The sequence below is a fragment of the Prionailurus bengalensis genome, chromosome E2 (assembly GCF_016509475.1).
Source record: "Prionailurus bengalensis isolate Pbe53 chromosome E2, Fcat_Pben_1.1_paternal_pri, whole genome shotgun sequence".
Classification (NCBI taxonomy): domain Eukaryota; kingdom Metazoa; phylum Chordata; class Mammalia; order Carnivora; family Felidae; genus Prionailurus; species Prionailurus bengalensis.
The window spans coordinates 46,653,921-47,119,483 of NC_057352.1; the positions used below are offsets into that span (position 1 = coordinate 46,653,921).

The 465,563-nt window shown below is 43.1% G+C and overlaps 1 protein-coding gene and 1 long non-coding RNA gene across 4 annotated transcripts; one reads left to right on the forward strand and one right to left on the reverse strand.

Moving 5' to 3' along the window:
• The first annotated feature begins 90,587 nt into the window (after positions 1–90,587).
• On the forward strand, positions 90,588–329,489 carry ZFHX3 (zinc finger homeobox 3). Of its 3 annotated transcripts, XR_006300156.1 has the most exons (11): positions 90,588–91,459; positions 168,731–171,489; positions 176,410–176,906; positions 229,873–230,104; positions 282,775–282,882; positions 300,969–301,102; positions 301,255–301,455; positions 313,001–313,103; positions 314,330–319,762; positions 321,100–321,236; positions 323,510–323,661. XR_006300156.1 is itself a non-coding variant. In XM_043599555.1 (10 exons), exons 2-10 carry the CDS (start codon positions 168,777–168,779, stop codon positions 325,174–325,176), a joined length of 11,088 nt encoding a protein of 3,695 aa, XP_043455490.1. In that variant the 5' UTR covers positions 90,588–91,459; positions 168,731–168,776; the 3' UTR covers positions 325,177–329,489. The 3 variants fall into 3 exon arrangements, 2 of the variants coding, with proteins under 2 accessions (XP_043455490.1, XP_043455491.1); XM_043599555.1 differs by lacking the exon at positions 321,100–321,236 and having other exon boundaries at positions 323,510–329,489; XM_043599556.1 differs by lacking the exon at positions 321,100–321,236 and having other exon boundaries at positions 282,778–282,882; positions 323,510–329,489.
• LOC122494409 lies at positions 321,643–325,105 on the reverse strand. Its single transcript, XR_006300157.1, has 3 exons — positions 324,990–325,105; positions 324,520–324,671; positions 321,643–322,554 (listed from the first exon to the last, which is right to left on the reverse strand). It is a non-coding gene; the product is annotated as an uncharacterized LOC122494409 (long non-coding RNA).
• Positions 329,490–465,563: the final 136,074 nt, after the last annotated feature.

The window sequence follows — 465,563 nt, forward strand, 5'->3', positions numbered from 1 at the left end:
GTCTACTTAATCTTACCCAGAGGATCTAGAAGGGTAAGGGTCGATGTTGGGCTTATGCTGCACTTGTCGGAATGTACATATTTGAACTATTGTGAAACAAGTTTATGGATATCTATTACTGATTTTTACAGTTTTAAAAAAGGGGGAGAAAGAGAAAGTAAAGGAGGAGGAGGGAAGGAAAGAAAGAAGGAAGGAAAGAAGGAGAGAAAGAAGGATGGATTACAGGGAGGGAGGAAGGGAGGGAGGAAAGAGAAAGATATCTTTCTTGGCATATCCAATTTCATTACTCTGCATTGGCAGATTGCTACCAATCCTGTAAAGATCCTAAACTATCTGGTTGTCATTACGTGTCTTATAAAATAGCTTCCTATCTCCTGAACTTCTGCGTGGGTCAGATTTCCGCTTCTGCAGAGGCACTCAGCAATGTATGTCCAGGACCCTTTCAGGGAACAGAAGCCCAAATTTCCATTCCACAGCGTGGTAATGCTTGAACTGCTGGCCCAGCCTCAGAAAGACCGAAGATGTAGGCCAGCAACGCCCCATTCTTAGGACATAATTAATGCGCTGTTAATTTTTTTTTCATCAACAAAGGATTACCAAAATACCGCATGATTTCCTTCAAGAATGTGACCCTCCCTTTCCTGTCTCATTTTTCTTTTCCTGGATCTGAACGTGGTTTCCATTGGCTTCACGAAAACAGTTATTTCTGTTCGTTTTCCTCAACTTGTCTCAGTTCCTTGATCTTAAGAAGTCCAGAAATGCTGAAGCCAACTATCAGTAGAAATTTAAGGGGCTGCTTCTCCCACTCAGAGCTCTTCTCTAGAATGCTTCTCCCCCTTGTGAGGCCAGTGGCTTCCTCTACGTCGTCCCACAGCAAACCTCATGGTGTTATAAAAAGCCAACTAACTAAATAATGCCATAGGAATCTTAATGACTAGGGTTATTTGGCCAACAACATTACACAGTTTTTTCCTCTCAGAATGCAAGCATTTAAAATTACAAATATCCCATCCAATTCAAATTTAATTACCAGTGTTCAAGTTTTAAGAACTTTCTTGTTTTCAATTATGTATAATTGGAAATAATGAGCTACCGCTAAAAGATGGGTCATTCCACTCCTTTTTTAAGGAGGAAGCAGGAAAGTGGCATCATTGTCATCTCTTCCTGATAAAATTTTTATTGTTGACTGGCCATTTCTTTACCAAACTTCCCTAAATCCCCCAGGTCAATATCTCCACATTGATCATCAACCAAGAATGAAAACCGGTGATGAGCCCTCATGTCTGACTTGGCCATAGAGACTGTAGTTTCCAGGACAAAAGCCCATGTCTGAGAGCTGAGCCAATGTAAGCTTTGACAATGGCAGAGGGCATTTTAAGGAAGAACTGTCATGGCAAACCTGGGACATAACAGTCACCATTAGCCCAAACGAACTTGGAGTTACTCTGCATTATCTGCTGGATGAGGAAAGGAAATTGGGGATGTGAGGGGGACCATGTAGCACCATTAGGCTTCTGAGCGATCCCACTCATGACTTTTCTTCCTTTCTATGAAAGGCTAGACTTTAGAGTCAGGCGCATATGGCCTTGCTTTAGAAATGTGGCTTCTCAGTTTCTAAGGCTAAGGAGCAAAGACTTCCATCAAGAGAGACCTACCTGTTTGGGGCCATCTCCTTGAACTAATGATGGATTTATGGCAGCAGTTCTCTGAAAATCCATTTCAGTATGCTTTGCAATCTAGTCCATTGTCTCTAATGATCATCTTTTAAAAAGAAAAAGAAGGGCGCCTGGGTGGCTCAGTTAGTTAAGCCTCCAACTCTCGATTTTGGCTCAGGTCATGATCTCGCGGTTTGTGAGTTCAAGCCCCACATCGGGCTCTGTGCTGACAGCTCAGAGCCTGCTTGGGATTCTCTGTCACCCTGTCTCTCTGCCCCTTGCTGCTCCTGCGTGCGCTCTCTCTCTCTCTCTCTCTCTCTCAAAAATAAATAAATAAACATTTTTTTAAAGAAAAAGAAAAAATCCCCCAGTTTTCTTTTAGTACCACCAAAGTCACTTCTCTAAATTGGAACTACCTACCTACCTATCAAGTAGTTCCTATAATGAACCTGACTTTTGCATTACCAGAAAAGAAAGTTTTAGATATGTGTGTGTATACACGTATATACATATGTCCATACACATATGTATGTATGTATGTATAAACATATCTAAAGTGTGTGTGTATTGTTTTATCACTAGCGTCTATTTGGAATGGGCTGCATCTTGTCACTACTGGCAGTTGTGTTTACATGGAAGGTTTGAGGGATTGGGGTGAGGACTTTATTTTCACTCAGCTTTCTCTTTGGAAACAAGAGTCCTTGTGTCTGGGAGATGCTCCCGGTTTTATGCGGTAACAACATACCTTCTATTGACCACTAAAGCCTAAAGCCCCAGTGATTATTTACCCTCCCTTAAATGTGTGGTATTTTGACTCTCGAGCAATTTGAACTGTCTTTAAGGGTATACGTGCCACCTGAAAAAAAAAATCCTAGTTTATCTTTATGCTGGAATTGTGTTCATGCTTCTTTATTTCCACAATCTTACTTCTCACTATCTTTTTTTTAATGGACTTCACTACTCACTTGTCCCCCATTCTTCACCCATCTTTAGTATTATGAGGCTTTCTGAAGATTGAGCATTTCGGATCTGACTCATGCTTTTTCCCCAGAACGTATTCCTGTTTACCAAAATCTCAGATTGCCATAGTAACTATCAGGAGTCCCTAAAATGTATGTTGCCTTTTCTTTACTCAACTTATGGCAGAGTCACTGCAAATGGCCACAAAGATTACATAAGAATTACATCCAGGGCTGAGAAAAGAGCCGCCCACCCTCACGTCACTAATTTCTTTCCATTATAGTGTGTCTTGGGGGAGATTGAATGGCAGGCCTAGGAGGATAATAAACTGTCAGTACAGGTTCTTCTTGTTGTTTCACAGACAGGGAGTGACTGTCCAGTGGATGTGTGTGCCCAGTCACTGGTGCAGGACAGAGAAGAGGAAACGTTGAAAAACGGAACAGGAAACAGATGGGAGATGTGATCTCTCCAAGCTCCCCAAATTCTGAAAAACCTCAGAACAGCCTGGTTGCTTGAAGATTAGGAAAAAAGTGAGATCTATGCATTTACCAAAGAGAGGCCAGCAGAAGTAGACACAGCAGGGAGTCCTGTCACATGGACACCAAATCCAACTGGCTGCAGTTCACTGTGCCAAGGGGAAGTGAGAAAGCTTGCTATTACTGAGTTAATTTGGGCCAAGAGGTGGGAAGAAGGCTTATACTCTTGCAAGGATAGCCTCAACCCTAGCTTCATGTTGACAGCTGAAATCTCTGTAATCATGTGATTTGGAGTTAAGAATACTTCTTTCTTTACCAAGAATTGAGGGGGAGGGGGAGTGCCTGGGTGGCTCAGTCCATTAAGCATCTGGCTCTTGATTTTGGCTCAGGTCATGATCTTGCAGTTCTGTGGGTTCGGGCCCCGCACTGGAGTCTGCTCTGGCAGTGCAGAGCCTGCTTGGGATTCTCTCTCTCTCCCTCTCTCTGCCCCTCCCCCACTCACACGCTCTCTGTCCCTCTCAAAATAAATAAATAAACTTAAAAAAAAAAGAATTAAGAAGTATTTAGTAAAAATTAAGCCTGGAGGGGCACCTGGCTGATTCAGTTGGAAGAGCATGAGATTCTTGATCTCAGGATCGTGGGCTCAGGCCACACATCAGGTGTAGAGATTACTAAAAATAAATAAATAAACCTAAAAAATTTTTTAAAAATTAAGCCTGTAATCGTGGCCAGAGGAAAGGGACTCAGTCTTCTACATCTGTAGCCTTCAGGTCTCATGTCAGGGAAAAGAGAGAGCAAACAGAGTCTGGAATAAAAATGGGCTGGGATCATTTTCTGTGACCCCAACACAGAGACATCAAAGAATCTAAATTACATCACTGAAATTCATCCCAAGGTGCAATTATTTGTCCAAAAATGATTCCAATGCCTGAGTTCTGAGCTCTGCGAGAAACTGCTGTGGGGATTGTTTCCCCAGAGAAACGAACATCCAGACTAGAAGTTTCCTTTTCTTTGCTGGTCTGGGAAGTGGGGTGTGGGGGGAGGGGAAGCGATTGCTCCCCAACAGCCAACAAGTTGAACCTGCATCCTGAGGAGATGCTCAAATCTGACAATCCCGTTGACCTCCTCCTAACAAAGCCTGATAGCAACACCATCCAAAAATCCCAGACACCCCTCCCCCTTCCAGAACACTGCATTTCGCTTGTGACCTTGCACAGCCTGTGGTCAGGAAAGAGCCTTTGAACACATCTCCAGAGCTGCGGCGATTAGAAGGTCTTTGATTACTCAGCTCAGCTGGTCCTCCCTTCTCTGTATTTCCCTTCTCCCCTCCCTCAGCCCCTTGCCCCATAGCCCAGGCAGTTTTTTTTTTAAAGCAACCCATTTTTTTCTCTCTTTTCATTTTCCTATAGCATCCTAAACCTCAAGATGTGGTTAACACTAATCCTGATTTATTTAGGGTTTATCTGCATTATTAATTCCAATCGTGAAAAAAAAAAAAGTGTTCCAGGCCCTGGTTTGTATACAAAGTTTGGGTGTTTGTGAAAGGAACCACAGCGATCCCTGGGAAACATATTTCCTTTAGCTATCTTTTAAATCCAAACAACTTTCTTTTCTAGTTTGGAAATATTTCTTGAGATGGGTCCCATCCTTAGCAATTTAATTTATTATTATTTCCCCCCACCCCAGTCGATATCCTTTGAAGCTGCTTCCTACATTAATCTGGACTTAATATGGATTTAAACATGTACAATGGAAAATAATTTGGGTTAAAAAAATAATCTCCCTTGATAAAGCTAGAAAACCCCCACAACTGTCACCATCTCTGACAGCCCAGAATAGAATGAGATTCTTGAATATGCATATGGAAGAAAAGGAAAAGCAAGTCTAACAGGGTGTATGTTATTTTTTATGTTTGTCTGCTGTTATGACTGGACTGGAGTTGAGTGATATCCAGGGTCTTGACTTGTTGTTTGAACGAATTCATCATCACTTGGAACATATGAACAGTTCCTTGGTGCCCAGGATATACTAAAAATACCTTCCTTCGGACTGAAAGCTGTCTGTCAGAGGTGGCAGCCTGCATCCATCACTCACAGAAGGACTGCTCAGTCATGGGTTCCAGTGCCCCATCCACCATTCTTTTCAGTTTTGCATTCTTCAGTTTATTGACTGGTACAACACTGGAAGTGGAAAGTTCCTTTTTCTTTGGGTAGGCCCCCAGTATGGCCAATGTTATCAGGGGAATTCACCCTGGATTTGACTCAAGGGACACATGAGGATTGGAATATTTTCATAGGAATTTAAAAGAATTCAGATCAGAGCTCCAAGTCTGCTTTGTCAGATCTCAGCACTTAAGGCAGACCTAAAACTGTTTCAGTTTCTTGGGGACTTGCAGAATGAGACTAGGCTGACTCCAAGAAGCGCCCCCTTTTCCATGGATGGAAAATAATATGGCATAGGTGCCATTACTCTTCTTTCCTGTGCCTGTGGCAGAAATCACTAATCAATCCCAACATTTTGCACTGAGCCCCAGGCAGCCCCTGTATCCTTCTCAACACAATGTCTTGGGAGCCACCTGCAGTGGATCTGATTTGGGACACACATCAAAAGCTATTTGCCATTCCTACTGGGCCCTGCACTACTTCAGGAGGCTCTGAGCTGATCTCTAGGCTTTAAGCATTCCCTTCAGCCTATCTTGTGCACTGATGCCGGTTCGATTCCTGTTCTAGAGAATATGGGCCCACAGTATGAGGAGCAGTTCCAGAAAGACTATGAAGGCCAATGTGAGGGCATATAAATTCATTGTAGAAATTATAGAAAATGTAGATATACAAAAAAGTATAAAATTAAAATAATTTATAATTCCATTAAGATATACATATTGATGTATATGCTTCTCTTTTTACAAAATATTTTTTATTGTAAAAAACATACATACACTTAAAAAGTGAGTGAACTTTATAATTTGTTATAAATTGTACCTTGATAGGACAATAATCTTTCTATATATTATACATAGAAGAGTATATATTCTTTGCATCTGAACTTTGCATGCATTTTAAGCAAAAATATGGGTTTCACATTTTATACATCCTATTGAAAAGTCTGTAAGCTTTATTATCTGTAAGACTTTAGGTCATAAAACATATAGTTGAACAGTCTTAGGGCATATACCTACATTTCTAGTATTCTAAGGATATCTCAATATGCTGGCCCATTCTTTTTAAAATTTCTTAACAGCTTTATTGAGATATAATTTACATACCAAGCAATTTACCCAAAGTGTACAACTTCATGGTTTGGGGCATATTCACAAGGTTGTGCAAGCCTCATCACCTTCAATTTTAAAGCATTTTCATCACCCCAAAAAGAAATCCTACACCCACTGGCAGTTACTCCCACTCTCGTTTCCCTCCAAGTTCCCTCAGCCCTAGTCAACTGCTAAGCTGCTTCCTTTCTCTATGAATTATCTTGTTGTAGACATTTCACATAAAATGGAATCATTCAGTATTTGGATTTTTGTGACTGACTTCTTTCACTTAGCGCATTTTCAAGATCAATCCGTATGTTATAACATTCCTTTGTTCCTTTTTATTGCCAAATAATATTCCACTCTATTTGCCCATTCTTTCTAAGAGCTTCTGTTTTGTTTTTGTGGTGTTGCTCTCAGCACTTTACTGAATTGAGTGGCCCTCATATCTTCCATCTGTGCACCCTTTTATTGTTCCATTGATTATTTTTGTAGGATTCTACTAAATTTACAGAGAAATCCAGTTCAATTCAGTCAACAGTACATATTGAGTGTTGAAATATGCAAGGTTCTTTGCCAGAAACTGCTGGGGATAAAAAGACGAATGGACACTCTCTCTGCCATTCAAGGGTTTATAATCTAGTTACATCAAATCATGAGAACAAATCATGTCCATGAGTCACTCTGATACCATTAGCTTTTCACTAACATTTTTTTAAGTAGGATCCATGCCCAACATGGAACTTGAACTCATGACCCCAAGATCAAGAGTCACATGTTCTTACTGAGTGAGTCAGCCAGGTGCCTCTCATGTCTGAATTTGCATTATTTTGATGTAGATGTGTAAATGGTTTTCCAGCTTATTTCATGTGTTTTTATATTTATACCATGCTATTATGTAAGCCACCCCAAGATAGGAACTATGTGCTCTATTTCTTTTTTATTATAATAATGTTAATTATTAGTACAACATGTATTATTTACTATGTATTTCTTTTATTTTAGCTGCAAAACAATCCTGTGAGGTAGCCACTGTTATTTTCATTTGCTGATGGGGAAACTGAGGCCAGGATGATAAAGCAACTGGCTAAAGGTCACTCACCTGGTAAGGGTGGTCACTGGACCACATTAGCCCCCAGCTGCATGGAAGGCACTCTGAGCAGCCAGTAGATGATCCTATTTACCTGCCATTCTGGCGGCCAGCTCTGCATCTTGGTCTTAGAACCCTGAACCGGTGTCTGGGGGAAAAGGATAGAGTCAAAATGTTTCAAGTCTTCGTCCTACAGCATTTGTGGTTGCATCCATTCCATTCTCTTGTCAACAATAGAGGACATAGCTCCCCTCAAAGCTCCCTCTGTTTGATACAAGAAATCACTGGATGTCATCTTTGGAACTTACCATTTTTGAATCAAATGTTAGAAGATGTGCTTAGGGATAACAAATTAGGATCCTCCCACCTCCCAAAATGTACCATTTTGTACAGCAGCATCACAAATGGCAGCATTGGAGAACTCAAGGCTTTCCATTTGGGACCTCTAGAACTGTCCAACTACCTTCCTAAGACACACGTGTACTGTGCTGTCATCTTCAACAATAAGGCAGGTTACATCCGTGAATCTACATATCACACTGAAGACACTCAATAAATATTAAATAATAATTATTGTTTCTTTCACATTCACTGACAGGATAAAATCCCAGTAAAGAACCTTAAAGGTCTAATTACTTCGTTGGCATTGAAACCAAACTGCTAGTTGAGAAATTAATTGTGGAGCCGTCGGAGATGGAATAGTAGGAAGTTGTTTTGAGCAGTGGTGTCACTCTGAAACTTGGAGTAAGACATGGAGTAATAAACACCAACGCAAACTGCCGAAAGTGATGGAGCAGGAGGAGACTAGATGTGCAGCTGACACTGAACAGACTTCTGTTCATTTACTGATAACTTCAGTGCACAAAATGTGTGTGGAGTGGGTGACCACCTGAATTAATTAATGAGCAGAAAACATCTCTAGAGATATTTAGAACAATGTGGAAATGATCTCTACCACAAATGAAGGCCCAAAATATTAATAACCACAATTATAATGTTAATTAACATTCACTGAGCACCAGCTATGAGCCAGGTCCTATTTTAAGTGCTTCAAATATATTATCTCATTTAATCTTTATAACAAATTACATAGCAAATATCATCCTCATTTTTAAAATGAGAAAACGGGGGCGCCTGGGTGGCGCAGTCGGTTAAGCGTCCGACTTCAGCCAGGTCACGATCTCGCGGTCCGTGAGTTCGAGCCCCGCGTCAGGCTCTGGGCTGATGGCTCAGAGCCTGGAGCCTGTTTCCGATTCTGTGTCTCCCTCTCTCTCTGCGCCTCCCCCGTTCATGTTCTGTCTCTCTCTGTCCCAAAAATAAATAAACATTGAAAAAAAAAATGAGAAAATGGAGGCATGGAGAAGTTAAGTAACCTTCCCAACATCATGCAGTTAGTAGTAAATAAATTAACAAATAGCGCCCAGGATTGGCATCTTCTAATCTCTTTGCAGATCACTGAGTTTCCAATACCTTAAAGAAACATCCAGAGATTATCCAGTCCATATTTCTCAAACTGCTCCATGGAACCATGGGAGTTGCTTCAGAAGTTCTACCAACAATGACGTATTTGTGCCTAACAGGGATGAGTTCCTCATTTTGTGCTTGAACCTGCTTTGGGTATTGGATCTCCACATAACACTTTGTTTTCAAACAAAAGAGACAAAGAGTATTCCATTGGTATATGTCTTAGGCCAGCAAACATTTTCTGTAAAGGGCCAGATAGTAAATACTTTAGCCTTTGTGAGCCATGCTGTCTGTGTCACAACAACTCTGCTGTTGTAGGACAAAAGCAGTGATGGACAGTATCTAAATTAATGAGTGTGATTGTGTCCCAATAACACCTCATTATTAAAGCAGCCATAGTTTGCTAACCTCTGGTCTAGACCATCCCTCTGTGGTCAAGTGGAGTTTGCCTAAACTTTCTAAATAGAAGTTGTCTTGCTTGCTCACAAAGAGAAGGTATACTGTCTAACACCCCCATATTTATTAGCACTTGTCATCTGTCAAAAAGTCCATGGCATAGTTTGAGGGAAAGGAAACTAATGTGCATTGAATGTGGACTTTGTGTCGTGTAATCTGCTAATGGCTCTACATCTAAAATGATCATTGTAACTGTGTAAGGTGAATGGCATGACCGTCTTTAACAAAGAAAGAAACTGAGACTTACAGTTGTGAAAAAAGTAACTAAACTAGAGTCAGGCTGAAGTTTCCCTATTCACCATCACACCTTATTGACACGGCTTAAAGCCACTTGCTTTTCCTGCCATGTGACAGACTGGAAGTTCATTGATAAGTCACCCTCTGTCAATTCTTCTCTAGGAAAAAGCATTCAAGATCATGTCATAACCTCACTTTGCTGCCCCCAGATGCTTCACCATCTCTATTAAGTTAGCGACTTAAAGATTAGTGCTACCATTTCTATATGAGTTTTCCCAAGGCTTAGCAGAGGAAGAGGATAACCTTGCGATTTCAATAAGCTGTTCTCCCATTTATGCTTTTAGTCATTTATTGTCTAATCAGGTTGCGTTGGGGATGTGTACTGGTGGTGATCCTCCATGATCCATATGTCTTTTGTAAAGATATTTTTCATCTCTATACTTTGTCCTCTAGCTACTGTACTTGTCTCTCTTAAATTCATACTATGCCAGGAAATTTTGGAGTTCTAAGTCTTCAACAAACTCATTTTCTTCAAATATTTTATGGCACTACTAGCTTGGTTATATGCCACCAGTAGATAAAGAAATTTAGTTTTTTCCTTCTGCATGAGATAGGCTGAAATTTTGAGGCTGTGATATTGATGGTTAGAGTACTGAATCTCTTCCAGAACACACATTTATTGTCTTCTTTTGTGTGCACCAAAATACTTTGGAATTGAAAGGCCTTTTACAACTGATTTCTTTTTTTTTTTTTTTTAATTTTAGAGAGAGAGTGCCAGTGGGGGAGAGGGACAGAGGGAGAGAGAGACAGAGAGAGTCTTAGGCAGGCTCCATGCTGAGTGTAGAGCCTGACATGGGACTCAATCTCACAACCCTGGGATCATGACCTGAGCTGAAATCAAGATTTGGACGCTCAACTGACTGAGTCACTCAGGCACCCCTACATCTATTTTTAATTCATTCTGGATTGGTTTCCTTTTGAGAACCATCAGCCCCATTCACCTGGCAATAAGAAGTTGGTGCCAGAAGTCAGTGACAGCATAGCCTCTAGTGGCTCTCAGTTCCAGAAAAAATCCAGGTCTGTGAGCCACCACAGCCCGCCTCCACAACCACACACTGTAACTCAGCTGCATGTGAAGAGGAAGAGAAATCCATCACCTGTGGAAAACTCAGCCATCAATAAGCAGCCCTGCAGGCCTTTTGGTTGGGAACCAACCACAGAACTGGCTCTCCATCAACAATCAAACAGTCTTTAGCTGTGATCAGCCACTTCCGTCACCTCTGAGACTGGCAGGTTTCCAATAAAGCCAATAGCCCCCTCCCCCAGGGTAAGGTCATCAGCAGGAGGCAGGCATTGTCATTTAGCCAAGCAATTTGACAACAGTGTTAGCTTACACTCTATTAGCCAGCAGCGACACCCTGACCCCTGACCCTGACATTGACCTCAGACAGCCTTCTCCTGAGGTAGACTCTGATCATTTGAGGTGGTCCTCCCTGCTGGTTAGCATGAGAGAAGGCCCATCAGGACCAAGCAGGGCTCCCTGGTCACCCCTACTCCCAACAGGAGGCTTAAGGCTTGAAGTACAGAAACAAGCCAGAGATGAACCCAAGATGCCAAAGGTGAACATTCAGGAGCGTATCCATCAGCAGCCTGTCACCAAAGGACGATGTAAGAACTATGGAGGCTTTCAGCGCAGGGGTAGCCGTTGTCTCCAGACAGTTCTGCTCCTTAATGGAAAAGACATATCAAAATATGGCTTACAAAATACAAAATAATGGACTGAGATGTACATTATATGAGGGTGTTAGATTGCAATGTACTTTACAGTGGGGGAATTAGATTGAAGTGTTATGCCAGGGTAGTTAGGTTGAAATATGGATTATCCTAGGAATGTTAGCTTGAGATGTGCTTTATAACACAGTTGTTAAATTAAGATGTGCTCCGCAGTGCAGGCATTAGCCTGAGATGTGCATTATAGCAAAATTGTTAGGGGGAGATGTGGATTCCACTTTGGGAGGGGATAAGAGTGAGGAAAACACCTTGTGTTGAATACTATTCAAGGTTGCATTACATGGATTTCAGGGGTTTGAATGCAGGGGAATGAGAGCATATAATGTTCCTTCCCTTCTCCTTTCTCCCAGCCAAACAACCTGCCACTTTCCCCACTTTTCCTGTTAGGGACTTACAGGCCTCCCCCATCAATAAAAACATTAGCTCACTAAACAGCCTGATGGCTTTTCCTTCCCTGGCTTAACCCTTTGGGAGCTGGGGTTTCCTTTGGATTTGTAAAGATATTGATCCCGGATAATGTTTGCTTTTCTAACTCTCTCTTCCCTAGACTTGATGGATAGGTTCAGGGCTACATCTCGGCAGCCAACTCACCGCAGCTACCCAGGGAAAGGGGAATGGAAAGCAAGGCGAGCGTTCAGCAGTTAACGCCATTGGAATGCTTTTTCTGGGATGGGCAGACTGGGGAGAAATGTGGGGGCCACAGTCACTTCTAATCAGCACAGGATTTCACTTTTAACTTTCCTCATTCTTGTCCTGATCCCTCTACCAATATTTCTTGAGTTCAACTCAGAGTGTTGTATAGTTTCTAATTAATATCAGATGCTATCTTGAGATTGGCTGCCCTGAGTTCCATTTTTAAAGACTGCTTTTTCAGTTAAAGGATCTATAGCATTACCAATATGGGTGAATACAGTAGCTGTGTTGTTTGCTTGTGATGCCGGCCTAGGTGGGGATGGCTTTAATAAACCCTCACCCTATATATAAATCTTACCTAAGAAAAATAAGCGAAGAGGAATGGGAGCATCATCTCGCTCATTAACCACTTGGCCTACAAAGGTTCACTGACTGTCTTCCCAACAGTGTTTTTGTTCTTTCTTCTCTTCCTTAGTTCAGAAGATATAATTTACAGCCTCCAGAAGTCTAGCCGAGAGCAATTGGATGGTGTCCAGCTTCACCGGAATCAGAAAGGTGAGTTCCAGCCTTCTTGTTTCTCAATGAAAGAAAATGTTATACCAGATGAGTTAACTCAGTCAAAAAGACTAACCTGCCAGACAAGGGCACCAAACAAAACCAAACACTTCAAAGGAAATTGCAGTGTTACTAGACACCTCTGCATTGTGCCTTGAGGTTCCAGAAAAGAGGCAAGCAGGCATTTCTGTGTGCATTTTGTCAGGCTCTATTTCTCTAGACAGAAAAGAGGGTTTGCTGCAGGACAACAGCACTTACCTTCCCTGGCTGAGTTTGCTGTGGACAAAACACAAGGAATATGACAGAAATATGCTGGCCAGGTAAAAAGCAGTCCCACCCACCCTAGGATATCTCTGCCAACTTTAGTCTGTCAGTATTCCCACTTCTAAGCATTTTTGGGGTAAGCCCTCTGGAAGTTTGGCGTGTTCTTTTCTTCTCCTGGTGTCCATTCCTGCCTCATTTTCTAACATCACATTTTCCTTAAAAATAGGCTATGAGAGCTATTTCTATCCACTGTCAAGGGATCTGTCCAGCCAGACTCCCACGGGATGTAGGAATGAATTTAAAACCAATGATGAAGGAAAAAGAAGGGTTGGCTTAGTCCCAGACTCTGCTTTTAAATAAATCTTTTGGGTCAAGTTATATATTTGTGGCCCCTCCCTAGAAGATGAATTACAGTATGGTTCTCTTGAAAACCACCTAAAATCCCACCCCAAAGAAGAGACCAAATAGTATCATGGCAGAATCACGGTAGCCTGGTAGTTGGAAGCAGCTTTGGAATCAGTCCTGCTCCATCATTTAATTACTTTGTGAATTTGGGCAAACCACTGGACTTTTCTGAACCTCTATTTTTCCATCCATAAAATGGGCTTAGTGGTAGTAGCAACCTCACAGGAATATTACAAGGAACAAATGGGCTAATGCCTATAAAATGCTTAGTCTTATGCCTGCCGCAGGGTAATCACTCAACAAACAGTGGCTGACAACTATAATTTTATTAGCACACCAACAACCAGCAGGAGCAATGTTCCAATTCACCATGGGCTCCCTCAGCACTGACTTATCACATACCACACTGACCCTAATGTGCTCATCAACATATCTGGTCTTAGTAACATACTGTATCCCTCAGCCTCACTCCTTTCCAAGACTAGTGTTTATGAGGATTTTCTCTGTAAGGGAAGAAGGGCAGCCCTGCCAATGAGGGGATAGACAGATTAGAAGGGCCTCATTGATGGAATATAATCCCTCTCTGTACTCATTGGTAACTAGCCATGATTGTATTTCAAAGGTAACAGTTCATCTCCACCATGGGGATTGGCGTGCACTCCACAAATAGGGCCTAATGTGATCCGACAGGCCTGATTTCTCTAGATATATATTAAAACAACATGCCCAGTGATGATGGCTCCAAGGTCCTGACCTTTAACAAGAACTTATGACGTAAGGCAACTTGCCCAGGAGAGCAAGTGGGGCAGAAGGCTAGAGGGACAAGGTCATCAGCTAATGAAGTGGTCAGCATTGAGTTTCTGTCACTCAGCTGGTTAAGAGGAAACTGAGAGGGAAGTAAAAGAAAATGGGAACATTTAAGAAACAAAGAGAAGGACCACGTTTGAGCTAACGCTCTGAAAGTGAGCAGATGTTGTCAGAACACAGGATGATGAAATGCAGCCCATCTGAACCTTCATCATAGCCTTGTTCAATTTTACCTGCTGAACACAGGCTGGCTGAAAGGACATTTAGAGGAAGCTAATTCTGTACAGATCCCATGTTAGAATGAAAATGGGCAAGTACTAAGCCCCCCTGCTCTTTGGTTCATGTTGCCCCCAGGCACACAGTAAGGAAGGGCGGTCAAGAACATGGGCTTAGATATGTATTCCAGACCTATTCTCTCTGTGTTCTGGGCATGCTACCCACTAAGCTTCAGCCCCATTATCTGGAAAACTGAAGATAGCACCTACTTCAAAGGGAGGTTCATAGAATTACATGAGAAAATTCATATAAAGGGCATAGAGTGGTGCTTGGCACAGAATAAACACTCAAGTGTCAGCCATTACTATTGTTATTCCACGTATGCCAATGATCTTCAAGAGAAAGTAGAGAGATTTGAAAAAATGGGTAATAAGTTGTGTGTGACAGCATAAGAAGATGGTTCATACCGGTTTCACAGTGGCAATTCCAATGTTCCCCACTGGAGGAGCACTTCAAACTTTTGAACCACTCACCCAGCCAACGAACATTTATTGAAAACTACTGAGGGCTCAGCTCTGTGCTAGGTCCTGGTTGGGGTGAATTAACTTTGTTCTTCACTGCCTTGCTGGGGAGACAGAAACATCAAGACTTAGAGTCTAAGTGGTAGTATATTTCAAGAATATATTATGGGGTGGGGGACAGCCAACTCTTCTTGGGAAGATCACAGAGAAATCAAAGAGATGAGGGCATTCATTTCAGTTTTATTGTTTGGTCCTTCAAATGATGCCTTGGGGCAGGTAAGGCTGGTGTCACTCTCCCCATTCATTTTATGTATGAAAAAGTTGAAACCCCAGCAGGTTACCCTTGCTTTGGTTTGCCACAGTGCATAGTAGAACTGAGACTGTTACCTCAGCTTCCAGGCTTCCAGAAGGGAGACCCCCGCCCCAGCAGCATCAGGATGAATTATGCCCTGTGATGATCACCTGAGGTCTGAAAAAATTTCTCCTAACTGTCATGATCATCACAGCCAGATTATAATCCAACTCTTGAACATCCTAAAACATAAAGATGTAGAGGGTTTCAGTTCCACTTCCTGAGTTATTAAAAAGATTCTTTTAAACCTTTATCCTCTCATTTCTAAATCCAAGCGCTCTGAGTTAGGGGAAGAAGCACTGAATGGAGAGACCAAGGATCAGCATGCTGGTCTCAGCAGTACCCTGGTTTCCCTCACATCCCACAGCCACTGATGTCTCAGGTCCCTGGATTAGGACATTTATATTCCCTGCCCACCTCTACCTTATAAAGATGATAGGAGGATAAACTGAAAGCATTGATCTGGGGAAGCACTTTGAGTGTTTAGTGGGGAACATAAAGTTCCAGTGGAATCAATCATCAAATTAGGCTGTAGCAGCCTGGGAATAAAGACTTGGAACATCACCAGGGCCACCAACCCCTATGTATGTCTATGATGACCCAGCCAAACCTCTTTCTCAGGATTCAGTTCTTTGGGGCTTTTCTGGGTTTGGAGACTCTAGCGGAATGGCACAAATAATCACATGCCATTAACCAAGGCTACTTACTCTCTTTTTTCTTTAACATATGGACCTAGCTTTAAGCCTTTTTTTCTAGTTATGAAGATAACATACAATCTCTTTTTAAGATGCAAACAATTTATCAAAGTATAAAAAAATTAAAATCACCCAAAACTCTACTACCCAGAAACAAACACTGTTAACCTGGACTGTATCCTATCAGACATCTTTTCTGCATACATATGCATATTTATGCCTTATTTTATATTAGTGGTATCATATTACACATGCTATCCAAAACAATATACCATGTCATTGAATTATAGATATGCACATTCCTTTTCAATGACTACATTGTATTCCTATTGGATATACCATCAGTTATTTAATCCCCTATGGATGGGCAGTAATGTTATTATAAATAATACTCTAATGAGTATACTTGTGCTTAGTGAACCTGTTGAGTTGTCTCCTTAGGATAAATTCCCACAAGTTGAAATCACTAGGGAAGCTGCCACCTCCAACCACTCTTAAGAAGTATTCACATGGAGCAGTGAAGTAATAGAAGGGCAAGGACCAGCCAAACTGAAGGGTCTCATCAATCCTAGTGGTCTTTATCCATTCATCTATGGGGAAATGAGGATGCCAGAGGTGAATTGCCATATCCTTGAGATTAAGTGTCATGCCATGGAGCTTTAGAATCTTGTTTTGCTTTGTGTTGTGTTTGGTTTTTCCAACTACTCTTCTTGCCCTGGCCTTTGGATCCATTGCACACCACACAACCCATTCCGCAGCACTGTTCACTTCCGGACACTCTGATCATCACATAGTGGATTCCATTTTCTCTTTACTGGGTTTTCTTTCTGGTGGCTTTTCTCCGAATGGGGCCCAATGGTTGCTTAACTCATTTGGGTTAGAGTCAGCACTGAGGCCAGCTAAAGCAGTGAGTTGAGTTGGGTGATTACTCTGCAATGTTTTAATTTGTCTTTGGACAAATTCTCATAAGCTTTCCTGAGAAAATCTCCCATTAGATGTAGTCATTTAATTTAAGAATGGTTGGGAGAAGAAGATGAGCTAAGATGACAGATGGAGGAATGCAGATGTGTACTTCTTAGAGACTCAAAAGCACCCTGAGGATTTGGTATCCAGTGAATCACAATGTCTGCTGTTACTGCTTGTGTCCATGGACTTGAGAAATATTCAAGATATCATTAAAATACAGGGATTTTCTCAGATGACAAGCAAATTTTATTATTTTTTCTTGTCTATAAAATCATAACAAGTTCAACTAAGGAACTCCCACACACCCCAAGTCCAGCAAACATAAAAAATAAAAATTTGAGTAGCCTCATAGGAAGGCAAAACAAAGCAAAAAATAATAACAAGTCTGCTGTTAGAGAGAAGTTTCCTTTGGTCATGTTGCCACAAAGATAACTTTTTAAATTCCATGCTTACTCTGGCTTCCTTCAAACAGATTTTCTGGACATCCTAATTTGGCGTTTGTATAATTCAACATCTATTATTGTTTCAGGACCACAGTTATTATTTTAATTATAATTTAAAGCTGCCTAATATACCCAGAGGTCACCGGGCACCTAAAAGAAATAAATAAAAACAACTTGCCATTTTTAAAAGCAGCATGTTTATTTGGAAGTCTCACAAGCAACTCAACTAAGACATCATAAAACCTTCAAATAAACTAAAACGGAAACAAAATAAAATGTCCGGTCTTAATCTCCTTAGAAGGCAAGCAGGAGAAGGTTGCAGCTAGCTGAATGCTGGCATGAGAACTCTCAGAATGATTTTATTACTGAGTTTGGAAACACCAGTGTATGTCTTCACACCCACACTCTGTATTGTATTTCTGTATAGTCCTAGTCTGAGATTTATAATCTTCGAGGCTTGGTGCGAAATTTTAGTCACTGAGAGGTCAGTCTAGCAACAAATTTGGTGCAGAAAAAGAAAAGGACATTCTAGAGGCTTGGAAATGCCTACCCACTGACTACTTCATCCAGATGTCTCTGGATGGCCTTCTTCAGTGTAGGTGTCCGTAAAGCAGACTCAGGTCTCATTAACTCTATTTCAAATGTAAAATTACTGAAATATCAAAGTCTAGTGATTTTACATTTGGAAGGCTAAAGAAATTTCAAAACAGTTCCATAATGTTTCTACATGTGAGTTTCCATAACAGAAAACAGTAAAATCATTTTCAAACCATTTACTGCTAGTATTCTCCATGTAATCAGAGCTGTTATGGTTTGTTAAGCAACAGAATTATCTAGTGGGAAGGAGGTTTATGCTGCTCTAAAACCTTCCAGCTACGTAACTATGCAAATCAGTAAGTATTATAGAATCTGTTGAGCAAACATAGTCAAGATTTCCAGAGTGAAGCATCTGTTCCCTCCACTCTAAGAATGGTCTTAGATAGTTTAGGGTGACTCTCTCTGGGGGCCCAGAGAGCTGCACTATCAAATTTGGCTCAAAGTTCTGAGATTAAGGCAGAGTGGTGTCCTCAGACTGGCAGAGAACAGGGTCCCAGAAATCTCCTTTCTTACTGTGGAAGAAATAAGAATGAAAAGAGAAAAGAGAGCATAACAGAAAAAAAAAAAAAGAGGAAAAAAGAGAGAAAAGAAAGGAAGTTGATCCCCAGGGTGGCAAACTTGAATGGCTGCAATTGACTAAGCTAAAAATATAAACAGGTGAAGTGACTATTAAGGAGTGTTGGGGACCTTGGAAAATATACCCAGCCTAAAGGGCATTGGCTGCTCAAATCCAGCTGCAGGTTCCCAGGTCCAGTGTAACCAGAGCTTTCAGTTTTTCAAGAGAAACTGGAAATATGGATTTTTTTTTCCTTGAAATGTCTCAAATTTTGAATGTTGGCAATCAATTTAGTCAAATACCCACAGAATGTATGAATCAAATCAAAGCCTCCTACATGCCTCATCTAGCTCATGGGCTCTAAGTTTGTAAATTGTATGAGATAGAAGTAAGCAGTTGGGCACTAAAAATAGCAACAGGTTTTGGAGCCTGGAATGGATAATTTTTATTAAAGAGTTCTTTCATCCTCTGTCTCAGATAAGGGAGAGTCTTATCAAGACTTAACACTAATTCTCATCTATAAAGGAAAATATATATTTTTTTCTCTCCCATTCTATCCAGTGCCCTCAAATCTAAAATAACTTTTAATCTGCTTTATCCTTTCTTTCTGATTCCCTTTGTAAGTATTGGGTGGCGAATGAACTCTGGGTATACTGAGCTAAGCAAATGCTTATGATCTTTTAGTCTTCTGAGATGGGGATGGATTGATGCATAGAAAAGATTTGAAGACAGTGGAAAGCTGTGCTCTGAGCCTATTTGCAAAACATATTAGATAATTTATAATATAGTTTATTAGTTGCTTGAAGATATTATCCTTACAGCATTCCTGCATTTCACCTTTAAATTATTGTTATTCAGAGGTTATATTAGTCAGTTTTTATTAAATAACCCTCCAAGTTTCAGTGGCTTACAACCAAGATATATTTTTCATGCATAGGTTGGTTGTATCTCTCCTCTAGTTCATCTTTATTCTGAGCCCAGGGTTAAAGGAGCGGCTCTTCCCTGGCTTCAAAACAAAATGGTGCTAGGGGTACCTGGGTGACTCATTCTCTCTCTCTCTCTCTCTCTCTCTCTCTCTCCCTCTCCCTCTCTCCCTCTCTCCCTCTCTCTCTCTCCACCTCCACTCACCCCCTCACCCCTCCCCTCTCCCCTGCTCGTGCTCTCTCTTTCTCTCAGATAAATATATATATATATATATATATATATATATATATATATATATTTAAGAATATATTTTAAAAACAGTGTGGCGTTAGAAGGGAGAAAAGAAACCACATGATGGCTTTTAAAGCTTCTGCTCAGAAGTAGCATACATCACTACTTCTTACATTTTATTGGTGGCCAAAGCAAGTCATATGGCCAAGCTTGATGTTGATGAGGCAGGAGACTTATTACCCTCTCACAAGGAAGGGCAATAATTAGGAACAATAAAACAATCTCCTATAGGGGGTATGCCTTGGGGGCTTTGAAAGACAAAAATAATTGGGAAGCTCCCAACATCTCCTGTTGGAGAAACAAAGCTAGCCCTCAGGCTCCATTCTGACCTTGGTAGGAACCATTGAGGTAGTTTAAGTGGTGAGTGGTTAAAAACAGAGCATCTTGAGTCAGATTTCCTGGGTTTAAATCCTGGCTTTCCCATATCTTAGCAGTGAGGCCTCAAATATGTTACTCAATGGTTTTGTGTCTCATTTTCCTCATGCAAGCACACCTACCTCATAATACTGTTCAGAGGATTCAATGAGTGAGGATATATATTGAGAAAGAGAGAGAGAATACTTAGAACAGTGTTTGGCACATAATAAGTATTGACCATTACTGCAGTGATGATGACTGGAAAGCCATCAGCTCAAATGCTTCTCAGCCCCCTTCTCAATAAGGGCCAAGACTCCCCATACAGATAGATTCCTCCAGGTATTTTCAACTTAAAAATCCTATGTTAAAATGCATGTGTTTCTGGAAGAGCTAAACCATTAAGTCTTTATCAACTAATACTCTGAGAGCAGTTTCTAGCAGGATAGGATGTAAGAAAGGGGTCCTGGAGACAGTGCAACAGAAAACAGAAGTTAGGGAGCAAGGACCCCTAAGTAATAAAACTTTTAAAAGGTTGAACCTGAACTGAGGCTGTTTTACTGAGAGCTACTCTGACTAGACCAGTAATTCTCATCCTTGGCTATACATTAGAATCCCGGGGGATGCCAAGACCACACCCTAGGCCAATGATATCAGAATCTCTGTGGGCAGGGATGCAGGACTCAGCACCTTCAAACTCCCCGGGTTCTTCCTGTGTCAAACCAAGGCTGACGCATTGGAGCAGTCTATCTTCCACTCAGAGCACCTGATTGCCTCCTTCTTGGTCCACATTTTGCTCCACCATGGATCTGGGTTAACCCTGTTTCTCCAGCATGATCCAGATGAACTGACCAGGAGAGGAACACTTGCTGACAAAGACCAGGAAGAGATATGGCCAAAGTCGCACATTTTTCTTTTCTTCCATCCTGATTGATCACTTTATACAATAATAAAACTTTTAAAAGGTTGAACCTGAACTGAGGCTGTGACGGTGACACAATTAATCAAACTCTTGAAGAATCATGTTACATTTTGTGCTTCAAGCATTGATCCACTTCACTAAAAGTTGGCCTGAAATACAACCTAGACACATGATGCTAGATTCATAAGAAATGGCCAGGATGCCATCTATTGCTTTGTGTCTCCATGTAATATGTGGACCTGCAGCCAAGTAGACCATAAAGCAGGACAGAATCAGACACATTGGAAGGGACATCACTAGTCCCTACCTTGCCCCCAAATTGCTAGGAGTAGGAGTACAGAGGAGAGAGGGATGATTATGATGTGTTCACCAAACCTGCTATCACTGAGCCTAGATGATGATGATACTGTTCATCCACAGGCTCCCAGGCTCCTTACCTGTTCTTGAATGGAGCAGAGACAATACGAGCATCCCTGGCACCATAAACTCTTCTGCATGGAGGCACATTTTGGGAGTCCTCTCCAGATCTAAGTTTAAGGACCAAATGCATCCCCCTTTTTAACTCATAGGTATGCATCAAGTCAATAATAACATCTAGCATCTCTGTGCAGTCGTTTCCAGTTAGCCAAACACTGAAAAGTCCCCAGACCCATTTGAGCCTTACAATAACCCCATAAGGTAGTTAGGTGAGCCAGGATTTATGATCCCCATTTTACAGAAGAGGAAATTTGCTGGGGAAGTGATGTGAGCTGAAAGGTCATGGAACTCATGGTAGAACTGGAACACCTGGTTTTAGCACGTGGACCCCGTAGCCTTCCGACAACTTCCAAGCAACATAGGAGACCACAGAGGAAATCAGATCTTGTGCTGGCCCCAGGCAAAATCACATTATAGGCAAAGCTCCTTGGATGCCTTTCCTCTTCCCCTTCACCAGCCTTCTTGCTCTCTTCCAGGTGTCCCCCACCCCCGCCCCACTCTCTGCCCTCCATGGTGTCAGCCCACATTTTCACTAGCATCCCTGGGCCCAGGGGTCCTTCTATGTGCTCCCCCGTTGAAACTGCCCTGGTCTTTAGCTGGCCCAGTGGAAAGACAGATGTGCCCTCAAGGCCCAGTTCACCCTTGAGACCTAGCTGCATGACCTTGGGCAAGTTACATTATGCTTTTGGATTTCCCCCTCTGTGGAATGGCTTATTACTAGTACCAACTTCTTGGGGCTGTACAGAAGATTATATGAGTCATGTACATAAAGCACTCTAGACCATGTCTGGAATTTATTAGGCACTCAAAAAGGGCAATTGTTTCAGAAATCATTTCTGTTTAGTCATTAATTATATAGCTAGCATTTTTCAAGACCTACTGTGTAATGCTGTGTATTGACTTGTTCTTAGTACTTTTCATGTACTCCTCTTTCACTGATTCCTCAAGACAACCCTATGAAGCAAATACTGTTACTACCCCACCTGACAGATGAAAGAACTAAGAAATTAAAGAGCCAGCAAGAGATCGACTCTGGATTTGGCCTAAGTGGTGTAATTCCAGGCCCAGCTGATAGTTCAGGCCCAAGCTCCAGTTGTGGGAGGTAGGGAGATAACAAACATTTAACATTGCCTCTTGCCTTTTATATTTTTTCTAAGAATATCTTTGAATAAAAGAAATAGCTTAGGTATATAAGTACTCACATGGAAAGGAGCAAGTCTGTGATGGTGTAATATCAGCCATTATAGCAAAGAGGACAGACAACAAGTAAGAAACAGGGCTCTCTAGGTGCTGCTAAAATTATACTATGAATATATTTTGTAAACTGAAGGAAGGAATCACAAGAAATTGTTAACAGTGGTAGTTTTTGTAGAAAAGGACTGAGTTCAGGTGAGGATAGCACGGTTTTTCCTTTTCCTTTTGTGTTTTTCTATATCATTTGAATTCTCAAACCTGGCTCTACCTGTTGGTTTTGTTTTATACCAACAGGATTTATCAGAATAAGACAACTTTTGTTTTATTTTGTTATGTGTTATTTTCTTCCTTATACATTTCGTATTAAAAAATTAATGAATGTCACGTTTAAAAATCATACCATAAAACCAACCACCTTCTCCACTCTAGTGTCACACCCTCAAGCTGCTTATCATCTTAATACAAAGATGAGACAGAACAGGCAGAAAAATGGGAGCGCCCAGCAAGACGGGTTATAATTAAGTGCCAGAGAATGCGAAGCCATCTCTTGAGACTGTAAGAGTACAGCTCCCTTCCCAAACGTGGTATTTTCCTTGTTGGTTTTCTTCCCCCACCAGAAATTTTCCACTTTAATTATGTGGGTTAGGTTAGAGAAGTTCACCTTCGGAACTTTAAATGGGCAAACAGCTAATCCCTTCCATAAGACACATTTCTGGGAAAGCCCAAAGATAAATGTTTACAGCCTATGCAGAGAGAATAGAATCCAGTGAAAAAGTGATTTAAGCATTATATGCCCATGCCTGAAGAAACAATTTAGAGAGCGCTCTAGCCTGTACATTCTGGAATCCTGACCTTCATTCTCACAGAGTGGAATCATTGGCAATGCTCATAGGCTAGATTTTATTTTCTCCTTTTTCCTGGTTTTGACTTCAACATGAGGAGGATGGGGATTAAAACTATACTTAAAATATTAAGTCTACTACCTAAAGGAATGAATTTTATTGAAGTTGCTAAGTGTTCAGTATAGAAACTCAGAACAGCCCGAGCATACTCACCTCGGCATAGAACTAATATATTGGTTGAGAGGAACCTGAGTGTAGAGATGGCACACATATGCACACACACACATCAATACATTGATGTATCAATAAATGGAATACATTCGTCAAGTAACTAGAATTTGACAAGCAGAGAGCAAAAATGACCCCCTAATTAAGGCACTTAGAAGTACTGTTAGTCAGCAAAATTATGAAATGCTCTCATAAGAGCGCAGAGAAGACGGGGACCAATAAGAGATAACAGTTAAACTCTTGGAAGCTCAGTTTCCTCGTCAATCAAACGGGGTCAGTAATATCCGTTTGGGAAGGATATGAGGAAGTCATAAGGAGATACCTAGCATAACAACAGGCATAAAGTAAAGAGATACATAGTGTAAGGTCCCTTATTCCTAGAGTGTCTCATGGCTGTACAACTGACAACAGATGAGCACTCTTCCTCCTCCCTACAAAGCTGGATGGGATCTACAGGTCAGTCCAGATAAATTCTAACTATGGTCAAGGAGTAGTCCATCACCATCCTTGTCTCCCACACCTACAGTCATAAGGAAAGAACAGCATGGGTTAGTGGCTAAAAATTGAGTCCTGGGCTCAAATACTAGGTTTGGACATGGACAACTCATGTCACCATCCTGAAGGTCATTGTGAAGAATGAATGTGAACCTGAATGACAAGTGCTCAGCACCCAGCAGGTGCTGAGTGCTCTGGGCTTCTCTACTCTCCAGGGGCTCCTTTCCCACCTGCATAGCTGCCCATATCCCCTGCAGGCTGCTCATAAGGGTGAGGAGCCTCTCAGGAGCTGCTAATAAATGTTTATGAAGGAATTATAATAAGTGCTACCAATTACTGGGCTACTATTATGTGCCAGGCACTGTGCTTGAAAAAAATCGTAACTGTGTTATTTCACTTTAACTCCACAAGTAGGAGGGAGGCACAAGAATTTATAGAAAAGATAATAGGCTTTAGAGGCATAATCTGAACTAGCCCCCATCCTTCATTCTAACTGGGTGACCTCTGGAAAAGTATTTAAATTCTCTGAGCCTCAGTTTCCTTATCTTTAAATGTGGTTGGTTGTTTTTTTGTTTTTTGTTTTGAGAAGGAGAGAGAGAGAGCAGGGGAGGGGCAGAGAGAGGGGGGGACAGAGGATCCAAAGCAGGCTCTGTGTTGACAGCAGCAAGCCCAATGTGGGGCTCGAACTCAGCAACCATTAGATCATGACCCGAACTGAAGTCAGATGCTCAACAGACTGAGCCACCCAGGTGTCCCTCAGTTTCCTTATATTTAAAATGGATATAATGTAACATCTACCTCCTAGTGTTGCTGTGAAGATATAAAAAAATAGAGAAAGAGGGACAGATGATGGGTAGATCTTTTATATGTATGTGTATACACACACATATAAAATTACAGAGTGCAGTGTCTAAAACCTAAAATATGATGTTTAAAAAACAAGTGAAAAATAGTATCTGATAATACAGTAAGATGGGTGTTATTATCCCTATTTTACACCTGAGAAACTCCTCAGAATGAGACCCTCTGACAGAACTCCATTCAGCCTCTTCCAGTGATGAGGAATTCGCTTCTTGTATCCCAAATGAGTAGGAAATTGATCTGGAGCTTTAGAAATACCCAGGATTTGGGTAACAAGTGGAGAAGAATATTACAGATAGGCTCAAACCCTACAGAGGTTTATGGGGTTGAGGGAAGGGGAATAGTGAAAGTTCAAAAGAAATACTAACCATGTTTTCTTCTTCTCCTCCTATGTAGAACACTTGGGTATGAGAAAATGGGTGGATTTATTCCCAAGCCTATATACTAGGAGACCTATTATTTATTAAGCACCTAAGCTGAGATCTAGGATAGGAAAACAGTTAAGAAAAAGTGCTCTGGAGTGGTCTGCTAGGGTTTGAATTCCTGCCTACCATTTATAAGCTGTGTGACCATGGAAAGTCTTTTGACTTCTGTGAACTTTGAGTTCCACAATCGTAAAATGAGGATAATAATAGATCCCTCACAAGGTTGCTTTGAGAATTACACTAGTTAATATAGGTAGAGCCTGTGCCATACCTATACCTTGGAAGCATTCATTGCATCATAAATTTTATTGTTGCTGATGTTTTTATGCTTTATATACGTAATCCAAGATTTGGGTGGATTAGACATAGGCCAAATCATCCAACTACCCGCAGCTGGTAGCCGTAGTGACCTACCTGTATTAGTCAGAAAGGTTTGGGTATGCTGTGTAACAAACAGGCCCAAAAATTCAGTGGTATGACACAATAGAAGTGTATTCCTTACTTACACAAAATACAATGCAGTTCTGGACAACTATTCATGTGTTAGCTTAACATTCCAGATGCCTTTGCTCCTATCCATACCAATGCACTGTGATCGCAGTGGCAAGCAAAGAGCAGAAAAGCTGTGCACTAGCAATTAAATGCTTCCACCCAAAGAGACACATGTCTCTTCTCACATTTTAATGGCCAAAATAAGTTACATAGTCACACCTAATTCAAGAAGGAGAAATGCAACCCTTCTGAGTGCATAGAAGTACAGGAAATAAGTTATCAGTGAACACTGTATTGTGCAAAGCCAGCCTCTTAACTTTGCTATATTGCACTGTTCTGCCTCTCTCTCTCTCTGTGATAGGTCCAGCCATTGTTCAACTTTCCCTTACTGCAGCAGTTAGTTTCAACACCCCTTACTTAAGTTCAGAGAAAAGCATCAGCATTTTAAATGAACTAATTAATCAGCGACTGTTTCACAAATTCCAGCCCGGCTCTGGTCGCTTTCATGCATGTCAGCAACACTGCAGGGCCAGTGGCTCTCCTCCAGTGCACCCATTCAGCTCAGCCAAGACCAGGGCTACCCATCCCTCCATCAGAGGGCCTCTCCTCTTCCCCCATCCATCACCAGGGCCCTGCAATCTTGCTTGTCGATGCCCAGCTCTCGCTTGATGTCTCAGTTCCGGAACAGAGATGCTCCAGCTGCTACCTGGGAAGGCTCTGGCCCCAAAAATATTTAGTTAGCAGCCATTCAGTTAAGTGGAATTGACTTTTTATCGGCTTTCCTCTGTACAGCTGCCACCAGCGAAGGCTGTTTCCTCCTTCCCTCTTCTCTGCCTGTCAGTTCACTCCACATTCCTATCGGCAGCCTTTAGCTCTGATCAATATTAACCGCTGTGTAACAGCTCACGCACGGCTGCTCTGGTTTGCATCGATCAGACCCTTCTTCCAACAGGTAGTCAGCTATTTGAGGCAATGACTTGAGATAAACACCTACTTTAACTTCAGGCTAATTCATTTCAGGTGGATTTCAAGGAGGCTCTGCACCCCATCTCTGTTAGACAAGCTAAAATCATAGAGTCAAGATCAACTCCTCATGTGCTCGAGATCCTAGGAGACCTTTCTTCCGCTCCCCCTTTTCCCCCTTTCCTTGTATGTTGTAAGTGCCACTTATAAACAAGATACCAAGACTTGGGACATTGAAAATGCCACTTCAGAAAATGTGTCAGCCAGCTGTCCCTGTTTTCTTTTAATGAGATGCATCCGGGACTGCAGGAAACCAAGGACTGCTATGGAGGCAGCATTGTCGCCGGGCAACCAAGCATCCTTCCAGCTTCCCCAGAACTAATCTCACAATATCCTGCAGCTCTGGTTCTCTCACAACCTCAGGGAGAAGTCCTTGAATCCATCCCCATCCTTGTTCCAGGTTCACAACTGAATTCACCAAGAGCTGGCATGACAAAAACAGTTGTTATTTTGAAATTGACTGGGGGTTGGTACAACTTTATAGCATTTGTGTTGTAACCCGAATACATGCATAAGTAGATGATACACACTTTTTTCCCCAGCATGTACACTGAGATGGCTGAATAGTACATCTGACACCATCCTGACCCTGTCACCTGGGTCTTAGACCTTCTGTCCTATTTCTCTTTATTCAGACCCCTTGGTATACCCAGTTCATTGGTCCCCAAGCCCCTTGAGCCTTCCCTTGCAGTGCACTTCTAATGTCCCTGCCCCCCATCTCTGCTGGTATCATTCTATTCTAGCCCTTATTCCCTGGTGCTTGGACTCTTGCAGTATCTGCTTGTTGCTTGCCTGGCTTCCAGTTTTTCCCTGCTCTGTTTGTTTCACTCTATGCACACATTCATTTCCCTGGCCCTCTGCTGTGACTACCTGTCTCTGAAATTCTTGTGGCTTCCTATCAACTACCAGAATGGAGACCAATTCCTTAGCTTACCATTCCAGCCTTCAGAGATCTGGTCCTTTCCTCTCTCTCCAGACTGTTTCTCACTGTCCTCCAGCAGAAATCCCACACTGTGCTTCATCTAGATGATTGTCTACTTCTTCTACAAGCATGCTCTAGCTCTGTGCCTAAATAATGAATGTCATGCCCCACACCACCTTTAAAATCAGTTCAAATCCTGACTCCACTACTTACTAGCTGTGTGACCTCAGTTATCTAACTTCTCTCTGCCTCCATTTCTTACCTGTGAAATAGGGATAATAATAGTACCTACATTAGAAGATGGTTATGAAGATTAAATAAATTAATGTATTAAGGCATTCGCAATGGTACCTGCACATAGTAAAGTCTAAGCAAATGTTTCTTCTTATCATTATTTTTAGTATTTTGCCACTTCTCCAAACCACAACCCAAAGCATTCCTTCTCCATGAATATTCCCCAGGTTAGCCTAGAAAAAAATATTCATTTCCTTTTCTGCCACCCATAGCCCCTGGTTTATACTGATAATGTAATAATGATTGTTGGCTGTTAGGTACATGCTCATTACTTCTATATGCACTATTGCTTTTGAATTCTTGGACTTGACACCTTCCGTTTGCCCCATAACCATTCTCCCTCCTGCTTCACCTTGCTTTTGGCCACTAGAGGCTGATATGCATGTCCAGTGGCTTCTAGTCAGATTTGACAAACAAGAGCACTGGCAAGAAGTAGGCAGGAGGAGGAAGTGTAGATCAGAATTTTTATTCCTCTAGCTCCTTCCCAGTGATATCACTGCAGAACAGCTTCATCTCTCAACCCAAAGTCATGGCTCCTGTCAAATGACACTTTTGGACCAGCCTGCTCTGTCTCTAGCTTCCAGTCACCGTGCCCTCCCTTGCGTCGTCATACCCATGATGGTAACATGGCCCCAGAGCACTACACTAGCCCTTGTGGTTCCCTGAACCCCAACCACACCTTTGTAAATACAAGTGTCCCTATACAAACTCTCCCCAAGTTATCCTCATTCCCATAGGCCACGCTGACTGACACAGTTCTCATTACAACCCTACAAAGTAGGTACTTTTGTTGTTACCAAAGATCATACCAAGTAAGTGATGGAACCACACTGGGGCTCCAAAACCAAGACTCTGACTCTTTCTCTTATAGTAAGGTGTAAAGTAGCTGTTACTCTATGTGTTTCCACACCTCTTAGGTGGAATATATTAGTTTGTTTTTGGCACACACAAAACACTCCAAAACTCAGAGGCTTCAAACAATGATCATCCATTATCTCACCATTCTGGGGTCAGCAGTCTGGGCTGGGCTCAGCTGGGAAGTTCTTCTGCCGGATTCATCTGGATTTGCGTGTATGGCTGTAGTCAGCTGGAAGATTTTTCTGGGGCCTGCTGGTCCTTGATGGTGTCACATACATGTCTGGAAGCTGGTGGAGAGCCACAGAGGTGACCAGGATACATGTCTCCAGTATCTAGCAAGCCAGCCTAGACTTCTTCACAGGGTGGTTAGGTTCCAAAAAAGAGCCAAAGAGAGGAAGCCCCAGTGTACAAGCACTTTTCAAGCCTCTGCTTACATCAGGTAATATCCTCTGGATGTTAGAAGCCTCTAACATCCCATGAGTATAACCCAGATTCAAGGACTGGCAAAATACATTTCACTTCTTTGGTTGGAGGAGTTGCAAACTACTTCAGCTTTTTTTTTTTTTTCAGTCTACCACATGAGACTCTCCTTTCTGGAAAGATGTATGCCTTGACAACTTCATATCCTGTATCCTCATAACCCAAGTCAGAAAAGCAATGTGGGCAAGTCCTATGTTTTAGGGGGTGGGGAGTATCCACTTTATGAACATCTGATACTCTTCCTGCCTGTTACCACCAGACTGAAAATAATTCTGAAAGGGAAGTCTCTTAAAACTAACCATGAGGGAGTGGAATTTTTTTTAATTGGGCTTCAGCAGAATTTTTAAAAGAATCTTTCTTTTCTTCGGTTGCCTCTCCCTTGTTATAAATTTTAACTCCACCCAGTGGCATACCACAGCCAGCCTAGCTTCTCTTTCCCAGTCTTCCACACCACTGTTTGCTTGGCAGCCATGCTTAGCTCACATTGCCACAAAGGGTAGAGGGAGAAGTCTTGCTTCCTGCTTTCCTCACTTCCTCTTTTCTTTCCTCCATTCCTTTTGGTGCTCATTCTTGTCTGCTCACTCCTGCTCTGTACCCATATGGTGCTCTCCTAGGAGCAGGATTCTAGGAATAGTTGGAAGGTTTGTCTACAGGGATCCCCTGCATAGTCCCCCAAGGTTGGGCACTGCACATAGTGGCCAAGAGACTTAGCCAGAAGACTGAACCTTCAGGAAACCCTAAAACAGAATATTAATCTAAAAAGTAGTTGTACATGAAATTATACTTTTTTTTCATTTTATTTTTTATTTTTTAAAATTTATATCCAAATTAGTTAGCATATAGTGCAATAATGGTTTCAGGAGTAGATTCCTTAATGCCCCTTACCCATTTAGCCCACCCCCCTTCCCATACCCCCTCCATTAACCTTCTATTTGTTCTCTATGAGTCTCTTATGCTTTGTCCCCCTCCCTGTTTTTATATTATTTTTGTTTCCCTTCCCTTATGTTCATCTGTTTTGTCTCTTAAAGTCCTCGTATGAGTGAAGTCGTATGATACTTGTATTTCTCTGACTGACTAATTTCACTTAGCATAATACCCTCCAGTTCCATCCACGTAGTTGCAAATGGCAAGATTTCATTATTTTTGATTGCCGAGTAATACTCCGTTGTATATATATCACATCTTGTATACCACATATTGTATATACATTGTATATGTACCATTGTGTATATATATATATATATATATATATATATATATATATATATACCACATCTTCTTTATCCATTCATCCATCAATGGACATTTGGGCTCTTTCCATACTTTGGCTATTGTTGATAGTGCTGCTATAAACATGGGGGTGCATGTGTTCCTTCAAAACAGTACACCTGTATCCCGTGGATAAATACCTAGTAGTGCAATTGCTGGGTCATAGGGTAGTTCTATTTTCAGTTTTTTGAGGAACCTCCATACTGTTTTCCAGAGTGGCTGCACCAGCTTGCATTCCCACCAACAATGCAAAAGAGATCCTCTTTCTCTGCATCCTCGCCAACATCTGTTGTTGCCTGAGTTGTTAATGTTAGCCATTCTGACAGACGTAAGGTCATATCTCATTGTGGTTTTGATTTGTATTTCCCCGATGATGAGTGATTTTGAGCATTTTTTCATGTGTCGGTTGGCCATCTGGATGTCTTCCTTGGAGAAGTGTCTATTCATGTCTTTTGCCCATTTCTTCACTGGATTATTTGTTTTTTGGGTGTTGAGTTTGATAAGTTCTTTATAAATTTTAGATACTAACCCTTTATCTGATATGTCATTTGCAAATATCTTCTCCCATTCTGTCAGTTTCCTTTTAGTTTTGCTGATTGTTTCCTTCACTGTGCAGAAGACTTTTACTTTGATGAGGTCCCAGTAGTTCATTTTTGCTTTTGTTTTTCTTGCCTCTGGAGACGTGTTGAGTAAGAAGTCGCTGTGGCCAAGATCAAAGAGGTTTTTGCCTGCTTTCTCCTCGAGGATTTTGATGGCTTCCTGTCTTACATTGAGGTCTTTCATCCATTTTGAGTTTATTTTTGTGTATGGTGTAAGAAAATGGTCCAGGTTAATTCTTCTGCATGTCGCTGTCCAGTTTTCCCAGCACCACTTGCTGAAGACACTGTCTTTATTCCATTGGATATTCTTTCCTGCTTTGTCACAGATTAGTTGGCCATACATTTGTGGGTCCATTTCTGGGTTCTCTATTCTGTCCCATTGATCTGAGTGCCTGTTCTTGTGCCAGTACCATACTGTCTTGATGATTACAGCTCTGTAGTATAGGAAATTATACTTTAAAATATTTGTGACATTATGAGCTTTATGTGGTTACCCATTCATGAATTTATTTCACAAGTATTTATTGAGTGCCTACTATGTGCCAGTCACTGTGGAGGCCTTAGAAATATAAAATATGTTCACTGCCCTTGAGAAACTTACAGTCTGGGGACAGGTGGGAACAGATAGATACATGAAGCGATAATATCAACTATTGAGGTAGGTGCTATGTAAGACAATGTCATGAGAAGGCAGAAGGCCACCATATCTAGCCTTGGTGATTGTGGAAGGCTTTTTCAAGGAGATGACATCTGATATGTTCTAGTTCAGTGCTTTCCAGTAGAAATATATTGTGAACCACATATGTAATTTAAAATTTTCTTGTAGCCACATTAGAAAAGTAAAAACAGGGGCGCCTGGGAGGCGCAGTCGGTTAAGCGTCCGACTTCAGCCAGGTCACGATCTCGCGGTCCGGGAGTTCGAGCCCCGCGTCGGGCTCTGGGCTGATGGCTCGGAGCCTGGAGCCTGTTTCCGATTCTGTGTCTCCCTCTCTCTCTGCCCCTCGCCCGTTCATGCTCTGTCTCTCTCTGTCCCAAAAATAAATAAACGTTGAAAAAAAAATTTTTTAATAAAAAAATTAAAAAAAGAAAAAAAGAAAAGTAAAAACAAACAGGAGAAAATAATCTTAATAACATATTTCATTCAATCCAATATATCCAAAATATTAGCATTTTACTACCCAATCAATATAAAAATTATTAATGAGACATTTTACAATCTTTTTATTGTACTAAGTCTTTGAAATCAAGTGTATATTTTATACATACAGCACATCTCATTTGGACACCAACTTTTCAACAGTTAAAATGTAGTTGTATCAAAGCAATGAGGTTTGTGTGTAATAGAAAAATATTTTATATTGCTCCAGTTTAAAATGTTTAAATTAATTCAAGTGGAGTAAAAAAATTGCATTTCTAACTTTCACTAGCCACATCTCAAGAACTCAATAATTATGTGTGACTACTGGCTACCATATTGGAGAACACAAGTCTAAAAGGGTAAATAGATGTGAAGCAAAAAAAAAACAAAAAACAAAAAAACTAGAGAGGAGAGGGTATTCTTGGCAGGAAAAAAAATAATGTGAGCAAAAGCACATAAATTAGTATGGGGTATGGAACTCTGCAGTTTGATATTATTGTCACATAATGGGCAAGACTAGTGATGGGAAATGAGCCAAAGGTGGAGGGATAGGCAAAAGACACTTATAATGAGTCTTGAGTACTCCAAAAGAATGATATATCTCATAAGTATGTACTTAATATATGGGAAATTGAGCACAGAGAGAAGTCTCAGGTGTATGCCCCAGCTGGGGTCACTAAAACCTAATGTGAAGGAATCCACATTCCTGGTGGCCTAGGACACAGGCTCAGCAAGTCTACTTCCAAGGTTCAAAGCTTTGCAAAACAACGTGTAGAGTGGGTGACGTGTGTATATTCTATAAGTAACAGAAATCCACTCAAACAGATTTCAATAATAGGGCTTACTGGCTCATAGGGAACAGTCCAGAAGGAAGGCACGCCATACTTACTTATGGCTGGTTGATTCAAGTGTCCCAGAGTATAATGAAGGGCTCAGAGCCTTTCTTCCTTTCCACTCTCTCATCCACAATCCATCCACAACCCCATCCAAAGGCCCACTCCCCTTGGAGTAATAGGATGACTGTCAGCAGAGTTAGGAGTTCCATGTTTCCTCATTCACGTTCAGTAGTAGAGAGTGTTCCTATACCATCATTACACATTAAGATTCCTGTGATGCACCTGATGGGACCATCCCAAGACCCAATGCCCATCCATGGAGTAATCACTGGAGGGAAAAAAGGTACTGACTGGCTCAAGTCATTCATAACTCACAGCTAGAACGGCCCACAAAGTCATTGGGCTGCATGGGGGTGTAGTTGCCTGAAAGAAAATCTGGATGCTGTTAATATGGGAGAAGGGGATATGGGTGCTGAGTAGTAACCAATACATGTCAACTATAGTCCACCCCTTGACCACCAACATCTGTTCATGCCCATCTTCCACACAGACACTTTCACAAATGCCCACACCCACATAAACATTCATTCAACTTAAATGGAAAGAACCCTGAGGCTCATATAACTACCTCTTATGAAATCCTTCTCCTCGAAATCCAGACATAATTCCTTGTGGTTCAGTGACCTTTGGTTAATGGTAAGTTATCTATATAGTGGATAAAAAACAGAATGCATGTAATAAAAACTCTGGGAAAATGGGGAAAAGAACAGATCATATCCTGTAGAGCAGAAATAATTAAGACTCCTGGAAATAGGAAGAATTCTTAGCATCTAATATAGACTAAGAAGGATCATCTTTGTTCATCTTTGCTCATTTGTCCTTCATGAGCATATCTGAGAAAGGCATTGGGAAGATGTACTCTCTGAGAATTATATTGCTTTAGCTGTTCACAACTATTTGGTGCAAGTTTAAGGGTTAGAGATTATCCTAAAGATTGCCCTAAGATTTGAGCAACTGAAAATAACTATCACCCTGTCATGGAGTTTCTGTGGCAACATATCTCATGGAAATTTATAGGCTTTTCATCTTCTTCTTCTTCTAGTCAACTCCACTGAGTAGCACCCATAACCAGAGGTTTTGTTTGGTCATGTATTTCAAACCTGGAAGTTTCTATTTTCTAACCAAAAACCTCTATGCTTTATCAGTCTGCCTAGACTACTAGCTTTCAAACTTTTTGGCCATGACTCATGATAAAAATTAATTTTACTTCATGACCCAGTATCTAATTATGCATGTGTGTGTATTAATATGTATTTATGTATAATCACATCACAAGTTTCATGCAACAGTATTTACCCTCACTGAATGAGATGCATGCCAATATTTCCTATTTCATTCCATTAAAAAAGAGAAAGAAAGGAAAAAAGAAAAGAAAAGAAAAGCTGGTCACCATCCATGAAATTGATTTTACAACCCACTGATGGGTCACACCCAGAGTTTGAAAGCATTACCCTCAGCTGAGGCCTAGTTTAATAGCTTTTCTGTTAATTTTAATTTGCTTTAAAGGAAATAAAAATAATAATGCAAAAGATAACCTCTTTCTCCACATCCTCGCCAACATCTGTTGTTGCCTGAGTTGTTAATGTTAGCCATTCTGACAGGTGTAAGGTGGTATCTCATGGTGGTTTTGATTTGTATTTCCCTGATGATGAGTGATGTTGAGCATTTTTTCATGTGTCAGGTGGGAATGCAAGCTGGTACAACCACTCTGGAAAACAGTATGGAGGTTCCTCAAAAAACTAAAAATGGAACTACACTACGACCCAGCAATTGCACTACTAGGTATTTATCCAAGGGATACAGGTGTGCTGTTTCGAAGGGACACATGCACCCCCATGTTTATAGCAGCACTATCAACAATAGCCAAAGTATGGAAAGAGCCCAAATGTCCATTGATGGATGAATGGATAAAGAAGATGTGGTATATATATACAACGGAGTATTACTCGGCAATCAAAAAGAATGAAATCTTGCCATTTGCAACTACGTGGATGGAACTGGAGGGTATTATGCTAAGTGAAATTAGTCAGAGAAAGACCAGTATCATATGACTTCTCTCATACGAGGACTTTAAGAGACAAAACAGATGAACATAAGGGAAGGGAAACAAAAATAATATAAAAATAGGGAGGGGGACAAAGCATAAGAGACTCATAAATATAGAGAACAAACTGAAGGTTAATGGAGGGGGTATGGGAAGGGGGGTGGGCTAAATGGGTAAGGGGCATTAAGGAATCTACTCCTGAAATCATTATTGCACTATATGCTAACTAATTTGGATCTAAATTTAAAAATAAAATAAAATAAAAAGGATGTACCCTCCCCCCCAAAAAAAAGAAAAGAAAAATAATAGCCTCAGATAGGTAGATTCTTATAATTCCTTCCAGCCTTTAGACTATTCCCAGATACAGGTTCACAAAGCCTATGAGTCTCCCCTTTCATAGAGAATGTTTAACAGGATGTGCTGGGACAGCCTAGGATCGGGTGCATCAGGATTTTTCTGTGTCCCAGTATCACCTCCTGGGATCCTCTAGTCTCCCTGCATCTGTTTATATTAACCTTGGTTTAAGATAGAAAATATGGGTTTGCCAGCCCCACAGTCCCAAGGTAAGGACTTTCAGCCATCTTGAATTACCTGCCATGGGCAGAAAGGATCTCTCTTAGCAAAGCCATATTCTCTTCACTTTCTGCTAGAAAATAGGCTACCTTTAGCCTGTCTTGTACAGTATTTTATTGAAGGCTGCCAGAACTAGCCAACCCACTACAACATCCTGAATTTTTTCTACCAAATAAAGCCTTGAAACGTAGTCAACCTAATCCTGAGGTACAAAAAGTAATGGTTTCACCCACTGCGTAATGAAGACCCCCAACTTCCCAGCCTGAGGTGTGGCACCCTTGTAGGCCACTCCTGGCCTCTTCCAGTTGCAATTCCATAATTTAACAGTATTTTTTACACCACTTTCTGGTCCAAACTTTCATTAGGCCCCCTTGAAAATTAGCCTGACTCTTCCAAGCCCTCCTTGTCCTAAGGAAAAGGCCTTAAAGTAAATAACCTTCAGCAAATCCCTGTTAATGTGTTAGTCAGAATTTTTATAGGAGCCTCCTTACTACCACATTCGGAATGTCAGGACTTCTGTGGAGAAACTCCTGAAGGTAGAAACAGTCTTCAACATCCAAATACCTGCATCTAATTGTGAAATTTTAGGCATAGGACAGAAAGCAGGATGATGGAGTGGAGAGAGTGAGCTGTTTAGAACCAGACAAACCAAGATTGAGCATTGGCTTCATCATGTGAATTTGAACCAGTCCCCTCTCTAAGACTCAGTTTCCTCAGCTGAGAAATTGTGAACAGTAATCCCTCCTATACTATTGAAGGCTGAATTGGAGATATAAAGCACCTAGCACTGTGCTGGCCACAGAGTAGGTGCCTACAATTGTTGACATCCCCTTCTAGAAGCATGGAAATGAGGTGGGAGATGCTGAAGGAACCTACATGTGGATAATGGGCTTCGGAAGCCTGTAATCTTGGGACCAGGTGGAACTTGGATCCCTAAAATCAGACACCATGTTCTCTCTAAAGGTACAAACTCAATACTGTCTGCTGACACTTGCAGATGAGATAGCCAGGGTTAGGGTTTTCTTTCTTCAGTAGTTGGTCCTGACCATCCTTGTATCAAATCCTACAAGAAAGAGCCATGCTCAGAGTTGGTGGACAGCAAAGAGGCCTGGAGAGAGGAACTGAAGACAGATCCTTCTGTGAATTCAGACTCTTCTGGGGTAGATACAGCAGGGCCTAGGATCCCAAGGTGGAAATAGGGACTACCTATTGCCTATAGGGTGCCTCTATTATCAAAGACAGGCCAACCATCTGCTTTATGAAGTGGCAAAGCTTAGATCCTTGCAGAAAATCACCAAATGAGTCTGCCTAATTTTTTATAGCAACTTAAGAGAGGATTAATAAAGAATATTAAAAATGCAACTTCAATTAATAAAATTCCAACTTACCTTCAACCGTAGTGTTTGAGTAACATATGCAGAAAATGAGTAACGTGCAAAATCCAACCCCCTTAAAGTTTCTGAAAAGAGTCCCAGTCATGGGGCTGACCACATAAATTTAAACTTTCTACCTTGCAAATACAGAACTTGACAACATTCTACCCCTCTGTAGAAATCAAGTCCTCCATTTGTGTTTGATTCCACTTTCTGTTATCTGTTCTAGAACATTCCTTCCTGTGCATTTGTGGCCCTCACCTCCTTGCCTTGCACCAGTAGTTCATGTAGTGAGATGTGATAGCCTCTGGGGGTTCCTGCTTAATTATAATTACATTAAGCAATATCTGGGATGATGCCTGACTCTCCAGGCTGTAACATGGACTTGGGTATGAATAGATGTGGGCCACATGTATCATGGCCTGAAATTTTTAATTTCAAGGATGCAGCTTTATGGAAGCTGACAGAAGTTTTTGTACTTCCTCAGGGCTTTCTAACCTTCAACTAGAACTTGTTCTTGATTTCCCAGCCAGGTTTATTGATCTTCAGGATATGATGAAGGGTCTTATGTTATTACTTCCTAGAAATACAAAATGCCTTCCTCTTCCCTTCCCTGCCTTTCTTTCTGCCAGCGGCTTTCCTTCTTCTCCTTGTTTCTTACCCTCTTCCTTTCACCTGTCATCTGTCCTCTTCTTGTTGTCTTCCTTCTTTTGGTCCTTCACTTTTCCTAGCATTCTCTCTTTGTCTCCTCTCTCACTTTTCCACTCTCTCTTTTATTTCTCTCTCCTCAACTTCTCTCTCACCCTCCTACCTCTCTCCCATGACTATTTTAACTGGGTCACTGCTGCACTGTTAAATTTGTTAGATCACTTTGGATGTGTGCCCAGAGATGTTCAGGCAAAGGGAGAACTTTGAAAATCCCTAAGACAGTGACATTCAAGGTGCAGGTCTTCTGTGGTGCCTGGGCCTGAACCATGTGTGATGTGTCCACGGGACAGAGGAGAAAGGACATGCCCAAATTAAGAGGGGCTGCAGACCTGCCTACCTGATCAGCTAGGTCCCCAAGTCAGTAGCTGGATGCAGAAGGAAAGTGGGTGGAGTCTGGCGGGCTTTTCTCCTTTCCACCATTCGCCAACCTCTCCCTTCCCACCCTATGAGGAAAGTATTTGTTTAAATAGAAAATTCTTCCTGTGTGTCTTTGTTGTCATCCTCTTGATTGATAAGACCAAGATTCCCTATAGTTTATTGAATCACAGGTTCTTCCCCTTCCCTTCTGTCCACTTTCCTCTGTCTTCTCACTTTTCCTCTGTGGTCTCCTGCCTCTCTTTCTCCAGTTACCCTTCCTTCTCTGTTGATGCTGTTCCTTTTTTCTCTCTCATCTCCCTTGAGATGCGGTACCATGAGCAGACAAGAGCAGGGGAAAATGGGACATTCTGAAGAAAAGTTTGTCAGACATATCGAGGGCACTATCTAAAGTTTCCTCTAGAGTATCCCTAAAAATGGAGGAAAAGGACAATGAGACACCTAGATCCATGAGTCCAAAATTCTACAACCGCAAACCCATTCTCCACCCTCTCTTGAATGATTCTTAAGTGAGGAGAGTCAACGAGCATTGAGGTCAGGAAGGACTGAGTCTGAATCCACACTCCATCACCTGACTTTTGGCATGTGCGAGACTTGCACAAATGTGTTCCACCTTCTGAGCCTTGGTTTTCCCATCTGTAAAATGGAGGGACAGTAATACTTTTTAAAGCTCCAAGCATAGAATGAAATAGCAAATATAACAAGTGTTTGGAATGTGCTAAGTACATAGTGAATATTAATTTCCTTCTTTTCTCCCCAAGAATATTGAATCTGTAAAGAACTTAGGATAAATAATAAAGCTTGACAGTCGAAGCTGGTAACAGCACAGCATTTCGTGTACTGGTTGGTAGTTTCCTGTGGATAGCAAAAGCCTACAGGTCAATTTTTATTCTGGGTGTGTGGTAGTTAACTGCATTAGATTCTTTAGTGTTTAGGGGTGCCTGGGTGGCTCAGTTGGTTAAGCATCCAACTTTGGCTCAGGTCATGATCTCGCAGTCTGTGAGTTCAAGCCTCACATTGGGCTCTGTGCTGACAGCTCAGAGCCTGGAGCTTGCTTCAGACTCTGTGTCTCCCTCTCTCTCTGCCCCTCCCCCACTCACACTCTGTGTTTCTCTCAAAAATAAATAAACATTAAAAATTTTTTTAGTAAAAATTTAAAAAAGATTCTTTAGTATTTTTTTTATTTTTTTTTTAATTTTTTTCAACGTTTTTTATTTATTTTGGGGACAGAGAGAGACAGAGCATGAACGGGGGAGGGGCAGAGAGAGAGGGAGACACAGAATTGGAAACAGGCTCCAGGCTCTGAGCCATCAGCCCAGAGCCCGACGCGGGGCTCGAACTCACGGACCGCGAGATCGTGACATGGCTGAAGTCGGATGCTTAACCGACTGCGCCACCCAGGTGCCCCAAGATTCTTTAGTATTTAAATAGTGACTGTTTTCTTTAGTTGGCATGATGGTTAGACCTCCCATAGTGTGCTTATTTATTTATTTCTAATTTCACTAGCAATGCATGAAAGCATTCTCAAAAAGAGCAAAATCAAACAAGATAAGATAACGTGAAAATGTCCTCTGGCCACCCTCAGAAATCCTAACCCTGTCCCAGAGGTGATAATGACTTGATGTGCATCCATTCAAACCAAAAGGATAAACTTTCATTCACATGCATATGTGTACATATAGAAATGTCTAGATTTATTTTGGGATTTTTAAACATAAAATGTATCTTTACCGTTATTATTTTGCAATGTGGCTGTTTGTTTCTTTATTAGGTAAAATGCTCTGGAGATCTTTTCTGGTCATCAAGTAGAGCCCTAGATCATTTTTTCCATCTGCTTCAGTGTATTCCACAATCTTCCCACTAGAATGTAAGCTCAATAAAGAGATATTGTCTTTTTCACTTCTTCATCCCTTAAACCTTTAACATTGCTTGTCACATAATAGATGCTTTACTACTATGTTAACAATTACAAATATTGCTTAAATGATTATGTGAATTCATAAGGATACACCACATGCATTTCTGGGGCACCTGGGTGGCTCAGTCAGTTAAGCTTTCAACTTGGGCTCAGGTCATGATCTCATGGTTTGTGAGTTGGAGCCCTACGTCCGGCTCTGTGCTGACAGCTTGGAGCCTGGAGCCTGCTTTGGATTCTGTGTCTCCCTCTCTCTCTGCCCCTACCCCACTCGCTCTCTGTCTCAAAAATAAACATTAAAAAAATGGTTTTAAATAAGAATACACCACATGCGTTTTTAACCATTCCCCTACTGATGGATAGTTAGGTTATTCCGTTTTTTTTCTTTTCCTATTATAAACAACACTACAGTGAACATCCTTATGCCTGCCTTATTGTGCACATATGCATAGATTACTGTAGGCCCTAAGAAATGTATTTACTGGGGCAAAGAAGACTTCTTTTTATAAATATTGGTCAATACTGCCAAAATGTCTTCCAAAGACTGTGGTGCCAGTTTTTAAACATACTAATACCTTTTCTTTGGTGTCTTTTTGACAATGTGTTTCCAAAATAATCATATGTAGTCCTTTTCTGTTTTTGTCCCAGGAAGGGAGGAAGAATAATCATAATTACAAAGAAATAAGGGAATGCCTAGAAATGTATTCATTCATTCATTCATTCATTCATGTTTTTCTAATCATTGATTCCATTCTAGGCTTTGCTCTAAATCCTGGGCATGTAAAGATAAATGAGACCTGCTACACACCCTGGAAGATATAGTAGTCTGGACTTAATACTTAAATACTTAATTCTTAAAAGACAATGGCATAAATACAAGGTTGATCCTGGACCAGGAAAAGCAATAGCCATAAAGAAAAATTTTGGGAAGGGTCCCTGGGTGGCTTAGTTGGTTAAGCATCTGACTTTGGCTCAGGTTCAGGTTCAAGTTTGAACTCATGGTTCACAGGTTTGAGCCCCAGTTCACAGGTTTGAGCCCTGTATCAGGCTCTGTGGTGACAGCTCAGAGCCTGGAGCCCGGTTCAGATTCTGTGTCTCCAGCTCTCTCTGCCCCTCCCCCGCTCACGTGTTTGCTCGCTCTCACTCTCTCTCTCTTTCCCTTCCTCCCTCTCTCTCTCTCTCTCTCAAAAATAAATAAATTTTTTTAAAAAAGAAAATATTGGGACATTTGATGAAATTCAAATGGAATCAGTGGATTAGATAATATATCAATGTTAAATTTCTTGATTTATATTATCACACTGTTGTTATATGAGAAAATATTCTTTTTCTTAGGAAGCACACATTGAAGTGTTTAGGAGTAAATACTTATGATTTATCCAACTGACTCCTAAATGCCTCAAAAAATATGTATTTATGTAATTCGGAGCTTTCCAGTGGAACTTTCCACAATGATGGAAATGTTCTATATGTGCTCTGACAGTACGGAAGCCAAGAGCTACACAAGCACTTGAAATATGGTTAATGCAACTAAGAAACTGAATTAGTAATCTTATTTTTATTTATTTATTTATTTACTTATTTATTTATCTTATTTATTTTAGAGAGAGAGAGCATGAGTTGGGGGGAGGGGCAGAAGGAGAGAAGGAGAGAGAGAGAGAGACAGAGAATCTCAAGAAGGCTCTAACGCTCAGTGCCAAGCCTGACATGGGGCTCGATCCCACCACCCTGGGATCATGACCTGAGCCGAAACTAAGAGCTGGACGCTCATCCAACTGAGCCACCCAGGTGCCCATAACTTTATTCAATTTAAATTTAAATAACCATATATGGCTAGTCGCTACCATATTGGACAGCAATGATATAAAAGAGTAGGAGAAAAAATAATAAAACGAGGGACAAAAATGTAAAGAACTGAAACTGTATAAAGAGTATGTGGAAATTCTTTGGATTATTCTTGAAATATTTTTTTAAGTTTGAATTAGATATTTTTAAGTTACATAATAAATGCAATGTCATGGGGCCCCTGGGTGGCTCAGTTGGTTAAGCATCCGACTTTGGCTCAGGTCATGATCTCACACTCCGTGAGTTCGAGCCCCGCGTCAGGCTCTGCGCTGACAGCTCGGAGCCTGAAGCCTGCTTCAGATTCTGTGTCTCCCTCTCTCTCTGCCCCTCCCCCGTTCATGCTCTGTCTCTCTCTGTCCCAAAAATAAATAAACGTTGAAAAAAAAATTTTTTTTAATAAAATAAAATAAAATAAAATAAACTTTTAAAAAAAATTTTTTTAAATAAAAAAATAAATGCAATGTCATATCAGGGAAACACAAATGAAAATATCACTGAGATATATTTTGTTACAATTAAGTTGTCATAAATAAATAAAATTATACTGTCTAGAGGCCATGGGAAGGACACACTCAGACATTACTATTGGGTGTACAAATAGTCGTAGCCTTTTTCATGTATCCTACAAAAGTGCTTATGTAAATACATGAGAAAATGTATAAGGATGTTCACTACAGTTTTATTTGTAATATCAAGAAATTAGACAGTTGAAATATTCAACTAGGTAGTGGTTAAATGTCTTTTTCTTTGGTCTTATTCTGGATTACCATAAACTCTTCACCAGATTGAAGAAAATCTTTATGCACTGACAAGGAAAGGTCCAAGACAGATGGTTGTGTAAAAAAAGAAGAAAAAAGCAATATGCTAGACAAAATGTTTAGTATGATTGCATTTTTGCAATAAAAACACTAAACTATACACACACACACACACACACACACATGCATTCACATATACACTCCCACTCACATTTATATGTACATAGGAAAACTTTTGGAGAAATACACATGAAACAGTTACCAGACCATTCTCCAGAAATTCCTCAAGTCTTGTGGAAAGACCACCCAGACACCTCCCTCGTGTCCCTGGGCTGGCTGTGGAGGGTCTTCTCTGAGGCGCCTTGTGCTATAACAACAGAGGTGCCTCCGGCCAGCCAAAAATCTCAAGCTGGTGCCCATCAGCTTGTTAGCTGTGCCTCAGAGCCTGCACCACCAAATCTCCAGGAAACGTCCCTAACATGGACTCCCCTTTCCAGGCCTACCCAATGCCCCTCCCCAAAGCCAGCAGGCCTGCAGGGCAGGCAGGGTCATTACTGAGTTCCAAAGAAGGGAGTGTTTATTATTGTTGTCGGTTTGATGCTGATCCCAAAAGGACCTAATCAACAGGTAATAAGACCTCATGGGAGCAATTAGAAACCTCAACTTTAACCCTATGACAACCACAGCAGAGAAAGCTAGAGTCACTGCAGTACTGTGCTCCTGGCTCTACAGGGCCTGATGGGGAAGAAATGGAGGGGAAGTGTGGGGAGAGCCAGAGAGGTGCTGGTGGTTATGCTCAGGGATGATTTGAAAAGGAATGGAGGTGGTGGTCGGGGGGACACATCCCAAATTGAGTCTACCCAATGATATACATCATCATCATACGTAATTGAAGAGCTGTGCTAGGTAGATGGGGTACAAAAATAAATAAGCCATTGTCTTGTCCCCAAGATGCTGATAGACATGGGAATAAACACTTGCCATACAACAGTAGGTACACCACAGAACAGGTTTATTCAGGGGGTAGGGATGGTATAGATGAGGGAATTATCAACCTTACTGAGTGAGTCAGGGAAGGCAAATCCACCAGCAAGGTGTTATAGGAGGGAGATGTGACAGCATCTGTTGGTTAGGCATGACGGCTTACATGGATCTCCTTTTGTCTTTGAAGCTGTTTTAAATAGTTCTTCTTTCTTAAAAAAATTGGATTAATTTTATAATTAATTTTAAAATATGTACTGAATACTTTTTTGGTGGTGTAAGTGATTCACCTGCCAATGAGTTAGATGGAAAGTTAGTCCTGTCCATTAACACAATGTAATAATGCCTGATAAGATAGCACTGTCATGACCCACTTCTCATCACCCACATAGTGACCAAGTATGCTCTTGCATAATTATCACATGAGAACATCCTTGGAACTGGACTGACTAACTGCACATAGGCATATCGTCATCATTGTCGATGGATAGTTGATAAATATTTTGATTACTTAAAAGTTTCCAAAGCAGGGACTCTGTGATGAATGATGGAGATGAGGAGACAAAGTCACATCTTTCTTCAAAGGCCAAATCGGCCCCCAGTCTTTCCCAACTTGCACAGAATTGCAACAAGCTTCTCTTGTTGTTGTTGCACAAAAATTCACATTTTGCATAAAACTAGCTGCATATGTCATGTCAGCTTGGTCTGCAGATTTGACTTGGCCCAAGAGCACAATAAAGATAGCAAAACCAGGCAGCAGCAGGACAGCCATCCTGCTGCTCCATCTTTTATAGCCTTTGAAGAGCATCACCCTAAGAGAAAGAGAGTTTGTACCTAGGCTGCTTGCTTAATCCTGGGTTCTCATTCTGCAAACACAAGAGTCCTGGAAACCAAAAACTGACACCATACTAAAACCAGTGTACATTTAAAGTCTTCTCAGAGCTGGTAAAGAACCCCAACTTTATTAAATAAAACAGAAATGTAAATTACACAGATTCTTACTTCATAAACATTCGTGCCAGCTAGTACCTAGTACTGGATGTGGAAAAAAAGAACAAGACAAGATCTTTGCCCTTAGAGAGCTTGCCTTCTAATTGCAGGAAACAGAAATAATCGGAACATGATGACAAAGGTCAGGAGTAGCAGAAGCTTGGGGACCTAAGAGGATAAACCCCTAACATAGATGTCAAGAGGCATCAAGATACCCTCAGTTAGCTTGGAACTTTGGCCAAATTACAAAATCTTTGTCTTGATTTCTAGATCTTTCTTAGTATCTGCTTGAGCAATCCTAGTTTGGTCTAAAACTCCAGGAAAAGGATTTATGTAAAATATCTCTGTGAAGAGGTCTGCAAATAAAAAGGTGTTGTTATTTTATTAAGCCCAGAAAACATTCATCAAACTCTTAGACTTTTCTAGGCTCTGTGGTTGGGATGGAAAGAAGCTTGAGACCTAATCCCCACCCTGAGAAGTTCACGGACTCACAGAGGAGTTCAGATACAAAAACAAATCCACTGTAATTCAATATGAAAAGTGCCATAATAGAAGGAGGTTCAAAGTACCGTGCAAACATGAATGGGGAAATAATTAATTCTCGGCAAGTACTGGCAAATGGATGGCCAGGGGGTGGGGGATAGACACAGCAGGTGGAGGGAGCTTCTTCAGAACGAACTGGAGGGCTGGGGTGCATGCCTTGATGAAGGACAAAGGGGAGTCTGGGCTAGGGTGATTGAGTGTGAGGTATATGGGGCCCTGCCTGGCGCTGGGGCTGGAGACCTGAGATGCTCTTGGACCAGGATTTTAAATCCCATCCAGTAGAACTGGGAGCCTGTGGAGGCCTTCCCAGAGACATAAATGGAGGAACACCAGCACCCAAAGGCTACCATGTACTGAGTACCTGACATGTACTGTGAACCCTGTGAAGCACTCCATGTGTTTTTTTTTTCAACCTGTGAGTTAGGTACTATTATTACTCCCCTTTTATGGAAGGTAAAACTGAGGTTTAGAGAGTTGGGAACTTGCCTAATGTCCCCTGTGGGTGACAAAGCTGAGGTTCTAAGCTCAAGTCCAGGTGGTTGTCATTGTTTTCTTTTACATCTTTACAAATACAGATATACTGAAAGATGCAAATACCAAGGAAAAGAAAGGCTAGCTATGATATGATTGCAAAAGTGCTTTGGAGGGTTGAAAAATCTATACAAATACCTATACATTACTGGTGGCCTGTAATTGAGAAATTCACCTGTTCAATTCAATAAATGTTTTTCAAAGCATCATGCAAGGTCCTATGCTATAGAGAAACAAAGATGATTTATAGCAAAGAAACTCACTTCTTGGAGCTTCAAGTCCAGTTGAAGAAATAGATAAGCATGCAGAGCTATATTGTCAAAAGTGGGTAGAAAATACGTGTTGGGAAAAGGGGGGGACACGTACCCTGGATTTATAGGCTGCTTTTGAGATGTATCTTGTGGCCAGCCAACAAGAATGGTTTCCAATTCTTAATCTAGAGGTGCAGAAGTGACAGTGGTAGAAACAGTGCTGTGGATGTAGCCCTCAATTAGTGAGGGGCACATAGTGGTGGCAAACAGGGAGAGGATGACTGGAGGGTTTAGATTTGAAGCTTAGGATGTGGTGTCATTAACAAAAATAGAGAAGTCAGGAAGAAGCCAATCTCAAAATGAAGTTGAATTCAGAAGAAATGTTGTACTTTTTTGTGGCACTGAGCTGGATTTCTCTTAGAGCAGCATTCTCAACCAGGGGCATTTTAGCCCCCGCTGTCCCCCATCGGACTTTTGGGACTTGCTGGAGACTTTTTTGGTTGTCACAACTCAGGGATGGGGAGTACTATTGGCATCTACTGGGTGCCAATGGATGCTGCTACAATGCACAGGAGAGCCCCCACAGCAAAGAAGTATCTGGCCCAAAATGTCAATAGTGCCAAGGTTGAGAAATTTATTCTTAGAGCATCTTTAGAAGTGTGGCCTCCACACCCTAAGAGGAAATGGATAAATAAGGATAATTCAAAGGTCATGAACAAATGGATTGCTTTTCAAATTACACATTTCTTCTTGTAAAAATCAGAGGAAGGACAATAGAGAGCTTTGTAGAGGGTTCCAGAACACTCATCTGTGGTGAGTACATTCTAGGCCCCCAAAGAGCTAATAACACTTTGTCTGCATTCCTTCTTTATCCTGTTAACAAATGCCAGGTGTCAACGTCAAACCAAACCCCATTCCTGTGCCTTTCCTTCACATACGTTCACGAAAGGAGCGGCCTTATAGAATCCCACTCATGATAGCTACACAATGGTACACTATTTTATTAATATGGTGATCATGTTACTCAGACCAAAAGACAGTGTTCTCAACTGTATAAGTAATTCTGAGGGGTCCAAACTGACCTTAGAAATTCTGCTTTGGTAGATCTTGGATGGGGTCCAGAAATGTGTGTATTTAACTAGTACCCCCAGAAATTCTGATCAGGTGGGTCATGGCCACACTTAAGAAACCCTTGGTATAAGGGTACAAATGGGGTGGGGCCTGGGAGGGGGCGTTTGCCTCATATCAGACAGGTAAGGGCCAGGAGAGCTCCAAGCTAATGGGACACAGACTAGATGGGTTTCAGTAGGTAGAGTCTGAATACGGAGAATGAGAAGAGTCTGGAGCACAAGAGAAAGGACATGGTGGGCTCTGAGACTGGGTCAAGAGAAGAACAACAGAGAGGTGCTGGGAATCAGTTGTTTTCTGATGTCTTACCTTCAGAATCCTCTTTTTATTTTTTAAGAGAATCCTAGGAATTTTTTTTAATTTTTTTTAATGTTTTTATTTATTTTTGAGACAGACCATGAGCAGGGGAGGGGCAGAGACAGAGGGAGACACAGAATCCAAAGCAGGCTCCAGGCTCTGAGCTGTCAGCACAGCCTGACACGGGGCTCGAACTCATGGAGTGGTAGATCATGACCTGAGGTGAACCTGGATGCTTAACCGACTGAGCCACCCAGGTGCCCCGAGAATCCTAGGAATTTTAACCTATAAACCAAAAAACTGGGAGATGTCCTGATTTAAGTGAAGTGACAGGGCTCTCTTGAGCTCTGCTACCTTCCTGGTATTTCTGAGAGCCAAATTTTGCCAAGGATTTACAAAGTTAATCAAACCCAGCCCACCCTGTTTGACCAGACCAAAGAGGAAATAAGGCACACCCATTGGTCATATCACATCAACTCCTGAAGATATACTGACTGATGTTCATTTGTTCATTTGATAAATACTTTCCTGACTACTTACCATGGGCTGGAGACTGTTCTAAGATAAGAGAAGTACAGTAAGGTCATCCGTATGTTGTCCACATTTTCATTCTTTGTCTGCTCATTAGCCCAACTCTCAGAAATTAGGGAAAAGAGAGGAAAAGAAACTAAATGAAACTCAATCCATTTGTCTCCTTGCTTACAGTTTTAATGAACAGTTTTATGGTGGAGTTTTGGAAATTGTCAACAATAAAACCTAAGGCCTCTCTCCAAGTGCTCCTTATTTGAATTCTCCTTGCCCATCTTCCTCATGTGTGATGGACTTATTTCTATGGTGAGATTGTGAACATGAAAGTAGCATCTCATGTCCTCCAGACAATGTTCCCAGGAAAGGAAATTACAGCAAGACAGTGCCAGGTAGCCAGGAGCAGAAGTTCCCCTGGGATAATACCAGGGTATGGCAGGTGCTAACGGCGGACTGAGGGACCCAGATCAAGAGGGACATATGGCCTTGGGGCACCTGGGTGGCTCAGTCAGTTAAGTTTCACCTTCAGCTTGGGTCATGATCTCATGGTTTGTGAGTTCAAGCCCCGCATCGGGCTCTGTGCTGACAGCTCTAAGCCTGCTTCAGATTCTCTCTTTCTCTCTCTGCCCCACCCCCCACCCTCTCTTCCAAAAATAAATAAATAAATAAACATTAAAAAAAAAAGAGGGACCTATGGCCATTTCCTGCTCCTTCCCTACTCCCACATCACTTGTGTTTCTTCTCAGAATAAGACACACAAACTCACCTCTTAATATTTCCAAATAATGCTGTTTTAAGGACCTGGCTGTCTGGTGTGTGACAAAAATAAAAAAACTCTGACAACAAAAATTACTTATTCAAACTAAAGTATTATTTTAGGGTGACATTATTTTTTAAATTCACATTTTTCTCATTTGTTATAACATGTAGCAGTTCTGCGAACACACAGATAAGAGGATACAATAGATATTTGACAGTGTAGTTCTCAGAATATTTGCATATCCAAGAGATTATTTTAGCAAGTATACTTAGACTGACCCTATTAACCATTCACAATATTTTGTCTTGAATCCAATTCACACTCTATAGACATGTTCAATTCACATTTCAGCTCTTACACCATTTTCCCTTTTAGACTCTATCTTAGGAAATAAATCCATAACATCAAATTTCATGACAACATCTGCTCTGGCTGACATGATTGAAAGGGAATTTCACTCATGCCAGATTATTCTGTTTCTTAATTTGTTCTTTATCGTACCTGAGAAGCAAGCCTGTTTTAGCAAGTCCAATGTGGAGAATGGAAGCTACTGGTACGGAATTCACAACCTGCACCAGCCCCAGAGATTCCAGAAAGGGCCTGCAATAAGTCCTCTGAGGCAGGAGTGTTGACAGGATGGCTGGAGAGTAATTTGTGGATTTGCTACTTGTGCCCCAAGTAGAGCATTCTATATAAAGGTAGATCCATGTAAATAACATGCAGTGACCTTTTATAAAAAAATGATGTAGTGGTCTAGAAATATTAGTCTCTCTATATTAGGGACTCAGATTGTTGTACACCGATGTTCATGGCAGCGTTGTTCCCAAAGCCCAAAGGACAGAAACAACCCAATTGTCCGTTAACAGTTGAGCGGATACACAAAATGTGGTATAGCCATACAATGGAATATTATTCAGCTCTGAAAAAAAAAGAATATTATTCAGCTCTGATACATGCCACAACATGAATGAACCTTGGAAACCTTATGCTAAGTAAAAGAAGCCAGCCACAAAAGTGCAAATGTTGTATGGTTCTACTTATCTGAAATCCAGAATTGTCAAAGCCATAAAGACAGAAAGTAGATTAGAGGTTTCCAGGAGATGGGACAGGAGGAAGTGGGGAATCAATGCTTAATGGGTACAGAGTTTCTGTTTGGAGTGACAAAAACTTTTGGAGGGGCACCTGGGTGGCTCAGTTGGTTAAGCGTCTGACTCCAGCTCAGGTCATGATCGCGCAGTCTGTGAGTTCGAGCCCCATGTCGGGCTCTGTGCTGACAGCTCAGAACCTAGAGCCTGTTTCAGATTCTGTGTCTCCGTCTCTCTCTGCCTCTCCCTCGCTCGTGCTGTCTCTTGCTCTCAAACATAAATAAAACATAAAAAATTTTTTTAAAACTTTTGGAAATAGTGAGAATTATGTAACACTGTAAAAGTGATGAATGCCACTGAACCGTATGTTGAAAAGTTAAATAATTATATATGTTAAAATAATTTTTAGATACACATATATGTGTGTGTAGATAGATAGATAGATAGATAGATATAGACAGATAGATAGATAGATAGATAGATAGATAGATAGATAGATGATAGACACTTCCTGACAAATCCTAAAACCAGATGGTCAGAATGAAAAAAAATCCATGAAAGCTATAAATAGGCAATGAAATAAATGGAAGGTAGAAAAGAAAGTAAGCATCCATCTCAGAACTATTCATTTCAAACTGTCTCAGAACGAAATACATTATCTTCCCTTTGCCTGGGCTTCCCCTACAGATGTGGGCGTTTGTTTGCAGCACATACCTGTGGCTGCATTTCGAGACCTCATCTCCTGCATTTGGGGCCAAGTCCCCCTCTGAACCAACACACCTGACGTGAAATGGGCTCTAAAAGCAAGCTTGCTCTCGAACACACTCCTGCTTTCAAGAGGAGTCTGAACACAACGTCCCATTCCCTGCTTTCTCCCGCCCTGTTTCCCTTCTGCCATCTGACCATCTATCGACCATCATTCTCACTGTACGAGGACCTGTTTGCTTTCACTGGTTTAAGAAATGTGAAGGACTACTGTAAGAGAGCCTGTGGAATGTGGGGAGGTCTCTTAACCTCCCCGTCCATGAAAGACCTTCCCACCTCTCAGCCTCTAGCTCCTACTTGCTGTCCTGAGAAGAAAAAGCTACTTTCTAGAACCGTAATGGGAGCCCAAACCCAGAGCCGTCAGCAGGAGCAAAGTCTCAAAACCCCCGGGACATGTAATCACGTTCTCCAACCTGGTGCTGGAAGTAGGCTTGTGGCTTCCAAACTTCTTGGCCTGAGGCCAGACTTTCCAGGCCTCCCTCCACCCTTCGGCTCCTTCCCCTCATCTTCCGAACCAGAAGCTTGTTAACTGTTTTCCTGTGCTTTTATTTCGATTTCAAGGCACCCTCTGTGTGTTAAACTTCAAAGAAAGTTTGCTCCATTGAGTGCAGTGCTGTGACAAGTGGAAGCTCCAAAGAGCCCTGTTGAAAATGGTTTTGTTAAAATGAATGGTGTTGGGACTCTCTCCCCCTCTGCCCCAACCTTTCTTTCAAATGAAATTGCATTTGTGCCTGGCTTAAGTTGCCCAATATCAATCCTGAAATTCTTAAAGATGAAAAGCAGAACAGCCACACAATATTTAAAATGTGAAATGATTACAAAATGGCACCAGGCCAATGTTTATGAATCATTGAATATGATCATAAAATCATAAAAAATAATCACCAAAAGGTAAATAAATTACCCAGCTTACTGCTTATTTTCACATAGGGTCTGACACAAAAGCTGCGGCCATGAATGATTTATACCTGTTTTAACAATAATACTCATTTTACTGAAAGATGGTCAGCACTTGGGCTGCTGTGGGCAACATGCCAGTTGTCGAAAGGTTAATGTTTCAGCAGCAATACATTAAATTATGAATAATACCGGTCCCAAAATGGAAGGTTATTAGCTCAGTATGCTTAATTAGCTCAGCTAGAACTTTGCCATCAAGTAGCAGTGCCCATTACGGCAGCTGTAGCAATGATGAGGGATGGCAGCATTGGGATTCTAATGCCAGAAGTGGGGGCAGGTAGAGGGGTAGGAGGGGAGCGAGGTGTGTCCTTTATTTTCATTTCATTCAGTGAAGCACTAAGAGAAGCGTCTCAGAAGCTGGTTTCCAGGATTTGAACTCTCCCATAGCTTCTCTGTGAAGACGTCCCGAAAAAAAAAAAAAAAAGCAGGAATTACTTGAAATAGGAAAGGCATGGGGCTTGGTGTTGTTGAGCCACCATGATCTGCTTCTCCACATCTGCGTGCTGCTTCTTAGCTTGAGACCTAACCTACCACTGTAACATAAGGTACCGTTCACGGGCTGGGCCCATCCATCAGCACCCATCCAACACAGACATTTGTTCAACAACTACTATGTACCAGGCACGTACAAAGCAGTTAACGAGACGAGACCTAAGGGAGGAGACAGCCCTTAAACAGCCAACGATGTAACTGGTGCATTAATTACAGCCATGTGATTGTCACGAAGGGAAGGTTTTTAGAACGCCAACGCCTAGACTGGAATTGGGGTAGAGGTTCTTGGAGAAGGCTTCCTGAAGAAGTGCCGTTTGCTCTGATATCTAAAGGGTGAGTAACAATTAGCTAGGTGGGTCTCTAGGAAAACTTCGAGGCAGAGAATATCTAAACCATGCATGATTGTCCAGAAAGAAAGATGCTAGAAAAAGATGCCGGTGTTGCTTAAAAGGAGTAGAGGAAGAACATTGGTCTGCCAGGGCCGTAACAGTGCCATTGGGCACCTAGCTTTGTATGGGTACGTGTGCTTGTGCGTGTGTGTCCACACCTGTCCCCACAACCCTCTCTGGTTTTTCCTTGCCCTTTCCTGGCTTTGCCCTGCCAGGTGCTCTGGTTTGAAACTCTGAGTTTCCAACCGGGAGCAAGGCCGGGACTCACCCATGATACCATGCCGGCTACACCCCGGCTGTCTGCACCACGGCCCAGCTCTACTTAGTACTATTAGTAGCTTGTTTTTCTAAGCCCTAAAATTCATTTTCTTTTCCCGCCTTGCTTCCAGAAAAATAAATAAAAGTGAACACATCACTCATTTAAGACGAGGAATGGAATTTAGGTTGAGTTTTTCTTTCTATTTTTATGATTAGTTAGAATTTTCCTGGGAACGCCGCCAGGAGGGCATTATGGTGAGATAATGTCCTGTATTTAATCAGTGTTGCAATGGCGAACTGCCTTCTGCGGGGAGAGGCCGAGTTAACGCATCCTCCTCTGTCTTGTCTGCTTTCAGGATGCGGTGGGCTAGCCCACAATGAAGACGGCACTGAGAGGTGGCAGGGCTCCAGGCTTGCGTGACGGCCCGCGGGTGGACAGGATGCAGCCGTGACTCCTTCTCTTCACCCAGGACCCATCAGCTCTGAGAGCCCTGAAGCCCCCAAAGTAGCTGAGTCAAAGGGCCCCAAATCTGACCAAAGTGATTAACCTTGGTCCTGCATCCAGTGGACACTCCTGGCATCTTCCCCCGCGGCTTTCAGACGTCTGTTGGCCTGGACACTCTTCTTGCTTTCAAATGTGCATCTCACCCCTTTGCATCTCAAACACAATGTGTGCAGGGGAAGCACAAGGCTTCTAAGTGAACCTGAAGTCAGCAACAGGTAGGACCGGATCAACCCCTTAACTCTGCATGTGCGCGGTCGTCCAGAGAGCCCCAGAAACGCTGCTGGAGGCGACTGCTGGTGGTTTGCAGTTTTCCGAGTTGTTCTTGTTTTCCTAGATGGTTGATCCATCACAGAAGAATGAAAGTCCCTAGCGGTGGTAAAATAGAAAAGGATATCTTTGAAAGATGTCTTAGAGAGATGTCTGAAAGGAAGGAAGAAAATGAGAACCCAGGGAAAAAGGAGAGCAGATTTAACCTCAAGGAAGGGAGCACAGAGAATAGGTAAATGGATGCAGATTGACCTTTCTCTGCAATTAGCACAGTGGCCAGGAAAACAGGAGCGTGTGGGGCACACAGAGCCTTTCACATTTACTGTTGTCCCTATGAAGTATGGGGTCTGCGGGAGCCGTCTGTTCAGGTAAGGGCAGTGGAAAGAACAGGATGCCCCAAGCAACCCATAAATAGCAGGGTGAAGACAAAGTGTTTATTACTTAGCCTCATGAAGCCCATATAAGTGCTCTCCCAGGGTGCGAGAGAGCAAGAGCATGTGTGAGCTGGCCCGCGTATGTCCCGGGAGTGGGAGTCCCAGAGCCCATGTTCGCGCTTGGCTTGATTCTATGAAGGCGTCTATTTGATGGAACGTACTGGAACAGTTCATAGCCAGCCCAGCAAACCTTGTGTGGAGACAGAGCTTTCTTTTTCTCTTCCCTTTTCCTGTTTGCAGTGAGAATGAGGCCTTTCTCTTCTCGGCCCTTTGCTCTCCCCAAAGTTGTCTCACGAGGTCATTGCCAGCTGACAGGCTTCCTTTCAGGGCAAGGTTTGGATGGAAACAATGCTCTGTTTTCTAGGGGGCTGGTGAGGCTCTGGGCCTATTCCCGACTAGGCTGCCCTAAATTGAAATGGGTTATTGTTTCAGTAGGGCTCTTGGTTTCTACAGACAGCTCGATCTATGTGATGCAGGATTTATCCTTGTATGTGTGTGCATGTGTGTGTGTAGGGACTACCATATATATACATGCCATCAATATCGAACAATAGAAAGGTGTTTTAAGATCATCGTGTTTGGCTTCAAGCCAGGTTCAGCCACTTACTAGCTGTGTGTCCTTGGGCAAGTTACTTCCCTCTCCTTTCGGGCATTAGCATCCTCAGTTCAGACTTTCTGTAAGGTACCTTCTCGTTCATTTGTTGACTCTGTGATTGCACAATACTCTATTACCATGTTCAACGACGAGCTTAAAACCACTTTTTTAAAATAGCTTATACATCAACAGAACCAGTTTTCTAACAGCCGTCAAGGATATGTGCTGAATGTTCCACTGAATCTCCTGAATACTGAATTTACTGGTTTGCAAAGGTGAATGGAAAGTAGAAGAGATCTGTGTTGTCAAGTTCTAGGGTCTTGAAAAATCTTTATTGATGTACTCAGGGTTATCATCTATAATAATCTTTGTCACCAGTGGATAATGTTTTGAGAATTAAGAAACACTTCCAAAAACTATACACTGGGAATTTCTGAATGAGACACTCCCCCCCCATCCCCCTGTGCCGCTAGCTCTGCAAACTCTTTCATCTGATGAGGAATAGCAAATAGATCAAAGCAATTCACCGATACTAAGTTTGACTGTTTTTTATCATTATTAGTAATGATCAAATATCATAATATCAAATCTCAGAGGCCTCAGAGGAAATGGTAGGATAGTGACAAGACTTTGCAAGGCCCAGCCTCTAGGATGCGAGGAACCTTCTGGCATAGCCAACCTTGTGCTGGCTGACTTTGCAGAAGTGTCGCCAGCACAGAACTATGTGCCGGCCTTCCAGGAAGGTAAGTCAGTGGCTTAGCCAACAAAGAGGGATTCCCTGGGATTCTGCCAATAAGTGCAGTGGGAATCACAGCCCTACAGCCACCAGATGCCATTGCCAACTCCTTTGTAGATCTCCATGGGGTGGTCTCTCCCAGGCTGGCTGGCCAGTATCTTTTTGGAAGAGCTTGACACTGTTGCCTGCCTGGTTAGTGGCCTTACTGCTTTTAAAACATTCCTACCTTGGGGGGCCTAGGTGGCTCAGTTGGTTAAGCATCTGACTTCAGCTTAAGTCATGATCTCACAGTTCGTGAGTTCAAGCCCCACATCGGGCTCTGCACTGACAATGCAGAGCCTGGTTGGAATATTCTCTCTCCTCTCTCTCTCTCTCTGAAAATAAATAAATAAACTTTAAAAAGAATTATAAAAAATAAACCTTCCTACCAACTTTCTTTCCTTCCTTCCTTCCATAAACATTTATTGAATATATACTTTGTGTCAGATGCTGTTCAAGGTACACAGTACTCATATACTAAAACAAATGGTCCCTGAGCTCAAAGTACTTTCAGCTTCATGAAAGAGATAATCAAGTAGACAAGTAATCACCAATAGAGTTTATTTAAATAAAGTTATATACACTGAACTTGGAGAGCACAGAGTAGAAAGAAAGTAACTTGGCCTAGAGGGGGTCCTAGAAAAGATGTTTCTGATAGATATCGTTCCCAGCAGAGGAAACATGGCTTATTTGGGAATCATGTGTAGACATTTTATGAATCATATTTAGGATTTAGGGAGGAATCGGGGCTGCAGATGAGTTTGGGCACCCCCAGCCTCAAAGCAACCACAGCTGAGGCTCAGGAATGCTTCTTCATCCTTCTGCCCCGCAGACAACTCCCCAGGCCTGGACATTGTTGGGAGGAATCTCCACATCTTGCCAGTCATTCATAAAAGACATGATGATCATTGTTAAGACCTGCAGGTCAGTTTCCCAGAGTGACATCCCACCTCAGCTTCAGTGACTACAAGGATCGAGAGCCCTCCCTGGCATATTCATCCTATCTAGAAATGATTCTTGATTCACTGGGCTTCTACTGTCAGAGACTATACCTGATTTATGACAGCTAGTGCAGTGTCGATGGATAGTGCAGTCACTACATCCATGATTTAATCACAGTGGAGCCCTTGATGTTTCTTATATTAGACCCTTTGTTCAATGATACAAGTGGTTTCATGTTGGGCAAACTCTCTCCTGTTTAATTTTTCCTTGTTAAAAGATGTGCATTGGTTAAAGAGATGCAAGTGTATTATGTGAAGACGTAGTGCCACATTTGCCTTTGGAAGTAGATGTATGGTTGTGCAGACTACCGAAATCTGGCCCCAGGGCTACGTTATGTCCATATGCAAAGGCCCTACCCAGCCCAAAGCCTTCCAATGAGCCTTACTTTTCTGCTTCTGGCTCTCTCTGGCTACTCCCCACCCTCATACTCCTACCATGGAGATTAAATAGTATGACCTCCCTTAGAACCCACATAGGGCCAAGATTCTTCAATGACTAGCCAACATGACCAACAGTGTAGGGATAGGGAAATCGATGTCTTAATATCCTTGATCTCCTCAGTCAATGTATTTGACTGCCTTCACCCTCAAGACCTTCTTCATGATGTTTTAAACCTCATTTGATTACCTGGATTTGTGACCCCACAATCTGCTCTGACTTGCCATACCTACCTGGTCCCTAAAGCCCTTAGTATGGAGCCAGAATTCTCATTTGCTCCAGTAATACCTCCCTTGTTCTTCTCCATGCTTGGATTTGATACAAAGACAGACTTCATTTAGGTGATTCTTGTGGTATTCTAGGCTATATTTAATCTTAGAGATGGTGAGTACAGGTATATGAAAGAAAAAAAATGAAAGTCCAGCTTAGCTGATAAACTTTTTTGTTCCTTACAGTTTAAAACATTCCCCGATCTTTGAAACACATTAAATCTCATAATGTATTAGAATTTGGTGACACTATCTTTTACTACTGGAAAGAGTCCAGACTGACATGAACAAAGTAATCTTTTCCATGAAAGAAGACATATGAATGCCACTTGCTTATAGAGTCCCATGGGATTCTCGTCTGTCATCCTCCATTTTTAATTAGAGTTGTAATCATCTCTCAAGAGGCATCTGGAGGCTTCATTAAATCTATCAGCTTCACTATGATATATAAAACTGGTGGTGTTTAAAATCTTGGTCAAATAAAAAATAGCAGGAAGTGGGGCAAAATGTATCTGTCATCTAGGAAGTTCAGGTAAAGTGAGTTTCTCTTTCACTCTACAGGACTCTGACTTTTATGGAGTCAGCACCAAAACAGCACCCTTTCCAGTTGGTACATTTGCTTCGTGTCCACCTCACATTCCTGGAGCCTTAAGTCTCCAGTTACATCATTAGCAGCTGTGGTTCAGGGCTTTTTTTATGACCATGAACATGGCTCACTGATGCTTCTTGCATGATTCTACTGAGCATGCATTCCTTCATATGTTGAGAAGGAGGCTGCCTTCTGAGCAGAGTTCACTAAAAGCCTTCCCTGTAAGCCACTCTGAAGTAAAACCCATAGCAACTAGGAGTGTTCCAGAACCTTTCTTCTTCCATTCAGCCCGCTAGGTGGGTCTTTCAGCCTTGATACCCTCCCCTCACCGTAGAACTGCAAAGTATCTGATAGTGTTTGTCACCCTTGAGTTACTTCACATCCACAACAGGTAGTCCCGTGACCCTTTGAGATGGATCAGTCTTTCCAGGTTTGGCACTACAACCATAGCACTAGACCAGGGGTTTTCATTAATGGCACTGAGTATTTTTAACTGAAAATTGTTTTATTTTTTTTTTGAGAGAGAGAGAGAGAGAATGCATGTGAGCAAGGAAGGGGCAGAGGGAGAGAGAAAGAACTGTAAGCAGGATCCATACCCAGCATAGAGCCTGACACTGGGTTCGATTCCATGACTGTGGGATCATGACCTGAGCTGAAATCAAGAGTCGAATGCTCAACTGACTGAGCCACCCAGGTGCCCCTCATTGAAAATTTTCATTGATATAATTACTATTGGCATTTTGAACCAGATAATTCTTTGTTAGTGGAGGGAGGCATTTCTGGCCTCTACCCACCCGATGCCAGTAGCACCTGTTCCTCAGTTGTAATGAGCAAACGTGTCTCCAGGCATTGACAAATATCCCTTGAATAGGAGGTAAAGTCACCCCGTAGTTGAGAATCACTGCCCTATACCTCATGTGGAACAAGTAAGTAGATGTGGGGCTATCTGGCTTTCCTAGTAGAGGAATATTCTGGAGCATTTGTGGAATCTTCCCTGGCCTCCAAAAAATAGGAAAGACAAAATGTGACCATGAAGAAAGTCACATGAGCCGTAGAAACCACAGGACTTTTCATCATTCGTTTACAGTTGTTCACTCCACTATTTTATGTATCAGAGAATTACTCAGATGTGTTAGCAGTTGTGATGTAGAGGGATGTCCAGCTATCTCATATCCTATTGATCTACTTGGTGCCATCACGGGGGGTCTCGTTAGAATGAAGCCCGTAATATGTTTGCATGTTATGCTCACTTAGGTGGCTCCATTAATCCAGGGTTTTCCTGAAATGCACTTTCCTGTGTCTCATTTGGTCATTGCCACACATTCTAGTAAAGTTGTGATGTTTTAGAAACTGTGTCATCATTTCTCAGTGTTTTCATTACCTTTCGTTTCAAAGAATGCCTTTATTCTAACAAGCTCATTTGAATGGGCAGTGACTAAAAGAAATAATTGGGCCTGTGGAGATCTGTCCAGGCATACCACTTCCTTCGTGCCTAAGAAGCCTAGTCTCCTAGTATTCACGGCAGAGTCTGCTTTCATCTTGTACAAAGAGGTAAAGTAAGTTAGTGGGAATGAAATGTAAAATTCATTCATTCATTCAAAGAAAAGTTTTCAAAGTAGGACATTGTGCTAGTTACCATGAAATATTTAGAGACACATAAGACACAACTTCAGAGTTCAAGAGCTCTTTTTCTAGCAGTAGAGTCAAAATGTGGACAAGAACATTTGTAATACAATGCCTAAGTGCCATAGGCTTTCAGAACAAGGTCACAGACAAAGGTGGCTTCTGCACACTACACTCTATTGTCTGGCCCCAGATTCTAGAAGGCATGTGTAAATGGCCCTTGAGAATACTTCACTTTCTTCTTCGACATGACAGTGGATCAGGAAAATATGGGAGACAAAGAACAGTTGGGCTTTACCCAGGCATTTGGCAACATGGTAAATGACAATTTGTCCATTTATCTTATGGGGAATAAGGTGAAGTAGGAGTTTCTTAGTAACCAGTTGACCATTGTTGGTGTCACTGTAGAGGGAGATTCTGAGTGCTGCGATATTAAGGTTTTTCATCTTAATCCGTGTGTGATTGTCATGAGGTCATACGTTGCAGAATAAATATTTCAACAGATTTTGATAGGCCAAGGCAATGAACCAAATCTAACAAGACAAAATATAACGCAAGAAAATGGAAAGTTTTGTCTTGGATCCAAAAATCCATCTGCACAAATATGGGGGCCAGGTGCAAGCTTGGCAACAGATGTTGAGGAAGCATTCCCCCCCACCTCAGATTTGGGGTACATTAAGAATCATCTGGCATTCTTGTGTAAAATGTGGATTCCAAAAAAATAATAAAAATAAAGTGAAATGTGGATTCCCAGATGTCACCCCGAGATTGCCAGATTCAACAAGTTTGAGGTGGTACCCAAGAATCTGCATTTATCAAGGATCCTGGGTCATTCTGAAATAGAAGCTTCAGTGGGCCACACTCTGTGAGCCACTATCTTAGAACTTTAAGTTGATTGCAGGAGGATTCAACCATTGTATTGAGCAAAGTGTAATTAGGAGAACAAAGGAGGTGATGACCTTGCTCTCCTGTACTAGGTGGAGGAGCAGATGTAGATAGTTTACATTTAATCTTGGGACATGACCCTTTAAGAAGAGAGTCAAACTGAAAACAAGGAGGTGAAAGAACTCAGAATCAGGTCTTGTAAAGAGCAGCTGCAGGAACTGGCAGTGCCTAGCTCAGAAAGGTCACAGAGAAGAGGACAGGACAGGACAGGAGAAAGGTTGTCTGTGTCAGGGAATTAAACATGCTCTGTATCAGCAAGTGCCTCACAAGGTGACACAAGGACCAGTAGGCAAGAGCTACAGGAAAATCACTTTATGCTCAAAATAATGGCCATCCTTCTCCATTGCTGTCCACAAGGCTGGGGGTGTTCAATCATGGACCACGGAATGTGATTCGATGATTCTTTTAAGAAGTTGAGGGGCGCCTGGGTGGCTCAGTCGGTTGAGTGACCTACTTGCTCAGGTCATGATCTTGCATTTTATGAGTTTGAGCCCCACATCCAGCTCTGTGCTGATGGCTCAGAGCCTGGAGCCTGCTTCGGATTCCGTGTCTCCCTCTCTCTGCCCCTTCCCCACTCATGCTGTGTCTCTCTCTGTCTCTCAAAAATGAATAAACATTAAAAAATTAAAAAAAAAAGAAGTTAAGTAGTGAATAGGAGGGTTGAATCTGTGGTAGAATCAGGGGAAGTTTGGTTTGTTTTATTATTTTCTTTAGTAGGAGAGAATAGAGCATGTGTAGGTTTTCAAATATAAATGGATTAATTAAACAAAGATAGGAGAGTGGTGGGGGCAGGCATGCCATGGTGACAGGAGTAGGGAGAGATAAATAAAGACTAGGGGAGTGGGGTGCCTGGGTAGCTCAGTCGGTTAAGCGTCCAACATTGGCTCAGGTCATGATCTTGTGGTTGGTGAGCCTGAGCCCCGGGTGGGGTTCTGTGCTAACAGCACAGAGCCTACTTCACATTCTCTCTCTCTCTCTCTCTCTCTCTCTCTGTCCCTCCCGCATTTGTGCTCCCTCTCTCTCTCTCCCAAAAATAAAATAAACATTAAAAAACTTAAAAAGTAGGGGAGTGGAGGGACCTGTGAAGGTCAGACTCTAGAGCTCAGGAAAGATTTGCAGTAGAAACAAGGCAGAACAAGAGAAAGGAGGTAATGGGTAAGGATCCCAAAGCATTTTGTGGTGGAGAAGAAGGTGCAGAGCAAGGCACTGTAAGGTAGCATAATGCGCAAGTTGATGAAATTCATTCCAATCATGGTTTCAAGAAACAAGGGTTTGAAATCTGTTACCCAGAGTTAAGAAAGAGTGCCATTGGCGGGGGCTTGAGGAGTGTGGAAAAGGTGTGGAGCAACAGCTTCAGGGAATTTGTTCAGTGGTCAGCAAGCATCCGTGGCTGGCTGTTGCACTGTAGAATGTTGTACAGAGTACAGTCCACTCTAGGTCCTTACGCCCTCAGCCGTGTTGAGCAGTCTGGAGGCTACGGTGAAGAGCAGGAAGCTCTTGGACCGGGAATCAGCATAGGGTACCCCAGAAGGACAAAGGAACTTGAATTTCAGGCTCACAAAGATTGGTCAATACCAAGCTGTATTTGTCAAGAGGCCACCAGAGTTTAAACAAGCATCTATCTCCATTAAACTTAGAAACCCCCAAACCTGGAGATACCCAGAAGTACCCAAGATATCTGAATTTCATTTAATTGTGCTTTGTGCTCCCATCTTGGTCTTCACAGAGTTGGAGCTCTGCTGACTTAAGGTTGTGTACATGCAGTGTGTGTTCTAGAAGTGTTGAGTTTTTATGAAACTGAGATTTTAGGAAGTGTGAAGATCGCATGGCCACTATAACTTATGTGAAAAGGTGTAAAACTATGAAGTTTTTTACGTACTTTCTCCCATTTTTCCCATTTACTTCCTAGCAGATTTTCAATGGATTTCTGGAAAATAATGGCTTTAACTTGTAGAGACATACAAGATAGACACAATCTAAAAGTTTACCATACCTGTCTTTGGCCTTGAACCCATTGAATTCAGAAATCCATTCAGATCATATCTACATCCATGGGAGAGATCTGGAAACAGGCCTGTCAAAGCAGAGGTCTAAGCTTTGACTGTTTGCTTCCTCATTGTTTTCCCATGGTCAACTTTTAAATATTCCTTAACTACTTGTAGAAACACCTCTCCTTTAAGTAGACTTTTTGCAGGGCCAAGTTTTTGTAAGGAAATCTGTTATTGTTGGCTAAAATCATGGGAGAGTAACTTCATTTTTAAGAACTTGGAAAGACTGAAAAGAAGCAAGATTAATGCCTCTATTTTTAAAAAGCAAAGAGGAAGTTCGTAATGTCCTAATCTGGAACTTTACCTGGAAAAAATGATTGCCAAATCACTTCTAGAATAATCTGCAGTGAATACAGTGTTGGGAACTTATATCACTTGACAGAGCAGTCCTGTCAGACTGATTCATTTCCTTCCATGAAAAAGTAACAAGATTTTAGTAGATTGAGGGGAAATGATAAATGTAATCTATATTTTATTTAGCAAGATGCTTGAACCTGCTCCATCCAACATTTCGGTCGATAAATTCAAAAAATTGGGGCATTGGCATTAGCTGTCTAGGGGGCAATTGAGTTCCTATCTTGGGGTCTGGATTTAATAGCACATCCTTTTTGTAACAGGGGAAAAGTTACCTGATCTGCTTTAAGAGGAAGAAATAGAAATGTTAGTAACTTACCCCAAAAGGATCCTTTATGCTCTGAAAAATGTATTTCTGATATGTTTGTCATTCATGGTTTTGATTATTTAGATATGCTCAGAAGATGGGTTACGAATACATGTTTTTTATAAAATGAAATAGATGCTTGCTCACAGTCATTCATATACCCTGCTTGTACATCCTCCTGAAAATTCCCCGAGAACTTCCTGACAGAATCGGTTCTCAGGCCTCTCTATCACCAAAGAAGGGGGAAAAAAATAAGAGGAAACAATAACTCTGAAAGCAAGTGAGATGTGTGGAAATAAATCTGTCATACTCTGTAATTCCAAAAGGGAAAGATACTTCTGGAAATTCTCTTCTGGCCTCGGAAAGAATCTGTTTCTAGAAATGGTGGTAGTATTATGTTGATGATTATTCCTTGGATTTACATATCTCCTGTGCTGCAGGGAGCCCACGCACCTTGATAACTTGTGTCATTTTTAACTATTAATCTTCACAAAACCCTCCCTGAGGAAATCTGGTGGTTTCTTGCATTCCTCATTTCAGTAACCATATGCCCCAAATTAGATATATCAGATACCTGGATATGGAGAAAATTGGTCCTTGATAATATATCTTTATCTCTGCCCCATTTCCCAGTATTGGTTTTCCCCGCTAAGTGAAAGTACAACGGGCCTACGGAAACTTGCATAAGCCAAAATGGCATAAAGCGAAGCAGCAATTACCGTTAATTTATATGGAAACATCTTTGAATGTTTCCAGACCCCCAAATAACCTCTCTTAGGCTTTTCTGTTACCTTAGGACACATCATGCTAACGGACGCCCAAAATAAATTGAGATAAAGCACAGATGCTCACAGACACAGTTCAAATCTCTGGCAGCTGGTGCTGAAATGCCGGGTGTGGTTCTGGAAGGGGCTTGGTGGCTGCTTGGGGTGTGCGTGGTCTCTGTAATGGCTCACTGCAAAGCAAATGCTGAATGCTATTTTCACTTTTTGCCCTTTTTTTTTTATAAAACAAACTTGTCTTCGGATTTCTTTCCATTCATAAAAATAGGTAGTAATGTAGGCTTTTGTGAAAGTGATGTGGAGTAATGTGAACTTTTGAGAAGCGGGGAATACCTGCACCAATGGAGTGAGTCCAGATCCCGTAATACGTAGAAAGAATGTGTTGGATTTGTGCAAGGCTATCTAGTTTGTATAGCCTTTTTCATAATAGCTTGTTCTTCACGCTCCAACCTCACCTGTGCGGACAGGTGAGCAGTGGCAGGATAATATTCACAAGTCTGCCATGTATTAAACACCTGCCAGGTGCCAGGCATCATGAAAGACACTTTATATTAACCATCTCACTTGATCTGCCACCAACCCTGTAGGGTGTGTATTGTTAGCTCCATTCTCCATTTTACAAGGAGAAAGCACAGTCCAGCATTAAATGACTTACTGGAAGCCATCGGGCTCTTGGTGGCAGAGCTGGGACCAGAAGCCAAGTCTTTGAAGATCTTTACACATTCTAAGTTTTAAGAAAAGACTTTGATTCCTCTAGGTAGTTACACAGTTCTTTTTTATTTAATTTCCTACATGTTAAAAACATTTTTTTAACATTTTACTTTTATTTTTGAAGGAGAGACAGACAGAGTGCAAGTGCAGGGGGGGCAGAGAGAGAGGGAGACACAGAATCTGAATCAGGCTCCAGGCTCTTAGCTGTCAGCACAGAGCCTGACAAGGGCTGGAACCTACAAACTGTGAGATCATGACCTGAGCGGAAGTCAGATGCTTAACCAACTGCACCACCCAGATGCCCCCCGCTAAGTTTTTAAACATATTTATTTATTTTGAGAGAAAGAGGACATGTGCAAGTGGGGTACAGGGCAGAGAGCGAGGAGAATCCCCAGCAGGCTCTACGATGTCAGCGCAGAGCCGGTCTTGGGGCTCAGTCCCATGGACCTGTGAGATCATGACCTGAGCCAAAATCAAGAGTCAGATGCTTAACCAACTGAGCCATCAAGGCACCCCTACTTTCCTACGTGTTTTAAAAACTGTGGGTTGATTTGTATATTGTGTATCACCGCAAGGTGTGTCCATCTCTGGCTTGTGGTCCTTCATGCTTGGCTGTAAGGCGTGTCTTTCCTGTGCTACCAGTGTCATCTCTCTGACATCCCTCCCAGAGCAGATTAGGAGACTGGTTCTGTTCTCTAAGTACCAGCAAAAAACTTTTGTTTTCTGTGGTCCTTTGCCATGAAAGAGATAAGTGTTAGGTATCCCAATCAGATTTTTAAAAGTACACTGATGATGAAAAGTGATTGTCAATCCACCTTGTGTTATTGTTACACCACTTTGGCCCAGCCCACAGGCTCAGCAGTTGAGATTACTTCCTTTAATAAATAATCATGGAGTAAATGCTTAGAAAGAAAGACAGAAAGAAAGACAGACAGACAGACAGACAGAAAGAAAGAGAAAAGAAAGAAAGAAAGAACCAGATCTCGGCAAAACACTCAGTGAAAGTCCTAACTGTATTCATTCATTCTGAGTTTGTGGAGCATATCTCTATACCCACAACTGTTTTCATCCTGGAATCATTATTAGCAATTTAGTGTCATCATCATTGTCATCCTCCTCATCATCAACATTATCATTATCCTCCTCTTCACCACGGGCACATCACTGAGTAGCAATTAGCACTGTGGGCATTTATGGAGATGTGTACAGAGTATACTCCATATGGCGCCTATCCTTGGGGAAGCAGGTGGGGTAACACATAACATGAATCCAAATATATTCATAAATGCATGTGTGTTTCCACATCATCACAGGTATTGAATAGCGAAACGAATGGATCTTATCAAACATTATTTTGGTGTCTGCTAACTAATCCAAGAAACCTCCCCAGAGAGCTGAATATGAGAAGCTAGGTGAGGTCACTTCCAGCATTGGGCCTCCTCAGGAGGAGGTGAGCCTGAGCTAGACTCAGGGACGGGGAAAAGAACTTCCTGCACACCCTTTCCCAGATCCCTCCAAGGTTGAAAGGCAGCATATCAAAGGACCTCAACTCCTTCTATGGTTTTGTGTGTGTGTGCACACACGGGTGCACACGTATGTTTTGTTTTGTTTTTTGTCTTGTTTTTTTGTTTGTTTGCACGATTCCCACCACCCTGTATCTCATCCTGGCTTTAGTTTGACAAACAATGATAATAACTGGATAGTGTAGAATTCTTAACAGAGGCATGTCAAACCCACAGCTGGGGGTTTGGAACCTGTGTTCCACCCTATTCTTTTGTGCTTTTACTTCAGCCAGGGCCCCATAAATATTCATGGAGATGGTAAGAATGACATTGAGACTCTCCTTACCACTTTATTTGGGTTCTAAAACCACAAAAATCATTTAATTGACCAACAGAACTATCTACCTAATTGACAACTCAAAACAGCGAGTCCTTGGCCTATAACATTTGGAAGTTTAAAATTAGAACTTGCACAAAATATTTAAAGCCAGGAGAAAGTTCTCGATTCCCAGCATGTCTAAAGAGGATTTAGATCTTGACATGCCTGAAGAGACATGTCTGTGACTGGAGCTTCGCAAAAGCCCCCCACCCCCACCCCTGGTTTGCTGTGTACATTGACCTATGAAAAGGTCTCTCTATAAGGGGACTTCATGATATCTGAATTCTCTCCTCCCTGGCTGCCAGGGCCATTTAAATGTGCACTGGAAATGTTTTTCAAGAAGTAGGAATGCATGTGAACATTGAAGAACTACTATTTTAATGTTGAAGGTCCTATTCTTAGATTTTACTAGGGTCTTCCAACAGGATGCTATATTCCTGATTTTCAACATAACCCAATGGTAAATATGCCCATTAAAACACTCTTGTCATGGGACACCTGAGTGGCTCAGTTGGTTAAGTGTCTGGCTCTTGATTTCAGCTCAGGTCATGATCTCAGGGTTTGTGAGATCAAACCCCATATCAGGCTCTGAGCTGACAGCATGGAACCTACTTAGGATTCTCTTTCTCTCTCTTTCTCCCTCTTTCTCTGCTCCTCCCTCACTTGTGCTTTCTGTCTGTCTCATAATTAAGGGAAAAAACACGCATGTCCTCCTCGTAGAGTTCTACCTTTATGAGTGTTGGGGACTATGAGTTCACATGTAAGTAATGATTACTTACTGGTCTCACTCTTTTTAAAAATGTTTTTATTTTAATTCCAGTTAGTTAACGTACAGGGTTATACCGGCTTCAAGTATGCAATATAGTGATTCAACACTTCCATACGTTACCTTGTATTCATCACAAGTGCACTCCTTAATCCCCATCACCTATTTCACCCATCCCCCAATTCCCCCACCCTCTGGTAACCACCAGTTTGTTCTCTATAGTTAAGAGTGTTTATTGATCTCTCACTCTCTCTCTCTCTCTCATACTCCCCCCTTACTTGTTTGTTTGGTTTCTTCAGTTCCACATATGAGTGAAATCATATGGTATTTGTCTTTTTCTGACTGACTCATCTCATGTTATACTCTCTAGCTCCAGCCATGTTGTTGCAAATGGCAAGATTTCATTCTTTTTGATGGCTGAATAATGTTCCATTGTATATATTAATGACCTCACTCTTGCATGACTTCACATGCCTCCCTCTGCCTCCCTGCCCTACCCCAAACTAAAAGGTGTAGGAGCCCAGGAGATGACGGCCTGGGTGGGAGATGGGAGCAAAAGAGCTCTGAGAGCCTGCTTTCTGCCCCTTTTCCCCGGGCCAGTCAGTTCCCTTTGAAGGCACCCGTTGTTTTACCCTCTGGCCTCACAACCTTGCAGGCCACCTCTGAGGCAGTTTCCAGGGACCTCGTATCTCCACCTTTCCATTAGGATAAATAAACAGTTTGGGACTCCCGTGTCTTTATTAAACATTTCCTCTAAACTGCATGCTTTGGCTCTGAGCCCGCGTGCACCAAGCAAGCTGTCCGGGAGCAGCCGGACCCCAGAGCCCTGCCACTTGGTTCCTCCTATAAATAGCCCTCCGAACAGGCAGCAGGCACCTGCGCTGACCACTGCCCCCTCCTCTCTGCCTCCATGGTCTTCCCAGCTCTCCAGGTTGGGAAGACGCCGAGACGCCCCCTCAGCCCCAGACAGAAGGAGTAGCGGCAGCGGCAGCGAGGTGCGTGTGCTCGGTGGCCCCACAGGGCCAAGAGCCGCTGGGACCCTGTGGGCCGGCCGTGGGGAAGGGAAGGCACCCCATCCTGCAGCAGTGAGGAAGCGTGGGAGGGAAGCTGGAAGAGCGAAGGCTGCAAACAAATAAATAAAGAAGGCATGTTTGACCAAACCCCCAACACCTAAATCTCCAAGTCCACTGGAGCAGGAAATTGAGTGGCTGAACGTAGCGGCCTTGCTCTGCCCTCCCCCCACCCTTGGCCTGGAAGGTTTTCCAGGCCTTCCAGAGGTGTTTGCTTTGTTTTCTTTTGTTTTGTTTTGTTTTGTTTTGTTTTTAATAAATCTCCAATCTACACAGAAAGAGGAAGTTTGTTTAAAACAGCGAAGATTCAGTGGCCACGGACGCGAAAGAGATTGAAAGAGGAAGAAAAAGGCTTGTTGAAGAGAAGGAAAAAGGGTTCCCAGAAGTCTGCGTGTGTGTGCGCGCGTGTGCGTGCGCGCCCGAGACGGTCTAAGAGGCGGCCTACAAGGAGAAAGAAAACAAAGGAAAGCGTGACAGAGAAAGACAGAGAAATAAGTGGGAGAAGGCGCGAGTGCGGGGGGAGGGGCCGGGCGCCGCACGAGGCGCAGAGGCTGGACGCCGGAACGCAGGCACGGCCGGCGGGAGGGAGGGAGGCGCACATGTGTGAGAGAGAGACAGTGATGTCAGCATTTCCTTCTGGATTGGTCACGTGGGCCTTGCCAGGTAAACAGACTGGAAATAGACTCCATAAAGGCAGAGCCTGCTGGGGGAGGGTGGAGGCGCTGGCGCTTCACCCTTTCCTCTCTGCTGCGTCCTGACCGAGCTGGTTTTCGTGTTTGCGACAAGGTGGTCTCCGAGTGGATTTGCCTTCTTATGAGCCAAGGACTATGACTCAGGGAGGGAAAGCTATTTGCTTTTATAATTAGCTCTAGGACTTTTGAGACGCTTTGATTTCAAAAGAGAATGGAGGTGGGGATGTGTGCATGTCTAAGCTCAGATGCTGTGAGAGTGTCTTGGGCAGGGGATTGCTTATCTTCATTTGTCTCCTTCCAAGGGGGCGGGGGTCAGATGGGTCTAGATCCAGGATGGCTTGGAAGGCCGCCGTTTACAATAAAAGGATCGGATGCTGTGATGATCCATATTAGGAAAAAGGAAATGCTAACAGGCCCTAGGTGAATATATTCTCCTAGGATACAGCTCCGAATGTGACCCTGGTACCACAGGGAGGAATGGAGACCCACGAAAGTGATGAGGTGACAAAAAGTCCTCACTGTGACTCAAGCAGTTTTTTCAAAGGGACATAAAACCAATCCCCATCCAAACCGTGGCAGGAGTTCAGGACATTGTAGAATCGTGGAAGCATGTCTGGAAACTTTATCGGAAAAGCAGAGTAGATGGAACAGGTGATTTTTCCACCTGGAAAGCTCTAGAGTCCAAAATGGTGAGAGGCTCTTTCTTCAAATTTCCTGGAAATGGGGCCTTTGCCTCTCTGATGAAATAGCTTCTTTAGGTTGTTCTTTGAATGATTCGGAATTGAAATGAACTACCTCATTTTGGTCATAATTTTCTACGTCCTTGTGGAAATTTGGCCAAACCTGTGAGGAGAGTGACGAACTATCCCAGTTTCTGGAGCTGAGGGGATTCCTGGGATGCAATTTTAAATCTGGAACAGTCTTGGGCAAAGTGGGACTAGTTGGTCAACTGTAGTGGGAGGCCCAGTCTAGTTATAATAAGATAACTCATGTCCATCCAGTTCCACCAACAAACAGAGCAGAAAACCCCTTTCATTCCCTATCATCTTTCTTCCACGGTTCCCCCACCCTCATTTCTTTCTCTTAACTGTCCCTGAGCCGTTTATAGCAGAGATGACTGCAAGACAAATTTGAGTGGATGTGACTCTGTACATGGACTTGGGAGCTGGCAGAATACAGCGGAAACTGAAGAGTTGGCTTTTGTTGCACCTGGGGAAAAAAGAGGAGGGGGAGGGAACTGGGCATCCTTGCCTCCTGTCCCTCCCCGCCCCCAACCTTCCTTGGGCCCTGGGAGGAGGAGGAGCCCATCAGCACCACAAGTGTACTTTCAGCCCTTGGATTGAAAGATAGATATTTGATACCCCTCTCTGCTAACAAAATACGTCACTCTGACAAGATCCCAGCCCAGAGTTATTTTTGTGGCATTATGTAATTGGATTGCCTGGTCAGGAGCACTTCCTTAACAAGGCTTCGGCAGCCCCTCGGTGTGGGCCTGGCCAGTCCTGCCCGGTTACCCACTCTGCTTCAGCCCAAGATGAGACAGCTAACCGCAGCAAAGAGATGTCAGCCAATGCCACTGACCTAACTGCCCCATCCCCTCGCTGCAGAAGCCCCGGGAGGAGGACTTCGGTACCTGGTCGCACATGCCGTGGCCAGAGTTGGCTGAAGACTCTCCCATAGCCAAACCTCACTACCACAAACCGGGCATTTTTGTTCTGAGGGGGCTGTGGGCCTGCTGCTGCAATTCATGCCACACAGGCAGTCGGAACCTGAGAGCTCCAGGAGCAAGCCCCAGCGTGACCAGGAGCCCCTCCGCAGGCCTGCCATCTGGATGTATGTCACTCCCCTCTCTTCTTCCCCAGCTTTCTGAATTTCCTCACATTTGTTCCTGAGTAATTGGTCATCTGATCATCCCTTCCTGTTAGCCTGCTGACTCACAGAAGTTAGGAACTTGTCTGAGCTTCAGACACAGTAAGAAAATTGACAAAGAAAAACAACAAAAAAAAGGCCTGGTGCCATCTTGCCCTGGTAGGGCCCATTGCGGGCCCGCCATCGCAGGGGTACACTGGCAATTGTTTCGGGGTGATATTATGTTGCTGTCACCCTGGGGTGGGGGCTTGTTCATCTTTTTTCATTGTCATTTTTGTCTGTGGCCTTTAGAGAACATCCTCCGTGACTTTCTGTGATGTGTCTCCCAGCCCGGAATCCATATCTAAACCAGAGAACCTTTCCCGGAATATTTTTCTTTCCCCCTTCTCAGACCATGTGCACTACATCTCTCCTCTTATTTTTCCTTGAGCCCCTGCTTCTCCTGACCTTGACAAGAAGCAGACGGTGTAATAGAAATAGCTTTAAAGCCAAATGGTGCCGCGTTCGAATTCAAGCTGAGCCACTTAAATAGCTGTATGTTCTCAGTCTCTCTGAATCTGATATTCCTCATCTATAAAATGGGACTAATAATACCAGTTTCCCAAGGCTACTGGGAGTATTGAATAGATTCATGTAAAGTGTCTGCCAAGGGACTAACACATGGTGGGTGCTCACCAAATGTAGGGTTTCAACAAAGGTAAGGAGGAAGAGAAAAGGGCGAATTTGCCAGGCTCCTAAGAGCTAACCTCCGCCCCCCTTAGGACACCACTGGTCTCCTCCTGGAATCCCCTCGTTAAGGGTGCAGAACTGAATCTCACCATCATTGGGGGGATGGGGTCAGGAGGGAAAGGGAAAGGGTTCCTGCCATAGAGACCTCCATGGCTGTTCTTTCTGGGGAAGCTTCCCAGTCTGAAAATCTCGCCTCTACCTGCCTCCTTACAGTCAGGGTCTCCCCGTACGCCCTTCCAATGCTGGCCACTAAGTTGAGTGTATTAGCTCTAGTTTTGCCTGCACCAAGTTGCAGGGGCCACCAAGTACCCAGAACAAAGGAACGAGGGACAAGTGTGGTTTCTCCCAAAGTGCCCACATGTGTGAACCTTGCATGCCTGTGGCAATGTAGATAGAGGTCATTCCAACTCCACAGTAGGAACTAGTTGGAACCCATAAGTCAGGGATCCCGAGACCAAAGTGAGGTCCAAATAGCCACAGGCAAAATGATGGGGGAGAGAAGGAAGGAGAGGTTCCCTGGAGATGGGTGGAGGTGAGAAGACCAGCACCCCGGGGCACTTCTCACCGAAGTGCACAATCTGCGAGGGGCTCTGACGTCAGCTGTACCTGCAGGGGCGAGGGCGAGGTGGGGGAGAGCCTGTGGCAGAGTGCATTTGTTCCACTTGGCAGGAAGCCCTTCCCTGAAGGCTGTGAGTTTAACCTTTAGCATTCAAGTGTCGGGGCTGAAGTGTTGTTCGAGCACTTCTTCCTGCTGCAGCGCTCCCAGACCAAAGAGAGGGAGGGAGGTCTACAGAACTAAACACGCAGACACGGCGCTCCTCAAGCCAGGCCCTCGCTAACTCTAAGCATCCAGTCCCACCTTCTTGGCTAGCCCAGTGTCTGGTCAGCCTTAGTGGTGAGCAGGGCCCCAGGTCGGGTGGGGGGGGGGTGGTGGCTCCTCATTCCTACCTCTCCCTGGGCTGGCCTGAGCTGGAGGCGGCCCCCAACTGCCCCCTGTGGTCGCTGCTGCTCGCCCACTTTGGCGCCCCACAGGTACCTGTGTCCTGAAAGAAGCCGGGAAGCCCAATGAAGGCAGTGGACAGGGAATCAAACCACCAGCTGCCAGGGTGGGGAGGAGGATCAAAGCCGGAGGCAGGCACTGGGCTTGGGCAGCTCAGCTCAGGCCTGAGCTGCACCTTCGACTTTCCTTCTTCTTCCCCGGGCCTGCGGGTTTTTCTGGGGGTGCCCCGAAGGGGCGTAATGGAATGCTCAAATTGTTCCATGGGGGCCAGTTGAAGGGGTGAGGGGCCTTGCTAAGCACGTACCTGTGCTGGCTTAAGCTCCCCAGCTGGCCTCTCCAGGGGCCTGAGGAGCCCAGGCTTCCTCTCAGGAGCCCGAAACGGCAGAAGAATAAAGATTTCCCAAAATGGGGCTGGGTGTGCCAGACCTTAAGGACATATGCCCTGGCTCAGTGAGCTGTGGTCAGAGTCTCAGGAAACTGTTGCGATCCTTGAGGTCATGGTTCCTGGGGAGGTGGGAACAGCGCCTGGTGTCCATGATGCTGACCCCAGGGGGCAGGAGACTAGATGTAAAAAGGGCGTGTCCCATGCCAGGACCAGAGGAAACTGGCATCGAATATTCCTGCTGGCCCGCTGAGCCCTGGAATTAAACAGGGAGGTGGCCATGCTCACAGGGGACCACTGCCCTGTGTGCTGTCCTGGCACAGGTTGGGCCCGCTGGACATCTGTGGGGAGCCCAGCTGGCCAGAGCCCCAGCCCGCGCACCCCCGGGGTTGGCACCCACTGGATTTCTCCAAGACTGCGGGGCTGCACCCTGCCCTCCACCCCCCGGCCCTCACCAAGCGCTGGCCCCAAATTTCGTGTCATCCGCGTGCAGGAAGATCGAGTTTGCCTTTTTTTCTATTTCTAAGAATTGGAAACAAACGAATTGGAAAAATTTGGCTTTGGAAAAATATCTGTTCGATGTCGTTTGGTGTTTAAATTGTCCTTGGAATTTTTTTCAGCTTCATTTGAAAAAGAAAAGGAAAGTTGATGCGTGCCCCAAACCTTGTTTCTCTTTAAACCATCCCCCTTAGACGTGCAGTCTGTTCCTGCAGATGTTTTCTGGGGCGAAGAGAGTGAAATGGAATGGGAGGGAGGATGAGAACTGGGAATCTCTGATTTTAAATCCCATTACTGGCTTTGAGGAGAGGCACAGAAAAAAAAAATCAGGAAAAGATAGTTCGTCCCCCACTGATTTTCTTCACTTCAAAGATTTCCCTCGCCCCTTAAATCAGAAATATTATGGTGCTAGGTATTTCTCAAGAAAAAAAATGCACATGTTTCTTCAGAATACATACACGGTATAGGTCCCTTTTTACATTTCTCAGCAAAAAAAAAAGGGGGGGGGAAGGCACTCAATTCCCTGGCTATTAAACAAGCCATGCCTGCAAGAAATGCAGGCATCGGGGACTGCTCAGCCGCGCATCCCTCCATTAGCGCACGCCTGCGTGTCTGCGTGTCAACAATGCACGTGCTACCACGGCACGGACTCCCCACGCCAGCCCTCATGGGCGCCACGCAAATGGGCACCCGGTCTCATTTTCCCGCTGTCAGCCCTACCCCCAAGCCCGCTGCCCGTGCCTCTCCAGGATCCCTTTTTTTCTGCCTCTGGCTGGCAAGTCAGAAACCTCGATCTTTCCCCCCAAGTTATGCCCTTGGAAATCCCCAAAGCGAACACAGCCCGACTGGGGGGCTCTTGCCCTTAAGTTGTTCACTTTGTTGTGTAGAGATAAGTCTAGTTCTCTTCTTCACCTGCCCCAGGCTGTAGATGTAGTGCAAACTTCTGGTACCAGGTCACCAAAAGGGAAGCCAGTGCTTGCCAGTAGTACAGGCTGTGTGGAACCCAAGAGAGCCACCAACTCAGAGGCGACTCCTGCCCCAAGGTTGGAACTCAGATTTCCATTGCAAAGGAGCCGAGGAAACTGGAAATCTGACTCAAACCTTGGAACTAATTGCCCTGCATTTTCACAGTGCACCATGTATTGGAAATGAAGGGCAGGCTTCATCACTTGGAACTCTTTCAGTGACCTGAGCGCTCTAAGTTTGGGGCTAATTCTTTAAAGGTTTTACTTCTGAGATATAGGGAAGGAAGAATGAAAGAATGAAACATACCCACAATCCTTGTATTGGGGATGACACTCAAGAGTAGGTTGTGGTCTCTTTTGAATCGGGAGTTCAAAAGAAAAAAAAAAAAAAGGCTTGTTCCCTCCCCCTTGCCCCAGGGATGAAACCTCTCTAGATTCGAGCAGCCAATTTGGTTTGATATCCGTGGTTTGGAGGCTGTGGCGGGGTTAGGGGTGCAGGGGCTAGGAAGACAGACCTCAGCTGCCTACTGGACCAGCAGGTCTACTCTTGGCCCTGGAAGCAGAAGCGGAAATCGGGGTGATTCGCCCTCGCTCTGACAGCTGGAGGGAGCGTCTGGGGCGCGCGTCACCGAGCCTCCGCGCAGCCGTGCCCAACATGCCTTGTATGTGGACCTCCTTGCTCGCTCAGCTCCCTGTCTACTCCTAGCATCCCCCACCTGCCTCGCGTCCCCCAGGGATCTAATTCTCCGTTCTCTCTGTCATTTCCAGCCAGTTCTTTTCCCACCAAAAACTCCTTTTTCTTGGAGTAACTTTCCAAAAGAGCTGTCGTTGTCCTAAAGTCCAACCTCGTGGGGTGCATTTGGGAAGCTCTTTCTCAGTTGAAGCTCCTTTAGTGGACACCACATATACGCCCCCAGGGTACCCAGGATATCACCTGGGCACTGAGCCCCACAACCTGGTGCTTCCGTGCAGCGCCAAAACAAAAGGGGACTTCAGACGCTTTGCTCTTTGCCAGTGAAACATCTCACAAGCAAATCTGAATTTGGGTGTTGGTTATCTTTCAGGCTTGAAAAATATTTTGACAAAAGTATTCTCCCGGCTGCCCAAGTTGTGGGAAAGAAAGCTTTTGACCGAGAATATGGGCAGAAAGCAAGAAGCTGCATGTAATGGATACCACTGTGTACATCCGCTCAGGACGATGAGGGACTATGAGGAGGCTGACCCGAGTCTGCGAGGCTGGCGCCAACATCCCAACTCCCCCCACCCTGCCAAGGGCACCCCTATTTTCCACAAACGGGGAGCAGTTTTTGCCCAGACCCATCTGCTCCCCCTCTGGTGCATTAAGAGCAAACTTTCTGAGGCTTGGATAACAGTGGCTGAGCCCTAGGATAGAGCTGGGGATGGAACAATTCTGGATGCTCAGAAGAACCTCACCCCGCACCCTTAGGAGAAAGGGGAACTGTTCCATTTGTCTGGGGGTCACAAGGTGGGCTGGTAGGTTCGGGGAGGGAACGGATGGATGGAGCGCCAAGTGCCGCGCCTGGCTGCCTCTGTCTCCACTTTCTCCCTCCCTACCTCATCTTCTGCCATTTCCAGAGGCAGGAGAAAGGTGATCTCGGACTTGACCCCTAAATCACAGCTGCTGGTGGCTGCACCTCGCTCCGGGATGAACGCTGCCCCTTCCCAGAGCTCGGGCAGCTTAACCCTTTCGTTCCCTGGCGCTCAGGGGCCGGCGGCAGCGGCGCCTCTGACCCCGGAACCGGAGCAGCCCGCCTCTACGGGCGCGGTACCTTGGATCCCACCAGGAGACTACAAAAGGGCGAGACTGCAGGGTGCTGCGAGCCTGGGGCAAGGGCCGGCCAGCCCGGAGCGCTGCCAGGGAACCCGAGGAAGAGCCAGAGTTAGCGGAACGAAGAGGGATGTTTGGATCGTGTTAACTACCCAGACAGATGCACTTCAGCATGTCTGCATTTATGGAATCCATATGTTGTCGTGGCAAATGAAAGGACAGTAACACATACATACAATAGACTTAGAATAACAATACACATTCAGAAAGGGACCCGCACATTCTTCACCCTGCAACCCCTCTCTTAGATCTAGCTCTAGAGTTGTGCGCAGAGGCGTCCTTTCAACCTCCCCCTGCCTCCTCACGGGCTTGCTTTTTTTTTTTCTTCTCTTCCTCTTCCTTTTTTTGTTTTTGTTTTTGTTGTTGTGTCCCCCCAACCCCCCAGCAGAAGAAAACCCAGGGTCCAGAATCTAGGCTCTTTGGAAGTGAGATCTCCTAAGATCCCCTTCACCTCTCTTCCCCCTTAAGACTGGCCCACGGCATCTTTAACCCTTGGACCAAATAATAGCTGCTCACATTGTAACCCCAGATTCTGAAAATTGCAGGGAAGCAAACTCTTACTCAAATTCACCATTCACATCTTCATCATTAAACCAACACTTCTATGTTATATTTGCAAAAAAGTAGCTTCCAACAGATCTGGAAACAAAAACGCCTAGCGAGAGAGCACACACAGCATAGCTCTGTATAGTACCTGCATTGATGTATACCTTGTATATTTGTGTGCACATATATTCACAGCACACACAGAGACGCAAAGACATCTAAAGTCATTCAAATGTATATTTATGTACCCATTTATGCATATATCTTTGTGTTTCTATCCATTCATTTGAGCGAGAGGCAGAGAAATACACACATCAATGCAATATTTAGCCTACATTCTACTTTCTCTCCCTACTGTAAATGTCTTAAAAACAGATTGGTCTAAAATTTTCTGCCCTCTTGCCAGCTAAATGAAGGATTTAGATTCTGAATTTCTTGGTCCCTTTTTTCATTTTGTACATAAAATAATCCATACAGATGCTGGATTATCGCCTAAGCATTATTCAATCATACAAGCTTGGTACCTCTCCTCCTTATAACGAATTCACTGAGTAAAATTAGCATAAGTATTTACCAGATTAAGCTGACATTTTCCTATATTGCAACATGAAATACATTTATATCCAGAATTTCCCCCAAATAGCCTATGCCAGTGGAGATACTGACTTCCTCCGCGCTGTTTTGTGTAACAAGCTACAAGTTCGCTCCTTGTATCATTTACATTTTTAAGAGAAAATAAATACATAGCATTTAAGTGAGTTTTCAAGATCTACAAGGAGAAATTAAAATTTGCTGCATCTTAAAAAAAACCCCAACAATTATGAAGATTCGTGAAGACAGATAAATTAGAGACAAATATACTCCTGAAGGTCTGAACAATTTTCCTTACCTGATATATTATGGAAAAATTCAGAATTTACCAGTCTTCTTTCAGTCAGCTACATTTTACACTGACCTGCACTTTGGACTGAAAGGGAAAGAAAAAAGATTAACTGTTGCCAATGAAAAATTTAAAATAATAATCAGAAACCGGACAAACTGAAGTTAAAAATATACAATGGTTACAATAAAGATAAATATTTATTTAATCAAAGTAGAAGTTGTGTTTGGACTGTAGGAATGTTTCATCCTTCCCTTAAAAAAAAAAAAATCAAGAAAGAAAAAAGCCAGTCTTTGCAGGCTCCTGGAGAGTTCCCATTGTCCAGGGCTATCGAGAGCCCAGAATGGCATTAACCTCACAAAAGACACATTGTGCAGGGGACAAAAAAAAGCCCCTTCTTCTACAATAACTTTTAGCTTTTTTATTTTTAGAAAATGACAAAGGTTTTGCAAGCACTGACTGGTGAAACCTGTAGCAAGGCAGGCTGGGCTTGGCTTTATTGATCAACTGTCCCGCATGGAAAAGCAGCCAGGAAAAGTTTGAATGGCAATCCAGATTTGGCTCATAGAGAGGAAACCCCCGATTTTTCTAAATGTATTTTCTTTTTTTCTCTCTAAATAAAACAGCATTATTCCCAGAGTGAATTCACAAGGATTAGATGAGGTAACCCTGCAAAATCCTAAACCGGTTTTCTCCCCCTAGTCTTCACTAAGAACCTGCATGCTCTTAAGAGCATTGGAAAATCTCTCAAAATGAAGAATTCCTTTCTAATCAAATAGATTTCCCGATTAATTCCCAAATTGTTTCTAAAATAAATAATCCAGCGAGGCTGGGAAAAAAATCTTTTTTCTAAGAAAAATAAGTTTTGGTGCGCGCTGTCTACCTGATGTTACAGGGTTCACTTCTAAAGCCTTCAGAGACATAAATGTTGTTTTTGCATTTGTTTGCAGATCACTTAAAGTGCAAATTGCATTTTATTTTATTCCAGACATTGTAATTTCAGTGGTACTAGTTCATATTTAGAACTTACATAAATACATACTTGTCATTAAAAAAAATCTATTGCATTAGCAGTGACGCTAGGCTAGGATTTGAAAGAGGGGGTAGAGAAAGAGAGAGAGAGAGGGAGAGAGTGGGAGAGAGACTGAGACTCTTGTTCTTCCTGCGTTTGTTTGCTTCCTTTTTGGAGGTACCGTACACCCGCCTAAGTGATGGCTTTGATGTACTGGGAATCGGTACAGTAGCAGGGTCCCTGGCTGCTGTCTTTGATTCCAGGGATCTCCTTTGGGCTCTGGTGGGATGTACTGCTCCTAGTCTTTATCTGAAATCCATCCTCTCATTTCAAGCCCTTTGGCTTCGAGACTCTGCTCCAAACTCTTGGAGGAAGCTGTAAGACTTTTTTTTTTTTTTTGGCATTAGGGAAGGGGTATGTAATTTCCCCCCTTTCTCCGCTCTAGACCTTTCCTCGCTATTTAAATATATTGGCTTTCTTTCTTACGAATTTAGGCTGAAATTATTTTTCACTGCCTTTATTACATCCCTGCTTTTGATGGCAAAATAGCTTCCTGTGTTTTGAAAACATCTGCTTTCCAGGTTTTACACGAGAAAATTGATTTTACTTTTCTCTTAGGTCCAGAAAGGTAGAAAGTTGACTTGTTTCCAAGTGCAACTTTTCCTTTTCTTGTCTTTCCTTAAGTTACCCCCCTTTCAGTTCTGTTTCACTTTCCCCCTTCTATTCCTTCTAATCATCACTCCTGCTTCCCTTCTTCTTCTAAAGAACCAGAGAAGATTGATGGCATCTTATTTCAGAAGACAAAATTAACATATCATATATATATTTTTGTCTAGTCTATGGTACGTGCTAAAGTTTTCTCCATATTTTCTTTATTTGTCTTCTAATTTGGGGGAGGTAATTTTCCTCCTTTAAAAAAAAATCTCAGATTTGCAATTTAAAGTGGCCTCTATTTTGTCTCTGCTGCTTCTCTGCCTTTCACTTAAATCTTTGCTTTAAGCTGTCCCACTCCATTATTAACCCCCCCCCCGCTCCCCTCCTCTTTGAAGATGCTCTCTTCCTATTTAAACACTGCTGCATTTGCCAAAAAAAAAAAAAAAAAAAAAAGAAAGAAAAAGAAAGGGAAGAGGGGAAAAAAAAATAAGAAACAAACAAAAAAAAAGAATGAAAAAAAAAGGAAAGAAAAAAATCTTTAAAAAAATCTTAGCCAGGTTCCTATTGTTGCTTCTCTGCATTTCACTTCTCGGTGTATGTGTGTGTGTGCGTGTGTGTCGTGTGTGTGTGTGTGTGTGTGTGTGTGTATGTGTTTTTAATACATGCATAAACTTTTGGTGCCTCTCTCCCTCTTCCTGGGCTCTTCTCCCATCCTCTCTTCCTGCTCTCCTTGCCCTGCTCATCACTTTCCCCCGGTTTTTTTTTTTCCTCCCTTCCTCCCCTCTGCCTCCCTCCACCTCCCCCTTTTCTTTTTTGCTGAATCTTATTGATCCAGAAGGTGGCTAATTAGCCCTTCCCGTCGTGCCTGGGTAATGAAGCACATGCGCACTGAATTAATCACAGCCATTTTTTGCAGGAAACTAATTAGCAGAATAAAGATCCAAAGACTTTTTTTTCTTTTCACTCATCAGCTCCCACTTCCAGCGCGTCCCCTCCGACCGCTGCAGCCGCCGCCGCCGCCGCCTCCTCCTCCTCCTCCTCCCGGCCGCAGCCGCCGCCGCCACCGCCTGCTTTGCATCCCAATTACAGCCTAGAGCCGCTGCCGCCGCCGCCGCCGCTTCTCCTCCGTGGCCCCTGCCCGCTCCGGGGGCTGTAAACTCCCCGCCAACCATGCTGCTCGGCGGCAGCGGCGGCGGCGGCTCCGGCTCCCCGGCTGCGGCCGCCTCCCGCCCCGGGCTCCGCCGAGCGCGCTCCAGCTCCGCCGCCGCCGCCGCCGCCGCCGCCAGCAGCGCGTCCTCCGCCGCCGCCGACCCCCGCCAGCCGCCGCTGCTGCCTTGATGGGCTCCGCGGCCCGAGCGCCTCTTTTCGGGATTAAAAGCGCCGCCAGCTCCCGCCGCCGCCGCCGCCGCCAGCAGCGCCGCTGCAGCCGCCGCCGCCGGAGAAGCAACCGCGTAAGTGGCAACTTTTCCCTCTTTTTTTTTTTCCCGCCGCCGCCGCCGCCGCCGCCTGCTCCTCCTCCTCCTCCCGCCGCCACCGCCCGGACGCGGGGCTCCTCGGGGCGCCCGGGCTGCTTTGCATGGGGCTCGTCCTGCCCCCTCCCGGCTCCCGCGCCCGGCCGCCGCCGCCCGCGCTCCCCGCGCCCGCGCCCTGCTCGCTCGCTGCGTCCCGCTCGCCTTCCCCCTGCGCCAAACTTTCTCTTTCTCTTCTTCTTCCTCCTCCTCCCGCCGCCGCCGCCGCCGCCGCCGCCGCCGCCGAGCCCGGGCCGCCCCCTCCTCCCCGGCCCCCGCGCCGCAGCCGCCGGCCGCCAGCGACCCCCGGGAGGGTGGAGGCGCCCGGGGCGAGGCCCGCGCGCCGAGTTTGGAGGCGCCGCGGGGCAGGGCCGGCCGGGGCGCGGGGCCGAGGGCGGGAGGGCGGCCGGGGTCCGGGCGCCGAGACAAAGGCGGCGGCCGGCGGGGGGGGGGGGGGTCCGCGGTGCCGAGCGCCCCCGCCCCCGCCGCCCCCGGCCCCCAACTTTGCCCCACCCCGAGAGGCGCCGGGGCCCCGGGCTGAGCCACCGCGCGGAGCGCGCACCCGGCCCCGAGCAGTCGCCGCGGCTGCTGCTGCCGCCGCCACCGCTGGCCGGCCGGGCGGCCGCCTTCCTCGCCGGGGCTCGACTTGCGGGGGATGTGGCCGCCCGGCGGGAGCCCCGGGTCGGAGAGGGGGCAAGGGGGCGAGGCGGCCGCCCGACCCCGTACCTGCGCGCTCTCCGCCCTGCCCCACTGGCAGCGCCGCGAGCGCCCAGAGGGGGCTCTGCCCTGGACACTAGGGGCTCCCGGGGACTCGGGGCTGCGCCGCCGGCCAGGACTAGATCTAGCCTGGCCGGCCTCTCTTTGACCAGCTGAGTTGAGAGACATCGGAGTGTTCCTTTTTAATTTTTTTTCTCTTTTCTTTTCTTTTCTTTTCTTTTCTTTTCTTTTCTTTTCTTTTCTCACGAATCTGGGATTGTTTACGTTCCATTCTTTGCTCTCACCCCTAGTCCTGCTTCACTCTTTTCCATTAATGTATTTTCGTGTACGTCTTTTTGCATATCTCTTGGAGAGTAGATGTGAGTGTATTTTATGCAGTGTATTTAAATTGTGTATGGACTCGTGGATTTCTTGTGGAGCTATTACATTAAAAAATACATTTTACTTTACAAATTAATCTGTTGCTCAAAATCTGAGTTTTGCAGAATGTTGTGCAATTCCTTCGACTGTGGCAAATTCTTTGATTACAAATGCTTTTAAAAATCACCCACTCTTAACTTTTTCCCCTTGTTGCTTCCAAGTAAGGCAAATATGACAATCTTTATTGGTCTCAATTATTGAAACTTGATCTAAGGACTATATGGAAGAAGGAGGCTGATTGCCTTTTTCTGGCCTCCAGTTCTAGTGACTTTTAAAAGAGGGTTTGTTAAGCACCTTTGAAGAATATGACATACGGTGATCGCTTGGCTATAATGCAAATTGCAGAGCATAAATTTACTTTGGAATTAAAGGAAAAAAGACCCAAGCCCTTTCAGTGGGGACACTTGAGGATTTATTATGTTTTTTAAAAAATTACTTTTTTCTCCCTACTTTGGGAGAATGGCTAGTTACAGACCAACTTATTTGGAGGTCTTCAGAAAGAGGCTTGGGAAACGGAGAGGGGAGAAGATTGATCACAATCTGCATAATCAATAGGGCAGCGTGCTGCAATCGTGTACCTACATTTACTGTAAATTTCTACAATATCTGCAGCGTGGGTGCTCCACTGCCTTGGTTGGCTCCTTAGAGCAGATTTAGAGGCAGTACAAACAGAATTTAGTGTCAGCCCTCCGGAACAATATAGGGGAAGTCCAGTTGATAGTGGCTCATTTAAAAACTCCTTCATTTTGCTGTACATTTTTGAGGGGAAAATCTGTTTACATATGTGGTTTCAGGTACTGAACCCCCAAGGTGTAGGTATCCTGTAGGTTGAGGGGAGTGGAAAGTATTGGTGGGGGAGGAGGGGGTGGGTATTCGATCATTGAATTATCACCTTGGGGGCCCTCTTCTCATCGTATAATGTTGGGTATCTTTAGTGCAAATAATTCAGGAATATGAATACAGTAGAGAGTAATACACCAGAGATTGAAGCAGTGTCAAAAGTAAGAATTGCTGTGTGTGCATTTGAGAGAGAGAGAGAGAGAGAGAGAGAATACAGACTCTTATAGTCAGGCTTGAAAGCTTGGTGGTAGGTAAATCCATATTTGGAGATGATTTTGAAATAGTCTAGCAAATGGTGCACGAACAGGATTTCGTAAAAAGTGTACATGGAGTCAGTTTTGAAAGGATTGTGGTTTGGGGAGATGAGGTGTAGGCAGGAAAACCCACTCTAGGCCTGCAGCCTTCTTCTGTCTGTGTATCCCTCCCTTCCCCCTCCCTGAGTTTTAGTTTTTAATTACTTAATGCTGAAACGCACAGGGCTTATATAAATATTTGCAAATGCTCTTTCCTATTGATTTCTCTGAATAAACTGCCCTGCTCAGGTCCAGAGAGGAGGCAATTCAGATCTGTGGACTTTTTAAACATATAAAGTCTCTGGAGGAGTGTTCGCCTGTGCATGCATGTGTTTATGGGTAGAGTTATAGATATGAAGATTTTGGGGGGCTTTAGGGAGAGTTCAGGCTGTGGTTAGTGTTAACTAAGAAAGCTGGGCTGGAGCTGGCCCCATGGCCTGGCATTCCTGACAGATGTGTGTGTGTGTGTGTGTGTGTGTGTGTGTGTGTGTGTCTGTATGTGTGTGTGTAAGTACATAGTGCGTGGGTGTCTACACTGGGGAAGTCTGAATGTGGATGCACTTATACTCCCCCATCCCCCCCCCATTACATGCGGAGAGTTTTCCAGGGCTCGGTGACTGCCTTCTCCTCAGGGTCACATTGAGTTCGAATCTGACCCAAGGTGCAGGAATCCTGCAATGGGGAAATAAAAGAATATACAGAATGGGGTCAGGTCAGCTGCTCAGAGGCCAAAACCCCTACAGCTGCTTTGATTTTATTTTTTTGTGTATATTTTAGGCTCCTCCTGCCAGGTTACAAATTGTGCCTCCCCCTCTCAGGTGTTTGCTCTGTAGCTTAAAGGCACCAGAGCCTATTCCTGGGTTGCTGTCTGCTCCCAGCAAGAACAGAAACCCCACAACACCGAATCCAAAACAAAACAAGAAGGGGGGAGTGAGGGGGGGGGCAAGAAGAAAAACCCTATTGAGTTCAGGCAAATAAGGTTGGGTCTCCAGATCCGATTACAGAGCTGCTTTGAATATGCAAGACAGCACACAAGACCAGTCATTCCAGTTACAACAAACTATTAAAAAAGAGAGAGAGAGAGAGAGAGAGGGAAGAAAAGGCATGTTTAGGTCGTAATTTGTTAGTACAAGGAAAAGAATCCCACATAAAGCTCCCCTTTCCCCCCCTCCCTTTGCTGGCTTCACATAGAATTCACTCACCCTTTTCCGATTCGTCTACTATATAGGTTCTTTTATTAAAATCTTTTGGGTTTAGGAAGATCGCTGCAAGCAACACATTTTCTGTATTTTTTTTTTCTCTTTATCTTCGAGGAGAGTTGGCAGGGGTTCTGTGGTTTGCAGTTACACAATATGTTATCATGTTTTTAATCACTAAATCATTGCAGTGGTTATAGATTTACAGTCTTGGGGTATTACAGAGAGGAGCAACGGCTGCTATATATATGCTTTTAAATTACACCAATGTAAACTGCGTGCAGCAGCTGCGAATATGGTTGGCCGACTTCAGCACCCCCCCCACCCCCCCAAGCATCTTAGTACTTTTCCCTCTGTGATTTTTTTTTTTGTATTGTTTGGCTTTCGTAAAGTAAGCTATCCCCCACTCCTGTATTCCTTGTCTTTCAGCCTCCCCCAGTTTTCACTGCAGGCTTCTAACCCCAGATAGGCTAGAATTCAAACTCTTTGAAATATACTTTGGATCACAGATTATAATAATAGCAATAATAATAAAAAGAGTGGATTTCCTAAGAAATCCTCTTGGTTTCCATACCGACCTCCTGTGTAGGGATGGAGAGCTGATCGGGAGACAGGGGTGGGCGAGAGAGGGAAGGGAAGGCGGGCTTGGAGCTGCTTGCCTGCCTGGAACCTCCAGTGTCCTGTCACTGCGAGCCCACTTTCAGCTTCTGTTTTTCATATTATTATGTAACAGAATCCTTGGCAGCATTAAAAATTCAGTATTACAAGCTGATTGTAATGCTGCCTCATTAGACAGCACTGTCTGGCCTTGTATTAAGTGAAACACAGAGCATGGCTTTTAGATTATAAACACCAATAAATATTAAGGATCAGCAGAGGGGGGAACTAGTCAGCTGGGTTTTTGGCCCCTTCTGGTTTTCTATCTCCTCCCATCTTCTTTCCTTCATCCCCCTTCCTCCTCCCTTTCCCCCCTCCCCCTTTGGTAACTGTCATCTGTTTTCTTGGGATGCTGATGTGTCGACCCTGGTGACATTTTAGGAGGGCTTTTTATAGAGTTATCTTGTGTACACAAAAGGTTTGGAAGTTTGTTTTGTTTTGATCTGCAATAAACAGGCCCTTCACTTTGCTGATGTCATTTCCGTTCATATTTGAGTTGTTTATTGTGTTTCTTCGCAGGGCCCTCTCATCCCTACCCCCACCTCGCTTTTTCAGCCAGAGCCTGCGACTGCCTGGGGAAGGGGGGGACACGTTCCTAAGCTGCCAGGTCTGGGTTCAAAGGCTGAGGGTTGCGTGTCACTGCCTCGTCCTAGGGTTCGCCCGCTGGGGAAGATGTTTCCAGCTTAGAATCTGGTTAAACACTCCGACATCCACTTGCCCTGGTATTTCCATGGCATGCAGTGATTCATCCCAGCTTCCTTTCTTTGAAGTGCCCCCCCTCCCACACCCACACACCTTGTCTCTGTCTTTAATACATCCTTATTGTCCACTTCTCCATGCACCCCCCCCAAAAAAAAAACACCAACCTTGTAGTGATGACTTTGATTCAGTCGCAAATCTGAAGCTGGCATTAGCGACTTCATGCTGTGAAAAAAGAAAATGTTTTCAGGCGCTGCCCCACAGCCTCCCGACCATCACCTAGCCCTGATCAGTCTTTTTTTTTCCCCTTTTGCGTTTATTTTTCTGCTCCCTGCCTTTTTGTAGACATAAAGGCAGTTCTGGTGTTACTAAAAACGGCCACAATGTCCACTGTCTCTTATTTCCATGTGATCTACAATTGGAATCCCCCCTCCTCCCCCTCCCCCCCAAAAAAAAGTAGGGTGGGGAAAGGAAGGAGGGAAAACTTTGTAGGTCCCTAAGGCTTTCCTCTAATAGGATGATGGGTTTTAGGTTTAAAAAAATATTATTGTTTTGTTCTTTTAGGTTTAGAAATAATAAGGGGAGAGGGAAAAGCAGTCATTAGGAAGTTCACTGAGCTGCTTTCCAACTAAGACGGGTGAAAAATGAACCTGCATTGACACTTGGCTCCATGTGAAAGCCCCAGTAACCTCTCCCCCCTTCCGTGGCCCTGGCCTTTTGTTCCTGGAGAACGGAGCTAAGGTGCTTTTTCTCCCAGACCAAAGGCAGCAGGCAAGGAGTCCCCTTGTGTGCGCATCGCCTTTAGATGGCCTTCTCATGGTTATTGTCAATGCAGACTCCTGCAAACAATTGCTCCAGGGAGACACAAAAGCAAAAACATTTGTCCTATTTTTTTAACCTCTTTGTTTTAGATTTTTTTTTATCCATTCTTTAAATTTCACAGTTTCTATTTGTCTGCAGAGAGACAATCGAAACAGCATGAAGCACATTTTACCGTAGGCCTCGCTGACGATTGGAACAGCCTCAATAGAAATCCAGATTCTAAAACACTGGCTGACTTGGAGGATATGTGAAATTTCAGCCCGGGCTCTTAAGTCAGATTAGCACAGATTGCAGACAAAAACGCACTAAAATGGCAAGATAAGAAAATGGGATTCTAGAATCATTTGGGGGGAGCGGGGGAGTGTGAACAGGGTTCTCTTTTGTTTATCCCTTAGTGTCCTGCCCCACGAAGTGGTTGCTTCCTAGGAAGGAATGGCCAACCCAAATGAAATTCTTCACTGAAACAAAAATCTGATCTTGGTTTGTGTGCTCCTGGCATATTGTTTAATTGATTGTTTTAACACATGTGTAGGGAAGCTTTTGGTACATACTATGGAATTGAGGCTGTGCTGAGATTTTGTGGTTTTTATTTTTTCAAACTCCAATTTATAGAAAGAGACCTTATTTCCTCCCCCTTCCCTTTCCTCTCCTGTTTCCCTTTTCCTTTCTTCTCCCTCCAACCTGCTTCCCTCCAAGAATTCAGTGGTTTGTATCAGAGTGCAAAGGGATGAGTCCAACAGTGGGAATGGCCCCTGAATAAATAGGAGTCCACCTCGCTTTCCTAGCCCCCAAACAAAGCACTTCTCTACCGTAATGTATGGACCCTGATTGCGATGCTGTCCTTAAGCATCTGTCTGCCTTTTCATTAAAATTCTCAATTTCAAGGTTTAGAAACACAAATGTAAGAATCCCCTTGGGTATAAAAGTCTTGCATGGCAAATTCTCTTTGCCCTTTTAGAAATAATATTTTTGTTAACAAAAAAAAGGGAAGAAAGAGAGCAAGCACTTCACCTAATGCTTTAAAGCTGTTATAAGGCAAGTCTTTTATTTTTGGCTTTCTTAAAACTTGGGCTTTGTAACTTAAAATTAATTTGGAAAAGCTCCTTCCAATCACGGTTTTTAAAACATGGTTACTCGTTTGTGTCTTTCTTATGTGTGTGTTTGACAGATGTAGGGTCTTAGTTGGGCGGGGTGGGTAAGTTAACTAGATAATGTTCCACCCCTGATTTGGGGGTAAAAATTTAATCTCTGGAATTAGCATTGTAGCGATAGTTGGAGGCCTTGAGGTACGTGTCAGAGAAATGTGAATCAAATTATCTGTGTAGGCCTTGGCACGCCAGCCTCCCGTGGTTACGAAGGTGAGTGTGGCTGTTCTGAGGAAAGCCTGCATTCTCTGTCACACCCAGGAGGGCCTGGTCACCTGGTGGGTACCAGGCCCCTGAATATACCTGCCTAGAAACGATGGGGTGAATTCAGGGCATGGGGTGCAATTTAACTTCAAATATTCTATTGTTTGTTTCAGGGATTTTGTTTTTGCCCTCTCCTGGCTTTTTCTTTGTTAAAACCTCAAGGTTATTGAAGCAGTAATTTTAAAATCAGTGTGTCTCTATATTTTAATAAAAATACAGGGATCTGGAAAAATACACAAATCTCCCCTAAATCCAGTGTGCTGTGAAAATAGAGGCTAGGTTTAGCTGGAAGTCAGAATGCTGACATTCACTGTATCTTAGCTCAGAGATCATATTTACTTTCGCTGAAGTGTATGTGGAGACAGGGAGAGAGGGAGAGAGAGAGAGAAAGAGACAAGCCAGTTTGGCTCAGTTGGGATCACTGTAATTTACCAGCCAGCTAAGTGTTAGGGGGCTGGCCTCTGGCTTGGAGAGTGGGTAAGGGGAGGAGTGGGGAAGAAGTTAGCATTCCCTGGTTTATTTTTAAATATTTATCCTTTTGGCTGTTGCCAATTACGGTTTGCAGATGAGATGAGACTAGTTACAGAGAACTGCCTTTTCTAAGAGCGGGTTTATTTGTCAGCAGTGTCCAAGAGCCATGAGAGTGCCAGATTGTCTCTGCTGGGTAGGTTAACTACAGATACCTGCCCTCAGAAGAGCCAGGGCCTTTCGGAGCCAGAGGACTGAGTTTGCAACCTGTCTTTCAGGGAAACAGTTGATTCCATAGACAAGTGCAAAAGTTTCAGACTCCCTCTGAAGAGGTATTGTTTTGTTAGTGATGAAAATCAGTTCTGGTGGAGGTAATGCCCCCAGCTTTTTTGGTAACCCTTTATCTTGATGCTCCAGAGGCCCTAGATTCCCTGCCTGTGGACTAACCTGTTACAATTTTGCCTGTAACAAAGGCAAGCTTGACCAGCTCTTACCATGTTTAGTAGCTGGTGCTGGATTAAGATAAAGGAAAGGGACCCAGGGTTACTCCCAGTTCCACTTGTCAGGCCTCTGAGGTGCAGGAGGGCACATTGCCCCGTGTGCCCCTTGGGATGCTGGTAGTGTCCTGCAGATCCCCCCAGGGCCTTCTGCCCAGCACCTCCACATCCTTCCGGATTACTTTATAGCTGGTTCTTTGGCATTCTCGCTTTTCTTTTATTGAAGATATTTATCTGTCGGCCCACCAGGTTCATGATGTCACCAGATTATGAGGTCGTCCCCTGTTAATAAAAGTTAAGATAAAGGAGCAAAATTAGATTTTCGGGGAGTGTAAACATTTTCTTACTGTCTTTAGCTCACGGGCTCCGGGTTGCTCCCAGGTAGGACATAGGGGCCTGGAGTCCTTGTGTTCCTGGAGACATTTCCAGAGACATCTCTGTGTTGTGAGTGCCACATTACTTGCGTTATTGCTAGCATCATCATCTTCATGTATTATTCATAGTCACTTTTTCAATTAAATTATTAATTGGTTTTCTTTAAGGTGTTCTCAACTCATGTGGCTAATATAAATAATAGTGTGTTTTGAAAACACCACCTGTTCTTGGGGCTTAAGTCAGGTGGTCTGGCAATAGCTCGGCCATGATCATATCCTGGTTTGCAAAATCATCCTCCACTTTCCTTTTTTGCTCTCCAGCACCCTCCCCCCTCCCCCCCCATACTCTCTCATGTGTGACAGAATTTGGCCTGTGCTCTCCTTTGTCCCTAATCGGACATGATTCCCTAGAGGCAGTCTTTTCTCCCAGGGCCCTGGCAGACAAAAACAAAATTTTTTTTTTGGAGTCTTTTTTTCTGGACTAAAATGTAAAATGTAGAGGGGGGTTGTCTGTCCCCAACAGGTTGGCTATTTACGTTAATTTGAACTCAAATTACATTGTGTAAAATGCCTTGTGCGTGGAGACCTGATAGTTTCAATCAGCTGAGCATCCTCTTCCTCCTGCATCAGTGTGCTTAATGCTAATACAATTCCATACATACAGCTCTTTGCCTCCTGAGCTTATTATATTTCTCACACTTGCATGGTTCATTATTGTGCAGTCAGGGAAAGGACTCTTAAGGTTGTGGGGCCAGCCTGGGTGGGTGGCTTTCAGAAAGGGAAAAATAGGTGCCCTTCTGTGCTGGGGGAATCAGGAATTAAATCAGACTGAGCGTGGGATTCTGACAGGGAGGACGGTGACTTCCGGTGAGATTTCTCTGGTGTGCTGCCTTTGCATATGAGAATGGCGAAGGCGAACCTCGGGAGAAAAGTGTCCAGCGGTTGCTCTGACCAACTGGGGTGCCCCCATTAAATTTGACCTGGCAGTTGAATCTCCCTGTGAAGGGCATGATGTATGCCTTATCTGAAATTATGTGTGTGTGTGTGTGTGTGTGTGTGTGTGTGTGTGTTTTAAGGCAAGTCTTGTAAAAAGACTGTAAGCTTAATTGCAAGCTGTGACTTCTTTTCTTGACCCCCCCCCCCCTTCTTTCTTTCTCTCCCATGAAAAACTCTATCCTTCAACTCTCAATGGAGATCAGGGGATGTTTTTCTAAGTTTCTGCAGCTGAAAAACAGAAGTGCCCTGTAAAGCAGTTAATAGGATGGGTGTGTGTTTCAAATAAATTCCTGTCCACATTGGCTAATGTCCCCATGCTAGAGAGGCCTGGCTGTGACGTGGATGGGGCCCAGAGACCCATGGCTCCGGTTCTGAGGCCTCAGGCTCTCTTTTGTGGCCGAGGGCGCGCCCCTTTCTTCTTGCCCGATTCTAGGCCGGCCCCTGACTTTTGATGAGAGAGAGGGGTCAGCGCCTGGGAAGGACCGGGCTTTGTTCCCACCGGGCCCGTTCCCGAGGCGGCGCAGGCCCAGCCGCCCAGGGCTCCCGTCCCAGGCGCGCGGCCCGGCCTGCCCAGAAGCCAGTACCCGGAGCGCGACCGAGCGCTCGGGCCTCGCGCGCCCGGGCGTCCCCGTGTCCCCGCGGGCGCGGCCGCCGCCGAGTACCCGGCCTGCGCCCGGCACGACTGTAGATGTCAGGCTTTGCCCGGGGAGCCGAGCGGCGGCGGGGCTGTGAGTTTCAAATTAACCTTCCGCTTTGTTGCTGTGTAATGTGGATCCCCGAAGGCCCCCCGCCCCGCCCGCCCCCCTTCCCCGGGCGGTGAGCCTGCAAACTGCGAGTTGAGCTTCATTTACATAAAGCGATTCCGGGCGGGCGGTGAGCCGGCGGCGGGCAGGCCGGGGACCCGGACGCGAGCGCCGCGCCCCGTGGGTGAATCCCCGCCGCGCGCCCGGGGGACCCTCCCTCCCGGGGAGGGGCGACCGCCAGCCCCCGCCGCCACCATGCGCCCCCCTGCCCTGCCTGCGGCCCCCCTGCACCTAGACAGAGCTACCTCGGAGTCCCGGGGGCGGCGGGAGGTGGGGAGAATGCCGCCTGGGGTGGGTAAGTTCGGGGCTCCGGTGCCGCTGGAATTTCCCATTGTCGAGCGCGCCGCGGCCCCCGGACCTGCGAGTGCCTCCTCCCTCCGGAGGTGTGCGGAGCCTTTGTGTGCCAGGTGAGTGGAGCCTCCCTCCCCAGCCCGCCAGCCGCCCGGTTCGCACCGCCGGCCTAGAGCGGCGGGCAGGTGCTGCAAGTCTTGGCTGAACTTCCCATTCTCTTGGGGCATGTGGGGGAAGGGCAGGCTGGATGCACTTGAACTCGTAGATTCCAATTGGAACCTACCTGGCGTGAGAGTGTCTAAATTCTGCTGGGTACAGAGTGAAGCCCTTCCTCCTTCCATCTTTCCTCCTCTCTCTCCCTCCCTTCTTCCCTCCTTATTTTGCTTTTGGATTAGTTCCTGCCTTCTGAATACTTGCGGTACTAGTGTCATTTAAAAGTTTGGGTTCCTCCGCCTTAAAATGCGCCCTTTTCAGGCACAAGAGAAGTCACTGGTCAGTTTGAAACAACGTGAAGAATGTGCTTATTGTGGAGTAATTAAAGGAAGAATCAGAGGTTTGGAGCTGGAAGGCACCTTTGGGGATCCACTTGCCCACCCTCTAATTTTAGTTTGTTGGCACTCTGGAAAAACATTTCCGTGGGGGAGAGGGGTGGAGGAGAGGGAGAGCTGTGATGTTTGTCCTGTTAAAGGAGAAAGATTGCCCAAGTTAGGTCAATAGCAGGAAAAAAAAAAAGTAATCATTGTAGACTAATAGAGGGAAAAGAACTTTCTGGAAAATAGTCTTTTCAGCTTTGGACATACCTGTGTTATAAGAATGGTAAAACACCTGGAGGGCAAAGACCATCACTCGTGCCTGGTGTATTATAGGAGTGCATTGCCTGGCTTAGTAGTGCACAGTATATAAACTGGTTTAAATGAAACGCATGAGCAGGTGAATCCAGGAGGGTCCTCACTGCTCCCACCCCCTGTTTGTGTCATTTAACAGGCCTGGAAGACTCTGAAAGCTACTGACAGATAAGCTCAGAGAGATTAGGCAGCCCCACTTTGGCACTAGGAGAAGGCCTCCCCCCCCCCCCCCATGGGGGGGGCTGGGGCCTGCTTCGTGGAATCTATCAAGGCAAAGCAAGAAAAACAAACTTAAGCCTTGAAGGTAGATAGTGGGAAAGTTACACGTCATCTTATTTCATCCCATGCTTTGAGATCCTTGGAGACAAGTCACTAAATAAATAGAGTATAATTTAAAGCTTGCTCCTGCTAGCTGGGGAACTTTGTTTCTTTGCCATCAAGCAGCAGGTGCGAGTTTGCAGAGTTAGCCCCTCGAGTCCCCTCATTCCTAAATTCAGGAGGTGTCAAACCTTCATGTTCTTTTAATGGCTGTGGTTTCTGGATAGGTTTCAAGGGGAAACCCTAAAAATCATGAGTTCCAGGAGGCTGGGCTGGAGAAGGAAGCCCAAGTGCTGGGGCAGAGACTGCATTTGAGAGGAAAACAGACACCTTCCAAGGTAACCTGATTGAGAGAGGCCAAGGCTAGACCGTGGCCTGTTCCTAGTTTTCAGAACAGCTGCTGGCGGCCTGATATTCTGAATCCTTCTTTTTACCCAACCCAAACACGAAAAGCAGTTAGGGGACAGAGGTAGGATATGTGGGAAGTCAGGAGCCCACTGTTCTAAATAATTCAAGGGTTTCAGGAAATGAGTCATTGGAGAGAGAGAGGTACATACCTGGATGTTTGTGCACCTGTATTTTGTGCATTCTATTTTGCAGAGACCCCGAAAGCCCCATTTCAGAGGGTATATGGCTATGAAGAACAAGAGAAACTTTTCCTGTCTCCCGTCCTTAAATTACAGGACTAAGGAGATTGTCTGCACTTCGTTTCTAGCATGTGTTCAGAGAGCGTGTGAGTGCCTCTCAGAATGGGCTGGGGTCACACTTTGCTCTTTTATTTAATTGCCCGAGTGTTATTTAACAACACGGGGCAGAGGCAGAAGCAAGCACTTTTACACTTTAAAATCAGCCCTTTTGGAATCACAAGGAATTAAATGACTTGGAGACCTTCTGTCTTTATGACATGGGTCACCTCCCTCTCCCAGCTCTCTTTTGAAATGGCTGCACTTTCTGTGGGATAGAGCTGCTGTTTTCCAGTTCTCCTGAAAACAGTTTTGATGGACAGGGAACTATTGAGAAACGCATGGTAACTCTTCCAAAATTAAAAAAAAAAAAAATCTGATCTGCTTCCCCAACCACCTGAAACTTTAATTTTGGTTTCTTCCCTTCCGTCTTTTATTTGCACAAATGAATACTCAGGGAGGGTGGAAAGGACCCAAATAAAACAGCACTCTCAGCAGGCCTCTGTTTGGCTCGTCCCAACAGGACAGTGAAGTGCCTTCCTTCTTGCTGCTTTGGGATTGGATTTAACTGCCGTGTAACCTCCGTGCCAATGGACTGCCCAGTGGCAAGGAGCTAAAATAAGCGAGATTTCAGTTTTCATCATTATGACTTTAAATGATGATTACTAGACACTCCCAGGACAGGCCTGGCTCACCTTGGATGACCCACAGGTTGTTAGTTCATTAGAATAAATCTGTGATTGCAGAATACTAGCAAAGTATTACCTGGGGCTGGTGATGATTTAGCTTGGTTCTTTCAGTTCTGGTCACGAGCGGTATCCATGGAGCGTGTCCTTATTGTTGCTGTGTGCTGTTGGACAGCAGTGGAGCCTTTTTTTTTTTTTTTTTTTTTTTTTTTTTTTTTTTTTGCTCTTCTCAAATGTTAATGTGCGATGTTGGAAATACTAGAAGGACCAAAACAGACCCTTACCTAAGAAATTCCTTGTATTGTAGATTTGCAACAGCCTCATTAACACGAACACATGAATATTTAGGTGGCGAAGCAGCATTTTGTAAAAGTGTAGGTAGCTGCTCTATCCCTAGAAGGGAAAGTGACTTGTTACACCCACTTTTTAGAGTATCCAGTTTGCTTCTTAACCTGAAAGGTTTAGCTTTATCTTACAGGGGAGACAACAATGACAGTGATTCTGGCCTAAAGAAACTTGGAAGCTTCGTCTCACACTTGCCAGTATTACAGGGATAATGCACCTGACTCTGGACCCTCCACAAGAACAGTATGTGCTGTGGTTCATACTCTCATTTGTTACTAGAGTGGTTGCTCGCTCTTAGCCCCTGTTTCTGTAATGCTTGGGCCTGTTGGCCTACTCTGGTTCCCAAGGCTGGTCTAATTAACCAGGATGGGGGCGGTACCATTGAAAACACAACAGGAAGGCAGATTCCATTACAGTGAACTTCATAGGGGTATCCACATGCTCTGGTATGAGAATTTGGTTGTGATAGTGATTGCTAGAAATCACAGTCCAGCTCAGAACCAACATCCTGGGCCTGGGGATGCAGCTTCTAAAAGCTACAGTCAAGGAAATCGGGACCCAGTTTTAATCGAATCCAGACAAGGGAATGCCTTTGCAGGAGCTAGTCTCAATCAGATTTTAAAGGGTGCCTTTTCTGTCCAAAGCACAGCGTCCTGAGTCCATAGGCCGCTCAAATTGAGAAATATACAGAAGCTAAGATTGAGTCAGATTGCCCCGAGAGAGGAAGTGTGGCAAAAATCTTGGCTCATTGGCAAGCCTCTGACAAAGTTCAGATTAAGGAGAAAAACTACAAAATCAACAACTGTCAGCTTTCTTTTCTATGTGATTTAAAGTTGGCTCCCGGATTGTCGGATTGTCGCTTTGCACATGTTCGAAGAGAGCCGTCGGATGTTAGAGGGTCCCCTCCCCCAACGTGGTAAATGACTCCTGTATGGACAGGAGCTGGGGAATTGACAGCAGCTTTGTGTTTCACAAGCAGTGAGACAACTCCAATGTTTTGTGTGTGTGCGTGTGTGTGTGTTTTCCCTGGTTTTCATTCTTTGGGGCAGGGGATAGGATGGTGAGGACGAGGCAGTGAGTGGTCTAGCAGTGATGGGTGTGTTTCTAGAGAGTTTTTTGCCCAAGGAAGGTGCCTTTGATTCTTATTTGTAACTTTTAAAGGTGATTTTTTTTTCCGTTGATGTTTCTTCCCCTCTTTGTTAATTGCTTGGAGTTTCTTGCTTTTGCAAGGATATGGGTGTGAATAAAAATGGGAAAAGAGAGTTTGCTAGGTGACAAATTTGGCTTCATTTCAGAGTAAGACTTCTGTTTTGTTGGTTTTAACCTCAGACAGGGCCTCTTAGCAAAATTCCTGGGCTTAATCTGCCTTTTGGGTGAGCCCTTCTCCCTTCCCACGGGAGGGCCATCACACAGTCATGTCAACACGGGGATTAATGCATAGGGGTTTTGGTGCGACCTTCCAGAGAGGCCTTAGCCGGCCTCCTGTGTCCTGGGGGTGGGGGATGGGGGGCTTTAGGTGGTTCAGTTGCTCATGTTTTGAATTTTGTGCCATCTCCAAGGTGTTTCCATCCTCTTCTCTCCCTGAAGTGGGACTGAGGCTTCTGTAGAGGGGAGGAGTCCGGTGGGCTCCCCTCACACCCCCTGCTCTCTTTGGGTGTTGCTGGTTTGGGACCGAGGGCATCAAAACCCCTTTGCAGACCACTCTTTGTGAAGATGGGGAGGGGCCGGCATCCCTCTCCCCATCTCTTCTGCTAATCACATAATAGCCTTAAAGGCTTTCTGAAATGATTATCTTGTCTTTAATTTTAAGTGGCTCTTTTGGGGCAACATTTGGGAGTTCATGGAGTATCTTCAGTCATCTGTAGGGAGACTCTGAACTGGGAAAACTGGCTCTGTTGGGGTCTGTGAAAAGACAGCGGAATTTTCATCTGCTGCCGATTTCACGCACTGTCCTGAAAGTGATTTTGGCCACAAACCTTTGATCTGGGAGTGAGACAGCCCCCACCTCGTGCTTCTGGAGGCAGGAGTTGGTGACTGCTCAGACCTCCCTGCTCTGTGTATGTGAGAAAGTGTGTGTGTGTGTGTGTGTGTGTGTGTGAGCAGTAGCTAAAGAGAAGGGCCGAGTAGTGGGGTGATTGGGGCCTAAGGCATGGTGAGGGCTTGTAGACTGGGAAGGAACAATGTGTAGACTTCCTGAGGGGTAAGAAGTGTGGAACAACTTGGCGATTTTGGTGGGTGGGGGTGGGGGTGGGGGAAGTGGACAAAAAACAATTTTGCTGGTTTCTTGGTTGTGCCCAATTTCATCCACGAATGTGGCTGGAGAAAAATGTTTCTGAGTGTGTTGGTTGTGCTAGGTTTTGAGTGAGAGCTATAGCCTGTACGTGTGTCTGTTGCGGGCTGTGCGTTTCATTCAGTACGAAACTTCCAGTTGACAGGCAGCTGTACACCTTCTCACTTGAATCTCCTCAGTGGAGAGGCTGGAGCCAGATTAGCTCAGGGAAGAAAAGACCAAGGGGCTTAATTTGATATTTGATTTCAGCCCTGCAGCCCCCGCCCCCTCCCAAAGTCATATAAGTGCCTGTTCAAATATGGAAGTCTCCCTTCAGTGTATAAAAAAGCTCTTTTCAAAAGAGTTTTGACTCCCGTAAGCCTATAAAAAGTACATATGTGTAGACGTGAACTAACTTGCTTCCCACGCTTACGGTCTCTGAGTGGCCCGTTTTGGACAACTTTCTCTTCCTGACGTTTGTGTCCAGTGAAAATGTGCTAAAAAACACGTGTGTGCTTTTTTTCTCCTTTTCAGCAACTTTTCTTTCTTCTTCTTCTTCTTCTTTTCCTTTTAAACAGTTTTTCTTAACTGCTCAAGAAACAATGCAAGCCTCTTCCACCATTTCAGACCCTGCTTCCTAAAATGCTCTTTGGCTCAGGGCCTTGGTTCTTAATGTACATTTGGCTTGTAGGGGGAGTGGTTTTTGCTTTCCTTGTAACAGCTATGTATTTCTCTGTGGTATATCTGCATCCTTGCTAAAGCATCAAGTCAACTTTTGGACACTCCAGAAGCCTGGATTCAGTGTGTATTAGGAGGTTGATCTCACTGTAGAAGTGACTTTTTTTTTTTTTTTAATTTTTTTTTCAACGTTTTTTATTTATTTTTTTTGGGACAGAGAGAGACAGAGCATGAACGGGGGAGGGGCAGAGAGAGAGGGAGACACAGAATCGGAAACAGGCTCCAGGCTCCGAGCCATCAGCCCAGAGCCTGACGCGGGGCTCGAACTCCCGGACCGCGAGATCGTGACCTGGCTGAAGTCGGACGCTTAACCGACTGCGCCACCCAGGCGCCCCTAGAAGTGACTGTTTTTAAAATATCACCTCTGTCCTGCCAGATTCTTGAACGGGTGTCACTTTTATATTTGATACATAATTATTGCCAGGGGACAGGCATTGATAGAGACTGTCCCTCTGTATACCTGACTGTAAACACACTTGTTACCTGGGCCTACCTGGCTTTTAAAATGTAGCTCCAGGCAGAGGATGGCAGTAGTGAAAATAACAGGGGTTTCCCGCCCCCACCCCCCACGTTTTCAGAGGGGGGTGGTTGAGGCTGGTTTTTCCTCCCAAACTATGAAACCCAAAGGTAGAGGGGTGTTTAGGGAAAGCGGAGAGTCATACATTTTGGGAAAGGACAGTCAGTTAATTTTGCCCTTGCTGGGAAAGCTGTAGCAGTTATCTAGGCAGTGGAGAAATTGGCTGATACAGACTCCAGAGTGTCTGCTTGGAGGGAGGCGCACTCTTCCTCACTGGTTGAGAGAATTCTAAAATGAAACTGGGGAGAGGTCAGTTTAGGATAAGAGAGTGGCTTAGGAACCGGCCCTTAAAATGGGGGTTCTGTTCACACTCAGTGTTGTGGGAGAAGCAGAGATGAAGCAAATGAGCCTGCTCTTTGGGAAGCTGGCTCTTGTTCATCTGTCTCCTTGAGCCTGGACCCCTCTGCTGGGGTCATAGATTGGGGGGGCCCAGTTCTGGTCTGGCACCTCTCTGTGACTGTGGACCAATCAGGTAACCTCTCTGAGCCTTGCCTCCTTCACCTACCGCCTTACCTGTAGAATGGGCATGATACACACTTCACATTTATAGTGGGAATTCAATTCAATAAAAACAGGCTTCACAGCGCTTAGCCTGTTGCGTAGCCTCCCCACAAAAGATAGTTCCCATCCCCACGTCCTCTTCCTTTGTATTTCTTTTGTTGCTGCTGTTGGCCTCTGCTACCTTTTGTTTCCCAGCACCCTGGAAGAAATAAACTCAAAGGTCCAGCATTCCTTCGGGCGCTCCCCTTATGGGCTGGGAATAAGGCCAACTCTTTTTGACATCGTGCAACTAACTGCATTTAGGAGTGAAATAGACATAGTGTCCTCATCCTCCCCAGCCCTCCCCTCACGGGCCCCCCCCCCCCCCACCCTGCCCCCTGAAGCTGGCAGGCGGCCTTCTAAGTGAGCAGCCCACTCAATGACCCACCTAGAGAGGCCTTCCCGGGCTGGCTTGTATATGCTAATAGGCCTGACTTGTCCTGGCTTGTTTGTAGTGATTTGTGGAGGCATTTATATGCAAATACTATCAACTTGCTGAGTTAATTATCATGTGCCGAGCCCCCACCCCCCCCCTTCCTGCTATGCCTCCCAGCCTGGCTCTGCAAAAGGGGCTGTTCTCATTCATCCCTGCGCTCTTCCAGTCTCGGCCTCTGCTGTCCTTTGCCCTGTCCCCTTCCTGTCCCCGCAGACCTGATCACAGCTCTTTGCTGCCCTGTCGCCCATCCCTGGAACCTCTGTAGCCAAGGGTGGGCATGTAAGTGGCTGGCCCAGTTGGAATCCTCCATGAATGGTGTCACTTTGCATGCAGGGCAGTCTGGTTTACATGGCTCAGAGCTATATTTTTATTATTTTTTTTTAAAGTTTATTTGTTTATTTTGAGAGGGACAGAGACAGTATGAGTGGCAGAAGGGCGGAGAGAGAAAGGGGGAGAGAATCCCAAGCAGGCTCCGTGCTGTGAGCGCAGAGCCCGACATGAGGCTCAAACCCACGAAACCGTGAGACCATGACCAAGAGTCGGACGCTTAACTGGCTGAGCCACCAGGCGCCCCCTGCTCTGAACTTTAAACCCCATTTTTACCTACTAGCTTGAAAAACAGACCTACCCAGACCTATCAACTCTTGACCCTCAGTCCTCAGTCTGGTGAGACAGTGACTGTTGTTTTAACATTATTATTATTATTTTCATTTGCCCACATTGTTGATACCACTGAATCTTGTTACCACTTTCGAGCCTCCAGAGAAACCATTTTGTGAAGGGGTGCCCCTCCAGCCCCCTATCCCTGGAAATCTGAGTATTTTGAGAGAGACAGAGTTGACCTCTGTCAGCTTGAGATGACCTCAGTTGTGGTTCCTTCCTGCTTATATGTGGGCAGTGTTGACACTTGGGGTTGGCTCATTCTTTATTGGGTGAGCTGGGGGGTGTCCCTGACTTATCTCCACTGGTGTTATACCCATCCCAACCCCTAAAACAAAAGTGTCTCCAGGAATTGCCCACAGTCGCCTGGGAAGGCAGAATCACCCCAGGTTGAGAACCACTGGGACAGAGATTGCATTCATTTCTCTTAGATAAAAAGATGGCGGATTCTGGCTTCTTCCTCCAAGGAAGACATGTTGACCAGCCTTTGAGCTTGGACTTTGACTCGGTGGATGTCAGATGTTGCCATTTGCTTAATTTTATGGTCTTCTCAGCATTTAAAAATTAAGACCCTTTCTTTTTAGGGCATGGTAATGGGCTTGTGTTTGAGGCTTTGTCATTTTCACCCTGTAGAGATAGAACTCAAGCCCCACAGGTAGTTGTACATTTTCTAGTAGTCGCATTAAGAAAAAGTAAAAAGGGGTGCCTGGGTGGCTTAGTTGGTTAAGCTTCTGACTACGGCTCAGGTCTTGATCTCACGGTTTGTGAGTTCGAGCCCCTCATCAGGCTCTGTGCTGACAGCTCAGAGCCTGGAACGTGGTTTGGATTCTGTGTCTCCCCTTCTCTCTACCCCTTCCCTGCTTGCGCTCTGTCTCTCTCTTGCTCACTCTCTCTCAAAGATAAATAAACACTAAAAAAAAAAAAAAAAAAAAAAAAAAAGTAAAACAAAGAAAAAGTAAAAAACAAGCAGATGGAATTAAGTTTAAAATATATTTTGTGCGATGCACAATATCGCCATGACCTTCTTGTTTCAGCAGTTGGGACTCGCCATATTTTCAGTGCTCAAGAGGGAGTCCTATGTGGCTGGTGGCTACCCTGTTGGACAGCTCATCTTTGGCAGGATTCTGGTGGTGGCTACCATATTGGACAGCTCAGCAATATCTAGGATGATTGCAGCCCTTTTCAGCCCTGAAATAAAGCCATTTTCTACTGAGTCTGGGAGAAAGTTTTTTTTTCTTAAAAAAAAGAAAAAGGCTTTATGTTTATTCTCTGAAAAGTAGGGCCTTGACTGCACAGCTGTAGCCGTGCATCGAGGCAGAGGGATTTGGGCCTCTAATCTCTGGGGGAAGCTCCCTCGGTCTCCGTGGGGGAGGCCCTCTGGGCAGTACCCTGGGCTCTGGAAGGAGGGTAAATATTCCGAGGGCTCAATGTACTCTCTCACACCGCACAGACTAATGGTTCGGGTTAATTTTGTGTACAAGGTCCCTTTTGTTGGAGAAGGGGGTGAAAGTCCGCAGCTGTGACCGGAAACAGGGCAAGGGCCTACTGGGATGACCTTGTTTTAGAAACTCTAAATGGAACCCTAATGGCAGAGATCTAAGATGGGTGATGTATGTGTGTGTTTGACTGGGCCTAAAGATAAGGTGAAGAGTATTCTAAAAGTTACTTTAGTGCAACCTCCCAGATAATCGTAGGCCTGGGGCCAGTTACAATTTATGGTGAGCTGGTAGTCAGGCCTGTGTGTTGGCCTCGTTTTATCTTTTGAGTCCAGGCTGTGTCGCTTAACTGGTGGTGCTCTGTTTGTTTATTTTATCATTTTTTGGGGGGGAGGGGGCAGTGGGGGCTGATCAGGTTTTTCAGTGAAGCGTAGGGACATGTTATAATGCACCAAGAGCTGTTTGTATTTCTGCTGCTGAGTGCCCTGGGATGCCTCACGCCTCGCTGTCCCTAATAATACTGTGTGCTGGGGTGTTGTACTGTAGAGTCTCCAGAAGCCTGGCCTGCAGGGCCACACCTCCCACAGTGCCACAAGCCTGCCAAAAGCGTGAGCTGGGGAGGAGGTGTGGAGGCCTTAATATAGCTCCAACCCGTAGGTTTCTTTCATCTCTGAGGTCAGCCTTTTCCTGTTGCCTCTCCAGTTAGTGCAATGGCGTCTCTGGGCTGTCCAGCGCACCCAGAGCACTTTCCTACTAGGCAGGACAGATGTCGGGGGTGAGACGAGTAGTGGTTGTCTTCTCTCACCCCTGGTATCCTTATGGCTCTACATTGAGCCGGTCCCTAAACACTGCTCTTCTTCTGGTTTAAAGAGATCCTGAAGTTTACAAAGTCACCACTGATTGGATTGATGCGTTTGCACAGCGACGGGATGCTCACCTTCCTACCCCTGTATTCCGTAGGAAGCACCTGCACCACAGAATACTCCCAAGCTGTGTTCTTGGAAAAAATATGTTCTTCAGCTCCTGGGGACTTTGCTTTTAATACTACATTTTAAAACCGGGTTGTGGCATTTGGCTGTTGTTAAATCTTGCATGGTTTCTTGTTTGCACTTTGACAAGGTATAGTTTTTTTTTTGGGGGGGGTGTCTTTTTTTGAGGGATAGTAAAGGATAAAATGGGAAGTTTTTCTGAGTTTTGGACTTCCTCTACAAAAATAACTTCTTTATTGATAGATGGGAGTAGGTTTACAGATACCCTTTTTTCTTGTCTTGAGAATGGGGCATGTGGTCTAAGGTTATTCAGACTTTTCACTTTACCTATCCCGTAAGCCACTGCCATCTGCTTTTAAAAAATTTATTTTTTCATTTTAAATCCTCAAAGACAAAGGGACCTGGAGGCTCAGACCTGTCCTGCCACATTCCTGAGTAATTTGGTTTTGATTAACCCAAGGAGAAAAGTTGGTTTCTCCTAGCGACCGAGGGGATCAAAGCACGGGGGTGGGGGCAGTTCCCCTAATACACACAGCCCCCCTCCCTCCTGCCTCCTGCCGCCTGCTCCCCCTCCCTGGCCTTTTCAACCTCCCCCTCTTTAGAAAGCCTGAGCAAGAGTTATTTCCACTTTCTGACTCTCATAGAGGTGGAAGTGTATCATAGAGCTTTGGATGGACAGACTAGGGAGAAATACCACCCCCCCATTCCTTTCTTCCTAAACTCCTTTTCCCCCCACAAAGCTGCAAAGCACATTCCTGTGCTAATCCTGCTGCTGAAGGAATGCAAATGGCTGTAATTGTGTGCCCCAGGACAGGCCTTCCGCGTCTGTGCTGCTTTTCTTCTTTGAGGAGGTGGCTGAAAAGTTCATTTACATGGAGAAATGAGACTGGCCTGTGATCCCTAGTGGTGGGTTGGGCACTTTCTAATAGGAAAGGGGCCGTGTCTGTGTTCTCTGTTCCTCCTCCTCCTCCTCTCCTCATTTTAAAGTGTGTGTATATTGGGGAGGGGTGTAGGTACCAGGCTCCTGCTGGGCATATTTCATGGGGAGGGCAATTAGAAGGGGGACTCTGCTCTTGACAGTAAGAAATCCGGCTGGAGTATTAGGCAGGGCTTGTGATAGGCACCACGACAAATAACTGCTTATTTTTTAAAGCACACTTTTGGTCTCAGAGATAAATTGATGGTCTTTTGGAAGAGGTGCACCATGCCACTGACCTTGTCTAGCTTCTGATACACACCTGACCCTTCCTTTTTTTTTTTTTTTTTTTTTTTCTCCTTACACTTGCAGCCTGGCAGTGGGTTATTTGGATACTAAGAATTTTGGGGACAATTAGAAGTTTCACTTTGGGAGTCAGTGCATTGTAGCTTTAGGGGGATGTTCAAAATAGACCAAAATATTCTGTCTCAGTCATATTCAATAACGTTGAGCTTTTGGCTGAATCTGAAGCTGAAAAGCAGGCTGAGGTTCTAGAACAGTACTGTTCTACATAGAAACACAGTAGGGGTCACACATGTAATTTCAATTTTTGCAGTAGCCCCATTTAAAAAAGTAGAAACTGATAAAATTAATTTTGTTTTATTTAGCCTGGTATACCTGAAATGTGGTCATTTTAACATATGATCAATGTTGGGGGGCCTGGCTGGCTTAGTTGGTGGAGCGTGTGAGTCTTGATCTTGGCCTTGTAAGTTTGAGTCCCGTGTTGGGTGTAGAGATTACTGTAAAAAAAAAAAAAAACCCAAACCTATTGTCAACATAAAACCATTAGTGAGACATTTTGCATACTTAAAAAAAAAAAATACTGTGTGTGTTTTCTACTAAGTGCTTCTCAGGATTAGCCACATTTTATAGGTTCACTAGCCAAAAGGGGCTAGTAGCTACCTATTGGACTGTGCAGGGCTAACATAAAAGGATGCTGTCCCCAGCTCCTCCGAGGCATTCCACCGATGGAGCTGAGTCACCCATTGTCTCTTGTGACCAGCTGCTTCCATTTACTGGAGTTTAGGGGTATAGGCCTCAATTGTACACAGTTCCTTCTGTAAAAACTGCCTGGCTTTCCTGATGTCAGTGTGATGCTGCTGTGCGAACATTTTGTAAATTGATTCCCAGCGTACCGGTGGGAAGTGGAGGTACCCGCCTGGTTTTGAAGGTCTTTCCAAACAAAGAATACCAGCAGTGGCAGTGAGGTGGGCCAGACCCCGGTGGGAGAGGGGGCGCAGCAGAAGAGCTCTCAGGGGTGTGCGTTCTGGTACGTTTATTACAACACTCTTACGGCTTTGTACTCTTCATTCGTGAGATCACAGACTGGCAGGACTGCAGGGAGCTCTGGAAACCACCTGTTTCACCGTTTCCACGGTGGCTTCCTAGCTCGGGGCAGGACGGGGTGTGAATGTGGGACCTCCGACATGCGGGTGACCGGTGCACTGTGCTCTCTGACATCACGCAGGCTTCCTGGTTTGTTTGCCTGATAGATGTGGCTTGTTGCTTGTTGCTTTTGGGGGTTCCAGTGCTGCCCCAGTGTGAGGTGCAGGAACTATCAATCCCAACCAGAGTGCACTCCTCCTTTTCTTCCCTTAGTGTTTATTTTGGATTTCTGATTTCTCACATCATCTTAATGCCACGCACAGAAGCCTCTTTTCTCTAGTCTAGGGCCACTGGGCATCTCCAGGTGCAGGAGGAGAAGGGGAAGGACAGAGTGATAAAGAAAAATCAGAAACCACCTCGCCTGTGAGGATAAGGGATAGGATATAGACAACAAACCCCAGCCTAGACTTTTTTTTTTCCTAGATAAGAACAGAGCTGCTTTTTAAAAAGGGTTATTTATTTACTCATTCATTCATTCATTCATTCATTCAGTCAGTCAGTCATTCAGTAAGTTCCCTGCCCAACATGGGGCTTGAACTCACGACCCTGAGATCAAGAGTTGCATGTTCTACCAGCTGGGCCAGACAGGCACTCATAGACCTTTTTTTTTTTTTTTGAATACTAGGCTGTTAATATTTTTTCTTGTTCATTTATGAAGTGACTTCTTCTCAAAGCTAGGTGACCCTTCTAACATAGCTTTGTTATGTCCTTAACATCTGTCCATATGTCCATAACATATGTCCTTCTAACATAGCTCTTAAGAGTAAAACAGCAAAACCTGGCTTCTGCTGGTAGAAAGAGCAGTGGTAAAGCATGTCCCACAGAGGATGTGCCTTCTCTCCGAGCGGGGTTTTCTCACTATTGATCTTAGCATTCCTTAGTCGATGCATGTGATAAGAACAGTTTCCCTTCACCATGGCTGTGCCCGGGGCACGCAGCCAGCTTCTGCCGATTGCACAGCCTCCTGGGGGAGGACAGTGGGATTGGTGCCCCTGGTAAGCTGAGAGGCGGGTGTGGGTTTGGGTTTTAGGGAGGGAGGTATCTGATTCCTTCCACAGGCAGGAAAAAAAAAAAACTGGAAGTGTGAGGCTGAGTGGCCCCCGGCGCCGGCCTCTGCTGGGGACGGAGTAGCGCAGCTGTCTGACCCTGGGTGAAAAGTTCAAATCTGCATTTAAAAAGAGTGCCAGGACCCACCCCCCTCCTTCCCCAGTCAAGTTGAAACCGTTCCTGTTTTAGAGGCTCTGGTTGGGCCTTGCGCTGGGATATCAAGCAGCTCCTAGTTCCCGTCTGCCCTGACCCCATGGTGCTAGAAGCCATGGAGGGAGGGGGGGGACGGCTTCCCCTGGGGCGGACTTCTTGGACAACAATGGTTGCTGCACACCAGACTCACCCCCCTCCTGGAAGGAGAGGGAAGTTTCTTCTTCCGTCAGACAAGGGGCGTTTAACCCCTTTCTCTGCACTCTCTTGGCATGCCCTTTCCTCTTCCACTGTCCTCCCTCCAAGGCTACCACAGGCTGTGTAAAGGTGCTGGCAGGGCTCCAAGGGGACCCTGTGTGTGTGTGTGGGGGGGGGGGGCGGGCAAAGTGATGTTTGGTGGCTGAGGGCCCCGCTCCATGGAGGGGATGCTCCCCTGTCTTGAGCTTGTGGTTTAAAATGCTGTGCTGGGCTTGTTTTGGCGGAGTCTGCCAGCCCCCTTCCCTCTGTGGCCCATCCCTCTGTCCTGAGCTTTTCTCCAACCTTCCACGGCCTTGAATCAATCAAGATGAGCTGCAAGGGCTCATGGGTGGGGGTGGGGGGACTCAGGCTTGCGGGAGTTGGGGGGGTGCAACATGTGGGGGGTGGGGTGGGCAGGAGAGCCTGGCCCTCTCATCTTCAGAAGTGACCTTGTTAGCCTTGTTCTCCCTGCCTCCAGGCCACAGCCCTGCCCGGAAGCCCCTCCACTCGGACTCTGATTAGTTTACTTGAGCATTTAGGTGAATGTAAACAGTTCAGCCTCTCTGATTTTATATCCCTAAAGGGTCTGAGTGTGAATACAAACGGGTATTAGGCCCCTGCGGTTTCAGTGACTTTCTCCACCCTCTCGCATTGCTAATGGGCAGGTTAGAGACCTGCCCGGAGGAAGATACAGTCCTCTGCATGCTCTGGGAGCAGGGGCTGCCTCCTTTTCCTTTCCTTTGGTTTTGGATGCTGAGATTTAAAAAGTGATGTCGGGAGGTATCTGTTAGGACTGAAAGTTTAAGAGAGCAGAGAGGAAATCTTCTCTTAAGGAGAAGTCTGGCTGTTTTCACCACTTGTTCGGTGGGGCGGGGGAGAGAAGTTTCCTCTTCTGTTCTGTTCTGTTCTGTGCTTGTGCATTTTGACTCTTGGGGTACACTAATACTTCAGCGCTGAGCAGGTGCTTTGTTTAATTTTCCCGAATCCTTCTTCTTGCTTAAAAAAGATAATTAGGAACTTAAACTTCTGGCTCTTCCTATAAGTAGTGTGGTGAAGGATCTTGTTTGATCAGTGGGACACATCTCATTGCTTTCTCTGTAACCAGGGTAGGACGTTTGTATTTGTTTTTTCCCTCGGGGGAACACGGGGACTCAGAGTTTTGAGGGCCACACCGGGGTCACTTTCTCCAGGGGGTCACAAGGCTCCAGAATGTACATTCCGTTAAGGGAGCTGGCGTTCCCTTTGAAATCCCAGGGCCCTTCACTTCTCCACACTTCCCCCAGCCAGTTCCAGTAAAGGGCTTCCTTCTTTACACCCAGAGGACCTTCCTGACCTGCAGGGGAAGGAGTGGAACATTCTCCCTCCCAGCCCCTGCCCTGTACATTTGCGTTCTGGTTCATGCATTCAAGGCTTGGACAGTTCTTTCTGTTCGCTGTGGTGACTCTGAGTCCAGTCATGCCATCACAGGGGCATTTTAATTAGCAGTGCCTTAGTCATTAGTGAGTTATTGTTTTTGTCTGGAAACACTTAAGTACTGTTTACTCGATGTCTCAACGAAATGCAAAACAGCAATTAAGCAGAAATTTGTTGTATGAGGCAGGAACCAAAATGGATTGTCAAAAGCAGGTTGTGGTTCCTCCCAACTGAGTAAAAATCGCTTTTTCCCTTTGGCCTCCTGATAACTGGAATGCTCCACATCCCCTGTCTTCCTGACCTGCCCCCTAGAGTTATCTGATAGAAATACTCGTGAACTTTATGTCTTCCTGTGTCCTTCCTTCTTTGGTGTGGACATGTGGGTTTGGTGAAGTGTTAATGTTTACTTTTTGCTTCTCTGGGTTTTTTTGTTTTTTTGTTTTTGTTTTCTTTTGGTGTTTTTTTTTTTTTTAATTTTGGGTTTTTTTTTTCGTTTTTTGTTTTTTTTGGTCTGCTACCTGGGATATTTCAAAACCCTCTTCAAATGAACATTAATTATTTGTGAAAACTCTCACATAGCTTTCCAGTTTTATAGAACTTGAACATATTTTCTTTATGATTCTTGAGATCAGGTGCCGTTGTTAGTCTGATAAACCCTTTGTGATCTCCTGAGAGTTTTGAGACACTATTTTTACTTGAAATCTTGTATGGATTCATGCAAGAGAGGCACAGACTCTTAGACTTCTGGCTAAGGGGGAGCTGGAGAGGCATAGAGGACAAAACAACAACAACAACAACAACAACAACAACAACAACAACAAAAAGGTGGGGGGATGTGCATGTGCACTACCTACAACTTTGACAAGAACCCGAAGGAAGGAGCTGCTCCTTTGTCGAAACAAGCAAGCAGCCCCTGTTTTGGTGGGGTTCTCATCCCCCAGAACGCCAGCTTTATGGATAATGGGATCACAGGAGAAGGCTGGGGAGGCTGTGGAACAGGGGGGGAGAAGTGAACTCTGAATTCTATCATGTCGGCCTCCTTTCCGGGAGACATGTCTCTATAAAACTCTCCTCACCACATTCGTCATTGGGGACCCTGGGTTCTCACTGCCTGGGCTCTGGTCTCACGCTTCCTGTCTCTTCTTCTTCTTTTTTTTTTTTTCTCTTTTCCCTTCAAACAATATCTTCTGACTTCCAGATTTCTGATAAATTGATAAGAGGCATTGCGTGAGTCAATAGAGCTGTAGACACTTTGCCAATATAACCCCGGCTTTATTGATCTTCCAGTAAATTAAAGTCTTACTTAGAGGCTGCCGATATTTCTAATCTCCTGCCTCACCAATTACATCCTTCCAGCTACCTGGAAGGGGGACTGGAGCCTTAGACCCTTTTTCTGTTGTTGTTGCTGCAAGTGGACTGTTAGCCTTTCATGGGGCTGGGGGCACGTGTCTTGCTTACCCGGTAGGAGAAAGGGGAGCGTGGAGAAAAGTCAACCAGCTTAACTCCTTGTGTGCAATCTGTTTTCATGCTACAGGTTCATTACTAAAAATTTCTGGAAAGCAAATCCCACCAAGATGGTTGCGTACGTTTTAAAGCGAGTAGGCCACTCTTAAGCGTTGGGTTTGCTCTGAATTTGGAGGTCAAGTTGAGAGTAGCCGCTGTTGGAGATTACCCTGGCATATTATTCTCTTACTTTTTCTTTTTTCTTTAGAAATATTTTATTATTTTTTAAAGTAATCTCTACACCCAACATGGGGCTTGAACTCACAACCCTCAGATCAAGAGTAGCATGCTCTTCTGACCGAGCCAGCCAGGTGTCCCAACTGTCTGTCAGTTTGAAAAATTGTTGGTAGTTTTTCTCTTACACTGGGAGAGTATGGGAGGCTTTTTTTTTTTTTTTTTAAAGAAGTGGGGTTGTGTTTGTCACTTAAAAAAAAAAATGCCTCGAGAGTTTGTGGAAAAGAAGAGAACAGAAGGCGTGCCCAAGAGAGGAAAGACTGGAGGCATGCACATGTGCTTGCTGCTTTTTGAGGTTTTGTTTTGTCATTTTGCGTTCTTATTGGAGCATAAAAAAGAGAAAGAGAGTCCATTTCATTGTCCGTTGTAACTTTTGCCCGTGGTGCCTCCACTGTCCCTCTGTCTCTTCTCTTCTGCTCACTTGTTTGAAGTTCAGTCACAGTAACAACAGCTTAAAGATGCCCCTGCAGGAACAATGGGGCTCATAGAGTTCTCTACCGAGATGCCCACTTTGTGCCATGGTGGTTGGTCTGGGCAGATCCTTCGTCTGATAAGCTCCTTTCAAGTCCTGTTTATATGGCTGGCTTTGAGAAGAAATCTCCGGATGAATGCTGTGTTCCCTCTAATACTCTAGAGCAAAAAAAGTCAGTGGGAGGGATAATTCTTTCTCTTGTCTAAGACACACTTCTCACATGTTTCTATCTTGAGCAGCACTCAATTTTTTTTTTTGAAGTAGGCTGCACCCCCATCATGGGGCTTGATCTCACAACCCTGAAATTAGGGTTCTACCGACTGAGCCAGGCAAATGACCCTCAAAAGTTTTTTGAATGAAAAACGGAGTCCTGGAGTCCTGTGTTTCTCTAGCATTCTGAGAAAGGAAACATTGGGAAGTGCCTGTGTCCCAGTTAGTAAGAAGAACAGTGTAGACCCTGTGCCTGCTCTAGGAGTATTTCTTGTCTTCCTCTGTCTTACCTGTCAAGTGGGAGAGATGGATGGTGACCTGGGGCCAGGTAATGTGGGAAGCTTGCCAGGGGGTTCATCAGCTGGCTCAGTTAGGAAGGGGAATGGAAGGTTCATAGGGGCCCAAGACCAGGTGTGAGGCTTTGAACGTCCTCCCCTTCTTAGCCAAGGCCTTGCAGAGCTTGCGCGAGGGCGGCTAAGATGGCGGTCTGCCTGAGGCAGTGAAGGAAAGCTGCTTCGGGATGGGTTAGGTCTTCGTATACCTGGGCCTGGAGACCGCCTCTCCAGGCTTCCCTTGTCTCCCTTGGGCTGAGCGAGTGAAGGAGATGTTAGACAAGGAGAAACCCCAGGAGGTTGGGATCGACTTTCCCCTTTGTTTGAATTGCATTGTGTTGTAGGAGGTGTTTAAATCTTGTTCACACCTGTCGAGGCTGAGGCCTGGCTTTGAGAGCAGTTTGTAACAAGACTTCTGTTGTTGTTGCCGAAAAGGTTTCTAGCTCACAACAGAGGAACTTTATTGTAGCAACTTGTTAATGTTCAATTAGGCAAATTCTGGGTGCCCCAGGGCAGTGGAAGGGTGTGCTGACTTTTCCTGGCTGCCCCTGCCCGTGTTCACAGGGATGGGGCTGGGCAGACCAGGTCTGTCCATAGGCTCCTCCAGGGGCAACAGGTGGGGTCTCCATTGAGGGCGAGAGCCCCTCTGAGGCGTGGGACGTCACAGAGGGTGCAGACAGCAGGTCTGATGCCAACCCGGCGCCTTCCCCTGTGTGCTGGCACTTGCTGGCTCGTGGCCCGTGGGTGGGGCGCAGGCTGAACCTCATTCACAGTTTTCATGTGGGTTGGGAGGAGGAGGGAAGGACCCCAAAACCCGTGTGTGGCAATTTCAGCATCACACTGTTCCAGGTCCTGGAGCCTCTTATCTCTGGGAATCTGAGTCTGACTGGCCACACCTGGGTATGGTCTCTGGCCTTCCTTGGAGCACGATTCTTCTAGAATGACTGTCCAGCACCTCGATGGACAGTGTTTTCCACCTTCTAGTCGACTGAGGTCTTGCCGCTGTGGAAAGGGAAAACAGGAAGCTCATTTCTCTAATAGGAGGTTTGACTCAGAGGTACTTTCGTTCTGCCACATGAACGTATTTGGCTGACATTTGTCTTCTCATGGTAGCAAGGTGGGGGTGGGGCTTAGAGGAGGAATTGGGGAAAAAGAAGGAGAACCTCAGGGGGACCAGGCTCCATCTGTCCTCCCCTGGCCCACTGTCAAGGTGCGAGTGGGACCCGCAGTCAGAAGGCAGCGGGAAGTGGGTATTCCCCTCCCCACCGTCTCAGGGAACCTTCTGTCCTGGCAAGGCCTGGCTGTAAAATATTGCCCCCCGTGGCAGCCTCGCTCCATAGTGTTGAGCGATGAGGAGTGCGGGGCACCCGGCAGTGTATTAAACACTAGTTGAGCACAGGAGGGGCAGTATATCACCGGAGAGAGATAAGCAAAGTTCTCTGATAGTGGATCAATAAAGGTTAGTGACATCATATCTCAAAGTGAGGGAACCTGCTTTCTGCACAGCCATTTATCAGATCACAGCCCTGGAAGGGCATTAACCCCTTTCTGGCCAGATTTTTTTTTTTTTTTTTTTAAAGCACCTACCCAAACTCCTCCTCAGTGAGGGAGGGGCAAGGTGTCATGGCCCCAGACATTGTATTTAGGGATTATTCCTGTGCTGGTTTTGAGAATGCCTTTTGCAGTTAGCATATTACCAGCGGTGGCTTGGGCATACACTGTGTGTTGATGGAAAGTTTCTTAACTTTGAAATTTGTGCAAACATTCTAATAAAAAGGCAGCATTTCTAACTGAAGCCTAGACCGTGCCAGCCTGTTATGGGTGTGCAGTGGTATTCTTGTTGGACATCTGGGGGCTGGGATTTATGTTTGGTGTTTGGTGGCAAGCAGTGGGGCTGGGCTAGATTATTAAAATTGCAATAAGCCGGAGAATGGTCCTGATTTGCCTTTTTTGGCCTTGTAGTACTCTAGATATTTACAAGTTGCCCAGTGGAATGGCATTGGCAGACTGTAGCCTGTAGGCCTGTTTTTGTATGGTCTGTGAGCTAAGAATGGTTTTTGCATTTTTAAATGGTGGTGGTGGTGGGGGGGAAGGGAATCAAAAGAAGAATGATATTTTGTGACATATAAAAATATGTGAAAATCATGTCTGTGTCCATAAATAAAGTCTTATTGGAAAACAGCCAGGCTTGTTCATTTATGTGTGGTCCCTGGCAGCTTGCATGTGACAGTGACAGAGCTGAGTAGTGGCCACAGAGACTGTGTGGGCCACAAAGTCCAAAAAGTTTACCTGCCTCTTTAGGGGAAAAGTTTGCCAACCCCTAGACTAGCTTCTTACTGCAAATCCACTGGTGGGGAGCCAGGGTGGCTTAGTCAGTTAAGTGTCTGACTCTTGATTTCCTCTTAGGTCATGATCTTAGGGTTCGTGAGTTCGAGCCCTGCATTAGGCTCCGTGCTGACAGTGCAGAGCCTGTTTGGGATTCTCTCCCTCTCCCTCTCTCTCCCTGTTCTTGCCCCACTTGTGTGCTCTTGTGCTCTCTCTAAGTAAATAGACTTTAAAAGTTTAATTCAAATCTGCTGCTAACTGGCTGTGTAACCTTGGGTAAGTCACTTTCTTTGTTTCACTGGTCTGTGTGATAAAATTTTGTCTCTTGCCTGTTCCAGGGTGTTGTGAAAATCAGATGACAGTGGATGAAACATGGGTTTGCAGGATGGCTAGTGTTTGCCCAGTGCTTATTATTAAATCAGCAGACCCTCCAGTATGTAAGCCCCCCTGGGGCTGCTAGGGCATGGGTCTTCCTCCTAGAGACCTGGTGCCCAGTGTGACCACCGACGCTTTCCAAGGGTTGTGTACCTTGTCTCCTTCCTGTGTCGGGTTGGGTGAAATTTGAGTTTCTTTGACTCTCTGAAAACTTAAAGGCATGCATCTTCCCAGGGTGAACATCTTTTGCTTTGTGAGGGGCCATCAATTGTCTTCCGCGACTGCTGAGATTTTTATCCTTAAAGAGTTGGATCATTTTCTTTCCCTCCCAATTGGTGATTTATAGATGGAGAGTCCAGGCCTTTTCCTTGACTGTTTATCTTTTTGGTTGGGCCCTGACAATATGCTGGCTGGGATATTCACATTGGCCAGGGTGTTCAGGGGCGAGATGCCAGTTCCAGGGCCCAGGGGCGGTTGGGGGAGGAGGGAGGCCGGAGATTCCAGTCCAAAGCTAATGGGCTGATGTCCAAGTGGAAAGTGTATTTTCATTGAGGAAGTGTAGGTATTAGTGGAGCCTGGATTACTGTGTGATTGTGCTGTCAATACTGCAGTATTGAGTCCGTGAGAGCCCGCACAATACAGGGAAACACTTAGCTCACTACTGCTGCTTATTGAGAAGCCAATAGCAATTTACTTGCTGACACTTGACATCAAATCCATTCCCAGAGGTGGAGCTCCTGCACAGTATCAGGGGAGCTCTCTCCCTTCCTGGGGCTCTCTCCTACCTTGGGGGTCTACCGGCGTGTGGCCTGCAGGGCCAGTGGCTGCCTCCCAGTTGGGGGAGGGAGAGAGGTGGGGTGGCAATGGGGGAGACAGTCTTGTTTAACTTTCATAGTCGACAAGACGTTTTCTTCTCTTCCTAATCATTTTTGTACTTGTCTTCTTTCAACAAGTGCTAAATGACCCTCTCTTCGTTCCTCCCCGGGGTGTGAATTTTCTGCATGTGGGAACTTTCTCCTCCTCTTTCCATAAAAAAGTTTGTTCCTTAAAATGGATACATGAGGAAATCATATGTGGGAGAGAGAGGCGAGGAGTGTCTCATCTCCAGGAGATGGGCGGGTGTCTGAGGGAACCGTGAAGGCTGGGAATGTGTTGGGGGGCAGAGTTTCCTGCCCACCCTCCCCCGCCATGGAACCTAGGGCAGGGGAGCAGGGCCTCCTCATGCCCACGTTCTGGGGGCACGTGTGACTCCAGGGGTTTGGGGATTGGGCACAGCCAACATTGTTCCTTCTGTAACTACTCATGTGGAGTCTGTCTGCAAAGTGTCTGGCTGCTTGATTTACAGTGTTTTCACATGGCCAAGTCATTTAGATGCCTTTAGACCCTAAAGTCTTCTCCAAATAATCAGCTCACAAATCAGGGTAACCCGATTCTGGGAGGCAGAACCTAACACAGACAGATTTGGGGGTGACCAGTCCATAGTTCCCATTGGTTCCTTGGCCTCCCTGAATGCTGGTGTCATTTGAGTTTTGTCTCTGTGTTCCCATGCCTTGGGACCCTGTCCAAGCCATTTTTTAGTGTGTCTTACATAGGCCTGTTTGTGACCAGTACTTGGAGGTTGGGTGAAAGGAGAATCAGACTTGGTTGGGAAGGTTCGATGATCTCAAACCCAGTCACCATGGATGGTGCTATTGCCTGTGGGTGGGAGAGGGAAGGCGGAGGAGGAAGGCCTTGTCTGTGGGATATCACGAGGCTCCATGGAGACTGGCCTGAGTTCCCTGGAGTCTGCTGCCTCCAGTGTCCACCTTATTCTTCCCTTTTTCCTCCCTCCCCCTGCTTTTCCCTTCCCATCCAGGTGGCTCCTTCCTCAGCCAAAGACTCGGTTATTTCATTCATGTCCAGCAAAATAGAGCCGTGTGGCAGTGGGATTAGGGGGCTCTGACTATTTTACCTTTTATCCAGTGACCTTGACCGTGTCCAGAATTTGATGGAAATGTGTGGGCAGCGGCCTGTGTGTCTGTTGTTGATGGAGCACTAAACTGGGGACGGTGTTACTTGATTACGATAGTGTACATGCTTTGTTTGTAGGACAGCTTTCTCTGGGAAGAGGACAGTGCTCAAAGGAAGTCATTCTACCCTGTTTACAGGTGGGGCAGTGAAAGCTGGTGTCACCTCCAGTAAGCCTGTCCACAAGTGGAGGTGTCGCTCGAGCTTTTGTTGCTTTTTGTTAATGGTCTACCATTGGATGGGGTCACGTTGCCCTTGCACCAACACCGAGGTGTATGTCGTTGCAGCGTCCTTCTCCCGGTTACACCAGCTCTGAGATGGCGGGTGGTGTTAAGACTACACGAAGCACGCCTGGTGGGTTTGAGGTCGCAGACCTACCTGAGCTCTGATTCCAGCTGGCTTCAAGATGTTCACATGAACCCTTTCCAGGCCCCAGGTTTCTGTATCACAGAGGGACCTACTTGAAGGATGCCTTAGGGGTCCTTCTAGCTCTACATGATCACAGGTAGGAGTCTGGAGGTGACTGGTCCTGTTTGCACAGCCAGAAGTGCTCTCATTTAAGTACAGTGACATTGCCCAATTCCCGGGAGAAGTTGATCACGTTCTGGCTGCTCCTTGGCTGGTGGTTTTGGTGGATTGAATGATGGGGGAAAGTCTCCCTTGGGGGCTGGGCTGGCTGCTGACCGTTGTAAAGATGTAGAGGCCTTGGCTATGTCCAGGACAGGTTGCAGACTTAGGATCATGTGGGTACAGGCTCATATGCCTTCTAGAATTAAGGAAGGGACTTTCTGGACTTATTTTCATCTTTGACAGACTCTCCAAATTCTATGGCCATTACTGTGGCACTAGTGGGATAGGCCTGCATTTTAGTAAAATCTGGGGAGTGTCCTACTTTGTTTATCTGATTTCTCAAGTTTCTGGGCTTTGGCCCTTTGTTTTTCCCCACCTTCACAGGCTTAGTTTGGGCCCCTGTCCCCTTGTGATTGAACTCGTGCAACAGGTTCCTAAGGAATCTCTCATCCACCCATTTCTGTGCCAGAGATTGCAAAGTTGTGGCCCTATAGGCAAACCCTGGCCCATGGGTGTGTTTTGTTCAGCACAGACTATATCTTAAAGTTTATTGTTTATTTTGAGAGAGAGAACGAGTCGCGGAGAGGGGCAGAGAGAGAAAATCCCAAGCTGTCCCGTGCTGTCAGTGCAGGGCCCATTGTGGGGCTCAAACCCATGAGCCCTGAGATCATGACCTGAGCTAAAATAAAGAGTTACACTCTTAACCGACTGGGCCACCCAGGTGCCCCAGCACATAGTGTGTTGTAAAATTTGGCATATTTCAGTGTAAAAATTGGGATTGGCTGCAAAAAAAGGGGAGATTTGGCACTTGTCGTTCTCAAGGGCAAAGGCTGTCTAGAGCAGGATAGTGGCTGCCCCTCCTTGAAGGACCATGTGCTTTTCAGGGCACGAGGGTGGGTCCCTGTCATTCCATCCCCTTGCACCTGGCCAGCTCCTTCACGGTTGTTACCTGCCTGGCACTTATAGGTCTGTGCCTTCTGTGATGACCCTGCATACTGCCACCGAAGCTCTACGTTGCCGTGGTTCTCTGTGGAGACGATTTTGCCTCCCTCCTGCACTGGAGACATTTGGCAATGTCTGGAGACTTTTGTGGTGGTCACAACTGGAGGGGGGAGATGCTAGTGACATCTGGTGGGTGGAGGCCAGGGTTGCTGGTAAACCCCCTAGAGTGCATGGGGTAGCCGCACCCCCCAGCCCTCCGCCCACGAGAACCGTACAGACCGTCCAGCCGCAAACGGCAGTAATCCTGAGGTCAAGGGATCCTGCTTCTCTTCTTTTCTTGATCAGGGGCCTGCAGTGCTTCCTTGACGGCTAGCATTTTCCCCCTGCCTGCCAGGACTTGTAAACCCTGCGGCCACGAGGCCGACTCTTCCCGCTCAGCTGGCTTACCCCGCTCAAGTTCCTGGGATCCGTGCTTTTGTCAGGGTCTGCGCTCCGTGCTCCTGCTCCCCTGGGTGTCCGGCTCCTCTCCTGCCCTTGACCTTTTGTCCCATCTTTCATCAGATGTTTGGGCACACTTCCTGTGTGCCAGGCGCTGTTCTAGGTGCCAGTGATAGAAAACTCAATGCAGGTAGGGGAAAAACAGAGAAAAACCCTTGCCTTCAAGAAGCTTGCACTCCCCTCTCTCCCTCAATATGTGTCGTTAGTAAGTAAAATGCATGCTTTTACAACATGCCAAATGCTGTGGAGGAAAAACTAAGGAAAGGAAGAGGGAGTGCTGTGGAGGATGTGGTTTGCAGGTTAAGTGACGCTGTGAAGGTCGCGTGAGAAGGGTGACGTTTGAGCCAGGACTGGAGGGCCCAAGTGATGGGGAGGCTTCTGGACAGAGGGAAGAGTCCTTCAGAAACCCTGAGTGGGGGGGTGCCCGGCATGTCTGAAGAGCAGTGGGCAGCCTGCTTGGGGCGCAGGGGTGCAGATTATCCCCTGCCCTGAGCTAGGCGGCCGTTTCAAGAGGGATTGTGTCTGCAGGATGGTGTGACCAGACTGGGGGTGGACAGGCTCTCTCCAGCAGCTGTGCTGGGCTGAGAGCAGAAGCAAGGAGACCAGGAAGGGATGATTGCCCCAGCCCGGCCGGCAGTAGCTGCGGCCAGGGCCCTTGCGGAGCTGGGGTGAGAAGTGCTGTGTTAATTTCTGAGTTGTAAACTGTGTCTTGAAACAGTAGAAATTCGTTCTTTCAGTTCTGGAGGCTAGACATTGGTGTCAGCAAGACCATTGCTCCTTTTGAAGGCTCTAGGCAAGCATCCTTCCTAGCTCCCAGCAGCTGCTGGCAATCCTCGGCATTCCTTGGTGTATGGCTGAATCTCTCCAATCTCTGCCCGTCTTCCCTGTGTGTACCTTGGTGTGCCCACTCCGATTCTAAGGGCTCACCCAATTGAGCATGACCTCACCTTAATTTACTTGTACCTGCAAAGGCCCTATTTTCCAAATAGGGTCATGTTCTGAGGTTCTAGGTGGACCAGAAATTTGGGGGGGGGCACTTTAAAACCCATTCTAAGTGGTCACCCTCTGGATATATCTTGAAGGTGGGATATTGGGTGGGAGGGAAAGAAGAGTCAAGGATGCCTGAGATGACCGGAAGGGTGGGATCCTTGTGAACTTGGCAGAGCTGGCCTCCTCAGAGGCCCTCCCTCCCTTGCCCCAGAGCCACCAGCCCCACATCTTCAGTTATGACTTGTTGCACCCAGCTAAGCTCCATCGATCTTTTATTGAGTTACTGTGTGTCTACTCAATATTACTATTTAGGCCTCTGAGTTAGTCACTCAAAGATGTAACTGTTTAATCTAAACAGAAAGGAGAGGTACCATATCTGTCAGAGGAAAATTGGAAAGGAATTTAGAAGCTTCATTTTCAAAGGCCTGGAGCCTGTGTCCTTTGAAGTCATTCTCACAGGTGTTCTATAAGGTAGGCAGAGTGGGGACATGTCCTTGTCTTTAGATGAGGAAAAGTTAGAGGCTAAGTGTCTTAAGAGAATCACCTAGCAGTTGGTTTAAATCTGAATTTGACCTCCAGTAGACAGGCAAGGTACTGCTACAGACAAGTGTTAGCTGGTGGGACGGGGGTAGATTGTAGGGAGACATTGTCTACTCATCCTCCCCCGCCACCCACCTACTCACAGCCCATGATGTCTGAGAATCAGACCGAGGGAGGCCTCAGAGCCACCTGCGTGCATGTTATGGGAGGCTTGACTTTTGAGGGCCTGTACAAGGGAAGGAATGGGCTACACGCCTCCTCCTGGCTTGGGCAGATGTTTCCCTATAGTTTTAAGAGTGTGTAGAGAAGAGGGACAAATTGAGTTGAGCTGCTTGGCAGGAACTCTTTCATGTATGAACCTGAACCTGCAGTCACTGCTCCTGATTAGTTTGTTGGCCTGTGTATTGACTACATTACCTAGAAGAATGTCTACAGGTCCTTATGCTACCAGAGATTCCGGTGACCAGAAAACCAGGGACTGGATTCTTGCTCTGATATTTCCTAGCTGTGTGACTTTGGGAAAACTACTTGGACTCTCTGGGGCTCACTTTTCCTTGTGGGCAAAATCGAATTGCTACTGGTACCCCTCTCCCGGGTTGTCAGGAGAATGAGGCCAAGAGAGAAGGCAGAATGTTTACTACCTGCTGCCTAATTGGGCAGGTGTTAATTTGGCAGTTACGCTTAATGCTTTTGTAAGTTTCCTCCCACTTCAGCTAGATTTGAATAGAAGAAGACAGAAAAAAGACTAATGACCATGCTTGTAATTCCCTGGCCTTCCCTTAAACCAGTAAGTACTTGAGTGGAAAAACATCCAGGACACGTAGGGCATTGAGGAATCATTGAGTCGGACTCAACTCTGGAGGTCTGAACTGATCAGTTCCACTTGATTTCAGTCTCGATAACTTTATTGCCGAGTCATGGCTGACAGGCGTTGCCAAAGTCAATACGATGGGTCTGGCTGGGGCAGCTGGTTTCACAGTGGTTTGTCCCATGTGTCCTACATTTCCCATTTTCTGTGTATTTCAGAAGCTGTCCCATATGCTGAGGCCATTCTTGGCCTGTACAGCCTGTGTGGGGGTGGTTTTGCTTTCCGAATTTAAGAGGCAGACCTTTTGTTTTGAAACTTCCTGTAAGAAATCAGAACTGTATCTTGACTTTTCGATAGAATGATAGCAGTGTTAGCTCTCTCCATGGTTTCTCTGGACAATCTCCCTTTGATCTGATCTGAAATTTGATCTTGATTGCTAGGAAAGTGTTCTTCCAATGTAAAGCTTTGGTATGTGGTTCATTACATTTATTTTTGAAGAACTCTAAATGAAGTATCCTGGTATCTCGGTAGAGTAATTGGTGTTGATGCCTCGTGTACTGGTAACAGTGGCCTTTCCCACGTTCTTGGTATATCCTCTCTTTCCTTACATGCTCAGCTCCCAGACCAAGAATGTGAAGGATCCATGTGAGACGTTGCAGGGTAAAGTGGATTTTGTCTTTCAGCAATGATAAGGAGTGGTGATAGTCCATTCCCATGGAATGTCTGCAGTTCTTTCGAAAGGCTCAAGGGCTCAGTACAGGACCCAAGCAAAGTCAGAACATACATTTTTTAAAAAAGTGTATGTGCCCTGCCAGGAATGGGAGACAGCGCTCTCACTTTCCTTACCAGTAGGCTAAACAAATCAACAGTCCTAGTTGCGGGTAGATGGAAGAAGAGAGCTTGAAAAGGCTATAGAGAAAGGGCATGGGGGTGGGTAAGCTGAGCACATTATGAGATGGCCTGGAGAGAGACCAGAGAAGTCTCTTCAGGAACTGGCTCACGTTCGGGTTTGAGGAGTTGCTTCCTGTGAGTATTGAAGATTCACACTCTCCAGGTTCATGCCCATTAAAGCAGGAAAGTCTCCTCAGGAAAAAGTGGTCATGTGAGGGTACAGAGACAAGCAGTGTGCAGCCACCTAGGGTTGGCTCACGTTTGGACAGGAGAGTGTTGTTCCCTCCCATCGCAGTGAGGCCGGGAGCGGTGTGGGATGATGGTGGCCTTCAGTGGGCGCATTGGTAAGGAGGGCAGATGTGTGTTCAGATGCTGTGGGAGGGTGGCAGTGTCCTGTACATCACATAACGGATGTATATGCACACACACGTACATACATGTTGGTGCCGATGGAAGATTCGGAGGCCCCTCTGGGACTTAGTGTTGTGCCTGAGGGCCATTTTCCTGGGCCTTAAAGATAAAGTGGAGTGAGCAGACATTTATTTGCTTGCTGTTGGCAGCTTCTGCAGCATTGGGCTGCTTCCCAAGATGAACTGGCCACAGGGTCTTTGCCTCAGAGAGCTCTTTGGAGACAGGATGAGAAAGTGCCAGATGTATTGCTGTTTTACTCTCCTGGCCAGTGACAGCTCTCGGGACTCCCACATGATGCGTCTAAGGAAACGTAATTATGGGAATGTGATAGAATGGAGTGCTTTGTCTCTTGGGTGCCTGTTCTTAGAAAGCTAGGTCAAAGTCTTTGTGGGATTCGGAAGCAGGCACCGATACTAGGGCACTAGCACAACTGGATACTGAGTTCTTGAGGGTTGGCTTGAGGGAGGATAGCCTTTGAATGAGAAGAATTAGAGCTTTGGGGATAAAGTCATGGCAGACAAGGATTGGGGAGATGGTTTGACCACTGAGTTCAGCATTTGGAAGTTACGGAGGGGCGCCTGGGTGGCTCAGTCAGTTAAGCTTCTGACTTCAGCTCAGGTTATGATCTTGTGGCTTGTGGGTTCAAGCCCCTCATCGGGCTCTGTGCTGACAGCGCAGAGCCTGGAGTCTGCTTTGGATTCTGTGTCTCCCTTGCTCTCTGCCCCTCCCCTGCCCGTTCGTGTTCTCGTGTTCTCGTGTTCTCGTGTTCTCGTGTTCTCGTGTTCTCGTGTTCTCGTGTTCTCTCTCTCTCTCTCTCTCTCTCTCTCTCTCTCTCTCTCTCTCTCAAATAAATAAACATTAAAAAAATAGTTTTGGAGACAGGCTTCAGTCTCCAAGTGAAAGAAAGACTTCAGATTCTCAAGATGAAGAGAATATGGCAGCATATACCAAACATGAGTTGATTTAGTTCAGGAGCCCCTGAAAACTTCAATTAAGAAAAATTTATTGGCCATTTTTTGCCTAAAGTCAATTTTTAAAATAAGATCAAAACCCATGAAAACATAGGTCTTCCTACCTCCCTCAGCAAAAATACTAGAATGGTCCAACTAAAATGGAGAAGTCCTTCCTAAAGGAGGCAAGAGGAGGATCTGAAGACCTGGTAATGGGGGCCGACCCAGTGGTCATGCCTATCGAGGCGTGAGCTCTGTGCAGGCAGCGGCAGGAGGCTTGGCCTGTTTGGTTCACTGCTCATCACTATCCCTAGCCTTAGGACAGTCCCTGTCATGCTGTAGCCACTCAGATATTTGAATACATGGATGGACAAGTCCCCAGACAGGCTCCAACTGTGGGGTGCTAAGACTCTGTGTGCAGGACCGTGTTTTCTAGCACCCTAGAATTAGAGAAGTCAGCTTATAGGTTGTACCACAGATCAGAAAGGCTAGGGTAGCCTTGTAGAAGAGAAGGCAGTATTTAGGTGTCAAGGCAGCTAATACCAGGGCAGGGAGCCCAGGGACACGTGGCAGAGAAGGGTGTTGGTAAGGCTTTGATGGCTTGGCGAGGGGAAACTTTGGGATGGGGTGGTGGGGTGGGGGAGGGTTGAGAAAAAACTTGGAATACTTTCAGATATCCCCTTTAAGTATTCCTTCTCCTATGGCCAGTGGAGGGTGTGTTCTGGGACATCTTCCCATGCTCACTTCCCTGAATAAGAAATTAAGATCCCTACTCCCCTTAATTCGAGCATGTATGTAAACCCCAATCATGTCTTAGGATTACATGCTGATTGCCAACCCAGCCCATGGCATTCCTTTGCCTTTTTTAAAGGCTCATTAAAGCAAAACGAGTCTTCAAATAACTCTCTGGGGATATACAGCTGAACTTGGGGAGGGTCCCAAGTGAGCTTCCACTGTAATGGAGAGACTGTGCTCCAGAGCCACCCAGCTCTCACCAGGGCGTGATCCCACATCCGTGGGAGGCATGGAGAATATTCTCGGTTCACGCAGAGGTTAGAGAGTGGCTGTAAATGGACATTCATATAGAAGAAGAGGAAATTACTGTAGTCAGAGCTCTGGAGCAAGGGCTTTAAAAGAAGGCCATAAATTAGTCATAAGCACGAAGGAAGATGGGATTCTATTTCTAGGGCTCGTTTATTTTGAGGAGGGCATCAGAAGAGCCATAGGTAAAGAGAAGCTGGTCAGGTAGCATAAAGATTTTGACTCCTGGGCAGGTTAGCTGCCTATTTTGCCAGAATTCACCTTCTCTGGGACTTTGAATATTCAAAATTGTACGTTTGTTAAGCAGGAGGCTGAATGAGAGCCCTTTGTGGAAGGTCGGCTTGTTTATTTTTTAACTACTTCACCCTGTTTACGATAGTGCTTTCTATGTGTACGCTGACATTGCGTGTTTAGATCCCATTGAGTGGTCCCAGTCACTCCTACCTAAAACATTATCGTATAATACTTCAAGTTGATTTTTAACGTAAGGGAGACGGTCCAGACTGGGAGCCTGTAGGCACACTGGTAGGTTGGTAGGCTTGGGAGAAGAGAAGTAGATGGGTGTGGCAGGTTCTGAGGATGAGAGGCCTGACCTGCGATTGAAAGAAAACTGTCAAGTTAGGAAGAAGACCCCAGAGGGATCCTCCTTTGCATAGTAAGTGAGAAGAATATTCTTTGCCTGGAGGCAAATGTGAAGCACCAATGCATTCATTGGCCCTGCCGCAGGACGTCCTCCCCTCTCCCCCTGGCCAGTCCTTATGTGTGATGTTCTTCAAGGCGCCATGCCTTGGTTTGGTCAACAGTGGCCTATACCTGTGTGGTTTGTAAAACCTAGTCCTGGAAAGCTGGCTCCTGCGGAGGTGTTGGGCAATTGGGGCCGGCCGGCAGCCAGCTTCTGATGTGGTTGGCTGCCTGGCTCACACCTCTTAGGTGCTGGCGAGATGGCAAGATCCAATGGCCCCAGGCTACTACGGAGGTGGGCAGGATGCCACCATCTTCCAGAGCCTTCCTCCTCTCTTTGTCTTCAGGAGTCCAATGGGCACAGGCCCTGGCTTCCCATTGCCTTAGGCCGGCTGCCATCACGGCGAGGCATTGTGCAGGCCCACCCGTGGGAGCCATTGGGCAAGGTTGGCCTGGCCTGGCTCTGTCCGTCTGATAAAAGGAGCTATGGATCTAGGGATTCTTCCCTTTAGATATTTTTTAAGGCCGAGTATCTCCTGTTAGATAAGATATACATGTCGTACACGTACGTTCTTTGTACTGTTTCTCTGTTGTTTCCGTGGCTTATTGTGCATACTTGTGCATCTCAAACGTAGTAAGCTAGTGTGGGAGGCTTTTTCAGTCTACTGCTAAGAGGTCCTGCTGAGCAGTACCCACAAGCCATAACTTACTTATGGCATCGAGGACCTTTGGTTCTAATTTTTGATGACAGGGAAAGAGGGCTCAGCTGGCTCATAGAGTCTAGAGGGGAGGGTTGTGTGGACCCTAATGAGGACAACTCATCCTGAAGTTCAGGAACATTCCTGCTCCTGTGTGTTCATTGCCACACTCTTCTCTTCTCCAGAGGGGTTGAATTCATTTTCTATCGATGCTGAAATACATTGCATTGAACCTGGTGGCTTAAAACAACGTAGATTTGTTGTCTAACAGTTTTGGAGCCCAGCAGTTTGAAATCACGTTCACTAAGCTGAAGTTAAGGTGTTGCCAGGGCTCATTCCTTCTGGAAACTCTGAGGGTAGAATCTGTTTCCTTGCATTCTCTAGATTCTGGCACCCACCCATACTCCTTGGCTCACGATCACTTCCTCTGTTATACCACCTCTTGCTCCCATCATCATATCTACGTCTGTCTGCCTGTTCTCTTGCATCCTTGTTATAGAGACCCTTGTAGTTACATCAGGCCCACCTGATAATTCTGTCTCAAGATCCTTTGCTTGATCCCATATGCAAAGTCTCATTTGCCAGTCTTACTGTGACACATTCACGAGTTCCGGACATTAGGACATGGACATCTTGGGTGGCTGTTGGGCAGCCCACCACAGGGGTCCTGTGGAGGAATTAGTGCAGTTGGCCTAAAAGGAAGGCTCCACGTGGGCCTGGAGTCAGGTGGCTGGGGAAACTAATGCTAAAAGCTGAACTGAGCATTCCTCTGAAAGCTTGAAGCAGTGTACCTGTTCTGGCAAAGGATTTTTCCTTGGAAGACTTGGAAGGAGGGGAAGACTTTGAGCGGAAATTTGGTAGCCTCTCTCCTCCCCAAACCGTGCAATACTGTTTTGTTAAATTGTAATGTGGTGAGGCACCAAGAGTTGTCCTTGAGAGAGTAAGAGAGTGTTTATAAAGGATTCCCGAGGAAGAATCCAGGCATTGTAAGACTAAGAGCAAAGTTTCAGGGAAGTCTGACAGCATTTGCGAGGTCAACCACCGGGTACAGATGGGCAGCCCACGATGGTAGGTGGGATGGCGGCCTCCTCAGCGTTCCTTATATAGTCTCAGGGACAGGCTCTTACCGCCAAGAGTGACAGGTCTGTGACATGTTGTCAGAAATGGTTCCTGTGTGGCCTGGTGGTGTGTCCAGTCACTGGGTAATTTTTGGCAGCCTCAGAGGAGACCCTGTTCATAGAATGGGGATATGTTTCTAGAACCATCATGGATGCATTTTCTACCAGAAGGGATATTGTGAATGATACTTCATTCCTTGGCCAGCCCCTGGTATTAGTCTGAACTCTGGAATTGCCCTTTTTTTGGATGACAGTAATTAAATAACATTATGGAGGCATGTGTTAGGTTCAAGGTAAGGATCTTAAAGCCACAATTTTTGGAACAAGTGTAGGTAATTGGTTGCCCAGCTCCTATCATACATGCCAGGATCTCAAAACTTGAGAGAGAAACGGTTTATAGCACATTCCTCTTTTTTTTTTACATCCAGTTGCCAAGATTATGAAAAAAGAGGTTCCAAGGAGAACTTGTGGGATGGAGGTTAGTTGGTGCCCTAGGGCCTATGTCCCCTGTCGGCCACGGGCTTGCGACCCTGTCACAGTGCAGAGGGGGGCTGAGATGCTAACGTGAATGCATTGTGGAATTGAACAGGGTATGAGGCACTCTGCCTACTATTAGTGAGATGGGGTGCTGTTGGAGAACTGACATCAAGTTCTTGGTCAGCCCTGCCTGCAAAGCATGGTTCAGAAGTCTGGTTCTTCACGTGCAATGTTTGTAAGTGGCTTTGGCGTTGGTTGTAGCTCGTATGTGCTTTGTGCTCAATGAGCTGATTGCACTTCTTTCCCTAAAGACAGTATTCAGTATTGGTGGAAGAGGCTTCCTCCTCCTTGGGCCTCCAAGGCAGCAATTGGCTTCTACTTGGTGATAGAAACCTACCCGGTGCCCCCAGGATTTATATGAATCGCCCAGGGAACCCCCCCAAAAAAAGGGCATCCCAACAAATTGAGTTAAAAGCCACCTTAATTCTCCTTGTGTTATCCCACATTATCTTGGGAGGTTAGCTTCCGTCTTAAAAATCTGTTGGGGGGGACTTGTGATATTAACATGTTCTGTGTTAGCCACTTGATTTGAATGCTCCTTAATTTGAGTAGAGCCTGTGTGCCGGACAGTCTGGCCTTGGAGGGGGTGGTTTCCGAAGATGGACACGGAACACATCAGCCGACTGGAGACTTCTGGCTGCCAGCTCAGTCCTTTTATGAGGTGTCCAGAGTCAGCTCCCCTGAGAGGATGAGGCTGAGATGAGGTAACCTGGTTCCGCAGGTCAGCAGGGAAGGTTCTGCCTTGGGGCGATGGGCCGAGTGCTCTGATAATGCAGCATCTCCCCTTTAATGCATCTTCAGTGTGGATTATACTATTAATTACTGCTGGACAAAAAGGGATTAGTGCAGCTGGCCTGCTTTCCCCTCTGCACTTTTACACTTCCCCTTTGCTAGGGAATGGCCAAAGGGCAATAGGCTTTCCTGTCATCTGTCTTTTGTTTCAGCAGCAGTGGCCTCCTGAACCTTCTGTGCTCACTAGGACAGGAATGAATGGGGCACCGTGCAGAGTCTTGAACTCCGTTTGGCACGTGGGCAGTCTGTGGAAGTGGGGCTGTTTCCTTCCTCAGAGTTGGGCATTCTTCGCCAGGCTGCGCAGTGTCTGAATGCCTCTTCCCAGCAGGGAGAGTAACCCTGCAGCCTTTCAGCTATCAGAATGCTTTGCAGAGTGCTCCCTTCCCAAGGGGCCGCTCCTCCATGGGTGCTTTCTGTGAACGTCCCAAGGTGCTTTGTCCCTTTAAGAGTTTCCTAAATGATCAGGTTAAGGGCAAAGGATGGTTCTGCCTTCTGCTGTGAGTCACCTCTAGCCCCAGCGCGAGGGTGGGATTTTGGTAACTGGCACTGAACTCATACCTTGTAATTTGAGACCTTCTGAGTTCCTAAGCTTTACTACCCTTATCCTTGCATAGTATGGCAAAGATCTTAAGCAGTTACATTTTCTATTATGTATTATGTATGTTTTATATATTATATTAGTGATTATTTTTTTATATCTTCCCCATATTTGGGCTAGTACACTAATTTTGCATCCATATGGAATAACATTTTTTTTAAACAGGTGAGGCCTTAAGTAACAACACCTCAGTAATAATCCTCCTAGGAGTCCATAACTTGGTAGCGTTTGCAGTTACATACGGTGTAATCTGTTGTGTGCGCAGGCGTGTGGCTGTTTATTGACATCCTTCATTATATGGTAACGTAATATACAGAATTTCCCAGCTGCAGAAATTAGAAAGCGGGAAACCGATTTCTTCAACATGAATTGGAAAACTGATTGAGTTTGTTTTTTCTTTTCTTTTTTAAAAAAGGTTGACATTGCATAATTGGTGGGAAGGACAGTGGCATAATGCTTATAATCACAAGTTAATTGAGTTAATTTGGGATTTATGTTCATTTTAAGTCATAATGGAGAAGTCTCTGACAGCGGAGATGCCTAATGTGGAACATTCCTGAAATGGGAGAGGCTAGTTGAGGGCGAACCTGGGAATTTCTCCTATCTTCTCGGCGGTACATTCGTGAATTCAGGTTTTACCACGGTAGTCTGGTGGAAACCTGATGAAACTTCATTGTTTTGGATACTTCCTTTTCCTTGAAGCTCTTTAGTTCTCTTCTGAACTAGGACATTACAGAATTAGAAATTATTTTTCCCTCCTCCCTTCTCTAGCCACAGATGTTTATCATCTTGGAGCCAAGTCTTGCTCAATGAAACTAATCTCTAAATTTCATCAAAGAAAGTATGGAAATTTACTTGGTTATATACTTACACAGTCTATCTGGGATGGGTTTAATTCCATTTATTGAGAGATGGCTTTGCTTTTTAAATTAATTTTTAAAGAGGCAATACATGCCCATAATAAAATTTTCAGAAGGTACAGAAGAGACTTCCTTTCCCTCTTTCCTGTGCAGTGTGCCCCACAATCACTCAGTTCCCCAGAATCACCTGCTGTTATATCCCTTCTAGGAGGTATATATTTGGAATAGGGCTGTCATGGCATTATAAAATACTCTTTTCACTACTTACGTAGTGTTTTCTGCCTAAAAGATTTTTTCCCCTTTGTCAGAGTTTCTTCATCTTCTATCAGAGATGTTTTTATCCTCTTTAGAATACTTAATATTAAAAACATTAATGAAATCCAGCTACTTGGAAATTTAAAAATATTCTCCTGAATCACTTGGGGGGAAGAGGAGATGAAATTATTGTTACGGAATCACTGAGAAATACTAAGAATTCAGCATACTTAAATGTATGGGTTATTGCCAAAGTTATATTCCGGGGCACATCCATAGCTCTGAATCTTTTTGTTCTTATATAAGAAGAAATGAAACTAATTGAATTAAGTCTTCAACTCAAAGTTGGAAAGAATAAAACAAGCCGAGTAAGATGTAGCTAATGCTAATGAATTAGAAAACAGGCAAAAATACTGAAGTGGTAAACCTAAGAGCTATGTATTTGGGGGGAAAAAATCAAAGACATAGAGCAAAGCACCCTCATGCTTCATTAACCCAAATAAACCCACAAAACTAAAAATGAGTTGATGTGATGGAAAAAAAAGGAGTAACAAATTATAAATTCTATTTGAGGTAATTATTTTATAACATAAAAATAAAGTAATTTTGAAATATAGCAATTTTGAAAATCTCCCTTGACATGGCTGTTCTAGGGAGATGACTCAGAAGTCTGAATCTTGAAACAAGGAACTAGAGAAGCTGAACATTAGAAAAAAAATTTCCAAAAAGAACTCTGGATGCAAGTAGTTTCATGGAGGAGTTCTTTTAAACTTTGGGGGGCAAAATAATTACCTGCTGAGTAAACTGCTCCAGAGCAGAGAAAAAGAGAACGTTCCAGTTGGTTTTTACAAAGCTAGCATAACTCTAGAAACCTAAAATCATTAGAAAGATGACACAAGAAGACTAAGGACTGAGCTCAGACAGGAATATACATGCAAAAACAACATATAAAACAGTTGTAGATTGAATTCAGTGGCATTTTGAAAGAATTATGACCACATAGGATTTATCCCTGAATTATAAGAAGGTCTGTTATTCGGTACATCACCTACGTAGAACAAAGAAGAAAAACACTGTATTTATATGTGTGTGTGTATACATACATACATACATACATACATGTAGACAGAGTGGGTCAGACAGAGATAGAGACACTTGCTAAATTTCTACTCTTATTTCTAGTTTGCTTAGATTTAAAAAAATAAAAAACAAACCTGTGAAGAGATTGCATTAATTTGATGAAGAAATCAGCAGCCCCAACCCTCCCAGCTAGAAACTTACTGATGAACCAGAAGAGGCAGCAGAATGAAATTGGGAACAAAACATGGATTGCCCAGTGTACTCATTTCTTTTTTCCTGCCTTATTGAATTGGCCAGAACTTAAAAACCGAAGTCAGATCATGGTTAAAAAGAAACAAAAATCATTTTCACATGTCGTTGTCTTCCTAGAATACCCATTACACACTTAAATGGAATTAAACATAGAGTTCAGTTACAAAATAAAATTTCAGAAATCACTAGCTTTCTCACATAGCAGGAAAACTCAGAAGATATTACAGAGCCCACTCAATGGAATGGAATCAAATAGAAACGTGTTCGGTAAAGGTAGCATTTCAAATCAGAGGAATTAAAATAATAAAAATTCACTTTTTTCAGTATTTCTGAGTGATAAGCATTATGCTCAACACTTTCACATGAACTTAGGTCACTGGATGTGGTAGACACCACGAATGGTTCCATTCTCTCAGGTTCAGAAAGTTGAAGTAAGTTGCCCACAGTCCCTCATTCTTGAGCACTGGTCTGACTGACAGCAAAACCAGTGGTCTCTGACATTATGCTTTACCACCTGTAGTACTATGCAGTATTGTACATGATGCAACAAATTGTTGGAGCATAGTTAGCTAACCAAGTAGGGGGAAAAGTTAAGTTCAAGCCATTCCCCACAGCATACATTACCATAAATCCCAGAGAAATTTAGGTAAAAGGAAAACTGAAATCAAGAAAGGGCTACCAGAAAGTATAGGTTAATACTACTCTTAATATGGGACAGGGAGGGATATTAGGCCTAATTCTTCTAGTGAAAAAATTGTAAAACAGAAAAGATTGATTTACTACATTGAAAAAATTCTGTATACTGGGCACTAAATACAAAATTTTAAAGGCATTTGACAAATTGGGAAAAGATGTTGAAAGCACATGTATTTGACAGAGTGTGTCCTAAAAATGTTCAATATAGAAAGAGTCTTAGAATCAATGGTAGACAAAGATAGCAGAAAAACGAGCAAAGAATATTAATGGGTAACTCCTAGGAAGGATAAATTCAGATTGCCCATTCCATTTGAAGGGTCCACTGGAGAGCTCCTTGTTTTAACTTAGTTGATTGCTAGAGAGATCAAGCTTTTTGTGTGTTTTTCAATGAAGAATTCGTTATAAAGCAAATACCCTGTTACGGCAAAGGGGTGCACGCTTTCTGCAGAGTAGTTTGGTAGTATGGGTTAAGAAGCTTTAAAATAAAGTGTGTTTAAATTTGTGGGTTTTCTCACCATAAACTTCTGATTCTCCTTACTCTGTCCTGCCTTTCCTTTTTTACCTTAGCCTATGTTACCTAATAAAATACTACGTAATTTAACCTCTAATATCTTGATTGTCTCCCCTGCTAGAATAAGTTTCACAAGGGCAGGGGTTTTTGTGTTTTCGCTAATTGTTCACTAATCTCTAGAGTAGGGCTGGTAACACAGCACCTTCATTTATAGTAAAGAAATCATCTGTTGTGCAAAAGAAATTTATAAATAAGAGCTTTATTATAGGCATTTATAACTGAAAATTGGAAACCATCTAAACCTCTCACAGGGGATTGATTTAAGCTGTGGTGCATCCATATGGCAGATTCTTATGTGGCTATTTAAAACTCCTGTCTCCTGGTTATGATGTGGGAAAACAGTGATGTTAAATTAAAGGAGGCTGTGTGCACCATAGAACTTCAGTTTAATTTTTAAAATACGGGGTGGCTAAAGAATTCATATAACAGAGGATTAACCGAGTGGTTATTTCCAGGTGGCAGAAGTCAGGCCACTGTTAATGTTGTGTTTTCTGAACTCTGAATAGTGAATGTCTGTTACATCCATAATAAAAGTTGGTGAGAGTGTAGCATCACTTGAATAGCTCTGGTCTGTGGCCATGTCTGGAAGACTTTAGGAGATTATTCAATCTCAGGGATTAGCAAGAGCCGAATTAAAAAAAAAATCAGCAAGAATGCTTCAGAAAATGTCCTTAGGTTACGTCGTCTTAAATATTTATGATCTTTACTGTAAGTGTCCAGAGTCTATGTGTGTGTGTACACATAATGGAAGTGTTGGTCAGTGATGTGCAAGCTTGTGGAATCCTGGAGATGTGAGAACACCTCTTCCCAGTGTAGATTTCTTGATGGAAACGCTGAGTGCTCTTCCTGGTAGGTCATAGAATTTGAGAATAAACTGAGGTTGTGCCTCAGCAAAAGCTGGGAACCAGGATTTTCCATTCTCAGATTAACCAAGAGGCACACTCTACTGCGTGTGACCCATCCTTGTGTGGAAGGACTTAGGCGGACAGGTGTAGGATAAGGTGCCAAGTTAGAGGGTGAAATGCAAGGGGATGACGACCCGCTGCAGGACGTTAATCAGCAGCGTTGTGCCAAAAAGAAGGTCGGACTTACTGAGGGGATTTTCTTGGCCAGCAAATCAGAAGTATGTTCAGCATGCTTGGGCTGAAATTTCCCAGATCCCTAGAGTCATGTGGCATCTTGGCCAGCATTTAAATTCTGTCTCTGCTGCTTTCGGACTACGGCCCTCAGTTTCTTTTTCCGTAAAAGGGGGAAGTTAGACTAGATGGTATCCCAGCTCTCCTTTCAGGTTTGACTTTTTTTCTAAAGGAATCTGATGTCTTTTTATTTTAAGGGATGCATTTTATTTTATTTTCAAAGTTTACTTATTTATTAAGTAATCTCTATACCCACCATGGGCTCGAACTCACGACTCCGAGATGAAGAGTCACATGCTCTTCTGACTGAGCCAGGTAGGCGCCCCATTAGGGCATGCATTTCACATGGCTCTGTGTTATCTGTGGTGATGCAGAAGCCCAGGGAGTAGGGTCACTTCATAGCTCTGTGAACCAAAACCTAAGCTGGATAGCTGAAGTCACATGGTGGGGGAAAAGCAGCTGTGATGGGTGTGTCTGGACTCAGCCTCAGCAAGAATCCCAGCCCTGCCTCTGACTGGCCCAAACCTTCTCCTTTTCATTTGTGAAACGGAGGGGGAAGTGTTAGTTTTCCCTTGCTGCATGACACATTATCCCTAAATGTAGTGGCTTAGTACGGCAGACGTTTATTATCCCACAGTTTCTGTGGGTCAGGAATCTGGATGTGACTTCGCTGGGCCCTTTGTCTCAGGATCTGTCATGAGGGCCTTGGCCAGGGCTGCACTCTGACCCGAGGGCTCGGCTGGGGAAGGACCTGATCTGAACTCATTCACACGGTCACGGTTGGCAGGGTTCAGTCCCTCCAGGACTGCGGGATTGAGGGCCTCTGCACCTTGTTGGCAGGACGCTGCCTTTAGTTTCTTGCCACGAGGGCTTCTCCTTAGAGCAAGCAGCACACAATATGGCATGTAGCCTCTGTGAGGCACAGGGGGACAGGGTGCAGAAAACAGAGACTTAGTGTCTTTGTAGCCTCCTCTCAGAAGTGACCTGTTCTATTCGTAGCCTCTGAGTTAGAAGTGAGTCACTGTGCAGAGCTCACGCTGAAGGGGAGGGGTTATTACACCCCCCTGTGAACACCAGGAGGTGGAGTCAGAGGGGCCTGCCCATCAGGGTTGGTAAGGAGCGAGAGAGGAGGTGGTTTGTTAGTGTTGGGAACCTTCTAGATGCTCCGTGTTAGCTCCTACCCCCCTGCCTTCCCCTGGTTACAGCTGCTTTGCTTAAGGATGGTCTGTGGGGTGAAGATTCCAGGAGTGGGTGGAGGTGTGTGTGTGGGGGGGAGGGTCTCACTGCCTGATCTGATTGTCCATTCACTGTCTTACACACTGAAGCCTGGAAGTGCGTGTTGGCTGGCCCGTTAGACTCCAGCTCCTCGCCCCGTGTCTGCTGGGTGTGGTGTGTCTAGCGTAACTTGAGAGGGAAATGGGCGTTTGGCTGATGACAACGTCCAGTGAGTGTTTCCGTGGGTCCGACAGCTATTTAGGGAGACGCCCGGGAGCTCTTTGGGAGCCGGCGGGTTGAAACCGCACAGCCTCCTGAAGTTGCCCCCTTTGGTTTCTGAACGCCACCACCTGTACCTGGAGGTGTGCCTGGTGCAGCCTCTGGTTGGGGACACTCCGGTGGATAGAGCTGGGTGCCAGACATTGCCACAACCCTCGGAAATGAGTAAGAAAAAAACTGAAAGCAGCGACCTCCCCGTAGAACAAGCCGAGCTTTGTGCAGAACAGGCTCCAAATATGAAAAGACCATTGTTCCCGGATGGCTTTTTAATTAATGCTCACCACTCACACCCATCAGCCCGCCAAGAAGAGCCGCCTCCTTCCTTCCTCTCTCCGCTTGCTCTCTTCGCCTCCTGCTCCTCTCCCTCTTGCCTTGGGGACAGATCGAGGGACCCTCGGGGATGGGAGGGTGCCAGGAAACAGTGTTGACTGGCCAGCCGTCTCCGTGTGGGGAGCCCTTCACCTGCTGGGGAGTGGGCTTCTGCATTTGCAGGCTCAAGAGCCAGGCCTCTGCCCTGGGCGGGCAGGGGCGGCTCTTGGAGCAAATCCTGTCCTCAGCCCGTCGTTCTTCCTCACGGGCGATGTGTGCACTTTGTCTTGCCTATGCCAGAATTATGAACTGCTTTCTGTGCCCTTTAGTTTCCTCTTGGATGTACTCCTCTTCGAGCTCAAACCGGATGGATGAGCTTACAAGCGGTACCTGGTTTTCTAGTGTCCTCTAGACCAAATCTTGTGCTCCTCTGGATGGGGCCGATGTAACCACAGGGAGAGGGGCTGACATGAGAGCTGCCGCCTGGGTGATGTGTCTGGTGGGTTCAGCGGGACCCTGTCCTGGCACGGGAGGCGTGCTGCCCCACACCTGACTCATATCACGTGTGCTGTTCTTGCACAGTGGGGGTCTTGCGAGGGCCCAGTGCTCAAGACAGACGCACCCTCCCTGAGCTGTGGTACATCAAGTGCCCCTCCTGCCAGATCGAGGCTGAGAGTTTTCTGGTTAACTGCTGCTGAGAACATGGCCTCAACATTTTTTCCTCCATGGAAAAATTTTTCTTCCGTTTATAGCAACTCCCAGACTGGTGGATTTGTCCCGAGTCTGTTTGGGTCTCAGGATCCCGTAGGCACAGCCTCAGTGGATTATTCTGTGTAACTTTGTGTGTATAGTGCATGACATCTTGTGTGGCCAGGGCAGGAATAATTCAACATGACCTTGAGTTTGAAATGGGGTCTGTTGTAGCTGAGAACATACCAGCATGGAGGACGTTTATATGGCCGCCACCGAGTGAACAATGTATTGTCCTGAAGATGCCGAGTTTTCACGTTAGAAGGTTGTGAGGATTTTAAATTCAGAAACCCCCAGGGATCGAGTTGACTGGTGGACAAGCCCCGGAGAGAAGATCTGATTGAGCAGATAAGTTGTCCAGGATTCCTTGAAAATCTGTTCATTCCAAGCCCAGCCAGCTTAACTTCTTGACACATCACCCAAATAGAATCGTAAATGCCGTGGGAAAGAATCTGGAAGTAGGGGTGGGTTCTGTGAAGTCTGTGAGTGGGAAAAACAAGCATGAATTATTACAGTGAGGCCAGATTAGAGTTACATTTTAGGTTCTCATGAGCAGAGGAGGCCACTGCTTTAGATCGCCGTGATCTGGTGGCCACCAGCCCCCTGTGGCTGCGGAGCACCTGAAATGTGGCTGGTCCGCGTAGAACCACGCTGTCAGTACAACACACACCAGGCATCTGGGGCTTAGTAGGAAAACAAGGGGGAAATATCCTAAGAAAATTTAGATGGGTTACATTGTAAAGAAGACTTTAGCCATATTGGATTAAGTAAAATATTTTATAATTTCACCTGTTTCCCCCTCTACCTTTTTTTAAAATGTGGTTACTGAGAAAATTTAAGATTATATATGTGACTCCCACTCGAAAGATTCTATTTTTATTTATTTATTTTTATTAGTGCGCGAGCAGGGTCGAGTAGAGGGAGAGAGAATCTCAAGCAGGCCCCACGCCCAGCATGGGGCCTGACGTGGGGCCTGACATGGGGCTTGATTCCACGACCCTGGGGTCATGATCTGAGTTGAAATCGAGAGTCGGACACTGAACTGACTGAGCCACCTGGGTGACCCTAGTTAGTTAGTATTAAATAATCTCTGTGCCCAACGTGGGGCTCAAACTCAACAGCCCCGACATCAAGAGTCACACACTCCATCGACTGTGTGGCTCCCATTTTAGATGAAGGATGGCTAAACACCCCAAGATGTGTTCATTGTTGCTCTGGGTCATTGAACTTTCTGGAAAGTCTAGCTAGGCTCCAGTTGAGAGTCCTGTAATGAATGCTGCAGGAGACAATCTGTGTTTGCTTTTCAGATTCACCCACCCTGGACAGAAATGGGTCAGACAGTGTCCCTCCAGCCATGGTCTGACTGTAAAGTGATGGGACAGTTGCCATGGCTGGGAGAACGAGTCGCCCCACATTCTTGGGAGGCACGAGTGCCATTAGATGCGCAGGGCTGTGGGCCTCGCCATGGCAAGCCTGGGGGGCGGGCGGTAAGTGCTATTGCTCAAGTTCTGGCATAGTCCTCCCGGGTAAAGGACTCTTACCCAATGGAAGGACCTTCAGGGAAGATTTCTGTTGCTTAAATGGGCCTCTGGACCCGCTCAGTCCAATCATTCCAGGCACACAGGCCCACGGGCAAGAGAGCACCCTTGAATTCTTCATTGGGATTGAGACTTTGCCCTACAGTCATCGATGGGAGCTACAGAGCAGTTTCACACGGAACCTGTTTGTGAAGAAGGTGTGCCTTTATATGAAGTAAAGTTAGATTTATGTTGGTGATTTTCTTTCCCAGGTTGGTGTGGGAGGATCCCTTTTTGAGCAGGGCCCAGTTGTTCCCTTGCAAGAGCGCTGGATCTTGCCCTTGTGTGCCGAGAGAGGTGGGGAGGCTTTCTTGGCAACACAGAACATCCACCCTCACTCTTGGCTTTTTCACTAGTCAAAGGGTCAAGGGGTCACCATACCAGTTGTGAGTAATACTATCTAGAGGGCTGGCAAAATGAGGCTGACCCCAAGTGGCTTTTCAGGGTGTCTTTCTTGCGATCCTGCGTCCAGAGTACTGGTTAAACCAGTCCATATCTGGCTGATTATTATCAATAAAGTAAACTTAACTCTCTGGCCAGAAACAGTCTCTGGCAGCCAGTAGCTTAGGTTTATCAGGTGAAACTGCCTTAGTGACTACAGTTTGCTTTCCAAAGAGGGCAGTGGCTCTTAATGTGAGAAGTTGGGGCTGATTCTGCACTGGGGATGGGGGGACCCGAGCGCCCACTCCTTTTGCATACTCACAGCCAGTAATGAGTAGTGTTATGAGGCTGGTCTCTTTCCACAGAGAGCTGGTGGGTGGTTAGCAGCACATTGGTGCTTAAGAATGAATGGGTAACTGCATGGGTTGTAGACTCTGACCCTTTGTTGAGAACCTGCTGGGTGGTGGCCAGTGGTCTGCACGTACTGGTTGACCAAAGATAAAAAGTCACAGCCCCTCCCCTGCATGTAAGGAAGCCATGGCTAGTTGGACTAGTAATTACCCACACCAGTAACTACCTACATTTGGGGGCTTAGGAAAAGCAGGAGAACCTATGAATAAATATTCACAGTTAAGTGGAAGGCAGGGATAGCGCTGTGCCTCTTGAACAGAAAATTGAAAAATTCTGGAGCTTAAGGGCTTCGGTGGCCGGAATAATACAATTATTTGCATTTTCGGTTTGCACTGTTCTCATTTGTGCTTCTCTGATCCTCTTGACAATCTCAGAGGTAGTTTTCCCAGACCAAGACCTTTCCTGGGCTCATGGTGAGATGGCAAGGTCCTATGAATGTATGTGATTCGCCCAAGGTCCTGCAGCGAGGGAGTGGCTGGACTCAACATGGGGTTCTTCCTGCACACCGTGCCACATCCCACGGCTACAGTTTCTGCAGTAGCTTGGAGAGTTCTGAAGACTGACGTAGCCTTTGTAGGTTTCATCCTAGAGGAGTTTGGGGGCTGGCTTTGGGGAGAAGAATATGACAGCTGTAGTTGTGGATGTGATTGGAGGGACAAAAAAGGTGTCCATCCGAGAGGTTTGTGCCAGAGGCTTAATTTCCTTTATTTCAGGACTGGAAGTTATTTAAATTACTTTATAGACTTCCTGTTTCCTTGCAAGAGCTCATTAAGTCCACGCTGAACGGCAGCATTTGCCATAACGGAGCCACTAGACCTGCACTTCCCATTTCATCCTCTAGGACCCCCAGATTAGAGAGGTATGTGCTGAGAATAGAGAAGTGTTTGGTAAGCTGATTTATGGTGACCCTTTTCATAGACTTCCAGTTAGGATTGGACATCGATGGTCTTCCTCAAGGGTGAGGAATTACCCAATGCTCTGGACTCTGGAGACTGTTTTCTAGGCTCATGAGTTTCACCAGTATGTAATGGGGATGAGGCAGGCTCGTCTCATCCGGCCACAGGACCAGGAACCCTGCCTATGTTTTTGGCAACTGGAGCACAGCCTTGTGCCTCTAGATGTGGCAGTAGAAGCTGATGTGTAGGCTCTGAGGGCCGAGGGTTTCCCCAGTGGTTAGGAATGTGTGTTGGTATAAGTGTGGATTACCTTAACCCTGTCTTTTACTCGCTGGGAAGGCTTTTAGAGAGTGATTCCAGAATTGCATTACAGCTTTTTCAACTGTGCCCAAAGGCAGCTCTTGAAGCAATAAGTGTTTGGACGGTTTACCTTTAAACTTGCCCAGAAAATAATTTTAGGTGACCAGGAAACACCCAGCCCCATGCGCATCTATAATTGTTCCATCGGGGGAAACCTGTCCCTGTGCTCAGACCCGAATTTGTTGCAGAGTGCTAATTAGGAATGATAGCAACAACAAACAGGTGTTATGAGGGAGCATGAATGATGTCGCATCAGGAAGCTGTTGCTGGCTCTGTGTGGATGTGTGGGCCAGCTTTGATGCAGGGAAGCCATGCTGTTTACCTGCTACTCACCTGGGGAAAGGTAGAAATCGGATGGGCTACCACCTCCAGGCTTTTCTTGACTCAGTGGCTTTTATTCCTTGGTTTGAAGTTTTGTGACACACCATATATCCCTTGGGTACTCAGTACATACTCCATTTCAGCTGGTCTAGTAGGTCTTGGGGGACTCCCAATACCTGGGAGTTGGGGGGCAGGGCATCATTCCTTACTAATGGGCAGACAAGAATCTTTCTGAAGATGGAGGTAATATGGCGACTTAAATGTAACCTGAGTCAGTCCTGCCTGTCCAAGTGAATGCTGAGTCTGAAATACTCATTTACAACATTAAAGTCTGTAATTTCTTCGTAAAGAATTCTAAAATAATAAAGATGACCTGGTAGGCATCAATTCACTTGTATTTTCTAAAAGCTTTTGAGAAGGTCCCTCATAAAAGATTAAGAGAGAACAGAACCCCAGCATGGTGTAAAGTCCCTATTGTGGATTAAAAAATGATGAAGTGATAGGGAACGGAAGAATCCTGGCAGAGACCCCCTGTTTGTGGTGGGCACCAGTTAATAGAGGGGTGTCTGAAGAGTCTGTAGTTGGGGCTGCAGTTATTAAGTGTATTAATTGTTGGGAGAAGGAAATGGAGGGTCAGAGGGTGCAGGCGGCAGCTGTTACCCTGGTTTTTGTCCCTGGATTCGGCCCAGAGTGTCTGTACTGCCTTGAATATACACTGGGGATTGGGTGGTGCAGGGGCAGAGGAAATGAAGTTTGAGAAAGTCTAGAGTGTAATTCAGGTTGGTAGAAAATCTAGTCCACGCAGGAAAGCTACAGTGACCCCTGAACTTGCTGCCTCTCTTGAGGAAAGAGGTTCAGCACTTATCATGGGGATCAGCCATTCAGTGAAACGCTTTTGTAGGACCAAGCAGATAGAGGAAATTGGGATGGGGTGGGGTCGAAAAACGAAGGGTTTCCTTAGGAAGGAGGGGACGTGCCGTTATGCTGTTGGGTTCTTACTGTCCTGCTGTATAGGAAGGAGGGACAGTTCCTGAGTCTTTCTGTCCATGTTCTCTTTCGTGAAGCTGTATTTATTTTTAGAGTCCTGATGAGGGCAGCCTGTTGTACCTGGAAATGCCCGGCTCTTTCTCTGTGGGGACTCAAAACACGTTACATATGTGTTCCCAGAAGATAAGCATGCAGACCCCTTAAGGTAGACCACACTTGAATTTTCTAAGTACATGGTGGGGCAGCCAAGCTGTTTGGGGAGGCAGATGATTTTGAGTTGCGCGGGCGAGGGCTGTGTATGTACGGGGGGGTGGGCGCAGGCCAAGCCGCAGTCCAGCAGCCTTCCTGCCTGTTGGTGTTTCTTTTTGCTGCCTCCTCCGTGGCTGACATGAGAGTTCCTTGGGCACAACCGTCTGCCTCAAGAGTGTGTACTTTCCTGAATGGGCTCTTCCAGGCAAGCCATGGATTTCTGTCTTAGTTACCCTCCTTTGTTTACTAATTTCCTTTTGTAGCTGTCTCCTTACCCGGGTCCCACTTTAATTAAAACCTGGAAAGTGCTGGCCTCCCACAGAAATGTTGCTGAGTCCCTCCTTTTGGCTGTGAGCAGATGCCTCCATGTGGGTTGGGGTCCCCAGAAGGCCCCCCACCCCCAGGGAATTTTTGCAATCTTGGTCCCCCGTAGTTAGAAGCTGCAATTACTACTTGGTCGCTAATTACCCTGCCTAACATTAGATCAGTTTACAGAGGGAGCTTGGAGCCTGTCAGCAAAGGTCAGCCTGAGGTCCTCTCACTAAACAGCCCTCTTGTGATAGCTGCTCAAGGAAGAAGGCATTAGCAGGGAAGGCTGGGGAGCCGGCTGCAGGCCGCAGGGTCCTTGCAGGGGGGATGGGAGGAGGAGAAGGGCCACTGATGACCCAAAGGGTCAGGGAGGCTGATAACCCTTCTCACGAGCTTGATTCTCAGAAAGCCTGGAGGGAGGTGAAGCCCTTTCTTTCAACGAGAGGCGAGAGGCGTTGCTTGAGAGAGGGCGTGATAGATATGAAGAGGAAACCACGATGTGCCGGTTGGTGACTTTTATTGGTCGACTCTATTAGAAGGGACAGTTCAGCCACGGCCCCTCAGAGGGGCAGCAGGGCCTATGAGAGAGCTCCTCAGACCTGTTACATCTTCTTACCAGCTGGACTGTGTTGTTGGCTCTTTTTTCTTCTTTTCACGGGTTCTCTTAGTAAAGCCATGAATACCTGCGCTGGCATCGTCCCAGGCAGCCATCCCGGACGAATCACAGTCTGGGCCTAGTTGTGTTGGTTCACATATTAAACAGGCAATGATTCCAATTTAAAATGTTCATCCACATATTGTCCGCCATCACCAGCCTAGGCTACTGGTGCTGGTAGTCCATGCTGGAAAATAACAATGGAAGAAGCGAGACTGGCAGCCTGGGTGTTTGCTCGCAAGCCTGGCATTGCCGTCTTGTGGCCTGTGGGACTGTGTGGGTGAGTCTCCCTGCTTCTCTGAGCCTTAAGAGTGAGGCTTATGAGGATCTCATGTGCTAAATGCTTCACTGTCTTGTTAACCCTTATAGCCGTATGGGGCACATGGGCTCTTAAACCCATTATATGTCTCATGAACCCAACGTAGGTTAAGAACTTGCAGAAATGGTCTCTGTGCTGGGATGCCAGCTGAAGGCACATGGCTCGTGGCCTGTATTGTGTCTTTTTTTTTTTTTTAATCGTTATTGACCTACCTCAGAGTGCCTCTCCTGTGTCTGCCTGTTGGGCACAGTGTTAGAAAACAGTCAATTGAAGTGGGAAGGACTGGAAAGGAAAGAACACGCGGTTTCTCTCGGGTGGATCTCTGATCTTTGGAAGCGGCCGCGTGGCACCGTCCTAAGCGCTCAGTTCCAGTTGTCTGTCTGGCCTGTCACTGGTTGGGACAGGCCTGGAATTCACCGGGGTGCTCCCCCTTCCCATCAGGGTGAGATCAGTATGCGGTCAATGGGGCTCCAGGGGCAGGGTTACAACGTGTAAAGTTCTCGCAGCTTCAGAGCAATTTGGGGATTCCTTATCTGATCTTGTCACAGGTACAGCGTGTCTCCCCCGCATCAGAGGCTCTGGCACCGCCACGACCCAGGAGGACACTGTGCCGTCCTGCCTGTCCGAAGTGGCTGAGGGACAGCACAGAGTGGTTTAAGCATTTGTCCCTCCATCACCTTATTTGGGAGTGCTGTTCCCCACACTGCCGTTATTGGGGGCGTGTGCCCCTCTTTGGACTGAGTCTGAAATGGTTGGCCCAGACCTAACATCTTGGTTAGTGTGACAAATGCATAGAAAGGAAAAGGACCCTGTGGTACTCGACAAGTTAGGAGGGTTTGGCCAGAGGGGTCTAGTGAATGGGCTACGGGAGGTTGTCAGGGAAAGGTTTGCAGCTAGAACCTGGGCCTCTGTGTCATCCTGAGTTCCTGGCCCAGAGGAGCCCCAGGCCCGTGTATCAAAGATGCATTACCAAATTATTTTACTGAACTTCCCACCGTCTGGGTGCCGACAAACCCCACTCCCCCCATATAACTTCACGTTCTTGTAATTGACATATCATCTGATACCTAGAAATTCATCCTGGGCGGAGCTGGAAAGGATTACTCAGCTTTGAGCCATTTAGACTCTTGGGTTATAGAACTCTATGTGCTATGTCCTGGCTCTCCTATTACCGCTAACTTGTTTTGCCAGTATCCTCGCTACTTGTTTCTTCCTTCTGTCCTGTGCAGGTGAGTGACATGGTGATAGGGTGTGTTTTCGAGTTTAAAACAACTGAAGGGTTGTTGACTTTTTACACGTGGACTGCCTGCTTCTCCACCGTGCGTGCTCTCAGCGCTCCGCTCTCACTGGCTGGTGGACTTCTGTTGGCGCCATAGTTTATTTCCCTTGCTGCTTCTTCGTCGAGGCAGTGCCATCAGTATTAAAAAATGCAGGAAGTAATTATCAGGGGAGAATCAAGATGAAAAATTAGGATGATTTTGCAATTTAAATTTATTTAGAGTCAATGCTGATGGTTATAAGTTTTGTGGGAGAGATTATTTATTGTGTTGACACATGTATTAATGTAGGGGGTAGGAATCCTGGTTCTTAATATACATGATACCTGCCCATTTAAAGATAGACTAGGCGAACTCTGACCCGGAGCTGAGAATCAGCATAGTTGAAATCCCATCAGCATATCATGAAAATAAATCTGAAGGCCCCCATGCTTTGGAAGAAGACATTTTGGGCATTGCAGATGGGAAGTTGCATATCATGTAAACTCAGAGGAAAGGAAAAGAATGAATGCCTTACACCACGATGGTCAGTGGCGTCTGACCTGCAGGTCGTCTCTCCAGTCTTGATGGTCACAGCTTCCTGATCCAGTGGGTTGAGGAGGATCCTGAGTCCTGGTCCCAGCTGAGCATGCTCTCGTTATTCAGCTGTAGGGAAGGTACGGGTCTGGAGTGTAGGTCAGAGGCTGGGCATTTGTTTCCTGCGAGGGACTGTGCTTTGTGAATCTTCAGGGTTTGAGAACTTGACTTTGGAAAGCTTCTAAATTTGTTCTTAGTGGGTTGATTTATTTTGTTGAGGTCAAATTAGAGCTAATGGCCCTAATGGTTTACAGTGCTCCTAAATGGTTCTTAGCACTTAGGCAGTCTTGGCTGGCCATTTTGGGCGGGTTTCCAAGTGTGGACCATATCATTCAGAGGGTATATTTTTTATTGAAGTTATTATTGAGAGTACAACTTATATGTGTAAGGGAGGTTCAGGGTAACAGCAGAATTAGTTGCACTCAATATTCAACTTTCTCTTGGTATCAAATGCAGGGATGTGTCTGTTCACATGGGCAGTATGGGCATATGGTGAGTGAGCATGACGTCCAGCTGAGAGCTCAGTAGTTGGTGATTGTTCTCTGCCACTTTGCCTAGGAGTATATTGTTCATGAAATGCAGTAATAGAAAGGCTTGGATTTTCTCTGACTGTTCCTGGTTGCCAAGTAGTTCTTGTAAGAGCAGGTAACCAGGTTGAACTACTCTTGGTGCATCCCTTCCAGCCATGGTGTGATATCTGTGAGTTCATGGCAAGGTCTTTGGCAAGAGGATTTTACTTTGCATAAAACTGGCTCCTGTCTCCTGATTTCTGTGTGATTGAGAGTAGGCAGGGCAGACAGGTGTCTGCAAAGGAGCTGCGAGTCTCTACTGGTCCACAGAATTAAACCATGCATATGTATGCATTGTCAGGTTCTGTGGGCAATGATCTCCCAGGGCTGTGGGGTACTGCTGAAAGGGAAGAGAATCAGGAGGTTAGGGGCTTTGCTTCCTAAGCTGAGGTGGTAGATCAAGGTAGAGACAGGAGCATTGGTTAATGGTTTCTCCAGACTTTGAAAAACAAAACAAAACAAAACAAAACAAAACAAAACAAAACAAAACACTTCCTTCAGATTCCTTCAAATCATCTTTCTTTGGCCTGTGAACTTAGAGTAGTGCCCCCTAAGTGGCTTTGAAGGCCAGGTCCAGTTAGATTGTAGGGTAGGTAAAATCTTATTGGTCACTATGGAATGAGCCACAGCTGTTATCAAAGGTTGAGTGAAGGATGGGGGGTTTGCCTTCTGATTGCTAACGGAATGGCTACTGGGTTTTTCTCAGAACTTGGGTTCCATTTTTCCCCTCTTGCATGCTCTGGAAACACACTTTCCGTGTATTTGCAAGCTTTGAAGTCCTGAAGCTACCTCACTTATTCTCAAGACGGAATAGGTTTTCCCTTGAGCACTTTGAAGAACGTAACACTGTGAGATGCCTCCTTCTGCTGAGAAAAATCTCCACATTCATCTTGTTCATCTTGAAAATCTCATAATCCTCAACAGTGCTGTTCATCTAAAAGCACTGGGTCCCAAGGCAGATGGCTGTGTTGGTGAGCAAGAATGAGTTAATTTCCCCTATTATTAGTAAAACTAAGCCATTGCATTGGGCATGATAGAACTTGAGCCCAGGGTAGCAGCCAAAGTCACCACTGGGTTGCGTCTGTGGAATTGCGTTCTCAAATCGGCATTTGACTGTGTTCATTGAGTTCCATGGCCACCAAGTTCTCCAGAGAAGTTTTAATTACAAACCAAGGTGATGTGGTTTCTTAAATGTGTTGTAACAAATGGATGTTAGTCCAAGTAGCCCTGAACAGCCCCCTCCATCAATAAAACCCCGTAATTATCACATGGCGGGCTCTAAGGAGGAAATCTCAATGCCCTGAGTGTCTAGTCGGCTGTGTTTCCGGCCTCCCTTTCCTGAAGTTGGGGGCAGGGCGAGGAGGGTGTTGAAGGAGAGCCCTCTCCTCAGAGGCCCCAAGAGGGATGACAAAACCCAGGACAGCCAGGGATGCTGTCCCAGAGAGGAACATGTTAATAGCCTGGGGGTAAGGGTGGCTTTTTTTTTGGTGGTGGGCCAGGGGTAGATGTTTGGGGGAGGGAGGGTGGTGAAAATGGAAGACCTTGAAATGGCAAATCTTTATTAGTTTTGTAAACAGCTTTAGGAAGCGCTGGGAGCATCTTGCAGGGACCCTGCAATTATCATAATAAACAGTTTTATCATCTGCTTGGCAATCAATATTGTGGCTTATGCTGCTTTAGTATCTCAGTGGTATTGATTACCTTAACAACTGTGCTGCGGTCAGCTTCCATTAACCCTTGCTCTGCCGGCTGGACCTGGGCCTTCCATGGTTGGAAGGAAAACTGCTCTGGTCCCAGCCCAGGCGAGTGCTGGAATTTTGACAGCTGACCAGAGAGACAAACAAAGTTTTTATCTCGAGGTGTGCAACAGAAGGAAGGGTTTTAAACGGAATCCTGAGGCTAATGCAACTTTTCAAAGGCATCTTTCTTACTTTCTTTTTTTAGTTTTTGGGGACAGTGTATGAAACAGTTACAGTAGTGGGTTTCAGCTGTGACTCAGGAATTTGAATGCTAAGAGTAAGGATTGTGATCCCGCCCTGCCTCGGCTCTGTCCCGTGTTCCTCTCCACTCCACCTGCACGCTCCTCAGGGGAAGATGGACAAGTGTGGAGGTGAATTGAGAACTGTAGCATTGATGCCCTTATGCAACAGGCATTCTGGGACTCTGAGCATTTGTTTTATGATCCATATTTTACAGAGAAACCACTCTTTTCAGGACATCTAGTTCTAGGATTCAGGTTCCACTGGTCTAGTGAGTGTCTGAAGTGCAGTGCTCAATCATAAAATGACAGAATGCCAGAGATAGAGTTTGGTGCCACTTGAGATTGTATCACTGTCACTGCCTGTGCCCCGTCTCTGGTCTGATTAATGTTTATGTTCCCCTTCTGATGGAACAAAGGCACCAAGGACACTTGGCTCTAGGAAGCACCTGGGATGGAGTCCCCAGACCAAGCCAGTGCTTAGGGACTAGGAAATAGTAAGTGACAGTCATCCAGAAACTTTTGGGACAGGATCTTACCAACAGTAGGGGTGGTGATGTGTGTGTTTGTGTTGACTTCCTGTGTTGTTGTTGTTTTCTTTTAACTTCTCTGTTGTGTTTTAAATATGTATTTGTGTGTGTGTACATGTGTATCTGTAAGTATGTATGAAGCTGGGCGTGAGCTTGCACACCATTTCCAGTGGCTCAAGCCCTTTGGCCTAACGTTAGTGAAATCTATCCTAGGGATCTTCAGCATTGCATACCCACCAACACAGATGCTGTTGAACCTGAGTGACACTGACCTCTAATGAGAAGCCAGCTACCACATCTAGGAGTCTGTTTGTAAAGCTGTTGAGTTTCACAGTGTTGCTGGGAAGTGGAGAAGGGGGAAACAGCGGCAGGACTTGGACTAGGAGGAGAGCGAATTGTGTTAGTTGCTGTCACCTTCCTGCCTTTCTAGCCAGGCTTCTGCCTGTGGCTTCCTTATCCTTCATGGCTGCCCAAGAAAACCAGGAGTGGAAATTGGGCAGATGGGGAGAAAGCCAGTGGGTATGTGATGAAGGTGAGGGTTGTGAGCTAAGCTTGGGAAGTACAGGTAGGCACAGGCAAGGGGGTCTCAGGTGTATGGAATTCCCGGCCATGGGATAAGAGTCCATAAGGGTAAGGGAGCCAGGCCACAGAGCCTAGGCAGCAAAAAAGTAAGGCTGTAGGCTTTATCTGGTAAGGTCCAGGGTAGTAATAGCAAGACTTGACCTTTGTACCAAGCCACAGGCTTGATGAGCTGGGCTGAGCTCACAGACGGTGTGAGTGGATAGACCTACACAGGGGAGGAAGGGGTCCCAGGAGTAACAGTGAGTCTTTTGTGTCCAGAGGGGAAGCTGGTGGGATTGTTTCTCCATTCGTGGTTGGAGAGTCTGCCCACGGTCATGGCTTGAGCCTTCCCATCTGACCTTACCTGTCACCAAGGGATCACTGTCACCCACTTCTCTCCCCATTCTCCTTCTGCCCAGGCTCCATTGGTTCCACACATTGCAAAGTTTTATTTTAAGCAAAATGGTCTTCCTAAAAATGTCCCCTGGATCAATTAGGCCTAAAGGGTGGTTAGTACTTACTACATTGACCACAGTTCCATTGCTTTCCCTTTGGATAGGGACTGTAGCTCTGAGGGCTCCACCATGATGGCAGAAGGTGGACTAGACTGCTCATAACTAGATAGTATGCAACATTCACAATAGGAATGAAGCCAGTTCCCTAGATGTTGGTTTTACATAGGTTTGTGCACTTACGAGTTGTGGAGATGGGTCACGAAGCAGTAATACTGTGGCCACCATCACTCTTTAGATTACCCCACTGGGTCTTAACTTGAACTCTGTGTTGGTACTAGCTCTTCTAAATCTGAACTCATTTGTGAGGATCTCTTAGACATTGACAGCATTTTACTTTCTTCTTTTCACAAATAGCTTTGGGAGCTGAGTGGTCAGGCTACTTCATGCAGGAGTATAGTCTGTGGGGTCGAGAGCATTTTAGAGGGAGTTGTGCACTGCCTGCTGTCTTATATTTTTGTTATGGCCAGAGATCCTTGCTTCAGCATTTGGCGCTTTACTAGGTGCTTTTCCAAGCCCTGTAACACTCTGATCTATGTAAAATTTGAGACTTGATGTCTTCCATCAAGGTTCTTGGCTCTGTGGAGCAACCCGGTGTTTGGCATTATTTATAACTCTCTTTTTTAGGTATGAGCAGTGAAATAATATTTGGAGGGGGTTGGTGTATTCAGATTTTTTTTTTTTAATTTAGAAGATGAAATGTGATTTTGAAGGGTTTGGAAAGATGATTCTCTTTCAGGAAGTGATGTCTTCATGGAGAAAAGAACACTGGTGTAGAAACCTAGAGATGGAGTCCTGGTCCCTGATTGGCTAGTAACCAGTTAGTGACCTTGGGAAAGAGTGACTCATAGTAGTTACTGTCATGTTTGATGAATCTCTTTAAACCTATAAGATGTGAATTGTGATTCCCATTCTGTCTACTTAACAAGATTGTTGGAGGTCAAATGAGAAATGAATATAAGAGTGTTTGAAAATGTATCTAACATCATGTAAATTGCCTGAGCGGAGTTCTTTGTTCCTGGGAAGGTTGATGCTGGGTGTGACTGTTTTCTTGGTCAAGTACTTACTTACAAATACTGTGGAAAAGTCCATTGCAAAGAGTGTTTCCCAGAAACCGCATCACAGTAATAGGTGTGTATGGGCCCACAAGTGGCAAGAAGCCCACTTGTCATTGGGCCATCCAACTTGCAGATGAGCCCAAGAGAGCCAGCCCAGCGGGAAGCAGTTCAGTTCAGACTTTACAAAGCAATTAAGGTGACTTATAAAACATTCATACTGAGATGAAAGACAATGAACTCAAAAACAGTGGTTGGCAAATATTGCCTTATTTTGTAAACTCACTAAAAGTGTTTAAAATTATTTTTTAACCCATTAAATCTGTAAGTGGAGGCTTTTAACTATTAGTAGATGTGGTTTTCTTAGAGTTTAGCTTCAAGCTCTTATGTAATCTTGGGCTGTGAATTGGGACCCATTTTGCCCAGTGATGATAGTGATAATTACCACATATGAATGTGGCTAGTACCGAGCCCAGAGTGTGAGGTTGTCTCCTTTGGTAATGGCATGGTAGTGCTTGGTACCTTCTAAGGGTAAGAGCAGGGGTGGGGTCAGCAGATGGTGATTTTGAAAGCAAAATGCAGAGATAGAAAGTGGTAAAAGAACTTCTTAGGAAGTCCTTCAGCTCTTCTAAGGAAAAGAGAACCCATATTTCTTTGGAAAAAAGGCTTAGCTTGCCATGAATGTGTCAACTCAAGGCTGAGAAGCTTGGTTCCAGCCAATGCTGTGCTCTCTTTAGAAGTTGTTCCCGAACTGGGTAAAGACCGAGTTTCCTTCTTTTCTTTCTCCTCTCCTCTCCTCTCCTCTCCTCTCCTCTCCTCTCCTCTCCTCTCCTCTCCTCTCCTCTCCTCTCCTCTCCTCTCCTCTCCTCTCCTCTCCTCTCCTCTCCTCTCCTCTCCTCCCCTCTCCTCCCCTCCCCTCCCCTCCCCTCCCCTCCCCTCCCCTCCCCTCCCCTCCCCTCCCCTCCCCTCCCCTCCCCTCCCCTCCCCTCCCCTCCCCTTTTCTTTTTTCTTCTTTTTTTTTTAAATGTTTATTTATTTTGGAGAGAGAGGGCAAGCAAGGGAGGGACAAAGAGAGAGGGAGACAGAGGATCCAAAGCAGGCTCCGTGCTGACAGCAGAGAGCCCAACGCAGGGCCTGAACCCATGAACCGTGACATCATGACCTGAGTTGAAGTCGGACACTCAACCAACTGAGCCACCCAGGCATCCCTGGAGCTTCTTTCTTTTAAAGAAAAGAAAAATGTGTTCTGAAAAATGGAATAATAGAATGAACCCATCATCTAGATTTAACAATACACTTTTTGTTAGATACGTTTAATCTTTTTGTTCGCTGGCTTTGATTTTAAGGCCCATTAAAGATACCGTGAGGCTTTATCATTTTTAAGGTGATTATAATATTGAATTTATATAACAAAATTAACAACCTCTTGACATCATCCAATCGCATATCACCTTTCAGAATGATCGGATTGTCCGTGGAATAGCTTTTTACAGTTGGTTTGTTAAAATTAGTATCCATAGGAGGTCTGTGTAGTATATTTAGTTGTTGTCTAGCTCTCTTTATCTAGGACAGCACCCCCCCCCCCAACCTCGAACTCCAGCCTCCATATGCCCCCGCTTCCCCTGCCTGACCAGCCCATGCATTTTGAAGGCTAATGGAGGATAGCTATGTGTGGTAGCAGCAGCACTGTAAGTATCATATGAAGATACACCCAGGCCCCCCTCCTCGCTCTGCCACTGACGAGCTCGCTGACTTCGGGCAAACCCCCAGCACCGTCTGGGGTCATTCTTCTTGCCCATCAAAGGAGGCCATGAGACTGGTCTCCAACTCTAGCAGAGAGAAACAGGGTTATGGGTACCTCTTGCTACCAGTCCTTATCCTAGTTTTTGTAATTGAGAATTTGTTGGTACTAAATACCAAGCAGTTGGCTTGCTCTTTGTCTCTTGGCTGCTGTGAGTGGTATACCTAAAACAAGGCTATTGTGTGTTTTTTTTTTCTAGACTTTTAGGAAGTTTAGAGCCAAATTTATTGCTCACTGTGTTGATTATGACTGTATCCATACATTTAAGCTTCAATTTTGGCTCAAATTTTCCTACGCTCTTGGTTTTTTTTCCCCCCCTTCTTTCTTTCCTCTTTTGCCCTGGCCTCAATTTAGGCTCTGATGTTGTATTGTGCATTCTCGCAAGCAGGATAAATAAGTGACTGCGTGCTGGGTATTCTTGTGTGAATCTGATTTAGTTTGTAAGCTCACGGAGGCCAGGGGTCCCCTTCTTATGTGTTCTCTGCTTTGTTGAGCCTTAGGTTAGGTGCTCAGAAAAAGCTTACTGACAGATTTTGGTTTGACCTGTTGTCATCGCTTATGCACTTAGAAGTTTTCTATTTTAGTGTTTGGAGCAGTGTTAATTCTGTGACCGTGGCCTGGTTCTGCTCTGATTCACGTTTTATATGGCAGAATAGCCAAAGGAAGTCTGTTGAGCCATTCAGATGGCAATGTATTTTGTTTTTGTTTTCTGTAGAACTTGTCTTCCCAAGTAGCTTTTGGTATTTTCTTCTTTTACTTTTTTCCCACCTGTCAGGTCTTTGGTGAGTGAAGCTGTATTTGCTGGGCCAACAGTTTGGGCATGGGAGCGGGGTGGGGGTGGGGGGAGATCTTAACTGCTATGAGACAGTAGCCAGTCCATGCATTCCAAAGTTCACTTCTGGTTGTAGCCCTGGACACAGGCTGTGTTGTTGGGATGCCTGGGACGATGGAGATGGATGAATCAGAATGTGTCCACTGCCATCTCTGGAAAAACGTAGACCAGACAGTCAGACGTGCTGCATCTTAAGACCCAAGTGTGAGTGAGCAAGTTTTCTCATGGGCTCTCACTCAGCCTGCCTTCGCTGTTGGTAAGAGTCTTGCAAACCCCCAGTGAGGCATTGGTCCCAGTTGGCTCTCTCCCTCACCTCCCTGGAACTCTGCCTCCTCCACTGCCCAAGAGAGAAGACGGATAAATGTTCATCCTGGAGTGTTAGGGGAGGATCCGAGTTTGTGCGTGTGGACCGCCTAGCACAGTGTCTGGCACACAGTAGGTGCTCAAAAATGGTAGGTGCCTTCAGGATAATTTCTACGAGTGGTTGGGGGATATATGTACAAAGATTACTTAGTGGCCGTCTCTCTTCTTAGGGGTTGACCCTGGGGAAGGGATCCTTTAAGTATTGATTTGAAGAGCTTTGGAGCTTGATTCTGAGCACTCCTATTCTGGATCCCTGGAAAACTTCTCCATAATTGACAGACAAGAGCTGAGATGCCCCTGTGGGTTGAAGGAGTCCTGTTGTTTCTCTCGCAAGCCAGCAGCGTGGAACTTCTTTTCCCGTTGCCATGTTGAGGAGAGCATTTCCCATCCTCTGCTCTGTGTGGACTTTGTCCAGAAGAAGGCGGGACCCCAGGGCAGGGAGGGGGGGGCGTGGGTGTGGCGAGGAAGTTGAGGCTCATGGCTTGCAAGTTCTCTTCTAATGGAATTTCCCATCACTTACTGCCCTGCTGATTTCTGATCAATGAAAATGAAATTGCATCACCTCCTCAGAGGCTCCACGTATGCCTGCTGCTTCCAGCTGTGTCAGTTCCGGTAAAATAATCTCATCAGGCGTGCGAGAGGGTAATAGGAAATAAAAATAAAAACCCACAATTAGCAAGAGGCCTTGCAGCTGAGTAACACTTTCCATCCCGGAGGCGGAAAGGGCTGGGTAGTGAATGCTTGGGAAAGATTCCTTTAAAAAGAGATAGAGAGAAAGAAGGAAAGAGGAAGGAAGGGAGGGAGGAAGGAAGGAAGGAAAGAGAAAATTCTCAGTCCATTTTCTTTGCCCCCTTTATTCCCCACTCACTTCCCCTGAACTGTCTCTCCGGAGACCCCTTACGTGTGGATGATTCAAAATTACGCACACGATTTTCCTGCCCTACTTCCCAGGTCAGTAGAATTGTTGTGTGATAGGCATATATACCCCGGGTGGTATCTGCTTTTCTTTCTCCTGCGTCGCCCACAGTTAGACACCAGAGGAATTACAGAAACCACAGCTTCTCCTATGGCCTGTGACAAGGAACCAGATGGCTGGGGGTGGGGGATAGCTGGAAGCCGAGGGAACGTTGCTGAATAGACTTTGCAGAGCTGGTTCATTTGAATTCGCAGACTTGATGCTTCTGTTTATCAGCCCATTGAGAACAAGACCCCCCCCACCCCCCCGCCCCCCGTGTTTGTCCCGGAAACTCCCAGTACTGTGTCAGGAACACGATGCTCCATGAAAGGGCATTGTTTGGTCATGTGGAAGCTGGGCCGAGCCACCTCCCTGAGGTGTCCAGTGAACCTGGGCACGTGCCAACCCCAGGAGCTCTCGATAAGACTGGGGGAGACCAGACTCTGCCTCCAGAATATTCTGCCAGTTAGGTGTGTGGAGCCTGTAAAGTCACCGAGTCCATCCTAAAGAGGAACTGAGGCCAAAGAAACCAGGATGGGGAATATTAAGGGCAGGTGAGGATGTGGGAAACGTGTTGGATCACCTGCGAGGAGCCAGTAGATGTGGAATCAGCTCATGTCTTGTCAACTTGACAGCATCAGAGGGAAATAAATGCTTGTGTGAAGGCCGTTTCATGGATTCTGGCAGTTTCTCATGCCCTTCATCCCAGGATGGGAAAAATTCTGGGCTGTTGGGAAATGGTTGATCTCAAACATCCTTAATGTTCCTACAGTCCTTCACCTCCATGGGGATTGAGGGCGAGACCTCCCGAGAGGGATTAGTACAGGTGGGGAATGTGGAAGGGATACATTGAAGTGGGGGGGCAGCGATGTCCCCAGCACCGTAGGGTCTCAGGGCAGTGGCACAACTTGGCAAACCAGGTGTTGGAATAGTCAAACCATGTTTTTAAGTGTAGTGGACCTCAGAGGTCATCACTGAGTACATCTGGCCAGGAGCAGGACAGATTGTGGCAGGAGAGCAGGAAGACTCTGGAATGGTGGGGAGCAGTACCCTGGATCGGTGTTGCTACAGTGAATCCAGTGGCCATGGGAAGTGTTGAGTCTGTCCCTTGCAGTGCCCCGATGTCACTGTCCATATTCTTATTTGACACATCTGGACTCTAATGAGAGCAAGCTAGTAGGTCTGTGTATTGCTGACAAGGATGCTGTATATGTTTTAAGGCGCTCAGTCAATATTTGTTGTGTGAATGAATAAAAATCATTAGAGCAGCTGCTGAGTTTTGGGCTTAGTATTCTGCAGAGGAGCTTAAAACTAAGACGAATAGGGCCAGAGGAACCCCAGGAGCCTCTGTGTTATTGTGGCTTGTTAACTGGCCAGGTTGGATTGCCCTGATGTTAGCCTGACTTCATGTGGGAATCTTCTGGAGATGCAGGAACAGTATCCACAACGTTCTCTGGTTCTGGCGCTGTCCAAGATCAGGATCTTGGCTGGAAGTTGTGGAGGGATGAGCAGAGCTCTAGGGGCCAAAGGAGAAGCTGGTGCCTGCTCAGAACGGAAGCTGAAGTTCTTTATGTTAACATGCATTTTTCATATGTTTGTACAAATACGTTTCTCCTCTCCTCTTAGACACTTAGCACAGGGTCTTGATCTACATTGATCACATTTTATGACTCGAACTGGCAATTCGCCCCCAGGGATCGGACCTAACCAGGGTGTTCAGGAAGCCATTAAGGAAAAATATGTAACCACACTCGTTCCCAAACTCAATCATTGGGTCTTAGCAGTGCTTGGATAAGAGACTTTCAAGCATAATTAATCCAAGTACTATTTAACGTGGACCTTGGTGAGGTTTCACAGTAGCTATTGACCCAAAAGCAGCATTTGGAACAGCAAGAGGAGAAAGACCATCTGGGCCTTTTTTTTTTTTTTTTTTTTTTTGCTGTGTTTGAGAGGGTATAATTATTACCCACAGTCACTTAGTTCTTGGGGCGGCTTCCAGAGGGTTGAGGAAGTGCGAACTATTGGATCCTTGCACTTGAAGAAGAAATTTTCCTTTGTTGTTTTGCCTAATTCCCAGGGCCACTCTTTGAAGTGGCCAGTGGTAACTGTGTCTCAATCTGTTTTTCTTGACGAAAAGTAACAGTGCACATGATGGATTTCCTAAATGCCACGTGGGATGGGGAAGGGGCTGTGAAGAATAGGACATGGCATTCAGTTTCATACCCACCCCGCTGTGTTTTAAAGCTTTGGAATTTGGAAGTGCTTGAAGCACACTCGGGGCAAACAGACTCTGCACCTCTTCAGGCTGTCTTGAGGTCCTTCAAGGTCCTGATGACTGTTCTTGCGGCTCTCCCACTTTGCCCTAAGGAAGGGCATTGGCATTTGAAAGAGCTCCTTTTATGCCCCTGGGATGTAAGGACTGCCCAGTATGAAATAGGCGCCTCTCAGATCTTCAGTTGAGTGAAAACAAAGCTCTCGAGGAGGAAATTATGTGACAGAGTTGCTGGCTACAGTCTAGCCAAATACGAAGTTGGGAGAATGCTTGGCAACTTCAGCCCAGAGGGGCATCTGAGGGCCTCCAGCCACGACACACCCTTCCTGAGCGACCCTTTGGGGTGGTTTCACTTTTGCATGGTGATCCTTTCTTCATGCCCTTGGCAGTGGCCCGGTCTTAGAGCTTCCGTTCCTGCTCTGTTTAGTGGTCCCTCTTGCTCCCTGCTGCTCAAAAAGCTGCTTATGCTAATGAGCCAGGGGAGATGTGAAGAGCTTCTGTGCCTGCACTGGTGAGCGACCCTGTGTGTGTGTGCGCGCGCGCGGGCGCGCGCCTTCAAGTGTGTGTGTGTGTGTGTGTGTGTGTGTGTTGCCCCATTAATGAGCCTTGGAAGGGCAACCCTTGCTTGTTTGCTCGTGGTGCCAGTTCTGGAGCCTTGTGCCAGTGCCCACTGCCACCAGAGAGCCCACCAGTGGCTTTCTTCCTGCCGAGAGGGAAAGACACCCCTCTTTCAGAGCCATTTTGGAGATGCCAGTGGAGGGAGACTCCCCCCCCCCCCCGAGGCCACCACTCACCTCACCTTTACTGGGCTTCCCGATCCTCCCCTGTACAACAGGTGGGAGAGTTACTGGAGAGCATAGAATCTTCTCTCTCCAGGAAAGTTGGATGGGGTTTTCCAGATGGTGCCGCAGACCAGAGAACAGCAGCCGTAACATGTTATTCATCTGTTCCCATGTAGATCAGATCGGCATAAAAGTAGGGTTAAGGCCTGGGCTGTTTCTACCTGCATTCCTTCCCAAGACTGCAAGTGCAGACAGAGAGTCTGCCCAAGTTGAGTTTGTCATGGGCTTGTGCAGCCTTGAACTGCAACAGGTCCTCCTGCTACTCAAATTCAGTGCTCTGCAAAGAACTCCCTAATAAGAATTTAGGAACCCTCGTAGACTCATCATCCTATGAAACTCGTGAGCATGGTTCTGATAACACTTGCAATAGGGCAGAAATCTTGTATGCAGTCATTAGTGTATAGCCCGTGCCTGACTCCCCTGCCCCCGAATTGTACTTAGGGATTTGCTCGGCTTCCTGATTTATGTTTCATGGACCAGTTATTTAAAATGGCTGGAATGAGGGCTGCCTCTGTAGACTTTAAGCCTTCTGTAATTTTGGAAAAGGAAACGAACACTATAAACCACAGAATGCTGAAATATTCAAGTATTGTACCTGAACCTCAGAATTAGGATGATTGGGTCTTTGGTGATTAATTACAGGTCATGTTGAGATGAACACACTCCTGCTGTTATTTAAGGTGTTCCCTAGAAAGAGAAAGTGTGCTGTTAATCAAGTTTTTGTCTGTACCACTTGTTCAGCTTTGTGGTAGGTGATGAATGGAAATAGAAGCCAGTTTTTGCCCTCAAGCAGCTTAAAGTCAGTCGTAGAACTAAAAGTGACCCAGGTGAAATGAGCGATAGTTTAGTGGCCGTGTGGTGATGATCGGTAGGACCAATCTCTGTGTGGTAGGACAGAGAGGAGGCAGATCTTTGTGGGCTTGAGTGATCAGAGGGGTTTTCTTGCCTGCATGGGACTTAAAGGGTGTCCAAGGTTTGGATAAATGTTGGGGAAGAGGACATCCGAAGGGCTTGGGACTGCAGGAACAGAGGCAAAAATGAAGGGGAGAGACCCTTCTATTAGAGGGAGGTGAGAGAGGTGACTGAGTAGTAGCACAGGAGGAGATTCCAGAGTGTTTTAAAACCAGTGCAGAGAGGGGTGCCTGGGTGGCTCAGTTGGTTAAGTGTCCAACTGCAGCTCAGGTCAACAGCTCACGTTTTGTGGGTTCGAGCGACGCATCATGGTCTGTGCTGACAACTCGGAGCCTGGAGCCTGTTTCAGATTCTGTGTCTCCCTCTCTCTCTACCCCTTCCCCATTCCCACTCCGTCTCTCTCTCGCTCTCTCAAAAATGAGTAAACGTTAAAAAAAACAACAACAGTGTGGAGAGTGTAAGTTTGAATATTTTGGCAGTTCGCTCTAATGGGAAAAAGCATCAGATGAATATGACCTTGGGAAGGCTAGACTGATGTATCCTTTCTGTTTTCTGGAATCAAAGATGGCACCAGGAGTTCCATTCGGAGAGACGAGGGTGGTCAGTGAGGGGCACTTCCATTCAGTCTTGTTGAGCCGTGCTGAGTGTTGAGTGAGGGAAGGCTAGCCATTTGCAGACATCTTGTGGTCTTCTGAAAGTATGAGGCCTATATGCAAGTGATAAGTTAGGAATGGATATTTTTGTTTTGGGAGTCAACACATAATTTCAGTAATTGAAACCACAGAAGTAGTTAAGGTAGTTGATGTACAGAGATAAGAGCGGAGTGCCAAGGGGGAGAATATGCTGGTTAAATACTGTAGAAGAACAGAGAGGAGAGGTTTCTGTGGGTTAAAGCAAGAGGGAGTCTTATGAAATAGGTGGAAAAGTGCATCCGCGGAGAACTGTGCGAACAGGGGGAGGGCAGGCAACGCAGAGACCAGAGATCAGAGAGGCAGGAGGAGAGCCGAAGGAGGATGCCAGAGAAATGAAGGGGAAATCTCAGGGTGCGGTGGTTGGCAGTTTGGATTGCAGGAGAGAGTGAGGAAGTTGAAAATAGAAGAGGAAAAAAACTACTGGCTGCTGAGGGGGACATTGGTGACCTTGTAGGGATACCAAATCTTGGAGACGCAGGGCCTTCTCACTCGTCTGAAGCGATGTCCAGAGAACCTGACCCTGCATCCTGGGATGGGGCCTGGCATCTGTATGTGTCGTCACTGAGCCCCACAGCTGCTTCTGCTGCACAGTAGAACTGGAGAAGTGCGGTAGAGCTCTCCTTGAACTCGCGGAGGAGGAGAAACTCACCCGGCTTTAGGAGATCAGCGCTGGGGAAGTGAAGCAGAGGCCAGAGTCTGCTTGCTTGAAGGTGCTGAGGACAGGTTGTTGGAAGGAAGGACAGCAGTGCTGTCTGACGATGCGAGTGGGTCAGACTCTGATCCAGGAGCTCAGGGGTAGTGGAATGTGGTAGAGAGTTGAGCAAGAGATAGCCCCAGTAAAATCCGACACAGCCCTCTTACTAATCATCAAGGAAAGGACGACACATCCTTGCAATAGAAATAACAGGCAATTCACACGAGAAATATAAATTGCCAATAAGTATCTGCAGATGGTCCCTGTCTTATTAGCAAGAAGTATAAGTCAAAATGAGATACCATTTCTTGCCTGCCAAATTGACATTTTTTTAAAAGCAAAATAATACCCACTAATGATGAAGGTGCGGGAAAATTGATGCTCATATACCATTGGGCATGAGTTGGAGGGGCTTTTTTGGAATATGCCAGAGAGCCTAACCCATTGTTAGCTTTTAGGCCAGCAAGTCCACTTGCGGAAGTATGTCCTAAGGAAACAGAGATGTAACGTCTTGGGTAAGAACCTAGGCTTTACAATAGGAAGGAAGGCTTCCCTAGTTTCAAAGACCCACTTAGCTGGCATGTGACTTATATGTAAGATACTTAACCTTCTAAGCCTCAGTTTCTTCATCTGTAAAATGGGCTGTTGTGAGGATCAAATGAAATGAGGTATATTTAAAAAGTGCTGAGAACTATGCCTGGCCCTACTAAGTGTGTTAGCAATGGAGCTGCTCCTTATTTATGTTGGTGATTTCATTAGCATATATACAAAGATTTACAAGAGTTTATTGTAGCATTGACAGCAAAATATTAGAAATTGCCTAAAGGTCCAGTAATAGAAATTAGTGAAATTTTATGCTATGTCCAAGGCATACAATATCTATGTAGCTATTAGTTCTGACTTAGGAAGAATATTCCATGTCCTGGGAAACTCTCATGCTAGATTCATTTAAAAGGGCAGCTCACATAAGGAGCAGTGCGATCTGAGTTTGGTAGAAGAAGATCAGTATCTCTAGACGTGCGGAGGAAAAAAAAAAAAACACAAAAAAAACACCTAAAAACTGTCCTGCCTGCCAGTGACTCTCTGGCTGGTGGAATTATAGGTGATTTTTATTTTAGCTGGTGAGTTGTTCTGCCCATATCCATTTTTTTTTATAATGAACTCACACTGCTTTAATCAGGAGAAATTATTTAGAATAAATTTAACATCATGAGATGCCAGATTGAAACTGTAATGGGCCAGATGGCACAGTTTTACCTCGTCTCCTAGCTTTTACTCTGCAGCCCAGCAGCAAGAACGGAGAGATCAGAAATAGGATCTTTGGAGAGGGATTTTGAGGAAATTGGGAGGAGATGAAAAGTTGTGGGTGCTGGCAAAGAAAACACTGAAGTAATTGGTTACAGTGAGGGTGGGAAGGGATCCCGTTTAGCTGGGAAGGCAGCAGGGGCTGAGTAGAGATGGGGTGGGGGAGCTCTGCCCACATCGCAGGGGCAGTTGATGCGGTAAGGTGGTTAAAGCGGCTGTGTATGGTGAAAGGAGGTGTTGCTTGACATCTGGGATGGGGGCAGTGCTTCACGGTTTGAATCTAGGTCAGGAGAGAACTTCTGAGGCCAGTGATGGCCAAAGATGCCGGTCGTCTGCCTTCAGGATATGGTGGGAAGCTGCGGTGTGAGCACTTCGGTATTTACCTAAGTTACTTGATACAGTTACTTGAACAGCTGGTTCAGTTGCCCCAGCGACACTTTTTCAGAACAAGGCAGAGCCTAAGGAATCTTTGGGAGAGTTTGACTTTTTATTATTGCAGTCATGGCTTTCGTCTTTGTTGAAATGTGTGTGCATCCACATGGTTAATAAAAAATTCTATTCCTCCAATCCCAGCTCATCTTTCCCAGAGCACACAGACTGGGCTCCTTGCCTGGCTCTCCTTCAGATCGTGTGACACCCTCTTCCTCCCCTCCATGACTCGACTGTGACCAGAATATCGCGGTAGTTACGGATTCCCTGCAGAATGGACTGAGCTAGCAGTTTTCCCTTCCAGGCTGATTTATGTTCACACTGGGAAGAGCACAGATGCACTCATTAGCAAACATGAAGTCCAGAGCCTGGATGATTCTCTGGGCCTTCCAGGCAGTGGACCTCCTGCAACGGTCCTGAAGGACCGTTCAAACGTGTATGTGCTCTGACCTTGCCATAGTTACAGAATCATTCTTAAAGCTACTGGGAAATTGCTACCAAGCGATGGAATCTCACCCTTTTAGGCTTTCACACTTCTGACTTCCACACAGTAGCAGTATACAAATCGTGTTATTGTAGAAGGCATAGAATGGAATTGGATATGATTCTTCAGTGGATTCTAAGCAACACAGATGAGCGTATTATTTATTTGCCCCTTGAATGAGTTTTCTACTTATCTCAGAATCTGGGTAGCCTTTGGGTGTTGCGGGGAGATGTGGGGATGGTTTTTCATTGCCGTGTATTTGTCTCTCTCTGTTTTACTCTAGATTTAGCAGTGCTCCCCCCTGTAGCTCCTGGGATTCTTCTTTTTTTATGGTGGCTGCCCTTGACCTTATATTTAGAACTACATTCACCAGGTTTGGGAAATCTGTCCCTATCCAGGATCATGCATGTCTTGGGTGAATGTCTTTCAACGACGCATTACTGGACATTCTGCCCAAGTTAGAATGGTCATGTGACTTCTCCAGTTTAGAGAGCTCTGTCTAGAACCTCTCATCTAGGCGTAGGGAAGCTCAGTTTTCTGTTTTTGTCTGTCTACCCCTCACTGTCCAGCCTTGCAGCCTGCTTCTTTCCTGAAGCTGTGCCAGCAGTGCAGTTCATAGGGGAAAAAAAAGGAGATGGGGATCAGGGTGGGTTGGCTGTGCATGTGTATTTTTGGCATTTCAATGTGGGGAGTTCTTACACCGGATAGTTACTCTTTTCTCTTTGTTTTGACATAATCCCAGGTGTACAGGAGAGTTGTAATAATAGAACAAAGGATTCTCGTATACTCATTAGTCAGACCTCCTCACGTTAACATCATCTCAGATTCTGTCTATATGTATGGATGTGTGTAGGTACACACACACACACTCTATTACAGGTTTTTTTCCTAAGCCACTTGAAAACTGAAACATCATCTGTAAATAGATCAGTGTATTTTTCCTGGGGAAAAAAAAAGATGTCCTTGTATATAACCACACCATAGTTACCAAATTCGAAAATTAACATAGTTATCAAAATTAGAAAGTTAATCTATGACTATTACTGACCTCCAGACCTTATTCACATTTTGCCAATTGTCCCAATTTTGCCCTTTAAAAGAAAAAAAAATCCAGATTAGGTGTGATGTTCATTTGTCATGTCTCTTTAATCTCCTTTAATCTGAAACAGCTCTTCAGTCTTTCTGTTTCATGACGCTGACATATCTGAAGAGCATAGGACATTTTGTAGACTGTCCTCAATTTGGATTTGTCTGATGTTCCCTCATGATTAGCTTCAGGTTTTGCATTTTTTGTCAGGAATGTCAGGGAAGGGATGTTGTTCTTCTCGGTATAACCTCTCAGGAGGCACATGATGTCTATTTGTCTCATTCCTGGTGATGTTAACTTTGATCATGCGGTGAAGGTGGTATTGCCAGGTGTCTCTACTGTAAAGTTACTGTTTTTCCTCCTGTAATTAGTAAGTATCTTATGGGGAGATACTTGGAGACTGTGTAAATATCTTGTTACAGTTCAGACTTTCATCCACCAGTTTCAGTATCCATTGATTCCTTCCTGAATGGATTATAATTATGATAGTTACCAAATGGTGATCTTCTAACTCCATGATTCCCTCTGCATTTATTAGTTGGATTTCTGTTCTAAGCAAGAACGTTCCCTAATCCTATATTTTTTTTTACAAAGCTCACAATTAAGCACTCTTATTTTATACATTGAGTTGTAAACCTTTACTCTCATGCAATTTTCTTGCTCAGATTGTCCCAGTTTGAGCAAGTGGGAGCCCCTGCAGCCTGCTCCTGTTTCCTTTCAGCACACTGCCTCCATTCTGAGAGCACCTTCTTACGTTTTGGCTCAGAAAGATGCTTCAGGCCCATCTTGGGCTCTTCCTTGCCCCAGCCCAAGAATTGGCTACTTCTTCAAGGAGCCCTGGTTCCATTGAGTAGAGGAAGGTTACACCAGACATTTCTTCAACAGAGACAAAAAGAAACAGAGCATGTTCAGGGGTCATCTCCCCCCACCCCCCCTTCAAGTATTATTATTTCTCCTCAATACCTTAATTTTCCCTACAGTTTCATTCACCACCTATCACGTCTTGGATGTGGAAGATACAGAGATGAATGAGACATGGAACAGATGAATGGCAGAGGTAGACCAGTCAACAGATGATGATAGCAGTGCAGTAACCCCAGAATTGCAATGTGTTTCCATCTGCAAAATGCTACTGCGGGATCACAGAGAAGGAGGTTAAAGTTGACTGAGTGACCCGATTGACAAGTGGGGCATCTTCACCCTTCACGGGGCCTTCATAGACTGCCTGATGGAACCTTCTGGCCACGGCAAAATCCCTTTCTCCATTCATAGAACCGGGGAGCAGTATTTCACAAAGTCAACATTCCATTTGAGAACTTTGATAATCTTGAGAAAGACTTTCATTCGTATGAAACCGAACTCTAATTCCTATTAAGTTCCCTGCGTTACTCATAGTTAAACCCTGAAGCTAGGTAGACCACATGTAACTAATTCCCATTGTACATAACAGGCATAGTTGAGGAGAGTTGGCTTGCCTTGCAGTGGGAGTTCTCTCTTCTCTTTCAGACGGTTCCTGGTCTGCCATCTGACCATGCTCTGGTTTGTCAGGACCCCTCATATGAGATTCTCTTGAGTGGATTGTAACATTCTTCATGCAGAGAAAGAAAATGATGGGCCTGTGAACCCTACTGAGTTTCACCGGGTGTGGTGTAGTCCTATAGCTAGAGATCACATTTCCATCTTTGGCCGCCATGTCAGCTTTGTGCTTGCACTGAATCTGTAGTGCAGTAACACCCCTGGGTATTTTTTTGCATGAACTCTTGTTAATCAAGTCTCTTCCAGTGTCTATTGGTTTTACTGATTGCGTGAACTTAAAATACAGGGCTTCAAACTTCATCTTTCAAAATTTCATCTTGTTTGTTTGGGCCTGTCCCTCCCACTAGCTGAGATCGTATCTTTAGTCGTGACATCACCATCTGGCATAGGAGTTAGTCCTCTTAGCTCTATGTCCTTCACATAGCGTTGGGTGTGCCTGGTCTCATCCCTCAAACTGTTGATGGGAGCGAAGGGAACCGGGCACAAGACAGAATGTTGAGGCACGTCACTAGACACACTGACCTTTGAGTGGATACTTCAAGTCACAGCATCTGCCAGCTGTAGAATCAGCCAGACTTTGTTATCTGCAAGACATTTTCTGTCCTGGATACAAAGATATGATAAACTTTGCTATACCTTATTAAAATCAAAAAGTACTTAGGTGCGCCTGGGGGGCTTGGTTTCAGCTCAAGCTGATTGATTTCACAGTTCATGGGTTGGAGCCCTGCATCGGGCCCCATGCTAATAGCATGGAGTCTGTTTGGGATTCTGTCTCTATCTCTGTCTTATCCCTCCCCTGTTCTCTTTCTCTCTCTCTCAAAAATAAATAAACTTAAAAAAAATCAAATCAAAAAGTACTCTCTAATGCATTTCTCAGATCTGTGAACTTAAGTGAAGCTACTTTTCAGTTTATTTTATGTGAATGTTCTTACTGAACCTACAGCTAATTGTTAATATCTCAGGACCTCCTTTTTGAAAAAAATTTTTTTTTCCTCCTAGATGCTATCCAGTAACTGTTGAATCTGTTCTAAAACGATGGGGAACTTGCAATATGCAATCTCCAGCATATCTTTTTAAAATCTAGTATCATTATCCAAAATGATATACACACATATTACTTTTTCCCCTTTTCTTGCTTTATATTATTTCTAAGTGTTTTCTACCACTTAAAGTTCTATTTCTTTGTGGTCTCTCCCCCATGAGAATGTACACTGAGACCTGTTGATCATTAATTCCCTGGCATCTGACACATACTGGGTACACAGTAAATAATGAATGAGTGAGTGAATGAATGAATGAATACATTTTTTTGTTTTATAGTCTCTGGAATCTGCCTTTTTTCCTCTTCTTTTTTAAACATTTATTTATTTTTGAGAGAGAGTGCAAGCAGGGAAGGGGCAGAGAGAAAGGGGGGGAGCAGAGGATCTGAAGTGAGCTCTGTGTTGGCAGCAGTGAGCCTGATGTGGGGCTCGAACTCACGAACCGTGAGATCATGACCTGAGCCAAAGTCAGACGTTCAACCGATTGAGCCACCCAGGTGTTCCTGCCTTTTTGTCTTTAAAAAAAAAAAAAAAAAAAAAGTCAGGATAATGAGCTGCCGGTCAGTTCCTTGTAATACCTCCCCCAATTCTCATTACCCCTTCTCCTGTGTAGAGATATCCAAGTAGCTTTCCACCCACTCCAAAAAAAAGGGGCATGTGTGTGAATGGGCATAGTTGTTTTTTAAATGTTTATTTGAGAGAGTGCAAGCAGGAGAGGGGCAGAGACAGAGAGAGAGACAGAGAGAGGGAGAGGGAGAAGAGAGAGAAAGGGAGAGAATCCCAAAGCAGACTGTGCTAACAGAACCGTGAGATCATGACCTGAGCTGAAATTATGAGCCAGATGCTTAACTGACTGAGCCACCCAGGGGCCTCGAAGGGGCATGTTTTTTCACATAACAATCTTGGATTCCCATGATCTTAGAACAGTCCTCGGTTACATATAAAGATTGAATTTGAATGTCGGATATTTCTGGAGTTCTTTTTGGGAAATAGACATTAAAGAAAACTGTAGGAGAGTGGCTAAGGAGACAGACTTCACAGCCAGATGATGGATTTATCATTTGGGCTGTAGAACGTGCACAACTCAGTTTTCCCATCCTAAAGACAGGGATATAAAGAACATCCGTCTCACACAGTGGTTATGAGGGTGGTGTGGTATCTGTAGGCCTTCCCAGGATGCCTAATTCTAGAAGCGATGGCTTCCCTTAGGATGGTTTTAATTTTTAAAAGCTTTGGGAAAGAAAGGCACAGAGGAGGAAAGGAAGTCACCCATAACCTCATCCCCTAGCGATTACCATTTAAAAAGTTCTGATACAAATCTCCTGTATTTTCCATGTGCAGACCTATAGATACTTCATTCACTCAATATCCTCTGTGATCATTTTCCCACTCCTATAAGTAGTTTTTTTAAACAGTGATACTTTATATTGTCTTATGGAACTCTATGCAGTATCATTTATTTAGAGAGCCCCTTCTTTCACCAGATTATTTCCATCTTCTTTTTTTTTTTTCCTGTTGAAAATGCTGTGATGAATAATACTGTATCTCCGCCGTGTATCTTGGGTTGTTTCCTAGAATTGGGGAATTGCTGAGTCAAAGGGCATGTGTGTTTTTTGAGGCTTTTGATACCTATTGCCAGATTGCCTTCAGGAAAATGGTGCTCCGTTACTGGCCTTCCAGGAGAGCAAGCAGGCTGCTCCTGGCAGATGGTGCTCCCTGACTAGCCCTCCAATAGAGCAGAGCAGGCTGCTCCTGGAGGATGGTGCTCCCTGACTAGCCCTCCAATAGAGCAGGCTGCTCGTGGAGGATGGTGCTCCCTGGCTGGCCCTCCAGTAGAGCAGAGCAGGCTGCTCGTGGAGGATGGTGCTCCCTGGCTGGCCCTCCAGCGCAGCAGAGCAGGCTGCTCCTGGAGGATGGTGCTCCCTGGCTGGCTCTCCAATTGAGCAGGCTGCTTGTGGAGTATGGTGCTCCCTGGCTGGCGGTCCAGCAGAGTAAGCAGGCTGCTCATGGAGGATGGTTTGCCTGCTACTTCACTTCTCTCTGGCATGCAGCACGGATTACTCGCGGAGGCAACAGTTTCTCGCAGTCTGGATTCGCTGTTTTTCTCTTCTTCCCCTTTGTTTCTTTTCTTGGTTTTCTGCCAAACAGCCTCTTGTGAAAGGACCGCCTAATTAACCCTGTGCTAATTAACAATTTAAAATTACACAGTGTGACTGTTCATGTTTAATTCTCTGGGAGCTGGAGCAACAGCAGGAACCCCTCCCCTCCCTAACAACTATATCCTGCCCCCCCCCGCCCAGCTTCCCAGTAACTGTTGCATTGTACCAGTCCTGTCTCCTTAAAGCAGTGTCAGAAAATTGTCCTAGCACATCTTCTTGGTTGAAAGAGGGAGATGAATGATCTTGTTAGTGGTGGGGCCCGGGGTAATAGGGAGACTTACCATTTTAAACAATCTTTGGTAAATAAAGGCTGATACAGGGGAGCTTCCCAGGTAGGTTCCAGGGGGACTGTAACTTGTGACAGGAGCAGGGGTGGGGGCTTTTGATGATGATGTTGGAACTTTCTGTACAAGACTACTTCTCACATGGCAGATTTAAACACTAAGAGAGAATGAGTGTGAGAGAACCAGATCACTCCTATATCTGCCATTGAACGTCTTACTGGAAAGATGTGCTCTTTTGAAATCTAACTGATGTCTTAAAACCATGCACAGACCATGTTGAGTACCATACTGGGAGGTCAGAGTGTGTCTGTGTTTGAAAGGGAATTTGGGGTCACAAGCAGCAGAAGACAAGCAGGCTGCAGGAAGGGTTGTAAGTTGGTATGCGTGAGCTGGCCCTGGCACGAGTGAAGGGTGAGGGGATGGGGTGCAGAGCTGGGGGTGGGGTGTGAGGGTCTCAACGGAGGCTGCTGGTGGGCCTGCGTGTGAGCGCGTGGGGACCTGCTGGGTTCCCAGGCTGCCCTCTGTAACTGAGATCATTGATTTTACGGGAAACCGTGTTTACAGACAGAGTGCTGATCGACCTGCCGAGTTGACTTCTGCCTCCTTAAGTAAGAACTACCTTTTTCTTATTGACTGGCTGATAAACAGAACGAGAGGGACAGCCGGCCGGGTGGGAGAGTTCTGGAGAGCCTGAGGTCCTTGAGCTGAAGGATTGGGCGGGTTTAAGGGATTGCTTCATCTCTACCCTCAGGTCCCTTCTCTGCACCTCCCACCCCATCCCTGCACCTCCCCGGAACCGGTAGGGGAATCTAAGACCGACCCTGCCTGGCTACCTAGCAGTCCAGGCATCAAGCATGGAAAAGATGGCAATCTGGTGAAGATGTTGTGAAGCAGAGAGTGTCTCAAGCTTTAATGCCTGTCCCCAGGGGATCATGTTAAAATGCAAATCCTGATCTGGAGCGGGACCTGAGAGACTGCATTTCACAGGCGCCCTGGTGAAGAATGACGCTACTTGTCCCAGAAGCACACCTCACTTAGCAAGGTAGAAATGGTTCTGCCTGTTGTGGCCAGCATGCATTGAAAGGAAGCCCAGAGCCTCGATCCTGAAGTGGACCCTTCTATCCCACTGGTGTCTTAATGGGCTGTCGTCACTCTCTGTGAATGAGTGGTATTCCACGTGTCCTCTCTGATGGGGCAGGTGGCACCACCACGGGGTCATCTGTCTTTTATAGATGGCCACAGTGTCATCCTTGCTGGACACCTTTTGCTTGGGAACAGAAAAGTTAGGCAAGTTTTTGTAGGTCCCGACTGCCTAGCTGGATGGCTTGTGGAGGAGGAGGCAAGAGAGAGCTGAACAAGAAAAGCCCACCAATTAATTGGTAAACGCTTGCAGGTTTCTCTGGCCTAGCCCAGGCTGGAGAGGAGATTGGCTTTGCTGTCGATACTCAAGTCCCTAGTGAAGCATCAAAGCTGTTCTCCTTTATCAATCGTGGCCTCCCCTTCCAGCATGTTCCTGTAACTTACCAAGCATTTATGACATTGATTTTACAATCGGGCTGTTAACCCTCCCGCCCCTTCAGCCTGCCAACCTTTTTGGCCTGAGCTGTCAATCAGATGTCGTCCAGCCAATCAGGCGCATCCTTAAGAAGAGCCACCCTGGATTCTCACCTGTATCCCAGCTAAGCCTTCTGAAGTCCCATCGCATTTGCTGTGTGGTTTGGTTTCATGTAGTTATCTCTGTTTAAAATCAATGTGCCTTTTCTAAGGCACACGGAACTTTGTTGTAATGGAATTTGAGGTTATAAGCTTGAGAGGTGCCGTGTGTGTGTGTGTGTGTGTGTGTGTGTGTGTGTGTGTGTGTTGAACAAAACAGGACACGTTTTTCCAAAGCTATTTCTCCAGAGACTTCGGGTAAACCTGCCTTCCCTGTCTTTTCCCGAGGGGGAGCTGTTGGCTTACTGTGCAGTCAAGAATCAAGAAATGAAAAAGAATGGGAACATAGGGGTGGGGTGGGGAAGGAGAGAGACCAAACCCGGCCAAAACCTTCCTCCGATGTGTATGAATGAGATGTTGGGCGGAGAAGCAGCCAAATGTTCTCCAGGAAGGAGGTGTAGGGGGGAGTGTGGCCTGGGATTTGCAGCTGAACAATCGGGGCCGTCCAAGAGGCTGAGTCGACTGTAGGATCCATGCTGGGATGGAAGAAATGCCCCCGTGATGATGTGGCCACAGGAGCAGAGCGATGGCGGGGGATCTGATGCCTCCCTCCCCAGGGATGCGAAGTCTCAGAGGGCAAATTCAGCTCTGTGGCACTCCAGTCGGAAGCGGAAAAGCCCCGGGGCTGAAGGACAGCTGCTTGAGCAGCTACTAATAACTACGAGGCAGGTGTGGAATGGGGGCCGGTGGAGCCCAGCTGCCGTCTCGGCTTGCCACTAGGATCCCTGACAGCAGAAACCGCCACACCAGTGGTGACCGGGCTCCATCCAGACAGGGCAAGATCGACGCTGCCGGAGGGGGAGCCGGCCAGTTGAGAGTCTTCCCAGATACGTCAAGTTCAGATTTTGCACCATCACGTTTTTAGTCTGAAGCCAGCTCACTCACAAGCAGGCGTGCTCGGTGGGTTCAGGGGGGCGGGGTTGGAGATGGGATTTTGGAGATCTGCCATCTGCTTCACAGTGTCGGGGCGGCATTGGGCCTGCTTGTAGATTTAGCTCCTCAGTGTTACTGTTTGTACAATGGGATGATGCTTCCCAGACCCACAGAGGATGAAAGCAGGCATAGGCCCTGTCGCGGGCCTGCAGAGCGTGTCTGGGCCCTGCAGACTTGCTCTCTGAGCCCTGCAGCCCTCCATCACTTTCCTTTGAACTTCTCAAACTAGACGTTTGGCCAGTAAGAGCAACAGCAGCAGCTTCACCTCTAAATCAGCTAGCGTATCCTCTTGCAGGTTTACTAGCCTTTCTCTGGGGGTGCAAAACCTTTCTCCTCTCGTCCATCCTTCCCTGTTGGTGTCCCCTTGCCCCACAGACAGCGTGGGCAGCCGGCAGTGACTTTGAGCTGGCCATCTCTATTCGGTAGGGCCACCATTCTGCGTCCTTGGTGGGGCCTGGCAAGATAATGTGGCCCTCTTCCTCTGCTGTGGCTCGAGGCCCAGCCCCGACTCTCACACTGTGCTTGCAAAGAACAGAAATTCGAACCGGTCTCCAGGGGGAGAGGAGCCTACAGTCCGAAGTCAAGGAGGGAGTCTCCTGTCTGCCCCCCCCCCGCCCCGTCCCCATGCTCCCCACTCATGCCACGGACCCTGGCCGTCATGCCTCGGGCTCTCACCCGCCCTCTGCGCGTTCATTGGACGACGTGGGGGAGATGGCCGGGGTCCCTGCTGCCCTGGCGGTCTCTGTTGTGGGTGTGGACAGAAGCCTGTTAGAGTGCTCTGTGCGGGACCTAGCCTCGGCCCTCCTAACCTCTTTCCTTTCTCTCTCTCTTCCCCCTCTCTCCCTCCTCTCCCCCCCTTGCCTCCGCTCTTCAGGTCCGATCCGTACTGGGTGCAATGAAAGCTCTACGCAGGCCTTACCATGGAAGGCTGTGACTCGCCCGTCGTCTCGGGGAAGGACAATGGGTGCGGTATCCCTCAGCACCAGCAATGGACTGAACTCAACAGCACCCACCTCCCCGACAAACCCAGTAGCATGGAGCAGTCCACAAGCGAGAACCACGGGCCCCTGGACAGCCTGAGGGCCCCCTTCAATGAGCGCCTCGCGGAGAGCTCCGCCTCGGCCGGCCCCACCGCCGAGCCCGCCGGCAAGGAGGTCAGCTGCAACGGGTGCTCGGCCTCCTTCGCCAGCCTGCAAACCTACATGGAGCACCACTGTCCCAGCGCGCGCCCCCCGCTGCCCCTGAGGGAGGAGAGCGGGAGCGACACCAGTGAGGAGGGGGACGAGGAGAGTGATGTGGAGAACCTGGCTGGGGAGATAGTCTACCAGCCCGACGGCTCGGCCTACATTGTCGAGAGCCTGAGCCAGCTGACCCAAAGCGGGGGCGCCTGTGGCAGCGGCAGCGGGCCCCCCCCCTCGCTCTTCCTAAACTCTCTCCCCGGGGCGGGGGGCAAACAAGGGGACCCTTCTTGTGCTGCACCAGTCTACCCACAGATCATCAACACTTTCCACATAGCCTCATCCTTCGGGAAATGGTTTGAGGGCCCAGACCAGGCTTTCCCGAATACCTCAGCCCTGACGGGGCTCAGCCCTGTCCTGCACAGCTTCCGCGTGTTTGACGTGCGACACAAAAGCAACAAGGATTACCTGAACAGCGACGGCTCCGCCAAAAGCTCCTGCGTATCCAAAGATGTTCCCAACAACGTGGACCTGTCCAAATTCGATGGCTTTGTGCTCTACGGCAAGAGGAAGCCCATCCTGATGTGCTTCCTGTGCAAACTCTCCTTCGGGTATGTCCGTTCGTTTGTGACCCACGCGGTGCACGACCATCGAATGACCCTGAGTGAAGACGAGCGGAAAATTCTTAGCAATAAGAACATCTCCGCTATCATCCAAGGGATTGGCAAAGACAAGGAACCCCTTGTGAGTTTTTTGGAACCAAAAAACAAAAACTTTCAACACCCTTTAGTTTCTACGGCTAACCTCATAGGCCCCGGACACAGTTTTTATGGGAAATTTAGTGGCATTCGGATGGAAGGGGAGGAGGCTCTCCCAGCCGGCTCTGCTGCCGGCCCCGAGCAGCCCCAGGCTGGTATCTTGACCCCCAGCACCCTCTTGAACCTTGGCGGGCTCACCAGCTCGGTCCTGAAGACCCCCATTACCTCAGTCCCCCTGGGGCCTCTGGCCTCCAGTCCTACCAAATCCTCAGAGGGCAAGGACTCTGGGGCAGCAGAAGGAGAGAAGCAAGAAGTAGGCGATCCGGATTGTTTCTCCGAGAAAGCAGAGCCAGCCGAGGAGGAGGCAGAGGAGGAAGAGGAGGAGGAAGAGGCAGAGGAGGAGGAGGAAGAAGAAGAGGAGGAAGAAGAGGAGGAGGAAGACGAGGGTTGCAAAGGACTCTTTCCAAGCGAGTTGGACGACGAACTGGAGGACAGGCCCCACGAGGAGGCTGGGGCCGTGGCAGGTAGCAGCAGCAAAAAGGACCTTGCTCTCTCAAACCAAAGCATTTCTAACTCCCCCTTAATGCCTAATGTGCTCCAGACCCTGTCGAGGGGCACAGCTTCTACTAGTTCTAATTCTGCTTCTTCCTTTGTTGTCTTTGATGGTGCGAACAGGAGGAATCGTTTAAGCTTTAACAGTGAGGGCGTCAGGGCCAATGTGGCAGAGGGCGGCAGGAGGCTGGACTTTGCTGACGAAAGTGCCAATAAAGACAATGCCACAGCACCAGAACCAAATGAAAGCACAGAGGGCGACGATGGGGGCTTTGTCCCCCATCACCAGCATGCTGGCTCCCTCTGCGAGCTTGGGGTTGGGGAATGCCCCTCGGGGAGCGGCGTGGAGTGCCCCAAATGCGACACGGTCCTGGGCTCCTCCCGCTCTCTGGGCGGCCACATGACCATGATGCATTCTCGTAACTCATGTAAGACACTTAAGTGCCCCAAGTGCAACTGGCACTACAAGTACCAGCAGACACTGGAGGCTCACATGAAGGAGAAGCACCCGGAGCCGGGGGGCTCCTGTGTCTACTGCAAAAGCGGGCAGCCCCACCCTCGGTTGGCACGAGGTGAGAGCTACACGTGTGGTTACAAGCCTTTCCGCTGTGAGGTGTGTAACTACTCCACAACTACCAAAGGCAACCTCAGTATTCATATGCAGTCCGACAAGCATCTCAACAACATGCAGAACCTGCAGAACGGAGGGGGGGAGCAGGTGTTCAGCCACTCGGCCGGGGCAGCGGCGGCGGCGGCGGCAGCCGCGGCCGCGGCGGCCAACATCGGCAGCTCCTGCGGGGCCCCCTCGCCCACCAAACCAAAAACCAAACCCACCTGGCGGTGCGAGGTGTGCGATTACGAGACCAACGTGGCCAGGAACCTGCGCATCCACATGACCAGCGAGAAGCACATGCATAACATGATGCTGCTGCAGCAGAACATGTCCCAGATTCAACACAACCGTCACCTGGGCCTCGGCAGCCTGCCCTCGCCCGCCGAGGCCGAGCTTTACCAGTACTACCTGGCCCAGAACATGAACCTGCCCAACCTGAAGATGGACAACACTGCCTCGGACGCCCAGTTCATGATGAGTGGATTCCAGCTGGATCCCGCCGGGCCCATGGCCGCCATGACGCCTGCTCTAGGTGAGGCTGACTCCGTGTTTGTTTGTTCTGGTGACTTGAGTTTAACTGGGGAGAACCGAGAATAGACTGAGGTCCTGTGGATTCGGCTGATGCTGATTTTCTCCAGAGTGGTGGTGTATACACTCGAGTGTCTGACTGTCAGGTGTTTTTCTCAAGGACCCCTTGTGTGCCTGTGGGGAGTCGTATGTATTCAGCGCCCACACGTGGTAATACTCCGGCTGCACAGGCTGGGATTAAAGTTGAAGGGTTTCCTCTAGTTTTTGGTTTCCGGTCAACTTCCCTTTCTCTTCCCATCTTCTCTTTCTTCATCTCTTTCTCAATTTGAAAAATCGCCCCAATTATCTGAAACTTCTGGGTTCCATTAGATATTTAATCTACAGGAAACTGCCGTTCAAGTTGTAAACAGGGACAGTCCTCTCCATAAGAGCGACTCGAAATCACAGTGTACCTTATTCAGATAACTGAACGCTGGGTTCTGTGCCGAGCAGGGAGCCATCCAGATAAGTGCTCACAGTTCTTGGGTGTGTTCACGAGGATCTCCATGAAAGAGACGCGTTCTTTTCTTTTTTGTTTTGCGTGAGTTGTCGCTGATAAGTATAGTTGGGGATTAAATTGCCCCAGGGCACCATAAAGAGTGGTGTGCTAGACGAAAAATGAATACATTCTAAAATTGTACATCAAAGAAAGTCGAATTCTAATATCCATTAGATGATGGTTAATGGAGCCTTTGTCGGCCGTGAACAAACAACCCATGTTGGAGAAGGTGAGTTGGCCGTGTCCGGACAGCAAGTCTTACCAACTGGCTTAATTGACCTAGAGTCGGATCAAGAGGATAGGATTTGGATGCCAAAAGTCATCGGTCTTTGCATCAAAAGAATCACAATCACTTTTAGGGTAGAGCCTCTATAGCGAGAGAATGTACAAATCACTTTTACAAGGACCAGTATGATGGGGGCTGTTGCTGCTCCCACCACCTGTGCCTCAGACAGGCACTGCCTGGTCTCTGTCCCCTGACCCGGCTAACCTCTTGGGACCAAGGTGGTGGCCTGGATTAAGCAGTATTCCTTTACTGACACAGGAATAAGTCGTTCTCAGCAACAAAGTGTGAGCAGATAACTTTTAATCTGACATGGTTTAGGTTAATGCCAGGGGCCAAGCCTCCCCAGTTGGCACATCTTGGTATGGTGTTTTAGTGCTAATTGCTGCTGATGAGTTATATTTCATAGCATTTAATTTGTTTTTCCTGCGAATTCTTACTACTTTAATCTTATTTTCTGTTTTGGAATATTGACCCGTGGATCCTTTATTACCAAACGATTTGAAGATGTTTTACCAACTGGTTAATAATGGATGCACAGAAATCAATTATTTTATTTGTCCCCAGAGTGAACCATAGGGTTTGCACACCAAGGGATGGCATCATACTGTAAGCCTTTTTTTTTTTTTTTTAAAGCCTATGGGAATTGAGGTTTTCTCATCTGGAGATTTAAAATCTTGGGGAGGCAGATCTTGGAGTAAATCAAATATAATGTAGGTGGAATGAAGACACAGAAAATGGATAGGTTCATACTGGGTCAAAGTGAGATCTTTTTAATTACCTTGGAAACCAGTAATTCTGACTAAGACTTGAATTAAGTGGTAGAAAAATATTTTGCTTTTACGCAAGTGTCTGTGAGTCTGTGGGGCATCATGCATTATGGGCATATGGCAGATGGAAAAGAAATGGTAGAATAAATCCCTGTGTTCTGGACATGTATAGCAGATCCATACTTTATTTCTTAAAGAGAATAGAGCTTTTCCTTCTGAGGGCTTTTTCCAGGTCAGCCAAGCAAAGGTCCTTGAATTTTCAGGGTTACTGCTTATCAGCCAAGGTAAGTCTCTGGAAACCTTCTGTGCCCTTAGTGCACAAGAACAGCTGAGATGGAGCTAGAGTCCCAGATCCTTTATCCTGGAAGCCTGAGTGGGTGTGGGTATGAGAGCATGTGTCCAGAGGTCCTGTAGAGTAGAGTCGTAGGACGTCAGTAGAAGCGGGTGTATGCAAATGTGAAAGAGCCAAAACATTAAGTCCTATATGCAACTCTGCCGATCTTTCTTGAGGCCATTTGTGAGCAGGCTGTAGGTGTTACTGGGTATTCCTGGGCTCCGCAGGGGGAAAAATGTTTTTGTGAAATACATTTCTGCTTACGAAGTTATTATTCTCATACTTCTTTTGACAGAGCCTTCTTTCTTGTGATACCAAACAGATGCTGCTTCTGGGAAGGCTTTCTTTCTGGAGGGCTTTAAGGAGAGGGCTGGCACCCTTTGGTCTGGTCTGGTTGGATTTTGCTGCCATTTGTAGATAAGATATTAGACTCGAAGCCATCTGAATATCCTTCCAGACATCGCTTTCGATGATCAAGTTTAGCACAGCACTGAGAAACAGCTGGCGGGGTATCTGCTTTTCCAGGTAGCCGCCTAGCTACAGGACATCTGCATGAGGTTTACGAGGTCCTCTGCTTCTGCCTTTGGGTCTAGAAGGTGTCTTTTAATGCACGTGCCTCTCTGACGATGTGCTCATGGGTGGGCTCTTGTGCCAGGGTGTAAATTCTAAGTATTAGATTTGGGTGCGTGTGGGAAGGTGGGGTTCCCCCCTCACAGAGATGTCACCTCCGGTGTAGCTTCAAGAGTAAACACCGGCTGAGTTCTCACTCACCGGGGCTCTCTTCCTAACTTCCTGAGAAATGGGTGAGGTTCTGCCACTTCCTGGAGGCTGAATTAGTTCCTTCTAGCTCTACAGATTTGTAGGATTCTGAGCCCTGTGTTCATTCCTCCAAGGTAGAGTTCTCGGAGGGAGTTTTGGCTTTCCTGTCGCCTTCATTTCACTGCTTCTCTGTGTCTTTGATTTGCATTTCAAGAGCCTGGAATGGGAATAGGGACTTATTTCCTCTGTGTGTGTGAGGATTTCTCATTTTTACTCAGGCATCCAGCAAGTGACAGCTGAATTTCTCTTTAGAGCAATATTGATGTGCTGAGGTTAAATTTAAAAAGTGGAGAAGATTTGATGCTTCAGGTGGTTGGCATCAGAAACAAATATATGTTTGCTCCTTGTCTTACCCTCTGGGCAATTTCTGCTTTTACTGAACACAGCGTATGTTTCATGGATGCTACCTGGCCTTTGTCCCCATTAAGGGATGGAGCTTTTAGGTTCCCCCCCCCTCCTCTTTTTCTCTCTCGTCCTAAAAAGAATGTCTTAGTTAAGGCTCCTCTCACCAGGGGAGGTGGCAGGGGAAAAGACAAGCAGAAAGCTTCCTGAGCCTTCTGGAATGCATGCGCAAAAGATTTCTGCGGCTTGCTAGATTGTCCACAGGCTTCATATGCAGCCAGTCAGCTCGGTAGAACCTTGTAACTGATCTTCTCACTAGAGGTGCCTCATGTAGCATAAATAAGAAAATCATTAAAAAAAAAATCTTTTATTTGATTAGCCGCTAACTTGGATTGTAATCAGTCATTAAAACAAAACAAAATAAAACAAAACCTCAGGCCAACCACATGTAAAAGGTCAAGTCTGAGTATCAGTTGGGGAGGGGCAGGGGCAGACATAATAGCTCAAGTGTGCGTGCGTTTGGGGGGAGAGGCAAGAAATAGAAGCCAGTGCTCAGCGTTCTGCTGGACTTTATGCTGCTAGGTAATGGAGAGAAGGCTGCTGTTTCCAAGCCTATTTTGTGGTATAAGTAAGAGCTTGCAGTATTAATTTACCACTGGTGAGTGAGAGCCCATCCCCAGTTTGTGCAGGGCACTGTAGAGCTGAAAAACAACCAGGGCGAGAAGGGCAGAGAAGAGCTTTCTCAGACCCTTTTGGGGGGACTCTGAGCTGACCTTTGCGTTTCACTGCCCATCTGGATCCACTTCCTGAACGTGTAACATTCTGGTTCCCCTTTAGCCTTGTCCTGCACAGCATCTTTGTAGGGGGCTGGGCGGTCTCTAGAGGTTCAGCCAGGAGAAGCCTGGACCCCTGCCCTAAAGAGGCTGTACCCTGATGGGGACACCGGGCAGCATGTGGCTCTGCATGTGGTTGATGACAAAGGAGAATGTGACATGGCCCATAGCAGACCTAACATTTCATGCACCGTGGGGGCTCAGAAAAGGGGAGTGATTATATTCTTGGGGACATGTGGGAGGAGCTGGCACCGTTAACAGGCAGGTAGACTATTGACCCGCGGGGCGTGATGAGGAATAGGGAGACCGTCCCCTAAATCTCAGATTTAGAGCTGCGCTCTCCACTGTGGGAGCCACTAGCCACATGTGGCTATCTAAATTAAATGAATTAAAAAGAAATACAATAAAAAATTCAGTCGCTTGGCTGCAACTTTGCCGTATTTTAAGTGTTCACCAGCCACACGTGGTTAGTGACTAGCACACCAGACCGTGCAGGTACAACATGTTTCCATCATTGTAGAAAGTCCTGTTGGGCAGTGCTGCTTTAGATAAATTCTGGGCCCGATTCTCATTTACCTTGAAGGCTTCATATCTTAGATTACAGCTGTAACTCATTTCCAACTTTGAGGGGTCTGGAGTTTCAGATTCTGTTATGTCTAGTGAATGATGCTTATTCCCGTCTTTTCTTGGATTAGAGTGAGGGGCCGAACTGAAATATTCAAGAGACTGTGCTTCTAGGTATTCTTTTCCAAAGTGGGGCAAAAAACATGAAACCTTTTACAAATTTCAGAAAGTCCACAGGAAAAGATCTGAACACATAATTACGCATAAAGTTGATTTTTTGTGGGGGGGGTGGTGGTGTTTCCAGGTCGTAGCACCTTGCAACACTTGAAATGGGATCTTTTTTCTCCTGGAACCTAGGCTGAGGGTCAGGGAGGCTGGGGGGTGCCTCAGCTGCATCTGTGAGCCCGGCCGCTGATTCTCTTCCCCTCTCCTTCCCCACAGTGGGCGGTGAGATCCCCCTAGACATGCGCCTCGGGGGCGGGCAACTGGTGTCGGAGGAGCTGATGAACCTGGGCGAGAGTTTCATCCAGACCAACGACCCGTCTCTGAAGCTCTTCCAGTGTGCCGTGTGCAACAAGTTCACCACGGACAACCTGGACATGCTGGGGCTGCACATGAATGTGGAGCGCAGCCTCCCGGAGGACGAGTGGAAGGCCGTGATGGGGGACTCGTACCAGTGCAAACTCTGCCGCTACAACACCCAGCTCAAGGCCAACTTCCAGCTGCACTGTAAGACCGACAAGCATGTGCAGAAGTACCAGCTGGTGGCCCACATCAAGGAGGGTGGCAAAGCCAATGAGTGGCGGCTCAAGTGTGTGGCCATCGGCAACCCTGTCCACCTCAAGTGCAATGCGTGTGACTACTACACCAACAGCCTGGAGAAGCTGCGGCTGCACACGGTCAACTCCAGACACGAGGCCAGCCTGAAGCTGTACAAGGTGAGCCCCGGCTGCTTCTGGAAGGCATGCCTCGGATCCCTGGGTGCTGGGTGCCGGGGACAGGGGACGGGCTGTGTCGCGGCGGGGCTGGTGGCTGGATGGTAACCTGGTGTCGGGAGGGGAGTTGGCATCCGCTTCCTGGTGAAGCTGCAGTGCTGTGGCAGTTTCTGCCACCTGAAGGTTGTTTTTGAGAGGTGCCCGTTTCGGAGGGCGGGTTCCGTTGACAGCAGCCCGATACTTCCCCATCGACAGTGTCTTTACAGTTGGCTTTTTTCCCCTTGAGTTGTTAGTTGTGGCTTTTGTGTACCCTCGTGCTCCTGTGTTGTCCCTTTCTCATACATGCTTCATGTTCTCCCTTTCCATCTCGTCCCCACCCCGTGCCCCTTAATCTCTTCTCTCCTAAATGCCTCTGGAGGACTTAGTTCGTTTGTGCCTTGGTTCATTCCTTCATCCATTCGTTCATTCATCCATTCATTAGGTACGCATTGAGCACCTACTGTATAGCAGGTGCTGTTCTGGACACATGCCCACCTCCATGCACAAAACAGACAAAAAAAATTCCTGCCCTCATGGCGCTTCCATTCTTTTGCAGGGAGGTGGGTGATAAATACAGTGCATAGTTGACTAGAAGGTGGCACGTGCTATTGGGAAAATTGGGATCAGTTAAGGGGGCTCCTCTGTTCTTTTTGTTCTGTGCCCCTTTTTCTATCTCCTGTTTGCATTTCCCCTTTTTCCCCCTGGGCTTCTTCCATCCTCTTCCTCTCCCTCTGTCTCCCCTCCCCTCCCCTCCCTTCCCCTCCCTTCCCCTCCTCTCCCCTCCTGGCCCCTCCTCTCCTTCACTCCCTCCTTTCTTTCCTTCCTCCCTCCCTCCCTCCCTCCCTCCCTTCTTCCCTTCCTTCCTTCCTTTCTCCCTCCCTCCATTCTTCCCTCCCTCCCTCCCTCCCCTTCCTTCCTCCCACCCCCTCCAGTCTTTCTCTCAATCCATAGACGGTAATGGTAACGGTGAGGAGGAGGTGCTCAGATACTGTAAATAGTCCTTTCACTTGCGAGGCAGAATTGCTCCAGACGTTTCTATTGATTTTCACTGGACTTAAAGCCTCACCTTTTTCTCTAATCATCCCATAATGGCTTTAGTATGAACAATCAGGTACAAATCGCCATAAATCTGCCCAGCCTCCTCCCACATACCTTCCACACCCTCACTCTCTCTTTGCATTTTCCTCCCTTTTGTTATCCACCTCCCCTCTTTCCTTTCATGCCATTTCCCACATCTTCTTCGGGGCCAGGGGGCGCTTCTTTTGACCCTGAGCTAGTTTTAATCCCCTTTCTACTCCTGGTGATTTTAAAGGGAGACTTCAAATAAGGAAGACCTCAGGTCCTTTCCCCATGTCAGTCTCTGTCGAGATTGATAACTGTAATTCATTTTACAATTGCTCGTTTTCAGCTTGGCGAGAGTCCTGGGTAGAGTGGATGAGAAACCATTTTAGGGAAAGGAAGAGAAAGCAGAAGTGAGGCAGTAGAAATAGAGGGTTCTAGAATCGCCTGCCGACTCCGGCACAGACGGGCTGGCGTGGTGCAGTGGGGAAGGTCTGGACGCCAAGCAGCTGACCCCCTTGTGTTATAAGTCAGCAAGAACCTCACTGGATGGCTTAGTTTTGTGTCACCATTAACAGAAGAGGCTCCTGGCAGTCACTTTAAGTTAGAGGTCTCCCGTGGCCGTAGCGCGGTACTGATTGTGGTCAAGAAAACCTGATGGGAAACCCATAGGAAAACTATTTCCAAAGGACCCGACTGAGAAAAATTAGTTCGGAGCGCTCCCCATGGTCATGGAAGACTGTCTACCACTTTGACGAAGGCTGTTTAGAGTTGGCAAGCAACTGTTCTCTTGCATCTGAGGGGAGAAAGGCCCTTTAGATTCATTATAAAACCTACATGGCGGTGATGAACTTTCCACACTACATTCTCCAGTAAGAGTATATCACGCCCTTGACTTTGCTTCTGAGGGGCCTGGAGCCCGGAGGATTCTCTGAGATTATACCTTTTTTTGGTCCCCAGGACACCTTCACACATCACACTTAGCAAGTCAGGTTGAGGTAGTTTCCTGGATGGATGTAAGGGAGCCATTTGTGTGTTTCCGTTTGTGTTTTGCTGAACTGTGGACACTCATCCTCCTTGGCCTTATTTTCTCTCTCTCTGTCTCTCTTTTGAATTTAAAAGATGGAGAAGACTCCTCGTCAAAAAAGGCAGTGCAGGTGGGCCACAGATGTTGGGGTGTGGGATAGAACTGGGGAACCAGTGTCTAAAGAAGTCTCCAAACAGTGCACTTGGCCGACACAACCCCGAGGGTGAACGTTCCCCACATTCAGAGCAGAATTCTGTGTGTCAGGAGCCGTAGGTCATGAGTCTGGTCTCATTAGTCCTTGGGTAATGAATGTCCCTCTGCTTGCTGTGGCTCTGCTGTGGGGGCGGGGAGCTCTCTCACCCACCCCTGAGTGACACGGAGATGGGCTTCTTCCAATGCGTGCGCCAAGCCTTTCTGTCCTGCGGTGTGATTAAGACAGACTTGCTTTGCCGCTGAGGGGGCTCACTGTCGTAGGGTGTCACGAGTCCATAGATTTGGGGTGGGGCCTGGAGGTGGTTGAGAGTCAGTTTTTCTCTAGGCCCTGGTGTGGCCTGTAGTAAATGGAGATTGATTGCATGTGATTTTTCCTCTTGCTAATGTAATCCATTAGCCCAGCACATGCATAATCAGTTTAGAGCACAGTTAACTGGATGTAATCGAGTTCTTTACTGTCCGCTAGAGAAACAGCTCCAGATGCTGCTGACCTGGGGAGGGCACCAGGCTTCTCACACACAGCCCTCTTTACTCACCCCATCCTCACTTCCCACCCTGCCCCCCAACCTGTCCTGGCCCCCACCCTGCTCCATCCCGGTGCCTTGGCAAATTAGACATCATTTGGTCAGGGAAAGTCCCAACTTGCTTTGTGCTGCACCTGCTCGAGCAGCCATGGTGTACTGGACTTCCTAATGGGTCTCTCAACCCTCTCTTTCAACTGAGGTCTTTATTCCCTCCTCTTCCTTTTTCATGTTGGAGGAGCTAGAACAGCCATCTCAGGAGATGCAAGCAGAGGCGTAGCTTTCTGGTTTGTCGTTTGACCTCACACCGGTCCAGGGTCCCTTCTCTTGGTGTCATAAGTGCTGGGACATACGTTGCTGTATTAACACTGAGCTGTCTGAAAGCGTGAGAGAATTTCCAATCTGGACTGAGAGAGGGTTTCGTTAATCCACTACCCCAACCCCACCTACCTAGAGAAGGGCAGAAACAAACAAAAAACCCTGCTGATATTATCACCCTTGCTTGCATGGAATTGTCAAGTTGTGATTGTGTGAGAGCAGTCTTTCAATGGAGATTAATGTTCGGTGAATTCTTCCTCCCTACCTCCTAGGAGTGGAGGGGAGTTTTGGGTGGGGGGTGGGCTGGAGAGCCTCGGGCATCAGATAAGGCTCTTCCCTTTCTCTGGGCCTCCAGGTCACTTAGTGAAACACTTAGGGCTGAATTCCTTCAGTGGTTTTTTTTGTGTGTGTGTGTGTGTCTTAAAGAGTTGTGGGCTCTGGTCTAGCCCCTAGAGGTCCTCTGCCCATATGCTCACACCTGCCGTGATGGGGCACTGTGGTTGATCCACCCAGTCGGGAAGGGCCAGCAGCCCCAGTCCAGCTTAGAGGCTGGGTCCTTGGTTTCTGTCTGTAGTGATTCATCTGAGCCAGAATGGAAGCGTGTTGTGGGTGGGAAGGGTACTTGTCTCTCATTGGGGCTGGAGCTCCAGAACTTGAATTCCGCCCCTTTCTGCTTTCCCTCATAAATGGATCACTCTTGTCTTTGGGGACCTGGCCACTCCCCCACTCCTTCCACCTGTAGAGCTGTAGAGATGCAGGGTGCCTTTGCTTACCTTAAACAAGGGAGTGGCAGGTACTGACAGATGCCTGCCCTCTGCTCGTCTCCAAGCTAGCATAGGTCCTGAGTCCGCCGTGTGTGCATTCACAGCTAGTGTGGGCCCTTACGTGTTTACCTGGACTTCCCTGCTATGTGGCATCCATAGTGAGCTCCCTAAAATTTGTGGCATCTTCTGCTCGAGGGAGGAGAGTGCAGAGAGGACAGATAGAGATCAGTGTACACTTGTCAGCTGTTAGGATCTGCTTTTTCTTTTGATACTTTTCTTCACCTGAGAGTCATTGGACTGGAAATCCATCAATTTTAGCAGCTGGATTAAGAACCGCCCCCCCCTGCCACCCCCCCCCCAATAGTAACTCTATTACTCAGAGTTCCCAGCTGAGGTGCCTTTGATTAGACCAAGCCTGATGGTTTCATATTAACCTTAAATTATACACAGAGGAAGTCATCTCCCATGGAGTTGGGTCTGGGCCCCATGTGAGCTACTTTGGGCCAACGGGGCAGACGGTGAAACACCAGCTCTACTTGGCTTAAAGTAGAGGTGAAGTATGGCACCAGTTGACTGAAAACACACACCCACATTCTCCACATAGTGGACTTTAACACTTGCCACCCTATTGGGATTCTATGTGGTGGGAGGAAGTAGGAAACCCTCTGTCAGACTCTGAGAATCCACCTTCTCAGTTCTTCCCCAGATTCATAAACTCACTGGGGCTCTCTCCCAGCAGGGCCATAAATTCATCACAGGGTGGTCGGGCAAATCAGAAGACGTAGAACAAATCCGACAAAGATTTCCTCTTCAGTCTGCATTCTTCGTGCTCCTTTATGGGTACACTTCGGGGACAGACTGTCTTAGGAAGACAGCTGCATGCTTCATGCTTCATGCTTCAAAGACTGGTAGCCTTTGTCTTGCTTGGAAAGCAGATAGCGTGGATCCTCTGGTGAGCTCTGCCTCCCTCCCTGTCCTCTCTTCCCTGGTGCGGCTACCATGTTTGAAGCACTTGGTCTAGGGTCATCTGGTTTACATCGTCATTCTGGAACTAGTGTCCTCAAACCTTGTTTTCTCATTAGGTTGACTTTTTTTGTTGTTGTTGTTAAGGGCATTCTTTTGCCTTCTTCTTTCCATACCTTGGTGCCTTCATGCAAAAATGAAAGGAGGGGAATGTTTGATTCAGAAGGTGTGAAAAGCCAGATGTTATGGTAAATTTTAGCCCATTTAGTTCTCCATGCCCTCTGTCTCCTAGAGCAGCAGGGCATTTGAAGTTCATTTCCCTCACTTGATTGTTGGGTTCACAGATGTGGGCCTCCTGGAGCAGGGCTGGGAGACTAACTGTGGGCCCCGTGGTCATTCCTGCAGAGCCGGGGTTGGCTCTGGTGAAATTTGTGACCACGAGTAATTTAAAGGAGACTCTAGGAAGATTGAAAGGCCACATCTTCTTAGGAGGGAGTGTTTATGCCATGACATAGTTAATCCTTTACTGCCGTAGTAACTGTGGGCGGTGTATGATGGAGGAACATACATGGCAAGTATGTTGCCAGTGTGTGCATTGTGAATGGTAGACATCTCTCTGCACAGGGTCCTTGCCCTCACTTCCGGTCAGAACCGTCTCACCCACCTTGATCTGAATCCCCCCCCCCCCCACCATGAGTGTTATTTCGTTCAACACATTCATTCAGCTGATTGGCTGGCTTTATGCACAAACTTTGCCTGGATCCCTGTGGTTATAGTATTATACACACCCTCATGTCAATAAGGTAAGGTCAGTGTTCTCTTTTGCCTTTTGCCTTAACAAAACTGAGATCTTATTAGATGTGGCTGGCTTTAAAAAGTCCAGTACTAACTATGCTACCATTGAACAACCATAACACTCACTGTAGCACTTTCTTTTCTTTCAAATGATATTAATATTTTTGTTTTGTCTTTATTTTTCCCTTTTTAAATCTTTTTCTGTGCATGGTAAAGAGCTGATAAGACCCTTTTAGAATATTATTCTGAATTATTTCTTACTAGACTAGCATTCCATGCTTGTCTCAAGTGTAAGCTACTGATAAAATGTAGATTCCTTATTTTTATGGTAAAATAATTAATATGAGTAATCTATGTTCACTGTGGAAAATTTGAAAAATTCAGGAAAGTACAAGTGAAAATAACTATCAACCTAATCCTCCTGTGCAAGTGTATTTATATTTCCTTCCTTTTGTGTATAACAGGCATTCTACAAAATTGGAATGGGCGTGTGTACAGTATCGTACCTGTATATTATCTTCTAATGTCTTTAAGTGTTTTTTAATAATTAAAAAAATTTTTTTAATGTTTATTTATTAGAGTCTTACTGATGTACAGACAGGTTGTCTGCCATGGTTCGGTATTAGAGACAGTGAGGTAGGGAACAGGTGTGTGCATCTATGTCTCTACGCTTGTGCTGTCCCCGGGAGTGGGATTGCTGGATTCCAGGATGTGATTAATGCCAACAGATACTTTTTCCTGCCTCTTCGGACAGAAGGTGCCAGTTTTAACCCCTCCCTGTTGGGTAATGCTCAGATGGCCCTGCAGTGACCGCCATGATATTCTGTTTTCCTCAGATTGGCAAAGTTGTTACAGCCTGGGTCTCTCTAATTATTACAGAGGGTGAACATTCTTTCATGTGTTTATTGGCCGTTTGTATTTCTTTGGCAGATTTCCTGTTCACAGCCTTTGCCCTTTGATTGTCTTGGTTCGTTCCTTTTCCTGATTGATCGGGAAGAGCTCCTGGTTTATCAGGACTGACGTCCTGATTGTGCTGTGGATGTTGTAGTAGTTTCTCCTGGTCCTTTGTCCATCTGTACCTTAGTTTATGGTACAGATGTGGGGTGTCGCCGGTGGCCGTGGAGCTCAAGCCGGCACTCTGTGCTAACAGAAGTGGACTGGTGCCCTGTGGGGGTGGTGGTACCTACCCAAGGCCATGTTGACTGAGTCTCTTTGCATTTTAACATGTAGGAAATTTTCATTTGCATGATGTCCAGTCTGTGCATCTTTTCCTTTACGTTTCTAGCTTTTCTCTTTTCCCAGGGAGGCTTTCTCTTTGACGTATTATGAAATTATAAAAGTAATAACACCTACACAACGTTTATTACAAGCTGGGTACTGTCATAGTAGCTTTCCATACATTAATTGATTTAATCGTCTATGGATTAGCCTGTTTTCAAGCGGGGAAAGCAAGCCAGAGGGAGGTTACAAGGGTCAAAGTTAGCGAGTGTTGCTGGAGTGAGTGTTCAAACCCAAACGGGTTGGCACTACTTAACCAATATTTTCTTCAATACTTTTTCCTTCCATTTAAGTTTTTAATCTGTAAGGAAAGTATTTTGTGTGTGGGGCATTGGAGGACTCTGTTTTTCTGTATTGTGATTTAGGACTGTATTTTCTTTCAAAGTGGACGGTTGATCGTCCAACAGTTTTTTCAATCACCGTCCTGTCCTAGCTGATGTGAAAGGCCGTTTTTATCGTCCCTATTTCTCTAAATCTTACAGTCGGAACATATTTACAGAGTAGTGTTTGTCGAAAGCATTGTGGAAGGAGAAGAGGGAACAGAGAGAGACAGTTCTCTTTTCAAGGCATGGAAAGTCCTGTGAATGAAGTTTCTTCCTCCGACCTTTTCCTGTCTCTCTCGCATTTTCCCCAGTGTGAAATTTCTTGGTTTAATTACCTTTGTCAAATTCACTAGGTTGAAGGAGCCTCCGGGAGAGACGAGGGTTTGGGAGAGGAGCTGAGTTTCTTTTTGTTCCTTAATGGAGACTGGGTCTCACCAGTTGTCTTAAAAAAAAAAAAAAAAAAAAGACAGAGAACAAATACTGAAACTTCTAGAAGTTCCCCTTTCTGAAGTTCTTATTCAGATAACAAGGAGACAGTGTGGCTCTGTCCACATGTTTCTAGTATAAACCATTCTCAACTGGTGGTGATAAGTCTCCTTTTGGATTCCAAAGGTGTAAGGTGTGCTGGTTTGCTGGCTCAGCCGGAGGGGCAGGGAGGTCTAATTTCAGATCATCTAGTAACTACCACTTTGTCAAAATATTTGAAAGCCTCCACCCGCCCTCAGTCCTCAAGACAAAAGCCCTAGATCCTATGAGAGGAAAATCTCAAACCATCAGCCCCCTGCAGCCACTTAGAGGAAGAAGTCACACTTGGGGAATGCTTTCTGCGAATGCCATCTGGTGTCCTAGGGGTGCTCTGTAACCCTGAGGAGGATTTTGCCGCAAAGATTCCATTGCCTCCACATTCCAGCACAATTCCATGCAGTACGATTGTTCTATAGGTAAACCCAGTCTGGCAGGAACTCAGCGCCAGAGAATGGGACAAAGGTGCGAACCCCGTTTCTAGTCCCTTCAACTTGCTGCAGACCTGGTCTAAAAGGGCAAATTTGAATACGGTTAGTCCCAACAGGTGTTTCTGGTTTTGTTTTGGTGTGGTTTGTTTTGTTTTGAAAGGGAAATTGTAAAGGAACAATTAAGCATTGTCAGGAACACTGTCAGGAGCAGGCAAGAGTTTTTAAGTAATTACATAATATGCCTGAACCGTGGTCTTTATTCTGTTCTCTACATAACTTGAAACTACAGATGTCATGTGAGTGTAGGGTGGGAAAGACTGTTAATCTGAAAAATGCTTGAGTCATTTCATACTTTAATATTTAGTTAAATTAGGTTACCAGCTGTTTTTTTTAGAAAGTAACCAGTATATAGAGTGAAAGGTAAAAACGGACAGAAAATGTGTTGCTCACAGAAGTGGTGGAGGTTATTGCAACCAGGGGGACATTAGGGTGGTGACCCTGGGGAGCACTGAAGCAACCACAATGGAAGCCTCCACGTAGTCACCAAATTTAGCAAATAAAAATGTGGAATCGCCAGTTACATGTAAATTTCAAATAGCAAATAATGTTTTAGCATAAGTATGTCCCATAAAATATAATTACATATACTTACCTGAAATTCACATTTTTTATATGTTTATTTTGGGGGGGGGGGATGATGAATGAATGAATGAATATGAATGAATCCCAAGCTGGTCCCACACTGTCAGTGTGGAGCCTGATGTGGGGCTTGAAGTCATGAACCAGGAGATCATGACATGAGCTGAAGCTGGATGCTTAACTGACTGAGCCACCCAGGCTCCCCTGGACATTTAACTGGGCATCCTGTCTTTTATCTGGCAACCCTACCTCTGGATGGAGAAAAAAATTCTCTTAGGGTGTTCTGCCAACAGGCTCAACCAGAGCATAAAGAGAGAGAGAAGTGGCTTCCTTGTTGGTAAACCTCTTTTTTTTTTTAAGCCATTCCCAACAAAAGAGGAAAATTACAAATGCCTCTAATGATGATTTCCAATTTTTGTTATTTATAGAAAACTGTCATATCAGATTTTCACATTTTCTACATTAAATAAAGTGCTTTTCCTATAATGAAATCTGAAATTTTCTCCAGAGCTGTTTGTTAAAATTTGCTTTTCAACAATTTTTTCATTATTTCCTTTTACTGGAGTGCTTTCATGTCACGTGGCCAGACACACGTCAGAGTGCCCAGCTAAGCCTCCCACAGCTATGCCAGATGCTTCGAGTGTCATTGCTCACGTTGGTCTGGCCTCCCTCTGCACTTGATCTTTTTATGGAGGTGATAGAAATTCAAGGCCCTTGAGCGTGGGCTGTTGTACACAGAAGACCCCAAGTGCTTACCTTGGATAGGATGCTAATAGGAATTTTCTCAAGTAGATTTGAACTTGGACTAATCATCAAGAATAATCAGGGAACTTTCTCTAGGGCCCACGTCCTCATCCTATAAAAGGCAAACTAGTTAGAAGGTTAGAAATGTTTATCTACTGATAGTGTTTGGTTTGCCGCCTGTTAATTAGCAGGGCAGGTTCTCAGACCCAGAATGAGGGCCTCCAAAGCATATCTGGTCTCTTAGGTCAATAGTTTTATTCATCGTCTCGTTTGCCAGGACAGTCTGTGCGTTGAATTTGCGGAAGGACTTTCCCATCCACTCGCTGTGCCTGTTGAGTCTTGCCCTCTCCAGTGACAGGCTCCTTCTTGAGGATTGTTGGGTCTTGTGACCACTCCTGAGCTGACCAGGTAGTCTTTGTTTCCCTGCCCCTCGGAAGGAGGCGGAAGACTGGGCACAGGCACCGGGGGTTCTGGGATGGGAGGCGTCCCTGGACCTGTCACTTTCAGGGGCTTTCCTCTTGCTGGTTCAGACGCCAGCACTTAGGACAGCATTCCCCTGTCCAGAGTGCACAAACAAATGGGAAGAGAATTTCTCCCTCTGTGTCAGCATTTATTGAACGCCAATTTAGTGCTGAACTCTGGTAGGATTTTGTGTAGATTCAGGTTAATGAATCTTTAGCATGTTTTGTGAAAACCCATTTTGTGTGGGGCACCCTCTGTGAGCAGCACGTGCCCAGAGTGTGGTTCACCCCCGGTGTCTATGCTCTGGGATGGCTTCTGTTTGTGGTCCATGCTACCTGCTTCAGAATCTTCACGTGGTCCAGAGAGACGAGCAGATAGTGGGCGTGGTTCTGAATTAGAAGATTATTCTTCCAAAAAGTTGGGGCAGACAAGTTCTATCTTTGTGGGGCTGGAACTTTTTTCCGAGGTATTCTCTTTCCTTTATATCTTCTTCCAGCCCCAAAGCTGGAAAGATGTCATAACCCACCACAGCCTGGTACTGTCTGTCTTCTTTGACACCTGAGGAGGATGGAGTCTCGAATGACCTCAGGGCTTTTCTAACAGGATTCTGTCGCCCTTCACTGTTGGAGGAGCCCGGGCATCACCAGGCTGGTAGTTGGTGGCGTGGCCGTGATGCACACACGGAGGTTTCCCTTAGTTCGTCTTTGGCTTTTATGCACATGCACCACAGGGGTCTTTGGGACAGTGGGAACGATAATGTCGGGGTTTTGTGTTTGTCCCCTGGTTCCCTTCAGCCCTTCTGAAGCCTGTGGAGGGAGCTCATGTCACTACAGAGGTCCTGCAGATGAGTTGTTGGTGTTCCTGAAGATCTAGGAAAGGCTCTGATTTTATTTCCAGCAGAGACTGTCCTACTGGAATGATCCTGTCGAGCTTTAGAACTCCTATTGCTGATTTAAACTAGGGCTCATGTGGGGTGCCTGGGTGGCTCAGTTGGTTAAGCAGCCGATTTTGGCTCAGGTCATGATCTCACAGTCTGTGAGTTCGAGCCCTGTGTTGGGCTCTGTGCTGACACCTCAGAGCCTGGAGCCTGCTTTGGAGTCTGTGTCTCCCTTTCTTTCTGACCCCCCCGGCTCACTTTGTCTCTGTCTCTCTTTCTCAAAAATAAGTAAACATTAAAAAAAGAATTTTTAAACTAGGACTCATGTGAGCTGAATGCTTCATGTCTCAGTCTCTTTATGAACCATTGACTCATGGGCCAGGAAGGTTCTCTGAGCATCATCACGTGTTTTTCCTACATTTAGGGCACTATGTGCATATGTGTGGGGGATATAAAGGGCCACCCCAAACGCTCACCCTCGGCTCTGGAATACCCCCCCCCCACAACTCCAAGGTCAGTGTCGTCTTCTCACCTCTGCTGTGCCTTCATGTTTCTGTATTACCTTCTGCTACCACATTTCTTGTTTTTGAAAATGATTAAAGATAGAAGGAACTGGGCGAACATTCCTAGGCTCCTCCATTCAGCCAAGTCAGGAGGCTTGGGTCCCGAGGACTGCCATTTCCTCAGTGTCCTAGATTTTAGTCAGTGAGTATGACTGTAGCCACCTGTGGTTTAGGAAGTGCTGTGAGGGGTGATTAGCTGCAGGCATCTGCTTGTGTGTTTGTTCACTTTCCAGTTCTCAGATTAGGATCTGGCCGTTGTTGGTGTTGGTGTTGTTATTATTATTTTTGCCCAAACTGGGTTCCCATTAGTAGTGATGGCCACAGCCGCCCGTATAGGAAGACCAAACAGTTTGTCCAGGGATAAGAAGTCTGAACTTTGTCCAGTAATGTGCCCGTGCCCCGCTCTGTGCATCTCCATTATCCTGCCATGGTAATTTGCCCCTCTGGGCCTTTGGTGCTTTGAGTTTATCCAAAATTCAGACTTTTCCACGCTGACGTTCTAGCACCCAAAGGACCCCAAAAGCTCCCCAGATGCTCCTTCTGCCTTCCCACCGCTTCCCACAAACACGTCACATGCTTTTCTTCTTTGCCTGGCCTGTTCTTTATTCCTCTCGGAATGTGGCATTTGGAATAAAATCTCACCTGGAGAAGTCTCAGCAGTGACAAAGCCCAGCTCCGCCGAGGGAAGACTAATTACACAGCTAATTAAGCCAACAGATGTCATTGCAAGTGCTCATTTCTTTGTAACGTGGATGTACACGCCACGCATTGCTGAGATGGGCTCCTGGCCTATTGCAAGATGTCTTGTTATTTGTTGGACTTTAAGGACTGGTATCTTTCCTGCCCCGCCTTTATGCGTTAGTGACACGGCCCTGCTTTTCCAGAAAGCTCTCTCCTGCTACTGCAGCCACAGGTGGTATCTCTGCCCTGAGCGCATGTCACACCATTTGGTACCAAGCTGGTCTCTGTGTCATGTGGTAGGTAGTCCGTTTCCCCAACAGATTTTGAAGGCTCTTCCGCACATGAGCTGCCTCTACCATCGTGGGGATCTCGCAGGCGGGCAGCACGAGACAAGACAGGTAGACCCCAGGAGAGGGTGCAGATTTCCTTCACCGCCTTGCTTGCCTGAAATCGAGTTCGTTGGCAATGAAAGTAGCAAAGGAGTGCTTGAAAGGTGCAGTTTTGTTAAGAGTGTAGAGCAACCATGATTTTGTCAGCAAAATTGAGCAACTCCTGTGTTGTGGGACACATCAAGCGTTCTCGGGAGTGGAGGGAGGGGTGTCAGGAAGCAGGAGGGAGATGGTGTTTTCATACCCACTCCCTACAGCATTAGGAAAGGGACAGACAGGTTGGAAGGATGCAGGGGGCCTGGGGGAGGCTGTGGGGTGTCGCCGGTGGCCGTGGAGCTCAAGCCGGCACTCTGTGCTAACAGAAGTGGACTGGTTCCCTGTGGGGGTGGTGGTACCTGCCCAAAGCCATGTTGACTGAGTCTCTTTGCTAACAACCGCTTGCCCTCAATCATGCCTGCTCCATGAGTGAATTCAGTGTCCCTTCCTAGTTGCTGGATCTGGAAGTGACATATTTCACCACTGCTGTGACGCATCACCAGTGGCTCCCATGTTGCCACATCCGTTGGCCCTGTTTGAACCCCATGTGACAGTTCAGCAGCCTCTGCCACGCTTTCTCTTCCTCCTCCTCCCTCTTGCTTGTGTGACACCAGGCTCATGGTTCGTCTAGGCCCTTCTCTGGCCCTTCTTGGCCTCCTTGCTGGTTTCTTTTCTCTTAGTGAATGTAAATACTGGTTTCCAGGGCTTGGCCCAGGTGCCCTCCTTTTTCCTACATGTGACTCCTCCTGAGTGCCTTGTTTAATCCATTGCTTTTAAACTGTCACCTTCTGGTGACACTTGAATTTAGATCTCGAGCCCTGAGCTCTCCCTTTATCTACCTCCCTACAAGATATTTCCATTCGAATGTCTGATAATCGACTCCTCAGACTAAGCATGGTCTAGAGAGAAGTCTTGATGACTGTGACCCCCAACACCTTTCTCCTCTAGGCTCCCCCATTTTGGCAAGGGCCCCTGCCAGTCTACCATTAACTCAGGCCAATAAGCCAGAAATCGTTTGTGGACCACTCTTTCTTTCACTCCCCTGTAGCCAAACCATCAGTAAGTCCTATTGCCTCTGCCTTCAGACACCGCCCACCCCGTTGCTTCTCACTGTGTCAGTTCCCTCCCTGCTTCTACTTTTGCCCCTTGTAACTCACTGTACACATAGTGATTTTATGAAGAGGAAAACCAGATCATAGCACTCCTCTGCTCTGACCCCACAGCGGCCCTCCATCCCGCATAAAATAAAAGCCAAACTCATTGCTCTGGCTTACAAACTCCTTTGCGATGTGCACTCCATGCACCGTGCCCACTTCGTCTTGTACCACCCTTCCCTCTGCCCACTACACTTCAGCCACACTGGCCTCCTTTCTCCACACGCAGTATGCCACGCTTGCGCCTGCCACCGGGCCTTTGCACCTGCTGTTGCACTGCCCAGAATGTGCTTTCCTGACCAGCTCTCTTTAAATGTCTGGTTCTCTGAGAGGCCTTCCCTGCCCACCTACTCTCAAGTCACCATGTCTTCACTTTATCCGAGTTTACTTGTCCGCATTGACAGTTACTACCTACTTTTCTTGCTTGTTGATATATTTGTCTCCTAGAAGATCAAGGACCCTGGTTGTCTTCTTAATGGCTGTATCCTTAGTGTTTAGAACAGTGTCTTACACCAGCCCAATAAACGTTCACTGGAGTGACAGAAGTACTAACAGAATGTGCCCATGGTTTCTCCCTGACTCCAGGATGCGGTAAAACAGCCCTGTCTGAACACTTGGCTATTACAGTTGAGATTCCAGAAGCATATGTTGGAGTGTACTGAGGGTGTTTCAAAGCTGTCCATAGCCGTGTCATTTAGCTCTGTGCAGTTACACTCCTGTATTGACCCACTGAGAAACAGTTCTGGTAAAGTGGTGCGGCTCACGTCCAGGTATTTTGAAAATTCCCACGTGCAGCTGGCTTTGGCCCAGGATCCCAGAATTCTGCCAGTCTGAATGACAGCTCTTTCTACTCAACAGTCCTAGAGATTCATGTCATGGTAGAAAAATTAATGGTGCTTTGCCCCTTCTACTTCATATTATGGTCCATTTTTGTAGTAGTCTTTCTCCTCGAATCAGTTATAAGACTCTCAACATCAGGATCCATTTATTCCCATCCAACTTTGTGTGTTTCCCAGTGTCTTGAAGATGTTGGATAGAATGTAAGTGTCAGTGGAAGATTTAATACCCAAAGATGGAATCTTGAACATAGAAATGTAAAGACTAGGTTCAGCCCTGAAAAGCCTCCTCTGGTTTCTTTAGAATCTCCTCTGCTCTGTTTACTCCCCCTCTCCCTGGGCAAATGTCCGTGTCTAAATGATGCTAATTAGTCCCAGATCCGGTTGTCCCCAAGAGAACCACGAACCTGGTGGCAGAATATATTCCCAGTAAGAGAGGAACTCCAGTCTCCTTCTTGCTTCTCTCCTCCCACCCGCTCCGTGTTGAAGCCACACACTTTTGACCACCTTCTGTGAGCAGGACTGTGTATCATCTTCTTCGGGGCTGTGGTCCTAAGCTTTGTAAACTTGGCTGACTGTGATTCCAAAAGAGAGACATTTTACATTGATGACTCAGCTCACTATACACAGAGAGAGATTTTGTCTATATTATTGAAACAAATTTTTAGAGTTCAATTTTATCCTTCTTACCTGTGCTGCATATGGATACTTCCTATTTTGTCCCGTTGTTTCATTTACATAAAGGTTCTACTCACTGCATTGATTTCGAGATCCACTGAGGCAGTGACTCTCAACCCAGGGAGCTTTAAAAACACATGTGCAGGCCTGGCCCATCCCAGCCCATGGAGGTTCTGATGTCATTCACTGTGGGCTTCTAGTGTGCAGCCCTAGGCTTAACACCATTGCACCCATGGATCACCACCCGCAATTTAGAAAACATTGCTGGGTAAGATACAAACGGGAGTTGATCATTCAGCAGGAGCAGTGAAATGTACACACGAGAGTTATCCAAGTGTGGAGGGAGGTAGGGGGAGGGAGAAATCCCATCCACTTGGTTCGCTCAGAAATGACCTCCTGAAAGAGAGGGACGCTGGACTTGGGTAAGATTTGAAGAGGGAGAGCTTTCATAGATGGACAGAGGATAAAGGTACATTCTTTTCTCCTTATCAAGCCTGAGACCATGTTACTAAACTGATTTGAGTAACCAGAGTTTCCTTTCTTGCACTTCTGGTTACAGTACCTTCTCAAAGAAAGTCAGCTGTGGGCTAAACATTTCAGACTAATAACTCACAGGAATTGGGACCTTTTCGCGTGCTGCTAGGAAGGCGTTCTGCTCAAATGATCTGTTGAAATAGTAGAAATACTAAAAAAAATACCCCATAAACAAATACTGAACTATAGTTAATGCTAAATATGTTGAAGTATTTAGGGCTGTAATATGTACTGATGTCTGTAGTTTACTTTGAAATACCATAAAAAGGTAAGCTGCATTGATAGATGGATAAAAGAATGGATAGATATACAGCAGAATATTAGTTTTAGCATCTGGGTGGTGGATATATAGAGGTCTACTCAATGATTTTTTCCAACTCTTCTCTGTAACTGAAAGTCTTCCTAATACACTATGGGGGTAACATACTAAAATGGTTAGGTCTTCTTTTGCTGTGAACTTGACCATGTAGAAGCTTTGTGTTCATCATGAGTTCTCTTCTCCACCCCACCCTCTTCCTCTTTGCCTTCCCATGCTCTGGAAAGAGTAACATTGATGTTTTGTCGTGTCTCTGAAGACCAGGCTCAGGTGAGTTATTTCCATTTTTTTTTCCAGACAAGGGCATGCATTTCATTGGAGGCAGGAGCATGCCCAATTGAGAGCCCTTAGACCAGGGCAAGAAGAGCAGGGGTGGTAGGGCAGGGTGGGGTGGGGAGAGTCCAGGAGGCTCTTGGTCATTCCAGAAATTTGAGATGCCCACCAGATGACAAGCATTAGAAAGCTTCAAGATAAGATGCCCGAATGTGTGAAGGAAAACTCAGGCAGTTTTTTGAGTTTATTTTAGAGACCGTTCACGAGCTGGGAAGAGGGGCAGAGAGAGAGAGAGAGAGAGAGAGAGAGAGAGAGAGAATGAAAGAAAAGAGAAGAAAAAAAGAAAGAAAGAAAAAAAGAAAGAATATCTTAAGCCCCAGTGCGGGGCTTGATCTCATGACCTGAGCCGAAATCAAGAGTCAGATGCTTAACCAACTGAGCCACCCAGGTATCCCCAGTGCTTGGGAGTTTTAAAGAGAGAAAGTCACTCTGGTGTCAGGCTGCCTGGGTGTGCTTTCCAGCCTATCTTTCACAGCTGTGTGCCTTTGGACACAAAGCTTATTCCCTGTGCGCCCTTCACTGTAAAATGAGCTAGTAGAACAACATGCCTGATAGGACTGTTGAGTGAGTTAAATGAGATAATACATGGGATGTGTGTCTACAGTGTAGTCAGCGTATGGTGCAAAACAATGTGTTAGTCTTTATGAATACTATTTTTTGGCATCAGGTTTTCCACTCTTATGCAGACCACATAATTGAAGTTACTTTATTATTTGTCTTTCATTAACTTTGAACTTGACACACTTTGGATTTAGAGGACAGCAAGGCTAGTGTGTGCCTTTTTTTTGGTTTTTTGGTTTGGAGGAGGGAGAAAGAATTACCTTTGAGAGAAATGTGACCAGTGTGTAGGGAAATGACTTGGGCCAGTAATTAATCTTGGCCAGTCATTCATGGTCTGATCTCAAGAATGGGGGGCTTAGAGAGATCACGGAGTTGTCTTCAAGCCCCAAGTGTGTTCACAGGCCTTTGTGGTCATTGTCCTTGTTTTTAGTGAATACTTCTGTCTCTTCTCCTAAGTAGTGGAGCCAGAAGTAGTCTAGTAAGGTACTTGGGAAAACTAGAAAGTAACCCCTGTCCAGCTTTATTTCTGCTACAGTTCTCTGATCCCTTCTCTGAGAAGTAGTTACAAGATCTTCAGTTGTGAGAAGACTGAGCAGTGAAGTTACTTTTACTGACATAATTTTATAATAATTGCTCTGCCTAATCTGGGGAACTTTACTGTTTGATTAAAAATTTTTTTTATTTTATCTGATCTTATTTTATCTTATTTTTTATTTGAGAGAGAGAGAGAGAGAGAGAGTGAGAGAATCTTAACCAGACTCTGTGTGGAGCCTGATGTGAGGCTCAATCTCATGACCCTGGGATCATGACTTGAGCCAAAATCAAGAGTCAGATGCTCAACCAACTGAGCCAGCCAAGGGCCCCAATTTTTTTTAACAGGACTTCCCTGCAAGCCAGCAGCACACCCATATTCCCCTTGTGTGACCAAAATTAGATGCAAGTAAGAATTTAAGCTTGGAAACTGGTTCAGAGTACACAGCACACTCAGAGAACTTTCTTTTTTTTTTCTCTTATATTTCAGAAATAAGTATATATTTCTGATAAAAGCTAATGTATGTTCACCGCCCCCCCCCAAAGAAATTATAATCCAAATGCACAACATGGAGGGCAAAGGTGGAAAAGTGAAGGCTATGTTCAAGTTAGCCTAGAGTACATTTGGCTTCGGTGTCTCTTGGTGTTCTGTTTTTGTGTCTGTTTATGTTTGGTCACCTTGGCAATACCACAGAATATCGTAAAGGGGGAGCAGCCTCTGAACCCGAGTGAAGCTTTAACTAGCGCTGCAAAACTAGCCATACCCACCTGGCCTAACTGAGTTCATTTATGCTGAAAACCACAGTGTTGGAGACGCGGATGACTTAACATTGACTTAGGAGTCTTCCTTCAGTGTTTACGTCTGTGTCCCTGCTTGTGGCGGGTACCATCCCAGTCTCCATTCACAGTAGCAAACACCTTCAGTCAAGTATGCAAAACTGTTTCCATGGCAATCCTTTGTTACCCATTAATTTAGAATATTCCACAATTTTTCTTCAGCTGAAACTTTTGTTTTTTTAAACCGTGCATGACTCCTCTTCCCTTATTTGTACATTTCAAGTTCATCTCCTTGGCTACTCAAGTTCTGGATGTTTTCCTCCCTGCCCCACCTCTTTTGAGGGCTGTTTTTTTGGGGGATGGGGCGGGGGAGAGTTTAATGAAATAAATGGCAAAACTTGGGATCTCTGATTACAGCTGTGAGTCAGTAAGTGGGAGGAGACACCTCCCTCTTTGATTTGAGGGAAGCAAAACTTAATGTGAAACAATCTTTAACATCTGAAATGATGTGCAAAGTATGTGCAACAGAAAAATCTCACCAAGTTCATTGCCTGCCTAATGATTAGATCAGCATGAGCGGATCTGGAAAGTATTCTTGAGAAACAGAGCAGCTCTTTGTCATTTGAATGGTGAATTTAATGGCCACTATGATGACTGAGTTTTGGCAGTGTAAGTCTCATGCCGATGTCAAGGGGTGTGTAGGCATCGTGTCCACGGCTTATGTTTGGAAACACCTATGTAATGAAATGCAAATCGATGGCCATAACATGCTAAAGTTGCAAATTGGAACACAAATGAGAAAATGCAAAATGAAAGCTTTGCATAGAAACGCTCATTTCTCATATGTGGTAATTATCACTACCAAATACGATATTCTCGTGTCCGGGATCTGGGACATCATTACGTCCTACAATTACGAGTCCTTGGGCAAATTTTTACAACCATTGTACGCAAGTCTTTTGCATTTTTGACACATTCAGATGAAGGGAGTGATTCTGTCATTGACTGTGTCCATATAATCAAAACCTTTGTTATATTTAGCACTGTACAGACTTTATCTTTGTTTTCTTCCCTAGTCGGTTTTATGGGTATTTCTAAGCGTGTTGATTCTGAGCTGCCACTTGGCAGTAGCAGGTGAAGTCAGGTGCTAGTTTGGTTTGATTATCGAATAGCCGGAATTACTATGGTTTTCCTAGCTCTTTGGTCTTTGCACTGTTCTTGCTATAGTCCATGTGCAGCTTGTGTTCTGGTCATTTTGGGTGTTAGGACAAAGGACTTTTGTTGCCCTCCCCGTACTTTGGACTTAGAAAGCCTGTCTGTGAGACCAGACCACACAGAGTTCATCTCTTCTTCTGCCTCACCCCTTTTAAGAATAAATTTAATTTTCCTTTTTTCCCCATAACTCTAAATAGTTTGGCAAAGATTTTTTATATGCAGAAGAATCTCAAAGGAGTAGTTTATCAGATGCCACTCCACTCCCATGGGGTGATAGAAAGAATGGGCAGGAAGCTATTTTTAATGGGACTGGGGTGTACGTGTGAAGCATGCTACATGTATACCTTTCTTGTGGAGCATGTTTCCTTTCCTCTCTTCCCCCTTCTCGTGTTGGGGGCCTGGGAGCCCAGCGCATCCCTGTGACTACACTTGATTCAGCATAATTGATGTGGTCTCATTTCCCACAGCTGATGAGGATTATATCAGCTTGGTTTAACAGTCTCATTTTCTGCTCCCAGTGCACACTTGTTTTAATGTGTTTCAGTTAATGAGGTAGAAGAGAGAACGAGGTGTTACTGTTTATACACAGACAGTGAGCTTGTGCAGAGAGAGGCCCTGCCACAGCCCACATGGCCCTGGGTGTCCTCAGGGGCAAGTCCCAAGGAGCGAAGCCACCTTTTCGGAACATGGGCTTTTCAGGGCTAATGCAGATAATGATCATTACCCATAAGCTTTGCCAAATCGGCTTATTAATACCATTTCTCCTTTCTTGATGTGTCTTTCCTAAGCCATGATTAAAAGATGGTAACTTGGCTTAGAACTTGGGGTATCGTTGAAGGGGTTGGTTCACCTTCTCCCAAAAGACTTTTCCAACTCTGCCTGCCTTTCACCAGCCCATACCCCTAGATGGGGCCCTCCCCGAGGAAGGGTCTGGGCATTTAAAACAGCACAAGTGAACCTAATTTCAGAAGTCCCAAGGGGAACCATACCCTTGTGCGGGGGATACTGAGAGTCTGAAATAGGCACTAAGAATGTGTATTTCCGTGTTCCCTGGGTCCGAGCAGTGCTGCTGGTAGGGATGGTCAAGGAGCCAGAAGAAACTTCCAGGGGTGATTTTCTATGAAGGGGGTTCTGGTTTGGGCCATGACTTGGCTCTAGCTCCTTTGGGGTTGGAGGGCACTATAATGGAGGTGCCCATAATGCCTCTCCTTCCTAGACCTGCGTAGGGTGGCCAGGAAACCAGGGCTGGGCAGGCCTTTTGCATGTATTCAAATCTTTAGCTCCTAGACATGTGAACAATAAAGGGAGTTCCAGGGGCACAACAACAAAGGAGACCTTTCCCTCTTTGGGACCAACCTGAACCGTCTTGTCAGCCACATCCACACTTGTGGAAAGACACTCTCTTCCAACCTCGCCCCCTCTCCTGCCATGTTCACTTAAGCTCTCTCATTTTCTTCCTTCTCTCTCTCAACATGGATTGCCCTCAATGGTTAAACCCAGTGCTTGGCTTTGGCACGGTGCCAGCCCTGTGGGGTGCTGCGCAGGCCAGAGGCCCCCAGTGCATCCCAGTTTCCCGAAGGCACAGCAGCCGTGGGTTTCAGCAGGAATTAAACAATTACTAAGTCTTACTCCTCCCCACCTTCCGTGGATTGACTCCATAAATTGTCAGCCTGTTGACATTTTAATGCGAATTATGTCATGTGGTATCCCCTTTGATTTCGACATGCCTCAGTTTGTAAATACATGAGCCACTCAAAGGCTTGTGGTTAGCATACACTCCGGAGGCCTCGGGGTTTTTGGTGGGGGAGAGAGCGCTGGAGAGTGCACAATGCTGGGAGTGTGCCTGGCCTGGAAAGCCTTTTTCAGTTACCCAGGGTGGCTGCGAGGGCAGGCTGGCCTCGCAGGGGGCCTGCTGGGAGCCCCAGCGCCGAGCCATTCACCTTCCTGTCCCTCCCAGGGCACCGGGAAGGCCACCGCCTTTGGATCCGAGTCACAGGATATTTTTACTGAATGCATCGACGGCTGAGCATTTCCCCAAAGTCACTGTGCAGCTCTTTTCCTCCTGTTGTAGAGCATGATGTCACCTCCCCCATCACCAGCACCTGGAGAACGGCCGACTGACTCTAGATTTCAAAGCAAACCTGGAGGCCAAGGGAGCGTGACCTTGGAGCAGGTGTTTCCTTCCACAGGGCTCAGCCATCCCCGCGGGAAATGAATGGGAAAGGATTCTGAAGGGTGTGCTGGGTACAGAATGAGAAGTTGCACAAGAACGGTAGAGTAAGGATGGTTAAGATGTATGGAGGAAAGGGGCACCCGGGTGGCTCAGTCAGTTAAGCATCAGGCTCTTGATTTCAGCTCAGGTCACGATCTCACGGTTCCTGAGATCAAGCCCCACGTCAGGCTCTGTGTTGACAGTGTGGAGCCTGTTTGGGATTCTCTCTTTTCTCTCTTTCTGCCCCTCTCCCCCTCAAAATAAGTAAACATTAAAAAAGAGAGATGTATGGAGGAAAAGGGAGAGGTTTGATATTTGCATGGGAGAGGAAGAAAGAGTGGAACCTTGAAGGTTCTGCATGTTCAGATTCTCAAAGTGAAATTCAAGGGAGGAGATTTTGAAGTAGATTTTAGGAAGCAGTTCTATAGCGAGAACAGCTGAGAAACCCCTGTGCCAGGACCCTGCTCCAGAACCCTGTTTTCTAGCTTTTCATTTCCTTATTTGAGACTTTGCTTTAAAATGAATAATCCAAGAGGACCTGGCTTCTTGGTGATCCTTTGGGTATAGAAGGTCAGTGGTCAAAAAAGTTAGAATTAGCCGTCTTGAGATTCGATGTGTTGTGCCCTGAGGAGCTTGGGCAGGATGACCTCATCAGTAGACAGTTAAGAATGGACCAGACGAAGGAAAGTTGCTTCCTGCTTTGCACAGAAGGAGCACATGCTTTTCCCTCTTCTGAATACATCAACTGCTGGGCCTACTGTCTGTGCTGGAATTTGGCTGACTTACAAAAATGTCATGGGATCTTTAATGGCCATGGGTGGTCGGGACCTCTTTCCCACGTGCTGAGTAATTTCAGTTTCATGTGTGAATAATGCCCATATTAAAGCAATTAGAGCTACACATAATCTGAAAAGGAAGAAAGGACCCAGATTCGTGTTGGTCAGAGACACTTCCAGCTCGTTGATTTCTCTGGTAACTTCCATAAGTGCTTGAAAAAGTTCTTCAATGGACTCTATAACTTAATTTATTTGGAAAAAGTGGTGATACAAACAAGTGTGTTTGAAAACTGGGGTCACTGCAGATGACTCTTGCCTCTTCTGTGGATTTATCTGGCTTTTATTACTAGTGGGAGGAAGTGAGTGGGCTGGTGGGGCCAAATAAGAGAGAGAGAGACAGACACAGACACAAACAGAATGCACAGTGCTTGGAGCACTGTGGAGCTGGCTACTATGAGAAATTATACTTGGTTCCTCTTCAGCATCTAGTTAGAGTTTAGTTGTAAGGGTATACATGAAATAAAATGGTAAGACGTTAAAACAGTTGAGGGTCATAACAACATAAGTCTTTGTTAATTAAAAAAAAAAAGTTCCAATTGATATTTTTCCAAATTAAAACTAACATTGACTGCCATGGTAGAAAATGAGTCCTAAAAAAGAAAAAAAAAAAAAAAAGAAAAAAAACAGAGTCTTGTGCTTTTTTTAAAAAAATCATAAAATGCTGTTGACAACACGTAAATAGGCCTCAGTTGCCTAATTGCTCATTATTGTAGTGAATAGAAGTTAACTGTTGGAAACATGATTTCAGACATAAATGTATGGTCCCTTTCAATAAATTGTAATGTCTTTCTCTAACTTGGTGAAGAGTGGGGAGGAGCAGACTGTGTCTCTTTTCACTCATGTCTTCCAGAGGCCAGCCTTTGGCTGACGCCCATTCTGCCTCCCTGGACAGTTGGTCAGAAGGTGACACTTGGTTTTTCAGCCCCATAAATGAGAATTCTGGGGGATTGTAGAGTCAAAGGTGGGGGGAATCAGTGAATTTGCTTTCATTCCTTTCTTCCTTCTTCTTCAACCTTATTCCTTCAATAATAAAGGCAACTCAGGGGTGGCTGGCTGGCTGGCTCAGTTGGTAGAGCATGTAACTCTTGATCTTGGGGTCATGTGTTTGAGCCCCGTATTAGATGTAGAGATTACTAAAAATAAAAATAAAAATAAAGGCACTCAATGTGTAATTAAAGGTAATGGAGAGACACAGGAATGGGTTAAGTGGGTACAGGTGTGGGCTGCGTTTTAGCATACCTGGGGAGTGTCATCATCAGAATTACCCTTTCCTGACCAGTGGCGTGTGAACTTGACATTTGCTACTGTGGCTGGGGGTGTTGAATCTGCGTTCTTACTTCTGGGGTCTGGAAGTAGATTTACATAAAGGGTAGGAGGAGATGGGATTGAAATCCCATCGGAGAGAAGGGCCCCGAGGAAGAAAACCCCGGAGATTCATTTAATAAGAAAAGAAAAATGGGAGAAGTTGGAGGGACGTTAGTTGGGGGGGGGTAGAGTGAATGAGAGAGTGAATGAGAAGGGTTTCTGACAATTAACTAATTCTCCTTGCTCCAACCCATGACAGAATTAATCACACATTAACACACTGACAGCAAAATTAATGTCATATGCAAATTAATAGTGCGGGCTTGGCATTCAACAGCCTGTTGGCTTTTTAAGGCTGGCGTTGTGGTGACACCCCCAGCCCCAGCCCATAGACGGCTGGCTGTATTGGCGCCCCCCCCACCCTCTTCCTGCCTGAGATGACCCACTGCCACTCTGGAACAGATCGACATCCCTTCTGCTGGCTTGAAACAACTTACGTCAAAACCTGTAAGCGATCGTGCCTAGTCAGGAGTAGGAAGTGCTGGTTAGGAACCCTTTGGGCTCTAATACTTTCTTACCTCCACCATATCATCAGCGGCCATCCTTCCAGGAGAGTGGGGGTGATGGAAACATTCCTAGGAAACCACAACGCTGTTGCTTCCCAGGTGTTGTCATTAAGAGACATGTGGGGTCCAAGGGAAGGAGTGTTGAGTATACAGCGGTCAAATCTAAAGTCATTCTAGTTTTTGTTACCAACTACAGAGTGAAAATTGTTTTATGTGGCTTCCAAGAGGTTTAACTATTGAAACCAACCCTGAAAGAGAAAATGTGAGCCTCTCCTTGATGCTAGAAAATAAATAAATAACCAAAAGAAAGAATAGCCTGTTTTCGAATATTTTGATGGCTGATCTTTCGTGCCTGGGGCAAGTGCGAGCTAGCCCCGTTACAGCCGATGACTAACCCGCTTGTGAATTCTGCATCCGGGATAATTATTATTTTGACACTTAATAAGTAACAGCGCTGTGAAGCAGGCGTTACACAGAACATGAAGACGTGATCATGCCCTGGAGGCCCTTCAGGAAGGACGAAAGCAATTCAGAGTAGGATAAAAACAGTCAACTGTTTATGTTGATTTCGAATGAGTATTGGCATTTTCTTAGTGGTGCTGATTTCCTTAGCTTTTTCATTAGCTCCCACTTCATCTTCTACCAAGGAGAAGAGACTTGAGACTGATGAGGTCAGGACAGAGACCTGGGAAGCAGTGTTGCCGGCTGTGGAAGAGTTTTAATTCTGGGGTGTGCTGGTTCTTTTTTGCATTGTGTGTCTAAAACAGCCGTGGAGACCAAGTCCCTGGCCTAAATCGGGCCATGGACATTGAGACCCTGGAAAATCATTAACGTAATATTTTGATTTTACAAATGAAGTGAGGAGTTCTAATGTATCTAAGATACAAGTACCTCTGTCTGCCTGTAGCTTTTATCCTTGACATACAGACAGAGATATGCACGCACATGCATAAATACACACACATGTATAAATATACACATATCTGTATGTATATATTTTTTCTATAATTTTATAGATGGTAGAGTGTCTTAGATACTGCTTTTTCCATCAGTCCTTGTAGTCTTCATATCTGCACAGGGACCCTGGTGTGGACAGAGTAGGGAGATACACTGGAGGGTAGGATTCTGTTCTGTTCTTTCTCTGTAGTGTACCAGCCCCAGACCCTCAACCCGTGCCTTAAATACCATCTGTAAAAAATGGAGCCTGTTTGCCTCCCAGAGGTAACAGCATTGGGTGTTCTGATAGAGGTACAGGAGTTACAAAAACTGTACAACATATAGTAATTGAAAGTGAAAATCTTGTTTTTTTTCTTTTACTCACTATTTTTGTCTTTACTCGCTTTTAACGTTCAACTACATTTTGTTTTATTTTTTGATATATGAAATTTATTATCACATTGGTTTCCATACAACACCTAATGCTGAAAGTGAATATCTTATGATTAATAACTGATCGCCCAAGACAATTTCATAGGTGAAAAGCAGGTAGTGGGCAAGTGCCTGGAGTGACCTAGAATGTGCTTGGCCACACTCATGTTTCTCTGGTGCTCATTTTTACTCCAGTCCCTGCGTTGAAGGTGGCAAGTTAGATGGATGTCCTTGCCGTGACTTGGTGTGACTTGGGCCGGCCTTGATGTTCGCCCCTTCCCATACATGCCGTAGGATAAGGAGAAGTTCTCATCTCGGTTGTCACCTCCCACTCGGTGTCATTGGCATCGTGGATTGAATAGGATGTGATGGATTCAGGCTGAGAGAGAAGGAACAAGGGACATTGGTGAAAGGGAAGGTCATTTGTCTGGAACAGGTGGGCCTGAGCTGGCAGCATGGCCTCGAAGTCCTGTTGGAGGAGATGGCAGAGGATGTGGAGCTAAAACCTGCCGAGAAGCAGGTGTTATCAAATGGGAGTGGGCTTGTGGAAATAATTGCAGAGAGAAGAACTTGGGTGCAGAGAGAGTGGTTAAGATAGAGTGCTTTGGTGTCCTTGCCTGGGGTCTGAGTTCTCAGAAGGACAGGGACATGTGCACGTTGGGTTATTACACCCTTGCAATGGGGAACCTAGTCTGCTGTTTGTGTCCCGTGGGGGAGGGGCCGGAGCTCCCAGGTGTGGCTGTGTTCTGCAAAGCGCAGGGCTGAGGAGAAGGAAGTGTGGCCACCACCATAGCCAGTCCCCACCCCCCCCACCCCCCCACACACCTTTTGGGTGTGGCTTGGTTTTGGAGCTGGCTCCCAAATGGGAGTTGGGCCTGCTTGGGTTTTGCATCTGTGCATGTGGCCGTTTAAAATTTTCCCTAGATGGCCTTGCCTCTGACCATGCCTGAGAGGGTTGCTAGGAAACTGGCAGAGGCCTGTCTTCTTGCTCAGGACAGGGCCCCGGCCAGCTTCCTGGGGCCTGGAACCAGCCAGCATCACAGGAACACGAGAACAGAGCCAAATGCACCACCCCCTCCCTCTTTGCTCTCTGCCCCAGGGCCTCTCCCTCAGGACACCTTGACTCCTTTCTGCACGTTTAGTGACCATTTGCCACATGGAGCATTTTGGGGAGACCACGCGGTGTCAGCCCTCTGCTATGCCTGTCCTGTTGGTAGTCACATGACTTTATCAGGGAATGGGGGTAGCCCACAATCCAAATGAAAATGAGATTCCCTCTAATTTTTTCTCCCAGGGCCTTGGTTAGGTCATACCTTTCAATCTCCGTCCTCTCTACTACCTGTCCCACGTATCTCCTGCTTCCCCGAGCAGGACCTCACGCCTTTTGAAGAAAACAAAAGCTGGATGTATTTTTGGCCATGGCCTTCTGGAAGAAAGTAACCCTGGTTGCATTTCTGTGAAGAAGTTGTCCGGGTTGCTAACAGCTGCATCTCCCAGAAGCCTTCTTGATCTGTTGCCCTGTTACCTTCCTGCTTTCCAAGCCCCATGGTGGGGTGTGGCAGGACAGTCAGAACAAGGGCTCTAATTCATGATTGGGCTCCGGAGTTCAAGAGGCAAAAGAATGCTTATGTGCTCTGCAAGGAGGGTCCTCTGGCTTTTGTTGGATTTGCTTTACACCCTAAGAAAGTTGTCCTCTTTTTCTTGGGGAAAGTACTTTGCAGGTTACACCCAGACTGACACTTGCTCCCTGGAGGTTTATTTTACAGGGATTATATTCCTAATCATGAGGGAATTGATACACTCATTCATGTGTCCTGTTGGTGAACAGGGAACTTACTGTAGTTTTTGCCAGTGCCTGTCCAGTTGTGAAGTGGGCTTGCTCTTTGATGAGGCACCCCCAGGCATTGATAGGTCTGAAATGTTCTTCATCAGAGCATTGCTCCTCCTCCCTCCCTCCCTCCCTCCCTCCCTCCCTTCCTTCCTTCCTTCCTTCCTTCCTTCCTTCCTTCCTTCCTTCCTTCCTTCCTTCCAGTTTGTAAATCGGTCAGTTGGACTGGTTAAAATCATTATAGCAAGTCCTTGCTGTGCATTACTATGCAGCTATTAAAAACGATGGTGCGTGTGTACTTTCTAGTTGGAAAGAAGGCTTTAACATCGTATAAAATGTTACACATTCAGATTATTCCATTTATGTCAAGTTGTGATATACTGTATGTGTAGATAAGAAGTGTCAAGATGGTTGTTGGCCAAAAGTGTTTATCTCGGTGATAAAATTTAGTGATGCTTTTTTTGTTCCTTTCTGTGTTGCCTTAAAAAAAAAGATAACATTTCTTAAAATCTGCTAAAGATGTCATCTTCCCAAGGGTTCCCAAATCTTATTGTGTATCAGAATCATCTGGTGAACCCTGTAAAGTACAGACTCTGAGGTTCTGGCCATGATTTGATTCTATGAATCTGGGCTGGGGAAGTACAAGGGGTCTGTGTTTCTAGCAAGCTCCTGACTCATCTGGTCCTTGAAGGGGACTTAGAAAATACTGATGAAAGAATATCTTATAAAAATATGTGTAAGCAACGGTCTTTCACTTTCTCTGAATGTTTCTAGTTTCTTTACATAAATGAGTCTAGGGTTACTTCTAACTGGTAAAAATGCTCTCTGTTGAGGTATTGTCTGTTTCCTTCTCTGCAAAGGTGGAGACCGTTGTTTCCTGTTTCCCTTAGATAACAGAATCTTCCTTACGATATTGCTGTTTTGTAGAATGTAAATGGTACCGTATGTATTTTGTGAATGGCTTCTTGGGACTTTGCTGTGTGTGCTTTTTTGATGCCACTAAATATTTTATACCATGTGATTTTTACCAGCTGTACAGCATACCCAGGTGTGAAGGTGCCATAGTTTTTTTCGCCAAGTGCCCCTCCTCTTTTTGTCACTTGTTAGTGTGCAGGCACCTTCTCTGTTCTACGGAGTACACATCCCTAACATTTGTAACTATCTGTTGGTATGAAGTGGCTTCTAAACTCCTTACCATCCCCATCACCTGCTTCTAACCTGCGTGTCTCCTGGGTGACCATGCTCATTATGGGATGGGATGCTCCTCATGGGATGGGGAGACCTCACTGATTACAGGGAGTCTTTCTCCTTCCTTGATAAAGACCCTGAATCATTAAGCTTCCATTCTTTTATTAAGCAGGCACATCAGACCCTTGGCTCCTATGGAACTTGTGTTCCCCTGAAACGATGAGGGTTTGGCTCGTGCCTTTGTTTTCATAGAACTGACTATTAAAGCAGGTCTCCCTGTCCTCCCAGACCTGAGGAGAGGACTTAATGTAAATTGCCGTTTTTCTTTATCCTGTTTCTTCCACTGTTTCAGAGTACCTGGCAGCCCTTTCAAATGTTTCATATCTAGAAATGGAATAGTAAAGTTGTCATATTTATGCATATTTTTTTCATTTATTTTTATTTTTGAGTTCAGAAGTAGTTCTTGTCCATTGTAAAAACAAACAAACAAAACTTCTGGGAATGTAGAGAAACTCAAAAAAGAGAATCATCCCTAACCTCACTCCCCAAAGATGGTTTTAATTTTAAACATTTTAGCATTTGTGCTTTCAGCCTTGTGACATTATTTAGTAGAATTTAAATGGTGTTGTGTATATATCTTGTAAGTGGCCCCCTTTTTTTTAAGGTTTATTTATTTTTGAAAGAGCGCATGAGTGAGGGATGGGCACAGAGAGAGAAGGGGACAGAGGATCTGAAGCGGGCTCTGCACTGACAGCACAACGCGGGGCTGGAACTCATGAACCGTGAGATCATGACCTGAGCTGAAGTTGGACCCTCCACCAGCTGAGCCACCCAGGTGCCCCGAAACAGCGCACACCTGTCTTGTAAATGGCTTTTAAGGATTTTATGGTGTTTGGTTTTCTTGGGAATCCCTAAATACTTCCCTACCACGTAATTTTTCTTAGCTGCACAGCATGCCATTGTGGGAAGGTGCCATGATTATTTACCTACTTCTCTGTTTAGTCATCAGGTTTTTTTTTTCCTCCAGTTTTCCACTATTAAAAATAAGATTTTAGAAAGTACATAATAGAAACAAATAGGTTAAGAGTGCTCTTTTGATATCAAAGACGTGAAACACGGACTTGCTCTCTGTTACAGTTCCATGGCCTCCTCTTTTCATCATTATCTTTTATTATTGATGGTATGTTTTGAGATTCCAAAGCTTAACATTTTTGTATCATCAGATCTTTTCATTTCTGATTCCTTCCCTTTCGTTAAGCTTAGAATTCCCTTTACCCTACCGAGATCAGGTTCACTTATATCCCCATTTAGTTCTCTTATGGTTTAATGTTTTGACATTAAACTCCATAATCCATCTGGAGTTTATTTTGGCATATATTGCGAGGCATGGATTCTTCCGTGTTTATTTTTTCTCAGTTAGTTGTCCATCCCAGCCCCATTTACTAAGCAATCCACCCATCCTTGCCTGTAGTGCTTAGAAATGCCACCATATCACACACTAAATTCATATTTGGATCTGGTCCTAGACTTTCTCTTGTTCCATTAATTTGCCCTGACTTGGGACCATACAGAACTCTCTTAGTTCTTTTAGTTTTGTACTGTTTTGTGTTAAAGTGTGATAATTCTGCTCAGTCTCCCTTTTAAAATGTTTTCTAATATCCTCTCTGTGGCTTTTAAGAGTTTTGTTTTTATTTATGTTTCTTTGTTTTGGTTTGGTTTGGTTTTTTGTTTCTTTTTTTTTGGGGGGGGGGTGTTGATGGGTGTGACTCCTGTCTCTATGTACATCTCATTAGAAATGTTAGACCAGAGAAGTCCACCTGATAATGATGATCCCCTGTAGACCTTTTCCTCCAGATTGACTTTGACACATGACCACTGTTTCTGGGTCAGCATTCCTAAGTGCAGAGACACCTTGCTATCCTAGAATCGCAAATGGCAATCTTGAAATTGCCGAATCTTGTTCTGTACTTGGTGAAGTTGTGTTTACTTCTAGTGATTCATTGCTTTTCTAGGTGCTTAGAAATATCTACTCAAAGACTTCAGATTTTGCTACATACAATGCTCCAGGCCATAATTCTCAGGTTTTGGCTCCATTAAAAATCGGGAAATGTGTCCCTTTTGAATGCTATTTTATTTTTTCTGGATGATGTAAAACATTGAAGTAGTGCATGGAAGAGAACACATTGACACGTTAAGGAGTTACCTTTATGGTGGTTGGTGCCAAGTCAATTTCTTTTTAGAACAGCCCTTAGATAGAACTGTGCTTGGCAGGTAGTAAGCACTCAGACACCAGCTGCTGCTAACAAGTCTCCTCTGTATTTAATAAAGGGAGTATATTGCTTTTAAAATTTGCACTGAGACCCTGTCTTTAGAGGAGGCAGTTCTGTGTTCCTTGAGATCTAGCTTGGTGGATAAGTTTAAACAGAGGCCGACTATATTGACTAGGTCCACTTGTATCCCAAGGAAAGTCAGGGACCATCCCTGCTCCTCTCCTCTTCTGTGACGCTGGGTGTTTATGGATGATCTGCTCTCTGCCTACTTGTGAGGTGGGATCAGCATGGTGGTAGAATAATTTGTGTGATGTGCTTCGTCAGTGCCATTTTCAAGGCAAATTTTTGCAATTGAAACAATCAGAGAACAAAGCAAGGCAGGGTTACATGGAGAAGAAACGAATGCCAGATATTTGGAGAAGACGGTGTGGGGTGGATATGCAGGAAGGAAGTATGTATTGCTTCCTGCTCACTCCTTCATCATTTTTTTTTTCTGTATGCAAAGGATGATGGTTAGGACCAGTGTGAGAACTGAATCATGTGGGTACTTGGGGCGGGAGGCAGCAGCTCATCTCCACACTTGCCTCTTTTTATAGAAGCAACTCATTTCTTTGTTTCTTTTTGATGTCAGAATATGAAATCATTAGCAGTTGGGATTAAACAAGCCCATGTTATAGATCTTGGGGTCTTGGGCCAAGTTTCCCCACACTGTCTGGGCTGTTGGTCTCTTTCTGTCTTGGCATCCGCTCTCTCTCCACAGCCAGACAGATCTGCTCCAATCCTGACCTCTACTTTATTGCTGTCTGTGCCACAGTGAACCTCAGAAGAGTCGGAGAAGTAAAAGAGTAGGAGACAGTTCCCAGCTTGTCTCCATGACAGACGGGGGCTGGGCTATCCATAAGCGTCATGGTCCTTAGATTCTGAGCATCTTGCATACTTGTCGATGGGGAGGTCCTTTGAGCCTCTCAGGTGCTCTGTGTTCCTTGCCGCCCTATTAAGGTGGAGGACAGCTGCTTTCTGTTGGAAACCCCTTCGGAACGTGTCGATTTTGTTGACCCTCTGAATGCCCCCACGAGTGTGCTTGTCTCCAGAGAAGCCTCTGTCCCATTTGGTCTTTGACATCTTGCCCCATGTCACTCTTCTCTCTCAATTATATTTCGCTGCTCTATGTAACTAGCTTGAAATTTTTGAGTTGTATATGGTGGAGCAGGAGAGCTTCGTAGACAGCATGATCTCTAGAGCCAGGAGGCGTGAGTTTGAGTCCTGCCCCTGCCACGTAGTAATTGTGTTAACGTGAGCAAGAGATTTCACCTCTTTGTAATTTGGGGTTGACTGTTGTCACATTGCAGCATCCCCTTCACCGGCTGTTGTGAGGATTAAATAAGTTCACATATGCAAGTATGCAGAACGCAGCCTGGCCTGTAGAGCAGGGTCTCTGCAGCTGTGGGCATTCATTCATCTGTGTTGTTGAGAATCCAAGCGTTTGAAACAACAACAGCAACTCTCAAGACCTTGTAGATAGACATTTTCACCAGATACTTCTTTTTGCATGGAGAAGCTTATCTCTGTGACAAGATATTTTATTTAACGGCATAATAACCAGAAGCTGGAGCTTCATTCCCCTCCTCTCGACTGAGGGCTGGACTTAGTGATTCACTTCTAATGGTTACAGCATAGAATGGGAGAAGGGGTGGCTTGTCAGTGGGGAAGCCTGGCAGAAAGGGGCCCTCCTTCACTAAGTGATGGACAGTCACCTCTGATAAGGGATAAGTCCGGTTGATGTCACATACCCCTGAGATGATGCACTGGGAAGGGTACTTTCCAAAAGATCTAGAACCTCACTGTAATCCTAAGAAAACATCAGACAAACCCAGATCGAGGGGTGTTTTTACAGATATCTGGCCAGAGCTCTTGGGAAGTGTCCAGGTCACAGAAGACGGAGGAATTGTCACAGATTGGAGGAACGCAGCAACTAAGTGCAGTATGGGGTCCTGGTCTGGATCCTGAAACAGAGCAGGAGCACGAATGGCAACATGGGTGGGATCTGAGTCAAGTTTGTGCTTTAATGATAGTATTGTATCAGTGTCAGTTTTTTGGTTTGGATGGGCGTGCCACATGGTAGGATGTAGGATGTTAACAGTAGGGAAGCTGAGTGGAGGGCACGTGGAGCTCTTTGCCCATCTTCTGTACATCTAAAATTATTTCAAACCAAAAAGCTTAAAAAACCAAACAAAGACAGCTAAAAACCTCACAGTGTGTGCTAGTTTGAAAGATGTTTCATCAGTTTAAAAAGAACATGAAGAAAACAGTGGAAACCCCATCCGCACGTCCCCTTGTCTGTGACCACGCCTCCTGAGGGCAATGACCCTTATCGGGTGGTGTTCCTTCCAGACCTTTTTCTAAGTGCACGTAAACACTTTTACTAAAAGCCTTTTTTTTTTTGCTCCCCTTCTGATTATATGCCTCAGACATGGCAAAACTTTTCATTTTAGCACAACTATTTTCCAAATAAATGCGTTTGTGGACGTATTTTGGCTCTTCCCTAAGACTTATTTCAAGCGGTGTTTGTTGAGCCAGTGCTTAATTTTATTTTCCACTCCTTCTTCTAACCCATCCAGGTCCCATTTATATTGCCTCTGCCCTTGCCAGTCTTTCTAAAGCCTCCCAAATTAGCATCATCTGAGAATTTAATTAACTTGCTGTTTACTAACCCTCTCCTTTCAAGATAATTAATGAGGATGTGAAGTGCCACTGGGCCTGACACCACCCCCGGTGGCACCTGAGCAGCCCCCTGCAGCGTGGGCCCCTTGTGGCCGGCGGGGGGTGGGGGGAGAGCTGCCTTCTCTCCCTTGTTTACCTGTAGCGGGCACCCAGGCTGCGTGGCCACACGAGGTGCGGGTACCGATATGGCACGTTTGCTTAGAATCAGGCTTTCCTGCCTTGCCTTTTATCCACTCGTTTTCTGCTTTGTTAATTAAAAAGCTTCATTTTACTTGGAATGGAATGCGTATTTTTTGTGCTATTCCCTGGACAGAGTCTACATTGCAGGGCTTGAAATTAAACTAGCTGAGCGAGTCAGGTGTTCCAATTCCCTTTTGTTTCTAAAGAAGGTGGCAGTATAGCATCCCCTGCATTCCTCTGCTCCCGACCCGTCACACAGCTTTCTACTTAATCCAGGAAACTAGAAGTCACCATGGATGGAGAAGTCACTGCTGTCCACTAGAACTTAGTGATGATGGAGATGTTTTGTATCTCTGCTGTCCACTAGTGGCTGGGAGCCCCTAGTCACACGTGTTTCTGGAGCACTTGAAACATGGCATGCGTCGTAACAGAACTTCTTATTTAGCTAAACATGTGGCTCGTGGCCACCACATTAGACAACCACTGTGGATGATCTTTTCTTTGCCTTGGGTTATCTGTGGCAGGTCTGAAGCCCCTGGTGGTTTCTGTACCCTCCCCAGCAGCTTTCTGCTTTGGCACAGAAGGTAAACTGATTTCACCCTCACATTCAGCAAGCTGTAATTAGGAAGGTAAGTTTTCCAAAGGAAAAAGATGTTACTTTCTAAATCCAAATGTAAATGACTTGGATTATCCGTGTCACTAAGCGCTTCATTCATGCAGATAATTGAGAATTGACAGTGTCCTTTTCCCTCAATTACTTCCTGATAGTTCCATGTGTTACAATGGGAGAAACAGGGAGCTGTTTTTAAATAGCTATGTTAATGTCCTCATTAATTTTACCTTTTTCTACCAATTAGCAAATATTAACTCCTTGGCAGAATTAAGTTGGCTTCCCTTACGAAGCCACATTCGTTCTGAAGTCCCTTACCGCTTGAACCTGTAGTAGCTCAGCTCTGGCCTTGTGCTCTGTGGCATGCTCCTCAAGTGGGCACTGTGTTTCAGGAGAGTCTTTGTACTGGGTTATTCGTGGGTAGCACAGTGTGGTGTGACCAATGCTGAAGCAGGACCCGAAGGTGTAGGCCCAACTTCCATGGCCTTCACTCACGAGCCACATCGTCTGGTACATATGGCACGGCCCAGGTGCCTGCAGGGGTGACGCATCTATCATAGATGGGCACCAGTGCTGGCTTGGGAAGTGCCTGCCCCATTTTAATTAGGTAATTGTTGAGCTGAGGGAATGTGCAGCCAGCACAGCCGGATAGTCATTCATTCATTCATTCATTCATTCATTCATTCTTAGCTGTGTGGGAAATTCACAGGTTTTATTTAAAAAAAATTTTTAACGTTTATTTATTTTTGAGAGAGAGATAGGACATGAGCAGGGAGGGGCCAAGAGAGGGGGAGACACAGAATCCAAAATGGGCCCTAGGCTCTGAGCTGTCAGCACAGAGTCCGATGTGGGGCTCGAACTCATGAAATGCGAGATCACTATCTGAGCCAAAGTTGGACGCTTCACCGACTGAGCCACCCAGGTGCTGTGTAAATTCACAGTGTTAACTGTTAGTGAAGAATTTTTTAAAACTTGCAGAGTTCCGTGATTCATACCTGCAGGCTCCCCCAGCTGCCACCCGTTTGCCATCTGTGACTTAAGTCTCTTCTCTATGCACTGGATGGCGAAGAAAGACATCTGCCGCCACTGAAGTTCGCAAGGCAGTTGTGAGAATCATTTGAACTAACGAAGACCAAACCTTTTGAAATCTATGCAGGACTGGATACATGGAGACGGTATTATTGAGAAAACATTCAGATATTTTCTTTTTCTAAATCCAGACTTCCTGACCACTCGTTGTTGGATGTCAAGGTCATTGCTAGCATTCTCCTTTCCAGAGATGCTCAGAAAGTAAGCAGATGTGTAGGAAGGTATACAGGGATGAAAGTGACCTAATTTTTCCCCTTTTCGTTTTTGCTCCCTTGCTTTTCACATCTGCATTATTTTCAGCTACTCGAGGGCATAGAAGAAGCTTATACTCTTTTGTTGTTGTTAGTAACTCCATCATCAGATTAGTTAAAAGTTGACTCAGTTACAGGTATTGTTTCGTTCTGAATAAATGTATAACCCTAACTTACTCATGCGGCATTATTCACTGTGTTTATAGGAGGAGATGGCAGCATTTGAGAAGGAGTGCCATGGGTAGAAAACACACAACGCAAGTTCTTACGTTCAAAAGCATGAAAACAAGTAGTGAAGTTTAATTGTTCTGGAGTCATTTCATAATTCCCAGTTAAATGGTACTTGTGTTACTGTTGATTTTCACTTTGAAACTGCTAATTTTGATACCAAGTTTGCAAACCTTGGTCTTACTGTGTTTTGACAAGTTGGAAGGAACTTTGCTCAACAAACGTGTGTGTGTGTGTGTGTGTGTGTGTGTGTGTGTGTGTGTGTGTGTGTTCGTTGTCTCTTCATACTGCAAATGAGTAAATTTTACACAAATTTTTTCATCAGGAGTCAGCACATCACTGTCAGAGGGGTAATCCAACCAGTCCTTGCCTTTTATATAAAGTTTTATTGGAACACGGTTATGTATGTTATTTTAATAATTGCCCAGCGTCACTTTTGTGCAGTGATAGCAGAGTTCAGCAGTTGCAATAGAGGCTGTATGGCCCTTCAAGGCCTAAAATAGTTACCATCCAGATACTTACAGACTCCTGGTCTAGATGGTAGAAACATATCTTTTAATAGATTGTATTTTTATGGAAACTATGGACCAAGAAATCATTCTATCCAAATGCAATTGTTGTCAGCTCGGTTGGCCCTGGTTTATTTCTGTGATCTTAAGAATTTGCTTATTAGATGTTGAATGCAATGACCCTGGTTTCATGGTAACTACACCTGCATCAGCTTCTGGCTAATGTACTGCTAGTCATTTTATTCAGTAGACTGAGTAGCTTTCAGTGTTTCCATGGGAAGGACACTGCTCATTAGTGGATATGTTCAGCCTTCAGTTTAGCTAAAATCTGAATGCTTTCTCAACCTGAAACAGTGGGTATTATTCTAAATGTTAAGTAACATAGCTCTCTACAAAGACACAGTGCTTCCTGGTCATTATTAGCTGTGCGCCATCGTCATTCTTCGCGATCATGCCACGAAGGAGGTTCTTAGTATTACCATCCAGATTTTTATCACTGAAGCAGGAAAGAAGGGTGACTTGTTGAAGGTCACATAATAACAAAGCCCACTGGCGATTTGTGTCATCTCGTGAGTCATGTTGGCGCAGGGGAATGAGCTGGCACCGGCAGTCCCCACACCCAGAGGCGAGCCAGTCCTCCTAACAGGTTCTTTCCCTGAAACACCCATGATTTCATTAGCGAGGTAAGTGAACAGGCCATCAAGTAATTAATTCGTCTTTGTGTAGACTTAGGACCCCATTGAAATCAGATGGTGGGAGGGTTTTCTGAGTCTTCCAAGTGCCCCTTCCAACTAGTTCTCACCATCTGACCACTTTTTTAAAAATTTTTTTGCTTGGCCGTTTAGGAAGTACATTCATACCGTTTTACTCACCGGAGTCTCATGGCCCCTCAGTATGAGGTGGTGGTGTTCACAGTTGAGGAGAGAGGTTAGTGTCAGAGACCCTCTCCTGCGTGACTCCTGATTTATGCCCGTGTTCTTTATACAGAATAACCTGACTCTTGTGTGTCCAGTAGGAGGGCACATAACCTCTGTCTTCAGGAACATTCCAGTCTCACTGGAGAATATGCCACCTATGTAATGCTGATAACCAGCACCTAAGGTGTCAGTGGGAAAAGACAGGCTGAGAGGTGAAGTCTTTAATTTCAGAGAAGGAATTCCTGGAGACCGAAATCGGAAGGGAGATGGGGTGTTCAGAAAGGGGAGCAGAATTTGGCTGAGCTGGAATGGAAGTACGTACAGGATGGAATGGCATGAACTGACGACAGAACACACACACGCACGCACACACGCCAGAGAGGGAGAGAGACTGCAGAGGGACTGAGAAGGAGACAAGGGTGGTACAAGGCACTGGTGGGTGAAAACCATTTTAGTAGATGACTTTTCTTATGTACACAGAATGGTGAAAATAATGTTCATGGCGTGCCTGGGTGGCTCACTCAGTTAAGTGTCGTACTCTTGTTCTCTGCTCAGGTCACAATCTCAGCGTTAGTGAGTTCGAGCCCCACATCTGGCTCTGCACTGACCGTGCAGAGCCTGCTTGGGATTCTCTGTCTTCCCCTTCCCTGCTCACATGTGTGCTTTCTCTCTCTCCCTCTCTCTCAAATAAATAAACATTAAAAAAAAAAGTGTTCAGAGACAAATCGTCCCTTCATTGCTTTGTGAGGAAACCAGAAACAAGAATATGGAGAGACAGATGGGAAATGAATGAATCCAAAGCTGAAAGAAAGACCGCTAAAGACTGTAAAGATAAAGGTTTTCTCAGAAACTGGGAATGACTGTTGGTTCCTTTTGGCTTCCTGTCATTGTGATGCAATCGGGAAAGGTCATTGAAAGATTGGTGTTTTAAGACTGAGCCCTTTAAAATGCCCACTAAAATAGTATCTGTAGTTTGTGTTAATTTCTGCAGAACAGGTTACTAGATTTGAGATTTTAAAGACGTCACCTGCCAGTTACTGTGGTGGTGAGCGATTGGCTTCGTCTTCGTAACGTGTCCCCAGGAAGAGAGCCCTGGCAGGTCTATGTCCAGATGTCACTGTGCACCAGGAACACAGTAACTGCTAACGTGCAAAATGCATGCCCGCAGCATCCCGGTGCCCCAGAGCTGGAAATCGTAGCAATCTCCTTGCTCACCCTACCCCCAGCTTTCTCTGAAGCCTGCCATTTTGTTCAAAGAAATCTTCCTGCTTGCAAGCTTTTTAGATGCTGGTTTCTGGAACTTGAATTTTACTGCAGTTCTCTAGCAGGATTTGTAAATGATCATCTTTCTGGAATGAAATTGTGCCCCCTGGAAAATCTTCTACTGGGCCCTTCCCATCTCCTCACTGTTGGTTGGGCCTTCTGAAACAGAATGAACTTGGAGACTGTGAGGAGAGGATGATTTGGTCAATGTAGACTGGCTGGTGAAAAAACAAACAAAAGCCTCCCCTTTTACCATTTAAAATAAGCTTGGAGAAGAAAAAAACAAAAAACACAAAACCTCTCACTGGCTAGCTTCACAGCCACATTCCATTGGGAGCTTGAGAACAGAACCAGGAGGCTATGTCATTAGACCGTGTTGCTTAGAACCTCTGGGGGAGGGTCTGGTGGCCAGTGAGCAGCTGGGGGGCCTAGAGTTTGGTCATAAGCCAGGAAGGGAAAGCAGCCCATCTAAACCCAGGTGGAGAATGTTCCCTTCTTCACAGGTCTCAGAGTTTGGAAACATATGAAGGTAGATGTAACCAGTTGCTTAGGGAGTGGCAAGAATCGAGGGTCCAGGCCACAGCTGCTCAGTTGTGGAAGAAGACAAAAAGTTTGGGAAGAAAAGAAAGATAAGCGGGTGTGCATGTTTTTTTTTTTTTTTGTTTTTTTTTTTTAAATGTCCTTAGCCTGGCTTTTCCAACCTGGAGATGAACAGATGTCTCAGAAATACCCACTCAGCCATCTCCTTTTGGGTGTCTGTGTATGGTCACGCCTCTCCATTGGCTCTTGGAGACACTGTGTTTAGAACTAAAATTTGTACTAAATTGTTTTTGTCTGTAAAGGTGTGGTAGTGGACTTGTCAACTCGTTGTCGGAGTCCTGATGGCTTGAGGCACTCCCCACCGAGAGGCATCTGCTGGAGTTTGCTCTCTGTCCCTGTCTTCTGTGGTCTTCTTCTAGATGTTTCTCAATACATCTCGCAGTCTCGCACTATTTGTCCATTAAATAAGAAACAAGCTTTCGTGAAAGAGAATAGCAATATTAAAGCTCTGTAAATATGTAGACCAAAATGGAAGGATACACTGATGGTGACGAGCTAAGTTGTTTTCTGGCTGGGGGACATTTTGGTGGATTCAGAATGGGGAAGGAGAAGGGCTTCTACGATTCATATACTGAGAAGTGAAGTCATTGAGTACAGCCATTTACAATAATGATATCCTGCCGTAAAATCTTATCCAAGCGAGCGGTAAATCTTAGAATAAACATGTTTATTCTCTCAGTCCCAGCCTCCTGTCTCAGTCATCAAGGAATGTAGAGCCCACGTGGAAGCCAAATGAAGGCTGTGCCCAATACTGGTACCCACAGGTGGGGCTCACCTCCTGCCACAGGACCCCAGAGGCATGGAGACAAGAGTGCTAGCTCGGTGTGATGGGGGAGGACATCCAGGTAGGGGCGCCATTCAGCAGGTGGAGGGGGGCGTTCGGGAGGGTTTGCGCTTAGGAAGAGCCGCTGTGACCAGAAAGAGCAGGGTTGGTGGGTGAGGTGGAAAGGGCCAGGAGGCTGCTTTTATGTCAAGTGTGGAATGGAGTGGAGGGTTGAAAGCAGAGGAGGAGAGAGGGAGTCTGGTCTAGATTAGAAAGGTTGGCAAGCTGAAGACCAAGAGTAAGAGTGAAGCGTGGGAGTTTTGCTCAGATTTTCAGCCAATCATTTTCAAGAACCTGCTGTGGATCAGGAGCTGTGCTGAGGCAGAGAGGCACAGCTTGGTCTCCGGGCCTGGGACTTGCTGTTCACAGGGCAGCAGTGAGGCAGGCGGGGGTTTGTAAGCCAGCAAGATGAGTCCGGCATGGAAGTTGCTCCCAATGGGCTTGGGGGCCCAGAGTGGGGGAGAGAGGTGCAATCTGGGCGTTAGGGAAGGCTTCAGAGAGGGAGTGGCCGGTGAGCTGGGCCTTTTGCACAAAAGAGGGATCTCATCTTTCCAGCTCTTTATTTGTTTTCGTATATTCTGCTCATCCTGACATTCTTACAAAGACCCGGTTATTCTCTTTTTGCTTCAGTCACATAATGAGACTGTTGCCCTTTTGTAATTCAGTGGTGTGGCCCACTCTGTGATCTTACCCCACTAATAAAATGGGCTTTTCACACAAGGGCCTCATTCCTTTGGTGTCATTTCTTCCAGAGGCTTTGCGTTCTGAAGCAGGTGGGTGGTGGGCTCTGATCCAAACCTCAGGGAAAATACGGGTTTCTAGCTACATCTTAGACACGGAACTGTTTCTGATTTAGAAAGGACCAGAAACACCGTGATTTTCTAGATCCTCCCTGCTCTAAGCTGCTTTATGTAATTCCCCCTCTAAGATGGTGACCCTTAAATGGGCTTGTGTGGGAATCATCTGGAGAGCTTGTTAAAACTCAGATTGCTGGGCCATACCCCTGTAGGTCTGGATGGGGTCTGAAGGGGTTTCTAGGGAGTGCTGATGCTATTGGTCCAGGAGCCAAACTTTGAGAAGGTTCTGGGAAACCCAGACTCTGGGAGAAGGAACTGTCATACTCTGGTGAGACCTTTCCTTAGCGTGGTCTTTCTCACAGACTTCCACAGGGAGGTGCTCTCCCAGCCAGGCAGCGGGAGCAGAGGCAACGCTGCGCATTGGCCTCGGGGAGGGAAGCTAGCCCTTCAGCCTCCCCGTGAAGCCCTCCAGGTTATCCTTTTGAGAACCCAGGGTCCCTCAATGCGTGTGCGGCTTGCCGAGGGTGCTGGGCCACGTGAAATGGGATTCTAGACTCCTGACTTTCCACCTCTTCTCCTGTGAGGCAGTAACCATTCTCAAGACCAAGACTTGATCTCAGAAACAGATGTCAGCTATGAGGAGTAGCAGCTTTGTTCTCGTCCATCTTCAGTTCTTGGCCCCTCCAGTAGGGCTGTGAGACTTCAGCCACGTCTTCCTTCTCTCCTGCTGATTGGTGTGGGGCCCCTTCTGTGAGGGGCCCCCCTTGTGAACTGGTGTTGAGGTGAGGGCACTCATACTGAGTGGCAGCCAGAGGAGGCTGGGAGAAACCCGGAGATCCTCCGGCCCAACGGTACTCCCATTCTTTGAGCTCATGCCCATTGGAATGATTAATTGATGTCCTCCACTCTGCTGGACAATTAAGGAAAGCAGTAGAAGGAGGGAAAAGTCTTCAGTTAGACCTAATTTGGCACCATATTGTTTTCTGTTAATCTATTTTGTTTTGTGTCCGTCTGTCCCAAGGGATGGATGTCTTGCTGCTTGCTGAAGCATGCATAACTAATGTCCTCATTAAGGGCTGATCTGTTTATCAGGGCCATGTGAGGAAGCCGGCCTGCCAAACCTAGGCGCAAGCTGGGGGCTGTTACCTCCCTCTGGGCCTTAGCCCCACCTCATTAAGCTGGTCCGGGCTATTGATTGGGAGCCTGTGTTTGGAAGAGTCTTACTTACTCCATGCATTATCTTGACAGATTGATCAGACCTGATTGAGAACCTCTTAAAGGAACGAACAGCTGTAATGGGAAAGTTGGACTCTGTCATCCGTTAGGATGATTCTGGGAGCAAGAAGAACAAGGCTGACATCTTGGAGCAATTGTATTTACAATTAACATGGCTGAAAAACGATTGCCTCTATTGATCCCCCCTTCCTGCAATTACGGCCCCATTGTTTACATTCCAGCACTTCAGTTATAAAAAGGAAATTCAATAATTATTGCATTATTTAAAGTTAAAGTGCCACAGAGTTTGCTGGCTACGCTTGCTGGTTGATTTAACGTTCAGTAAAATCCATGCTGAGCTCTCCATCTTGAGGCCGAACAATATCGGCTTTTAATGAGACCTACAGAGGGGGGAGAAGGAGAGCAAAACCCAGTGCACGGGGTGTTTGTCTGGGTTATTTATGGGGGGAACCCGAAAGCAGGGCAGAGAAAGTAGCCGTGTCATCGTTTGCAAAACCGTGTCCCCTCTCGCCGTGTGGCCGTCCCCTCTGCAGCCGGCCATCTCCTGGCCTCTTGGCTCAGACTCTACTCTCCTTCCCCGGAGAAGCTTCTTTCTCCTGTCACTCGCTTGTCCCTGTCCCCCTCCCAAAAGTGTCACCATCTTCTTCGACTTCCCACAAAATCCAGGGAATTTAAGGAGAAAAGGCCCAGTGCCTTAGCAGCCACAATGACCAGCATCAGAGACGTTTGTTCAGAGAGAATTTCTATCTCCTGCTTTTTCACCTTCCCATTTTCCCTTTCAAGGGAAGAATGAAATAAAAATGAAGCACCTCAGGGTGCTTGGACGGTTCAGTCGGTTAAGCGTCTGATTTTGGCTCAGGCCATGATCTCACAGTTTGTGAGTTTGAGCCCCACGTTGGGCTCTGTGCTGACAGCTGGGAGCCTGGAGCCTGCTTCAGATTCTGTGTTTCCCTCTCTCTGCCCCTCCCCCGCTCATGCTCGCGCGCTCTCTCTCTCTCTCTCTCTCTCTCAAATAAACATAAAAAAATTTTTTTTTAAATGAAGGATCTCTTCTAAGGGAGAAGTCAGCCTGTGTGTGCTCACTGCCCGCCCACCCCAGGCCCATCTCACCCTGGCTGCCCGTCGTCTTCTCTCATAATGGAGGTGATGAGGGTATTTGTCAGCAAATCATGGGAGCTTAAGAGAAGCCTCCAGGTTTGAGCGCCAAATTCATGCTCTCAGCAGCAACAGCCAGAAAGTTCAGGAGCGTGGGAGGAATTTTAAAGACCATTTTATTTTTTCTGGTATTTGGTTGAAATTCTTTCGTGGGCTCCATTCCAGCAAGACATCTGGACAGGTGTGCTCAGCAGGATCCAGAGCTTACGAGGAAAAAGTGATGCCTCATGCCTTGCCATCAAGAGTCACGCTTTCAGCGACAGCCCCAGGAAATTTTAGACTGCAGGTGCAGAAGGGGGGAGAGAGATGAGTAGGGCCGATTTCTACTTTTATGAAGTATCTGGAGCAGGCTGGTAGCAGGCGGCTGCTTCCGTGTGACTTGTTCATTAAAGAGGTGACTTCTTGTGCCGGCATCACATGATTTATCTAGTGCAGTTGGCTAGAATCGGAAATACTCTTTGGGGAAAGGCGGGTACAGAGATTTTAGACTCTGGAAAATTTTCTCCTTACAGGGGAATCTCTTCAAGTATTTATTCTGATTCAGGTTTCTGGTCCATGGCAGTTGCTGTCAAGATCAGCGGTTCTCAAAATGTGGTCCCAGACCAGCAGCATCAGCGTCTCCCTGGAGATTGTTAGAAATGCAGATTCTTGGTCCCCATCCCAGACCAGGTGAATCAGAAACCCCTGGGGTGGGCCGACAGTCCAGGCATAACACACCCTCGGGTGTTCCTGGTGCACGCTCCAGTTAGAGAACTGCTCAGCTAGAACACCATCTGATCGTTAACAACCCAGCCCATGGTGTTGCACCTGCCAGTCCGAAGTGAGGAAGCAAAATCTGGGCTCAGGATAGAAAGATGATGGCTGTGCCAAATACCTGGGGAGTCCTTCGTATCCTGTGGAGGATTTTCACATTTGTTTTCTCATGTGGTTTAGAAAATTGCCCCCGAGGAAGACAGGGCAAGTATAAACATCTTCATTTTACAGATGAAGTAATGCACCTGTTTTGACCACCGGGCACATGTTTTTTCTGCCATATTGACTGCCATGGGATTGGAGACAGAAATAAGCAAATCCTTCAGAGCAAATCTAGGGAATCTGGGAGGTGCCTACCAGCCGTTTCAGCTGAGCCCTCCTTCCTTCACCTGGCCTACACCTGGGGATGTTGGCAGACACGATAAAGAACATGGTTCTTGATTTTCAGTATATTGGCACCGCCATGGGCAAAGAGACCCAGTAAAACAGATCTGGTTTGGGGGCAAGGACATGGGCTTGGGGTATGGATCCCAGCTGTGCCTGCATCAGCAGCATGACTTTGGGCAAGTGACTGAAAATTAAGCACCTCTTACAAGGAAGAAGTCGGTCCTCTGTGTGTTCGTTATCCCTTCCATGTTACAGTTTCTATAGATTACGGTTTCTTTGCAGTCAACTGGGGATTCCTCTTTGGGGCTGAGAGGGTGGGAGGGGAGGTCCTAGGGAGTGGGGCAGGCAAGGTTGGTTGTAAGGAGGGAAATACCAAATAGGTAAATTCAGTAGACATTTATTTCGATCCCTAATCCCAAACTGTAACTAATTTGAGAAACCATGATAGTAACAGTAATAGCTTTATCACAGAGGCTTGCTCTGCGTCAGGCGCTGTGTTAAGCCCTTTGTGTGCATTATCCCATAGACTCCTCCCTACGGTGCTCTGCAGCGGTTCTCTTACTGTTGCCCCATTGTGTGCAGGAGAGCCAACAGTGTATATAACTTGCCTGAAGTAGCACAGAGTTAGGCTTTTCCATCAGGCTACCTTAATCTACGGTGCACCTTAAACAACCATTATTGGCGACATTTTGGCGTGGAGTTGAAGGGAGACATGCTGGAGTAAATGGCAGCCTTTACTTTTACTTGAGAGTCGATAACTGCAAGAGGTGGAAAGTAGTGTAGAGAAGAAATGCATCTTGATGGATGAGTGGGGAAAGGGACCATCACTGGTAGGTTATCCTAGTGAAGGGCTAATCTTCAGATATTTAAGCTTTTGGTCGGTTCTGGAGGGTGGTCAGTTTGATGTTAGCCTTGTGGGACCCACTTTGTGGTTTCACCCACCATATCCCTCTTCGAAGCTTCCGAGCTCGATGTGTAGATGCTTGTTTGACCGTCATGGAAACTCGCCCTCATTTGGCTTGTGACCTCATGCTCTGATGGGCCCTTTCCTTCGGGAAAACCCCTACATACCTGGTAAGCTTCCTCTCCTGTCTGGAGTTTCCCTAACAGAGAAATGATTTCTGTTATGTGAAGGTATCAGCATTCTGCAAGACATCATATTGTGGATTTCTTGTTGTTAGTTTCCTTCGAGGATATACTGTATGTCTCTCAAGGAAATGCTCATATTGAGACTTTTGAACCAGGAGATGTCATTCAGGTAAGGGAAGTGACACAGGCATGGGAAGTCTCGCCTTCAGCTTTGGAGCTCAAATACTGAGAATGAACACTCATGGCTTGTCCAGGGCACAAGGACTCTGGCCTAGAAACCAGAAAATAGGTCAGAGTAACGTAAATGGATTGATCTAAGGGAACATTTTTACTTCCTTTCACTTGCTCTTATAAATGATGGTTGAAGCTTGTATCTTATGGTGTCTGCAGGGCTCCTACAGTGAAATAGGACTAAATTAGCATGTGCCAAGGATGAGGGCATGAGTGGGTGAAAAGCCAACATTAAACAGAAAATACCTATATATTTAGGTTGACCTTCTGGAAGCCTTCCTGAGCATGTGACATGAGGTTTGAAACTGTAACACAACCACTGATTAAAAAATTAACTGCCTCCATTCCCAGTTGCGTTACACCTGCAATAATTTATCTTTTAGGCCTTCAAGGCGAATACCTGGATATGGGGAATCTGCTGTTCCAGAGTGAGCCCTGTGGTCAGTGCAGAGTAGCTGGACTGCTGTGGACTTGGTATCAAGCCCCAGGTTCCAGTCCTGTTTCTTTCATACTCTGTGAGACCTTGAGGGGAGTCACATGACCTCCCTGGGTTTTGGGTTTGTCCACGTCCAGGAGCCAAATGCTACCCACCCCGTGGGGCAGGCCCTCATGAGATGAAAAGTGTCTGTGGGTGTTTGCTCAGCAGTAGATGCTGTGAATGGGTACAACACCCACTTATATGTGAGGAATTAGTAAACTGATTCTCATCTTCCCATTCCTTCTCCCTGGAAGTGCTGATGACTTTATATCCCCTGCCCAGAGGGGAAAACTGGAGCCCTGACCAGGCACGCTGTGGTTAGTAGTTCCAGAAGCCCTTCCATCCGCCCTGCCTAGATGACTTTCCGTGTTCCTCAGCAGGTGTCTTGGGGTTTGTTCTGTGTACCCGCCGTGGGGATTCTCCTCTGCTCAGCAAGAGGTGTGTGGTCTCCCCTAGGGGAGCCCATTTGCTCAGAGGGATGCCTGGGAGCTGCTTTTCCTCATCCATCAGAGTTTCAGTTGCTCAAGGAGTAGAGGTGCACTGTGTGCGTGGAAGAGGGGTGGGCGAGCGTGTGTTTCTAGTAACAGGTGTTGCTCCCCTGAGGAAGCTTCATTAGGAGTCCTGTGTGTTTTCATTTGTGAATGTGTATGCGTGTGTGAATGTACTTTGTGCATTTCTACTTTAAAGGGGAGGCTTTGACAAAACCTGATCAATATTTTGCATTCCATGCATGAAGAACCAGATGTTAGAAGTTTCTATCACTGGGGAGGAGGAAGGAGTGGGGCCCCTCCAGATTTACAGAAATCAATGTTCTCTGACAGAAGTTGGTTAGTTTTCCTGGGAAACAAGTTACAGGAACACACTTTTTTGATTTTCACGATGAATTATTTTCTAACAAGAGTCCTCTTTTCGTCTCTTTGACTTGCAGTTGTTGGCCAGGATGAACGAGCACCACATATTAATGGGGTAGAATCCCACAAAGTAACACGGGCTGGCCTCCTTTCTCTCCCGTCTTTTTTAATTATTAATTTTCCTTTTGCGCTTGGATTTATGTGCCAGGTTCATTATCGAGGTGCTTCTTATTGCAGCGATGGCTTTTTCTTTCTGAGCCCTGCCCCCACCCCCACCCCAAGCTGGACCCACAGGGGAAGATGTGGGGCATTGGATGTTTCCATGTCCAGGGCACAGGAGTGTCGCCTTCCAGCTAAACCCAGATGGGACAGGCATTTTATTTTATTTTATTTTTTTTATTTTACTCATTTTGGGGGGGATGAGCATCTTAAAAGAGCTCCACCAAGATCAGAAAGTGGTTTAGGAAAAGGTCCCTGAACAGTACGAGTGAGCCCACACTCCCCTGTTGTCAGTTTAAAGCACTGACCACCGGTGTAAGTCACATTCCTGATGGCTGTCAGTGAGGACAGTCATGCCTGCTGCTTAGTAGTAATTTCAAGAAGTTGGAGATCGTTGGGCTCTTCTACTTCCATTTATGAGTCAAACTGGATACTTGTTAGAGGTCATTGTAGTTCTTTGAGCTTTCAGAAGTAAATCATATTGAAAGTTTCTTAGGAAATGACTGTACATTTGCAGTTCATATAACTCAGTGTTGTGTGCGCACTTTTTAAACCAGCCAGTGACATTGAGGAAAATCAAGGAAGCCCTTAGGCAGGTCCAAGACTATAGGTCACTGGCCCGAGTGAGTTGGGGTAGACCTCAGTTACCACCATTCTTTAGCTAGTTGATCTTGGTTTCTTGGTTTATTAGTTGGTCATGCTTCTTCATCATTATTAGTTTGTGGATAGATGGCAGTTTTTCTTGAGTAAGCCATGATTTTCACTGCTGGAGCTGGCATGTTTTCACGATGATATTCAATCCAAAGGGATGTCCTTCTTATGTCCCTCTTGGCGTGTTCTCCAAGTCACCACTGTCACTGTCTTAATCAGCTGCAGGTTAAGGCCTGGGGTAGGGCGTGTTCTGTGTGTGTGTGCGTGTGCGTGTGTGCGTGTGCATAGTGTCTAATGTGTTGTAGACATTTAGAAGTGAATCAGATTCAAACCTTGTCCAGTGGGCAGAGCAGCCGGTTTTCTCTGGGTCCACGTGTAGCGTGCACGCCTGAGAGCCTACTAGCCACAGCTGAAGTTGTTGTTTTGTTTTCTTTTTTAAATTGTACAACTGACCTGGGGTGGCTAGGTGACTCGGTCGGTTGAGCGTTCGACTGTTGGTTTCAGCTCAGGTCGTGATCTCACAGCTTGTGGGTTTGAGCCCCGCAGCTGGCTCTGCGCTGTCAGGGTGGATTCTCTCTCTGTCCCTCTCTCTCTGCCCCTCCTCTGCCTTCTGTCTCAAAATAAAAAATAAACTTAAAAATTTTAAATAAACTCTACACCTGACTTCATAGAGGTAAGAAGTTAAGATCGAATGCAGAGTAAAGTGGAAAAAGTAAAGCAAAACCTACGTTCCCCTCCCCAAGGATGGGAGGGCCTCTGATAGAGTTGAGGGAGAGGGTTGGAGCGTTGGGGATTTGTGGGGGAGAAAAATTCCCTCCCTGTCAAGAAGAGCAAGAATTCTGAACAGGGGCAGATCCTTTATTGAGTGTTCCCCTGAGATTTGTGCCTTGGTGGATTCTTCATATATTACAGTGAATTTAATTAAATACATTGGGATCCCAGTTGAGGGTATTCTAATTAGCTGGGTCAGGAACAAATTATTCTCTCTCCTCCAAATGAAAACATCTAGTCTTTTCTGCAGGGGAAGCATGTCCGTGGGTGACGGCTTGCTCTCCTGGAGTCCTCATTGGTCTCTCCAGCCCCACCCCCTCCCACTGCTTCATATTAGGCAGGTTCCAAGGGTAGAATCCTGGGGACACAACCAGTGCCACTTGGGATGGAGAGGGTATCTGGCCAACAGGTCAGGGCATTGACCCGCTCAAGACCTGGGAAATGACCCCATGGTATGGAGAAGGTCATACAGGGCAGGACCCTGTTGCTAGCTTTGGATCCCTGTTTGCTCCAGGTTGGACAGCTGGAGAAGTACTGAGTGAGAATTTATAAAATCTGGTAAGAACAGGATCTTTGACCTGCAGGTAGACTCAGGTTGTGATCAGAAGTTTGGGTTGTGGGACGCCTGGGTAGCTCAATCAGTTAAGCATCCGACTTTGGCTCAAGTCATGATCTTGAGGTTCATGAGTTTGAGCCTCGCAAAGGGCTCTCTGCTGTCAGCACAGAGCTTGCTTCAGGCCCTCTGTCCCCCCTCTCTCGGCCCCTCCTCCCCATCAAAAATAAATAAAAATTAAAAATAGTTTTTAAGAAGTTTGGGTTGGGATGTAACCTTTATAAGCAGGTGTTTCCTGGCAACCAATAAACAGTTTATTCTGCAGTTTTTTCAGTGTGTTGGAAAATGAACCCAGACTACAAACGCCGGCTTGGAATTTTGAATTAAGTTTTTGTACAAGCCTCTAAGAGAAGACCCTAAATATTCTCTAGACCAGGATCAAGGGGAGAGGCCATAGACCTGTTTACCTTGTTTCCTCTTATTCTTTTCTCTACCATTTGTAGCGTGTCCATTTCCTTTCCAAAATGGCTCCCAAATGGTAGATGGAAGAACTCCTGGTGGCACAAGAGGTTGCCATTTACCCCCAGGAGATTGAGTATAGAGTGTTTTTGGAACATTTTCATCATATTGGTTATTTTTAAAGCAGGAATTGCCAGTGTGATGTTTATGTCAATTCAGGATTTATATAGTTCTATCACCCAAGGGCCTATGGATTTAAGGACAAAAGACATTTGACATCTCAAATCTTTTTGGCCACGTTGTCCTCTCTTCTGGCTCAGAGGTTGGAAACACCAGCCATTTGGAAAAGAGCCTTTATATCCATATTACAATTTTATGTTAAGGATTCAGTGCCTTATTGCAAGGAAATCCTGTCTCACGGGAGGGTAATGGGAATTTTGGGGTAAGGCTTTAATGATTCTTGTTCTGAGTACATACTATATGATCTTACCAAAATCCCTCGATAAAATTCATTGCTTTGGATTCCATGGTTATTTTCCCTGTTATCTTTTATTTCATCAGTTGTTGTTGAAGCTTTAATAAATGTAATTCTTTTGGCCTTAGTGACCCAAGACAGCAGTACACGTTTCCCCATGCTGGCTCTCATACAAGTTTCCTGCTCCTTAATCCCAAGCCAGACCCCTTGCTCCCAGAAATATCTTAGTCCAGTTTTTGACTTTTGGGGGGCAGGAGGACTCTATAGGGAACTTGGGGACAGTGAACGTGGGCAAGCTGATCCTTTTCCCTTTATATCTAGCCCATCAGGCCCTCCTTCTCCCCAGGGTTGTAGCCTCCAAAAAAGATTGCTTTGGTGAATTCCACCCTCCTGAAATCCTCTTCAAGGACCCTGTCTCAGAGGCACATTGAAGATAAACCATTAAAGAGGAAATCAGCTCAAATTTATTTCCAGAAAGTAGCTTTTTATTATAAGTTGTTGTCATTGCCTTAACAGTTAACATTGAGTTCGCCAGTTCTGCCGACTCCTTCTGGTTGTGAAATTGCTGTAGGATGGCTGTTACTAGTGGGGATATTGTTTTGTTCCACAGCTCTGCACCTGAGTGTGTCAAAAAGTCCATTTTGGGGGAAAGAAGGGATTGTTCTCTTGGTACCTATGAAGCCCTTCCCATTTTTGCCTATACCTTGGCCTCAGAGCAACAGTTATGGTATGGGGTGGTTTAGCCAATTTACATGATTGAAGCCCTGGGCCTCCCTTTCATCCCCCACAAAGATTTTTCTGCAACGGTCCATTGGCACGTTCATCCTTCCCTCTTCCAATAAAGCTCAAACATGCTTCTGGGATTTTCATAGTTTTCTACAGAACAAAGAATGTGTACATGTGAGCACCTGAGCCTGGAGTGTGTCATTCAATGGGAAGTGCTGGTAGGGCTGCTCGGGTATTTTTAATGGAGCGCAGGGCATTCTAACTGCTCTGCCTTCTCAATGTCTCAAGCTATAATCTAGAGAAGAAGGCTGTTGAAGCAGGATGAGCAACAGTTAGCATGGCATTGGCGTGTGCACATGCAGGTCAGAAAGGAGAGGAACAGCACAAAGTGGTTCCGAGGCATTTTTTGTGTCTTCCCTGTGTCTTCTTGAGCCAGGCTCTGGGGTCTGGAGATGGGGGTGGGGAGAAGGAGGAAAGGGCAGGTAATAACACAAGCACATAAAACACATTATCTGAGTTTGCTCCTCCTCAGGGATGCTGGAGGAACATGAGACCTTGGTCCTAGTTCCCTCTCTCCCACTAAGTAGCTGGGTGACCTTGGGTCATTCACTTAAGTTTATTGGAGTTGTTTGCCCTCCTTTATAAAGGGCAGCCAGTAGAAAAATTCCCTCTTCTCCTAAAATGGGATCATTTGAAATGAAGGAGATTATCCTCTCTATACCAGGAGCTTGTTACTTCCTCAGCTGTTAGTGAGAAGGGCCCATACCTTTCACTGTTTTCTCAAAGAGACACACAGAGTTTGTGAGTTTTGTCCTTGGATAATCTTCGAGTCTTTTACAGTACACAGAAGTCTGGGGTCTGCTAACTGTTCCCATGACCTCTCCTGTTCTTGCACCTCTCACTTTAATCCTGTGTGTGTCTGCTTTCTGCCACGTTTTGGGCTTCCTTGTTCTGGAATCAGAACACACAAATACAATCAAGAGTGTAATTTTGACCATCTGATGCACTAAGCCAAGTGACCTTCAGATGTTGACAGGCAACCAGTCTGGAGAAATTTATTTTTCTGTGTGTGTTTTTTTTTTTAATCCGAAGGAAAACCTAATTTTAGGTTCTCCTAATAGACTGTGGTTCTAAATATAAAAACTTGACCTGTCATTCTTGTGGAAAAGCCAGACAACAGCTTTGGCTCTGTGTTACTGACCTAGGATTCTGTGCAGGGAGTGTGACCATATAGGCTATCACCTAAAGCAGAGGTTGGCTAACTTTTTCTGTAAAGAGCCAGGTAGTAATATTTGAGGCTTTGAGGCCCATGCTGTCTCTGTTGCAACTACTCAACTCTGGTGCTTGGAAAGCAGCCATCGTTAATATGCAGATCTGTGGATGTGGCTGTGTTCTGTTAAAACTTTATTTACAAAATTAGGCAGCAGGTTGGAGTGGGCCCACAGACCATTGTTTGCAAACCCTGATCTAAATAAAGTGGGGCATTCTGGAGAGTCTGAGGAAGAACCTTGGATTATTGTGCCAGGAAGACCCAGGTCACCTGGGGAGGGTTGGCACTGTCAGCATCAGCAGCTGCGTGGAAAGCCGCCGGGGAAGGGACGTTCGGGGGAGTTGGGGAGGGGAGTCTGCTGGCTGCTGGCCCTTGAAGCACTGCTGGAGAAGAAGGTTGGGGAAGACAGAAAAGCCCCTCCCAGGAATCTCCGCCCTGGGCTCCGGCCAGGAACAGGTGGGCTTGTGGCGGTGGTGGCTTCCAGTGGCTTACCCACGACGTGTCCCTCTCCTCTGCCCCTCGCAGCACCTGCAGCAGCATGAGAGCGGAGTGGAGGGCGAAAGTTGCTATTACCACTGCGTCCTGTGCAACTACTCTACCAAGGCCAAGCTGAACCTCATCCAGCACGTGCGCTCCATGAAGCACCAGCGCAGCGAGAGCCTGCGCAAGCTGCAGCGGCTGCAGAAGGGCCTTCCCGAGGAGGACGAGGACCTGGGGCAGATCTTCACCATCCGCAGGTGCCCCTCCACCGATCCGGGTGAGTGGTCTCACGGGCCCGTTGGTGAGTGGTTTCTGGTGGGGGCCCGGTGTGGACCTCCCGAGGGCTTTGCTTTGCTGCTGCTCGTCCTCGTGTCCCATCACCGACCGCACAGGTGACCATCGTATTCTGGAAGGAACATTGTGTGCCTTCTTGCCTTTCTTTCTTTTTCTTTTTTTTAACTGAAGGAACTTCGCCTCACTTTCTTCAGGTGTCACAGGCCACTGCCCAATGAGCAGGACAACTGGAGATGCTGTGTCTCCTATCCCCAGATTCCTCCGGTGCTTACTCTAGATTCACTTTATTGGTCCAGATGGACATAAAGCAAGTGCTAAATTATGGCCTGCTTACTGGTAGGGGTAAGAGTTTGTGGCCTCAAGTCCAGTGTGTAAGAATGAACTTCAGAGAGGATCAGAACAGCCTGCGCTTGTTCTAAACATTTTCCCGTTGGGTTTGAGGGTGCCTCTGCGAGTCATGGCCTGGTGCTGCCTGCTTCTCCACAGGGTCGGGGCCCCCAGCGGAACCTCGCCAGCTCCTGGCTCCCACCACAGTCCCCTTTTTCCGTCACTCCCTTCCACTTCTTTGTGGCTCTCTTTCCCACCAGGACCTCACTGGTAGAATCCTCCTTCTGTGTTTTCAGCCCTTCCACTCCCTTTCTCTCACTGTGGAATCACAGGGCATCAGGGCCTCTTTAAAAACAACAGAACAAGAGCTCTCCCACAATCCTGTGTCCTGCTTCTCTCTCTGCAATAGAATCTTCAAGGTTCTTGAAAGAATAGCCTGTATCTGTTATCACCAGCCGGTGCCTCAGCTTACCATAGCCTGTCTCACTGCATCAGCAAACCACCCTTGAGAGGTCACCATTGACCTTGGATTTACCCAACCCTGTAGCTACCTGCTGGGCCTTCTTCTATTCTTTCTGTGGTCTCTGAAAGTATTGCATGGTCCCACGCCAAAGCTCCCTTCCTTGAGCTTCCAGGTTGTGTTTCTGCCCTGTCCTCGTGTTTCTCTTGGCCATCCTTCCCAGCCTGGCCCCTGGCTCGTGGTCCTCGGCCTGCCCCACCTTCTGGTGTCATCTGGGAGTTAGGCCCCGTTCCTTGGCTCCCAGTCCTTTAAAGCTTGATTTCTGTGGAGTTTTTAATCTTAATTTTATCTAATTTCACATTTTTATAGTTCTTAAAGGCAATAAGTTATGTAAACCTTAAGAAAAATGGCATGACCCTCCCCGTCCCCCATCCCCTTGCCCAGAGCCATGGCTTTCAACTTTTATTTGTTTGTTTTGTTACATATTTCCATCTTTCTTAATGTGCTTTGATTTCTTTTTTATGTTTTAGACATTATCTATTGGCTTTCTACTCTAAACGGTGAGACTTTCACGAGCATTCCATTCTACAAACCACACACTTCTACTGACACACACCCATCCACAAACTCACACGTGGACACCTCAGACTCCATACACTCCCCTGCACACCACCCCGGGACCCCCTACATCACACTCCCCAGCCCCCGCTGTATACCCAGTCTTCTCTCCCCTCATCTTCCATGATGATTAAATAATAATTTGGGGTTATATTAATATTCAGTGTTTTCATTATTCTAACTCTATAAATATTAATCACAGCTGAGCCATGTAGAGTTTTATAATTTCATTTACCTTCTTGTACAACTTTTTATTTTCCCTGGTTTGCTAGGTATCTATGATTAATTCATGGCTAGCCCTCTGCCAGAGTAGACATTTCCTGGTCTCTGAAGGCCCTGCCAGATCAGTTGTTCTGTCAGCTTCGTTTCTTCCTGGAGATGTCCCTCCAGACCCCTCTGCTCCCTGCCCCTGTCCCTACCCCCTTGCTGCTTTTTTGGTCTCTTTACATAAATGGAGTGAGCTGCTATACGAAACGGGGAGCATGCGCCCTCCCTGCTGGAGTAGCTGAGGTTTCATTCTCAAAATGGAGAGGCCAGTTTCTTTCTTCAGGAACCAGGGTCATTTCTTGGGTGCCAGCATAACTTTTGTCACCTCTGGGTCACTGCAAGACTGTTCTTTCCCCTGTGTTTTTCAGATGTCTCTTCTGGTTCAAGTTCAAATGCTGTGATCTCGGGGGCTTCCTCTTGGTGCCCGACCCTGTCCCTCCACCTTTATGCTCTCAGGAATGAGGGGCGAGGCCGACACCCCAGACTCATCTATGCCCGAACACAGCCTGTTGAGCCATCTGCCTGTGGGGGTCCCTGTTTTCCGCCTTTTGGCCTCTGTTTGATCCTGCCACTTGGCATTATTTTGCTGTGGAGCCATTTTACAGGATTCTCCTGTCCCATCCATAAATGCAGACCTGTTTATTTCAGGGTTGTTTTTTTTTCTCCCCCAGCTCTGCATACGTCATTGTTTTAATCTTCTGTTAAAAGCTGGTCCCTTTCGCCCTTCAATTCTTTCTTTCACTCTCCTCAGAATTCCCTTTTTATTAATGAGGTGCCCCAAACTAAATAGTGTACAGCTGCCATTTCACCCGGGGTCTATGGACTGGAACAAACAGTTCCCTGTTTTATAATGTAATACTTCTATTTATGCAGTCCGCTCTGGAATTGCTTTCTTACACCATTGCCTTCTGGGTTTCTCTCATTTAATGCGTATTAAGAGTTATTTTTCCCCCTGAAGTGTATGAGCAACTTTAGTCTAGATGATAGACTTCCTTTCTGTATTTCAAAATCCTTTTGTATTGTCTTTGGCCTGGAGTCATGTTTTTTGCTCTCTACCCTCCTCCCTCTCCATCCTGCGCCCTCCTCCCTCACACATTCGGGCCGAGCCCATACTCTTCACTAATGACAAAAGGGCAAATTCTTAGGTAATGTTCCCGTTGACAGTAAAAGTAACTTGGTGCCATTTTAGAAACCCCTTTAAGACAACTCCTCTTAAAATATGTCCTCCTTCCCCATGGGGATTGGCTCCTAACTTCTTGAGAGAATATTTTCAAGAAAAGGTGAATTTAGGACACTGAAAGTCATCAACTTCAAATTTATCAACAGAGACTTCATCAAATATTCCCAATCTTCTCTTCTCTCAAGTATGGGTCAGGACATTAGTGTTCAGCTGGAACCATCATTCGTGTAGCATAAGGAAGCCATGGGGAGGTCTTCGAGCACCTTTTGGGGACCCCTGCTTGTTCTAACTATAAACTGCGTGTAAATGGTGTGCTGTCTAGAGTTTTCTACTCTGGCCTTCTGTCAACAGCTAGTTAAATGATGGTGTTCTTTCTTCTTTCCTTTCTGCCTCTGTTGTCCACACACCGGAAAGTTGTCCAAAAGAAATAACTTCCTTCTCTGAACTCAGGACCTCCAACCCCAGTCTCCCAACACCTTCTTTCCACAGGTATCCTTGCGTGGTCCTTGCTGCGGCTGGTGGAGAGAACTCTAGAATAGTTTCTTCCCTGTGGTTGACAAAAAAAATCTCTTCAGATTTTCCTTGTTAACTTAAAGCCAGTATGTTTTCCAGTCAGTCAAGTTCGCCACGTAGCCTTCCAACCCGCATGAATTTGTAAGTATGGAGAAGGAGACACGGTGAAGCTCTCCTCCGCCCTTCAGAACTTTGTGGTAGCGGCCAGGATTCACACCTGTCACTGATCGCATAAGCCCTTGAGAGGCCTCATGGCCGAACTTAAAACACCTAGGCCCTGCCCTGCACCAAAGGGCTAAGTGTCAGCTGCTGGAGGTGTGCTGATAGTACACCACTGCCCCCTGCGTGGTCCTGCTTGTGTGAGGCTTTACCCTTCTGCTCGTGGGCAAGCCAGGCCCTGTATCATATTGTCTTTAACCTAGTGTGATAGTTGGGTGCTTATGCTTGCCACGTCACCCCCACACTAGACAGGCAGGCAGGCACACACATGCACATGCGCGCGCACACACACACACACACACACACACACACAATGGGACTTCCCATTTAAAAAATGGCTTGGAAATATACAGCTCAGAGAAAAGGAAGTAATTTAAACAGGTGAAGTTTCCCCTCTGCCTCCCTGCCCAGTTTTTTGGTAATGGGCTTGAGTGCATTTTCTGCAAGGCCAAGTGTTCTCTGGACTTTCTTGGGATTTGGTCTTTTCATTTCGTGCCCACAACCAGGTAGAGGTAGAGGTAGAGGTAGAGAAGGCTCATTGTTAAGCGCTAACACACTGAGTTCTAGCCTTTCGTTATTGGCACTGGCTGTTTACTTCCCCTTAGTTGACTGGAAGCTCATGGAAGATTGAAAGCTCTCATAGGTGGGTCATGTGAAGGACCACTTCCCTGTTTGCTTATTAAAAAGGCATTTCTGGCTCCCGGGTGAAGCTGTAGTTAATTTCACTTATATCATTGCCCTGGGCTTCTAGAAGACAAGAGGTCCTTTGTGTTCCTCCTGTCTGCCTGCCTGCCTCCTCCTCCTCCTCCTCCTCCTCCTCCTCCTCCTCCTCCTCTTCTTCCTTTTTTCTGTCTTACCCTTGCCTTAACTATTTTCTCTTGCATATAGTCCTAGAGCTCCAGACTTTGCACAGATGTAATTTAACGGTTCTCGATTGCACGCCGACTATGTTCAAGACTTTTTATGAGTCGGGAGACGCCTCTGACGTTTCCTCTCCTCTCTTGATGTGGATACCCTGGTGGATATGCCAGCCCAGGCATTCGAGGCAACCAGATGATGACTCGGTTTACAGAGGGCACAGCTCTTTGGAGTTTAAGAGAATATTTTGTTTGGAGCGGAAGCTGGCATCCCCCTTCACTGACACGTCTTTGGCGCTCGAGGTCGTGAATTCCTGGGGTCGGGAGGCAGAGGCTTGCCAAGTGATAATGTGGATTTGGTGACAACCTATTCTGAAACACTCACTGGCTTCTCTTGATGGATCATTTTTTCATACCATGTTTCAGGGAGTTTTTGCTTTTAACTTCTGCAGCTTAAAAGAGTAAGAAAATGTTCTCTTTTCAAAACTTTCTCATTTTGTCCTGTTTTTATTTTTCAAAATTGGTATGAGGCTGCCTTCTAACTATGAAGTACATTTTTTTTTCTATAAGTAGCTAAATTATATGCAATTTTAGAGTAATTTTTCTCATAGCACTGAAATATGTTAAGGCCAGTTCTGTAATTCCAAAACATTGTTTTTGTAAAACCAAACAGCTGTGTTCTTTTTTTTTTTTTTGCCTTTTTATGGTATGTCTTGTTGTTGGGACTTGGGAAAAGGTATAGGGATAAAAATATTTCCAACTAAAGACATTATATGTAAAAGAAATCATAACAGATTGGAGTGAGTGAAATTTTATGTATTACAGAGGAGTGGAAAAATATGACTGTGTGTTAAATATATTCTCTGACAAGGACTGTTTGGACAATAGGATTATAAACCTCAGTGTGCTTTTTGGAAAGATGCTTCACAACGCACAGATAAAGAGAGATCATTATGTGTCAGCGTGAAAGAGGGCATAATACCGTTAAAGGAAAAATGGAGTTTATAGAATAACATGATTTGGTTCTGTTAGTTTGATTAATTTGATTCTATTTTGTAAAAGTATTTTTCTTAAAGCTTTTAAAATAACCATTCTCAGCAAAGTTTGTAATTGGCGTCTCTGGCTGTTTCATGGGGGGGATCTACTTAACGTGGAATCTAAGAGAGTGTCAGGCACATGGCAGGACTCAGATATTGATGGCACGTGTACACACAGATACTAACACAATTGCTAAGAACATACCAAAGAGTAAATCTTGGTTGTCTTTTGTCATAGAGACACTTTACTGTTTGTCACTGTAAAGCATACATAGTTTGATTACCGTCTGATTCTCTTGCATTTTGCATCTACATGGCGAGGACAGGAGTAGTTCTTAGGGTATATACACTGTCTTGTTTTTCTGTTGGAACAGATTTTCTGATTTGCCTTAATTAGTCCTCTAACAATCTACAAAGGTCAGCGCCAATTGCCTGTTCATTTACATTTGTAATTGTGATGGCTTCTGATTACATATTCCTTGTCTTAGTCCTTCCTGTAAGTATATGCTAGTGTGCCCTCCCCTTCCCTCCTCCCACATCCCGCACATGCATCAGCCCAGTGTGGACGCCGAGGATCTGACTCTTCATACAAGAAACCTTTGTGGGGATGGTCCAGCCTTCCCTTGAATTTCAGCGTCTGTTATGGAAAGGCATCTTGGAGAGGCCGTCGCTTCTAAGTTAGGAATATAATGAAGCCAGAGTCAGGGAAATTATGTCGATGCCAGGCAAGAAATCTGAGAGCCATTATCTAGAAGCCTTCTCGAACTGGGTAATTAAGGGCAATTAAACTTTCCTGCTTGCTCTCTGCAAAATATGCTAATGATCTGGTCTTTTGGAAGGTGGACACGTCTGAAATGTGGTTTCATTGCCGTCCCATGTTCTGGTCTGGAAGGGTCTCTCCGAAGAGGGTGAGATGTCACGACACCAGTGGCTTGGGCAATGGGTCCAGAGTCTCCAACCTCCCATGTAATCTCTTTCCTCTCTGTCTTTTCCAGGAGAGGCTAACATCCACATCCAGACATGGACCTTTAAGATATTATCCAAAACCTGGCTGCAGTAGCCTGAGTTGCAGTGATGCTTATTCATTCGCCCTTTCATATTCTAGATCTGCCATTCACTAGTTGATTTATTTTTATGAGCTGATCAAAGCTACCAGGGATTTGTTTGTTTGTTTTATTTTACTATATAAATCTGGAGCATACGTTGCCCTGTACAGTGGGCTATACGTGTGCCTACACATTGTGGGCCACTTAGCCTTGTTCTTGGTTGGGGGCTCTAGGTTGTCTTCCATACTGTCCTCTGGGGTAGGTAGTAGTGTGTGTCCTCATGGCCACCTAGTGCTGCCCACTCTTGGAGGCAGCAATACCATGGCCACTCTCTTCTAGGGAGGGTGGTAACAAGGAGCACTGCAAAAAGGAAAAAAAAAACCAGGGACCTGCTGGTGGTTACTGGAATTAGGAGGGGTGTGTGTGTGTGTGTGTGTGTGTGTGTGTGTGTGTGTGTTGAGTCAGTATTGGATGGTGCCCTGTTGAGGGATATGAGCATGCCAGAGAGCCCAGAAACACAGGAACCCCCGGGGGAAACTTAGAATATCATATCACACCAAGTGTTATTTTAGTGAAACCTTTATGCCAAGTCACCTTTGAAAAGAGGTATCTAAGGAACTTGAAAGTTTGAAACTTGACCTTCAGGTGAACAAGGATTGTTAGACAGTGAGTGGGTGTTCTTGCTGCGTCGGTTGGGGTTTGGGGATTTCATTGGAAGGGAGGGGCCTGGTGATGACCACTGTAGCAGGACACAGTGGCCCTGTGTGTGCGTCCCTCACCCCAGCCTCGGCACTTAGTACCTCTTGTATTGCTCAAATGTAGTTTTCAAGAGAAATAATGGCTTGTGTTTGCTTTGCCTTTAGAAATGTGCAAAGGATCCATATCTTGGGCTACTTACATTCTATATTAAACTTGTTCCTGACCTTGGTTGGGGGCCAGGGAGGAAAATAGAACATGCATCTCTTTGCTTACAGAAATAGCTCAAAGGCTTCTCAGACTTACAGATGTTAAGGAACCCCCTTCAAACTGTGACCCAATTATGAGAATTATAGTTTCATATGATTTTTTTTACACATTGACTAGAAATGAAAAGTGTTGTGTCCTTCCAGATCAGTATAAGCACTGTCCTTAGTTCCGTGGTCGTTGGGTTTCTAGATCCCTTGAGAGCAAAGTGAACGTCTCCAGATCCATGCCTGCCCATCTAGTATGGTAGTCATGGCCATATGTGGCTATTTAAGTTTAAATTAATTAAAGTTACATAAAAATTTTAAATTCAGTTTCTTGGGGCACCTGGATAGTTCAGCGGGTTAGGCAGCCAACTGGATCTCACTTCAGGTCATGATCTCATCATTCGTGAGTTTGAGTCCTGCATCAGGTTCTGCATTGATGATGTGAAGCCTGCTTGGGATTCTGCCTCTCCTTCTCTCTGCCCCTCCCTCGTTTGTCCACGTGCACGTTCTCTCTCTCTCTCTCCCCCCTCACACACACAAACACACATACACACACACACACACACACTAAATAAACTTTTAAAAAAATTCAGTGTCTCTGTCATACTAGCCAAATTTCAAGTGCTTGGTATGACATGTGGCTCATGGCTACCTCATTGGACAGTATAGATTTATAGAACAGTTGAGAAAGTTCTTTTTACATAACTTATATTTATAGAATAGTTGACAAAGTGTTGAGGTCCTCACTGGGATTCCTTAGAATTACGGCAGGCCCAGGCTGTGTTTGGATTGCACTTTTTATGAAGTTCTTTGGCTTCCATTTTAAAGAATATGGTACCCACCCACCACCTGCTTTCTGCCAATTCTGGATGGGGTATAGTCTTTATTGCTCTCCTTTCTCTCTTTTTGCTTCCTTTTCTTGGTTTTTCTCAGTGTGAGAGGTATGCTTCAAATAAGCATGTAAGCCTATTCTATTAGCAGTGTTGAGGGAGTTTGATCGGACTTTCTAAAGATGCGTCTTGCAGAGTTCATGTTAAAGGGCTTTTTATAGTTCATATCTCAAGACTATCTTGAGACCTTTGGTGTATATGTTAACAAAAGGAGCTATTGATTGCTTTTAAAAGATCCTTGACCTTTGCTCTAATTAGAATATTAAAAATCGGACAGTGTGTGATTTTTCTTGGAACAGACCTGTTGTTTTAACTTAAAATTTGATCCCAAACTGTCGTCTTCTCATAAAGTCAAAAAAAGAATCTGTGTTCTTTTCTTCCACTGTTTCCATTGGTTTAAAGTCCTGAGCTCAGGACAGAGTTTTTCTTTCTGGACTGCCTTACTTGGCTCAGGGCTGCCATCACAAAATATCATAGACTGGTTGGCTTACCCAAGAGAAATGTGTTTCCCCCAGTTCTGGAGGCTGAAAGTCCCAAGATCAAGTCATCGGCAGGTTTGGTTTCTCCTGAGGCCTCTCTCCTTGGCTTATAGATGGCTGCCTCCTGTCCTCATGTGGCCTGTCCTCTGTCTATCTGTCTGTCTGGATTTAAAAGGACATCAGTCAGATTGGTTTAGGGCCTCCTTTTACTCGAATAGCCTCCTTTTATATGATCAGTGTTTCAAGGGCCCTGTCTCCAAACACAGACACACCTGAGGAACTGGGGTTAGGGCTTCAATGTATGAATTTTGGGGGAACACAATTCAGTCTGTAACATGGGCTTTCTGAGGACATTTGAAGTCTGTTTCATGTTCCTTCTTCGACATGGTCCTTTTGGGTGTGGAGGGAAGGGTGGGATGTGGAGGTGGACGCAGAGGTGACCCGATGTTGGGGAGACCCTCCACAGCTCCCATCCTCCATCCTTGTTGAGGCCCCTGGCAGGTGAAACAGGGCCAGCTCCTTGGAAGGGGACTCCAGAGGAAGGCAGAGGTGCTGGAGGAAACTCGTCAGGACAGAGTCAGGTCAGAACACCATGCCCGCTGAGCTCATCTCTCCGTGATTTTTTTCTCACCAGTCCTGACACAGCCTTCACTCACACCTCCTCCTGGGAAACCCCAGGGAACAACCAGCCAGCCCTGGGTAGGGACATTTTCATGCCTGTGAAACGTGACACTCTCAGCATCAATAGAACTTGCCCTTGTTGGGCGCTCCAGCAGGCCAGTTGTGTAGAAGGTTTGTGTGAGAGGGATTTATAGCCATACTGACTCCTTACTGTTGCCCACTGGTACTTTCATAGACAAGCAGAACTCACCGGATTTGTGGATAGTGTTGGGTAGCCCTGGTTTTTTGTTTTTTTGTGTGTTTTTGTTTTTGTTTTTTTTTTTTTGCTTTTGTTTTGTTTTGTTTCTCTGGTTGGGGTAAATGTCCCCAGATCCAGAGCCTTACCATATTCCACATCCTGTTACGGTAGAGAATTCTGTGTGGTGTAAATTGGTTGGGCTTCCATCCAAAGGATTTGGGTTGCTGGAAGTACCTGAAGGAACTTTTATTCTTTGATTTTACCTTACTCCGTATTGAATGCTCCATGCTTGACATTATCTAAAGGTCCCAGGGCAGAAGTTTTCACCCTTAATAACTTCCGCTGAGGGCCTGTCCCCATGTGTCTCTAGGGCTGGCACATCCTCAGTCCCAACCCTGATCTTTCTGAATGTGAGCCTGGGATGCAGGCCTCAAAGCCACCTTCCAGATGGGCCTTCCTTGACTGCAGGAGCATAAAGCAGAGACCGGTCACCAGTTCACAGCCAAGTGTAGATGTCTCACGTCTCTAGGTTTGCAGTGTTCTGGACTATTTGTGCTTTGTGCCACATGTGACTTGTGGCTGCCATATTGGATCCTGCAGATAGTAGATATTTCCTTCCCTGATGAAAGTTCTCATGGACAGTGTAGCTCTAGACAGCAGCAAAGCTGGAAGTCGGAGCAGAGGCTCAGGGCAATACTCTTCCCACTGTGCCTGCCTTCCTTGCTGTGGGTTGACTGGCTCATCCAGGGGATAAGTAGCGCTTTGGCCCCAGGACAGGGCTTTTCATACCTAGAAAGGAATGTGGTTCATTGCTTAATTCTCAGTATAGAAGTGGAGAAACCCATGAGACTGAGGTGAGAAAAGGGGCAGCAGTTATTTGTGACCTCAGAGTGCAAGCCTTGGTCTTCTCTGAGACTTGGCAGTGGTTTGCATGGCTTTGCTAACACTCACGGTCTTCTGTGCTTCTCTTTTCTGAGTCAGTCCCCAAAGCAGTGAGAAACCCCAGAGAGTGGAAAGGGCAGCTTTGACCCAGTCACTGGGGGCAGGGGTCTTTATTTGAACGGGTTCTAGCCTGTCACCAGTACAGGAACCTTGTGAGGCACTGCTGAGATGAGGATGCGGTCTGGCCATCAGCCATGCAAACTTGTGTCCACCCTGGACGTTTTTATGGTCATAGCTGGAATTTTGTAGTATACCTTAGCTGGAATTGGGGTTGGTAGGTCTGGAATTATTAACAGAGCAACAACAAAGGCTATATTGGCAGTAAAAGTCAGAACAAAATAAAATGGGGCCATGATTCTTGAAAAAGGGTGGGATAGGGAAGTACAAAGAGGCTGCTGGGCAGGTGCTAACGACTTTGGAACTGAAGAGGTAAAGATAAGGCATCCATAGAGGAAAGACCATGTTTGACCTTTCTTGCTTTGAAAATAACGTTGGCTGGCTCGTGAAGATGTGACTGATTTGAGTCCAGAGGTGGAGCTCTTTAGTCCTGCAAAGATGGACATGTCCTTAGCATGGCCAGGCACCACTCTAGGCTCTGGGGAATCTGCCAGCAGGAGGAGAACACGGATTCTGGACTTCTCCGTCTAGTTGCGGGGTGGGGGGGGGGGTTGTGGTGGTCAGACACCAAATAAACAAATATAGAATGTCAGGTGTGCAAGGTTCTATACAAATAAATAGAGCAATGCAGGGTGGGGTGAGTTGGTGGAGTTGTTTTATATAAGATGCCCCGGAAAAAGTCTCTCTGGGGAGGCGACATTGGAGCTGAGCAGAGGACAGCGAATGTGAGCAGTCCTGGCAGAGGTCCAGCAAGTGCAAAGCCCCTGGGCTGAGGGTGGGCAGAGGGCTGGCGAGGAGGCAGAGGGCTGGGAGGTGTGGTTCAAGCAGCCCAGTCCCCTGGGGGCCTTGGCAGTGTGTGGGGGGATTTGAATTTTCCTTCCCTCAAGATGGGAAGTCATTGGCAAGGTGTGAGCAGCGGAGGTAACAGTATGACTTACACTAATCAGGTTGTTGTGGAAATTTGCATGTCCACCATAGTCCAGATGTAGGGTGTCTCCCTCTCCATCACCCCCAAGTAGAGTTGTCCCTCTAGGCAGGGAGGAGAGGGGTGACTATAGTTATCAGGGGGTGCCACTGACCCCTGAACTGCTTGCTTAGAGGCTTCTGCCTACCACATAGCACTGTGGAGTCCTCTGTTTTAGCCCAGGGGTCAGCAGCTTTTTTTCCAAAAACAAAATCCTTTCCTGGTGACTCATTGCCTAAGTGTGAAGCACAGGAAAGACTTGTCCTTTTGACTTGAGGATGCGTTGTCTCTACTACAATGTAAACACCACACGCAGGAATGAGAAACTGTCTCTGGTCAGGGTATGTGTTAGGATGACCAAGGCAGAACACCCGAGTCTTTCGTCTCCTCCTGTCCTGCACCTTCTTCTGATGGGCGTTCACATTCCACAGGACTTGTTGTATAAGATTGTGATGTGTATCTCTAGGACAGGAATTTCATTTCATTGCCTACCACTGTAACCCAAAAAGAGCTCAGCGCCCTAACACCTTTGATCCTCGGTGTCCCCAGTGCTGCATGTCCAGAGGTCATTATCCCATTCTGGAAGGGCCGGTGACCCGGCTCTGACTTGCGTGTCTAGCCAGCCTTTGACAGACAGGCCTGATCTAATTCTGCAACCATTTTATTCTCCACGGACATGTGCCCAGATCTCAGGTGGATCTGAAGACTTTCTTCCAACACATCAGAGCAGGGAGATTTGCACTATGGTGTACTGTTTTCTCTGGGCTTTATTTTAATCAGGAATGTGGACTGGTGTGTGTGTGTGTGTGTGTGTGTGTGTGTGTGTGTGTGTGCGCGTGCGCGCGTGTGTGTGTGTTTCCCGTAGATGGTGTACAAACACAGGGCTTTTAGTCCCTTTTGTAAGACAGGTTTTACATAGCTAATTGGGAAATAGTTTTTTTCTTTAATCGTTTTAGGGCCACTCCAACCCCCTCAGGGTCTCTCTCCCCTCCAGATCGTCAGGCTCATGTTGAAAGACCTCTGGGGGTGGGGAAGGATGTTGGTATATATCACGGATATTCGGAAAGAATTTTTCAGCCACACCTGGCTGCCGTGTGTGAGGACAAATTTAATTTATTTTAAAAATCTGGCCACAGGCAGCCTTTTCTGTTTGTTTCCTTTGGTTGGGGTAGGGGATGGATTGGATTGCATTTGCTTTCTTCCAGATTTGACCAGCCGGCACAAGAGAGACTATCTCTAAAGGATATGAAAGGTTTAATCATTTTAATTTTGTTTTTATTAAAGTTTATCATAACTTTTTTTTTCCCCAACGTTCCCTGCTAGGACAGAAGGGAGAGAAGAGGAGGTGACATAAATAGACACAAACTCTCAAGCATTTGGTTAATAAAACTCTCTAATGGGTGGCATCACGTGGGGAGGAAGTGGTTGGAAGTCAGGGGACAACGGGCTGACCAGGGCGTGCTGTGACAACTCTGACATGTGGCTGGCATCTCATGAGCTCCCCTCCACCTCCAGTGCTCCCTTACCACGGGCAGCTCATGGCTTTCATGAAACAGAAAGAGAGCACGCGGCCACTGTTATCTCACCCCACTTGGTTCCCAAGTGGACTGGATCCCCAAGCCAGAAATCTAAATTTACAGAGAACGATAGAATTTTCTTCTGTTAGACTCTTCGAACCCCTTATCAAAGCAGTGAAATATTTGAACCCAGATAATCTGAAGACTCACTTTAGGCCAAAACCTCTGAGGTTGTGCCACATGCGCTTTATGAAACATCCCTCGTCTTTAGTGTTTGAACAGGAACACTGTCCCATAAATGAGTAGGTAGGACCCCAGTTTAACAGGACTTTTGGCCCATTTTCCCTTTGGGGCAGTAAAGTTAGCTTGTTTCAAAGTGAATTTATTTGTCTGGCATCCCCTGGATGTGGGCTGGAGGCACCCCAGAGTCAGCGCAGTCTACCCTGTCCTCCATGGCTACGAAACTCTGCAGAGGCATGAGTGCTGGGTATCCTGGTGCCAAGACCTGTCAAGCCGGGGCACCCCCTGAGAATGGTGAAATTGCATTCACCGTTCTGTTCTCACGAAGGCCGGAAACTTGACTTGCACACTTCAGCCATTTCTTTAAGCAGCGGGATTAAAGCATTGTCATCTCGTTAAACCTGACTTAAGCAGGTAGTTCCCTGAGCCCTAATACATCCCAGGCTTGAAGTTTTGGCTACGTGAGGGTTTATAGTACTTTGTCTGCTGTTTTTATGGGGCAAGTGGGTTGGTCATCAGTACAGAAGCAGCTTTTCTAGGGGCAGCTGTGATTCTGGTTCTTTGAACCAAGCAGAAATTGCATCAAGGCTTTGACCCAGCTGGTTGTGTGAGTGAATGTCCTGGTCCCTAGCAGGCCGTGTAGTCGGTCATGTATTACATCAAGGCTCCTTTGGGGCCTGGGGACCCCCTGGGCTCCTGGGCTATGGTTGGTAGTGCTGGGGCTTCCAGCAGGAGCTGTGTTGGGTGAGGGCTGAGTTCAGACCCAGCCAGGTTTCTCCTAAAGAGACTGGGAGCCCAGACCACGTTCCAAGCTTGCAGGCATCTGCCCCGCCCTGCTGGCTGAGTTCCAGGTGGGAGAATGTGCCAAGCCGACAAGCAGCCTGTAACTTTGGAATTCTTTTATGGAAGTTACTTGAGCCAGTGAGGGGCAGCTTTCTTGGTCACTCTCAGTTGCAGGAACAGTAGAAATGAACAAACGCCCACATCATTCTGAGTGAGCTTCTTGAGTAGGGCTCATTATCCACAGGTTAGGCAACCCTTGGTGCCAGTCCCCTCTGCCGGACTGCTGTCTCACGTTGCTCACACAATCTGGATTGTGTCGGAGGGCTTGGTCCTGTATTTTTTCAAGTTATGTAGACGATGAAGATAGTAGAAGGTGGGGAAACAGACAAAAATATTTTATCGCACAGCGTTAAGCTGCGACTTACGGAGAGACACGCCAAGAGTGGATTAAACGAATGAGTTTTCATTTTCCTTGACATAACTGACTTGAGAGGAGGGCAGTTGAATGCAGGAGGGAAGGCACCCACTGCACCTTCCTTCCCTCTCTCCACGCAGCCATCCTCACCGGCTCCACGTGGCTGCTCGTTCTTCAAAGAGCTTGCCACAAAACCAAACCCACTTGCCTCCTCTTGCATCTCATTGGCTGGAACTTGGTCACATGACCCTCCCAGTACTGTAGAGACTGGGTGATGCCGTTCTTAACAGGGCTATTGCTGCTCCAAATTATGAGTGTTCGGTTAACCCAGGAAGAGCAGTTATTATGAAGGCAATTAGGAGTCTCTGCCACACGTCTTTTAAAAGATAAGGGGATGAAGTAAACTGTTATGATTATGTGGTGGAAATCTGGGTAGCCATTAGGAATAATGTTCTTGATTAATATTTAAGGATATGGATGAAGCTCACTAGGGAAGCAAGACACAAAATTGTATGTAATTGTCCTCATTCCCTTTAAAATGTATATAAATATACTAAGATGTTACCACTGGTTGTGGGTGATTTTTATTTCCTTCATACTTTTTTGTATTTTCAAGATTATCAACAATAGGCACTTACTGCCTTTATGATCGGGGGAAAATGGCAAACTTTAAGTGTAAGGAGTGGAGAACTTGGTAATTACTACCTCATATCTGAAATATGCTTGATGGAAAAAATAAAATGAGTAATAAAAGGGAAAATCTATAAACATGTAATGATAATGGAATGATGATAAGTAACCATAGTACTATGGATTCATCAAGAACAGATCCCATCATACTAATAAGATAAAATGAAATAACGTACATGAGTTCTCATTGAAAAAGGAAGTTGTATTGTACAAATGCAAACTTATATTCTGGGGACTGTAAATGTACTTCAGAAACATTCACCGCTCTCCCTCAGCATTCTTTCAATGTTACTCAGTGGTAACTATTTCCTCCATTCTTGCATTGGAAACACTGGGGCATGTGGAGCTTTGCAGCTGTTTGTTAAGCACCTGTTAGTTGTAAATGCTCATTTCTGTGAGAGATTATGAAAGAGTAGAAGAAATGATCCCTGCCTGTGATCTTTTTTGGGGATATGAGACACACACCCACATACAAGATTAACAGGATTCAAGATGACCTTCTGTAATTACGAGGTAGTAGGGCAGGGCAATAAATATCCTGGACAGTCCAAGGTGTGAGGAATTCTTGAGCTGAATAACTGGGGAAGCTCCAAGGAGTAGACCTACCTGTTCGTGGAAGGATGGATGGTAGGAGCAGGCTGAAGAAGAGGACCCAGGGGTGTTGGAGTTCAGGAGTTTGGTTGAGGAGTTCAAGGGGCAGTGAGCAGGTCATTGTAGCTAGCGAAAGGATGTTGGGCCAAGATCAACAGTTGCAGTCCCATTTTCTTCCATCTTTTGTATCTAGCTTTCTCTGCTTTCCCGTCTACCATGCCAGTCTACTTTTTTAAAAGACGGATAGAATTACAAGTGTGAATATCATAGATTTATTAAAAACAAAAACACAGAAAATCCTGTGTTCCTAGGACCTAATCAAATTTAGAGCCTCAAGAGAAATTTTTGCATGTGTTAAACCTTCACATGTGCTGAATCTTGACTAAAACAAAGACTAATAGGAATAATACATTGATTTCTGAGCTGTTTGTGTTGAGGGGAACTCCAAATGTTGGTGAGAGCTCTGTTTTTATTTAATATTTTCATTAGTAGCTTGAAAACAACAAATAGTAAATGAAATTTCCATGCAATCTAAAATATTTATGTAGTAATGTGTATAATTGGAAATACTTAACAATAGAAAAATTATATAATTGCACTAGAGGTGTTAGGAATCTTAGTGTATTTCATTTTAAATTTGTACTTTCAAAAAAAATTTTATTGTGATAGAATTTTAGGCTTACAGTAAAGACTAAAAAGAATTCTTACATACCTTTATCCAGATTTCCAAATTTTAACTTTTACTACATTTGCTTTATCAAACTCTCTGTTTCACACCCTTTCACTCCCTACTTGTGTAACAGGTAGATGCAGATACGCACATTGTTGTTGTTCTGTACCATTTCAGAGTAGATTTCAGACATGGTGCTCTTTGGTCTCTCAATATGTTAGTGTATATTTTCTAAGAACAGGAACACCATCTTAAGTAAGCATGCAGAGATTACCCAAATCAGAAAATAGCATTGATACCAAACTTTTTGATAATCTACAGATCTTGCTCAAATTTTCCCAGTAACGCCCTTTCCATGAAAGAAGATCCCAGATCACTAGCAGTATTCATCTGCCCTTTCTAACATCCTTGAATCTGGAATAGTTCCTCAGTCTTTTGTTTTTCTTTTACAACCTCAAAATATTTGATGAGTACAGATCCATTATTTTGTAGGTGTCCTTCAATGTAGGTTCGTCTGGTGTTTCCTTATCATTAGAATCTGTTTTTGTGTTATGGTAGAAATTCCAGAAAAATGACATGTTCTTCCTAGAGCCATTCTATCAGGAGGGACATGCTACTGATTTGTCTCTTCATTGATTACTTACTTTTAGTGATATTTGATAGTTGATGGTAAACCTCATGTAAGGTAAAAGATGAGGGAGGATCTGGGCTGGTGGAAGGGTTGAGATACTTGCTGCTGTGGATGTGGTTCCATGTGGAAGAAATAGGGAGAAAGCAGCTAAGGTGTCTAATGTGGGTACCGAGGTGGGTCCTGATGCTCTAAATGGGAGACAGCAAGTTGAGAAGCCAGTGTGGGTAAGAAAGGAGCAAGAAGAGGATGTTACCATTAAAACCACAAATTCTTCCCTCATCTCCCACTCTTCTAAGTGAATATAACGCTTAACTAGTACCACAGAGTCTTACACATAATTATAATTAAGTGCTGTTTATCTCTTATTGTTCAGAAAGGTTTGACAACCTTGTTTGGCTGTTTAATACTTTCTTACTGTTCATCTCTGAAATCTTAAACCTCTGTGGAGCAGCGACCGTGTGTTATCCTACTTCTTTCACCGGTACCTGATCCTGGATCTCTCCTGTCGATTAGTAGCTCAGCCAGTGAGCTACTTGGGTGCCATCTTGCTGGAGTCCTATGGATGCTGCAGTGGGCTCTGAGCCTTCTGTCCCATACACTTACTCTGCTCTGTTCTTGTTGCTATTGTTGTCTTTTTCCTGCCACCACAGTCATCCGACCCTTTTGATGATTAGTGAGCACTAGCCCAGAAAAACCACCATGAACAAGTCGGTGCATGGACCTGGGTTATGGTTGGGAGAGCTGCTGCCTTGAGAAGAAAGTGCCTGGTCATGTACAGTGTCACTTCTCTTTGGTTTCTTTTTCTTTTTTAATGTTCACTTCTTTGTTTTGAGAGAGAGAGCGTGAGCGCGAGCAGGGGAGGGTCAGAGAGAGGCAGAATCCCAGGCAGGCTCCGTGCCCAGTATAGAGCCTGACGCAGGGCTCCGTCCCATCAACCGTGAGATCATGACCTGAGCTGAAACCAAGAGTCAGAGGCTCAACCAACGGAGGTACCAGGCGCCCCCCCCCCCTTCTCTTTTGTTTCTGCAAAAGATCCTACTCTTTCTGGATCTGTTACTTTTTACCTTGGCCACAAAGTTGACAGGAAGTGACCACATGAGCAAAAACAGATATGCCACCCAAATAAATGCGGATTCCAGGTTTAAACAGGTGTCAGCAATAAATAGAAGAAGAGTCCAACTGCTTATTGACTTCAGAGGGCACTAGCTCGTGGGGTCCTGGTATAGCTCCTGACAGCCTTCAGGCTTGGGCGTGTTTTGTCTTCCAAAAGGTGTTTCCTGTGTCCTTCTGTCCCCTGCATGGAAAAGGTGTGGGCACACACAATGTACAAATAACACTTTGTCTTCCTACTCTGAATTACACCAAGTACACCTCTTTATTTGATAAGGTGCGCATTTCTAGGGTTCTTTTATCTGGGTGATGCCATTCTAGACTTTGCCCTTACTCTGCTTAAAATTGCTGGTTTTTCTGCATTTAGTGTAAGTACCCAGGGTAATCACATAATATGCTACTCTGCCATCATTTTCTTTGCAGAGTAGAATTACTCCTCTCAGCAAGGTCACAGATGATAGGCTTCAGATATGTTCCAGGCTGGTGCTGAGAAGGCCAACTGGATGGTCTCATGCTGGGTTAGTGAGACTCAACCCTGGATCCTCCAGGTCATTTCTGTTCAGCCCATTGCTGGGAAAAATTCATGTCAGTGAAGTGCATTTTTAATTAGTGTATGTGCAGTGCTCCTCCAAAATTGAGAAATCAATAAATGCTTATGACGTTTAAAAATGCCATGTTGTATGGAGGGGGGGGTGGGTTGGGAAATCGCACAACCCTGAGGATAAGATAATCCCCTCTGCAAGGATAATGACCTGTCATGTTTTTGGAGAACTTCCTTCCAGAAAGACTGTAATTTAGGGAATGTGGATATTTACTGCTTCTTCTGTCATTCCCAGGTCATTTTTTGGCATCAGGTAGAGCTGTGACTGTAGGTTAATGTGTCTGTGCCTGTGTCAGTGATGGGTAGGGCTGCCCCGTTGGGTTCCATGAGAAAACGTCACTTCTGTGACTTTGAATGTGTTCAAAGAGGTGAAATTGCTTTGAACATCCTCTAGAGTAAAATGGAAAGGCCCATGAATGTCTTCATACATTGTTCTGTGACCCAGTGTCCGTCCCATTTCCTTCTGCGGCTCCTGAAACTCTGAGGATAACCTTCTCTGGTTCTTTTCCTTCCTTTCTCATGCCAGTGAACATTGGAAACTCTCAGATCAGTCCTGTTTGCAAGAGCTTTTATTTATTTGTTTTAATTTTTTTTTCTTTTAGAGAGAGAGCACACAAGCAGGGGTGAGGGGTGGTCGGGGGCGGGGGGCAGGGAGAGAAGAGACAGAGAGAATCTTAAGTAGGCTCCATACTCAGTGTAAAGCCCAATGTGGGGCTCAATCCCATGACCCTGGGATCATGACCTGAGCCGAAATCAAGAGTTGGATGCTCAACCAACTGAGCCACCCAGGCACCCTGAGCTTTTAAAAAGTTACATGGGAATTTAGGGGCACCTGGGTGGCTCGGTTGGTTAAGCATCCAACTTCAGCTCAAGTCTTGATCTCATGGTTTGTGGGTTTGAGCCCCGTGTTGGGCTCTGTGCTGACAGCTCAGAGCCTGGAGCCTGCCTCAGATTCTGTGTCTCCCTGTCTCTGCTCCTCGCCTGCTTGTGCACGTTCTCTCTCTCTCTCTCTCTCTCTCTCTCTCTCTCTCTCCCTCTCCCTCTCCCTCTCCCTCCCTCCCTCCCTCCGTCCCTCCCTCCGTCCCTCCCTCAATAAATAATGTTTATAAATAAATAAACATTAATAAAAAAGTTACATGAGAAATTAGATCCCAGCCTTTCTGAACTGGCTGACCTTGGTCAAGTTACATAACCTCGAGATTCATGACCTTTTCAGGTAACCTGATGAATGAAATGATCCTTCACCCGAGAAAAAAATGCATGACAGATTTTGCATGTTTACTTCAGGATCCCAACTGCACACCTCTAAAGTATTAGATCTTACATCTGTGGAAGGAGATGGCCGTGCACATCTTGGAGGTCTGTCTCATTAATTCTCCTGTGGCAGTTAAGTGAGAGAATGTATGTTAGCATGACACCTGGCACATTCTTTCTGAACCTTGGTCTCTCTCCTTCCATTTCTTTCCCTCTTCGGTTCTCTCTCTTCCAGGCACTGTGCCTTGACCTACAGTACATTTGCCAAGGGAGAAAACTTAGTCTTAGTTCACTTTTGGATCATTTGTTAGGACAGAGCCCTGCCAGATTTTCATTTTATCTGTCCACAATGATTTCTTTGTTCCTTTTTTTTTCCCCTCTCGCCACTTTGGGTTTCTCATGGCCGGAAGCATCGCATTATCTTTCTGGTCTGAAGTTTCAGTACACCCATTTCCTTCCTGTGGGAGGGGTCTCATGTTGGTTGTGCTTGGGGAAGCCCTGGGTCTGCTTCTCCCACTCATGGCCGCCCTGGGGTTTTGCAGAATCTTCAAGGTGGCATTTCCTCTATCCTTGAGGGCAAGGGAAGCCGCACTCCAGCTTTCAGGCTTCAAACAAGCATGTCCTTGGCCCACAGCCACACAGTTCCACAGAGGGCCTTTCCGGCACATATCAGGGCCTTCATCAGTGGTGGATTTGGGAAGAGCCAGCCCTGATGGTGGAAGACTTTTTTGTGGGTTGGAGGTAACCCTGATCACAGTGGTGACCTGCCTCCTTGGCCAGTCAGAGGCAGTGAGAGGCCCCTTCCATCTCAGCATCGAAAAGCCTGCCTCTCTCGCTGTTCCTTGTACCCCATCCTATAGACTCTGGGTCTTGGCTCCTGCCCTCGGCACATTGGGTGGGGGCAAGGCCTGAGGTCATTTTTAACACTCATTAGAGAGCCATCAATGCAGCAGTGCTCACAAAGGTTTGTCACAGCCCAGGTGGCTGACATGACCCGGAATGGAGCCACCTTCAAGGGGAAGGCTTATCTGAAGCACCCATGGCCTAACTCAGGACCTAGGGTGCTTGTTTGTGAGGTGAGCACCCACCTGGATTACAGCGATAGGACCTCAGTGCGATTCTGCCACAAATGCCTTCTTCCCCTTGGCCTCTTCGCCTTTTGGCCTGCCTGGTCCATGGCCCGGTCCTCGGTCTTGTCATTCGATTCCAGCCCTGCTTGGATACAGGTAGTCACCTGAGAATACCTGGTGGTAGGAGGTCTTCAAGTCATGGGTTCATTTTGAGAATGTAAAAACTTTTAGGTTCTTATGCTAATGTTCCATTTGCTATTTAATATAGTTGATTAAGGTCGTTCAGCTGGCTTTCACTGGCCTGAGGGTAAGAAAGAATGCAGAATCCACTTTTTAAAATAATCTGATAGGCAGACAAATGTTGGCCTCACCTGATGCCTGCTTAGACTCTCCCAGCTGGGAATACACCGACCCCCCCCCCCTCGCCCCCCACCATCATCATTCACATCCGCCATGATTCTGGAGACTGTCATTCTTCAGGGAACATCATCACGGCCCACAAACTGAACACCACTTCCACTGGGTCCCCGTAGGCTCCATCTTCAAACTCTAGCTGGATGTTTCCAAATAGCTTGTTGCCGTGTGGATGATTGATGGCTTTCATTCTTGGTACGGATGCTGACTTAGACCACAGGTGTTGGAACTGGGGTTTGTTAGCCCTAATGTGCACCGTCAGTGTGACTTAGGAGCAATTGTTGGCCAAGAAGAGAGGGTCAAGGGAACACGGGCCACCTGAGAGGTAAATGCCTTGCTACCCACATGATTCGGCACTTCAAAGTTCGGAAGCTTTCAAAGTTTTAAGTAGTGCCTTTTGATACGTGACAACCCATTTCCAAGATCTAATGTTTAAACTATTGGAGTGGCACAGGAATACTTTGCATCTTCCTAAGACAGGGGGTAAGCACACCTTCACAACTGCTTACAAGTACACTGCATACAAATACAATAGGAATTTGAGTTGCTACTAAATAATGATGTGGTTGTGTCTGTACATATGCCTGTATATTTTCTAGTGTGTATTTAATGCAGCTTCCTCTGTGCCAGGCATCTTCAGAGCCGTGTAGACGTGGTGGTGAGCATGGGGTGGCAGACTGAGGGCCTCGCTGGTGCAAGGGGCCTGGGGCAGGAGGAAGGCCGGTGTAGCTGGCATGTCCTGGGGAAGAGGAGGCAGGTAGCACAGTTCACTAGACCTACCTCTGTCAGCAGGCCCAGGGTTGGGGGTTTGGATGCTCTGAGAGGAGGAGTGGCCTGACATGGTTGGATTCACCTGTGGGAAGCACAGTTTACACCTTGTCCGCGTAGAGGTTTCTCTCTCAGGAAGTGAAGACACAGAAACTGAGTCAGAAAATAGTTCCCTCTATTCCTGTGTGAAATCTTTAAATCATAAAGGACTTTCACATTCCTGTGTCTTTTGCATCTTGGTGATTTGACTTTTTCGGAGAGAATTTTCTTCCAGTCCTGGACTCTGGTTTGCAGCAAACATCTGGAGCTGCCGTAGTCCTGGATTGTCCTCCTGCTCTCCTGGGACTGAAATTCCTGAGGGTGTAAGGGATTCACTGGTGTAGTGAAACGTATGTGTGAGTGGGGAAAGTTCTCTCTTTTTACAGATTTTGAGGACTGGTCTGAGATCCAGGGAATGACCTGTTCTTGCATCGGGGGCCTCAGGGATGCCCATGTGGCAGTGCTTGAGCTCACCCAGAATAGGGTGTCCGCCCTCATCCTGGGGATTCGGTTTACTCTGTGCCGTTACTTATGTGAGAGTTTCCATGAAATGCTTAGCGGAAAGATCTAGAGCCCCTTTATCTTGGCTGATGTTATTCTTTATAGAGAGACTTAAATATACAGAAGGGGGGCGTGCTGTACGACACCTGCAACAAGACAGCCCTGTGGCTGCAGGGCATCTTAGGTACCAGGGTGCTTCCAGAAGAGCAGTGTAGACATACAGAGCGAAGAGTGTCCCACGTCTGCCAGCTGGACAGCTGGTGGGTTGGCAGAAGGGAAGGTACGAGAGAAAGGCAGAAGCGGACTAGTTGCCATAGGCCAGGGAGAACAACAAGGTGAAGAAAAGTGGAGAAAGTAGTGTTTGTAACTTGGGGGAACTCTGAGAGCCCGTAAAGCCAATTTCATGCAAAAAATAAAATTCATGATCTTTAGACATTAGACAAGGGGTGAACTTTTGAGAGGCGGTAGGGGAACAGCCAGGCTTGGGTAAAGATCTGGAGAGAAAGGGTGGTTGAGGGTTTAGCCAAATCCTTGCCCTGCATTTTGAAAGAAAATTCTCTCTGAAAAAGTGAAAGGGAGGGAGGAACACGGGGTAGCAGCTCCAAAGGTGATCCAGGAGTTTGTAAATTATGAAGGAGGCAGAGAGACAGATATTTGTTAAATGATGAAACGAAAAGTGTACTTTGCAAGTTTTTTTTTTTTTAAATAGCTGATAAACATGTGGATCAGCAGCTTCCCATGGGAAAATGGAGACATTCAAAATGATTCCTGATGGAACAGGAAAGGGGTGTCTGTGCACCATCCTGCACCCGCTCCTTCAGGGGCGACCCACTAGAACGGGCTCCATGTTTCCCTCCCTGCTCTAAACAGAAAGGAGTTTTCCTGGATGGCGGATCTGAATGTATTGAAAACAGTGGGCAACGAGAGCAGTGTTCTGTATTTGAGCTTGACCCCCTGGGAGGGAGGATCTGGTCCAGAGAGAAGGCAGTGCAGGGCTGTAGCTGCCGGGAAGTGTTGCCTCCCAGCCACGCGTGGGGTCACAGACATCCATCACCCCAAGAGGCCCCCAGGTAGGAACTCTCCACCCCTTCAGAGACACCCAAGTCATGGCCTTTAAAACAAGCTCTTCTTGGAGGTGAGTCAGTTGAGTGTCTCATTTTTTATTTCAGCTCAGGTCATGATCCCAGGGTTGTGGGATCAAGTCCCACATTGGGCTCTGTGCAGAGCATAGAACCTGCATGAGGAGTCTGTCTGTCTGTCTGTCTGTCTCTCTCTCTCTCTCTCCTTCCCTCCTTCCCTCCCTCCCTCCCTCTGACCCCCTCCCTGCTTGCACTCTCTCCCTAAAAAAAAGAAGAAAAAAAAAAACAAGCCCCTCTTCTCCCTGTTTTTGTTTATCACCTATTTCTGGAAACCGGCCTTGGGATCTCATGGCCCGGCAACACAGCTGCTTTGGAGAACGTTGTTGGAGTAGGCTCCTCCCTAAACAGACTCTCCTGGCTTCGGGAATATGAACTGGGATCGGCCAGACACGTGTATCCTTACGTTCATAACCAGAAGTGGCTACAACCAAACTGTTACATTTTGTCTAACTGGTGCCCTGCTGGGCAACTCTGTAGACCAAGGAATGCTGTTGGCAAAACTCGTTGCCGCTCAGAACTCTGCCTAAAGTTGAGCTTGAGCCTTTGTTTTTTTCTTTTGTAACTTGGAGGAATTTAAAGCTGTATTCTAAGTTCCCGGATGTCTTTTTTCTCCTTCTATGTCTATGTCAGGCAGAAATAAGTAAGGTCTTGTGTATGAACCAACAGATTTCCAGAGATTTTGACCATAGGGAAGCTGGGGAGAAAGCTGAGGGGCAATGACAAGTAGGATTTTGTGCCTTGCCTCCCTTTGGCCTCACTGAGACGATCATGGTTGTTGCAGAAACCCACACCCACGGACAGCCCTTTGACCCATTTCCACCCACATAGAAGGGAATCCAGAGAACTTTCCTGCCTTCTGGACGTGAGGAGAACAGCTGAGTTGGTAAGAGGGGAAAAGAAAGAGAATTGGCTTAACCATTTATTTATCTGAGCTGGTTATTTCTAGAAAGAGTAAGTCAACATCATCCTTTCGGCAGAAATGCCCTTCTGTGGATTGCTGAAAAAAAGGAAAACAGCTGAAAGATGGAAGTTCTGTTCCCTTTTTGGAAACATGCAGTTGTGTTGCCTCGTTGGAGAAGCCCAGTCAATGCGGGGAGGGCTTGCAGACACAGGCGGAAGCCAGCAGGGAGAGGATGCGGAGGTGGCCCGGGGAAGCCCCTGCAGTGGCCAGCCTGGCCCGCCTGCCAGCTTGGTGGACACAGGAGCCGAGTGTGAGAAGCAGGCAGAAGCTGAGGCCGAGCCGGGCACGGCTTTCTAGATTAGCTCTCTGCAGCTTCCCTGTTTGGATTGGCCCGAAGCTGGCACAGGAGGCCCAGCCAGCTTTCCGAGGGGAAGCCGGTCTGCCAGCCGGGCAGGGACGGTGCCTCCCAGCGCCTCTGCCCTCCTACCTTGCCCAGGTTGCGGCAGCTCGTGCATAAATGGGGCAGCGCGTCCACGTCTCTCCTTCCCTCTGCACAAATTGGAAATGACTAACCTTGCCATATTTAGTGCAGCGCTAACGGCCACTCGCCTCTGAGGGGTAATCATGCAGGCATAAATTCGGAAAGTTGCTAAGCTATGAGCAGTCTTATGAGCATTAAAAGTGTCCTCTTTGCCAGAAAGGTCATTCATAACTTGGCTACCCTGCTGATGTACAGTCAGTGATATTGATTGATTAATGTATGAAAGCACTGGATCCATTTGCTTCTATGAAAGAGAATAAAGTGCAGTCGACTCCCTCTTTATTTTCACCTCATCCTTTTGTTTGAAGGACATTTTCCCCCTTCTTTTTGTTTTGCCGGCTAGGTTTAAGGGGGTTACAAAAAGCCAGTTTCTGCCAAGTAATGTGTTCACAAAGAGAACATTGATTCACATCAGTGTCGCTTGAATTACCCTTAAAGGTTTGCCAAGGAGCTGCTCTTATATTAACCTTCTGTTCGTGGAGGAAGAAATAAATAAATAAGTCATAAAGTCAAACTCGTTGCTTTGGATTTCATTCGGGGCCTGATCTCACATAATTCCTCCCGTGGCTGACTGTGGTGAAGGACATTGCCCAGAAGGTCCCCGGTTAGGTTTTGGGGTGTGAGGTGCAGGACGCCAAGGGAGGCGAGCCCACCCCCACCCCCCGCCGCCCCCCGCCGCCTGAGCCCTCCTGGGGACCAGATCATGGAACCGACTGAATTTACTTCCAGCACAGAGATTAGTTCTGACTGGCTGCCTCGCATTCAGGCTGAGAAGCTGCGGTCCCTTTTCTTGCTCTCTTAGGCAGTTCACACAATCAGGTGGTGGAAAAGGCAAGGGAAACCTTTCTTTGTCTGGGAGATGAAGGATTCTGGTGGGGAAGGCAACTTTGTTTTTCAGCTCCGATGGAACGAATTCGTTATACAGTCTTCTGAGTCCTCCTTAAGTCTCCCAGTTCTCTACAAACTTAGCAAGGCCATAGCCTGAGGATGGGGAAGAAGGACTCCTTTGCATTTTCAAAGCTCAAATGAAGTTTGTTGAGGTGTTGCTGTTTTAATTTTTCTGTGAGCAGATAGTCTGAAGACTTTCCTGTTGAAAACCCAAAATGGTGTTGGTGGTCTATGAAACCTAGAGAGTATTGATTGCCCTGTGATTTGGTAAGCCTTGAGTATTCTCTGAGTTGGAGCATTTTGCAGACTAATGGCGTTCTGTTACTAAGGTTTTCTCTTCAGTGATTTTCTTTTCCGGAAGATAGTTCAGTGCTAGGCACATACGAGGTCACTGGTCAGTGTTAGCTGACTGGCCATCTTGGATTCTTCAGCATTTGACACATGGCCACTTTCAGAGTCCGAAGCACTTGGAAACAGTGTCCCCAGCGTGCTGGGAAGCTAGGGCAATGTGGACTTATGGCGCCCAAAGCTGCGCTTAGCTCCTGGGGGGCACAGCCTGAGGCATAGCCTGCACATACCAGTGGGGGGTCTCCAGGTTGGCTGTCCCAGGTGTGGAATGCCCTTGGGAGCCTTGGAATGAAAACTGGTCGCCCTGCCTGTCTGTTCCTATAAGCCGGACCCCATGCACCTGGCAAAAGCTATTTGACCTGGGTGTGAAGGTGGCCCAAGCTGTTCATTCAGCAGCGTCCAGCAGAAGGCCAACACACAGCACAGTTCCTGGAACAACCAGTTTCATATCAGTTCACAGCTCTTGAACAGGGAGGGTGTTGATGGCTGAGAGTCCCAGAGGAATCTGTGCTTTGGAAGCATTGCTGTCTGTCTTCCTGGGAGTCTGGGCTGTCAGAGCCTCGTGTACCTCCTGTCTGCCCATGGCCCAGGGGGTATAAAAGCAGCAGGTGAAGAAGTAGGTTGGTTTTTCCCCCTCCCATGGAAGCTGGCAGGTGTCTAAGCTCCTATGAATTCTTCTTAGTTAAAAGGGGCTCTCGGTAAACTGGTTGCACCTGGCCGATGCTTTGATGGAGAAGCAGTTTTAATTGGGAGACACAGGAAGCCCCCTATGCCACACCCCTGGCTTTTGCACAGCACTTTGAATAATATCTTGTGTTTGGCTGCGAGCAGTATGAATAATATCTTGTGTTTGGCTGCGAGCAGTACCGGGTTACTGGTGGCTTATGGTCTGACCACAGCGCCGTTGCTCCCGGCAGCCTCACTGGCTTCTTCTTAGTTCTCGGACATGGCCGGGGAGCCACAGACAGGTAGAGCGTCCAGCTTTGCAGTTATATGTGTACCACATCACCAGTTGCCCTCCCTCCACACCAGCTGGAGCTCATTGCCCAGCTAACCCCGAGACACAGGTGACATGTTGGCCCATATGGGGAGCCAAACAGCTTTATGTGATTGTTTAATTAAAACCTTGGTTTTCTAATTGCAGTCTCAACACAGGTGCCTTTTGTTAATGAAAGACAACCTCCGCGCTTGGTGCTCTTGCTCAAGGCATTTCTTTCCCCTTTTTCCCAACTTGAAAAGTGCCATTTTTGTTCCCACCATCGGGCAAGGGGCGCGTCTTGCCGTTGGGGGAGACGTCCCACTATTCCTTTTCCTTTTGTCAGCCCGTGTCCGTGTCTTATCTCGGCTGTGGTCGCCTCTCTGATTTCATATTGCAGGGAGTCAAATTTGTAAGCCCCTTCACCTGCTGGAGTAATCAGAAAGCCCGAAGAAAACCACCATGTTTCTCCGACGTAAGCATTATTTTCCAGATTCCTGGCGCAAGAGGTGAAATGGATATAATGTTCACTTTGAAAGGGGGAAACCTCCCCTGATTTCCACATGAACCCCGGCACCTTCATCTCCTCCGTCTCCCTCTGCTGAGGCGATAGGAGTCAGCTCAAAGGAGATGCTGAGAGTGAATCCATTTTCTCTTCCTCTGTCTCCACAGAATAAATTAGAATTTGCCCGATTTAATAAAACGGCTTCGTCTCTCTGCCATCTTCCCCATCTCCTGAGTATTCCCTCCGTAGCGGCCTGCTCTCCTATAATGGATCTCTGTGCCGTATCTCCTCCTTACAGGCTGGTGGCTTCACAGGCGATGCTCTCGCTCGCTCCCACGCACACGCTGTTTCACACATGTGCGTGCGTGCGTGCCCCCTTTGGGGGATCCTGAGGACCGAAGGTGCAAAAATTTGTCACCAGATCTCATTTTCCCCATTGTCAGGCGTGATGGTTGTAATTGATGTAGAGGTTGGTGCGGCTTGCCGTCCGTCTGCCATCAACTCAGCCTCCCAGAGTTGACGCGACCACAAGGTGGAATATATTTTGGGGAGGAGGGGGAGAAGTAGATGGTGGCACTCGCTCTGCCCCAGCCCTTTCTCTGTGTAATTGGAACATAGTTATCTCTGGGTATGGAGGAGCATTTTGCTGTCTCCCCATTGCTCCCGGTTGGACTGATGGGGGTTTGTTGTTTGAATTTGGAATGGTTTTTCCTTTTGAAACACCACCCCCCTCCTAAATTTGTGTTTTAATTTCTATTTCCTGGTTGATTTTTCTCCCTTTCCATTCTGACACTAATTATGCCAGCCGCGTTGGGAGCCCTCACTGCTGGGAGGTACCCAGATAAGGGTTAAGAAGGGTTTTAAAAACAGGCTGAACTCCTTCTTAATGAGGCTCAATCGGGCTCTCCTCCGGGTGGTTTTGTTTTGCTGATCTGTCAGTTTTTCAAGGATTTAATTGCACTTTTTTCGTGTTAGTCTTTGAAATTGGCCTATACAATCTTGCTATAAAATAACATTAAAAAAAAAGAAAAAAGTTAGTGGCTTTTGTCCCCTCCCCCCTTTATTGTCATTGGGGGATTTTATTTTTCACTTTCTCTTTCCAGGACCATCTTTTTCCAGTCACTCTTGGGAGCTGGCCATAGTGAGGAGCCCAGGGTGAGTGGCAGGAGGGGCCTCGGAGAGCCTGGATCTCCCCGTTTCTGAAGCCCTTCCGTCTCTCTGGGGCTTCAGTAACACAGCTCCTCGTCTTACGGCTCCTCTTCTGGGTCTGCCCTCGGCCAGGGGTGGGGAGGGACCTGTCCGTGAGGACAAGCTCCGATTTGTGCTTTAGGCCTGGAAGCAACCGATTCCATCAAGCGGTGCCAGACCCGCTAAGCAGCATCTTGGGTCCTCAACCATGGGAGGTGAGGAAAAGAAAGAGTTTACAAGACAGAAGGCAGAAGTTGCCAGGCAGGGGAGGGGGAGGGAAGCAAGGCCATATCCTTTATGCTATTATCTTTATGGCATAGAAAAACATGCTCGAAGCAATCAGCATGAAATTCTTAATTGCTTCGCTTACTCCTGCTCCCCTCATGGGACAGATTGTGCAAGTGCTGGAGCTGCCAGGACCCTCACGTTAGCACACTGTCCTTGCTGCACACACTATTTTTAACCAGTGCTTTGTTTTGCAAAGACGCACAAAGCTTTCTCTCTCTCTCTCTCTCTTTTTTCCTTCCCAAGGATGCTAATAAACAGCAGAGGCAATAAAGAGCTTCTCTAGCCACCCTGGCAGCAGCCACGCTTGGTGAGACTGTGAGCCTCTCTCTCTCCCCCTACCTCCCTGCCTTCTGCTTCCTCTCTTTGGATTTCATCATTCCTTCTTCCCCTTTCGGCAAAAGTTTTGGCTTAAAAAAATTTTTTTTTTTTAATTTCTGTCTCTGCATTTATCCTGTGAACAAACAAAGTTCCCTTTTCCCCTTCCCCTCTCTCCTGATTCTGATTTACATCCCTCTCCTCCTCTCTGTTCTGATGAGTATCTTCCTCTTGGAGATTTCCAGTCCCCTCTCATGAGGGTGTAAAATCCAAGAACCAGATCTCAGAGATTTCAAAATAAAATAAAAGTAAACTCTGCTTAAAAAACACTTTAGCAGGAAAGCCAGGCTAATTGTAAATCAATGGGTCTTAAAATGCAGCATCGATCTCCAGTTAGAAGTTTGAAGGGGAAAGCAGTAATTACTGCACCAGAAGGTAGTTTTTTCCTCTTAGTAAGTTCTGGGCAGAAAGAAGGCTCATTAGGGCCGCTCTTCGGAATCCGAGTAATTAGTTTAAAAAGTACTTTTGTGGTGTTATTCCCTTGGCTAGAAATTATTGGAGTCTTCACAGATTTATAGTTCAATTCTGATAAGATTTGATTTATTACCGTGTTTGGTGTGGACGAACCTTGATACGTAATCACCCAGGTGAAGACTCAGGGAGGCATGGACCGGAGCTTTGCGAAGGAAGAGTCTTTTTAGAGTAGACAGGGTTTGATTCTCTGATGATTTTTATTGCCCTGGATAGTATTGAGTGGGACCGACTTAGAACCCTAGCATGGCATGGATGTTAGAACATCCAAGGCCAACCTTGTTATCGCTCAGATGAGCAAAAGGAGACCTAGTAGAAGAGGCGACGTTCTTGTCCAAGTGCATGTCGACGTGATGGTTCAGTGGCAAGATTGGACGTCTCTCAGCCATCTTGTGTCACCCAAGGTGGGTCTGCTAGAGAATAGGTCCCATGAAGTCAGGAATGTGTCCTTCTTGTCCAGTTGGATTCCCAACGCCTAGAACCTAGTAGGTGTAACTTAATGGGTATGTTTAATGAGTTGGTGAATTCACAGATGAACAAATTAGATAACCCCTCTTTTCTGTCTTGGAGAGAGAGCTTGCAAGCTCTTGTCTTTGGGAGAGACTATCATGGGAGCTTTCTGTCTGGTTAGAGTATCAAGACGAGGACAACCGCCATTCCGCGCGCTCACCTTTGCACCAGAATCAGGCAACCCTTTCTTAACGGGACTTGATTTTTGCTTGAAGAGCTCATTCTCCCGCTTCACTTTTTATTGTAAAGCAAATACACAACCTAAAAGAGTACTTTTAGGTTCGCTGTCATCTTACCATGATACGACCCTCTCCGTACCGGCGTGCTATCTTCCGTGTGCCATGTAATATTAAGAGTGAATTAGATGTGTGTGAGGATGCTTTGTCAGCTTAGGCTGTGAGTTTTTACTTTCTTACTCGAAACTTTAAATTATCCACATTGCTTCTAAGAGAGGCTCTCCAAAGAGGGCGCTCTGCTTTTCATCTAGAGCAGTGCATCAGGCAAAACAGTGCTTTGTAAACTTTATTAGCAGAGCTCTCCTTTCTAAACAAATGAGATCTAATTTTCACCCAGTATCTGAATAATTTTCTGGAAAAGCTTTATAACTATAGTTAATTTAGGAGTTCAGAGTTGTCACATTTGTATATTTAAAAAGGAGAATAAAGCAGAGTTGATCAACATTTTGATCAAAATTAAGAGTTCTGGGGGTGCCTGGGTGGCTCATTTGGTTAAGCATCTGATTTAGGCTCACGTCAGGATCTCACAGCTTGTGGATTCGAGCCCGAGACGCCAGGCTCTGTGCTGACAGCTCAGAGCCTGGAGCCTGCTTCCGGTTCTGTGTCTCCCTCTCTCTCTGCCCCTCCCCTGCTTGCACGCTGTCTCTCTCTGTCTCTCTCTCTCAAAATAAAAAAACATTAAAAATTTTTTTAAAAATTAAGAGTTACGGAAGGTAGTTCAATAGGATCAGCTAAACTTCTGTTTTGTGTTCTGTTTCGGTTTGGTTCCATTATTATGCAGATCCTTGTTCCCGTGGAAGTAGTTCCAGATGGTACCTGTTTTTATAGTGTTGTGTCTCAGAAGTCTCAGAAGAAGTGTCTGTGTGTCAGTCTCAGAAGAATCTTCAACTAAGTAGGGATGGCAGAAAGTTTTACTCTGAGGTCTGCACAGAATCTAGTTCACTTGGCCGTAGAGTCCATGGCCTGTCCTCCAGTGTGTTACGTGGACTTAGGTTTTCATTATTACAACATTTGGTAATCACCCGAAATTTTATAAGCAACTTAAAAGAAAACTGGAATCAAACTTTGCAGGACCCCTGCAAGTGTTACGGGGTTCCTGAGGGAGTGGTTCAGACACCATTACCCTGTGAGAGCTGCACCTTACGAGCGCCCTGGGACTCCTGTTGTCGGAAGACCCTGTGGCTGCTCTTGCTGAAAAAATCACTGTGGTGCCGAGTGGCGGGCGGAGGGCCCCTCGTCTGGGTATCTCCCCGTCACCTGTGTTGGATGACCACTGCGTGGTATGCAGCCTTGCACATGACTTTACGGGTTGAGGAGGCCTTGGCTTCCCTCGTGAGGCCTCTTGCCCCTCTTCTGCTGCCAGGCCACATCCTGAGAGGGTGACCCCCGGCTGCGGCGGGCCTCTCTGGCCCCTGCCTTGGTCTGTTCGGGACTTGCCTCTGCCCTGTGACTGTGGAAGTACTGATGTGGTCCGCATGGAAAGACGTCACTTTTTATTTCTAAATGGGAGGAAATACTTCTGTTTATCACAGGAGCCCCGAGCTGTGCTTCCACATGCTGAGAGTTATGTCCCCGAGCCATGGCCTTGGTCACCCTCCTGTGCTCCGTCATCGCTCTGCCCAAAGCAGCTTGCATTCCCTCCCTGTCTGCTTTTCACCAGTTCTGTTGCTTCTCCCCTCTTTCCTTGAATTAAATGTTTGGGCTTGCAACGTTTATTAATAGCACCAGCACTGCTGAGTAGAGTAGTGATTTTCTTCCCTTTTTACATTTAATTTATTTTTGGCTTTTAGAAACAAATCTGAAATAATATTTGAAGCTTCTCCCTTTGGGGGCCACCTCCAGGTAATCCTTTTAAAGCATGTCTTGGGGTCAGGCATTCCCCACTTACCCTCCCAAAGCCACAGGGCCATCAGCTCACCCCCTTTGCTGTAGCGCTAATGCCCTGGTGTTTGCTGCTCGTCGGTCAAGTCCAGCTGTAAATCCTTGGTCCTCTGGATCCACCCACACACCCAGTCCCTCAGCCTTTTTTAAAACAACTTAACTAAAGACATGTTGCTGCCTAGAGAAATTTTTCCCAAACTGTGCCTTTATAGGGATGTAAGTGCTGTTGAAGAGATTTATTGTATGCATTTCAACAAACATTAGCCCCTGTTTGCACAGATTTACTGGGCACGTGATGGTCCCTAATGTGAAAAGTCCTTTTTGGTACTGGAGCTTGGGATTTCAGATGAGCAAGTGATGTTTTCATATAGGATCCGTCAGAGGCATTGAGTGAGGCGGATGCCATTAGGCATGGTCAGCAGATGTGAGGGTGCATCGAGGAGGTTGGCGGGGTCTCCAGAGGCAGAGGGCTGATGCCTGTGGCTTGTGTTTTCAGGCTTGTGCGGTTATTGTCCAGGGGCCAGTCTGGGGACTGAAAAGGTTCACCTGTTGCCTCCACTTCTCCTGTTTGCTTTAACAGCCCCCAGGCCCCTCCTGTCTTCCTTCTAGCTTCTGTATCCTGATAGGGTAGCATTTTTGTCACTGGCAGAACATGGAAAGGTGATTTTCAAATAGAAGGGTGGGTGTGATTTTTTTTTTTTTTGATGAGTCCCAAGTGGCAGAGAGACCACCTGGAGGTCAGTTGAGAACTGGGGACTCTAAGTAAAGGCACGCTTGACATGGCTCTGTCTCCTACCCCTGAACAACTAGGGAAGCGAATGGCAGCCTCTGGCCAGGAATTGATTGCATTAATTGATATGCCAATAAGAGAGCTTGTTATATCTGCCATTGGTTAGGAGGCCAGCTAACAAGTCCGCTGATCAATGGCACCAATAAAGATTTCATCCATTAATGAGCAACATGGTAATTAATGTTATCCATAAACCAATTAGCCTGGCTAGCTAATGCGCCAGCCTGCATGACGAGCGGCAGTGCCGAAAGTGGGCAGGCCACTACCCATCTGGCATGGAGTTGGGTCTTCAGGTGGCTTCATGGGGTAATGAGAGAGCCTGAGACCCTGGAAGGTTTATTCCACTGGAGAATGTGAAGAAAACTTGGAACATTCAGAGCCCCTGGCAGAGAGAGAAGAAGGCAAACAGAGTCCTTGCCGGGCCCCGGGCTGGAGCACAGCTGTGCCCTGCTTGTCCCCAACACCTGCTGGGAGGACAGAGCAGGACACACTTTTCTCTTCCAACTCCTGTCTGCCCAGCTTTCCCACGCAAGCCTCTCAGGGGCTGTTAGGGGCCCGTAATGGAATGACTGAGTTCCCGGGTCACTCTGGTCCCAGCTGGGCACGCTTTCCCTGGGGACACCCCCATCGATGGCTCACATGAACTGCCTTGTGCGCTCCTGGAGGGCGGGCCGTGGCCTCTTCTGGGAACCATGAATGAGTGGTAAAGTAATTAATATCCCTCCAGCCCCTGTCCCCATGTTTCATTTAGGAAGAAAAAATTTGTTGGAGGAAAGAAAGAAGGAGAAACAGATGATTTGAAGCTGTGCCTTTTTCCTCCCCACCCCCCCAACCCTGCTGGTTTTTTTTGAAATGACATCAGTGGGTTGTTTGCCAAGCATAACCTGGCAGCCTGGCGGCTCTGCCTGACTGCCTGAGATTTCTGGGGACCGTGCAGCTCGCCAGCTCCAGCCGTGGCAGCGTGCCAAGGTGACGTTCCGTGACTAAGCAGAAACGAGGGAGAGGGAGAGAGGGAGGAAAAAGGTATGTGTGGTTGGGGAGCTGGGGGAGAGAGTGGTCCCGGGTCTGGGTGTGGCATGGGGAGACATGGAGGCACGGCCTGGGGCATCGGATCAAGAGGGCGGGTGTCAGGGGAACTGCACTTGGCAGGCCAGGGAGTGGCCCTGTGGCCCTGGGTAGGGAGGGTCGGCGGTGGGGGGAGTTCCAGGGCAACAGCCACAGATCCAGCCTGAGAGACTGCTGACCGAAGGGGTCTGACTTAGGAGGGAACAAAATGAGCCAAAGTGAAGGTGACAGCCCCGAGGGCCTGGAACTATTGAGAAGGAGGCTTAGGGAAGCTTTTATCAGCACCAGGCCCGATACTCCTCAGCGGAGTTTCCTTTGCATTGTTAGGTATTGACCCTCAGAGACCCCTTGTGGATTCCCTAATTGAAAATTAATACTAGATCAATGCCATGGGCAATTTGCATATTGATCATAAACAACTTTGAAGGCACCGAGTGTGCGGCAGATCAATAGGGCTCCTGAATAGGGCTGCAGAGGGAGCACCTCCCAGTACAATGCACTCCGAGAAAGGTTAATGATTTGGGAAGTTCCTAACTGCTCGGCGCTGGGAATGGCCCCCACGCCGCACAGCATCCGCAAGAGCAATTAGTACGGCGGGCGGAGCCACCTCCCCCCACGGCCCCCACCCCTGCCCACCCCCCACCACTGCAGGGGAGGGCGCCTGCTGGTGTGTGGGAAGGGGCCGGCCATGAGTGTTTTTACAGTTGCCTTTTTTGGTGATGGATGAAGTCTTGGGGCAGTTTATTCTGGGAAGTGTACTGTAAAAGGGAGCAACGAAGTGAAGGCTCCGGTAATTGCTCTGGCCCCTTCCCCAAAACACAGTTCTCCTGATGATTGGAGTGGAATGACCTGGAGAAGGAGCGACAGCTCCTCAGGCTCCTGGTCACTGTGGAAACCTGAATTCATGGGCGCTTTAAGCTGTGCTGGGTTTGGCCCATTGTGCATCCTGTCCCATTCAGCTCCCGGTTTTCTGGATCTTGCTTCCTCACTCATCACCTGCACTCCCCTGCTCGGTGCCTTCTTGTCTCTCTCTGGCTTTTAGCCTTACCTCTCTGGGCAGTCCTGGCCGCTCCTGTGGATCCCCAGCAAGCCCAGAAGGGCCTCCTCCTCCTGGCCCCCTTCCTGGCCCCTCCTGGCTTCTTTGTGTTTTCTTCGGGGCCCCTCCCTCTCTCCCTTCTGGCTGAGATCCAGCTCCTCTTGTCTCCTGGCCAGAGAAACAGCACCCAGAGCAGCTGACCCATGGGTGCTCCGGATTTACCCGTTAATGTTTAACAACAGAACCCAGAACACTTGAGGGCTCACCCACTTACTCTGCCTTGGAGGCCCCAGGGTACTCTGAGACAGCTGGTTTGCGGCACGGGGCCAAGTGCTGCCTGAGGAGACCTGTGATGCCGGTCTACCTATACCTCGCTACCTGGCTGCACCCCGAGACAGCCCAGGGTGGCCTTGCGGCAGCTGAGAGCGTGTGCGCGTGCGCGTGCGTGCGTGCGTGTGAGACTAGGGGGAGACCCCTCTTCTCTTGTGGCCAATGGAGTGGACTTCTTTCCACAGTGGCCCATTTAAGAAAAGTAAAGCCTCCTCCCCCACCCTCCAGATCCATCTTGCACTAGGAAGAGCTGGCATCGAAATAGCAGCCCTGCTGAGCTTACGTAGCTTTATATGATTATTAAGTTTGCGGAGTGCGTTGAAGTTCATTTATGTGGAAAGGCAATAAAGTTTCCGAGAAGGGCTGTGTGGAATGGTGGGTGACAAATTTCTGGGTTGGAGCTGTAGCCCTGCTGAACCAGGAGTTCCTCACCCGAGGCCCGAGCCTTAGCTTCTCAGGGAGGGGCTTGGGAGCACAGTGGTGGGGCAGGTCCTTCTGGTGCATGGGTGTCACGGCCAGCCACTTGGTGTAGTATGGCCAGTGGCAGAGAATGCTCAGGGTTCCCCTGCCTGTCTTTGCATTTGTTCAACTCAAGGTCGGCTCCTGCCCACTCCCTAGTAAAGGAAAAGGCAAAAGGAAGTTTTATACACCACACACACGCAGATTTGGGGAAGTACCGTAGCCTCCGTACTGGAAAGCTCTTCGAGCCTAACTGTGTGAAGCTGAGCAGGATGTCTCGCCCACGCAGCTCTCTGCTAAGGGCGGGAATCCATCCCAGCCTCTACTTACCAGGCAGGATGGGGAGTCTGAGGCCACATCTGCCCAGAGGAGGGGCTGCTGAACTGAAGCACATTGTTCTGACTTTCATAGAAGTTCTTTAGGTGTTAGCAGTGCCTCTGGCCTGACAGTAGCCAGTAAGGCCTGCAGGAACTCGTCCACGTGACCTGACTCATCTCCTGGCCCTCCTTTCTGTCTTTGCTCCCACCTTGGGCTTTGGCACATGCGGCTCCTATGTGCCTGGAAGGCCCTTGTAGCTCACACCCTCACTCCTTCGGGTCTGTGTTCAAATGTTGCCCTCTCCAAGCTTCCCATAGAAAGTGACCCCTAGCATTGCCTTTTCCCTTTTCCCTTGTCCCTACTTTACCGTCCTTCTCCATCAGCATCTGACTTACAGTATGGTCATTTGTTCGGCAGCTTTTTGTCTTTCTTACTCCCCCACCTTCTTTCCTTCTTCTCCACCTTCTTCTTTACCCCTGCACTTTGAGAGCAGGGACTCTTCCTGTCTTGTTCCCAGCTATATTGTCATTGTCTAGAACAGGTGCTCTGTGAACGTGTGGTAGGTGGATGGGTGGGTAGGCACATGGATGGGTAGATGGATGGATTGATGGGTAGATGGGTGGGTAGATGGAAGGATAGCATGAGAAGAAGTTTAAGTTCTCTTGGGAAGGCATGCAGTAGCTGTTAAGGTGTTCATGAAGAACATGGGCGTTGGCTTTGTTCTACTTCTAGGCTGTGTGACCTTTGCCACTAATTTAACCTCTCAGAGCCTCAGTTTTCTCATCTGTGAAATGGGAATAATAATAGAATTTACTTCTGTTGTGTGACAGTTGTATTCCACAGTTACTGTTATTACATAGTAATAATTTAGACAAATGGCATCTTTCTAAGCACACGGTACTGGTTTTTATGATCAGACTCTTTGCAGTGAAGATTGCCCAGGCAGCAAAAAAGGGAAGAATAACACGTTTTCTACTGACCAGTCCCACTTTGCTAGACCCTTCCCTCTCCTCCTTGCAATCAGGGCCTTTGTGATTGGGTCAAGAAAATGGCACCCAGGCTTCGAGGCTCCTGGGGCAGGACGGGGGTGACCTGACATGGATCATAGGCGCACACGGGGTTGGGGGGATTGGAGAGCCAATGTCAGCTTGATTCAGGGCCCAGCAGGCAGGTGCGGGGCCATCCCCATGCATGTGATTACTTCATTATGGAGCCTTTCATTGACTTGGCTGCACTGTGCTGATGAACTGAGACTGGGGACAAGAGCTCATAATTGAGGGAAATAAATTCCCATCACAGGCCTGGCTGTAGCCAGGAGTCAGCATCCCCCTCCTCTGTGTGTGATGGGGGTGGGGGTGCGTGCAGGTGTTCACGCCTTCCCTGCACGCTTCTCCCCTTCCGTCCTTCTCTTCAGAACCTCATGGGCTTTGGCTGTAGGCCCACTGAGCAGCCTCTTTGCAGACCTGCCTCTGTTTCCCCTGCGTGGAGCTGCTCTTCCAGTAGCAGGCCTCTTGCACTTGGACGTTAACCCTCTTTTCATGCTCTCCCCGGGACTGGAACCACTGAACCTCCATCAGTCCCGTCACACACCTGTTCTACCTCTCACTTAGTCGTCACCCTTGTGCATTTGTTTGTTCACCTTCATCTCTGTGCTCTCCGTTAGATCTCGGTGAAGGCAGAGGAGGGCAGGCCCTGCTGCTGCCCTTCTTAATTGAAATCCCGTTTCATTCATCTGGGAGATGAGGCAGGGGAGGGGGTGGGGCAGAGTTTTCCCAGGCAGGTCCCCTTGCAGCCCGTCCACCAGACACGAAACCAGACCTGATACCAGCCCCATGAGTGCGCAGCAGCATCTCAAGGAACAAATTCAGCAACCAGAGTCATTTGCATTCCACTAAACCGAAAACCACACAACCAGCCGCATGGTTTAACCACCACACACACACACAAATGTTGTACTGCGATGCATTTTCTCGAAACCAGGAAATTAGTGACTCGGGTCACCAGAGCATCTGAAGTTGGTCATTACTAATCAGTTGTTTACAGCAAAGAGATTTTTTTTCTCTCCCCCAGTGTTTTCTAGGCCTTCAAAACATTTCCTGGAATCTTGACTGAAGTCAGTGTGTGCTGTGGGCTGGTGATACACATAATGGCTGGGCTGGGGAGGCAGGTTGCCTCAGTTACAAAGAAGCATGGGTGGAGTGAAGGCAGAGTAGAAAAGAAGTAGAGAGCCCTCACTTGACACCTTCTGACCTCAGCCGGTGGAGCTGAATGCTAGAGAGCCAGGACTGAAATTGCAGTCACTTTAGATTATTTGGAGCGAGGAGAGGCAGGGAAAAAAGGGTCTGTTGACTACAGGAAGCTGAATTCTTCCTCCACTGAAAAGCTTATTAGTGGAAGGGGAAAAAGCAATTACTTGGCTTTTGCTGGTTCTCTGCAGCAGGGACCAGGGGCTGCACCAGCCCCTTGGACCTCACCCTGATCTAGAAGCTCTCTGACGGGCTCTGCTCCCAGCCATTCGGGAGGAATCCTTCTGGGACAACCCCCTTCCAGAAAGAGCAAGAAGGGAGAGAGGGAGAAAGCAGGAACGAGAGAGAGAGCGTACGTGTGTTTATGTGTGTAAGGATGAAAGAGCGAGGTGGGCGGGCTGCATTGCGCCAGAGCCATGGCTCGTTCTGTCTTTAAACGTGACGGTTTTATTTTGGGTACCACGTTGCCACTGGGCAGGAAGTTAACAGGATACCACTTGCCTAAATACACGGATATCTGGGTTCTTAGGAGATGGTTTTCGGTTTGTTGTGGTCTTGGCGAGCCCATTTTTATCCTTGCTATGATGTCTTTTGTCTCAGAATGTCAAGAAAAACTAGGTCTTGCTCTGAGCAGCTGTGCCACTTGCCTCAACGTCGGAGCTTTTCCATGGGACTTTGTTGGTTTCTTTGCCCGGCTGGCCACTGGAGCAGCATGTGACCACCTGTCCCCTTCATCCCCCTTTGGATTTCCTCGCCCTGGGGACATCCAGCCCCCCACCCCTCTCCAGGTCCTGGTCTCCTGGTCTACAGAATCAAAGTGCTTGTTGTCCGCTCCCCCAAATCCCTCAAAACAAAGGCCGGTCCCTCTGATGACTGGGTTTCTGCAAACAGCCAGTATCTCTCTCTCCTAAATCTGTTTGCTTGCATGCTTCTCTTCCATACTTGCACCAGAATTTTCCAGTAGGTGAGTCAATTCATAGACTCTCTTCAGACAGAAATTGACCTTTCCCCCACCTGCCATCGTAGATGCTGAATTTAAAGATGCAAACTTGTTTTTTTTTTGGAAAGTTGCTCTTTGATGGCTGTCTAAATCCTCTTATTCCCCCTCCTCTTCTTACTTTTTATATTTAAAATTGTTGCTTGGTAAGTGAGAACTCATTCACTTTTTCTCTTCCTAATCATTGGGCAGTCTCATCTTCAAGATTGTATTGCCTTTTAACTAGTTTTTTCATTGCTTCTTACCTTCCTTGCCACCATTCTTGGCCTTACAAAGTGAAGCAAAACCATTGACTTGTTGCAGGCTTTACTTCCATATTCTGTCTCTGCCCGGGGTTCATATTCCCTTAGAAAGAGTTGTCTGCTTCTGGAAGTGTGGGGACAGTTCCGACGTAAGGTATTCCCTGACAAGAGCATCCAGTAATTTTTCCAGGTACAGCATGTACACAGAAGAGTGTAGACATCCAAAATTATTTCCATAAAGTATGACTGTGTGCTGTCAGTTTCTCCAGATCCCTTATTCCTAACTGTCCCAAGTACCAGTTACTTTCTGCTCAGATCCTTGATGACCTTCTCATCTCATGGAGATGTTTTCTTTCTCTTTGGTTTCACGTATTGGTTGTTTTCAATTGTTCCCGCTATTAAAGAGTCTAGAATTTAAGTTCCTTTATTGAATTGTTTGTCTTGATGATTATGACTGCATTTTTGGCCTTTAAGATGCATTACACGGGGTGCCTGGGTGGCTCAGTCGGTTGAGTATCCGACTTCAGCTCAGGTCATGGTCTAGCGGTTCAGCCCTGCGTCAGGCTCTGTGCTGACAACTAAGAGCTTGGAGCCTGCTTCAGATTCTGTGTCTCCCTCTCTCTCTGCTCCTCCTCCGCTCATGCTCTGTCTCTCTCTGTCTCAAAAATAATAAATGTAAACATTCAAAAAAATTTTTAAAGATACCATTACAGTGTTAATTTGGGGTGCGTAATGGACTGCATTCCCTTTCGGGGATACTAGCCTGTTCTTAGGTGGAAAGACACCTCTCACAGGAGGGAAGGCTGAGTAGATGGACCCAATCCTGAGACTGAGGGTAAAACACAGTTAGTAGCTCTGAAGATTTGGAGATGGGTTACCGTAGCCAAAATCACCATGAAAGGGCTGGTGTGCTGCTGGTGGGGGTATTTTGTAATATCCAAAGTTTAAAAATGCAGAGGTTTTGTATTCAACCACTGGCATAACTTTGGAAGTTACTCAAAACGAGGAGGAAGAGCCAAGAATTTTCTTTCTCCCTTTGGGCACAGAAGAGCTGTGCAAGGTGCATGTTAAAAATGACAACTTAGCAGTCCCATCTGCTTTTTCTCACGTGGATGCAGGAAAGGTTTTGAACATAAACCCTTGGATTTTCTCTGTACCTCAGCTTCCTGCTTCACTTTCCTTGCAGTTTCCGAGGAAATGTTAGCTCAAACATGCTGCTGCTGCTGCTGCCTGGTTGTTTCAGACTGAAGTGTGCTTGGGGACTTGATGGTTTTGGAGAATGGCCCAGTTTTTTACTTTCCAAGTGTAGACACATCCTTAAATGTCTCAGGTGTGACCGTAAATGCTTCTGGCAGAGGCAGGCCCTTCTCCACTTGTACCAGGCAATGTATGCATGGTAGGCACCTAAAGACCCAGGCCTGGGCCATCTCCAGGGTTCATAAGTGTCCCTAGGGTTAGACTCTGCAGCTGGCAGTGCCGTTAACACCTGCGGTGACCTTTGTGCACGTGCAGGTCTGTCCAAGGAAGAACAGGTTTAGCCGGTGCTTTCTTGGGTGCCGGGTTGCCTGAAGTTGGCCTGACGTCTGTTTCCTGCATTTGGTTTGGAAAGTGTCAGCCTTTGTTTGTGCTTTATTTTTATGAATCAGCTTGTTTTACCAGCTGTGCACATAAGTGGCTGATGATCATGCAAAATGAAGTTCACTGACAGGCAGTCCATCACTCTCCTGTCCTCGGGTGGGAGCACACTACTATTTCTGCAAGCACCCTGTGCTTCACAGGGGCCGAGGCTGATTTCTCAATAGGCTGCAGACCCTTTGGACACTGTGAGCATTAAGATTGAGGCCATCAACAGGCTGGGAATTCAGCCCCTCGTTCGTGTTGGTCTGTGACTTAGACTCCTGGAGTCATGGCTTCGTATTGTCTTGATGGTGTGCTGTTTGTTTTGATGGCCAGGAACAAGATACTTACCTGTTTGTCTTTCAGTTTTCTTTTTTGCATATCTTCGCCCCAAATATTCCATCATTCCTTTGGGCATCGTCAAATCACATCTCCCCACTGTCGTAAACACCTTGGGCCTGTCCAGCCACCCTTCTGCCTTTCGTTTCCTTGCTGTCATTCCTGTACAGATAGCATCCTTCAGCGTTTGACATTCCCAGTACAAGAGCCATCCCACAAGGTCTCACTTATACCCATTAGGTTCTAATCACCATCATCTAATACCACTCCTGGTACATCCTGTTCGTTTCCCACACACCTTCATTTGTATATAGATGCTTAAGTACACTTACAAGCCTTCCTTGATGTTTTTTTCACTCGTGTATTTCCAACATTTTCCAATTAAAAATAAATAGGAATTTCTTTCTTTCTTTCTTTCTTTCTTTCTTTCTTTCTTTCTTTCTTTCTCTTCTCTTCTCTTCTCTTCTCTTCTCTTCTCTTCTCTTCTCTTCTCTTCTCTTCTCTTCTCTTCTCTTCTTTTCTTTTCTTTTCTTTTCTTTTCTTTTAGCATAAGGTATCTCCCTGACAAGCCAAGTGAGTTTCAACTCAGAAGGGTGGTTTCAGTCTTTTTAATGGAAACTGTTAATTTTTTTTTTATTTACACTCTTTCTATCACTCATGTGTGTTTATCTATCCTGTCTTCTCCTCTCCAGCCATGGAAGCCTGGCAGTGTTTATTTCAAGCAGAGTGTTACTGAAAGACAGATGCTTGTAGGAACTGCTTATGTCTCACACCTGGAATGTTAAAAAGCTTTCAGGCAGATCTGTTTGGGTGAAAGATGTCCTTTTCTGTAGAGGAGGGGGGCTAGGAGGGAAGTGGGACCTCCCCGCCTCATCCCATGTGAGCAGGAACACCCACTTCTGACTGTACTTCCAGATGCCTTAGATGATGCTTCCAAGTCCACAAGATAGTCTGTTCCGAAGAGCAAACCTCTGAGTCCCCTTCTTCCTCCATCAAAGCCTTCCTCTTTTTACTGACCTTGGCTTTTTTCACCTTTGCCCATCAAATAGTCTGTTGTTAAGACCCTGTGACTTACTCTGTCCCCTCCCCCCGCTCATTCTCAGTAGCATACTGAGTTAGACTCATTATTTTCCTCTACTACTTTGTTTTTAACAGAGGGGGAAATAAAACACCCTTCTTGGTTTCAAGAACCTTCTATTTTGCATGCCTCTTCTTTCCAGAACATTCCAGTTTGGTGTGAGGTTAAACTGTGCAAAATACTGTTTGAAAGAAGGGAGAAAAAGAGAAAGGAACTTGTCAAAATGCATTTGTTAGATCACGTTTTAAATGAAGTACAATTGAAGGTAGTTTTTGTCCAAAGAAAGGAAAAACCCCTGCAAATCCGCTGAGCTCCCAGAGAGCGCGCCTCCTTTGTCGTCGCCCTGACATTGAAGTGTAATTTTTCATGGTTATTTGGACTGGAAAATGGGGGGGGGGGGAGAAGGGGAGAGATGGGTCTGCGATTATTTCCCATAAATGACAACACAATCCCATCACGCTCCGCTACAAACATGCTCAGGGAATTTGCCCTTTTTTACATTTCATGTGTGGAAGCAAAGCGCCAGTCCTGGCCCTGGAGAAATCAGGGGAGCTAATCCCTGCTGAATTCAGTTTCCTCAGAGTTCTGGGACAGAGCTGGATTTCCCGTGGAGTGTGGATTCCGAAACCATCTCAGGGTTGGGTTTGTGTTTTACAAACTGGAACTCACATTTTTCAGTTATCAAAAAAAAAAAAAAAAAAAAAAAAAGAAAGAAAGAAAAGAAAAGAAAAGAAAAGAAAAGCAAGAAAGCAAACTCTTCCTGTGAATAGCCACCAGGCGAGTCAGCGGACATATTTAGTTCCGTTGTGCTCTGTCACCGCACATTGGCTTTTATCCTTTTCTGCTTTTCTGCAGGGGGCAGCCCAGGTGCTTTTGCTAAGAACACAGATAAATGGAACTTGTTGCAATCCTGGCTGTAGGCGGTTCCTCCCTTTTTCTCCTCCCTTGACCCCCACCCACCCCCTTAATTTTAGCGCGGTTTTGACAGACTGTTCCGATTGACCAAGTGGCCTCGCCCAGGAGAGGGAAAATGGCAGGACCTGTCCCTCGCCACACAACGGCAGCATTTTTCACTTTGTGCTCTGGCTTTCTGTGTGCCGTTTGCTTAGGAGAACAGCTCAAAGAGGGGAAATTTTCTCTGGGAGGCCTAAACAGGCCCTGGCGGCGATGGACCCATAAAACGCGCTCTCCTGTCAGTGCGCAAGGTGGAGGTGAAGTTAAGTAAAAAGCAAAGGGAGAGCCTCCCCCAGGCTTGCGTCCTTGCTGTGGCTGACCTTGCTCTACCCAGCAGGGGCTGCGCAGGGCTGCAGCATGCCCGGCCTCCCCAGCCTCCCTCCTGCCACACAATCCCCATTTTTCTTGTTTCTATAAACAGTGGCACGATCTTCAAATATACAAAAGCATAAATGGTCTCTATTCTCCAATTATTCATTTTAATAATACCCGGAGTTGCCTTCAGAGTGTTGATTCTTTTAGCCTGCTGCCAGAAGGCAGGGTCGTGGGGGTGGTGGCCAGGGAAACAGGGTCAAGGGTGGAGCAGTGAGGAGGCCGAGGTCCTCCAGCACCGGGTTTTCCTGCAGAGCTTCTCCCGAAGCCCCTCTCGGAAGGCTGGCCGGCCCCCCGCCACCTTCCAGGCTCTGTCCAGAAACTCCAGGCCCTGCGGCCCCAGGTGTATTTGGTAAGTGAACACCTAGTGGTCAAAAGAATTCTTGTGGGAAAATGATCACTTAAAGGATTTGCGCTCATCCCTGGGGGGAAAGGGAGTGTATCTCCAATGGAGCGCGTCCTCCGCTTCCTCTACTGCTCACATCCCCCTTTCTCTCAGAGGAGTGACGTCCACGTGTAGAAATGTCACCTTTAGAAGGCAGTTTTGTTTAAAACAACCGGCTAGTGCTTTGGCCACGTTATTTTTTAAAAAGGGACCAGGGTGGGCACATTCCCCGCAGCAGCACCAGGCTGTCCCCACCCCAATAGCTCTCCCCAGTTGGTAGAGAAGGGTCCTTGGCAGGATGGCCTGGCCTGGCTCGGAGCTTAGGGTGGTAAGCAAATGGATGATGCGAAGACAAGGGCCACCAGGAGGGTGCTCTGTCCTTTACATCCTGTGCAAGGCAGGGACCTCAGGGAGGCCTGGGCAGGCAGGAGTGCGGGAGGCCCGTTTGCCCGTCGTCTGTGTGGGGAGCCTACTTTTCACCTTGGGCTCTGCTACTGCACTGGAGTTCTGATGTCGGCCGGAAAAGAAATGGAATCTTCTCTTGAGAAGGTGAATAAACGAATGCTCCAGCCTCGAAGCCCCTGGGGGCCTGCTGTACCCCCTCACCCTCGTTCTTTGCCCCTTTAAGCTTTCCTGCCTGGACTGTGATGGGTTATATTTCAAAATGTTGCACTTGCCAGTGTCAGTATGGATTTCTGGACCCTTCATCTGGTGATTTGGTATTTCCCTCAGTATCCTGTTAAGATGTAGAAAATGGAATGGACACATTTTGCCTGCAATTAAAAGTAATACTCAGGTGATTACCCACAAAGAACTTTGAAGGAGGTTTTACGTTTCCTGTTCCATGTGTCTGCATGAAAACATGCAGTCACCTTTATCAAGATGCTAAGTATAAGGTGTGTTAAGAGAACGATGTGCATTTGTGGTAAGCAAAACCACCTTGATCTAAGGGGGGAAATGTTCTGGGGCTGCGGTATTTGTCAACCAGAAAACCTCATCACTCGAAGCTGTGTCTTGTGCAGTTTTCAGCCCCGCCGTCAGGGCTGGAAAGACACCATTGGAATAAAACCATGGAGTAAATGTTTGAGGAAATATGTTTGGGAATGATGCAGAATGGATTGCTGCATCCTGTATCTGGGTGTTCTGTGCATTGGGGAATAAGCCTGGGGCACATGGAGAATCACCCGCTGGTAGGCCCCGTGGTCACCATTCAGTGAGATCCCACTCGCCAAAATGTCACAGAGGGAGAACGGCATAGTTATGAACGTTGCTGCCATTTAACTCTTCTTCCTTGGCTTTGAGAGGCAAGACAAGACTAGGGGTGAAGAGCTGGGAGCAGCAAGGTTGGATGTCCGTCAGCATTGTCAATCACATCCTGTTAAAGTTACTGTTTTAGCAGAATTTTAACATGCTAGATCTTATTAGAAACAAGTGGTGTAGACCTTAGCAGTCCTCTTTTACATAGTGGCATTTGATTTGACCTGTGTTTGCAAAAGAAAGCATGCATGTTCTGTAGAGTATATACAGCCAGTAGAGGTTTCTTGTGGATAACAAAAGGCCAAGAGGATTGGGCACGCTGGAGGGTTCTGCCCTTGTTTTCCAATTGCACCAACCAACCTTGCAAAAAGACAGCAGATTGGCCACAGTGTCCTACGCCGAGTCTATGGCCACAGGGTCCAGCACCTGCACACGAGTTACAGAAATAAGAAGACAAGACACAGTCATGGAGTCCCTCCTGCTCTCCACCAAGAGAGATCCCAGCCTAAGTGGCTGCCACCTTCCGTGGTACTCCTGCTGGCCCTCATGTTGCAGGCCTTGCTTGCTTCGCGGTTGTCCTTGGTTAATTAGGTTGAAAGTGGAGAAAGGAAAAGCTTTAACCCTATCTTCAAAGTAGGCAGATTGGTTATTTTGTTTTTCAAAGAAGAGGTCCTATATACAATTAAAACTTGTTTCTGGTAAACCTCATTCCAGGAAAGATGAGCTTTTAACAAAAGGCTTTTGACAGCTGCAGGCTATTTCATTTTTTTTAATGCCGAATGAAAAATCAATACATTTTTCTGGGTTATACATATTCAGAACAGGCCTGATATTTCCATTATAATGGAAAGTGGGTGTCTGTGCACATCTCGCCTGTCAGAGCTGCACCACCGCATTTTCCAAGCCACTGCTAAATATTTCAAACCTGATTTGATTGTGGTTCATGACAGCTAATGTTTCTCAGCTCTTGAGCCTGCCGACAGGCAAATGCACTTTATTTCACCCCCACCCTCAAATATGGCTCACCCCAAAGAAAAAGGAAAGAACAGTTTCATTCTTCAGGGATCCCAGATTGTTGTATTATTTAAGTGACGTGATCGCCTGAGAGCCTTGGGTACAGACACCCTGATTCTTAGGAGAATTTCCAAAATTCTGTCACAATGAGGCACTATTGGGAGCTTTGTCAGGTTTGGGGGAAGGTTTGAATTGTTCTACATTATCCTGTTAAGACTTAGGAACAGAGGGACTAGTCTTAGCCATTGATTGACTCCCCTTCCTTTAAGTCTGTAAGCAATTGGTAAAGAACACCCAGTGAACGCAGCTCCCGTCCCCAGTTATTTGGTGAACGGCATTGGTTTTGGGGGCAACTGGCAAGTTCTCTGGGTATCGCATTTGGGGAGTGCATGCGGCCAGGGTGAGTGCAGACTGTATGATGATGCCACCTCTGTGCTTGCTTCTGCCCGGTGCTCCTTTCACATACCCATTTCCAGGTTGTTCATAAAATTGTTGCAAATCTCCACGGGGCTGCCACTTGGCACGCACACCTCCTCTGGGAGCAGGTTTCACCCTAAGTCGCGAATCTCGCAGTCACCTTCGCCAACATGATACGTAGAAGGTGTGTTAAGACAACCTTTCGCATTTGTGGTAAGCAAAACCACCCTGACTGAAGGGGAACTTTCTGGAGCTGCAGTATCATCTCCTCAAAAACCTTAGCTGCCCCCAAGAACCCTTCCCTCTTAGAATATATGTAGCTGCTGAAATTCTTACACCTGAGGGCTCTGTCCTTAGCCAGGAGACATGAATGAGCAGGGCTGGGTTTGGCCCGAGTGCTAGTCAGTGCTGTCTGGGAGAAGCCATTGTCAAAAGGAGGTAGTGATGGAAATAGATTTTTTTTAAAGACCTTCAGCCAATGGAGGCTGAAGTTTTATGTGGAGTTTGAAGGCAGAAGAGATACCAGGAAGACTTCACAGTTATTCAAGATTTGCTTGTGTTTTCCTAGCCGTTTAACATGAAAATACATTCACATAGGAGGGGTGCCTCGGTTTGAGGGCCACTATGGGGTGTATCCATCCAAGTCGCCTTCTGCTGTAGCGGGTTTAGAAGCACCTTCTCTGAAGTCTTCTGAAAAGCAGACGTTCTGTCTGGGTTGCGCTGGGCCTGCTGCCCCCTGGCAGGAACGGGGGTGGGGGGGCGCAGGGAGCAGAGATGACCTCCTCACCCAGGTCCTGGCTCTGCCCTTGAAAAAACATTCCTGGGGTGTTCTGCTTGGTTCTGAAATACCGCTAGACTGTTGGAGAATAGATGGTTTTGATTTGTCTGTTGCAGCCTTAAACATGGCAAAGTGGCTGCTGGGTGTCTTAGGGAAGGGCAGCAACTTCGTCATCGGAGGGAAAGACAGGATTTTCCAGATAAAACCAGATCGTCGGCCCTTCAAGTCTTCACTTGTTTCCACCATCTGTCAGTAGCTGGTATTATATATATATTTAAAACATCGACTCCTGTAATGACCCCGGCCCTTTGCCACTGAGCTCACGGGTGGAAAATGCAATCTGTGATCTGTGAGAAACTGCCACCCCCTCCCCCCAACCCCGTGCTCCGTCAATGCGTGGGTGTCAAATACACATTCCTAAAGGGAATACAGGCTGGATAACCAGTGCCAGCAGCCCGGAGTGTGGATATGCTCTCTGTTAAAATGCTGGATGCCATCGCGCCCCTGGTCCCCATGTGGTTCCAGTGCAGGGGGATGAGGCGAGGCCTGGGTCTTAGTGGGCTTTCTTTAGGCTTTCGTAACCAATCAAACAGACCCCGCCTGCAAAGCATTGTGGGTCTGAGCTGTCCAGACAAATTCGTACTTTGTATCTCTGTTTTTTAATCATTTTTCTGGCTTTATTGGTATTCAGAGCTCACAGTTTTCTGGTTACTGTCAGCCTGGGCTTTCATCCATTTTAAAGAGCTATTTTTCCTCTTGCTGTTGATGATGATGGTATAAAGACAGATGGTGTAACTGCTTATGAATGTCCTATTTTATTTCCCCAGGACCAGACAGTTCACTTGAAGACGTATATTATTTCCACATGCTCAGGTTGGGCGGCCCAGACGGTGTCTGCTTCCTGCAGCTAGCTGCCCTTCCAGGCCTCGCCATGCAGAGGGCGACACCTGTAGGTCATAGGTGGAACTGCAGCGAAGTGCCTGCTCAGCCGAATGGGACCTGGTTTTCCGTTGGGGGTGACACTGGTCCTCTTGCAAAGGAAGCTGTTTCCTAATAACTTCTTCTTCCAGGAGTTTCTTAATCATTTCTTCTTCCACCAAGCATATAACAGCCTGTTAGTGAATGAATGACAAATGATAGTAGGAGGTGAAAAAGAAGAGGATTTGATTTTTAAATCTTAAAAAAAAAAAAAGGTGGAGGGAGGGAAAGAGAAACAAAATAAGTTCCTGAATTAACCTCTGCCCTCCAGCTTCCCAGTGGAATTTAGCTGCTTTCACTTTTCTCCTTGTAGTAGGGTAGGGAGGGAAGAAAGCAAAGAACCGAGGCTTAGAGAATGAGGGCTCCAGGAGTATTCACAAAGCACTGTGCGGTTTCCTTGTTCAGTGCATCACCGATGTGCTTATTCTTCACACTCTCTGTCTTCTGAATAAGATGTGTTTGGAGAGGCTAAAGAAGTGGGGTCAGTGCCAGAGTGACTGTGAGTTCTTAACTCTCTGCTTGGATGGCTGCAGCCCACATGATGGTGAGGAGAAGGGTGCTGGCCTTTGGAGGTGCCTCCCAGTGGGCAAATTCGTTCCTTCTTTTGTAGAGAAGCACTTCAGGCACTGTTCACCACATCAGGGTTTTGTCTATTTGCTAGATGTCAGGTTGTCTACATCAAAGGTGAAGTGTGTGTGATGGAGAGGAGGGGCCATTCAGCCATCTCTTCATAATCAAATTTGATTAATGTCTACATTACTAGACATAGTTTGTATCATAGCATGTACTGGGACAAATGAGTATATTTTAAGAACCTTAGCTCCTTTGGGTAGACCCAATTTAAGATTGATTGACTGAATTCTAGTGTCACCATTCAAAGATGAATTTTATAATCACAGTGTTGAACAGTTTTATCAAAAGTGTAAAAATGTGCATTGGACATTCTGCCTGGACACAATTAAGATTATGCATCTATAATACTGTGTAATTTATGTGTTATTCTCTAATAATGCTTGTATGTAAATTTTTTTCTCTCCTACACGATGTACATTATTAATATGGCACTGTATATCAGATTGACTTCAAACCATGGTTGCCTGATTTTTCTCTGTTTGAACTAAGTGTGGGTATGGTGAGACTTGATGTTACCTTGCCTATGCAGTATGACCAAAGGAGACATGGAAATTACATAAGGAGGCCTATTATTTGCAGATGAAAATAAGCACTATCTTATTTTATTTGTGTTCCTCATGACTGCCTCATAAATGCCCTTTTGGTGGTAATGAAGAAAGAATGTTCCCTCTTTCAGTTTTCCAGTCCTCGGACTTCCATCATCTTTTTGGGAAGAATTAGGAAAATCTGACTCTAAACAGATACTTTCTTCCTCAAGTGTTTTATAAAGCTTCTGGGGTCAATTTACTTTTAATTCCTTTTACTTTCTTTGTGTGATGAAATTTAGAAGCTATTTTCTGGAGGTTTGGGGAAGGTAACAGCTTGAAACATTGAAAAGCAGGGTCATGGCTCCAGGGACCTAGGGTGACATTGGTCTGAGCCCCAAATCCAGTACCTAGTCCCTGTGCACCCAGTCTAGTGCCAACCCCAGTGATTAATGTGGGCAGCCAGGTTCTCATGTCTCTATACCTAGGAAGGTGTGCTCTTCAAAATCTGCTAACAATTTTGTCGTTCACCCACCTCCGTTTGCTTTGCCTGCCTTACTCATTCATTAGGCCTATTCTTTTTTTCTTTTTTCTTTTTAAGTAATGTCTACACCCAGCATGGGCTCGAACTCACGACCTCGAGATCCAGCTGCTCCACGGAGGGAGCCAGTCATGTGTCCCTTGTTTAATCCATTCTTAATGAATGTTTTGGATAATGATCCTGAGGGCCAGGAAAGTAAGAGAGAAATGTCTTGCTTCCTTTGCCTCAGCATTTAGAATATCTCTCTTCTTCCTCCCGACTTGAGTAACCTTGTGTTTGAAATGACCATTCTTCTGTCTCTATCAAAGCATTGTGTGTTGAGCTGGAGAGAATTTCCATGGCTAGTTTTAAACCATTGGTGGGTAAAGAATGGACTGACTTCAAAAGGAAAATATATGATTCTGTTACAATTTTTCCCCCTTTCTCTACAAATCTAGCACCTTGCCACTGATGCCTGGCACACCTACAGATGTTGTTTGTTTTCTAGAACTCTTCACATTAACAAAATCCTCTCAGTGATATTCTGTGACTCTTGAGACTATGAGTGACTTAAAAAAAAAAAACCCTCCTGCCGTGGTCTGGCCTGTGCACTGTGAGGCCTCTGAAGGGTCAGTGATAGGGTCTAGTCTAGTTCAAATCCATAACACACTGGGGTTGGAGCCAAGCAAGAGCTACCATGTGGTTCCTGTTTTGCATTTTCGGGTGGAAAAGACACATGCAACTTAAGGCATTTAGATGGAGTTATTTCTTCAACAGGATTGAGAGAAATACCTAATGTCCCCATGTCTAGAGCGAGTCATTCTCATGCCAGTGAGTAGGAAAGGGAAGGCCCCACTTGCTTCCCTAGACCTCAACGTATCCGGAGTGCAGTCAGCCTCTCGAGGGCCATAGGGAGAGAGGAGGCACAGTCGTTGGCCTCTGTGTGCTGTGCTTGGTGATTCTTTGGACTAGGAGCCAAGAATCCTTCATCTTCTGTCTACTTTTAATCCTTGACATTTTGCTTTTCTTCTGTTTCAGAAGAAGCCATTGAAGATGTTGAAGGGCCCAGTGAAGCGCCTGCTGACCCAGAGGAGCTTGCTAAAGACCAGGAGAGTGGAGGCGAGAAAGACCAGAGCAAGTGGACAGGTAGCGTGTGCGCTGCCCTCAGGGCCCTGACATCTGTCTCTCCTGGAGGAGGGAGGCCGACGGGTCAGGGAGCAGATGCATCCTTAATGTGTCCAGAAAAACTGTGTTGGCTCTGTGCAGCGAGAGAAGGATTTGGGTTTTGCTTTTTTGAATGGTCAGCATCATTCTCCTTCTGTCTGGTTGTATTGAAGAATTTTTAAAGCTTTTTCTTTAAATGGCCCAAGAGCCAGCTTGTTTATTGAGCATCCAGGTGTCTGGCTCTGTGCCAGGGGCTTCTGTGTTTTTGAGGTCACATTTCTCCAGTGTTGCTTTGTCCTCGATGTGACTCTTCCTCCATGGAAGGTCCAGTCCCCTAGTCCTCCTGCCCCTAGGCCCAGTGGAAGGCTTTGTCCTGCAGACCTTGACTGGGATCACTCCCAAAACTCTGAGGGGTCAGCAGTGAAGGGTGGGCTCCATCCTGCATTCAGGGGCCTGGATGGGCTCTGCACATTTTGTGTCCTACCTTGTCCCCAGGGCCAGCGCCCACCCCCTGAAATGCACCCAGAGTGGGGCAGGCAGTGAAGCCAGGCAGAAGGACGTGTTACCAAAAGCAGAAGAAGTTGAAGTCAGGAAAGGAAGTGCTATTTCTGGAAAACTTGATGTTGTGAGAAGGGGAACAGGCATCTCTCGTGATGATGGGGTTGCTGTATTGGAGGAAAGAAGAGCGGAGACTGAGAAGAAAAGCTTGGGTGTTTTGAGAAGTAGCAAAGTTGTTTCTGAGAAGACTTCTCAGGACAGATAAGTCTCCCAGAAACCACCACAGTTATTAGAGGAAATGATATGACAGGGAACAGAAATTATTTTATTTGGTCAACCTAATTCTTAAGGCCTTTTGTTATTAATATTGTAATACTTTGTATTTTTTCGAGAAAATATTTACCTTCTGGAGTCTGTATTGGTTGGGCCTTTGTTACTTTTCCAGGCACGGCTGTTCTTAAATCATGTTCAGTGTTGGCCTTCACTATTTAAACAAGATACAGAATCTTGGAGAGAGGCCAGGGAGAGCCATGAAAATGACTGAAAGCTGAGAAATATTGCCTCTGAAAAGAGGCTGAAGAAATTGGGGCTATTCAGTCTGTAAAAGAGAAATTTGAGAGGCAGCTTAACAGCTTCCAAATTTGAGGAGGGAGGGGGCGGAATAGGCGATGTGCCTCTTCAGTGTTTCCTGGGACACAGCAACAGGACCCAGCAGAGTGGGTGAACGGGCACGCTGGGTGGACTTCAGTGTCCATCCTGCTCATCGTCCCCTTTCGAGCCGGACTCTGTGGTGGCCAGGGGCCTGCGCTCCAGAGGCGCTGAGGGAGGGGGCCGAGCACCCTGGGAAGAGTTGCAAGGGCAGACGGGGAGGCAGGGCACGGATGTCTGTTCTCCAGGGCCTCGACTGCAGAGGATTGTCTGGTGTTGCTTTGCACAGCCCAAGATCCCAGTTTCTGCTGCGCTGTTCGGGCGAGATGTACACGGACTTTGCAGACAGCAGTTAAACCTACCTGCTCAGAGGTGAACCGGGGAAGAGGATTTCACATGCACGGTTGGAAGGCCCAGTCACCTTCCACACCATCTGTCCTTTGTTCTCATAGTTTGGGTCCCTGGCTTCTAATCCTGGCTCTGCCACTTACTAGTTATGTGACCTTAACCTTTCTGTGCCTCAGTTTCCTCGCGTGAGACGGAGATTAAAAATAGTGCCTACTTTCCCTAGGATCTCTGTGAGGATTGTTTGAATATGGGAATCTTACAACACTACCTGGAAAGCAGGAAGCTTTAGATTAGGCAGGTTGTTGTTGTTGTTTTAGTAATTTAGATAAATAAGATGAGGAAAGCTAGTACAGTTTTTCTTCAGGTCCTTTCATGTGAATGTGAAACTCTTGCCAGGAAGCATGTGGCTGCTAGGAATTTTGAGAAGCTGAGGGGGAACAACATATGAGAACTTAGGAGGATCGTGCAGACGATATTTGGTGTGTGTTTCCTGCATTCTGTGTGCTACGGATACAGTAAACAACAGAAAGTAACTGCCACGTGCAGGATTCCTGCTGTGCGCCAGGCTGTCCCAAACACTTGGTCTGGGCTTCTCTAATTCTTACGCTGGTTTAGGGCAAGCTTTGTTCAATTAAATGACATTCAGGGTGTTTATAAATTCAGTGGGTGTGTGTCTACACCAAGCTAGTGGATCCGCTAGGCAATGAGGAACACCGTAAAACTGAACGTGCTTTTTAAAAAAAAATTTTTTTTAATGTTTGTTTATTTTTGAGAGAGAGACAGACAGAATCCGAAGCAGGATCCAGGCTCCAAGCTGTCAGCACAGAGCCCGACACAGGGCTCAAACTCATGTGAAGTGTGAGACCACAACCTGAGTCGAAGTCAGACGTTTAACTGACTGAGACACCCAGGTGCCCCAAAAATGAACATCTTTAATAAGGCCTCACTTTCTCATTCATTCATTCACTGATTCATTCATTCATTCATTCATTCATTCAAGCAGCAGGCTGCGCTTTTTCTCCAAAAGCCAGAGAGGAGAGAGGCAGAGGGAGGGAATGGATGAGTAACTCAGAGGTACACCTTACGAGTTGCAGTAGTAGTAAAGAGGGAAGGGAAAATTCTTCCCTGACTCCTGCAAATGATCCTCTTTTGACCCGAAACATAATTTTGTCTATGTTGTCTGAGTGTGTAATGACAGGCTTTATTAAGGTACTTGAGCCGATTTGATCTTGGAATCAATACAGGTGCCAGTAACCTCTTCTTAGCTTTCTTTGGGATCCTTACTATTTTATAAAAAAAAAAAAAATCTGCATTTGTTCCATTTATTCCCCAAATTGAGCTGTTCCTATCTGATTAAATGTGATGGGGAGTGCTTCCTCCCAGCAAATAAATAAATAGTGATTTCACAATTTGTACTGTTGATTAGTGGCCGCTCACGGTGCAGATTAATAATATTTCAAATGAGCCTGGATAATTGGCATTTTCTCAGCTATTGATTATGTAGTTTGGGGTTTGTGCAGGAATGGATAATCTTTACTAAAAATTTTTAGTCATTTATTTTTATGGTGGACTAGGACTCCGGATTTCCTTTTTGGTGTCCGTCGGTCACCCTCTTTGGGTTTCTATTACTTAGATGTCAGGTCTTTTACCTCAGTTGGCAACGAAGCAAGCAAGATAGTGACTTGAATCATTGTAGCGTCAACCCCACGGTCAGTGGCTGGGTCCCTACCCTGTGCAGGACCCCAAGCAGAATGCCACCGATCGCAAGTTCGATGAGATGACAGGTCTTGCTTTCAGGGGACATAGTCCTGAACAGCCAGGGCTTTTAGGAACAGCCATAGTCATCAGAACAGTGTTCCCGTAGATCAGTGCTGTCCCTTGGAACTTCCTGGGCTGATAAAAATGTTCAGTGTCTACACTGTACAATGCAAAAGTCACTAGCCACTGTGGCTGTTAAGCACTTACATTGTGGCTAGTGCCCATGAGGAACCAAATTTTAAATTGTATTTAATTGTAATGAATCGAAATGTGGCTCTTTAAATATGGACAGTGCAGCCACAGAAACTCAAAAGGAGTTAAAACTCACCCTGAAAGTACGCATCACAGGTACACTGAGCTTTTAAGTGTGTGCCAGGCACTGTTCTGGTGTGTCACAACTATCCTTTCCAGCACGCGTGCCGGGAGTGATGCACAAGTGCTGCTGATGTCTGCAGCCCTTCAGTTAGCCAGGTGGGGCGGGGGCTCCTGAGGCCAGGGTCAGTGGCAGCTTCATCTGTTGATACTAGTTTGCCATCATTTTCTGTGTGCGCCACGATGGGAAAGAGATTTGGGAAGCCCTACACATGTTTACACATGTTATTTGGTTCCCACCCTTCACTCTGAGATGCTGTAAGTGACCCCGCCCTATCTCTCTCCCCCCACCACTGTGCAAGGAAGTCTCTCTCCCCCTGCCACTGTGCAGGGAAGGAAACTGAGTCTGGGAGAGCTGAGCTCATGCGGGTTGCCAAGAGGCCCACAGAGAGGTTCAGATTTGCAGACAGGCCCTGCTGTTTAGGGCAGAGCCTGAGTTCATTTTTTTTTTTTTAAGTTTATTTATTTTGAGAGACAGAGAGAGAGAGAGTGTGTGTGTGTGTGTGTGTGTGTGCGCGCGCGTGTGCATGAGCGGGGGAGGGGCAGAGAGCGAGGGAGACAGAGAATCTCAAGCAGGCTCCATGTTATCAGTGCAGAGCCTGATGCAGGGCTCTATCCCACGAAACTTGAGATGATAACCTGAGCCAAAATCAAGATTTGGACGCTTAACCAACTGAGCCACCCATGTGCCCCAGAGCCTGAGTTTCTACCAGTACTCTGTCCCACCTCTCTAAGAATGGGATTTTTCTGTGTCATCATTTGATCTTGCTTCCATCTCCATTCTGAGTTTGGAGAGTGGCGTTCTCCTAAAGTTGTACAGCAGTAACGGTAACATGAGAGCCACCTGTATGTGCAAAATGAGTGGGATTGTTCACCATGAATGTGGCTCCTGGTCAGTCCACATCTTAGTCTAAAAGCAGGTTGGTGAAGTGGAAAGAACTCTCTAGATTTGGAGTCAGGAAGCCCAGCACTCAGCAAATGACCTTGGCCTCTTGGAACCTTGGGTATCTCATTTGTAAAACATGGGTGGGTGACACCCACCACCACACCTGGGTTCCATGATGGCAGGTGGTGGTACACGTATGTACAAGCCCTTGGTAAACCCTCCGGAGGTCACATCTACTCATGGTGAGTGTAAAGCACTCTTGTGGGCCAACGGAAGGTGCAGGAATGTTCTTTGAGGCTGAGTCTCTTCTCTAATGCGCAGCAATTTCCACCGTCCAACTTTGTGGTTTTCTCTTTTGAAACATGAAAACGATCCCTCTTTCTCTTTTAGCGCTATGGATTTAAAAGTGTGTGTTCTAGATTGAAGAGCCCCCAGTGTCAGCAACTGAACAATAATTAATGCAGTGATTATCCAATCAACCATTAATTGCTATAAATTAAGTGATATACAATTAATGTGATGCTTTATCACCAATAATTAGGGGAAAAAATTGAACTCTTGGCAAAGAGTCGTAGCAAGGTGGTTATTTAAATCCTGTAGCCGCCATGGTTTCCAGCCACAGAGCACTAAACTGGGTCTAGTTAAACTAATTTGAGACGAGATGAACAGGGGGTGTTGGTGCTTTAAAAAACAAAGATGGGGCAATAGCTCCACTGAAAATGACAACATGACAATGCTTCAGCAATCCCCCACTGATGTCCATGTCTGTATTTTTGTAAAATTTTGAGTTAGAGTTGTAGTTTGAGTGTTGTTTTCTAGGGGAATGGCTTGAAGGGATTTTATTTTATTAATTTTTTTTTTAATCCACGATGCTCACCTAACACAGAGCAATTAGTGCAGTGGAGCGTCCCTGATTTGAATCTATGGAAGATTGCTATTAAAGGAGGTATTAGCAGCACGGCAAGGTCTGGGCGACTGTGAGGGAAAAATGTGTTTATGGAATATGGTGCTGGCAGGCATGATTTCAATCGGGTTTGACATGTTTAACATAAATGTATAGTGTACGGCTCTTGCCGCATATGAATAATTCCTACAGACCCACTGCCTTTCTAATTACTGAGGTTGAAAAAAAGCAGGTCAGGCACATCCTAGTGGAAATCTATTACCAGCCCTCCCCCTATTCTCCCTGTTGTTTGTAGCTTTGTATAAATAGGGATGCCATTGTATGGGGGAACTTAGTGCCTCAAGTGTAATCTGTGACAGAGACTGGAAAGGGGCTGAAAAAATCCCTTTTTATTTTCCTTTTTTTTTTTTTTTAATTGAGTCCATTAAGACAAAAGAAAGTGCATGCTGAGAGGAAGCACTATGTTTGGAAAAGCACTTACCTGCTAGGAGTCAGAAGCCCAGGGCTCAAGGCCAAGATTAGCTGCTCGACCTTAGGTCTCTGGTCTTCAGTTTCAAAATCTGTAAAATGGCAGGTTTGGACTGAATAGGTTCTTGCAGTTCTGGAACTCCACAGTAGGGCAGAAACTTGGGGAATATTCATTTCTAAAGTTGGAATGCCGGTAACTTAGAAAGATTTCCTCTAGTCTCCGACTAATGGAGATGGCATGGGTCAGGAGCCTGCCTAAGGGGTTCACACGGGCCCCTTAGGCTTTTTCCATGAGGGTCAGACAGTACCAGGCCGTCTTTCTTGGTGGGGTGTTAGAGTACCACACTGGTCCTGTGTGACTAGGGTCCATCATGCTGTGTTGGCAGAGCCCTGTGTGATGACAGCAGGGAGGAGCCCTTGCAGATTCGAATGGGTACCTTTGAGTGGCTCCCCCATCCCAGCTCTGTGTTGGACTGGAAACCAGGCTATTCTTCACCACCACCCTCCACAGAAGTTATTTCAGCCTAAGTCTATGTCCTTCTGGCATTTGGTTCCATTTTTCTACCTCACCCAAAAGTAAATTTGTCATTGCAGTAGGGTGTGTGTGAGGGAATGAATGCTGGGAGCCTGGCTCGCATGGCTTCTTTGTGGTTCACATTCTTGCCAACGGAAACCATTTTTGGTTTTACGTTTCACACACGGATGGGAATTGTGCAGCTATGTGGGCTTTTCCAGAGTCCTCTGTTCCCCTCCCCCACCGCCACTCCCCACCTTTTTTTTTTTTTTCCAGGCCACTTTCAGTATAACTTGGCTGTTTAAAGTCACTGCAGGCAGAATTCTGCCTCACAATTGGAAACAAACCATTCAAACTATTTTTATGTTGGAAAGCAAAAATAGATATAGGGTGTGGTGTATATCTGGACTCGCCTGAGTTCCAGTAATACAGAGGTCTTGGCTTTGAGAATTTATATTGTAAATTGTAAGAGGGGGAAAGGGACCACATCAGTTGAGAAAATATTTTTTCACGCAGTAACAAAATTAGCGAAGATAAACTAAGGCAGATACGGAATGAGCAAAAAAGTAAAGAACTCACTTTCTTCGAGAAGGGATGCCATACATAATCACATAGCTGTGGCATAATGTGATGAGAATTCTCATCAAGGTATGGATAAAGGGTAGTGGAAATGTAGATTAAGGAGCAAATTATTCTTTTACCACTACTGAGAATACCTTCTAGAGCGTATTATTCTTGCAAAGTGGCTGTGTGAATCATCTTGCTTTGTTTCACTTTTAGCTTTTGTGCCAATGAGGGAAGCACCTCTGTTATCAGAATCATGATCATGATTTAAGAAAAAAAATTGCATAGTGCCTTTCTCAGGGGATATCCGAGCATTTTCATTAGGCTCCCACAGACTTTTTGGCTTGACGTTCTCTGTGTTTTGCAGACTAGAGAAGTATGGCACATAGATGGTGAACACCTAGTTGTCAGATTTGTGATCAAACCCCAATTTGCCTTGTGGATCAGGGATATAGTCCCCACATCATAAAGCTAAACAACACATAACGTAATTGCTTTCTCTTATTATATGAAGATTGGAGAAGACTTGAAGATCCTTTTTCTGTAGTTGTCGAACAGGATCGTGAGCTCTTTATGATCTGAGATTGTGGTATTCATTCATTTTTGTTTGTTTGCTTAATATATTAGACTTTATTTTTTTAAGTTTATTTATTTTGAAAGAGAGAGCGTGCACGTGTGCACACTCACAAGTGGGGGTGGGGCAGAAGGAGAGAGAGAAACCCAAGCAAGCTCTGCACTATCCGTGCAGAGCCCAATGTGGGACACAAACTCAATGAACCACGTGGTCATCACCTGAGCCAAAGTCAGACACTTAACCGACTGAACCACCCAGGTGCCCCTAGACTTTATTTTTTAAGAGCCGTTCTAAGTTTATAGTAAATTTGAGAGCGAGGTACAGGGGTTTCCTATGTACTCTCTGCCCTCACATATGCATAGGTGCCCCCATATCAACATCACTCACTAGAATGGTACTTTTTATTTTAAACCAGTGATAAATCATTAATATATCAAAAATCACCCACAGTCCATAGTTTATCTTAGGATTCACTCTTAGTGTTATACATTGTGTGGATATTGACATATGTCCGTCACTGTATCACACAGAGTATATCCCCTGCCCTAACAGTCTTCTGTGTTCTGCCTCTTCTTCTCACCCCAGTGTAGCTAGCATTCATTCATTTCTCTAAGCTCTGGCACTTAGCAAGTGCCTGATACTGTTTGAATGTTTCATTAACAATCGATTTGGTAAAATAGCATGATTACAAACACTTTCAAGTCCAAGCTATTCTGTTCTACTCTTTAGACGTCAAACCCATGGGTTAATAGGATCGTTGCTCCATGTTAATGTACAGGAAAGGCAAATTTAGGGTGTCCATGCTTCTTTAAAAACTAGGCTTCCCCCCTCATGCCATGGCCACACATGGAACCATATTATTTCCCAGAGATACTTCTAAAAACGAAACCATAGCAACAATGTTTGATCTCTTACTACACGCTAGACTCTGTGGTGGGCTTTGTATGCCTGATCTCTTGCCTCACAGAAACGCTGTGAGTAGATACTGTTATCCTGCTGACAGATGAGGAAACTGAGAGCTCAGTGTAGTCAACTAAAATGTTCGAGGTCACACAGCCAGGTTGTGGAACCAGGGTGTGTGTGGCCAGCACTGCAAATCACTGTGCTTTGTTTCCTAGCAAGGGAAGCTGATGCTTTTGTAGAAAGGGAACTAGGTCTTAGGAAAACAGAAAGTGACATGTGGAAAACATGAATTCTTAAGGCGTCCCTAAACGTGCACTAGGAGCACATCTTGACCCTTTTGCACAGATCATTTGTCCTAGCCCTTTGGAGCACTTTGAACAAACTGCACATGGGGACTCGGTACTGAGAGAAGCATTGACATAAATCCCCCTCTCTCTGTACTGTGCAGAATTACCAAAGGAGACATTTCCATTCTTCTTGGTACTTTAAACCCACAGGAGAAAGTAGAGAATCATTGCCATTTCCCAGCCTTACAGGCAGGGGCCTGAGTGATGTCTTTCTTCCCCAAGTACAGATTCTCACACTCTCATGCTGAACCTGGACTGGCAAAACAAAAAACAAAAACAAAAAAACCAATCCAACAAACAAAAATAAGAAACAAACAAACCCTGGACAGCTGGGCAGATCATGGGGGGAAGTTGACTTGAAAGGGTACTGAGAATTTCACTTCAGAGTTCTTGGTGTCTGTCACCATGCTGCATCTGGATTTTATGTGCTTATTGTCACAGGTTCACTTTCATTCTGAAAATGCATCAAGTATCTTAGGAAAATAGGTTTGGAATAGAGAAAAAACTGGAAGAGTATTGTTATATTTCCAATCTTTGGGAGACTGTGCTGTGCTGGGGCTCAGAGACCCTAACTAACCTAATTAATGTTCAATTTGATGGGGACTGGATGAACTTATGTTAATTAACTTTGGCCTGGTCTCTGAATGACACACATTGCCCCCTTGTTTTGACCTACATTTCACACCTCTGGACTATTTCCTCTTGTCAGTTCAAGGGTCTCTGAGGTCCTTCCCGTTCTGGTTTTCTCCAAATCCGTGGTCTTCATAGTCCTGTAATTAAGCCAGGGGGCAGAGTGACAGTGCAGCCCCTAGCTTCTCCTCCGACCATGGCCATTCATCCTCATGGGACACTGTGACCACAGCTGCCCATGGCGTCTCTGCACAGCTCAAGAGGCCGTGCCAGAAGAAGCCAGGATACTTTGGGCAGGTGGGGGTGGGGGGGGACTCAAAAGAGGCCAGAAGCAGGCAGGCTGACTTATACCTTAAAGTGAGGAGTCAGGGCTTGGCCCTTTGGTCCCCAGCTTCTGGCACACAGGCTAGGCTCATGGTGGCAGCCCAGTGTCTAGAAATTATTAAATAAACTGACAGCAGATTTTGGTCTAAACGAGGCAGGGGCTGGTGGCTCTGTTTGGACTGGTGGTTCCTTCACAAACCTGATACAGAGGGAGCAAGGTATCTCAAAATCAAATTGTAGGATGGCCTTTTGGGAGCTCAACTCAGTACAGTTAAGCAGCCTTATGCATATTTCAACAAGGAATTAGTGGAACAGATTGATGCCTCTGATGTAGGGCTTAACACTGTTTTCTCCCCAAAGATGCAGGGTGAGAACACTAGCCATCAGTCCACATGGGCCCACCATCCCTCCCTGAGTCTGCTTACTGGGAAAGCAGAGACCCCACATGGTGTAGTCCTCCCTTCCCAGATGGCTGACGTGTACACACAGGGGCCAGGATGGATCTCTGCATCCTTGTCAGGGCTGAAGCAAAGGGAACCCTTGGCTGGTGTGGCCTGCAGGTGCCAAGACCCAGCACGCCAGCACTGAAGAGATGCTTCCTCCTCCTGCAAAGTGGAAAGACCCCATAGGTGTCTGCCCTCTTTTCCCAGAGGTTTTCCAAGACACATGGAAAGAACGAGACTGCCATATGCAAGGCGATCTGTCATTATTTTGGATTATACTACCAACAGAGGATGTGGAAGTTATTCCTTCTGAATTTCTGACTTTGAAAATGTGTCTACATTTGTTTTAGAGGGGGCATGTTCCCTGAGGGACATCCATATTTAATCTTTCACTTTTGGTCTGAGGAGGGAAACCTGTAGCTTTGAGATCAGGCCTGGTTTTCTTCCATGAGCACAGATGATGAGAGTGTGTTGTTGGCAACAGTCATTTGGAAGTGGACTGGCAGATCCACCCACACCTGCCAGGCCCCTCGTTTAATTCTGGTCCCCATCAATTACAGAAAACTTTGACTCTGATGGCAGTTCTCAAAGTATGGTCCATGGGCCATTAGCATCACTTAGAAACTCACTAGAAATGCACATTCTCTGAATCGGACGTATTTGAGGATGCGGGTGTGTGTGTGTGTGTGTGTGTGTGTGTGTGTGTGTGTGTGTAGCCTGCTCTCTCTGTTTTATCAAACCCTCAGGGACTTCTGACTCAGACTTGGGGCTGCAATCTTGTGACATGCATGAGGTTTCGAGAACTATGTCTTCTTTAACTGAATGGCAGGTCCTGAGCCCCTGCTGGGTGCAAGAGGTACTGAGCTTTCCTGAAAGGCAGAAGTGCCTAGAAGAGGCATAAGTCTTGAGTCTTGGCAGATATTATCCTGGATAGCAGGAATGGAAGTGGGACAGATCATGACCTGGGCCGAGGTCGAGTCAGGAGCTCAACCTACTGAGCCACCTAGGCACCCCTTTTCCTGCTTTTAATTTTTTTAAATGTTTATTTTTGAGAGAGAGAGAGAGAGAGAGAGAGAGAACACCTGAGCAAGCAGGAGTGGGGGAGGGTCAAAGAGAGGGAGACACAGAATCTGAAGCAGGCTCCAGGCTCTGAGCTGGAGAGAAGCTTGGTCAGAGAAACAGAGTCACAATGAAAAGTGACTGAAGGCCTAGAAATCTTTCTCTGGACACAGGCTAAAAGTAACACGAGGGAAGGTGACACGTGACCTCTCTGGATTGTTCTTGCAACCTCCTGTGAATCTACAGTTATTTCCAAATAAAGAGCAAAATAATAATAATAATAATAACAACACCAAGAGCTTCTGGATTTCCAAAGTGCTGGCCTATCTAGTTCACATCCGACCTGGAAGAGAAAAATAATTAGTGGTTCCCAGAGTACAAATTACACCGATCTGTAGTATTACTCAAATTTTCCTTGAAGCCCTTTATAGAAACACAAAGACGTGTCTTATACGTTGATGATACCTGTATGTCTTATTCTTCCCAACTAGGCATATTCTTGTATTTCTTGAGTAGGTGGTTGTACTTCTCGAAAATGCTTTCTAGAGATGTACACAGGCAGCACAACTTGGAGTTACAGAGAATGAGACTGTGCTCTGAATTGAAGGTTCTTAACCCCACTGGGCCAGAGTTTGAGACTTGTCCCACACCTCGGGCAGGGAAAGGAGAGGAGCCCAGGTTTGCTGTAGCCAGAGCAAGGAGACCACCCCCTGGGTGTGGGTACCAGTGCATGCCTCTGCTTCCTCTTTGAAATCTTTAAGTGCTTGGTCGGCGGCAGAATGAGACCATGCATGTTTAAAGACCAAGTTGGCAGCAAAGCAAATCCTTTAGAGGAACTGCTGTTCTCTGTATTAGGGGAGGAAGGGAATTTAGCCAGATCTCTGGTCACTTATCAAGTACGGTAGTTCCATAGGAGATGCAAGTATGAAATCCTAGCCTGTCCTCTGGGGGAGGGAATTGCAGGGAAATGCCAAGAGTAGCTCCGCTTTCAGTGCCAGTGTAAAGATCACAGAGCCCAGAAGCACAGATTACCCTGTGAAAACATTGAATTTTTGTTGTCTAGAGGAAGTAGGAGGCTCATGAGAAGCTGAAGGAGAAGAGCTAAGGAAAGAGCACACTGTACCTTTCATTTCAGTGTAATTATGAACTGAAATGACCATTTTCACATCTAGTGAGGCTTCTGAGTCTAGTGTGCTGGGGTAGTTATCCCAACTCAAACACTGATATGGAGTTGTGTGAATTTTTTTCCCCCTAGTCAATGGAGTTGGATAAAAGATTGCTGTAAATTTCTGGGGCAGGTGGCAAGCTGGTTTACGGAATGCAAGGCGATGAGAACCTCTGGCTTACGGAAAGTAGCATGAATTAATAATCATTTAATTGGCTCCTCCATTATGTTGCTGGTTTGGGAGATGGAAGTTTAGATGGAGGGGCTGTCAGTGGCACTTTAGCTAAGAGTTTGACAGTTGAGACATGGAGGTGGCAGCTGCCTTTGGCCTCTCCACAAGGAGTGAATGTCCAGCAGCAGCCCAGGCCCTCAGTGGGCTCACCTTGGGGCCCCCATAAGGAGGAAGATAAGCACTTTGGGGTATACCATCTCTATTTGCCACCCCACCATGAAGGAGAGAAATGCAGAAGAAACTTCCCAGAAACACGAACAGCTCAGCGCATTCCCAGGATCTCCCCAAGGGAGGTCTTTGGCCAAAGGGAGGCTGGCCTGCAGCACAGAATATCCATCATGCCAATAGCCCGATTGGTGATGAGATGACTTCTGCTCATGAAATACAGAAACTACTTCTGAGTACTTTGGTTTTGGGGGAGGGCAAGTCCATGTCTTGGCTGATGATTGGAGGAAGCAAAAACTTCATTTCCAGTTTTTCTTCAGGTTTCTTTTTCACGAGGCCACTTCATGCCTTACCTCTCTTCAGAGCTGTACGGACAACATCACCAGGTGTGAAATGGGGCATTTTGAGTCCACTGATAGTCTATGGTATTGCAAGTACATCTTTTAAATTTTCTGTGGCCAAAATTTCAGTGACTCAGGCTTTAATTTGTTAGTGAGGACTGGAATTGGAAGACTGGTTTTATAGGTAAAGTTATATAGGCTATGTTTTCTACCATACTTGGCCATTCTATGAGCCTCCTAAGTTTATACTTTTCTAACCTCTTTTTTAAAATAAGTCACTTCCTATATGAAACCGCTTGGCTTGTTTTATTCTGTCTGCTTGGAACATAAAATCGCAAGCAAAACTTGCATGATTACAGGTTGGCACTCCTTTTCTCCCAACTTCCTCTAATTAGTATGACAAGAGGGGTGACTTTTTAAATAATTACTTTGAGAGTTTAAATGCTTCCCAAAGAAATATTTTAAAAGCAAAGGGTATCTGGAAGTTGATGTCTCCATGCATACGTTATTTTCCCCCTTAAGGAAAGCCCTTTCCCCCCTTCCTTCCTTAAGGAAGCCATGTACTGACTACTGTGTTTCATTAGGAATGAAATTATTTTGCCTCACATGTAGAGGAACCTAAGAGAATAAAATAGAGAGTCATGATCAGGTCTGCCTCTCTCGGTATTTATCTTTGTCATTTGTAGTGTCCAGCCCATCACATTTTAAGGGGAAATGGTGGCTTCTGGCCCAGAAAGCCAACTTTGAAGTTTGTGTACTCCATAAGAAGGACATGCCAGTCCTTTCTGTCCCTTATCAAGCAAGTTGGGTAGCAAAGCTATAAACTCCTAACAAGCAAGTGCCTAAACCCCTTAGAAAGTTAGCCTGGCCAGGAATGCATGGCTCACATCCTATCAGGTTGTGGAAGGGTTTGACCCACTATTTCATTGTCGCTATTCCATCTGCCTAGCTTTATATAGAGTATGTAATCTATAACGCGTGCATTCACATGGCTCCTCACCACATTTCTATCCCCTTCCAAGTGCCAGGAGCCCAGCATGTTACCCGTGAAAGATTCGTTGAGATTTAACACATATTTTTGTATGATAGAACTGCCAAAATGAGAAAATTGCTTTAACCAGCAAAGTAAAAAAAATACCACCTGATGTTTTGCACAGTATGGATCCAAATATCAACTTTTTCACGGACAGTTGAATTTAAATGCTGAACTATTTAATTAGAATATTAAAAATAATATAACTTCCTGACAACCTTAGAAAATGGGAAAGTGGTCCATTTTATTCTAGTCTTCTTTCCTAGTACCTATTTTTTACATAGTTATATCATGATGTAATGCATATTTTATCTGATTTTTCTTCTGATTAACATTCTTGAGAACTTTTCCACATTGGTTCACAGCTATTATTTTTAATGTCTTCTGATAACCAGTAGAGTAGCTGTACCATTGTTTACTTGACCATGCCCTGTTGTAAGAGACTACATTGCTTCCAGTTCATTTTATCATTATTGTAAAAACCACTACAGGTAGTAACCCTTCAAGTTGTTTGGCTTTCTGTTGCCAGGATAAACCAAAGGTTCCAGGCACTGTTTAAATTAAAGCTTGTCTCTGAAGTGCGTGTATTTCCAATTAACTACTATGATGTCATAGTGGCCTTAAAGTGACCAGTAATTGATTTTTTAAATAATGTTTCCTAGACTCTCTCCTAGAATTTAAGTTAAAGTTTAGAAAAGTCTTCAAAAGCAGAAAACCACAATACTTTCTTTCTTGGTATTCATACAACCTCATTTACTTAGGCCTACAATGTATGCTAGTGATGAACTAAAATAGAAATTGATTTTAAGACTCTGGCCCTTTTGAAGTAGTTCAGCGAGAAGCAGCCTGAGAAATCTTCAGACTGTCTGTGGCCTGTAGTAAAACCCTTATCCAGCCTGCTGCTGGAGAACTTGTACAGCTGTTGGCACATCTACAGAAATTGTATAAAGACATGGGTGCCATGTCTTGATAGGGATTGACATATTAATATCGGAGGTCAAGCTAGGAGGGAGCTGCTGGCCTAGTTAACCTAACTCTTAGGAGCAGTCCCCTATCACCCAGGGAAACACAATGGGATTGTAACTGGGTGTTAATAGATTGTAAGAATGGCACAGCTTTATCTTTAGGAAGTGAGCTAGTAGTGAGCTGCAGGTGGCTAATGTCTACTACTAGACAGATCTGATCTAATAAACATGCAGGCTGTCCAGGATAGAAGGAAGTTGAGCTCCAGAAGTTTTTACACCAGCAGGTGCAGCATTTTCATATTACAGCATGGCTGGTGTATTACTGGGGAGAAAGAGGTATGAGGGAGAGGGTGCCAATTTTATTTTTTAAAACACTTTATAAGGATTCCTTAGCTTGAGCTGACAAAGGAAGCTTTACAATTCCAGAGAAGTTAAGGAGTTTGAAAAAAAAAAAAAAAAAAAGTAATAAAAGTTCCCCTCTCCATTCAGGGGGAAAGGATAGTGGCTTCTGAAACCAGAATGCTCACCTCTGCAACCTCGTCACAATTCATCATTCATTCAGCACTGAAAGAAGAGGGTGGGCTCTGGTCAGACAAGGAAGCTAATGCCACACTGGGCTACCCTATGTTTGCCCTTCAGCTCCCAGTGAGTGAGATGAGTTGGGTGGTCTCATCCTCGGTGGTCTCCTCCTTGGGGCTCATCCACCGACACGGCCTCACAACTGCGCATTTGACCACCTTTCTAAAGGGTGTTAGTGGCAGACTGAGGGCATTTACAAGATGATGGCATGGTCTTACAAAAGAAAAATGTTTCAGGTTGGGCAGACTAACAAAAAGACAGGGAGTGGGTGTTTGGAATGGAATCTGTATCTTGGTTTGCCTCTAATGGAAGGAGGAGCGGGTAGCAGCTCTTTCCTAACTATAAGTGCAGAGCCTAACTAATGCCTACAGGTCGGAGGTGGAAATAGGGAAGGGGTTGGGGAAGGGATGGCTGAATCAAATAAAGTAACACCTAATGCCTCCTCTCACCCCATCTGTAGAATGCTTTTGAACTGTTAATATATAGAGGATAATCAGTAAGCAAAAATGAAAAATGATGGAGAATGAGGAACCTTCTGGGAGTCAGGGGGCACTTAATTCCCTGACCCATTAGTTAAGGACTCCTGTTGTGGTAGTGTTCAGGCAGGGGCCCATCACACTGTGAGGTCGAAAACCTGCGACACAGGGTTCCTTTGAGGGGCCAGGGGATGGGAAGTGGGCCATGGGGGAACCGGTCTAGAATGTTACAGCACCTAGTTAATCGGCAGCCATTCCATCACATTAAATATCCAGCCGTCATGTATTACCTTTCAAGTGAAAATGAATAACTCCCATTAAGAGCAAAATGGGTTTGAAGTCGATTCGAGACAGATTAAAGTACTGTTATGAATGTGTGTGTTGGGAGGAGGAGGGGTCTGTGTATAAAATGCTTGTCCTTGTACTTTTTAAATAATAGATGCCCTACAAACTTACACAGACCAGGTTACCAAGATACTGGGGTTTAAAGGTCACAAGATGTGCATTCTGGGAAGAGCATCAACTTCCTGGAATATTTCCTGCATTTAGCAATTCTTTCTTCAAAATTATTTGTGGCCTTATGATTTTAATGAATAAAATTGATTTTCTAAAATTGTTTATTAAAAAGCACATCTATAATGAGAGCATCTTGGTATCCACATCAGAACAAATTTCAAAGCTGAGCCTAAAGTAGAAACACAAGCTAGGTAACTAGACTGGGTGATACAGACAGCATTTGCACTTAAGAGTAAAAATTAAAGGCTTTCTAAACCAAGGACCACAATAGCAAGTCAAATTCTTTTTCAGTGAGGGGAATGGGTATATATTTCTCCCGACCATTTTCAGAATTTTAAAAATCATTCGTAGCAAAATTCTGAAAAAGGAAGTTGTGTGTTCACAAGTGAGAGAACCATCCTTAGATACTGACCAGGTTTCGGAATGACCACATCCACTCCTGGTGGGATTTGTGTTTACGCTGGAGAAGCACTGCTGATCCTTGTTAAACCTTTAACCCAGTGGTTTTCTCATCAAATTCTTCCAGATCCTTTTCTGTATTTCAGAGAACTCCTTCCACCCACATTTCTGTACCTACTGTTTGCTTCTTAAGTCTCATGTGACTCTCCTCATTAATTAATGTTTTGGTTGTTTTTTTGGTGAAATGGGGCGTGGTTTGGGCAAGCAGAGAGGAGACTTTCCCTCTTACCACCTACTCAGAGTAAACGCTTGTGTCTGGAGCATTGGCTAGATTATATGTTGGATTCGTGCCCTACGTCTTTCACTCCTCAATTACTTTTTCCCCAAAAGCAGGTTGCTAAACTCAAACTTGATTTTTCCCCCCAAGTATTTATATGCGGATATCCATGTGAACCTTTCTCAGGTCACGTGTGTTTTGTCTCCTGTGATGTGCTGTGCTGTGATTCCAAGAGCTGGGAAAATAAAGTTGAGCTCACATAGTTGAGGACTTCTGTGAAAGCAGTATGTGTCTGGGTACTCAGGTTGACTAGCCATTTGGTAAGACTCCCTACCCACTCTCAACCCGACTGTCCCCATAGGCCAGCAGATTGTGTCTTGATTGGGGGGAAGTCAGAATACACCGAATTTAGCTTAATCCAACTCAGAGCCTTTTAGTCCATATTTTTTTTTTCCTCAGCATTCAGTTGTTAAAGTAGTGACAAATTCATGGGGGAAAAAGGAACACTTGCTTCTTTTCCAGTGTGCTTGATAAGTCAGTCCGGATGCTCATCCTACTTGAGTTTTGGTGTTTCAAGAAAATCCTGTGCTATAAATGAATGTTGATTTTCACCCAACACAAACCCTCTGGGAGCTGGCCTGGTCTGGCTGCTGTATCGCATCTTCTGCTTTTCCTTCCAGCATCGTCCAGCCAAGCAGAGAAGGAGCTGACAGATTCTCCCGCGACCTCCAAACGCATCTCCTTCACAGGTAGCTCAGAATCTCCTCTTTCTTCAAAGCGACCTAAAACAACAGAGGAGACCAAATCAGAGCAGGTGAGACGGGAAGGGGCTCTGCTGGTTGGGGGAGGGGGAGAGCATTCTAGACACCAGTGGGGAACACACTTTGGGGTGGGTGGGCTTGGGGCAGACACAGGCACTGGTGGGAACTGAAGATTCAGCCAGAGGGGTGGATGTATCCCCCACAGATGTACCAGTGTCCCTACTGCAAGTACAGCAATGCCGACGTCAACCGCCTCCGGGTGCACGCCATGACGCAGCACTCTGTGCAGCCCATGCTGCGTTGCCCCCTGTGCCAGGACATGCTCAACAACAAGATCCACCTCCAGCTGCACCTCACCCACCTCCACAGCGTGGCACCTGACTGCGTGGAGAAACTCATTATGACGGTAAGGCAGCCGGCAGCAAGACCTGTGGCTTCTCTTTCCTGAGGTCAAAGGTGATGCAGTAACATGGAGGAGATTCTGTTTTGTTGGGTGAGAAAGCCAGTGTAGAGTTGGAAATATCAAAAATGGCCCTAGACCTCTGTTCTTCGACTGGGTACGACCATGGTGTGACTGTAGCCCAAAGCATTGAATATGTATGTGTTTCTCCACCTTCCCTTATTATCCTCCCTCCTGGTCTGATGCAGAGATTAGCTAACCACTTACATAAAGATATTGTTATTTAGACTCTGCAAACCTTCAATAAGTTGGTCATGTTCTAGGTTGGTCATGTTCTAGTCTCATTTCATCCTCACAACAGCCTTGTTTAAAAAATAAAGAGTTGGACATGTTCACATTAACAGCTGAGGAAACTGAGGCTCAGATAGTTTAGCTGACTTGATGCCACTTGTAAGTGGTAGGGTTGAAATTTGAACCCACATTTTCCAGCTCTAGGGGTGTGACCCTGTAATGTGGGCACTTCTCAAGCCAATATCTGAATTCTCGGAGCAGGAGAATGGTCAGTGGGATAGCATGTGTTGACTCATGGACAAGGGCTTTGCATTTTCAACACGCTGTTGCTACACCTGCAGGTTTTAAAAGCATGGCTCTAAGTGGCTACTGTAGCTCGGCCCAAAAGGTTAGCATAAAGATTTAATTGTAATGTGAAAACTTTCCAAATTCCACAGGTGATACTAATATCCTGCTTTTCTATCTGTGATGGGGCTGCTGTGCAAGCCCATTCCTGATTACTAGAGGAAAAACTACCAAAGAGAATTATTCTCACCTCTAACTTATTTCAACAGTGGAGTAATAGGTTAATTTGATGGCCTTTTCATGTACAGATTCCCAGGGAGGTAGTCGGTTCAGAATTCCATGTTATAATGTGCAGGTTACAAACATATAACCTCTAGGCATTTCCTATTCCATTTGGTTATGCAAGATGAATGAATAATGTTCTAAGTGATGTTTAGTCGTGGGGAACATATAATTAATGCATCAAGAGAACTTTAGCAGCCAATAGGAAACTTGAAGGTGACCCAGCATAAGTTTCATCTCAGAGATCTTTCAAGTATAAATTCCCTTTCCGTGGGTGTTTTCAGATAGACTGGTGAACACTGTGTAAAGATTCTCTGTGAGTGGAGACCGTTTTTTTGGATGGGTAGGTTTCTGTGTTACAGGTATTGGCATTCTCACCAGCCTTGGAAATAAAAAGGGGATTTTCTCAGGCCTCACCACACTTCCCACTGATGGCCTGGAACCATAAGAGCCTGAAGGAACAGAAAGTGATATGGGAAGCATTTTTAGTACTTAATGGCATCTTTCTTCTCCTCAGGTGATAATTTTTCCTATTTGATATAAGTCTGGTCTAGAAAATATGAGCCTATAATAATCTGTATGACTGGTTTACATTAAACAGTAGGTTTCCTTTATACATCCCTAGGGACTATAATATAAATTATATTTCAAATATCCATTGTTTGTCATATTTTTATAACAGTGAAAGTGAGGTGCATTTCACATAAGTGAGTCTGGTGGTCATTATGAATCTTCTTCATTTACCAATGGAGTCTTCAAGGACAACATGTAACTACTGTGTTCCTGGGGTACCAATCCCTAAGATATTTCTGGATGTTACTCACTAACTAGCACCTTCTCAGCAGTGATTCTCGACCTTTTTAGAGACTCCAATAAAAGTGATTCTGTAGCCTTACTGGGTTATTCTATGCACAGTAAAGTTAGACAACCACTGTTAAAACCACCATTGAGTATTCTGCATATACAAAACTGTGTATACTGCCAGGGAGCATAAGAATACCTTAAAATTCATACATGGAACCAGGTTTATAAACCCTGTTCTAGAAGAATCCCTGACAACATAATTATATAGGAGAAGCATGATCCCTAAAAGGGTTGTACTTGGTACTTTGTACTGAAACCCCTGTGTACCTTATCTCCCCACAGCAGACAATGGAGATTTTTTTCTATAGAAATGTAGAGTTTTTTTTAAGTTCTTTTTTTTAATTCCACTATAGTTAACATTGTTATATTAGTTTCAGGTGTACAGTATAGCAATTCAACAGTTGTATACTTTATTCAGTGCTCATCATGATAAATGTATTCTTAATTCCCTTCATCTATTTCCCCCATCCCCCCACCTCCCCTCTGGTAACCATCAGTTTGGTCTCTATAGTTAAGAGTCTTTTTCTTGGATTGCCTCCCTCCCCCCCCTCCCCCCACACCTTTGTTTATCTGTTGTGTTTCTTAAATTCCACAGATGAGTGAAATCATGTGGTATTTGTCTTTCTCTGACTTATTTTGCTTAGCATTACACTTTCTAGACCCATCCATGTTGGTGCAAATGGCAACATTTCGGTTTTTTTTTTTTTATATGGCTGAATACTCCATTGTGTACATATACCACATCTTCTTTATCCATTCATCAATCAGTGGACACTTAGGCTGCTTCCATAGTCTGGCTATTGCAAATAATGCTGGAATAAACATAAGGATACTTATATCCTTTCCAATTAGTGTTTTTGTATTCTTTGGGTAAACACCCAGTAGTATGATTACTGGATCATAGGGTAATTCTATTTTTAACTTTTTGAGAAACCTCCATACTGTTTTCCACCGTGACGATACCAGTTTGCATTCCCACCAACAGTGCCTGAGTTTTCCTTTTTCTCCATGTCCTCGCCAACACTTGCTGTTCCTTGTGTTTTTGATTGTAGCCATTCTAGGAGGTGTGAGGTGGTATCTCATTTTAATTTTAATTTGCATTTCCCTGGCAATGAGTGGTGCTGAACATCTTTTCATGTGTCTGTTAGCCATCTGTATCTCTTTGGGAGAAGTGTTTGTTCATGTCTTCTGCCCATTTTTTAATTGGTTTATTTTGGGGGGGGGGGTTTAGGTTATATAAGTTCTGTACATATTTTGGATACTAACCCTTCATTGGATATATCATTTGCAAATATCTCCTCCCATTTAGTAGGCTGTCTTTTTAGTTTTGTTCCTTCACTGGAAGGAAGTGAAGCCTTTCATTTCGATGTAGTCCCAAGAGTTTATTTTGTCTTTTATTTCCCCTGCCTCGGAAGACATATCTAGAAAAATGCAGCTATAGCCAATGTTAGAGAAATTACTGCCTGTGCTCTCTTAAATAATTTTTATGGTTTCAGTTCTCACATTTAGGTCTTTCATCCATTTTGGATTTAATGTTTGTATGGTGTAAGGAAGCGATCCATTTTCATTCTTTTGCATGTTGCTGCCCAGCTTTCCCATCATCATTTGTTGAAGAGACTGTCTTTTCCCATTATATATTCTTTTCTCCTTTGTCAAAGATTAATTGATCATATAACTGTGGGTTCATTTCTGGGTTTTCTATTCTGTTTCATTGAACTGTGTGTCTTTTTGTGCCAGTACCATACTGCTTTGATTACTACTGCTTTGCCTTATAACTTGAAGTATGGAATTGTGATATCTTCAGTTCTTTTTCAAGAATTGCTTTGGCAATTCAGGGTCTTTTGTGATTCCATACAAATTTTATGATTGTGAAAAATGTTGTTGGTATTTTGATAGGGATTGCATTAAATCTGTAGATTACTTTGAGTAGTATAGACATTTTAACAATATTTGTTCTTCCAATCCAAGAGCATGGAATGTCTTTCCATTTCTTGGTGTCGTCTTCAGTTTCTTTCATCAATGTTTTAAGTTTTCAGAGTACAGGACTTTTACCTTCTTGGTTAAGTATATTCCTAGGTACTTCATTATTTTTGGTGCAATTATAAATGGGATTGTTTTTACTAGAAATGTGGACATTTCTGAAAAGTGTGCAAATTGTGGGAAAGGTTCTGATTATAGGAAGTCACTTTGCTAGCAGCAAGTGAAAGTTAGTGGATTCAGAAACAAAGTTGAAAGTTATGAGAAATATAATCATATGAGGGTTTTACTCTTAAAGGTATATGTAAAGATGGTTTAATACCCTCTGTCTGCATTAGAAGATGGAGTTATTATTGCCTGGCTGTCAGTATTGAATTGGTTTTTCAAGCTCTGAGGATGGTTTGCATTGAGGTGATGAAGTATTTCCACTTTGATCCTTTAGTTCAGCAGGAAAAGATGAGCAATCAGGGTTAGAGGAGAATTGGTGGCTGTAGCTTAGGGGGAATCCATAATCCTGTTTGAGGACTGAAGTTTGCCCTCCTTAATCGAAACAGATAGATACCACTGTGCTTCCTCTGAAAAGTTTGGTGTTAAAATGGAATTTGTAATTGTTTTATAACCAAGTGATTATAATAAGCCTGCGGTGACAATCATGCTCCTGGAGGGCATTTTACTGTAAATTTATTAAAAAATTGGCCATGGGAAGGCATTGGTTGGACTTTCTGACTGTATGTTTGTTTGTTCCTGGTCAACTGGAACAGGAAACTCTGAAAACAGCATGATGAGAAATGTCCCTCAAATCAGAGCTCCAGTTTAAAATTTTTTTAAATGTTTATTTTTGAGAGAGAGTGAGGGAAAGGCAGAGAGAGAGGGAGACACAGAATCTGAAACGGGCTCCAGGCTCTGAGCTGTCAGCAGAGCACGACGTGGGGCTCGAACCCACACAGTGTGAGATCATGACCTGAGCCGAAGTCAGAAGCTTAACCAACTGAGCCACCCAGGTGCCCCAGAGTTCCAGTTTTCAAAAGCGTATCATTAAGGAATGGCCAGTGTATAGTCATTCATCCTCCAAAAGGAGAAAGTTATGTCTGCTTTGTCCCCAAGTGGCCAGGATGAATGGTGGTAAGAGGAGTGACTTTCCTTCCTTGTCAAATGGTTTGACTATTAGCTGCAGTTGGCTGTAGAATAGGAAAAGCTGGCAAAATCTACCACACAGACAATTCTTGATAGACGTTGGGTATGTCTCGGGTATCTAAAGCTATAAATTCGGATAAACATTTTCTGCTGTCTGGGTCCAAGGTCACAAGATTTGGCTTGAATTGGGTTTCAGTTCTTCTAAAAGTAAATTTCACCCTGATAAATGGAAATAGATTACTTTCTACACAATGTCTTTCCGTTCAGTTGTAAATGGAGAGTGTTTTGAGGAGGCTTCATTTAATAATACCTTATCAGACAGCTTTCAGGAACCTGCAGTGTCTAATATGTCTGTTGCTATGGTAACAGCTGCTTGCTTATGCTCTGCATCTCATATCTGTGTCTTCCATGGGCCCCCTTCTCCTTACCGATGAAGGGGCTTGAAAATATTCTCCACTGGGAACAATCGCAGCTCTGGTTCTCCACTATGGAAACTGCACCCGCAGCACTTCATTCTGCTTGGCCTATTGGAAACAGACCTCCAAAGAGTGTTTTTATACACGTCATATCAAAGAAGCAAATCTATAAAGCCTAAGGGTTTTGAGACAAGTGCCCCTCCAGACCTGACCGAGCAGGCTGCTACCAGTGTTGGCTCCACAGAACTCTCACCTATTTACAGAGAAGGTAGAGATTTCAAATTGGTGGAGGGGATGTAGGAGCTCCTGTTCTGTACCCTCCTTTTCCTACTCTTTTGGGGGAAGGAGGGTTGAGGCTGAGGGGGGACATGTTCCTGGCCCCTCCATAAGAATGGGAAAGACCACCTACTATGCATTTCAATACTCTTATGCTAATTGATCACTGTCCTTCTAAGTAACAGGACACACCACTGGGCTCCTGGAGCATTGATATGGGGAAATTGTTTTTGTTCCTTTGTCCCTTACCACAATATGACCTCATAGTGGAGATGGGGATAGGCTCCTGAGCAGCCCAGGAACTTCTTTTTCTCTAGCTCTTCATCTTATCTCCCTTTGGTAGTTCTTAGTTATCCAGTATTTTCTGTTTGTGCACAGGTTTCCCTTCTGTGCTCCTGGCCCTGCACCCCATTTTTCTCTCTCCTCCCTTCCTGCCTCCCCTGCCCTCTGCACCCCCCACTCAGGAGCAATAGTTTGTGTACTGTGACTTCTTTTCTCCCTGTGCATCTATGGGCCTCTGGGGCAGGCTTGCTGTCTGCCCCCCCGCTAACTGGGGCGGCGGGTGGCCACTAGCCCTGGGGCTTTTGCACCTGCTTGGGTACCAGCTCTCTCACTTTGTCTCTATCTCAGAGGAAGGTAATGAAAATAATCGGGCTTCATTAATTCCAAGCCCTGTGAGATGATAGCCATTTGGAGCCTGTTTGCCAATTAGATGGTCTAAATTAGAAGTGACCTTGGTATACTGCCACTGCTTGCCTCTGTGAGTCTAATGAAGCTTTTCTCTCCAATCCATTCTCCTTCTCAACTTTCTTTTCTGTCACCCTGTGTGTGTGTTAACTATTCCTGTGTTTCCTGTTCTTCTAGTCACCTTTTTATTTTTGTCTTTCTTATTCTTAGTTTTTTAAACTCTGGTTATGGCTATGTTATTTTCTGGCCCACATGAATGTGAACATGGCCCTACAGTTTTTCCTCATGAGTTTTAGGTTCACACACACACACACACACACACACAAAGATAGACAACCACATAGAAAACAATTTAGAAAGGAAACAAGAAAGAGAGAGAAAGAAGGCCCTCTAGCCTCTGTGGGCCAGTGCCCAGCTTGGCACATTTGGGAGGGAGTAAAGGAAAGGAGAACAATTCTGAAGCCCTGCTGCCAGGAGGTGCTCTGGATTGCTGGCTGCAGAAGTGCAGAGACCAGTGGACAGGCTCCCGTGGTGGCCGGTGCAGGAGCAGTGAGCAGCCTGAGTCCCACTGCAGCCTGCAGACATGCCACTAGCTAGAATGCTGAGCTCCCGAAACATCTGGGTTTGAACTTCAGTATTAACAGAAGCAGTTCCTTACTTACAAGAATGTGGAGACTGGCCAGGTCTGCATCAGGAATGCCTGTGTCTGAGGCTTTCCTGCCTTCTCCTATCTGAGGTGGTTCATTCTAATGATTTTTACTGAAAAGTGAAAGATTTGAGGGTTCCTTAGGAGTCTAGGTTTTGTCAAACGTATTTTTTCGCTTGGAGTAGTGCACCTTTTAGAAAGATCCCCTACTTAGGTGAGCAATGGCAAGGGTGTAGGGATAGTATCTTTGCTTTCCAGCGTGTGGAACACGTTGGTTGTATTGGTCTAAGTCAGACAAGGTGGCCTTGAGTGGTAAATTTGCATGGATAGTCCCATGAGAACTTAGCATGGTATATACCCCTTGGCTGTTCAGGGTGCTTTATTTGGCCATTCCACATCCATGATCTGGAGAAAGCAGGAAGCGAGAGAGCTCCTTATAACTCTAGCTTCTTCTACCGAGAAACAATAAACACCGGTGGTCCCTCCCAAATGTCATAGTGGCAGCCAGACCCACATCCAACCCTCTGGGTTTTATAAGGAGTGTCCTTGGGGCTTTGAAAAGAATCAAGTCATAATCCGAAACAATGGTGAGCCAAACAGAAGTGGGAACTAGGTATTTATGAATCCATGTCACCTCTCCTAGTAGTTCAAGGACAGTTAACTTGAGTCCATGGATTTTTCTCTAGGGAGCCTGTGATTTTCTGAAATTATCTGTAGTAGTTTCTGTGTGAAAGTATGTTTTTAGGCATCTGCAGCCTTCCTCATATTTTCTAAGGTTATGATCTCTGAAAGGTTATTTATTCTGGCCTGTGAGCTTCTTGGGCACAGGGACTTTGTCTCACCATATCTTAACAGGCATGCAATACAGGGACCCTGTACGATATCTAGTGAATGATGGTCAAATGGATGGGTAAGCAGAGTCACTTGAGGCCCTTCTTTCTCAACAACTAAGTTGTTTTGAAATTGCTTAAGCTTGAAGACTTTCAGTGTCAGTGTGCAACTCTTTTATTTCTATTGTTGTTTATGAGAATTGCCTCAACTTCAAGATTTCTGGCATCAGAGCAGAACTCCATATTTCTCTTGTATATATGAGACCTATTTACTTAAGATTTCACAGCCACTTTTCTGTCACTACCTCAGTTCCAAAGGTGATGTTTTCCTGCATTCCCATCAACTCTGAAGACTCTCAGGAACGTATGTGGTATCTAGAAGATTACCATGGAATTGCCTGTTGCATGGCCAAGGCCAGGCTAAAAGTATGTTAGCTAAGTTGACAGTAAATTATTTAAAAACACACACACACAAAATCTATCAGTGAAATACTATAACCTAAAAAAAAAAAGTCTGTTTTAATAGTCTCTGGTCCCCTGTATACATAGAGTATTTGGGACATAATTTAACATATTCAGTGTTGATGGATGTATAGATTATGAGAAAAATCAATCTACATGGATGGAATAGTGACATGGAGAAAGTATAGTTGTTTGTACCAATTGTGTTGTCATCTGGCCAAACCTGAAACTTTTCGTTTGGCTTTTGAATCTGGAGTGGAAGTAGGAAGAGGGAGATTGGAGGGAGGGAGGGAGGGAGGAAAGAGAGCATATAGCATATGCATGCATGTGTTTTCTCTGCAGGGGAAGGTGGTGCCATCCTGTTATTTGAGGCTGTCTGAGGTTTGGGCACATCTGGGATGGTTCTGGTTATGCTGCAGTCAGGTTGTGTCCTCTCACACACCTACATGCTCCAGTGCACCTAGCGAAAGGGACGGTCTTCACAGAACAGTGCTCAGCACACCTGAGGGACTGCCTTTCCCAGTGACTTTCAGCTACCCATCAGAGGTGTGGCTAGGAGAGTCTGAACCTTCCACGCCACTTGGTAGTCATAGAGGACCAGAAAACAAGGGGGTGAGGGGGATGCCAAGGGAGATGTCGAAGGAACTCTGCCTTTGGCCAACTCTCCTTTTCCTCAGTGAGCTGTTGGCAGGACTGTATTTATGGCTCTTTACAAAAAAAGCATGCAGAGTTTGAGTGAGAAGCTCTGGAAAGCAGGAGGAGAGAGACAAGTGAACAAAGGCACAGAAACTTTAGTGTCTGAGGGCTGCCTTGGGGCCCTCCAGTAGCCTGTGCAGGAAGGAGGCTTCCATTCTCCATCTCTGTGTTGAGACATATGTGCAGATACACCCCACCAGACTTTCTAGATCCTCAGGATTCCCTTTAGGGAGATTCCTCTTTGCCTCCTGGGAATTTCTTGCCCATCAAAATTTTATATACCAAATCTTTTTCCCCCCCAGAGAATTTGAGGACACTACAGATGAGAAGATGCAGGTAGATAAAAGTAATTACTTAAACACATATGGGGCAAGACTTACAGGTTTGGAGGCCCAGATTAAGATGCAGAGGAGCATGTGAGGTTGATGATTATATTTCGGGAAGAGTTAATTGATGGAAGGTGAAGGCAGACAAAGAACCTCTGCTTACTGCCTTCTTGAATCCCAATCAGGAATTATGATTAAAGTCGCGGCGAGACAACAGAGGGCTGATGAATTGGTGTCTTTTTTTTTTCTTTTTTGCCGTCATTCACACTTGATTGACTTCAACCTTTCAAGTGCAAAAGTCTCTCTTTTCCATTATTATTCATAGCCATCTGAGTTTTTCTAATTAAAGTGTATGAAAACAATTACTGATCCGTCGTACTGAGTCTGTTAGAGGGGATGTCTGCCTTACTGTAATGCGTATAAAAAGCCCACAGTTTTCTATAATGATGTGCAGCTGAGGTGTTAGATAATTTTATTCTTTTTTACTCTGTAGGGCTTTTTTTTTTTTATTTCTCATGATTCATTTTTCATAATTCCTAAAGATCCCTGGAAAGGACTGATCCTGCAGCTACAACCGAGAAAGGAGGTGGGGGGGAGTCTTTTTTCCTTTCCCTTTCTCCCCCTCTTGCCCCCAACCTCGTGCTCCCCCTTGGCTGAAGACTATAAATTAATCGGTGACCTTTCACTTCTTGGATTCCCGCTGGACTCCCCAACCACACTGGTCAGAAATGCTTTCTATTAAAAAGAAAATAGATGGAATGAGTTTGGCAATCTCTGCTCCATTCCTAACGATTCATCAACAGCTAGCCTTAACCAGCTGCCGACGAGCTTTGTGTGAGGGTGCAGATGTCTGGGAGCAGGAATTCTGTGTCACGCACATTCACCTGCCTTGCACCTGCTCTTCATAAACGTGAGCTTTCTCAGAACCCTTCTCCGTAGCGCCTGTTGCTTAATTTCTGCACCTTATCAGCATCTGAACTGCTGAAATTATTCTAGTACCCCGAAAGGTATTGAGGTGTTCCCTTTTTGGTGTTTATGGGGACCGTTGTGTGGGTTTCCCCTAGGACTGGAGCCTGTCACAATGTTTCTAGGGAACATGTCAGCAGCTATTTTGAGCAAGGCCAGGATCTTTAAACCGTTAAAAAATTAATAATTTATTTAAAATATTTAATTTTGAACAGTAATATAGGTGTTCCAGTCTTTGCAACAGCAAGTAAAGATCCTGAGATACCTGTGTTTCATGGGAAGATAACTCCTTCAGGTAGGGCTGGACGCCATGTAGAAAGGCTAGGGGTGTGACTCCAGTTTCTGTTCAGCTCATTTCTTAGGCTGTCATCAAACAGGAGATAATTTCTAATTCATGTAGCAATATCTTCGCCTACTACCTTTCCACCCTGTAGCAGGCAAAGGGATATTCTGTTTAAATCAAGAACGTTTTATCCTTACGTTGGATTTGAGGGCTGCTTATCACATTAATGTCGGGTAAATGATAACTTATGTAGACAAACTTCCAGCCAGATGGCAGAGAAGCCTAGAGAAGTGTCTGAGGATCTGATCTAAAATTACAGCTCTTTTGATCCAGGCTGATTCTGCAATTGCTATATTAGTAAACAATAGCCACGGTCAAGGTGGTGCTGCCCTGGTATAGAATGCTGTGCAAAGCACCCTGTGTGGCTGGGACACTGGCCAGAGCTTCCCAATGATTCTGAGTACCTCGAGCAAAGACTCCAAAGCAAATCCTGGCTGAAGTGAGTCATAAGAAATGCTCGTTTGCACTTGATCTAGCTTCTAAAGGGTTACAAAATGTTGTTTCCTGGAGGATCTGCCAATGTGTCTGCGTGTCCTTAGCCTTCTCTTTGTTCTGTTCTCTTCTTCTTACCCTTTCCTTCGCTCTCATTCCCCTCCTCTTCTTGCCTGAATACATTTTGAAAACAGTACTACAATGCTCCCTGCTTCAAGATTACAGTGTACTTTACTAGGTATGATTTAATTAGGGCCCTTATTATGTTTTCAGCAGCTTAAGGTGGGCCTTTCAACTTATCTACCTAATTGGTTGCACAAGAAGTTTCACAGCCCATGACAAAACATTGTCAGTGATCAAAGTCAAAATTCTGCATAAAGGAAAAATATTAATAATAAGATTATTCTTCAAGTGTGCACTGCTAATTATGTCCAGAATGTAACCGTAGAAACACTTTTGACTGATGTGAGCTTTGTCTAATAAACATGAATCTTCAGTGAGCTATGAAAAGTGACACTTCCAGCTTTACACTGGTGAAGGCTAATTTTGCTTATTAAATAATTTTTACACATTTCCCTGTTTTGTGTCTCTTTCCTCTCCATTTGACTCTCCTCATTTCTCTGCCTCTTATTTCTCAGGTGACCACCCCTGAGATGGTGATGCCCAGCAGCATGTTCCTCCCAGCAGCTGTTCCAGATCGAGACGGGAACTCCAATCTGGAGGAGGCAGGAAAGCAGCCTGGTTAGTGTCATTTTTGACCCCTAGAAATGCAAAGAAAATGACATATTGGGTCAAAATTTTCACTGAGCAAGAGTGCCAAGAATCCTTTACAATACTCCTAAGGTTAATGTAATTGATCAAGAGATGAGGGGCACTTATACTCTGACTCCTGGAATGTAATTGTACACTGTTCAAATTGTTTAAAGTGAGAGAAAATCAGGTGAGAACCAGTGGGATTTTGGTGGACACATGTCCCCTTAGACCATACATTGAGGAAGTAAACAACCAGAGACTCAGTCAATAGACCCATGCATGACTCGCCATTCTAAGCCGTTCAGCATTTGTTCTCTGAGGACTTAATTATTAGGGAGTTTTGGCCCCCGTGAGTGATTTTGGGGCACTCGATTTGTTGTCTGTTGAGGAGCTTCCTTTGCACGAAGTTCTTTGAGTCTTCTGGGATTGCTTTAGGACCCAGTGTAGAGGTGCATTTGGAAAGAACGTTTTTTTAGACATGGATGTTGGTGCCCATGGTGGTTCCAAGCTAGATGGATCATTAGACCTCCATTTATGAGGCTCTCCTACATTTTTCACCTCTTGTCAGCACCTAAGATTTAAGTTGGGAAGACTTCAGCCACATTATTGGCTGGCCCACTTCCTCCCTTGTGATTTTTCCATATTAGAAGGTAGACAGCTGACTTTTTTAAATAAAGGGTCAGAATATGTATGGGTGTAAAAAAAATTGTTACATCTTTTAATAGTTGGCCACTTGAATGTAAATAGAGGTGACAGTCAAAAGTAATATTCCAAAATTTCTTGTATTACAATGGGACAGCAGTTATCTTAAATTCCCCCAACCTAGGATGGCATTAATGCACATATTCTACAGTTCAGGTCTATGTAAAAGGGGAATCCAGTCTAAGATCAGTAACCTTCAAACCCATGCTTGAGAAATTCAAGATGCTGAGTCAAGCAACTGAATGTTGTATAAGAGATCTATGATACAATCCATTCCTATTATGAGTGAAACTTTTGTATTTCCTTTTATTCCCCTCTGTTCGTGTGCACTTGCTTATAATATGTACTCTTTGCAGGAGCTGTATGGAGACAGTCTGTGTTCTGATTGGGTATTTCCTTTATGAGAAGATTCTATTTGTGAGGACTTGCTAGGTAGATAGCTCTAGGAGCCATCTTTGAAAGAAAGCTTTCTTTATCATTGGGATTGGTATGTATTTATTTATTTTTTACAGAAACCTCAGAGGATTTGGGAAAGAACATCTTGCCCTCTGTAAGCACAGAGCACAGTGGAGATTTGAAACCTTCTCCTGCTGACCCAGGGGCTGTGAGAGAAGATTCAGGCTTCCTGTGCTGGAAGAAGGGGTGCAACCAGGTTTTCAAAACTTCTGCCACTCTTCAGACCCACTTCAATGAGGTTCATGCCAAGCGGCCTCAGCTGCCTGTGTCAGATCGCCATGTGTACAAGTATCGCTGTAATCAATGCAGCCTGGCTTTCAAGACCATTGAAAAGCTCCAGCTCCATTCTCAGTACCACGTGATCAGAGCTGCCACCATGTGCTGTCTTTGTCAGCGCAGTTTCCGAACTTTCCAGGCTCTGAAAAAACACCTTGAGACAAGCCACCTGGAGTTGAGTGAGGCCGACATCCAACAGCTTTATGGTGGCCTTCTGGCCAACGGGGACCTCCTGGCAATGGGAGACCCTACCCTGGCCGAGGACCACACCATAATTGTTGAGGAAGACAAGGAGGAAGAGAGTGATTTGGAAGATAAACAGAGCCCAACAGGCAGTGACTCTGGGTCGGTACAAGAAGACTCAGGCTCAGAGCCAAAGAGAGCTCTACCTTTCAGGAAAGGCCCCAACTTCACCATGGAAAAATTTCTAGACCCCTCTCGCCCTTACAAGTGTACCGTCTGCAAGGAATCCTTCACTCAAAAAAATATCCTGTTAGTGCACTACAATTCTGTCTCCCACCTGCATAAGTTAAAGAGAGCCCTTCAAGAGTCGGCAACTGGTCAGCCCGAACCCACCAGCAGCCCAGACAACAAACCTTTCAAGTGTAACACTTGTAATGTGGCCTATAGCCAGAGTTCCACTTTGGAGATCCACATGAGGTCTGTGTTGCATCAAACCAAGGCCCGAGCAGCCAAGTTGGAGGCTGCAAGTGGCAATAGCAATGGGACTGGGAATAGCAGCAGTGTCTCCCTGAGCTCCTCCACCCCAAGTCCTGTGAGCACCAGTGGCAGTAACACCTTTACCACCACCAATCCAAGCAGTGCTGGCATCGCTCCGAGCTCCAACTTACTGAGCCAAGTGCCCGCTGAGAGCGTAGGGATGCCGCCCCTGGGGAATCCCATCGGTGCCAATATCACTTCCCCTTCAGAGCCCAAGGAGGCGAATCGGAAGAAGCTAGCAGATATGATTGCATCCAGGCAGCAGCAACAGCAGCAGCAGCAACAACAAGCACAGACACTGGCCCAGGCCCAGGCTCAAGTTCAAGCTCACTTGCAGCAGGAGCTGCAGCAGCAGGCTGCCCTGATCCAGTCTCAGCTGTTCAACCCCACCCTCCTTCCTCACTTCCCCATGACCACAGAGACCCTGCTGCAGCTCCAGCAGCAGCAGCATCTCCTCTTCCCCTTCTACATCCCCAGTGCAGAGTTCCAGCTCAACCCTGAGGTGAGCTTGCCAGTGACCAGCGGGGCACTGACGCTGACGGGGACGGGCCCGGGCCTGCTGGATGATCTGAAGGCTCAGGTTCAGATCCCATCGCAGAGCCACCAGCAGATCCTACAGCAGCAGCAGCAAAGCCAATTGTCTCTGTCCCAGAGTCACTCGGCCCTTCTGCAGCCAAGCCAGCACCCCGAAAAGAAAAACAAACTGATCGTCAAAGAAAAGGAAAAAGAAAGCCAGAGAGAGAGGGACAGTGCTGAGGTGGGAGAGGGCAACCCAGCACCCAAGGAATCGCTGCCGGATGCCTTGAAGGCTAAAGAGAAGAAAGAGTTGGCACCGGCAGGTAGTTCCGAGCCTTCCATGCTCCCTCCGCGCATCGCCTCAGATGCGAGAGGGAACGCCACCAAGGCCTTACTGGAGAACTTTGGCTTTGAGCTGGTCATTCAGTACAACGAGAACAAACAGAAGGTGCAGAAGAAGAATGGGAAGACTGAGCAGGGAGAGAACCTGGAAAAGCTGGAGTGTGACTCCTGTGGCAAGTTGTTTTCTAACATCTTGATTTTAAAGAGTCATCAAGAGCACGTTCACCAAAACTACTTTCCCTTTAAACAGTTAGAGAGATTTGCTAAACAGTACCGAGAGCACTACGATAAACTGTACCCCCTGAGGCCCCAGACCCCGGAGCCCCCACCACCACCTCCCCCACCCCCTCCTCCACCCCCACTTCCCGCAGCACCGCCTCAGCCAGTTTCCACGCCAGCCATCCCTGCATCGGCCCCGCCCATCACTTCACCGACGATCGCACCAACCCAGCCATCTGTGCCACTCACCCAGCTCTCCATGCCCATGGAGCTGCCCATCTTCTCCCCGCTGATGATGCAGACGATGCCACTGCAGACCTTGCCGGCTCAGCTTCCCCCTCAACTTGGACCTGTGGAGCCTCTGCCTGCGGACCTGGCCCAGCTGTACCAGCATCAGCTCAATCCAAGCCTGCTCCAGCAACAGAACAAGAGGCCTCGCACCAGAATCACAGATGACCAGCTCCGGGTCCTGCGACAGTATTTTGACATTAACAACTCCCCCAGTGAAGAGCAGATCAAAGAAATGGCAGACAAGTCTGGGTTGCCCCAGAAGGTGATCAAGCACTGGTTCAGAAACACCCTCTTCAAAGAGAGGCAGCGTAACAAGGATTCCCCTTACAACTTTAGCAATCCTCCTATCACCAGCCTGGAGGAGCTCAAGATTGACTCCCGGCCCCCTTCTCCGGAACCGCAGAAGCAGGAGTACTGGGGAAGCAAGAGGTCTTCAAGAACAAGGTTTACAGATTACCAACTAAGAGTCCTACAGGATTTCTTTGATGCCAATGCTTACCCAAAGGATGATGAATTTGAGCAACTCTCTAATTTACTGAACCTTCCAACCCGAGTCATAGTGGTGTGGTTTCAAAATGCCCGACAGAAGGCCAGGAAAAATTATGAGAATCAGGGGGAGGGCAAAGATGGAGAGCGGCGCGAGCTTACAAACGATAGGTATATTCGAACAAGCAACTTGAACTACCAGTGCAAAAAATGTAGCCTGGTGTTTCAGCGCATCTTTGATCTCATCAAGCATCAGAAGAAGCTGTGTTACAAAGATGAGGATGAGGAGGGGCAGGATGACAGCCAAAATGAGGATTCCATGGATGCCATGGAAATCCTGACACCCACCAGCTCCTCCTGCAGCACCCCAATGCCCTCACAGGCATACAGCGCCCCAGCATCATCAGCCAACACAGCCTCCTCTGCTTTCTTACAGCTCACGGCAGAGGCTGATGAACTGGCCACTTTTAGTTCAAAAACAGAGGCGAGTGATGAGAAACCAAAGCAGGCTGAACCTCCCAGTGCACAGCCAAACCAAACCCAAGAAAAGCAAGGACAACCAAAGGCAGAGCTGCAGCAGCAAGACCAGCCTGAGCAGAAGACAAACACAGCCCAGCAAAAGCTCCCCCAGCTCACTTCCCCTGCTGCGTTGCCACAGCCTCCTCCACAAGCACCCCCACCTCAGTGCCCCTTACCCCAGTCAAGCCCCAGTCCTTCCCAGCTCTCCCACCTGCCCCTCAAGCCCCTCCACACGTCGACTCCTCAACAGTTGGCAAACCTACCTCCTCAGCTAATCCCCTACCAGTGTGACCAATGTAAGTTGGCATTTCCATCGTTTGAGCACTGGCAGGAGCATCAGCAGCTTCATTTTCTGAGTGCACAGAATCAGTTCATCCACCCCCAGTTTTTGGACAGGTCACTGGATATGCCTTTCATGCTGTTTGACCCTAGTAACCCACTCCTGGCAAGCCAGCTGCTCTCTGGGGCCATACCTCAGATTCCAGCCAGCTCGGCCACTTCTCCTTCAACTCCGACCTCCACAATGAACACTCTGAAGAGGAAGCTGGAGGAAAAGGCCAGTGCAAGCCCTGGAGAAAATGACAGTGGGACAGGAGGAGAAGAACCTCAGAGAGACAAGCGTTTGAGGACAACTATTACACCAGAACAGCTAGAAATACTGTACCAAAAGTATCTATTAGACTCCAATCCAACTCGAAAGATGTTGGATCACATTGCGCATGAGGTGGGCTTAAAGAAACGTGTGGTACAAGTCTGGTTTCAGAATACCCGAGCCCGGGAACGGAAAGGACAGTTCCGGGCTGTGGGCCCAGCCCAGGCCCATAGGAGATGCCCCTTTTGCAGAGCACTCTTCAAAGCCAAGACTGCCCTTGAGGCTCATATCCGGTCCCGTCATTGGCATGAAGCCAAGAGAGCTGGCTACAACCTTACTCTGTCTGCAATGCTCCTAGACTGTGATGGGGGACTTCAGATGAAAGGAGATATTTTTGATGGAACCAGCTTTTCCCACCTACCCCCAAGCAGTAGTGATGGCCAAGGTGTGCCCCTCTCACCTGTGAGTAAAACCATGGAGTTGTCTCCCAGAACTCTTCTTAGCCCTTCTTCCATCAAGGTGGAAGGGATTGAAGACTTTGAAAGCCCCTCCATGTCCTCAGTTAATCTAAACTTTGACCAAACCAAGCTGGACAATGACGACTGTTCCTCTGTCAACACAGCAATCACAGATACCACTACAGGAGACGAGGGCAATGCAGATAATGACAGTGCAACGGGAATAGCAACTGAAACCAAATCCTCCTCCGCACCCAATGAAGGGTTGACCAAAGCGGCCATGATGGCAATGTCTGAGTATGAAGATCGGTTGTCATCAGGTCTGGTCAGTCCAGCCCCAAGCTTTTACAGCAAGGAATATGACAATGAAGGTACAGTGGACTATAGTGAAACCTCAAGCCTTGCAGACCCCTGCTCCCCGAGTCCTGGTGCAAGTGGGTCAGCAGGCAAATCTGGAGACAGTGGGGATCGGCCAGGGCAGAAACGTTTTCGCACTCAGATGACCAATCTGCAGCTCAAAGTCCTCAAGTCATGCTTTAATGACTACAGGACACCCACCATGCTAGAGTGTGAGGTCCTGGGCAATGATATTGGACTGCCAAAGAGAGTTGTTCAGGTCTGGTTCCAGAATGCCCGGGCAAAAGAAAAGAAGTCCAAGTTAAGCATGGCCAAGCATTTTGGTATAAACCAAACAAGTTACGAGGGACCGAAAACAGAGTGCACTTTGTGTGGCATCAAGTACAGCGCTAGGCTGTCTGTACGTGACCATATCTTTTCCCAACAGCATATCTCCAAAGTTAAAGACACCATTGGAAGCCAGTTGGACAAGGAGAAAGAATACTTTGACCCAGCCACTGTACGTCAGTTGATGGCTCAACAAGAGTTGGACCGGATTAAAAAGGCCAATGAGGTCCTTGGACTGGCAGCTCAGCAGCAAGGGATGTTTGACAATGCCCCTCTTCAGGCTCTCAACCTTCCTACAGCATATCCCACGCTCCAGGGCATTCCTCCTGTGTTGCTCCCCAGCCTCAACAGCCCCTCTTTGCCGGGCTTTACTCCATCCAACACAGGTGGGTTCTGCTCTAGGTGATTCTTACAGCATTAAATAGCTGCCCCATTAGTATTTTGTTCTGTGGCTACCACCCAAACCCTAAGAATGTTGGGCAGATAGGAAAAAGCTTCCCTTTCTACTTCTCTAACAGCAACAAAACTTCTGGTCCCCTTCATTGAGTCTCCCTAGTGCTGTGGTGTACATGGTTCTATGATGTCCCAATCTCAGGGATGGGAACCACACCCCCCCCCCCCCCCCCGGTAGGAACAGTCTTCTCTGAAATCATTCTTATTTCCTGTGTTGAGTAGCACCACCAGGGTGTGTGCCATAGTGAAGAACTTGAGGGTCCTGGCATCCTAAATCCTGAGGTATTTTCAAGAAAGAGGTTTTCATCCTAAACCCTTCCAGTCAGTCTTTGTGAAAATGCCACTGCCTTGTAGATATTTGTTGAAAATAGAAGACATTTGAGTATCCTAGCTAATTCTGAATTGTGCCCTTTGGAAACTGGTTCAAGAAAATTTAAATCAAGTCCTTATCCTTACCTGTGGTTCCTGCCCATTTTTAGAGAGCTGTTCTGGCAGAACTGCTATCAGGAAGAAGCTCTTATATATGGATCCTTACTCCTGGTCGTCTTATCTAGCCAGAACGACAGTGGCTCTATCAGTTCCTAATGAGACTCCCTTTGTACTCGAATGCACTGGCCAGGAATCCCCTATTGGGCAATATGGTTCTGAATCTTCCAGAGAGACAAAAAAACATTAATGGTCATTTTTAGGGGTCTTCAGTCACCCCTTCATTTCCTTTTGCCCATCTCTCTTTCTTTGCTCCCCAAAGTCCCCTAATTCACACATATACTTGGTACTCTTATTTTTCTCCTTAATAGGGAGTTTGATAGTTTGCGCCCCTCTCTTGTTCCTCCTCCTTTGTCCTCACCTGTCTTCTCTGGAGCCAGCTCTCTTTCCTAAATTGGACCTCCAGGATCCTGTGAAACTTAGGCACAAGTCAGCAAGTTTCCCCCATGGCCTACATTGACCAGTGGACCTTTACCAACGGAGAGCCCTTCAGAGTGCCTCCTTGCCTTCAAAACGTGTCCCTGTTCCCAGGGGTTGAAAAAGCGAAAGCATTAAGATGTGTAACTCATTGCTTATGTTTGTTAGCAAGTAATGCCGCAGAGTTATACTAATGTCGCAGAGTTATACTATATAAGCCAAGAATCAAGCTATGGGAAGTGTCGAGGCACTGAATTACCCTTGCAGCCTAGGACCTTGGCAGAAGGGCTTGGGATGGCCCAACGTTTCGTAATAATGTGAAAAAAATTAGAATCAGAATGTCTGATCTATTCCCCTTGTTTTACAGATGAGAAAACTGAGGGCCAGAGAGGTCAAGACCATTCAGCAAGCTAGGGTAGGAGCCAGAGCTCCCACCCAGGCCTCCAGGCTCCCAGTGCTATGTGCTCCTTCCACAACACTCAATATGAGCCAGTCAGTCAACAGGTATATGTTTAGTGCTGCTCAGGTTATGACCACTAAGAGTGGACTCAAGATAGAAAAATATGCTGTTAATTATTAGAGGCAGCCAGGTGTGTCCCAGTTACCACCACCTAACTGTACCACAGCTCCCAGGAGCACTGGATCTGGAATGGGGGAACAAACTTGTATTTATATGTCAGGCCCAATGGTAAGCTGTTTCCAAATGACCTTTCATTTAGTCCCTACAACAATCTATTGTAGAAGGCTGAGGTTCTGCATAGTTAATTGGCGTAAGGCCACACAGCAGCTCTGTGTCAAACATAATCCATACTGCATCAGTTTGACTCCAGAGTTGGGTGACAAGTACCAGGGGGATGAAGGGCCTTGCTTGGTTCTAATCTTACAGATGAGCAAAAAATGAGGCCACAGAATTATTCTGAGAATATATTTAGCAGAGCTTGGTAAATATAGCAAGCGTTCCGTAAATGATCCTTAAAATTCTTTCTCTTCTATTCAAGATATATTAGTTACATTAGGCTTTCTAACCTGGATCCTTCTCCTGAAAGCCTGATGCCATAGAGATAGGAAATCTCTAGCTGTTTTTGCATTGCCTTGCTGATCTTTTGGCTCTGACTCCAACCTAAAACTTGGAGCAGGCCTGTTGCCTGTAAGTAGACAGAAAGAGCTGCGTCCTAAGTTGTCGACTTCATAATCCATTTGCTCTCCATCTTGTTGGTGCCAGTTTAACCAGTGAACCTTTACGGGGTTTTTCTGAGTCACACATATCTCTCTGGTTTCAGTCCCTTCTGTGCATTGAGGAAACTGGATGACTTAATTTCAGTCATCCCTTTCTGCTGTTCTGAAAGAATAGATTAATGCTATTCCACAAAACTGAGGGAAGCATCTTCCTTGGCTTTCCAAACATTAATGGATCTTTTTCTGGGATTGACAGCTTGAGGCAACCTTGTCCTCTTCGTCTGAAATTTGAAAGTTTTTACATGCTGCCCCACTGTGAAGTCAACATCGTCTTCACCCAGGTGTGCACTTCCGTGTGTTTTTTTCTTACAAGGCCCATGTTGTGCTATAGAACACCCAATCCTAGGTTGGTCCAGATGAAATAGTGAGCAGCTGTGGGTTTAATTTTACCTGTGGTACGCTCTGAAGCAAAGGGATGAATACCATCTAGTTTCTGAAGTGTGCTGAATGTAATGATCTGAGGTCCACTGCCTGTGAATTCTTCTCAGCATCTCCTCATTCAGCACACCTGGTCTCCCTTCCTCACAATGCTGTCCTCTTCTACCACCACCTTGATGTACCAGTAGCAGTGTTGTCTTCCATCACCCTGGAACAAAAGACAGACTCAAACCAGGAGAGAACTATGGGTGAGGGAGGATATTTGGTTCTGGGTTGGGGGAAGGCTTCACAGGTAGAGTGTGACTGTGGATGGGGCTGTAACCCATGTGGGCCTGGTGACATGGTCAAAGACCTTTCCTACTCACAAGCAGGGCTAGGTTGCCATGTCTTAGGAAGCGGTGGGACCAACATTTTGGGCCCTACCATTTCTGATACTGCTTTTCTCCTCTCCCTGTGGCTGGTTTCTCAAGCAACTGCAGCCTTTGTACATGTCATTCAAATGAGTAGGAAGACCGCATGCTCCATTTTTCCAGCAAATTCCAGAATCCTATTCATAGATGGTTACATTTTTCAAAAGATTTGTTAAAGCAGAGTAGCTGAACCAAGGTAATGGGACCGTTTTTCCCTAAATGGATTGTTTTTAGTTCTTCCCATAGCTCTTCTCTTTGCCCTCTTAACATGCCCATTCTGCTACAGCAATGGAGGTCAGAGAGGAACATGTGTTTGTTCACATGGGCTATGGGCTTGGGCCAGGTTTCTTGCTTTTGCTCTCTTCTTTTCCTCTCTCCTGTACAACTTCTGGTGTGGTCACTTAGCTATATTATTTCTGTGGAGCTTTCACGAAGGCCTTTGGTTCAAATGGGTCCCAGCTGGAACCAGCTGGTTTGGGGAACTCACCAAAGAAAATATGAATTAGTGGGTGTGGCACTTGTGGTAGGAAGGTGTTAGAAGTTGTTTAGCTGAAAGGGAAAATCGGGGAGCTGATTCAGGGTCAGGTACTGATCAGAATACAAGGTGAGAAACCTCTATTGAAAATGGTGGTTCTGAGAGGATCTTTAGGATTTAAACCTTGAGATCTCAGACTTTGTGCCAGTGACACAAATAAGACATCTTGAGCTTCAGCCTCACCACCCCCGACTGACATGTGGTTCTGTTTGTTTCAGCTTTAACGTCTCCTAAACCGAACTTGATGGGTCTGCCCAGCACAACAGTTCCTTCCCCTGGCCTCCCCACATCTGGATTACCAAATAAACCGTCCTCAGCATCGCTGAGCTCCCCGACCCCAGCACAAGCCACCATGGCGATGGCCCCTCAGCAACCCCCCCAACCCCAGCAGCAGCTACAGGTGCAGCCGCCGCCGCCCGCAGCCCAGCCACCACCTGCACCACAGCTCCCACCCCAACAGCAGCAACAGCAGCGCAAGGACAAAGACAGTGAGAAGGTCAAGGAGAAGGAAAAGGCACACAAAGGGAAAGGGGAGCCCCTCCCTGTCCCCAAGAAGGAGAAAGGAGAGGCCCCCACAGCGGCCACAGCCACGATCTCAGCCCCGCTGCCCGCCATGGAGTATGCAGTGGACCCTGCGCAGCTGCAGGCCCTGCAGGCAGCCTTGACTTCGGACCCCACAGCGTTGCTCACGAGCCAGTTCCTTCCTTACTTTGTACCAGGCTTCTCTCCTTACTATGCCCCCCAGATCCCCGGCGCCCTGCAGAGCGGGTACCTGCAGCCTATGTATGGCATGGAAGGCCTGTTCCCCTACAGCCCTGCACTGTCGCAGGCCCTGATGGGGCTGTCCCCGGGCTCCCTACTGCAGCAGTACCAGCAATACCAGCAGAGTCTGCAGGAGGCGATCCAGCAGCAGCAGCAGCGGCAACTGCAGCAGCAGCAGCAGCAGCAAAAAGTGCAGCAGCAGCCCAAAGCAAGCCAAACCCCAGTCCCCCAGGGGGCTGCTTCCCCAGACAAAGACCCTGCCAAAGAATCCCCCAAACCAGAAGAGCAGAAAAACGCACCCCGTGAGGTGTCCCCCCTCCTGCCGAAACCCCCCGAAGAGCCAGAAGCAGAAAGCAAAAGTGCGGACTCCCTCTATGACCCCTTCATTGTTCCAAAGGTGCAGTACAAGTTGGTCTGCCGCAAGTGCCAGGCGGGCTTCGGTGACGAGGAGGCGGCAAGGAGTCACCTGAAGTCCCTCTGCTTCTTCGGCCAGTCTGTGGTGAACCTGCAAGAGATGGTGCTTCACGTCCCCACGGGCGGCGGCGGCAGTGGCGGCGGCAGCGGTGGCGGCGGTGGCGGCGGCGGCTCGTACCACTGCCTGGCGTGCGAGAGCGCGCTCTGTGGGGAGGAAGCTCTGAGTCAACATCTCGAGTCGGCCTTGCACAAACACAGAACAATCACGAGAGCAGCAAGAAACGCCAAAGAGCACCCTAGTTTATTACCTCACTCTGCCTGCTTCCCCGATCCTAGCACCGCATCTACCTCGCAGTCTGCCGCTCACTCAAACGACAGCCCCCCTCCCCCGTCGGCCGCCGCCCCCTCCTCGTCCTCCGCTTCCCCCCACGCCTCCAGGAAGTCTTGGCCGCAAGTGGTCTCCCGGGCTTCGGCCGCGAAGCCCCCTTCTTTTCCTCCTCTCTCCTCATCTTCAACGGTTACCTCAAGTTCATGCAGCACCTCAGGGGTTCAGCCCTCGATGCCAACAGACGACTATTCGGAGGAGTCTGACACGGATCTCAGCCAAAAGTCCGACGGACCGGCGAGCCCGGTGGAGGGTCCCAAAGACCCCAGCTGCCCCAAGGACAGTGGTCTGACCAGTGTAGGAACGGACACCTTCAGATTGTAAGCTTTGAAGATGAACAATAACAAACAAATGAATTTAAATAAAAAAGATTAATAACAAACCAATTTCAAAAATAGACTAACTGCAATTCCAAAGCTTCTAACCAAAAAAAAAAAAAAAAAAAGAAAAAAAAAAGAAAAAAAAGAAAAAGCGTGGGTTGTTTTCCCATATACCTATCTATGCCGGTGATTTTACATTCTTGTCTTTTCTTTTTTCTTTCAATATTAAAAAAAAAACAAAAAACAACAAAAAAAAAACAACAACAAAAAAACCACCTTAACCCTGTTACATTGTGTCCTTTTGAAGGTACTATTGGTCTGGGAAACAGAAGTCCGCAGGGCCTCCCTAATGTCTTTGGAGCTTAAACCCCTTGTATATTTGCCCTCTTTTCAATAAACGCCCCATGTTGATAGCACAGAGGAGCCCGGCATGCACTGTATGGGAAAGCAGTCCACCTTGTTACAGTTTTAAATTTCTTGCTATCTTAGCATTCAGATACCAATGGCTTGCTAAAAGAAAAAAAGAAATGTAATGTCTTTTTATTCTCAGGTCAATCGCTCACACTTTGTTCTGTTTTCAGAATCATTGTTTTATAATATATTATTTTTTCAGTTTTTCTTTTGTTCCAGAAAAGATTTTTTTTGTTAATTTAAAAACGGGCAGAAAGTATTCGAGAAAAACAATGTGAACTGCTTTAGCTTTCTGGGGATTTAAAGGATAGCTTTTCTGCTGAAGCCAATTTCAAGGGGAAAAGTTAAGCACTCCCACTTTCAGAAAAAAAAAAAAAAACCCACACACAGAGTGTTGAGGACTTGTAGCTTAAAAAAATAAGTTTTAAAAACTGACTTTCTGTATTTATGATAGATATGACCATTTTTGGTGTTGAGTAGATTGTTGCATTGGAAATGAACTGAAGCAGTATGGTAGATTTAAAAGGAAAAAAAAAACCTTTTGTGTACATTTAGCTTTTTGTATGGTCCAGCTGACAGCTCCTCATTTGATGTTGTCTTGTTCATTCCTAGCAGATAGATTGCAATCCGTTGATTCGCCTAAGCTTTTCTCCCCTTTGTCCCTTAATTCCACTTTCTCCTTCCTCCTCCCACCCTATAATCTCCCACTTAAGGTAGCTGCCTTCATTTCTTCGAGGGAGCTACAGAATTATTTTATAAAACTAAAGAATTTCAAAAGGTTCTAGGGGTCATTAGGATCCTCACAGATTATTTTTGGTTGGGGAGTTGAAACTTTTTAAAGGCATATAATTCTAGTTACCTATGTCTGTAAGCCTTGTGCCATTTATTGTTTATTTATCCTTCCTCTTTAGCTTTCCCTTTTATCCCTTCTTTTCCTCCTTGTTTGGTAGATGCTTCACATATTCTTTTCTTAAACTAAAGCATTTGTTTCGGTTTGTGTAATTGGGCTGTATGCTTTTCTTTCTAAAAAAGTTTTTGGTTAGGGGTTTTGTTTTTGTTTTCTTTCCTCTCAGAAAAAGAAATTTCATGCTTTAAATAAAATCCAAAGACACACCCTTTCACTGCTGATGCAGAAAAAAGGGAAAGGGTTCTTGTTACTTGAGAATTTGTTTCTGATTTAAACAAACAAGACTTAGTTTAATAAAAGAAAGAGTAAAAACAAAAGATTCCCAGGTTGTTATGTGCTTCTTCTGCAAGCAGAGAGGCAGCTGTTAATGACAATTCCATATACCAAAAGACACATTTTTTTACTTCAAAGTTTTGTCCTTGTGTTAGGCAGTCTGAGCGGCGAGTGATCCAGAGTGCAGCCAACAAAGAAGCAGATAGCAATGTACAAAGAGCAAAAAAGGAACCGTATGCGAGGCACTTGTATTTATGTTAATATCTGTATTCCTGTAACACATAACACAACGTAACATACACCCTTTCTCATCTTAAAACAACGGTCTGAACTTTGAAAGGAAAACTTTGTGCTGCTAAAACGTAGATTTTGGAGACAAATAGATGCTTTGCTGTTTCACTTTCATAGCCAAACATCAACAGAAACAATCTCCCCTTACCCCAAAAGTGTGAAATCCTTTTCCCCTTCATTCTCTTCCTTATGTTTCAAAAGGGAACTTTGAAGACTGTGAATGCAGGTTCCATTGGTCACCTTTCGGGCTTCTTTCCCCAGTGCTGAAGCCACTCAACGACTTTGCAAAAGACTGGAGCATTCCAAGATCTGAAAATGGATTTCTTTTTTTCTTTTTTCTCTTTATCTTTTTTAGCCGGGACTATTTTATTTTTATGAATTTGTTTTTGATTTAATGAAAGAGTAGATCCTGAACTGTTGTACATATTTCTAACTAGGCTGATGCACAGTGCAAATTCCTTTTTTTTTTAATTTTTTAAGTAGAAATACTAAAGAGTACCATCTAACTATTCATACCAGTATCCAGTTGTAGCATAAGGTGTCAAAAACAAGTACACAAAAACATTTGCTGTTTTAACAAACTGTTTTCTTTTAACAAGAATTCTTGTATTTCTCCCTGTGTTTGAGATGAACATTTTTAAATTTTAAAGTTGTACAGTTTTTTGTTTTCCATTATTTTATCTTGTTTGTAACTCTATGAAATATATATATATTTTTTGCCATTTAACTGTTGTATGTTACTCTGTGTCTGTATCATATAGATAAAAAAAATTGTTTTTGTTTTGGGTTCTCTATGTGATACCAGTTAACAATTTAACACTAGCTTTACCTGTCAAATTCTGCTAGGTTTTTTCTGAAAACTTTGTTTTCAAAAATGATATTGCTTGGTAATAGTGCAATTTCTATCCCTTTTCCTCCTCCCTCAACTTTAAGTTCATTTCCTTGAAATTTTGCTACCCCCCTCCACAATGGTTTTTTTTTTGTTTGTTTTTTGTTTTGTTTTTTGAGCTACTATGCCATCCTCCCTCTGTGAGGCAGAGTGACTGTCAGTGTTTTGTTATGCCATGCCTTGACCTGTGGGTGTATTTGGTAACAGCGAGTGGTTGGGTAGATTGGCTAAGCATGCTTCCACCCACCAGTGTTTCTCAGAGGGGTTATGTGATTGTTTCATCCTGGAGTGGGTTGCACACTCAATGCTTTCCTCTACAACTCTACCATCCACATATATGTTCATTTAAAAAATAATTCTCCACATTAACTCAGAAGTAGCAAAGCAGTCAGTGATGGTGACAATTAGAGGTCAAGTATGAGCTAGTTAGATGTTTGTGGGTTGACATCCACTTTGGCTGTGACCGGTACCATTTACAAAGCATGAATTCACTACAATGCTCAACTGTTTAGATTGGTCTCACTAGGAGAGTTTAACTCCTGTCTGTTGCATAGTAGGTAGCTGAATAGGATATCTCAACTCACTTTTTAAATTAGTTCTTCACCTCTATTGACACTTCATACTTTGGTTGTTCTTTTTTTCCAAATATTCCAAAGTGTGGGTTGGCACTACACACCATTCAGCCATAGCACCATATGAACCCACCAAATGGAACTTATTTCAACCATCCTTCCTCCATCTTTCCAAAAAGAAACTTAAGAAGGAAATACACACACACACACACACACACACACACACACACAGAAAAGTTTAATAAATCTAGGAAGTTTTTTTTTTAATTAAAAGCTATTTAAAGAAATGAATGTGGCCAAAGTTTTACATGATTGAAAATAAAGTAAAACAGACGGCATGTGTTTAAACCTGAGTTTATCAGGCATGGCAGGAAGTTGCAGGAGAGAGAGGCAGTGACCCAAGCCAGTGCACTTGATATTCATGGACATATATTTTTTTTAAATAAATTAAAACATTTTAAATAGAAGCATAAATTGAGTTGGTTGTTTGTTGGCGCTGAGATACTGCCCACTGTGAAACAAAGCTTTGACTAGTTTTTTTGTTTGTTTACTTTCTGGGGGGGGGGGAGGGATGGGGGCAAGTTTGGGTAGGAAAGAAAGCATAAATGAACGTGACCCTGAGGTGAAGAGGTATATGAACAGCCTTTGCAATGTACAAAAAACAAAAAACAAAAAAACAAAAAAAAAAATAGAGCAAGTGAAACCAAAAATGATGTTCTTGGTGTTTTTCTATAATGTAGTCTTGTTAGCTTTTTTGTTACTGTAACAATGCTGATCTCGAACTGTACCAAAATACATGGAGACTAACAAACAGAACCACATGGAACTTTCAAACTGAAAAAAAAATTTGTCACAAAAACTTTGTTGTCATAGTTAAGTTGATTGTAGATGGTAATTGAATATACTCCTTTGAAAATATTTCATCAAGTATGTTTCCTGCTCATTGTGATACATTAAAAAAAATATGAGCAAAAGTTCTTGTCTTATGTCATCAGATTTTGTGTGCGTGCATGAGTGATAAAGAGACTGATGACTGGCAGAGAGTGTACAGATGAACAGTATCTTGAGGTTGCATGTACTTATTCCAAGGTACACAAGCTCCTTGGTATTTTTAAGTGTCCTTGTATTTCCCATCTCCTGGTGCTCATGAAAGTGCAGCAAGTTTTGGCCATGATGCTGAGTAACTTCTTTCACTGAGAAGGTAAGCCTGACAGCTTGGATAATTATCTGACCCTTGAGAACCCTAACTGTGTGTGTATGTGTCTGTGTATATATATATATACACACACACACACATATATATATGTATGCATGTAATATATATATATATATATATTAATGTTTATATGAGAGTTATAGACACTTGGCATAACCATGAGCAAGTTAAGCTTGCTGATGGCCAAAAGAGAGGTAAGTTCAACCTTTCTGAAATGGGAAGTGGATCCAGTGTTTATGACAGAAGGATATAAAAGGTAAGGTGAATTAGGTTGAATTCACTACATTTACTTTTCCTAGTAAAGGATTTTGCTAAACTCTTTAGAGCAGAATTTGAGGTAAGAACAGTCTGCAAAACAGTAATAGCATGGGGACATTCCTATATACAAGAGAATACTCAGTCCTCTTATAAAAAACTCTCATAGCACAAAATGTCTGAAATTCGTTAATAAGGAGTATATCCAAGATCAGGCCCAAAGGCCTTCCATTCATCTCTAATTTATAGCCATAGCTGATAAATAATTTACAAAATTCTAGCAGCTGGGCTTGGACAGCACTGCAGACTAGCTGTGTCCTTGCAAGGTCTGCAGCATCTGCCCTTGGCCAACAGGGGTCTTTTCCACTCTAGGAGGTAAGCTATGAAATCCTCTTCTATTGGCTCTGACAGCCATTGTCAACCAAGTCTTTTTTCTTAGTTCCTGGAGCAGGCATTCAAGAAGAGGCAGAGACCCTATTAGCTAAAAATTGCAAAGAATTCTACAATTGGCACAGGCCTTGCTGGTGCTCAGAAAGGAAAAGTTGGTTCCCCTGCCAATGCTAGAACCTCTATGCCAAACAAGTCATGTCACTATACCTAATAAAATCCTGAGCTTTCCCCAGGCATTGTCCCTTTCTTTTGGGTGTTCCTGCAGGAGCACACTGCTTGTATGTTGGTATGTTTTCTTGGTACACATTTATTTCACTGATCTTTATTCTGACCCCATGAAAAGGTAAAGTATGATAAAAATCATTCAGACCCAAAGCCACGTCTGCCTTTCTAAGCTATCATTATTTTAGGATCTGGCAGGATCACATTGAAACATTTTAAATGGAACTATTTTACACAGAGGTTTTGCTGCCTCAACTCTTTAGAGGAAGGTGACTACAATTCAAATTCTTCTACAGATAAATTTTTAACAAGAAAATAAGACTAAACCTTAAGTGATGGTTGAGCCCTTTGTGTAAGAAAATCTCTAAGCACCTGAATTACATTGAAAGAGGGTTGGGCAAGGGACTCTGTTACTAGAAAAGCTTTTTCTTAAGGGAAAAGAAGGCTTCCAGTCTGGCTTCAATGCCATGCTCATGTGGATATTAATCTCCTTAGAATTAATAGTTTTTCCCCCCTGGAAAATGTGAAACGGCAACATCTTAAAACGGCTGATAGGTGTTAGGTAGCTGTTTCTAATTTTGCTTTAAAGAAATGTCTGTAGTGCCTAGCTCCTGTTATAGACTAATGACCTTCCAAATCTCACTTTTAACAAGTTTAGACTTTAAGTTACAAGAGCACAAGCAGTTTAAGAGTCAAGTTGAAGGATGAGAAGTTTGCACCTGCTGCTCTGCTCTGCAGCCTTAATTACAGCAGGACACATGTGCTCACTCAGTCTCTGTACATTACTGCTGGGGGTGGACCAGCCAAGGCTCTGGCAAAACTTGTAAAGAAATTAGTACTCTCAGGGCCATTAAAGTAGAGGCAGCTTTCCATTACTTTTTACTTCACAGAAAAAGTGGGTATTTTCTTTCCTTCTTTTCCTTCCTTCTTCCCTCCTTTCCTCTTTCTTTCATCCTTTTTAAAATTAAAGGCACATGTTTTTAAGATGTCTTAGCCAATTAGTTTAGATTCCTCACAGTATATCTTCTTAAGTTTTTAAATTACAGGTGCAAAAACAAATTTGTTCTTGATCTTTATGACTGCTTCATTTCTTATCCTATGTGGAACAAAGGCTATGTAATCCAATTTATATGAATCCCTTAACATGGGAATGAGAACTTACAGATGAACAGTTTTACTCTTGGGCCAAGATCCTTTGGGCTGAGAACTGAGTGCAAAGAAGCAACCAAGAGTACCAAGTGAGGAAGGCACCAGTAAATATTCTCTGCCTATGTAAGACCAAAAACTTCTGACACTTGATCTTGCCTTCCTATTCCCCATGCACTGCTCTTTCTTAAGCCCCCTTGTATGTTGCTCTCTTTTACACCCCTTCCATAACAGCTGATATTTGTATGGCACTTAATACTTTCGTAAAATTACTTCTTGCTTGTTCATTAAAATGATCTCTAAGGTAGGCAAAGTGGGTGACATCCCAAGTGTTCAAAGGGAGGTAATGAGTGAGGAGAGAAGGCACTAATCATGTGTTTAGCCTTTGTCCAGTGCTCCTTCTTACCCCCACACCATTTCTTGAGAGACCCCAAGGAAGAGTGGCTGAGAGTATGGGCTCAGGGAGTCAGACTGATGGGGTTCATTCTGGCTTGACCACTGTGAACATGATTGTGTTACTCCCACTGTAAAATAAGGATAATGGTACCTACTTCACAGGGTTGTTGCAAAGATTATGCAAAAATGTTTTGAACACGGGTACATACTTAGTGCTAAATATCTGTTGCTACTATTTTTGTCAGTTTTAACTTTCCATGTGTCTACTGCCGTAGGTCCCTTGGGACTGCAGCTTTCTAACTCTTGCTTTAATTCACAGAGGACTTAGGGGATGCTATTGTATAAATCAGATCCATCAAGCCTTTGCCATATGTTTACATCTGATGGTTCCCTGTCCATACATATCTCAGAGGATCCAGAGGCCCTTCAGGGAGATTTTGATCAGATCTATACAGGAATGCAGTACACACGGTTTCATTTCAGTGTCTCAATGCCCAACTTCTAGTGATTAATTTGGTCAGAAGAAAGGATGGCTTTAATTTGCACAAGTAGACATAGTCCTACTTTACCATGTCTTGACAGGGGAACAGCTTAAATGGGGTTACAGAAAAGAGAAAATGAAATAGGTTGTGACGTTTTGCCAACTGCTACTGCCTGTTTTGAGGTGGTTCAGACATGCAGGTTAGGAGCTGTAGCATCTAAAATAAGACCAAGTCAATGAACTGTCTGTGAAACAAAACTGAAAGAATACAAAGGAATGTAACAAGAGGATCTTCCCACTCCAAAACACAGGAAGAGTCTTAAAAATACTATTATTCTAGTAACCTACAAAATAAACATCTGGAGTAGGCATAGGAACAAATGAATAAAAAAATTAGCACAGAGAATAGATCTGAGTAGAGTGTTTCCATGATAGCCTCTGCATACAAGAACTCATCAGTGATACAGGCTTTAGATGGCTATAGTTCTGTCTGTGAAATGTCTCCAATTTTAGTTAAAAAACAGTGATAGTACTGGAAATGAGAGTACTGATATTGGTATGAGAGGGCTAGTAAAAGCTATGGAGGATGACTGGTGGGTGATTTTTCCTCTTCTCTGAGGATAATGACTTATAAATTATTTTGGCATATTGCATATAGGTAAGATTTCATCATAGGGTACCCACTTTTGATTTGTTGTATGGTTTTAACAGTGAATAGTTTTCAAAATATGACTTGTATTCAGCTGATTGGTTTTTTCAAAACTGTAAAGGTGTTCCATTGTTGCCTCATCTCAATTGCTTCCAACAAGAAATCTGCTGTCATCATTTTTTAAAACATTTTTCCCCTATAGATCCTTTTAAGATTTTGTTCTTTATCACTAGTTTTGTCACATCATGTTTTGCTTAGGATGTGCCAAAGTGCAGTTTTATTTGTGTTTCTTATGCTTGGGGTTTGTTGAGCTTCTTGAATCTCGGGTATTACTTTTGGTCAAAAATGGAAATTCTCCAGCCATTATTTCTTCAAATATATTTTTCTTTCTTCCTGCCCTCCCACCCCCTGCCCCCTGCAGGAACTCAAATTATATACGTATTAGGCCATTTGAAGTTAACCTGTAGCTTACTGATGTTCTGGTTTCATGCGGGGAGGGGATTGGGGAAAGGGCAGGGGGTTACTCTTTTCTCTGTGTGCTTCATTTTCCATAGTTTCCAATGTTAACGTCTTCAAGTCCACTAATCCTTTCTTCTTATATGCCATTAATCTCATCCAGTGTGTGTTTTCATCCCATATGTTAGTTTTCATCTCTAGAAATTTGAGTCTTTTTAAAAATATCTTCCATGTCTCTACCTAACTGTTGAACATAAAATGTACAGTTGTAATAAATGCCTTACTGTCATCCTCTTCTAATCTTAACATCTACGTAAGTTCTGGATCGGTTCAATTGAGTGATTTTTCTCCTTAGTATGAGCTGTTTTCCCACCTCTTTGCATGTCTCTTTGACTGTATCTGAGTCATTATGAATTGGCTTTTTGGGTAGATATTTCGGTATAGCTATAATTTTCCAGTTTGTTCTGGACTTTGAACTTCAGTTACTTGGAAATAGTTTGATTCCTTTGGGTCTTGTTTTTAAATTTGGTGAGGCATGATGAGAACCCTATTTAGTTGAGAGCTAATCATTCCCCATTACTGAAAATAACCCTTCTGAGAACTCTACTTAAATGTCCTATGAACTTTAACCCATCTATGTGAGCATCAGGTGCCACTCCCTCTTATCCTTTGGGCTACTTCTTTCCCAGCCACAGGTAGTTTCCTAACATGTATGCTCTGGTCAGCACTTTTCCGAACACTTGTGGGGGACCCTGTAACAACATTTGTGGGGAGATCCCAGAGGTCTCTCTTTTCTGGTATTGTGTCCTATAAATTATGGCTGCCTTGGTTTCCCCAGGCACAGCTTTATCTCCTTAAGTCACAGAATCTGCTGGGTTCCACCTAGGTTCCAAACCCTGTATTGTGACCTAGAAACTCTCTCAAGACAGTGAGATGGAATAATCATAGGGCTCATCTTGTTTGTTTCTCATCTCTCAATAATCACTGTCCTTTGCTGTGGGATGTTCAGTGTCTCAAGAATCATTCTTTCATGCATTTTGTCTTTTTAAAGTCTGGTCTCTGTTACTCCCATCTTAGCTGGAGCCAAAGTCAAATTTTTTTAGATATATGCAAGTAAAGTCCTGTATACAAAGGTATATAGTGCTACCTACAGTTAGGAAATTTCCTAAAAGGTCTCAATTAACATAGGAGTCTTATTTCCCCAGCAGACTTCTCTGAACATGACATGGTACTGATTCACTCTTAGGATAAGGGTTGTAACTAATTCATCCTGTTGCTTAACCACAATAATCACGGGTGGAAGAAGGGCAGATAAATGCATGAATTCTTCTAGCCACTTTTTGCTATACCATAATGCCAGGTAGAGGGAAAAACCCGCCCATGAAAGCAGAGGTATTTCTGATGGTAAAACACTGTTTTAGGTCTTCCCCATTACCTTATGAATAGTGACAGCCCTTATAGTTTAAGTCTTAAAAAAAAAAATTCACAGTCTTGCCTCATTCAGATCATTTTTTAGAACACCTAAGTATGGCTCAAGGAGATCCATTAATTTGGAAGTGTGGTTCACACTCTGAACTCATTGCACTATACAGAGAATAAAAATTTGGCCTCAGCACTGAAGTAGTTATTCTTGCTAAACTCAAATCATAGGTGGTTTTTTTTTTTTTTTTTGTATGTTTGTCCTTCTGGCAAAAATTTATTCCTAATTAAATTAGGCATATAATACATCCATAATATGTAAAATTCTTAAGTTGTTAACTCATTACTTGCTTTCCAAACTCTCAAGATTTTTCCCATGGTACCTTTCCCATTGTACTTATTTGCAGATAACCTGCTCCACTAAAACCAGCCCACCTTCCAAACACACCCTGTACTTTCCCCTCTACATTTAGAAGTTTAACTAATGTCACTTATTCCATGACATCTCATCACATCTTCCCAGACCCTTTCCTGACCCCTTATAGTAGCACACATAATGTCTTTTAGGCAATTTATATGTACGTGTTTTATCATTAGATCACCTTCTATCCGACATTTATATTTAATGTCTGAATGAGTAAATTAAAGAATGAATAAAGGAAAGGGTAGTCACATTCATCTTTATGCTTTTTTTTTTATAGAAAGAGAGGTCTTAAATGAGTACAGATCAAATGATACATAATTAGGATAGAACACTTTAAAAATTTTTCAGTTCCAAACCTGTAAAGTAAGGGGGAATAGTTTCCAGCAGATAGTAACAGAGAATAGAAATCAATGAAAAAGTCAAGTGGTACGGGATTAAAAACTGTATTAGGCAAATGATTGATTTTTAAGAGAAAAAATAACCGATAAAAAACAGTCTAGGAAATTAGAAGTACCAGTTGAAACCCTTTGTAGCATTCCACAACTTGAAGGATGGTATTAAGTAGTTGTTTGAAATAAACAAATAAACTTTAAAAAAATGAATGAGATTAGGACACAAAAACATAAAGAGGGACGATCATGTAAAGACACTGAAGATGAGGGCCATCTGCAAGTCAAGGACAGAGGCCCTTAGAAGAAACCAATCCTGCCAATATCTTAATCTGGGATTTCTAGCCTCCAGAATTGTGAAGAAATAAATTTACTGTTTAAGTCTGCCAGTCGTGGTGTTTGTTATGGTAGCCCGAGCAAACTAATGCACAAGGTATATAAAGAACAGAAGTACATACCAAACTAAAGCACAGAGATACAATAAACAAAAAAATAGACTGTGGGAAACTATCTAGGTCAAACTATTCTTTATCAAATAAATTTCAAAAAGTAATCTGCAATTACTCTTAGAAGAAGGTGGAAAGAAAAATACCTATGCATTAAAAGATACCTAAAAACTGTATTAAAAACAAAGTGGCAATATGGATTCATTTGGAGGCTCATTCACATTGTTTTTAAAATTATATTTGAGAGAATCATAAGTTTGATCATGGCTAGGAATTTCATAATATTAAGAAATCATTGGAGTTCCTAGGCAGCTCAGTCAGTTAAGCCTCTGACTCTCAATTTCAGCTCAGGTCATGATCTCACGGTCATGAGATCAAGCCCTACGTCAGGCTCTGCGCTGATAGTGTGGAGTCTGCTTGGGAATCTCTTTCTCCCTTCTCTCTGCCCCTCCCCTATTTGCGAGCGCAAGGACGCGTGTGCGCTCTCTCTCAATATAAACAAATAAAAAAAAGTAATCATCATTAAGGGAAAGGGTGTATAGCAATTAAAACTCAGGGTCTCTAAAAAGAGGATTCTAACAGAAGACACTGTTCATAATAAACACCACAAGAGCCTACAACCTTAGGGTTTGGGTAATCCAGAAGTGGAACAAGCCTCTCACAGATTTACAGTCTAAGTTCAAATTCCCTAGGAAGCCCATGGAATCTCAAGCTTTAAACCTGGTTTTCAGGATTGATAGGAGCCACAATTACCTGGCACAGCCAAAGAAAAAATCAAAAGAGAAATCAAAATGTTCTTTGAGATACATGAAAACTGAAGTATGATATATAAAAAAAAAACTTACAAAGTGCAGCAAAAGCAGTTCTAAGAGGGAAGTTGTTAGCAATATATGCCAACGTGAAGAAACAAGAAAAATCTCAAGTAAACGATCTAACTCTATGTGTCAACAAATTATAAAAAGAACTAACTATACCAAAGGTAGTATAAGAAAGATAATAACAAAGAACGGAATGGAAATAAATTAAATAGAGACTAAAAGGCAATAGAAAAGATCAATGAAACTAAGAGTTGTTTTTTGCAAAAGACAAAATTGACAAACCTTTAGCTAGACTCAAATAAATAAAATGAGAAATCAAAGAGATGTTACAACTGATACCACACAAATACAAAGGATCATTAGACTACTATGAACAATTATACACCAACAAGTTGGACAATCTACAAGAAATGGACAAATTCCTAAAAACATACAACCTACTAACACTGAATCATGAAAATAGAAAAATTGAACAGATATATTACTAACAAAGAGATTGGATTAGTAACCCAAAACTTCCCAACAAACCAAAGTCTAGGACCAGATGGCTTCACTGGTAAAGTTTACCAAACACTCAAAGAAGAATTAATACCAATCCTCCTTAAATTCTTCCAAAAAAACCCAGAGGAAATAGTTCCAAACTCATTTTACAAGGCCAGCACTACCCAGATACCAAAACCAGACAAAGACACCGCAAGAAAAGAAAATTACAAGCCAATACTGCTGATGAACATAGATGCAAAATGCTTAACAAAATATTAGCAAGCCAAATTCAACAATACATTAAAAAGATCATACACCATGACCAAGTGGAATTTATTTCAGGGATGCAAAAGATGGCTCAACACCCATAAATCAATCAATATGATACACCACAATAAAAAAAATAATAAAAGGAGGGGCACCTGGGTGGCTCAGTCGGTTGAGTGTCTGACTTCGGCTCGGGTCGTGATCTCAGGGCTCCTGAGTTCGAGCCCTGTGTTGGGTTCTGTGCTGACATCTCAGAGCCTGGAGCCTGCTTTGGATTCTGTGTCTCCCTCTCTCTTTGCTCTCCTCCACAATCTCTCTCTCTCCCTCTCTCTCTCTCTCTCTCTCCCTCCCTCTCAGAAATAAACATTAAAAATTTTTTTAAATAAATAAATAAAGGGAATAAATCATATGGTCATCTCGGTAGATGAAGAAAAAGCATTTGACAAAATTCAACATCCATTCATGATAAAAACTCTTAACAAAGTGGGTATAGGGGAAATGTGCCTTAACACAGTAAGGGCCATATATGAGAAGCTCACAGTTATATTTAATGGTGAAAAACCAAAATATTTTCCTCTAAGATCAGTAACAAGATAAGTATGCCCACTCAGTTTTATTCAACATAAGATTGGAAATCCCAGTGAGAACAATTGTGAAAAGAAAGAAAGAAAGAAAGAAAGAAACAAAGAAAGAAAGAAAGAAAGAAAGAGAGAAATAAAAGGCATCCAGATTGGAAAGAAAGAAAACTATTGCAGATGACATATTATACACAGGATATCCTAAAGACTCCACCTAAAACCTGTTAGAACTAATAAACCAATTCAGTAAAGTTGCAGGATATAAAATCAGAACTGCTTAATCTCTATATCCTAATAATGAACTATCAGAAAGAGAAATTTTTAAAATCCCATTTTTGATGATATCAAAAAGAATAAAATATCCAGGAATAAATCTAACCAAGGATGTGAAAGACCTATACACTGGTATCTATAAAACACCGATGAAAGAATTAAGGAAAACACAAATAAATGGAAAAATATGCCATGCTCATATATTGGAAGAAAACTGTCAAAGCATCCATACTACCCAAAGCAATCTATGATTCAATGCAATTTCTATCAAAATTCCAATGGCTTTTCACAGAAATAGAATAAACAATCCTAAACTCTGAATGGAATCAAAAAGACCACAAGTAGTCAAAGTATTATCTTGAGAAAGAACAACAGAGCTGGAGGTATCATGCTCAATAATTTCAAACTATACTACAAATATATAGTAGTTATGATTGTATAGTATTGGCAGAAAAATAGACACATAGATCAATGAAAGAGAACAGAGAGCCCAGGAATAAACCCATGCTTATCAGGGTCAACTAATTTATAATAAAGAAGGTGACAATATACAATGGAAACAGGACATTATCTTCAATAAATGGTGTTAGGAAAACTGGACAGCTACAGGCAAAAGAATGAAACTGGACCACTATCTCACACCATATACAAAAAATGGAACTCAAAGTGGTTTAAAGGATTGAGGGTAAGACCTACAACCATGAGACTCCTAGGAAGAAAACATAGGAGGCAGGCTTCTCCTTGACATCAAACTTGCCAATGATTTTTTTTTTAATTTGACACAAGCTTTGACAAAGCAAAGGCAAAAAAGCAAAAATAAGTAAGTGGGATTAAATAAAACTAAAAAGTTTCAGTACAGCAAAAGAAACCAACAAAATACAAAGGCAATCTAGTGAATGGGAAAAAAATGTTTGCAAATTCCTTATCTGATAAAAGCCTAATATCTAAAATATATGAAGAACACATATAACTCAAGGGGAAAAAAAAACCAATATAAACTGAATTTAAATGGACAGAGGAACTGAACCTTTTTCCAAAGACACAGATGGCCAACAGGTACAAGAAAACATGTTCAACATCAGTAATCATCAAAGAAATGCAAATGGAAACCACAATGGGATGTCATCTCATAGCTGTTAGAATGGCTATCATCATAAAGACAAGAAATAAGTATTGGAGAGGATCTTGAGAAAAGGGAACCCTTATACACTGTTGGTGAGAATATAAATTGATGCAGTCACCATAGAAAACAGTATCAAGTTTCCTCAAAGAATTAAAAATAGAACAACCATAAACCAGCAATTCTACTTCTGGGTATTTATTTGGAGGAAATAAACCACTATCTTGAAGAGATATATGGACCCCCACGTTTAATGCAGCATTATTTGCAACACCCAAGACATGGAAACAACCTAAATGTCCATCACTTAATGTATATTTTAGTAAGGGTATATACACACATGTGCACGTACCAACTCCCCCCACACCCACAGTCACAATGGAAAGTTACTCATTCGTCAAAAAAAGAAGGAAAACTTCCCATTTGTGACAACATGGATGAAACTTGAAGACAATTATGCTAAGTGAAATAGACAAATACTGTATGATCTCACTTACATGTGGAATCTAAAAAACAAAAAAATTGAATGTATAGATACAGAGAACAGACTGGTGGTTGCCACAGGGTGAGATAAAATGGGTGAAGGTGGTCAAAAGGTACAAACTTCCAGTTGTAGTTAACGATATTGTGGTTTTCAAAGTTAAGACAATGTTGAAAGTTCTCGTCGCAAGAAAAAAAATTTTAACTTTGTGTGGTGATCAATGTTAACTAAACTTATTGTAGTAATCCTATTGCAATATGTCACATATCAAATCATTATGTTGTATACCTAAAATTAATACAGTGTTATATGTCAAATACATCTCAATAAACAAATAAATAAATAAATAAATATTGTAGGTATAAAACAATAATTATGAAGTTTTTCTAAATATATGAAATTAAAATATTCAACATTAGCATTCAGGTTAGAAGACAGTAAAGAGAGTTAAAAGCTTTTTAAGATCTTGTATTGTCCAGGACATAAGTAGAAGCACTGATTACCATTTGAGTTTTATATGTTAAGACATGTTAATGTCTTTTCAAAAAAATTTTAATGCATTTATACACTTATATTCAATACTTAAAATTACAAGGCAAATGATGAGTTGAATGTTCTATCAGTTCAATAAGCTGTCTATTAATTGAGGAGACATTTTTGCCACAGTGGAGAAATGAGCATTCAGAAAAAAAGACAAACATTTAAGTTTTAACTTTCAGGGTTTGCAAAACAGAATTTATCTACTAGCCAAACCTCAAACTCTACTACCTTTTAAAAAAAATCCTTGAGTACTAAAGACTTACTGAGTCAGACTTACCGAGGTATATCATACATACAGTAAAAATCATTTTTAGGTGTACAGTCCTATGAGTTTTGACAAATGTATATACTGTATATACAATACCAAAATCAATAAATAGAATTATAAATTATTACCTTCCAAAAGCTCCCTCTCCTTTGTTGTCAGTCCTCTCCCAATCCCCAGATGATGGACCACTGATTTGGTATATTTCTCTTACAGCTTTGCCTTTTACAGAATATAATATAAACAGAATTATACAGTACGTAGCCTTCCTTTTATGTCTGGCTTCTTTCACTAAGCATAAGGCTCTGGAGACTCATCCATGTTACTAGGTTTATCAGTAGTTCTTTTTTATTATGGAATAGTGTTCCACTGCCTGAATATGCCATAGTTACTTATCCATTCACCAGGTGATGCTTATTTGGGTGGTTTCCAGTTTGGGACAATTTTTAATAAAACTTCTATAAATATTCATGTACGGATCTTTGTGTGGACACATAGATCTTTTCTCTTAGGCAAATACCTAAGCATGGAATTTCTTGGTCATATGGTAAATGTAACATATAACTTTATTAAGAAGATGCCTGTGGTGGACAGACTCTAAGATGGTTACCATTTATCGCAGCCTCCTGGTATATATGTCCTTGTGTAATATCCTTCCCTTGAGTGTGGGAAGAACCTGCTTCTAAACAACAAAATACAGCAAAGGTGATAAGAATGTCACTTTGATGGTAATATATATAATTTTAATTTTTGTCTTGCTAGCAGACTTTTTCCATGTATTCTCTTCCTTCTTGGTTCTGATAAAGTAAGTTGCCATATGGAATGGTCCATTAGCAAGAAGGTGAGAACAGCCAAGAGCCAGCAATGAGCTGAGCTCTCAATCTCACAGCCCACAAGGAATGCTATTGTCCTGTCAACACTGGCATGAGCTTGAAAACAGATCCTTCCCTGTTTGAGCCTCAGAAGAGACCTAAGCATGACTGACATACTGACCGCAGGTTTGGTGCAGACCCTGAACAGAGGACCCAGCAAAGCTCTGCCCAGAATCCTGACTCATAGAAACTGTGATATAATACACGTGTGTTGTTTTCAGCTGCTAAATGTATATAATTTGTGGCATTTGATAACACACTGTTTTCTAAAATGATTATTCCATTTTATATTCTCACCAGCAATACATGGAAGTTCTAGTTGCTTTGAACACCCACTATACTTGGTAGTGTCAGTTTTTGTAAATTGTGACAATATTAAAAGACATGTCTACTAGTATCTCATTGTGATTTTGTGTTTCTCTTATGACTGATAATTTGGACTATTATATACATATGCTTATCTGCCATCCATCTTTTCATTTTATTAATATTTTATATTAAATAGCAAAATCTTTAGGGGCTCCTGGGTAGCTCAGTTAAGCATCTAACTCTTGATTTCAGCTCAGGTCATGGTCTCACAATCCTAGGATAGGACTCTGTACTGGGCATGGAGCCTGCTTAAGATTCTCTCTCTCCCTCTGCCCCTCCACCACTCACGTGGGTGCTCTATCTCTCTCTCTCTCTCTCAAAAAACCAAAATCTTTAAATTTCAAGTCAAATTTGTCAGTTTTTCTTCTGGGCTATGTACTTTCTGTGACTTAGCCAGGAAATCTATGCTGATCTAAGGTCACAAAGACTTTCTCCTATCTTTTCTTGTAGAAGTCTTACTGTATTAGGTTTTACATTTAAGTCTATGATTCATTTTGAGGGGTTTTCTGTATAGTATGTGAAGCATGGATTGGGCTTCATTTTTTGGTACAGAGGCACCCAATTGTTCAAGTACCATTTGTTGAAAAGACTAATTTTTCCATTGTATTATCTTGGCATCTTTGTTGAAAATGAATTGATCATATATGTGTGGTACTATTTTTAAACTGTTCTGTACCAGTGATTTCTATATCTGTCCAAATCAACACAACATTGCCTTGATTACTGTAGTTTCATAATAAGTCTTGAGATCAGGTACTGTAAGTCCCCTAACTTTGTTCTTTTTTTTAATTGTCAATTCCTTATTATTTGATATATAGGATTCAGTATCATAACAATCAAAAACTCAATAGGCTTTACTGTAGCACTCAACAAGCTATTTCTAAAATTTTTATGTTGCTATGATCCAAATGTTTGTGGCCAGCCCCCCAAATTCATGTTGAAAACCCAGTAAGAAACATAATGGTATTACGAAGTAGGGCCTTTGGGAGGTGATTAGGTCATAAGGGCAGTGTCTTCATAAATAAGGTCCCAGAGAGCTAGCTCATTCCTTTACCATGTGAGGATGTAGTGAGAGCTCTGCAACCCAGAAGAGGGTCCTCACCCAGCTATGCTGGCACCCTGATCTCAGACTTAGCATCAAGAAGTGTGAGAAATAGGGGGGCCTGGGTGGCTTAGTCGGTTAAGTGTCCGACTTTGGCTCAGGTCATGATCTCAGGGTTCATGAGTTCGAGCCCCACATCAGGTTCACTGCTGTCAGTGCAGAGCCTGCTTCAGATCCTGTTGCCCTTTGTCTGCTCACCCTCTACCATTCATGCTCTGTCTCAAAAATAAACAAACATTAAAAAAAAAAGAAATGTGAAAAACAAATCCCTGCTATTTTAAGCTACCCTGTCTGTTGGTATATGGTTAGAGCATCCTAACAGACAAAGACATATGGAAATAGAAAAGACCAAGAACCATATTGTTCTTAAAGAAGGTAGAATATCTCATTCTGTTAGATACTGAGACTTGTTATAAGGCCAGATATTGAGCCTAGATACTAGAGACTAGATACTACTACTAGATATTAAGACTTGTTACAGTAATTAAAACAGTGTGAATAGACACATAGGTTGTCAAATAGAACAGAGACATAACAGAGAGCCCAGAAATAGACGCACACGTATATGGGTATCAATTTATGACAAAGCCTGCAATTCAGAGTAGGGGGGAAAGAATGGTCCTTTCAATAAAAGGTATTAGAAAAACTGAGTATCTAGTTGTGAAAAAGTATGAAACTGGATTCCTACGTAGCATCAGTTTTAGGTGGATTATAGACCTAAAATCTCTTCTATATGTCATTAAGAAAACAACAGACAAGTAGATAAATGAACAAAAAACTTGAACAGACACTTCACAAAAGAAGAAATTCAGAATGCCAATTAACATGTAAAAAGATGCTCAAATCTCATCAGTAATTAGGGAAATACAGATTAAAAGCACTATGTGATAATATTACATATGCATCAGATTAGCTAAAAACCTGATGATACCAAGTGTTGCCATAGAATTAGAACATCAAGCACTCCTATAAATTAATGTTGGGAGTGTAAATGGGACAACATTCAGGCATTATAAAAATGGGGATATGCCCTAACATCCAGCAATTCCGCCCCTACTTTAATACCCTAGAGAAATTCAACAACAGGTACTTGTATGCAATATAAAAATGTCCTTCCTAGCAGCCCTTTTTTTATAAAGGCCCCCAACTGAAAACTTCTTTATTTATAAATATTTACACAGTGCAACATTAAAGAAAAGCCTGTAATTTCCATAAAAGTTAAGACAATGGTTACCTCAGCTCTAAGGATGCTGATCAGGGCCATGTGGATAAAGGAAGATGCTTCTGGAGATCTGGGGTTCTATTCCTTTATACGATTTAGTTAAACTACACTTTTAAGCTTTAAGCCCATTTCTGTATGTGTGTTTTCCACAAGAAAATAAATTTATATATAAGATGTAGAACAGGTTGCATAGTATGCTAGCATTTGTATATAGAAATAAGTAACAAATATATTTAATATATTTTTTATTTGTAAATAAATACATACATGTGAGTGTGTGTGTGTGTGTGTGTGTGTGTGTGTGTGTGCGCGTTTGTGTGTTATCTCTGATAGATTCACAAGACATTAATAACAGTGGTTGCTTTTGAAGAACTGGGGGCCAAGGGTGGAAGAGAGACTTAGTATTCCCTTTTGGCTGTTTGCACTTTATACCAAGTGTTTTACTTTCACAAGATAGGTTTTAAATGTTATTTAAAACATAAACAAAAAAAAATTATATGTTATACCACATGAGCCTAATGTTAAAGTGGGACAAAAAAGAGGGTCTATCTCAGAGTTATTCCAGTAAAGAAAAGATTTAGATACAAATGCTGCTTCCTGTAGCCACAGCTTACCTCTTTGGAGTAAGTTTGGAACCAATATAACCCTGGTTATAGGTGTTTTGGTACACTAACACCATAGTAGAGTTTTATACACTAGTGATTAAGAAGTCACTTTGGTCCTAGAGGAACAAGAGAACCTAACAGCTGACTTGACAAGGTTTAAAAGTCAGGGGATGAAAGCACTTCTCTCCCATCAACCTACCCACATCACTTGAATATAATGGCAAAGCAAATCCACTAAAGCAAACACCCACAATCATGAGGTAGCTAGCACATTTACTCAGCTTAAACAGTTCTAAGATTTTTCTAAAAATGTTCTGCTTCAGGGGCACCTGGGTGGCTAAGTCGGTTGAGCTTCCGACTTCGGCTCAGGTCATGATCTCACAGCTAGTGAGTTCGAGCCCCATGTCGGGCTCTGTGCTGACAGCTCAGAGCCTGGAGCCTGCTTCTGCTTCTATGTCTCCCTCTCTCTCTGCCTCTAACCTACTTGCATTCTGTCTCTGTCCCTCTCAAAAGTACACATTAAAAAATGTTTTTTTAAATATTCTGCTCTTTTGGGTTTGCTGTAAATAAGTCACTAGGTGCTTTTTAAACACTCAAGGGGAAAAAAAAACTCTTCTAGATGGCAATACTCACAGGAGGAAAAACTGAGATAATCAGAAGGAAGCTCTTATTTAGCAATATGGTTAGTAATTTAGTAAAATTTTGGTAATTTCAGTAATATTTTAGTGCTATGAATATGAAAGAAAGAAAATTCTATGCAATAGTTAAAACTCATTCAACTGAGAATACTTCACGTAATCCTCTTTCCTAAAGGCCCATTTGTGTATCTTTTGTTTTGATCACCAGGTCATCCCTAGGTTTTACTGTCTTGCCTACCCCTCAGCTAGCTGTCTCCCAACCTTTCTAGAATGAGGGCTACATGTACACACTCCTCAGCTTGTTTTTCTTTCTTTCTCCTTCTCTTTCCCTTCCTACACTTCCCTTCTTCCCTTCCTTCCATGTTTGTGATTTGGGATCCCATTTCTAGTGAATGATTATAAATGTCCTTCCTTATAGTACACTGAGGAAATTATGGGACATCTTTTCCTCTTCTATGTATTTTCACAGTCAAACAGTTCAAGTAAAATAGTCATGTTGCTCAAGTCTCTTTTACTTTGTTGAAATGGTCTTTTGGTAAAATATACTATAATACAGTATGGTAAAGATAAATGAAAGAAATTTACCGAAGGGAATGAAACATTTTCTGAAACTTAACATTTTTTTAAAGAATAATTTATGTCATAGTTTTTTTTTTTAATTTAAAGGTCCATTAAATATAAAGACTGGCTATATTAACACACAAGGAATTATGATACTCTAGCAAGAGTTCACAAATTATTTCCTACATTTCATTATCTAAATGCAACCATTACAGCTAAAACTTATAAAGGTAAGTACTCAAGATCAAAGCATCCTAGTTTATTCAGTTTTGGGTTTGGACGTAGCACTTTAATGCCACGTATGCTCTCCTTTACTATATGCCAAGAAGTGAATCACTGAAGATTCTTGGCTGAAACTGTTGTGAATTCTAGCAGTGGTCCTTCCTCATTTAGAGAAAAGCAAGAATGAAATGCCAAATTTATTTTTGTAAGTAACCACCTTTCCTTATCTTCTCTACCATAACTATGAGAAATTATAAAAGTGTCAATCTAGAATATAGCCTTCTCAGATTACCCAAGATGACAAGAATGTAAACCCTAATGCCAATAAGATACTCTAACCTGTAAAGAAATGAGTCTTTCAAGAGTCTAAGAAAGATAGTTGGAGGGATGTCAACAGGAGTACCAGGCAAGACATCTAGTCTGGGACATTTGGGACATCCAGTCTGGGTTAATCTGAAAGCACTCCTAATAGAAGAAAATATTTTAAAAAAGAAAACAACAACAAAAACAAGCTAGTAGATATACCAAGGATAATGGAATACTGTGTCTAATCATGTGGTAGTTTTGCTAGCAGTATCTAGTTGTTTACCCTTTTCGGATAAAAAACTTCCGTGAGTTCTTGTGTTTTGCCAGGACACCCATCTGAAGTCTTATAGGACATCACTGAAAACAAAAACTACCTTGGTCCTTGTTAACAAGTGATCTTAATAGTTGCTAAATACAAACAGAAAAGGACTAATTTAGACCTTACTACCTTTTGTTTACTTTTTGTTTAGGGAATTTTTGAACTTCTAGAATAAATCAACCACTCAGCACCTTTTAGTTTGTGCAGAGATGGAGAGTAGGGCAGTGGAAATCCTTTTAAAACAGGTGTTTCCAGAGAATTCTGAATTTCTGTGTTTATAATTGTAGGCAAGGGAGCTTTGAATTTGAGAGATCGTAAAACTTGACAAAGAGTTTGCAAGCTGCCACATCCTAGTGCTTGAGGCTCCCAAAAAAGCACACCTGACCATCCTCCAAAAAAGACTGCCCTCTGACGTATCTGAAGGAAAGATGACAATCATGTTGAGACTCTTCATGAACTTGGACTCTATTGGGACAACCACATGACATCTAGATTGTTGATACCCTTTCTGAGGACATAATTCTGTCAGCTATACAGGAACCAAGTTGCCCTGGAAATACAGTGAAATAAACCATAAAACTTTTCTGTTTATCAAGCAGAGCAAAATGATACTGCTTTCCTTAAATCTGGTTGGTTTCCCTTTTCTCTCACCTAATCAGCTCTTCAACCTGACTCTCCAAGTTGGAGCTTGAACTGACTGGGACCTTAAACACTTCGTTACTGTTTGTGTTTTCTTCTAATAAGCACATTACTTTACTCCCTTTTGAGGGAAGGTCCTGGTATAATGAGTCTATGCCTCTGTTAACTCCAAGAACCCTTAATTACTTCCACCACTTTCTCCATGTGTTTCCTTCACCAACTGCGTGAATCAGAGGCAGGCTGCTGGTTGTCAGAGACTGGAAAAGTCACTGGCCTTCCTTGTTGGCAAGGAACTGAATTCAGCAGTGTCTATATTCATAGACAGAGTATCCTGTCTCAGAGTTTGTGCAGCACCTTCTGTTTTTAGTTTACTGGTGATCGGGGCACATCACAAGAACTTGGGAGTGCAGCTAAAGCCAAATCAGACTTGACAGAAAATTATTAGCAGGGTACAGAAGGAAAAAAGATCTCCCTTCCTTTTTGTAATCAGGTTAATATGTGCATGGAATGTTTCACTTGAAAAGGTAGTGTGTTTTGGCAAAGCTGGTTTCTTAAGTAGAATTTCAGTTCCCATTATGCAAGGCTATCCATTGCTGCTCTGGCAGGGCCTTTGATCAGTGAACTCAGTGGGGGAGAAGGGCATAGGCATATTAATAACTTCAACATGTGGCCCTTCAGCCCAGCTGTACCCTAGTCTTGGAAAAAGGCCAACTGGAAAGGGTTTTCTAACACAACCTATGTATGCATATTTTGCAGAGGGGTAAAGAGAAGATAGGGGTTCAAAGAAGGAAATAAAAAATCTGGTTTTATGGTAGTTCTTTCTCTTGTCCTTGTTCCCTATTTGGAGCATTCTGCTACTACATATTTGGATCCTATGGAGTCTGGCTCCATCCACAACTTTTACTATCTTTGTTTCTTCTGCTATAATGTTATAAAGACTAAAGCTGCTGGTTTAATTTACATACCAGCTCAGGACAAGGTTAAGGAGAGGCAGGAGGCTCTGTAAGAGTCTATAAGGATGAGAGATTGATGGGAACCAGGTGCCTGAAATAGGAGCCCAGGGTCCATTTTGCCAGGACTGTATCTTTTGCCCTTTACCCCCTGCATTGGTATTTTTTACTGTTTTATTTTAACAATCACAGGCTTTAGGCCTCATTAAATTACTGCCACAAACTAGAGCCCAGCCTGCTCTTTTTCTGTGTTTCCTTATATTATTTCATATCATTCTCATTTCATTTCCTTCTTCTGGGATATTCATTTGCCATGTATCCCTGTCTGGCCCTCAAGAGGTTCATGAGCAACTTTATATCATAGTCATGGAGAGCAGGCTTGGCTTATCACAAGTGGGTTCTCAATGATGACCTCAGCTGACATTCATCTCTTGTTCTTTCTCTTCTCTTCCTCCTTCAATGTTACGATATTGTTATCATTTCCTTGATCCAAACCAGCTATGTTTTTTTTTTTTCAATTTTATAGAAAGAGTGTGCGAGTGGGGGAGACGGGCAGAGGGAGAGAGAATCTTAAACAGGCTTCACGTTCAGTGCCGAGCCCAACACGAAACCAAATCCCATGACCCTGGAATCATGACCTGAGCTGAATCAAGAGTCAGACATTCAACCGAGCCACCCAGGCACCCCTAAAACTTCTATGCTTCTAACTGCCTGATACTAACTTGTAACAAAGGATTAGCAGGGGTGAAATGATACCCAATGATATGTGTCTGTTAATACACAGTTTTGACTTCTTTAACAAAAGCCAGCATACCAGTGGCTTAAACAAGACAACAGTTAATTTTTGTGTCATATAACAGTCCAAGTTTGAACAGGGTGGGGCTGAAAAGTTGGCTCCATTGTTTCAGGGACTCTGACTCCTTCTATCCTGTTACTTTCTTATTCTCAACACCCAGGTTCCATCATGTAGTCCAGGATCGTTTCTCCAGCTTCTGTTCCCACATTCCCATTTGTGTCAGTAGGAAAGGAGAAAAAGGAGGGGACGACATGCACCTTCTATTTTAAGAGTGTTAAGTTGTACTTACTACTTCTCATATTCCATTGTCAGAACCTGATCAGTTAGCCACACTTAGATTCCAGAGAAACTGAGACATGAATTCTTTTGCTGCTAATCTTGTTATAGAAACCTGCTTACCATGTTGTTTTAGACAACTATGGAGATTGTGAAATTGTGAGATAGCTATAAAATGAACTAGCACACTTAAGCTGTCTTCTTAGAAAAGGTAAGAATTAGAAGAAAGTAACAGGTGACAATATCATGGTCATGTTTTTTGTTTGCTTCTGAATTACTGTTCTCTGATCACTTCCACTCATTTGTTCACTCAACAAGGTGAGCATGCCATGTACTGTGTAAGTCTCTGGGCCTACAAAATCACCTTCAAAAGTCCTTGCCTTTTATGTATCTTCCCACAGGTACATGAAGGAGTCAAAAACAATGCTAATGTATATGAACATGGGACCTCAGTGGGAGTCTCATAAGGAGTGTGTTCAACAGATAAAAGGAAAAGAGCTAAGTAGAAATAAGGTAATAAAAACTATGTCAGGATAAAAAGATTAAAATTTATCCTGAAAAAGGCAATGGTGAGATACTAAAGATAAATTATAAGGAAATAACATGAATAGATTTCATTTTGAAGGATATAATTCCTCTATAAAAGATATACTTGATCTATTTGACTACATGAAAAAATTTTTTAAAGTCTACTTGGCATAAACATCATGAAAAAAATCAAGAGATAAATGACAAAGTGAGAAAAATATTAACAACACATATGACAAAGGGCTAATTTCCTCATATAATTAAAAAAAAACCCAAACATAATAAACCTAAAGACTAGAAATACGAGAGAAAAGTGCCCCAAAATATAACAGCTCCTTCGTAAAAAAAACAAAAAAAAACAAACCTAAGTTACTAATGACTTTCAAATATAGGAAATACATTCAAACTCTCTTAAATTTAAAAAAAAAACTCGACATATTACATCTAAAGTTTGCTAATATACCTTAATGGTGAAGATTGCAGAAAATAGGCCCTCAGGCAAAAAGCATTAGTCCAGGGGCACCTGGGTGGTTCAGTGACTTAAACGGCCAACTTCAATTCAGGTCATGATGTTGGGTTCATGAGTTTGAGCCCCGAGTCAGGCTCTGTGCTAACAGCTTGGAGCCTGGAGACTGCTTCGGATGCTGTGTCTCCCTCTCTCTCTGCCCCTCTCCCACTCACACTCTGTCTTTATCTCTCGCAAAAATAAACATTAAAAAAAACATTAGTCCAAAGTAAAAATAAGTCCTTTATAATGATGATGATGATGATGATGATGATGATGATGATGAATTCCCCACTGTGACAACCAGGCTCTAAAATAGCTCCCAATGATCCCTGCTTTCTGGTAGTGATGGCCTTGTGTAACACTTTCCCCTTGAAAGTGGGCTGGACCTAATGACTCTCTTCTAACCAAAAAATATGGCGAAAGTGATGAGATGTTATTTCCAAGATTTACTTACAAAGGAACTCTGGCTTCCATTTTTCTCTCTTTTTTACCTTCTCCCTTAGTAACTCTGAGGGACACCAACTGCTGCACTATCAACTGTCTTTACAGAGGCCCATATGACAAGAGCTGATATCTCTAGCCAACAGCCAGTGAAGACCTGAGGCCTGCCAACAGCAAGTGAGTGAGCTTGGAAGTGGATCTTCCCACAGTTGAGCCTTAAGATAACTCAAGCCCCAACCAACAATTTGCAGCCCTGCCAGACTCTGAGTCTGAGGACCACCTCAGCCATGCCTGATTCCTGACCCATAAAAACTATAATAGATGTTTCTTGTTTGAAGCCACTAAGATTTGGGACAATATGTTACAGAGCAATAGATAACTAATACAGGTTTTCATATCTGGAAGTGGGGTTCTACTTTGGCTTTGGAATCAGGCAGTGGGCAGAGGCTGAAAGCATTTTGAAGGGCATTTTTAAAAAAGCTTAAACTGCCCTGAACAGAGTATTAAGAAAATGGACTTTGAGGATACTGCCATTTAGGGCACAAAAGGAAGTGAAGAACATGTTATTGCAAAGTAGAAGAGGGATCCTAGTTATGTAGTAGCAGAAAGCTTAGCAACACTATTGACTTGAGTAAAACAGAAAACACAATATATGTTGAAAGACCTGCGTGACCTAGCTGAGATTCCCAAACGAACTGCTAGAGCTACTGCTTAATTTTTTCTTATTGTTGGTAATAAAACAAGAGAGCAAGATACACTGAAGGAAGAATGGTTAAACAAAAAGGAATCTGTACTGGAGAATTAAGATGGTATAGCAGGAAGCACCAGGAACTCATCTCCCTACCTAAACAACATTTGTAGGCAGAATCTGTCTAATAATTTTGGACCTCTGGAGTCTATTCAAAGCCTTGCAACTTATAGGATAAGTCTTGAAGAGTAAATTAATTTTGGTCAATGTCAACTCTTAGAAGCAGCCACCCATTGCCCACTCCCTAGATGGGTGGCAGTCATCCATGTATGTGTTCCAGGAGCAGCTTGACAAAACCAGGATAGGTCCCTGTCTTCCAAATACTGAGGACCTAGGATCACTGATTACTGCTTCTTTTATTTTTCAAATAAAAATAAAGTTTTTATTTGAATTCCAGTTAGTTAATGCACAGTGTTACATTAGTTTCAGGTGTACAATAGAGTCATTCTACACTGGCATACATCACCAGGTGCTCATCACAAAAGTGCACTCCTTAATCCCCCTACCCACCTCCCTTCTGGTAACCATCAGTTGGTTCTCTATAGTTAAGTCTGTTTCTTGGTCTGCATCTTTTGTTTTCCCCTTTGCTCATTTGTTGTATTTCTTAAATTCCACATATGAGTGAAATCATATTGATTGCTGCTTCTAACTGCAAAGGTACAGACACAGGGACAGGCAGCCAATGTTGCAATCATCACTACCATTGCTGAAAGCCCACCCTCTCCAAATGAAGCAATTTCTAGGACATTTAAAGTGTGTGCATATTTGCCCCTGCTTCATTTTTCTCTTTTTACCCTTGTGGGAGTCATACATTTAACACTACGATATGCAAAAGCAACCACATATACAGGGGGAACTTAGAAAGTCACTATACATACACAGTGAAAGGTACAGGCTCAGAAAAGCCCTGAGTAAACCTTAAGTCTATACCCCAGGCTGACTGCTGGCACAAAGACAGCCTATAATTAAAACAAAAACAAACACACAAACAAAAAGACAGAGCAAACCTTGGGAAACAAAACAAACATGTTTAATTAAATCAATACAACTATCGAACAACAGAAACTGTTTCTGACAAAGATCAGACTTTATCACAATTGTCTTAAAGGTGCTACAAGATCTATAGGAAGACACAGAGAAGGTCAAGGAAATGATGTAGGAACACAGTGGAAATATCAATGAAGAGACAGAAAACATAAAAACATACAAAAAGAAATTTGGGGCTGGAAAGTATAATAACTGAAATGAAAAATCCACTAAAGGGATTTGAAATCAGATTTAAATATGCAGAAAAAACAACTAGTGAACTTGAAGAAAGGACAACTGAAATTATCATTTCTGATGAAAAGAAAGAAAAAAGACTGAAGAAAAGTGAACAGGGCCTAGGGTAATTGTGAGACACCATCAAATGGAAAAACATCTGCATCACAGAAGTCCCAGAACAAGAAAACACAGAGAAAGAGGAAGAGAAATTATTAGAACATTCACTGAAGAAACAATCATTGAAAACTTCCCAAATGTGATGAAAGCAATTAATACAAATATTCAAAAGGCCCAACCACCTCCAAGTAGGATGAACTCAGATGCCCAAAGCAAGACAAACTGTAATCAAACTGTCAAAATTCAAGGGGCACCTGGGTGGCTCAGTGGGTTGAACGTCCGACTTCAGCTCAGGTCATGATCCCACGTTTTATGAGTTCAGGCCTCACATCGGGCTCTGGGGTGACAGCTCAGAGCCTGGAGGCTGCTTTCAGATTCTGAGTCTCTCTCTCTCTCTCTGACTCACTCTCTCTCTTTCTCTCTCTCAAAAATAAACAAACATTAAAAAAATAAAAAAATAATAAAACTGGGGCGCCTGGGTGGCGCAGTCGATTAAGCGTCCGACTTCAGCCAGGTCACGATCTCGCGGTCCGTGAGTTCGAGCCCCGCGTCAGGCTCTGGGCTGATGGCTCAGAGCCTGGAGCCTGTTTCCGATTCTGTGTCTCCCTCTCTCTCTGCCCCTCCCCCGTTCATGCTCTGTCTCGCTCTGTCCCAAAAATAAATAAAAAACGTTGGAAAAAAAAAATTAAAAAAAAAAAATCAAACTGTCAAAATCCAAAGACAGTGTTCCAGTCCAACACAGTGACACAGAAAGACCCTGAACTCACTTCAGTCATGGAACACACCAAACCATACCTATTTATAGAACAATTTTTCCTGAACAAGAACTGAGGGCTGACTGAAAAGCTTCTGAATAACCAAAGGTAGAGAACAGCAAGAGAATAAACAGCAGGGGAGACAAAGATATGCCACAATATAAAAGAGTAACTAGTTTAGGAGAAACAGTCATTTCACCTAATCCATACAAACACAGAAAGTCAAGCAAAATGGACAAAAATATGCTCCAAAATGAAGAACAAGAAAAAAAAAGAAACCTCAGAAAAAGAACCAGATGAAACAGAGATAAGCAATGTGCCCAAAAGTAACTTAAAGTAACTATCATAAAGATACTCACCAGGCTGGAGGAAAGAGTGGAAGAACTCAGCAAAACCTTCAATAAAGAGATAGAAAATATTAAAAAGAACTAATTGGAGTTGAAGAATAATTGAAATAAAAAACATATTCAAGTAAGTCAACAGGTTAGAGGATACAGAAGAAAGTATCAATTATATGGAACACAAGGTAATGGAAAGCACACAAGCTGAACAGCAAAAAGAGAAAAGAATTTTTTTTTTAATGAGGATAGATTAAGAGATCTACTGGAAAACATCAAGTGAACAAACATTCGCATTATAAAGAACCCATAAGAAGACAGAGAAAGGTGTAGAAAACTTATTAGAAGAAATAATAACTGAAAATTTCCTAAACTAGAGAAGGAAATAGACATCCAAGTCCAAGAACCACAGAGAGTTCCAAACAAGATGAACCCAAGGAGATTCACACTATGACACACAATAATTAAAATATCAAAGCATAAAGAAAGAATTTTTTAAAAAAGCAAGAGACAAAGAAAAAGCTATCTAAAAGGGAAAGCCTATAAAACTATAAGCCAAATTTTCAGCAGAAAGACTGCAGGCCAGAAGAGAGTGGCAGGATATATTCAAAGTCATGCAAGTAAAAAACCCACAAACAAGATTACTCTACCTGGCAAGGGTATCATTCAGATTTGAAGGAGAGATAAAGAGTTCCCAAAGTGAAGATAAAGGAGTTTATCACTAACTCTGCCTTACAATAAATGTTAAAGGTATTTCTTTAAGCATAATGGAAATGGCCATAAGTAGAAATAAGAAAATTATGAATAAAAAGATGTAAAATAAGACAACATATACATAAAACATGGAGGAAGGAGTAAAAATGGTAAAGAAGGTGGGGAAAGAAAGCTTTTGTGTGTGTGTGTGTGTGTGTGTGTGTGTGTGTGTGTGTGTGTTCTTTTTTACAATGTGTGTGAACTTAAATAACCATCAAGTTAATACAAACTTATATTTACTTAGGATGTCCTAGAAGAACCTCATGGTAACCACAAACCCAAAACCTATTATAGATACATAAAAATAAAAAGAAAGAAAGCCAAACATAAAATTACAGAAACCCATCAATCACAAACAGAATAAGAAAAAAGGAATAAAGAAGAACTATAAAAACAACCCAAAAAACAAATAACAAATGTCAATAAGTACATACCCATCAATAATTACTTTAAATGTACATAGACTAAATTCTCCAATCAAAATATGTAAAGTGAATGAATGGATAAAATGTCAAGACTGTTGTTTATAAGAAACTCATTTCACACCTGAAGACAAATACAGACGGAAAGTGAAGGGATGAAAAAACATTCACTATGCAAATGGAAGTGGACAAAAAGCTGAGGCAGCAATACTTATATTAGAAAAAATAGACTTTAAAACAAAGACTATAACAAGAGGCAAAGAAGAGCATTACATAATGATAAAGGAACAAATCCAAGGATAAAACAATTATAAATATCTATGCAACTAACAACAGAACACCTAAAAATATAAAGCAAATATTAGTGGACACAAAGAGAGAAATGAATGTAATACAGTAATAGTAGGGGACTTTAACACCTCACTTACATCAATGGATAGATCATCATACAAAAATCAATTAGAAAATAATGTCTTTTAATGACACACTAGCTCACTTGGACATAACAGATATATTCAGAACATTCCATTCCAAAACAAAATACACATTCTTTTCAAGTGTCCATGGAACATTTTCCAGAAAAGATCACATATTAGGCCACAAAATAAACCCCAATAAATATGAGAAGACTGAAATCACACTATGCATTTTTCTAATCACAACAGTATGAAAGTAGAAATAAATCACAAAAAAAAGCTAGAAAAAACACAAACACATGGAGAATATACAACATGATACTAAATAACAGATGTATCAACTAAGCAATCAAAGAAGAAATTTAAAAATACATGGAGACAAATGAAAATGAAAACACAAAGGCCCAAAATTTTTGGAACACGGTGAAAGCAGTTCTTAAAGAGAAATATATAGTGATACAGGCATACCTCAAGAAATAAGGAAAAGCTCAAATAATCTAAACTTAAAATTAAAGAAACAAAATAAATAAAAAACAAAGCCCAAAGTGAGTAGATGAAAGGAAATAATAAAGATCAAAGCAGAAATAAATGACATAAAGACAAAAAATGATTAAAAAAAATCAATGAAACTAGCAGCTGGTTCTTTTAAAAGGTGTAAAAAAAAAATTTTGACAAACCTTTAGCCAGATTCATCAAGAAAAAAAGAGAAAGGACCCATATAAATAACATCAGAAATGAGAGAGAAGTAACAACTGACACCACAGAAATACGAATAATTATAAGAGAATACTATGAACAATTACATACCAAAAAACTGGACAACCTAGAAAAACGGACATATTTGTAGAAACACAATCTTCCAATACTGAATGAATTTTAGTCATTCAATGAAAAGAAGAAAATCCTGGCATACAACAACACAGGAACTTTGAGGGCATTACTGTAAGTGAAATAAGTCAGACAGAGAAAGACAAATACTGTATGATCTCACTTGTATGTGGAATCTATAAAAACAAACTCATTGAAACACAGAGCAGACTGGTGGTTGCCAGGAGCAGGGGTAATGGGTGAAGGTATTCAAAGGGTACAAACTTCCAGTTATAAGATGAATAAATGAGTAAGTCCTGGAGATTAAGTACGGCATGGTGACTATAGTTAGTAACACTGTACTATATACTTAAAGGTTGCTAAGAGAGAAAATCTTGATATTTCTCACTACACACACACATACATATATACACCACACTCAAAATGGTAACCATGTGGGATGATGAGTGTCTTAACTACTTTATTGTTGTTATCATTTGACAACATATATACATACCATTGTACTATCTACCTTAAACTTATGCAATATTATAGGTCAACTATCTCTAGAAAAAAAAATGGAAGAAGACATGAATAAGTGGAAACATATCCCATGCTCATGGATCATAAGACAATGTTAAAATGTTGATAATATCTAAAACGATCTTCAGAGTCACTGCAATCCTTATCAAAAGTCATAAATCCCAATGATGTTTTGCATAAATTTAAAAATATCCACCCTAAAATTTATATGGAACCTCACAGGACCCAGAATAGCTAAAAATATTTTTAAAAAGTAAAATAAAGTTGGAGGATTCACACTTAACATTTCAAAATTTACTACAAAGCTGTATGAGAACTGTGGTACTGGCATACAGACAGACACATAGACCAATGGAAGAGAATAAAGAGCCCAGAAATAAACTCTCAGATATATGGTTGCCATAGACTTAAGGGTATCACACTCCCTTCATTTAAATGTACAAGGCCTAACTGCTCATATGACTGTATTGTAAATAGGGCCTTCAAGGAAGTGATTAAGGTTAACCGAGGTCATAAGGGTGGAGCCCCAATCAGTTATATTTGTCACCCTTAAGAAAAAAGGAGGAGATACCAGACCTCTTTCCCTACCATGTGAGGAATCAGCAAGCAGACAGGAGTCTGGAAGCCAATTAAGACAGCTCTCACCAGAACCCAACTATGCAGGCACTCTGCTATTTCCAGCCTCCAAAAACTGTGAAAAGATAAATCTCTATTGTTTAAGCTACCTAGTCTATGGTACTTTACCAACTATATTTTATGATTTAAAAAGAATCTTTAAGGAATTCAGAACTTGATGATTTTGAAAATTTGCAGCCTTTCCAGTTTTAAAAGATGCAACCATTAAGAAATAACTTCTATGAAAAGTTCATATAGTAACACTGCCATAAGAACTTTGGTCTAAAGATGACACCAAGGGTTTGACTGTAAAAACTTGTTAGACTATGAAAGATAAAAGGTACTGCCTTCAGAGTACTATGCAGAGTCACACAAAGGGCCTTTTTAAAAGATTAAGGGTGTGCCTCACAGATCCTCTCAAATAATAGGGTCTCTAAGAAGGTCAAGAGCTTTTTCCTACTGACATCTAGGAGCCTAAGGTAAAGAAAGACTCATCTAGGAGAGTTTTTTGGTTGTGACTTTTAGATAATGGAGTGGACCCTAATGAGATTCACAGGGATTTCACAAATTTTTTTCAAGAATTTTATCAGTAAGGACTGCCAGCTTGAACTGAAAGTTCAGGACCAAATGAACAGTAAAATTTTAAAAAGCCACTAGACCCCCTCAAATTCTACTGGCAGGAAGAACAGGTTGAAACAACTTCTTGACTGTAACATGTGATACTTTTCTTAAAAAATAAAGGATGACCCTGGAGGTAAAACTGGGAGCCCAGAGAGCAGAACCAAAACCTATGAAGTATCATTCCTAGGTCTTGAGACCTAAGCAAGGAACTACTAAGAATGGCCCAACTGTATTTCAGATTTTCAATGGACCAGGGACTCTTTTGGGCCCCCCATATACCCCCTTTTCACACAAAAGTATCCACAGTGGTTATCCTATGCCTTCCTGACTATTCTATGTGGTTTTTGTGTGTGGGTAGAGCCAAGTTTTATAGATTGAGAAGAACTGCAAGAATTGTATTTAAGGAACTATACATGAGGAGCTTCATCTAAAACCGGGTGTGATTTAGATAAGGTTCTGAACTGTGAGCAGATGCTGTAACTGGGTGCGACTCTGGGGGATCTTGGAGGGGGGAATGAGTGTATTTTGCATATGCCAGGGACATGAGTTGTTGGAGACACAAAGAAGACTATAACAAACAGCCTCTAAAACAGTCCCAAATGACTCTTGCTTTCTTGTGTTTATGCCCTTTTGTAATTCTCTCTTCTTTGAGTGTGGGCTATCCCTAATGACTTTCTTCTAACCAAAAGAACATAGCAAAGTAATGAGATGTCATTTCTGAGATTAAGTTACAAAAGGACAATGGCTTCCATCTTGGTCACTGTCTTACTTTCTCCTTCAGTCACTCTGAGGGACACCAACTACCATGTTGTAAGTTGCCCTGTGGAGAGGCATACGTGGCAAGGAGATGATACCTCTTGGCCAATAGGCAATGAGAACTTGAGGCCTCCTAAGAACCAGGTGAGTCAACTGGAAGCAGATCCTCCCAGGGGAGCCTTAAAAAAACTTCAACCCTGGCTGACACCTGAATTGAAATCTTGTGAGAAACTCAGAAAGCATAAATGAACTGTGCCTGGATTCGTGATGCACAGAAATAATGAAATAACAAATGTTGGTTAATGCTGCTAAACTCCGTGGTAATTGGTTATATAGCAATAATTAATACACCCATAATGAAGATCTAACAACAAGTAACATTAATATTAATACATATATGTATGGTAATCTATATTAATATGTATCTATTATATAATAGACACATAATATAGTAATATTAATCAATACGTATCTATTATACATACTATACTTATATACATATGTACATAATACATTGTCTTTTTAAGAACCTTGGAAAATTCACCAAAGTTAATCATATATTACCCCTCAAAAAATTGATACATTTGTTTTATACAGATAAAACTCTCTGATCAAATGGGAAAAATACCCTAGAAATATTTTTACAACTTTCTTAACCTTTAGAATAAAAAATAAATCAAAACCAAGATTACATAATTCTTTAAAAATTTTTTTTCTTCAGAGAAAAATATATAAACTTAAATATTTATGTTAACTTATTAGTTATTCACATAATGAAAGTTTAAGTTCCCAATTCAAGAAACTGGAGGGCAGCAACATACCATTTAGCTAACAAGTATTCTAAACAAGAAAAAGGGTAGAAAATATAAATAATATAAAAAATAAAAATAAGGAAATAACATTTTGTCATATATAAATCCAGTCGTTATGCTGTATACCTTAAACTTATACAGTATTGTGTATCAATTATATCTCAATGAAATGAATGGGAAAATAACAGATTCAGGGGAAATATAAAATTAAGAGATTACTTTAATTCTACGTATTCAGAATATCATTGAAATGAATGGAGTTTTAGAAAAATATAAATCATGAAAATGTACCTCCGGGGAGGGAGAAAATTTTAACAAATTAAGTAAGTACCATGGGAAAAAAAGTTTAATTACCAAAGAGCTACCTTTCTCCCTCAAAATGTACCAAGCCAAAAAGTTTTCAGTAGTTCCCTTTATACTAATGAAATGACCTGAAAACTATGAAAACAATTCTATAGCTAAAGATACAAAGAAAAAGCCACATAGAGGACAGAGATGAGGTTGGTAACCCAACTCCTTACACTGGTGACCCACAAACAGGAGGAATATCATAGGTATGGGGGTCCTCCAGAGGAGTGAGGGGATCAAGCCCCCATCAAGCATACCCAGCCCTGAGGATGTGTAATGGAAAGATGAACCTTCATAACATCTGGCCTTGAAAATGAGCAGGGTTTAACTCTGGGAGAGCAGGAGAGTTATAGGAAACTGAGACTCCAATCTTAAACTACCAGTGCTCTGTATCATGCTAAGGCCCACCCCAGAGGCAACAGTCAGAAAATAACTTGGGTTATTCCTGAAGGAGACTTATTTACTAATTATAAGGCATGTGCCTGAGAGGAAAAGCTTGTAGCAACTTTCTGCAGGAATAGAAATGCTGGCAGACACAATTTTTTTGTTTTTTGTTTTTTGTTTTTTGCCAGCCTTCAGATTAGCTGATTGGATTCTGTAGGAAACCAGTTCTGAAGTCTCTAACTTGCTAGCACTGCTCACCCTTCTCTGGCATTCTCATGCAAACTTAACCCACCCAACTTGCCCATTCAGGCAGGCACCCCTCCAAAGCAGTTGCCCCACACCTGGCAGGCAGCCTTGGTCCGGACTGGCATCTCCCACACCACCACACGTGGTGGGTCCCAGTCAGAATTTACATCCCTCCAAAGCAACTTCTGCCCCAGGGAGGTAGAGGGGCCAGCCCCCTCACTCCCCACCAGCACACCCACAACAGCTGCAACCAGACCTCCACTGGGGAACTAATTACATCCACCACAACACCAGCAGCAGCTGCAGCAAGGCCTCTCAGCCAGTTGCACCAGTGGCCAGGGCCAGCTACCAGTGTGTCTACAGTACTCTTAGCAGGTCATTGCAACCAGCTGGGCTGAGGAGCAGCTCTGCCCACCAAGTGCACTCATACCAGTTGCAGCCCAGTCACAACAGGAGGGCACATGCAGCCCACACAGGAGATACCCCTGGAGTGTGTAGTTCTGGTGACCTGGGGAGATTAGCCTACTGGACCCCAGAGGATGCCTTCGGTACAAGGCCACTACTTGTAAAACTGGGAAACACAGCTGACCTATCTAATAAAAAGAAACAAACACAGAGAATCAGACAAAATGAAAAGACAGAAGAGGATGTTGAGGTTCTGAACTGTGAGCAGAACATATGTATGTTCCAAACAAGAGAACAAGACAAAACCTCAGAAAAAGAACTAAATAAAATAAAAATAAGCAGTTTACCTGATAAAGAGTTCTAAATGATAGTCATAAAGATATTCAATGAACTTGAGAAAAGAGTGGATAAACCCAGTGAGAACTTCAACACAGAAACAGAAAATACATTTAAAAAAATCAAAGTTGAATACAATAAAAGAGATGAAAAATACAGTAAAGGGAATCAATGGCAGATTGGGGAAGGCAGAAGAATGGATCAGTGATCTAGAAGACAGAGTAGTGAAAACGATCCAAACTGAACAGCCAAGAGAAAAAAGAATTAAAAAGTAAGGATAGGTTAATAAGAGGCCTCTGGGACAACATCAAGTGTACTAATATTTGCATTACAGAAATATGAGAAAGAGAGAAAGGGCAAAAAACTTGTTTGATTAACAAGAACAAGAATCATCCCTAACCTGGGGAAGGCAAGAGACCTCCAGGTCCAAGAAGCACAGAAGAGCCCCAAACAAAATGAACCTAAGACACAAAATAATTAAAATATCAAAAAATAAAGAAATCATCTTAAGAGCAGCAAAAGAAAAGTAACTAAGTACTTACAAGGGAAAACCCTGAAGTCTATTAGCTTATTTTTCAGCAGAAATTTTGCAGGCCAGAAAGGATTGACATGATATGTCCAAAGGGCTGAAAGGGAAAAAAAACCCTACAACCAAGAATATTCTACCAAGCAAGGTTATCATTCAGATTTGAAGGAGAGATAGTTTCCCAGACAAATGAAAGTTAAAGCAATTCATCACCATTAAGCTGGCCATAAAAGAAAGGTTAAAGGGACTTCCTTCGGCAGAAAGAAAAGGCCAGAACTAAAAGTAAGAAAATTACAAAAAGAAAAACATTTAAGTCATTAAAGCAAACATAATAAAGGTAAGTAGATTAATCAACTATAAAGCTCGTATGAAGGTTAAAAGACAAAAACAGGGGCGCCTGGGTGGCGCAGTCGGTTAAGCGTCCGACTTCAGCCAGGTCACGATCTCGCGGTCCGTGAGTTCGAGCCCCGCGTCAGGCTCTGGGCTGATGGCTCAGAGCCTGGAGCCTGTTTCCGATTCTGTGTCTCCCTCTCTCTCTGCCCCTCCCCCGTTCATGCTCTGTCTCTCTCTGTCCCAAAAATAAATAAACGTTGAAAAAAAAAATTAAAAAAAAAAAAATAAAAGACAAAAACAGTAAAATCAATTAATTTACAATAATTAGTTAAGGTATATGCAAAATGAAAAGATGTAAAATATAACACCAAATATATAAAATGTGGAGGGGAAAGTGGTGCTTTTAAGAATGTTTGTGAACTTGGGGGAGAGGCCAAGATGGCAGAATAGCAAGGAAGGTTTTTTGTATCTCTTGGCTCTGAAATGCAGTCAGATCAACACTAAACCATCTTGCACACCAAAAAACTAATTTGAGGATTAACACAACAATCTGCACAACCTGAACCAGAGAACTTGGCAGGTACACAGGGCGGAGAGGTGAACTTGATGGGAGAGAAGCCATGGAGGGCAGGGAGCTATTTTTGCTTGTGGAGAGAAGAGGACACAGGTCAGTGGGGGTGGTGGGGAGAGTACGGGAAAAGCACCGCCCCTCCCCCAAAGCAGCTCCAGAGCAAGCAGAAGTGGAAACAGCCACAGGGAATGAACAAAAAAGGGAGAAAGGAGAGGGTTTAAATTCTATTAAGCCTCTATAAGCAGGGGAGCACAAAGTCTGAAACTCCACAGCTTGATACTTGGCAGTGCTCTGGTGGGAAGGGCAAATCCCCAGGAGCAGAGAGCAAGGTGCAAGGGGTCCTCGGGCCACATGGTTCCCTTGCTGGGAAGACATTTGGTAGAGGCTGTGTGGCCACCCCACAGGGAAAGGTTCCAGTGGACCTGGGAGAACAGCCACATTTGCTGCTGCTGGAACAAGGACATTAAGGGGGAAACCTCAAGCCAGAAGTGTCTTTTGGTTTTCCATAAACCACGAAACGGTGCTGCGACAAGATCACGTGAACTTTTTCTGGGGTGGGCTGGCACTTAGCTGCAGTCTCTGGACATCACCAACAGCACAGTCTCACAAACATTCCAGGAGGTGGCCAGCACCCGGCCATTACTCAGTGAGACACTCCCCCAGAGGGTCAGAACAGGTGAAAGCTGCAGTCCGTCAGAAGCAAGAGGTTGGGAAACACAGCCCAAGTTGACATAAAACTCAGCAAGGAGGCACTGCCTGGCAGACTGATGGCTGACGGCTTTGTCACAGACAGTGTAGGGAGTGGACAGAAGCCAGAGACAAAGGAGGGGGACTTAACTGCCAGTCGTGGAGAGCACAGAGTTCTGATACTAGACACTGGGTAGATGGGTGACAACATTTCACTCCTCCTGCACATGTGCATACACGCCTGCACGCACCACAGCAATCCACCCCAGTAAGCCAAGTAGCGCCATCTAATGGAGAACAGAGCCATTACACTAAACCCTGTCCAACTGGACCAACAATGCTCTTAAACACAAGTCTCTGCCTGCTTAGTTTATGGTCTATAAAGTGCTTCATAACTTGAGTTCTACAGGAAACCAAATGTAATTTCAATCGTACTTCATTTGATTCACTGGTCCTTTTATTCAATTTCTCTTTTTCTATTCTTGAATACAGAAAGAGAAAAAAAATCTGTTTTTCTTTTCCATTTTTATTAAAGATTTTTCTTTAATTTTTACTACTATATTTTTACTTTTTTGTAAATTTTTAAATTCTATTTTACTTTCATCACTTCATTTTATTCTATTTTACTGTATTCATTTTTTCAAATTTTCAAATATTTTCTTTTTTCCTTTTTTTTTTAACTTTTTTTTAATCTTCCCCTTTTTGCTCTAATCTATCAAGCTTCTTTCAACAACCAGACCAAAACACACCTAGGATATAGCATCCTTTATTTTATTTCTTTGTGTTGTTTTTATTTTTTTAATTTTTTTTTTACTTTATTAATTCCTTTTCTTCCTCCAAAATGACAGAACGAAGGAATTCACCCCAAAAGAATGAACAGGAAGAAATGACAGCCAGGGACTTGATCAACACAGATACAAGCAGGATGTCCGAACCAGAATTTAGAATCATGATAATAAGAATACTAGCTGGGGTTGAAAACAGATTAGAATCCCTTTCTGCAGAGATAAAAGAAGTAAAAGCTACTCAGGATGAAATAAAAAATGTTGTAACTGAGTTGCAATATTGAATGGCTGCCACGGTGGCAAGGATGGATGAAGCAGAGCAGCAAATAAGCGATGGAGAGAACAAATTATAGAGACTAATGAAGCAGGAAAAAAAAAAAAGAGGGAGACTAAGGTAAAAGAACACAAAATAAAAATTAGAGAATTCAGTGGCTCATTAAAAATGAGTAACATTAGAATCATAGGGGTCCCAGAAGATGAAGAGAGGGAAAAAGGGGTAGAAAATTTATGTAAGCAAATCATAGTGGAAAACTTTCCTAACCTGAGGAAAGACAGACATCGAAATCCAGGAAGCACAGGGGACTCCCATTAGATTCAACAAAAACCGACCATCAGCAAGGCATATCATAGTCAAATTCATAAAATATTCAGGCAAGGAAAGAATCATGAAAGTAGCAAGGGAAAAGAGTCCTTAACCTACAAGGGAAGACAGATCAGGTTTGTAGCAGACCTATCCACAGAAACTTGGCAGGCCAGAAAGGAGGGACAGGATATATTCAATGTGCTGAATTGGAAAAGCATGCAGCCAAGAACTCTTTATCCAACAAGGCTGCCATTCAAAATAGAAGAAGAGATAAAAAGTTTCCGAGACAAACAAATATTAAAGGAGTTTGCGACCACTAAACCAGCCCTGCAAGAAACCAGCCCTGAGGGGAGAAAAAACGAAAAACAAAAACAAACACAAACAGATCAAAACCAACAAAGGCTAGATAGGACCAGAGAACACTACCAGAAACTCCAACTCTACAGGTGACCTAATGGCAATAAATTCCTATCTTTCAGTACTTACTCTAAATGTCAATAGTCTAAACGCTCCAATCAAAAGACATAGGGTAACAGAATGAATAAGAAAATAAGATTCATCTATATGCTGTTTACATGAGATGCTTTTTAGACCTAAAGACACTTCAGATTGAAAATAAGGGGAAGAAGAACCATCTATCATGATAATGGTTGCTAAAAGAAAGTTGGACTAACCATACTTATATCAGACAATCTAGATTTTCAAATAAAGAGTGTAACGAGATGAAGGAGGGCATTATATCATAATTAAGGGGTCTATCCACCAAGAAAATCTAACAATTATAAACTATTTACGTTCCAAACATGGCGGCACCCAAATATAAAAATCAATTAATCACAAACATAAAGAAACTCATTGATAATAATACCATAATAGTAGGAGACTTCAACACCCCACTTACAACAATGGACAGATCACCTAACAGAAAATCAATAGGGAAACAATGGCTTTGAATGACACACTGAACCTGATGGACTTCACAGATAGATTCACAACATTTCATCCTGAGGCAGATTACACATTCCTCTCAAATTCATGTGGAACATTCTCCAGATCACATACTGGGATACAAATCAGCCCTCAACAAGTACAGAAAGATCAAGATCATACTGTGCATATTGTCAAACCACAACTATATGAAACTCAAAAGCAACCACAAGAATAAATCTAGAAAGATAACAAATACTTGGACACTAAAGAATATCCTACTAAAGAATGAATGAGCTAACCAAAAATTAAAGAGGAAATTAAGAAGTACATGGAAGCCAATGAAAATAATAATGCCTCAGCCTAATACCTCTGGGATGCAGCAAAGGGAAATATATAGCAATCTAGGCCTTTCCAAAGAAGGAAGAACGGTCTCAGATACACAACCTAATCTAACACCACAAAAAGCAGGAAAAAGAACAGGAAATAAAATCCCAAACCAGCAGAAGACAGGAAATAATAAAGATTAGAGCAGAAATCAATGCTATCGAAACAAACAAACATAACACAAAAACCAAAAAACAGAACAGATGAAAGAAACGGGGAGCTGGTTCTTTGAAAGAATTAATAAAACTGATAAACTCTTAGCCAGTTTAATCAAAAAGAAAAAGGAAAGGACCCAAATAAATAAAATCAAGAATGAAAGAGGAGAGATCACAATCAGTACTGCAGAAATACAGACAATAATACGAGAATATTATGAGCAATTATACACCAATAAAATGGGCAATCTGGAAGAGATGGACAAATTCCTAGAAACAAAAAAACTACCAAAACTGAAACAGGAAGAAATAGAATTGGAACAGACCCATCACCAGTAAAGAAATCGAGTAAGTAATCAAAAACCTCCCCAAAAAACAAGAGTCCAAGGCCAGATGGTTTTGCAGGGGAATTCCACCAAACACTAAAAGAAGAGTTAACACCTATTCTCTTGAACCTATTCCAAAAAATAGAAATGTAAGGAAAACTTCCAAACTTTCTATGAAGCCAGCATTACTTTTATTCCAATACCAGACAAAGACCCCACTAAAAAGGAGAACTATACACCAATTTCCCTGATGAACATGGATGCAAAAATCCTCAACAAGGTACTAGGTGACAGAATCCAACAATATATTAAAAGAATTATTCACCATGACCAAGTGGTATTTATACCTGGGATGCAAAGCTGGTTAAATATCCACAAAATAGGGGCGCCTGGGTGGCGCAGTCGGTTAAGCGTCCGACTTCAGCCAGGTCACGATCTCGCGGTCCGGGAGTTCGAGCCCCGCGTCAGGCTCTGGGCTGATGGCTCAGAGCCTGGAGCCTGTTTCCGATTCTGTGTCTCCCTCTCTCTCTGCCCCTCCCCCGTTCATGCTCTGTCTCTCTCTGTCCCAAAAATAAATAAACGTTGAAAAAAAAAAGTTTAAAAAAAAATATCCACAAAATAACCAATATGATACATCACATCAGTAAAAGAAAAGAACCACATGATTCTCTTAATAGATGCAGAGAAAGCATTTGATAAACAGCATCATTTCATGATAAAATCCCTCAAAGTAGGGTAGAAGTTTCATACCTCAAGATCATACAATCCATGTATGAAAGACCCACTGCTTAATATCATTCTCAATGGGGAAAAACTGAGAACCTTCCTGCTGAGGTCAGGAAAACGACAGAGATGTCCACTCTTACCACTGTTATTCAACATTGTATTGGAAGTCTTAGCCTCAGCAATCAGGAAACACAAAGGAATAAAAGGCATCCAAATCGGCCATGAGGAAGTCAAACTTTCACTCTCTGCAGATGACATGATACTCTATATGGAAAACCCGAAAGAGTCCACCAAAAACCTGCTAGAACTGATCCACAAATTCAGCAAAGTCATAGGATATAAAATCAATGCACAGAAATCGGCTGCATTCCTATACAACAATAATGAAGCAACAGAATGAGAAATTAAGGAATTTATCCCATTTACAATTGTACCAGCAACCATAAAATACCCAGGAATAAACCTAACCACAGAGGTGAAAAATCTATACACTGAAAACTACAGAAAGCTTATGAAAAAAAACTGAAGACACAAAAAAATGGAAAAATATTCCATGCTCCTGGATTCGAAGAACAAAGATTATTAAAATGTCGATACTACCCAAAGCAATCTACACATTCAATGCAATCCCTATCAAAGTAACACCAACATTCTTCACAGTGCTAGAACAAATAATCCTAAAATTTGTATGGAACCAGAAAAGACCCTGAATAGCCAAAGCAATCTTGAAAAAGAAAACCAAAGCGGCATCACAATCCCAGACTTCAAGCTATACTACAAAGCTGTAATCATCAAGACACTGTGGTACTGGCACAAGAACAGACACTCTCAGATCAATGGAACAGAAGAGAGAACCCAGGTATGGACCCATAAACGTATGGCAAACTCATCTTTGACAAAGCAGGAAAAAATATCCAATGGAATAAAGACAGTCTCTTCAGCAAGTGGTGCTGGGAAAACTGGACAGCAACATGCAGAAGAATGAACCCGGACCACCTTCTTACACCATACACAAAAATAAACTCAAAATGGATGAAAGACCTCAATGTAAGACAAGAAGCCATCAAAATCCTCAAGGAGAAAGCAGGCAAAAACCTCTTTGATTTGGCCACAGCAACTTCCTACTCAACATATCTCTGGAGGTAAGGGAAACAAAAGCAAAAATGAACTACTGGGACCTCATCAAAATAAAAAACTTCTTCACAGCGAAAGAAACAATCAGCAAAACTAAAAGACAACTGGCAGAATGGGAGAAGATATTTGCTGATGACATACCAGATAAAGGGTTAGTATCCAAAATCTACAAAGAACTTATCAAACTCGACACCCCCCAAAAAATAATCCAGTGAAGAAACAGGCAAAAGACATGAATAGACATTTCTCCAAAGAAGAAATCCAGATGACCAACTGACACATGAAAAAAGGCTCAATATCACTCATCATCAGGGAAATACAAATCAAAAGCACAATGAGATACCACCTGACACCTGTCAGAATAGCTAACATTAACAACTCAGGCAACAACAGATGTTGGTGAGGATGCAGATAAAGAGGATCTCTTTTGCAGTGTTGGTGGGAGCTGGTGCAGCCACTCTAGAAAACAGTATGGAGGTTCCTCAAAAAACTAAAAATAGAACTACCCTATGACCCAGCAATTGCACTACTAGGCATTTACCCATGGGATACAGGTGTGCTGTTTTGAAGGGACACATGCACCCCCATGTTTAGAGCAGCACCATCAACAATAGCCAAAGTATGGAAAGAGCCCAAATGTCCATCGATTGATGAATGGATAAAGAAGATGTGGTGTGTGTGTACACACACACACACACACACACACACACACACACACACACACAATGGAGTATTACTCGGCAATCAAAAAGAATGAAATCTTGCCATCTGCAACTACACAGATGGAACTGGAGGGTATTATGCTAAGTGAAATTAGTCAGAGAAAGACAAGTATCATATGACTTCACTCATACGAGGACTTTAAGAGACAAAACAGATGAACATAAGGAAAGGGAAACACAAATGATATAAAAACAGGGAGGGGAACAAAACAGGAGAGACTCAAAAATATGTAGAACAAACTGAGGGTTGCTGGAGGGGTTGTGCGAGGGGGGATGGGCTAAATGGGCAAGGGGAATTAAGGAATCTACTCCTGAAATCATTGCTTCACTATATGCTAACTAATTTGGTTGTAAATCTTAAAAAATAAAAAATAAAGTTAAAAAAATAATAAAAATAAAAGTAAAAAAAAAGAGCATGCCACTAAAGAATGAAGGGCAATTAAAGAAGAAACCAGGCAATTAAAGAAGAAATTAAAAAACACATGGAAACAAATGAAAATGAAAACACAACAGTCCAAACCCTTTGGGATGCAGCAAAGGCAGTCCTAAGAGGAAAATACATTGCAATCCAGGCCTATCTCAAGAAACAAGTAAAATCCCAAATACAAAATCGAACAGCACACCTAAAAGAACTAGAAGGAGAGCAGCAAAGAAACCCAAAGGCCAGGAGAAGAGAAAGAATAGAGATCAGAACAGAAATAAACAATATCGAATTAAAAAAAAAAAAACAAATGAAACTAAGAGATACATTTTTGAAAAAATAAACAAAACTGATAACCCCTAGCCAGATTTCTCAAAAATAAGAGACTCCAAATAGATAAAATTACGAATGAAAATGGACTTATCACAACCAATCTATCAGAAATACAAACAATTATCAGAAAATAGTATGGAAAATTATATGCCAACAAACTGGACAACCTGGAAGAAATGGAAAAATTCCTAGACACCCACACACTACCAAAACTCAAATGAGAAGAAACAGAAAATTTGAACAGACCCATAACTAGTGAAGAAAATGAATCAGTTATCAAAAATCTTCCAACAAATAAAAGTCTTGGGTCAGATGGCTTCCCAGGGGAATTCTACCAGAAATTTAAAGCAGAGTTAATACCTATCCTTCTCAAGCTGTTCCAAAAAATAGAAATGGAAGGAAAGCTTCTGGACTCATTCTATGAAGCCAGCATTACGTTGATTCCAAAACCAGACAGAGACCCCACAACAAAGAATTACAGGCCAATATCCATGATGAACATGGATGCAAAAATTCTTGACAAGATAGTAGCAAATTGAATTCAACAGCTTATGAAAAGAATTATTCACCATGATCAAGTAGGATTCATTCCTGGGCAGCAGGGCTGGTTCAATATTCGCAAATCAATCAATGTGATACATCACATTAATAAAAGAAAGGATAAGAACCATATGATCCTGTCAACAGATGCAGAAAAAGCATTTGATAAAATACAGCATCGTTTCTTAATAAAAACCCTCAATCAACTCAAGAGAGAAGTAACATACCTAACCATCATAAAAGCCATATATGAAAAGCCCACAGCAAATATCATCTTCAATGGGGAAAAACTGAGAGTTTTCCTCCTGATATCAGGAACACGACAGGGATTATCCACTCTTACCAGTGTTGTTTAACATAGTGTTGGAAGTCCTATCATCAGCAATCAGACAACAAAATGAAATAAAAGGCATCAAAATTGGGAAAGAAGAAGTCAAGCTTTCACTTTTTGCACATGACATGATACTCTACATGGAAAACCCAAAAGACTCCACCAAAAGGCTGCTAGAACTGATAGATGGATTAAGCAAAGTGTGAGGATACAAAAATCAATGTACAGAAATCGGTTGCATTTCTATACACCAATAATGAAGCAAATGAAAGAGAAATCAAGAAATCAATCCCATTTACAATTGTACCAAGAATCATAAAAATACCTAGGAATAAACCTAACCAAAGGTGTAAAAGATCTGCATGCTGAAAACTATAGATAACCTATGAAGGAAACTGAAGAAGACACAAAGAAGACACAATTCCATGCTCATGGATTGGAAGACTAAATACTGTTACAATGTCAATACTACCCAAAGCAATCTACACATTCAACGCAATCCCAATCAAAATTGCACCAGCATTCTTCTCAAAGCTAGAACAAACAATCCTAAAATTTGTATGGAACCACCAAAGACCCTGAATAGCCAAAGTAATATTGAAAAAGAAAACTAAAGCGGGAGGCATCACAATTGCAGACTTCAGCCTCTACTATAAAGCTGTAATCTTCAAAACAGTATGCTACTGGCACAAAAACAAACACATAGATCAATGGAATAGAGAACCCAGAACTGGATCCACAAATGTATGGCCAACTAATCTTTGACAAAGCAGGAAAGAGTATCCAATGGAAAAAAGACAGTCTCTTTAACAAATGGTGCTGGGAGAACTGGACAGCAACATGCAGAAGAATTAAACTGGACAACTTTCTTATACCATACACAAAAATAAACTCAAAATGGATGAAAGACCTAAATGTGAGATAGGAAACCATCAAAACCCTAGACGAGAAAACAGGCAACAACCTCTTTGACTTCAGCCGCAGCAATTTCTTGCTCGACACATCTCCAAAGGCAAGGGAATTAAAAGCAAAAAATGAACTATTGAGACCCAATCAAGATAAAAAGCTGCACTGCCAAGGAAACAATCAACAAAACCGAAAGGCAACCAAAGGAATGGGAAAAGATATTTGCAAGTAACATATCGGATAAAGGGCTAGTATCCAAAATCTATAAAGAATTTACTGAACTCAACACCTGAAAAACAAATAATCCAGTGAATAAACGGGAAGAAGACATGAATACACATTTTTCCAAAGAAAACATCCAGATGGCCAAGAGACCCATGAAAAGATGCTCAACATCACTCATCATCAAGGAGATACAAATCAAAACCACACTGAGATCCCACCTCACACTTTAGTCAGAGTGACTAAAGTTAACAACTCAGGAAACAGCAGATGCTGGTGAGGATGTGGAGAAACGGGAACCCTCTTGCACTGTTGGTGGGAATGCAAACTGGTGCAGCCGCTCTGGAAAACAGTGTGGAGTTTCCTCAAAAAATTAATAATAGAACTACCCTACGACCCAGCAATAGCACTACTAGGAATTTATCCAAAGGATACAGGAGTGCTAATTCATAAGGGCACATGTACCCCAGTGCTTTCAACAATAGTTAAGTTATGGAAAGAGCCTAAATGTCCATCGACTGATGAATGGATAAAGAAGATGTGGTTTATATATACAACGGAATACTACTTGGCAATGAGAAAGAATGAAGTAATGCCATTTGCAGCAATGTGGATGGAACTGGAACATATTATGCTAAGTAAAATAAGTCAGAGAAAAGACAGATGTCATGTTTTCACTCATGTGTAACTTAAGAAACTTAACAGAAGACCATGGGGGAATGGAAGGGGAAAAAAAAGTTACAAATAGAGAGGGAAGGAAGCAAACCATATGAGACTCTCAAATACAGAGAACAAACTGAGGGTTGATGGGAGGGTGGGGGACAGGGGAAAATGGGTAATGGGCATTGAGAAGGGCACTTGTTGGGATGAGCGCTGGTGTTGTATATAAGCGATGAACCATGGGAATCTACCCCCAAAACCAAGAACACTGTACACACTGTATGTTAGCCAATTTGACAACAAATTATATTAAAAAGATTGTGAACTTAACCATCAACTTACACACACATATATACATACGTATTATAAATGTACTTATATATTTATGTTTATGTAGATATATGTGTTTACATATTTATAAATATACACATACAAAAATATACATATGTATATATACACATGTATATATATATATATACATACGTATATATTTACATATAAAAATATATAAAACTTCATGGCAACCACAAACCAAAAAGAAAGTAATTCAAGCACAGCAGTAAAGAAAATCTTCAAATCACAACGGAAGAGAGCAAGAGAGTAAAGTAACAGAATAGAAATACATAAACAACCAGAAAACAATGAACAAAATGTCAATAAGCACAGACCTATAAAAATTATTTTAAATGAAAATGGACTAACTGCCCCAACCGGAAGACATAGAGTGAATAAATGGATAAAAATCAAGACCCATCTATATGCTGCCTATAAGAGATTCACCTCAGTCTGAAGGTCAAACTGAAAGTAAAGAGATGGAAGAAGATATTCCATGAAAATGGAATGGGAAAAAAAAAAAAAAGCTGAGTTAGCAATACTCATATCAGAAAAAAATAAACTTTAAAACAAAGACTGTGGGGCGCCTGGGTGGCGCAGTCGGTTAAGCGTCCGACTTCAGCCAGGTCATGATCTCGTGGTCCGTGAGTTCGAGCCCCGCGTCGGGCTCTGGGCTGATGGCTCAGAGCCTGGAGCCTGTTTGCGATTCTGTGTCTCCCTCTCTCTCTGCCCCTCGCCCGTTCATGCTCTGTCTCTCTCTGTCCCAAAAATAAATAAACGTTGAAAAAAAATTAAAAAAAAAAAAACAAAAAAAAAAAACCAAAAAAACAAAGACTGTAACAAGAGACAAAGAAGGGCATTACATACAGATAAAGGGATCAGTGATACAGGGATATAAGTGAAAATATCTATGCACACAAGAGCACCCGAATGTATAAAGCAAACATTGGTAGACAAAAAGAGAGAAAATTATGGTAATACGGTATTAGTAGGGGACTTTAAACCCCACTTACATCAATGGATAGATCATCAAGAAAGAAAATCAATGAGGAAACAGTTTCTTTGAATGACTCATCAGTCCAGATGGACTGAGGTATTTACAGAACATTCCATCCCAGGGGGCCTGGGTGGCTCGGTCGGTTAAACCTCCAACTCTTGATTTCGGCTCAGGTCATGATCTCATGGTTGTGAGATCAAGTTCTGTGATGGACTCCACACTGAGTTTGAAGCCTGCTTGGGATTCTCTCTCTCTTCTCCTCCCCTGCTCTCATGCATGTGCATGCTTGCTCACTCTCTCTCAAAATAAATAAACATTAAAAGAAAAAGAATAATTCCATCCCCAAACAACAAAATACATATTCTTTTTAAGTGCACATGGAACATTCTCCAGGACAGACCACATGGTAGGCCATGAAACAAGTCTCAATAAATTTAAAAAGACTTAAATCATATTAAGCATCTTTTCCATCCACCGGGTATAAAACTAGAAATCATTTAAAAGAAAAAAAAGTGAAAAAACACAAACACATGGAGGCTAAATAACATGCTGCCAAACAACCAAACTGGTCAATGTAAAGAAATCAAAGTAGAAATCAAACACATAGAAACAAATAAAAAATGGAAACACAATGGTGAAAAATTCCTGAGATAGAGCAAAAGCAGTTCTAAGAGGCAAGTTTATAGTGATACAGGCCCACTTCAAGAAACAAAAAATATCTCAAATAAACAATCTAACCTTATACCCAAAGGAACTAGAAAAAAAATTAAAAGCACAAAGTTAGTACAAGAAAGGAAGTAATAAAGATCAGAGTAGAAATAAATTAATATAAAAGTGAAAAAAAAAACAAAAAAAATTCAATGAAATGAGTTGTTTCTGTGAAAAGATAAACAAAACTGATAAACCTTTACCCAGAGTCAACATGAAAAATAGAAGACTCAAATTTTGAAATAAAAGAGAAGTTACAACTGGCACCACACATATACAAAGGACTATAAGAATTATTATGAAATATTATATGCCAAAAACAGAAGAGATTTATAAACATAGAAGAAATGTATAAATTCCTAGAAATGTACACTCTTCCAAGAACCAGAAAGAAATAGAAAATCTAAACATACTGAATACTAGTATTTAAACTGCATCAGTAATCAAAAAACCTCCCAAAAACAGAAGTCCAGGACCAGATGGCTTCATAAATAAATTTTACCAAACATTTCGAGAAGAGTTATCACCTATTGTTCTCAAACACTTCCAAAAAATTTAAGAGAAAGAATGCTTCCAAATTCATTCTATGAGCCTAGCATGACCCTGATCCCCAAACCAAAAGGGAAAATTACACCCCAGTATCTCTGATGGAACAAAGATGCAAAGTCCTCAAAATACATTAGCAAACTGAATTCAGTAATACATTAAAAAGATCATATATCACAATCAAGTGGGATTTATTCCAGGGTGCAAAAATGGCTCAATATCCACAAATCAATGTGATACACCACATTAAAAAATGAAAGATAATAATCCTACAATCATCTCAAAAGGTAGAGAAAAAACATCTGACAATATTCAATATCCATTGATGATAAAAACTCTAAATAAAGTGAGTACACAGGGAATATACCTCAACATAATAAAGGCCATATAGGAAAAACCCACATCTAACATAATACTTAATGGTGAAAAGCTGAGCTTTCCAAGATCAGAAAACAAGACAAGAATGTCCATTCTTGCCACTTTTATTTAACATAGTACTGGATGTCCTAGCTGTGATGATCAAACAAAGAGCATCCAAATTGGTAAGGAAGAAGTAAAACTGTCACTATTTGCAGATGACATGACACTATATATTCAATACACTAAAACCCCATCAAAAAACCATTAGAACTAGCAAATCAATTCATCAAAACTGCAGGATACAAGGGGCCTACGTGGCTTAGTTGGTTAAGCGTCAGCTTCGACTCAGGTCATCATCTTGCAATTTGTGAGTTCAAGCCCTGTGTCGGGCTCTGGGCTAACAGCTCAGAGCCTGGAGCCTGCTTCAGATTCTGTATCTCCCTCTTTCTCTGCCCCTCTTTCTCTTGCTCTTGCACTCTCTTTCTCTTTCACAAATAAATATACATTTAAAAAATAAATTTTTAAAAATTGCAGGATACAAAATTAATACGCAGAAATGTGTTGTGCTTCTATACACTAATAATGAACTAGCAGAAAGAAAAATTAAGTAAACAGTCCCATTTATAGTTACAGCAAAAATAATAAAATAAGAATAAATTTAACCAAAGAGGCAAAAATCCTATATACTGAAAATTATAAGACACTGATGAAAGAAACTGAAGAGGACACAAATACATGGAAAAATATAATGTGTTCATAGAATGGCAAAGTTAATATTGTCAAAATGTCCATATTACACAAAGCAACCTATAGATTCAATGCAATCCTTATGAAAATATCAATAGTATTTTTCACAGAACTAGAACAAATAATCTTATAATTTGTATGTAATCATGTATCTGGCCATCTGAATGGCCAGAGAAGTCTTGAGAATGAACAAAGGTTCAGGTATCACAATCCTAGATTTTAAACTATATTACAAAGCTACAGTAATCAAAACAGTATGGTACCGGCACAAAAATAGGCATATAGATCAATGGAACAAAAGAGGGAGTCCAGAAATAAACTCATGCTTATATGGTCAATTGATCTAAAACAAAGGAGGCAAGAATGTATAATGGGGAAAAAATAATCTCTTCAATAAATGGTGCTGGGAAAACTGTACAGCTACATGCAAAAGAATAAAACTGGATCACTACCTTGTACCATACACAAAAATAAACTCAAAATGTACAAAACACCTAAAAGTGAGGTCTGAAAACATAAAATTCCTAAAGGAATACATAGGCAGTAAACTCAGACATCAGTCTTAGCAACATTTTTCTTTTTTTTTTTTTTTTTTTTTTGGACAGAGGCGTTGTTATAACTTTATTAAACTATTTTTTTTTATATTATATATATATTTTTTTCTGAAATTTATTGACAAATTGGTTTCCATACAACACCCAGTGCTCATCCCAAAAGGTGCCCTCCTCAATACCCATCACCCACCCTCTCCTCCCTCCCACCCCCCATCAACCCTCAGTTTGTTCTCAGTTTTTAACAGTCTCTTATGCTTTGGCTCTCTCCCATTCTAACCTCTTTTTTTTTTTTTTTTCCCTTCCCCTCCCCCATGGGTTCCTGTTAAGTTTCTCAGGATCCACATAAGAGTGAGACCATATGGTATCTGTCTTTCTCTGTATGGCTTATTTCACTTAGCATCACACTCTCCAGTTCCATCCACGTTGCTACAAAAGGCCATATTTCATTTTTTCTCATTGCCATGTAATATTCCATTGTGTATATAAACCACAATTTCTTTATCCATTCATCAGTTGATGGACATTTAGGCTCTTTCCATAATTTGGCTATTGTTGAGAGTGCTGCTATGAACATTGGGGTACAAGTGGCCCTATGCATCAGTGCTCCTGTATCCCTTGGATAAATTCCTAGCAGTGCTATTGCTGGGTCATAGGGTAGGTCTATTTTTAATTTTCTGAGGAACCTCCACACTGCTTTCCAGAGCGGCTTAGCAACATTTTTCTTGATATATCTCCTCAGGCAAGGGAAACAAAGGCAAAAATAAACTATTGGAACTATACCAAAATAAAAAGCTTTTGCACAGTGAAGGAAACAAACAACAAAACAAAAAGGCAATCCACTGAATGGGAGAAGGTATTTGAAAATGATATATCTGATACAGGCTAATAATATTCAAAATATATAAAGAACTCATACAACTCAACACCAGAAAGCAAAAAAAAAAAAAAAAAAAAAAATCCAATTTAAAAATGGGGAAAGGACCTGAAGAGCCATTTTTCCAAACAAACAAACCAAAAAAAGACATACAGATTGCCAACAGACACACAAAGAGATGCTCAAATCACTACCATCAAGGAAATTCAAACAACAAAACAACAATGATGTAACACCTAGCACTACCATCAAGGAAATTCAAACAACAAAACAACAATGATGTAACACCTAGCATTAGTCACAATAGCTAGTATCAAAAAAGAAAGAGAGAGAGAGAGAGAAGAAGGGAAGGATGGAGGAGGATGGAAGGAAGGAAAGAAAAAAGGAGAGAAGGGAAGAGAAGAAAAGAGAAAAGAAAAGGAAAGGAAGGGAAGAAAGGAAAAGAACAAAAAGAAAGCAAAAAGAGAAGAGAAAGAAGGAAAAGAAGAAAGAAAAGAAAAGAAAAGAAAAGAAAAGAAAAGAAAAGAAAAGAAAAGAGAAGGAAAGAAAGATGGAAGGAAGGAGAGAAAGGACAAGTGTTGGCAAGAATGTAGAGAAAAGTGAACACCAGAACATTGTTGGTGAGAATGTAAACTGGGGCAGCTACTATGGAAAACAGTATGGAGAGTTCTCAAAAAATTAAAAATATAAATGTCATTAAATCTATTAATTCCACTTCTGGGTATCTTCCTGAAGAAAATGAAAACATTAATTCAAAGAGATATATGCACCCCTATGTATACTGCAGCACTATTTACCATAGCCAAAATAAGGAAGCAACGTTAAGTGTCCATCAATAGATGAATGGATAAAGAAAATGTGATACATACACACATATACACACATAATGGAATATTAGCCACAAAAAAATGAGATCTTGCCATTTGCAAAAACATGGATGGACCTAGAGGATATTAAGCTATGTGAAGTAACATAAAGATAAATACGATTTCTCTTACATGTTGAATTTAAAAAAACAGAATGAACGAACAACAAAAAACAAAAAGAGACTTATAAATACAGAGAACAAACTGGTAGTTGCCAGACAGGAGGGGGCTGGAGGAATGGGTGAAATAGGTTAAAAGGATTAAGAGATACAAACATACAATTACAAAATAAATACATCATGGGAATGAAAAGTACAGCAGAAGAAATATAGTCAATAATACTGTAATGTTTTTGTATGGTGACAGATGGTAACTATACTTATCATGGTATTTTGTAATATATATGAATCTTTTTTTTTTTTTTTTTAATTTTCCTTTCAACGTTCATTCATTTTTGGGACAGAGAGAGACAGAGCATGAACGGGGGAGGGGCAGAGAGAGAGGGAGACACAGAATCGGAAACAGGCTCCAGGCTCCGAGCCATCAGCCCAGAGCCTGACGCGGGGCTCGAACTCCCGGACCGCGAGATCGTGACCTGGCTGAAGTCGGACGCTTAACCGACTGCGCCACCCAGGCGCCCCTATGAATCTTGAATCACCATGTTGTACATCTGAAACTAATAAAATACTGTATGTAAACTATATTTGAGTTAACATTTGAATAAATGATGAGGATGATACAATTCAAAAACAAACCAGCTTCTGGCATGATACTGGGACCTGACAGATCCAACATTTGACCATTGGATAACTAGTGACCAGGTATTCAGAAGGTATTCAGGTATACTGAAGTCAAGTCGTAAAGTTAAGTAGGCTTGCCAGTAACCCATTATAAGACAGAAATAGTAAATATAGGATAATCATGACGTAGACCAGAGGGTACACAGAAGCTATATGAACAGGTGGACCAGACTCCTATATCATCCACCATAGTTAACAAGAGACTCTCCCACAGCTCATATCTGTGGCCTATGTACAACACACCTATATACAATATACCTATGTAGATTCCATGAAGAAGGTAAATAAATTTTAAATACTGATGGAATGAATGGGTTAGACTCAAGCCAAAAATGGATGGTGGCTGCATTACAGCCTCATTCAGGAGTGGCTTTGAAACAGAGTGGAAAGAGAAAATCTTCCCAATAATCAGAGCTTCAGGCAGTGGTCATCTACTATGTATGGAAGAAATAGCTTGTGGTAAAGATATGCATGGACTCATAGGCAATGACAAATGGCCTAGCCACTGGTGAGGGACCTGGAAAGTAAAAGACTGAAAGACTGGAGACAGGGAATCCTGAGGAAAAGGCATATGGAAAGGCCTATGAGAATAAAGGCATGAAATATGAAGATCTTTCTGTCACATATTAATATTCACCAGAAAGAATAATGGAAGAAGCATTAACCAAGTAAACAAACTGGTGAGTTACTATTAGCCTAGTCCTGTCATTGGCCATGCAATACAATGGATTTATGAATGAACTGACCAGAGGGGCAGAGACAGGGGCACAGACTCCTATTAATCAAGGCTTATATAACTACCATTATCTCTAAATGTCCAGTTTGCCAGCAAAAGACACCAAGGTTGAACCTGCATTATGACAACAAGCCTTGGAATGGGAAGTTGATTATCTGGGGGTCCTTTCATCCCAGAAGGGCCAGAAGTTTTTTCCCACAGGAATTGATACCTATTCTAGAAAAGGATATGCCTTTGTCTCAGGACCTCAGCCCCTACTATCTAGGGGATTAAGGAATACCTCATCCATAGATATGGAATCCCATACAACATAGCATTCAACCAGTTTACAATAAAGGAAGTAAAGACATGGGCCCATGGGATCCACCTGATGAACCATCTAGAAGTTGCCAGACTAACAGAACACTGTAACAAACTGCTGGTACAGAAAAAGTACCAGCTTAGAGGCAAAACCCTTAAAGGATGGCGAGCCATCCCCAGGTGATGGTATACACATTGAATCAGAGACTTTTATGTGGTGCTTGTGTGCTTCTCTCCTCAACAGGACACAACCACCAGGGACCAAGGAATAGAAGCAGGATGGGGTTCCACTTACCATCACTTCCAATGACTTATCAGGGGATTTTCTATTTCCCAGCTCCATAATTCTGGGCTCTACAAAGTTAGAGGTCCTGGTCCTCAAAGAAGGAATACTCCCACCAGGGGATACAGCAATAACTCCTTCAAATTGGTATTTTTGAGCTACAGAATAAAGCTGCCACATAAGCACCCTAGGCTCTAAGAGGAGACACTACTTTGTTAGGGGATAATGACCAGAGACAGAAGAAGGAACTAGGGTTTCTGCTACACATTGGGGCAGAAAAGAATATGTGTGAAATTCAGACGACACAATTAGGCATCTCTTAGTATTTTCTTGCCCAACGGTGACTGAATCATCAAAGGAAATACCTAGCCTGAGAATATTATGGTTAGCAAGAACCCTGAGCCCCCCACTAACGAGAGTTTGGGTTACCAGTCACTGAGACATGCAGAGGTAGTAGTAGCTAAGAATGAGAGGAATTTATAATAAAAGTGGAAGATGGAGAGACAATGAGTATGTGTCTGAGACAAACTTGGAAGAGTGAGGCTGTAGTTCATCCTGCTAATTTCCTTATTCTATGTTTGCCCTCTGGAATAGAGGCCCACCAGAGTCCTATAGGAGCTGTTACCTAGAGGAGTAGATCTGCATCATACAAGGGTTGAACTGTGGGAGAATTGGAGATGTACTGCTCAGACCCTCCTTTATGAAAGGATTTGCTCAGACCCTCCTTCATGAAAGGATTTGCTGCCCAGGTCTGAGCAGTATGGTTAGTTGACAACCTCAAGTTGTTAGTGTCAGTAGGGTCTACTTTAGCTTTTGAATCAAGATCATGCTTTTCTCAGTGTAGAAGCTGGAGAATGACTGAACAAAGTAGCAGTAGCTGAAGGCACATTCTTCTCAGGGCTGTCCCAGCAATGACTAAACTAGGTGGAGGTAGCAGGGCCTAGCTAATACCTAACAAATGCAGAACTTCTCTAATAGGATCTTTGCTCAGGAGCTCCTCATTGGGCTGACAAAGACTGAGTCAGACTTGCAGACTAATCCCTCTCCCAGCCCAATTGAGCTTTTTCCTTTTCCTTTCACAGGTATTATTTGCACTCCTAAGTCCATCTCAGCAACTGCTTCCCAGAGAACCCAACCCAAGTTACTGAGGTAAGCCCGATACTTTTTTCATTATAAGGGACCTAATCTTTTTGCCTAACTAATAATGTAGAATTAATTCATTATTTTTTGGAATCTAGTAAGTTTACTAAGATAAACTTTTGGGTTTTTTGACTATTTTGGGCCAATTTTGTTCAACATTCAGCATGTGGCCCTTTCAATACGTATAGATTGAGAACTTTTACTTTGAGAATGTTTCTTGAATTATATCTTTAAATATCTGTTCTATTTTCTTTTTGCTCTCTTCTTCTTAGGCTATAGTTATGCACGTTTTAACTCTTTTGTATATCATTTCAATTATTCATTTTTATTTCATGCTGTTCAATTTTCTAATATCTATCCTTTGTTTTTATGACTACTTACTCTATGTTCCTTTAATGTTCCCTTCATCCCTTTGTTTTCTTCTACTTCTTTCCTGAGTAATTATAGCCAGTGTTTTATTTCCTCCTGTCATTCTACCATCACACTTCACTATATCTTGTATTTATGCTTTGTGGTCTTCATTCTAGAAGTGATTGCTTCTTTCTTCATCTTTTTTTTTTTTTATTGAAAATATTCCTTATTTATCTCCCTGAACAATGTAAATATATTTAAACTTCCAAGAAATTGATTCTGTTTGGAATAAATTCATACTTTGATTGTTAATTTGGTTGGTTTCTCTCAGACAAGTAAATGTTTTTCTCTGGAACTGTGACCTATTTTGAGGTTTATCCCCCCACCCCTTTCTCTTTTCCAGTGTTCAACCCAATCCTGGGTCAGGTAGTTTTATGTTTACCTCCACCCAAATCCTGATATCCCAATCAAGAATGGGGTCTGATAATGGTATGTTAGGATTCCAGTCCCAAGTAGACATGGTTGATATCCCTGATGCTGTCCCAAAGCTCACAGGCAGCTTGGTTCTGTTTTGGTTATGAGAATATATCTTCCTTCAAATGTATCCTGCAGTTTTCTGAAAGTCAAGCCCAACATGGTCACCAGAAACTCTTTACTCCCCAGCCTTTTCTCATGAGAAGATCCCTTACTATATATAGTATAGCCCGTGGATTCATGTGGTTAAGAAGTATTCACATTCCTGATTCAAATGGAGCACTTAAAGTACTCCCTATCTCATAAGAGCTACATTCTCAGCAAATATTGCCCTTTTGTTTTTTTAAACCCACAACACTTAAGGCCATTGTCTTCACCTCCACTCACTATATCTGATCCACAGAGAGATTTATCTGTTTCTCGGTTTACCTGTGTCTTTTGGTGTTTTAATATTTTACTGAACATGGCTAAGTGTTAAGAATATTTCATATCAAAACTTATGAAGTCATTGTGATGGAAATTCCCTAAAGGCGGCATTTAATATATTAATTATCTTAATAAGTTTTTAGACAGGGGCTCCTGGGTGGCTCAGTCAGTTGAGCACCAGACTTCAGCTCAGGTCATGATCTTACAGTTCTTGAGTTCAAGCCCAGTTAGGAGTTTGAGCCCCACGTGGGTCTCTGTGCTGACAGTTTAAAGTTCAGAGCCTAGAGGCTGCTTTGGATTCTGCGTCTCCCTTTCTCTCTTGCCCCTCCACACCTTTGGGCTTTCCGTCTCTCAAAAATACAATAAACATTAAAAAAAATAAGTCTTTGGACAAATGAAAGAACATTTGGAGAAGAAAGAATTTGGATACCTGCCTCGTTGTTTACTAAAATAAATTCTTTTTGGATTAGAGATATACACTTTACAATGAAGCCACCAAGGTATTAGAAAGATTTCTTATAAATGACACAGAAAGTGGTAAATGTAAAGAAAAAAAGTGAATAAATCTGTTTTAAAATTAAAAACTACTGTTCATCAAAGATCCCATTAAGAGAGTAAAATAACAAGCCACAGACTGGGAGGAAATGATTTTCAATACACATATCCAACAATGGACTCCTAACCAGCATATATTTTTTTTAATTACAGATCAGTAAGATAAAAAAGTTCAATTTAAAAAAAACAGGCAAGAGACTGGAACAGGCACTTCACAAAACAGGACATCAAAGAGTCTAATAAACATATAAAAAGATGCTAAATATCATTAGTCAACAGAGAAATGCAAACAAAAGTCACAACAAAAAGTCATCATTTACTCACCAGAATGTTGGTAAGGATATGGAGAAACTGGAACTCTAAAACACTGCTTTTCGAAGTGTAAGTAAAACCACCTCAGAAGACAGGCAGTGTCTACTAAAGCTAACTGCCTATCAAAGGTCTATCAAAGGTCACAGAGATGAAATCACATATCTTCCCAAAGTCACACAGGAAGGAAGTAGTGGAAATTATATCTATCTGATGTCTAAGCCTTTGTTCTTTATTGCTACCCTGCTCTTACACCATAACCTATGTCTTCCACAAACATACCAAGGCCTTAAATAAACTTTATTTCTTTTTTTGGTTCTAAGTTATTTGAATTTGTTTAAAATGGAAAGCATTATCATCCATAGCCTGGATGATATCATAGGTTGATTGTTGGGGTTTACTAAGCACCTTAATTAAGAAGCCTAAAACTAAAATACTGGATGAGGATCAAGAGAAGCAACAAATAAAATCTTAGAGGTCGTTATTTTCTTATTTCAAGTTCAGTAAAGTCCCCCCCAATATACATCAGAATTATTCTTTTAAACTGGTTTGTCTTGCTACCCTTTCTCTTGATTGTAATCCTCATTGTTTAGAATGTCCTCACTTCCTGCCCATGAACAAAATTCAAAGACATGGTCTTGCCTAGTATTTAGTTTCTGATGTCATGGGTCTGTTATCTCAGAGTCCTGTGTAGCCTCGTGTTTGTGAGTCTTCTAAACTTGCTATGTTTTATTAGTTAAGAATCATACTTCAAATCAGTTACCTGGAATTCATCCCAGGTTTTTTCTTCTAGAAAATGCTTTTTTACTCCTGTTGCCTAAGTAAATCTACATCATTAAAGTTTGTAATCCCTGTAGTAAAAACTTTTTAAAGCTTTTCCAAATCTTTTGTCTTTTAGATAATGTTAAACTGCTTTCATTGCCAGTCCATGCATGTCCAATAAAACAGAAGCACCAAACCTGGACATCTAAATATTCTTGTGGTAATTGCCACATTGATTTGATGAGTCAACATGTCTTAGTAATATCATATTGGAACCTAAAAGGCATATATGAAATATTTCCATTAAAAAGCAGTAGCTTGGAGGGGCACCTGGGTGGCTCAGCTGGTGAAGCATTCAACTCTTGATCTCAGTTCAGGTCATGATCTCAGTTTGTGGGATTGAGCTCCGCATCAGGCTCAGTGCTGGTGGTGTGGAGCCTGCTTGGGATTCTCTCTCTCCCTTCTTCTCTGTCCCTTCCATGCCCCATCCCCCCTCTCTCAAAAAAATAAACAAACATTTTTTTTTAAAAAGCAGCAGTTTAGAAACCAAAGAAGTTCAATTTGTGCTGTTATTAAATAATAGTAATATTCACCCTGGGCTGCGTTCCCTCAATCCTTTTTAAAACATTTTAGGACTCTCTTTTAAAACATTGAAAAATTTTAGACAGTACCTAAGACAGAAAGATGACTCCAATTTCAATAAAAAGCTTGAATATTTCAAACAGTCTGCTGGAACAAAGTGAAACAAAGAAATCTCCCCAGATGTCAACCTTTCCCCTGGAGATCAAGAGGCTTGGGTATGGACAGGAGCAAGTATAGGAGTATACTTCTGAGTTCAGAATCTGCAGGAGAGCATTTTCTTGATTGATTAAAAATGCCAAAAACAAAAACAAAAACAAAAAACAAAAAACAAAAAAACAGTCTAAGAATTAAAGCAATCTGGCCAAAGGAGAGAACCGGTTTGTAATGATTTTTTCCCTTTTCCTTAAGTCATTTTATGATAATTCTGCAAATGTGGAAATGTACAGGCTTCTTCACCTGTACAATTTTCATTTCAGATTCAGACTCTGAGACTGTGAAGGGCTTTTCAACATGAACAACAAGCAATGAAGACTAAACATCTTAAAGATTGATTTATTTATTTGTATGTTTATTTATTTAGAAATAGAGAAAGGCGAGTGGGGGAGGGGCAGAAAAGAGAGAGAACCCCAAGCAGGCTCTGTACTGTCAGCCCAGAGCCTGATATGGGGCTTAAACTCAGTAACTGTGAGATTATGACCTAAGCCAAAGTCAAGAGGTGGATGCTTACCAAATGAGCCACCCTGATGCCCCAAACACTAAACACTTTAAATTTTTTTTTTCAACGTTTATTTATTTTTGGGACAGAGAGAGACAGAGCATGAACGGGGGAGGGGCAGAGAGAGAGGGAGACACAGAATCGGAAACAGGCTCCAGGCTCTGAGCCATCAGCCCAGAGCCCGATGCGGGGCTCGAACTCGCGGACCGCGAGATCGTGACCTGGCTGAAGTCGGACGCTTAACCGACTGCGCCACCCAGGCACCCCCCAAACACTAAACACTTTAAATAGAAGTTAATGTTGATTCAAATAAGTCACAAATTATTTCAATTATTTAATAATATATGTATTTTTATATATGTATATTATGATAGATTGCTTTTTATCAGTTTGGTTCATATTGTGCTATGTGGTCCAGGGCTCACATTCATTTTAAAAAACTATGGCTCAGGGGTACCTGGGTGGTTCAGGTGGTTGAGCATCTGACTCTTGATTTTGGTTTAAATTATGATCTCATGGTTCATGAGTTCAAGCTCTGCATTGGTCTCTATACTCCCTGACAGTGTGAGGCCTTCTTGGGATTCTCTCTCTCTCCCTACCTCTCTGCCCCTCCCCAGATCATACTGGTATGCACTCTCTTTCTCTGTCTCTCAAAATAAATAAATACAAAAATAAGTAAAAATAAAAAATTGAAAACTATGGTCCAATTTCCTTTGTTCCTTTTGGTAGTTGTCTTAGTTTACTCAGGCTGCTGTAACAAAATGCCATATACAGGGTAGTTTATAAATAACAGAAATTTATTTCTCAAAGGTCTGAGAGCTGCAAAGTCCAAGATCAAGGCACTAGGCAGATTTGGTGTGTACAGTGGGTGCGAGCCCACTTCCTGACTCATGGGCAGCAGTCTTTTCACAGTGTCTTCACATGGCAGAAGGGGTGAAGGATCTCTCTGGGGTCCTGTTTTTAAAGCACTAATTCCATTCCAGAGCCCTATGACCTAATCACATCTCAAAGATCTTACTTCCAAACAGCATCACACTGGAGAGTAGGTTTCAAAACATGAATTTTGGGAGGACACAAACTGTCTAGTCTATGGCAGTTTTTTAAAAAATTGTCCTTTTGCTCAAGTTTCTTGCATTTTCCTTTATTTCTGGGACAGCTCTGCCTTAGCTGAGGGTTACACTTTTTGTCTCCAAACCTGGGTGTTAAAGGGTTCTCAGTAAAATTCTGAGTCAATGGCATTTGGATGGAAGCAGCAAGAAGAGAGAAGGCAGTGGATATAAGGTTCTAAGGTAGGACTGTGATAGTCAGGGATATCCCAGAACCTATCTGCCTCTACTTTGGGCCACTGTGGACAAAAAACTTCCAACTGGACCATTACCAGTTTTGTCCTCACTCATTCCTACAAAATAATATATAATAGATATATATTATAAATATATATATCTTATATATAAATTATATAAAATAATATATAATATACAATAGGGGTTTTTTTTTAGAGACAAGAAGAAAAATGTATTTTTTAGAAGCACCACTTGTGCTGAATGTTATTCCCATTGTTCTCTTGATCCTCATCACAGTCAGAATGGGTGTTCTAGCCTCTCCCATGGCTGGCAATTCCCTGTAGTCTGGAATTCTCTTTGCCCCAGAAAGTAATTAGGTCACCTCTTTTTTAAAAATAAGTAGAACAGTGAATTCTTGGCATTCACTAAATTCATTTTGGCATTCACAATATTCACTATTAAATAATTATTAAAACTACATGTCCACTGCCATACTACCCTGAACGCACCCAATCTTGTCTAAAACTACAAAACACCAGTTTTCACTTCTGACCTAAATTAGAATCCATGGGAGGGACACAGGTATCTTTACTTTTAATAGGAATCCCAAATGGTATTTTCATTAGGTAACTTTAAGATACACTTCCGAAAGTCATGGTACTCCTGAATATATATACAGCAACCACATAGCTTATCATCCAAACAGGACCCTTTGAAAATAAAAGCAGAGCTAATAACAATTCATTGGCCCAACTGGCAAAAACTGGCACTATTCTGGGCAAATCAGGACATGTGGTCATTTTATAGGTCATCATGTTCATTTCCATCTAAGTCTTATATTTATTTTTGTAACCATTTTATGGAGATATAATTTACATACCGTGCAATTCATCCATTAAAAATGTCCAATTCAATGTGTTTTTTTAGTATATTCACAAAGTTTTGATATCATCATCACAATCAATTTTAAACCATTTTCATCATCTGCCAAAGAAACCCTGTATGCAATAGCAGTCACCCTCACCTTCCCATGCCCCTTGCCAGCCCTAAGCAACTGCTCATTTATTTTCTGTCTCTATAGACCTACCTATTCTTGAGATTTCCTGTAAATGGACTCATGCAATATTTGGTCTTTTATGATTTGCTTCTTTCACTTAGCACAATGTTTGCCAGGTTCATCCATGTTGTAGCACGTACCTGTACTTCATTACTTTTTATTGCCAAGTAATTACCCATTGTATGCTTATACCACATTATATTATCCACTCATCAGGTGATGGACATTTGTGTTGTTTCAACTTTTTGGCTATTATGAATAACGCTATGAAATTTGTAAGTTTTTGTGTGGGACCTATATTTTCATTCCTCTTAGGTATGCACCTACATTATTATCCCCCCTTTTTTTCATCCCTACCTAGGAAGATGCTAAATAAAGTGCTTTCACAAGACTTGTAGAAGAGCGTGATTTCAGAAAGAAAAAAAAGAAGGGCATAAAATTATGTTGCTTAGACGAAATAGCTATTTTAAAAATACATTTATACCCTTTCTAGCAATAACCCAAGTACTTGTTCAGAAAAGGGAGTGACTGAGAAAGAAACATAGGTGGGATAGGAACCAACCTTAAGGATCAGCAAAAGTCCCTGCTGGGCTACCAAGGATCCTTCTTTCAGAATTTAAAATCATTCATCCAAGAGCAGATGGACTAATACATTTCTTTAAAATGCATGACATAGGCAGGCTGAGTTTTTAGAAAAATGTGTTTAACTGAATAAAGATCTATTAGATAGGTGAAATGGTCTTATGTAAGGAGAGAGATAGATAGTAAAGTTAGTTGTGTTAAAGCAAAATCAGTATCTACAGAAGACAAAATTAGAAAGGTAACTGCTGATTTTCCTTCCCTCTTTATTATTATTATTTTTTTCCTGTCACTAGTCTGGGCAAGTTTGGAACTCTAGGAAACATTACATTATAAAAATGTCCAGGTTTTCATTCTAATGGGTTCCAGGTTTTCCTGCTATGGAGACGAATCTAGCAGACCAAGTAAATCCTTATTTATTTGTCCCAAAGGCCACACAGAACTCTTTCTTCTCTGGTGCTGTTTTCTATTCATTCATTGCCTCTTCTTAGGTTCTTTTGCTGCCCATCATTAATCTTTCAAGCTACAGCTGGGTGGGTTCAGAACAAAACCATCAGAGGAGCTGAAAAATGAAATATTTACCTGCACCAATGGGGAAAAAAAGGCCTATCAACCTTGTCTATTTAGTGCAATCACATTTTTATTTTATTTTATTCACTTTCTAGATATAAGACAAGATACATATATACACTCACATATATGTATTCTCTCTTTGCATTAATACATTATTTTTTTCTTTTACTATCTATCTTCATTTGTAATGAGTGTAATATATAGAGCTCAGTTAGTTACCATGGAGACACTGGTCCTCTGTTTCTTATCACAGAGCTACACTATCATCTGGTGTCAGCCAAGGAGGGATGACAAAGGCCTCCCCAAGAGCCTAGCTCTGCAATTACTGAGCAATCAAGCGCCTCTTTTAATAGAGCACATCCAGGTATACATGGCTCCTTGCTTAGCACTGTCTTCTCTTCCTCTCCTTTAAACTTACATATCAGGATGTAGTTACCAAGTATAGATATCTTCCTCTATTAGATGGCCTGTTTATTCAGGATTTCAGTGATATTCTTTAATTTATATAAGAGTATACTAGCTACCACCCTCTTTACTTTTAAATGTCCCATATTTTTAACTTCAACAAGTATTTTCTTCTGAGGATATATAGTGATCTCTCTTTTATGTGTTAATCTGTTTTTAGATTTTTAGGTTTGTCATTAACTGATGAAATGAAGAAGTGGATAAATGAAAATCAGTCCCTAAATTTCCTCAGAGTCTAGACTTTTCCCTAACTTCTCTCACCAAATTATTGAAGCTATCAACAAAAAATTTAAACACTTGAATGGCTGGCATTCACTCTTATCTTCTTTCTGGTGATGATATATATGAGAGCCTAAATGAATCAAAAGCATATAAAAAGAGAAACAAAAAGCCTAATTTTTCTTCAGGGATTATTAACTTATTTGGACATTGGCATAACTCCTCCAGATATGATCTGGATGCTCAGAATGAGACATTCTAAACTCACTTGGAAATCTGGGGTGAATGGAGGTATATGGAGGTAGGCTCTGAGGGATTCAAACTGGCCTGCTATTGTAGACAGGCTTCTTACTGTAAGAGCAAAGTTTCGCCCTTGTAGTATCTATAATGTTATATACAGTTGTCTTCGATTCTGTTCAAAAGGTCTAGAAATTTTATAAGATGCCCTTTTCCCGAAAGAAGATGTAACATTCAGGTGTTTCAAAGCTTGATGATGGCTGGGGTATAGAGGTGGAAACAGTCAGAAACAAAATGTGTATAACCCAGTCACTGTATGAAAAAAAAAAAACACAACACACAGTCTAATTGGGAAAACAAAGCCTTTAAATTTACATACAAGGCTCAATAATAGGAGTTAAATAGCAAAATGTATGAAACAGCATAGTAGAGGGAAGAAAAGAGATCGAGCCCAGAGTTAGTAAGATTTACCAGAAGAGTTAAGATTTAAGATTGGTCTAACATCTCCAAAGGCAAGGGAATTAAAAGCAAAAACGAATTATTGGGACCTCATCAAGATAAAAAGTTTCTGCACTGCAAAGGAAACAATCAACAAAACTAAAAGGCAACTGACGGAATGGGAATAGTTATTTGCAAACGACATATCAAATAAAGGGCTAGTATCCACAATCTATAAAGAACTCACCAAACTCCACACCCGAAAAATAAATAATCCAGCGAAGAAACGGGCAGAAGGCATGAATAGACACTTTTCCAAAGAAGACATCCAGATGGCCAACAGACACATGAAAAGATGCTCAACGTCACTCCTCATCAGGGAAATACAAATCAAAACCACGCTGTGATATCACCTCACACCAGTCAGAGTGGCTAAAATGAACAAATCAGGAGACTATGGCGAGGATGTGGAGAAACGGGAACCCTCTTGCACTGTTGGTGGGAATGCAAACTGGCGCAGCTGCTCTGGAAAACAGTGGGGAGGTTCCTCAAAAAATTAAAAATAGATCTACCCTATGACCCAGCAATAGCACTGCTAGGAATTTACCCAAGGGATACAGGAGTGTTGATGCATAGGGGCACTTGTACCCCAATGTTTATAGCACCACTCTCAAGAATAGCCAAATTATGGAAAGAGCCTAGATGTCCATCAACTGACCAGTGGATTAAGAAGATGTGGTTTATATATACAATGGAATACTACTTGGCAATGAGAAAGCATGAAATCATGCCATTTGTAGCAATGTGGATGGAACTGGAGGGTATTATGCTAAGTGAAATAAATCAGGCAGAGGAAGACAGATACCATGTTTTCACTCTTACGTGGATCCTGAGAAACTTAACAGAAGACCATGATGGGGGAGGGGAAGGGGAAAAAAAAGTTACAGAGAGGGAGGGAGACAAACCATAAGAGACTCAAATACTGAGAACAAACTGAGGGGTGATGGGGGGCTGGGGGAGAGGGGAAAGTGGGTGATGGGCATGGAGGAGGGCATCTGTTGGGACGAGCACTGGGTGTTGTATGGAAACCAATTTTCCAATAAATTATATTTAATATAAAAAAAGATTTAAGATTGGTCTTAAAAGATGGATGAAAAGGAAAAAGGATTCTAAGCAAGGAAAACAGCAGAAGCTAAAATGTGGTGGTGGGAATGGCCATGGTCTTCTAAGAGGACCATGATAATGTTAGCATTACTCAAGTAAACCATCCTTGAGTTTAAGAACACTTTTGGAATCAGTTCAAGTGATGATGTTAGTTTTCTACTATACCACCTTCCCCAAGAGGGTTCTCTTCCCTTTAGTAGAAAAGAGACAGACAGACAGACAAACAAACATGGAGAGAGGGAGGGAGAATGGGATGCAGGGGAAGGGAGGAGGGAATGGGAAAGAAGAGGGAAGAAAAAGGAGCAAAGAGAGGGAGGCAAGGGGGAGGGAAGGAGAACTCAAAATGTGCATTCAAAATGACACAATAAAGAAATGAATAGCAGAGGTTGCCAATTTTGGGGGGGGGGGGCAGGTAGAGAACAAAGTGGATTTTTGCAGGCAGAGTATGAACAGATTCTGTGTTATATGATTCCCCGTATGCCAGGAATGTCATTAATGAGATAAAAATGAGTGGCTGGATACTTGCCAAACGCAGCTCAGGAGATCAAGGGCTACATACTCACACATTTTCACCTATGCTCTGGAATCCTTGGTATAGCTACACAGTATGTATAGGCTTTGTCAGGAGCTTGACAGGAGCCTAAATTAATGCTAGGTTTTTAATAGACCAGTGACTCCTGGCATTTTTGTTACCAAAAAAGATGGTTTCATAAATATACAGTTTCTTTCAGCCAGACATTGGAGAAAAAAAATATTTGATCAGTGATGTAAGCTGGGGAAAAAGTCAACTCAATAAACTCAATAAAAGTTTATTGTAGCTACTTGAAAAAGTTTGCAGAAAGGTTTACTGGGAGGTGACTGGAAGGAGTGAAGATATTCATGAACATAACATAAAACATAACGGGAAGTGCTCCATAAATACTATCTATTCTGTGTGCCAAGCACCATGCTAAACACTTCATTTACATGATCTCATGTGATCCTCACAAACTTATGAGATAAAGAGTAATCACCTCCACATATCATAGATGAGAAAACTGAGTTTCAATACAGGTTAAGTAACCTGCCCATATTTATATTATTAAGTGGCATGGACCTGAAGGAACACAATGACCTGAATCCATTATAATAAAAAAGGCAGAATTTGCTTCAAAAGATAGGATTACCATAATATGTATTTATTCAGCATATTCCTTTCCTCCATTTCCCTTGATAAGGGTTGTGATAAAAAGGCATATACAAGTTATCTGTATTTCCTCTGTAAATTTTATCAAAAAGTTAATAATTGGAGAGGATATTTCCAGACAAAGTAGGAAGAATGGAGTCACAGTAATCAAAGGTAAAACTTTCTAAGGACACTGGGGGAAAGTCAAGTAAGTCTGTTCGTTAAAATGGTTCATCTTGTCTCTTTAGTTATGAAGAAACCCATGCAAAAAGAAAAATAAGCATTTACAAGTAAAGATATTTTACTGTGTATCCTCCCTCACTCATTTGTCATTCTGTGCCTATAAGATTACAAGTCCCAATGAGCTTTAGTTACCTCATCTCCTGGCTTTCTTGACATTCTTTGAATAAGCCAAGCTTGTTCCTATCACAGGGTGTTTTTGCACTGCTTGTTCCCACCACCTGGAATTTATGGCTGACTTCTGCTCAATACACATAGCTCTATTCAACGGTCAGACACTCAAACTGACCTTCCTGAATAACCCATTTAAAATATTTCTTCTTCCCTGCCCACAACCACTCTCTTCCTTACACTGTGTCTCAGCAGCAAGTTTTTTTCTCTTCATGGTACTTATCACCATTGGAAGTTCTCTACGGTTTTATTTTATGTATTTTTGTTTTGTTTACATATTTATATATAAAATGTTACATTGTTATTATTTTTCTAGTACTTAGATGTGTAGTTGGTACATAGTATGCACTTGGTAAATATTTGCAGACTGAGCACTACCAGCCAATAGGAATAAGGCAATCCTGTATTTGGTAATGCTTCACAATTTATAAGGTGGTTCCATATACTTCAATAGTCAATATCCCACTGGAGGTGAATATCAACTGGTCATATCAAAAACAGCAACAAATCAGAGAACTCTGTTTCCTAACAGGAGTTTTATTTGCATGAAGGCCCTCAGGTCAATTTAAATTCTTGGCATAGGTGGATGCCTAGTTATTCTCCAAACTCCTCTCATAGCACTGATAAGAAGGACTTTCAGAAGAATGCAAAAAAGCAACAAAATGTGCTATTTTGATGAGTTTTTAAGTTTCTATTGACATTCCCAACAAATAATAATTCTTGCTTTCATTGGCTGGAAATGCCCTGTAAACACAGGTTTTTATTTCTGCTTCTTTGACTAGTACAAGTAATGATGCTCTCAACAGCTAGAATCAACATGACGTGCTATATACTATTTGTGTCCCCCCAAATTTCATATGCTGAAATCTATTCCCCCACTGGGGTGGTATGTGGAGGCGGGGCTTTTTTTGAGGTGATTAGGTCATGGGGACAGAGTCTTCATGAATGGGATCATGTACTTATAAAAGACACCCCAGAGAGATTCCTTGCTCTTCCTCCAATGTGAAGACAGAGAAGATGGTCATCTATGAACAAGGAAGCAAGCTCCCACCAGACAATAAATCTGCTGACATCTTGATCTTGGACTTTCTAGCCTCCAAAATTCCAAGACATTTCTGGTGTTTGTAAGCCACCTGGTCTATGGTATTTTGTTACAGCAGCCTGAACAGAAGACATCATAGTTAACAAATGAAAAACTGCAATCAATGCAGGTAACTTTTTGTTTATAACCCAGAGATATTCTGAAATTTTCTGGCTATTAGGGGAAAAAATGACATCCATGGCTGAGAATTCAATTTCTTTTTTTTTATTTAAAAAAAATTTTTTTTTTCAACGTTTATTTTAGTTTTGGGACAGAGAGAGACAGAGCATGAACGGGGGAGGGGCAGAGAGAGAGAGGGAGACACAGAATCGGAAACAGGCTCCAGGCTCCGAGCCATCACCCCAGAGCCCGACGCGGGGCTCGAACTCACGGACAGCGAGATCGTGACCTGGCTGAAGTCGGACGCTTAACCGACTGCGCCACCCAGGCGCCCCAGAGAATTCAATTTCATACTCTTGCATGTTCATACTTTTGACCAGTTTATTAAGAATTATGAAATACTCTTAATGAGTTCCATCTCATTCCAGTTTCATTGGCCTGATATTACACTGAAGAATCAGCAGTCTGATTCTATTTCCTGAATCTCCTATGACAGAGCTTCGCAAGAACCAACATATTTGAATTTAGCATAAGATACAGGTAGCAATGGCTAATTCTAACCTGAGAAGTTATTCCATTTGAAAAACACTAAATTATTGACTTCCTCATTGCCAAACGATTTTTGTTTGCTTTCATTTGCAAAATGAGGCTCTGATAATACGTATCAATATAAAACCCTATGTTGGAATTGACAAAGAGATCCCAGTTCCTTCCAATATCTCCAATGTTGAGTCTTGACTTTTGCTAAACTGATGACTGAAGATTTTTCCTACTGAGTCTTGTCTTTTCAACAAGGGGCAAGAGACTACATTCATAATGACTTCCATCCAGGTTTGTGCTCTTAATTCATCATGGAGTTCTATTATATTTTCAGGATATCACACGTTGTTTCAAACCTTCTTTCCCTTATGGGAAGTGAAAACATGTTTAGTGGTTCCTTGGATATACCTGGTGGAAAAGAGCCCTACTCCTCCTGTAGTCTCCAGTCACAAAAGTCCTTTCTCACTGACTGCAGACTACTAATCATTCTCTTTTTGTGGTGTTATTATTGTACAAATGTATATCATGTTATGTATTCATTGATAGTTTTTGAAGATTCGATTATTCAAGATAAAACAAGTGTTAGTGAGAATGTGGAGAGAAAAGGAACTTTTGTGTACTGTCGGTGGGCATGTAAATTGGTGCAGTCATGGAGGAACACAGTATAGCAGTGGGGCGCCTCCGTGGCTCAGTCAGTTGAGCGACTGACATCGGCTCAGGTCATGATCTCGCGATTCATGAGTTTGAGCCCTGCGTTGGGCTGTGCTGACAGCTCAGAGCCTGAAGCCTGCTTGGATTTTGTTTCTCCCTCTCTCTCTCTGCCCCTCCCCCACTTGTGCTCTGTCTCTCTCTCTCAAAAAATAATTATTAAAAAAATTTAAAAAAAAGAAAACAGTATGGAGGTTCCTAAAAAAATTGAAAACAGAGATACCATATGATCCAACAATTCCACTACTGGAATTTTTTCCCCAAAGAAAACAAAAACACTAATTTGAAAAGATATATGCAGCCCTATTTTATTGCATTATTTATAATAGACATTTGTATTTACAATGGACATTTCGAAGCAACCTAACACACACACAGACGAATATTATACAGCCATAAAAAGAATGAGATCTTACCATTTGAGACAACATGGAAGGATATAGAGAGTGCTATGCTAAGTGAAACAGGACAAAGACAAATACCAAATGATTTCACTTAAATGTGGAATCTAAAAAAATAAACGAATGAATAGACGAAAATCAGAAAAAGATCTATAAATATAGAGAACTTAAGGTTGCCAGAGGGAATGGGGGAGGGATGGATAAAATGGGTGAAAAGGAGTGGGAGATACAAGCTTCTAGTTATGGAATGAATAACTCATGGAACTAAAAGGTACAGCATAGGGAATATAGTCAATGATACAACTGCATTACATGGTGACAGATGGTAGCTACGCTTGTGGTGAGCACAGCATAACATATGGAGAAGCTGAATCACTATGTTGTAGACCTGAAACTAATGCAACAGTGTGTGTCAACTATACTCAAATGAAAAACAAAAAATTAAATAATAAAGTGAGTTTCTCGTTAAAAAAAAGATTTATGTCTATAAACGGTATGTTTATCTTGGAAACATTTCTAGCAATTCCACCTTACAAACTTGCATTATGGTTCATTTGCCTGAAAATGGTATTTTGAATAAAATACTATGTTCAATGCATCACATGAAATTTTTCTAGGAAAACCTGTGGCCTTTTATCACCATCCCAGAGCTGCTGCACGGTAATAAGTGAAAGCTGATCAGATTAGCATGTAGGGCAGTATTTAGTGAACTGCAAGTAAGTAAACAATATGGTAAGGAGACCCTTAAAAGCCCAGTAGAATACAGAAAGTGTAGTGCAACAGTACATCTTCCAACAGCTACACAAACTCTTTCAGGCTACTCAAATGTAACATCAGTCCCTCCCCAGCTTTAGTAGTACCTAAAGTTAAAAAATCCTGGTTTTCCTACCCTCCTTCCTAATTTCTTTTTTTTTTAATGTTTATTTATTTTTCAGAGAGAGAGAGAAAGAGAAGAGAGCAAGCGAGCAGGGAGGGGCAGAGAGAAGGAGGGAGACAGAGAATGCTAAGCAGGCTCTGCTCAGTCAGCACAGAGCCCAGTGTGGGCCTCAAACCCACTAACTGTGAGATCATGAACTGAGCCAAAACCAAGAGTCCAAGTTTAACTGACTGAGACACCCAGGCACCTCCTTATTTTCATTTTAATAGAATATAAAAATAATAACAGAAAGAAAATCAAGATATGGCAGTTTCCAAAAGGTATGTACATCAGCAGGACATTGTAAGTAAAATAAATAAAAGATTCTTCCCACTTCCCCTTCCAGATCTCTTTCAACTAACAACTCTCTGATGTTCAGTTTATGCACAGTACTGACAGGATCATCCTATGAAACCGCAGCTCCTATCTCTTCACCCTCTTGCTCAAAAACTTTCAGTGGCTTCCAGGAAAGATTCTGCACTCTCTGGTCTTCTAATACTTCCACAGTGTTTGCTATGTGCTGGGCATCATTCTAGGTGTGTTGCACATGGTATCTCATTCTTCTCATCAACTCTGTGAAATAGGTAAAGATACTATTCCCATTTTAGAGATGAGGAGCTAAGGCACAGAGTTCAAGTCACTTGTCAAAGGATAGTTAATGTGTATCAGTACTGAGATTTATACGCAAGGACCCTGGCTCCCGAGTTCTCTTCCTGTTTCTTTTCCTACTTTACCTACTATTCACCATTCTCTAATTGAACCAAGTGCTTTTATGCTTTGGAGTCTCTGCTTACAATTTTTTTTTTCTGCCTGCTATACCCTTCTCCCACATTTTCCTATCCATATCATCAAAATCCATCTGAAATACTATCTCCTCCATGAAGCTCAGCCAGATACCTGCTCTACTTCATAGTATACTTCTCTTACAACTTAGAACATTGTATTTTATATTATATAATTTGTATATACATTTCTAAATGTTAACTTCGGAGGAACAGAACCATTTATTTTTCACTCCCCACCCCCCCCTTCAGCATTCAGTTACTGTTACTGACACAAGGAAGAGTGGCAGGCACTTGCTATAATTGAGAATAAATGAACTACTAACCAAAGCAATCTTGAGAAAGAAGAGCACAGCCATATCTCCCAGATACTCCAAAGCTACAGTAATCAAACAGTATTGTACTAGCACAAAAACAGACGCATAGATCAGTGGAACAGAATACAGAATCCAGAAATAAACCCACACTTATATGGCCAACTAGTCTACAACGAAAGAGGCAAGAATGTACAACGGGGATAAGATAATCTCTTCAATACATGACGCTGGGAAAACTGGACAGCTACATGCAAAATAATGAAACTGGACCACTTTCTTACACCATACACAAAAATAAATTCAAAATGGATTAAAAACCTAAATGTAATATCTGAAACCATAAAACTCCTAAAGGAAAACACAGGCAATAAACTATTTTTCTAGGTGTGTCTCCTCAGGCAAGGAAAACAAAAGCAAAAATAAGCTATTGGGACTGCACCAGAATAAGAAGCTTTTGTACAGCAAAGGAAAACATAAACAAAATATAGTCTACTGAATGGGAGAAATTTGCAAATTATATATCCAATAAGGTGCTAATATCCAAAATATACAAACCATTTATACAACTCAACACACAAAAAATAAAAAACCCAAATAATAGAATTAAAAAACAGCAAGAGGAACTGAACAGACATTTTCCCATAGAAGATACACATATGGCCAACAGACACATGAAAAGATGCTTAACATCACTCATCATCAAGGAAATACAAATCAAAACCACAATGAGATATCACCTTACACCTGTGAGAATGCCTAGAATTAAAAGACAAGAAATATCAAGTGTTTGTGAGGATGTGGAGGAAAGGGAAAACTTGTGTATTGTTGGTGGGAATGTGAACTGTACAACCACTGTGGAAAACAGGATGGAAGTTCCTCGAAAAATTAAAAATAGAAATACCACATGATCTAGTAATTACCTATGTTTACTGCAGCACTATTTACAATAAACAATACCTGAAAGAAACCTAAGTTTCCATTGATGGAGGAATGGGTAAAGAATAGGTGGTACATATACACAATGGAATATTATTCAACCATAAAAAATGAGTTCTTACCATTTGAGACAACATGGATGGACCCAGAGGGTATTATATTAAATGAAATAAGTGAGAATGAGATTGAAAAATACCATATGATTTCATTTATACTTGGAATCTATAAAACAAATGTACAAACAAAAAGCAGAAATAGACCCATAAATACAGAAAACAAACTCATGGTGGCCAGAGAGGAGTGACAGAGGGGAGGATGGGCAAAATGGGTGAAGGGGAGTAGGAGATATAGGCCTCCAGTTCTGGAATGAATAACTCCTAGGGATAAAAGGTAGAGCACAGGGAATGTTGAGAATGGTATTGTAATAGAACAGTACGGTGAGAGATGGTACCTGCACTTGTGGTTCACAGAGCATAACATACAGACTTGTCAAATCGCTATGCTGTACACCTGAAACTAATGCAACATTGTGAGTCAACTACGCTTTAACAACAACAAAGAAAATGAACTACAGACATGAAAAGAGGAGTATATTTAAAAGACTATATACCACAGGTTCCAAACTCTGAAAGCATTCAGAACTGTTGTGGACTTTTTATGGATTCATCAACTATCAGTGGTTACTGAGTACCCACTACATGCCAAGCATGGAGATATGAAAATACAAAAAAATTCTAGTGTATTTCACACACACTCACAAAATCCATCTAGCCCTCTCATATGTTTTAGGGAAGCAAGATCTCTTAATGAGAAAATATAAGTGAAAATTCTCCTGTGCTATAATTCTCTAAAATACGTACCAACAGGGCATGGGTCTCCCGTCAGTGGGGATAATCAGGGGAAACCCAAAGAAAAAGTTCTAAAAACAATGAAACATAACTTATACACTCACAAGGACTTCCAGGAAGAAAAGTTTAACGCTTTATATATTTAACATGTAATAACTACTATGTATAGAATTTATGGGAATTTGAGATTCCTGGGTAGAAGATGCTACAGTCGTAGTTCAAAGTCTGAACAAAGATGATAGCTCTGTCTGCCATCAAAAAATGCAGCTTTACTCTATCTATAAGGGGGTATGTTTGAAGCTGTGCTATTTCCTAGATCTCTATATGATAATATCCTTAAAAGAGAAGTCTAGGTTTTTAAGAACGACAGATTTTTCTTCTGTATTTCACAGATGTCTGCTTCTATTTCGAGCCACTCTTCTTCTTATTGCTATGGAATAAGCCCAGTCAAAATGTTCTTTTTTCTTCAGTTTTTATTTATTTAAGATGATTTTCTACACGATTAATTATAAAGGCCATAATTATACTATCACATCTCTGTCAAAGTAACAATTTATTTTTATTTTTATTTTTTATTTTATTTATTTTTTAATTTTTTAATGTTTATTTTTTTTCCAATATATGAAATTTATTGTCAAATTGGTTTCCATACAACTCAAAGTAACAATTTAAGGTTAATGTTTGGCAGTATTTAAATCTAAAACAATACAAAAACTGTGTGTATGAATAAGGTGTATTTAATCACGCTATTTATTTCCTCTGGAGTGTTAAAGTTTTGGCTGTCATTGTTTATACTATTTTATTTTTTTATTTGAGAGAGAGAGGAAAAAAAGAGTGAGTACATGAGTGGGGGAGATGGCAAGAAAGAGAGAGAGAGAGAAAGAGAGAGAGAGAGAGGGAGAGGGAGAGAGAGGGAGGGAGGGAGGGAATATTAAGCAAGATCCACACTCAGCAAGAGGCCCTTTGTGGGGCTGGGATCATGACGTGAGCCAAAATCAAGATTTAAATGCTCAACCAACTGAACCACCCAGGCACTCCTATTACATACTATTTTAAAGAGAAATAGTTTATAAACTGTAATAAATAGTAAATGGCTATGCCAAACCAAGATCCTTTTCTGATGAATTTATAAAGGTAGCAACTATTATAATACCAGGAAAGGTAATATGAGAACAGGGTGACATAATACAAGCAAGGTACACACTAGCAAGTAATATTCATTCATTTGTGTTTATTTATTTTTATTTATTTTGTGAGACAGAGATAAGGAGATAGTGCAGGCTAGCAGAGGAAGGGCAGAGAGAGTGGGAGAGAGAGAATCCCAAGCAGGCTCTGTGCTGCCAGTGCAGAGCCCAACATGAGGCTCAATCTCACAAACTGAACCATGAGATCATGGCCTGAGTCAAAATCACGTTGGACGCTTAACCAACTGAGCTACACAGGCACCTCTAGCAGGTAATATTTATAGTTAAGATATTTGGGGAGGCCTTATTACCTCCAAAAAATCACAGAGAATAAGAGCTTTTTTTTTTTTTTTAAGATTTTAGAGGATGTGGTTTAATGTTGACCTATACATAACATTGAAAAACCTGAAGCAAATGAGGGAAGAGGAAACAAATAATCAAGAATAAAGAACAGCATGGGAATGCAAGCTGGTGCAGCCACTCTGGAAAACAGTATGGAGGTTCCTCAAAAAACTAAAAATATGGGGCGCCTGGGTGGCGCAGTCGGTTAAGCATCCGACTTCAGCCAGGTCACGATCTCGCGGTCCACGAGTTCGAGCCCCGCGTCAGGCTCTGGGCTGATGGCTCAGAGCCTGGAGCCTGTTTCCGATTCTGTGTCTCCCTCTCTCTCTGCCCCTCCCCCGTTCATGCTCTGTCTCTCTCTGTCCCAAAAAATAAATAAATGTTGAAAAAAAAAATTAAAAAAAAAAACTAAAAATAGAACTACCTTACGACCCAGTAATTGCACTACTAGGCATTTATCCAAGGGATACAGGAGTGCTGTTTCGAAGGGACACATGCACCGCCATGTTTATAGCAGCACTATCGACAATAGCCAAAGTATGGAAAGAGCCCAAATGTCCATCAAGGGATGAATGGATAAAGATGTGGTGTATATATACAATGGAGTATTACTCAGCAATCAAAAAGAATGAAATCCTGCCATTTGCAACTACGTGGATGGAACTGGAGGGTATTACGCTAAGTGAAATTAGTCAGAGAAAGACAAAAATCCTATGACTTCACTCATCTGAGGACTTTAAGAGACAAAACAGATGAACATAAGGGAAGGGAAACAAAAATGATATAAAAACAGGGAGGGGGACAAAACAGAAGAGACTCATAAATATGGAGAACAAACTGAGGGTTACTGGAGGGATTGTGGGAGGGGGGATGGGCTAAATGGGTAAAGGGCACTAAGGAATCTCCTCCTGAAATCATTGTTGCACTATATGCTAATTTGGATGTAAATTTTAAAAAGTAAAAAATAAAATAAAAAAAAAGAATAAAGGAACAGCAGACCAGATTAAATAGGAAATAAAGGTGAAATGGAGAAAATAAAGAAAACAGATCCATGATGGGCCTCAAAATAAGATTTAAGCACTTATATATGCAAGGTCTTGTGCAGAGTATTTACATATGTGACACTGATGCTATCATCATGTTCATCACATTAGCTAACCCCTAACTTCATGTATACTTTGCATCAGGAATCATTTTCTGTTCTTCTCATATATGAACTCACTTACTCCGGTATTTCAGAAAAGGAACTAAAACACAGGTTAGTAATACCTTCATAATTTTGGTGAATTCTATAAGGGACATAGAGTCTCTCTAACATATGAGAAAACTTGAATACCACAGATTAAAAAACAAAATTAAAATAGCTGATCAGAGCTGGGATTTTAAACCAATAATTGCCCGATTCCAAAGTTCTAAGTATGTGACTTGAAAGAAGAAAGAAAATAACAACAATAGGCACAGTAAGACAGCATATTACATGCCAGGCACTGTTCAAAGTGTTGAGTATTAACACATTTAAATCCTCATAATAACTCTATGAAAATAGATACTACTATTATTCCCATTTCACAGGTGAGGAAACTGAGGCACATGACCCTAATGCACTAGGGCCATTCAGCTGCCAAATGGGGAACTGCGACTCGAAATCATCAAGTCCAGTTCCAGAACTATGCTCTGACTACAACACTATACTGCCCCTTATAATTAAAATATATAATGGGAGCAATCGCTTGCAGTACTGATGAGAATGGTCTCACAGATAAATGTACACTGGCACTACTCTATAATATTGATTGAGCACTTACTAAACACTTCTGGTGGAAACTGTGATGTGCCACCCAGATTCCCCTTCAGGAACAGGTCTTATTTCACCAGCTTATTAGAGTCCTCAAAGAAGATGGCCCTTATCAGCTCTCAGTTGAAAAAACTTCCCTGTGGGACTGGCTGAGGTCTTTGCTGGGAATGCACTGCAGCTTATTTTCCAGAGGTGTTGATCCCAAGAGCACCCCCTAATAAATGATAAACATTCTGAATGCTAATCTCCACCTGAGAGTCTGCCTCCCTAGTAACTCAACCTACAACAACACTTGACATAATCTCATTTAACTCCTACCATCATACGAATTAGGTGCTATTACTTTATATACTCATTTTAGAAATGAAGACACTAAGGCTTAACTTGCCCAAGGCCACAGAGCTGGTAAAGGATGAAAAGAGAATTTGAACTGATACTGTCTAATTCTGGAACCTATACCCAACTTCTACAGGATTCTGTACAGAGAGAAAGGCTTCAGTAATTGAGACTTATTATTAGTTCAACATGTATTTAATACTGAAGAGAAAAAAAAAGGAAATCTAATATTTTGTTTAAGCATAGGTAACAATCATGGAAGTGGAATGACCTGAAATATAAACTAGGTAGCCTGAAAAGGAAGCCTAGCCAAGAAAATAGCCAAACAATTTTCCTCTATGCTTTCTACAATTTATTTCTTGAGAAGATAGAACTGAGGACAAAGAAAAGTTCGCATTTCATAGGGGAGAAGAAAATGTTCAATTAAAGATAAACCCTTATACATTAAATCATCTTAAATTCAAATAGAAAATACTTCATTCTCCATTATGCAATGTTTACCATCTGATACATCTGCCCAGCATCTTCCCTCATATAAGAGAAACAGAAAACATAAAATACCAGCATATGGCCCTGACTTTACTGAAAAGTTACAGGGTCTGATATCTGTCCACAACAGTCTGAGAGAAATAGGAAAGTGTTAAAAGAAGGGATAGAGAGGAGCAGTTAAATTGTCATAGAGCCATAGTGTTTGCCTAAGTTAGACTATTCACAGATTTTCTTTAATGTTGTAAATTTCCAGGCACTATTAACCATCTTAATTTTCTCACTTTTTCCAGAGGAGATTCAAGAGATAAACAAATCCCTTGACTCAGATGTAAGCTTAAATTGTGGACTCCACTTTTTAAAATTATACTTCTTTTTTCCAGGCGTAGATAATTTCCTATATTTCCAACAGAAGGAAGGGAAAAATTGCAACTAAAAAAAAATCCAAATATTAAATTCATCCTGTCAGTGCTCATACGTCCTAGGTACATTCTTGATTTCACTTAAAACCAAAAGTAAACCTAACATATATCCAGAACATAAGAGGGCCTGAAAAACCAAGTTCAGAGAAAATGGGATGCAGTTAGCAAAGATTACATGCATCAGTGAACTGTACTAAATTGAACACTTTTAAATGCCAGAGATTTTCTCTGTGAAACTGTGGTGTTTGAAAGAAAAATCAATAATGTTGGAAAAGAGAAACCCTCTTCACACATCTCTAATTAGTCATAGCAGAATCTGGTGGATTTCCATATTACAACTGGATCAAACTTGTGAAATTGGTTTTGATCCCAGACTCATTCAGTACATCTTCCAGGAGAAGCTCCACTCAAGACAATCAAAGGCTTTTCAACCTTGAATGATCCCCAAGATCACTCTTTCAGTTTGCATCCATCCTACATTATGTTCAGCGTCTGTCTAATGTTGCCTACAGCAAATCTCCCTGGAATTATTCTGAAAGAGCTCCATTTATAAGAACAGGCAAGGGATCTTCAAAATGCTCAGCTTCAACTGTAGCTTGAGCCTTCAAAATCTATAATAGTAAGTAAAACCAGGCATAAAGAGGCAAAGTTCTTCAGATCTTTTTTTTAATAAATCGAATAAATATTGGCCATATTGTTTATATTTAGGGCATGAACTCCTCTGTAAAGTCCTTGCTCAAGTCTAATGATGGACTAGGTAAAGAGTTTCTGTATTTTTCTGAATAATCAATACCAAAGCTGCTGATGCAAATTTATTTGAACCCCAGGGAATACACCCTTTGAAGTTCTGGGAAAATTTTAAACACAGTGTACAAATCAATAAGTGGACAAAAACATCTCTTTCAATGTGTTCATTTTTATTTGGAGAGGAAATATTTATCTTTAAAGGTAATCTCTCTTTCACTCCATCTGTGAACCCTTTTCCCAAATCATTTATTCTACAAAAGAAACTCATGACAGCTTAACATAAAATACCGTTTTTTAGCCATAATTAGAAGTAGTGTAGATGTAATGTCTCTGAACAGGAAGACTTCATTTCTCAAGCCTGAAAGACAGTCTTCCCCCTTCTGCTTTTCTGTAACAGTCTCATACTTTGCTTTTTTCCCATCCCTTCACATCCAGTTTTGGAGCTTCAATTAACCAGAATGGTTTGAGGGCATTTCCAGAAGGGATTCTACTGGCCTGGTTTCATGGTATGTGTTACTTTGAATAGGACACATCTAGGAGATTAAAAATATACTTTTTTCACTATTGTTATTTTAACAGTCCACTAAGCAAAAATACAAAGCATTTTTTTCCTTTCCCCATTCTCCTCTATCCCTTCGTTCTCTTTCTTCCCCTGTGGAGTTCAAATTAAAGAAAGGTGAAAATTGAAGCTGTTGTAGGCAAGGGGATTGCAACATGCATATTTGATTTTTATGATGGATCTAAATTGCTGAATAAGGCCATGGAACAAAGGGAGACTGTGGCTTCCTGCCCATCACATGCAGCCACTGAATGCAGAACAAAAGCTTTGGCCATTAGGGGCTCAGCAGGGAGACACATTATATAAATGACTTTGTCTTTTCTGCCCCCTCCCCCCTACTGGGTGCACTGGACAAGGATGGGTGTGTGTGTGTGTGTGTGTGTGTGTGTGTGTGTGTGTGTGTGTTATGATTTGCCAGGGCAGAAGATAAGAAATTCTGGGAGCAGCAATGGGAAGAGAAATGTACAGCATATTATGATCCAAAGAAGCCATGTTTTATTCACTGGACCAGTGTGGCTCTCAAGTGCTGTGGTCACAGCACCTCTTAAGACAACCACTCCCCTGAGAAACTTGCCAACTTTTCAGAGTAAACTGTAGCTTTCATTTTGCTATTTTGTTTCTTTCATCAGGAATGATAAAACAATAAAAAAATTGGAAAAATATGAAAGCCTAGAATTCCACGATAATTACCAGATTTGCTACAAGAACAAATTGACAAACACACAGTTCACTGTGGCACTAGTTTCCTCAGAAACCACTACTCTTACTCTTAATTCCTCCTTCTAGATTCAAGACTTTTCTTTTGGCAGGAAAAGGGAAATATATATATCAATAATGATCCTAAGCTATCCTATAGTGGAATCAACCTACTTTTAAGAGGTCCCATGGGGTAGTATCTTGAATAGGTGCTACTGTTCTATCTGGCTTAAAACATCAGCAATTCTACACAAACACACTCAATAATCTCTGCATATAATTTGTTTTGTAGAAGGATTTTAGTATGCTTCACAAACTGAATTATTTTATTACTGCTAATATCACTGAAAGAGGTAGCGAATAAGAGAGTTTCTCTTTGCGGACTCTAACTGAAGCATAGAGTGGTTAAGTACATTGAAGGTGACACACTGAGTTGGGGCCAGGCTAAGACTGAAACCCAGGTCACTGGATGCTCACTTCAGTTCTATCTCTATACGTTTCATACAAACTGTAGCAAGATGCTCTGAGACTCCTACAACTGATATAATAGAGAAAGTAGTCCCCCCCAAAATAAACGAAAGTCAGTCACATGCTGCAGAGTCCCAACTGAAGTTCTTAGAGAGAATGTTCCAAAGACAAACTCAACATATGGTTATACACATCCTTAATCAACCTAAGAATGAATGGTGTAAAGCAATCTAAGTGACATGCCAGGAGACAACTGCCATTTGTCACTTACCATCATTACTCTGTCTTAAAATGGACAATTCATTTAAAATAAGTTAGACTCAGAGCTCCTGGATGGCATCCAACTCGTGATTACAGTTCAGGTCATGATCTCACTGTTGTGGGATCAAGCTCAGGGTCAGGCTCCACACTGAGTACGGAGCTGCTTGGGATTCTCGCTCTCTCTCCCTCTTCCCCTCTCCCCTGCTTGCATTCTCTCTCTCTCTCTCTCAAATAATCATTTTTTAAAAAAATTAGGTAGACTCATGAATTATATGAAAGCTGAGAAGTCTTAAAGGACAAAGTTGGTTGTCACTGTAGAGTAATTCAGTTTTGAGCTACAGAGGCCAAGAAGCTACCTCTTTACCAGTTCTTTTGCATCTCACTTTAAAATGCTTAAATTCCTTTTTGGTAGATGGAAAAAAGTCTCTCAATAAAGACTGCTTAATGGATTAAGGATAGTATTGACGTTGATGTTTATCAATAGTTTTAAGCAACTAGGATGAATAGATGATTAAGGGAAGTCCTTAATGGCCAGAGGTGGGTGGATGAGAATCAGTATGGATAAATAAACAGAGGAGTACAGTGGAAAAGAGACTCTGTACACTCACTTCTTTATCCATTTATTCAGTTGTCAAGAATTCACGAAGGGCTTACTACAATTCCATGTGCTATAGACTGACTGTAAGACATGTCCCTGCCCTAAATAATAATCTTATGTGTGGTTGGGGGTTGTGAAGATATTAAGCAATTATACAAATATCAACATAGGTTAGTATGTGACAAGAAATAAGAAGAGAAAGTGTCGTGTTCTATGAGAATGTTAACTGGAAGGAAGTACCTCATCTAGAGGATGTCAGAGATGGCTTTAATGACATTTAAGAGACATTTAAGCTGAGAGACATTTAAAAAAAAATATGTTCTCTAACCAACTACATTTCACCTTCTGAAATACGTCTCAAGGTATGAATTAAAAATGTCAAGGAAATTATGTGTATTTTTAAGTTCTTGTTAATTTGCTTAAAAGTAAAATAAAACACTAATTTGGCTATAAGCCTTAAGTAATTCAAATTAAGTTAGTTCAGAGTACAAGCCAAAGACCACAGGCTATAAGTGCACTGTTTAATATGGTAGACACTAGGCACATATGGCTACCTCAATTTCAATTATTCAAAGATTAAATTCCTCAGTTATACTAGCTACACTTCAAGTGTTCAAAAGCCACCATGTTGGACACTATAGCTAAAGACTATTAAAATTAAAATTAAACATTCAGTTCCTCAATTACACTGGCCGTATTTTGAGTGTTCAGTTTCAAGTGAGTAGTGGCTAACACAGTAGGCAGCAGACAAGAACATGTCCATCACTGCACAAAGTGCTATTGGAGAGCACTGCAGTACCATCTGGCACCTTGTTGCCTCTCTAACCTCATTTTCCACTCTTCTCACCTTGCTTATGTTACTCTAGCCATGTTGGAACCCTTGCCGCTCTTTGAGTATATTAGGTATGATCCTGCCTCGGGGCCTTTGCACAGTTTGGCCCCTACCTTCCTCTCCAGCCCCGCCTTGTATGAGAGTCTTCAGCTAATTTTTCTATCCTTAACCATGCCAGCCTTCTATCTTCATCATTCTCAAGGTCTCTCTTGTCTCAGGGCTTTGCACATATTATTACCTTTCCTTATAAGGCTCCTCCTTCCCTACTTTAACTTTCCTTCAAATATCAGCCTACTTATTATTTCATCAGGAAACCCTTTTTTGATTAGGTAAAATTTTCCTCATACAAACTCACACCTTTTTTTGCACAGGGCTTATTACAGTGGCACATTTACATCTATTTATATCATTTTCTTATTTATGATGCTCTCTTCAGATCCACTGAGAGCTCCATGAGGGCAGGGACCATATCTGTTTTTTTTTTAATTTTTTTTTTCAACATTTTTTATTTATTTTTGGGACAGAGAGAGACAGAGCATGAACGGGGGAGGGGCAGAGAGAGAGGGACACACAGAATCGGAAACAGGCTCCAGGCTCTGAGCCATCAGCCCAGAGCCCGACGCGGGGCTCGAACCCACGGACCGCGAGATCGTGACCTGGCTGAAGTCGGACGCTTAACCGACTGCGCCACCCAGGCGCCCCCCATCTCTGTTTTTAATCATCACTGTGTTCTCAAATGGTAGCAGAATGCATGGAACAAATAAATATTTATGGTTAATTATGAAAGAATGAATAAATGCTATGGAAAAGTAGCCAGTGATCAGCTTAAAATGTATACCTTGTACTGCTTCTTCAATGCACATGAAATACCCAAATGTCAAAATAAGATTATACACAGTGAAAAAAATGAATGTCAGGGATTGTAATAATTTCAGAGGTGTGAAATACTTCTTTCAGATAGATAAAAAGTACTGTTCCCCCAAAGGATGATAGAATCATAGGTATAATTTACATTCTTGTTGCTTATCTGAATTTTCTAATATTTCTCCATAATCATGTATTGGTGTTATAACAATATTATATTTTATTGCAGTATCAAAAATTATTCTGCTCCAGTGCAGCAGAAAACCAAAATACCTGGGAGGCACAGTGGTAAATAAGGTGCTTTTTTTTATTCCTCCCAGACAAACCAAAGTTGAATTCCTGGTTTTGTCTTTTGCTGGTTCTGTAAACCTGAGCATGTTACCTCACCTCTGTGAGCCCTACCTTTCAAATGAGATAACATACACTATATGGGATGGTTGTAAAGGTTAAATGAGATAATGTATATAAAACATTCAATAAATGGTAGCTTAAAATCCACATGCTAAAATGACCATTTTAGAAGTCCAGATATGCATAAACCTCAAAAACTCTCCTGGTTCTTAATCGTTAGTTTAAAAGTAAAAGATTTTAGCTCACATATTCTAAGTTTGCTCCTAAGGTTACACCATCTTTCTTTTCAATGTGACTGTTCTACATACTCTAAGAAGTGAAGTTAGTTCCAAGGAATTACATTTATTCACTTATTCAACAAATATTTTCATATGCCTTCTGTACATCAGGCCCTGCTGTGTTAGGGATAATAAGGTCAGCCAAACAAATATTCATACAACTCTTTCCGTTTTAATAGTCTACATGATTCCTGGGCCAGCATCTAAGATAAAAATTCAGTTACCAGCTGTCACATAAACTATTTGCACTAATCCATTAAGAATTATTTGGAAAAATGATTTTTTAACCAGTGCTTTTTATAGATGTGTAAAAAACTACTTTTATAAAGATATTCTCTTAGCATTATTTATAATATTGAGTATTCAAATGCCCAATAGTGGATTAGTTACATAAATGATATTAAATCCACATAATGGAATACTATGTAACTATTAACAACGCAGCAACGCAGTGGTAGAAGCATATTTACGGGATAGAAAGACTTTTACATCATGTTGGTAAGTTTATAAGGTTTCAAAATTGTGTGCTATGTTTATACAAGCAAAAAGACTTGAAGGAAAACATTAAAAAGTCATTTTCTCTATTAGTTGCTCACAAATGTGGCTGCATATTATAATCAACAGCAGAATTTTTAAAATATATTGGTGCAGGGACACAATTAGAAATTCTGATTTAAATAATCCTCCAAGGCGCCCAGAAATCAATAAAGAATGCATCCTTGGTGGGGCCCCTGGGTGGCTCACTTGGTTAAGCTTCCAACTCTTGATTTTGGCTCAGGTCATAATCTCACTGTTCATGGGATGGAGCCCCATGCCCGTCTCCACACTGAGCATCGAGCCTACTTGGGATTCTCTCTCTCTTTCTCTCTTCCTCTGCCCCTCTCCCCAGCTCATGTGCTCTAAAATAAATTTTAAAAAAAGAATGCATCCTTGGTGATTCCAGGCTGCACCTAGGATTGAGAAACACTTTTTCCTAAATAGTGGGACAATATTTTACTTTGGTATATGTTTTCTGGTTATATAAATGAACATCACATATTACTTATACAATAAAAAAATTATGCCACAATGTAGAACACTGTTACTATTATTGTATGTTGCCAAATAGTAAGTTGGATATGTAGTTAGGTTTCCCAACTTTTTAATTCCTGAATTTAATTAGTTATGCTCTTTTTTTTTTTTTTAAATGATGAGTCTTACCTGGAAATAAGTATCACTTTTATTTTTATTATTTCAAAGAACCAACTTTTAGCTTTGTTGATTTGTTGAATGTTTATTATTTCATTAACTTCATTCTTATCTTAATTTTTTTCCTTCTAGTTTCTTTTTGTTTCAATTTGTTCTTTTTTCTAAATGCCTCAGATGGAAGATTTCAGCTTTTCTTCTTTTCTAACATATGCATCTAAAAGCAAAATTTTCCTTGTAAGCATGCTTTGGCTCTACAAGATATGTAGGATTTTCGTTATTGTTTATTTAAAAATATTTTCTATTTTTCCATTGTTATTTTTTTCCTTGAGACATGAGAGATTTAATAGTTTATTTTTAAATTTCCAAGTATTTGGGCTTTTCTAATTACCTTTATGTTATTCTTTTGTAATCTAACTTTTGGTGATTTGAGAAAATATTCTGTATGATGTCAAACCTTTGAAATTTGTTAATAATTTCTTTATGGCTAGACCACAGTCAAATTTTTTAAATGTTCTGTGTACACTCAAAAATAAAGGGCATTAAGTAGTTTTAATATGTATTCTAAAGTTTTACATACAAGATAAATAAATCAAGCTTGTTAACTGGATTAAAATTTTCCTTCTCTTGATTTTTGTCTGCTTGTTGTAAAAGTCATTGGAATGGTGTATTAAAATCTCCCATAATTATTAATTTTCATATTTTTCCTTTTTGTCTTGTAACTTTTTGTTTTCTATATTTTGAGGCTATGTTACTAGGTATATAAAATATTCATAATTATTTCAGCTTATAGGTGAATTAAGTATTTTGTCAAGAAATAGCACTGTTTACTGCTAATATTTTTTAGTGACAACTTTATATGAGTATAGATTTCTCATATTTGTTTTGCTTAGTATTTAAATGATTTGTACATTGTATTATTGACCTTAGTTCTTTACCCCTTCGTATATCTATGTCCTTTGCCATGTGACTGCCGTTCCTTCTTCCAGAGATACTATCTTCCTGAGCTTTGACGTTGGATTCAGTCACAATACTCATTTGGACCTTGAGATGTTAGTAGCTACACTGTATTCAGAGCCTTGAAATGTGCCTGTTCAGCTGAACTTGCCCACCCAGGCTTCTGGTATTACCATAAGAATGTGCCTTGACTAGATTGGTGGGCCAAGGGAAAAGAGTAGATCTGGACCTACACAACAATTGCAGCCTAGATCAGTTCATCCAAGATGCATGAAAAAGAGTAAGTTATTTTGTTGTAAGCTACTGAATTAGGGGCATTACTGGAGCAAAAATGAACAGATATAGAAGAGGTAAGCTATAATTGGGGCGCTCCAATAGCAAAAGACTAAAACATAAAATCGTTTGGAACCAGGAAGCAGGTAGTGAGGAACTGTAATAGGAAGCTGTAAATGGCAAGGAAACAGAAGAAATCAAAAAAATGATGACTCATATAATGGCAAACATTTGGTAAAAAGATTGCACATAATAACCTAACAGAAAATGTTTAATAAACTTGTAGAATGAGAGGAGTAAATTTTGACAGAAAATGTTAAATGCATAAATTGTTTCATTTGGTAAGATACAACAACAAAGAAATGACTTCTGAAAAGGAGTGGTCCATTTGCAAGTAAAATTACAGAGATTATAAACTGCCCAGACATTTCAGGACTGGAAAATAAAACTTTCTCATCGAATAAGGCTGTAGCCATTAAGGAACAGCTTCAGCGAAAAGACCAAACTTAGGGCAGTGGGTAAAGACCAAATCAAGGGTATGGCCATTAGACCTTTACTTAAGACATTCAGAAGAAATAAGGTAGTACCTTGCATATCAACCCACTGAGGGAAAAAAAAAAGATGACATACAGAAATAAAAAAGGCATAGGTCCATAAAAATGTGATGCACTCCACGTATTTATTAATTTAAGTATAGAGAGAAGGGCATGTCCCGAAAAGAATCATGGGTGTAGTTTTTGGCATACAGAGTTGATTAGAATGAAATATCAAATCTCCAGCAGTTTTTAAGAGACATGAATCAGAAGTACTGCTAGTTTGAAACAAAGGAAACTGATATTTTGAGGTCAAAAAGACTTCTGGATACCACTACACACCTATTAGAATGGCAAAAATACAAAGGAGTGGCAACACCAAATGCTGGCCAAATGCTGGTGAGGATGTGGAGTAAAAAGAAATCTCTTTCATGGCTGGTGGGAATGCAAAGTGGTACAGCCACTCTGGAAGACTGTTTGTCAGGTTCTTACAAAACTATCCTTACTATGACCCAGCAATCAAATGCAATGGTATTTATTCAAAGGAATTACACTCATGTCCACACAAAAGTTTGTAGCATGGGTATTTATAGCAACTTCATTCATAATTGCCAAAACCTGGAAACAACCAAGATGTCCTTCAGTAGGTGAATGAATAAACAAATTTTGGTACTTTGACACAATGAAATATTATTCAGCACTAAAAAAAAAAAAAAAAAGCGAGCTATCAAGCCATGAAAAGACATGGAGGAGCTTTAAATGAGTATCGTTAAAGGAAGCCAATCTGAAAAGTCTTCATACATACTCCATGATTCCAACTATATACTGGAAAAGGGAAAGTTATGGAGACAGTAAAAAGATCACACATGGCCAGCTGTTGGGAAAAGGGAGGGATGAGTATGTGGAGCACAGAGGATTGTTAGGGCAGTGAAAATACTCTGTATGATACTATAATGCAGATAAATATCATACATTTGTCCAAACCCATAAAATATAAATCAAGAGTGAATCCTAATGTAAAGTATGGACTTTGGGTGATAATGTGTCAGAGTAGGTACATCAACTATAACAAATGTACCACTCTGGTGGGAGGATTTTAATAATAGGGTAGGGTTATAAGGTTGAAATATGGAGAAGGAGTATATGAGAAATCTCTGTACCTTCCTCCCAATCTTGCTATAAACCTAAAACTGCACTAAAAAAAAAAAAAATAGTAAAGCCTTAAAAAAAAAAAAAAAGACTTCTGGGGAAGAGGATTCTGGGAAGATAGCAAAGTAGGAAACATTCACATATCAGAAATCTGTCTCCCCACCGAGACAATTACTCCAGCAGAATCTGTCTGACATAACTATTTTGGAATTCTGGAGTCTTTGAAGGTCTGTAGCCTTCCAGGGGAAGTCTTGGACAATAAACAGTAATAATTTCTGCTAGCTCTTAATACAGTAGCAGCTACCCATCCCTCACTCCCTAGCCTCATGGCAAGTAGCCATGCACATGTTCCCGGAGCAGCTTGTATGCAGCTGGTTTGAGTCACAATGGGCAACAAGATCTTGTCCTTCAAATACTGGGCCTCTGGGCTCTGACTGCTGATTGCTGCTCCTGATAGTAGAAGAACGGATACAGAGTCAGGCAGCCATTAGCCCCTCCACCTCCACTGAAGTGACTTCCAGGAGATTTAAAGAGTTTACACATTTTTGCCCCTGCCCCCTTAATGTTTATGTCTTTCTTCCTGTGGAAGCCAGACATTTAAGGAGTAGGATATTCAAAAGTTACTGTAGTATATAGGACATTTAGAACGTCAGGCAAAGGCCCAAAGAAAAGTGAAGGCATAAAGGTATAGAACAGATCTAAGAAGACCTTAAGTTTAAAAGCCAGGCTGATGCCCATCACAAAATCAGGCAGCAACAACAACAATAACAACAACATCAACAACAACAACAACAAATGCTGGGGGAGAGGGAGAATATGATTTCCAGAGATGCTACATTTTAAGATTCAGTTTTTGTCCAGTTTTCAACATAAAAATAGTCTTAAGGTATGCAAAGAATCAGCAAATTATGTACATGCCCCTAAAATTAACAGAATACATCACATTAACAGAATGAAGGAAAAAAAAACCTATGTGATCGTCTCAACTGATGCAGAAAAAACACTTGACAGAATTCAATACCTTTTCATGATAAAAATACTTAATATACTAGGAAGAGAATAAAACTATTTCAATATAATAAAAGCCACGTAAGAAAAACCTACAGCTAACATTATCCTCAATGGTGAAAGACATGTTACCTTTTCCTGTAAGACCAGGAACAAGGCAAAGATACCTATTTTTGCCACTTCTATTCAACACAGTACTATAAATTTTAGGCAGAGCAATTAGGCAAGAAACAAAAGGCATCCAACTTGGAAAGAAGTAGATTTATCTGTTTGCACATATGATCTTGTATGTATAAAGCCCTAAAGATGTGACCAAAAAAGTGTTTTAGAATAAGCAAATTGAGAAAAATAACACACAAAATCAACACTCCAACATCAGTTCCATTTCTTTACACTAACAACAACCTGAAAAGGAAATTAATATAATTCCATTGACAAAAGTATCCAAAAGAAAACAATGCTTAAACAAAGAGGTAAAAGATTTATACAGTGAAAACTACCAAACACTGGTGAAAGAAATAAAAAATGACATTGGTAGAAGGAAAAACATCCCATGTTCATGGATAGGCTATTTAATATTGCTATGATGTCAATGCTATCCAGAGTGATCTACAGATTCAACATAATACCCACTGAAATTCCAAAGATGCTTCTTGCAGAAATAGAAAAATCTGTCCTAAAATTTGTATGAAACCTCATGGGACTCCTAATAGCCAAAACACTCTTGAAAAAGAACAAAGTTGGAGGACTCACACTTATGATTTCAAAACCTACTGAAGCTACAGTAACCAAAAACAGTGTTATGCAGACATAAAAACAGACATACAAATAAACGGATTAAAATAAAGATGCCAGAAATAAATCCTTGCATAAATGGTTGTTCTGGACTGAAGTATATGATCCCAATTTTATATTTTAAAGTCCTAATTTCCCATGTGACTGTGTTGGAGATACGGCCTTTGAAGAGTAATGAGGATTAAATGAATAAAGTCATAAAAAAGGATCCGTGATTTGTAGACTTAGTGCCTTTATAAAAAAAAGGAAGAGACACTAACCCTCTCTTTCTCTGCCATGTGATGACACAGCAAAAAGCAGCCCATTTCAAACCAGAAAGAGAATTCATACCAGAATCCAAACATGGAAGCACCGTGTTACTGGACTTCCAGGTTCTACAACAGTGGGAAATTAAGTTCTGTTGTTTAAGCCACTCTATCTGTGGTGTTTTGTCATGGCATCACAAGCTCACTAATGTAATGGTCAAATGATTTTGGCAAGGGTGCCCACAACTATTCAGTGGGGGAAGGGATAGTGTTTTCAATAAATGGTGCTGGGGAAACTGGGTATCCACATGCAAAAGAATGAGGCTAGACCCTTACTTAAAACCATATCCAAACCTTACTCAAAATGGATCAAAGATGGAAATATAAGAACTAAAACTATACAACTCTTAGAAGAAACAGAGGACGAAAATGTCACAACACTGGATTTGGCATAGATTTCTTGGAAATGACACGAAAGGCAGTGGCAATAAAAGTAAACAAACTGGACTTCGTGAAAATTAAAAACATATGCATCAAAGGACACTATCAATAGAGTAAAAAATGCAACCCCAAAATAGGAGGGAATACTTGAAAATCCTATATCTGATAAGGAATTAATATCAGAATATATACAGCACTCATATATTAAGTATTCTTTTTATGAAATCTGTGCCTAAAAAACCCCATTAACTAAATCATCTGTGTAAATCTCTTTGTATTGGGTGTTGTTTCTCTTGATTTTCTATCAGATAGTTTCATCTTTTCCTGTACCTATTTTTTATTTTGATTGAACACCAGTAAGTATACATAAAAAATTGCAGAGAAACAGTTGACAGCTTCAGACAATTTTATCTTCCTCTATAAAAATTTCTGGGAATGAGTAAGACTACAAGCTACTGTGGATCACCTAAATCAGTTCAAGATTTGAAATAATTTAAAGTTGGTTTTCAGTCCCTGACTAGGCTGGTCTATTTCAGGTTCATCCTTCCTCTTAGAGTTAATCGATTGTTATACCCCTCTTTGTGGGCCGTGAACTCTAGCTTTTCCCACAGGCTTCACGATTCTGATTATCTCCATTCAACTTTCTCAGCCTTTTATCCATCTTTATTGGAAATGGCAGATACTTGGATCTACAAGAAATGGCAGACACCTCTAAGGGAAAAACACATGCAAATGCCAGAATCCTCTCTCTTGAATGTCCTCTAATTTGGTCTCATAGGTTTTTCACCATACTCTTAGTATTACAAGGCCCCAAAACAAATTTTTGTTTCTGTTTAAAAACAGCTTTTCTGATTGTCTCCATAGGAGAGATGGTCCAAATTACTTAAACATTACTAGAAGCCAAACTCCACACTATTTTATGTGTTTCTTATATTTTACCTCAAATTAAATTGTAGATACTCATATTTCATAACGGAAATATCTGTCTTTTAAACAGAAGTTCCTAGTTTATCTACATATTTAAAATGTATTTAGGTAAAAGGAAAGACGAATATGAAGCAAACTTCTACAATTTCAAAATGATCTTTTTCAAACGGATAAGTAAATATACTGGCAATTTTGCACATAGAAAACATATATTATCTTCCTGATCTTTTATTTAAATGTAATTTTTTTTTTAGTTTATTTATTTTCAAGTAATTTCTGTAACAAACACAGGGCTCAAACTCCCAACCCCAACATCAAGAGTCACATGCTGTTCCGACTGAGCCAGCCGGGTGCCCCATGTAAAGTGTTATTTTAAAATGATTAGAAGCACTTTCTATGTGTAAAATATGAAATGGAAAGAACCAAAACAAGAAAAATCTCATCTTATTAGTAAGATCAAGATGGGTTACAATAGGAAACTATCCAATAAGAGAAACCATTTTATTTTTTATTTTTTTTGTATTAATTTGGGATATGTTCTTTAGTGAAATTGTTAGATAAAAGAACTCTAAGATCAAGATAAATGGTAAGGGTAAAACTTAGCCTAATGAGGGTCACCAGGTGGCTCAGTTGGTTAAGCGTCCAACAATAGCTCAGGTCACCATCTTGCAGTTTGTCAGTTTAAGCCCTGCGTCAGGCTCTGTGCTGACAGCTCAGAGCCTGGAACCTGCTTCAGATTCTGGGTCTCCCTTTCTCTGCCCCTCCGCCATTCTCTTTCTTTCTCTCTCAAAAATAAACGTTATTAAAAAAAAAAAACTTAGCCTAATGAATCTTAGTTGCAATTTCCTAATGGTGAGCTAACAATTTCATGTTTAGAAAGAAATGAGAAATAATGTTACTCTCTTACACACATAACCCCCAGTGGCATGTTAGATAGCTTATACTTATCTTGAAATTTTACATGTTTGTGGCCACTTCTCATCTCGAGTTTGCTTAGCAAAGCCATACATATTAAACATACATCTTAAACGTGACTGAGACATTAATTACATTAATCCTTTAATGTCTAAAAATACAGTTTTATTAATTCTTTTAAGATCTTCAAAAAATGCAACACAATTTTCTTGTATAGTCCTACTAAAAGGAAGAGAAATATATAATTGTATTCCTTTCAATTATATGCTAGCTTTTATACTATTATTGCTTTGCTAGGTAGCAATATTTTAATCTATTTTTTATTTCCCTATCATTTATTTCTATCCATTGCTTAGTCAACTTCATAAATATTCTGCACAGTCTTTGATCTTTTAACCTATCTAACCACAACATTTTCCAGCATTCTATTCACCCTCTCAGAATCTTCTTCATCTCTGACAAAAAGGTGACCTTCAATTATGCTGTCCAATCCTCATGGGATTTTGAGTCATTGACTCAGCCTGCCTCTTAAAACCAATGTTTTTTTTTCCCTTTCCCTTACCTGTAAGTGACCCTCTTTGTATAACTTTCTGTGAAACATTTCACAAAAATTGATTCCAAACTGCATGTTACAAGGGAAAAACAAAGCCAAAAAGGCAAACCAACAAGGTTAAAAAAGAACCTAACCACTCAGGGGTTTGGGACCATAATGACAGTCAACTCAAGTTATTCAAACCAAGCATATTTTGTTTGGTATGAGCTGTATGAATTGGGTTTTTGATTCTGAATTCTAAAAATAATCATATCATGCTCTCTTCTTTATCCCCAAGTTATTATTCAAGTCTATAAATTAACCCTTCATAAGAAATTTCTGGAAATTTACAGCACTGAGTTTGATGATGACAGAAGTTTAAAAAATATGTTGTTTAACGCACATTTCAAATTATGTACATAATTTTCTTGTAGTTTCTCGTACTCCCATTCTCATTCCAGTCCAATTTATCCTTCTGAATATTAAAGTTAGGGAATCTGTCCATCAGTTCCTCTCATGCAGAGAAAGACTGTATTATTCAACCATATCTGAAGGATGCTTTCCTCAAGATTTCCAGTAATAGGCTCTCCTCATCCTCATGAAAATAACTTACAAGGTGGAGAACTACAGTGTGGAGAACATTAATGAGTTCATGATTGGTAGTCTCTCCTAGTTATGGTGTGAGCTAGGTATGAATACATACATAATGCTTGGGTGAAGGTGGGGGTTCAATAAATGAAATCTTTATTATTAAGTGAAAAATAATTGATATTTGAGAGAATTTCATGGCTGAGGGGCAGTTAATATTAATGTATTTGGTTCACATTTTTTATGGAAATACTAAGAGAAAAAAATTCATGGGAATGTTAAAAGCAAAAAGCAAAATGTTAGGAAAAACTTGCCATATTAGAAACCCATTGCTATAATCATAAAATTCCAAATTTTTTCATATTTTCTTTCTCAGGCTCAACAAAGAGCCTAAGATTCGAATTAAGGGCTTAAAAGATTTTTTTTCCTCCATGTAAAAGTGAGTAGATAAAGGACGTTGAGAGAAACAGGACTGTTTGATGATCCTCCCCCACAATACCACCTCAAACATAAAAAAATCTAAAAGGTGGCTCACCAAATAATGTCTGAATAAAAAGAATCACAAGTTTGCAAAGCCCTTTAGGCACTTTAATTACACTTTTTGTTTGCTGCATATTTTTTCCTTTGTTCAGGGACTTGCACTGGGAAAGGAAGCTGTGCCCCTGAGAAACAGTTCCCAGAATGCACCATGATTTGTGCTGCATTTGAAGCCTCTGCTCATTAAGGGCACCTTTGAGTTTCTTCTTTGTTTTTTAAGAGGGCAGAATCCAGTAATAACTCAAATGCTCAAACCTCTCCCCGGACATCATTTTTCTTACAGTCCAAGAGGAGCTGATTCAAGGTCAAAGGTCATAGGCTGTGCTCCCATTTGCCAGCTGGCAGTAAGCTCCAAGGACACAGGGTGCAAGAAGCGTGACGATTCCTGAAGATGCTCATTCACAAAGCATTGAGAATATCCCCACGGATACCTCAGAAATACTCATTTTATGTCAGTTTGGTGGTTTGGAGAAAAGGGGGTCAATTTTCTGGGGTAGCTTTGCAGAGCTTCACATGCTATGATCCCATCTCACTGAGGCTGACTTTATTTTACACTAACACAATAAAGCTTAAGAGAGGATAAGAAGTTTCTATTATTCTGCTCTGTGACTCAGAACAGAGCAATACTGACTACTAAAAGGCAAACATCTGGAAACCTCAGGTGAGGGAGCAACAGTGTCTAGTATGAACACTCTCTAAGAATAAGAAAACTTTCAGAGGGAAACCATGATATTGAAATGTTGATCTACGGTAATTTGGGGTGAGTTCTTTCCTCAAACTTACTCCTCAGTTTTTGTGGACTGGTCCCATACCACATTCAGAATTTGACTGTTTTTCTTTTCCTAAATGGCTAAACTGAGATGCTGTGTGTAAGAAATGGAAAGTGACAAGATATGACCGAAGCATTGGAAATCAATCCAAACTAAATGTGCTTCTTAACTATAAGTGAACAGTTGAAAACAATCCTCTTTTATAGCCATGGAGATAAATACTCTGTTTTTATTAGGAAAAAATTGCTTTGGACTGAATAAAGTCATTTGATTAACAAGTCAAAGCGGATGGTTTATTGATGTTTCAGAAAGGAGTTTACAAGGTCTAGTGAAAAAAGAGACCTAGCTCTGAATTAACAAATTACCCTGGTATATAGGACATTGACAGTTCACTGCTAATAGATTTATGGGCTACTGCTGGGTGTTTCATCCCTATTTGGTTTATTATGATAAAATATTGGGGCATGGGTAACCTATAGCCTTATTGCAATATACCATATTGACCTTTGAACTTTAGGACCTGACAGCAAAACTATGTATTAGATTTTTAATTTGTCTTAATCTAATAGGATCAACATCAGTGTTGTGTGGTTTATTTTGAAGAAGCCATTCAGTTTAACTAACACATGGTATACTGACTTGAGATTTGCTAGAACTCAATAAATTAGTTCTCAGAGGTTATAAGAGTCACATGTTAAGATCCAGAAATCACTGGTGAAATGGCATGTGGTTTGAGTAAACAAAGTATCTGTAAGGAATCTCACTGTTCAACTCAGAAGTAAATATTTTTTTTGTCTCATGGGCAATTTCAGAATCTTTGTATTTGAGAATGGATCTTTTGATTTCAATAAATTTAATTTTTATATCTAGAAGTTCTTTTAAAATCTGCCTGGATATTTGATACTGTTTCTCTCATTTTCCATTCTTTTCATATCTTTAAGTGTTTAGAAGAATTATTTTATCATCTTTATCTGATAATGCTATTATTGAAAATTCTTGGGCATCTCATACTGCTTTGTTTAATCTGTCAACTCTTTGGATGGATTGCTTTCTGTATTTCCTAATTTGGGGTTATGAGCTCATTTTTAAGTGGGATTCTATTTGTGGGAATCCTTGAATAGTTACGTTCCTCTAAAATTGTTGCTGTTGCTTTGTATAGGTGCTACATGGATCTTTCCAGTCCACGTTTATTTTTATGTAAATTTCTGATTTTAGGAATTCCTAAACCATGTAAACAAGGTAAATTTGACCCCAAACAGGAATGAGGGCAGGCCTCTGGCTATGGATATGTAAACAAAACTAGACATTTCATTTTTCTGTTTCTCTTTCTCTCTGTCCTCTCTCTTTACCCTCATCCCCTTAATCCAGAGCCCAAGGCTAGTGAGACAAGTTTTCTTGAGCTCTTACAGTCCCAATGGAAAGACTTTTTTTTTTAGTTCTGTCCTTTCACCTGGGATGTAGTCTTTGGAGGATTTGGAATCTCAGCTACAATTCTGTGCCTTTCATAGCTCCAAGTCCTACATAGCACTTAAAAATCACAGACCCTTGGTACTGAGACCAACAAATTCCTACAGGCAGCTACCGTGTTAACTCACACTTAATCAATTTCTTTATCTTCTTAATTTTAGGCTACTTAGAAATAATTTTCCTTACTTTTCTGTTACCTCAGTTATACTTTCAGAAATATTTTTAAGGGGAAGCTGGGTGGGCTCAGTCAGTTGAATGTCTGACTCTTAATTTCGGCTCAGGTCATGATCCAGCCTATATATCTCATAATTACAATCTTCTATTCAGTCTATCTTCTATATTTTGGGTGTAGGGTTCAATATTTTGTCATATGGAATGACACACTAACAGCCCTTTAAAAAACTCCCAAGTTTGAAATACAGGGACTGCTTTAAATGGCCAGTTTTAGGTAAATTATCAAATCATCAAATTTTCATGATAAACATTTAGCCTGACGTGGTATTTTCAAAGGGATTTTACATGGATCATTCCAAATATTAAAATTATTGTATTTAATGAGCTCACAACTAGATTTAAGAAATCTGGAGGCCTTTAAACATTTTCTCTTTTCCATAGGAGTAATCACCAACCAATGAATACAACTAATGCTTCACTCTTCTGTGACTCCTACATTCCCTGCTGCCATAATGCTGGATGTGATATGCTTCAGCCCAATATATATATGTCAACATATATTGGCACTATAAACTATAATGAAAAAGATGTGATAATGGTTTGAAATTTATACTTTTGAAAGTTATCCATCCTCTTTCCAGATAGAGAAAAGATCGAAAGAGGGATGAGGAAGAAGCCAACAATGAAGAAAACAACTGATGAAATAATACGTTTGTTATAGTTTTTCTTCAAAGATCATGGGTATGTTTCAGAAAATATGGTAATCCTATAGCATATTATTCAATATAAAATACTTAAGTTACTTTTCTCACTTTGTGATTTTGGAATAGTACCTATTACAAAGATGAGAGAGAAATCGCTTAGTGATAAAGTAATTCAAGGGCCCTATAAAAACTATTTTCAAATTACAGGCAATAAAGTTATTGTTGCCTTACCTACATAGTGAATGGAGACTATCAAGAACATTTCTCTCAACTCTTCTCTCAACCTTAAAATCTTGCTTTCAGCATACCATGGACAGAGACAAGGATGTCTTTAGCAAAAATGTCATTTCAGGGGCACCTGGGTGGCGCAGTCGGTTAAGCGTCCGACTTCAGCCAGGTCACGATCTCGCGGTCCGTGAGTTCGAGCCCCGCGTCAGGCTCTGGGCTGATGGCTCAGAGCCTGGAGCCTGTTTCTGATTCTGTGTCTCCGTCTCTCTCTGCCCCTCCCCCGTTCATGCTCTATCTCTCTCTGTCCCAAAAATAAATAAACGTTGAAAAAAAAAAATTTAAAAAAAAAAATGTCATTTCAAATTTTAGTTTTGTAAATACAGAAGCAAGATTATTGAATTGAATAGAAACAGTATTACATAGATATTTCTATTCTCACCCATTTAATTACCCCAAAGGACTTTTACTTAGTAATTTAACTTGTTATTTGGAAATGGGGTTCTTATTCCAAAGAACTTTGATACTTAACTCATCATCTGATGATTTCTGTTTATGGTTCAGAGTCTCTTCAACACACACACACCCTGCATACTTTATACTGATGCTAACAGTCAATTCTGCCATTATATAAATTTATTATTTTCTGCTCAGCTCCAAAAAAAGAATAAAAGAAGGGCCATTTAAAACACATGTCTAAGATATTATAACACTTTATTCTGAAGCTAGAGGAAGAAATGGAAGAGTAGTTCTGCCTTTTGAAAGTTAAACTATACACTATTAACTCTGGAATAAGAACAAAAAGTCAGTCCTAGATTGTGATAAACTGTGCAGTAAAATAAAATGAATTAATGACATTTTCCATAGGAACTTAAGAGAAAAAGGCAAAGTTATTCTGAATTGGTGGAAGTAAAATTATACGAAATCAGACAGTATGTGTTTCATTTGCACCAAATTTTAGTTTTGCAATGGTGCCAAACATTATTTGCATCTGAAGATTACGTGGTCATAAATAAGACATGAAAGTGGACTAGTGGACAGTTGGATACAGAAATTCTTATGACTTGTTCTGCAGCCCCCTTTCTGCCCACTTTACTATAATAGGATCTGCAAAAATAATATGAAAGGCTGTAAGATAATTTAGTGTCTTCTCTTAGCCTTCTTTCCTCCATCCCCTTTACACTTTCCACAAGCACTAGGTACCTCCAAGGGAACTAATCCTACTGTAAAGTATTATTTCTGGTCTTTATTCTTAGTTATCAACTGTCTTCAGTTTTAATTACATGCCTTCAGATGAGCTCTGATGGAAATTACTATTCTTGATTTTTGTCTTCTCTTCAGACTTTACTTTCTATCATTTATTTTTTAAGCTCTTTTCTTTCTCTCTTTCTGTCTCTGCCCCATGCCTTATCTCCCTTTTCTATCTTTGTCTATGAGAGGGGTATTATATAAAAATACAATTCTAGAAACTCAGTTTTCACTCTCAAAATTTCTCTCAAGAATCCTTACTCTTTGGAAAAATAAACCTCAATTATCAATAATATACTTTTAAATACCTGGGTAAATACACTTATTTTTTTGTAAATGGAAACTTTTATTCTACACTTGAAAATTATAAACCTGAAAATGAACCTAGAGTAAGAATACACAAGACTTGATAAGTGATATAACCCAGCCAAGATAAACCATAGGATAAGAAGATATTTGAATATCTAGGAAGCTGGACATATTGCTAGGTGACTCTGGAGCAGAATCTGGTTCCTATGGTTCAAGGACAGAATACTGACAATGTGCGATCAGTCTACAGAGTTAGCTTTAAGCAATGGAGAGATGAAAACCTAAGTGTTTTGCTTCAGTGAAACTACCTCTAATGAGATCACAGGCAAGTTTCTGTAAAGTAGTAAAGATTTTGAATTTTGTGTATCTTTCAGATCTGAAGTGATTTTCATGGCTAGGCTTTATCAACCCCTTCTTCCTTTTAAGCAATCTTTAAGAGTTGTGATGTACTTATAGAGGAATATATGATAGGCCTCGAAGCCAAAGCAACCCAGTTTTAAGAGCAAGAGTTGTGACTGAAGGCACAGGCATAAGTGCCAGCCTAAGCAATGCACCGAATAACTTCATTAAGTTTAACCAAGTCCTCCAAGTAGATCTGGGAAGAACCCATAATACTTTTCCAGTATCTGCCACTCTCAAATTACCCATAAATTCTCTTTTATAAGTTGCCCATGGCTTGTCTTTCACCTTGAGTTTTTAACCTATGAAGATAAATGAAATCATTTTTAAAGGTAGGAAAAAACTTGTGAGTTTGTAACCACAAATGAAGCAAATTTATGATGTAAAGGAGGGTTGTAGTTAAGATAGACACAGTGGAATATTATATTTTTGAAAATGATTGAAATGAATATTATGAATGAAATGAAATAAATAAATGAAAGAACTGCATAGCAAATTAAAAAAATGGGAGAATGACATAATATGCTAATCAACAAGGAGGTCGGACAAAGGAGACAAAGCAAAATGAAATAATGTTCAATAGATGAATGAAAGGAAATCACAAAGAATTAAAAATAGATTCAGATGGAAGTGGGGTAGGACAACTACAAACGGGAATTGGTAGGAATGTTAAACTCTTCAGCTTGGCTTTCTGTGAAAAGGCCAATAAAAAGAAAATTAAAACATACAAGACACTTGTGAATATTTAGGGGTACCTGGCTGGTTTAGTCACTAGAGCATATGACTTTTGATCTCAGGGTCATGAATTTGAGCCCCAGGTTGGGCGTAGAGTTCACTTAATAAATAAATAAATAAAGAATCTACAGATTTGTATGAACTCAAGTCTCAAGAATGAAAAACTATGGAAACCCATAACTGATCTTGGAGTCCAGAGTTAAACCCAGTATCAAGACACAAACAAGCAAAATGATGCTACCTCCACATTCTCAAGGTAATAGATGGTAATTTGAAACCTTGTGTTAATATAGCCTGGCAGTGGTTCCTATATAAGGAGCTAAGAGAAAGTTGACTGATTACCAGCAATTTTAATTTTTCCTAAACAATTCATATTAAATAAACCACATGGAATTTTCCTAAAACTTAGGATTTACCTCATGATGACAATTCAGATTGGGGAGAGCAGAAATATTTGGTATCTCCCCAGGCAAGGGAAACAAAAGCAAAAAGAAACAATTGGGAATATCTCAAAATAAAAAGGTTTGCATAGGGAAAGAAACCATCAATAAAACAAAAAGGCAACCTACTGAGTGGGAGAAAATATTTGCAAATGGTATTCCAATAAGGGGTTAATATCTAAACTATATGAGGAACTCATAAAACTCAAGAACAAAATAACCCAATTAAAAATGGGGAGAAGGCTTGAATAGACACTTTTCCAAAGAAGACATACAGATGGCCAAAAGACACATGAAAAGATGCTCACTGTCACTAATCATCAGAGAAACACAAATCAATACCACAATATCACTTTACACCGTCAGAATGGCTAGAATCAAAAATACAAAAAATAGTAAGTGTTGATGAGGATGTGGAGAAAAAAGAAGCTTCATGTACTGCTGGTGGTAATGTAAATTGGGCAATCACTGTGGAAAACAGTATAAAGTTTCCTCAAAAAATTAAAACATAGAAATACCACAATATCCAATAATTCCACTACTGAGTATCTACCCAAAGAAAACAAAAAACTAATTCAAAAAGGTATAGGCATCCCTATGTTAACTGCAACATCATTTATAATAGCCAAGATATGGAAGCAACCCAAGTATCCACTGATAGATGGATGAGTAAAGAATATGCGATATATATACACAAGGGAATATTACTCAGCATAGAAAAGAATGACATCTTGCCATTTGCAACAGTGTGAATGGATCTAGAGAGTACTATGCTAAGTGAAATAAATCAGGCAGACAAAGGCAGATAGCATATAATTTATATGTGGAATCTAAGAAATAAAATAACTAACAAATTCATAAATACAGAGGACAAACTGGTGGATGCTAGAGGGGATAGGTGAACTAGGTCAAGGGGATTGAGAGATATAAACTTCAATTATAAAATAAGTCATGGGGATGAAAAAGATAGCACAGGAATTATAGTCAATAATACTGTTATAAGGTGACGAACATACACCACTGATTGTGGTGAACATCTCTTAATGTACAGAACTGCTGCATTACTGTGTTGTACATCTGAGACTACTGTAATACTGTATGCGAACTATGCTTCAATTTTGTTTTATTTTATTTCATTTTATTTTTATTTTATTTTTTCTTTACTTTTGAGACAAAGAGCATGTGAGTGAGCTGGGGAAGGAAAGAGACAGAGAGGGACAGAGGATCTGAAGTTGGCTCTGTGCAGACAGCAGAGAGCTTGATGAGGGGGTTCGAACTCACAAACTATGATATCATAACCTGAGCCAAGGGCAGATGCTTACTCGACTGAGCCCCCCAAGCACTCCCATGCTTCAATTTTATTTTATTTTTTAATGCTTGTATTTATTTTTGAGACAGAGCATTGAGTGGGAGAGGGGCAGAGAGAGAGGGAGACACAGAATCTGAAGCAGGCTCCAGGCTCTGAGCTGTCAGCACAGAGCCTGACACAGGGCTCAAACTCTCAACCTCGAGATCATGACCTGAGTCGAAGTCAGACACTCATCCGACTGAGCCACCCAGTCGTCCCCCCAATCCCAATGCTTCAATTTTTAAAAAAGAGTATTTGGGTATCATCAGGCATTTTGCAATACTTAATTATTATTTTTAAAGCTTCTTGTGACACTGAATAAATTCCAAGAAATAAATTATGGCATGGTTTCTATATGACGGGGTCTGTAAGGTGACAGTGAAGTCTATTTCATTTTGATCATTTATTGCCTGACTACATGCAGTTGTGATGAATTCAGTGCAAAAGAAAGTGAACATAAAGTTCAACATACCATAGGCTATAATGTGATTAATAAGTCTGGAAAAAAGAATAGTGAACTATGGTAAAAGAAATGATAATAGAAAAAACAAAATAAATGGAATTAAACCCCACATTACCTCTTTTTTTCATCAGAGTCTAAAATAAGCATTAACTCATTTAAGTTAATGGAACACATACCCTAACTCTAGGTTTTAGACACAAGAAAAAGATGTGACTTTTTGAATTATTTTTATCCAACTTTTGGGAATTGAGTTAGCTTTGAGGGAAAAGGAGTCAGGAAGAAAGAAGAAAACATTTAAGATGGCATTTAGAGATATTTGCAGTACTCAAGCAAGCTTCAGCAATCTATATGGGAACACTAAGTTAAAAGATACTGCAGATTCTATTATAAATATCTATCTAAATGTCAACATCACTGCAAAGGAAAGTAAGACTAACAGTGAATTCAAATTATGATGAAAGGATTAGAGAATAAATACTAGATGAAGTTTTCCAAATGACCTAAATGGTAGTTCATTTTATATTCATGGTTTAGTAGAATACTTTTTTTCCTACGTAGTATAGGAAGTAGATTACAATGATAGAAAATAAGAATATAGAGATCTCATTCCATGATTAAGATATGTGAATGACAATAAGAGAGGAAAATATGGACACGTAATGTCATAATTGTGATAATTTAAAAAAATTTTTTAAAGAACAGCTCCTAATCCCCCCCCCATTTTTAACTTATTTAATTAAATTCAAGTCAGTTTACATACAGTGTAGTATTGGTTTCAGGAATAGAACCCAGGGATTCATCACCTACATATAACACCCAGTGCTCCACCCAACAAGTGTCCTCCCCAAAGCCCATCGCTCATTTAGTCCTTCCCTTCACCCATCTCCCCTCCAGCAACCTTCAGTTTATTCTCGGTATTTAAGAGTCTCTTACGGTTTGCCTCCCTCTCCGTTTTTATCTCATAGTCAAGGAACTAGTCTCAGTTTCTAAGGACGATACAGATATTAGGGCCTAAATAAAAATCAAGAAATGGTAACAAATGGCATCTAGGATGACAAGGATAGTGAGGAATATGTGGCTTTCTAAAGAAATTAAGAGCTAAATGAGCAAAATAGATGTTTAATATCAACAGTAAGTTAGATTCTCCTATGCTTAAGTCAGTGGACATGATCAGTTTACTATCTATTGTAAAGTGACTTGATGTGACCATAGAAATGACAGCTATGCCTCTGACAGATGTGTTAGAATCAGGTTATGACAGGGTTACCACAAGGAATATGAAGAAGGCAACTCTTTGGAGTTTGCTATAAAAATGTTTAAGAAAATACTGACCAGTATGAACTATTTCAGGTATAGAAGCATCATGCCCCCTTTTATTTCTTGTCACCAAGTTTTTCTTAGAATTAATGATAAATGTGCCTATGTCTAGCCTTTTAACCTCTCTATAGTTCTGATGTTCAGGGTCCTGTATTTTTTGAGATTTAAGGCCAGGCTGTCCAATAATAAATAATTCAATAACCAAGTATAACACCTAGGCAACTAGAGCCTGAAATGAGGGAGCAGTTTTTGTTGTACTTTATACATTCTTGTTGTATATATATGGAATTTGCTCTATTTTATATAAAAGAGCTGTATCTCTACAGTGGGGAGGTTTACTGAAAAATGAGGATAGATGATATTCTATTTAATTTTGTAAAGATTTTGAGACAACCATATTGTGTTTGTATTCTACAGGCATTCAAGCAGCCAAATAATTAACATAAAATATCCTCAAAGCATGCAGAGGGACCTTAGAATTTATTTGGTCCAGTCTCCCATCCAATGTAGCATTGTCCTCAGTTAAAAATACTGTGTTGTTGAATATCCTTTCCCCAACCATATGAGGTGTTCCTTCCTTCATCTCTGCCCTCCATGACTTCATACATAAAAGGAGGAGGTTGAGACAAGATCTCAGTATTTCTTCTAACTCACTGATTTTCCTAAGTATTTTGCTTATCGGAAACTACTGGGCCTAAACATTACATGTGCCCTTAGGATTATAGTTGTTCAGTGCAGAAGTTAAAGAAATAGGTATTCTTAAACCATAAAAATAAAAATTCATAAACTTTTTAGTGTTGAGAAATTTTTTTTTTTTTTAATTTTTTTTTTTTCAACGTTTATTTATTTTTGGGACAGAGAGAGACAGAGCATGAACGGGGGAGGGGCAGAGAGAGGGGGAGTCACAGAATCGGAAACAGGCTCCAGGCTCTGAGCCATCAGCCCAGAGCCCGACGCGGGGCTCGAACTCACGGACCGTGAGATCGTGACCTGGCTGAAGTCGGACGCTTAACCGACTGCGCCACCCAGGCGCCCCGAGAAATTTTTTGCAAAAGCATCTATTATTATGCAATACTTAAGCATATACAGTTATGCAGAAAAGAGATTTCTTCATACATTATTCTGAATGACTCCTTGCCAACAGGTGATAATGTCTTGAGGCTTCCTGATGTATGCTGTGATCACCAGAATAGTGCACTGCTATTAGAATTCTGATCTCTGTGTTTTTCTCTTATAGTTGTTATTCAGTTAGGTCTCAATTGCAAAACACTTCTCAGATGTTACTCTAGTGTATACTCTAGGTGCCATTAGGAGCATATACATGTATTTACAAATAAGGCTTGCATCACTGTGATGCAGATGCAACATAAGCTTCAGTCAGCTGTAGTAAGTAATGAAGGGAGGCTATATTAATTTAATCCTAATGAAAATAGGAACTTACTACAAAGAATTTGTAAACTTAATTTGGGAGACAAGGGAGAAGGTTAAAAAGAGGTAGGTAAGGTACTTTGAGGCTTGGTATAACTTGTATGTCTCAGCAAGTGTCACCTATGTGGGATACGAACTAGAATCAGCAGTTATGAATGGAAGGACTGGTAAATAGCTCAGTTAATTTGCTGAAGATAAATATATCTGTTGGCAGTGCTCTAAGGCTTAATCATTTTTATTACTATTTCTATTTTGTCGATGGTGGCTCAATACCAACTTGACACAAAATGAGTTCTGTCTTCCAGATGTCATTTTCCTAGGTATGAAGAACAGACCACGCTATTCTTTCTTTGTGGCATGTAGTATATGTAACCATAATCTTCAAAATCACTGTATCATAAATTCCTATCTACTTTGTTATTCATATTTACCCTCAGGTCTTTTTGACCATTTGATGACTTTCAGATTTCACCCATTCTAGATACCCATTCTGTTTTATTGTTTTTTCCTAAAGTACTTTCTACTTTGGAGGGACAGAATCTCATTTTGTTGTCTCTACTCCCTATTTCTAAGTTCTCTGGATACCTTTATATTGCTTTGCTGCCCTTACTGGTATTTGCAATTTAATATCATCTGTGAATTTCATTAACATGCTTTTTACTCCTTGTTCTACATCATTAACGTAGCAGCTATATAAGATAGGACATAACACTGATCCTTGCAGCACCTAGACATATCCCCCAACTTGATACATTTCTGTTTATGGTTTATCAATATTTTTTATGGTTCTCTAGCCAGTTTTGAATATATGTGATTCTGCTGTATATCCAGGACAATCTGAATTAACTGTGCACAGACATCATGATACACTATACCACAGCTTCACTAATATGAAAACTACTACAACCACTATATTTTTTCATTTACTAATACTTCTAAAAAACTCATTTTCAGATTAGCTTAACATTTGTAATTCTAGTGATCTATATGTACCTACTTCTCTTTTTAGATTTGTACCATTATTTTCGTGTAATGAATACAGATGATAATTATTTTTTGAACACTCCTTTTTTAACATTTAGTTTTGTAATAATTTTAGATTTAGAGAACAGTTACAAAGATAGCAGAGTCAGTTCCCTTTATTCCTTCCCGCAGCTTTCCCCATTATCTTTAAAAACCATGGTATATTTGTAAAACTAAGAAATATATAATGATATGAAGTAAACTACAGACTACAGACACATTACACAATCATTTTTCTCCTAGTGATCATTTTCTATGCAAGGATCTAGGATACCACATTGCACTTGGTAGTCATGTCTCCTTAGTCTCAGATGATCTTTGACAGTTTCTCAAATTTCCCTTGTTTTTTTACTCCACTGACACTTTTGAAGTGTGGTCAGATATTTAGTAGAATGTTCCTCAATTTGGGTTTATTGGATGTTTTCTTGTGAAAAGACAGAGGTTACATTTTCTTAGGAAGATTCCTACATAGGCACAACACTCTTCGCACTGTACCATACTGGGGATAGCAGGAATTATCACTGGTGAGGTAAACTTTGATCACTTGTTTAAGGTGGTGTCTGCCACATTTCTCCATCGTAAGTTAGAGATTTGCTTTTTCCATATTCTGTTCTATGCATTCTCAGTGGGGTTATTATAACACCCTCAAGCGAATAAAAATTCATTCCTGGAGGTAAAAAAATAACTAACTCTTCTTATGCATAAAACATGGATATATAAATAGTACATAAACAAATGTGTAGTATATTTATGTTATCAAAATTTCATCTGGGGTGGGGGAGCATTATCAAAAAATGTATAAAAAGGTTCCTGTGTCTATGTGGAATGGGAGATGATTTTTAAAAGGGGGAATACTGGCAGATATTGCTGTATTCATTGGAAGCAAGTCACTAAGCCCATCCCACATTGAAAGGGAGGAGAATTAAGCTCTACCTCCAAAAGGAGAGAATATCTACATATACTATTTGGAATTTTTCTCTAAGAACATTTTTTTTCCTTTAAGTCATCATTTTGGTTCATTTTCAGTCAGTAGTTTGGGTCTGTTTCTGTTCTTGTTTGCGTGTTCCAACAAGCAGATGCCAATCAGACAAGCAAAAGATTTGGGGACTTACTTATAATAGGTGATGAGAAGGTAGCAAGGATGGTAAGAGAGACTTCAGACTGTGATGTAGGTCTAGTACCTGTAACGGAAAAAGGGAAGGAAGGAGGCCTGGGTAGGAGGAGTGTCAGACTGCAGCACAGTTCTAACAAAGTTTTGGCCCAGCCAATGGGAAATCTTTGAACCAAAGTATCCCAGTAAAGGATTCCTACATGACATTGGAAAGGGTCTGTCTTACAACTCCTATCATATTCAGCCATTGCCTAGAAAGATCACTTTGGAATCACTGCCTTGGTATGAACTTGGGAGTGGGTCTAAAGGGCAGCAATGTGGCTATCAGTAAATCATGTTCCCTGCAGAAGGAAATCTAAGCAGTACATCTTCATGCCCCTCACAGTCCATAGTTGAATTAAAAGTTCAGAAATTATTTTTGAAAGAATATTACCTAATTCTTTCCCCATTCTAGGAAGTATTTTTTTACTTCTTGCTTTTCTAAAATAGCTGCATAAATACAGCTATTGTTAGCAATTTCTTAGAAATTGCTTAGAAATACTTATAAGGAATTTCTTAGAAACCATACTTTTATTTTTCTATTTAAAAATACTTTAAAAATGCACAAATGACTTATGGCATTCATAAACAGTGAAATATCTTAAACTAGATAACCCTCCTAACAGTAACAATTACAAACACTAAGATATAAGAAAACAACTATTTGAAGACTATTTGAAACAATAACTAGCAGGTAGAAACTCAAGGGGATATGGCCTTTGAAATAAGGGAAGCCAATAGGTGACATCCATGTTTTTCTAACTTTTTCAGTAAGGTTATTTCCCAGTCTGTGTGGTGAACAGGGAATAGAGCTTATCAGAAAGAGTAGTCTTGGTGGGGCTGAAGAGTGAGAAGTTAGAGATTCTGGCTGCTGAAAGACCTGAAAGTTCAAAGAGGAAGTCTCCAAAAAGGGGAAACCACTGAGGGCTGGGTGAGGCTGGGAGGGTATCTCCAAAATCTGCATAATGCATCCCCACAAATCCTTGGCTGATTCCTGAACTTTGCTTATCGAGGGTGAGAGCCAAGAAATCAAGAGGGAAGCATAGCTACAAGTCTGAAACAGCTAAGCAGACGGATCTATTGGAATATTCAGAACATTCTACCCTGAAAGAGTAGAATACACATTCTTCACAAGTGCACATGGAACATTCCTAGAACAGATATGTTAGGCCACAAAACAAATCTCAACAAATTCAAAAAGACTGAAGTCATAGCATGCATCTTTTCTGACTACAACACTACAGAACCAGAAATCAACCACAAGGAAAAATCTGGAAAAAAACACGAATACATAGAGGTTTAATAACATGCTACTAAACAATGAATGGGTCAACCAAGAAATAATAGAGGAAGTAAAAAAATACATGAAGACAAATGAAAATGAAAACACAACAGACCAAAAATTGGGGGATGAAGCAAAAGCTATTCTAAGAGGGAAGTTCATGGCAATATAGGCCTAGCTCAAGAAGAAAGAAAAATCTCAACCTAACCTTATACCTGAAGGATCAAGAAAAAGAACAAACAAAACCCCAGACCAGTAAAAGCAAGGAAATAATAAAGATTAGAGCAGAAATAAATATAGAATTTAATAAAACTATAGAGCAGATCAATGAAACCAAGACTTGGTTTTTAAAAAAAATAAACAAAATTGATAAACCTCTAGCCAGGCTTCTCAAAAAGAAAAGGGAGATGACCCAAATAGATAAAATCATGAATGAAAATGGAACTATAACAACCAATCCCTCAGAAATATAAGCAATTATCAGAAAATACTATGAAAAATTATATGCCAACAAACTGGACAAACTGGAAGAAATGGACAAATTCCTAAGCACCCACACACTTCCAAAACTCAAACGGGAAGAAATAGAAAATTTGAACAGACCCATAACCAGTGAAGAAATTGATCAGTCATCAAAAATCTCCTGACAAATAACAGTCCTGGACCAGATGCCTTCCCTGGGGAATTCTACCAGACATTTAAAGCAAAGTTAATATCTATCCTTGTCAAGCTATTCCAAAAAATAGAAAGGGAAGGAAAACTTCCAGACTCACTCTATGAAGCCAGCATTACTTTGATTCCCAAACCAGACAGAGACCCAGCAAAAAAAGAGAGCTACAGGCCAATATCCCTGATGAATATGGATGCAAAAATTCTCGACAAGATACTAGCATCGAATTCAACAGCATATAAAAAGAATTATTCACCATGATCAAGTGGGATTCATTCCTGGGCTGAAGGGCTGGTTCAACATTCGCAAATCAATGCGATACATCACATTAATAAAAGAAAAGATAAGAACCATGTGATCCTGTCAATCGATGCAGAAAAAGCATTTGACAAAATTCGCCATCCTTTCTTAATAAAAACCCTCGAGAAAGTCGGGATAGAAGGAACATACTTAAACATCATAAAAGCCATTTATGAAAAGCCCACAGCTAATATCATCAATGGGGAAAAACCGAGAGCTTTCCCCCGGAGATCAGGAAGACGACAGGGATGTCCACTCTCACCCCTGTTGCTTAACATAGCGTTGGAAGTTCTAGCATCAGCAATCAGACAACAAAAGGAAATCAAAGACATCAAAATTGGTAAAGATGAAGTCAAGCTTTCACTTTTTGCAAATGACATATTATACATGGAAAACCGATAGACTCCACCAAAAGTCTGCTAGAACGGATACACGAATTCAGCAAATTCACAGGATACAAAATCAATGTACAGAAATCAGCTGCATTCTTATACACTAACAATGAAGCAACAGAAAGACAAATAAAGAAACTGATCCCATTCACAATTGCACCAAGAAGCATAAAATGCCTAGGAATAAACCTAACCAAAGATGTAAAAGATCCATAGGCTGAAAACTATAGAAAGCTTTGGAAGGAAATTGAAGAAGATACAAAGAAATGGAAAAACATTCCATGCTCATGCATTGGAAGAATAAATATTGTCAAAATGTCAATATTACCCAAAGCAATCTACACATTCAATGCAATCCCAATCAAGATTGCACCAGCATTCTTCTCGAACCTAAAACAAGCAATCCTAAAATTTGTACGGAACCACAAAAGACCCTGGAAGACCAAAGCGGGAGGCATCACAGACTTTAGCCTCTACTACAAAGCTGTAATCATCAAGACAGCATGGTATTGGCACAAAAACAGACACATAGACCAGTGGAATAGAATAGAAACCCCAGACCTAGACCCACAAAAGTATGGCCAACTAATCTTTGACAAAGCAGGAAAGAATATCCAATGGAAAAAAGACAGTCTCTTTAACAAATGGTGCTGGGAGAACTGGACAGCAACATGCAGAAGAATGAAACTAGACCACTTTATTACACCATTCACAAAAACAAACTCAAAATGGATAAAGGACCTGAATGTGAGACAGGAAACCATCAAAACCCTAGAGGAGAAAGCAGGAAAAGACCTCTCTGACCTCAGCCGCAGCAATTTCTTACTTGACACATCCCCAAAGAAGATGTAATATTCAGGTATTTCAAAGCTTGATGATGGCTGGGGTATAGAGAGATGGAAACAGCCAGAATCAAAATGTATATGACCTAGTCACTGTATGAAAAAAAAAACAGTCTAATTGGGAAAACAAGCCTTTAAACTTATGTACAAGGCTCAATAATAGGGGTTAAATAGCAAAAAGTATGAAACAGCATAGTAGAGGGAAGAAAAGAGATCAAGCCCAGAGTTAGTAAGATTTACTGGAAGAGTTAAGATTTAAGATTGGTCTAAAGTCTCCAAAGGCAAGGGAATTAAAAGCAAAAATGAATTATTGGGACTTCATCAGGATAAAAAGCTTCTGCACTGCACAGGAAACAATTAACAAAACTAAAAGGCAATCGACAGGATGGGAATAGGTATTTGCAAACAACATATCGGATAAAGGGCTAGTATCCAAAATTTGTAAAGAATTCACCAAACTCCACACCCGAAAAACAAATAATCCAGTGAAGAAATGGGCAGAAGGCATGAATAGACACTTTTCCAAAGAAGACATCCAGATGGCCAACAGACACATGAAAAGATGCTCAACATCACTCCTCATCAGGGAAATACAAATCAAAACCACACTCAGGTATCACCTTACACCAGTCAGAGTGGCCAAAATGAACAAATCAGGAGACTATAGACTCTGGAGAGGATGTGGAGAAACGGGAACCCTCTAGCACTGTTGGTGAGAATGCAAACTGGTGCAGGTGCTCTGGAAAACAGTGAGGAGGTTCCTCAAAAAAATTAAAAATAGATCTACCCTATGACGCAGAAATAGCACTTCTAGGAATTTACCCAAGGGATACAGAAATGCTGATGCATAGGGGCACTTGTACCCCAATGTTTATAGCAGCACTTTCAATAGCCAAATTATGGAAAGAGCCTAAATGTCCATCAACTGATGAATGGATAAAGAAATTGTGGTTTATATACACAATGGAGTAGTACATGGCAATGAGAAAGAATGAAATATGGCCCTTTGTAGCAACATGGATGGAACTGGAGAGTGTTATGCTAAGTGAAATAAGCCATACAGAGAAAGACAGATACCATATGGTTTCACTCTTATGTGGATCCTGAGAAACTTAACAGAAACCCATGGGTAGGGGAAGGAAAAAAAAGAAAAAAAAGGAGGTTAGAGTGGGAGAGAGCCAAAGCATAAGACACTCTTAAAAACTGAGAACAAACTGAGGGTTGATGGAGGGTGGGAGGGAGGGGAGGGTGGGTGATGGGTATTGAGGAGGGCACCTTTTGGGATGAGCACTGGGTGTGGTATAGAAACCAATTTGACAATAAATTTCATATTTAAAAAAAACCCTATGAATAAATTTAACCTGTATTCTGAACACTGTAAAACACTGATGAAAGAAATCGAAGATGACACAAACAGAAAGATATTCCATGCACATATAACGGAAGAACAAATATTGTTAAAATGTCCATACTACCTAAAGCAAACTACAGATTTAATGCAACCTTTATCAAAATACCAATAGCATTTTTCACAGAACTAGAACAAGTAATTCTAAAATTTGTATGGAACCACCAAAGACACCAAATAGCCAAAGCAATCTTGAAAAAGAAGAAAAAAACTACAAGTATTGCAATCCTCAATTTCAAGATATTCTACAAAGCTGTAATAACCAAAGGAATATGGTAATAGCACAAAAACAGACACAAAGATTGACAGAACAGAATAGAGAGTCCAGAAATAAACCCACAATTACATTGTCAGTTAATCTTTGAGAAAGGAGGCAAGAATATGCAATGGGAAAAATAAAGTCTCTTCAACAAACTTGTGCTGGGAAAACTGGACAGCTACATGCAAAAGAATGAAACTGGCCACCTTTCTTCACCATACAACAAAAATAAATTCAACATGGATTAAAAGGCCTCAGTGTGAGATAAGAAACCATTAAAATCCTAGAAAAGAACACACGCAGTCACTTCTCTGACATATACTAGAGCAATTATTTTCTACATATGTCTCCTGAGGCAAGGGAAACAAATGCAAAAATAAACTACTGGAACTTTATCAAAATAAAAAGCTTCTGCACAACAAAGGAGCAACAAAACAAAAGAAAACCTACTTAATGAGAGAAGGTATTTGCAAATTATGTATCTGATAGAGTGTTAGAATCCAAAAAATATAAAGAATTATAAAACTGAACACCCAAAAAACAAATAACTCAGTTAAAAAATGGGCAGAAGACAGTAACAGACATTTCTCCAAAGAAGACATCCAGATGGCCAACAGAAATATGAAAATGCTCAACATCACTCATCAACAGGGAAATGCAAATTAAAACCACAATGAGATACCATTTCACACCAGTCAGAATGGCTACAATCAAAAACAGAAACAAGTGTTGGCGAGGTTATGGAAAAAAATGAACCCTTTTGCACTGTTGGTAGGAATGCAAACTGGTGCAGTCAATGTGGAAAAGACAATGGTGGTTCCTCAAAAAATTAAAAATAGAATTACCATATGATTCAGTAAATCCACTACTAGGTATTTACCCAAAGAACAAGAAAACACTAATTTGAAAAGTTATATGCGCCTCTATGTTTATTGCATTATTTACAATAGCCGAATTATGGAAGCAGCCCCAGTGCCTATCAATGGATGAATGGATAAAGAAGATGTGGTATACACACACACATGCACATATACACACATATAATGGAATATTACTCAGCCATAAAAATAGAATCAAATCCTTCCATTTGCAACAACATGGATTGATCTAGAGAGTATAATGCTAACTGGAATACATCAGTCTGAGAAAGACAAATACTATATGATTTCCTCATATCTGGAATTTAAGAAACAAAGAAAAAAGAAACAAAACATCCCCAGAGTCTTAAGTATAGAGAACTGATGGCATCAGAGGGGAGGTGGATATGGGTATGGGTAAAATAAGTGGAGGGGGTTAAGAGTACACTTATGATGAGCACTGAGTAATGTACACAACTGCTGAATCACTATATTGTATACCTGACACTAATATAACATGAATGTTAATTATACAGGAATTAAAATAAAAATAATAAACATTTTAAAAAATAAAATATCTTAAAATAAAAAGGATATCCTCATACATGCTACAACAAAAAGGAACCTTGAGGACATTATGCTAAATGAAATAAGCCAGTCTCTATCTCTATCTCTCTCTCTCTCTCTCTCTCTCTCTCTCTCTCTCTCTCTCTCTCACACACACACACACACACACACACACACACACACACACACACACACAAACACACTAGCGTATGGTTCTACTTATATGAGGTACCTATAGCAGTTAAATTGATGGAGACAGAAAGTAGAATGGTGGTTGCCTGGAGCTTGGGGGAAAGGCAAAGGGGAGCTGTTATTTAATTGGTATAGAATTTCAATATTGCAAGATGAAAAGAGTTTTAGGAATTCGTTGCACAACAATGTGAATGTACTTAACAATACTCAAGTACACACTTTAAAAGATGATTAAGATGGTAAGTTTTATGTTTTACCACAATTTTTTTAGAAGTCAGTTAACTATTTATCTATTTTTTATTTATTTTTGAGAGACAGCATGAGCAGTGAAGGGGCAGAGAGAGAGGGAGACATAGAACATGAAGCAGGCTCCAGGCTCCGAGCTGTCAGCACAGAGCCCGACGTGGGGCTCAAACTCACGAGCTGTGAGATCATGACCTGAGCTGAAGCCGGACGCTCAACCAACTGAGCTACCCAGGCACCCCCAAAAAAGTCAGTTAACTGTTTAGAGCAAAATATATGTTGGAGCTTATAAAAAGTGTAGGTGTAAAATATATAACAAAATAGTACAAAGGATGAGAGGGAAATAAATGGAAGACATCACTGTAAGGTTCTTAAATTGTAAGTTAAGTACTATAATACTATTGCAAGGTAGACTGTGATAATTTAAGTACGTATATTTAATTTCTAAAGAAACTAATAACAATACAAGTATATATGACCAAAAGAGTAAAATGAGGAGATAGAATAGAAACCAAAAAATACTTCATTAATCTAAAAGAACACAGGAGAAGAGGAACAAAGGAACACAGAATACAGGGGACATATAGAAAACAAATACTGAGATGACAGATTTAAATTCAACCAAATCAATAATTTAATATAAACACACCAATTTAAAAATGTTTTTAGAAAATATTAGCAAATATTAACAGTCCTATTGGAGAATCCTTTCTGAAAATAAGGTTTTAACAACGAAATTTGCCTATAGATAAGATGCCTCACTCTTCATATAATTTTACCATATGGCATGGTTATGAATAAAGGAAGTCTCTATTAATACCTGTTCTATTACTTACGTTACAGATGTTTAAAAAATGCTTCCAATGAGACGTACTACAATAGCACTTTTCTATGACAAAAAGAAGATTGTATAAAATCTAGAAAATTTTTAACAAGTGAGTTGTTTTTAGGGGGTTTTTCTTCTTCCATCAATTTCACCCTTTTCCTTCTAAATCATGTCTCACTGTTTTCTTCAATTGTTTCTATGGTCTGTACCTTTTCAAATTTACAGAAATAGAGAGTGAAAAAAGACTATCTCAATTTCTTAAGTTTCTTATGAAAATTATTTACATATCAAGTCAAGTTCATAGTAGCAAACAGTTTATTTAAATGGAGCTATGGAGGAAGGAATCAGGGAAACTAAAAGATTTCTTATACATATTACTAGATAATCACACTCTTCTCTCTTTTTTTAATTTTTAATTAAGTTTATTTACTTTTGAGAGAAACAGAGCAGCACGAGCAGAGGAAGGACAGAGAGGGACAGAGAGAATCCCAAGCAGGGTCGGGGCTGCCAGCACAGAGCCCAACGCAGAGCTTCAACTCAAAACTGAGATCATGTCCCGAGCTGAAACCAAGAGTCAGATGCTTAACCGACTGAGCCACCCTGGCATCCCACACCCCTCTCTTTTACAAACTCACTGGGATAATGAAAAATGTTTTCTTTTATTCCTTCACAAAAATATTGTAATATCATAATTCCTTCTCATCTTGGTGTGGCTAATACAGATTACCTAATCCAGATGGAAAGTAAACAGAAAAACAACTGTCTAATGGATTTTTTTAGCTTAGAAAGAAGGTGCAATTATGCTATTTATTTGCTTCCACCCCAAGATAAAATTCACCTTAAGAAAGAAGCTATACAAAAAATAAAAAATAAGAATAAAAATAAATAAAAGAAAGCAAATATAGTTATCATGCCATTTATGTTTTTGAGCCTTTTCAGGAAAACCTGATATTCCTAAGTACTTGCCATTTTTAGCTGTGACAATTTAGTAATCTTCCACAGTAGTAGAAACATAATAGAATGAAACATTTAAAAGAGTGAAAAAAGAATGGAATTGGCATTACTTGTCTAATAAACCAATGACAATAATGTAACTCATGGATGACACTGGCAAGTAACTGAGCTGTTAGACATCTGAATCCCCATCTGAGGATTAAAAAGAAATAGCAAATATTCTATTATGCAGATAATAGCCATGGTATACACCTCTTTCCTCCAGTTAAATGACGCCAATTTTGTGTTAGCATCCACTCTTTAAAAAAGTGACACAACCAAAAACTCAGGGATGAATCTCGATTTTTCTTTTTAACTTTTTATTTAAATTCCAGTTAGTTAACAAACAGTATATGATTTTCAGTAGTACAATATAATCATTCCACACTTCCATGAAACATCCAATGCTCCTCACAACAATCGCATGCCTTAATCCCCATCACCTATTTAACAATCTCTCCACCAACCTCCCCTCTGGTAACCATCAGTTTGGTCTCTATAGTTAAGTCTTTTTTTTTGGTTTGCCTCTCTCTCTCCCTTTTTCCCTCATTGTTCATTTGTTTCTTAAATTCCACATGTGAATGAAATCATATGGTATTTTTCTCTGACTCATTTTGCTTAGCGTCATACTCTCTAGCTCCATCCACTTCAGTGCAAATGGCAAGATTTCATTCTTTATATGGCTGAGTAATATTCCACTGTATACAGATATACCACATCTTCTTTATCCACTTGTCAGTTGATGGACATTTGGGTTCTTTCCCTAATTTGGTTATTGTTGATCATGCTGCTATAAACAGCAGGGTGCATGCACCCCTTTGAATTAGTACTTTTGTATTCTTTGGATAAACACCTAGTTGTGCAATTGCTGGATCATAGGGTAGTTCTATTTTAACTTTGTGAGGAACCTCCAAATGCTTTTCAAGAGTGGTTGTGCCAGTTTGCATTCCCACCAACAGTGCACAAGGATTCCTTTTTCTCTACATCCTTGCCAATTCCTGCTGTTTCTTATGTTGTTGATTTTAGCCAATCTGATATAAATGTGATCTCTCACTGTAGTTTTGATTTGTATTTCCCTAATGATGATGATGATAAGCATCTTTTCACGTGTCTATGGGCCATCTGATATCTTCTTTGGAAAAATGTGTATTTCATGTCTTCTGCCCATTTTTTTTTAAAGTTTATTTATTTTGTGAAAGAGAGAGAGCATGAGCAGAGGAGGAACAGAGAGAGAAGAGAGAATCCCAAGCAGGCTCTGCACTGTCAGCAGGAAGCCAATATAGGGCTCGATCTCACAACCCATGAGATCAAGACCTAAAGCGAAACCAACAGTTGGGTGTTTAACCAAATGAGACACCGAGGCACCCCTTCTTCCCATTTTTTAACTGTGTGGTTTGTTTTTTGGGTGTTCAGTTCTTCCTATCTTTTGGATACTAACCCTTTATCAGATAGGTCATTCACAAATACCTTCTCCCACTCAGTAGGTTGTCTTTTAGTTTCTTGTCTGCTTCCTTTGCTGTGCAGAGCTTTTTATTTTGATGAAGTCCCAATAGCTTGCTTTTGCTTTTGTTTCCTTTGCCTCAGGAGACATATATAGTAAGAAAGTGTTATGGCTGGTGGTGCCTGAGTGGCTCAGTCAGTTAAGCATCTGACTTCAGCCTCAGGTTATGATCTCAGAGTTCCTGAGTTTGAGTCCTGCATCAGGCTCTGTACTGACAGCTCAGAGCCTGGAGCCTGTTTCAGATCCTCTGTCTCCCTCTCTCCCTCTGCTGCTACCCCGCTTGTGCTTGCACACTCTCTTTCTCAAAATTAAACATTAAAAAAGATTTAAAAACAAACAAAGAAGTTGCTATGGCTGATGTCAAAGAGATGTCTGTGTTCTCCTCTAGGATTTTGATGGTTTCCTATCTCACATTTATGTCTTTAATCCATTTTTAATTTATTTTTGTGCATGGTGTAAGAAAGTGGTCCAGTTTTCCCAACACCATTTGTTGAAAAGACTGTCTTTCTTCTGTTGGATATTCTTTCTTGCTTTGTGAAATCTTGGCTTCTCTAAGCACACCCCTAGGTAATCCATAATCCCTTTCTCCTCACCTGTGTTCATTTAGGAAGTGAGTATCTAACTCAGTAAATGAGTACTGGAGGCAAGTGTGTTACAAGGTTTCCAAAAAAGATTTTCTTGTTCTTAAAAAGAAACCTATGTGGAGAGATGGTGTTTTCTTTGGCTGGATTAATTGAAGACTAAAACTATAGTGGTCACCTGTGACCCTGAGGAAACCTAGTCTGAAGACAAGGACCAACATTTTGAGGATAGCAGAGTACAATAATGAGATTTGAATTCTCATCACCCCACTGAGCACTTGCAATGACCAATGTGGGAGCTGTCCTTTCTTGAAATTTCCTACTTGAGAGTAATTTTTAAGTAATTTTGAGGCTAAAAATGTTATTGCAATTAAAATTACTCTTAATGTGTATTTAGTAGGTATCTGGTATTGTGCTAAGTGCTGTAAATCGATTATTTCATTTAATACAATAAACCTATGAGATGGCTATTATAATGCCCATAAAACCAAAGAAGAAACTTTGTCTTACAAAATTAAACTACATCCCCCACAGTCACATAACTAATAAATAGCACAGTTGAGAATTCAAAACTTTTGTACTTCAAAGTTAGGCTCTTAGCTACTGACTCAATCTCATTTTATCATTAATTCCACATACCCCCCCCCCACACCCCAACATATTATAGGGTGTGTACTGTGCTAATTTCCTGAAAATTGTATTTGGATAAAAAAGTTTTTTAGAGGAAACAGTATCTGAGATTGTACGTGACAGGAAATATTAATCCAACTCTAAAAATAGGCTTGGGTAATAATATTTTCTATTTAGTAAATAATATCCTCATTAAACAAATAATATGCTTTACTTATTTCAGTAGCTTTAGTTTTAGTGTGGCTTGGAAAGCAGGACACACTGCAGATATCTGTGTTGTTGGCTAGAGGTATGAATCACTTTTGTCAGGTCAGTATCCAGTGGGATACACTTGAAGGTCACCTTCGAGTAATGGCAATTCTCAAGAGCATAGCAGCAGCCACATGTTCAGGGTGACTGTTAATTCTAATTGCAATTATGATATGCTTAAGGGTCTGCTTAGAAAAGACCAATTACTAAAAGTAAACAAATGTTTACTTTTTTTTTCACTGTGTTTTTCACGCAAGTAACATAGCGCCATGCTATACATAGGAGACTGAAGAGAAATACGAGCTAAGAAACATTAGCTATCCTGAAGCAACATACACGTTCTTGTTTAGGAGTTGAGATTAACATCCATAAAATAACAAAACAAAACCGAATGTAAATAAGTATAATATTAAACACTTATTTTATAATAGTGAAAATAAAAAGTTCAGAAAAGAGAAAAAGATCTTCAATTGTCAAATGTTCACCTACATACCACCTTACCAATTTTAAAAAGCTTTCATGTTAACTCATCTAATATTCACAAAATCGCATAAAGGCAGGAAAGGTAAATGATATTTAATCAATAGTGACAAATACCATTAATGATAATTTCCAGTGTATTAGATATTGTGTAAAGCACTTTTCATTCTTTCTTATTTTATCTTCATATGAATCCCACGTAGTAGGGAATATTGTTCCCATTTCCAGAAGCTGACAGTGAGTTAAATGAACTACTTGAGAACCCACAATACTTTCCACAGTTGGTACACAACACTAGCATCAAAGTTGATGTCATTACCCAAGTTGAGAGTTCTACTACTGAATTTTGCCAATACTGTGAAAACTCAAAAACCTATAAATACCCCAAGTCTATTAGAAAAAAAAAAACAAAAAAAAAAAACAAAAAAAACTTTCCCTTAGTTTGAAACAGAGTGAAGCCTAACTATAGTGAGTCTAACCTTACTTGAAACATCACCTAACTCACTGTGAAGAAATATTTAAAATATAGCTGTTTAAAAGAGCCAAAATTTAAATCATCACACAAAACCTACATTCGCCTTTGGGGTATTTAGGTTGGGACTAAATGAAAAGGAAAGTTTCTAATCTCTCTTGATGCTGATTGTTAATGAGAAGATGATGCCAAACAAATACAGGGGTTTGTTGCTGTTGCAGTTTATCCTATCCTATCCTATCCTATCCTATCCAAAAAGGTAACATTAATTATGTTTTTAGAACTATTATTTCAGTAATGTTAAAGGTGTAATTTGAATCCCTTTGCCTGTGGAATACAAATTTACTACTGTTTCCACTAGTCTTCCAGGTTTACTATGACCTAGATATTCCATATTCTAAACTCTCAGCCTCCTGACCCCAGTTCAGCCAAGCCTAAGCATATCCCAAAAAACTATGCCAGTGTCATCAGATTCTTCTGAGAATAATTTGCATTTGAAAAAATCTCATTAATTTATAAAAGTAATACTAAAATATTAGAATATTCCCAATGGATGGTCACAGTTTGTTTTCAAAGGAAAAAAATCTATGCAGAAAACCTAAATAAGATTAAACATTAAGTTAAGAATCAAAACAAAGAAAACCAAAGTTTTCTCATTCATTTGTAAGTTAGAGCAAGGAGTCTCAAAAACAATAACCACATTAAGGTCTTATTCCTGTACACATACAACATAAAAGTTAACAACTACATCCAGTATGATTCAGTGGCATTAAGTACATTCACGATGTTGTATAACCATCATCACTATTTCCAGAATTTTTTCATCATCCCAAAAAGAAATTCTGTACCTATATAGTAATACCACATGTGCCTCTCCCCCATCTTAACCCTGATAACCTCTAATTAACATTTTTACAAATCATCTAACTTTTAGAATTATATCACCCTTTTATATATGGATTATGTCACTTAATGTTTTCAAGATCTATCCATTTTGTAGCGTGTATCAGAACTTTATTTCTTTTTTTGGCCAAGTAATACTCCATTATATGGACATACTAGATTCTGTTTAATGATATACCAAATTTTATCAGTTACTTTGTTGATGGACAATTGGGTTGTTTCTACCTTTTAGTAACTGTGAATAATGTTTTGAACACTGGTGTATTAGAATCTGTTTAAGTCCCTGTTTCGGTATACACCTAGGAATGGAGTTACGATATTTAATTTTTTGAGGAACTGTCAAACTGTTTTTTACAGCAACTATACCATTTCACAGTTCTACCAGCAATGTTCAAATTTCTCTACATATTTGCCAACACTTGTTATCTCCTTTTTCTTTTCTTCTACTTCTGCTGACCTCTCTCCCTCCCTCTTTTTTTCTTTTTTTCTTTTGGTAACAGCCTTCCTACTGGGTATGAAGAGGTATCTTACTGAGGTTTCAATGTAAATTTCCCTAATGAATAGCAGAGCTGAGCATTGTTTCTATGCTGATTGGCCATTTGTATGTCTTCTTAGAGAAATGTCTATTCAAGCTTTAGCCCATTTAAGAATTTTGTTTTTTAAAATGAGTTGAAGCAATTCTTCATATGTTCTGAATATTACACTCCTTTCAGATATATGGTTTCAAATATTTTTTCCTGTTCTGTGCAATCTGTTTATTCTATTGACGGTATTTTTTTGAAACATACAGGTTTTAAATTTTGATGCAGTCCAATGTATTTTTTTTATTGCCTATACTTATAGTGTCATATATAAGAAATCACTGCCAAATCCAAGGTCATGAAAATTGGTCCCTATGTTTTCTTCTAAAAGTCATTTATTTAGTTCTAAAATTCAGGTCTTTAATCCATTTTGAGTTAATTTTTGTATATTGTGTAAGGTAAAGGTCCAATTTTGTCCTTTTCCATGTGGATGTCCAGTTTTCCCAGCACCATTTGCTATACTGTTCTTCCCCCACCATTGAATGATCTTGCCCCCACTGATGAAAATCATTTGACCATAAATGTGATGACATAATTCTGGGCTCTGAATTATATTTCATTTGCCTATATGTCCACCGTCATGCCAATGCCAAACTTTTAATTTTTGTAGCTTTGTACTAAGTTTTAAAATCAGGAACTTTGTATCCACCAAATTTGTTTTTCTTTTCAAGATTGTTTTGACTATCAAGAGTCCCTTGAAATTCTTTTTGAATTTCAGGAAGGGTTTTTCAGTTTTAATTAAAAAAAAAGAAGGCTATTTTTCATAGGGATTCAATATAAACTCCAGATTGCTTTGGGTAGTATTGTCATCTCAACAATATTAAGTTTCTCAACCCATGTATATGGAATGTCCTATTTATTTAGGTCTTATTTTTTTCAGCAATCTTTTGTCATTTTGGCACACTAAAGTCTTATGCCTCCTTGATTAAGTTTATTGCTAAGTAAGTCTGTAGTCATCCAGGGGATGTTTCTCTTCCAGTATCCCCACAAGTCAGGCAGAGACCTAACAGAGTCTATGTAAATGCCTGAATCCAAATGAGAAAAAAGAAAGCATCTCTAAATCTTTTGATAGTAGCCATAGCTGTGGAAGCCACTGCAATCCAAGGGGGCTGAAACAAAAGGAAACACCTTTACTGGTCACTCACAGGATAACCAGACTGATCAAAATGCACCATCTCCAAAACTTGGATGATGAAGTCAACACTGCCTGCCCTGGCAGTAGCCAGCTACTCTAGAAATGGTGACGACTATCACCACAATCATGGCAAGGCTGAAGAAAGGGGGGTTGGTAGCTGTCATGTCACTTTTACTGAATTTAAAAGCCTCTCCTTTCATTAAGCACTTCCCTGGTTGTTTTACTGCCTGATTGGGTTCCAGAGTTCCAAGATGGTTGACCGTGAGAGGTGTTTTTCCCACTTGAATGGCTATTTTGGTGGGGAGAGTAAGCCATAAAATGTCCATAATTTTTCACAACATCATGCACTTCATAAATTTTCCCTTATTCACTGATTTGACATTAAAATCCATGCAAGATATATAACAAGGTTAATTTCCACAAGAAAACATTTTCAAAGGAAAGGCAGGCAATGGTCATTGAACAACATTTAAAGACAAAATATGCTATCTAGACACACAGAACCACGTGTGCCAGGGCTTAAAATTTGAGGGTCTTTGCCATTGCTTGGGGTTTTATTCCTCCAGTTCTTCTCTTGCTATCTATAGGCCAAGAAAATTGAAAGAGATCTACTCCTCCACTAGATAAAAGGCTTGTGTTTTATTTTTAAAATGATTTTATTTAAAAAAAAAAATTAAAAAAAAAAAAAAAAAAGGGGCACCTGGGTGGCGCAGTCGGTTAAGCGTCCAACTTCAGCCAGGTCATGATCTCGCGGTCCGTGAGTTCAAGCCCCGCATCGGGCTCTGGGCTGATGGCTCGGAGCCTGGAGCCTGTTTCCGATTCTGTGTCTCCCTCTCTCTCTGCCCCTCCCCCGTTCATGCTCTGTCTCTCTCTGTCCCAAAAATAAATAAACGTTGAAAAAAAAATTAAAAAAAAAAAGATTTTATTTTGAGTGGGGCTGAAGGGAAGATGGCAGCAGAGTAGGAGGACTCTAGACTCACCTCATCCCATGAATACAACTAGGTAACTATTAAAACATCAAGGGGCGCCTGGGTGGCTCAGTCAGTTGGGCGTTCAACTTCAGCTCAGGTCATGATCTCACAGTGCATGAGTTCAAGTCCCACGTTGTGCTCTGTTCTGACAGCTCAGAGCCTGGAGCCTGCTTCCAATTATGTCTCCCTCTCTCTGGCCCACCCCGCTCACACTGTCTCACTCTCTCTCTCAAAAAATAAATAAATATTTTAAAAAATTTAAAAAACCCCAAACATCTGAAGTTCCCCAGAAATGGACCCGAACACTGGCACAACAAACTCCACAACTACAGGTAGAGAAGAGGCTACAGTGAAGAAGGTAGCAAGGGCAGAGACATAGCTTGGGAGAGAAATGAAGAGTGGCCACAGTGGTGAGGAGGGAGCCATCATTTCAGAGAAGGGAGAGATAAAGACTAACATATAGGGGAGTCCACAAAGGTAAAATGAATTCCCATAGCAACTGTCTGGCAAAGCAATAGGGGCCGAATTTCATTAGTTCTTGCAACCAGTGTGAATTAAAGCCTGGAGTTTTAAAAGTCAGCAGGCTTGGTTTGAATAGAGCCTGCAGGACACTGGGGATACCTGTGAAGATAAAGCACAGCCAACAGCCTATGGACACACACAGTAGACACAGCAATCTCAAGAGTGCCTGGGAGGGTTATTTGCTTTTCTCAGAGTGTGCACCAGAAAGGTGCCATTCATAGATCACTCTGTGAACAAAGGAACTGGCAAGCACCATTTCCCTCTCCTGCCTCTCAGTTTAAGCCCAGGGCCACATGCAGGAACCAGTGCAGAGCAGACCCTCGCTATGTAACTTGCTTACATCAAGCCTTGCCCTCCAAACTCTGGGGGATCCCCCTTTCTAGTCAACTTACCTCAGTCCAAGCATGGCAGGCCCTCTCCCCAGAAGACTGGCCCAAACCCCTGCCCACACCACGTTTCCCAGTCCAGGAGATTTGAAGGGCCTCGGTTCCAGTGGCAGCAGCAACAGGTTTCATTTCACAAGCAGATCAGGGCACACCTAGTTAACATTTGTCATATTCAGGCCAGGAACCAAACACTGCCCACAACAAGAAAAGAGAGCCTCTGCAGACAACTGGACTCTGCAGACAGCTAGGACACAACAGCAGAACAAATGCAACACACCTTAAACACACTTGCTGAATTGCCAGGCCCTGAGGAACAGGGAACACTACACAGTAGGGCACAATAGGACCTGTTCTTCATAAGGCCACTACCTGAAAGAAAAGGAGACGTAGATGACTTTCCTAATATATAGAACCAGGCACAGAGATTTAGACAAAATGAGAAGACAGAGGAATTCGTCCCCAACTAAAGAACAGGACAAAGCCCTGGCCAGAAACATAAGTTAAACAGATGTAATTAACATGGCTGTTGGAGTATTCAATGTAATACTTAAAGAGAATCACTGGACTTGAGGAAACAATGGAAGGCATGAGTGAGACCCTTAACACAGAGATAAGGAATAATTTATTAGAGATAAAGGGCTCAATAAATGAAATGAGAAACACGCTTGATGGAATGAACAGCAGGCCGGAAAAGCAGAGGAAAAAATTTATTACCTAGCATAGAGAGTAACGGAAAGTCACCCAGCTGAACAAAAGATAGAGAAAAGAATTATGCAAAGTAAGAACAGACTTAGGGAATTCACTGATTCCGTCAAACCTAATAATCTTCATATTATAGGAGTCCCAGAAGAAGAGAGACAAAGGGGGGCAGAAAATTTATTTAAAGAAATAATAGCTGAAAACTTCCCTAATGTGGGGAAGGAAACAGATATCCAGATCCAGGAGGCACAAAGAACTCCCAGTAACAACAAAACCACATCAACAGCATGATATATTTTAACTGGCAAAATATAGTGATAAACATTTTAAAACCAGCAAGACGAAAGAAAATAGTAACATACAAGGGAAACCATATAAGACTATCAGGGAATTTTTCAGCAGAAACTTACCAAGCAAGAAGGAAGTGGCATGATATGTTCAAAGTGCTGAATGGAAAATATCTGCAGCTGAGAATACTGTCCCAGCAAGGCTATCATTCAGAATAGAAGGAGAGATAAAGAGTTTCCCAAACAAAAACTAAAGTTCATGACCACTAAACCAGCCCTGCAAGAAACATTAAAGGAGACCCTTTGAGGGGTACCCAGATGGCTCAGTTGATTGAGCATCAGACTTTGGCTCAGGTCATGATCTCATGGTTCAAGGGTTCAAGCCTCGAATCAGGCTCTGTGCTGACAGCTCAGGGCCTGGAGCCTGCTTCGGATTCTGTGTCTCCCTCTGTCTCTGCCCCTCCCCTGCTCGTGCTGTGTCTCTCTCAGTCTCTCAAAACTAAATAAATATTAAAAAAAAAGAAATTAAAAAAGCGGGGGGAACTCTTTGAGTGGAAAGTAAAGACCAAAAGTGATATATCAAGGTAGGAACCATAAAAGCAGTAAAAATGAATGTTTCTGTAAAAAATTCAATAAAAAAACTCACAAAGTAAAAGGATCTTAAATATGACACCATATGCCTAAAACAGGGTAAGGAGAAGAAAAAAAGAATGGGTTCAAACTTAAATAACCATCAACTAAATAAAGGCGACTATACACAGGTGTTATATACAAACCTAATGGTAACCACAAATCAGAAGCCACTAATAAGCAAAGAATAAAGAGAAAGAAATCCAAATATATCATTAAAGAAAACAAGTAAACCATGAAAGAAAAACAAGGGTCAGAGAAAATCTTCAGAAACAACCCCCAAACAAGTATTAAAATGGCAATAGATACCTATAAATAATTACTTTAAATGCAAATAGACTAAATACTCCAATCAAAAGACATAGAGGGTGACAGAATGGATTATAAAAACCAAAACCTATCTATATACTGATTACAAGACTCATTTTAGACCTAAAAACACCTGCAGATTCAAAGTGAGAGGGTGCAGAAACATCTATCATGCAAATGGATGTCAAAAGAAATCCAGAGTAGCAATACTTACATTGAACAAAGAAGACTTTAAAACAAAGACTGTAACAGGAGACAAAGAAGGACACTATAAAATCATAAAAAGGACAATCCAACAAGAACATATAACAAGGCATAAATATTTATGCCTCCAACTTGAAGCACCTAAATATGTAAAACAGTTAAAAAGAAATATCAAGGAACTGATCGATAGTAATACAGTAACAGTAGGGGAATTTAACACCCCGCTTACATCAAGGAACAGATCATCTAAACAGAAAATCAACAAGGAAACAATGGTTTCGAATGGCACAGTGTACCCAATGGATTTAACAGATATATTCAGAACATTCCATCCTAGAACAGCAGGATACACACTTTTCAAGTGCACATGGGATATTCTCTGGAATAGATAACCTATTAGGCCACAAAACAAGTCCCAACAAATTCAAGAAAATTGAAGTCATACCATGCATCTTTTCTGAACACAATACTATGAAACTAGCAGTGACCCACAAGAAAAAGTCTGGAAAGACCACAAATACATGAAGGTTAAATAACGCACTACTGAACAATGAATGAGTCAGATAGGAAATAAAAGAAATACAAATTACATGGAAACAAATGAAAATGAAAACACAATGGTCCCAAACCTTTAGGATGCAGCAAAGGCGGTTCTAAAAGGGCAGTTTCTAGCAATACGGGCGTACCTCAAGAACAAAGAAAAACCTAAAATAAATAACCTAAAAAGCTAAAAAGAACAGCAAACAAAACCTAAAACCAGCAGAAGGAAATAATAGAGTAGTAAATGATTCAGAAACTAAAAATAAAAAAAAACTTAAAACCCCACAATAGAACAGAAATCAATGAAACCAGGAGCTGGTTTTATGAAAAAAAAAAAAAAAAAAAAAAACTAATAAAATTTATAAATCTCTAGTCAGGCTTGACAAGAAGAGAAAGTACCCAAATAAATAAAATCACAAATGCGAAAGGAGAAATAACAACCAAAACCACAGCAATACAAACAATTACAAGAGAATATTATGGAAGACTCTACGCTGAAAAATTGGACAACTGAAAAGAAATGGATAAATTCCTAGAAATATATAAACTACTAAAACTAAAACAGGAATAGGAAATTTGAATAGACTGTTAGTCAGCAATGAAATAGAATCAGTAATCAAACAACTCCCAACCAACAAAAGACCAGATGAACTCTACTAAAAAATGGAAAAAGAAAAAAATAGAGGCCAACATTATCCTGATACCAAAACCAGATAAAGACACCATGAAAAAAGAGAACTAAAGGCCAGTAACTCTGAAGAACACAGATGTGAGCATCCTCAACAAAATACTAGCAAACTAAATCCAACAACACATTAAAAAAATCATTCACCCTGGAGGTTCCTGGGTGGCTCAGTTGCTTAAGTGTCTAACTTTGGCTCAGGTCACGATCTCACAGTTCATGGGTTTGAGCCCCACATTAGGCTCTGCACTGACACTGCAGAGCCTGCTTGGGATTCTCTCTTTCCCTCTCTCTTTGCCCCTCACTTGCCCATGTGCTCGTGCACGTGTACACACACTCTCTCTCTCTCTCTCAAATAAACTTAAAAAGAATTCACCATGATCAAGTGGGAATTATTTCTGGGTTGCAAGGGTGGCTCAATATTTGTACATCAATCAATGTGATATATCACATCATTAAGAGAAAGGATAAAAACCATATGATCATTTCAATACATGCAGAAAAAGCATCTGGCAAAGTACAACATGCATTCATGATAAAAACCCTTGACAAAGTAGGCTTAGAGGGAACATACCTCAACAATAATAAAGGCCATATATTAAAGTCTCACAGCAAACATTATACTTAATGGGAAAACAAAGCTTTTTCTCTAAGGTCAGGAATAAGACAAGAATGTCTACCCTCACTACTTTAATCAACATAGTACTGGAAGTACTAGCCACAACAATCAGGCAACAAAAATAAATAAAAGGCATCCAAATCAGTAAGGAAGAAATAAAACTTTCACTATTTGCAGATGACCGAATACTATATAAAGAAAGCCTGAAAGACTTCACCAAGAAACTGCTAAAACTGAAAAACAAATTCCATATAGTGGCAGGATACAACATCAATGTACAGAAATCTGTTGCACATCTATATACCAACACTGAGGAAGAAGAAAGAAAAATTAAGTAAATAAACCCATTTATAATTACACCAAAAATAGTAAAGTACCTAGGAATAAACCTAGCCAAAAATGTGAAAGCCTTGTACTCTGAAAATTATAAAACAGTGATGAAAGAAATTGAAGATGACACCAAGAAATGGAAAATCATTCCATTGCTCATGGACTGGAAGAATATTTTTAGTGTCTATAATATCCAAAGCAATCTACACATTTAAGGCAATCCCTATCAAAATACCAATAGACTTTTTCACCAAACTGTAACAATCCCAAAATTTGTATGGAACCACCAAAGACCCTGAATAGCCAAAGCAATCTTGAAAAAGAACAAAACTAGAGTTAACACAATTCCAGACTTCAAGTTATACTGCAAAGCCACAGTAATCAAAACAGTATGCTACTGGCACAAAAACAGAAACATAGATCAACAGAACAGAAAATCCAAAAATACACCTACAATTATATGGTCAATTTATTCTCATATATGCTTCGATAATAAAGGCAAGAATATGCAATGGGTAAAAGCCTCTTCAGGGGTGACTGGGTGGCTCAGTTGGTTAAGTGTCTGACTTTGGCTCAGGTTATGAGCCTACCTCGGATTCTGTGTCTCCCCCTCTCTCTCTCTCTGCCTCTCCGCCACTTGTGCTCTGTCTCTGCCTCTCTCTTAAAAATAAATAAATATTTAAAAAAAATTAACTCTTTAACAAAATATGCTGGGAAAACTGGACAGAAATAATGCAAAAGAATGAAACTGGACCACTTTCTTACATCATACACAAAAATAAATTCAAAATGGATTAAAGATCTAAATGTGAGACCTACAACCATAAAAATCCTAGAAGAAAATACAGGCAGTAACTTCTCTGGCATGAGCTGTAGCAACTTTTTCTAGGTATTATCTCCCAATGGAAGGGAAACAAAAGCAAAAATAAACTCTTAGGACATCAAAATAAAACTTTTCTGCACAGTGAAGGAAACAATCACCAAACTAAAAGGCAAACTACAGAATGGAAGAATATATCCTCAAATTACATATCGAACAAAAGGTTAGTATCCAAAATAAATAACTTATAAAACTCAACACCCGAAATATAAATAATCCGATTAAAAAAGTGGGAGAATACATGAATAGACATTTTTCGAAAGAAGACTTAGAGATGGCCAAAAGACACATGAAAAATGCTCACCATCACTTATCGTGAAGGAAATGCAAATCAAAACTACAATGAGATATCACATCAGTCAGAATGACTATAATCAACAACGAAAGGAACAAGTGTTGCCAAGGATATGGAGAAAAGGAATGCTTGTGCACTGTTGGTGTGAATGCAAATTGGTGCAGCCAAAGTGGAAAACAGTATGGAGTTCCTCCACAAGTTAAAAATAGAACTACCCTGCAATCCAGCAATCACACTACTGGGTATTTACCCAAAGAATACAAGAACACTAATTCAGAGATATACATGCACCACTATGTTTATAGCAGCATTATTTACAATAGCCAAATTACAGAAGCAGCCCAAGTATCCACTGACTGATGAATGGATACAGATGTTGTACGTACACACACACACACACATACACACAGGAATATTATTCAGCCATAAAAAAGAACGAAATCTTGCCATTTGCAATGGCATGGATGGAGCTAGAGTATAAGGCCAATCAAAAGAAGTCAGAGAGAGACAAATACCCTATGATTTCACTCATGTAAAATTTAAGAAACAAATGAGCCAAGGGAGAAAAAAAGACAAATCAAGCAACAGACTCTTAACTACAGAGAATCTGCTGATTACCAAAGGACAGTTGTGTGGGGGGAATGAGTTAAATAGGTGATGGGGATCAAGGAGTACACTTTTTGTGATGAGCACTGGGAGATGTAATGGAATTGTTGAATCACAATATTGTACATGTGAAGCTAAGAGAACGCTGTATTTTAACTGGAATTAAAATAAAAACTTAAAAACTGTATTTTTTTGATACAATTTACATGTAAATTTTATTAATAAAATTTATCTCAAGTAGTTACAAGTATTATTCCATTTATGTAACATTCTCAAAGTGACAACACTGTAAACATGTAGACCAGATTAGTGGTTTCTAGGGCATAGTAACTGGGATCTAGGTGGAAAGGCTCTGGCTATCAAAAATGTAGCATAAGAGGGGCGCCTGGGTGGCTCAGTCGGTTAAGCGTCCGACTTCAGCTCAGGTCATAATCTTGTGCTTTTATGAGTTCCAGCCCTGTGCTGAGAGCTCAGAGCTTGGAGCCTGCTTCAGATTCTGTGTCTCCCTCTCTCTCTGCACCTCCCCTGTTCATGCTCTGTCTCTCTTTGTCTCAAAAATAAATAAATGTTAAAAAAAAAAAATTAAAAAAAAATGTAGCATAAGAAATCCTGTGGTGAAAACAGTTTTGTACCTTGACTATAATGGTGGTTACACTAATCTACAGAAAGATAACTGCATAGAATAAATGCACACACGCACACCAATTAGTGTATGTAAACTGGTAAAATCTCAGTAAGGTCATTAGGTAACAATTTCTTGGTTTTGATGTTATACTATAGTTACATGAGATATCATTACCATTGGGGGAAACTGGGTGAAGATGTACAAGGAACCTCTCTGTACTATTACTAGCAACCACACATGAATCTAAAATTTCAAAATATAAAGTTGAAAAAATAACCTTTGTGACTTAGATGACAGATATTGTATGATGGGTGAAAGCACTGGCCTGGGAGTGAGAAGACTTTGCTTCTTTTTGACTCTAAGTTACTCAAACTTTCTCTCACCTGTAAAAGGGACTATCTCACAAAACTGTTGAAAAGACTATATGAAGAATGCATTTCAAAGCTCTATGCAACTGAGATAAATAAGTGATATTACTTTTAGATTTTTGACATAACAATACCATTTGCCATTTACTGAGTGTTTTTATGTGCTATGCATTGTTACAAGACCCTCTGATTAACTCCCCATTTTCTTTTTTTTTTTTTTTAATTTTTTTTTTCAACGTTTTTAATTTATTTTTGGGACAGAGAGAGACAGAGCATGAACGGGGGAGGGGCAGAGAGAGAGGGAGACACAGAATCGGAAACAGGCTCCAGGCTCCGAGCCATCAGCCCAGAGCCTGACGCGGGGCTCAAACTCACGGACTGCGAGATCGTGACCTGGCTGAAGTCGGACGCTTTACCGACTGCGCCACCCAGGCGCCCCTAACTCCCCATTTTCTAATAACATAATATTCTTGTTAACTCTACCTCTTTCTATGAATGTCCTTAACTATATAACTATTACCATTTGACAGAGAACACTTAAAAATTCAGAGCAATTAGTAACTTGCAAAAGGTCATTCAATTAATAAAACAGTCACCATTATTTTAATTTTTACTATATGGCAAGAACATATTTAACATTGTATCACTTCATTTAATGCTATGAAGTATTAGAAATTTCCATTTCATTTAACATAATCTTATTTTTAAATGTTTTATTTATTTTTGAGAGACAGTGCACAAGCAGGGGAGGGGCATAGAGAGAGAGAGAGGGAGACACAAAATTCGAAGCAGGCTCCAGCCTCTGAGCTGTCAGCACAGAGCCCAAAGCAGGGCTCGAACTCACAAACTGTGAGATCTTGATCTGAGCCAAAGTTGGATGCTTAAATGAGCCACCCAGGTGCCCCTATTTAACAGGATCTTAATCAAGGTTGTACACACATCTTTAAGAGGCAGACTTGAGTTTTGAATACAGACCTCTTATATAAACTATTATACTAATTATGTACTTATGGATAGCTTGTAAGATTGGCATATAAGATATAATGTTTTAAAACCATTGTCTTGGTAAGTCTACAAAGGCTATCACTTGAAAATTTTTCTTCTTTAAAGTCTATATTAAAATAAAACTCTATTCCAGAAACTTTTATTCTTCTGTTTTACTTCTTAAAAAGGGAACTTCTAATTAGGCTTGTTATTAATTTCCTTTACTATCCAGGAAAGACCCCCCCCCCCAAAAAAAAAACAACAACAACAAAACCCAGGTTTTGCTAATGAAGCATGTTTACTCTTTAGTATTACTGTGATCCTTTTATCTTTTTACCTCCATTGATCCTGGTCTTAAAAATTATTTTCTACTATACAAAAAATGGACATCTCTAACAGATTATAAGTATCTTCCTGTGTTACCTTCTTCATATAATGACAATCTCTCATTTTTTCCTCCAGTTTTATTGAGATATAATTGGTACACATCACTGTACAAGTTCAAGGTATACAGCATAATTGTTTGACTTACATATACTATGAAATTGCCACAGTGTTTAATTACCATCTATCATCCTGCATAGATAAAACAAGCCAGAGAGACAAAGTTCTTCCTTATGATGAGAAGTCTTAGGATTTACCCTCTTAACTTTCATATGTATCACACAGCAGTGCAAACTATTGTCATCATAATGTACATTACATCCCTAGTACTTATCTCGTAATTAGAAGTTTGTATTTCCCCTACCCCTGGCCTCCAGTAACCTAAAATCTGACCTCTTCTGACTTTTGTTTTCAGATTTCACATATGAGATCATACAAGATTAACTGACTTCATATGAGAAAATGCCCTCAAGGTCCATCCCTTTTGTCAGAATGGCAGGATTTCCTTGTTTTGTTTTTTATGGTTAACTTATAATTCGCTGTATCATATATATACCATAGCCTTTTTTTTTTAATCCATTCACCCAATGATGGACACTTAGGTTGTTTCCCTGTTTGGTTATTGTAAATAATGCTGCTATGAACATGGGGGTGCAGATACTTATTCTCTTCACATGGTAAATTATGCTTAATAATCCCTAGCTTAGATTTTCTTGCCATCTATTTTTCAACTCACAGCAACCACACAGTTCTGCAAAACTCCTTCTATTAAAGGGTACCAAATAAATGTCAATCTCAGAGGTCTCTTCATTTTCACCCTACAACCCTTGTAGTTCTCATTCACACTAGATGATGTACACATTCTTTACTTGAAACTCTTGGTTTTGGTTTTTCTAACTTTTCTCCCACCTTCTCTTTCACATGTTGCTTCCTTCATTTCAAAATCTCTCAAAGGAGAAATAATCCCCCCAATTTTCCCCATGACTTTCTTCTTTTTCCTTTATCTCTCTTAGGAATCTTTCCTTTATCTCTCTTAGGAATCTTTATCACAAAGGATCCCAATTTTTTCGTCGCCCTCTACCTCTTTCCCAGGCTCTTAAAGCCCATTTCTTCTTACTTGCCAAAGAGCTTTCACGGATGAACTTTATTTCTCTCTAAACCAAATACTGGTTAATGGCTAATCCTGTCACTCACGATTTAATCTTTAGAACTATTTTTCAATCTTTCCTCTTACAATGGTCAACAGATCACTGCGTTCTTACACTGAGGTCTTAAATTAGATAAAATAACCTAAATCAAAATCATGTGGAAGGATTGTTAAAAAAAAATGCAGATTCCTGTGCTTTACCCTGGACTAACTGAAAAAACAATTCATACAAGAGTGTGGCAATCTGCTTTTTAAATAAATACCCCATATGTCTTAGGCACACTATGTTTGGGAACTACTGCATTATATCAAGTTTCATCTAATTCTGTAGATTCTACCTTTTCAACATTTCTTGTTTCTCTCCTTTCCTATGGCCTTTGCCCTAGTTAAGGGTGGTTTAATCTCTTAGTTGGACATCTGTAATAGGACTTCTTTGCCTCTAGGATATTTTCCACTCTAATTTATCCTTATTAATTTTACTAAGTCACAGCTTTGCTCATTTAATGTGGTAAGAATTTGAGAGCATACTATATCCTAGGTGTTCTGGGGCAGGAGGTTCCAAAAAGGGCTGATAACCAGAGTCATTAAGTGAGAGAAGCCTCTTCAAAATAGATTCTCTACCACCCCTCCAATCCTATTAAATTAGAATTGCTAGAAATAGAGTTGAGAAACTTATCTTTAAAAAGTTCCCCAGGCGACTCTTGAAACTTTTGGACAATACCAGACTGGAACATATAAAGACTAAGACATTCTTGTGTATTTCAGAGTGCATTGGGAGAGATGTGAACATATGCAAGTAGGTACCATGTAATACACTGATTAATGCTATAATAGAAGTACCAGGTGCCCTAGGAAAGATTAATTCTAACTGCATTAAATACCTTTAGTAACACACCCTGCTGGAAAAAATCTTTTCCTCCTCTAATTTCCCACAGCACATCTATTATTCTCTTATCATCTCACTTTTATCTTGCACTATAATTATTTTTGTATATATCTCATGTCCTCTACAATTGTACTTCAGGGCAAAGGCTTGACCTTTTGAGGGCAAATAATCTGACAAGGAATTCTGAGTTCTATTTACAGGATAAAGCTGTACCAAAAAAAAAAAATCCCCAAATTATGCATAGTTATGCATTCAATTACCTCAAAAATAGGATGTCCCTGTAACTCTTGAATATAAGGCCAAATTTATGGATTTTAATCACAGTACAGCATTCAGCAAAGTTCCTTCCACATGGGTATTGCACATAAAGTTATGTGTGAACCAATGGGACCTGGGGAAAATGCCTTTGGATATGCAAAAACATACTTAATATGTCCAGTATCTACCATAAAAGGTTATAGATTCCAAATAAAATCATATGATGGTGGTTTTGGCAAACCAATGCCTTGTAAGCCAAAACCAGTCAGCCTGTTTGTTTTGTGTGGATAGCCCAAACAAATCTGAGGTGTGTTTTATTTACAAATTTTAATTTAGGGGCTCCTAGTTGCTCAGTCAGTTAAACGTCCAACTCTTGATGTCAGCTCAGGTTATGACGTCATGTTTGAGCACTGTGATCACTGTGTCAGGCTCCACACTGTCAGTATGGAGCCTGGTTGGGATTCTCTCTCTCCCTCTGTCCCTCCCCTGCTTGCTCCCACATGCGCTCTCAAATAAGTAAAAAAACAAAAACAAAAACAAAACACAAAAAAACAAATATTAATTTAAATGTCTTGCTTAGGCAAATATTCTGATACACCACAGCCTCTACTACTCCCTATTATCTTACACTAATCTGACTTTACACATTTAAGTTTATATACGTGGTCTAAAGAGACTTCTAAGGGTGACAGAACTGCTCCCAACCACTTCTGCTTTTTGAGTGTTGGCTATTGTAATGGGCTGAATTGCGTGCAACCCCCACATTCCTATGTCAAAGTCCTACCCTCACTCAGCACCTCAGAATGCAGCTCTATTTGAAAATAAGATCTTTAAAGAGGTAATTAAGATAAAATAAGGTTTTTAGGAAAGACCCTAATCCAGTATGAATGGTGTCCTTTTAAGAAATTTGGGCATAGTTTATGTGCACATACAAAAAAACCATGCAAAGGCAAAGGCAGAACATGGTCATCTACATAAGCCAAAAAGAGAAGTTAACAACTTGATCTTGGACTTTCTACTCTCTAGAATCATAAAGAAATAAAATTCTGTTGTTTAAACCACCCAGCCTGTAGTATTATGTTAGTTTGCCTTAGCAAACTAATACAGCTACCAATTATATTTAACATTAACTCTAACTTAGGCTTTTTTATACCAACATCATGTTCACCATGTTCAAGTCATTCTGCCAGGTACACTGGTGAATACCATTCTAAGCAGCTTAGAATCTAGTAAAGCAGGCAAATTATACAGAAGATACAATTATCAACATAAAAAAGAAACAGTACAGTCCCTAAAGCAAAAATGCCAAATAAAGACAACATTATAATTCTATAGGTTCTCTGGAGTCAGAGTTGTCTATGGACTACATCTCAAAAGATTCAGAAAAATCTTAAAAATCTTAAAAATTAAGATGCAACTAAGCAGAGGGGGAAGAACATGCAGGTAAGAAAAACAGTGTACAAAGTCAAATATGTCTATTAGAGAAAACTTTTTTTCCAAATACAGGTACATCTAACAAGTTTCCTTTCTCAACTCTAAAGCCACTATGTATTTTTAAATTAATGACTAAGTCCTTATAAAATTTAGGCATCTTTTTTCCTGCCAGATAAATAACATTCCAACTGGCTTTGTTCAGTATAATACTGACATCCAAAGAATGTGGTTCATCTCTAAGGTCTCTTGGGCTTCTGCTGAGATTCAGTTTTATTTTCAAATGGTCTGTGAAAGCATTTAAGCAGTTCATGGAACATTCTCTTTTGAAATTCTGGCCATTTTTTGATCTCTTGCCTATATATCAAATCTCATCACATTATATGGCTTCACGATGCAGGTAGCCTGTGTTTTCTTAAGTGCCTCCTCTTCTGAAGAACTTATTACACAGTTCATTAATGTTTCATACCTAAGCATTCTAATGTATTTAATTTTTTATTTAATGAAATTTCTAACCTAGAGGCTGAGGAAGTTATTCAAAATGTTTCATCCAAGCTGCTGGAAAAGTGCTCATTAGCAGGGAGTTTTGAAGATGGAATATGAAGAAAGAGGTTGGCAGGAACCTAAACACATACAGATCTAAGCTTTCATAAACGCTTCTGTGCCTTAACTCTAGAGGAATAAATTCCTCCTGATAAGCAGGTAAGTTTTGCTGAAGTTTTCTTTTAGATTTTGGTGACTGGAATTTAACAATGACTTGTGTGATCTGTTAAAAGATGTGTTTTACAATAGAATACTACTTGGCAATGAGAAAGAATGAAATATGGCCTTTTGTAGCAACGTGGATGGAACTGGAGAGTGTTATGCTAAGTGAAATAAGTCACACAGAAAGACAGATACCGTATGTTTTCACTCTTATGTGGATCCTGAGAAACTAAACAGAAGACCATGGGGGAGGGGAAGGAAGAACAAAAAAAAAAGTTAGGGAGGGAGCCAAACCTTAAGAGACTCTTTAAAACTGAGAATAACCTGAGGGTTGATGGGGGGTGGGTGATGGGCATTGAGGACGGCACCTGTTGAGATGAGCACTGGGTGTTGTATGGAAACCAATCTGACAATAAATGTCATATTAAAAAAAAAAAAAAGATGTGTTTTAAAGCCACAAGTTTTTTTAAAAAAAATTATCTGTCTGCAGAAAGCCTTCTCTTCTATCATTTCAATGTTTACTTTTATAAGACTTATGTGAGACCAACATCATCAAATGAGACACACGTTGAACCAAAGGCACCCTATTTAGCACCTGGCTTCAATTATTTTAGGTTACAAGGACTCTCTTAAAGAAAGGAGACTCAGCTGAATTAGTTTGATTCTTGGAATGGTTTAGGCTCAAAGCAACTGTCCATTTTACCCTCTGCCTTCAGATTTATGGGAGATTAAGAATTTAAGGCAGGG

What these genes read in the sequence shown, in the direction of transcription:
- ZFHX3 (XM_043599555.1), top strand. Translation starts at nt 168,777, where the DNA reads ATGGAAGGCTGTGACTCGCCCGTCGTCTCGGGGAAGGACAATGGGTGC. An exon ending in CGCCATGACGCCTGCTCTAG is followed by an intron (nt 171,490 to 176,409) that starts GTGAGGCTGACT and finishes CCTTCCCCACAG; the next exon opens with TGGGCGGTGAGATCCCCCTA. An exon ending in GGAGGCAGGAAAGCAGCCTG is followed by an intron (nt 313,104 to 314,329) that starts GTTAGTGTCATT and finishes TATTTTTTACAG; the next exon opens with AAACCTCAGAGGATTTGGGA.